Source organism: Pleurodeles waltl, chromosome 7, assembly GCF_031143425.1.
Source record: "Pleurodeles waltl isolate 20211129_DDA chromosome 7, aPleWal1.hap1.20221129, whole genome shotgun sequence".
In the NCBI taxonomy this organism is placed as follows: Eukaryota; Metazoa; Chordata; class Amphibia; order Caudata; family Salamandridae; genus Pleurodeles; species Pleurodeles waltl.
In genome coordinates, this window is record NC_090446.1 from 535,183,360 (window position 1) to 535,734,755 (window position 551,396).

Sequence of the window (551,396 nt, forward strand, 5' to 3'; positions counted from 1 at the left end):
CTAGTCAGCCCACACTGGTAGTCAGGTATGGTTTCAGGGGGCATCTCTAAAATGCCCTCTGGGGTGTATTTTACAATAAAATGTACACTGGCATCAGTGTGTATTTATTGTGCTGAGAAGTTTGATACCAAACTTCCCCGTTTTCAGTGTAGCCATTATGGTGTTGTGGAGTTCGTGCATGACAGACTCCCAGACCATATACTCGTATGGCTACCCTGCACTTACAATGTCTAAGGTTTTGCTTAGACACTGTAGGGGCATAGTGCTCATGCACCTTTGCCCTCACCTATGGTATAGTGCACCCTGCCTTAGGGCTGTAAGGCCTGCTAGAGGGGTGACTTATCTATGCCATAGGTAGTGTGAGGTTGGCATGGCACCCTGAGGGGAGTGCCATGTCGACTTAGTTGTTTTGTCCCCACCAGCACACACAAGCTGGCAAGCAGTGTGTCTGCTGAGTGAGGGGCCTCCAGGGTGGCATAAGACATGCTGCAGCCCTTAGAGACCTTCCCTGGCATCAGGGCCCTTGGTACCAGGTGTACCAGTTACAAGGGACTTACCTGGATGCCAGGGTGTGCCAATTGTGGAAACAAAGGTACAGGTTAGGGAAAGAACACTGGTTCTGGGGCCTGGTTAGCAGGCCTCAGCACACTTTCAAATCATAACTTGGCATCAGCAAAGGCAAAAAGTCAGGGGGTAACCATGCCAAGGAGGCATTTTCTTACACATTAGCTTTTTTAATTGTAGGCCTTAACTTAGCAAAGATCTTGGACCAGTTGCCAGGCCTCATGTCAAAGCTGTATTTCTTAACGTTTAATAAATGGCTGCCCTAGAGAGTTAAACTGTGATTTTCCATTTGCATTGTTTAAATGTGCTCATAGCTGAAGAGTTTTCTCATGAGAACCGACTGCTAGAGGATGCTGTTCTTGCTAATGTAACATTTTGTGTGCAATGTGTGTCAAACTGACTTTCTCAGGAGGAGAACAATGGAGACACTGACTGGAGTAGAAGCTGTAACAATATTGTTACCTGATGAGCCGCATAATTAGGACATTGCAGGACAACCAATCAACGACATGTGAACGGAGTAATAGTAGAATTCATAGATTTGGAGTTTTAGTTTTATTGGACAAAGTGTGAACATGACATTCATTGACCATTAGGATTTTGAGACATAGTTTTGCTGGTTTTGATTTAACGAGACTGCACAGAGAAGAAGCCACCATTCTGCATTTTGGCATTTACCATATCACCACTGCCCATTTTCTTGCTGGCCAAAAGGTCAATATTTTCTTGTGCGTCTTGACAAGAGACATGCTTATCTTTATTCCTTAGAGAACTTATGTTTTCTGAACTTTTATGCTGAGTCCTGATGACTTGCTGATTGACTGATGTTCTGAGGACGAAGACTGACTCTGCTTGCTGGTCCACATTGAGGTTAGGTAGTATGAATTAGAATATTGATTATCATGCATATTTGTTCTTTCTTTCTAGGTACCAATCACACTGTTTGTGTATTTCCAAATTTGTGTTACTAAATTGTTTTGCATGAAGCCCAACATGCTGACGCTAATCTGGTGTTAGTTAAGGATCCTCGCTAATGAAATTGTGCTAACAGGGAATAATGCTTGATGAATTTCTCTGTTGAATTTGAATGTATATAATCTCTTCAACCCAGTTGATTTTGTTATTAATTTGCACCATAACCTTAGAATGTGTCATAGTTCAAGCTTTGATTAGATTACGTTTCTTCCGCTGCTTTGGATAGCCAGTATTATTTCTGTATGTGTTTCATTTGATATTGAGATTAATCTACATGACCTTAGCATTGTTGATATAGGGAAATAAATATTCTAACTTTTACTAAAAGGTGTGGTTATTCATGACTGGAAGGTCATGGTGCGTGACAATTACTGAGTCTTCTGATTATGACTGTTATTGATCATTGCTGATGATTGATATTGTGTATGGGTTACTGATTATTGATTTGCATGTACTGGAGTTATGGTAAGAACATCTACATTGCGAGTCAAAAGGTTCATACACCTATTTGCATCCCCTTGTAAGTTTACTTACTAAGGTCAGATGCGCTAACTCCAGACCTTTCCTAATAGCATCAAAAAGTCATTGTTTGCTTTGTAACCTCCCCCATCAGTAATCACCCTTTTCTCTCTACACTCACATTATACAACTCTGAACACCCTGGTCCCAGCATCAAGACACCACTTTGAAGGTGTGAACTGGGCCTTACAGATGCTCAGACTACACATGCCTATTCTAGAGGCATCAATGCAAATGTCTCTCAGATTACAATAAAACTCTTGGTTTTCTTTGGGAGCCATTCTAGTCTGGCAGACTCATCTATTTAAAATGTTGCATTTTTCCTGTCATGTTTTTTCTCCTTCTTTCATTTTATTTATTGCTAAACTTAATATAGATTATTAGTCCGTTTCACAGGTTATGCAGATTTTTGTAGGTAGTACTGACACATACATAAACAATTATTACATCCTGATGCATGGAGGTTCTAGTTCATCCCATGTAAAAGAGCAAGCCATTTCATTCAAAAAGTTTATTTTTTTTCAAAAACACCATTCGTTTAGGTTGCTACCATAACTGGATGTTTTTAGCAGGTCAGGATTTCATTTAATGAGATTCCTTTTCAGTTTCCTTACCTGGACATCCTTCAATTTCTTTCTGTCTTTTTTCCTGCTAATATGTCTTACTTATTTCTCCCTCCTACATTTGTTTGCTTTCTTCCTGTATTGGAGTTGCTTTTTCAAGGAAGGCTCTTTTGGCTTAAAACCCCTTTTCCCTTAGAGCCTCACTAACCCTCTCCCAGCTTTCCCAACATAAAGGCATCATTAACTCTGAGGGTCAGGACAGAGCTACCTGATATCAATAAGTTGCATCTCTGTTGTGCCATGCAAGAGAGATGAAAATCAATACACGCAAGGCCACTTTCCATGATCTTACCTGGCTTGATAAGTCTAGAGTAATGCAACACAAGGTGCCCCTTCCTGCACAAAACAATCCTTCGTACAACGCATACATTCTTGCACCGTGATGCAAGTGTGTCTGTGATGGTGCTTGGCAGCGCAGGAATGCGCCGTACTATGTTAAGTACAGCTCATTCCTGCCCTTTCCTATCACTCAGCACAGCAAGGTGAGAAATATGCCCCAATTTGTCAGCACTCAGCGTCGTGAGGTAAAATATGTTGGGCCCATAATGTTTCATGAACCTTATAATTCTGATGCGACTGGTAACTTGTGTTACCAGCCCCGCCAGAATCACACAGCATTTGTGATCAACACTTCAGGGAAATAAGTGACTTATTTCAGTTTCTTGTTATTGATATCTGTACAGGTTGGTTTCTCCCATGAAATGTAGGGATTGAAAATTAAACTTTCACCTTGATTAAAAGGAGGGCCTTAAATTTCGATCCAATTTTCCTAGGTAATGCAAACCTGTGCTGTATCATAAATATTACCCTACTGGCGTTTTCACCTCACAGATTTTGGCAGGTCACACTTGCTGATATTCATCCAGCAAAAAGCCCTGGCAGAAAAGTCAAACCTGTGGAGTTCAGTGCTTTATGTACCGACTCCCAGGTTACGCGCATTCCGGTAGATACCTCACTCTGAGTTAAGGTATTTAGTGGGTGAGGTAAGTACCTCACCGCACGCACCCCCATTCTCCCCACTTGTAATAAAGGGTCCTCTAAGTCATTAACTGTGACTGTGGCACCATGTTAATCAGATATTACTATATTACAATTTATAAAACAGTTACCGTTTCTTGGGCAACAGAAAGAAACAAAAAGAAATGTCTGGTCTGCTGCTAAAAGATGTTCTGATTCTCGCATTCTGTTGGGGGTGAGGGCCGCCAAAATGATTTTTCAAGGTGTTAAACACAGTGCTTAATTTGTAAGTAAAAACGTGCGGGTGCCCAAAGCCCTCCTCTTAAACAGTGGCTGCTGCAATTAAAAGTGCAAACACTGAATACTGAGGCAGCGTAGTCCTGAAACCATCGCGGGCCTCATCACTCCATTTAAAGCCACTCCCAGCCCCTTCAGATCACTCTTGCAGCTTTTTGCTTTCTCCCATTGTCACGCTTTTTCATTTTTCTCTTCCTCCATCTTTCCCAGATGTGTGTTTTGCTGGCAGTAAATGCTTGAGGCAAAAAACAAGAAGCACAAATTAAGCACTGGTTCACCACAGAGTGAGTGTGAGGAGATGACGTCGAGTGGTTGAAAACCTGGATTCTAATCACAGCTTTGGTCCCAGACCCTAAATATACCATCCAGTTCTTAGAAAATCACTTTGATCTCCCTGGTTGTAAAACATTAAATAAGAGAATTGTAAATCATATCTTTAAAATCTCACGTTAGACGTGAGCCCGCGGTAGCTCCTAACTCGTGTACTTTACATTTGGCATTGATAATTCAATATGTAAATACCAATCCATACTATGTGAATTATATTTTCAAGTAAAACATCGAATTTGGAAACGAAGAAACATCCACAAATACAATGATAATATATGTGCTGAAAGTCAGAATTTGCCCCATTCTGCACTATGTGTGCTTCCTGATAAAAACGATAGGGAAGACTCTGGTAAAATTAAAGACAGAAGATCATTTTACTGACTGATGGGAGAACTACTTGCTAATAGTTGCATGAGGATAACTTACCAGATGGGCACCTTTGAACTTTTACTTATCTGCAAATAGGGAGAGGGTTAGCTTCTGACATATACTCCCTCTCGAAATACTATCTTTCCAATTGTCTCTTTGAAACATTTAAATCCACCTATGAAGGAATCAGGGGTGACGCTGTTGTTAGAGCAGCAGGAGCCTTGGCACCAGGGCCCAGGGTTGAGATAGCCTCTCTGCACCCCAATGATGGCTGCCTTTGACTGCCATCTAGCAAGGGACATGGGAGTCCCTTTTCCTTGATTACAATAGGATCCATTCCAGGGTCTATATCACTTATAGATGGGATAAAACCTGCACCGGACTGCTTGTGGTACAAAAAGAAAAAAAAAATGGGTTAGCAGTGTATTTACAACTTCTGACAGGCCAAGATAGCATCATCATTCAGATATGAGGTAACGTAGAGGTTAGCCTGGAAAGACCTCTCTGAATGTGGTATTGCTGCATTTGGTGGTGAGTTTACCGGTCCTTCTACATAGACACACATCATCATCCAAATCTGGCATTCTTTATGTGTGAAATGTTCTTAATAAAGTTATGAAATAAGGACGTTTTTGATCATTAGTTGAGCCCATTCAATTTTTTATTGCAACCTATTGGAAACCGTGATTTTTTAGATGCAGCCATCACGATTAGGGCGGTTGCCTGTGCATTGGTTAAATACACCCGTTTCTTGGAAGGAGGTCAGAGATGATCTTGGAGTGATGCAACACCTATGAAGAGAAGCAATGCACAGTGCCAAGCATTAGGGCACAATACAGTACATGGAAGAGAAGGGATGTGCGTGGGACCCAGCTGTTGCTCTCAACATTCAATGTGGTGCCAGGGGCAACAGAAGGTGTAATTGATTGAGGTACGCCACAGGTTGAGGTGTTCACTGTTGAGGCAACGAGGCCTGGGGCATTTTTGGTTATCCAGTTTATATAGACTGAGACAAGGGTGTAGACCCCAGGATATTGAGCCAGAGCACATTCTTTTCCCCAGCTCACAATTCCACTAAGAATCCAGGTATTGTTAAATTTGCACACCAAGGGTCCGCCTGAATCTCCCTGCAATAAGAAAGGAATGCAATTAGGTTTGAGTGAAATTCCCGATACACAGGCATAATTGTGCAAATTTTGCATTATGGTTGTTACGTGAAATTCCAGAAATAACACCATTAAACCAAGTGTCCGAATTACACCATATTTGCAACAAAACTTTAGTGCTAGAGCACTGGAACAATGCAAATGACCAGAATGTGGGCAGCTGGTGATTGTAGCAATTGTGTTTTTTCTCTGTTTTTTTAGGACAAAATGCATCTCTGCATCCTACGTGGACACATTTTCACTAAAATATACCTCTAAATGCTGGTTCGTGTAACTTCACATCATTTTTGCATAATTACCAAAAAGCAAATGATGCAAATTTCATAGACCCCTAATTATAATAAGATGTCGCTCACCTGCCCTGAACCCCGACCGCCTACTATACACCTTACAGCTTTCCAGAGCAATTCGTCAACCCCCTGCTCCACTGTCAACATCAGCTCGTCTCAGAAACAAGTCTTTGTGGCTCAAAGCTGTCTGAACCCCTAGCTTTTGTCATTTAAGACCCAACTCACTTGTGCATAATGTGATCTCAGGAACAAAGCTCTTGGGAGTCACTAGTTGAATGTAGTCCTCCTCCAACCTCCTGTAGCAGCTAGAGGAATGTGCTTGGCCTCAAAGTCAGGACAAGGGTAAGCATATCTTGAAGGCAATCAAGTTTCAAACACAGCAGTAGTGAACAGTGGTATCTAGGGCCGTGGCTCAACAGTGATTGTGTACAGAGGCTCCAATATAACTATTACAGCAGGAAGGAGGATGTGCATAGGTAGAGCTTGTAAGGCACTGGTATAGTGAGTATTGCGGAGGTGGTATAGCAGAGCTGTATTAGCACCCTAGCATTGTGATTCTCTAGGAGTGTGCTTTGTATGTCATGGGGCAATGCTGAGGTGAAATGATATTGGGCACTTCATTTAATCGTTTATAACAAATCGTAAGAGTCTTTTCAATCTAGGAATTCCTTGATCCCTCTCCCTGTCATTGCCAAATTGCCCTGACAACCCATGTACGTTTACCTACCCGCAATTACTCAACTGCCCTGTTTCCATCACCACTGACTAAGCTATTATTGGGTAACAACTATCTGACTGATTCATTCCCTCTTCCTGGGGCAAGTTACTTTTTATTGACAAAATGAGACTTGTTTCGCTGTTTCAGAATCCGGTGTTTCCCGACAGCATGCACTGAGTATTACCATTTTTCCCGATCCCGATCAGCTAGTGGTTGTGAACAGTTTAAGATAAACTACTGTTTTTGGTGGTTGGATAACAATCCTCATTGTTCTAAAAACTCGGAAACAACACAATATGTGGGCACAAGGTAAGGTTTCCGGCTGTTTAATCTGTCTTTAGTCCGGCAGTTTCAACTGTGCCATGCAGCTAGGCCTTGACTGCTTAGCCAAGATAGTAGATCTTGGTGAAAAAATCAAATTATGCCGGTGGTGTTGATGTACTTTTGGGTTACGTTTGTTACGCAAAATTCCCCAAATTATGGCACGTTGTGTCACTATGCCACCATTAATGGTAACATTTATTGCGGAAGCTTGGGAACAACGCTAAGAACCAGAAGATGTGAAGCTGTTGTTCGTGGAATTTGTGTTTTTTGTGCTATTTTTTTAAGTGTGAAATGTATCCTTGTGTCAAAAAATGACATCAGGACACATGCTAAAATATAGTGCTAATTATTGGATTTGTATTTCCAATAAATATGTGCAATTTTGCGCCATTTTCCTTATATTTTACGTAATTATTTGAAAGCAAATTACACAAATTGTACACACCCTTATAAGATACCCTGAAGAGTCATGGCAACATGTATGGCCATCTTTCCATATGGGCCTGGAGAAGCCAGTGGCCTAGTTTCTGATTAATCTTTGCACCCTAGAGCCTGACAGGAGTAACATTTATCGAGGCGGGAAGTCCCTTCTCTCCCTGAATGCCAAGTCCTTCATTTGTCCCGGGGCAGTTTCTTCCTCTCCTTATCTGCCCACTGCAACCATTTATTTTTGTTCAGTTGTGACCATGGGGAAATCACACACACTTTATAAAATTGACTGCTGAGAAAGAAATCATTGTTGGCAGGAGCAAAATAGACAGTGTGAGGTAGGCATGGTTTCCTTACTTGGCAAGCATCCTTTCCACCCTCTGTGTATCCAGCACATATCATGTCATTAAGTATACGAGTGTATGACGCCTTGCATGTTTCAGTGGGAACAATAGGCACTGACACCTCCTGGAGATACCAGGGATAAGGCAGAGTGTCTGTAGAGAAAATAAAAAAAATGATTGCATTCTTAGTTACCCAAGTCATTTTCCTTCAAATGTTCAACACATAGATCATATATATTTTTAAGGCAATTTCTGTTTTTTCTTTTTTTCTTCAATTAAGGCATAACATGCCACCTAACCAATACCTTTTTATAACCCATTCAGCATCACCCCCAGTCTGCTGCATTGGGAGATGTCACCTCAATAATTATTCCCACGAAGTCGATCTATTAAGTCAAATTAATTTATTATACATGTGAAAATGGCAGGATCCTCTCTTCGATATTGTGCTGTGCTAAGATTCTCTTTCCCCAATCTCATTATGCAAACAATTTTAGAGCCTTTAAGCGCAATGGTGCAAAGCACACATTTTCGAGTTTCCTGCATTAGACGATAAAAGAGTTCCATACTCTTGAAGGCATGGATTTCATGCATAGCAAGTCATGTGTGTCATTTCCATGGCTAAATTATGTGGAACTGTAGAATAATCCACGTTTTTCTAATGGAGTGTGATCAGCGTTTTTGTGGCTTATATAAAATCTATAAGCGCAGTACCCAGGTTGACAGCATATACCCTGTGTTAGAAATGGGGTCTTTGGTTGGCAGTCAGGTTGCCCCCTTTCCAAGCAAGGACCCTCACTCTAGTCAGGGTAAGTCACACACAATCCAAATTATCCTGTGCCCACTCTCTGGTAGCTTGGCACTGAGCAGTCAGGCTTAACTTAGAAGGCAATGTGTAAAGTATTTGTGCAATAAATCATACAATACCAAAATATAGCACCACAAAAATACACCACACAGTGTTTAGAAAAATATATAATATTTATCGGGATATTTGCAGGTCAAAACGATCAAAGATGCAATAAGTAAATGTAGACTATCACTGAAAAGTGATATAAAGGGGGTCATTACAACATTGGTGGTAAAAGCTGCTTACCGCCGTGCTGAAGACCGCCAACACACCGCCGCGGAATTCCACCACAGCTATTATGACCCACATCTCGAAATCCGAAAAAAATCAGATACCCACACAAGTCCGCCACACCAAAGGTCAGTGATAAACTGGCGATAACAAAACCTCCACCGTCACGCCCACACTATCACGACACACGAATCCACGCGGCGGTCTTTCAACCGCGGTATTACATTGGCGGTACACACGGCCGGGCTCAAAATACACAAACTTCTAAAGAACACCTCCACATTGGACAATTCGAAATACACACACCTGATACACATACACACACCACTCCCACACACCCAATACAATATAAAACACACACCCACATCACCCACAAACCCCTACGACCACTATTACACAAAGAAGGCCAGAGAGAGACACCACCATCCACAAACTAGCAGCCATAGGCACACAACACCATCACCCACACAACTTTCCACGCACAAAACACCACACACCACTACATATCACCACACTTATCACCACACACACCACCCCACACATCACCTACACCACCCCATGGCACGGCAAAGACTCCCCAGGTTCTCGGAGGAGGAGCTCAGGGTCATGGTGGAGGAAATCGTCCGGGTAGAGCCACAGCTATTTGGAGCACAGGTGCAGCACACCTCAATTGCAAGGAAGATGGAGCTATGGCGAAGAATAGTCGACAGGGTCAACGCAATGGGACAGCACCCAAGAAATCGGGACAACATCAGGAAGAGGTGGAACGACCTACGGGGGAAGGTGCGTTCCGTGGTCTCAAGACACCACCAGGCGGTTCAGTGGACTGGCGGCAGACCCCCACCTCCTCACCCACAACTAACAACATGGGAGGAGCAGGTCTTGGCTATACTGCATCCTGAGGGCCTCGCAGGAGTCAGTGGAGGAATGGACTCTGGTAAGTCAAAGCTTTTCTATTACATCCCCCACCCTACCTGCATGCTATCACATACCCCCACCCTCGCCCCCACCCCTATCACTCCAACTCCTCACAAATGTACCAATATCTCAAACCACCCATCCCAACACCAAGCCCTGCATGCAACAACAAAGCATGGACACCCATCACTAAAGCATGCCCACTGCACATACCCATACACCCCCCTAAACCATTATCACACAAGCCCCCACACAGGAATGCCAGCACTGGGGTACACGGTCACCCACCCATTGCACACCATGACACACACAGATGCAATAATCATGCTTTTCCACCCCTGCAGGACCACTACCCAACGTCACCAGACAGGAGGGTCCAGACATCTCCACCCCACCCACAGAAGAGGCCCACAGTGATGACAGCAGCTCTGTCCAACTGGATCTAGATGACCAGCCCGGACCATCGTGGCCTCGGGACAGTCGGTTTCCCTCACACAGGCACAGGCCACCACAGACCTTCCCCCCTCTGGAAACACCAGCACAGCACCCACCCAGCAGGCCCATACCTCCGTCCCCAGGACACGTCAATCAGCTGTGTGCCCAGGATAACCCACCACCCCAACAACAACAGGGACCTGGGGGCAGTGGTCCAGGGGACGGAGGTCCAGGAACACAGTGGAACTGGGAGGGCTGCTGTGCGACAGGGGGTGGACAGGCCAAGGGAACCCACTCTCCACGAGGCCCTCTCCTCCATCATGGGAGCATACCACCACTCCCAGGAGACGATGGCAACGGTCCTGGCCAAGTTTCAGGCGACCCAGCGCATGCAGGAGGAACAGTACTTTGGGTTCAGGGAGGAACTCAGAACTATCAGCTCCGCCCTGGGCACAATCGTAGGGGTGCTGAAGGAACTACTCAACACCAGGGGGGACACTGTGGCACTACAAGGGGCCCCTGACACTAGCATGGACGATGAACTGCCCACCACCTCCGCCGGCGGTAGTGGACAGGAGGCACTGCCACAGGACCACAACACCAGCACCCCACCCCCTGCAGACGGAGAACCACCCCGCAAACGGTCCCTGAGATCCAGGAACAAGACAGAGCACAATGCCAAGACCCCCGCCAAGAAATGAGACCACCCTGATTGTCAACCCACAGTCCCACTTTGTCACCCTGTCCATATTGAAACTGCCCAGCTCCACTTCCTATGCCCATATGGGCAATGCACCTATGTGACAAATAGACTGGACTCTGCCATGGACACTCCTCCGCCATCACCCCTCCTCCCTCCCAGTCTCGTCTACACTCACACCTGCATGCACTACCACTACAGCCACTACGTCCCGCACCAGCACACACACCACCACACCCAGCTCACATGCAGTCACCACCCCCACTACCATTCACACGTCCCCTGTGTCCACTCCCAGTGTGTCTGTGACGTCCCCTCCCAAGATACACAAACGCAGGCACACACCCACCCAACATACATCCACCTCACAACAGCCTCGAGCGCATGCACCTGCACCCAAAGCCACAAACGTTACACCTCCTACAACCACCACCTCTTCCTCCACTCCCAAACCACCTCCAGCTACCCGTCCCAGTGTCTCCAAACAACTTTTCCTGTCCACCCTTAACGTATTTCCGACCACCCCCGTCCAACTCATAGGTCCCGTACTAGCACCTAAGCCACAAAATCTCTGGGACCAGTGGGGCCTGTTGTCACAGGTATGTGGAGTGCACCGGCCACCAGGCCAGCCAGTGTATCATGGAGCCAGAGCACAGCCAGTCCCCCCCTGTGAAGCACCAGAAGTTGGCCAGTGCCCGGCGGGAGAGGGGGAAGACTCCAGCCACCCAAGCCGCTCACAGGGGTCCCGGGGGGAGTGTGGACTCAGCTGTGACTCTTTCCAAGGTGGGGAAGGGGCAGAAGAAACCCGCAAAGTCTGGGAGGAGCAGCACGGCGGAGAAGACCGCCATCATCCCCGCTGGCCAGGAGGCCACTGCCAGCTCCATCGTCGCTGCACAGGAGTGCCCCGCCAGCCCCATCGTCGCTGCCCAGGAGGGCCCCGCCAGCCCCATCGTCGCTGCCCAGGAGGGCCCCGCCAGCCACAGCCTAGCTACCCAGGAGGGCCCCGCCAGCCACAGCCCAGCTGCCCAGGAGGACCCCGCCGGCCACAGCCCAGCTACCCAGGAGGGCCCCGCCTGCCACAGCCCAGCTGCCCAGAAGGACCCCGCTAGCCACAGCCCAGTTGCCCAGGAGGGCCCAGCCAGCCACAGCCCAGCTGCCCAGGAGGGCCCTGCCAGCCACAGCCCATCTGACCCATGAAGGACCACCAGCCTCCGCCCAGCTGGGCAATGAAGGACCGCCAAGTCAAGCACCGCTGCACAGGGCAAGGACCGCCAACTCAAGCACCGCTGAACAGGGCAAGGACCGCCAAGTCAAGCACCGCTGAACAGGGCAAGCACCGCTGAACAGGGCAAGGACCGCCAAGTCAAGCACCGTTGCACAGGGCAAGGACCGCCAACTCAAGCACCGCTGAACAGGGCAAGGACCGCCAAGTCAATCACCGCTGAACAGGGCAAGGACCGCTGAACAGGGCAAGGACCGCCAAGTCAAGCACCGCTGAACAGGGCAAGGACCGCTGAACAGGGCAAGGACCGCCAAGTCAAGCACCGCTGCACAGGGCAAGGACCGCCAACTCAAGCCCCGCTAAGCAGGGCAAGGACCGCTGAACAGGGCAAGGACCGCCAAGTCAAGCACCGCTGAACAGGGCAAGGACCGCCAAGTCAAGCACCGCTGAACAGGGCAAGGACCGCCAAGTCAAGCACCGCTGAACAGGGCAAGCACTGCCAAATCAAGCACCGCTGTACAGGGCAAGCACCGCCAACTCAAGCAACGCTGAACAGGGCAAGGACCGTCAACTCAAGCACCGCTGAACAGGGCAAGCACTGCCAAATCAAGCACCCCTGAACAGGGCAAGCACCGCCAACTGAAGCACCGCTGAACAGGGCAAGGACTGCCAACTCAAGCACCGCTAGCCCATGAGCAGCAGGGGCAGTGACGCAACTGGGACCGTCACGGGGTGAGTGATGCACTCTGGGCACCAGTACCCCTCCAGAACCAGTGGAGACATGCATCCACTCCGTCTGTCCTGCACAGGATGAAGCACTCTGGGCACCAGTCCCCCTCCAGAACCAGTGGAGACATGAATCCACTCCGTCTGTCCTGCACAGGATGAAGCACTCTGGGCACCAGTCCCCCTCCAGAACCAGTGGAGACATGCATCCACTCCGTCTGTCCTGCACAAGATGAAGCACTCTGGGCACCAGTCCCCCTCCAGAACCAGTGGAGACATGCATCCACTCCATCTTTCCTGCACAGGATGAAGCACTCTGGGCACCAGTCCCCCTCCAAAACCAGTGGAGACTGTTATCCACTTGAGAGACTGTGGCTTTGCACTCCCCAGGATGGTACAGTGGGCAAACCACCCACTGGAGAGACTTGAGAGACTGTGGCTTTGCACTCCCCAGGATGGTACAGTGGGAAAACCACCCACTGTAGAGACTTGAGAGACTGTGGCTTTGCACTCCCCAGGATGGTACAGTGGGCAGACCACCCACTGGAGAGACTTGAGAGACTGTGGCTTTCCACTCCCCAGGATGGTACAGTGGGCAACCCACCCACTGTAGAGACTTGAGAGACTGTGGCTTTGCATTCCCCAGGATATATCAATGGGCATGGAGCCCCCTCGTGGATCTAGCGTCATGCACTCATCCAGCTTAGGTGCACCCACCTTCCCTTCCCTCTGAGGTTCCTGTTGTATTTCTATCTGATGCCCTAGCAGTGTTCTCTCCGTCATGTTCGGGTATCTTGTGTGGGCCTCGCCCATGCATTTGGGCCCAGTGGTCCATGGACTGTGAATGGTACAATACCTGGACTACTAATCGTGATGTATATTTTGTTAATAGTGTATATATCTATATATTTGCTAACTGAATGTTTATATATTACAATGGTTACACTCATTTCCTTTTGTCTTTGCATTCTTCCGGGGGGGGGTTGGGGGTGTTACTGTAATGTTTGGATATGCATTGGTGTGTGTGTGTTGTAGTGGGTGAGGGTGGGGGTGGGGGTTGGGGTGTTGCGTGTGTGTGTCCCTGTTTTTTCCCTCCCCCCTCCCCTATGTCGTAGGTGCAGTACTCACTGTGGTCTTCGCCGCCGGCGTTGGTGCTCCTGGTACAGGAGCAGGAAGACTAGCGCAGGAAGAATATGGAGTTCCGGCTCCATGGTGTCGTCGTTCCTCGTGGAGTGTGTAGAGGTGAGCGTTTTTCCTTTGAAATGCCTGTTTCCGCCGTGTTTTTATCCGCGTTGAATCCGCCCCGGAAAAGGTGGCGGATTGGCCTGTCATAATAGTTTGGGTGGTACATTGTCCTCCGCCTGTCTGTTGGCGGTGACCGCCGAGCTGTTTGTTTGTACCGCCATGGTGGTCTGAGTGTTAAAGTGGCTGTCTTTGTTGGCGGTTTCCGCCACGGTCGTAATTGCAAATTTTTTACCGCTGGCATGTTGGCGGTCTTACCGCCGCTTTAACACCGTCCGCCAGGGTTGTAATGACCACCAAAGTGTCTTAAGTCTTTTAAAAGCAAACAAAATCTATTTTTAGCACAAAGCACCTGGTTCGATTGAAAAATCTCTGCAAGGGGCCGCAGAGGAGGAGAAGCGTGGAAACAAAGGGGGTGTGCGGCGATTTTTTGGGCCGCACACAGTGATGAGTTGTTTAGTTTCCAAGCAGGGATGGCTGTGAGTCAATTTCCGGCATTCGGTTGTGGATCCTCTTCGGGTTACAGGGTTACAGGGTTTTCAGACGCCCTGGGGTCTGTGGGTGGAATCCTGGGCTTGTGGAGCGGAGTCACAAGTGCTGCATCGTTCCGGTGGGCGTTGCGTGGAATTTTTTTCCGCACGGCAGGCGCTGTGTCGATTTCCCCTCTGGAAGTCGGGCCGCATCGTCCCAGGTCGGCTGTGCGTCGATCCAATGGGCGTGCGTCAAAGTTCCTGGCCGCATCGCAGGTGCTGCGTCGATCTTCTTCTTGCAAAGTCGGGCTGCGTCATTCCAGTTCGGCGTGCAGTGAATTTCTCACCGCGGGGCAGGCTGTGAGCCGTTTTTAGCAAGCTGTGCGTCAAATTTTCACTGCACAAGGATTTCAGTTGCAAGAGAGAAGTATTTTTGGTCCTGAGACTTCAGGGAACAGGAGGCAAGCTCTATCCAAGCCTTTGGAGAGCACTTCTTCACCACAGCCAGGGAGCAGCAAGGCAGCAGGGCAACAGCAAGGCAGCAGTCCTTCACAGAAAGCAGTCAGGTGAGTCCTTTGGGCAGCCAGGCAGTTCTTCTTGGCAGGATGCAGGTTCTGGTTACAGGTTTCTTCTCCAGGAAGTGTCTGTGTAAATGCACAAGGAGCTGTCAACTAAACCCAGCCAGACGTGGATTGTAAGGCACAGAGAGATTTAAGTGCGGAGAAATGCTCACTTTCTAAAAGTGACATTTCTAAAATAGTAATATTATGTTCAACTTCACCAGTCAGCAGGATTTTATATCACCATTCTGGCCATACTAAATATGACCTTCCCACTCCTTTCAGTTCAGCAGCCACCACTCAAACAATATATGAGGACAGCCCCAATGTTAGCCTATGAAGGGAGCAGGCCTCACAGCAGTGTAAAAATGAATTTGGGAGTTTTACACTACCAGGACATGTAAACTACATAGGTACATGTCCTGCCTTTTGCCTACACAGCACCCTGCCCTATGAGTTCCCTAGGGCATACCTTAGGAGTGTCTTATGCGTAGAAAAAGGGGAGTTTTAGGCTTGGCAAGTACTTTGCTAAGTCGAATTGGCAGTGAAACTGCACCCACAGGCCTTGCAATGGCAAGCCTGAGACAAGGTTAAGGGGCTACTTAAGTGGGTGGCACAACCAGTGCTGCAGGCCCACTAGTAGCATTTAATCTACAGGCCCTGGGCACATATAGTGCACATTACTAGGGACTTATAAGTAAATTAAATAGTCCAATTGGGTATGATCCAATGTTACCATGTTTAAAGGGAGAGAGCATATGCACTTTAGCACTGGTTAGCAGTGGTAAAGTGCGCAGAATCTAAAAACCAGCAAAAATGAGGTCAGAAAAAGAGAAGGAGGAAGACAAAAAGTCTGGGAATAACCCTGCAGAAGGGCCATTTCCAACACCCTGCAAATGGGGGCTTCCTACCTCATGAAGTCAAATCTCAATTGCCCCTCATATGTCCCAACACCCCTTTCTAAAATGTTTGCGTGTATGCACATTCCCACTGTATATGTAGACATAAGCCCACCTCTGCTTTACATTGCCAACATCTATTGGCTGCATTAGAGATACATCCAGGGTCGGCTCTAGGGTGGTGCTACCGAGGCCACCGCACCTGGTGCTTACTTCGGGTGGGGTGCCGTGTTTGCAAGTATTTTATGCATTCCTTGCCTTCAGCAAATTTCAGGCAACAATAAAAATGTCAAGATAACTCTGGTAATTAATGTTCTGCCTGGAGAGAGATCGAAGTTTTGCGGGACACTGTTAAACGGTGGTAGTAAGGCAATCTGTGGCATAGGTAGTCATGGGGGGGAGGGCAACAAACATTGTCAAACAGGGCACCACCAGGCTAAGGCCGTCCCTGGAGACATCTGTTCATGCGTTGTGGAGACAGATACCACTGATACATGGATCTGTATACCAATATTCTGTAGAGAATGCTTTCTAATATGTGTGGCTAGTGGCCCACAGATGAGACAATCCTTGTATCCAGTGGGTTCGTTAGAATGCATACTCGTCTTTCCTGATATGACCATTGTGGTCCCAGCTGACTCTTTTGGGGGGAAATATTTATCTTAGTTATTGGCCCTGGGACGCCATCATATTTTCTGATACACGTTTGAAACTTGAATACAGGTGTAATTGCTGCTTCTTTATTAAACAAGGAGAGTCCCCAGTGGTGAAACTGTAGGTTTGTATCTTGTCCCATTCTTTCTTCCCCAAATCGGATTTGCATTCCCTGAAGGACTGAGGCCCATATTTATGAGGAATTGAAGTAGGGCAGAGCCGCAAGTCTTCTTGCTGTGCTGCCCTACACCAATGTGAAAGGGCAGGAATGCATTGAATTTATGAAATACGGTGCAATCCTGTCCTTTCCCCCTGCGCTGTTGCACAATTGGCTGCCTAGCACCAATGGAGACACTCTTGCACCATGTTGCAAGGGAGCCTTCATAGCATCCAGGATTGTTTTTGTGTAGGAAGGGACACCTTCTTGCACAAAACCAATCCAGAGAGTTGTTTTCTATGCTAATCCTGCAAAGCGCCGGACTAGCATAAAACATTCTGACACTAGTCCCCTAACTACCGCCATGGTGTGCCATATCTTAGATAGAGAGCACACATGGTGGCATAAGGGGGACACTAAGGGGCGCAAGAAAACTTTTCTTAAATATGCCCCCTAGTTTTCTAACCACCATAAACAGTTCCATCTGGAGCAATCTTTCATCTTTTTTCCTGCATGCCCTCTCCACAATTTCTTGAAGGTGAGCTGCCTGATAGCATTTAAGGATGTATAGACGGGTCAGCCTGTGGTGCTCCTTCAATGCCATCAATATCTTTTTATTGATCAGAGCCCTTCCCCCCCTCCACACAATCTTGATCATTCCACTCCTAAGTTCCAGTAGTTTAGACCGAGGGATCAGTATGGGCAATGACTGCAACAAGTAGAGCAGGCAGAGCAAGACATACATCGTCAGTACATGAATTTGACCTAATTAGGAGAGATACATTGGGTGCCATCTTCTCATTTCTTCTGACTTTTAGCTGCATAGGCAGGGCCAGGAAAATGCATATAATACCTGAAGTTTTCCAATGAGGTAATGGACAAGGCATTTCAATTATAGCAATGCCCAGGCTAGCAAGTCGTTTTTCTGAGATGGTCAATGTCATGCTGCTAGATAGAGATATTTATAACTGCCAATTGTTGCTACTTCATACAAACATCTGAGACATGTTAAAAATAATCCAGAGATTCAAATAAAGCAGGGGTGGATTCATTCCGGACTGTTAATTTATGCAGTACATCATCATCAAAAGCAATGTTTTGTTTGATTCCTAAAATCCATCTAGTTAATCTGGAGATGGGCCTTAATTTATATTGCCAACAATTAGACGACCATGGCAAAGATTAAATGAGAAAACTGACATCCCTGTCTCATACTCCCTGGTAAGGAAAAGGACCCTGAATGCGCATCACAACAGTGATTCTGGCCATTGGGCAATGTACCTTACCAACACCTAGTTTAGCATTTTAGGTCCCAGTCCCATTTCATGTACGATGGCTTCCTGGTAGGACCAGCTGATGCAGTTGAATGTCTTTTCAGAATGAAAGGATATCAACATCATCAATATGGATTACCTTGTTGCTTTTTCTACTAAGTGTCTAGTTGCTCTAATTGTATTCTTCCTCTCTTTGCACTTAATGAATCCCACAAGATCAGCTTCCGCCAAAAAGGGCATCAGGGCTCCAGTTTATTAGGAAGAATCTTCATATTTAGGAGGAAGTCTGACCTGTATGTTGCACATTCTTAGGGATCCTTTCCCCATTTTGGGAATCAAGGCAATGAACACTTCCTGCTTTGTTTGTGTTACACCCCCTTCCACAGAAAATTAATTATGGCTCTTTGTCAGTTAGTCAGTTGTGGAAAGAACAGCTTGAAGGAACCCAACGACAGCCCATTTTGGCCTGGTGCCTTGCCAAGGTTCATCATTTGAAGAGCCAAAAAAGCCTTTTGCTTAGTGATAGGTGTCTCCACAGTCTCCAGATGTTTCATAGGAAGGGAGAGAATCCCTTATGTTTCAACAAAGGCCTGTATTTCCTTTAGGTTTTCTTGACTGTTGGCCTATACTGCTTGGATGAAGGCCCTAAACAGTGTGTGTTTTTTGTGTTCTTTATTGACCAACCCCATACTGGATTCCTGTCTTTTCCATTCTTTGTATCCACATTTTTCTGGCTGGGATATTATTGCCATGTATGCTGATATCCAGTGTCAGCTGATAATGTTGGACTGAGTATAAGAAGTGTTGGTTGCTACTGCCAGCTGAGAAGAATATGATTGTGGTTCTCCAGAGATGATTGCAGCTTGAAAGGCCAACAGGTGCCTTCAATGTTCTTTTTCTTTCAGAAGGTTTAGGAATTTATGGAGATGAACAGTTGCAGGCTGTTGGGATGAGAATGTTTCCTGTTTGGTGTACAGTTGTGTTCCCCTGTCTTTAGTGCTGAACTGCAAGTATCTGGTATTCTGGCTTTCGAATTTGCCCCTTTTCTTACACTAATCTAGCGCATCTACAGAGGCCCAGGTGTGTCCCTTGACATGGGTGAGGTACTGGACATTCCCTGCGACCTGGAAGGGTGCACCAAGCGAGCACTCATTTGTACGACAGTGGGCAACTATCCCTGTAATCTGTTTAGCATGTAGAGAGGTGGTGCCAGCACACCAAGTTTGTGAATTCATAATTGTGACCAGAACTTTTCATCTGTGTCCATGGGTAGAGGTCAACTGGCCCACTTGTGTAAAAGTTCCACTCATATGTACTAACCCAGATCCTACTTGTTAGAAATTGGGTCTCTAGTTGGACGAGGTATGCACCCTGTCCAAGTATGGACCGCAATACTAGTCAAAGTAAGTCAGTTACACACCATAAATTAACCTGTGCTCACTCTCTGGCACAGAGCAGGCAGGCTTAACTTAGGAGGCAATGTATAAAGTATTTGTGCAACACTTAAAATAATAGCACAGTGAAAACACACCACAAAAAGACTCCACACCAAGTTAGAAAAATAGAATATAAGTTTATGAGTAAAACAAAACCAAAACGAAAACAATTTAATAAGTAGAAGTTGAGATATGATTTTTTAAAGAATATCTGCAAATGTAGTGATTGGAATCTTAAAGAGCCAACCAGGGCTATCTGGCAGTACTAGTCTGGGGCAAATTCAAAAGTTCAGGCCTACCGAGATGGACTGCAGGTCGGCCACAGGGACCAATCTTGTCCTGCTGAAAATGTATCTTGTTTGGAGGGTTGCGACGACGTTGAAGATCGGATGCGAGGAGCAGAGGGATGATGTGCAGGTGATGCGTCCATTCTGACTCGCTCAGTCGAGGATGCATCATTGATGATCCCTTAGCGATGAAGGTGATACTCTGTTGTTGAGCCACACAGTCGGCGATGCGTCAGGTATGAGGGTGATGCATCGAGTGTGAGCCATGCAGTCAGTGCTGTGATGTACTCATCCTTAGCAGCAGTGCCAATGTGTTGGCGTTGAGGAGAGATGCAGCGATTTTGATCAGCACAGTGATGCCGATGCATGGATATGGTAGAAAACAGCTGAATACCCCATTTCCAAGGTCCCAGGACTGGATTGATACCACTTGGTAGGGCAGGACTCACGGTTGGCAGAGTCCAGAGGCTGTGGCAGAGTTTAGTGAAGTCTTGGATGTCCCTAAGACTTCAAAACAGGAGGCAAGCCAGAAAGACATTGGAGTCACTTTGGTTCTGGGGATGTAGAGATGCAGGTCCAGTCCTTCTTACTTCCGGGCAAGAAAGGCAGCAGGGCAGGCATAGCAAAGCAGGAGTCCAGCAAAGTTCAGCAGAGTGACAGTCCTTTTAGTAGCACAGTGGTCCTTATTTCTGGCAGAATGTCCTCAGATCCAGAAGTGTACTAATTTGGTGGGGTCAGAAGTCCAGTTCTTATACCCAGTGCAGCCTTTAAAGTGGGTGAGATGTCAAAGAGAGGCCTTTGAAGTGCACAAAGTCCCTGCCCTTCCTGCTCTGGCTCCAAACACACTCCAGAGGGTTATGAAGTCCTTTGTGAGGGCTTGAGACATAGCCCATTCAGGTGTAAGCGTCAGCTCCTCCCGCCCAACCTGCACAGGATGGGCCATCAACATTCAGATGACCACTCAGTCGCACCAAAGCTCCCTTTGTGTTTTGGGCTGTCTGGGGGGAATGCACAAGAGTTCAGCTGTCACCCACTCAGAATTGTATATAGAGACAGGCAGAAGGCACAGAATGGTTAAAGTAAGAAAATTACAACTTTCTAAAAGTGGCAGTTTCAGACTTACAATTTATCATAAGCTGAGATTTTGAATTGTGAGTCCAGAGGCACAAACTCGAAATGCTTATCTTGTCCTAAATGAGAATCACATTTATAAAATCCCAATGTTAACCTTTGGGGAGATAGGCTTTGCAGTATTGAAAAACAAATTTAGGTGTTTTTCACTACCTGGATATGTAAACCTTAAAAGCACATGTCCAGCTTTAAAATACACTGCACCCTGCCCTTGGAACTGTCCAGGGCGCACCATAGTGATGACATATGTATTAAAAAGGAAGGCATGGGAGTGGCAAAAGGGTTGACTTGCAGGTTGAAGCGGAAGTTTAAAACTGCACACAGGCTTCATTCATGTTTAAAGGGATACTGATGTGGGTGGAAAAAACAGAGTTGTAGGCCCACCAGTAGCATTTAATCTACAGGCCCTGGGCTCATGTAGTGCCCTTTACTAGGGACCTATTGTAGGAAAGTACCATCTTTCTTGGCATGTTACCCCCAATTTCTACCATTTTGTCAGTATGTTTTGCCTGTCTCACTGGGATCCTGTTGGTCAGGACCCCAGTGCTCATAGTCTGTGGCCTAACGGGTGTGTTGTCAGTAGTGCTTAACTGTGTCACTGAAGTTCTGCTAACCAGAACTTCAGTGCTTATGCTCTCTCTGCTTCCAAATTAGTCACTATAGTTTAGTGACTTCATACTCCAATCCTAATTGGCACACTGGACCCCCCTTATAAGTCCCTAGTAAATGGTACCTAGGTACCCAGGGCATTGGGGTTCCAGGAGATCCTTATGGACTGCAGCATTTCTTTTGTCACCCATAGGGAGCTCAGACAAACCCTTTCACAGGACTGCCACTGCAGCCTGAGTGAAATAGTGCACACACTGTTTCACAGCCATTTTCACTGCACTTAAGTAACTTATAAGTCACCTATATGTCTAACCTTTATTTACTGAAGGCTAGGTGTAAAGTTACTAAGTGTTAGGGCACCCTTGCACTAGCAAAGATGCCCCCACACCTTCCAGGGCCAATTCCCTGAATTTGTGAGTGCGGGAATACCATTACACACATACACTACATATAGGTCAATACCTATATGTAGCTTCACATGGTAACTCTGAATATGGCTATTTAAGGTGTCTAAGATCATGGAATTGTCCCCCCATTCCAAATCTGATATTGGGGGGCTAATCCCATGCATCCTGGGGGCTCAACCATGGACCCCTAGTACTGCCAAACCAGCTCTGTGAGGCTTGCATTGCAGCTACAGCTGCTGCCACCTCACAGACAGGGTTCTGCCCTCCTGGGGTCTCTGCAGTCCCAGTCCAGGAAGGCAGAGCAAATCATTTCCTTTGAGAGGAGGGTGTTACACCCTCTCCCTTTGGAAATAGGTGTTACAGGCTTGGGAGAGATATCCTCCCAGAGCCTCTGGAAATGATTTGAAGGGCACAGATGGTGCCCTCCTTGCATAAGCCAGTCTACACCAGTTCAGGGACCTCCAAACTGGACAAAGGAAAGGGGAGTGACCACTCCCCAGTTGTGAGAAAGTAGCCTCTTTCTAGCCTTGTTACCCCCACTTTTGGCCTGTTTGTGAGTGTATGTCAGGATGTTTGTCACTGTTTTCACTGTCTCACTGGGATCCTGATGGCTAGGCCCCAGTGCTCATGGTGAAAACACTATGTTTTCAGTATGTTTGTTATGTGTCACTGGGACCTTGCTGGTCAGGACCCCAGTGCTCATAAGGTTGTGGCCTATATGTATGTGTCACTGGGACCCTGTCACACAGGGCCCCAGTGCTCATAGGTGTGCATGTATGTGTTCCCTGTGTGGTGCCTAACTGTCTCACTGAGGCTCTGCTAACCAGAACCTCAGTGGTTATGCTCTCTCATTTATTTAAAATTGTCACTAACAGGCTAGTGACCATTTTTACCAATTTACATTGGCTTACTGGAACACCCTTATAATTCCCTAGTATATGGTACTGAGGTACCCAGGGTATTGGGGTTCCAGGAGATCCCTATGGGCTGCAGCATTTCTTTTGCCACCCATAGGGAGCTCTGACAATTCTTACACAGGCCTGCCACTGCAGCCTGAGTGAAATAACGTCCACGTTATTTCACAGCCATTTTACACTGCACTTAAGTAACTTATAAGTCACCTATATGTCTAACCTTTACCTGGTAAAGGTTAGGTGCAAAGTTACTTAGTGTGTGGGCACCCTGGCACTAGCCAAGGTGCCCCCACATTGTTCAGAGCCAATTCACTGAACTTTGTGAGTGCGGGGACACCATTACACGCGTGCACTACATATAGGTCACTACCTATAGGTAGCTTCACAATGGTAACTCCGAAAATGGCCATGTAACATGTCTATGATCATGGAATTGCCCCCTCTATGCCATCCTGGCATAGTTGGCACAATCCCATGATCCCAGTGGTCTGTAGCACAGACCCTGGTACTGCCAAACTGCCCTTCCTGGGGTTTCACTGCAGCTGCTGCTGCTGCCAACCCCTCAGACAGGCATCTGCCCTCCTGGGGTCCAGCCAGGCCTGGCCCAGGATGGCAGAACAAAGAACTTCCTCTGAGAGAGGGTGTGACACCCTCTCCCTTTGGAAAATGGTGTGAAGGCAGGGGAGGAGTAGCCTCCCCCAGCCTCTGGAAATGCTTTGTTGGGCACAGAGGTGCCCAATTCTGCATAAGCCAGTCTACACCGGTTCAGGGACCCCTTAGCCCCTGCTCTGGCGCGAAACTGGACAAAGGAAAGGGGAGTGACCACTCCCCTGACCTGCACATCCCCTGGGAGGTGTCCAGAGCTCCTCCAGTGTGCTCCAGACCTCTGCCATCTTGGAAACAGAGGTGCTGCTGGCACACTGGACTGCTCTGAGTGGCCAGTGCCACCAGGTGACATCAGAGACTCCTGCTGATAGGCTCCTTCAGGTGTTAGTAGCCTATCCTCTCTCCTAGGTAGCCAAACCCTCTTTTCTGGCTATTTAGGGTCTCTGTCTCTGGGGAAACTTCAGATAATGAATGCATGAGCTCAGCCGAGTTCCTCTGCATCTCTCTCTTCACCTTCTGATAAGGAAACGACCGCTGACCGCGCTGGAAGCCTGCAAACCTGCAACATAGTAGCAAAGATGACTACTGCAACTCTGTAACGTTGATCCTGCCGCCTTCTCGACTGTTTTCCTGCTTGTGCATGCTGTGGGGGTAGCCTGCCTCCTCTCTGCACCAGAAGCTCCGAAGAAATCTCCCGTGGGTCGACGGAATCTTCCCCCTGCAACCGCAGGCACCAAAAACCTGCATTACCGGCCCCTTGGGTCTCCTCTCAGCACGACGAGCGAGGTCCCTCGAATCCAGCGACGCTGTCCAAGTGACCCCCACAGTCCAGTGACTCTTCAGCCCAAGTTTGGTGGAGGTAAGTCCTTGCCTCACCTCGCTGGGCTGCATTGCTGGGAACCGCGACTTTGCAGCTACTCCGGCCCCTGTGCACTTCCGGCGGAAATCCTTTGTGCACAGCCAAGCCTGGGTCCACGGCACTCTAACCTGCATTGCACGACTTTCTAAGTTGGTCTCCGGCGACGTGGGACTCCTTTGTGCAACTTCGGCGAGCACCATTTCACACATCCTTGTAGTGCCTGTTTCTGGCACTTCTCTGGGTGCTACCTGCTACAGTGAGGGCTCTTTGTCTTGCTCGACGTCCCCTCTCTCTTCAGGTCCAATTTGCGACCTCCTGGTCCCTCCTGGGCCCCAGCAGCGTCCAAAAACGCCAAACGCACGATTTGCGTGTAGCAAGGCTTGTTGGCGTCCTTCCGGCGGGAAAACACTTCTGCACGACTCTCCAAGGCAAGAGGGATCCGTCCACCAAAGGGGAAGTCTCTAGCCTTTTTCATTCCTGCAGAAACCTCAGCTTCTTCTGTCCAGTCAAAGCTTCTTTGCACCCGCAGCTGGCATTTCCTGGGCATCTGCCCATCTCCGACTTGCTTGTGACTTTTGGACTTGGTCCCCTTGTTCCACAGGTACCCTAGATTGGAAATCCACAGTTGTTGCATTGCTGGTTTGTGTCTTTCCTGCATTATTCCTCTAACACGACTATTTTGTCCTTAGGGGAACTTTAGTGCACTTTGCACTCACTTTTCAGGGTCTTGGGGAGGGTTATTTTTCTAACTCTCACTATTTTCTAATAGTCCCAGCGACCCTCTACAAGGTCACATAGGTTTGGGGTCCATTCGTGGTTCGCATTCCACTTCTGGAGTATATGGTTTGTGTTGCCCCTATCCCTATGTTTCCCCATTGCATCCTATTGTAACTATACATTGTTTGCACTGTTTTCTAAGACTATACTGCATATTTTTGCTATTGTGTATATATATCTTGTGTATATTTCCTATCCTCTCACTGAGGGTACACTCTAAGATACTTTGGCATATTGTCATAAAAATAAAGTACCTTTATTTTTAGTATAACTGTGTATTGTGTTTTCTTATGATATTGTGCATATGACACTAAGTAGTACTGTAGTAGCTTCACACGTCTCCTAGTTCAGCCTAAGCTGCTCTGCTAAGCTACCATTATCTATCAGCCTAAGCTGCTAGACACCCTATACACTAATAAGGGATAACTGGGCCTGGTGCAAGGTGCAAGTACCCCTTGGTACTCACTACAAGCCAGTCCAGCCTCCTACACCTGTCCATCACCACCCCAGGGGTGGTGCCCAGAGCTCCTCCTGTGTGTCCCTGGCGTTAGCCATCTTGTTTTCCAAGGTGTGGGGACACTCTGGAGATCTCTGAGTGGCCAGTGCCAGCAGGTAAAGTCAGAGACCCCTCCTGATAGGTGCATACCTGGTTAGGTAGCCAATCCCCTTCTCAGGGCTATTTAGGGTCTCTCCTGTGGGTTCCTCTTCAGATTCACCTTGCAGGTTTCCTCCAGGAATCCTCTGCATCCTCTGCTTCAGCTTCTGACCATCGGATCAACCACAGACTGCTCCAGGAACCGCTGTAACTGCAACAAAGTATCCAGAAAGGCTACTGTGACCCTGCAGCTTCAGCTCCAGCCAGCAACTGTGACAGTTTCCAAGGTGTGCACGCTCTGAGGACTCCCTGCCTTCATCCTGCACCAGAAGAACCAAAGGAATCTCCTGTGGAGTGATGGAATCACTTCCCTGCTCCTGCAGGCACCTTTCGAGACGACGGCCGGTTCTCTGGGAATCCTCTCCTGGTGACGAGCATGCTCCCTGGAACACAGGTGGTAGACCCATTTGACCCAGATTGCCCTAAGGTCCAGCCGTCCAAATTTGGCAGAGGTAAGAGCTTGCCTTCCTGGTTTGCGACAGTACCCCTATGCACCGCGTGATCTCTAGCTCCTGGGGCCTCTGTGCACTATTTGCAAGAATCCTTCATGCACAGCGTGGCCCAGGTCCCCAGCACTCTATCCTGCGACACACAACTCGCTGAGTTGTTCTCCAGCAGCGTGGGACCTTCTTTTGTAGTGCTGCAACAACCAAAATTTGCACCGTCTTTGCCCCATGTCCTGGGACTCCCATGGGTGCTGCCTGGTCATCTGTGGGTTCCCTCCAGTGTTGGGAGCCCCCTCTGCCTCCTCAGTCCGATTGAGGCCCCCAGGTCCCTTCTGGGTCCAGGCAGCGCCATTTTGACGCAAACCGCAACCTTGATTGAACCAAGGCTTGTTGAATGAATCCAGCGCTGCAACTTGCCTGCATCCAACATCTTGATGTGGGACATCTCTTGCATCATGCATGAACCCGCAGCCACCTTCTTTGGTGCTCTTCTGTTGACTTCTTCTAACCAGAGAATCCTCTTTTGCACCGTCTTCTAGGTTGGCAGGGGCTCCTGTCCTTCCTGGAATCTTCTGCGACTTCTGGACTGTCTTCAGGTCCAGAAATCCACCATTTGTTGCTTGCAGTCTTGCTTGGCTCTTGCAATAACTCTTATCACGACTTGTAGTGTGTCCTAAGGAAACTTGCAGTACTGTACTCCTACTTTCCTGGGCTCTGGTGTGAGGTATTTTACTTACCTTTGGTGTTCTCTTACACTCCCAGTGACCCTCTACACACTACACTTGCCTAGGGGGGAATTTGTGATTCGCATTCCACTTTCTTAGTATATGGTTTGTGTTGCCCCTAGGCCTATTGCATTCTATTGTATTTTCTACTTTTTGCACTATTTTATAACTATCTACTTACCTGACTTTAGTCTCTAATGTATAGATTGTGTATAATACTTACCTCCAGAAGGAGTATTGCCTGTAAGATATTTTTGGCCTTGTGTCACTAAAATAAAGTACCTTTATTTTTGGTAAAACTGAGTATTGTCTTTTATTGTGTATAAGTACTGTGTAACTATAGTGGTATTGCAGGAGCTTTGCATGTCTCCTAGTTTAGCCTTAGCTGCTCTGCTACAGCTACATCTAGACAGCCTAGGCTGCTAGAACACTGAATACATTTCACTAATAAGGGATAACTGGACCTGGTGTAAGGTGTAAGTACCTAGGTTACCCACTACAAACCAGGCCAGCCTCCTACACCTATAAGTAAATTAAATAGGCCAATTGCGGGTAAGCCAATGGTATCATGTTATAGGGAAAGAGCACGCATACTTTAGCACTGGTCAGCAGTGGTAAAGTTCCCAGAGTCCTAAAGCCAACAAAAACTGTTAATACCCAGGTGCAGAAACCTCACAACTCTTTGTGTCTCTGTTGTGGGTGTTGTGGGTACTCTAGGCTGGAAAGCACTCTATTGTGAAAGCATCATAGTACAAAGAGGCAGGTGTGTGGAGTACTACCTAGCGAGGGCAGATGCAAAGAGAACTCACCCAAACCAGTTCTGAAAGTGCAGACAGTGAATCCACATCCCATGTCTGCTGTGACCTACCTGGTTATTGTTCCAGTTTAAATAGCTTTTTTACCAATGGAGGGAGTACTCAACAGAGCATTTAAAGGACTGCAACCAGAGCTGGTGTATAACTAACAGCCAGCTTCCCAGAGGTTTGAGGAAATTACCTGGAATCTGGCCTTGCTGGAAGGAGCCAATGCTCTGCCAGGAAGTGCCTTGAAGATAAACTGCTGCTAAGAAAGGTAAACAGTATGCCAAACATGCAGAGGTGACAGATCTAAAGCACCAAAACATCTGGATCCCTGGTGGTGTGTGTCTGCCGGCTGAAGACAAAGGAAAGTGATCTGTGGTTCCAAACAAGCATGTGCCACCCTCTGTCCACATGAACAGTTCCAGACAGGAACCACATGAAGACGTTTCCCTGAGCTGGCTATGCTACTACACCAATGGAGCACACACGAGCAGACTGTGGCACTACACCAAACAAGCATGCCTGAGTCAACTGAGCTGCTAGATGAGAGTAGTGTGCCAGAGCAGACCAAGAGGACTGTGCTGATATGAAAAGAGAAGTGTGCCACAGTGGAACATGTTGCTCCATTCCAAAGGCTGTGTCAAAACTGGAGTTACAAACTTCAAGGAATGTGCACAGACTGATTATGATCTCAAACCTCCACAGCTCACTTTTAACTCACCATCGCCCAGAGGCTGACTCATCATCAGCAGGTGTCACTGGCGTCCTCAATGCCTGCTAGGACTCCAGGTGGTGACCTCCACTGTGCCTGGCACAACCCTGCTGAATGTGGGAGAAACCTCTAGGTGATGCGTCTCCTCCCAGAAGTTAGAGTGAGACTGATACATGCTGCTGGTCACAACAATGAAGCTAGAATATTGGTCTCACAAAAATATTGTGCCCTAGATATTGTTTAAAAAAATATCACCCCACTGGGGTTCATAAGAGAAAATATATACCAGGAATGTTGAGAGCTCCACTGAAGAGAATGGAGTAGCTCCAGACTTGTAATGGCTGGTATAAGCATGAAGATTCAGTATTCTAGTGTATTATTTTCAAGTTTCTTCCTTTCTAAATTAGAACATTCTACCCTTAGTGGGTGGAATGTTCTACTAGCCTTATAGCCCTTCTGCCTCGGGTTATATCGGTTGTTAAACGCTCTCTAACTCACAACTCAGGTGCGGGGCCCATGGGATGCCTTCGCAACACAGAGTGACACAAGGCCTTGTGTTAACCTGGATTTACTAAGCTACGCAGAGCCATGATAGGTCACTTTGCCATGTCTCAGTAAATCTTGCTTAAGCGAAACACAAGGACATTGCAAGGGCTTAGTAAATCTGCCCCGGATCTCTAATATCACATATTAGGTAAGGTAAGGTAAGGGTTTATTGTTTAGTTACTTAAAACCATAACAAAACGGTAAAAATATGCAAACACTTTAAAAAATATTTGTGATGTAACTGAGTCCTCATCAATGGATTACGCGCATTCTCCAATCATTTTGATATGCGCTCGTTTTTTTTAAATATAATGAGAGATTGCTGCTTAAGGCTTTGCTTGCACCAGTGTGAGTAGAGCATCGCTTGATACCATTAGAGTCCATTGTCAGGCATTGGCTATGCACTATCCTCCTGTGAAACGCAGGGTGAGTGGTGCTGTTTTTGTTAAATGCTGCTTTTGCGTCACCAGAGATAGAAACTTCACTAAAGCACAGTTCAGCTGCAGGTTTCCAGATGCAAAGTACGCCATCACCGCTTGTCTCCGTGTCCGTATGCCTTTTTTCATTAGTTTTGGTACAAGCTGGTTGCATGAGCAAAGGACATGCAGAAGATCTTCTATGTCCTCACAACACAGGCGGCAGATAGAGTTGGCTACGTTCCTCAGCCAAGGAGCAGCATTTAAAGCAAGTGGTAGGAGCCCAAGACAATACTTTAAGAATTGCTCCTTTGTTCTTCTCGCGAAGCCCTGGCCTTGATATGACTGTGGTGCCAGAGACATGTAGGTGTGCAAAGTCATCCATGCATGAGACCTCCGTGAAAAGGCTGCTAATATCACATATTGGCACAAAGATTTTCAGTAGTGGCAGCTAAGTTTTGGAATGTTTTGTACAGAAATGTACCTATGGCATTTCAGAAAATTAATAAAAGCTGATCTTTTCAATATGAAGGTGTGCCTGTGTGACTTTTATAGCCAAGAAGCTTCTGCAGTTGCTTTACTCTGCAAGGCATAACTAGCATTGGTGCAGGAGGTACCGTGGCACTGGGGCCCAGAGGCCTGGGGTACCCATTGAACCCTGATTATTGATATCCTTCACCAGGGACATCTTAAGAATTTGGGGTGCCCTGGGCCAAACATAGTTTTTGGGTCCCTGTTCAGAACAGCTTTGAACTTACGATCTAATTTCAGCTCTTTCATGCCCTTTTTGTTCATTGACCACTCCTCCAAATTCTAAGGGGCATATTTAAGAAAAGTGGCGCTGCACACAGTGCAGTGTCACTTTTCTTGTGCCCCTTAGTGCCCCCCTAATGCCACCATGTGTGAACCGTATTTAAAATACAGTGCACCAAGGTGGTAGTTAGGGGACTAGCGTCTGAATTTTTGATGCTAGTCCGGAGCTTTGCAGGATTAGTGTAAAATCTGTTGAGGCTAATTCTGCAAAGCTCATTGAGGCCCATTGTAATCAGTGATGTGCCTCCTTTTAATGCCTGCTCTGAGCAGGCGTTTAAAAGTACTGAAAAAATGACACAAAGAAATCTCTTAGATTTCTTTGCGCCATTATTTTGGCCCCCTCTAACAGGGGAACGCTTCCTATGCATACATTATGCTTGGTGAAGGCATAATGTAGCGCAAAGGGTTACAAAGTGGTGCAATAGATGCATTGCACCACTTTGTAAATATGGCGTGGGGATTTTGGCTTCACTGGGCCACATTAGCATAAAAAAAATGATGCTAATGTGATGCATGGAGGCACTAGGGGCTCTTAAATATTTCCCTAAATGTGTTTACATCCAATATTCAGGGATAGTGCTGTGTGTTTTTAACATTGTAGCACAGCAGCAGATCGCTAATATTACTGCAAATAATTTGAGTGAGACCCTCACATTTCTCACATGTAAGGTCCTGTTTTAAAATACATTTTCTTTAAGGATGTTGCATTAAATATAAACACATTTCTCTGCAAAATGTCTGTAACATCACCCACATTTAAAATAAATTTAAGGAAAGCAGTATTTAAAACAATCTATTTAGGAATTATTCAAGGTCAGCAGGGCAAGACTCTATGCAGAACCATTTGCGGCTGATGTCAGGGCAGGGTGGTGGGGCATGAGGGGGGACAGGGTGTCGGGGGACACAAAACAAAAATGAAAAGAAAAAAAAACTTACCTGCTGCATCGCCCCTCTTCAGGCTCCACTGCAGGCACAGGCTCCCAGCCTGCTCTGCGGCCAATCCTAACGCTATTCTCATGCTGCTGGCAGCATGAGACAGCATCAGGATTGACCTGAGCACCTTCAATATGCACTCCCACGAAGACTGAAAGCCTGTGCCTGCTGTCTCCAACCTGGCAACAAAGTTTGATTTGGAGACAGCTCAGTGCGCATGTCGAATTGGTCGCCCTGAGACAGCCAGCCAAACCCCCATGCGCACTGACAGCAGTGCCACCACTCCTCCTCCTTGCCTGTCATCCCCCACAGCCCGCCCCCTTTAAAAATAAAACTATAGTAAACATGTTTTTTTGTTGTTTTATTTTTCAAGTTTTGCAGCTGTGGTTGCTGCTGGCGGGCGGGTGACGCTCCTCCGCCATAGCAAAGGAGCTGCCGCTGTGCAGAACAGAGGTGGCTCTATCAGGGGGCCCACTAAAAGGCTGGAATCTTGGGCCAGAGTCCACTTTTCCCAAACCTTAAAATGTCTCTGTCCTTCACAGTTCAAACAGTGGCCATGAGACATATCCTTCCTTGCGCTAGGGCCCTTAACCAGTGGGGTAACGAAACCTGAGTGGGCCCTCATGCAAACTACCCAAAGGGGCCTCCTCTGAACTCCCTCTCAGGCCAGGGTACTGTGCTGAGGGGGCACCATGAATCTCAGCCCCGCCGCACCACAGAGGCTGCGGGGGCCTTTGATATGCTACTACCCTTGACACACTGGCTACGACACTGGCGCTCTATAAGTTCCATACCTTAGACCAAAGATCCCAAATTCTCTATATTCCAGGCCCAGCACATGGGGAAACTGATTTATTTCTATTACCTTGATTTTTGCTGATCGTTCCCCAGCCAGTTACCCAGCACATCATTCCATCTGGAATCTGTAGTGATGCTGAGGGAAGACAGACTGGAAAGATGATATCAGAGTAGGCGACAGGCGTTTTCAACTCCAGGAGGGCGATGTCACCCGTAGATCCTGGTGCGCCGCTGTAGTTACTGTTCACTATTATCTTCTTTAATGCGGAGGTCGCCTCAGACGAGGTTGTGATGGAAAGTGCATATGCTCCCATGCGCACCGTATACAATGTGATGTTAATTGGTCTGCATGACAAGAACATGAACTATTTAGAAGACAGCATAATGGCAAAAAAGACGTCATGCGAGTTTGGTAACACATATAGACAAGTGGTTGTTGACCTTTTGACTCCTGAGGACACCCACTGAATCACTACTGGAAGCAGGGACTGTTATTTAAACAATTTCTACCATTTGACCCTTAAAACAGAGCACAAAATTACGGACCAAATAAACATTAAATCCACAAATAACTAAATATGTTATTTCATGTACAAACGAAACCTAACCAAAAACTTGAATTCTAACTTTATTCGGAAGGCTGCAGAGTTTCAATGTTTGGTGTTATTTCTAAAAGGTAATGTGACGCGCTTAACTCCAGCATGTCCCTGTTTTATCCTCTTACTGCGTGTTGTCTTTTTGTCAGCAGATGCCAGTGATTCTTTGGAGGCTACTATTTGCCCATATTAGATTCTGTTTTCTGTACTTGTGTTACTTTCGTGAATCAAGCTCACAATACCAACTTAATTTTCAGCTTCTAATTTTACAGTCCTTTAGATTTAAAGGGCATTTTTACAGTTTAAATTATCAAGTTTGCTTTTTTATGTAGTTATAGTTTATTATGCTTAGGACCACAGGTTAAGAACCACTATATAGACTATAAATACCACAATTACCAACTGATACTACGAATACCAGGATACCTGAGACACCAATGGATATTGTCGATACCAGGGGATACTTGAGGTTTTCTCTTTCCTATTAAAACAGTAAACTAGGATACGTTTTGATTTAAAGGGCTACTTAGTGCAAAGAAAAAAACACTGTTCTCCTGCATCACTAACAATAAGAATTTCAAACGTTGTCTTGATTGAAGATGATTGGGTTTTGAGACTTATTGTGACAATATTCACCAGATGGCCTCTAAAACATATCATTTCAAAAGTCATCAATTATATGCAATACATCAAGATTAAAACAATGAAAGAAAAAGAGTAAAAGCAAAACATACAGCATCAAGCTGATCTTCACAATAACATTAACAATACATGCCTATTCAGTTTATGTACTGAGACCTTCATATGACATAAAGCCTCCACCACTACCATTGTCCGCAGGCGAGCAATCACGAATAAGCATTTGCAATGCAATAGGTCTTGCATTTGCTTGAGTTAGAACTATTGGCGTTGTAAATTCATAACTGGACTTTTCTTGCCACACAAATTGGTCAACTCTGCCTTATAATATTGTCTTTTCTTGCCAAATAATTCCAGTGGCCCTGCATATAACTAAAGCATTTCCATTTACCTTCTTCCTCTATCTGCAGCAAAAAATGAAAATGTTGCCATTTAGCATCCTAATTTAGACCACCAGCAAAAACAACACCTACTGGCTCTCATAACTGAATGATGTATTTAATTTGCTTTACAAACACAAAAGAAGTTTGCACAATATTAATGAACGTTTTAAGTAAGACTTTATTGTGTAAGCACTAGTGCACCTTGTTCACACACTTGGTAAACCAACCTCTCTCACCAGAATTTAAGGAGACTTAGGCCCATATTTATACTTTTTTAGTGCCGCATTTGCGCTAAAAAAGTATAAATATGGGCCTTAGATTGGTCTCTCCTTCCTTTGTTTGATGTGCTGTTGTTGTTGCTCCACCTACCAAAAACATATGAAGGAAGTGGATGTTGTTTGGTTTGAAATAGGAATGTTCTATGGTTTTAAGAATGTTGGGGTTGAATTTTCTAAAAATGTTTATGTTTTTAATGGGATGGATTGGGAGACATCCTCTGAGATGGTTTGTGTAGCAGGAGGATAGGAACGTGCAATGCCTGTGGGTTTGAGCTCCACGAATAAACTTGTACAAAGAACAGCGGTTTCAGAGTTGTCTGTGTGTTTACCCGACAGAACAGCAATCTGCTAGTTGCAATGTAAATGCATGCTCCTTACACACAAAACAGCTGAGATTCGGTGAGAGGTGATAGCTGAGAGTGCGACAAAGAGCTTAGAAATTGAATTAGTGAGGCGAAGCGCTATATAAAGCAAGATAGTCCCTTTCCCTCGGGTCTTGAAACAGAGCCCCATTGCTCCTTTTTCTGGGCTTGCTATTGATAGAGCGTTCCGTCCTAATAAATTACCTGTGTTTGGACGCTCTTGGGTCGATGAATCTTTTGACCAAGTGGGGCTCTCTTCACCCGAGATTAGTCAATTTAATCTAATCAATAATCAATAACGAACATAAGCAATGCCCTGATCAACATAACACTTCACAATTAATCCAGAAAACATTTCGGCGAACCATGACCTTTCGGCCATGAATAACCACACCAGTTCATTCAAAGTTAATGAATTTATTTCCCTATATTAACAAAGCTAGCACGATATAAATGTGTCTCAACACCAAATGATATATGTAAATGAACATTAATAGCTGTCCATAACGGCGAAAAGATGCAATCTATGCAGCATTTGAATAACAATGCATTCGATAATAGCAACGCAAACCACTAAAACTATAATCTGTAATGGGCTAATTGCATATATTAGTCAGCATAACAAGGTCTCAAATTGCATCTTGCAACAAATGAATCCTCATCTAACCTCAAATTAGCATCTGCATGTGGGACTTCATGCAAAAAAACAATTTAGCAACATTGATTTGGAAAACTCCTAACTAGGGCTCTTATCAAAAATCAGCAGTTGGTTACCTAAAAAGAAACACAATGCAATTGTACATTTTCCTTTCATATTTACCAAATTCAATCAGCATTCAAGGAAGTCTTCGTCTCACAGGTACCGGTTTCGATCAGCATGGGACGGGGGCAAAGGGGGCAGGGTGGACGGGGCAATTGCCTCACAGCGGCAAGATAAAAGGACAAAACTACTACTTTATGCAAAGGGGCAGATTAAAGTTAAAGTCTCTAGAGCGAGAATTACTTAAAGTCTCTTTCTCTCGATTAGAGAAAGCATCAAAGTCTCATTCAAAATGGCGTCGAACATCAATTGGCATCGTAGAAGATGGCAAAATGACGAGGTCGGCAAGATGGCCATAATGGCTGCAATGGGCAATAATGTCCTCAATGGGTGCAGTGGGTAATGGCCGCTTTCTTCTTGTGCACCAGGTTTAAATAATCAACAGTTCAAATCCAGTAGGGTCTTCCATTGGAGGGTTCATAGGTTGGCTTCAAATTGTCCAATCAAAAACAACAATTTACAAGCTTCTACCTAGGCCTACATTATCCTTGGAGTCGGGAACGTAAGTTGCAACATATTTTACCAATTAACTCACTTTCAGAGCTTCCATTGTCTGCACCTGCAGATTGACCTTGGCGCAAAGAAGAAGATGCCAGGCTGGCACGAAACCTTAAAGATAAGCATGTGAACCGATCTCACTGGAAAAGTACAGCTTCAAGCAAGAATACACGTTTTATTAGCACATTAGAAAAACACGAGCATCTAAACCGTGAGACAAGGCAACTAGGCCGAAGCCTCCACTAAAGTTATGCTAAGTTAAAACATTTCAAACAAGCAAATCATGGCACACGTTTACGGTTATGTCAGATTAGTACAATTCTAATACATCACGTTATATAAAGCACGCTTATAAATGTTGGCGAACTACTCTGAGGGCACATTTGTCCCCGTACAATCTTTATTAGTTCGGTTAAAGTCACACTTGATTATTGCGGTACTACGTTTATGCGCTAATAAATGTAAAACCTTCGTTTCTGCGTCATCAATCCCTCCTCTGATGACTATTTGTCATCACACAAAACTATTCCCACAAATTTTATTCCATTAAAATTCTGTCAGTTCTCTTTGCCTTTTAGTTCCCCTTGTTCTTGCCTTGTATTCTTCTGCCATTCTTTTCATCATTTTCTCTTCCTTCCTTCTCTAAATTCTTGCCATGATCATTAGTATTCCCCTCTTTATTCCCCAAATCCCAAAGATGCAAATTAGTACTATTAGTCATGATCTGTATAGAATCAGAGAGCTAGAAGCACTTATAAAGAAACGATTTAGCAATTAGTTACAAAGCTGAACGAGTGCAATGTTCACACAGTTTTCTTCAGGAGCCCAGTCACTTATCGGTTAGCAGCATTTGTCTCAATTCGGCAATAACTCAGTCTTTTATCAGTTAGCAACGTTGTCTCAAATCGGGTTTAAGAGTCAATCAGGTTATCAAAGTCTTATCAAGTTAGCAAATGTCTCATCCGGTTAAGCAATGTCTCAGCTGGTTGTATCACGTCAGATTATAGCAAGCAATGTCATTTATCACCCTTTCAATCAATAGTGTCCATAAAACTTTTCTTTTCTATTGGTATCTCTTCTTCTTCGTTCTCGAGGCTAAGAGATACAAATTCGTCGGTCCAATCGTCATTGACTACATATGCCCATTCTGGACCGGAATATCTCCTGTTTGGTATCCTTTTCCTTTTCAATTTTGCATCTCTCTTCGATTCTGCCTCACTGGTACTTTCCTCTTTGGCCAAGTCTTTTTCTTCACTTGATGTTGGTACCACGACAGACACTTCCTTTCTTTTCTCTTTCACTCTTGGCCCTTCACTGTCGTTCAACGTTTCTCTAGTTCTTAGTTTTACTGGTGATATACTTGGTCTTCTCTTTGCACTGTGTCCACTTGATGGACCTGCGATCTCTTCTGAGGAAGTTTGAACAGTTTCGTTCTGTTCTGCCTTGTCCCCTCCTTCTGGGGAGTCAATCAGGTTTTCCTTTTCTTTTTCTGTACCGTCTGCTTCTGGGAAAGCCCTCCTCTGATCAGGCTCTCCTGCTTCTTCACCTCTTTCGAGCCCTTTGTCACCGTTACTTTCTTCAGGCTCTTTGTTACCTTCAGCTGCTTCAGGCTCTTTGTTACCTTCAGCTGCTTCGTCGCTGTCTGAGGTTTCTCCTTGGTCTTTCCCAAGTGAATCGGTTGTTTCGTCCTCAGAGAATATTTCTCTCTCTTCTATTTCTGCCTGTTCGCTCCTAGTTCTGTTTTGCTCTGTCTCAGCGCTCGGCACTTTGTTATCAGGTACTGGCAGTTTCAGCGCTTCAACTTCCTCATCTGTGGGACACAACACCTTCTTTGTATGACTGGCGTGAATCCAGTTGGGAACTCCCGCACACTTCACAGCGGTAGTGGTCGTCAGGATCACTTGGAAAGGGCCTTTCCAACGGGGTTCCAGACACGACTTCCTCACGTGCTTCTTTATCACGACCCAGTCACCTGCTTTCAGTGTGTGTCCTGGACCTTGGATCGGTGACAAGGTGGTTGCTTCCACCTGGTGAGAGAAAGAGCGAACCACGTCAGCCAGACCTTTGCAGTAGTCTAACACCATATCATCTGTAATATTCAAAAGCGCGTTTGCGGGAACTGCAGGAAGTCTCATGGCCCTGCCCATGAGAATTTCGTGCGGGGACAATCCAGTCTTTCTGTCAGGGGTGTTTCTCATTGACATTAACACCAAAGGCAATGCGTCAGGCCATTTCAAATTTGTCGATGCACATATTTTCGCCATTCTTGATTTCAGTGTACCATTCATCTGTTCCACCAGTCCTGAGGCTTCAGGGCGATAGCTACAATGCAGTTTTTGCTCAATGTTCAGCGCTGCGCAAAGTAACTTTATCTCCTCGTTATTGAAGTGACTTCCTCTATCTGATTCTAAAGAGATCAGGAATCCGAAACGTGGTATCAACTCCCTCAACAATAGTTTTGCAACTGTAAGGCTGTCATTTCTACGTGTGGGGTATGCTTCAATCCAGTGACTAAAAATGCACACAATCACCAACACATACTTCAGATCTCCATGCACAGGCATCTCAATAAAGTCCATCTGCATTCTGCTGAACGGGCCACCCGCCCTGCCAATGTGGCTCACGTTCACAACCGTTCCCTTTCCTGGGTTCATCTGCTGACAAATGACACAACGATGGCAAACTGCTTCTGCAACTTGACGGAATCTGGGGTTAAACCAATCAGTTTTGAACAATCTTATCATGGCATCTCTCCCTAGGTGAGCCTGCCCATGATAGAACCGCGCTAGCTGCGATAAGAGACTATTTGGTAAAACAAATTTTCCTTCATTTGAAACCCATAACTCATCTGGTCTCCTTGTACATTGTGACTTAATCCAGGAAACTCTTTCATCCTCCCTGACGCTATTCTGTAATGCTTTTAGTTCATCCATTGTATCCACGACCTTCAAGGCAAATGCTTCAGCTGGTTCAAGTTCTGGTTCACTTATCAAATTCCATTCATCCCTGAGCAATATACAGTTCAAGGCACAAAATCTTGCGACTTGATCCGCATATGCATTTCCCAGGGAAACATAGTCCTGTCCTTTTGTATGAGCACTACACTTTACCACTGCAATTTCAGCTGGCATCTGAATGGCGTGTAACAATTCCCTTATTCTCTCCCCGTTTTTCACTGGGGACCCTGAAGAGGTCAGGAAACCTCTCTGTGACCATAGTTGCCCAAAGTCGTGCACAATTCCAAACCCGTACTGACTGTCAGTGTAAATGGTAACCTTCATCAATGTAGACAGTTGGCATGCTCTTGTAAGGGCTACAAGCTCTGCTACTTGTGCGGAATAGACTCCTTGGAGCCAGGACGCTTCCAAGACACCTGTTACAGTACATACAGCATATCCTGCTTTCAAAATTCCCAACCCATCTCTTAGACATGAACCATCAACAAAAATAATATGGTCATTTTCATCAAGCTTAGTATCCCTAATATCAGGTCGGGGTTTTGTGCAAAATTCAGTCACCTGAAGGCAGTCGTGCTCGACGTCTTCAGCGTTCTCAATTTCAGCATTTTCACCGGGAAGCAAGGTTGCTGGATTCAACGTAGTGCACCTTTTCAGCTGCACATTCGGTGAACCCAGAATTATTGTTTCATACCCTGTGAGTCTTGCTCCAGTCATGTGTTGCGTTCGGGAGCGGGTCAAAAGTATCTCAACTGAGTGAGGGACCATGACTGTTAATGGGTGACCCATTACTATTCCTTCACACTGAGTGAGGCTGATACCAACTGCTGCTACGGCGCGCAAACACCCTGGCAGTGCTGCTGCGACCGGATCCAAAGTAGCTGAAAAATATGCTACTGGTCTGTTTATGCCACCATGGGCTTGGGTCAAGACAGACAAAGAACATGCATCACGTTCATGACAAAACAATGTGAAAGGCTTTGTGTAATGAGGCATACCTAAAGCTGGAGCCCTGCACATGCATTCTTTCAATTCAATAAAAGCATCCATCTCATCTCCTTTCAGCTCAATTTCATCCAAGGCATCCTTCTGGGTCAGTTTCAGTAAAGGCTTTGCTAGAGTTGAAAAGTTGGGAATCCACTGGCGACAGTAGCTCACCATCCCCAAAAACTTCCTCACCTCCCTCCTTGTCTTTGGTGGACTCATTTGAAGTACACTTGTTATTCTTTCCTTCATTATTCTCCGTGACCCTTTCTCTATTTGATGACCCAAGTATTTTACTTTCTTCTGACAGAACTGCAACTTTGAAGGAGACACCTTGTGTCCATTCCTTCCCAAATGGTTCAGTAGACCAATGGTGTCGGCTGTGCAGCCACTTTCTGTCTTAGATGCAATCAGTAAGTCATCGATGTACTGTACTAGGGTTGACTCGAATGGCAATTCTAACGCTTCCAAGTCTTTCTTTAGAATCTGATTGAAAATTGACGGTGACTCCGAAAACCCTTGAGGAATTCGACACCAACTGTAAACTCTGTCTAAGAATTTGAAACAAAAGAGAAATTGGCTGTCCTCATGAAGAGGCACCGAAAAGAATGCTTGTGACAAGTCAATGACTGAGAACCACTCGGCCTCGCAAGGGACTTGAAACATTATCACAGCTGGATTCGGTACTACAGGGCAGCATTTAATTATGATGTCATTTATTTTCCTCAAGTCCTGCACGATTCGAACCTTTCCACTCGGCTTTATCAGTCCCATGATTGGTGAATTACATGGACTGCTTAACACTTCTTTCAGCACTCCCTGTTTTACAAACTCGTCAATGAGTTGGGCGACTTTCATGAGGGTGTCTTGTGCCATGTGGTATTGTGGGGTCTGGGGAAAGGTTACATTGGGTTTTACGGTCACTTTCACTGGTTCCACTCCTTTCACCAATCCCACCTCTTTTCCTGTCATATCCCACACTTCCTTTCCGACTGTTTCCCGTAATTCAGCTGGAATATCTTCTTCAGTTATCATCGGAAAAAGGTTAATCAGAGGATATTCTTCATCAACAGTTTCCATCTCATCCCCTTCTACACTGTCCTCTTCTTCCCCATCACTGCTCGTCTGAATTCTAATTCCATCGTTCGAACACATAATCGAACATCCCAATTTGCACAATAGGTCTCTCCCTAACAGTGCTATCGGGCTTGAGTCACATACCACAAAATTATGTGACCCTTGATAGTTACCAATTCTGACTTGTACTGGATCTGTGATTGGGTTCGTCAGGTGCCTGTTTGCTACTCCCACTACTTGAACTGTTCTCCCTGAGAGTGGCAAATTTGGTACTTCAATGCTCCTAACAGTTGAACGTGTGGCTCCTGTGTCAACCAAGAATGAAACACGATGACCCATAACTCTTCCCTCCACATATGGACCCTTTTGATCAACTTCCAAGGATGCTGCAAGCACACAATTTCCCTCCTCATCTGAACTTTCACTCTCCCATACATCGTTTATTCCATTCTCACTGTGTAATGGGAACTGTTGTACGGTGCCATTTGTATTCATCACCTGACCCGAGACCTGTGGAGGAACCATCACTTGCTGCTGACTCATTGGTGCCAAAGGTATTTGCATTTGCTGATTAGGTACCATGGGAAACTGCTGTTGCATTGGCTGCATTTGCGTCATCTGCATACGGGGCATCTGCATCTGCTGCGGCTGCATGGGCTGTAATCCCTGCAGCTGATTTATGGTCTGAAAACTTGGATTTGGACCTCTCATTTTCGGTCCCCTCATTGTCTGGAATGTATTGACATCATTGTTTTGCTGACCAACACCTGCACCTTCCTGCATCACCATCGGGCACTCGCGTTTCCAATGTCCGACGATTCCGCACACGTGACACGGCATCACCCTTTTCATTGCCTGCACACCATTCGGAATTGCAACAGTGTTCAAATCCGGACCATTACTCCCAAAGCCTCCTCTGCCTCTGCCTCTCGCCTGTGGCTGAAACACCATATTTCCCTGCGGCTGCGGTATCTGCTGTTGGAACCCTTGCAACCCTTGCAGACCTGTCTGAGCTGCTTTAAGTTGCATCACCATCACTTTCTCTTTCAACCTTTTCTGTTTCACTTCAATTTCGTCGCTACAGTATTTCGCATAATTCAACACCTCATCAATAGGTTTCGACTGCCAACAAATCAAATGCGTCTTTATCATCTGACTTATCTCTGGTCTCAGCCCTTCCACAAATCTAAACACAAAATGAAGCATGTCCTTCGCCTCTATTGTTTCCGTGCCACTGTAGTTCTTGAACGCCTTCAACAACCTCTCATAGTAACCATGAATCGACTCTTTAGCCTCTTGGGCAGTTCGATCAATCTTCTGCCAATCCACATTTTTCGCGGCAACCTTCGTCTTCAAATGCTCAATCACCTTATAGTACAAGCTCATTACCATAGGTGATGGTGCACCCGTATCCCTGTCTCTCTCTGGTTCACTTGTCGGCCAACCTACAGTCCTTTTGCAGTCTTCCCACAAATCTGCCGGAACCACAATCTCAAAGAGGGTGTTCAGGTCTTCCCAAAGACATTTTGCAAGCTTCACAAACCTATCAGTCTGTTGATACCATTCAATCGGTTTCTCTCTCAGTTTGGGAAAATCATCCGTAAAAGACTGAATGTCGCTTCTGTGCCACGGTACATGTATTAATTTTCCCCCTGCTGTCTCCCTCATTGGTAACATGGTTATTGCATCACTACTCTGTGATCTTTTCTCGTTGTGCTCTGGGACACTGTCTTTCCTCTTTTCCTTTTTCTTTGCCCATCTGCTTTCCCATTTGTCTAAGCACCTCCACACTTGTGCACTCTGCAGCAATTCTCTAAGGTGCGTTTTCATGCCTGCTGACCTCATGTGTTCAAAGTCTGTGGTCCCGAAATCCAATCTATAGCTCCTGCTCAAGTGTTTTGTCTTGTCTATCTCAACCCCGTTTTTGTCAGCTATTTCTTGCAACCTTCTATGTACCTTGTTCACTTCTCTCGTAATCCTAGGACATAGATACCTCAGCTCTTCTTCCGAGTAGGACTCTAACCTATTCAAACCCATAGTCCCTTCCACCAATTCTTCTGCTTCCATGTTCAACCTGACCTTATTCAGATAGTCTTCTCCCTTCCCACTGGCTGAGCTTTGTGTGGAATTCAGACTGTTGAACCACTGTGTCAGCTGTTGCGCATTCAACCCCATCAGTGTAGCATTCACATCGACTGCCATTGATGGTTGCGGCAACTTTTCAGTGTTCAATGATAGCGGTATCATCAGTGGGGGACTCGACCTCACCACTGTTGACTGAGCACATATGGGACTAAACTCCATCAAGGACCCAGATCCAGTTGGCAGAGCCGCTATCGGAGTTGTCTCTGGAGTGTTTTCTATGCACCTCCTTTCCGTCCCACTCTGCACCACTGATCCTTGACCGCTCATACCTGAGTTAGGCTGAATGTACAAAGGTACCGGTGGACCTACAGTAATGGGTAGGGATATCGCATCTGGGTTCTGTCCATTCCCCAGGTTCTGAGGCATGTTCATTCCCACACTATGGGTCATCATTGCCGGCATGCCCGTCTGACTCCCCGTCATCTGAGCATGTGTGGTTCCCCCCTGCATCTGCTTTTGAGGCATCAAAAACTGGGTTGATTCAGCTTGTGCCAATGTTGGGTTGCGACCATTCTGTACTCCCATTACGGTTGGATCTAGAATCATTCCCGTACTGTTGTCACTGCTGTAGTTCCTTGGGACCTGCGGCTGATAATTTTCTGCTGTTTTCAATATAGGCACATCTGGATATATTCTCATAACCTGCGGTATCTGCGGGGTGAACAGTAAACTCGGGTCCTTAGATCCCGATGGCGTTTCTGAACTCGGAGTTTCATTATTCTGTACCGGTGCCGGAGGGGCAGAACTGGTACTTGGACCTTGTTCACTCTCTGCATAAGGTGGTGGACGGTCGTTCAGCAATTGCATGATGAACTCCTCATCCTCTGACTCGTCTTCTCTCCTTAACTTTTCCTCGTCCTCTCTATCTTTGGAACACCTCCTGTTTGTCTTACAGGTAGCTTTCTTGCCTGTCGCCTCTTCTTCCTTAGCAATTGCGGGAAACAATTTTATCCCCTGCAATATATCTGACCTCCACACCTTCTGTGCATTATCCCACCTAGCGTCCGCTAGTGTCTTTTCTACCTTTCTTATCCTGGTCTCGAACTTCTTTTGCTGTTGCTGTCTAGCCATTAGTTCCCAAATCGCTAGAGCCTCAAACTGTGCTGGCCTTGGAGGTACCTTCATGTCGTACATCGCGAATCTCAAATTCTCTAGGATCCTTATATTGAATGTCCCATGGATCGGGAACGCTACGCTCCCATGTCTCTCTGTCAGCTTGTGCCATTGCTTTAGCCAAAGGCACGGAGCTACCCCCCTTTCCTCCATTACAATGTAAGCTGGTGTACCTTCGGGTGGCGTCTCCTCTCCTACGCTCGCTTTAATGTAAGACTCCCCCTTCATCGCACTCTTTAATGCTTTAAAAAATTTCATTTTCTCGTCTTTTATTTCACAAAGTTTGTAATCAATAAGTTACTTTAATTCCCGGAATACTCTTCGCTTGCCTTTCCCCTTCCAATCGAGCCCCACGGACTGCGTCCAATCCGTGCGCGGCCCTTCTTTGCAACCAACCTATCCCAGCGCGGCTCCTAGTGACGTCACACTCACACACACTGCGGCTGACAAAGCCTCGCGGCTTGTCCTCCTTCACTCCGCTCCTCTCATAACAACTTCTGGCATGTATCGCGAGCAACCAAATAATAATAAAACAGATCTGTCGGTTTACTACAGAAAGGGTAACACAATCGCTTCAGGACCTTAGGGATTTTTCACTAGCCTCAGCAGTTATTCCATCTTTCTCGGTCCACACTTTCGCAAGCAAATCCTGACCCGCAGACTCTGCTCTCAACTTGTCAATGATCTATTCTAGTGCACTTAGAATTTGTCAAAGCCCGAAGTCGAAGTTTTCTTTCACTCCCTTAACACACGTACCGACTCGTTGACCACGCCCGGTCAACCTATTAAACCGACCAGACCACAACATAAAACAAGTGTCTCATACACTTTTCAACATACTCCGGAGTCTCTTGACCTCGCAGGGCCCGTCTCAACAACAACAACCACGTGGACCGTTTTCTGCACAAAGCGCCACATGCACATGAAGTTCGATGACTTCCCTACTCTCACACTCGGAGTCGCACCTCCGCTATTCTCTAAAATCCTCGCAACCTTTTCAAACAATCTGCGGCCATAAGCTGTGCAAGCGCAAAACCCTGACTTCACTCATACCGTCACTAGTACCGCCAACGCCGATTTCACACCTCCATTCTCTCCATTCGCAAGCTCCGAGATCCCGGGAAAGTCGCGGGGGACTTAGGGCATCATCATTCTCTCAATCTGTTTTACCCAAGAAAAATCTAATTCAACACCATATACCTCTCGAGTGGGGTCTCAAAGAGCGCAACCATCCTCTGCTACCATCTACTGATAGAGCGTTCCGTCCTAATAAATTACCTGTGTTTGGACGCTCTTGGGTCGATGAATCTTTTGACCAAGTGGGGCTCTCTTCACCCGAGATTAGTCAATTTAATCTAATCAATAATCAATAACGAACATAAGCAATGCCCTGATCAACATAACACTTCACAATTAATCCAGAAAACATTTCGGCGAACCATGACCTTTCGGCCATGAATAACCACACCAGTTCATTCAAAGTTAATGAATTTATTTCCCTATATTAACAAAGCTAGCACGATATAAATGTGTCTCAACACCAAATGATATATGTAAATGAACATTAATAGCTGTCCATAACGGCGAAAAGATGCAATCTATGCAGCATTTGAATAACAATGCATTCGATAATAGCAACGCAAACCACTAAAACTATAATCTGTAATGGGCTAATTGCATATATTAGTCAGCATAACAAGGTCTCAAATTGCATCGTGCAACAAATGAATCCTCATCTAACCTCAAATTAGCATCTGCATGTGGGACTTCATGCAAAAAAACAATTTAGCAACATTGATTTGGAAAACTCCTAACTAGGGCTCTTATCAAAAATCAGCAGTTGGTTACCTAAAAAGAAACACAATGCAATTGTACATTTTCCTTTCATATTTACCAAATTCAATCAGCATTCAAGGAAGTCTTCGTCTCACAGGTACCGGTTTCGATCAGCATGGGACGGGGGCAAAGAGGGCAGGGTGGATGGGGCAATTGCCTCACAGCGGCAAGATAAAAGGACAAAACTACTACTTTATGCAAAGGGGCAGATTAAAGTTAAAGTCTCTAGAGCGAGAATTACTTAAAGTCTCTTTCTCTCGATTAGAGAAAGCATCAAAGTCTCATTCAAAATGGCGTCGAACATCAATTGGCATCGTAGAAGATGGCAAAATGACGAGGTCGGCAAGATGGCCATAATGGCTGCAATGGGCAATAATGTCCTCAATGGGTGCAGTGGGTAATGGCCGCTTTCTTCTTGTGCACCAGGTTTAAATAATCAACAGTTCAAATCCAGTAGGGTCTTCCATTGGAGGGTTCATAGGTTGGCTTCAAATTGTCCAATCAAAAACAACAATTTACAAGCTTCTACCTAGGCCTACATTATCCTTGGAGTCGGGAACGTAAGTTGCAACATATTTTACCAATTAACTCACTTTCAGAGCTTCCATTGTCTGCACCTGCAGATTGACCTTGGAGCAAAGAAGAAGATGCCAGGCTGGCACGAAACCTTAAAGATAAGTGTGTGAACCGATCTCACTGGAAAAGTACAGCTTCAAGCAAGAATACACGTTTTATTAGCACATTAGAAAAACACGAGCATCTAAACCGTGAGACAAGGCAACTAGGCCGAAGCCTCCACTAATGTTATGCTAAGTTAAAACATTTCAAACAAGCAAATCATGGCACACGTTTACGGTTATGTCAGATTAGTACAATTCTAATACATCACGTTATATAAAGCACGCTTATAAATGTTGGCGAACTACTCTGAGGGCACATTTGTCCCCGTACAATCTTTATTAGTTCGGTTAAAGTCACACTTGATTATTGCGGTACTACGTTTATGCACTAATAAATGTAAAACCTTCGTTTCTGCGTCATCACTATATTACTTTATAAAGTGCTGATGTAAACTCGTTGTCAGGAGCTAACAGGCATGTTTACATGGAAACAGAGCAGTTGTAAATGATCACGACAGTGATTCAGATCTGCCGCAGACATAATCAATGGCTTTCAAAGACAATCTGGAGATAAACATTAAGTGCAGGACCCCTTTAATTGGATTTCTGTCAAAAACTGTTTTGATTAAAGTCGTTGTACAAACTGGGGAAAAACTAACTAGAAGCACTATTTTAGTGGTATGCATGATGCTTCTAACTGCAGAGGAACCTAACTTCAGAAGCAGACGTTAGAGAAACAATCTCTAAAGCACTAGCATCTGTTCTCCTTTACAGTGCAAGCTTGATGGACAGGAGAGCCAGTGGAGGCATGCTGGGTGGGGTACAGCAGTAGGGGGAGAAGGGCAGGACAGGGAGGTAATACTTGGGGGGAGTCGGGGAGGAAGGTTTGGGTAAAACTAGAGATGGTGGGAGGGAGTCTGGAAAAGCACAGACAGCTTGGGCGGATGGATTGCAGACCCATGTACTGTTAAAGAGTGCATTAGTAAAAGTAAAAACAGGTAGAATAGAATTAGCACACCATTGAACAACATTTCATTTACCGATTCTAGATATCAGTTAAAAGAGAAACGTGTAGTAAGGCCTTTAGTTATCGTTATGCTTGACGCAGCCTTTCATTCATCCAAGGCGGAATCAGGGAGTACCTGGAACCAATCATTCTTATAATTCCTTTATGCCATTACTTAGGTGATGCTCCCTTCCAGTAAGACCTGGAAGTAAGTTTCTATATGTTGTGCTGTCTGCACAAGCTGCAAGGCCGGAGCTTGTTACTAGAGCACCCTGTGATCAAAAGTGCAATACCACAGATAGTTTGAAGTTCCTTTAGAGCCAGCGTCAACAGAGTGAGCTAGGGTGCACTACCACAGGCCGTTACTAGAGGTTCCCCGATAGGAATATACAGTGCTGGGCGAACTATGGCGCACTACCACAAGCTGTTACCAGAGGTCCCTGGAGAGCCGGACTTCAGCTCTCAGAGTCGGTGGCTGGAAAACCATAGCTTGTTACTATCAGGACACACATACAGTGACACCCATTGTTGGTGTAAAAGGTCATTTATTTAGGACAGGATTTAAACATAAACATCATAACTTCAAACTGTAATACCTCCCTTTTTAGCAAACCCTAACTTTGAAAGATTCCCTTGCCCTTCCTTCTCTCTTCCAATATCTCCCTTCAATTCTCCTCCTCTAGACACTCCCCTATTCCTCTCATGCCCTCCTTGCTTGTATCATACCCCCCCACTCGGATCCTTCACCTCCTTGTTTTTCCCCTTGGAAGGGTGGACAAGCCCGCATCTGGCTCTCCACCCTCCCCCATCTTCTGCCAACCAGCAAAACCCACTTGGCGTTTTGCTACCCCACCCCGGGAAAAACAACCTACTTCCGGTGTTGCTCCCCCCCCACTTCCTTTTTTTTATTTTTATTCCCTGATCCACAGATTCTCTCCCCATAGGTTCTCTAACATCAACCTAAACTCTTTCAAATAGTACGCATTTCCTAACTGTGACAAATGCACCCCATCCGTTCTAAACAATGTCTCATCTTGTTCTTTAATGTCCTCATGCCTCAGCACCTTGATCCCCTGGGCCCAGCAAAATACCCTCCTTGCTCGGTTCAGCTTTTTACGAGCCCGCTCAATGGCTCTGTGATTTTTTGCCCCTCTCCACACCCGTCTGGGTACAAATTCTGTCCATACCAAACATGTCCCGCATAGTTTCTGTTTCAACAGTTCCAAATCTCTCTGCATGAACTGCATTAGTGTGAGCCCTGATAGCTTCACCAAATCATTTTCTCCCAGATGAATCAGTAACAGGTCAGGACATCCCCACTGCGGCAAGTTACCTGTAATAAATGAAAGTAGGTTCCCCCACCTCATGCCGCTCTTTCCCCACCAACAAACTTTGTGGTGTCTGCTGGGCAGTCCAATTGACCTGCCGTAAATTTGTTTCTCTGCGAATTTCGCCACCCAGTGAACGAATGAATGGCCGACCAGCCATGTCACCATCTTGTCTTTCTGCGGCCCGGCCACACATCCTCTGACAGTCTCTGTAGGAAAGTACCATCTTGCCTGGCATGTTACCCCCATATTTCACTGTATATATGTTGTTTTAGTCTATGTGTCACTGGGACCCTGCCAGGCAGGGCCCAAGTGCTCATAAGTATGTGCCCTGTATGTGTTCCCTGTGTGATGCCTAACTGTCTCACTGAGGCTCTGCTAACCAGAACATCAGTGGTTATGCTCTCTCTGCTTTCCAAATTTGTCACTAACAGGCTAGTGACTAAATTTACCAATTCACATTGGCATACTTGTACACCCATATAATTCCCTGGTATATGGTACTGAGGTACCCAGGGTATTGGGGTTCCAGGAGATCCCTGTGGGCTGCAGCATTTCTTTTGCCACCCATAGGGAGCTCTGACAATTCTTACACAGGCCTGCCAGTGCAGCCTGAGTGAAATAACGTCCACGTTATTTCACAGCCATTTACCACTGCACTTAAGTAACTTATAAGTCATCTATATGTCTAACCTTCACCTGGTGAAGGTTGGGTGCAAAGTTACTTAGTGTGTGGGCACCCTGGCACTAGCCAAGGTGCCCCCACATCGTTCAAGGCAAATTCCCTGGACTTTGTGAGTGCGGGGACACCATTACACGCGTGCACTGTACATAGGTCACTACCTATGTACAGCGGCACAATAGTAACTCTGAACATGGCCATGTAACATGTCTGAGATCATGGAATTGTCACCCCAATGCCATTCTGGCATTGGGGGGACAATTCCATGATCCCCTGGGTCTCTAGCACAGAACCCGGGTACTGCCAAACTGCCTTTCCGGGGTATCCACTGCAGCTGCTGGTGCTGCCAAGCCCTCAGACAGGTTTCTGCCCTCCTGGGGTCCAGGCAGCCCTGGCCCAGGAAGGCAAAACAAAGGATTTCCTCTGAGAGAGGGTGTAACACCCTCTCCCTTTGGAAATAGGTGTGAAGGCTGGGGAGGAGTAGCCTCCCCCAGCCTCTGGAAATGTTTTGATGGGCACAGATGGTGCCCATCTCTGCATAAGCCAGTCTGCACAGGTTCAGGGATCCCCCAGCCCTGCTCTGGAGCGAAACTGGACAAAGGAAAGGGGAGTGACCACTCCCCTGACCTGCACCTCCCAGGGGAGGTGCCCAGAGCTCCTCCAGTGTGTCCCAGACCTCTGCCATCTTGGAAACAGAGGTGTCTGTGACACACTGGACTGCTCTGAGTGGCCAGTGCCAGCAGGTGACGTCAGAGGCTCCTTCTGATAGGCTCTTACCTCTCTTGGTAGCCAATCCTCCTTCCTACGTAGCCAAACCTCCTTTTCTGGCTATTTAGGGTCCCTGCTTTGGGGAACTCACCAGATAACGAATGCAAGAGCTCATCAGAATTCCTCTGCATCTCCCTCTTCACCTTCTACCAAAGTATCGACCGCTGACTGCTCAGGAAGCCTGCAAAACCGCAACAAAGTAGCAAGATGACTACTAGCAACCTTGTATCGCTTCATCCTGCCGGCTTTCTCGACTGTTTCCAGGTGGTGCATGCTCTGGGGGAAGCCTGCCTCCTCTCTTCACCAGGAGCTCTGAAGAAATCTCCTGTGGGTCGACGGAATCTTCCCCCTGCAACCGCAGGCACCAAAAGACTGCATCACCGGTCCTCTGGGTCCCCTCTCAGCACGACGAGCGTGGTCCCTGGAACTCAGCAACTCTGTCCAAGTGACTCCTACAGTCCAGTGTCTCTCCAGTCCAAGTTTGGTGGAGGTAAGTCCTTGCCTTCCCACACTAGACTGCATTGCTGGGTACCGCGTGATTTGCAGCTGCTCCAGTTCCTTTGCACTCTTCCAGGATTTCCTTCATGCACAGCCAAACCTGGGTCCCCAACACTCTAACCTGCAGTGCACAACCTTCTGAGTTGTCCTCCGGCATCGTGGGACTCCCTTTTGTGACTTTGGGTGGACTCCGGTTCACTCATCTTCCAAGTGCCTGTTCAGGTACTTCTGCGGGTGCTGCCTGCTTCTGTGAGGGCTCCCTGACTTGCTGGGTGTCCCCTCTGTCTCCTCATCGAAGTGGCGACATCCTGGTCTCCCTCCTTGGCCACAGCAGCACCCAAAAACCCTAAAGGCGCCCTTTGCAGCTAGCAAGGCTTGTTTGCGGTCTTTTTGTGTGGGAACACCTCTGCAAGCTTCATCGCGACGTGGGACATCCATCCTCCAAAGGGGAAGTTCCTAGTCCTCTTCTTTCATGCAGAACTCCAAGTTTCTTCCAACAGGTGGCAGCTTCCTTGCACCTTCAGCTGGCATTTCCTGGGCTCCTGCCCACTCTCGACACTGTCGCGACTATTGGACTTGGTCCCCTTGTCTTACAGGTACTCAGGTCTGGAAATCCACGGTTGTTGCATTGCTGGTGTTTGTTCTCCTTGCAGAATCCCCCTATCACGACTTCTGTGCTCTCTGGGGGTAGTAGGTGCACTTTACACCTACCTTTCAGGGTCTTGGGGTGGGCTATTTTTCTAACCCTCACTGTTTTCTCACAGTCCCAGCGACCCTCTACAAGCTCACATAGGTTTGGGGTCCATTCGTGGTTCGCATTCCACTTTTGGAGTATATGGTTTGTGTTGCCCCTATACCTATGTGCTCCTATTGCAACCTATTGTAACTTTACACTGCTTGCTTTACTTTTCTTGCTATTACCTGCATAATTTTGGTTTGTGTACATATATCTTGTGTGTTTATCTTATCCTCATACTGAGGGTACTCACTGAGATACTTTTGGCATCTTGTCATAAAAATAAAGTACCTTTATTTTTAGTAGTTCTGTGTATTGTGTTTTCTTATGATATTGTGCATATGACACCAGTGGTATAGTAGGAGCTTTACATGTCTCCTAGTTCAGCCTAAGCTGCTTTGCCATAGTTACCTTCTATCAGCCTAAGCTGCTAGAAACACCTCTTCTACACTAATAAGGGATAACTGGACCTGGCACAAGGTGTAAGTACCTCTGGTACCCACTACAAGCCAGGCCAGCCTCCTACAGTCTCCCCCAAATTGCGCAGTGTTCTCCTCATCGCTCTACCACGCGTCATTGTTTGCCGGACTCCTGCTGACCCTTCAGCCACCAAGGTGTCCTGTAAAACAAAAGCAGAAGAAGAGGTTGCGCCGCACTTGCGCCCTCGCCCCCCCTTCTGGACACCGCTCACCTCTTCCTCCTGTATCTCTCCATCTTCCCAATCATCCCCATCCTCATCATAGTCCAGTTCCAACTCTTCTTCGCCTACCCACTCACACTTGTTTTCAACATATCCCTGTGACTTTATTAGCATAGCCTCTGTTGCTTCTTGACCCCCATGGCGCACACCATCGTCGTGGTACCCATGCTCCCACGGAGTAGAGAAGGCCGTCGCAGACCCCTCTGGTGCTTCGGACCAACGTGTTAGGGCCGTATTGCGCCCCGTTGGCATCACCCTTTTCTTGCCAACCTCGGCTGCTGACATTGATTTACCTCTTCCCACATGGCCGTATGCGCCACTGGGGCTTCCAGCGCCGACCTGCCCTTCGGCCGCACCAGCCTCTTGACCCCTCCCTGCTTCTGTCTGTGGTACCCAAACCCAGCTCCCTACGGCTACCCCTACTGACTGAGTCCCCCTTGCGTCTGTGACTTCTCTAGCCCTTTTGATTGCCTCACTCCGTGTACCCGCTTCTTCCCTGTCCTTGCACAACTGGGCCCACCTTGCCTCGGTTTCTGCCACAGCCCTGCGCTGCTCCCCGATCCTGGCTTCTAGATCCCATGCTTCTGCCTGGTCCCAGGTTCCTTGCACGGATCAGCCCGGGGCCACCATGGCCCGATCTCCCCAGTTGCCTTGTGTTTTGCTGCTCTGGCTTGTCGCGGGGCTGCTTTGGGTCTACCTGCCCCCCCCCCCTGGGTTTACCTGCATATTTCCCTTGTTTCTTGCCTGGGGCCCCTGGGCTCCCCGGGCTGTTGGCCCCCTCTTTGGACAGGACAAGTCTAATGGGGCCGGAACGCCACTAGGCCCCGGCAAGGGCTGTTCACTCTCTTCCCCCAGAAAAACAATGTCGTCCCACTTTGATATGTCTCCTTCTGCCCTTGAGGGCCCACCTGATGCCATGCCTGCGCTGCCTTCGTCTGGGGTCCCCGGGGCCTGACTCCTGTGCGCCCTGTGTTTCCCCACTGAAAATTAAGAGGCTAAGTGTGTTGGGCGTCCCCATCCTCGCCTCTGATTCCTGTTCTTGGGCCCCAACCCCTTCCTCCTTGTCCCCCTCCGAATCCTAAGACTCGCAAGCGGCAATTGCTGCCGCAACCCGGCTTGACGCGGCCCGCGTTGGCCGTGACATACTGACCCAGGCCTGGTCTAAAACCCCAGGCCTGAGTAAATCTGCCCGGCCTGCTTCGCCCAAAATGCGAAGCGCGGGCCTGACAGCTTCAGCATTGTGGCTGGCTGCCATGGCGCTGCACAGAAGCCCAAATTGAAAGCTGCGTGGCTGTTCACACTATTACAGGGCCCGCCCTATTTATTGTTTCCGCAGGTGCCCTTGTGGTATATGACTTTTACACCCAAAGGGCGCAGGTCCCCGTGTTTCACTGTTTAAAATTCCCCCACCAGGCGTTGCCCCCCTTTTGGCCCTGTATTCACAGATGACCCCCTTTGTAGCCCTGCCAATCAAAACTGAGGCCGTCTCCCTATCTCTCTGCTGCCTCGTTTGTGTGTAATACCCGAATAGAGGGCCCCCCCCAGCTCCGCGTGCCAGCGATGACCTAAAAGGGCACGTGCTTCCGTGTGCCCCAACGGCGGCCGCACCTCCCGCAACTTTATAACTTGGAATTTCCTTTGTGCCCAGGCCCGCCAGGCCTTCCTTAATAACCGAGCCCCCCTTGTGCCCTTTGTCCCTTAAGCGCATAGGCCGCCTAGCCTCGCGCTTCTAAAATCCTCGTGTGTACAGGCGCCGGGGCCTGCGTGGCCCCTCGTGCCTGCCTGCACCCTTGGCTCAGTTAGCGATGGCGTGCTGAGACCGCCAAATCCCGCAAGCGCAGCCGCCCCGACCAGCTCACCCGCGCTGCCACCGGCCCTCTCCCTGCCTTACCCTGCTACTCTGCCGCACGCCTCAAAAATCCACCCTTCCCAAATAGGTCAGCGCGGAAAGAGAGGCAGACCCACCCTTCCACTCCCCTTATAAATTCCACCCCCACTTACCTTTGACCAATCCGGCGCCCCCGCACCACTTCCTGTCCTCTCGAACGTGCCCGCTGAGAGACTAGAACGAGTCTCTACCTCTGCGGGCCCCTCCAAAAAAGAAGTCTGTATGCAGGGATCACCGTAGCAGGTACTCAGCTTACATACGTATGTTAGCACTGCATTTTAGATTATTTTAAACAGCTAACGTATTCATTTTTGGGGGGAAAACATACAGGTTTTGCTAATGGGCACCATTGCGCCCCAATCCTATTTTTTAAGCCTTTTCCCTAAGTATTACAGTCAATTAAAGAATTGATGAATACACTAGTCGCTCCTGGGACAGGGGTTCGAGAATGTTGTCAAAAGACAGCGGCTTTGCTTTCATTTTCAACCAGTAACAGAGCGGGAGATGCTGGAAGAATGGCAGCAACAGTGTGAGAAGGAGGGTGCGGGAACGAAAGTGCAATAAAATTCAAGCAGAGACGGGCCCAAAGCTGAACATTGCTTCTAAAATAAATAAATAAATAACAAAGCTCGCCACTCCCAGCAAAACAGAATGAAAGAGTGTCTGATATGACACCTATGCCCAGCAACATTTGGAGAAAGGATGTGTCCTACAAGCTCTGAGTTTTTTCTATAGATTTTTTGTGAGTTACAGAATAATTTTTAAAAAAGCCTTATCCATGTTAATATGTTTCAGAGCCACTGTCTATTGGCTTTGCCAACGTTTGTTCTATTTTACTTTCTATTTCTGTTTCTAGTTATTTGGAAGAAACAAACCCTGCTCCTTTCCTGTCAGTATTTCAGCCTATCTCCATAGCAACCGCTCTCAGGCTACAGCCAAGCCACGGTCCGGGAGTTCCTGCAGATCTTGAAACACAGAAGCTCCAAATTGTGCCATCTGTTAGTGTAAACTTTCGTGAAATGCCAAGAGCAAGGAGATGCCTTTCTTGTTCACATAAACTTCAGCAGTACTTCTACGTGCTTGTCATATCTCATAGAACCCCTGTGAAGAGAAACCATTCTGTACAAATACAGACTAGGGGCCATATGTACGAAAGCTTTTTCCCATAGACACAGAATTGGTAAAATCCTTTTGTACATCTGGCCCTAGATTCCTTGTTTTATTGATGGTTTGACGCCAAAGTTATTTTTTGCATTTACGAATGAAAATGAAGGCAGCAGAACACTAATTCAACACTGTACAGTTCACCAAAGCCAGTGACAAAAAGTGAAGGAATAAATGCATTGTGTTGAGACGCACTAGGTCACCGGCTTCAGTAGACATTATTCTCTTGGGCAAGGAAGCAAAAGATGGTTTTGAGCATTTACGCGGCGGCTTGATAAGACAAGCATTCGGAATGCAATAGTCTTGTGTTTGCCGGAGTTAGAGCTCTTAGAGTTGTAAATTACTGACTGGACTTTTCTTGCCACACAGACTAAAAATAACAAGAGGAAGAGAGCAAGAGCAAGCTGGCCCTGGAAAAGCCCCCCCACTGCTCTTGGTTTATGTTTACAGAGGGAGCTGGTGGGGAGGAGGGGCTGATTATACTCCCACAGTGAAACACAAACAGGCCAGTAGTGAAAGAAAAAGTCCCCTTCAGAAGAGATAAAGAGGATATAGCGTAATTATACAGTAGTTTGAGATGCTCCCAAAGAGAAAATGGCAGGACAAAGAGGTAGAACTGACCACTAGCAAGCAAGGATTTTTGAATGACAGTGGAACTACCAAATGAATTCACTGGAACTCCAGTATAAGTATACTTAAAAAGTATACAACACGTCGAACGCTACGCTCAACCTAAAAATGGCAATAAAATACACCAAAATGCTAACCCAGATGCCAGCATAGGTGCAGAAAACCTAAAGAATTTTTGAGACTCCACTACAAATATATCGGGATTTTAATATGCCATATAAAGAAAAGCAACCCTATAATTTCTAATGTCTAAGAGCATAGACAGTTCTCCCTCGGCAACTGATAAAAAGACAAACAAGGACTGGCAATAACAATAGACCTGGCTTTAACTTGTTGTTGCCATCCAATGCTGTCTCATCAGTATCAGGACCAAGGGATGCAGAAGAAAGACTTTAATAGGGGCTGGAAAGCATTATGGTGTGCCATCCTAGAGGTGCAGCAGGTGAAGCTGACTACACTGGGCACCGAGTCCACGATTAAGGCCTAGCAGACTGTCCGGTGTCAAGAGGTTTGGAAAGTGAGAAGAGGCAAAATAGGTCGCAGAACCCAGTCACAGAGGGAAGGGAGGGTGTCTGGAGAACCAGGGCTATTTTGAAAAATTGAGGGCAAGTAATGCATTTTTCACCACTTTTTCACAAAGATTTTGTCTAAAAGGTATTAGTTTACAAGTCAACTCTTTAGTATACTGCCAGATATTCTGCTGCTCTTTCTGGTACCCCTTCCACCTTCCTTCTGCCCTTTTTCTTTCTCAGCTCCATCTCTCCAGCTTCCTTCCTGCCTCCTCTGTCTTCACCTTGTACCCTCACTTATTCTGCCCTTGCCTTCTTGTTTCTCCTACTTTTCTTACTCCTTCTTTTCTCTTTCCATCTACCTCCTCTTTTCCACTGTCTTCAATCTAACCCTGTATCATCTTTTCCTCTGTGACTTTTTCTCTAACTTTCCTCTGCATGAATTTCAGTACTTTCTTCCAATGTATGATGAAACAATGAATGCTGGAACCGCACATGCCTGAACAACGTGGTCGGAACAACAACCGCGCTGTTACCACAAATGCCTTTACCACGCATGCCTTTACAGCGATTGTTCGTTGTAAAAGCAAGCCTAGTAAAGGCATGTGTGGGAACGGCATATGTGGTTCTAGCATGCAACACCCCACCGGCCCTTAGGCCCAGAAGTACACCACCACTAATACTAAAACTAACCCAACCCCCCACCCTTAAACAAAACTATCACGGATACCTCCCACCCATCCTCAGCCCTAAACCCTTCCCGAACTCCCCCACCCGCCCTAAAAACAACCGACCCCCCACCCTGTTTCTGAAAACAAAACTATCCCAATCCCCCACCTCCAAAAACCAAACTACCCCGATCCCCCCACCCCTACTCCTAAAAACCAAACTACCCCTACCCCACCCCAAAAGCTAAACTACCCCAAACCCCACCCCCAAAAACCAAACTACCCTGATCCCCCACCCCCAAAAGCCAAATTACCCTGCCCCACCCCCAAAAACAAAAGTACCCTGACCCCCCAAAACAAAAGTACCCCATCCCACAACCCCCAAAAACCAAACTACCCGACCCCCCACCCCCTAAATCCAAATTACCCCACCCCCAAAAACAAAAGTACCCTGACCCCCCAACCTCCAAAACAAAACTACCTTGACCCCCCCACCGCTGCCCCTAAAAACAGAACTACCCCGATCCCCCTGGCCCTAAAAACTAGAACTACACCGATACCCCCACCCTGCCCCTAAAAAAACCAACTGCTCCTTGCCTGGACAGTGAGGATCATCCATTGCCTAAGATTTATATCTGCTGATGCTCACTTCAAAATAACACTAGTACTATAAGTGACGTGTACATTAAAGCGTGAATGCCTTTTGTGCAGAGCCACAAATCAGTTTCTATTGGTGATAACAGAGAATTATGGACTAGATGTATGAATCTGTTGCAGTTACACAGCTCGCGATTCACTCAATCACAGAATTTGCAACCGTTACATGGCTTGTACCAATGTAGTAAGCCCATTTAGTGCCTCAGGAACTTATTATGAGTGTGGCTGTCCAAGGACCGCCACACTCGTGGTAACGGTCGGACCGCCGCAACTTTGGCGGTCTGACCACCACATTACAACCCTGGCTGTGTGACTTCCAGAGGACCGCCATCCCCACTGGGAACATGGTTCCTAACGGCATGATGGTAGTCTGAGTTGGACTCAGCCAGGGAAGCGCTGAACTTAATGCTGCCTGGCTGATTACAACTTCCCTTACCACCATCCTTTCCATGGTGGTCTGGTATGGATGTACTGGGTGCCACAGGGGGGGGCCCTTCACTACCCATGCCCTGTCATGGGCAATGCAGGGCCCCCCTGCCCAGCCCCATAGGAATACGCACTGTCTGAAAAGCATGCTGTGTGCATTCCGAAGATGCTGATCGGCCCCCTCTGTGCAATGGTATAGGAAGGGAGCCGAGTCCTATATCGTAGCACTGTTCCTGCTGGACCGACTAGCGGGAACACTCTATTACAATGTTCCTACCAGTCACCCCGGCGGTAACATTGTAATAGGGTGGGGGAGATGCCACTGGTATGACGGTGGCGTCCTCCCAGAGGCATTGGCGGTTGGCTGGTCCAACCACTAATGTCATAATGGGGCCCTATTTTAATGCATTTAGTTGACATAATGTAATGTTACTATTGTTTTCATAACGGTTTTAAATTTTTTTAAATATAGCTTGTAATTTGTTGTTAGATTTGTAAGAGGATAGGGTAGGAAGTTAATTAGGTAATAATTCATTTTGAATTATTTAAGGCATTTTATTTAATTATTTGATTGATTTTTATTATTTAAATTATGTAATACTGATTTTGTTTTTCAGTGTTTTGGCAAAATAGAGTCCAAAAATATTGTGTGGACAAAAGATTGTGTTAAGAAAATCAAGGACAAGAATATCAAGAAGGTACGTTTCTAGGGGTATGGAAAGTTTTACTATACTTAACTTCACATATATGTACCTTAATGATATATGTATCTTAATAAGAACAGTAAATCCATACTAATCTATTTGCACTTACCTTCTTGATATTTTGAACCGAAATATTTTTGGCACAAATTTCTTTTCTCGCTATACATCAATGGCCTGAAGGCAGATCCTTTAGAATTTAGGGCGGATTGCCCTCGTGTTGGGCACCGTAGCATCCTAACTTTAGTTTATGCTGATGACACCCTCCTCATAGCCAGGGCTGGCATCGGGATGCAGCACTTGCTGGACTTCTTTTGTAAGTTCATGGAGGGTCTGGATCTGAAGGTGAATCAAGCCAAAACACACGTCATGATCTTTGGTGCCAGGAAAATTGATTACTTTGTCAATGGCAATTAAGGCAGCTTTGTTGCCAAGTTCTTCTATCTAGGCATTCTTTTTGATGAAGGTCTTAAATTGGGTGCCTTAAAACTTGCAGGGCAGCTGCCTTTTCCTGTGCTGTGTGGGCAGTTTTTATGTTTGCTAATTTATAAAGCCAAGTGCTGTTCGATTGCCTCGTACAGGGCTGGGGTGTGGGGTATTAGCAATCAAGCTGGACTGGAAAGAATCGAAAATGGTTTTGCCAAAAGTTTACTTGCTCTGCCTAAAAGCACTAGCTCCTTTATCTGCCACTCTTAGGTGGGGCTAAGGTACATCAATGATCTCATCAAAATGCAGGATATTCCTTGGATTAAGTACATTCACAACACTTGTCATAGGTTGGGTGTTAAAGATCTTTTCTGTTCACCCAGCAGCTTTAAGCCAAGCTTTTTAAACTCTCTGAAGAAGGAGTTCTTGGCTAGATGTCTGGATCAAAGAGTGAGGAGAGAAGAAGACAAGTCAACCGTCCAGGCTTACACAGTTATCCACACAAATTATGGTATCACACCTTATTTAGTTTTGGTGAACAGCCAGTACCATAGATTTCTGTTAACCAGATTTAGTTAAAGCACAGTGCATTTTCTGGCTGCTTTCCTCTTACAGGGTTCTTAATTTCCAACTTTACCTGTTTGCCCCTGCGATTATCTTTCTGCGAAAGCACAATGCACTTGACGTTCTTCTGCAGGTTTTATTCTGCTTTAAGGGTGTGCTACTTCTTACCCTTCTTAAAACAGGCTAATATACGGTCCTGTTGACCTGCTCTGACCTTTCTGCAAACACTGCTTTTATTCAATGCACCAATAAGCAGAGGGCCACTGTAGTTATGTAAAGTTATTTTCTTTTAATTCTTTCTTACCTGCAAGTTTTATCTTGCAAACGTTTATCGATTTTATAATGTTAGGATGATGCACTCTTACTGTTACCATGGTTTATTGAATAATTGAAATAATCATTGTGTTTTGTGCTGAATTTTATGTTCTAACTAGACCAAATAAAGGGCCTCATTATGTTTTTGGGGGTCGTTTGGCAAGTCCACTGTGGTGGCGGCTGCCAAAAGACAGCCATGTTGGAGGTAATCCAACCGTCGTATTAAGAGTCACTCAGCAAAGTCCTCCAAAATACAGCAAAAATTCTGAAACCACCAATGACATTGCAGGGCAGAAAAGAGGCGGTTTCACCACCAGTATCACCAGCACGCCAGAAATCCTCAGATCATATTATGATCCACAAATCATGAGAGCGGTTCTTCCAGAGCAGAAAACCAATGGCGGTGTGAACTGGGGAGATCGGAGGTCACACCGGTAATACACTACAGCACATTGTTTGTTGTTGTGGTGTGTGGCTTTGTGTGTTCGTGTATTGTGCATGGTTGGATAGTTACGATGTGCTGTGAGTTTGATGTGTGTGTTGATTGGTAAGTTGGATGAATGTGTTATTGTGTGTGTTTGGTCCCTGTTGGTTTCAAATTGCTTTGTATGTGTGATGTGTCCCATGGCTAGTGTCAGTTGTGAGTGCTTGCCAATGTGTTTATGATATTGTGGTTGTGGTGTTATTGTGACGTGTTGTTATGTTGTATGGTATTGTGTCATACTGGGCCTGTGCTGTGTTGCCGGCCATAAGTGTGTATTACTGACATGTGGTGTGTGTGTGGTGGTTGCAGTGTGTGTGCTGTGTATGTGTTGGTGTCTGTAGTTTTATGTGAGTGTGTGTGTGGGTGTCAGTGTACTGATACATGTGAGTGTAGCCCTCGCACCGCCTTCACTATGGTATGCTATGTAACTGTACAAAATTTAACAATATACAACAGTAACAGGTGAGTTTGTGTACTTACGGTTGTTGTCGTCACGGTTGGCGAAGATTTTGTTGTCTTTTGGCAGGCAGGAGCAGCAGGATGATGTCTAGTTGTGATTCCATGGCGGCTCCAGGCGAGTGTGGCTTCCTGAAGGTGAGTGTCTCCTTTTATACAGTTTGTTTCCGCCTTGGTTTCCGTGGTGGTCCAACCGCGGCGGAAACCTTGGTGGTGCGCAGCCTTGTAATAGGTCCGATGGAAACATGGTCTCCTCCGGCCTGCTGATGACTCAAATCGTTCGTTGGGGTCTGACCACAGTGCTTTGGCTGTATTTTAGCGGAGCAAGAGGTGCTTTGGCTGTATTCTGTTGGGATCACCACCAAAGTCATAGGTTGGCGGTCTTCTCCGCCAGCCTATTGGCGGTCTGACCACCACCGCCAACATGGCAGTTACAGGATCGACAAACTCGTAATGAAGCCCAAAGTTATTCTGACTGACACAAATTTATTTTCATTATATGTTATTTGCAAGCAGTTTGTAGAGCAATAGTGCACACAGTGAATTATTTATTAATAAACTAACAAATATTTGATGTTTGATAATTCATTATTTGATTGATTTTTAGTAATGTAAATTATGAAACACTGATTTATTTCACTTACATTTTACCTGTGGGTTGCTAGGTTTGTAGAGGTAGAGGGTGGGAAGTTGGTTAGTTAATAATCAATTAAGTATTAATTATTATTTGTAAATTCATTATTTAAGTGATTTTTTTTAAATATGTGAACTATAGAATACTTATTTTTAACTCATATTTTAGTTGTAAGCTGCTAGGTTTGTAGGGGTCTAGGAAGACAAGTTAATTAAGTAATAATTTATAATGATCAGATTATTAACTGTAAATTAATCAGTTAATTGATTTTAAATGCATAAAATATGGACTACTTATCTTTTAGTGATATTTTAGGTGCACACTTCTAGGTTTGTAGGGGTATAGGGTGGGGATTTAAATATTTAATAAATAATTGAATAACAATCTTTTATTAAGTGACAATTATTTTATTGTACAGTAATTGTGTAAATTGATGTATCGTTTTTAGTTTTTAAATGTATACTCTCTCTCTCTATATATATATCTATATATATATATTTATATATACATATTAAGGGGGTCATTCCGACCCCGGCGGTCACGGGGATGCGGGAGCACCGCCAACAGGCTGGCGGTGCCCCGCAGGGCATTCTGACCGCCGGTTTTCCGCTGCCCTGGGAATCCCCCATGGCGGCGCAGCTTGCTGCGCCGCCATGGGGGATTCCGACCCCCTCACCGCCATCCTGTTCCTGGCGGTTCCGACCGCCAGGAACAGGATGGCGGTGAGGGGTGTCGTGGGGCCCCTGCTTTGCAGACACTGGAATTCGCGACGGGTGCCACTGCACCCGTCGCACATCCTCCACTCCGCCGGCTCCATTCGGAGCCGGCTTCCTCGTGGGGAGGGGTTTCCCGCTGGGCTGGCGGGCGGCCTTCTGGCGGTCGCCCGCCAGCCCAGCGGGAAAGCCAGAATGGCCTCCGCGGTCTTTCGACCGCGGAGCGGCCATATGGCGGCTCCCTCCAGGCGGGCGGCTCCCGCCGCCCGCCGGGGTCAGAATGACCCCCTAAGTGTTTAATATATTCTTTATGTTGGACCTGGCCCTTTTACAGGGTCATTCCCCAGACTTTTTGCTTTTGCCTCCTTATTTTTCTGACCTTTGTTGGCTGACGTTTTGACTCTGAGCACTTTTTCACTGCTAACCAGTGCTAAAGTGCATGTGCTCTCTCTCTAACAAATTTGGTATGATTGGATTATACCTGATTGGCATATTTAATTTACCTATAAATCCCTTGTAAAGTGGTATCCCTATACCCAAGGCCTGTAAATTAAATGCTACTAGTGGGCCTGCAGCGCTGCTTGCGCCACCCACTGAAGTAGACTGTCAAACCAATCTGAGGCCTGCTAGCGCAGAGCCTGTGTGCGCAGTTTCCTGCCACAGGGACCTGGCATCTAAATTTACTTGCCAGGCCCAGAACTCCCCTTTTACTACATGTAAGTGACCCCTAAGGTACGCCCTAGCTAGCCCTTTGGGCAGGGTGCCATGTATGTAGAAGGCGGGACATGTGCCATGTTGCATGGCGTGTCCTGGTAGTGACAAACAGCCTAACTTGGTGTCTCACTGCTGTGAGTACTGCCCTCTCATAGGATTGCATTGGAAATGCCCTGCCTTAGGTGTAAGGGGTATTGCCTGATTTATGCGGGGTAGCGTAGGCATGTTTGGTATGGTTGTGACAGTGGTAAGAAATGCTGTTTACTGGTGTAGGTGTATTTTTTATTACTATCACAGAAATGCCACTTCTAGAAAGTGCACATTTATCTGTGCTTATGACTTTGGTGTTTTTCAGCTTGTCTCCAATCAAAGTCTGAACAGACTGACAGTTGGGGCTTTGTGCATACTTCTCAGACAGCCTGAACACAGGGAGGGTGGAGGTGACACAGAGGTGCATCTACATATTGTAAAGCCTTCCTGGGCTGAGAGAAGGGGAGGCGGGGCACACCTGCATTTCTAAAGACTGTGCCCTGGCCTCACACAATAAGGTTGTTAACCCCCCACTGATGTTTGGAGCCTGTGCTGAAAGGAGAGAGGGGGCACTCCCAGAACCAGTTGCAACTGGCTGGAACCTCCTTTCCCTACCATAGAAAAACACTGTAAGAACTGACTATAAGTACAGGGGAATTTTCCCCACAATTTGAACATTCTTGGAACCGGAAACTGGACACACAGCGCTGATGAAAGGACTCACCAGGAAACCACCTTGGACTGCTGCTGTGGTGCTGACCTGTGACCTGCTGGTCACTAGGAGGAACTGCCACTATCTGCACTCCTTCTGCTGGTCTGTAGTTGGGCCCCCCAGCCTGTGCTCCTTGGGCTCCTGATTGCTCCCAGGGGGCAGGGTACTGTGCCCCTGACCCCTGCTCTGATCTTTGCAGCGTTTCCTTAGCGCTTTGGGAAAAGCGCTTTCCTCTAGAAATTGCTGGGAACTCACACCGCCGCCACCCGGGGCTCAATTCTTCTTTCAGCGCTTAGGAAGCGCTTTTCCTGCCCTAGAAATCACCATAGCAGCCTGGGTTGAGGGGCTCGAGTCAGCGCGAGATCTGCGCTACACTCAGTGCCCCCGGGGCACGAAGAGACTTTACCCGGAGCCGGTGCGCTCCTCTCGGCGCCCCCGAGGCACCGCCCACTTCTGGGAGCGCCCCCGGGGCACCAGCCGCCTTCGGATGACAGGAAGCCTCCCGGCGGCTCGGGAAGCTTCCTTCACTCGCGCACCACCTTGGGTGTGGTTGAGTGTCTTCCCTCGGGCCCCCGGAGGGGTCCGAGCCTTCTTTCCCCATTGAAGCAGGACTCAGGGAAGGCGCGGGGAGTGCCCCCCTTCCCCGGTTGCTGCGTAAGGAGCAGGACGCTCCTGGGATTTGGCATCTCTCCAACGACCTCAAATTGGGAAGGGAGACCTTGATGGAGGTCCCTTCCCACCTTCTTACTCCAGCATTGGTTGTTGGGCCGCGCCCGGCCTCCTGCCCCATGGACAGGGTGCGAGGAGGCCGAGGCCGGCCCCCCCTCCCAGAACGGAGGCCCCCAGAGGGGCCCGTTCACGGTAGAGAGGTAGCAGACCGTCCCTCTCCCCCAAAATAACATCGTGTGGCCCCCTTTTTGCGCGCCGGAGCGCCGGGGGCCCCCTGCACTCACCTTTAGGCACTAGAAGTGCCTCTTCAGCCAGAAAATAGGTACTTTCTAAGAAACCTAGATTCTAGGAGCCTAGTACAGACTTTTGGTTGTGCAGATTTCCTACCTGCTTACTGGTGATACATATAGGTGCTAATGTTCCTTTTCTAGGCATGTGTGGCTGATATGTATTTATTTGAATTGTGGTATATTCTCTAATGTTCCTTTTATGGGTATTTAGGAATTGTTCATGACAAGTGCATATACCTTTTACTATAATTCCTGACTACTGCTTATGTTGCAGAATCCTGAGTACTTACGTGTTCTAATGTGACAACTGCATATTCTTGCAGACAATTAGTAACTTGTGTAACCCTCTGACAACTGCTAAGGTAGCATGGTATTACTTACGTGTAATGTTGGTCTAATTATGTTTTGTGCAATACAGATTATTTTTACATAGCTCAGTGTTGTGTTTACTTTGTGGTGTACATTTTGCGTCACGTGTGTTGTGTGTTGTGCAAACGCTTTACACATTGCCTCCAGGTTAAGCCTGACTGCTCGTGCCAAGCTACCAAGGGGGTGAGCAGGGGTTATCTTGGACGTGTAACTCCCAAGCCCTGACTAGAGTGGGTAGGTTCTGCCTGGCTGTGGTGCATACCCTAGCCAACCAGAAACCCCATTTCTAACACTCTAAATTCATGGCGGGTTACTCGTTTATGTTATGTGTTTGAAGTGAAGTATTTTCCCTGCTCTTATCAATGATATTGTTTACCATGACATTGTGTCAGTGATTCGTATAAACACTAGCTAGTGGCATCTGCAGTGAGGTGAAGGTAATGAGTTCAGTTCATCCAGAGCAGGCTCAACCATTTTTGAAAGGTTGATAAATGTGGGTGGAATTAAATGAGTAATACCATCAACTGTTATTGACAGCGCTAATAAACAACTACAAGATGTCTGAATCACTGCGAAAAAAAGTTCTGTAAAATGGCTGTAAAAGCACACAGTGTTTTAAGAGTGACAGTGTTATGAATTAATATAACGAGTTGATGAACAGGAGATGAGGACAGTTTATTAGCTTATACATTATTCAATGACCCAGATGCAAAGGAATATATAAATATCTTATTTCAACTACATCTTCAGAAGTGGCACAACTAATTGCCAATTATTCTTTGTATTTCGTTGTGTAAAAAAAGAGTATGTGTATGTGTTTGAACAATTCTAGACTGCAGTTCTAAGAGAGCTAAATCAAATCTGCCTTGATTAATAACGACGACGCAGTTTGGAAGGTTAACATCACAAGATGGCTCCAGGTGGTGGTTATGACATGTTTTGTGTTTTTCTGCAGGACAATTTTTTTACATTGTGAATACAGATCCACATCGTAGAAAGGCTTGACTCAGTTTGTTGGCTCGAGCCTCCCAAAACCTTCTGGCCTGTCCGCTTTGTTATCTACACCTTCATATTTTCATGTGTTGCTCTCATCATTTCTACTAATGCTTTTTACCCTCCTTAATTCCCTTTACTTCGACCTCTTCCCCCACTCACTTTCTTTCTTCTCGTCTATTTTTCTCTCTCCTATTTAATCTCCGTTTACAGTCTTTACCTCTATCTCCTCCAAATCCCCTTCTGCCCGCCCTGGCCTCCCCTGCATCCTGACGTGGAACAACCATAAAACTGCTCTAAAAAAAGATCATTAGAATCTTGCTCTAACATGGAGGAAGGAAGGATGAATGTTACATTTATTTACGAAATTAAAATACAAAAATGACTTTTTTTCATAATCTGGAACCATAGCATAATTAATCTCAAGGTTTAGTCAGAACGTGAAGGGTTCTCATCCTATGGTGGTAAGTCCTTCTGGCACGATTCAAACTGTTAGTCCAAAGTTGATCTCCTTGGGCTGTGAAAGAAGTTCAAAGAGGACCCGTACATCCAACAGCATACTCTCTCTTTGGAGTACCAGTCTCGTCATGAAAGGAATGAACAGAGTGGTGGACCAGACCCTATCCATAAACTGAAGAAGCATCAAATGAGGATCAATTACTAGGATAATGGTTCTTCCAGTCCACCAGAAACTGAAGGCATCCTCTGATGGGAACTACAAATTGTTTTGTATTTAATATTTTGGTTGTCTTTCAGCCATTAATGGAGGTGGGCATGTAGGTCCTCGATACAAAGGATTAGTGACTGCAGGTTTTAGCTATGACACACAAAAGGTTGGATGTGGTTTCTACGTTTTTGGAAGACAAAGTCGAATGGCAACAAACTGTCTAATGGTATTGAAGGAACCAAAATAACATGGTCTTAATTTTGCTAGAGCGCATTGAGTTGGAAAAAATCAGGACGATAACCAAATCATATTGCCAATGTGAAGGTTGGATTTGGCCTCTTGTGTAGGCCTGGACAAAACTTAAATTATGCCAGCATAATTTGCATAATTTCTGGAATTTCGACTCACACTTGTCACGCAAAATTCCCAAAGTTATGCCATTGCCGCATTTTGCGTAATTACGCACAATTCTTGGTAAAAACTTACCTCCATCCCCGAACTCATGGCAAACAGTTACAGCAAATGCAGGGAATAACAGAACATGAATGGTGGTTGTTTGTGGTGCTTAAATTTAAATGCGTCATCATACCAAACATTTGACACAGCTCACACTAAAATATAGTGCATAATGATGGGTTTGCATTTCACATAATTTTGCTGAAATACCAAGTATTATCCTATTAGCAAATTATGGAAATTTTGCATCCTCCTGCTCCTGCTCCTGTGTCTGAGTATTTCATTATCTATGTGGCTTGTTATAGGTTGAATCGTACTAGTTATCTCTGATGTTGAAGATTTTCTAGACAATCTGAGGCTGCTAAAGACAAAGGATCAAAGCAAGAAGTGTCAGGAAATGCATATGGATGCAATCTTGAAAACAGTAGAATGGTGAATCCATTGTTTCACACTGAGTAGAGGAGATATAAATTAACTGTGCCAGGGCTAGATATGATGACCAGTGATTTTGGGTTGCATTCTTGTAACACTGTAGCTACTTGTCAAGACTCTTGATGATAGCCCTAGAGAAATGCTATTCTTCTTCCCAGTGACTACAAAGGGTTATACAGAATCTCAGTACCTCTCTCTAAAATTATGATGTGTAGAAAATCATATGGAGAAAAATGTCCATGATTAATCAATAAACCATAATGCATGCTGAAGAAATACTCTGAAAAAGTGAAAATCGGAAATGTACCCAGTGTAACCATAATGGCACTGTTAAATGATGGTAAACCAACAATAAAATCAGTAGACATTTTATGCCATGGCTCAGGCAACAGGTAGAAGCTGCAAATAGCCACTAAACATAGCGTGAATTGATTTTGCTTAAACACAAAAAGGATAGGTCTGGGCATAACTCAAGACATCCACTTAAACAGGAAGCCACCAAAAGGAACAAAGGACCATGTCAAGAGTGGATTTAGGTCCTCTATGACAATCCAACATTGAACCATAATGCAGGTATAGAAGCTGTAATGCTATTTTAGTAATAAAGTGCGTCTTTTGTAGAAAATATACATTCCATTGTCTAGGTAAGGGAGTCTTCTTAATAGTAATTCTAGTTCACTAGGATTCTTTTCGACATTAGTATCTCTAACCCTTTAAAAAAAAAAGAATGTACAACTATAGTTACTGGGTGGAAAGAAGAGGTGATGATTCTGTGTGGTAATCTTCTTTAAGGTATCTTTTGGAAATGTGATCAACAATAATGCTTTCAACCTAGAATGTAGGTGATGTGAAAATTATATTTTACAACGAAGTAAGCAAATCTTGCATTTTGAGTGTTTCAACATTAAGTAGAGTGTTTAGATTTAAGTGGAAATTTCTTATTAGAAATGGTTTTCTAGTTGATATTGAGATGATGTCTCTCTGCACAAGCATGCTTGATTGATAACAGTTCCTTCTTCAGCACAGAATTGCTGAGTTCACAGTAAGTTGGAATGTGAAACAAATGTATAGGATGTTTCATAATTTCATATTTTTTTTGTTGGCAACATGTTTTGGCGGGTTTACTATGCCAAAATGGGTCAATGACCTTCATCATGACTATTAGATATATATGGTCATCTCACTGTCAGTAGCCTTGTGTGCTAGTATTAAAAAAATATATCATATAAAAAAATACTAATTTGCCCGTATGAAACCAGCAGAAACATGTGATTGGAGGTATAGGTGACCGAGTTACCATCTTTTTTTTTCTTTTGATCCCATTAAAGAGAACCCATAAATAACATCAAGTGGATTGGGTATCTGAAACTGAGCAATAGCACTGCTGTAGGGACAATTAAATCTGTGGAGCTCTGATTTTAATACCATCAGATTGTGAGTTTTTATCTTTTTTTCATATTGCGTTCTCCAGAAGAGATCAATAAAAAGGTAAAAGTAAAGAAAAGTCCTATGAAAAATTATTAGGCCTTGGAAAATGTTTAATTATGCCAGAGCAATCAGAGTAATGTCAGTAATTACTCATTACTTCTATGATGCAAAATTACCAAAATTAGGCCATTATGCTAGCTTGAGTAATTAAGAGAGATTTGGGGCAAAAATTCAGCAGCAGGAGCACAGAAACAATAAACTAAGGGAGGGCAAGAGGCTGCTAGCTAATGTTGTTCATGTCCTGTAACATTTAGTGCACCTTTCTTAGCTCAAATTCCTAGATTACACTTATAATTATGCATAATTATGAGTCATTTTGAGGTAATTATCAGTAATTACACTAGAAAGAATTACACCAGTCACATCCACCCTTTCAAATTATAGGCCACATGCAGTAACTGTATCACCTCTGTTTTGTAGCTATTTTAATGTAGGTTGTGCTGGAAAAAACACTATTGGCCTGATTACGACCTTTGTGGAAGGTATACTCCGTCACAAACGTGATGGAGTATCCCATTCGCCAAGGATGTAATCAGGCTCTATTTTCTCAAAACATCTTTGGTCGGAAAGGAGGCTAACGTGCTCGGTGATGATGACCAAGCTATTTAGAGCTTCACCTCAACTCTGATTTCTGACCCACAGGGAATGGCCCTGACTATAAGGAGGACCAGATTGTCAGTGGTGGGGGTTGTGTTGCATCTGGGGGAGTACATTATGTGTGCCTTAATTGTTAAGGAGTCAGCCAGACATGCATGGGTCTATATTAGTTTTGCTGGTATGATGCTCTGGGAAAACTTGGCCTACCGACACAAGGACACAGTGGAGATGACACAGAGAACTAAGGGGATACATCAGAGACCCACAGTAAATAGTCCGATCCTAGGACAGCTCAGGAGAGTCGATGTGATTTGGTAATGTGGTATGGCAGCAGAGAGGAAGCCTTGTGGAACTAAGTGGCAGGCCACCTGGAAGCAGAAGTGTTGTGTACTTGTTGCTGTTTTGAGGACCACACCATGGGCACTGGGAATGGGAGAAAGAAGGCTTGCCGTTGACAAAAAATAATTAACAATAAATAATTAATTAAACATAAAATATAAGAGAAATAGAAAATTCCACACAAAAAAGCTAAAGCTATAGGAGAACCACATTCTGCCAGATTGCAAAGAGAAAAGCGAGAAAGAAAAACTACCTTCTCAAGTAAGTAAAACCTTTGCTTTAACATAGTTGAAAGTAAAACGTTAAAGTAAAAATAACTAATCAAAATCTTTGTTTTTAATTATCTTGTATTTTTCTACCAAACTTAGGTTCTACAGAAGAAGTACAAAACCATCTAAAAAACATCTTGGATCATTTGAATAAACCCAATCGAACACCAGGAAAAAGGCACACAAACGGTGAGTAAAAACAAACAACGTGTAAATATCAGCTAAACCTTAAACGTAAAAAGTAAAATTAAGCAGCATCAACTTCTACAAGAGACCCACATATAAACTTTAAAATATACCTAATACAACTTTGCCCCAAACTGAAAATAAAGCACCTGATTAATATTAGAAGACCTTAAACTGGAAAACTGGAAAAAAGAACTACCATTTCAATCAACAACAAACATGTAAGTATAAAATGCAAACCAACTGCCACAATATTTTATATGCATTAGCAATGCATAAGTAAACTAATTGCAATTGATTTCAGTGTATTAGCAAAATATTTCCAGACTGAATGACAGAAAGTGCAAGATATATCACCTAACAGAAAGTGGAGCAATTACTCTTGCACATGGCCTACATGTATAGTGAAGAAAGCACAAGCATCAAGAATGCTACTCTAATGCATGTCATGGGAGATCCATTATAAAAAATGACGTGAGTATTAATGTAGGAAAACACAGCCATCTCCAAAATGTCACTGAAATTGAAGTAAGATGTACCTAAATATTTTTAAAAAGGCAAACATTCGCTCCTAAAAGCTCCCTTCTAAAATTCTAAAAAATATACTCCTTAAACTAACTGAACAGATCACAAGACAGCTACCAGCTGTACCCACTATAAAACGCTTATTCGAGTTTATAGAGCGGCTGTCACAACACTGCCGGTGGTATCACGACCCCGCGTACCGCCATGGATTTCGTGGGGTTCTGTACCGCCATGAAATCCATGGCGGTAGGCACTATCAGTGCCAAGGAATTCCTTCCCTGGCAATGATAGGGTTCTCCCCCACCCCCTCCCCAGCGTCCTCCCCCCACACCCCTGACCCCCCTACTACCTTCAAAGGTGTCAGGACCCCCCTCCACACCCTCCAACATCTAAACACACCCCCACCCTACACGCATACAAAACTACCATTACACATACCAGCACACATACAAACAAACATACCAACAGACACACACACAGTCATACACGTACACATACATACAGACATACAAACAGACACGCACACATTTTCAAACACACAACAACCCCGCATGCATACACGCACTCACACACCCCCTCTACACACTCACACTCACACCCCCATGCACGCACACAACACACAACACCCCCCACCCCCTCCCCTAACGGATGATCACCTTACCTGGTCCGGTGATCCTCTGGGAGGGAACAGGATCCATGGGTGCTGCTCTGCCGCCAGCACCCCGTCACCAGAACACCGCCACACCGAATCATGGGACGTGATTCGGTGGTCGGTGTTCTGGTCACGTGGCGGTGGAGCAGCCTCCATTTCCCCGCCGACCGCCAGTATGGCTTCTGACGGCTCTCCGTCCGAAAAAGGACAGAGGGCTGCCAGCAGTCATAATACGCTGTGCGAAAAACCGCCTGCACTGGCGGTCTTCAGCACAGCGGTACCTCGGCAGTCTTCCAAAAAGACCGCCGAGGTTAAAATGAGTAGTAATGTGTTTTATATATCCTGACAGTGAAATATTGCTAAATTCATTTTTCACTGTTGCAAGGCCTGTCCCTCTCATAGGTTAATGTGAAGGTTACCTTTAAATATGATTAAAGTGTGGATTCCCTTTGGGAGCGGCTAGACATTGTGTTTGGGGTCTCTGAGCTCACAATTTAAAAATACATCTTTTAGCTAAGTTGATTTTGAGATTGTGTGTTTGAAAACGCCACTTTTACAGAGTGAGCATTTTCATGCTTATAAACCATTTCTGTGACTCTGCCTGTTTGTGGATTCCCTATCTGGGTCGGTTTGACAGGTGGGCTGGTTGCACCTCCCACTTGTCAGTGACATAAAGGGAGCTGGGGTGTAGTCTGCATTTCCTGATAAGTCATCTGTGCTAGGAGAGAGGGAAGGAGTGGTCACTCACACCTGAAAGGGCTGTGTCTGTCCTCACACAATGCAGTCTCCAACCCCCTTGATACAGCAGATACTTTGTTAGGCCTAAACCAATGCCAAACTCAGATGATGGGCAGAACATTCAAAATGTGCCCAAAGCCATTCACTCAGATATACACCATACATAGTGAATGTCAAAACACCAGTATACCCGTCATATATGCCTTGCTGCCCCATAGACAAATCACCACTTGAACTACATTAAAATTCAAACAAACTACTCCCCACACAAAAAATACTCAAGTTTGAGCAAGCCATGATGCAAACAGTACTTAAACTCCACTCACACACAGCCATTCAAGAGTGTTACTACCAATTTAATCAGAGCATTTGGAGACAATACTGACAATCTGCACTAAGTATAGAATATGTAACAAACAGCCAGTTTGCCTTTACAATAAAAACAACCTAACATTAGCCTATGTCCTCGTAGCAGTTTGCTAACAATTATAACATACTTATAGACAACCTGTGTTACCAACAAAAGCAACACAAACTAAGGACATGATTATGAGTTTGGCAGTCAGACCACCAGACCACCATATTCGCGGTTCTTAAAAGATCGCCATGCCAGGAGTCCCTAGACCACCGTATTACAAGTTATAGAGGCCGCACAAGGGTCTGCCAAGCAAAACAGGCAGACTGACAGCTCATGGCTGCTTAGATTTAGCCAGTTCAACCTCCAGTGCCATCAGCGCTGTGGCCAACCACCAAGCATATTACAAACACACAGCCACCATGGTGGTTCCCTTGCGGAGGTCAGCCAATGGCAGTCGACCACCATGGTTTACATTCAGCAAAGTAACAGGCAAGTGCACATTAAATGAATTAAAAAAACAATACAGCTGACACACATTGCTCCAGAGGACACACCTGCAAATCACACTATAAAACACACTCCTTCACAGACCACAACCCTTTGTATTTCCACTGCAGCAGAGCAAGACAGACCACTCATCTTGTTGTTTATTTTTTGTCATAAGGCAGCTCTTTCCTTCCCCATCTCATTTTGCACCCTTCACACACATAGGGTCTCATCACGAATCTGGTGGTCACTTGACCGCCAGACACGCTGATGGCGGTTGGGCCACTGCCAATGCAGTGGTCCGAGTGCCATATTTTGAGCATGCCAGTCATGCCGCTGTGGGATGGCCAGCTCTGCCAGGATCAGAGATCCCAGCGGTCTGGAGGTTGTAGCGGTCCTGATCCACCATGGCAGCACTGCCCTGGGGATTACAACCTCATTCTACGCCAGCCATTTCATGGCGGTAGCACTGTCATGAAAAGGCTGGCAGAGAACGGGTGTGGGGGGACCCAGGTTGGTCCTTGCACTGCCCATGCACTTGGCATGGGCAGTGCAGGCCCCCCCCTAGCCAGCACAGTCACAATGTACACTGTCTGCTTTGCAGACAGTGAACATTGCGAGGATGCTGAAACACCCTGCATCCTATGCCACTGGCTCAGTTATGAGCGGGAGACAATGCTGTAGGATGTTTCCCACTTTGCCAGCAGGTGGAAACTCTGGTTTCTGCCCGCTGACCTAGTGGGAAACTCTTAATGGACCCTACTGGGAGGTAGCCGCTATGGCGGCAACCTCCCTGTCGGAAGTCCAGCGGACGGCCTAAACCGTCTGGCGAACACATAATAAGGCCTAAGTCTACTTTTGTACCCCATACTTACTTGTCTTGTTTAGATAGTCACTGTCATTCCCTTCAAGTACCAGGCATGTCATGGGTCAAAAACCCACGATTTTCAGAGGATGAGTTGAGAGTCATGGTGGATGAAATCATTAGAGTAGAGCCACAATTGTTAGGTGCCCTACTCCCAGCACACTCCTCTCAGCAGGAAGATGGAAATGTGGGACAGGATAGTTGTCAGAGTGAATGCTGTAGGTGCTGCTCTGCACATAAAGACGGACATTAGCAAGAGGTGGAACGAACAAAGGAGCAAGATCCATTCCCTGGCCTCCGGATAACAGATTGAGGCCAACAAGCCTGGCAGTGGCCCTCCCAGTGCCCCATTAAAAGTCTTTCCCTGGGAGCAGAAGGTCTTGGCCATTCTGTATCCTGAGAGTTTGACAGGAAAACCTAGGGGAGTGGAATCTGTTAAGTTATAACACGAAAACTGTAAAAAAAAATGTAATGTCATGCATTCTCACAGTTCAGCTTTTGCCACTGTCTTGTTCATGTACCTCACCAACATTCAATATCCAGAATATCTGAGATTTTACACTGTCAATGTGTATTATTGGATACAACATCACAGCTACCAAGGTCCATCACAGGACATATGTCCAAAGGGTGCCTGGAAATCTCATAATAACAAAACACATTCCAGGGTTCATGGTATGTCCCAAAATGTAAATGTATGCTCAAAACCTATATGCAGCCCTCATACAGATATGTAGCACCAAACATTTGCCAAGTGTTGGGGAGTAGAGAATGTGACCTGACTGCAACTCCCAGAAGACCCTGTCGCTATAACTCCAACCACCAGCCCAGTGGTCACTTGTCCAAATACATCTGTCAGTGAACACTCAATTGAAGTGTACTCACCTGGGGGATACCATTTGTATGGTTTCTTTTGTAGAGAGAGTGACCTGACTGCAACTCCCAGCAGGACCTGTTTCTGTAACACCAAACACCAGCTCAGTGTGCAGTTGTCCAAATATGTCAGTGAACTCTCGATTAGACTGTACTCACCTGAGGGAATACCGTCTGTACAGTGTGTGTTGTGGAGGGAGTGATCTGACTGCAACTCCCAGCAAGGCCTGTTTGTGTAACTTCAACCACCACCCCATGGGTCACTTGTCCAAAGACCCTTGTTTGTCAGCTCTCAATTGAAGTGTACTCACCTGGGCAGATTAATTTTATACAGTGAGTGTTGTAGAGGGAGTGACCTGTCTGCAACTCCCACCAGGTCCTGTTTCTGTAACTCCAAACACCAGCCCAGAGTGCACTTGTCCAAATACCCTTGTTTGTGAAATCTCAATTGAAGTGTACTCTTAGAAATGGGGTCTCTAGTTGGCCTAGGTGTGCACCCTTGTCCAAGTAGGGACCACAGTCCAAGTCAAGGTAAGTCACAACACAATCCAAACTATCCTGAGCAGTCAGGCTTAACTTAGAAAGCAATGTGTAAATTATTTGTGCAATAAATCATACAGTTACACAGCATACCACACAAATATACCATCAGGCTTAGCAAATAGATCATATTTATCTGAGAAAATACTGTTGAAATTATGAAAATCCAAAGTACACAAGCAAAGTTATGAATTTTTAAAGATTAAATACAACTAAAGCGCCTAGAAAACACAATAGCTTCAACTCGGGCTATCACGGCATCGTTGACGGAGTCGATCCCAACAATTCAATACCACTGGTGCTGGTCACAGAGTTTCACGGACCCCCAGCTAAACTATCTTGTGAAATTGAAGCAAACGAAGAACAAGTGTGCGCACAGAGTTGGAGAGAGGAGTCGCTAGAGTCGGTGCTGCGTCAGTCCCTTATGGCGTCCAGGGAAAGAGGCGTCAGTTCCACACTGTGGAGCGGGTGGAAGTGAAGCGTCGATCCCATCTTAATGCAGGGGGAGATGATGTGTTGTCGCCAAAGATGAGTTGATCCTTTGTGACCAGACGGGGCCGCTGATTCCGGTCCGTGAAGACATGATGTGTCGACTTTGCAGGGTTGCGATGACCCTGTGTGGTGTCAGCGGAGTCGCAGTAACATCCGGCTTGTGCTGCACGCCACGGTCATTGGGTGCAGCGAGGTCCATGGAGCGGGAACAGACTGCGGCATCACTGGCGTTGCTGAAGTCGTTCCGAAGTTGCTGAAGTTGGTATACTAGTGGAGGCCTTTGTAGTCCCTGAGACCCTAAAACATAAGGCAAGCTCACTTTTGAGGGAAGGCAGAGTCCTTCCAGGACAGTCAGAGGCCAGCAGGGCAACACCAGGGCAGCAGTCCTTTGCAGCAAAGCAGTCCAGTGAGTCCTTTGGGCCGCTAGGCAGATCTTCTGACAGAGTTCAGTTGCAGGTCCATAAAGTGTTTGAGTTGGTGGGGTCAAAGACCCAGTTTATATACCCAAAATGCCTTTGAAGTGGGGGAGACTTTAAAGAGTGGTTTTGAAGTACACAACTAACCCTTTCAGTCCAATCCTGTCTGCCCAGGTCATCGTGGGGGGTTATCAGTCCATTGTATGAGTGCAGGCCACCGGCCTTTGAAATGTAAGTGTCAGGCCCTCCACGCTTCCAGCCCAGGAAGACCCATTCAGTATGCAGATGAATGCAGATGTGACTGAGTGTCCTGTGTTTGTGGTTGTCTGGGTGATATGCACACAGGAACTGTCAACCAACAAAAAACAGACATTGATTGTAGACAGGCTGTAAGGCACAGGTGGGTTTATGTGCAGAGAAAGCTCACTTTCTAAAAAGTGATATTTCTAAAATAGTAATATTAAATCCGACCTCACCAATAAGCAGGATTTTCTATTGCCATTCTAGGCACACTAAAAAGGATTGAGTTACCCCTTTCAGATAGGAATCGACCAATCAAAAAGTATATGAAGGCAGTCCTAATGCTAGTCTATGAAAGGAGCAGGCCTCACAGTAGTTAACATTGAATTTAGGAGTTTCACTACCAGGACATATAAAGCATATTTGTACAAGTCCTTCTTTTCTCCTACATAGTACCCTGCCCTATGGGGTACCTAGGACTACCTTAGGGGTGACCTTTATGTAGTTCAAGGCTTGGCAAGTACTTTTAAATGTCAAGTCAAAGTGGCAGTGAATCTGCACACACAGCCTTGCAATGGCAGGCCTTAGACATGGTCAGGGGGCTACTCGTGTTGGTGGCACCATCAGTGCAGCATGCCCACTAGTAGCATTTAATTTACAGACCCTGGGCACATGTAGTGCTTTTACTAGTGACTTAAAGTAAATCAACTATGTCAATTAGGGGTGAACCAATGTTACCATGTTTAAGGGAGGGAGCACATGCACTTTAGCACTGGGTAGCAGTGGTAAAGTGCACAGAGTCCTAAAACCAGCAAAAAGTAGAGGGAGGCTGTCAGGTCTAACATGTGTCCCCTCAGCCGAAAGTGAGGAGAGCTACCCAACCCACTGGGAGCTCTCATCACTAAGGTGGAAGAATCTGGAGAGACCATCAGCATTGACATGGTCATCCCCTGGGCGATGCTCCATTGTGAAGTCCATTCCATGTAGGGAGATGGACCACCTCAAGAGTTTAGGATTTTTACCTCTCCTCTGCATGAGCCATTTGATGGGCTTGTGGTCTGTCTGAACCCGGAAGTGAGTCCCAAACAGGTATGGTCTTAGCTTCTTCAGTGCTTCTCTCTCAATAGCACTCCACCTCTGTTCCTGGGGTAATAGCATTCTGCTAAAAAAGGCTACTGGTTGGCCTAGGCCCTCCTCATTCCGCTGTGCTAGAACCACCCCTATGCCATGCTCTGAAGCATCTCTCTGCATAATGAACTCCTTGGGGCCCTGAGCACGGGTGCAGTGCACATGGCTCCCTTTCGGGAGTCAAAGGCTTTCTGACCAGCCTCTGTCCAAATCACCAACCTAGGTTGCTTTTTTAAGTAAGTCCTGTTAAGGGGGGCACCATTGTGCCATAACCCTTAGCAAACCTACAGTAGTACCCAGTGAGGCCTAGGAAGGCTCTCATCTCTGTTTGGGTTCTAGGTGGTTGCCAGCCCGTGATTGTCTCAATCTTGACCTGGAAGGGCTGCACCTTGCCACCACCTACTAGGTGTCCCAAGTACACCATGGTACCCTGCCCAATCTGGCACTTACTGGCCTTGATTGTAAGGCCTGCCTGCTGCAGGGCCTGGAGTACCTTTTGGAGGTGGAGCAGGTGCTCCTCCCAGCTGGAACTGTAGATGGCAATGTCATCTAGATAGGCGGCACAGAACGCATCCTTACCAGCCTGGACCCCTTTAACCAACCACTGAAAGGCAGCAGGGCCATTTTGTCAAATCAAAGGGCATCACTCTGAACTGGTAATGCCCCTCAGGTATTGTAAAAGCAAATCTCTTTTTGGCCCTCTCAGTCAAGGCAATCTGCCAGTACCCTGATATGAGATCATAAGTACTGAGGAACGTAGCAGCGCCTAGACTTTCTATGGGCTCATCAGCTTGAGGGATGGAGTGGGCGTCAGTTTTAGCGATTGAATTGAGACCCCGATAATCGGCTCAGAACCTAAGTTCTGACTTGGCACCGGGTGGGGGAGCCTTTGGTACCAGCACCATAGGGCTGGACCAGGGACTGCTGGATTTCTCAACTACACCTAGAGCCAGCATCTTGGCAACTTCATCCTTGATACTGCCTTCACCCTGTCTGACAACCTGTAAATGTTATTTTTTACAGGGGGACTTCTTCCTGTTTCAATATCATAGACACAAAAGTGTGTAAGTCCAGGGGTGAGGGAAAACAGGAAGGAGTACTGCTTCAGCAGCTGGTATCAGTCCCCTCACTGGTCCAGGGTCAGGGAGTCGGAGAGATTGACAACCTCCACTGGCCCATCACATTCGTGGGCAGAGTGGAGGTCGGAGAGAGGTTCACTCTCCTCCTCCATACCCTCATCTGTCACCAGAAGCATGTTGACTTCAGTCCTCTCAAAATGAGGTTTCAGTCTAATCACATGTAGCACCCCTTAGGGGGTCTTAGGGGACTGGAGGCCCACTAAGTAAGTGGCATCACCTTTACGCTCCTTTTTTTATCATATGGGCCAGTCCAGCAGTCCGGAAGAGCTCTAGACTCTACTGGCTCCATCACCCATACTTTGTCTCCAGGCTACAACTCCACCATGGTGGTCTTCTAGTCATACCAGCATTTCAAAACCTCTTGACTGGCCTCAAGGTTGCTCTTGGCCTTCTACCAAAAGCGGTGCATCTGGTTGCGGAGGGTCGGCATGTAGCTGACCACATCCTGAGGGGGTTCCTTGGGAGTTTTCTCCCACCCCTCTTTCACAATGCTTACGGGTCACCTGACAGGGTACCCATAGAGAAGCTCAAAAGGACTGAACCCTACCCCCTTCTGGGGTACCTCTCTATAAGCAAAGAGATGGTATGGCAAGAGGACATCCCACTTACACCTCATGGCCTCAGGGAGGCCTCTGATCATGCTCTGCAAAGTCTTGTTGAAAGACATGAAGTTTGTACCTCTGTCAGACACCATCTCCTTTGGGAATCCCACATGGGTAAAGATCCCCATCAGAGCTCTTGTCACCACCGTTGCAGTTACAATCCTTGCCTACGGATGGCGAGTGGCCTGGTCCACCAAAACCAGGATAAACCTGTTGCCTAGGGAAGTTTTGGGGTCCAATGGACCAATGATATTGATGCCAACCCTATCAAAGGAGGTGTAAATGATGGGGAGTGGGATCAGGGGGTCTTGATCCTTTCCCCTGTCTTCTCACTGGCCTGGCAGGTAGGACAGGACATACAGAATGCACCTGGGGCAGTCCGCATTCAGGGCCAATGGAAGTGGGTGACAAGCCTGGAAAAGGTCTTGTCTTGCCACACATGTCCTGCCAGTGGAATGCCGTGAGTCAGGCCCAGTAAGAAGGCCCGGTACACAGGGGAAACACCAGCACACATGCTGCCCCAGCCTCCAGTACCTTAGGCTCTCTATAAAGGAGATCATACTCCCAATTGATAAGGTGATCCCCAGAGGCTTCACCTACTGCTTGGGCTGAGGCATGTTGCCTCAAGCCCACAAGATTGGGACACTCTTTCTGCACCTTGTAGAATTCTTCCCTGGTTCACCCACCCTCAGCTTGCCAACCAGCAAGCTCAGGTAGGTCACCCAGGGCAGCAATGTCCTCTCCGGTTGGTTCAGGAGCCTCCTCCTCTGGGACCCCGCCAACCACAACGGGAACTTCTAGGACCGGTTTCCTGTGCCCCTTGCCACTCCTTGGCAGCTGTCTGGGCCATTCTTCCAGACTTCAGATGCCCTTGATTCCCTTGCCTGTCAGCCCTGGACCTTTTGGTCATGCAGACCCACTCAGGCAAAACCCAACATCTCCAAGTGAGACTTTAGCTCTACCTCGCTCCAGGTAGTGTGCTCCAGGTCATTGCCTAACAGACAATCCACAGGCATGGCAGGACTCACACCTACTTTCAGAGTACCAGAGACCCCATCCCCCCCACTCAAAGGGAACCAGAGCTACCGGTAGGTGGCTCTCACAATTATCAGTGACTATAACTTGGTGGAATGTGTTCGGTAGGTCCTTCTCTAGTGACACCAGCTGACCCTTAACACTAGTCATGCTGGCTCCTGTGTCACGCAGAGCCCCCACCGGTTCGCCAATAATGGCGACCTACTGCCCATACTTGGAAGTATTGGCAGGCACGTGGGCTTTTAGCACCATTTCTGCATCCGCAGGGGCACTAGGGTTACTTCTGTTTATTCCCCAAAACTAACTTGGAAAACCTCCTCCCCAAGAGCTACACTAGCCAACCCAGGTGTCTGCTCTCCAGTGGGGGGCTGTGCCCTCTTTGGACATCTGGAGTTGCCCTTAGAGTGACCATACCAAGAGCATTCTATGATTGGGTACAAACCTCTCTGTCTTATGGTCAAAGAATCTTTTTTTTAGAATCAGACTGGGACTGTTTACCACTATTCCCTTGAGAATTATTTTGGGAGGCTTTTGAGAACTCCTTATTTTTAAGGTTTTTTTCCCCCCTTCTTTCTTCTTTTGAGAACCCTGACCACCTTTGTGGATGCCCCCCAGATACCTTTTTGGACACTCTGGTGCTAGCTCAGAGGTCCCCCTCCTCAGCAAGCTTCCTGGTATCAGCCAGCTTACGGTCAACTAGCTGCTTACACAACTCTGTAAAACAAATGCTGAGAATATGCTCTCAGGATCAAATTGTACAAACCAATGTAGTCATTTACTTTACTGTCCTGCACCCAGACATTCAGTGCCTTACTAGAAAAATCAATAAAGTATACACAGGTTTCTTTGGGGAGCTTGTTACTGTCCCTGAGGTTTTGTTGATACTTTTCAAGGGTAAGTCCAAATTTGGCAATTAAAATAGCCTTCATTGCGGTATACTTGGTTTGGTCCCCAACCTCTAATGTAAGAAGTGTGTCTCTCCCAAGTATTGGCACATTTTTCCACAAGCCCACACCCCATTGTTCTTCAGGAACCCCATGAGCCCTTAGTGTAACTCCATATGCAGAAAATCACTTGTCAATGTTATCTCCCACCACGTATCTTGGCACTACATCCTTGGGTATACGAACCCTTTTGTCTCCAGCAGGTCCTTTATGTATGCAGCCACCGTCACTGCTGGACTCAGACACCCTAGCCTTGATCCAGCTCTTTAATACTTAGTTTATGAGCTAGTAATTGTTTCTTTTCTGCCAAGGTCCTCTCAGCCTTCCTTTCCTCTGCCTCCATTTGCAATCTGGCCAACTGTAGGCTGAATTCTTCACCTTTCTCCTTTCCTCTGCGTCCAGGCCTTGATTTGAGGCACTGCTACCTGCTTTCCAGGGGGCACAAATTCAAGGGTGTCACCCCCACTACTGTTGGCAAATCCTCTGGAGAGCCATCCACCTTCTCTCCCAACTAAACATACTATTGTGAACAGACTTCTGGCCAGGCCCTAAGCGTCGTTTGGTACTCCTCCTTCTTGGATGTTCCCCGAGTAGGTACTCCCACCCTCTTGCAGAACCCTTTCCGCTCACGGACAGTGTATGCCTCCAGCTTGGCTAGGTCAAACTCTCCCACTCCTCCTTGGGACCCACCCAGAGACATATTGTATAGGCTTGTTTTAGAAAAGTGTCCAGTAGAAAAATTGGCAGAAATGAAACAATTCAGAAATTGATCTTTGACTGTGGGTGGGTAGTGTTCACATAGCTATTAGATGGCACTGCACAAACATAAGTCCTTTTCTCTCCGCTGATCACCAATGTTGGAAATGGGGTCCCTAGTTGGCAGAGGTATGTGTAGTTGTCCAAGTAGGGACCATGATTCTAGTCAGGGTAATTCACAACACAATCCAAAGTATCCTGTGCCCACCCTCTGGACGCTTGGCACTGAACAGTCAGGCTTCACTTAGAAGGCAATGTGTAAAGTATTTGTGCAATAAATCATACAGTAACACAGTGAACACACCACAAAAATACATTACACAGGCTTAGAAAAATAGAAAATATTTATTTAAATAGAATACTGTTGACACAATGAAAATCAAATGTACACAAGCAAAGTTATGAATTTTTAAAGATTAAATCTAACTAAAGTGGCTAAAAAATACCATAGCTCCAACTGGGGCTTTCACGGCATTGTTGGTGGAGTCTTTTCCAACAATTCAACACCACTGGTGCTGGTCACGGAGTTCCACGGACACCCAGGCACAATACCTTGTGAAACTGGAGCAAACGAAGAACAAGTATGCCGCATGGAGTCAGAGAGATGCATCGCTGGAGTCAGTGCAATGTAATTTCCTTATGGCATCCGGGGAAAGAGGTGTTGGTTTTCTGGCTGCGAAGCAGGTGGAGGTGAAGCATCGATCCCATCCGGATGCAGGGGGAGATGATGCGTCATAGTCAGAAATACATTGATCCTTTGAGACCTGGCCGGTCGCTGGTTCCGGGCTATCAGGATGTGATGTGTCGTCTTCGCAGGGTCACAATGACCCTGTGTGAGATTGGCAGAGTCGCAGCAACGTCGGACTTACGTTGCACGCCGCAGTCATTGAGTGCAATCAGGTCCATGGAGCGGGAGCAGGCTGCGGCATCGCTGGCATGGTTGAAGTCGTTCCAAAGTCGCTGAAGTTGGTGTACTAGCAAAAAGCTAGCAGTGGAGGTCTCTGCAGTCGCCGAGACCTCAAAACAGAAGGCAAGCTCAATCCAAGCCTTTGGAGAGCACTTTTGGGGGAAGGTAGAGTCCTTCCAATACTGTCACAGGCCAGCAGGGCAGCAGCAGGGCAGCAGACCTTTGCAGCAAAGCAGTCCAGTGAGTCCTTTGGGCAGCCAGGCAGATCTTCTGACAGAGTTCAGGTGCAGGTCCAAAAAGTGTCTGAGTTGGTGGGGTCAGAGACCCAGTTTATATACCCAAAAATGCCTTGAAAGGGGAGGAGACTTCAAAAAGTGGTTTTGAAGTGCACAAGTTCCCCTTTCAACCCAGTCCTGTCTGCCAGGGTACCAGTGGGGGGTTATCAGTCCATTGTGTGAGGGCAGGCTACCGGCTTTTGAAATGTGTCAGGCCCTCCATCCTTCCAGCCCAGGAAGACCCATTCAGTATGCAGATGAATGAAGATGTGACTGAGTGTCCTGTGTTTGTGGTTGTTTGGGTAAAATGCACAAGGGAGCTGTCAACCAGCACAGAACAGACTTTGATTGGAGACAAGCTGTAAGGCACAGATGGTTTTAAGTGCAGAGAAATGCTCACTTTCTAAAAATGGCATTTCTAAAACATTAATATGAAATCCAACCTCACCAATAAACAGGATTTTCTTTTACCATTTTGGCTGTACTAAATATGACCTGGTTACCCCATTCAGATCAGAATCCTCCACTCAAAAAGTATGAGGGCAGCCCTAATGCTAGTCTTTGAAAGGAGCAGACCTCACAGTAGCAGTCCTAATGCTAGGCTATGAAAGGAGCAGGTCTCACAGTAGTGGAAAACAAATGTAGGAGTTTTTCACTACCAGGACATGTAAAACACCTAAGTGTTTAAGGCTTGGCAAGCACTTTTAAATGCCTAGTCGAAGAGGCAGTGAAATTGCACACACGCCTTGCAATGCCAGGCCTGAGACATGGTTAAGGGGATTCTTCTGTGGGTGGCACCATCAGTACTGCAGGCCCACTAGTAGCATTTAATTTACACGCCCTGGGCACATTTAGTACACTTTACTAGGGACTTCTAAGTAAATCAAATATGCCAATTGGGGATGAACCAATGTTACAATGTTTAAGGGAGAGAGCATATGCACTTCAGCACTGGTTAGCAGTGGTAAAGTATGCAGAGTCCTAAACCGGCAAAAACAGTGTCAGAAAAGTAAAAGGAGGCAGGCAAAAAGTTGGGGAATGACCACCCTAAGGCTGTCAGGTCTAAAATGTACTCACCTTGGAGGTTGTCATTTGTATAGTGTGTGTAGTAAAGAGGGTGATTTGACTCCAAAGCACAATAGGCCCTGTTGCAGTAACTCCAAATACCAGCCCAGTGGTTACATGTCCACATAGCCTTCTGTTTGAACTCTCAATTGAAGTGCACTGACCTGGAAGTGATCAAAATATAGATCATTCTCAAATCAGAGACACGCCCGTCTACCAAGCTCCATCTTTACCTGCCAAGCCCACATGAAACTATTAGAACACGAATGACGAGTGGAGGATGGTTCTGGTCCATTTCAGCAACCTGGTCAGACAGCTACACTGAGATTCACTGTGTCCACAACATCATCTCCCAGCCCTGTTCATTCAACATCACAGTAAACCATTTCCCCCCCCCCAACCTGTGTACCTAGCACAGTTTCCACCATCTTGTGACCACCAGTCCTGGATCCTGAGTTGCAGCGCAACACTGTAGACATTGAGGGGCCAGGAACAAGTTGGAGAGGGTACCCTGAGTCAACAACAGTGTGTGTGGGAGGGATGCTGTGGGCCAGCGGTATGAGGCCACTGGGGCTGCTCTTGGACAGGACACCATAAGCCACATCTTGGAAGTCTATCAGGAGTCCCAAAGTGGGATGGGCCAGGTAATGACTGAACTCCAGGAAATTAAGCACCTACAGAGGGGCATGCATAGGGACATACAGGAATAGATGGAGGCCCACAATTCCAACATGGCCTCCCTAACCAGGGTGTTGAGTGACATGCACACAACTCTGAGCAGGGCTTTTCAAAACGAATCTACCTCTTCCTTAGGCTTCTCAACAGTAAGCTCATCAACATTGGTGGCAGCCACAGGAAGGTAGGCCCTGCAAGATGAACAACTAGCCATAGATACCCCTGCTTCTCTTGTTGCTGATCCCCCCCGTAAGCAGGGATGTCCAGCAAAGAATCCAGGAGGTGTGGATGGCAAGACAGCCACCACTGCCTGCAATAATGTCCTCCTTTGTGTGTTACACATCCAGTTTGTGGACTGATCCTGAACCACACTCCATTTCCAATGGGAGGAGTTCTCTCGAATTTAAACTTACAATGGTGTGAGATCTAATGCAATGATTTTATTTACCATGACTGATCCCTTCACATATTTTTTTGGTTGATTCAGGTCACGTATAATGTCTATTAGTCGTAGCTTCATAATAAAATCACCCATAACTGACTCATTATCTGCTGATTTTGCTTTCATATTTAGCCATGTAGCTGTGTCAGACCATGTGAACCATACAATGATGTTCCAAGGTATTTGTTAAAGATGGGATATTTTGCATATACAGTTTCCAGCTGAGAATTATAACCATCCCACATAAACACATACATACAAGTGTCCAGTCAAATTAAAAAATGTATTACAGACTGCGACACATAGGCTGTCTGTTGTAAAATGGCCCTCACTGAAGGGTCACCCCAAACTTTTTGCCTTCCTCCTCCTCTTTTCCGGACCTCATTATTTGTTGGCTTTTAGACTCTGAGTACTTTATCACTGCTAACCGCTGCCAAGGTGCATGTGCTCTCTCCCTAAAACATGGTAACATTGGCTCATACCCAATTGTCATATCTAATTTGATTGTAAGGCCTTAGTAAAGTGCACTTCATGTGCCCAGAGCCTGTAAAATAAATGCATCTAGTGGGCGTGCAGCTCTGATTATGCCACGCACATAAATAGCCCCTTAACCATATCTCAGTTCTGCCATTGCCAAGCCTGTGTCTGCAGTTTCAGTGCCACTTTGACTTAGCATTTAAAAGTACTTGCAAAGCTCCAAATTCCCCTTTTAATACACATAAGCCACCCCTAATGTATGCCCTAGGTAGCTCATAGGGCAGGGTGCTATGTAAGTAAAAGGTAGGACCTGTACCTAAATGTTTTACATGTCCTGGTAGTGAAAAACTCACAAAGTTGTTTTCCACTTCTGTGAAGCCTGCTCCTCTCATAGCCCAGCATTAGAAATAGCCTTATATACTTTTTAGAGGTAATATCTGATCTAACATGAGTAGCCTTGTCATATTTGGTATGGTTGGAATGGTAGTGAGATATTCTACTCACTGGTAAAGTTGGATTCTACACTACTATTTTAGAAATGCCACTTTTAGAAAGTAGGCATTTCTCCGCTCTTACTGCCATCTGTGTGTTGTAGCATGTACCGAATCCACATCTGGTCTGTGCTGGTTGACAGCTCCCCTTGTGCATTCCACCCAGACAGTCATAAACACAGGACACTTGGTTGCATCTGTATTCATCTGCATACAGATGGGTTTCCCTGAAAAGAAAAGGTAGAGGGGCTCTCATACACTTCAAAGGCCAGTGGCCTGTCTTCACACAAATGACTGATAACCCCCCCCCCCCCCACATACGGTTCCTGGCAGACAGGGCTGGGTTGAAAGGGGATCTTGTGGACTTCAAAACTACTCTTTGAAGTTTCCTCCACTTCAAAGGCACTTTGGGTGTATATATACTGGGTCTGGGATCCCACCAAATCAGACACTTTGAACCTACAATTGGACTATGTCAGAGGGACTGCCTGGCTGCCCAAAGGACTCATCAAGACTGCTTTGCTGAAAGGACTTCTCTCCTGCTTGTTGCCCTGCTGCCTGCTGGCCCCTGACCCTGCTAGATTGTCTCTGCCTTCCTCCACAAGTGCTCTCCAAAGGCGTGGATTGAGTTTGCCTCCTGTTCCGAAGTCCCAGGGCCAACAAGGACGAAAGAGCAAGAGGACGAAAGAGAAGAAAATCCATCTGCACCAAAAAATTTATGCAACACCTGCAGAAATTGGAGCAGCGCCTGCCTTGCATCTGTAAAATTGCTGCATCACCTACCTGATCGACGCAGTACCTGCTCCTTCCTACCAGCGGGGTCTGGATTTTCAACACATCATCCCTAAGTGGAAAAATATTGCATCACAGGGAAGAACCAAGGCTGTGCTCCTGAAAATCGGCACATCACCTTGCAGCATGGAAAGAAACAACTCATCATCTTTGCAGCGCCGGAAAATCAGACGCATCGCCTTACTTTTCAACGCATCTCTTCCCCTGCTGCCCTTTTGCGTTGTTATTTTAGACGCAACCCAGGTACTGTGTGTCAAAAGGATACAACCAATGATTCTTAAGGATTGAGACTCATTTAAACCTTTAAAAAGTGTTATCTTGACTTGTGCATATTTGATTTTTGTGGTTTTGGTCTTATTTTATTCAGATAAATATAATCCATTTTCCTAAACACCACTTTTTGTGGTGTTGTCACTGTGTTAGTATATGAGGTATTGCACAAATACTTTATACATTGCCTTCTAAGTTAAAAGCCTGCCTGTTCTGTGCCAAGCTACCAGAGGGTGAGCACAGGATAATTTAGATTGTGCAGTGACCTACCCTGACTAGCATTGTGGTCCTTACTTGAAAAAGGGTGTATAACTCTGAAAACTAGAGACCCATTTTCTAACACTGTCAATATGGTGGAACTATTGGAAATCATAAAGATTGACTTATACTGAGTAAACAAACATATTTACAGGTATCGACCTCCAGACCCAGGAAGGAAGGGACATTGAAGTGGTTGATGTCACGAGCTTGAGCGTTATAACATGCCACACCAAAGTAATCCAACATCACATTATCCAAGAATTAGACAGATGGCAGTACAACAGTATCTGATCACAGGGCCCTTATAATCCAGTGCTCACACATCTGGTGGTATGTGAGAAACATATGTCAGTGTTTTTGCACAGGAACTGTGTCCTACAATGGTGAAACACATCTACATGTATATGCAGGTCATACAAAAGGTGTTTAGCCAATGTGACCCGACAATGACTTGGTTGTGTGCTAGGACTACATATTTTATGACCACGTGATGACAGACATGATGCATCATGCCCACCAAAGGAAACAAAAAAAAGTCCAACGAGCACTTCTGATCTTTTGTCCAAACATTGTGTAAGCTGTATTGGCATAGGTCTCCTACAGCCAAAGTATGTGTCCTACATTACCTAGAACAATTCATATCAACTTCATATGTCAGAAGAGCATCACATACTTGCCAATGTCACAACTCTGAAATGCCCACTTGACGATGTCATGGTCAAGATACCTGTACAAAGAACAAAACAAGGAGTATAGGCTTGAAACCATAAATATGACAGAAGTCACATAGGAAGCATCTGGAAAACAAAGCACATTGCAATATTTCTCATACAAACAAAGCAGCGTCCACAAGGTGGGAATGTGTCAAAAGCTTAACAATCAGTCCTTGGCTGATTTGTGCAGAGCATCAGCTCCCTAACTGTTTCAAAAACACTAAACTTCACACATTCTCACAACAACAGTTCATTCTGCAGTCACAGTCATCATATCACATGACATACTTACTCTCATGAGAAGCTGCTGTGGATGAGATCTTCTCGCAAGTCAGCTCCTTCCTCTTCACCACTGTCACTTTCATTTGGCATTTCAGGATTTTCATTTGGGAGCACTGCAGGCTCCCCCTCCTCTGGGATGTACAGGCTATTCCTTTGCAGGGTATGTTGTGGAGCATGCAGCATGCCACTGTGATCTGACACACTTTCCCAGGTGAGTAGAGGTGGGCTCCACCAGTCCTGTCTAGCCGGCAAAATCTGGCATTCAGGAGCCCAAAGCCTGATCCACTGCCCACTGTGTTCTTCCATGGGCCTCAGTGAAGCAGACTTCCGTTTGTATAGTAGAATTCCTCTGTGGAATCAATAGCCAAGGATGGTTTGTATATGCTGAGTCTCCTGTTAAGGACTGGGACATAAGTGCAACAATGAGTCACTGGCTTCATGACAGGATCACCTGAAATTGCTCACACACAATCAGTACAGACGTGACTTACCAACTATTCAGGCCCTCTCTGGTTGCAGTTGTGATATCATCTGGGCTATGGTGCTGTTCCACATCATTAAAGAATATTGGGCTGATCCAAGAAAACAGGCACACACATTTGAGATGTAAAGACCAGCCAAACAGACAACTTGCACTTTGATGGAATGGAAGTTTTTTTCTGTTGCGAGAGATTTGTTCAGTGGCCTGTGGTGGCACCAAGCCAACATGTGTGCCATCAATGGTTCCCACCACATGTGGGAAGCGGGCAAAACCACAGAAGTCAGCCTTCGCATTGGTTAATTCCTCACATTGGGGGAACCTGACAAAGCTGTCAATGTGTTTCAACATTGCTGATAGGAAATCTTGTCAACACCAGACTGAACATTAGTTGGGACGTACCACCAGATAGGGCCACTGTATGTTGGAAGGACTCTGTGCTCAGAAAGTGCAATAATGACATGACCTGTACAATGGGTGGTATGCAGTATGGATTACTGTTAGCTTGCATCAGATCTGGCTCCAACTGATGGCATAAATTCACTATTTTTTGCCTACTACTATGGTAGAGCTGGATGATGTGGTGTTCCTCCATGGTCTGAAGGTTTGGCAATGGAGGATAGACAGGAGGTTGTCACATCCTCCCTCTAACAGGGTACCTATGGGTGAAATGACATGATCTGCAACATTAGTCACTGTGTCCATGGCAACATATGTGATGCATGCCAACAATATTATGTAGCAAAACATTTCTGACTGGATATGCATGACACACAGTACACATCACAGCTGGCAACTATACAAGGGTCAAATGTGGCCCCCATGGTTGTGAACACGTGTGTCCACAACATGGATTCAGGCAACACCCAGCTATTTGATACACATTTGCCCCTCGAAATGTGACTGAATTTTCCGACTGGCAAAAATACCATCGAAGGTGGACTACACAACAAGCCAGATTGAGGATGTGTGTGATGATATTGCTTTAATAATGTTTTTGTGACACTTATAACAGGGCCACATACAGTCTTTCAAGCCTCCAAAATAGTAGATGCCTGACCTACTCCACTGGACATCAGAAACCACCCATGTCTGCCGGCAAAAGTCATCCGTGTGGTAGGCAGTTCCGGCTACGGCAGACACAATAAATCTGTGGATGTAGATCTCTGTCCGTACCCACATTCTAAAGAAACATCGACCTACCTACCTAAACCACTATGTTTAAATACAACATAAACATAACATTACAAATGTAATAAGCACAAAATATAACATTACAGTATCTAAACTAACACTACACTAATACCAAAATGTAAGTAGGCCTAACACACAATTCAACTAAACAACAGAACACAAACTACAAATAACTAACTCTCAATCCAAAAGTAACATTATAATTAAATTTAACCACCTCTAAATACATCTTTTTTACCCCCCAAAACCCTTTAAAAGAATTTTAAAAAGGTCTTACCTGATTCAGCAATCAGCAGCAGTTAACAGTGACTTTCAAACCACCAAATCCAACGGAAAATGATACAAGTAGGCTAGAAAAGTAGACTTAACTTTAAAAAATGGCAGCTAAATTAAAAATAATAAAGACTATGGGCCTGATTATGAGTTTTGAGGGCTGTGGACTGCCATGGCAGCGGTAGTGGTCTGACCACCGTCGTGTTGGTGGTACAATTGCCATATCACGAAGCATGCAGTTCTGTAGATGAAAGACCACCGGTATCCCTCCAGCACAGCCATGCAGCGCCGACACTGCGGCAACAAAGACAGGCCAATGAGACTGTCTGAGGACGAACTGCCAGTGTTTCTGCCAGGCATATTATGATGTTGCTTTTTGCCAACATGACTCTGTAGTAGTCCAAACACCACATACCATCTGTTAGAAATGAAGGCATATAATGCACGATCTCACCTATAGGCAGATTCACTCATCCTGTGCTGCTAAAAAACTGATTCCACACATCCTTCAGCTGCTGCAGATGATAGAGCCCAAATTCATTGCCACCATGGACACAACCAATAGTAAGATTAAATGCCTATCTGTGCCCTAAACTCAACAGCAAATCGACGAGCCGCCATCGACCTGGTATGGGGGCTGTCCTCCGTGGGCCAAGTATAATTTTGTGTATCCTCGGTCAGAGTTGTACAAAATGTATGACCCAATCACAGCCCCATGAAGCGTCCTGTGCACAGGTCACTGCACCACCACACTCCACAAAACCAAACACCTGCACATCCCACTTTCAGGGATAGTGGATTGTATATAACATTGTGTCACACAACAGCAATACCACGTTAATATCCCACCTACTATTTGCACTGACACCCTCACATTGCTCACATGCCATGGTGTGTCATGATATTGAAGTCACATATATATGGATGTGTCATTTAACCCAAACACCCCTTCCAGTCAACATCCTTGTAATGGACCCAAACATATCACCCACGTTGCAAGAGAATGGAAGGTAATTGGGATGAACAATATTTTAAAAATCCAAAGCTCACAATGTAAACAATACCTGCAGACTGAGGATGGTGGCATCAGTGGGACCCCAGAAAGGATGTTGCCCTGTGTTGCACCTGGCCCTTTTTGGGGGTTCATCCCCAGACATTTTGCCTCCTTCCTCTTATTTTTTTCTGACCTCTTGCTGTTGGCTCTAGGACTCTGAGCACTTTATCACTGCTGATCAGTGCTAAAGTGCAGGTGCTCTCCCATCTAAAATTGGTATGATTGGCTTACACCTAATTGACACATTTAATTTACCTGTAAGACCCTTGTACAGTGATATCTCTATACCCAGGGCTCGTAAATTAAATGCTACTAGTGGATCTGCAGTGCTGCTTGCACCACCCACTCAAGTAGCCTTTTAAACCTGTCTCAGGCCTGCTACCACACGGCCTGCACAGGCAGTTTTCTGCCTTAGGGAGCTGCCATCTAGATTTACTTGCCCATACCCAGAATCACTTTTTACTATATAAAAGTCACCCCTAAAGTAGACCCAACTAGCTAAAATGGGGACGATGCTATGTATGTAGAAGGCAAGACATGTTCCTGGCTGCGTGGCCTGTCCTGGTAGTAACTAACAGCCTATTTGGTGTCTCACTGCTGTGAGTGCTGCCTTGCTCATAGGATTGCATTGGAAATGCCCTGCCTTATGACTAGGGGGTATTGTCTGATTGATGAGGGGAAGCATAGGCATGTTTGGTATGGTTGTAATGGTTGAAAGAAATGCTGCTTTCTGGTGTAAGTGGATTTGTTATTACCATTATAGACATGACACTTCTAGAAAGTGAGCATTTCTCTGTGCTTATGGTTCTGGTGTTTTGCAGCTTGACTCCAATCCACGTCTGGGCAGAGTGACAGTAGGGCTTTGTGCATACTTTTCAGACAGCCTGAACACAGGGAGGCTGGAGGTGTCACAGAGACGCATCTACATTTTGAATGGTCTTCCTGGGCTGAGAGAGAGAAGGGGAGGCGGGGCACACTTACATTTGTAAAGGCTGTGCCCTGGCCTCACACAAATGACTTGTTTACCCCCAACTGATGTCTGGAGCCTGTGCTGGAGGAGAGAGGGGACCCTCCTGGAACCAGTTGTATCTGGTTGGAACCTCCTCTCCCCCTCTTTGTTAAGCCTTGTGAAAAACTGAGCATAAGTACAAGGGGGTTTCCTCATGAAAAAGGAGACACTGAAGAAACTTAAGTATATGGACACAGAATTTTACTGGAGGGGCTCACCAGGACCTGCCTTGAACTGCTGCTGCTGTGCTGACGTGTGATCTGATGGGTTACTAGAAGAGACTGACACTAACAGCATCTTCTTTGTGCTGGCCTGTTGCTGGGCCCTGTCACCCTGTGCTCCACTTTGTGTCCCCTGGGGCTGGGTGCTGTGGCCCCTGCCCGCTGCAACTGCTTGCTTGCAGCACATGAAAAGTGCTGTTCTTGCCTTATCCTAGCGCCATGAGAGCGTCTTGTTTGTAGTCACTAGAGCGCCAGGGAGTGCTCTGTCCTTTTGAATGTAGCGCCTTGAGGACTCTTGCAGTGATTGCCGCTTGAGGTGATTCACCACCGTGACCCGGGCATTCATTGTTACAAAGCACGTGTGAAGCGCGCTGCGCCCGTTACCCCCAGGGCAGTAAGGAGAGCAACCCAGAGGACAATCCAGCCCTAACTGTTGTCAGGCTCCATCGCTGCGGCCCGGGAGAAGCAGCATGAGGACTCACGCACCAAGTCGGGTGCGGGCAAGCCAGTGAGTTGTTTTTACAAGACGGTCAGGGTGGAGGCTTTATCAGAGGTCCCCTCACTCCAACGGGCCCCCAGTGAGTTGTATGCAGAATGGGCGGGGAGAAGGCCTCATTGGAGGCTCCCATCCCACTGGACCCCCATCTCTGTGCAGGAGTCATGGGCCGGGCATTTATTTTTCTGCTCTCCCCGGGAGGGCCGGTCGTGGCCCCAGGGACCTGCAGGGACAGTGGGCACCCTAGTCCAGGTGTGGGCCTCAGGACTGGTCCCTACATAAGAACGTAGAGGGTGCATGCCGCCCCTTCCCCCTATCACCAAGTGGCCTCCGTTTTATCGCCGAGGAGTGTTGGGTGCCCCCTTTCCTTTGTGGTACTCGAGGTGCCTCCATTATAAAGGCAGGTACATTTGGTGGCAATGTGTTCACTCTGGGCATTTAGGCTGATATGTTTTGTGCGATGACTTGCCTTGTGGTTTATGGTGCTCCTGATTGGGCAATGATGGTAATGTGGTTTTGCTGATGCACCATACACTATCTAATGTTCCTTTTATGGGCTTTCGATGCTCATATGTTTTATGACTTACCATGTGTTTCCTGATGTTCCTTGTATGGGCGTTCATGAGGATCTTGTGACATATGCATTATTGTAATAATGTTTATCCTGACTACTGTTTATGTTGCAGAATAATGAGTAGACTGTGTGTTATATGTGACTACTCCTGGTTTCTGCAGAGTATAAATACTGTGTAATGTTCTGACAACTGCTTGGGTATCAGGGTATTACTGACATGTTGTGTTTGGTTAAATGATGTTGTGCACAATACAGTTTATTTTTATGTAACTTGGTGTTGTGTTTTCTTTGTGGTGGGGATAGTGTGTCACATGTGTTGTTTGTGTTGTGCAAATGCTATACACATTGTCTCTGGGATAGGCCTGGGTGCTCGTGCCAAGCTACCAAGGGGGTGAACAGGGGTTATCTTGGGTGTGTAACTCCCTCGCCCTGACTAGGGTGGGTGGGTTCTGCCTGAGTTAGGTGCATACTCTAGCCAACCAGAAACCCCATTTGTAACACCCTGGGACACATTTCACTTTTCACATGCCCCTAAAATACTATTTGCACAGGAACTGAGCCCTTGTGTATCCTAGGGACAACAACAGTATAACCAAGTGCCATGTGTATGTGCCAAATGTGTAAGTGCAAGTCAAGAAAGCAAATAAAACGGCAACAGCGTGGGATGGGTCACAAATTTAGATGAAGTAGCTGGAAGGCATGGACATGGAAATAGACACATGGTCAGTCAAATGTATAGGAAGGTAGCATAACTGGACACACTTTGCACACATGATACAAACATCCAATCAACATCAGGGGGACAAATGTAATGCAAAAGATGTTGAAATACTTACCATATCAAACAAAACACATTGCAGTGACACCCCAACTGGATTACCACCCACAAATCCATCCATTGAATATTTCCTCTTGTCCTGGGTGACACTAGCACTGCTCCCAAAGTCAGATCTTTCCAACCACAGCAAGTGTGTCAGCAATCATGGTGAATCACACACAACTGAAGGTATACATCACAATTTAGTCAGGAACAATAAAGAAATGGAAAAGTAATGGCAGAACAAATGTGTACCCAAAAACAGCTTGGGTTTATTAAAACAACTTAAATTTGATTAGAGGCCAATACCAATAGCAGTCCACACATAATAGCCTATGCACACTGCTGTGCACCACAACGTGACTCTTTGATCACTGCCATAGGAACCTCCACAGGAAGGGGCACCAAGTGGGCCTGACAAACAAGTCAGTGATCACTCTTAGGTGGCGTGGGGTCTGTTTTAGGATGGGAAGGTTTGGTTTTGGGAGTGATTGGCTTAACTTTGGGAGGGGTAGGCTTCTTCCTGGGGTGGGATGAGGATGACTGGTTTCATGGGGAGAAGAGGCTGGTGTGACAGGAGAGGACTTGGACGTGGAAGGGATGGGTCAGGATGTGGGTGGTATCCTTTTGGTTTAGGGAAGGGAGTTTCACAGGGGGAAGGGCAAGATCAAACAGGAAACTTTCTTTGGGTCTGTAGAAGTGATTAGGGGTTGGGAGGTTGAGGAAGTGCATGTGTCAGCTGTGGGTGTTGTTGGTGCTGGTGTGTGTCTGATGTATGCTTGTGTTTTGGTGGTGGCTGTTGTATGTGTGAGTGTTTGCATCTTTTAGGGGGCTGTAATGTAGAGGTGATGGCTAAGGTGAGTGTGGTGGTTGTGTCTGTGGGTGTTGAGGTGGTGTCTGGGGTTATGGCGTGTATGGTGTCTGTGTCTATGGGTGTTGGGGTGGTTTCTGGGGGTGAGTGTTGTGGTGGTGTCTGGGATATGGAGTGTGTGGTGTGTGGTTCTGTGAGGGTGGGGTGGTGTGTGGGGTACAGTTTGTGTGGTGGCTGTGTTTATTTGTGTTGTGTGGTGTATGGGGCTTGGTGTGTGTGTTATGTAGGTCTGTGGGTGTTGGGTTAGTATCTGTTGGAATGATGTATGTTGTGGTGTGTGTGTGTGTTGAGTGCTTGCATGCCGGTGTGTCTTGTGGTGCTTGTGCCTGTGTGTGATGCTTGTATATGTTGAGGTTGGTACATGCGGATAGGTGTGTGCGTTTAGGACAGGTATAGGAAGAGGGAAATTAGATGCACAATAGATAGGTGGTAGGGGTAGGTTTGTGGGGGGTGGAAGGCTGCTGTCAGTGAGGAAGCCAGAGCATGGAAAGACCTCTGTAGGCCAGACATGACTCTATTGTCGCGTATGTTCTCATTAGGGTACTGAGTCCACTGGATTTGGGCGGGAGGATCGCCTGGGTTGTGTGTACTGAGTACAATTCCACACCAGGTGCACCTGTTGGCCTAATTCGAGGATCCCGGCTAACTAGCAGTGCCCCATCTCTGACCGAGATGAATGTGGCAACCAGGCTCATGGTAAGATAGACTCCCCAGGGAATTGTGGTACATCAGATCTCATCCCTTTCTCTCCAGTGCCAAGATCTCACTCAGGCAAAGACAACAGAGGCAGAATATATTTCAATAAGCATTTATTAAAATATCGGCATCTTAGATAAAAGCAGGTGCATAGCAATAATGAGGATAATAAAAAGCAAGTGTAAAACACAGAAACAGTCCTACTATGTTGTCTAAATAGGGGAGTGGATATATAACCCTTCACCTACGCTAAGTATGAGCACAGCATACTAAGCCTAATCTGCCCTTCGGGTTTCCCCTTGGGAGAGCATTGTCCCTCATACCTGAAGAAAAGGCCTGACGTCTCAAAAGACTCCATCCCCATCTGGATCAGAGCTCGGTCGTCTAAGCAGGTAGCTGTAGTGAAGCTTGTAGCGATCAGCATATAGTTATGGTCATCTGGCTGGAATCTCCCTTCAACGTGTCTGTGCAAAGGGGTGTTTTTATAATAAAACAGCTAACGTTCTAAGAAATGGTCCCCACGTATGAGTGTGTGTTTTTCTGTGAATGTTGGAGACACAGCATACCATGTTTGTCGGCAACCCTATCTGACTGTAGCCTTAGAGAATGCACAAAGTGAAATACATGTCCTACTAAGAATGTCATGCTTTCCTAGTCAAAAGAACAATTAGATAGAGAAAATAAAACAGCACCGCAAATATAGCTATTGCTAGAAAAATGAAGCAATGCCAAATTAAATGTAATTGGGTTAAAGTGCACAATGGCAGGCCTAGTTAGCTAAAACAACATGTTTAGAACATGGCTAAAATAGCTATACAACACTATGAATGCCTTCTAGGTACACAACCACCCGCTGAAGCTGGCTACCCTTCACGTGGATGAGATTCAGGATGGAAGTCTGACCTACAGAGTTACTCCTCAGAAAGTCAATAGACACCTCGCTCAGGGCAGCAGGGGTAACAGGCGCAGGGGGCAAGGGGCCTGGCTCTAAAGAGATGCCCACCCTCTTGGGTGAGCCGGCATGGCCAAATTGGTCAGGAGCAACAGGGAGCATGGAGATGGAACTGTGATTGTGAGACAAGAATGAAACAGTTAAAGGTTCTGATGGGTCCGCCACCATTAGGGAGTGGCCTCTGGAGGAAGAGTCCCTAAACACATACTGGGCAGAATAGAGGATATTATTAGTTTCTGCCCATTCCTCAATACAGTGTAGGATTACCTGTCCTACAATTTTAAACACAGAATTGAGCAAAGAACTTGGTCCATAACATTCTGCGTCCTGCCTATTACCTTTTTGAATACGGAAACAATCACAGCTGATTTCCATCAGCTAGGAATGTTAGTTGCAGAAGTGGCATTAAGGTCCTAATTATTACATTGGTGATACTTACTGCCTACTGCCGCAGTGACGGCCGCCAAAATACCGCCACCGCGGCTACCATCCGTCCGTCATAGTATGAGCACTGCCTGACTTCTGTCACAGTAAGGGCAGAAATCCAGCAGTGCTCATGGTGGGGCACGTGGTAAACTGGCACTGCTACTACCAGCACCACCACACCAGTAGAACACCGCCAGCCGTATTATTACCAGTAATAAGCCCTGGTGGTGTTCTACTGGCGGGGCGCTGCTGGCGGTAGCAGTGCACCTTCCAGTTTCCTGCCGAACGACCTCCACGACCAATGTAAGTCAGGCTTCTGACAGGGGGAGGGCTGGGAGGGTGGGGTATGTTTTTGTGTGTGTGTGCATGAATGTCGGAGTGTGTGTGTGAATGCGTCTGTGTGTGTTGTTTGTGTGGGTATATGGGTGTGAGTGAATGAGTGTAAGAATGGTGAAGTGAGCGCGTGTGTACGTGTCAGTGTGATTGTTTTAGAATGTGTGTGAATATGTCTGGAAGTATGTGTGAATGAATGCGTGTATGTCAGTGTGTGAATTAATGCATGTATGTCTAATTGAACGGGTGTATGCCTGGTTCATATGGGTGTGTGTGCGTATGCGGGGAGGGAGGTGTGGTGTGAGGGGCGCTGTGACTTTAGTGTGGGTGGGGAGAGGAAGGGTGATGTGTGCATGTGTGGTTCTGGGGGTGGGGTCAGTTGTGTGGTGTGTGCATGTATGGGGTGAATGAGTGGATCGAAGGGGAATGGGGAGAGAGTCTGGATGGAGTGGGGGCATCAGGTGAGTGTTGGGGGAGGTGGGGGCGCCACCCACCAGTGACAGGGAAGGAATTCCCTGTCACCAGTAGGGCCTACTGCCATGGTTTTCGTGGTGTTGCTAACGCCACAAAATCAATGTTGGTAGGCCGGCTTAAAATGCCATGGGCGGTACTATATCGGCCACCAGGCTGGAGATAGATATCTCCGGGCCAGTGGCTCATACCGCCATGGTGGTATGAGCGGAGAAGTGGCGGGTTGGCTGCAGCCAACCCGCCAATCTCATAATATGGCGGTACACTGCCGGCCTGTTGGCGATGATATCGCCACATTAACCCTGGCGGTCAAAAGATCGGCAGGCTTAAAATGAGGGCCTAAGTATATTAGTTAGAATTGGGGTCCAAAGTACAGTGTAAGCTTTATAAACATCCATAGGGACTCCGTCTGGCCCAGGTGCCTTATTTGAAGGACTTACCGCGATGGCAGGACAAATTTCCTCCAGCTCAAAAAAAATACCCGAAGAAGTCAGAGACCCCCTCAGAACCACCCTCCTCTAGGTCATATACCTTTGCAAAGTGCCCCACCACTGGGAGGGGGTAGTAGAAGAACCTATGTCATCTGGGGGCAAAGGCTAGTCTGTTTCCCATTTATGATATCCCAGAAACTCTTTGCATCCCTGGTGTTGCAAGGAATAATTAAATCCTCACACAGCTTCTCTTTCAAGGACAGTTTCCTAGCTCCAATAGCTTTCTTATATGCTGCTCTAATCAGGGTAATGGTCTGCGGATTTCTTGGAGTAGCGTTAGGTACAAACATAACTGATTGTTATCCACCCTTCAGTTCCTGTCAATCCAACATTTTTTGGTGGGTCTATGCAGCCCAGAAAGTTCACACATAATCGTTTTTATAGAAGTATTTAACAGATAGAAGACCTCTAAAATGACACCACAGGAGGTTCCTGGGACCAACAAGGACTCAGTAATCAGAGGTAAATTACCAATTAAGCGTCTTCAAGAAGGAAAGGATGGACACATGATGCCAGCTGACTTTAAGGCCCTGATCTTTAGAGACCAAGTCCATAATTCCTGGAAAGGGGTCAGAGCGGCTGCCACCTGAAATAGCCAACCTCACCTCAATAAGGTTATGGTCCCTATAAGAGGTTTCATGGACCTTACCAAGACTAACAATACAATCTAGGGACTTTAAGACAAAAACATACTCAGTTACCGAGCATCTACCCCATCCTACAAAGGATGGTCATTGTTCAGAATGAGCCCCCCCCCCCTCAAATACATTACACAGGCCAGCTAAACCAAGTACATTGAGCAATTGTCTTCCTCTGGCGGCTGATGTCCAGAAAGAGAGTGGAATGTCCCCAGCCTGGAAAGGGTTTTAGGTAATGCCATTAAAGCCCAACTTAACATTAAAGTCACCCCTCAAGAGCACATTAAACATGTTAAGTTTAAGGTAATGGTCTGCAGATTTCTTGGAGTAGCATTAAGTACAAACATAACTGATTGTTATCCACCCTTCAGTCCCAGTCAATCCAACCTTTTTTGGTGGGTCTATGCAGCCCAGAAAGCTCACACATAATCGTTTTTATAGAAGTATTTAACAGATGGAAGGCCTCTAAAATGACACCATGGGAGGTTCCTGGGACCAACAAGGACTCAGTAATCAGAGGTAATTTACCAATAAAGCGCCTTCAAGAAGGCAAGGATGGACACGTGATGCCAGCTGACTTTAAGGCCCTGATCTTTAAAGACCAAGTCCATAATTCCTGGAAAGGGGTCACAACCATATAGGATTCCCACATTCCTGCAAGTCACTCCTTGATGCATGTCAACAGTTGGGTAATGAACCTTCACCATTTAACATGTGCTAAACACTTTGCCAGATGATTCTACATCAATGGCATGGAAGTGCACATTGTGAGTAAATATTGTAGTCCTACTTGTCATGTCCTTCATTGCTTCTGCAACTGTATATGCCAAATTACATGTAGTGACAGGTAAGGGTATGTGTGAGCCACCAATTATTGGTGACACATTCCTGTCTGTGGCATCACGTAAACTGTAGCCCCATCACATATGTCCAATTTCAAACACATGTTGGCATGCACACATATATGAAGGAATCAGACATCATCCCATTAAGACATGCATGAAAAGCAGTGAAAATGATATGGCAAAGTGAAAGGTACACATGCTAACATGTAGGCAGAAGGAATGATGGTGACAATGATGTCACCAAAATCATGTCACTGAATATTCACTACTTACCGAGGGAAAATATTTCTCTGTGACTGCACCCAAAGGGCAAGGTATGCTCTGTCACATGTATGATGGTCACCTTCTCATGAAAGACAGTAGTGAGGTACCAGCACTCGTGAAACACTGAAGACAAGTGGCCTGTGCGAGACAGATGCCAATACACTCACTTGAGCAGGCACATGGCTAAGTACAGTGACCTTTTACATCATGTTGTTTCTTGTTGGGGCCGACACACTGAAGACAAGTGGATTGTTGGGTACAAATGACACCCAATACAACAAACAACATGACATGATTGATCACTGAAGTCAGCCATGTGTTGGCCCTGGGGAGTATATTGGTAGTGGACTGCCTTCTGTTGTGTCCTAGGTCACTGGGCCATTAGGCAAGACACATCAGCATGCGCCATCTTCCATACCCACACATACAATTGCTCATCTTGTGTGTCACACATGGCCCATCTCTAATCTTTAGGGGGAGATGGCAGACTCTAACACTTCAACTTGGCGATGTAACAGGAAGGAAAATGCACAGGACTCATCCCCTTGTATCTGCTGTGCTCCCCTCAAGCACCTATCAACCTCAGGGTAGGCCACTGCCAGAATTTGGGCCATCAGAGGTGGACAGCCCATGTTGGGAGGACAGTCACAGCTGGACATCTGCGATCTTCTGGGCCCAGCATCTCAGGTCCTCCCACCTCTTGTGACAGTGGGTGATCCGCTGAGTATGAAACCCCAAGGGCCGCACCTTCCGGGCAATGGCTGTCCAAATCCTTTTCTTCTGATGGTCGTTGACCTGAATGGATGCTATAGACAAATGGAAAGGTTGCAATTCCATTTCTTTATCTAACTGGTTGTGCCACACACATTTCAGAAACGCCAGGCACAACAAATTTGTAATTGTCAAAATACCACAAGTGTGAAGCACACATGCTAAGAACAGGGAGAGAAAGACATACTTTTGAAGTCATCTGCAGACTAACCCACTACCCTCTCATGACCTACACTGACTAAGCAAGGCCATTGACATCCAGTAGCCCAGGCTCAAGCAACATGTACTGTGATGTGAACCACAATGAAACACAACACAACATTGTGACATTTTGAGGGGTAAACTCCTTGGGCCTGAATTGACGGACACATTTAAATATTGACTCAGTGCATACAGTCCCTACAGGCAACTGTACAGACTACACCCGAAGGCTTATGTGACAATGAAAGGGCTGTCATGGGTGGCACAGAAAGTCTCTTCCCTGTGCATGTGTGGACATGTTGCCTTCCTAATGTAATCTCACACCACTTCAGACTGGGTTTGTGTGGTATGTACTTGTAGCACAGAACACACCATTTTAACATATGTGGCAACCCTACAGGGATGGCATCCAACATACTAAGGAATGTTTGGTCTGATTGGTTGCATGTAACCAAGATAATGAGTCACTTGTCATGCCTTCCTCTGAATCAACCAACTATCTGCACAGTAGGGTTGTCACTTGTGCAATAGACCTGTACTGTACAAATATGACTCATGTAAAGGTGACAACAGAGCATTGGGAGTAAGGGACCTGTCATAAGTCAATGACACATATTGCCAATGAGGGTCAACACAAAAATATTATAGGTCAGGGAATGTGCAAAGCCTTCAGGCCAAGTCTTGCTATTAAAGACTCACTTTGGCCACATACAAGGATCTGCAGAAATACAGGCAGTGGGCCTGGAGCCACAGTTGCATAGCCACAGTAAGTCTACCCCAGCCTGGTCTATGTCCCACACTGGAAGAAACATTTGACAGGTCCTGGTCTCTGCAGGCTGAGCATACAGAACCTACAAGACTTCCACATTTCCATCACTTTTATGCAAGACAGTACATCCTGTGCCCATCCTCTAGCTGGGTTCAGGGATATGTGGCACTCTGGAGGGCACAGTGATTTTTTCATGATTCTGATACAACAGTTTGGCAAGGCCAAATGTGTGCTGAGTGATTTGTGGGAACATACACATTGCTAACAAAATCCTCAAATGACTCAAACAATATACAAACACAGATCATACTATAATGCACATAAATGTTGTTTTATATTTACAAAGATCATATCCAAATATATGTTATTATATGGCTGTAAAGTCTTTTTGCCTAGATATATGAATACAAAAGAAGGAGGTTCTAGGTCTCATCACACATCACGCAACACAATAGAAATGTGAAATACATAGAGTACTAATCTCCACTAGCTGCGCCATGTAGGTCCCATGTATGGTACACAAAATGTGACAACAGGCACCCAAAGAGTCTCACTGGCACTCATAGACACATTGTGGCCTATGAGGAAAGAAAAGATGTTGTTGAACACAGTCAAATATTGCTATGAGGTTCATACCTGCTTCTCTGGTCAGCTGATCATACAGGGGAAGGACCTCCTCAGCCAGCTTCTCCAGTTCCTCAGGAGAGAAGGCAGGGACATGTTCACATGCTTGGCCTGGCATGAGTGCTCCCAGAGAAGGCACACAGCAGCTGAAGTGGTAGAGGTGTTGATGGCAGCAGTGTCAGGAGTCAAGGGAGCGATTTAGTAAAACGCAGCCTACATGTTTACCATGTACGCGGTCCTTGCCGCTGATGGCCAGAGCCATTGGGCCGTGACCGTCACAGTCACCATTGTTAGCCTATGACCGAGTTCACTGCATGGTCAATTATTGCCAGTTGCCGCCGGCGGTTCCTAATGTCCAGTGAACTAGATCAAGCATCTGCCCTTTTGGTGTTCTAACTACAGTATTGAGTCCTGCATACCAACATCAATAAATGTATCTGATCATCTCAAACAAAGTAAAGCAGCCTTGATGTGTAGGTTTTCCTCCACAACAACTAGTGTAGTATGTAACAGGTCACAGATTGCATATTACGGCGGTACACTGTCCACTGCCGGTGAGAGTCTCTTTGGTGGTCAGAACAGACTGTTAAGTTTTGAGGGGCACATGAGAAGCAGATAGTAGGGTAAGGCCCGAATACATTTTAAGAAACATATGTGTAGAAACCTATGGTGGGCACATTTGGCCCTTGAGTAGTAAACAGCTCCGTAATGCTTTGTCACATGATTTTGGTCCTATTCATCATGTATGTTAGTGTGGATACAGTGACTAATGATTTCATTTTCACAAATAGGTACCGTAGGAGAGGGAGGAGGCAACAAGCTCTAGTGAACCGTCCATTTCCAGACCTTCAAACTATAGAAGAATGTCACATCATTAAACAGTTCCTTCTGAATGGGAAAACTATTGTGGAGTTATGTTGTCAGTTGGAGCCAGATCTGATGCCTGAAAACACAAATCCAACATGAATACCTCCCATTGGAAGACTCATGGCATAATTACACTTCCTGGTCACATGGTCCTTCCAATATACAGTGGCCATGTCTGGTGGTAATTCCCAACCAATGGTCAGTGCTGTGTTAAGAGATGTGCTATCAGCAATGATGAAACACATTAACAACTATGTCATGTTCCCCAGATGTGAGGATGTAGCCAGTGTGCAGGCTGACATCCATGGCTTTTGGTCACCTCCCACGTTTGGTGGGAGCCATCAATGGTAAACATATTGCCTTGGTGACTCCGCAGGCTAGTGAACAAGTCTGTCTGTTTGTCTGTACATCTCAAACATATGTTCCAGTTTCCCAGGTTCAACCCTTTCATTCATTTGTAATGTGGAACAGCACCATACCGCAGCTGATGCAGCAGAGAGTGCCTGGCTGGTTGGTAAGTCACATCTGTCCTGATTTTGTGTGTGCAATTTCAGGAGCTACAGTCATGAAGTGAGTGACATTGTGGCACTTGTGTCTCATTCCAAAACAGGAGACTCAACATATCCAAATAGTCCTAGGATGTTGACACCCCAGAGAAATCAAACTACGCCTGGGGAAGTCTGCTTCAATGAGGCCCTTGGAAGAACATAGCGGACAGTGGAGTGGGCTTCTGAGCTCCTGAAGGCCATGTTTTGCTACCTGGACAGGGCTGGAGGAGCCCTCCCCTATTCACCCAGGAAGGTGCGTCAAATCACTGTGGCATGCTGCCTGCTCCATAACATCGCCCTGTGGATGAGTATCCCTTACATTCCAGAGGAGGATGAGCCTGAGGTGCCACTGGGTGAGAATCCTAAAATGCCAAATGAATATGATAGTGGTGAAGAGGAAGGAGCTGACTTGCGACAATATCTCATCCACAGCTTCTTCTAATGAGTGTCTGTCATGAGATGTCATGACTTTGACTGTACATTGAATTGTAGTTGTAATAATGTGTGGAGTATACATGGAGCTAATGCTCAGGCAAAATCTGCCAGAGGGTATTTGATGTGCTAGCTTTTGACACATTCACATTCCTTTGTTTGTGTCAGATTTTTCTAAGGGACTTTGATCTCCAGATATTTGCTATGTGCCTTGTGTCCTATCCATGGTTTCATAACTATACTCCTTTTTTTGTTCTTTGTTCAGATACCTTCACCCTGAGACCTTCATTTGGGCATTTCATAGTTGTGACGTTGGCAGGTATATTGTGATATTGGTACATACTAAGTAGATATGGATTGTCCTGAGGATGTATTTCACAGACTTTGCATGTAGAAGACCTGTGTCAAGACAGCTTGCACAATAAAAGGATGGAAGTGCAGAAGACTCTGTTGGACTTGCCATTGTGTGGTGGCCATGATGCATCATATGTGTCATCATGTGGTCAGTAAGTATGTTGGTGTAGGCCAAATTCATGTCAGTTCCCCTTCACATTGGCTAAACACTCTTTTTGTCAGAACTGTTTGTTGCTTTCAATGTGTTTCATCATTGTAGGCCAAAGTGCCTATAGCACATCACTGGCGTGTGTGTGTCACACACCAGATGCAGTAGCACTGTATTGTAATGACCCTGTGATCAGGAACTGGTGCTCTGACATCTGTCTGGGTGTTGCATTATATGAGGTGGGCTTCCTTTTTGAGAGCTAGGGGATATATCATCAGCTGATGACATCAACCATATCCATTGTTGCCTATTTAACAGGACAATGTATGACATGTCTATTCCTACAATATTCTGGGGTTCTGTACTAGTATACTTTGTGGCCCACACAGTCTGATATGGTCATGACAGAATGTCTATGTTTCTGACATCTTGACAGCCTATGTGCAACAAAATCTCTTCGGAAACAAGACACATGTATTGGTGTGTAAAGGTTGTAATCCTGAGCTGGACACTGTGTATATGCAACATATGCCTGCTTGCACAAGTAGCTTGTGTCTTCATCCTATGGTTCACATGGTCTTACATATCTACGTAGCCTGTGCTTTAAATGGGCCAGCACTGTCCAGAACTGAGCACCAGCACATTTTTATTTGGAGAGGGAGAGTACCTGCACTTCTCAAGAAACAAGCAGGTACTCTGGTACAGAGTATCTGCACTTCTATTTTTTCTGTTTCTAGCACACACTTAGCAAAATGTGAAATTTAGGACAGCAGACAATGAGTTAGTGACAGGTGAATCCATTACAATGATATTATAGAAGAAACATTTGGAACAAAAAGAAACCAAAATGTAAAATGAAGGGGGTCAGTCATGGTGAATGAAATCATTGGATTAGATGCCACACCATTGGAAGTCCAAAGGGCAGAGTACTCCTCCCATTGGAACTGGAAGGTTGTACAGGATGAGTCCACAGAGTTTATGAATGAAAAGCAAAGGGGGACATTAAGGGAGAAGTTTCTTTCTGACAATGGTGGGTGTCTTGCCATCTGCACCTCCTGGATTCTTGGTTGGATGTCCCCACTTGGGGGGGTCACCTGCTGGAAAGGCAGGGGTGTCTGAGGGTGGTTGTGCCTCTGGTAGAGCTTTCCTTCCTGTGGCTGCTGCAGATGTACCCTGCCTTGAGGTAGTTAGCCCACAGGAGGGGGTGGATGTTGGTGGAAATACCCTGTTCAGAGTTGTGTGGATGTCCCTCAGCACCCCTGTCAGGGTGCTCATGTAGAAATTGTGTACATCCATATTTTGGATCATGTCCCTGTGCAGCTGCTTCATTTCATGGAGTTCAGTAAACACATGGTCTATTACATCCTGGGACTCCTGATAGACCCCCAAAACATGGTTGATGGTATCCTGGTCAACAGCAGCCACTATGGCCTCATTCTGCTGACCCACAACATCCCTTCCACGCATCCTACCCCCACAAGCCTGTGCCTTTGGCACAGGGTGCCCTCTCCAATTAGGTCCTGTACACTCAGTCCAATAAACAAAGGGATAGGGAGGAGTTATGGTCCAGTGTATATCCTCCCGATAGATACGTCAAAAATTATGATACACTGTTCCAGCTAGAAGGAGAGAAAGGATACAAAAAAGAGGGTCCTAAAATGTAGGTTCAAAAAACCTCACACATCCAGAAGGATGTCATGCTTCATCATCGGAATTGCTCCTCGTCTGACCGGCACTGCAATGTCTGACGGGCACCACCCCAAACGGGGGGTACTTTGCCGGAGATCTTTTGAATGATGATGCCACGACCCCAAGTGTGAGTAAGAAAGGAAGGAGATAAGCGAAGGGGGTTAAAATTGGCTCTCAAAACCTGTAACGGGTAATCAATGTATTAGTCCAGATGAGGGATGGAGGCCAAGGTTAAAAAGTAGTCACAAGAGTGAAACAGATAATGATCAATCACTCTATAAAGAAAGAGAAGTAAGGGTGGGGAATTTCCAAGCCATCCCTATCAAGGGTCATGTTTCGCGTCCCTGTGGTCCATACGGATCCAATGACGCTTCTTCAGGACCTAATGACTATGTGTATCTCCTAATCGTAAAATGTGTGGATTGCTATTCACCTGAAATTCTCAGTAAAAAGTATCCAATCACTTACATTAGTCTGGGAAAGAAGTTATTCCTAACTGTCGCCCTGCAATCAAATGTACACAGGTCAATCAAGAGAAGAGAAGTCAATACGTGTTAACATTTATGACGTAACCATCAATGAAAAAAACGGTGTCAAAAAACAACAGTGCGACACAGTGAGAGTATCAATTCACGAAATAAGAGTGCATGCACATCTAAGAAATCTTGGCTTACCATCCCAATTAGGGAGCGCGCTTCATAGGACCACACAGCCCAGTGGTGAGGCGCAAAACTAATCTGAAGGAGGAGTGCAAAAAGATTTAAAAATAGTACACCAATTAGTTGCAAAAACATGTCCTAGTCAAACAACATGGAGGTACAGGTCTATAATTCCTAAATATGTATATCTTGTTACTCATATTGAAATTACTGGTATGGTGCAGGTATCTTAATAAAAATACAAAGGTTATATCATGTGAATGATCCCCACTGGTCAGTATCCAGTTATCTTGTGTGGATAAGGATTTGGATATGTAGAGAATGTCAGAGTAGCAGTGACCTTAAAACGCGGGAATGGCTCATATAATAACTAGTGTAAAAAAGTAATGAGCAAGTGAGCACAGCACAGCGCGGGTGGAATGATTTCCCCCTCCTCGAAAATTAAACTGGAGAGTAGGGACGAAATGAAAATAATACTCAAGAAGGCCCGGGTCTATAATTAGTAGACGCGAGTCTTAACGGTCGTCAGAAGAATCATGACTCACTTGTAATTGCTACCACTCGCGGCGGGTAACCTACCCGGATCCGTGTTCCCCAAATGAATAAGGGAAACTGCGGACGATCCGGTTTAATGTGCCGCGCCCCGGAAATGAAACAAAAATGTTTCTGGGACTCCCTGAGTCACGCTGCGTTCTGAGTGCCGGGACGCAGCTAGAAAAGAGTAAACAGAGACGAAGGACTCTATTTCGAGAGCCCAAGAGACAAAAATAAAGGATGGACTCGAGAAAGATGAGGAGTCCACAGGGTATACTGGAGGATTGAGCATCCAAGAGAAATGTGATAATGTAATAATGTAACTAGAGATCATACTCAGTGCTGTTGAGTACAAGTCAGTGAACAATTGGGTACCAGAGAAGAAATATATGTAAGGTACAAGGTTAATGTCAAAGAGTACATGAATGTGACACCAATCAATGGAACTAATGGGCCAGACTGGTCCAAGGGATATCATCATTCAGTCCATTAATGTGAGTGCGCAATTTAAACACCCACCGTTGTTCTAGTTCAAAAAGAGAGCTAGTGATGTTGTGTGGGCTAGTTTGTAAAACAACCCACCACGTATCATCTGGGCTGTGTTTAACCTCAAGGAAATGGATGCTCAGTTTAGTGGTGGCGCAACCACATCTAATATTACTGCGGTGTTCATTAATTCGCAGTTTCACAGCTCTTGTGGTCATCCCTACGTAGTGTAACCCACAAAGGCATGTGATCATATATACACAATTCCGAGTGTTACATTTAGTATGTTTAACCAGGTGCCATGTGCCTATTGGTTCAAGATCGAGGGATTTTAACCGTTTTGTCAGGGCACAGGCATTGCAGTTGCCACATGGGAAATGACCAACAACGGGGGGCACCCCAAAGAGATTGTTGCCTTGGTGGTAAACTAGCAGAGCGGGGTCTAGTGTGGACTAGTAAGTCCTTAATATTAGTGGTTTGTTTGAAGGCAAAAAGGGGTTTAGGGATCCGTTCTCCTCCACTGCATAAAATGGACCATCTTTTATTCAAAACCTTTTTGATGGAATTGGACAGGGGGGTGAAAGTGGACACACAAGTGAGCTTTGTATCCGCAATGCGTGGAGTGGTGGAAAGAAAAGTGTCTCTATCACAAGATTTTGCCCGTTTGTAAGCTGCATTTACCACAGGGTTTTGTATAGTGGCGACTGCCAAGTTTATTAGACAAATCTCTGCCTTGAGAGTTGAACGTATGCATACTACTGCAATTACGCCGTAATCGAAGAAACTGACCATAAGGCAGATTATCTCTCAGTGCTTTTGGGTGGTGGCTCTCATATAACAAGAGACTATTACGGTCAGTGTTTTTTTGGTAGGTATGTGTGTACAGTCTGCCACCCTCTATATTGATCACAAGATCCAGAAAAGGTATCTGTGTATTAGATACGGAGGATGTGAAATTCAAAAACGGATCCAAAGTTTTGACCCAAATGGTGAATAGGTCGACCTCAGTGAGATTGCCTTGCCACACTATCAAGATGTTGTCAATATATCTGCGCCAAAATTTGATGTTGCCGTGAAAAGGATTTGTATTTGGCAGTATGAACCGTGATTCAAAGTCAAACATATAGAGGCAGGCGAGACTAGGGGCAAAGGTACTGCCCATTGATGTCCCGCGGATCTGGTGAAAAAGAAGATTCTCGAATTGAAAGAAATTTTATTTCATAGCGAGGGCAGCACAATGCATGATAAAGTGAACCGGAGTGGTAAATGGTTGATTATCAGACAGGAGAGCAGTTTCCACTACTTGCAAAGTGGCCTCTTGAGGGATGTTAGTATACAAGGCCTCAACATCCAAGGTAATTAGAACATGGACCTGAACTGTTTAGTTAATAGTCTCTATCAAGTTGAGAACATCTTTAGTGTCTTTAAGATAAGTAGCGGATGCCTGGACAATAGGTTGTAGAAAATGGTAAGTTGTAACAACCCCATAGGTCTGCACAGGTGCCGTGGCAGCTCGACCTGTTGAGAAATAGAGTATTGGTTGAAGTGTGACATCTACCTCCAAAGGCACTGTGTAAAAGTAAGTAGAGACATTGGACATTCATAAGTGGTAGGTTAGCCTATTGTGCCATGTTACCATGGTACTGGAGTTTTCAACATGATGTGTGAAATTTGCCTAAACTATTAGACTCAAGCAGCTGATTAGATATGCTGATCAGTTGCACTTTGGATGAGTGAATGAAAGTGACATCTTACCAACAGTGAAGCCAATACAGTGGAGAGGTAACATGTGTAGTTGACCAAGTTGAGTGCGATACATGCACACACATAAACGTTGTTTTATATGTATCTGCAGTAACCTTGTGTGCAGTGCTGCGTCAATGTGTTTGCTGCCACTACCAATCTGCTGATGCAGCTTAAGGTCTTAGGAACACTTGGTATACACAGTTGGTAAGGTGTCATTCCTGTCCTCAATAGTTTAGTCTTAGGATACCAGGTCTAGTTAGAGTTAGGTAGATAGGCATGTCTCTGAGTTGCCCATGATCTGTATATTACTCACTCCCAGGTGAGTAAACTTCATTTGAGAGAAACCAAACTGGTGTATTTGGGCAAGAGAACACTGTGCTGGAGGTTGGAATGAAAGAAACAGGGACTATTGCAGTCAGGTCACTCCCTCTACTTCTTAACACTTGACAAATGGTATACTGCCAGGCGAGCATTAGAGAGATTACAAACAGGCGTATTTGGGCTAGAGAACACTGGCCTGGTGGTTGGAGTCACAGTAACAGGGCTGCTTAGTAGATGCTGTCAGGTCACTCCTTCTACTTCACACACTAGACAATTGCTATACTCCCAGATGAGCAAATTTTATTAGAGGGAAAACAAGCTGGTGTATTCAGGCAAGTGAGCATTGGGCTGGTGGTTTGAGTCACAGAAACAGGGCCCATTGGGCTTTGCAGTCACGTCACTCCCTCTACTTCCCATCACTTGAAAAATGATATACTCCCAGGTGAGTGAAGAGCATTAGTGAGATAATAAACAGGTATATCTGGGCAATTGAACACTGGCTGGTGGCTGGAGACACAGTAACAGGGCCTCCTGGGAGTTGCAGCCAGGTCACTCCCTCTACTTCACACACTAGACAAATGTTGGGTATGATATATCTGTATCCAGACTTAATTTAGATTGGAACATCCATTTACATGTTGAGGCATACCATAAGTCCTGGGGTGATTTTTAGATACTGAAAAACTTACAGACACTATTCCAACTTATGGCATGTAATGGGCCTTGGTTGCTGCAATGTTAGGTCCAACAATACATATCAATACTCTTGTATCTCAGATCCTCTGGGTATTGAATATTGGTAAAGTCAATGAACAAAACAGTGGCAAAAGCTGAGCTGAGAGTATGTAGGACATTGGAGTTTTGTGACCGTTTTTGTGTTGTAACTTACCAGGTATTCCTACCAAGCCTCAGGATGCAAGATGGCCAAGACCTTCTCCTCCCAGTGAAAGAGTTGCAATGGGGCACTGGGAGTGTCACCGCCAGTCTTGTTGGCCTCCATCTGTTTCCTGGAAGCCGGAGAATGCATCTTGTCCTTTAAGTCATTCCACCTCTTCCTGATGTCCTCCTTTGTGAGCAGGGTGGTGCATACAGCATTCATTCTGTTGATGATCCTTTGCCACACTTCTGTTTTCCTACTGAGAGGAGGGTGCTGGACTTGGGCTTCAAATAATTATGGCTTATCTCTTATGATTTCATCCACCATGACCCTTAACTCACCCACTAAAAAAACAGGGATTTTTTGAGCGGGACCGGGTGGGGAATTAAAGTGGGTGACAGGGAGTTACTTACAAAAGAAAAGTGATGTGGAGAGTATATGGAGTGAAGTGTGACTTAAAAGGGGTTTAAGGGATAGTTAAAAAAAGGTGTCTTATATGTCTCTGAACAAAATAAAATGTTGGTTGCAGTGGAAATGCAAAGGATCATGCTCTGTGAAGGGGTGTGTTTTATAGTGTGATTTTCAGGTGTTTCCACTGGGCCCATGATTGTCAGCTGTATTGTTTTTCAGTTCATCCAATGGGCCCTTCTGTTGGTTCGCAGAATCCATACCATGGTGGTCAACTACCACTGGCTAACTTCTGCAAGGAGGCCACAACGTTAGCTATGTGTTTGTAATCAGCTCGGCGGTTGGCCGCGGTGCTGACACCGTCGAAGTACGGACTGCCAAGATAGCAGACCAGCGCTCCGTCGGCTGTCAGCACTTCAGCTTCGTGGGCAGCGGTTCTGCTTGTTGACATCATAATACACAGTCTGGGGACCAGCGCCTGGGTGGTGTTTTTATGACCATCACCTTGGCAGTCTGGTGGTCTGACCCGCCAAACTCATAGTCAGGCCCTATGTCCCTATAGGAAACTGTGGGACTTTATCTAACATTTGAAAAGGAATTTGTAAAAATATGTAAAAATGTAATGAACATATTATGAAAAAATAAATGTATATGTAAGGAATAAAATAAAATGTACCATGAAAATAATAATATATGTATTACAAGTGTATATAGTTTTAATTAAAAATGCACCATATTTGAAAAAATACAGTTTGAAACAATGTAAACAAATATATAACACAATTTGAGTTTTAGGAAAATTTGAAAAATACCAATATGTAAAACAATTTTAAAGAAAAATATATCAATATAAATGCTATGTGTGTGGAAACAAATATTAAAAATATTGCTAATCAATTAATATTATTTTTATACGTCAAATATATCTGAGTATACAAATGTGATAATATGCATTAAATAAAAAACAAATGAATAATAAAATATATAAATCTAAAAAATATGTAAATCACTGCTATTAAAAATCAATACTGGTGATGTAAATGGAAAATGCAATGACTAAAGTTTAACATCTAGTATTGGCAATATAATTTACCATTTTATATTCAACATGTTATTCCCAAAAATAGTTACGTTGATTTCTCCCCCCACTAATGAAAGCATTTTAGGGGTTATATTGTATACTTAAGGATCACAATTACTATTCACACTACAATCTATCGCCTTGCAGGGAAAGTTTTGGACACTAAAGGTGTGACATTTACTATTGCCACTAAAACCTAAGCCATGCAGGGTAAGGCAATGCACACTAAAGTGGAGATGTTTACTATTCCCAGTCAAATCTACGGCATTTAGGGAGTTATTTACTGTTGCCACTCCAACTTATGCCATTTAGGGGTAGGTGTTGGACACTAAAGTTATGAAATGCACTATTCCCACTCCAATCTAAGCCATTCAGAGGAAGGAACAAGACACTAAGGTTGTGACATTTACTAATCTGACTTCAATATAAGCCATTTAGGAGAAGGAGTTGGACACTAACAGGATCACATTTACTATTCCCACCCCAATCAAAACCATTTTGGGGAAGGTCTTGGACACTAAAGTGGGCACATTTAGTATTCTCTCTCCAATCTAAACCATTTTAAGGAATTTGTTGAATAATTAATTGGTCAGATTTACTAATTCCACTCCAATCTGAGCCAATCTGGAAAGGGTGATGGACATTAAAGTAAATACATTTACTTTTCCCACTACAATTTATACCCATTTGAGGAAGATGTTGGACAATAAAGTGGGCACAGTTATTATTCTTACTGCAGTCTAACCCAATATCAGAGAAGGTGTTGGGCACTAAAGTGGTGACATTTACTATTCCCACTCCAACCTAAGCCATGTAGGGAAAAGGCTTGAACATGGACGGGTGACATTTACTATTTCTACCCCAATGTAAGCCATTTTGGTAAAGTTTTTGGGCACCCCCATTAGGGGAAAATGTTGGACACTAAATTGATTACATGACCTATTTGTACTCCAATGTAAAATACGTATTTCAAACTGTTAAACACTAAATTTAACATACTATGGGTCTCATTATGAGGCTGGTGGTCTTAAAACCACCAACCTCGCAGTGGCGGTCCAAGTGCCACATTAAGACCTTGGCGGTTTGACCAGTGATCCCGATGGATTGACAGTGGCGGAGAGCGCAATCAGCCAGGGTGGTGCTACATGCAGCAGAGTCCTCCCGATTACGACCTTCTTCTCTGCCAGTCTTTTCTTGGTGGCTGTACCACCATGAAAAGGTTGGCGGAGAGCAGGTGTAGGGGGCTACAGGGAGACCCCTGCACTGCCCATGCACTTGGCATAGGCAGTGCAGGGACCCCGCTGCCCAGCACCCTTGCAATGTTCACGGTGCTGGTGCCACTGTGGCGGCAGCACTGCTGCTGGCTCAATTTCGAGCCATAGGTAATGCTGCACCAATATTCTGCTACACTGACGGGCAGAAACCTAGGTTTCCTCCCGTCCGCATAGCGGGGAAATCATAATGGGTGTGGCAGGGAGGTTGTCAGTGTGAAGCAACCTCCCCATCGGAGGATCGGTGGATGGGAAGACCCATCTGCCAAACTCCTAATCAGGCCCTTTATCTTTAACGCTCAAAAAAATATATAATAATATTAACTAAATAATATTAAATTAAATTTTTTAAATCCCAAGTAATTTATATTAAACAAAATAAACTTAGAAATGTTTTAAAAAATTGAACACATTCATAATAATAAATGATATAATTGAAACAAATATTTAATAAATGCAATAAATATATAGGGCCTCACTACAAGTGACAGTGGGATCACTGCACTCCAGGCGGTCTGACCACCATATTACAACACTGGCGGGCAGACCCACCTAAAGACCGCTGTCCCCGCCAGGAACATGGTCCCTGATGTGGTGATGGTGGCCTGAGTTGAACTCAGCTAGGGCGGTGCTGAACTCAGTGCCGCATGGCTGATTACAACTCAGTTTTCTGCCAGCCTTCCCATGGCAGGGACCCTGGCAAAGAAAGGCTGATGGAAAAGGGGTTCCCCTGCCCAGCACTGTTGTAATGAACACTGTCTGCTTTGCAGACAGTGCGCATTCCAAGGGTGCTGGAGTGCTATGATATTGGCTTCACCAATATCGTAGCACTGTTCCCAACGGGCAGCCTGGTGGGAATGGTATACTACAATGTTCCCACCTGTCAGCCCGGGGGGGGACATTGTAATACGAGGGGGGGCATCACCACTATGGCAGTGGCTTCCTTCCTGCAAGTTTGACGGTCCCTCAATGGGGCTGCCAATCTCATAATGAGGCTCATAGTCTTTCAACATAATATATATAAAGAAATTAATACTATAAAAAAACAAATAACATACAAAATATATAGGCAAAACATAACCAACTTACAGAAAAAGCTAAGGGCCTGATTATGATGTTAGCTGCATACTGCAGTGCTGCCAGCGTGGTGGGATTGAGTACTCTGCTGAGCAAGCAGCCTCCCCGCCTAGTGCATTACAACTTTTCTGCAAGGCTGATGGTTTCACTGCAGCAGAGTAATGATGGCGGCATGTGTCGCTGCAAGCCGGAATGCAATGCTGGCCAGACTGCTGACTGCTGGACAAGCCCACAACTTGATTCCTGCCAGTCGACCAAATGTTGAGGTCTGTGAAAAGCTGTCAGAGGTGGAGCAAACCTAAACTGAAGGCATTTGAATGCTTTACATGTGTACCAGTGCCGGTACACAAAGGCAAAATCACCCTCGACACACATTCAGGGCACATATACTGCCTTTCTGCAGACTCACGCATGGTGGTAACCCCACCAGGAAAGGTCAGTGGAAAGGCAGTTCGTAAACAGGCCGGTTGTAAAAATGACAGCACCCCCTCCATGTCTGTATGTACCTCTGCCACCGCAGGGGCACGAATGTCTGCAATGGCGGCAGTCTTGGAGCGCTCTTTCTGCACGCTTCGTAATCTGGTGGTCAGACCGCCAGGAAAGCAGGCAGGAAGACCGCTGAAATGAGACGGTGGTTCTCTTACTGCTGTCACCATAATCAGGTCCTAAATTATTAAAATCTGTGAATAAAGAAAATTATATTTGCATATACTAATTAAAATAGTTACATAACTTTACACCAAAAATGAAGACTGATATTACTTTTTGTAACACACATTTAAATATGATATTACTCAAAGAAACTTCCATTTTTTTAGTCAAACATCAAAATATTATGTATGCACTTTTAAAATATTAAAAACCTATAAATTGTTGATAGTACAGTATTAACATTTATACATAATCAACAACAAACATATGATAATTTGTTTATTAATTGCCTTTTTAGATAGTATAAATTATCACAGAATATCATCAATAATATAATTTTGAAATTAAACCATAAATGTTAAGACTCTAGTATACAAATGAAAATATAATGAAACTATTATTTACTAAAGAAATGTTTTTTTAACAATTTAGGGCCTGATTACGATTTTGACACTCAGACCGCCAGACCACCAAGGCGGCAGTCTGAGAAAGCCTGCAGCCCCGGCTGTCCCACCCCAGCCATACTATGATGCTCCTGACGGGCCAGCGGGCTGTGAAGAGTACCAACAGAGTAGAGAGGCACTGTGAAAAAGAAAGCTCAGTACAACATGTACACTTCAGGAAATACATGTATATGTTGTATAAGTGTAATACAGTGTAAGTAGACGTGTAATGTATATATGTCGCTGTACGTATAAGTACACGGACTGTTTGCATGCAAAACATAGGAGAAGTGACAGTGTCTCCTCCCTTCGGTTCCATGGACAACGGCGTTGCAGATCACCAAGGACAGGTGGCAGCAACACAGGAGGGACCTGGACGCACACATGCTGCAGTGGAACCCTGAAAAAAGGTGAGGTTTCACCCCTTTTCCTACCTTTCTGCCGACCTTTACATGGCAATGCCATGTCCGGGGAATGCTCTGCTGAAAGGCAAGTTGTGATCCGGATGGCAGTGACTGCAGTGGCACAGCCTCCTGCCAAGGTGGCGATAGCAGGAGTCTTGGTGGTGGAAGCGGTCATGCGGCAGTCATGGAGCAGGCATCCGGCAACATAGTGATTTGTCGGTCAGACCCCTTCCAAAGACCCTAACTAAAATATTATACATCAAACAAATTTAAGACATACAATAAATGTATGCATTTAATATAACAACACATACGAAAATTAGTTACAGATATTTTTTAATTATTTTCTCATACACTAAAACAAATATTAAATTTTAAATTATATATTTAATTTAAAAAAATTCAATTTTTAGCTGAGATACCAAATGTTACAGAAACATTCAAACAACCATAATAAAAAAAATCTCCCCACTTTCTTGGCAATTAACTCAACATCTTTCTTCTACAAAGTTAACAAATGTGTTTAATACAAAACTCATTTGATCAATACTAAAAATTAATTATAACATTTACAAATTACAATAAATAAATTAGAAATGAACAATTAACAAAGAACAATACAAAACAAATTAAATATTACAAAAACTTAATAACATAAAATACAAATTTTAACTTACAAAACCATAATTTAAAAATTATATTCTTTTATAACAATATTAAAAACTACACTTAAAAAATATTTGTATCTTTCATATTTGTGTACCGCCAAGAGTGATATCTGTGAGCAAATGACAGCTACCCTCAACTAGAATTATGCTTTCAGTTGCTTTTCAGTTTCCTCAGATACATTGCTTTTAGTTTATCACCTAAAGGCACTATGAAATAAAAAAACATACATCTGGTATTATCGTGCTAAGGAGGACAAGAGAAATAGCATTGGGGACATGACTTGACTAATGACATGTCTCTAAACATGGGAGATTTGAGTGACAGAGAGGCCCAGTAGCAGTGTCTGGGAGCTGCTGAGACCTTGCAAACATTTTAAAAAATAGTGACACAGAAGCTCATGACTTACAGTGAAAGCAGCCAGTGGAGGTAGATATGGGCTGACTGATTGCCCCTTGCTGTATCTTAAAGTAAAATGACACTAGAAATAAATAAATAAATATATATATATATATATTTATATATATATATATAGATAGATAGATATGTGTGTATATATATATGTATATATATATATATATATATATAGAGAGAGAGAGAGAGAGAGAGAGATAGATAGATAGATAGATAGATAGATAGATAGATAGATAGATAGATAGATAGATAGATAGATAGATAGATAGATAGATAGATAGATAGATAGATAGATAGATATTTCACAAAAAAGAACCTTCCTTTCTTACTTTGGTAAAGGAAAGATGAACCACTGCACTCCAAGGTTACTCAGTTCAATCCGTAGTTTATTTCATTAGCTCATTGTGGCAGAAAACAGCTTAACGAGCATCCTGTTACAAATCTGATCATCTGCTCCTGATTAATTCTTTATTCTTTGACTTGATGTATCAATGTTGATCTTGTAGTTTCCTTCAATCTTTCGTTTGATTTCTTGATACATCTCTAAGGATATTTCCTTCTTTTAGACCTCTTTGATGTCACTTTCAAATATTGTTCAGACTCATTGGTTTCTGAACAGATTATTTTGATTCTCAAAGCTTAACTATAGGGGATACTTGGTTTTGATTATTTGATAAGTGAATGAGAGGTTTGCTGGATTCCTATTTTGTCGATCAAAATATTGTTGAAATGTAATTTCCATTCCATCTCATATAATGAAAAGATTGTCTATGAAGCAAAGCCAAATCACATTTTTTGTACAAAAACTTAATTTTGTTCTGACCAAGCCACCTGTTCAAAACATCCCATTGTGAGGTTCGCACAATTTGGCAAAAAAGAAAAACCCATGACAAATCCTTTAATCTGGAGATACAACTGCCTGTCAAAGAGAAAGAAGTTGTTAGTCAAACACATTCTAATCATCTCCAGAAACGTGCTATTAATGTTGGTACAACTGCATGTTTTGTTGATGCAAAACAAAAATTGCATGCTTGCACTCCAACTTTGTGTTCAATATTAGTGTGCAACACCACTACATCCATTGTGACCAGTTTTACATCGAGGGCCCCTTCAATAAATTTCAATAGATTTCCCTTGTCTCTCAGGTAGGAGCTAAGATTACATACTAATGGTGCTAGGAAGTAATCTACATAGTTCAACATTGGTTCTGTCAGGAGCCCATGGTTGACACGATTGGTCTTCCCTGGTGGGTTGATTGCATTCTTGTGTGTCTTTGGTAAGAAATATAAGGTGGGTGTGACAGGAAGTTCCACAGTCATATATTTGCATTAATGCAAGTCAATCAGGCCTTGTTCTTCACATTCCTTCAAACATTGTTGTATTTTCTTTTGAAGTTGGTTTGTGGGGTCTATCTTGATTCTTTTTGAGAAAGTTGTGTTTGCCAATTGAAGAGCTGCTTTTTTCACATAATTGTCTTTAGTTAGGATGAATATTTTGCCCTCTTTATCCTCCAGCTTTATTACAATTGTATCATCCATTTTCAGATTTACAAGTGCTTGCTTCTCCTCTTGTGTCAGATTATTTTTATGTTTGTTCCAATGGATTTTATATAGATTTCGAAACACCATTTCAGCATATTGATCAATCTTATTACCAGGTGGTAATACAGGATATTTCATTGATTTAGGTTTCATTTTCCACAAGCCATCTCCTGAGGGAGTTATAATCTCTGTGAGAGATAATTCAGAATCACTTCCTGATGTTGCATCCAAGTTAGCCAACATTAATAGTGCATCCTTATCACTCACTGTTAAATCATATGTAGGTTCCCAATGTTTAACTGCTTTTTTATATTATGTTTTGTCTTCCATGAATATTTTCTTCAATTTTATTTTTCATATGTATTTGTAAAAGTATATTCGGGTTTGAACAATATCAATATGTATTGTAGGGTAAAACCTGAGACCTTTTTTCAGAAGATAGATTTCTGTTGCCGTCAGGTGACGTTCAGTGAGATTAATCATATTTAATACGTGGATGTTCTTGTCTTCTGGGCTCTGGTGTTCCTTGTCCTTACCTCGTTGTCCTCTTCTTGTTCTGTAATTTTGCCACCTCACCCTCTCCCTTTCCCTCTGCCTCTCGAGGACATTACACTCCTGTCTTTGTTTTGTTGTTCCAGAGCAAGGCACATCTAATTTAAAAGGGTCAGCTTTTTAGATGACCTTCCCATGCTTCCTTCTCCATCACTGAAATCAGTATCAGTGGTGAGTGAATCTGTCTCAGAGTGCACTTTTCTTACTGTATCAATTTGCTCTTTTTGTCTGATCGTATTATATCTTTTTGTAAACGTGAAAATGTGACCCTCTTCATAATCCACCTTGCCTCTTTGAAGTTTAAATTGCTTTCTTGTCTCTACTGTCGCTTCATGTATGTCAACTTTTTCAGCAATCTCCTTTTTATGGGCGAGCGCAAAGGACTCCGGCCATTCTGTAATCTCTCTTTGGGCTTCAAACCACGCCCATGTCACGTCAGTCACTCACATTGGTTCGTGGGCTTGCCTTTTAAAATGCACTTGCTTTCATTTGTGAAAGGCATGCATACGTCATGCCTTTTCTGGTGTTTAGCCCACCTACACAGCAACAGTAAACTACTAAAAACATCCGAGGCTCGGGGTCCGGACTACTTTATCTGCTTATTTTTCACGCAGCGCGATCGTGCTGCATTTTACATAGTGCGATCGCGCTGCGTTTTTTTTAAATTTAATCATCTCGCTTATGTCAACTGTTTTACTTTTTTCAGTTTGTGTGGCAAAAAAAGTCCAGTTAGTAATTTGCAACGCAAATAGCTCTAACTCGCGCAAACGCGAGAACCATTGCATTGCAAATGCTTGTTTAATTTCTGCTCCTACTCAGAAAGAGTCAAACCCTTTAATTCAGTCTGAATTGCCCTCAATTGTGTCCGAATATTAGTAAATGCAAACATTTTGTTTGACGAGGGTGAGCACCAGTCCCATTGATGATTCTAGGAAATGTTCACCCCATTCTTGAAGTAATTCCCCACTTACATCCTGATGACTTGGCACAATAGAGATTCGTAATCCCCTTGGGACTTGTTTTGGCCCCGCGCATGGCTCTGTGCGTCATGGTTCTCTCCTCCATGTAGACATATATTAGCTGCTGTAATATTTAATTTAGCTTCACGTTCATTCATACTGCCAGAATTTGTAAATCACTTTCAAATGTAGTAATCTGTTAGTAACCAGGCCGTGTGCTCAAAGGGAAGCCACTTCTCATTGCTTTTCATTTCATTTCTCCAACTCACCGTTCGCTCGGTTACTGCCATGCTATCCCTGGGGGTCTACGGTTTCGTTGGCTCTTTTTACTCAGCTCTGCACTCGAGTTCTGCTGTGGTAGCAGCTTGTGCCTCTGATAACTAATAGAAGCGGCTGGCCCCGTCTCGGCGTCTTACACCGCCCTTCCACCTTTAATGGTGGTGCTGATTCTTCAGCCAGGCCTGCCGATAATACTTAACAAAAAATAACTTTCCTTTCTTACTTTTGTAAAGGAAAGTCGAACCGCACTCCAAGGTTACTCAATTCAAACCATAATTTGTTTCATAAACTCACTCTGGCAGGAAACAGCTTAACGAGTTTCGGTCCCCTGGACCTTGTTCACAAGCAAACTCATACAGTCTGTCACTAATGTTTATATACTATTCCTTAAACAAACAAAACTTCACATAACAAACGTGAATTATAACACCAAATTGTGCACTTAATAAAGTGAAAAAAATGGGGTTGACATGGCTCTTTCCAACATGATGTTTTAATTTTATAACTCCTCTCTCTCCCCATTTTGGCGATACTGTCAATGGTGCATTAAGGGAGCGGAGACCAATACCGTAGCCCTGTTCCCAGCTGTTTAGCCCAGAGGGAACATTGTAATACAGTGATGGCAGTGTCCTCCCAACAGCTTTGGCTGAGTAAACAAGTGCTTTCGAGGATCAAGCAGTTCAAAATACAAAGTATGTGGATGTGCAACTCCAGCAGTAGCCGCTTGCGATGAGCTGAAACAACATAACATTTTTCAGTTTGTCGTCAACAGTAAGGAATGATGTCCTTAACATATTTCTCCATATTCACTTTGACGTGTGATTATGAGCAATTTTCATTTCTTTCATGATGTTCGTAAGAGTATACTTGGTATTTTGTCACTTTTCAATATCATTCAACACAGTGTCACACTAGTTTACAAAAAGTGAAAATGGTGGTACAGTGAAGTTTTAAAGCACATTTTGAAGACAAAATTGTGCCTTATGTTCCAAAAAAGGTCACATGATCTAGTAGAAAATGTAGAAAACATGCTTTTACCTTTTTGAGGACTGACAGGGAGATGTTTAAGTTTTGTGCACACATAATGAATGCATCCACAAGAACTCTGCTTTTCAGTGAATGGTATTTGATATTTCATTGGCCTGTGTATTGCGTCTTTATAGAACTGGACATAGCACATAGTACAAGATACCAGTCCATTACGTCAGCTATGTTGGAGCCAAGTTCACAGACTCATAACAATGTGCAGCAATTTTGTGGTCAGGCACTTCGAATAACCCTACAAGAATGGTACACTGGCTGGGCATCAATTCCATTCTTTAGCAAATAATTTCCACCTCAGACCATTGTACTTCCAACTCCCTCTAATGACCTGCTACACACTAAGGCGATAGTATATATCAATCAGAATTTTCTACCACTACACTACCAACTCACAGTACCACAATATCACCATTACTACTGCACTGTCACCCCCAAGACCTTATTACCAACCTGAACAATGTTCTGCAGTGCCCAAAATGGAATGCCAGAGAGCAATAACATCCTAGAACCATAATGCCACAACTGAATACTCCACATGGACCCCAGTACTGTATCACCATATGTATACATCAAGTAACACCCACCCACCCCCTTACCACATTGCCAGGCCCCAGCATTGAACTACCACCAAAGAGGGGCAAACTACTATTCCCGGCTCTATACCACAGTTACACAACCCCACCCCCTCACTGTGATGGCATGTGGAACTGGAACTCACACATCACCACACCATAATCATTCATTGTTACACTCAGACCCTCAGTATTACAAGACCGCTCCCCAGCATTGGACTACACACCCGAAGCACCACACATTCATCCCTGCCAACATATGACCAACACACAGTTACACTGCCACCCTGCATCCCTGCATCTCTACAATACTAACCCACAGCATTACATAATCCCACCAAACACAACACAACCTTCTGTAGTACCCCTGATATTTCCCCTCTGTGCCAAAACCACACCAGAGAACATCAAATCTTCAACAAGCATTAGTACTTCCGCACTAACAACCATGACCATGCCCTGTAGGCCAATTGACTGTAGTAACTACAGCACAGAATCACAAATATCACTGAACCACTGCTCAAATAATTAATATCACTGCAATACCATATTTCGCCTGTACCAAACCGTCAATTACCACACTCATCATTTCAGAGCACCATACTAATGCTACCACACCACCATACTACCAGAGAGCTGATGGCTGTTATCCTCAAAATGTTGCAAGATTCAACTTTGCACAATCAAACCACAGCCTAGTACTGTATATTTTCCCCAAAATAACACCATACTACACTCCAATCACTGATCTAACATGTATTTGTGCATTGCCGTCCATCTCACCATTTCCACAATATGGTGGCCATTATGAACAAGGCCTAGACCGCCATATTCTGAAGACAGTAGTGAACTGGCTGCAAAGCAGACAGTTCACTACCACCCACTGCCAGGCCAGATTCGACTACCGGGCCGACTGTAGGCACATTCAGCCCGGCGGTGGAGGCCAGACAGATGATGTGGGTTTATGATCCCATTTCCACCAGGGATTCCCTGGCGAGTTACTCCACCAGGTAATCTCTGGCGGAAGGCATACGGGTGACAGGAATAATCATTCCTGTCAATGGTATGTGACATGCAAGGCCACTCCCCCCTTTCTACTACACCTACCCACTGCCCAAAACCGACCCCCCAACCGACCACCCCAAAAACGGCCCCCAACCCCCAAAACCGACCCCCCAACCCTCCACCCCCAAAACCCCATGTAGGTGCCCCCAACCCAAGCTTCCCCATCCCCCACCCCTACATACAGGTCCCCCAAATGCCAACCCCCCACATCCACATGCACCCATTCACTTACACGCACACACGCATACATGCACTCAGACACACCTTTCCCCCCACATACACTCACGCACACTCGCATGCACTCACACACACACCCTTCCCTCTCGGACTGCTCCCGGAGGGAATGGGCTCCCTGGATGCTGCTCTGCCACCATCGCTGCCTCTCCATACACCACCACGTGTATCACTGCTTCATTATAGGCGTGGCGGTGTATGGTCTGACATGGCAGTGAGGGTGGAGCAGCATCCACCCCTGCACCGACCACCAGCATGGCGCATGGCGACCCTCACCACCATCAATGGCGGTGAGGCTCCATGCGTCATTATTTGGCGGGATGCCGGCCGCCAACACTGGTGGTCTTTCATTGACTGCCAGCACGGTTGGCGGCTGGCCATCCCACCAAAAATGTAAAGACCACCTATATTTGTCACCCCAGCACCCCATTACCAAAACAAACACAAAAATACAAACAACACCACTCCCTTATCATGGTTCAGTATTCCATTCTACAATGATGCTCACTTTACCAGTTCACAACAAACTTTCATGCTGAACATTGAAACGCTTGTTACTATTAAAAGCCTCATCTCTCTTGGCTTGTCAAAGACTCTTTAACTTAATTTGCTATGAGCTTCCTACTCATGAAGCCCCTGGGTCAGAAAATCTAAACTGAGGGGGTCATTATGACTTTGGCATTCCTACCACAGGACTGCTAAAGTCAGGGGGGACTCTGCCATCATACTGACAGCGTCCCCCATCATATTACAATGTTGAAGCCGAGCTGACCAGCAGGAACATTGTATTAAGATGTTCCTGTTGAGCTGACCACCGAGAACAGTGCTACGGTATTGGCCTTGGTTCCCTTAAGGGATCCAAGGCCAATACTGTAACACACCAGCACCCTCGGAATGGGCACTGTCTGCAAAGCAGACAATGCACTTCAGAGGGTGCTTGCCAGCAGCCCCTCTGTGGCCCCCAGCACTGTCTTTTAGCCAGCCTTTCCCTGGTGGGGTCCCGCCATGGAAAGGTTGGTAGAAACAGGAGTTGTGATCAGCACAGCAGCGCTGAGTTCAGCATCGCCGTGGCTGACCACGAGTTCGACCACAGTCAGCCCATCGAGAACCTTTCCCCCGGTGGTGATGGCAGTCCCCTGGGCATTGGCAATGCAGGCCCCCCTTGTGACCCCCAAAACTGTGTTTCTGCCAGCCTTTCCATGGTGGTATCCCTGCCATGGAAAGGCTGGCAGAAGCAGACTGCATGATCAGCATGACAGCACTGAGTTCAGCACCACCGAGGTTGACCATGAGACTGACAGCCGTCAGCCCATCGGGAGCTTTGTTTCCGGCAGTGACGGTGGTCCTCTGGTGGTCCGACCGCTAGGGTTGTAATGTGGCAGTCGGACTGTATGGAGTGCAGCAGTTCGACCATGTATCTGGCAGTCCTTGGACTGCCAGATTTGTAATGAGGTCCTTTAATTGCCAAGCAGGAGGGAAAAACACACTTTGACCTAGAACAAAAGAGTGAAAGGCATAAATAGTAGAAAGAAGGAGGAAGAGAAAGATGAAAAAACAATGACATAGGGGAGAAAGCAGGGATGAAAGAGAACCTGCAAGTACGCCATAAAGAGGCGGAGAGTATATCTGGCATTGAATGAAAGAGGCATGAGTTGAAATCAGGACCAAACAGCCTTGATAATCAACACCCCGACCTTTGATAGCACTACCTGTGTGCTTCTGAGTAAAGTTTTGATCCCCAGCTTCTATTAATTTAGAAGTACTTACTTCACAAAACAGTGAGCAGCAGATAATATCCATTGGTTGCTGATCACGGAACCTCCGCAGATGTGGTACCCACTCTTCCGCACACTGACTTGCCAAGGCCACTCTCCTGCCTGCGCATTCTGCCCACCAATAATGCGATCTGAAATATCAGGATCGCCACAAACTAGTAAAGAAGAAAAATTTGAATTCATGAGCAATGGAATTCACACCAATAGTTGTGCATTGCAGTGTAAATACAACAGATGAATCATAAGCATACCAGCCACACGTATTTTATATTTTTTATATTAGAGCATATATTCACGTCACCAGGAGAACAATATCAAAGAATTCCTATAAACAGACCTGTGGAAAGGAGAGCATTAGCATTAAAATAAGTACTAGCATTTAAATAACATCAGAACAAATTTCCATTCATAAATACATTCCCTTTTTATCCTTCCTACAGTACCCAGGGTGCCCAGAGGTTCAACACTAAAAACTGGAAAATATGTGAAGAGTTATTGTTTGAAAGTGCCTGCACATACAGAAAAAGAATTAGAATGGTGAGGTTAAAATTAAAGATTTTAGATGTGTTTGTATATTTTTTGGTGATTTTATATAGCATCAGCCTGGAATGAGTGCACCTGAGCAGAAAGTGCTAATTTTCAGGGATTATGTGATTTGCCAAGAATCACAGGATGCTGAGCCAAAAGGTGGGATTAAAACATGGTTCACCAGTTCTAAAGTAGGGAGGTGCGAAAACCGTGTCATTTGTTTTTGCGGATTTGAGTGAAATTTAAAATTTAAATCCATCATATTGTGCAATATTTTACCTCCAAATGCATCCTTGAGTCATTTTTGGGCCTAAAAAAAAGTACAAAAAAACAAAAGCGCTGTAAACAAAAGCTGCTCGCATTCTGTTCCCATGCGTTTGTAGTACATTTTCAAAATGAATGATGCATTCACTGTAAATTTCTACTGTGAATAATGCATAATTACGCGAAGTGACATAATACATAATTTCAGGATTACATTTAGCAGGCCTACCACAAAAATCCTAAAATCATGCAAATTTCTCCAGGATAATTTAAATTTCGCCTAGTCTTAGTCCACAGTCAGTTGTCCTGTTTGGCCATATCTCCTTACCATTTTCTTGCCTCATTTTGACATATTGAGAACATATTTGAACATTTGAGGAACTCCTTAGCTGCTGAGGCTCTACGCCCCAAGCTCATTTTTTTATGTTTGGGGCACTTCATGCATATCTTTTTTATCAAAAAGGGAATCCAGGACAAATATGAGTCATTTTTGCCAACATGTTGCAGATTCTAAAGTACCCAGCATCTGTGGATTTCTCTGGAGGGAAAAGAGAAAATAATCAAAATACTTACAAATGTGTTTCATGTTTAAAAAAAACAAACTTTAGGGTGTTAATTTAGACCAAATGTCTAAGTTTATGACTTTGGGAATCTTTACGTCCGCACTCTGGGTGGAGATCCGCCTGAGTGAGGACGTAACGATTCTACTCATAGATACCCTTTGGTGGGTTGGGACTCTGGGGTTCAAAAGGGAGGGGGTGGGGAAAGTGGAAGGAGATTGGGACAGGTCGGGCTCCAGGGTTCAAGGAGCACAGCGCCGGGTCACCATGGAGGGTTGTAAGTGGGTTTGGATAATTGGAAAGCTGGCAGCAAACAGATGGGCAATACATATTTTGCAATGTCTTGCTATAAGTTGAGAATTGTGTCATGCAATGTGAATGGCTTTAACACCAGGTTGCAATCACAAGGTATGCTGTCATGTAGGGTCTTAAAAGCTGATATAATATTTTTATAAGAGAAACAGGTAGTCGGCCTCTCCCCTTGAATAGCCTTGGATATACAACATACTTTCTATGACTCGGCGCAGGCCGCTCACCGCGGTGTTGCAATATTAATTGTACGTACAGTGCCAGTAGAAGTTTTCAAAGTTATTATGCCCCATAGACATTGTGTCTTCCCCATTGCACAAGCTTAATTTATTATTACATTATGAGACGGGGCACAAAATAATTTGTTGGGGCTTAAATTTAATCTATGATTTGTGGCTTGATATTTCACGGGTAAACAAACTTCAGAGCAAACAGAAATCTATTAGTGCGCTGCAAGGTCTTACGTGTGATTTCACACTTATCAACCCATGGCATGAGCAAAATGGCTCACTATCCCACTATACATGTCACTCAAAACAAAATAACGCAGTTAGATTTCTTTTTAATCTCACATTCTGTTTGACAGGGGATCTTGCAATTCAGAACAATGCATTCTCAGACCACTCTTTGGTTAGCCTCATAGTACTTTTAGCAGTAGCACCCATACAAAAAGTAAGGTGCTGTTTTAGTAAAGTACTTCATTTGGAGGATAGTTGGGTCACGCAGATGAAAGGAAGTTTGAAGACGTTTCCGAGGATCACTATAGATTCAGGTTTAGATTTTTCAGTTTGGGAAGCCTTAAAAGCCTTTTTCAGAGGGCAGACAATGGGGGACATTACAAGTGCGGCGATCTGGACCGCCGTCAATGCTGCAGTCCAACTGCCATATTACAGACCGCCAGGCTACTGCCAGCTCTGCCAGGATCTTGAATCCCCGCGGTCTGAAGGTGGCGGAGGTCCTATTCTGCCATGGCAGCGCTGCAAGCAGCGCTGCCCTTGGGATTACAACCTTGTTCTCTGCCAGCGTTTTCATGGTGGTAACTCCACCATGAAAAAGCTGGCAGAGAACAGGTGCAGGAGGCCACGGGGGCCCATGCACTTGGCATGGGCAGTGCATGCCCCCCCCTGGCCAGCACTATTGCAGTTGTTCACTGTCTGCTTTGCGGCAGCCACCCTCTCATGAGGCAGATGGGGTTTTCTGTCTGCCAAACTAGTAATGACCCCCAATATCTTTTTCAGCCACTCGGAAACAGGAATATTCTAGGGAACATACTGAGCTCGTCAAAAGAAGTGGCAAAAGTGCATGCCCAGGCTCAGAATAAAGCTATGTCGGAAATCTTAGATCAGGCTAAATCTGGTTCCTGAAACATCATGCCAAAACTAACATTATCAAAAAAAATATTGATCCTCAGACAAAAGTAATTTGTACACAGGCACCGGAGATTATCCAGGTATTTCTACAACATTATGCAAGAATCAATTCTTAAACCAAGAGTCCTGGCTCGGCTATCGAGGGCTGGTTAGCAAAAATTCAGATCCCCACTCTGACTTCAGCACAAGTGGATGTTATGTCCACACTGAAAACTCAGGGTGAGGTGTAGCTGCCCATTAACCCTGTGCCTAATGCCAAAGCCTGGGGGAAGGATGGATTGCTGGCAGAATTCTACAAGGTTTTTGCACGGCAACTAGCTCCATTCCTGGCATGACTTTTTAAACGGATGCTCCAAGGTGGTTCCGTACCGGGCATGTGCACTTATTCAGTGGTAGTTAGCTTTCTTAAAAAGGACAAATCGGTGGATGACCCATAATCATATCTTCCCATTAACCTTTTAAATAGCGACTACAAGCTTTTTGCAAATATATTGGCAAACAGGATCTCCTCTGTAGCATCATCAGTCATACATGGGGATCAGAACGGGTTTATACCTGGGACGCTAATGGTGTCAAACACAAATTTTCCAGTCCAAACTTTGGACTTTTTTTCCAGTCAGAATGTGAAAGCCGCCTCTATAATGCTTGACACAGAAAAGCCTTTTGATTTAGTCGAATGAGAAGTCCTGTTTGCTCTACTATGCAAATTTGCATTTCTAGATAAGTTGGTAAGTTTGTTAAACAAACTATATTACATGTCTAGAGCTTCTATATTTATAAATAACCTTTTGGCAGGGGACAAGTAGTCAAGCACGAGACGTGGCAAGGTTGCCCAATGTCTCCAATTTTATTTGCACTATTCACAGAACCTTTAGCTTGTGCTATAGATCAGGATCAATCTATTCATCCCCATTGAACAGATGCCCCCCTAGCTTAAGCTTTATGCAGATGATATTGTGCTCTATTTGGTGGTAGATAAGGGAAATATTCAGTATGCGTTAGATAAAATCATGGAATTTACGGCTTAGAGGGTTATAAATCAATCAAGCGAAGTCCAAAGCTTTGTTGTTTACCTGTTTGGCTGAGATTCTTCCTGCAGTCATGTTTGCATCTTTTCAAGCCAAGCTTCCCATCAGGTACTTGGGGGTTAGAGTTACATTAGACTATGCGGATCTCTAAAATACTATTTATAAATTTTTAATAGATAAATTACAGATGTTGCTGCAGCAATGGGACCGTCTTCGATTAACAATCACTGGACATGTCTCTTTGATGACTCTTCTGCCACTTTTTCTATTTTCCTTTGCAAATATCATCATTAAGGTCCCAAATTCCTTTTTTGAAACTAACAAAACTGATATTGGTAAATTCATCTGACAAAAGAAGCATCAAAGAGTTAGGCTTTTGATCCTGCAGTTGAATCAGGATGAGGGCAGATTATCTTTGCCATGTTTCAAAAATTACTATGAAGCAGCTTTTCTAAGCTGGTTAACTTCCTCCTCGAGAAACATATCCGGTGACAGCAACTTCTATTTAACTTCAATGTTAAATACTGCCAGGATGGATACTGTTTCTTTTAGACGGATCCCCAGGCCTCTAAAAAGGACTCGTTATAAGTCACCTCAAAAGATACTAAAGCATTTTAACTGTATTTGGCAATGATTTAGGGTGCCATATTATCACCCGGAGGTAAAACTCTAGCATTGCCCAAGTTTTGGTTTAAACCTGAGTCACGCTCCGATCGGTAGGTAGGCAACACTTGGCTATTTACGGGTGGGGGCCTTCTGCCGTAATAATCCTATTGTCTCCTGGCAAGAGCTTATTCAAGGAAATAATGACATACCTTCTAGTCTGTATTTCAGTTTTATTCTGATACAGTACATGTGCAAAGGTCGCCCAGCGGACGTTTCAGAAGCAGCTCGAGAAATATCTTGAGCTTTCCTTATCTATCGTTTCTCAGGTATATGAAATTGGTACAGAGTCCTAGCTATAGATCTAGGAGAGAACAATGTTCTGGAACATCTGAATAAAATAACGAGTGTTACTGCCAGGGTAGTAACAAGAGCACAATAGAGTTTCTATAACAAGATCACGGGGAAAGCCATTCGCGCTGCAACCTTTAAACCAATGGCTTTTTATGGCAAATGGATGTTATATTATACACCGGAAAAAATTAGTCCCATGTTCGACGGTGCTAGCGGCAGTAGTTGTCGGTGTGGGCCTGAATCAGGTGATTGGCGCCATATGATCTTCTTATGCCCTGAACTGTACAGGTTTTGGGTCCACATCTTCAATGAGATAGGGGCCTGGTCAGGGCGGGTAATTGTCTCTGATTCATTGGGGAGGTTCTTTTTGGAATTCTATTCAGTTAAGTTCCCGACTGCACTTATTCGGCACTGCTTTATATCCACCTTGATAGCTAAGTCTTTAATTCTAGCTAATTGGAAATCAAGGGTGATACTTAATATTGCTGAATGGCATTAAAAATGGCAAGGGTTAAGGGACATGAAAATCTGTATGCAAAGATTGTAGGAGCTGGTAATCGATTTAATAAAATCTGGTCAAATTGAAAGGATGGGGAGATTTAATGTTCAAATATATTTGTCTATGCCATTCACTAGTAATTTTTAAAGACATATGCTCTTTTGATGGTCTCTTAGGTGATGGTACATGGACTGAGATTTGATTCACTTATGTGATGAACTGTGATGTAAAGATACGATAATCTGTCTGCTGCCTTATGATAAATAAAGATTTTAAAAAATACTTAGTGAAGCTATTCTGCACCAAAATAGATAAATAAGAAAATAATTCCTTCAAACATGAAGCTACCATACAATAAAAGATAATTATACAGAAAACACCACAAGAATAACTATTTCTAAGAACTTAGTTGTTCTCATTATTACCACTCATGTTGTTAGTACTCAGGAGCTTAATTATAGGGAATTGGCGTTAGGCAGAGCTGCAAGTCCTCTTGCTGCGCTGCTCTACGTCAATGTGAAAGGGGAGGAATGCACCATATTTATGCAATACAGTACATTCCGTGCCTTTCCCCTTATGCTGGTGCACAATTGACTGCCTAGCACCAATGCAGGCACGCTTGCACCATGGTGCAAAGGTGTTCGCGTTGCATGCAGGATTGTTTTTGTGCAGTACGTTGAACCTTCATGCACAAGAACAATCCCAAGAGGCGTTTTCCTCTTTCTATGTGTGCTGCAGAATGCAGCACGCATGGAAAGAAGATAAAATGAGGAGAAATAAACATGTTTCTCCTCGTTACGCCTCCCCTGGGGAGGCGTAAGGTTTTGCTGCTTCCTTGGTTTACATGACTAAGTAAATCTGGGGCACCATCAAAATCCATGGGTTTTGCCTGGAAACACCCACTGAAACACCCATTGTACACCTCCTTGGTGCACAGTAAGCCAACGCAGCAACTTGCGCTGCTTTGTCTTACTCCATATATATGAGGCCATTCCAAGTCAAGTGAAGTGGCTTTGTGTGGCCCTATAGATACGGTTGATGGAGATGTTTGTGCCACCGGAGCATCAGAAAAAGTGATGCTCCGGTGGCACAAACCTCTCAGAAATAAGCCCCTCAGTTTTTAGACTGTAGATAGATGGAATATTTAGTCAGCCCTTACTAGACTGCAGGCAGTGATTTGAAGATCTTGTGGCAGGTGCTTAAATGAGCTGGTTTGGATAACCACATTTGTTATAGCAATGTGTCAGGGAAAATGTGACACTTTTTCGGGAAGACTTTGGGCAGATTGTTCCCCAAAAAGATTTTTTGGTCTTACCCAAGTGCAACTTTAGCTGTCTGGTGACGAAGACCTATTTTCTAAAATACAGTAATTTGCATGGGCATTGTGACAGGCCTTTGCTCATGATTAGATAAAAACTCTGTATTCTGCTCTTTATTCACTTGCTTTTCTCCAAAGTCTTGAGTTTGTTCTGCTCCTGATCCATAGCTTCTCTAAATCATGTTTGACTGAGTGAATTGCATCTTTTCACTACTGACGTGAGAATATTTCTACACTTTTTCAGTACTCTATAGTAGTGCATCATGTTTTCTATCTCTTCCAATCCCCCTCCTAAGCATTGGGAAAGTCAAAAAGCTCTCAAGTGAGCCCTATTTACGTTGCTGGTGCGTTGATGTTATTTTTTAAATGAAAACACACTCCACACGTGGACCAGTTTGAGTATAATTACATATTACAATACAAAGTTGCAAACTGTACTGTTGCTAGTCAGGGACAATTTTAATTTCCAAACAGGAAGTGTTTTATATGATATTTTTAAATATTACTAATTTTATATCATATCTCTACACCAAAGAATAAATACTAATACCTCAGTTGTCTACGGTAATTGTATTATTCTGAGTGCTTCTGTACCTAGATCATTTCCATAGTGAGGAGACGTCGAGCCTCGGTAGACATACCCTAGAGAAAAGAAAAGCCGATAAAAGACCCTCTCAGCTTCCTCTTTGGTTGACTCAAACCTGCTCTTTTTTCAATGTAGCCTTCAGAGTGAGGTGAGGGGAAATAATATTCTAGCCAAAAAGCACTTGGTTGTTGGAATTACAGGTAACTGATTGAGACATTACCTGCTTGTGATTTCTTTTGCCACAATTAATAGCTTAGCGTGATGCAACAAACAATAAGTGATCAGGATAATGGAATTTCACTGCTGAACAGCATTATTTTCTTTAAACTACAGGTTGTCTTTCTACTTCACGTCCTAGATGCGAGTACCTTTGCGTCAAAATCGTTCTGAATCTCCGTGTTTTACATTGTCCTATAATGCTCGATGGAGGTTGAGGCGGTAACATAGGTTGCTGCCCCCTCTCTGCCAAGGAAGCTCTTTGAGACTTTGTCATAGGGGTTGATTTGCTTCTTGTTGACCTTCCCTCAAGCCCCGGTGGAAGAGTCACCCTGACTCCATACATGTTAGAGCTATTGTAGATTGCATTGGACTACTGAGCGTCTGAGTTCATGATTGGATCCTTTCATTACAAGACTGAACTTGACAAAGACAGCATTAGAGCTTTGGTCATGATGTCTATTATCCTTTCCAAATAAATCAAAAAGGCTTTTTCACATTAAGTAAATTGAGCTCAAGGTCATCAGAAGACTGAGGTTCTGGAAAGAAACTGGCAAAATCGTCTTTTGTTCTGTATGGAACGGGAGGTTTAGCTTGGGGAGGAAGGATCAATCCATAACATAACCCTATCTTCAAAGAAATGAAAAACATGTTTTTGAAGGATCAAGATCCCAATTCTCCCCGCTTCCTGCTGGAGGTAATAACAATAAGGAAGACAGTTGTATCACTGACCATGGCACAACCAGCACGTATGGCTGAGTCCATTGGCTCCTCATAGCAGACTACAAGCATAACAAACATAATCACATGCAGGAGCAACTGCTCAGCAGCAACCCAAACGTGTGTATTGGACGAGACACAACAAAACAGGACAGTGACAAGGTGGCAGGATTGTGTATGGGCGTATCTATTCAAGAGGCTGTGTATAACGTGTCTCAGTGCCCCCTCACTATTTAATCGTGGCAAAAGAAGGCACAACAATGTAATGGTGCACTCACAGGACCTTTTCCACCACCTCAGAGCTAGTTTCAGAATTGTGATAATGTACTCACCAAGAAAAACAGTATCAGTCAGTTTACAATAAGCAAAGATATTTACCGGGGTCTCATACTTAACATTCAACCATATTTTCTTATTGACCTCAGTTTCCTGGGGTCAGGTTTACCACTATACCTATAGAGGGACGAGATATAAATACCTCAAGGGAGGATAGAAAATCCTGCTACCTGTTGACCCAACTCGTTTCTAGATGGCTTCTGAAAAATCTTTAGGAAACTGCTACTATCCCGGCTGGAGACTTGGATGGAGAATAATCAGACAATATTGCATCTCGAGGCCGGTTTTCACAAATTATAAAGTACCATACACCAAGTGATGAGGTTAATCATGGCATGCTTGAAGTGTATGACCCTGCAAAACGTCCTCCTTTTCTTGGCCTTTATAGACCTAAATACGACATTCGACTGTGTGGACTGGACAGTACTCTGGAGTATCTTGGAGGAACAAGGCCTTCCTACGAAACTCAGGAGACTGTTGAAAGGCCTACATCATGACAATAACTCAAGAGTAAAATATGGAAACAAGGGCAAATGCACTATGAGTTCAAAATAAACCTGAGTGAGAGAGGGCTGTGTACTCACACCAGCAATATTTAAAATGTATATCAAGTGAATAGTAAAATCCCTCAATAACCTTGGCTTTGTCATTCCATAGCCAGAGGACAAGCATATTCTGATCCTGCTATTTGCAGATGATTCAGTAATGCTTGCACACACAGAACAGTCACAGGGGCGGCTGGTATGCACTTGCAAAATAGGCATAGCCCCGCCATTCATGGGAAAAGATCATGGATGGAAGAAACACATGAGCATCTCGCACTGTTGGCTGGCTGCTTGGTGATGAAGCAGGATACAGACTGTGTATTTTGGAGGGGTCAGGGGTTTCGGTAGTGCACCGGTTCACTTGCCCTTAAACAAAAAGGCCAGAAAGCCGACATTAAAAGTGGGGCGTGGCCATTCTACAGTCCAGTGGGGAATGTATGCAAGGGGTCATTTAGCCCTTTGGTCCAAGGTGGAGTCAGCAATGCAGAGCACCGTAACAGCATGGAGCAAGGAGCAGGGAGGGATAACAAAACCAAAGTAGGGATAGGGAGGTTGTGCTAAATTGCCAATGGTGGTAGGCAGTGACTAAGGTTGGTTGTTAGGAAGGGCTGTGGAGAAGTTCAACAGCAACGTTATTTCCAGACTTCCTCAGATCGGGCGGTCATGTAGAGGCAGTACTGATGGCTGCTGGACTTTCAGAGTAGGACTGATTGTATAGCCGATGAGTGTGCCCTTTGTGGTTACCAATGCCTTTCATTTTCTGTTGTTGGACCACTGTAATCCCGCTTTTTTTGCTTTGAGATTGAATTTGACATTCGGACTGAGGATGTGGAGTTAGGGACAGAGCTACTGACTTTGGAGCTGGAGAACCAGGTTTGAGTCTCTCTTCCGCTCAACATCCTTTGATACTTGGTAAATCAATTCATCTCCTTATGCCAAAAAATAAATGAATGTGTGTTTGTGTAATGTAATTGGTGCTTAGTAAAGTGCTCCAATACCTTTGGGTCGAGTTAGCGCTATAAAAAACAGTAAAAAAATACGTATCTAAAGAGAATACACCAAATTTAGATATGCTGCTAATTGACCATGGTCAGCATCAGCAACTCCTGCTGCAGTCTGGTGGTGGAGGCCTCGCCTCAGGCTCAAAGGCCCCACCCAAAAATGGAACACAGGTGGGTCAAAGCAGGACGTGATGGGGGAGAGTGCTGTGCATGGAAAGAGTGGCAACCACAGCCTCAGGTTCCCTTAACACTGCAAAGAATATGCAGAATTACAATACACAGCCCCATGATGGAGACAGAGAATTTGATGTGTCACTAGAATAGTGGAAACACTAGAGGCAAAGAGGGAGAGGAAGTGTATGAGACTCGCCCAACCTGCCTATCAGCATCTGTTTAGAGTTGTATTCACTAGGGCCATTAGCTGTACCTGGGTGACTCAGACACAGTGCTTTGAAACACTAAGGCCATGATGGGCAGCTAAGCTGCCTTACAGCACAACAAGCATAGGCCATAAGAGTGTCAGATTTTAACAAGTGACTTAAAAATGGCTACACTGCTGTGGCAATTGGTGTGCACAAACAGCAAGGCGACATTTTTTGAACCTCCAAAAATCCTTACACCTGGGGCTGCACCCGGGGAAGCAATCCTAGTGCATGATTCTATTCTGCCACCCTTTCTTGGAAAGAGACATTATTTGCAGTGCTCACAATCACAAAAAGGGGTTTACACTGATAGGTTTTTTTTTTTTTTTTAAAAGAAGAATCAAGCAGATGCCTTGGAAAACCCTGGCAACACCACAAGTAACAGAAATCATGAAATGATCCTTTGGGTGAGTTAACAAAATAGTAACATATGAAAAGGGTCATTGTCCAGTAAAGACCAGTCCGGGATCTCTAGAGGGGACTGTCCATCTGCCCTAATTCTTGCGATTTTGGGTCCATTGCATTCTTGGGTTCATTGTGCCATCCCATGCAGACAAAGAAGCAGTCTGGGTAAAGAAATACATTATTGAGCTTTCATATGAACAGTTCTAGAACCATAATACACAATCACTGTGCTAGGTATAGTATTGGTTCTTTCAAACACCACTCATAACTTGTGAGACATCCCTCCCCATTAGATACCATTGTTCTACAGGGTCAGAAGCTCCTAAAGCTGACCTATGGAGTGTGATGGAAGACAACGGCATAGTTCAGGAACGTTTCTTGCTTTCTTGGTCAATTGTCTTATGCCAAATGGCCAGGGGAGTCATACTCTGGCGGTATTTGTTAGTACGAAGCCCAAAATAAACCAGCTAGGCCCATGTTTTTCAATACTTCTTGTATGAGGGAATGCACTTCCCGTACCTCCCGTTCAGTTAAGGCCGTGCCCACATTTTCAACTCGACTTCACCTTTCCACCCCACCACTTTTAAACCCACCAGCCGCCATTGAAAAGTCAATGCACCACCTTGTAGAAGATTTTGAGTAATTCTGCAGTAAAAGGGAGTTAACTACTAAAACATTAAAAAACTAAATAAATGATAATTACACCCAAATTGAAGCTACTTTCATTTCATTTCTACAGCAAACCAATATAAAGAATACAGCCTATGATTAATTGGGCATACATATCAATTATCAGCTCAGCTGGATTAATCAATCAGTTATGTCCAAAACCATTCTGAGCCAACAGACCAGCGCAGGATCAAGATTCACAAACAAATGTGGAAATTGATTAATTTTAATTAAGCCAGCTTTAATTGCCTACAAAAACAAAAGCTCTTGCAGAAAACTCGGACGGCGTGGACATCTGGGGATAGACAAATGCGCAGTCGCTACAAAAGCTTAAAATCATTTGTATGTTGTGCCTATGGTCAGTATTTCCGACACAGCACTAAGAACGCAGCTGTGGATGGTGCCACTAGAAGATCATCTTTCTGTTTGCTCAGTGTGATACTGGGTTCGAGCCTGGACCAGCGCACCTCTTGCCGTATGTCGGAAGGCACCGTAGGATCTCAGTAAAAGCCAAAAGCATAATAGCTTACTTTGGTTCTGGGAACATAGAGCATATTCTCACGGTAATTGGCTTGACATAGCTATTGGACAATCCAGGACAGATGAGCAAGGCTCACCTACAAATGGTGAAATAAATACTCGGCGCACACGAGGAGGAATGAGGAGGCGAGGAAAAGTATTCTTCTTATGAACTATTTGAAACTAAAACCAAAGCTTCCTTGAGAGCCGTTCTTGGATCGGATATTTCCAGCAGAGAAAAGGGCTCAATATCTCAGGTTTAGGTCAGGAACTCTCTAGGTGCCGTCCTGCACCATGACATGGTCCAGTGGTAGTAGATCTGATATTTGCCACTGCTCTCTAGGAAGCATAGAAACGATTATGCACTTCAGGCTGCTGTGTAATACTCCATTGAAAATCCAAAGTTAATGCCTTCGAGGTGCAGTAACATTTTGATATAGAACAGATAGATCATAAGGAAATCAGTCAGACAGTATTACTGCCTCCTATATATGTGCAGTGTGGAAAGCTAGAAGATCTGATAAAGACAGACCAAAAGATCAGGTATAGAAGTCACACAAACACTCTGAAATGACCGTTTGTAAATTCATGCCTTTTTTGCATGAGAGCATTACTGTTACGCAGCATTGTTTTAAATTAACAGAAGAAGGTGAAATATAAAACAGAGGGGATATACAGAAATAAAATACTACTCACAACAGAATGAAAAAGAGGCAGAAATACCTTGTACTAGCTTGAACAGTAAATGTGCACGTAGAGAACGAATGGACGATAATCCTACATTCGATTTAAAGTTACTGTTTTTTTAGGCTAAAATGGCGTTAGTTACAAGTGATCCAGTATTTCTGGCTACAGATCCACAACCAAAAAGTGAATGGAAACATGCCTAGAAAACAGACCATTATTGGGAGCAAAAATGCAGAAATCACTACATTTAATTCCCGTTCCTGATGTAAAAACTTGCAAAGGTCCATTAATGATGGGGGGGGATACCCCTCAGTTTTGTGAGACTGTGTGATAATGCCATGCCTTATTACTGGGCCCTTTCTAATGGGGTGCACAGTGGGAAGTATAATAAAATCGGTGTGTAGATTGGACGCATAAGCCTCAGGAAGTGGAGGTGACCCATGGTCTGCATTCAGTGTCCAAACCGCAGTTTGTAGTGATGGAGTCTGGGCTGGAGTGCTTCATAAACTGAGTACAAAAAAACCAGAAATCTGGCACTTAGACTGGAAAATATATTAAACTCTGCAAGTGTCCAGTGCATAATCTATAAAAGAGTACGTGCTGGATCCAAAGTTACGCTCAGAAGGTCGTGGCAAGTGCTGTCAAAGGTTAAGGTGCCATACAGTAAGGCTACCTAATCTTGAATCCACCTCATGTCTCTTTTATCGAACACCAGGCGCTCCTTGCCTCTTTATTTCACGCTTGCAGGTTCTCTTTCACCCCTGCGTTGTCCTTTCGTCACTATTTTCCCTCCGCTCTCTTCTTCCTTCCCCCACCTCCCGTCTATGTTTTCTCTCTCTCGCTGGAAAAATAATTGCTGGTCCACACAGACAAGAACCTGTGGGCCCTAGTGCAGCCACTTGCTCAAAAATCTTGGTCTATTGGTAGAAAATAAGCTATCTTTCGAAGCACAGGCAAAAGTTGTGGCAAGCACATGTTTTGGTCTTTGGCGGAGTCTGAAACCTAATCTTGGTCTCATGGACCCTTGTGTTCGTCAGATCACTGCAAGGCAGCTATTCTATTGTGCTTGGATTATTGCAATATTTTATACCTAGGCGCAAGTAAAGCAGTAATTGGCAGACTCCAGCTTGCCCAATTTGCTGCAGCCATGTTGCTGTTTGCTTCAGTTCAGCCTCTGGCCTGCTTAAGAATCCACACTGGCTTCCAGTGGAGAAGCTGGGCAGTTTAAAGCACTTTGCATTGTTCACAAAATTCTATCCGCCCAGGTGGCTCCTATTTTGTTTGGCAAGTATTGTGTTCCTATATCAGCCGTATTGTCCTCCACAATCAGCTAATCTTAAACTGGCCTCTGTTTCTCGGTTTGCGAGAGTACGATCAGGTGGACACTTTTTTCGAGTTCAGGCTCCTTGTCTTTGGAATTCCCTTCCTTTTGATATTAGGAATATCTTGAACAATTTATGTTTATCTTGTCCTAGGACTAGCGCTGGAAAGCCCTTTCTCTGGGAAGCCATGCGCTTTACAAAACGTCTATCATACCAAACCTCTAACACAACATTAGGCACTGAGCAAGCCTATCATTCTGGAGCGAGAGGTTTATGCTTGACTATGAAATCGAGTTACATGTTTTCATAACTCTTTGGTTCATCTGTGCTGAATGGAACTTTCAGCTCCTGCCCAAGGTGCTAAAAGTAAATTTGAGAAAAAGTCATCAAATAAAACTGTCTGACAGGGAGGAATGCTGAACGGTGACAAGAAAGGATCTTAAGGTGAATCCTTCATTGCAGTACGAGTTAATGGTGGTCAATCTGCCGCCCCGAAGTCAAAGTTGAAGGAGTATGTGGATTAGGGTCTCGTGGGTATTGAATGATACCAAAATAAGAAGCCCAGGTCGAAATCTAATAATTGTACTTGACATCGAAGGTAGTAATGTTTTAGGGCAATGCTTATGTGACTGGGTGATGTTCCAGGCAGATACTGTCGCCATCTTGACTTATTTGTCCTACATTACTGCATGAAGGAAGAACATCTCTAAGTAAATAAAACCAGTAGTTAGGACTGAGAACAACATTTTAACAACACTGTTTTAGTTACAAAGGTATGTCTCAAATATTTTCTGAAAATTAAGTTAAAAATACTAAGCAGCAATACGAGTAATATAGCGTGACGGGATAAGGAGTTTGTCTATTCAGTGGCACTACAGCAAGAAAATGAGCTTTGTTTTTGAGAAAGATGCTTACTATAAATAGAAATGTACATTAACATATTCAAACACATTTAGATGTATCTATGTATATATATACTTTAATGCTCTTTGGCAAATCTCCGCAAAACCTTTATCCATCTTTTATATACCTCAGCTCCTCCCTGAAAATGTCTGGGTGTTCCATCAGGATGGGGCTAAGCAAAAGGGGATGATCTCAAAACATCATTTTGCCATGTTATTTCCCATTGAACATTTTGGGATTGATAAAGAAAAAAACACAACCAAACATAATTACACCAAATTTTGCAGAAAGTTAGAACTTTACTCAGAAAGTTTTCAGACTTTTTTTGTGAGATTTCTGTTTAAAGAGATGCCTGGGCTAGGCTTCAAACAGTTAAAAACAAGTACATTTGAATGATAGGCCCATAGGACTTCTGGTTAGGGTTTTGATTGGCTGAGAGGGTGTTTTCTCCAATTCACGGTTTTAGTCCCTCATGACCAAGTTATCTCATTGGCCATTGCACAAAAAGTTGCAGCTTCTGTTACAGGCCCCTGTGTCTTGAATTTGAAGAATAAATAATATAAGGTGGTGGGGTTGGGTTACCCTGACCCCCTGGTACTACTGGGGGGACCCAGAGGGAATCCCTGAGGGACCAAAAATGAAATAAATTGTATTGTGGGTGCTGCTGTACAGGCCCTAGAGCCAACCTCTCCACCATATATGGCTGAAGGCCTTGCACACTGGAGTTTGGGAATCCATTGGAGGCAGGGCGCATATGGGGCACTGGGTCCAGGGCCTACCTGTTGGCCAGGCCCTGCACCCAATCCCCTGCCATGTACAGCCGAAGGCTGTAGCCTGACCAGATATTATCCTCCGGCAAACCCACAGCTGCACAAGGACAAAAGCTGTGCTCAGGTGGAGAGTTGGGTGAATATGATAAAGAAACACAGAAATCCACTTAATACAGTGAATGAACCAAAGGTTAAACTGATGATATAGTTAGGAATGGTAATAAGATTTTACTTGACATTAAAAATTCTCAAAGCAATGAAAAAAACAAACGGTATGAGGTATAAAGATTTTAGCATACATTTACAAAAAACTAGAAATTCAGAGAGGAAACAACACTTGAGGTGATAGTATATTTATATGTTGAAAGGAAACCAAAAATAAAGTTAAAAAAAAATGAATTTCCCCTGTTATACTTTCCTGTGCAAGCTCTACCATTTACTATATTTTAGCTAGTTTCTTGGTTGCAACTAGGGAATCCATAAAACCTGGGTACACTTAGAAAGCCCAATATTTGGGCAAAAGTAGCCAAAACTGGTCTAGATGCCTTTCGGAGAAAAACATTTATGAAGGCTGTAAGAAATTTGGTCATGGATTGAGGGGGTGAAACCCTTCTCAAGCAGGAGCAAAATCCTTGCCAGGGGGAAGGCACAGACAAACCCCAAATTAACCTGTGCTCAACCCTCTGATAGCTTAGCAAAGTGCAGTCATTCTTAACTTAGAGGCAATGTGCAAAGTATTATGCAGCACTTCAAACAGTAATAAAATGAAAACAAAACACAACAAAAACCCGACACCAATTTAGCAAAATAGAATACAGTTTAATGAATTAAACAAGACCAAAACAACAAAAATCCATTCAATGGAACTGGAGATATGCAATTTTAAATATATTTAAGGGAAAATAGCATCAAAAAGGCCAAAGCGGAAGCTGTGTATATCTGGTTATGGTAGACAGGAAAAAATTCCCAAGTTCAAGCCAACTGTGATGGAGCTCGGGCCGGCTACAGGGACCCAGTTAGGCTGGTGAACAAAAGTAGCTTATCCCCTTTGCTGCCAGGCCTTTTCCCCCTCCTGTGCGGAGCCTTTTTTTGGCTATTTGGAGCAATTCGCGCTTAGGCCCTCATAACTTTTTGTTCACATAAGCTACCCACGCCAAATTTGCGTCCTTTTTTTCCAACATCCTAGGGATTCTAGAGGTACCCAGACTTTGTGGGTTCCCCAGAAGGAGGCCAAGAAATTAGCCAAAAAACAGTGAAAATTTTGTTTTTTTCAAAAAAATTGGAAAAATGGGCTGCAGAAGAAGGCTTGTGGTTTTTCCCCTGAAAAGGGCATCAACAAAGGGTTTGCTGTGCTAAAATCACCCGCTTCCCAGCTTTCAGGAACAGGCAGACTTGAATCAGAAAACCCAATTTTTCAACACAATTTTGGCATTTTACTGGGACATACCCCATTTTTACGATTTTTTGTGCTTTCAGCTTCCTTCCAGTCAGTGACAGAAATGGGCATGAAACCAATGCTGGATCCCAGAAACCGCAACATTTCTGAAAAGTAGACAAAATTCTGAATTCAGCAAGGGGTAATTTGTGTAGATCCTACAAGGGTTTCCTACAGAAAATAACAACTGAAAAAGAAAAATATTGAAATTGAGGTGAAAAAAACATCACTTTTTCTCTGCGTTTTACTCTGTAACTTTTACCTGCAATGTCAGATTTTCAAAAGCAATATACCGTTACGTCTGCTGGACTCTTCTGGTTGCGGGGATATATGGGGCTTGTAGGTTCATCAAGAACTCTAGGTACCCAGAGCCAATAAATGACCTGCACCCTGCAGTGGGTTTTCATTCTATGCCGGGTATACAGCAATTCATTTGCTGAAATATAAAGAGTAAAAAATAGCTATCAAGAAAACCTTTGTATTTCCAAAATGGGCACAAGATAAGGTGTTGAGAAGCAGTGGTTATTTGCACATCTCTGAATTCCGGGGTGCCCATACTAGCATGTGAATTACAGGGCATTTCTCAAATAGACGTCTTTTTTACACACTGTCTTACATTTGGAAGGGAAAAATGTAGAGAAAAACAAGGGGCAATAACACTTGTTTTGCTATTCTATGTTCCCCCAAGTCTCCCAATAAAAATGATACCTCACTTGTGTGGGTAGGCCTAGCACCCGCAACAGGATATGCCCCAAAACACAACGTGGACACATCACAGAAAACAGAGCTGTTTTTAGCAAAGTGCCTACCTGTAGATTTTGGCCTCTAGCTCAGCCGCCACCTAGGGAAACCTACCAAACCTGTGCATTTCTGAAAACTAGAGACCCAGGGGAATCCAAGATGGGGTGACGTGTGTGGCTCGGACCAGGTTCTGTTACCCAGAATCCTTTGCAAACCTCAAAATTTGGCTAAAAAACTCATGTTCCTCACATTTCTGTGGCATAAAGTTCTGGATTCTGAGAGGAGCCACAAATTTCCTTCCACCCAGCGTTCCCCCACGTCTCCCGATAAAAATGATACCTCACTTGTGTGGGTAGGCCTAGCGCCCGCGACAGGTAACGACCCAAAGCGCAACGTGGACACATCCAAATTTGTGAAGGAAAACAGAGGTGGTTTTTGCAAAGTGCCTACCTGTAGATTTTGGCCTGTAGCTCAGCCGCCACCTAGGGAAACTTACCAAACCTGTGCATTTCTGAAAACTAGAGACCTAGGGGAATCCAAGATGGGGTGACTTGTGTGGCTCGGACCAGGTTCTTTTACCCAGAATCCTTTGCAAACCTCAAAATTTGGCTAAAAAAACACATGTTCCTCACATTTCTGTGGCAGAAGGTTCTGGAATCTGCGAGGAGCCACAAATTTCCTTGCACCCAGCGTTCCCCCACGTCTCCCGATAAAAATGATACCTCACTTGTGTGGGTAGGCCTAGCGCCCACGACAGGAAACGCCCCAAAGCGCAATGTGGACACATCCACATTTTTGAAGGAAAACAGAGGTGTTTTTTGCAAAGTGCCTACCTGTAGATTTTGGCCTGTAGCTCAGCCGCCACCTAAGGAAACCTACCAAACCTGTGCATTTCTGAAAACTAGAGACGTAGGGGAATCCAAGATGGGGTGACTTGTGTGGCTTGGACCAGGTTCTGTTACCCAGAATCCTTTGCAAACCTCAAAATTTGGCTAAAAAAACACATGTTCCTCACATTTCTGTGGCAGAAAGTTGTGGAATCTGAGAGGAGCCACAAATTTCCTTCCCCCCAGCGTTCCCCCACGTCTCCCGATAAAAATGATACCTCACTTGTGTGGGTAGGCCTAGCGCCCGCGACAGGAAACGCCCCAAAGCGCAACGTGGACACATCCAAATTTTTGAAGGAAAACACAGGTGTTTTTTGCAAAGTGCCTACCTGTAGATTTTGGCCTGTAGCTCAGCCGCCACCTATGGAAACCTACCAAACCTGTGCATTTCTAAAAACTAGAGACCTAGGGGAATCCAAGATGGGGTGACTTGTGTGGCTCGGACAAGGTTCTGTTACCTAGAATCCTTTGCAAACCTCAACATTTGGCTAAAAAAACACATGTTCCTCACATTTCTGTGGCAGAAAGTTCTGGAATCTGAGAGGAGCCACAAATTTCCTTCCACCTAGCGTTCCCCCACGTCTCCCGATAAAAATGATACCTCACTTGTGTGGGTAGGCCTAGCGCCCGCGACAGGAAACGCCCCAAAGCGCAATGTGGACACATCCAAATTTTTGAAGGAAAACAGAGGTGTTTTTTGCAAAGTGCCTACCTGTAGATTTTGGCCTGTAGCTCAGCCGCCACCTAAGGAAACCTACCAAACCTGTGCATTTCTGAAAACTAGAGACCTAGGGGAATCCAAGATGGGGTGACTTGTGTGGCTCGGACCAGGTTCTGTTACCCAGAATCCTTTGCAAACCTCAAAATTTGGATAAAAAAACACATGTTCCTCACATTTCAGTGGCAGAAAGTTCTGGAATCTGAGAGGAGCCACAAATTTCCTTCCACCCAGCGTTCCCCCACGTCTCCCGATAAAAATTATACCTCACTTGTGTGGGTAGGCCTAGCGCCCGTGACAGGAAACGCCCCAAAGCGCAACGTGGACACAGCCAAATTTTTGAAGGAAAACAGAGGTGTTTTTTGCAAAGTGCCTACCTGTAGATTTTGGCCTGTAGCTCAGCCGCCACCTAGGGAAACCTACCAAACCTGTGCATTTCTGAAAACTAGAGACCTAGGGGAATCCAAGAAGGGGTGACTTGTGTGGCTCGGACCAGGTTCTGTTACCCAGAATCCTTTGCAAACCTCAAAATTTGGCTAAAAAAACACATGTTCCTCACATTTCAGTGGCAGAAAGTTCTGGAATCTGAGAGGAGCCACAAATTTCCTTCCACCCAGCGTTCCCCCACGTCTCCCGATAGAAATGATACCTCACTTGTGTGGGTAGGCCTAGCGCCCGCGACAGGAAACGCCCCAAAGCGCAACGTGGACACAGCCAAATTTTTGAAGGAAAACAGAGGTGTTTTTTGCAAAGTGCCTACCTGTAGATTTTGGCCTGTAGCTCAGCCGCCACCTAGGGAAACCTACCAAACCTGTACATTTCTGAAAACTAGAGACCTAGGGAAATCCAAGATAGGGTGACTAGAGTGGCTCGGACCACGTTCTGTTACCCAGAATCCTTTGCAAACCTCATAATTTGGCTAAAAAAACACATGTTCCTCACATTTCTGTGGCAGAAAGTTCTGAAATCTGAGAGGAGCCACAAATTTCCTTCCACCCAGCGTTCCCCCACGTCTCCCGATAAAAATGATACCTCACTTGTGTGGGTAGGCCTAGCGCCCGCGACAGGAAACGCCCCAAGCGCAATGTGGACACATCCACATTTTTGAAGGAAAACAGAGGTGTTTTTTGCAAAGTGCCTACCTGTAGATTTTGGCCTGTAGCTCAGCCGCCACCTAGGGAAACCTACCAAACCTGTGCATTTCTGAAAACTAGAGACCTAGGGGAATCCAAGATGGGGTGACTTGTGTGGCTCGGACTAGGTTCTGTTACCCAGAATCCTTCGCAAACCTCAAAATTTGGCTAAAAAAACACATGTTCCTCATATTTCTGTGGCAGAAAGTTCTGGAATCTGAGAGGAGCCACAAATTTCCTTCCACCCAGCGTTCCCCCACGTCTCCCGATAAAAATGATACCTCACTTGTGTGGGTAGGCCTAGCGCCTGCGACAGGAAACGCCCCAAAGCGCAACATGGACACATCCAAATTTTTGAAGGAAAACAGAGGTGTTATTTGCAAAGTGCCTACCTGTAGATTTTGGCCTGTAGCTCAGCCTCCACCTAGGGAAACCTACCAAAACCTGTGCATTTCTGAAAACTAGAGACCTAGGGGAATCCAAGATGGGGTGACTTGTGTGGCTCGGACCAGGTTCTGTTACCCAGAATCCTTTGCAAACCTCAAAATTTGGCTAAAAAAACACATGTTCCTCACATTTCAGTGGCAGAAAGTTCTGGAATCTGAGAGGAGCCACAAATGTTCTTCCACCCAGCGTTCCCCCACGTCTCCTGATAAAAATTATACCTCACTTGTGTGGGTAGGCCTAGCGCTCGCGACAGGAAATGGCCCAAAACACAACGTGGACACATCACATTTTTTCATAGAAAACAGTGCCTACGTGTGGATCTTGGCCTCTAGCTCAGCCGGCACCTTGGGAAACCTAGCAAACCAGCGCATTTTTGAAAACTAGAGACCTAGGGGAATCCAAGATGGGGTGATTTGCGGGGCTCTGACCAGGTTCTGTTACCCAGAATCCTTTGCAAACATCAAAATCTGGCCAAAAAACACTTTTTCCTCTCATTTCGGTGACAGAAAGTTCTGGAATCTGAGAGGAGCCACAAATTTCCTTCCACCCAGCGTTCCCCTAAGTCTCTCCATAAAAATGTTACCTCACTTGTGTGGGTAGGCCTAGCGCCCACGAAAGGAAATGGCCCAAAACACAACGTGGACACAACATATTTTTTCACAGAAAACAGGGGGGGCAGAAATGGCCTAAAATAAATTTGCATCCCCAACCCCCACCCCACCACCAAGAGCGACCCTTGCCTACGGGGTCGCTCCCCCTGCGTCACATTGGCGCCAAAAAACAAATCCCCGGTGCCTAGTGGTTTCTGCCTGTTTCAGGTCGTGAGCTCGCCCCCCACGACCGCAGCACCAACCTGCTGCCCTCTGCCTCTGTCTCACGAGCACGCTGCCGTTTGCGTGTTCGAGGCCCTCCTCCACCCGCAGGCATCCTCCTGCGCCTCATCTCTGGTGGCTAGTGGGCTCACTTGACCCGTGTGCCGCTTCCGCCGTCCTGTAAGTTGTTTTTTGGCTTTTTCGCTTTTTCAGCGCCTCGCCGCTGGCGCTTCTGCCCCCTTTGTGCCCCCCTGAATTGCTGTCTCCCCGATCGTGTATTGTGCCATTATTGTATTTCTGATTGTGTGCTTTTCTTATTGTAACTGCTTGTATTTTGCTCGTTTTCAGTGTTTTTGCCCCATGGGCCCTCCCGGTTCCCTGCCGCTGCCTCCCTGCAGCCCCGCCCCCCTCGCGCCCCCATTTGCCGCTCCCTCCCACCTCCCGCCTCCCAGCTGCTCCTCCCTCCCCCCTCCCTTCTTAATGGCTGGCGCTGCGCGTCGCGAGTGAGCGAACTCTGACCTGTTTCAGGTCCTGAGCTGGCCCCCCACGACCGCAGCACCAACCTGCTGCCCTCTGCCTCTGTCTCACGAGCACGCTGCCGTTTGCGTGTTCGAGGCCCTCCTCCACCCGCAGGCATCCTCCTGCGCCTCATCCCTGGTGGCTAGTGGGCTCACTTGACCCGTGTGCCGCTTCCGCCGTCCTGTAAGTTGTTTTTTGGCTTTTTCGCTTTTTCAGCGCCTCGCCGCCGGCGCTTCTGCCCCCTTTGTGCCCCCCTGAATTGCTGTCTCCCCGATCGTGTATTGTGCCATTATTGTATTTCTGATTGTGTGCTTTTCTTATTGTAACTGCTTGTATTTTGCTCGTTTTCAGTGTTTTTGCCCCTTGTGCGCTCCCCGTTCCCTGCCGCTGCCTCCCTGCGGCCCCGCCCCCCTCGCGCCCCCATTTGCCGCTCCCTCCCGCCTCCCGCCTCCCAGCTGCTCCTCCCTCCCCCCTCCCTTCTTAATGGCTGGCGCTGCGCGTCGCGAGTGAGCGAACTCTGACCTGTTTCAGGTCCTGAGCTCGCCCCCCACGACCGCAGCACCAACCTGCTGCCCTCTGCCTCTGTCTCACGAGCACGCTGCCGTTTGCGTGTTCGAGGCCCTCCTCCACCCGCAGGCATCCTCCTGCGCCTCATCCCTGGTGGCTAGTGGGCTCACTTGACCCGTGTGCCGCTTCCGCCGTCCTGTAAGTTGTTTTTTGGCTTTTTCGCTTTTTCAGCGCCTCGCCGCCGGCGCTTCTGCCCCCTTTGTGCCCCCCTGAATTGCTGTCTCCCCGATCGTGTATTGTGCCATTATTGTATTTCTGATTGTGTGCTTTTCTTATTGTAACTGCTTGTATTTTGCTCGTTTTCAGTGTTTTTGCCCCTTGTGCGCTCCCCGTTCCCTGCCGCTGCCTCCCTGCGTCCCCGCCCCCCTCGCGCCCCCATTTGCCGCTCCCTCCCGCCTCCCACCTCCCAGCTGCTCCTCCCTCCCCCCTCCCTTCTTAATGGCTGGCGCTGCGCGTCCGCGTGTAGCGGGCGCGCCGCTGGCGCGCCAGAGGCAAGCCCGTCTGCGCCCGTCCGCGCCTGGACCGTGCCCAGCGCCACCCCCTCTGGCCCCCGCGCCCCCCACATCCGCTACTCATCCAACGAACTCCGCGCTCTCAACCCCGGCCCCTCCACTGAATGCTTCCGGGCGTCCCCGAAGCACACTAAAGGACCTTTTTCCTGCCGCACCTGCAACTTCTCCTGCATCAGAACGACTAATCCAACTACTAAAATATTCAACCCCAACCACCTGAACTGCATCCTCATCAACACCCGCTCCGCACGAAAACACGCCATCGAGCTCTGGGATTTGCTCGACACCACAGCACCTGACGTGGCTTTCCTGACCGAAACCTGGTGGAACGACTCCTCGGCTCCGGACATCGCCATCGCCATACCGGACGGCTACAAAATCATCAGAAGAGATCGAACCAACGGAATCAGAGGCGGAATAGCCATCGCTCACAAAGCTACCCTCAAAATCCACACCCACTCGGACGACACCCTCAAGACAGCCGAACACCTCCACTTCCAGATCCACACGGACCCCAACACGACCCTCAGAGGAACCCTCATATACCGCCCTCCAGGACAAAGAGCCCCCTTCAGCGACACCATCGCCGACCTCGCAAGCACCCACGCCCTCGCCTCCACAGATTACATCCTCCTGGGAGATCTAAACTACCATCTGGAAAACGCCAACGACGCCAACACCGCATCACTGACCTCCAACCTCCTCAACCTCGGACTCCACCAGCTAGTCAACACTCCCACCCACATCGCCGGACACACCCTTGACCCCCTCTTCACCTCAAGCAACCACATCTCTTTCAGCCACACCTCCGAACTCCACTGGACCGACCATCACTGCGTCCATTTCACCTATAAGAAAATCACAGAGCAACACTGCATCCAGCTACCTCCTCACCGCCGCTGGGGCAAAGTCACCCAAGACCAACTGACCAGCACCCTCATCAACAACCCTCCACCCGACGCAACCGACCCAAGCACAGCCGCCATCAATCTCCATCAATGGATCCTCGACTGCGCCAACACCCTTGCCCCACTCAAGAAACCCACTGCAATCCAAGGAAAGAAAAAACCAGCATGGTTCACAGACGATCTAACCACCTCCAAAAGCATCTGCCAGAAGCTCAAAAAGAAATGGATCCAAGAACGCACACCCGACAACCTCGCCACCCTCAAAAACGCCAACCGTGAACACCACCAACGGATCCGCCTCGCCAAGCGCGCCCACTTCACCGAACGCATCAACAACAACGCCCACGACTGCAAAGAACTCTTCGGCATCGTGAAGGAACTCTCCAACCCAAAAGCCAACTCCAACGACGTCCCGCCCTCCCAGAAACTCTGCGACGACCTCTCCACCTTCTTCCACCAGAAAATCGCCACCATCCACGACAGCTTCAACACCGGTCCACCGCCAGACCCCACCCCCGACGTCTCCTCCCACGACTGCCGCCTCACCGCCTGGACCCACGTGGACGATGCAGAAACCATAACAACCATGAACACCATCCACTCAGGCTCCCCTACGGACCCTTGCCCTCATCACATATTCAACTCAGCCAACGCCACCATCGCCCCCGAACTCCGCAAGATCATCAACCTCTCCTTCACCTCCGCCACTTTCCCGGACAGCTGGAAACACGCAGAAATCCAACCCCTCCTCAAGAAACCCAAAGCCGACCCCAACGATCTCAAAAACTTCCGTCCGATCTCTCTCCTCCCTTTTCCAGCTAAAGTCATCGAGAAGATCGGCAACACTCAACTCACCCACTTCCTCGAAGACAACTCCATCCTGGACCCCTCACAATCCGGATTCAGACGAAACCACAGCACTGAGACTGCTCTCCTCGCCGCCACAGATGACATCAGACATCAAATGGACAACGGCGAAACCTCAGCCCTCATCCTCCTCGACCTATCAGCCGCCTTTGACATAGTCTGCCACCGCACCCTTCTGACCCGCCTCCAGGAAGCCGGCATCCAAGATAAAGCCCTCCACTGGATCTCATCCTTCCTCTCCGACAGAACTCAGAGAGTCCGTCTCTCCCCTTTCCGCTCCAAAGCGACCAACCTCATCTGCGGCGTCCCCCAAGGATCCTCCCTCAGCCCTACGTTGTTCAACGTCTACATGGCCCCCCTCGCTAAACTGGCCCGCCAACATCATCTCAGCATCATCTCCTACGCCGACGACACCCAGCTCGTCCTCTCCCTGACCAAAGACCCGCTCACCGCCAAAACAAACCTCCACGAGGGACTAAAAGCCATCGCCGATTGGATGAACAACAGTCGCCTGAAACTCAACTCCGACAAGACGGAAGTCCTCATCCTCGGGCGCACTCCCTCGGCCTGGAACGACTCATGGTGGCCCTCCGACCTCGGACCCCCGCCCACCCCTGCCAACCACGCAAGAAACCTCTGCTTCATCCTGGACTCCGCCCTCACCATGTCCAAACAGGTCAGCGCCGTCTCCTCCTCCTGTTTCAACATCCTTCGAATGCTCCGCAGAATCTTCAAGTGGATTCCAACAGAAACCAGAAAGACGGTGACCCAGGCCCTCGTCAGCAGCAGACTTGACTACGGCAACGCACTCTACACTGGCATCCCAACCAAAGACATCAAACGACTCCAACGTATCCAAAATGCCTCCGCCCGACTGATTCTCGACATACCCCGCCGATGTCACATCTCCCCTCACCTGAAGGAACTCCACTGGCTCCCGGTAGACAAGAGGATCACCTTCAAACTCCTCACCCACGCTCACAAGGCGCTTCACAACACCGGACCCTCCTACCTCAACACCAGACTTAACTTCTACACTCCAACTCGTCAACTCCGATCCGCCAACCTCGCCCTCGCCATCGTACCCCGAATCCAGCGCAAGACCTCCGGCGGCAGATCCTTCTCCTTCCTCGCCGCCAAGACCTGGCACTCTCTCCCCACACCTCTACGCCAGACCCAGGACCTCCTCGCATTCAGAAGGCTCCTCAAGACCTGGCTCTTCGACCGCTAAACAGCAGCGCTCCACGCCCCCCCCCCCCCCAGCGCCTCGAAACCCTGACGGGTACATAGCGCGCTTTATAAATATTGTGATTGATTGATTGATTGATTGATTGCCCCCTTGGTGGCAGAAATGGCCTAAAATAAATTTGCCCCCCCATCCCCCCCCCCCCCCTTGGAGCGACCCTTGCCTACTGGGTCGCTCTCCCTGCGTGACATTGGCGCCAAAAAACGAATCCCCGGTGCCTAGTGGTTGCAGATTGACCTAAAATCAACCAATCTGCCCCCAAGGGGGGCAGAAATGGTCTAAACACAGTTTGCCCCCCAGGGGAGCGACCCTTGTCTGATGGGTCGCTCCCCATCTCTAAAAAAAAAAAACAAACCAAAAAAAAACACACACACAAAAAAAATTTGCCCTGGCGCCTACAGGTTTCTGACCCCCCTGGGGGCAGATCGGCCTAATAATAGGCCCTAATAATACGCCGATCTGCCCCCAAAGGGGGCAGAAATGGCCTAAAATAAATTTTCCCCCCCGAACCCCCCCCCCACGGGAGCGACCCTTGTCTACGGGGTCTCTCCCCCTGCGTGACATTGGCGCCAAAAAACAAATCCCCGGGGCCTAGTGGTTTCTGCCCCCTTGGGGCAGATTAACCTAAAATCGACCAATCTGCCCCCAAGGGGGGCAGAAATGGTCTAAATACAATTTGCCCCCCAGGGAAGCGACCCTTGCCTGATGGGTCGCTCCCCATCTCTAAAAAAAAACAAACAAACAAAAAAAAAAAAACACACCAAAAAAATTTGCCCTGGCAACAAGAGGTTTCTGCCCCCCCTGGTGGCAGATCGGCCTAATAATAGGCCGATCTGCCCCCAGGGGGGGCAGAAATGGCCTAAAATAAATTTGCCCCCTGAACCCCCATCCCTCCCCCCCGGGAGCGACCCTTGCCTACGGGGTCGCTCCCCCTGCGTGACATTGGCGCCAAAAAACAAATCCCCAAGGGGGGCAGAAATGGTCTAAACGCAGTTTGCCTCCCAGGGGAGCGACCCTTGTCTGATGGGTCGCTCCCCATCTCTAAAAAAAAAAAAAAAAAAAAAAAACACAAAAAAAAAATTTGCCCTGGCGCCTAGAGGTTTCTGCCCCCCCTGGGGGTAGATCGGCCTAATACCAATAGGCCGATCTGCCCCCGGTGGGGCAGAGATGGCCTAAAATAATTATGCCCCCCTAACCCCCCCCCCCCGGGGAGCGACCCTTGACTACAAGGTCGCTCCCCTTGCGTGACGGCGCAAAAAAAAGATCCCTGGTGCCTAGTGGTTTCTGCCCCCCTTGGGGGCAGATTGATCTAAAATCGGCCGATCTGCCCCCAAAGCGGGCAGAAATGGCCTAAATACATTTTGCCCCTCCAGGGGAGCGACCCTTGTCCAAGGGGGTCGCTCCCCATCTGTAAAACAGAAAAACAAAAAAATCCCTGGTGCCTAGTGGTTTCTGCCCCCCTTGGGGGCAGATCAGCCAAATCAAAATAGGCTGATCTACCCCCCAGGGGGGCAGAAATGGCCTAAAATAATCCCCCCCTCCAGGGAGCGACCGTTGCCTAAGGGGTCGCTCCCGTTGCGTGAAATTTGCGCGCAAAAAAAAACTTCCTGGTGTCTAATGGTTTCTGCCCCCCTTGGGGGCAGATTGGCCTCATCAAAATAGGCCAATCTGCCCCCAAGGGGGGCAGAAATGGCCTAAATATATATTGCCCGTAGGGGAGCGACCCTTGCCTAAGGGATCGCTCCCCACCTAAAAAAAAAGAAAACATCACAAAAACAAAAAAAAGGTCCCTGGTGCCTAGAGGTTTCTGCCCCCCCTGGGGGCAGATCGGCCTAATAATAGGCCAATCTGCCCCCAGGGGGGGCAGAAAAGGCCTTCCTAAAAAAATGCCCCCCCTGGGAGCGACCCTTGCCCAAGGGGTCGCTCCCTTTTGCCAATTTCATTGAAAAAAAAAAAAATCCCTGGTGTCTAGTGGGGTTTCAAAAGCCGGATTGCAAGCAATCCAGCTTTTGAAACCTGTGAGGGACTTCAAAGGGAAGGAAATACATTTCCTTCCCTTTGAAGCCTCTCCGGGCCTCCCCCATGGGATTGAAAGAGAAATGCAAAAGCATTTCTCTTTCAATCGCGCTGGAAGCGTGCTCGCGCGCTGACGTCACAGGGGGGGTTGTGGGGGTCGGGGGTGGGAGGGGAAGGGCTTCCCCTTCCATCCCTGACTTGGGGGGGTGGGGGGGAACCCCACAGAGGGAGCGCTAGAGCTCCCTCTGGGCTCTGTGCACAGGACGTAATGGTTACGTCCTGGGCACAGCAGCACTGTGCCTCAGGACGTAACCATTACGTCCTGGGCACAGAAGGGGTTTAATCCTTGTGCAAAGGGTTGTGGAGTCCCATGTCGAGGATGTGTTACGCTATGTCGGATCCTAAGAGTTGCATGACTGCGATGCGAGGTCCTGCGTCATTGTTGAGGTGACCATCGACAAGGGACTTGCAATGTAAAGTTCTCTGTGAAGAGTGCATTGTACACCATCTGGTTCTGAAGTAGCCGTGGAACTAGTGATGGGGAGTTCTGCATTATCATCGAAGCTGTCACCAACAAGAAGCTTGTGATGCTAGGTCCAGCATCAAGATGCATCAGGGATGCGTTGCGCACCCATGGTTCAGATGGGGTTGTGGGCTGAAATGCGAAGTCCTTGTGCCAGGAACGTCCACGCAGGAGAGGCGATGCATCGGTTCTGCTTGGGGGTGCGCTGTGCCGCAAAGGAGATGTGTTGGTTCTGCTGGTCCCACAGAGGGGATGGTAGAGCACATTCAGGCCACTTCTAAATTCCATGACTGCAATAACACCACTTGGCATACCTTCAAGCCACCAGAGGGCACAGTTCAGGTGCTGGATTGAAGGTTATTGAAGCCTTCTGTCCCTGAGGCTCTAGTCAGAAGGCCAGCTATCTAGTCCTTGGAGTCACTCGGGGATCCTGGTTTCAACAGATGCAGGTCTATTCCTTCTCATCCTGGCAAGAGGGCAGTGGGCAGCAGGTCAACACAGCATAGCAGCAGCCCTTCAAAGCCGCAGTTTTGGGTCTGAGGTCCAACATATAAACCTGGTGCCCATATTGAAGTGGCTGAAGCTTCTAGAGGTTGCCACCCACTGAGGTGTCATGCATCCTCTTCCTGCCTGTTCTGGCCCTGTTGTGTCTGGGGTCACAACAGACTGGTGACAAACCCTTTGTGAGAGTGCTCAGGCACAGTCTTTGTGACTGCAAGTGTAGTGTGTGACAGCTTCTCAACCTTGTTAACTCAGAGTTGCTCACCCTACCAACATCTACTGTCCCTTTCTTTCACTGTCTGGAGGCAATACACAAAAAACAACTTCCAACTACATCTAGTCATGTGACCAAGGATCAGGCTGCAGGCACTATATGGTTAGGACAAGAAAATGCCAATTTCTAAAAGTGGTATTTTCAGCATTGTGATTAAAAACCCAACTTTAACATTAAAAAGGGCTTTTAATTCCAATTCTTTAGACACCAAATGTGTTTTTATCTCCCTGCTCCTAATCTAAGGTTACATCTTATTAAACACAATAAGGTAATTCGGATGTAATACTATGGAAGAAGTAAAATCGCAAAGGATTAAAGGATCTGTAGGCCAATGGAAAAAACAAATGCACCCACTGATAGTAAAAGGCTTTGGTTGTGTTATCCTATGATAATTATATACTAGTTGTCATTAAAAAAACATAAAAAATCACCATCTGGTGGGAAGGCTGTGTTTTGTGTCTGTAGACCTGAAATGGTCCATAGGAACAAAAAGCTCCTTCACAAAGTGGGAGGCCTTTTTTTAAGATGCCTATTACCACAGAACAATTCTGCAATCCAATGTGGACTAAAAGGGCTAAGATATACAAAAGTGATAACTGTTTAAAACCCACCCAGCAACTTGCTTAAATGTTATCTTTTTCCGCAAACCTCTAAATGAATTTACACCATACTAAAGGCACTTTCTGAATAAACTTCTCCTTTCATGCAAACTATGGTGTAGTTCAGTGGTCTGGAATGAAAATTTCCTATGGGAGCTAAAATACACCTATCTCTCCTACTCTTGCATCTTTTTCCCCTGGAGAAATATTCATGAACTTTGGCATGATGAACCTTAGATGACTTTGCTAACCAAGTTCCACATTTTGTGTAGATCCCTCTTCAGCAACCAAACTTATAACAAAACAAAAAGTGCCTTTTCAATGGAAAGTGAGGTTGAAAGACTGTAATATGTATAAGATTCATTGATTGATTAATTTACTGCTAAAATAGTGAGGACTGAGCTAATGACAGTAGGGGGAGAAGGGAGGCTCGTAAAGCTTTTCAAAACGTTTTCCATTGGTAACTTTTCGTACATGAACAAAGGGTCATACATGAAAGGGCAGAAGATGGAAAATGATCTTTCAATAGTTTTCTCAAAGAGGCAATGGCATGGTATTTCACTTAATACCAATGCAATGCAAATCACGTCTCAAGGAAGTGTGTTAGTGGTGTGAGGATGACTAAGTGAAGCCACAGGATTTCCAGCTTTCAGAAGTGTAATTTTAGGGGCACATATATCTCCACAAAGCAATGCCAATTACTTCCTTGATCTAATTTTGAGAAAAGTAGCACAATTTTTGAAAGAGTGACAGGGGTGGGGTGGACTTCAGCCATTCCTTCAACCACTCGAAAGATTTTCATTTTGTGAACAAATAGCAATGCAATCATGACTGTGATCATTTTTTAGGATATTGAAAGAGATGACAGCAGAATTTTGTGAGAAAGTAGGTAGGTGAGGTTGCACCACCAAGAGGAGCACAACAATTACAGTGCACACTGCATACTGGAAGTATTGTAGGCAGATTCCAAATACTGGGAGGAGTTTTAGAAGGAGTAATTTCTGATTTAAGTGTGGACTTAATGAGTCATAATAGAGAAGCCAATTTAACCTTTTCAGTTTCAGAAGGGACATCATGATTTGGAGGGTACTGGAAATGACAGTAACATGGAATGTATTTTTTTCTGATGGTGTTGGAAGTGTCCCTTTAGAACCCATTGCTTGCAAACTGCAAGCTCCATTTAATCACAACAATGATGTGTTAGTGCTATGTGACTATAGACTAAAGCGGTAGCCAGAACTGTCTAAGTGCTAAGGTATTCTTGTTATAAGGTAATGTTCATTTTTACATAACATACATTAAAGTAGTCCCTCTTTTGGGGCTGCCCGAACTACTATGTAAAATGGTGTTGAAATATGGTATTTGGCCCTCACCTATTCAGAACTGCGGCAGCCATCTAGGAAGCTATACTGATGATGACTGGGAAGAGATGTAAGAATTGAGCAGGTGAAAATTGTCAACTACAAACAATATACCTGCCTCTAAGAAAGGAGTAGCTAATGTGTTGCTTGTTTCCTTTTCTTCCTTTTGCAGACAATACAAGCAGCAATGTGAAAAAAAAAACCAGTGAAAATGGATATGTAGCCAATCCTGCCATCAAATAGGCCAGAAATAGACAGGAACGAGTGAAGAGACTGCTCCAGACAATTCTACGTTGCCAGACTTCCAACTCCCTTAAATATTGGGTGCAGCGGCATGGGCCTGTTTTTAGTGTATGCAGACCCATGCCCATTAAAAACCACTAAAGGTTTCTGAGCTGGCAGTCAGTAGAGGCATAGACCAGTCCACACCTCACTACCACTCTAAGCAAAGTGAGAAGCTTGAAATGCTCCATTGAAAAGCTCAGAGTTCTCCACATGCTATTCCACCATCCAATCTCACAGTATATCCATTTACCACCTGCTCAGAACAGATAGTAAAAGGACGTGTTAAAGTTCATGGAATTGGGCAAAACCTGTACAAAATGAACCAATAATTACAGGTCTGCAGGTTATCCCCCATTCCCGGGTTTTTCACTCATTATGGCCATTAATCTAAGGGAAAGAACCAGTCGAAGTTGATAACACTGGCCCATATAACTCACCACATAGTTAATGGGGAACTCTTAATGTGGCCCTCAATTTGTTATACATAGGGACAAATGATGTTCCATTTTGTGTACAGTGAAATAGATAAATGGACTGTAAATTTGTTTAGGAAGCAATGGTCAGGAGAAAAGTAGCATATGCATCGAGGTGTGGATCAAATAAAGAGAGTGGCTAATTTCAAGTCAAGCAAGCAAGAACATTATTTAGTTATTTTTTTAAATAAAAGAGTGGTGCTGTGCCTGATACAATAAGATCACAACCAGTCTTTGGGATGTTTAGACAGGATGGGGACTCTTGTCCTTCACTGAATAACACATTTAACTATTATGTTCTTAGGGGCATGGCCAAGATGGTGACCTTACAAGTCACATAGCGAGGAGTTCTGTGGCCCCAAGCCCACAAATAAGTATCCTGCCCCCACACTGAAGCCTCAGCAGATGCACACATCGATGCACGAAGGCCTGCGACTACCGTAAGTGGGGCGTGGGACTTCTGGGAGCATCAGAGCAACCGCAGCCAAGTGGCGCCACCTGAGGCAGCTGACAAGTGGGAGCAAACAGGGGGTGCGGAGTACTGGCCAGCCACATCAGTACTCTCTCAGCGGGGGCAACTGAGTGACAGCAGCAGCAGGGGAGATGACACAGTGAGTTCTGTTGCAGCCCTCCAGAGGCCGCAGGAAGAGGTAGATGGAACCGACAGGTGCCGCCTTCGCTGCCATATCTTGGGGTAAGCAGAGTAAATAAAAATCCACAGACTGTGCTTTTTGGCCCTCCCCTTCCTTCCCGGACAAGCAGTTGTATACTAACAAGTACTGTACCAGTGACTGCTTAACTCCTGCACCCTTCCCAATGTGCCACTTGACGAAAGGCCTCCTGGACTGAGGAGCTGCTGGGAAATAATCATTGGCTCCCAAGCATAACACAGCAGGGGAGTCGCCCCGCCAGATTGTTCTTCTGGGACAACAAATGCGTTATATGGCAGCGAACCAGAGGGGGGGCATACTTGCTTATGACACCTGGGCTGCCACTATCGGATGTTGTTTTTTCCTCTTGTGCTTCTACAATAGCTTTGCTGAAATCACAATGGTCTGAAGTGGAAGGCATGTCCGTCATGCACCACCTAGTGAGAGTTGAACATCAAGATGCTTCCTTTCTCCCCTCCAGTGCCAGGGTTAACTAACTATTGTGTGCCACGGTGACAGGTAGGCAAAGACTATCACAGACATCCTGTAACTTTACTTATTGATGCAAAACCTAGTCATAATGGGTCGCACACAACAAGATAGATCAATGGTGGGGGCGAATGGGGCACGGGGAGGTGGTGCAGAGGGAGAGCAGCCATGCACCCAAGAGGAGTTCTTGAGGAGCACCTGGCAGCACACTCACCCAGGTTTGATGAGATCCTAACAGCTGTATTAGATATCAGAGCCACTTTGGAAGCCAAGATTGATGCACTCCGAGTTGATTTGGGCCTAATGAGGGAAGACCATAAGAAATTGAAGGACCTAGTTGAATCCACAGAATCTAATCTAGCTTCCCTCAGACTGCCGGTTTCAGACGTCATTGCACACATTAAGGCCCTGCAGGAAGAGGTGGTGTAGCTTGGACAGTGTGCAGATGATCAGGAGTACAGATTCTGCCACAACAACGTGCGCATCGTGTGCCTTCCGAGTGCGTAGAGGGCCCCAGCATGGAGATGTATCTTGAGGAATGATTTTCAATGACAATCCTCCAGGGCAAACACTCAACCTTTTTCTCTGTGGAATGTGCACACAGGGAGCCGGGCAGACCACCCCCACCGGGGTCTGTTCCTCACTACGTGGTTGCCCACCTTTTTTATAGAGACAGGGATCACATTCTGCAAGTCACCCATGCAAAAGGCCCTTGAAGAACGGAGGAATCCCAAGTTAATATGTACCCAGACTACACTCTGGAGGTACAGCATAAAAGGTACTCCTTTCCGACAGTGAAAAACAGCCTCAGGGACCACAACATCAAATATGCATTGCAGTTCCTTGCAACACTCCAAATCATGCACAGCGACAGTGCCACCTTTTGCACCACTCCAGAGGAGTTGTGGGATTGGGTGGAGTACATGGGCATAACCGCTGCATCCACCGTGCCCAAAAACGCCCTGCAGAGTCGAGGTAGCAGAGACGTTGCAGGCCTCACTGCGAACGCCCACAGGTTGGTCCCAAAAAGGAACAAACAGCAAAAATAAGGGTTCTGGTGGTTGCAGAGGTAGAGCAGCATGTGGCCACACCATCCCTAGCCAACTCAGATAAAGGACAACTTGAGGATGACTTGTCGGACACTGCCCTGGCTCTGGTGGGCACTGCTGAAGAAATCATATAGATGCCGGCACATTTTGGGGTTGCACAGAGCTGTGTAATGTTCTGTGACACATTATGGAATCTTGTGGAGGTGGACGTTCTAACATTGTACAAGTAATTGGGCGCTTTCACTGCTCTATTGCCATTTCCCCCCAACCATGGACTATGAATCTGAAGTTGACCAGTTTGTAACGTTGTTAATTATTTGCATCGCAGTTTCATTGGCCGGACGCTCATTGATGCACCAGGCTGGGAGAGGGTGTTTGATGTTGTCCCCACAGTTTTATAGGGGGGTTGTTTATATGTCAAGAAACATTTTATTGTGTGTACTTGCATAGGTATGTGGTTGATGGGGTAGCAGGAAGGGGATGATCGGGGCTGGGGGCACCCAGAGGATTTTGGCGCAGTAGGGACGTGACCCAGTTGCTGTCACTTGTCAAATGGCCCTACAAGCAAACAGACATGTTGCACAATACTTGACCCTGTCCTGGGATATCAGGGGACTTTCAGGGTATGTCAAATAGTATCAGTTGTATCAATTCTTGTGCAAGCACAAAATACAGGTAGCACTCCTCCAGGAAATCCACATCACTTCCCCAGAACTTGGAAATATGCGTAAGTGCTGGCGAGGCACACTGGTAGGCACCACTTACTCTTGATACGCTAGAAGGATTTTTATATGGGTGTCACCAAGAGTGCCACTAGAAGTGCTACACTCCAAGATCAACCCAGAAGGGAGATATGCAGTGCTGGAGGGGAACCTAGATGGTTTTCCGATATCAATTGTCTCTGTATATGCTCCCAACTCCAATCTGGTAATATTTTTGCAGTCACTTACCTCGATACTGATGCATAATATACTGACACCATGTTATTTGTGGTGGAGATTTTAATTGTGTTCTGGACTCACACCCCGCAATACCAGGTGCCCAATCCACAACCCTTGCGCATCACCTCAGGCAATGGACGTCACACAGACAGGTCTCAGATGCTTGGAGCAGTCTACATATCACTTCTGGAGAATACTCCTTTTATTCTGGATTACATGACCTTCCTCCCATAAGTGACCTTTTTTATTGCAGCATGAGGCTCTCTCAAAGTTTGGTAGTGCTGAATACCTCATGTACACCTTATCTGCCCACTGCACTTTACAACTTCAGCTAATATGGGGCCATGGGTGCGCTAGTATACCCACATGGAGACTCTCCGTGACAGCCCTGCAGGACATGGCATTTCGTGACAACATACGAGCCCACATCACTACATATTTTGGGGTCAACGAGGGCACAGCCTCTAACATTGATATAGAACGGGACGCTTGCAAAACAAGACAATATACGGTTCTTAGCTGGCTTTGCGCCGGGAACTACTGACTTTAGAGACTGATATACGGAGACACGAGCAGATGCTACAGGAAGATCGGGCAACGGGGTGATGTGGCAAGCAAAATAACGATAGATTAAACCCAGATCTGTGACTGGGGATGGGTGTTTGAAAAGTTTCCACACTCCGTCCACTATTTTATTTTGTGATATTGCCTTGTGCGCCCTAAGTGGCTAGGGTATGCCCAGATGTGGGTCCCTTGCTTGCTGTGCCACAGGATTGAAGCTATCCTGGCCAATGAAGGGTGATACCTTGAAGCTGGTCCTAGAATGCTTGAATCCTGTCCAGGGAGGACCTGGCTTGGCAGTTCGGGCTGAACTGCCCCAATAGAGAGCAGGGTCAAAACTTATTTGCATGTGGCTGGGTTTGTACTGGGGTGACGTGCAAGCAAAATAATGATGGATTGAACCCAGATCTGTGACTAGGGATGAGTGTTTGAAAAGTTTCAACACTCCGTCCACCATTTTATTTTGTGATATTGCCTTGTGCACCCTAAGTGGCTAGGGTATGCCCAGATTTGGGTCCCTTGCTTGCTGCGCCATTTGATTCAAGCTAGCTTGGCTGATGAAGGGTGATACCCTGAAACCGGTCGTAGAATGCTTGAATCCTGTCTAGGGAGGACCTGACTTGGCAGTTCGGGCTGGACTGCTCCCATAAAGAGCAGGGTCAAGACTGATTTGCATCTGGCTGGGTATGAACTGGGGTGACGTGACAAGCAAAATAACGATGGATTAAACCTCGATCTGTGACTGGGGGTGAGTGTTTGAAAAGTTTCAACACTCTGTCCATAATTTGTTTTTTGTGATATAACCGTAACTGTTTGTGCTGTGTACCTTATATGTCTGAACTTGTAAAAGTATGCATGTGTATATAACTCATGCTCGCGCACTTAATATGTAACTTGTACTTGCATAACCACCCCTTCATAAACCAATAAAGACCTATTTTTTTAAAAAAACTATTATGTTCTCAGTGGGGGAAATGCAGAATGAAGTGTAAAGTAAAATAGATGGCAATAACTCTATGTAGGGAGGGGTTTTCTAAGTTATTCAATATTAGTGGAGAAATGGACATGAGGGAGGAAGTGCTACCTTTACTTCGGGATGCACAGAAAGACTATTCTTCTAGTAGTCACTGTGAGGTGAACATGATGCATGTAACTTTGCTAGATTTCACATGCCTTTCTCACAGTTCAAACTACTCCTTAACTAAACTGTCATAGGTTGTGCCGGATTTTCCTAGATGTCTTAAAAAAGGAAAAAACTTTAACTGTAAAAGCATTTCGATGTGAAGGATACAAGAAAATATATACTAGTGAAAGTAGGAATTACTCAAATGTTTTATAGTAATACAGCACTTCTCCCAATAATGTTTCTTGCAACTAAAGGCTGCCAGAGTAAGAATCCTGACACGAACAGTAGATACAATGAGACTGCTAACTTTCTTCTCAAATTAACCAGCTTGTTCGAGATGCCACTGTCATGGCTGCCAATAATGATATTATGACTAAAAACAAAATCAAGCCGTCAATTGAACTCTTTTAATTGACATTAGAATGACAGAGTGAACTCCACTTGGACTCGAATCACTGACGTAGTGCCAGATTCAAAAAGAAAATTTATGTCTGAATCCCAGAAGTCAACTGGAGGTTCATACTGCAATTCAAGGGTAAGTCAGGAGTACTACATGAGTAAATGACAGCTACTTGAAGAAACCTATTTCTGAATGAGGCACTTACAGTTTATGTGCAGATATTAGCAGCAACCAGAGCTATTCTGCCACTGTTATGTTGATTGTTTTTAAGATGTTCATTAAATCTTTTTAATGCAACTTTACTGCCTTTCCAAATAATAGAAATATCATCTATATACTGGCTCCAGCAGACCAAGGTCTATAATAATAAGACAGGCGAATAAAGGCCGCAATGTAGTAGCCTTGAATCACAGAGGTTACAACAATAAAGCTCTATGACAACAGTTGAAACACCATTGTAATTATCAGAAGGTTGGCATGTCTCAACTTGAGGAATCTAAATTGTTGATTGAAATGAAAATGAGGTACTATGTTGACAAACAGGTATTTTATGTGGAGGAATTTAATTATGTGTGGGTTGAGAATGCAAACCCCCCAAAAATGTATTTTCTACCTAAAATCCACAAAGGGGGTAGAGTTCCTCCATGACGACCAATAATGTCAGGGAATGGGGGACATACAGAGCATGTGTCTGAGTATGTATATATCTACCCCATTTGTTAAATCCTTACCATCCTATATCAGAAACACAAAGGATATCCTTAGACAAATTAATGACATAACATGGGATGAGGAATATTGATTGGTTACTATGGATGTGAATAGTTTGTATACTAGTATAGAACATATGAAACACTCGAAATCTATTAAATATGTTCTAATACCGAATCGGCCAGTTCTCGTCAACATTCCTATATGATCTTGGACATAGTGGAAACAGTACTAACTAATAATTATTTTATATGTATATATACATATATATACGAAATAATGACCCAAAGTGCAAAACCTTTGTAGGCGAATCCAAAGTAAAATTGTCAGATTTGCTGTGAATAACCCAACCTGATTGTCCAGAGATGATTTTATAACTTAAGGCCTGGAATAATGAAACTGCTTAAAGAATTCAGTGTGAGTTCCTGGCTTTGCTTTTTCTTCCCGTTTATATAACCTGTTGGGAGTGCGCTTTCACATGAGGACAACTTCGTTTTTGATAATTAACTGGCCTGTCCAGCCGGGAAGGCAGCACCACTGCACATCGAAGCAGGTCTGTGTGACTAAAAATGGATTGTCACATAAGAGCAATCAGGTTGGGTTATTCACAGCAAATCTGACAATTTTACTTTGGATTCGCCTACAAAGGTTTTGCACTTTGGTTCATTATTTCGTTTGGCTCCAGCAACCCACTTGGGGCAAAATGAAAAAATTGCAGGACCACCACAACCAGCATGCACTGCTCACTTGAGAGGCCCACTAGGGCGGACTAGTGTTTAAAGAGACTAATCAGGTGCCTGTAATTAGACAAGATGAAGCCATGCCGGTCTTTTCAGTAAGAAAGTAATGCCTGGAACACCTCCAGCACTGGCTGCACCTACGAGGGTGAAACACTTTTATATTTTTCTCTGCTGAAGAAGGGATTGACCTTGAAAGACGTGTCCAGAGATGATTTTATAACTTAAGGCCTGGAATAATGAAACTGCTTAAAGAATTCACTGTGAGTTGCTGGCTTTGCTTTTTCTTCCCGTTTATATAACCTGTTGGTAGTGCGCTTTCACATGAGGACAACTTCGTTTTTGATAATTAACCGGCCTGTCCAGCCGGGAAGGCAGCACCACTGCACATCGAAGCAGGTCTGTGTGACTAAAAATGGATTGTCACATAAGGGCAATCAGGTTGGGTTATTCACAGCAAATCTGACAATTTTACTTTGGATTCGCCTACAAAGGTTTTGCACTTTGGTTCATTATTTCGTTTGGCTCCAGCAACCCACTTGGGGCAAAATGAAAAAAACGCAGGACCACCACAACCAGCATGCACTGCTCACTTGAGAGGCCCACTGGGGCGGACTAGTATTTAAAGAGACTAATCAGGTGCCTGTAATTAGACAAGCTGAAGCCATGCCGGTCTTTTCAGTAAGAAAGTAATGCCTGGAACACCTCCAGCACTGGCTGCACCTATGAGGGTGAAACACTTTTATATTTTTCTCTGCTGAAGAAAGGATTGACCTTGAACATGTGTCCAGAGATGATTTTATAACTTAAGGCCTGGAATAATGAAACTGCTGAAAGAATTCACTGTGAGTTGCTGGCTTTGCTTTTTCTTCCCGTTTATATAACCTGTTGGGAGTGCGCTTTCACATGAGGACAACTTCGTTTTTGATATATATATAAATATATATATATATATATATATATATATATATATATATATATATTCATACACACATAAACATTTTAAAATACATTTATGGGGTCATTACGAGTCTGGCGGTCCAAGGACCACCAAACCTGGGGTGACAGTTGGACCGCCGCAACTGTGGCAGTCCAACTTCCACAGCACTATCTTGGCGGGCGGCCCCACTAGGGGACCACCGTCCCCGCCGGCAATATGGTTCCCGACTTAGTGACGGCAGACGGAGTTGTACCCAGCCATGGTTATCAACCTTAAAAACATGTAACAATAAATTAACAAAAAAAAAAAAAAAAAAATGACATAAATAAACAATTAAAATATACATAATTAAGAATTAATTAGGATTAGCAGGCAATTAAAAAAAGAATACTTCCAGTAACTTCCCATCCTATTTCCAAGGAAACCCTAGAATCTGCTACTAATACATAAATTACTAAAAAAAAAAAAAAATAATGAAAATATAGATTATAATTTACACATTCAACGTGATAAATACAACAAAATAGACACTATACAAAAATCAATAAGTATTAAATATTTTATTACCATAAAAACTTAACATATAATTAAATTAGTTCTAATTTAATTAACTTCTCAGCCTATCCCCCTACAATCCCAACAACCCGCTACTGCAATATGCATTTCTAACATAACTTTAAAAATTTAAATATTATTTCAAATTCCAGAATTGAAATTAAACAAATAAAATAACAAATAAGCAATTAAACAATCTACAAAATTAAAAAGTAATTAAATATATAGTTAAAAATAAAAAAAATACTTACCATTACAGTTATATTTTAATTAATTTCCCAATCTATTCCTTTTTAACCCTACAATGGACTACTACATTATAAATTAATTATGATAATCAAACAAATAAATCACACATCTAAAAATTAAAAACTATATTTTAAAAATTAAGATCAATTGTGCTAACAATATTAGCAGTTGAAATTAATGTACTAACTAATAAATATTTAAATAAATTATTTTATGCATTACAATTATATTTAAGTGAACAATATAAAATACAATGATGTTCATAAAAACTATATGATATAGCAAAAATGATATTCTTATTTCAGATGTTCTGTTCTATGATATGTTGGTAGTCACGATTTTCTTGACACAATATTCACGTTGCACAATATTTTTTAGCCAACCTTTTTCTTATACATCTTTTTGCCTAACGTCACCTGGAGACATTTTTTTGGACATGTTTTTGTGTATAACAATATATTCACAATTTGGTCACTAAATAATTATTTTTCAAAAAGTAATAGTTTTCTCCCACAAAAATACTTTTGCCAGTATGTAAACCAATTATTATTTAAATAATCTAAAGTTCACAAACTTTGGCGTTTTTTTAAATAAAAACTGCAGACAGTTTAAGTTGGTGAAATTCTTCAATACAGCCACCCCTTGAGTTTGGTTGTGTATGTCTCTTAAGGTGCTGCATGCCACTCAGAAGCAACATATATACCGCTTTTTGGATATCATTTCAGTGCAAATTCAATGGTTTTGCAAAAATCACATTTCAGAGAGGAGGAGTGCAGCAGGGCTAATAAGTACCCATTTACTATGGGCATATGATCGTTTTTTGAGAAGTTTCATGTTCTATGTAATGTTGAAAGGGACTGTCACCTTGATTAAGGTACTGCATGCTGATATCCTGTGTTGCATTTGCTTTATTAGAACCCATAAGAAAAAATAAATACAAAATTAGAAAGTTTGTGGGTTCAGGGTAAAAGCTGGACAATGGGTGCGCCTCAGAAGTACTTGTCAGCCTTTTGGTCACCCAAGAGCAGTGCTTAATTTGTAGAAAAAAAAGAGTGCATAACCTAATGTTTTTCTTAGCAGCCCACCTCTGGCACTGCTGAATGCAGGAGTTACTGACCACCAAGGCTGCAAAATCTTCTCCCCTCCTCACATCTCCTTCTTCCCCACCCTTCCTTTCCTGTGCCTTTGTCTCATTTGTTTTCAGCCCTGTTTTCTCCCTTTGTAACTGTTTTCCTTTTGTCTGTTCCTCCTCCATTCAACCTTTTCTGCTTCTCACTCTCTCTTTTTCTGGGTCAAAGTGATATAAATAATGAAAAATGAGTCCCAGTCCCAAAAAGTTAGCGTTGGTGCTCACCATCTACAACCACTGGGAACATTAAGCCTGACCGTGAGTGACTCTGCAATGTGTCAGTACCAGTGATTAATTTAAGCTGGTGCATGCCAAAAGGACTCACCAGCACTCCTTTTTGGGGACCAACACTTATTTTTACCTCCGCAGGCATTTCCTAGGGATGAGTGAGCAAAAGACACAGAAATGGGAAAGAAGGAGAAAGAGAAAGACTGAAACACGTTACTAATGGAGAAAGCAAGAACCAGCATGAGTGAGATAAGGGGGCAGGACATTTTTGGTAGTGGACTAAAGAGGCATGAGGTGGATTCAATACTACACAATCTTGGTATTTGGTGCGCGGACATGTAATAATAGACCCTCTAAACAATAGTCCACACACTCAGACATTGTTCACATTCATAACAGATAGGATCACCTCATGTGGGTATTAAGTGCTGTGGTTTACTTTATTCAAGCAGTCAATAGAGTTGAGAAATATCAGATGAATTCAATTGTCAACCTGAACGTGAGCACAAAACTCCCTGGGGCATAATTATTTTACATTTGATACATAAATACATACAATGGATATAATGCAAAAGATAACACCATGCACCGTTTGACATATCATCTCACACTTCATCTCACAATGTCAGATATCAACATGTGCTTGAACAGCTTTAATTCAGCATGACAACTTAGGTGCATATAATATGATAGAACAGTCAAATGACAGACTTCTTTGACTGGAAGCAAAATGATAATATCTGGTACAAATAACCAGACAGAGCCCTCCACAATGAAACTCGATCAATGATCATAACACACCCTGTAAATAAAGACACCAAAATGTCAGCAACTCCAGGTTAGAATTATACAATAAAGGCCTCCTTCAAGCCACCCCACCTCCAGGCACCCCACACCCACATCCGAGTCAACTTAAAGAAGTTTCAAATGTACTACAGGTACCCAAAGCTTGTCAATAATGAATGTTTGTTTTACTGTAATTCCAGCTTAATCTATTAAAGCAACTGATGTTCCAGGCAACTTGCAGGGAGCAGGTTTCATTTGGTGAAGGATACATAACATTTCAGATTTAGTGGCTGCCTCCTAAATGCACAAAGATCTTGAGTAGAGCGACACCCTGAGGAATACTTCCTACTCCACCAGGGGGTTCAAGCACCTACATTATACCCTTTTAAGTAATAGATTACTTCAGACAAGGTTAATGGTGTATGGATCCTCACTACAATTATGGCAATGAGTGGCCCTGACAAAAAATCCACACAGCAGCTACAAAGCAGACAACACATTGACTCACAGATCAATCTGGATATTGTGGATTCTTCTGCACACATTACCACTGTGAATGTACATGTTTTGAACAACATCAAAGCTCCCAGCTCATTGTGAGTCTGACATACAAAGGATAATCCTTTTCCTATTTTTATAATGGACAATATTTGAGACAGCCACATTCTTTAAATTTCACAGACAGTTCTATACGGTGCATCTCCTGCACCAGTGTCATCTCTCCCTTGAGCGTGTTCTTCCCTATGGTCATTGACATTGACACACACCGCTGTGCTCAACACAAGGTCATGCCAGCAAGGTCATGCTTAAATGCAGCATGATTACAGACATCTTTATCATAATATTCTGCTCCGCGCTGTTTGGTATTCAGCGGCATGTTAAAAGATTCAGTATTTCACTATAATACAGTGTAGCTTCCCTGGTGTACATTTTTGTTTTCATGCTGTGTTGACATTAACTATGTAGTCACATATATGCTCTTCAATGGCTTCTGGTAATGCATTAAACCGGACGCCTTCTCAACCCTTCATACCACCTTCAGAGGAAAAAATTCTAAAATATCAGCAAGGCACAAGTATTTTCTAAAATATATTTCACTATTGATGAAGATGAGGACTTCACTCCAGAAAACAAGAAAAAATACTTCAACATTGCTGAGGCCATCTAGGCTTAAAGTATTTAACTTGCATAGAGAAAAAACTTTGACAACCAGGTCAAGGCAATGTATTTACCAACGCACTAGAAGATCTTGATATGCATTATGCACCTACAGTGTGTGTAGGTATTGACAGATAAAAATCTTACCCCAGAAACAATCTGAAGAGGAATCTGTTGAAGATTATGTATCTGCCTTAACAAATCTAGCTTTAACATGCCATTTTGGTGTACTACATGATGAATTACTCATAGGCCAAATTGTTATGCATGGGACCAATCCTTTCATACAGGACAATCTATGGGCCATTGGTGAAGCTCCACTGCAAGAAGCAATTGAGATAGTGAAATGCACAGAACCTATGGGCAGATGCATAAAAGCAGTCTTAGTCAAGAATAAGAGAGACTTTACAATAGACAATGGACAAGAACAGAGGGATGTAGTTAATAAGCTTAAACCTAGTAAAACATATCTAACTACTTCTGAGATATCCAAGAAGCCTAGTTATTTTCAGAAATCCAAATTCAAGAAAAAAACAGGACGACTATGATACTATCATGAAATTTTACAGATGTGGTTTTACTGGGCATTTAGCTAATGATAGGAAATGTCTTGCCAGAAATCAAAAATGTTTAAGCTGTGGTATTGTTGGACATTCTTACAAGGTTTGCAGAAGAATAATAGATAAAAATAGTGCAATAAAAGTTTTTAGGTGATGACTCGTAGCTAGAGGCACAAGATACATACAATGAAGATGCTAGCATGTGTGTTTTGAGTATAGAGACCTCTCAGGAAGTGATATACTTAGCAATAGGAAAAAACTAAGGGGGTGTTTCTAAGCCAAGCGGGAACCGCCAGAAGACCGTACCGCGGTCAAAAGACCGCGGCGGTCATTCTGGGTTTCCCACTGGGCTGGCGGGCGACCGCCGAAAGTCCGCCCGCCAGCCCAGCGGGAAACACCCTTCCCACGAGGACGCCGGCTCAGAATGGAGGCGGCGGAGTGGGAAGGTGCGACGGGTGCAGTTGCACCCGTCGCGAATTTCAGTGTCTGCAAAGCAGACACTGAAATTCTTTGTGGGGCCCTCTTATGGGGGCCCCTGCAGTGCCCATGCCATTGGCATGGGCACTGCAGGGGCCCCCAGGGGCCCCACAGCACCCCATAACGCCATCCTGTTCCTGGCGGGCGAACCGCCAGGAATAGGATGGCGGTATGCAGTGTCAGAATCCCCATGGCGGCGCAGCAAGCTGCGCCGCCATGGCGGATTCCCATGGGCAGCGTAAAGTCGGCGGTACACCGCCGGCTTTCCGCTTCAGGCCGCGGCTGTACCGCCGCGGTCAGAATGCCCGGCGGTGCACCGCCAGCCTGTTGGCGGTGCTACCGCCAACCTCCGCCCTGGCAGTATTTACCGCCAGGGTCAGAATGACCCCCTAAGTACCTCAGTATGACTTTGGCGGTCTTTTCCTAAGACCGCCCAAGACACGAGTACTGAAGGATTTCTGCCACAATTTGGGTGGAAACCCTTCAGTGGTCGTGCTGGCGGTCGGAGGCGCTGAGGCGATTCCACTGCCAGCCCGGCCCGCCCCACCAAAAGGACTCTGCTAGCTGTATTGAAACCTGTAATATGGCCTGTGTCCTGATGATGAGGTACTGCCGGTGGTGAGAACGCCGGCTCCCATCCCCTCAGGAAGGAGCCCCTCGTTGGACGAGGTACATGACCTCCGCAAGGGGAGGGGGCTGGTGTGTGTGAATGCATGTAGTTGAGTGTATGTATGCGTGTCATGAATGGGGGGAGGGGGAGTGTTTGTGCGTGTGTGCATGTGTGTCTTTGTGTAAATATGCTGATGGCAATGCATGTCTGGGTGAATGTGAATGCTGGGTCGGGTGTGTGTGTGCATGCTTGGAGACAGGGGTGGTGTTGTGTGTGTATGTATGTTGACGAAAGGAGGGAGTAGGGGGATGGAGTGCATATGCGTGTCAATGGGGTTGAATGTAGTGAGTGTGTTTGTGAGTGGGGGTGTTGTGCGTGTGTGCATATATGTGTATATGGATTTGGGAGTTTGTGTGTGTGTGTGTGCACGTGAGGGTAAAGGTGTTGTGAGTGAGTGTCAAGGTATGCATATCTGTGTGTGTGAGTGCATGTGGGTGTGTGCGTGTATGCTGGGGGTAAGTACGGGGATCAGGGGGTGGGGAGTAATTACGTGTATGCAGGGCTGAGAGGTCACTAATGTGACCATGGGGCTACTGGGGGGTTTGGGTAAGTGGGGGGTGGAAATGTTCTAAGGAAAGGGGGGTGGGGGCTCTTGGGTAGATGGGGGGTGGGAGAGTCGTCTACCGGCGACAGCAATGCAAATTCCTGTCGCCGGTAGCCTTTCCGCCAGGGATTTACCACCACGAAATCCCTGGTTGAAAGAGGACTCGTGATACCACCGGCAGTATTGGGTGGACTGCTGGGTCAAAGATACTTATCTTTGGCCCGCCGGTCCGACTGTCCTGGTGGTAAGCACGGGAAAGTGGTGGTTTGGCACAGGTAAATCGCCACAATCGTAATTTGGCGGTCCACACTGCCGGCCCGTCGGTGGTGGGACCGCCACCGTAAGTCTGGCAGTCTGAAAACTGCCAGACCCATAACGAGGGCCTAAATGTGTGTTAAAAATTGGGGGTGTACATGTAACTATTACTGAAGTTGCTGGATCATACTATAATATTGCGAGTGAAGAGGTGTTGATAAAGAAATTTATACCAGAACTGGCTGAAAATCTAGAACCTCCTGATATTTCATCTAAACATTCAACTGGGGGACATATTTATTTATTGGGTTTCAGGAAATTACTTTTTGTTTTCAAGAAAAGAGAAGTAGAATGTAAACTATATGTTTCAAAATCTGGTCCATCTGCATTGGGATGGTGAGATCAAGGTGCTCTAGGTATAGTTTTCGACCGTAATAGTCCATAGCCAGTGTTATTCTTCTAGGATAAGTGTATAGCAGAAGGACACATTTTAAGGTTGTATCCATAAGTATTTTCTTGTAAAATTGATGAAGTAAAAGAGTTTCAGCATAGAACCATCTTAAGAGACAATGCACCACCATGAATACATAAGGCTAGGAATATAGCAATTGAGAAGAGGTATCCAAAGAACTGGAAAAACTACAAAGGGCTGAAATCATAGAGCGTAATGAATCTTCAGAATGGGTGGGACTGTTAGTGATAGCACGACGAGCAAATGGAAAACTCAGTTTTGTTGACCTGAGAGACCTGAGTGAAAATATCTTAGTAGATCAATTTCCACTCCCAAGGATAAATGAGATGTTGCCCTTAATAAAGGGTGTAGCGTGGTTCACCACCATAAACCTAACCTCAACGTAACATTAGGTGTCTCCACATCCTGAGAGTCACCGACTTACTGCCATTATCACTCCGTTGGGGTGTTTTCCAATTGTAAGCTGAGCATCAACGGCTGCCATGTATCAAAGACTAATGTTTACGTTATTTAAGAGTATCAAAAATTTTATTTTTTTTCAAGATTACATTCTTGGTATGGGGAAAACAAAAGCAGAACCTGATTCCAAAAGTGCTAGAGAATTTGAAGGAAAAAGAATGAACCACGGAATACAGTTGTTGCAAAATTGCAAAAATAGTGTTACAGACCTGGGGCATGAGATAAGTGGAAAAGGGATTGATCCCAGGGCAGCCTTAGTGGAAGCGAAGAAGATTGCACTAGTTCCTTACAACAAAGATGATGTGAAGGCATTTGTGGGTTTGCCAGAATTGCATTTAAGTATTTAAACAGTTTTTCCAGCCAAACATTCCCTATTAGATGACTTTTGAAATCCAAATTTGAATTTTTGTGGTATGAGGAGTGTCATGAAGAGTTTCAACTAATAAATCCAACATATGTCGCACTCTTACATTGCCGGGATATGATTCCAGGTTAAAACGTGTAGTAACCACAGATGTAATTTGTTGGGGGTAGGTGCAGTTTTGACACAAATCGATTTGCATGACAATAAGTGTTTAGTTGCGTTTGCTTCTTGTTTGTTAACCCCCACAAAGTATTCCATAATTGAAAGGGAAGCTATTGCTTGTGTGTGGGGTTAGAGCATTTTTCAGCATACAATTAGGGATCTCCTATAATATGCTGCAGTTATTGTAAACCCTTAGTTAAGGTGTGGATTACAAAAGGGTTGTTAAACACTTCTCCATGTCTGGCTTGTATGTTGATCAAATATTGGGCAATAATTATGATGCACACTATGTACCAGGTGTTAAAAACAGAACTTCAGATTTTTTAAACCGTATGCTACTTCTTATAAATTGCACACCTGTTGATGAATATGAAAGGTAGGTGTTGTGTGGCAGAAATTGCTGAATTCATGGTACTCAGTATGATGAATAGAAGGTATTGTTGGAAGCAGATGATGTATTGTAAAAGGTACTGAAGAAGTTGCATGAAGGGTGGCCTAGTCAAGGAGAACTTAAAGGAAGTTTACATATTTATTGGGAGTTGAAACATGAGCTAGCTGCTGAGAATGTTGTGGTGTTGCAGAATGGTAGAGTGATTCCTTCTGTTATGCTAAGAGACAAATTACTAGACATATGTCATGAGGGACATTTAGGTATAACCAAAACAAAGAATCGAGTCAAAAATCTATTTTGATGGTGTGAAATGGAACTTGCTGTTAATAGGAAGGTAAAGGGAATGTGCATTATGTCACAATTCAGAAAAAATTCTGGTGACTTTTGTTAGAGAGCAAACATTAATAATAATGAATCACTAAAAATAATGTGAAAAACGTGTTTAAAGGCCTAACTGAAAACATGTGTTACAAAAATAAACGTGCAGCTTTAAAAAGTGACTGAAATGGTGTCCAACACAATGGGGGTCTTTACAACCCTGGCGGTCAAAACCCGCCAGGGCTATTGTGGCGATTGCACCGCCAACAGGCTGGCGGTGCAATCCAGGGAACTATGACCGCGTGTCGCACCGCCGGGGCCAGTGGTCTCCCGCCACATTTGCCCCGGCAGTGATAATCCGCCTGGGCAGCGCTGCTTGCAGTGCTGCCCAGGGGATTACGAATCCCTGACCGCCAGCGGTACGCGGAGTCGCGGGATCCCTGGGGGCCACTGGCATGGGCAGTGCAGGGGCCCCATGACAGGGCCTCGTGCAGCTTTTTACTGTCTGCATAGCAGACAGTGAAAAGCGCGTCAGGTGCAACTGCACCCGTCGCACTGCCACAACACCGCCGTCTCCATTTGGAGCCGGCTCCTGTGTTTTTCCGCCCGCCGGCCCAGCGGGGATCTCATAATGACCGCCGTGGGAGTGCGCCCGCATTGGCGGCGGCCCGGCAGTCAGATCTTGGCGGGCGGCAAATGAGGGCAAATGTGTTTTATGTGAAAGTAATGTCTAATGAAAATATATTTTGTTTAATCATAATTAAATGTACTGGAAAAAGATGATTATTAATATGTACTACAAAACTAATAGTTTGAAATTACTAGAAATGTGTTATTCTTTGTGTTTAGCATTAATTAAAAGGGTCACGTTTAAGCATTTTCTAAAAGCACAATGTTTAAATGTTGCTGATTTCACTGAAATGTTTTGCAAGCAGTTTATGAAACATCCTGTGTGACTTGCAGAGTGGAAAAATTATGTTCTGTTCCTGCTACACTCATCCTATTCACTTGAGATAAAAAAATTGTATGTTTTAACAATGGACTTCAGTGCCAAATTTCATGATCCATGTTGCATTTTAAAATAGTATTGAATTGCACGAAAGCTGCTGACCAGAGAGGAGCATAAGAAGAACAAAAAGAGAAGTATCTGAAGCACAGATGAAAGTTTATTGGCTGCATACTAACCCACCTCATTGTCTTGTCGAATAGAGGTTTAGCTAACAACTATTTGAGACTTTAAGTTAGCAAGCTTTAGGTGATGAGATGCAGATACATTTTAGTTCTATTCAGAGTTAGCTGGTGCTCCAGTTACTGTGCTGAGCTTGTTATGAGTTAGATGCGTTTCTGTCTTTGCCTATGAGACTAACAGTTCAGATAAAATAGTCCCCATTATTACTGAACTGTTGCCCCATTCCTGTTTCTGTTGCCTGATGCTACTTTCTGAAGAGCTGCAGTTCCTGCGCTCTGCTGAAGAATAATCTGTAAGTTGCTGTCTCATTTAGGAGAGCTATAACCAATGTGCATTTTCCCTTTAGAAATCCAACTGCATGATTTTAGTTAGCACCATAGTTAGATGTTTTCCTAATTAATTTTTGTCTTGTTCTTATTTTTGCATGAAGCCCACACATGCTTTTCAAATTAGAGTAATAGCTAGAAATTACTGACCTAATATTTGATTTGAATGTTTATTAACTGAGTGTGATTAATTCAACCGCACAAACTTAATGTATGTTTTTCTATTTTTCACATAATTCTGCTGTTATTCTGTATTGTTCATTTTGAGTGTTTACTGCTAAATGCTTTGGCAAGATTGAGATTCTTTAGATGTTTTGGACAGCCTGTATTGTTTATGTACTTCTATCATTTGGTTTTGCGCATCATTTACGTGACCTTAGCATTATTAATTTGAGGGCAATAAATGTTTAAACTTCACTAAACTTGTGTGGTGATTCATGGCCACATAGGTCATGGTGTGTTTAAATTACAGACTCATTATTACATATTTTGTTATTGTTTGGTGGCTATTGGTTCTCATTGTTTGAGTGGATTTCTTACTCCTGTCTGAGTCCAAAGATCTACGTCAACCTCTGAGGCTGGTAGATGTCGCTGCCCTTCTACGTGTCACCTCATCAGAATAATAAGAAAATACTATAAAGTCACACGCCCAGAGAATGGTTTTGTTACAAAATGAGGGAAACATCCTAATTTTGATGGTTTGATCTCAATATGATAGAAACATCCTAAATTTGAGAGATTTGGTTTTGCCAACGCTTGGTGAAAAAACGTTTTGGGAGAATTGTGGTTTTGCCAATGCTTGTTTGGGTGAAATATGGTATGTTCCCAGTGTTCCTAGTGTTGTTTCAGTTCTGAATAGGGTTTGCGCTTGCAATGCTTTGGCAAATCAAAGTTGAATTGTGATGAATGTGAGAAATACAGAGTTTGCGTTGTACTCCAAAGGGTGAGTGTATGGAAGTGGCATACTTCAAGTGTGGTGCTTTGTGATAAAAATTCCCCACGTTGTTGTTCGTATACGGACCCTGCATTGGTCTAAGACTCTGGAGTGATGTACAAGTGTAGGAGACACTTGGTTGTTTTTATAACTTGTTTGCTGTGTTTGGTCAATCGGGCGTAGTTGACAAATAGTATTCCTAGAGTGTGTGTTCAGGGAGTGGTATCTTGACAGATAATTAGTCATTCCTGAGAGCTCAAGGAGGATCTGATATTAGTCATGGGTGAAATTTGCAGGTTGAATTTTATTTCCAAATGAGAGAAAGCTAAAGCCAGATGAATAGCTGTCAGAGCTAAAAGCCGCAGCTGAAATATATGTAAAGCTTCTGAAGTGATTGTGTCCCACCTGTAGTAAGCAGACAATTCGTTTTTTTTATTTTTCTTTGGTGCTTGTAATCTTTTGCATTTCATTTTTTGTGTGAATTGGGTTTGAAGGATGAGTCCGCAAGGCTTTGTCAGCCATTGTGTGACTGAGTGTGACATCACTAGGTCCGCGCTTAGATAGGTCAATTGGTGAAAACGAGCCGTGAATGGATTAGTGTACAACTGTGAACAGCTATTGGTTGAGAATAGTAAGCGAAAAAGATTTTGGGGTTGAATTAATTCCTGTTTTGAAATTAATTTGTAGTTTTAAGTCCAATTAAAAGTAAAAATGAAAATTTTCAAAGCATTAAAGAGTGCGATAAGAGGAGATGTTTTTATTTCAGTCAGAATAGGAAAAATTTCCAATCCAGAAGTTACACCTGCATACATAGTAATTGAAGAGAAAGGTCCCTCACCATGTAATTGGTTAAAACAGTGGTGCAAAGTAATGGAGAAGGAAGGGAGTTTAGCCTTTCCTGCTCATGAGAGTTTTAATTTATTATGAGAATTTTAGAAAACTTGAGAAGAATACTTTACAAATTAAAACCCTCTCCGAGACCAGCACACTTTGAAGCTTTAACTATTTGGGAGTTCGGAGCCAGACAATAAAATAAATTAAAATTGGAGAGGAATGAGAAAAGCTGCGAAACCTTTGCTAGAAGCAAAATTGGATAATGATCAGACATTTTGAAGAACAGAAACCTTACAGGGTATTGTAATGTATCCTGCAATTACATAAGAGAAAGAGGACAGTGTAAGACCAAAGACAAGGAAAAATAATAAGGATCCTGAAGAAACCGAGTTGAAATCAGATGAAGTTAGGAAATCATTGATTTATGATAGTGTCTCAGATGATGATAAATTTATAAAACAATTATTGACAAATCATCCTTCTCCATATGTAGCACAAGAGACAAGTCCAAGTACTAGTACTAGTCCAAGTGCACCACCTCCAGTCGTGGTAACACAAGGCCAAGTACAAGTTGCAACTAAAGTTCCTGCTATTACAGTTACTCAGACTCCTGTGATTCAAACTGTAGCTCAGCCTGTAGTTTATTCTACAATTCCTGTTGAAAGTTCCGTACCTAGTATTACAGTACCGGTGGCACCACAGATTGTTCAAAATTCAGTGATAGCTCAGGTGGAGGCTACACCTAATTTAGTGGCTCCAGTGCAAGCCCAGACAATGCCAACGTATACTCCAGTAACAGTAACTCAATCAGGTTCCTCAGTACTTACTCGTCAGAGTTCTGGAGTCATTTACTTGAGAAATCAGATAGCTCCATCAAGTCCAAATATTCTGTATTTATTGAAATGCCTTGTTGTCGATGCTTAATGATGCTATGGACTGGGAACTTACAGAATGTCCTGTCTCACATGTTTTGCACCTGCACCTTTAAGATAATAAAAATGTGTTTATCAAACAGTTCCTGTCACTATTGGTCCAGTTATTCCATTGTATGCCCATGGAAATAATGAGACCAATGTACAGAATCTTTTTACCACAAATGAAAAAATGAAAAAACTCAATGCAACTTCAATAGCTATGTCTTCAGTAGTTATGTCTTCAATTAATAAAAGTTTTGATAAAACAAGCCTGCTTATAGACTTAACTTATTCCAGGCCTTCACAAAATTTGGAGAAGTCAAATTCAAATTCCAATTCAGTTCTGAGGACACCTGACAGAGTAATGGATCCACCATGTAATACTCCATAATGTGAGCCCAATGTGAATAATAATATTTCCTAACAAGGCTTAACTGCTCAACAGTTAACAGACTGGTTAGAGAAAACGAGTGGAGTGAAAACAGTTGCTGAAGCAGGAAGAACACTGAATTTGGCAAGATAAAAATTGGAATGAATTGAAATGATTGAAAGAACACTTGAATTAACTAGAATTGATTCATATAATGAAGATAAGTTATACTGCATGTGTAAATATGTCACAAACAGAGAAGGTTTGCTATATCAGAAATTATCAGGACTTGCAGAAAAATATGAAGTGGATATTGAGAAATCTAAACAATAAAAAAAGAATTATAGATTAGAATTTGATTCACAAGACATTGCAAAAATGAGATCACCTGGAATGAAAATGTGTATTAGAGAATGAATCCAAAGTATTCAAACATGGGAAGCATTATGTAAATGAGAAGGCAGATGGGTAAAGAAAAGGGATCAGAAGAAAAGAGAGTCTGCAAATTCGAACTCTACTGACTCAAAAGCAGACTGATAGTCCAGTAAAGATATCAACAATGAGAGAAACTCCTGGAGGGAATTATGTTCATGTTCCTTGGAGCAGGAGTGATATTTTGTCATTCACAAATCATTACCAGAGATTGAGTGAAAACCAGAGGCATTGTATCAGCAGATGGATAGGTTTGTGAAACTCCCAAAATGCCTGTGGCAGGATTTAAATACCTTGTTAGAAATAGTGGTTCCAGCTGCTTTATGAGTCAAATGCAAAAGGAGCGTTGACTGTCTAACAAGAGAACCGCCACGAGATCCAGTTACAGGTGCACCATCTCCTGATGTAATAAAAAGCTATTATAAAGTGATTGAATTTTTGAAAACAAGAATTTCCCCTGAAATCATTGATTGGCAGAGAATAGATAGGACAGCACAGGAAGCAAAAGAGTCAATACATGCATACTATGAAAGGTTGTTGCAGGCTGTAGGACTCTGGCCTGGTTTGTGGTAGGTACCTAGGGTACTTACACCTTATACCAGGTCCAGGTATCCCCTCTTGGTGAAATATAGGCAGTGTCTAGAAGCCAGGCTCTCTAGAGGTATCTGTGGATGAGTAGCCAAGGCTTATCTAGGAGACACGCAAAGCTCATGTAAAACCACTGTAGTCACACAACACTTATACACATGAAAGAAAACACTCAGTTGTACCAAAATAAAGGTGCTTTAATTTTTGGAACACAATACCACAAAGTACTAGAAGGGCAACCCACCAATTGGCGGGAAGTAATACACTAATTATATAGACTAGTAGACAATAATAGGAATAGAAAAGGTTATAAAACAGTGCAAATAGCAATAACCTATAGTGACCCTTGGGGAAGCCTAAACCATATAGTAAAAAAATAGAATGCAGGACCCCCACCTAGGTAAGTGCAATGTGTGGAGGGGAGCTGGAAGTGCCAGAAAACCACAGAGGTAAGTAATGCAGCACCCCCCCCAGTGACAAGAAAAGCAGGAGTAAATCACTGGAATTTCCCCAAACCACCCAAAAGAAAGGAAAAGAAGAAAAGAAAACACCTAGGCAAGACTGCAAGAAACCAGTGGTGGATTCCTGGAGAAGAAGACCTGTGGAGAGAGGGGACCAAGTCCTAAAGTGTCAGGAGAGTCCAGGAGGAGTAGGAGCTACTACCCACCAAGCTGTACTTGCAGGAGTTGGTCGATGGTGAGGAAGAACAAGTCAGCACTGCAGCCCGGGAGTTGGAGAAGAGTTCCTGATGGGTGCAGAAGATATCCCACGCTGCAGTGAAGATTGCAGATGGGTGTTGGTGCTGAAATTCCACCAGCAAGCCTTGACAAAGACAAATTTTCAGTTAGTGGAAAAGTGGTGCTGCCGGGGACCAGCAAGGCCAGGAGGACTCACAGACGTGGAATCACAGGGGACCCACAGAAGCAGAGGCAGCACCCACAGGAGTCCCACAGGACGGAGACACAGAAGTTGCAGAAGGAGCCCATGTAGCACTACAGAAAGGGATCCCATGCCGCAGGAGAACCACACAGAGGGCTGTGAGTCGCAGGAAGGAGTGCTGGGGACGGGAGTTACACGTCGCCTGAAGATCCCTTGGAGGAGATGCAAACAAGCCTTGGCAGCTGCAAGAGAAGCAGTGGATAGGGGTACTGTTCTGCGTGGGAAGGAAAGGGCTTGCCTCCATCCAAGTTGGACAGCTGGCAGAGAGGACAAAGAAGACTACTACAGACCACCACCTGTGATGCAGGATCCACACTGGTCAAGGTGAGGGGAGATCCACGCAGCTGGCCATCGTTGCAGCAGGTGCCTGCGGATGCAGGGGGGTGATTCCTTCACTCCAAGGGAGATTCCTTCTTTCTTCTAGTGCAGACTGAAGACACGCCACCCTCAGTGGATGCACAGCCAGTGGAAATGTTGCAATTGCAGGCAGGAGCCTTGAAAACAATGTTGCAGAAGAGTTCTTCTTGGAAGCAGAGTGTGGATTCTGGAGGGTCCAGTCGCAGTTCCGGAGGCCAGAAGTTGAAGTGAAGGTTGCAGAGGAATCCTGCTGGATTCTTGCAAGCCTAATCTGAGGACCCACTCAAGGAAGATACCCTAAATAGCCCTGAAAGGAGGATTGGTCACCTAGCCCGGTAAGCACCTATCAGAAGGTGGCTTTGATGTCACCTGCCTGGCCTGGCCCGGCCTGGCCACTCAGATGCTCCCAGAGTTCTCTGCCTATCTTGGAAATAAGATGGCAGAACCCAGAGACCCTCTGGAGGAGTTCTGAGCACGAACCCTGCGGTGGTGATGGACAGGGGAGTGGTCACTCCTCTTTCCATTGTCCAATTTCATGCCAGAGCAGGCATTGGGGGACCCTGAACTGGTGTGGACTGGTTTATGCATGGAGGGCACCAAATTTGCCCTTCAAAGCATACCAGTGGCTTGGGGAGGCTACCACTCCCAAGCCAGCCTCATACCTATTTCTAAAGGGAGAGGTTCTTACCTCCCTCTCCCAAAGGAAATCCTTTTGTTCTGCTTTCCTGAGCTGATCAGATCAAGAAGGAAAATCCTGTAAGACTGGTGGTAGCAATTCTGGGGGACCTCTAAGGAGCCCATGGAGTGCATGGAATCATACTTTTAATACTTGCAACAGTATTGGGGTATGATTCCGACATGTTTGATACCAAACATGCCTAGGTTCGAAGTTACCATTATGTAGCTGGACATTGGTAGTGACCTATGATACCTGCTCCCTGCCATCTGGGATGAGAGGGCCTACCATAGGGATGACTTATAGTGACCTGATGCAGTGACCTGTACTGAAAACTGGTGCATGCACCCATTTCACACAGATTTCAATGACAGGCCTACAGAACCCTTTGCATGAGCTCCCTATGGGCGGCAGAATTTCTGCTGCAGCCCATAGGGATCCACTGGTATGCCAATGCCCTGGTTAACTGGGTACGATATACCAGGGGCTTGCATGGGGGACCAATATGCCAATTGTGGAAGAAAAAGGTAGAGTTACCAACATTTAGAGGTGGGGGAATAACCACTAGGGTCCTGGTTAGCAAGCTCCCAATGGACACAGTCAAACACACTAACAACAGGCAGAAAATGGGGGGGTAACTCTGCCAAAAAGAGGGCACTTTCCTACACAACACCCCACCACCCCCAAATGAAGGACAAGAAGGCTAACCTTGCCCAGATGAGTCTTAATTGTCTAAGTGGGATTATCTGGAGAGTCCATCTGCATTGGAGTGGTTACTCCCAGGGATATGTTCCACTGTATAGTCTACTCCCTGTAGGGATATGGACCACCTCAACAATTTGGGCTTTGCTTGTTTCATCTGTTTGAGCCATAGAAGGGGCTTGTGGTCTGTTTGAACAATGAAGTGAGTGCCAAACAGGTATGGCCTCAGCTTCATCAAGGCCAAGACCACAGCAAATGCCTTCCTTTCTACTGCTTACCAACACCTCTCCCTGGGGGTCAACCTTCTGCTTATGAAAGCAACTGGTTAGTCCTGGCCCACAGTGTGAAGTTGTAAAAGAACTGCCCCAAGCCCTAACTCTGAAGCATCAGTCTGAACTATGAACTTCTTAGAGTAGTCAAGGCTTTTTAACACAGGTGTGAGCACATGGCCTGTTTGAGGTCCTCAAAAGCTTTTTGACAGCTAGCTTTCCGTAAAACTGTTTTAGGCATTCCTTTAGAGATGAGGTCATTAAGAGGGTTTACAATGGAGCCATAGTTCTTAATGAACCACCTGTAGTATGCAGTAAGGCCTAAGAAGGCTCTCACCTGGGTTTCTGTAGTAGGGGAGTCCAATCTAAAATAGTTTGGATCTTCCCTTGCAGTGGTTGAATCTGGCCTCCACCTACCAGGTGGCCCAAATACACCACCTTCCCCTGCCCTATCTGGCACTCAGAGGTCTTGATAGCGAGGCCTGCTTTTGCAGGGCCTCCAAAACATTCCTGAAGTGGACTAGGTGGTCATCCCAGATGGAGCTAAAGATAGCTATATCATTTAGATAAGCTGCACTATAGGCTTCCAAACCTTGGAGGACTGTATTCACTAGCCTCTGAAAAGTGAAGGTGCATTTTTCAAACAAAAGGGCATCGCTGTGAAGTGATAATGCCCTCCAATGGTTGAAAATGCAGTTTTTGCTTTAGCATCATCCGATAACTTGATCTGCCAATAGACTGCAGTCATATCAAATGTGTTAAGATACTTGGCAGATGCCAGTGTATCTATGAGCTCATCTGCCCTATGGATAGGATGAGCATTATTTTTTGTGACAGTGATGAGCCCTTTGTAATCAACACAGAACCTCCTCCCTCTTTTCCCATTTTGAGAGTGAGGTTTTGGAACCAGCACCATTGGGCTAGCCCAGGGGCTGTCAGAGTGCTCAATGACTCCTAGGTCTAGCATCTTTTGCACCTCTGCTTTGATGCAGTCTCTAACATGGGCAGGTTGCCTGTAAATTTGACTTTTAATCAGCAAACTGTCCCCTGTATCAATGGTGTGTTCACACCATATTGTCTGACCAGGTGTCAGAGAAAATAGTTTTGAGAACTGCTCTAGGAGGGTCCTGCAGTCTTCTTTCTGAGATTCAGAAAGACAATGTGCTAGGACAACTCCATCTACTGCGCCATCAGCTGCAGTGTTGTAGAAGAGGTCAGGGAAAGGGTCACTCTCTTCTTCCTGTCCCTCATCAATGGCCATGAGCAGGGTCATATCAGCCCTGCCATAGTAGGGCTTAAGGGGGTTCACATGAAGCACCCTGAGGGGGCTTCTGGGAGTACCTAGGTGAACCAAATAAGTGATCTCACCCTTTTACTCTACTATAGTGTGGGGTCCTCACCACTTGTCTTGGAGTACCCTGGGAGCCACAGGCTTCAGGACCCACACTTTCTGCCCTGGCTGGTACACAGTTAGGACAGCCTTCTGTCCCAGCCACTGCTTCTGCAGTTCCTGGCTAGCCTGAAGGTCTTTAGGGCCTTTTTCATGTACTCAGCCATTCTGAATGTGAGTCCAAGTACATAATCCACAATGTCTCATTTAGGGGGTATGAGAGGTTGCTCCCAGCACTCCCTTACAAGAGCAAGTGGACCCCTAACAGGGTGTCCAAACATAAGTTCAAAGGGGCTGTAGCCCCACCCCTTCTGAGGAACCTCCCTGTAGACAAAAAAGAGGCATGGCAGTAGGACATCCCATCTCCTTCTGAGTTTTTACAGAGAGTCCCATGATCATGCCCTTGAGAGTGTTATTAAACCTCTCAACCAAACCATTGGTTTAGGGGTGGTAAGGGGTGGTGAACTTATAACTTTTACCACATTCCTTACACATGGCCTTAAGGTATACAGACATTGTGTTTGTACCTCTGTCTGATACCACCTCTTTTAGGAAGCCCACTCTGGAGAAGATTCCCAGGAGGGTTTTTGCCACTGCAGGAGTGGAATGGTCCTTAAAGGTATTCCCTCTGGATACCTGGTGGCATGGTTCACCACCACCAGTATAACTCTGTTTCCAGAGGCAGTGGGTGGATCTAGGGGGCCAACAATATCCACCCCAACCCTCTCAGGGAGAATCCCAACCACTGGTAGTGGTATTAGGGGGGCCTTTGGGGTGCCACCTGGCTTGCCAGGTGACAAAGGAGCGACAAAACTACTTTGTATCTTCAGACATATGGGGCTAGTGAAAGTGTGCGACAAGCCTGTCCCAGGTCTTGCTTTGTCCCAGGTGACCTGCCAGGGGTAAGTCATGGGCAAGGATCAACAAACATTCTCTATACTGCAGAGGTACTACCACCCTCCTGGTGGCACCAGCTTTGGGTTTCCTTTGACTCTGAGTATAAGAGGTTGTCTTCCCAATACACCTTGTGGGTCCCACTGACATCCCCTGCTTCCTGAAGGACAGCTTGCTGTCTTAACCCTTCCAGTGTGGGACAGGTTTTCTGAGCCATACTGAATTCCTCTCTGGCAAGCCCCCCTGCACCTCAGAGTTCAGCTGTGTCAGCTTTTTACTCTTCAGGTGTAGGTTTTGCCAGGGGAGTGGATTCCTCCTCCTCAAAGGGGGAATCCTCACTGGAGGGTGTAGGGGGCACTTTTTTGTGCTTTCTACCCTTGGCTTTAGGAGCCTCTTGGGCCATTATTTCAGGCTCCAAGTTTCCTTTTTTTTTGGCTTTTTGTCCTGTACCCTAGTTAAAGCATAAATATGCCCAGGAATGCCCAGCATGGCTGCATGGGCCTCCAACTCCGCTTCAGCCCAAGCTGAAGTCTCCAAGTCGTTCCCTAGTAGACACTTAACAGGTAGGTCTGTGGACACTACAACTTTCGTTGGACCAGCTGAAATCAACAGCTGCCATGAGGTGGTACACAGTATTGTTGTGGGTGTCAATCACTTGGTACTAATGACTAAGAAGGTGTTGCTCAGGGGATACCAGTTTTTCAGTCACCACAGTGACACAGGCACCTGTGTCCCAGTAGACCTCTGCCTGAACAGCATTTTTGAAGGGCAGCTGCTTATACTTATCCATGTTAAGGGGACAGGCAGCAAGGGCGGCAAGGTCAATTCTTCCATCGGAGACTACAACAGCCTTGGTATGTCTCCCTAACTAAGTCAGCCTCCACCATATTTCCTAAAGTGATCCCAGCTACCCCCTTGGATTGGCTATCGTTACCTGATCCACCACTACTGCTGTTACTAGGGGCACTAGAGGTAGATGTGTGGGTTGTAGTGGTGGGTGGCTTGGTGCTTTTCTTAGGGCAGGAGCTGTCTCCTGGCCTTTGTTTTTGCAAACATAGCACCAAGGCTTTTTGTTGTGAGAAGAAGAGGAAGAGGTACTGGATCCACCCCCAGAGGAATTTTGTGGGCCTGGTGACGGCTCTTTAGAATTGTTTTTGTCCCCACCCTTGTCTTGAGACTTACCTCCTTCCTTTTTCTTGTCTCCCCCCGGGTGAGCTTTTCAGCTCTCCCTTGTTCTGACCCATTTGTCTGCTTTCTTTCCCAATTATTGGGAAGAGGTCAGATCTGAGTCTACTAAGTACTGGCACAACAAATCAAATGTTAAGTGTAGGAGGCTGGCCTGACTTATAGTGGGTACCTGATGGTACTTATACCTTGTGCCAGGTCCAGTTATCCCTTATTAGTAGATTAGTAGTGTTCTAGCAGCTTAGGCTGATAGAGGTAGCTAAAGCAGAGCAGCTTAGGCTGAACTAGGAGACATGCAAAGTTCCTACTATACCACTTATATCATATAACACTATATCATAAGAATCCCAGTACTCAGAATTACTCAAAATAAAGGTACTTTATTTTAGTGACAGTGTGCCAAAAATATCTCAGAAGATATACTCCCTTAGGAGGTAAGTAAAATACACAAAATATACACACCACCCAAAATCAGGTAAGTAAACAGTTAGAAAAGTAGTACAAACACTGTAGAATACAATAGGGTGCAATAGGCCTAGGGGCAACACAAACCATATACTGAGAAAGTGGAATGCGAACCACTTAGGGAACCCTGGCCTAGTGTAGTGTGTAGAGGGTCACTGTGAGTGTAAGAAAACAGTAAGGGTGTCCAGGATACCCAACCCCAAGACCCTGAAAAGTAGGAGTACAGTGATATAACTTCCCCAGAAACACACTAAAGTCGTGATAGGAGATTCTGCAAAGACCACAACAGACTGCAAAGCACTGAAGATGGATTCCTGGACCTGAGGACCTGTAAAGGAAGGGGACCAAGTCAAAGAGTCAGGAAAGTGTTCGGGGGTGGGGGGCAGGAGCCCACTAAACCTCGGATGAAGGTGCAAAATGGCTGCCTCTGGATGGAAGAAGCTGAAGATTCTGCAACAATGAAAGGTGCCAGGAACTTCTCCTTTGTGCAAAAGATGTCCCACAGAGTGCTAGAGGATGCAGCATTGTTTCTTTGAAGAAAGAATACAAACAAGCCTTGCTAGCTGCAAAGGTCACGGTTAAAGATAAAGGGTGCTGCCGGGCCCAGGAAGGACCAGGAGGTCGCCACTTGGGAGAGGAGACAGAAGGGGCCCTCAGCAACACAGCGAGCCCATGCACAAGAAGGCAGCACCTGCAGAAGAACTTGAACACAGGTTCAAGAAAACTGAGCACGGCAGTCGTCTCAACACTACAAAAGAGGGTCCCACGAAGCCAGTGGTCAACTCAGCGAGTTGAGCAATGCAGGACAGAGTGCTGGGGACCTGGGCTAGGCTCTGCACAAAGGATTCCTTGCAAAAGTCCACAGAAGCTCCAACAGCTGCAGTTCACAGGATTACTGTCTGAAGAGGGGAGGCAAAAACTTACCTCCTCCAAATTTGGACAGTTGGACCACTGGACAGTCAGGGTCACTTGGGTCCACCACCTGTGTTCCAGGGGCCATGCTCGTCAGGATGAGAGGGGTCCCAGAGTACCAGTGACGCTGAAGTTTGGTGCCTGCTGGAGCAGGGGGAAGATTCTGTAGACCCACAGGAGATTTCTTCTTGGCTTCCAGTGCAGGGTGAAGGCAGACAGCCCCCAGAGCATGCACCATGAGGAAACAGTCGAGAAAGCCAGCAGGATTAAGCGCTACAATGTCGCTGGTAGTCTTCTTGCTACCTTGTTGCAGTTTTGCAGGCATCCTGGAGCAGTCAGCGGTCGATCCTTGGCAGAAGTAGAAAAGGGAGATGCAGAGGAACTCTATTGAATTCTTGCACATCGTTATCTGAGGAAAAGCCCACAGGAGAGACCCTAAATAGCCCTCAGAGGAGGATTGGCTACCTAACCAGGTAAGAGTCAATCAGGAGGGGTCTCTGACATCACCTACTGGCACTGGCCACTCAGAGGTCTCCATTGGAGGAGCTCTGGGCACCACCCCTGTGGTGGTGATGGACAGGGGAGTGGTCACTCCCCTTTCCTTTGTCCAGTTTCGCGCCAGAGCAGGGACTGGGGGATCCTTGAACCGGTGTAGACTGGTTTATGCAAGGAGGACACCATCTGTGCCCTTCAAAGCATTTCCAGAGGCTGGGGAGGGTACTCCTCCCCATCCCTTAAGACCTATTTCCAAAGGGAGAGGGTGTAACACCCTCCCTCAGAGGAAATTCTTTGTTCTGCCTTCCTGGGACTGGGCTGCCCAGACCCCAGGAGGGCAGAACCCTGTCTGTGGGTTGGCAGCAGCGGTAGCTGCAGAGAAAACCCCAGAGAGCTGGTTTGGCAGTACCCGGGGTCCTTAGTGGAGCCTCGGAGATGCATGGGATTGGCACCCCAATACCAGTTACATGGCCATATTTGGAGTTACCATTGTGAAGCTACATATAGGTATTGACCTATAGGTAGTGCACACGTATAATGATGTCCCCGCACTCACAAAGTCCGGGGAAATTGCCCTGAACTATGTCGGGGCATCTTAGCTAGTGCCAGGGTGCCCTTACACTTAGTAACTTTGCACCTAACCTTCACTAAGTGAAGGTTAGACATATAGGTGACTTATAAGTTACTTAAGTTCAGTGTAAAATGGCTGTGAAATAACGTGGACGTTATTTCACTCAGGCTGCAGTGGCAGGCCTGTGTAAGATTTGTCCGAGCTCCCTGTGGGTGGCAAAAGAAATGCTGCAGCCCATAGGGATCTCCTGGAACCCCAATACCCTGGGTACCTGGGTACCATATACTAGGGAATTATAAGGGTGTTCCAGTGTGCCAATTAGAATTGGTGAAAATGGTCACTAGCCTATAGTGACACTTTTAAAGGCAGAGATAGCATAAGCAGTGAGGTTCTGATTAGCAGAACCTCAGTGACACAGTTAGTCACTACACAGGTACACACATTCAGGTCACAAACTATGAGCACTGGGGTCCTGGCTAACAGGATCCCAGTGAGACAGACAAAAACGAACTTACATATATGTGAAAAATGGGGGTAACATGCCAGGCAAGATGGTACTTTCCTACATTAAGTATATGCTCTCTCAGAATAAGATTGTATAAGCTGTCATAATCACTGGCTTTGCTACCATGTAACCAGCCTTCCAAAGCCTTCACAGAGCAATCCACAAAATCAACCCAATCCTGGGAGGACTCTTTCCTGGTCTCCACAAACTTTATCCTGTATTGTTCAGTGGTAAGAGCAAACCCATCCAAAAGAGCATAATTCAACACAGTGTAATTATCAGCATCTTCCTCTCTGAAAGTAAGGAGTCTATCCCTTCCCTTGTTAGAGAAGAAGAGCCAAAGGATAGCAGCCCACTGTCTTTGGGGAACAATCTGTACATTACAGGCCCCCTCCAGAGCAGAGAAACACTTGTGAATGTCATCCTCCACCTTGTAGGGGCAAACAACTTTACTCAGTTATCTGGAATTAAAAGAGTCCTCCTTGACCCTAGGTTCCCTGAAACCAAAGTTGCTGCTGCCACCTTGGGGTGCTAACCCCAAACCCTGTCTCTCTCTTTCCACTGCCAAGGCCTCCCTGTCTAGGGCTAACTGTTGCTGCTGCAGCCTCAGATTGGCCTCCTCCAGTTTCAGCTTCCTGAGTTCCCTATCTAGAGAATCTTTCCCTGAAGTTGTGCAGTGTGTCACCTCGGATGATGAGGTGACATGAGAGGTGGCAGAGGAGGATCTGTCCCTATTCTTAGTAACCCTTTCCACTAACCTTCTGGGCACAAAAGGGACCCTTCTATTATGGACCCACTTCCTGAGGCACTCCCAGCTAGGCTAGAGGGTTTACTAGAGACTTTGTGATCCTCAGAGGGACCCTGATGACCCTTCTCAGTGTCTAGATCCAGTCTTTCCAACACTGGGGGGTGGGGGGGTAGAGTCTGCATCCTCCTCCTCCTGGCTACCAGCATGGTCCTGGCCATCCTGGAGGAGCAGACCCAGGAGCAGACTCCTATTAGGGTTCCTCCCTGGCTAAAGGTTCCTTTCTGAGCACATCTCCCTCACCTCTTGGAAGATGAGTCCCACATAAGGTGAGGCCATAGCCTGAGATGTGCCCTGTTCTGAAGACATATCAGTTAGTTTTTTAGAGTGGTGTAGGATCCTAACTACTCTAACTAAGTCCCTAAAAGAAGTTTGGAGTAAGGGCTATGCCTAGACACGTCTCTTACCCAAACCCAAGAGACTGTTTCCTGAAACTAGGTATAAGTGTAGATCCCTAGCTAGTAAGCAGCCTTTTCCTGTGGAAAGTACCAAGTGAAAGAGTGCTAAGGCAATTGCAAGTGCTTATCCCACCGCTGCACCAAAAAATTTAGGAAGCTGGCCGGGTGTGTGGTGGGACCCTAGGGTACTTACACCTTATACCGGGTCCAGGTATCCCCTCTTAGTGAAGTGTAGGCAGTGTCTAGAAGCCAGGATCTCTAGAGGTAGCTGTGGTTGAGCAGCCAAGGCTTATCTAGGAGACATGCAAAGCTCATGCAAGACCACTGTAGTCAGACAGCACTTATACACATGAAAGAAAACACGCAGTTGTACCAAAATAAAGGTGCTTTATTTTGGGAACACTATACCACAAAATACTGGAAGGGCAACCCTCCAATAGGGGGAAATAATACACTAATTATATACACTAGTAAACAGTAATAGGCATAGAAAAGGTTAGGAAACAGTGCAAATAGCAATGACCAATAGTGACCCTAGGGGAAGCCCAAACCATATACAAACAAAACTGAAATGCGATCACAGGACCCCCACCTAGGTAAGTGGAGTGTATAGAGGGGAATTGGGAGTACCAGAAAATCACAGAGGTAACGCAGTACCCCCCTGCGACCAGGAAAGCAGGAGTAAATCACTGGAATTTCCCCAAACCAACCAAAAAGAAGGAAAAGAAGAAAAGAAGACACCCAGACAAGACTTCAAGAAACCAGCGGTGGATTCCTGGAGAAGAAGACCTGTGGAGGGAGAGGGGATCATGTCCAAAAGTGTCAGTGGAGTCCAGGAGGAGTAGGAGCTACTACCCACCCAGATGTACTTACAGGAGTTGGTCAATGGTGAGGAAGAACAGGTCAGCACTGCAGCACTGCAGCCCTGGAGCCGGAGAAGAGTTACTGAAGGATGCAGAAGATGTCCCACGCTGGAATAATGATTGCAGATGGGTGTCAGAATTCCACTAACAGGCCTTGGCAAAGACAAATTCACGGTTAGTGGAAAAATGTGTCCTGCCGGGGACCAGCAAGGCCCAAGAGGACTCAAGCCAGGAGGGGGAGTCACAGTGGACTGCTCCGGACCACCACCCGTGATGCAGAATCCATACAGCTCAAGATGAGGGGAGATTCACACTGCTCGTTGTCATTGCAGCAGGTGCCTGCGGATGCAGGGAAGTGACTCCTTCACTCCAAGGAAGATTCCTTCTTTCTTCTAGTGCAGACTGAAGACACACCACCCTCAGTGGATTCACAGACAGTGGAAATGTTGCAGTTGCTGGCAGGAGCCCTGGAAACAATATTGCAGAAAACTTCTTCGTCTTGGAAGCAGAGTGTGGGTCCTGGAGGGTCCAGTCGCAGTTCCAGAGGCCAGAAGTCTAACTAAAGGCTGCAGAGGAATCCTACTGCAGTCTTGCAAGCCAAATCTGAGGACCCACCGAAGAGAGACACTCTAAATATCCCTGAAAGGGGGATTGGTCACCTACCATGTAAGCATCCATCAGAAGGGGGCTCTGGTGTCACCTGCCTGGGCTGGCCACTCAGATGCTCCCAGAGTTCCCTGCCAACCTTGGAAACAAGATGGTAGAATCTGGGGACCCTCTGGAGGAGCTCTGAGCACCACCGCTGGGGTGGTGATGTACAGAGGAGTGGCCACTCCCCTTTCCATTGTCCAGTTTCGTGCCAGAGCAGGCACTGAGAATCCTTGAACCGGTGTGGACTGGTTTATGCACAGAGGGCACCAAATGTGCCCTTCAAAGTATACCAGTGGCTTGGGGAGGCTACCTCTCCCAAGCCAGTAACCCCTATTTCCAAAGGGAGAGGATGTTACCTCTCTCCCCCAAAGGAAATCCTTTTGTTCTGTCTTCCTGAGCTTGATCAGATCAAGCAGCTGGAGGGCATAAACCCTTCTGAGTAGTGGCAGTAGCTTGGGCTGCCCGAAAAGCCCTGTAAGTCTGGTGGCAGTAATGTTGGTAGTCCTCTAAGGAGCCCCCCTAGTGCATGGAATCATAGTTCCAATACTTGCAACAGTATTGGGGTATGATTCTGACATGTTTGATACCAAATGTGCCTAGGTTCGGAGTTCCCATTATGTAGCTGGACATAGGTAGTGACCTATGTTCAGTACACGCATAAAATGGCATCCCCGCACTCACGAAGTCCAGGAAAATGGAACTGGAGTTTGTGTAGGCACCTCTGCTAGTGTAAGGGTGCCCTCACACACAGGTACCTGCACTCTGCCCTCTGGACTGAAAGGGTTAACATAGGGGTGACTTATAGTGACCTGGTGCAGTGACCTGTAGTGAAACCGGGTGCAAGCACCCATTTCACGAGACTGCAATGGCAGGCATGCAGAACCCTTTGCATGGGCTCCCTGTGGGTGGCAGAATAACTGATGCATCCCATAGAGATCCCATGGTACCCCAATGCCCTGGGTACCTGGGTACCATATGCTAGGGACTGACATGGGGGACCAGGAAGCCAAGTGTGGGAAGAAAAAGGTACAGTTACCAAAATTTACAGGAGAGAGCATAACCACTGGGGTCCTGGTTAGCAGGATCCCAGTGGACACAGTCAAACACACTGACTACAGGCAGAAAATGGGGGTAACCATGCCAAGAAAGAGGGTACGTTCCTAAACAGTACAGTGGTACAAAGACAATTGAACCTAAAGATTTATTTTGTGTTCAGGTTTGTTGAAGGGTTGAGACCTGTAGTTGGAAACATGCTTAAGAGTCATATGATTTGCTGGCAAGTAAAACCTGTTGAAGAAGTATTGTAGTTTGCTAAATACTGTAGTAAGTAGATCAAAATGAAACAGAAGAGACTGAAGGAAAAGGCACTTTCTATGCAAATTAAAGCAGCACAATCAGGGATGCAGGAATTTTTTTTGAGGCAACAGGGAAACATGCAAGTGATTCAGAATCAGAAACAGGCGAGAGGTTGAGGAAGTGGTGGTGGTGGAATTGGAAATTGTGTCAGCATTGATTTGAATACTAATGTTAATTCAGATGATATTCAGACAATGAGAAAGATGCTACCTTGTCACACTTGCAGGGGTTTTGGACATTGGAAACTGCAGGGTCCAATGATGGTGCAGGAAGGTTTTGTGTAGATGAATGAAAACAATCTTTTTCCAAATGTAAGAGGACTGAGAATTCGGAATCCTAATTTTAATGTCCAGAATGTGAATAATCGGGGGCGTGTCCAACAAGATGGCCGATCGGACGCACTGAGTTTGAACTCCCGGCCCAACTTCTACATCCTGCGTGATCCTGCCACCCTGGCAATCCCCGAGGTATGTGGCCCCCATTGATTGGGACATAGAAACACAAGTTACGGCCCCTAAATAATTATCCTGGACCCTTTGGCACCCTGGGCAGGGATCGCTCTCCTGGACCATGAAACAAAATGGCCAAAGCTGCGACAGGGGAAGCAGCCTGTCCTGGTGCCTGAGGGGGCAGACTGTTCCCCGGTGCTGCGGGGGAGCCAGGCAGGAGGGCTCTATGGTGTGGTGCTGTTCTTGGCCCCTGACGGCTGATTTCGACATGCTCGGTCCATTGAGGCATGTCAGGGAAAACCGGAGGAAGGAGCCCAGTCTGCTGCCGTGCCTGCAGGGAAGAGGTGGGTGCCGCCCTGAGCCAGGACGCCCTTCACCGCCCCCTGTTGCATTCCTGGGAGTCCTGTGAGAGAGGGGGCCAGATTGCTGCCTTTGTTGTTGGGGGGAGTGGTTTGGACCCCTCCTAGCTGAGGACTCTGAAGCTTGGTGATCTGCTGACGTGCATGGCCGTTCCACTTCTGACGTGCGGCTGCAGGTGTGCCCGGCTCCCGGTCTCTACGGGGACACTGAGAGTTGGCCTTGTGTTGGGAGGAGAGCCCGGGGAACCAGGGGAGGGTGCTGGCGAGAGGCCCCTTCCTGTTGGTGGAGCCTTGGTAGCTGGGAGCGGCAGGGGGCCCAAGGAGATCATCAGAGGAGGGGGCCCCTATAAGCTGGATCACCAGCTGCATGCCCATTAAGGAGGAACAACATCTGGGCTGTACTCTGTTATAAAGACTTACCTTGAACTCACGGCTTGGGCAGGAGGGAATCTAAATAGCTAAATAGTTCACCAGACTGCATGGGAGAAGGTGAGGCAAGCAAAACAGAGAATACCATTTGCCTGGGAACAGACCTCAAGTATTAAACGTGGCCCGCAGCAGATCCACATGTCAGTATAGTCAGCAACTGTAGCTACCCACTGTTCTTTCTGAATAAAGAGCCCCTCAGAGAGATTTTATCTTCTCACCCCTGGTATCACAGCCCCCTTAAAGGGTGACATGAATCCTCATTTAACATGGGTAAAGATAGACAGACTAAAAGTATGCAGCAGACCAAGATGGACCAATTCACGGTGCAGGGGTCTCAGTGGGAACCAAGTGAAAAGGCACAAGACAAACACGAGCAACCAAATGCCCAGATCATAGTGGCCATCGAGGCTTCCAGCCTAGCAGTGCAGACCAAAATAGAAGCTATAGCCCTAGATGTGAATCTGCTGAGGGTAGACCTACGTGCAGTCACAAGGAGGTCAATCAAAATGGAACATCATGTGTCCTCAATGCGAAGTGAACTGGACACTTTGAAAGCTACAGTGGCTCCTCTCGAGGTGAAACACATAGGCTAGAGATGAGGTCAGAGGATGCAGAAAGAAGATCCGTCAGATGTAACCTACGCTTTGTGGGATTCCCAGAAGGGGTGGAGGGATCCACCGCACAACTGTTCTTGGAAACCTGGCTTAAGCGGGTATGCCCTTCTGCGCCGTTGTCGCCAGTGTTTGTGTGGGAGTAAGCACATAGGGCATTGACACCGCTGCCGCCACCGGCAGACCCTTCGCAGACAATCATCGCCAAAATCCTCAGCTACAGAAATTGGGATGCCATATTGAGAGAGCTGCGTAAGCAAGGTGACCTGTACTGTGAGAATCACACCATAAGAATTTTCCGAGACTACACCAGAGTTGTTCAAATTCAGAGTTAAGCAGAAAATGAGGGCACTAGGGCTCACATAGATGCTGTTATATCCCACTAAATTAAAAGTCTTACATGCCTCATTTTTGAAATGTTGGAGAGCACATGGGACTGGCTGAAACTACGCGGAACAGAGAAGGTCCTGGCAACACTGAAAAGGACGATCAGTGAGAAGCCCCTGAGAATTTCAGGACAATCACCTCGAGGAGACACGGTGGGAAGCCCCGGCGATCCAGCTCCACGGAAGGGGTGGTAGTACGACTGGATGGTACTCTGAGTCTAGAGCAACAACGTCTGGAGAAAGGGGAAGTCAGGGTACTGGTCGAGATGGTAGCATCTGGGAATTCATTCTAAACTTGCTAGGTCTTGGGAGACAAATCGCAGAATTGAGAGATGGTCAAAATAATAACATGAACCATATCAAGAGGGGTCAAGTAATGATTATGAGCAGTCCAAAAAGACCCCTGCAAAGGATCGAAGACCAAGTGTAAACTGGGGGAGGGTGGGCATGTGTACCCCAGCCCCACTGTCACTTATGTGGAGGGCGCATGGGAGCAATAGATTATCCTTTAAGCATTGGGGACTGCTCGCTGCTTTTTCCCCCTCCTTCAGAGGGATGTGGGAAAATAGGGCTGCACAATCGACAGGGCCCTAGGCTCGCATCTCCGCCAACCGCCCTCCTTGTTCTATTTTCTGGATTTATTACTTTTCTCCACCGTTTCCTTGATACCACATTTGCTTTACCCCTGTTTTTATTTGATTTATCCTTTTCTATTTTACTTAACTGTCTCAGAGGATTGAGTGGACAATAAATAACCTGCACTGTTTGGCGCTGAGAGAGAAGTGGAGAGGTATTAGGTGGAGAACAGGGAGAGCGCCCACTTAGGGACTGAACACTCTAAAGTTTTAGTTGGGGTGTTGAGACAGGAGGGCTACACATCTCATCAACTGACCTTGTCATGTAGTTCCCTTATGAGAAAGGCTGGGGAGGCGTGTGAGGGGCACGAAGAGGTTGGGAGAGTGGGAGGGAAAATTGTGTTTCTAGTGTATTTAACTGTTTTTCTTTTTGACTCCAATGATTTCATGACACGAGTATTGAATCTGGTTTTGTTGGCACACCCAGTCAGATTTCCACTTAGGTGGAGTACGCGATTATTCCTGAGCGGATGGTGGGAGGAGATGAAATAGCACAAGAAGGGACCAATGTCCTGTCCTGGAATGTAAATGGTCTGGGCAATAAAATGAAGATAGGGTTGGTTCTCAACTATATCAAAAGAATGAAGCCTGATGTAGTGTTACTACAAGAGACGCACCTGCTGGACTCCCATGGTAGACTGCTCAATAGAGGGGCCTACACCACCTTGGTGCAAGCCAATTTCTCTTCTGGTTCCTGAGGGGTAGCGATTTTAATAAGGAAGAACTCCCCTTTCTGAGTACGAAGCAATGGATAGACCCAGATGGGAAATATGTGACTGTGCTGGGAATGTGGGGAAGGAGCGATGTAACGTTTATTAGTGTGTATGCCTCTCCACTCCTGCAGAAGGCCACCCTAGAAAAAGTAACTGGAATCCTGCCGACCACTGACTCTGCCTTACTCACAGTAGGGGAAGATTTCAATGATATTATATGTACCACTCTGGATAGGTCGGGACCGGCCCTGCACGACATGTGAGAAACACACTTAGCAAGATTCATGGAAATAATGGGGCTAAGAGACCTCTGGTGCAGACACAATCCTGAGTGTCAAGGGTATTCCTACCACTCCAGTACTCATAGAGTGTTCTCCTGATTGGGTTATATCTTCACCCCGGCTGGAGAGATATCGGTGATAGACTCAGCCACCTACATGGCGAGAGGGATATTGGACCATTCACCTCCCCTGTGGGGCTTCGAGTTCGGGGGTCAATGGCGAGATGTAGGCGCAATGCATGTGAACTGAGAGACTCACAAATTAGACAGGAATTGAGGACTGACACTAAATTGTACTTTAAAGAAAATACAACTTCCGTTGACTCAGCCATAGTCCTATGGGAAACGTACAAAACTGTAATTAGGGACAGTACGCAGAATTTAATTGCACATAAACTTAAAAAGGAAAAACAAGAAATGGAAAGTATAGAGAAGAGACTGATGTGCTTAAAAAGGCCCAGGATCCTATAGCGGATCCACAGACGCTGCGCAGTATAACATTACTTCGAGAAGAATACAATGCTCTGGCTAATAAGGAAGTGTGAGCCCAAATTCTTGCTACTCAGCACAGATAATGCAATGCAGGAGACAAGGCGGGCAAGATACTAGCCTGGCTGGTGTAGGAAAGTACCATCTTGCCTGGCATGTTACCCCCATTTTTCACTGTATATATGTTGTTTTAGTTGTATGTGTCACTCGGACCCTGTTCACCAGGGCCCCAGTGCTCATAAGTGTGCCTGAATGTGTTACCTGTGTAGTGACTAACTGTCTCACTGAGGCTCTGCTAATCAGAACCTCAGTGGTTATGCTCTCTCATTTCTTTCAAATTGTCACTAACAGGCTAGTGACCAATTTTACCAATTTATATTGGCTTACTGGAACACCCTTATAATTCCCTAGTATATGGTACTGAGGTACCCAGGGTATTGGGGTTCCAGGAGATCCCTATGGGCTGCAGCATTTCTTTTGCCACCCATAGGGAGCTCTGACAATTCTTACACAGGCCTGCCACTGCAGATTGAGTGAAATAACGTCCACGTTATTTCACAGCCATTTTACACTGCACTTAAGTAACTTATAAGTCACCTATATGTCTAACCTTTACCTGGTAAAGGTTAGGTGCAAAGTTACTTAGTGTGAGGGCACCCTGGCACTAGCCAAGGTGCCCCCACATTGTTCAGGGCCAATTCCCTGAACTTTGTGAGTGCGGGGACACCATTACACGTGTGCACTACATATAGGTCAATACCTATACTGTATGTAGCTTCACAATGGTAACTCCGAATATGGCCATGTAAAATGTCTAAGATCATGGAATTGCCCCCTCTATGCCATCCTGGCATTGTTGGCACAATTCCATGATCCCAGTGGTCTGTAGCACAGACCCTGGTACTGCCAAACTGCCTTTCCTGGGGTTTCACTGCAGCTGCTGCTGCTGCCAACCCCTCAGACAGGTTTCTGCCCCCCTGGGGTCAAGCCAGGCTTGTCCCAGGATGGCAGAACAAAGGACCTCCTCTGAGAGAGGGTGTTACACCCTCTCCCTTTGGAAAATGGTGTGAAGGCAGGGGAGGAGTAGCCTCCCCCAGCCTCTGGAAATGCTTTCTTGGGCACAGATGTGCCCAATTCTGCATAAGCCAGTCTACACCGGTTCAGGGACCCCTTAGCCCTGCTCTGGCGCGAAACTGGACAAAGGAAAGGGGAGTGACCACTCCCCTGACCTGCACATCCCCTGGGAGGTGTCCAGAGCTCCTCCAGTGTGCTCCAGACCTCTGCCATCTTGGAAACAGAGGTGCTGCTGGCACACTGGACTGCTCTGAGTGGCCAGTGCCACCAGGTGACGTCAGAGACTCCTTCTGATAGGCTCCTTCAGGTGTTGCTAGCCTATCCTCTCTCCTAAGTAGCCAAACCCTCTTTTCTGGCTATTTAGGGTCTCTGTCTCTGGGGAAACTTTAGATAACGAATGAAAGAGCTCATCAGAGTTCCTCTGCATCTCTCTATTCACCTTCTGCCAAGGAATCGACTGCTGACCGCGCTGGAAGCATGCAACGCTGCAACAAAGTAGCAAAGACGACTACTGCAACTCTGTAACGCTGATCCTGCCGCCTTCTCGACTGTTTTCCTGGTGGTGCATGCTGTGGGGGTAGTCTGCCTCCTCTTTGCACAAGAAGCTCCAAAGAAATCTCCCGTGGGTCGACGGAATCTTCCCCCTGCAACCGCAGGCACCAAAAAGCTGCATTACCGGTCCCTTGGGTCTCCTCTCAGCATGACGAGCGAGGTCCCTCGAATCCAGCAACTCTGTCCAAGTGACTCCCACAGTCCAGTGACTCTTCAGTCCAAGTTTGGTGGAGGTAAGTCCTTGCCTCACCTCGCTAGACTGCATTGCTGGGAACCGCGACTTTTGCAGCTACTCCGGCCCCTGTGCACTTCCGGCAGAAATCCTTTGTGCACAGCCAAGCCTGGGTCCACGGCACTCTAACCTGCATTGCACGACTTTCTAAGTTGGTCTCCGGCGACGTGGGACTCCTTTGTGTAACTTCGGGTGAGCACCATTTCACGCATCCTTGTAGTGCCTATTTCTGGCACTTCTCTGGGTGCTACCTGCTGCTGAGAGGGCTCCTTGTCTTGCTCAACGTCCCTTCTACCTCCTGGTCCAATTTATAACCTCCTGATCCCTCCTGGGCCACAGCAGCGTCCAAAAACGCTAACCGTACAATTTGCAGCTAGCAAGGCTTGTTGGCGTTCTTTCGGTGGGAAAACACTTTTGCACGACTCTCCACGGCGAGAAGAATCCGTCCACCAAAGGGGAAGTCTCTAGCCCTTTTCGTTCCTGCAGAAACCTCAGCTTCTTCTGTCCAGTAGAAGCTTCTTTGCATCCACAGCTGGCATTTCCTGGGCATATGCCCACCTCCGACTTGCTTGTGACTTTTGGACTTGGTCCCCTTGTTCCACAGGTACCCTAGATTGGAAATCCATCATTGTTGCATTGTTGGTTTGTGTCTTTCCTGCATTATTCCTCTATCACGACTTCTTTGTCTTTTGGGGAACTTCAGTGCACTTTGCACTCACTTTTCAGGGTCTTGGGGAGGGTTATTGTTCTAACTCTCACTATTTTCTAATAGTCCCAGCGACCCTCTACAAGGTCACATAGGTTTGGGGTCCATTCGTGGTTCGCATTCCACTTTTGGAGTATATGGTTTGTGTTGCCCCTATCCCTATGTGTCCCCATTGCAACCTATTGTAACTATACATTGTTTGCACTGTTTTCTAAGACTATACTGCATATTTTTGGTATTGTGTACATATATCTTGTGTATATTTCCTATCCTCTCACTGAGGGTACACTCTGAGATACTTTGGCATATTGTCATAAAAATAAAGTACCTTTATTTTTAGTATAACAGTGTATTGTGTTTTCTTATGATATTGTGCAAGTGACACTTGTGGTATTGTAGTAGCTTCACACGTCTCCTAGTTCAGCCTAAGCTGCTCTGCTAAGCTACCATTAGAGGCAGCCTAAGCTGCTAGACACCCTATACACTAATAAGGGATAACTGGGCCTGGTGCAAGGTGCAAGTACCCCTTGGTACTCACTACAAGCCAGTCCAGCCTCCTACATTGGTTGTGCAGTGGTGGGATAAGTGCTTTGAGACTACTTACCACTCTTGTCATTGTACTTTTCATAAGAGAAAAATATACAAAACAAGTTCAGTGTGTGTACCCATAGCTAAAAAGTTTTGCATTTCCTCTTTTCACTCTTTTCTAAGTGCTGAAAAGTACTTCTAAACTTTCTAAAAAGTTCTAAAAAGTTTTAAACGTTTTTTTTTCTGTCTTTCTAAAAGTTCTGAAAACTTTTTTCTCTTATTCTATCACTTTAACTCTCTCTAGAAAATGTCTGGCACAGGCCAAAATGTTGACCTGTCTAAGATTGCATATGATCACCTTAGCTGGAAAGGAGCAAGGAGTCTCTGCATAGAGAGAGGTTTGAGTGTAGGGAAGAATCCTTCCTTGGAATTGTTGCTTAATATGCTTAGCGACCAAGATAAGGCCAAAGGGGCCACATCTGTTGAAAAAGTAGCAAATGGTTCCCAATCTGATCCAGGGACTCCCCCAGGAAAAGGTTCAGGAAAGAAACTTCTTAGCCTGCCCATTAATAGACAGACTAGCATAGTTGGTACTGAGGTGGAGTCACATCATCCAGATGATGTGCTCTCACATTACACTGTCAGCCAATCTGTTAGGGTGGCCTCTGTAAGGGACAGGTCTCCTTCTGTTCATTCCCATCACACCTCTGTATCTAGGAATGTCCCTCCCACCAACCCTGATGACAGATTGTTAGAAAGGGAACTCAATAAGTTGAGGGTGGAACAAACCAGACTGAAGCTTAAAAAGCAACAGCTGGATTTGGATAGACAGTCTTTAGAAATAGAGAAGGAAAGACAGAAGTTGGGTTTAGAAACCCATGGTGGCAGCAGCCGTATTCCCCATAGTCATCCTGTAAAAGAGCACGATTCCAGGAATCTGCATAAGATAGTTCCCCCTTATAAGGAGGGGGATGACATTAACAAGTGGTTTGCTGCACTTGAGAGGGCCTGTGTTGTACAGGATGTCCCTCAAAGGCAGTGGGCTGCTATCCTATGGCTATCATTTAGTGGAAAAGGTAGGGATAGGCTCCTTACTGTGAAAGAAAGTGATGCCAATAATTTTACAGTTCTTAAGAATGCACTCCTGGATGGTTATGGCTTAACCACTGAACAATACAGGATAAAGTTCAGAGAAACAAAAAAGGAGTCTTCACAAGACTGGGTTGATTTCATTGACCATTCAGTGAAGGCCTTGGAGGGGTGGTTAAATGGCAGTAAGGTTACTGACTTTGAAAGCCTGTATAACTTGATCCTAAGAGAGCATATTCTTAATAATTGTGTGTCTGATTTGTTGCACAAGTACTTGGTGGACTCTGATCTGACCTCTCCCCAAGAATTGGGAAAGAAGGCAGACAAATGGGTCAGAACAAGGGTGAACAGAAAAGTTCATACAGGGGGTGACAAAGATGGCAACAAAAAGAAGGATGGTAACTCTTCTGACAAGGGTGGGGACAAATCTAAAAATGAGTCTTCATCAGGCCCACAAAAACACTCTGGTGGGGGTGGTGGGTCCAAATCCTCCTTTAATCAAAACAAAGAAAAGAAACCATGGTGCTATTTATGTAAAGTAAAAGGCCATTGGACAACAGATCTCAGTTGTCCAAAGAAAAGCACCAAGCCTCCTACCACTACAACCCCTACTGCTACACCTAGTGTCCCTACTAATAGCAGTGGTGGTGGGAGCAAACCTACTAATAGCCAATCCAAGGGAGTAGCTGGGCTCACTATTGGTAACTTAGTTGGCGTTGGCCTTGTTAGGGAGGCCACAGAGGCTGTGTTAGTCTCTGAGGGGGCTATTGATTTAGCCACCTTAGTTGCTTGTCCCCTTAATATGGATAAGTACAAGCAGCTACCCCTAATAAATGGTGTTGAGGTTCAGGCCTACAGGGACACTGGTGCCAGTGTGACTATGGTCATAGAGAAACTGGTCCACCCTCAACAACACCTACTTGGTCACCAGTACCAAGTAACCGATGCTCACAACAACACACTTAGCCACCCCATGGCTGTTATAAATCTCAACTGGGGGGGGGGGGTTACTGGTCCAAAGAAAGTTGTGGTAGCCACAGATTTACCTGTAGACTGTCTACTAGGAAATGATTTGGAGACATCAGCTTGGTCAGATGTGGAGTTGGAGGCCCATGCAGCAATGCTGGGCATCCCAGGGCATATTTTTGCTTTAACCAGGGCTCAGGCCAAAAAGCAAAAAGGACAGGGAAGCTTGGATCCTGGAACAATGGACCAAGTGCTCCCTAAAGCTAGGGCTAGTAGAAGCAAACCACTTCCTACTATCCCTCCCTCTACAGTGGATTCAACTTCTGAGGAAGAAGAATTCCCTCCCTGTGCAGAACCTACACCAGAGGAGCTTGAAGCAGACACTGCTGAGCTTTTGGGTGAAGGGGGGCGTGCCAGGGAGGAGCTGAGTGTGGCACAGCAAACCTGTCCCACATTAGAGGGTCTAAGACAGCAAGCTGTCAAACAGGCTAATGGGGATGTCAGTGACTCTCACAGAGTTTACTGGGAGGACAACCTCTTGTACACTGAGCATAGGGATCCTAAACCTGGAGCTGCCAGGAGATTAGTGATTCCTCAGGAGTACAGAAAGTTCCTCCTAACTCTTGCCCACGACATTCCCCTAGCTGGGCATCTGGGACAAATGAAAACTTGGGACAGGCTTGTTCCCTTGTTTCATTGGCCTAGGATGTCTGAGGACACAAAAGATTTTTGTAAGTCCTGTGAAACCTGTCAAGCCAGTGGCAAGACAGGTGGCACTCCAAAGGCACCCCTTATTCCACTGCCTGTGGTTGGGGTTCCCTTTGAAAGGGTAGGGGTTGACATAGTTGGCCCCCTTGACCCTCCTACTGCTTCAGGCAATAGGTTTATCTTGGTGGTAGTGGACCATGCCACAAGATATCCTGAAGCTATTCCTTTAAGGACCACTACAGCTCCTGCAGTGGCAAAGGCCTTCCTGGGAATATTTTCCAGGGTGGGCTTCCCAAAGGAAGTAGTATCAGACAGTGGAAGCAATTTCATGTCTGCATACTTAAAGGCCATGTGGAAGGAGTGTGGTGTAACTTATAAATTCACTACACCCTATCATCCACAAACTAATGGACTGGTGGAGAGATTTAACAAAACTCTCAAAGGCATGATTATGGGTCTCCCTGAAAAACTCAGCAGGAGATGGGATATCCTGTTACCATGCCTCCTTTTTGCCTACAGGGACGTACCCCAGAAAGGAGTGGGCTTCAGCCCCTTTGAACTTCTTTTTGGACACCCTGTTAGGGGTCCACTCAAACTTGTCAAGGAGGGTTGGGAACAACCTTTAAAAGCTCCAAAACAAGATATTGTGGATGATGTACTTGGCCTCAGATCAAGGATGGCTGAGAACATGAAAAAGGCCAGTAAAAACCTTCAGGCCAGCCAAGAGCTCCAGAAGCAATGGCATGATCAGAAGGCTGTTTTGGTTCAGTACCAACCAGGGCAGAAAGTGTGGGTCTTGGAGCCTGTGGCCCCAAGAGCACTCCAAGATAAATGGAGTGGTCCCCACACAATTGTTGAGAAAAAGGGTGAAGTCACCTATTTAGTTGACTTAGGCACTGCAAGGAGTGCCCTTAGGGTACTCCATGTAAACCGCCTGAAACCCTACTATGACAGGGCTGATCTCACCCTGCTCATGGCAACTGATGAGGGACAGGAAGAAGACAGTGATCCTCTACCTGATCTCTTCTCTTCCACAGAACAAGATGCTCTTGTGGAAGGTGTAGTTTTGGCTGATTGTCTTACTGCTGAGCAGAAAGACCATTGCATAAATCTCCTAGATCAATTCTCTGAACTCTTTTCTACTGTGCCAGGTACCACTTCTTGGTGTGAGCACACTATAGATACTGGAGACAGCTTGCCTGTCAAAAGTAAGATCTATAGGCAGCCTGACCATGTCAGGGACTGCATAAAGCAAGAGGTACAGAAAATGTTAGAACTAGGAGTGGTTGAGCACTCTGAAAGTCCATGGGCTTCTCCTGTGGTACTTGTACCAAAACCCCATTCCAAAGATGGAAAGAAGGAAATGCGGTTTTGTGTAGACTATAGAGGTCTCAACTTGGTAACCAAAACTGATGCTCACCCTATACCCAGGGCAGATGAGCTCATAGATACACTGGCATCTGCCAAGTATCTAAGCACTTTTGATTTGACTGCAGGGTATTGGCAGATCAAATTGTCAGAAGATGCTAAACCTAAAACAGCATTTTCAACCATTGGAGGCCATTACCAGTTTACTGTAATGCCTTTTGGTTTGAAAAATGCACCTGCCACTTTTCAGAGGTTGGTGAATACAGTCCTGCAAGGGCTGGAAGCTTTCAGTGCAGCATATTTGGACGATATAGCTGTCTTTAGCTCCAGCTGGGATGATCACCTGATCCACCTATGGAAAGTTTTGGAGGCTCTGCAAAAGGCAGGCCTCACTATCAAGGCTTCAAAGTGCCAGATAGGGCAGGGTAAGGTGGTTTATCTGGGACACCTTGTTGGTGGGGAACAGATTGCACCACTTCAGGGGAAAATGCAAACAATTATTGATTGGGTTCCCCCTACTACTCAAACTCAGGTGAGAGCCTTCCTAGGCCTCACTGGGTATTACAGGAGGTTCATTAAGAACTATTGCTCCATTGTAGCCCCTCTTAATGACCTCACATCCAAGAAAATGCCTAAAAAGGTATTATGGACAGCAAACTGTCAGAAAGCTTTTGAGGAGCTGAAGCAGGCCATGTGCTCTGCACCTGTCCTGAAAAGCCCTTGTTACTCTACACAAATTCTATGTCCAAACTGATGCATCTGAATTAGGAGTAGGGGCAGTCCTATCACAACTTAATTCTGAGGGCCAGGATCAACCTGTTGCTTTTATTAGTAGGAGGTTGACCCCTAGAGAAAAGCGTTGGTCTGCCATTGAGAGGGAGGCCTTTGCTGTGGTCTGGGCACTGAAGAAGTTGAGGCCATACCTGTTTGGCACTCACTTCATTGTTCAGACAGACCACAAACTTCTACTTTGGCTAAAACAAATGAAAGGTGAAAATCCTAAATTGTTGAGGTGGTCCATATCCCTACAGGGAATGGACTATACAGTGGACCATAGACCTGGGAGTAGCCACTCCAATGCAGATGGACTCTCCAGATATTTCCACTTAGACAATGAAGACTCATCAGGGCATGGCTAGTCTTATTGTTCTTCGTTTGGGGGGGGGGGGTTGTGTAGGAAAGTACCATCTTGCCTGGCATGTTACCCCCATTTTTCACTGTATATATGTTGTTTTAGTTGTATGTGTCACTGGGACCCTGTTCACCAGGGCCCCAGTGCTCATAAGTGTGCCTGAATGTGTTACCTGTGTAGTGACTAACTGTCTCACTGAGGCTCTGCTAATCGGAACCTCAGTGGTTATGCTCTCTCATTTCTTTCAAATTGTCACTAACAGGCTAGTGACCAATTTTACCAATTTACATTGGCTTACTGGAACACCCTTATAATTCCCTAGTATATGGTACTGAGGTACCCAGGGTATTGGGGTTCCAGGAGATCCCTATGGGCTGCAGCATTTCTTTTGCCACCCATAGGGAGCTCTGACAATTCTTACACAGGCCTGCCACTGCAGCCTGAGTGAAATAACGTCCACGTTATTTCACAGCCATTTTACACTGCACTTAAGTAACTTATAAGTCACCTATATGTCTAACCTTTACCTGGTAAAGGTTAGGTGCAAAGTTACTTAGTGTGAGGGCACCCTGGCACTAGCCAAGGTGCCCCCACACTGTTCAGGGCCAATTCCCTGAACTTTGTGAGTGCGGGGACACCATTACATGCGTGCACTACATATAGGTCAATACCTATATGTAGCTTCACAATGGTAACTCCGAATATGGCCATGTAACATGTCTAAGATCATGGAATTGCCCCCTCTATGCCATCCTGGCATTGTTGGCACACTTCCATGATCCCAGTGGTCTGTAGCACAGACCCTGGTACTGCCAAACTGCCTTTCCTGGGGTTTCACTGCAGGTGCTGCTGCTGCCAACTCTTCAGACAGGTTTCTGCCCCCCTGGGGTCAAGCCAGGCTTGTCCCAGGATGGCAGAACAAAGGACTTCCTCTGAGAGAGGGTGTTACACCCTCTCCCTTTGGAAAATGGTGTGAAGGCAGGGGAGGAGTAGCCTCCCCCAGCCTCTGGAAATGCTTTCTTGGGCACAGATGTGCCCAATTCTGCATAAGCCAGTCTACACCGGTTCAGGGACCCCTTAGCCCTGCTCTGGCGTGAAACTGGACAAAGGAAAGGGGAGTGACCACTCCCCTGACCTGCACCTCCCCTGTGAGGTGTCCAGAGCTCCTCCAGTGTGCTCCAGACCTCTGCCATCTTAGTAACAGAGGTGCTGCTGGCACACTGGACTGCTCTGAGTGGCCAGTGCCACCAGGTGACGTCAGAGACTCCTTCTGATAGGCTCCTTCAGGTGTTGCTAGCCTATCCTCTCTCCTAAGTAGCCAAACCCTCTTTTCTGGCTATTTAGGGTCTCTGTCTCTGGGGAAACTTTAGATAACGAATACAAGAGCTCATCAGAGTTCCTCTGCATCTCTCTCTTCACCTTCTGCCAAGGAATCGACTGCTGACCGCGCTGGAAGCCTGCAACACTGCAACAAAGTAGCAAAGACGACTACTGCAACTCTGTAACGCTGATCCTGCCGCCTTCTCGACTGTTTTCCTGGTGGTGCATGCTGTGGGGGTAGTCTGCCTCCTCTCTGCACTAGAAGCTCCGAAGAAATCTCCCGTGGGTCGACGGAATCTTCCTCCTGCAACCGCAGGCACCAAAAAGCTGCATTACTGGTCCCTTGGGTCTCCTCTCAGCACGACGAGCGAGGTCCCTCGAATCCAGCAACTCTGTCCAAGTGACTCCCACAGTCCAGTGACTCTTCAGTCCAAGTTTGGTGGAGGTAAGTCCTTGCCTCACCTCGCTAGACTGCATTGCTGGGAACCGCAACTTTTGCAGCTACTCCGGCCCCTGTGCACTTCCGGCGGAAATCCTTTGTGCACAGCCAAGCCTGGGTCCACGGCACTCTAACCTGCATTGCACGACTTTCTAAGTTGGTCTCCGGCGACGTGGGACTCCTTTGTGTAACTTCGGGTGAGCACCGTTTCACGCATCCTCGTAGTGCCTGTTTCTGGCACTTTTCCAGGTGCTACCTGCTGCTGAGATGGCTCCTTGTCTTGCTCGATATCCCCTCTACCTCCTGGTCCACTTTGCGACCTTCTGGTCCCTCCTGGGCCACAGCAGCGTCCAAAAACTCTAACCACACGATTTGCAGCTAGCAAGGCTTGTTGGCATTCTTTCGGCGTGAAAACACTTCTGCACGACTCTCCACGGCGAGCGAGATCCGTCCACCAAAGGGGAAGTCTCTAGCCCTTTTCGTTCCTGCAGAAACCTCAGCTTCTTCTGTCCAGTAGAAGCTTCTTTGCATCCACAGCTGGCATTTCCTGGGCATATGCCCATCTCCGACTTGCTTGTGACTTTTGGACTTGGTCCCCTTGTTCCACAGGTACCCTAGATTGGAAATCCATCGTTGTTGCATTGTTGGTTTGTGTCTTTCCTGCATTATTCCTCTATCACGACTTCTTTGTCTTTTGGGGAACTTCAGTGCACTTTGCACTCACTTTTCAGGGTCTTGGGGAGGGTTATTGTTCTAACTCTCACTATTTTCTAATAGTCCCATCGACCCTCTACAAGGTCACATAGGTTTGGGGTCCATTCGTGGTTCGCATTCCACTTTTGGAGTATATGGTTTGTGTTGCCCCTATCCCTATGTGTCCCCATTGCATCCTATTGTAACTATACATTGTTTGCACTGTTTTCTAAGACTATACTGCATATTTTTGGTATTGTGTACATATATCTTGTGTATATTTCCTATCCTCTCACTGAGGGTACACTCTGAGATACTTTGGCATATTGTCATAAAAATAACGTACCTTTATTTTTAGTATAACAGTGTATTGTGTTTTCTTATGATATTGTGCAAGTGACACTTGTGGTATTGTAGTAGCTTCACACCTCTCCTAGTTCAGCCTAAGCTGCTCTGCTAAGCTACCATTATCTATCAGCCTAAGCTGCTAGACACCCTATACACTAATAAGGGATAACTGGGCCTGGTGCAAGGTGCAAGTACCCCTTGGTACTCACTACAAGCCAGTCCAGCCTCCTACAGCTGGGAAGAAGAGAGGTGGAGACCCAGTGTGTCCACACTATTGTGGACGTGAAGGGTACAACCCATACCATGGATACAGCAATAGTTCAGGAATTCACTAGCTATTACAAGACCAATCAATCAGTTTTTGTAAAGCGCGGCTACTCACCCATGAGGGTCTCAAGGCGCTGGGGGGGGGGGAGGCCTCATCCAAAGAGCCACGTCTTGAGGTTCTTCCTGAAGATGGTGAGTGACGGGCTTTGACTGAGGTGCAGGGGGAGGTTGTTCCAGCTCTTTGCTGCAATGGAGGTGAAGGATCGTCCTCCGACGGTGGTTTTGCGGATGCGAGGGATGGTGACCAGGGCCATCTGGGCAGAGCAGAGGGATCTGGTGGGGGTGTGGAAGGAGACACTGTGGTTCAGGTAGGCTGGTCCTACATTGCGTATGACCTTGTACGTGTGGGTGAGTAGCCTGAGGGTGATTCGTTTCTCGACCGGGAGCCAGTGGAGGGTCCTCAGGTGTTGGGAGATGTGTTCTTGGTATGGGAGGTCCAGGATGAGTCTGGCGGCGGGGTTCTAGATGAGTTGTAGTTTTTTGCTGTTTCTAGTCGAGGTGCAGGCGTAAAGGATGTTGCCTCAGTCGAGTTTGCTTGTGACTATGGCATGGGTGACTGTCCTGCGACAGTCTGCTGGAATCCATCTGAAGATCTTCCAAAGTTTGCGGAGTGTGTGCCAGCAGAAGGAGGCAAATGAGATTACCTGGTGGGTCATGGATAGGGAGGAGTCAAGGATGATGCCTAGGTTGAGGGCATGCTCAGTCAGTACAGGCGGTGGGGGGCGCTGAGGGATGTGAGCCACCAGGAGTCATCCCAAGCTGAGGTGGCATTTCCAAAGATGATGAAATAAGTCTTGTCAAAGTTGAACTTAAGGCAGCTTTCTCTCATCCAGGTGGCAACGGCTTCCATTCCAGAGTGGAAGTTCCTTTTGGCAGCGTCTGGGTCTTTGATGAGGGAAATGATGAGTTGTGTGTGTCATCGGCATATGACATGATGTTCATACCATTGGCTTCTGACGATGGCTCTGAGAGGGGCCATGTATACGTTGAACAGTGTGGGACTCAGTGAGGATCCTTGGGGACTCTGCAGTTGACTCCTGTGGGTCTGGATGTGTAGGGTGGGAGTCTGACCCTCTGCGTCCTCTGGGAGAGGAAGGAATGAATCCATTCCAGGGCTCTTCCGCAGATTCCTATGTTGTGGAGTCTAGTGCGTAGAGTACTGTGGGAGACCATGTCAAAGGCTGCTGAGTGGTCAAGGAGTATGAGCGCTGCAGTGTGCCCGCGGTCTAAGAGCAATTGGATGTCATTCGTGTCTGCCAGGAGGGCTGTCTCCATGCTGTGGTTCCTGCGGAAGCCAGACTGGGAGCTGTCCAGGGAGATGTTAGACTCGAAGAAGTTCCGTAGTTGTGCATTGATTGCTTTCACCAGTACTTTGGCAGGGTAAGGTAGTAGCAAGATGGGCCAGAATTTCTTTATTTCTGATGGGTCAGCCAAAGGTTTCTTCAGGAGATGGCGTATTTTGGCGTGTTTCCAGTCCTCGGGGAAGGTGCCAGTGTTGATGGAGCAGTTGATTGAGTTCCGGAGCTCGGGGGCAATGGATGCAGTGGCTCTGATGTAAATGTGGTGTGGGCAGGCTGAAAAAGCATTTGACGCAGTCTACTGGCCTTCTCTGGAGCAGGTATAGAAGAAATGTGGTTTTGGCCCTCAAATGCAGGATTAAATTAGACTCCTTTATAGTGGGCCGTCAGCTGCGGTCAGGGTGAATGGTGTTTAGTCGGCCAATTTCCCAATTAGACGGGGTATCAGTAAAGGTTGTCCCCTCTTCCCTTACTTGTTCATCATGACTCTGGAACCACTGGCCTGCCTGATTCGGAACATCAGGTGATTAGAGTCTTCAGCATGGGAGACACCCCGAGAGAGAATGAGAGGATCTCTCTACGCAGATGATGTACTTCTCTATGTCATTCGCTCAGAAGACACTATTCCGACACTATTACTGGTGTTTGACGAGAACAGGGCCCACTCGGGATACAATATAAATTAGGATAAGTCAAATCTATACCCGATTGGATGGGAGAGGGCGCTCATTGATTTGCTTCGTCACATGGGTATACCATGGGAAGGGTTCAGCTATTTGGGTAAGTATGTCACTTTACATAGAGAAAGAGATCTGGACCAAAATCTCTATCATGTGCTAGCAGATTTTACAGAAAGATGTACAAACTTACCCCTGACTATAATGGGCCACGTGGCAGTGTTTAAAATGATATTGTTACCTAATTTTTTTACATTCTGCAAAATAGTTATTATCCCATTTCCGAAGGTTATTTTACGAAGATTAATGGAGAAATACGCAGATTAATATGAGGGGAGGACATCCTAGGATAGCACTGCAGACCCTGTAGATAAACCAATACAATGGAGGCCTGGCACTTTCAGACATTAGGGCATATTACTAGGCAACTGGACAGCTCACTTGATTGTCATTAATGAGTGCATCACCCCACCTATCAAGTAGAATGCCTCCAATTTCAGGCACACCCAGACCTCCACTACTTACATGGCGGCAGAGGATGGAACAAGTTGCTACCAGCAACACAAGTGGTAATTGAGGCCTGCCTCAAAGCCAGTAAATGTCTGGGATGGATGGGAAAGATTACGCAGGAGACCCTAAGTGGCTCGGTCAGAAGTTTAGAGAAATTGGAAAACTAAGAGGGTTTCGGTCATGGGACATCATAGCAATAGCTAAGCTGGGAAACCTTCTGGACAACGGGGCTTTGATTATCCCATTTGCCTCTCCTCAATGAGATTATCGCTTATCTTCCATGTAACAGTATAAATCTTTGCAACTGAGACGTGCCTTGTGAGCAGAGGGAATTGAAGCAGTGGGCATTCCAGAGTATTCCCGTCTGTAGGACAGGTTGCTTCAAGAAGAAATACTCGAAAAAGTGAAATCACACACATATAAAACTATAAACAATAAATTCCCGGACACTCACCAGAAACTAAGAGAAACATGGGTAAGGAACTGGGAGAAATAGATGACACTAAATGGGAGGCAACCCTTATGCACCCTAGAGAAGTCGCCACAAAAACAAGACTGTGGCTTATTCAATACAAAATACTGCACAAAACATATTATGATTGAGTCAGGCTCCATTAATTTGGGGAGCTGCATCACCAGAATGTCTCAGATGTAAAACACAGCCAGGAACATTCCTACATACACTAGGGGATTGCCCAATTGTCCATCAGTACTGGGAGAAAATATTAAACGAATTGGGTCGCATCCTCACCATATCCCTACCAGCAGATCCCTAATATGTACTACTGGGCATCTCCATGTATATTGATATCCCAAGAACACAACTACTCTTTTGTAACCTGGGTTTGATGGTGGCCAAGAAGGATGTTGCTTGCAAGTGGGGGGCTACTGAGTCGCCAACGATAGAGGATTGGCAGAGGTGTATAGATCTTTATATGACAGACAAAAAGGTCAAGTATAGGGTCCGAGGTTGCCCGATGAAATTTAGTAAGATCTGGGGTTCCTGGTGTGAGTACCATGGCCTGAAAGAACCAAGGACCTATGAACTGTTTGCACCGGAATGATTGTGGTATCCCTCCGACACAGCTAAATATAGGGGAAATCATGTCTAATAATGTAATGTTGATCTTCTGATCACTGGGTTTTGCTATGTAACCATATCTCATGCAAGTGTTACTAACTCGATGTCACTGCTTCGTATTTAAAATATAGAATATGAATATTCAAATGCAGATTCTGCAGCAAATGCAAATTCCCTAACAGCAGGTGCCACATTTTCAGGTAACACAACATCAGCAAATTAAATCGCAGATGCAAATTTCACAACAGCAACAAATGCAAATACCTCAAGCTCCAATGGCACAGAAGCAGGTAGTGGTTCCTCAGCAGAACACTGGTCACAGATTAAATCAAAACAATCAGTTAATACAGCAATTCCCACAACGCAGTAAGGATGAATTGAGTGATGAAATTGTGAGTGAGAGTTTGGATGAACAAGAATGTGTGCTAGCAGCTTCATTAAAGGTGGATCAAATATGTCCTTATGTAAATGGGACAGTAATGAGTCATCAAGTCCCATTTTTGGTTGACACAGGAACTACATGATCTATTGTCAGAACTGCAGACATTCCTAATGTGCCACTTTGTGGAAAAACAGTACAGGTTATAAGAGTAGCAAATCAACTCCTGATAAATCTGATTACTTAACCAATTCCTGTTAAAATTGGTACTTTTGAATGCATGCATAGATTTGTAGCTTGTGGCTTAAGTCCATTATGCCTTCTGAGAAGAGATTTGTTGTGCAAAACAAAATGTTCGATTACTTGTACAAATGATGGAATTGCCATTCAGATAAATAGTGATGATGATGATGAATCATCCATACCAATTGGCTGTAATCCTGTTAATGAAGAATTCCCAGTGGTTGCTTTTTTATCCTGCATTTACAATACAGGTTCTGCCAACTGATGCACAGGGTACAGTTACTTTGAAAGTTTGGGATCTTTCTGGGAAAGACATTAGTCTAATTAAATGAGTTGAACAAGTCAAAGTTACAGTGAAACCTAATGTGTTTTTTTTCGAAAACTCCTCAGTATCATATGGCACCACATGTAATTGAAGGCGTTTCTCCTGTAATTGCAGTTTTTGTCAAGCATGGAGTTTTGAAAGAAGTGCTGAGCAGCCCATGTAATTCATCTATTATGGGTTTGCGAAAACCAAGTGGGAAATTCCGCACTGTTCAGGATTTAGGAAACATTAATGAGATTGTGGTCAAATGTTGTCCAGCGGTACCCAATTTAGCAGTGAGTTTATTCCAAAATCCATGTGACACAGAATGGTTCACAGTAGTGGACTTGTCACAAGCATTTTTCTCTACATGAGGATAGTCAGTTTCTTTTCTGTTTCAAATTCTGCAATCATGTGTATTTTTGGTGTAGGATCTCACAAGGTTTTTCAGAATCCCTGTCAATATTTAATCAGGTGTTGAAAATGTTTTGGGAATCATTGGAAATGCCTTTCCAATCAACATTGGTTCAGTACATTGATGATGTATTAGTTGCTTCAAAGCCACAGGAAACATGCATGCAATACACTATTGCCTTGTTGAATCATTTGGGTTAAAATGGACATAAAGTGTCCCCAGCAAAATTCCAGTACTATCAAAAAGGAGTCAAATATATGGACATCAGACAGAAAAAAGTGCAAGGAAGGTGTTCAGAGAAAGGATTACAGCCATTTTACAAATGAATCCTCCTGTTACTCAAAGAGATGTCAGGATGTTTTTGGGAATGGTCAGTTATTGTCACCAATGGATTCCCAATTTTTCTGTTATTTCAAAGTCACTGCAGAGATTGACTCACAAAGGTATTACTGACCCAGATGAATCTTGTATGAAAGCTTTTATTGAGCTGAGAGAGAATCTGTGCAGAGCACCAGCTCTGGCAGTGCCTGATTACACAAAATTGTTTTGTTTTGCCATGAACATGATTGCTGTGCACTTTATGCCCTAACAAAGGTATATGGTGGCATAAATCACCATGTAGCATATTTTTCTGCTACTTTGGATACAGTTGCTGCATCTTTGCCCAACTGTTTAAAAAATGTGGCTATGGCTGGTGTTAGTCTCGTTAGAAGCAAGAACATTGCAATGGGACATCCTTTAACTGTACTGGTCCCTCGTTCAGTTGAGATCTTGCTTACCAGGACCAAGACTCAGTATTTGACAAATACCAGGTTGGCAAAGTATGAATTGTTGATTTTAGGATCCCCAAATGTGACCCTCAAGTGATGCACTGTACTTAATCCTGCAACCTTGATACCAATAGACAATGTTGAAAATGATCAAATAATTTTTGTTGATGGTTCCTGTTTGAGAGATAATGCGGGAACATTGAAATCTGGAAATGCTATGTGCTGAGTACTAGTTCACTCGATGCTTCATGGCTTCAAGGAGTATTTATTTTCTCCACAAGTGGCTGAATTGGTGGCTCTTAATAGAGCAATCTGTATTTCTGCACAGTTTAAAATCATGATTGTTACAGACAGCCAATATGGATTTGGTGTTGTGCACGACTTTTGGCAGTTGAGGTCACAGTGAGGTTTTATGGCCTCTTCTGGCTCGCCAATCACAAATGGTGATAGAATTCAAGATTTGTTACAAGCCCTATCACTGCCTGAAAGAATTGCTGTGGTTAAGTGCAGTGCTCACCAGCAGTCAAACAATTTAATTTCCATGGGAAATTTCTATGAGGATCAAGTTGCTCGGTTCTGTGCTTTAAACTGTGCCACTTGTGATGAAGAATGGAAAAATTTTGGTGTGATGAACACTGACGAGACAAGTCAAAGTTATCTAATGACAGTAATTGATACTTGCGAGGAGATAAAGAGACTCCAAGATGAGGTTCCAGAAGATGAAAAGAAAAGCTAGGTAAAATTGTGTTGCATTCAAAGAGAAATTGATGAAATTTGACTTTCAAATGAAGGACAGGTGGATTTGCCAAACTGTCTACGCAAATGGCTAGATGCTATCATGGTTAAACACACATTGGCAGAGATGCAATGATTTGAACGTTTAAGTAACCCTGGTTCAATCCAAAGTTTAGATAGATTGCGGAAGCAATTTGTCACAGATTTATTACATATCAACAAACGAACATGGGAAAAAGAACTGTTGTTAATTTGAGTCAGATTGGAAGAGCAGGAGTAACTGGATTGAAGCCTACCCTAATGATAGTCTCATAGTAGTAAAGCTTTTACTTAGGGAGTTGATACCTAGTTTGGGTTTCCAGTCTCTTTAGAATCAGACAGGGAAAGTCACTTCAATAACGAGGTGATTAAATTACTATATTCAACCTTAAACATTGAGCAGAAGCTGTACCGTAGCTATAACCCTGAAGTTTCTGGTTTAGTAGAGCAAATGAAAGGCACTCTGAAGGCTCCACTAGCAAAAATGTGTGCATCTATAAATCTGAAATGGCATGATGCTTTAATTTTAATCTTGATGAGCATGTAGAGTACACCTGACAGAAAGACTGGACTCTCTCCCCATTAAATCCTAATGGGCAGAGCAATGAGACTGCCAGCTGTTCCTGCACAGATGACTTGGTGCTGAATTACTGCAAAGGTCTAGCCTATGTGATTCGGTCTTTGTCTCATCAGGTGGAAGTTACAGCTGTGCCACCATCCCAAGATCAGTGTCATAGTCTCCGAGATGCAGATTGGGTGGTGATCAAGTAGCACATGCGGATGACTTTCTTGGAGCCTAAATGGAAAGGCCCGTACCAGATTATTCTGGTGGAGACGACTGCTGTGAAGTGTGCTGGAGTCCCGAACTGGTTCCATGTGAGCCACACTTGTAAATGCCATATCCTTTGAATGATGAAAATCCAGTGTTGCTGAGAGCACCAGCAGAAGTTGTACAGTCTCAAGAAGAGCAAATGACAAAGACAGAGCAAGAGACTGCAAAAGTAGACACTGCAAACTGGTAAAGATCCAGCAGCACCACCTTACCGCCGTCCGCCGCCATGACCATAGCCTGAATTCCGTTCAGCCTACTGGTGGAATTCCAGCTACGATCATGATTCCATGGACGGTCTGTAGCCACAGCGACGGTATGTTGGCGACCGTCACCGTGCAGCGGTAGGCGGCATTTGCTGCCAATATCATAATGAGGGCCCAAGTTTTGAATTGTCTCGTTAGTATTAATACAAGTATTAAGGTATATATCTTTTGTGATGGAACATATAGCCGTCAGAGGAGGGATTGTTAGAGAGCAACCATCATTAATAAAATAAAAATGAATCACTAAAAATAATGTGAAATAACGTGTGTTTAAAGGCCTAACTGAAAATGTGTGAAAGAAAAATTAACGTGCAGCTTTAAAAAGTGTCTGACATTTTGTCCACCACAATGTGATTTATGTGAAAATAATAATGTCTATTGAAAATTTATTTTGTTTAATCATAATTAAATGTACTGGCAAAAGATGATTATTAATATGTACTATAAAACTAATAGTTTGAAATTACGAGAAATGTTTTATTCTTCGTGTTTAGCATTAGTTGACCCCTTCGCTGCCAGGCCTTTTCCTCCGCAGGTGCCAGGCCTTTTTTTGGCTATTTGGGGCAGTTTGCACTTACGCCCTCATAACTTTTTGTCCACATAAGCTACCCATGCCAAATTTGCATCCTTTTTTTCCAATATCCTAGGGATTCTAGAGGTACCCAGAGTTTGTGGGTTCCCCTGAAGGAGACCAAACAATTAGCCAAAATACAGCGAAAATGTTGTTTTTAAAAAAAGAAATGGGAAAAAAAGGCTGCAGAAGAAGCCTTTTTTTCTGAACATGGCATCAACAAAGGCTTTGCAGTGCTAAAATCACCAGCTTCCAAGCTTTCAGGAACAGGTAGACTTTAATCAGAAAACCACATTTTTCAACACAATTTTCGCATTATACTGGGACATACCCCATTTTTTCTATTTTTTATGCTTTTAGCCACCTTCCAGTTAGTGACAGAAATGGATGTGAAACCAATGCTGGGTCTGGGAAAGCTAAATATTTCTAAAGAATAGACAAAATTCTGAATTCAGCAAGGGGTCATTTGTGTAGATTCTACAAGGTTTTCCTCCAGAAAATAACAGCTGAAATAGAAGAATATTGAAATTGAGGTGAAAAAAACAACCATTTTTCTTCACGTTTTACTCTGTAACTTTTTACTGCGATGTCAGATTTTTTAAAGCAATATATCGTACGTCTGCTGGACTCTTCTGGTTGTGGGGATATATAGGGCTTGTAGGTTCATCAGGAACCCTAGGTACCTAGAGTAAATAAATGAGCTGCACCTTGCAATGTGTTTTCATTGTATACCGGGTATACAGCAATTCATTTGGTGAAATATAAAGAGTGAAAAATAGGTATCAGAAAACCTTTGTATTTCCAAAATGGGCACAAGATAAGGTGTTGAGAAACAGTGGCTATTTACACATCTCTGAATTCTGGGGTCCCCTTACTAGCATGTGAATTACAGGGCATTTCTCAAATAGACATCTTTTTTACACACTGTCTTACATTTGGATGGAAAAAATTTAGAGAAATACAAGGGGCAATAACACTTCATCTGCTATTCTGTGTTCCCCCAATTCTCCCTATAAAATTGGTACCTCACTTGCGTGGGTAGGCCTAACGCCCGCAAAAGGAAACATGGACACATCGCATTTTCCCAAAGAAAACAGACTTATTTTTTTTTAAGTGCCTACCTGTGGATTTTGGCCTCTTGCTCAGCTGGCACCTAGGGAAACCTACCAAACCTGCACATTTTTTAAAACTAGACACCTAGGGGAATATAAGATGGGGTGACTTGTGGGGCTCTCACCAGGTTCTGTTATCCAGAATCCTTTGCAAACCTCAAAATTTGGCCCAAAAAAACCTTTTTCCTTATATGTCAGTGACAGAAAGTTCTGGAATCTGAGAGGAGCCACAAAGGAAAAGCCCCAAAACACTATGTAGACACATCAAAATGATTAAATACTAAACTATCTGTTTTTGCTGGGGGGGCGGGGTGGGAACCTGCATTTTTAGTCCTGGGCTCAGCAGCCATATAGGGAAACCTACCAAACCCAAACATTTCTGAAAAACAGACACCTAAGGGAATCCAGGGAGGTGTAAATTTAGCAAAAAACAAAATAAATTTTTTACCACATTTCTGTGTGGGATCACCACACCGGGGACCACCCACCGTTCCTGTCAGTCTCCCGGTAAAAATTATACCTCACTTGGTTAGGTGGGCCAATTGGCTGTGACAGGGAAGAGCCAAAAACATGTTAAAATTTAGGGTAAACCAGAGCGGGTCCAAAAAGGCAGTTTGAAAAAAAACTTTTTTAGGCTGACAAGTGGGGCAGAATTTTTATCAATATAGATGAGACAATGCTGGCTGATAGGAATTTTGTGGATTCCTGCAGATTCCGGAAGGCTCCATCACAAAATTGTGGGAAAAATGTGTGATTCCCAGCAAAGTTAGAGGTTTGTTGGTAAGAAAATGGTGCGGGGTGCATGTGAAGCACACCACCCTGGAATCATTCAGATGTTTAGTTTTCAGACGATTTTGAGAGTTAGCCACGCTTTCATGGCCCAAATGTAAAACCAAAACCCCAAATAATCAAATGTCCTTTTGCTTGCCATGGGATAAGATGTTTTAGTGTGCGGGGGAGAGCTGAAAGACTGTTACTCCCCTTCAGTTGGGGTCGGGGCATACCCAGGCCCATAGTGGTTGGTAGCCACCACCCCATTATTTTTCTTTTATTCTCTGACATCTAGTAGACTTTCTGCCCCCCAGGGTGTGGATCGGGGGTAATTGCCCCATCTGCCCACCGGTGGGCAGAACAACTTTGGTCACATTTACTTGGGGGGGTATAGCCATACCCCAACCCTCTTATTTTGAAAAAGAAAATCTTCCCTGGTCTCTGGTGGGCTCTCTGCCCCCCTTGGGGGCAGATGGGCCTTCCAAAAATAGGCTGATCTGCCCCCAAAGGGGGCAGATATGGCCACCGTAATGTACCCCCATGGGGAGCAACCCTTGCCCAAGGGGCTGCGCCCCCAAACAAAACATACACACACACACACACCAATCCCTGGTGTCTAAGTGGTTTCTGCCCCCCAGGGGACAGTTTGGCCTAATAGAAATAGGCCGATCTGCCCCAAAGGGGAGCTGAAATGGCCTAAAATAAATTCCCCCCTACAGGCCAATGACCCTTGCCTAAGGGGTTGCTCACTTTGCGTGAAATTGGTAAAAAAAAAAGAACCTGGGCCTAGTGGCCGATCTGCCCCCAAGGGGGGGCGGAAATGACCTAAAAGAAATGTTCCCCCCAGTGGAACCACCCTTGCCTAAGGAGTCGCTCTCCTTGAGTGAAATTGATGCAAAAAAAATGAAAATCCCTGGTGTCTAGTGGTTTCACAATAGGCCGCTCTGCCTCTAAGGGGGGCAGAAATGGCCTATAACAAATTTGCCCCCCTAGGGGAGCAACCCTTGCCTAAGGGGTCTCTCCCCTCATGTGAAACTGAGAAAAAAAAATCCCAGGTGTCTAGTGGGGGCAGAGTGGCCTAGAAAAAATAGGCTGATCTGCTGCTAAGAGGGCAGAAATGGCCTAAATACAAGTTGCCACCTAGGGGAGCGACCCTTACCTAAAGGGTTGCTCCCCATATATAAAAAAATAAAAATAAACACAAAAATATATATCCCTGGTGAGTAGGGGTTTCTGCCCCCCTGGAGGCAGATCGGCCTAATTATAATAGGCCGATCTGCCTCCGGGAGGTGGAAAAGGCCTGAAATTATTTTTCCCCCCTGGGGAGTGGCCCTTGGCCAAGGGGCCGCTCCCCTTATGTATAAATATAAATAAATAAAAAATTCTCTGGTGTCTAGTGGTTTCTGCCCACCCTGGGGGCAGATCGGCCTGATTATAATAGGCTGATCTGCACCAGGGGGGCAGAAATGGCTGTAAAATAATTTGGCCCCCTGGGGAGTGACCCTTGCCAAGGGGTTGCTACCTTCATGACAATAACAACAACAAAAACCTCCCTAGTGTCTAGTGGGCATTTCTGCTGCCCGATCTCGTTGCGGTCAGGCAGCAGAAATGAAAAGAGAGACATCAAAGGAAAGGAAAGTCCTTTCCTTTCCTTTGATGCCTCTCTCAGCCCCTCCACGTGATTGGAGGAGAAATGTTTTGCATTTTTCCTCCGATCCGTGCTGGAAGCTGAGCTCTCAGTGCGGAGGGGTAGGCCTCTGCTGAGGTCAGCATGCGATTGTGTGCTGATGTCATCAGATGCCACGATGGAGTCAGGGGTGGAAGAGAAGCGATTTCCCATCCATCCCTGCCCAGGGGAGGGGGGTGCGAGGCCCCTAAGGGGAGCACTAGCGCTTCCCCCTAGGGCCCCTATTTGGACATAACTGTTATGTCCTGGGCAGCCAAGCAGTGCTGCTCAGGACGTAACCGTTATGTCCAGGGCGCCCGAGGAGTTAAAAGGCACACGTTTAGGCATTTTCTAGAAGTACAATGTTTAAATGTTGCTGATTTCACTGAAATGTTTTGCAAGCAGTTTATTAAACATCCTCTGTGACTTGCACAGTGAATAAAGTATGTTATGCTCACTTGTCGTATTTCCTCATGATAGAAATTGTAAGTTTTAACAATGGGCTTCAGTGCTCAATGTGATGTTCCATGTTGCATTTAAAATTGTATTGAATCACAGGGAAGCTGTTGACCAGAGACAAGCATAAGAAGAATGAAAAGAGAAACATCTGAAGCACGGATAAAAGTTTATTCGCTGCGCATTAACCCACTCTCATAGTCCTGTCCAATAGAGGCTTAGCTATTAACTATTTGGGACTTTAATTTAGCAAACTTTAGGTGATGAGATGCAGATTCATTTTAGTTCTATTTAAAGTTAGTTCATGCTCCAGTTACTGTGCTGAGCTTGTTATTAGTTAGATGTGTTTCTGTCTTTGCCTATGATTCTAACAGTTCAGATACATTAGACCCCGTTATTACTGAACTGTTGCCCCATTCATGTTCTTGTTGCCTGATGCTGCTCTCTGAAGTACTGCAGTTCCTGCGCTCTGCTAAAGAATAATCTGCAAGTTGCTGCTTTAGGAGTGGTATAACCAATGTGGATTCATTTTTCCTTTGCAGGTTTTCCCTCTAGAAATCCTTCCTCATGTTTTTGGTTAGTGCCATAGGTAGATGATTTCAAATGAATTTGTGTCTTGTTTTTATTTTTGCATGAAGCCCACACATGCTTTTCAAATTAGAGTAATAGCTAGGGATTCCTTACCTAATATTTGGATTTAGATGTTTGTTGATTGATTGTGATTAATTCAACTGCACAGACTAAATGTATGCTGTTTCTATTTTTCATATAATTCTGCTGCTATTCTTCATTGGCGTATTTCATGTTTAAATGCTTTGGGAAAATTGAGATTCTTTAAACGCTTTGGACAGCATGTGTTGTTTATATACTTCTATCATTTGGTTTTGTGCTTCATTTACGTGACCTTAGCATTGTTAGTTTAAGGTCAATAAATGTTTAAACCTTACAAAACTGGTGTGGTGAGTCTTTGCCACATAGCTCATGGTGTGTTTAAACTACTGACTCATTATTGCATTTTTGTAATTGGTTGATGGTTATTGGTTCTCATTGTTCGATTGGATGATTTCTTACTCCTGTCTGAGTCAAAAGATTCAAGTTGACCTCTGGGGGTTGTAACTGTCACTGCCCTTTTACGTGTCACCTTATCATAATAATACAAAACAATATAAGGTCACATGCCCACACTTCCAAGCCTCCTGTCTCCTATTAAGAGTCCAGCAATGCCCTGGAAAAGGATTGGTCTAGACATTATGGGTCTCATTTACAATAATTATGAGGTCAAGTACGTTATAGTACTGTTCGACTATTTTGCAAAATGACCAGATATTGACATTGTACCCAAAGCTGATTCTCAAGCTGTGGTGTGTTTTTTTAATAAAGTTTTTTAAGAGAGGGGTTACCTAAATGGATTTGACAGACAATGGTTCCCAGTTCACTTTAGAAATGTTTAAGATTTACTTAAAGAGGAATGGTGTAGTCACAAAACTACGTCTGTATTTCACGCTGCTAGAGCCGGTGATAAGAATGCTATCTAACTTCATCTGTTAATGGGTTACCTTCACAGGTAAATGAAAGAAATTGTGATATAAAATGTAGAAGATTTGGCATGAAAATCATTAAACCAATAAAGTTCAAGGATTGTGTTTGTAATGATTAAGACCTATACTATATTTTTCAATTTTTTAATAATTTTTAATTTGTTTTACTTTTGTCCTCCTTCTTTACCTTTCTTTAATTATTATGTAAGGGGAAAATGTGTAGTGATGTGTATATAGCACTGTTTATAATGTAGTAAAGGTACGTAGTGTCTCATACATATATAACATTGCATTGTTGCTAAGATATGCATAAGCATTGTCTTTAATGTTATCCCATAGCTTTCTAGAAATATTATGATGTAAGATGGAATGTGAGGTGTGGGGTGCTTGAAGACAGGTGGAGAAACATCTTTGTTATGTAGCGTCTGTTGTGGAGTCAGGGCCAATTCTATGGAAATAAATTACTTTTGAAAAGGTTAATGGTGTAAGGATCTTCATTAAATTAGGGGAGCTTCTCTCTGTTATGTCTTCCAATGCAGTTGAAATAGCTATTCTTCTTCCATGGCCTTTTATAGCTAGAGGCAAGAAAGAACATGTACTCCCAGAATAACGGTTCACTTTTAACACATCCAATAATTATGTCACCTTAATAAGGTGGCTGACAGGCACTCTGTTAATGTCAGTTTTCAAACAACTGTGACCTGTAAGCTCTTATCTAACAGTAATGCTGTCAGAAATGTCACATGGCCAGACCACTGGCGTAACATTAGCCCTTGCAGCCCCCGCAATGAGTGGCGGCCCCAAAGCTCCAGGGTCCCCCTCAGCACAGTACACTGACTGGGTTCCTGACTGGGTTTGAGTGGATAGGGTGTTCTACTCTGCTCTGCCTGTAATGCATTCTGTGCACACCTCAATTGGTTTCTGCTCTGCTTAGCCAGTGTGTGATGTCATGGAATGTTTATGAGGGACTGGAGGAGTGTGACAGTCAGAGAGAGTGAGCTGAGCAGAAAGGGTGCTTCTCCTGGTGGGGTTTCATTATTGAGTAACTTGTAACTTATCCTGTAATCTTTTAAATACATCTACAACCTCTAAGATACATGATCTAGCTACCTGACTCCTGCTTACCAAGAGGGAATCCTTTAAATACAATACTGGTGACAACCTGGCAATTAACTTACACATAGGGAAATACATGAAAGAAATAATCATTGAAGATGCAGAAGAAGTAAAGAGATGCATGAAGAAGAAATATAGACCCCCCTGAACCCCACCAGTGTCCTTTCCATCAGAGAGCCTGCAGGCTGTGAGGGTGGTCTACTTAACTGTACACAGATGAATAAAGACACTGTCAAGCAGTCACTGTTTTTGAGCCAGGCCTGCTGTAACTGGTGTTAACTGTGTCAGGTGCAGATTTAGTTGGTTTGATATTAAACCGACTATTAATGTCGAAGGAGTGGCCTGCTGAACTTCACATTCACAAAATTGGACAGAATACAGAGTTGATCTAATCTGTGGAGTGGAGTGGTTTGCAGTCAGCATTTCTGGTGATGAGTGAATTGGAAGCAATTATAACAGTGTAATAGAGGAGGGCAGCGCATGTCATCTAATTTGGGAGGCTGACTTGTGCAGCGTGTTGTTGTTAGCGCAAAGATTGAGGGCCTGATTATGAGTATGGCGGTAATTAGACCGCCAGACTCGTGGTGGTGGTTGAACCGCTGCACTCCTGGTGGTGGGACCACCAAATTACGACCCTGGCGGTCGGACCGCCAGGGGACCACCACCAGGAACAATGTCATGGGCAGTGCAGGGGCTCTCCTGCCTAGCACCCTTGGAATGCACACTGTCCGTTATGGCAGACAGTGTGTATTCTGAGGGTGCTGGAAGCACCCTACTTGCGACAACATTGGCCTCTGCTCCATGAGGAGCAGAGGCCAATGCTGCTGCACTGTTTCCACTGGTCTGACCAGTGCAAACCCTAGATTACTGGGGTTTTCATCAGTGGAAAACCTGTAATAGAGCCAGAGGGTATATTGCAGCGGTCTCTTCTCCATTGGGCTGGCAGGCCGGCGGTCAGCCCTCCAAACTCTTAATGAGGCCCTGAGTCTTTACATTTGATTTGCTGTGAGTCTGGCATGCGAGTGACTTGATGTGCCATTATTTGGAAGTGAAGACCATTGCCTTTATCATTAAATGCTTTGCCATGGGAAGGTGGTTACACACACATGCACGAAGAGAAAGCGATCAGCAAATGTCATCTGTTGTAGGCAGTGTTTGCCATAAACGGCACATGCTGAACCAGTAAGTGAGATTAACCTCATTCTGTCATAGTGGAGGCGCAAGCATTCGCATATTAACATAAATCCTTCTGTCATATAGGGGATTCCAAGCGCAAGCTACTAAGGCGAGGGTACAGAATCCAAAGCGTGTCCACATTGAGATCATTGTTGCATAAGGACACATCAGAGCGAATTGTGACATCACAACTAAAGACTAGAGCACATTTCAACCTTGAGTCAATGTGATGAGGGAATTACTGGTGCCAGCATCATAGTCTTTGAAAACATGTCAAAGCGGCATACAGCATCATTATTTGAAGTCAACCTTCGCTGCAGGATTAATATAAGAGACATGCAGTTTTGCTGATCCTCACTTATTTCACAAGGATCGTTGATGTATACCTTTGTGACATTCAATTGAGCTCCTTGGGAACTGTAATGTGTCTTTTAGTAGGGGATCTATACCCAGGGTATTGTGTGTTGTCGGGGTGCGATGTTGCTAACCGGAGTGGAAAACTGTGTGTTACTTGACATGGTTATTTTTTAATGTCATGCTGATTTTGCTCCCACATATACTGTCATGGAATCTCTGTAGCATACTTGGGTGAGATATCACTCACACTAGTGAAGCACTAGTTGCAGATTTTTCTGCCACCATGTATGTTTTCTTTTGCTCCAGTTTAAGTGAAGTTGTCAGTAGAATGTTTTAAATAGGGATTGCATACAATGTAATGCTGAATGGCTACAAATGATATATAGTTGTAATGTGATAATTTTGTGCAGTGCTATCCTGAAGTTGTACTGATAATCTCAATTGCCAAAAGTATTTTGTAATTTTGAGTTTGTGCTCCTGTAAGAGTGTGCAGGTGTTTTGGTGAGTGGAAGTGGAAGTGGCTAGGGTTGAGTCTTTGTTTTGTGTCACTGGTTCTGTGGATGGTCATGCAGTGTTGTGTGAACTTGTAGTGCTATCCCTGTTGCTAAATTGTTCAGGGATAAGTGAGGGTTGAACGAGACCCGTTGCTAAATTCACCTGATGCCCTGTTTTTTTAGATGAGTGTGGGTTGAAAGAGAGCCGTTGATAACTTCACAAGATGCCCTTTTGTTTGGGATGTGTGGGCTGAAAGAAATCTGTTGATAAATTCACAAGATGCCCAATTTTTTGGGATGGTTGTGGTTTAAAAGAGACCTCTTGTTACATTCACAAGATGCCCTATTGTTTGGGATGAGTGTGGGTTGAAAGAAACCTGTTGATAAATTCATGAGATGCCCTGTTGTTTGGGATGAGTGTGGGTTGAAAGGGACCCACTGTTAATTAATGAGGTTCTCAGTTGCTAAAGAATACCCATTGCGAATGTCTAGAATAAAAGTTGAAAAACACATTTGCCTATTGCTATTGTGAAGGATGAAAAACACTCATTGTGTTAAGCACCAGATACCCACTGATCCTAGTTGAGTGAGCGTTTAAGGACACCCTTATGTAGTTTTGTGGTTCTTACTGCCTGGTTGAGTAATGGGTGGTGTGTTAAGGGTTCAGTGGGACTTGTATATGGGTGTGCTTTTGGTTTTGTATGGATGGGGTCAGATGTGACCACTGTGTGAATAATTTATAGGTTCTGAAAAATTAATAGGACTTGTTAAGGCTATAGACTCTAAAATTTTCTGTTTGTATTTTATTAATTTCTATCTTATGTTTCCAGTTTGCATTTTATTATTTTCTAAAGGAAGGAGATGTGTTACAATCTGCTATGCTTGTAATGCATTCTGTGCCCACCTCCATTGTTCTCTGCTCTGCTCAGCCAGTGTGTGACATAATGGAAAGTTGGTGAGGGACTGGAGGAGTGTGACAGAGAGAGTAGGATGGGCAGAGAGGATACTGTTCCTGGTGGGGTTTCCTTATTAAGTAACTAGTAAATTATCCTGTAATCTTTTACATAAATCTACAACCTCTACCCTACATAAAATGGTCCCTGACTCCTGCTTACCAAGAGAGAGTCTGTTAAATACAACATAGAGCCCCTCAATGTACTTTGCGGGGGGCTCAAGTTTCATCATGTCACTGGGACAAATTGTCCTTTTATTCGACCACCTATTTCCCCATGAAAGTGCAAGGCCACTCCTGCTGCCTCTGTCACTGTCCCCTGGTCCCTAAGGTTAATTGCAGCAGACAACAAGGAGCGGCAGAAAGAGATGGAGGGGAGTATAGAGAGAAAGAATAAGAGACAGAGATGAGAGAGAGGACAGAAAGAGAGAGGGTGACTGGATGGAAAGAGATAAAGAGCGAGGAGACAAAGCGAGCGGGCTGGTTTGAGGGTTTTTGCCTGGGCTGCTTTGGGACCCCAGTCCCACTCGGTTATGTTTTTGTATTTTTTTCACAAGTTACACTATTGTTATCAATGACAGGTTTCTACAAATTAAGAGCTTCAAAATCAGTGTTAGAGTGGAGAATGATAGAAAATTCAACAGCATTTACAAATACATAATGGGTAACATTTTATGGTTAATTGTTGCAAGGTACAACCTGGAGAAGCTTTGATGTAACAAAAGGGAATTTAATGTCACATATTCAACAGCACACGGCCACTCCTAATGTCCGACCTACTCTCACAGAGGCATCGCCCAAGCCAACTGTCGATTCCCAGAGTGCCCTAGTCATGTTCCAAAGGTAAGATGACATAACACATGTTCCAAAGTAGAACCTGATCACATAACACCATCTTCCCCCTTGAAAACAAAGCAAATAACGGAATAAGAAAGAGCAATACAATTTTGGATTGACAGAGCAAGAAAAGACAAAACATACACAAATCAAAGATTAAAATCAATGAACTTCACTCACTACATGAGTACTAACGGAAATGATTGAGGAACAGACAATGAAAAAATCAAAACTGAACATAACTATAAGGGAGACAATCCACCTACCTATATATGTATCACCATAAAATGTGATCTTTTAATGAAAATTACTATAATAGTGATATGGAGAAACCTGTAAACACATCACTCTAAAATGTAATCTTTCAAATATCTGGGCCTATAAATGTTCCTTCTGATTTCTCTACTGGTACGAACAGACAAATCTATAGACCCAGATGCTGTGCCTTAGTGGACTTTGGAAGATTCTCTTGATGGTCCTGTAAAAACCAAAGGATCCAATACTTCACATTCTATGGCATTACAGTCTCCACTACTTCTGATTTCTAAATTAGAATTGGGTCCCTGCATCTAAGTCAGTTCATTTCCACCACACTCACCAACAATCCACCACTCGCAACACTCAGTAAAGGTCATCTCACACACTTTAACACATTCATCTGCTAACGCTTCCCTTCTCTCACCCAGGGCAGCATTCCTTTTGCTCCACCATTTCCCACCTTCTATCATAATAACATGATTGGAAATTTTAACTATGCATGTGAAGGGGAAAAATTGTGAACCATTATTTTTCTGCCCATGAGGTCTCTTTATCTTCACAACATCTCCCACCTGAAACCCTATGTCCTTGACTTTGTTTAGCACATCATGTCTCATCTTACTCCTCTCCAGACCGTCTTTTACTCGATGACATACTACTTCTATATTCGGAATTCTTTCGCAAACCTTGGTCTTGTTGAGGACCCAAGAAGGAGATACAGCACATGAAGAATGCCTATATCTCAACAAAGCAAAAGAGGAAAGGCCAGTAGTAGACTGAGGTATATTACAGTAGTTCCATATTCTCTCTTGAACTGAGCCAGAAACATTTTCTCTAGCTGCCAAAGTTACTTGCATGGATTCTTTCAACTTTTCTATTGACTCTTTCTACCATTCCATTCCATTGAGGGCTGTAAAGAGCAAAAGAAAGATGTTTAATCAAAAGATCTCATGGTCTCAGACTTGAATTGTTTCCCATTGTCAGTGACCAACATTTGGAGAAAACCTTCTTTTCTCAATAGAATGGACAGGAATTTAATAAGTGTCACTGTATTTGGATCCCTCAGAAACCTGCAGTCTACCCACTTAGAAAAATAATCTATGACTACTATTGTGTACCTCAAATTGATAGGCAGATCATACATTGGTCCTACTGAGTTGATGCCCATCTTCTCCCAAGGGCATCCGGGGAACTGAACCAGAAATAATGGAGTTTTGTACACCAGTAAGGATTTGTCAGTCTGACTACAACCACTACACTTTCCGACTATCATTTTTTCTAGTCATCCATACTAGGCCACCAATAAAAACTCTGCATTCTTTTTTAGTGCCTGTCATTCCTACGTGGCCCTGATGTGCCAATTTTACCAATCTTGCTCTAAGAGTACTAGTTCACCCTCTATGGACAGTTCCTCCCTGGCCTTGGAATAAGGCATCAATATGTCACTCACATGCCTCTCTTGAGGCCAACCATTAACAATGATTTTCCTCAGCATGATTTGACAGTTGTCACGTTTGCTGCATTCATCCCATTCCTGAAATGACACTATCCCACCAGTAGCTATGATCCCATCCCAACATTCTAGCAAGCAGTCATACCAATCTGGGACTGGCTTTGTTTATTTGTTTTTGTCAAATGATATACTAGGGTTTGTGATCAGTGATGAGAGTTTGTTTTCCCCCATAAATGTGTTCCAAAATGCCTGGTTCCCCACACACATGCCATTGCCTCTCTTTCTATGGTACTGTAATTATGTTTCACTGGGGATAAGCTCCTAGAAGTAAAAGCCACTGTACACTCTTTTCCTTCTACCATTTGGAAAAGCACAGCACCTAATCCTACCCCACTGGGATCTAGTGTTAGATTGGACATAACATCATTCCTGAACGGACTGAGTGTGGGAGCCTTCATAATGAGTTTCTTCAGTCCTTCACATGATTCACGTTCAACTGTTCCCCACTCAAACTTTTCTCCTTTCTGTAACAGTTTCTTAAATGGTTCAGTTTGGAACACAAAATTTTCTATGAATCTGGAAGAGTACTCGTAAAAGCCCAAAAATTACCTTAACTGCTCTTTCTAAACCAGTTCAGGACTGCATTTGATTGCATCAACCAAAATAGCTTTTGGTTTGATGCCTTCCACTGATGGAACATGTCCTAAGTTTGCCACCTTGTTTGTCACGAAAAAGTACTTGTCCTCTTTGACTGTGAAACCCATGTACTATTAAAGTGCCCAATACTTCATCCAGAGCCCTTAAATGTTAATCTTCTTCTTTGGTAAAGGCCAGGATGTTGTCTTGAAATGCTAACACTTGTTTAAGCTCTCCAATAATCTGAAACATGTGTTTCTGAAAAACACAAGTGTCAGAGGTCAAATCAAATGGCAACTGTAAGAATCTATATGCCCCAAAAAGTGTATTAAAGGCAGCCAACGATTTTGAACCATCACTCAATTCTATTTGGTGGTAAGCTGCCCTCAAATCTATAATGGAGAAAAGCTTGGTGTTCCCCAGTTATGCTAGCATCTCAGGTATTTTGGGTAATGGAAAACAATCCACTAAGATATTTTTATTAAGTGATCCCAAATCTACACAAAGCCTTATATCCCCATTCATTGTTTTGGCTATGACAATGAAGGATATCCATTGGGACAAATCCACAGGTTCTATAACTTTTCTGCACAAATGTTGGGCAGGTGAGCATTTAGCTGGCTCCTAACACCTAGGGGAGCATTCCTAACCTTATGTATGACTTGAACAACATTTTCTTTCAGCAAGATTTCATGTTTGAAACCTTCAACTGAGCCATCAGTCATCAAATAGAGATTTATGCTTGTTTAACAACTCATTGATAGGGGACTGTGTTGTGACCGGTGTGATAGTTTCAACCAATGAGATAGAACATTCAGTACCTGGCTGAAGAACTATACCAAATGCATCCTGGTCTCTCCGACCCAATATGTTGTACCCTTTCATAGCAACATATATGTTAGTAGACATTACTTTATTTTGAAAAGTAATAGAGGCCATAAAATAGCCCAGCAGATCAATACTATGCCCATCAAATGCTACAGTACATATATAAGGAAGAAGTAAAGGAACTGAACTCCATTCTGATAGATATAATTTGTCCATGATGATGATGGTTGGCGTTGGACTTTTTTGCTTATGCAGGGTCATCCCCAATCTTTTTGCCTCCTGCCTCCTATTTTTTCTGACCTGTTGCTGTTGGCTTTTGAACTCTGAGCACTTTACCACTGCCAACCAGTGCTAAAGTGCATATGATCTCTGTGGAAATTGTATGTAATTGGTTTATCCATGATTGGCATATTTGATTTACTAGTAAGTCCCTAGTAAAGTGCACTAGAGGTGCCGGGCCTGTAAATCAAATGCTACTAGTGGGCCTGCAGCACTGGTTGTGCCACCCACATAAGTAGCTCTGTAATCATGTCTCCGACCTGCCATTGCAGTGTCTGTGTGTGCAGTTTTAACTGTAAATTCGACTTGGCAGGTGTACCCACTTGCCAGGCCTAAACCTTCCCTTTTCTTACATGTAAGGCGACCCTAAGGTTGGCCCTAGGTAGCCCCAGGGGCAGGGTGCAGTGTATGGTTAAGGTAGGACATATAGTAATGTGTTTTATATGTCCTGACAGTGAAATATTGCTAAATTCATTTTTTCTCTGTTGCAAGGCCTGTCCCTCTCATAGGTTAACATGGGGGCTACCTTTAAATTTGATTAAAGTGTAGATTCCCTTTGGGAGCGGATGAACATGTGGAGTTTGGGGTCTCTGAGCTCACAATTTAAAAGTACATCTTTTAGTAAAGTTGATTTGTGCATTTGAAAATGCCATTTTTAGAAATTGAGCATTTTCTTGCTTATACCATTTCTGTGACTCTGCCTGTTTGTGGATTCCCTGTCTGGGTCAGTTTGACAGTTGGGCTGGTTCCACCTCACACTAGACAGTGACACAAAAGGAGCTGGGGTGTAGTCTGCATTTCCTGATGAGCCATCTGTGGTAGGAGGGAGGGGAGGAGTGGTCACTTACACCTGAAAGGGCTGTGCCTGTCCTCACACAATGCCGTCTCCGACCCCCTGGTGAGTGTCTGGGGCCTGGCCTGGGAAGGGCAGGATTTCACATTCAAAAGAGACTTTACTTTGAAGTAGGCCTACTTCAAAGGAGAAATTGGGTATAAGAAGGGCACCCAAAACCACAGACTTTATAACACTTCTGGAAACAAGAGGAACCTCTGCCTGGAGAAGAGCTGAAGAGCTGAGGAGAAGTGCTACCCTGCCTGTGACTGTGCTTTGTGGAGCTATCCTGCAGTTGCTGCTTCTGCCAGAGTAAGAGGGCAAAGACTGGACTTTGTGTGCCTCCCATCTTGTGAAGAAATCTCCAAGGGCTTGATTTAGAGCTTGCCTCCTGTTGTTTGAAGTCTCAGGGACAGCAAAGACTTCTCTCTGCCAGCACCTGGAGTCTCTGGAGAGACTCCTGCTTTGGCAAGTGGTGCCCTATCCAGTCCCTGGGCACTTGAAAGGAAAGCTGGTGGAAATCTAAGGAAATCGACTTCAGACGACTTCGGACCGACGCTGCTGCTGAATCCGGTGACGCCGCATGCACCTGACTCCGTGACCTTCGCTGGAACCCGACGATCTTCGCAGGCCCGACGCCGCTGCAGCCCCGCTGAAGTCAAAGACTCCTTGGAAGTTGCCACACCACGTCGTGACAGACGCCGCTCGAAGTGCGTGGATTCAACGTTTCACACAAACAACGCGATCCCCGACTTCGCGCATCGACTTGTTTTCACTCTTCACCAAAGGTACTGTACTTGGGGGTCTACGCGACTCCGTGTCCGGCGCCGCTTGTCAGATTTTTGTCGTTTTGGTCTTGTTTTGTTTAGGTAAATATTTCCTATTTTTCTAAACTGGTGTTGTGTCATTTTGTAGTGTTTTCATTCAGTTACTGTGTGTGTTGGTAAAAAAACTTTACACCTAGCCCTCTGAAGTTAAACCTACTGCTCTGCCAAGCTACCAAGAGGGTAAGCAGGGGTTAGTTGAGGGTGATTCTCTTTTACCCTGACTAGAGTGAGGGTCCTTGCTTGAACAGGGGTTAACCTGACTGTCAACCAAAGACCCCATTTCTAACATTGGTGATCAGCGGTTGGGATTTGGACTTATATTTGTACTTGACATACAGTGATTAAGTGAACACTACTGTTTTGATCTCAGACCACTACGTGACCACATACTACTTGTTTGGTGATATTTCATTTTTCTCTTAAAGACTCCTTTTTGTTCTACTTCCATGATTTTGCTGATCCTTTGACTGATTCTTCTCACTTCATTGGGAACTTGTTTTCTGCCGTTGGAACTTTGCACTTGTTGCCATTATGTCTCAATCTGGAGATGCAACAGCTGGAGCTGTGTTTGAATTAGGGAAACTGAAGAGGTACTCAGTTGCTCAATTGAAACAGTTCTGTGAAGATCCTGCCTGTCCTGTTAAGAGCTCCGCCAGGAAGGGGGAGCTGCAAGAGGCACTGAGGGCCTGGGTGTCAGTCAAGGAAGCTGCGGGCACACAGAAGATATGGATGGGGAAGTGCAGAGTCTACACAGTGGTGTAGTAGAGGTACCTGTTAAACCTGGGGGGAGGGTCTCCAGGAGTGGTAGCAGTAGGTCCTCTAAGGGTCTGACTCCTAAAGATGTGCAGGACAAACAGGCAGAAAGGGCTCGCCGGTTGGAGGCAGAGAAATTGAGGATGCAAAGGGAGTTCGACGAGTGGAAAAGAGACTTAGAGATAAAAAGGATGATTTTGGCTTATGAGCTAAAACTGGAAGAGCTGGCAGTCAGGAGGGCTGAGTCCAGCTGGAATGGTGGCAGCAACAATTTCATATCCAGTGCTGCTGAAGAAGTGCACATGCCCAGAGATGTGGTGCCCTACTTGAAGAGGGAGTTAACACACGCCAAAATCAGGAGGTTCAGGGGTATGAGGTAGCTCCAGTGATGCACAGGGTCCCTAAGGTGGATTGGGGAACTGGCATGGAGAGTCATATTCCTACTGGCGTGAGGGACACTCTACTGACTCTAAGGGAGAGTGGCAGAGAGAGGGGTTCCCCCCAGGTTGAATTCCTGGTTATGGAGTGTGAAGACATCCCAGAAGAGTGTGGGTTGAGTGTCAGGGACAGTCAGGTACTGTCTCACCAGTCTCCGGAGGGTGAATTGGGGTGCCTTTTCAAAGCAGAGTCACTGGATGGTTGGGCGAAGGGTACTTTGGTTAATTCATGCGAGGGGCTGAGTGATGTAATTGCTGGAGAGCATATGTCTAGTCCTTATTTTCCAGAGCTACGCCAACACCAGGTGGAGTGTGAGTTCTGTGACCCCAGGGAGCTTACAATGGAGGCAGACTTCTGGGTGAGTACCAGAGAGTCTAAAGAGGCATTTGGGGGTGATCCTGAGAGGAGTGGTCTAGGTATTTCCCAGCCAGGTGAGGTAGGGAAGGATTGTAGTGTCCCAGGTAGGTCCCAGTGTAGTGGGATGGGTGAGGGACCCCATTTCCAGTCTCAGAGGAGAGGGAATGGGGATGGGTTGAGGCCCAAGGTGCCTGGGATCTGGTCCCAGGTCCTGGAGGGTTCCCTGAGGGAACTCCAGGAGGGAAGCCTAGCCTGTACCGTAGGGCCATCTGTTGAGGGAGACCACACAGTGTCAGGAGAACTGGGGGGGGGGGTGGCTGTAGCCAGCGTCCCACCAGTTCTGGTGTCTGGCAGTACCACTCCTAGTGAGGGGGTGCAGAAGTCCAGACAGAGGGTTGTGAGGGGGTTGTGGACCCCAGTGGAGAACCTGAAGGGTCAGGGGTTAGCTCTGAGAGCAGAGCCCCCCAGGAATGACCATTTCTGGGTTGGGGGGAATCCAGACTCTGTCAGATGGGCAGAGGTCAGGAGACCTGTGCCAGCCAGACTCTTGTGTGGCCCTTGGGGACGGTGTGTCCCTTAAAGGGGGTAAGTGTGCCCCCCTAGAAGTCCTTGTGTGCCAGGCAATGGTTCAACCGCAGGGTGGTGACTCTGGGTTGGATGACCAGGTTGAGAGGGTAAACTCTGACCTGGTGGGGGGTTGGTATGCCCCCAGAAAGTCCTGGGTTGCCAGGCGGTGGTCCAGTCTGTGGGTACAGAACCTGGACTGGAGGATCAGGTCCAGGGTGTCCCCCCCCCTGACCTGGAGGAAGGGGCTACTGCTAATAGTGCCCCTACCATGTTGTCTTCTGGGGAGGCCGCTACTTGTTTGGGGTGCAGGACCCCAGAAGGGAGGGCAGGGGGAGGGAAGCCTCACCCCTGGCCCTGGTCCAACCTGAAGGTACAGACCCCAGGTTGGAGGACCAGTTGCAGGTTTACATCCCTGTACTGGTGGAAGAATTGTGCAGGACTGCTTCTACAAGCACCCTGACAATTTAGGACTCTGGGGGTGCCGCTCCTGCAGGGAGGGTACAGAGCCCCGGAGGGGAGGACCAGGGTCATGTTGTCATCCCTGACCTGGTGGAAGAGAAAGTGGTCAAAGGGTGCCAGGCACCTGGGTCTACCGCCCCCACTCTCTGCAGTCACACTGGTTGGAGAGGCCTGAGGTCGGGCTCTCATCCCTGACAGTTGTCCGGGGCCACTATGGCATGCTGTCCTGGTGGACACAGTTGCCCCTGGGGTGGACGAGAGTCACACCCCGGGGGTGGAGTGGGTAACACCACTGTGTTGGCCCTGGTGGTGCTATCTACCCATTGGGATACATCTGTGAGCAAAGTAAAGTTAGGTGCTGCACAGATGGTATCTGCAGATGTGGAGAAGGGTTCCCCGTGGGTTAGCTTAGTGGGCCCTGAGAGTATGGACAGAGGGATCCGACTGGAGTCAGGAAGGCATAAAACTGGAACATGCCCCAGCTGTTGTGGGCCTGACCATTAACTTTATCCTTCCAATGTCTACATCACAAACAGGATCACCTCCTTCAGACGAACTTTGACTCGTCTCAACCATTTTGATGGAGAGTACAACTCTACTATCCAATTCTTTGCCCCTCTAAATTTTCCCCATCCTTAACCAGTGCTATTTTCTGTGCACTTCTACACACCCTCGCAAAATGCCTCAATTTCCCACATTTTAAACAGGTCTTGTTTATCGTGGGGCAGCTTTTGGAATTTGCAAAACGCATGCTCGAACTACATTTGAAACATGTATTGGTGTTGGTTCATGTCTTTTCTTGATATCATTTGAGGTGCTGTGAGTAGGTTTAAACTTTGATAACACAGCATTAACTTTCTCTGTAGCAACCTGTTCTTTTCCCTTGTTTAGTTTCTTGGATCCGTGGATAGGTCTTTCAATGCCCCTAGCTATTGCTAAGGTCTTGTTCAAGCTGGGATTACGACAACACAATAGTTTTTCTTGAATGCTCATGCCGTGGCAATTAACTCCAATTTGATCACTGAAATAGTTGCCTAAACCCATATCAAACTCACAAGAAGAGGCCAGAGCTCTAAATTCTGCAAGAAAAACATCAATGTACTCAAATTGAGATTGTTTTATAGTAAATAACTTGTGCTGTTCTACTGTGATTCTGGTATCATCTTTGAAGTGACGCTCAAGCCTTTTGACAGCTTCAGCATAGACATCCCATTCCATCTCAAGAAGTGGTACAGCTGTATTTATATGATCAAATATGAGTTACCCTTCCGTACCCAGACAGTTGTATATTAAAGCGAATTTCCTTCTTGCATTAAACTCGTCACCGTCATTAGCTATTAAATAACTTTCTAAATTCTTGTACCAATCTTTCCATTTAGATTTTTTGACTCCTGATTCAGCCATAAAGGTTGGGCTTATGTTAGCATTTTGCATTCTGTGTTACTCGAAATAAGCTTGACTCGAACACCACTAACAGGTGCAATGGCACAGTACAGCTAAGCACACGGTTACTGGCACGGACTTATTGGATGTGCTGGTGCTGAAATATAGCGTGCCTGTTGGTGAGATATAAAGGCAGGCTGTACATTGTCAGCAAGCGTGAAACTTTGAAAGTGTGCCTGTCGCTGAGACACACTGAAGCATAGCTGTAAGAATGTTTGTCTCTGAACTTTATTATAACAGCTGGGAAAGGCACCTGGAATTCATGCCAGTCGCTAAAGGGTCCAGCAGTTAAAAAGCAAAGGTGTGTCAATCGCCAAAATTAATGTATTCCCCAGGGAAGTATCCCCAAAATATGGCTGCTGCACACCCTTGATGTAGATTCTGCAGGACATTGCTCTTGTTGTGAAGTGCATTGGCACAGTCAGTCAGCATGAGCTGCACAAAGGAGATGCAAGGACAAGCTCCTCAATGGAAATGTGGTGAGAATGTTCACATGGAGGCTTAGAAGATGCAGTTGAGCAGTTAAATTAGAGAGTAATCTTCATTAAATAGCAACCAAATGGCAACCAAAATACACTGCAAATACAGTCATATAGCGATTGTAATCCAACATACGCTGCACAATCAAGAAGTATAACGCTGGGCTGAACATGAAAAGTGCGACGTGTTTCTCACCTGAAAACAAATAGCGTCAGTCTGGCCTTGGTGAGAAATAAATGGTTATACAGGTGCTGTCAAAAAGATGGGTTTGCCCTTCGTCACCAAAATATGTTGCAAGGTGCTAACCCTGATGTTTTAATGATATTACTAATGAATATTCATGTGGTTTGATTGTTGGATTTGCATAGAAAATGTAATAACCTAGAGGAAAATAATGCATGCATTTGAGAATGTGACCACGTGAGTGGCCACCATTGTTCATAAAGTGTACTTATTAATGGCTTATTAATGTGAAATGATGAGTTTATGTTTGATTAATTTAGTAATATATCATATTAAGGGTTGTGTATTAGGTATTAGCTTTATTAATTGTAAGCCTTAACTCAGCTGAGGTCTTGGCCTAGCTGCAAGCCCTCATGTCAAGCTGTATTTCTTAGGCGTTTAATAAAATGTCTGCTTAGAGAATGAAATTGTGATTTTCCACTGTGCTGTCTTAATGTGCTCATAGCTGAAAGTCTTTCTCTTGAGGACTGCTTGCTAGAAGATGCTGTTCTTGCTAAATGTAATATTGTAAATGTAATGTGTGTAAGACTGACTTTCCCAGGAGATTACAATGAAGGCACTGACTGGAGTATAAGCTGCAACAATATTGTTACCTGACAAGTCGGATGATGAGAACAGTACGGAAGGAGCCAATCATCAACATGTAAACCGTGTACTAGTAGAAATGTAGATTTGAAGTTTTAGTGTTGTTGGACAAAGTGTGAACATGCGATCCCTTGACCAATAGGTACTTGGGAAGTAGATTTAGGAAATTTAACTTAGCCAGACAGCACAGAGAGAAGACAGTCCATTTGCCCATTTTCTTTCTTGCCGAAAGGCCATTACTTTATTGGGTGTCTTGAGACATGCTTAACTTTTAATGCTTAAAAGACTTTGCCTTTTCTGAACCTTGACGTGGAATCCTGATGCCTTGCTAACCAGACTGATGTCCTGACAACAAAGACTCTGACAGATTGCTGATCTAAACTGAGGATAGTTATATTGACTATGATATTGTCTGCTTTGTCTATTTGATTTTCTTTCACGGTACAAACCGCGCTATTTTGATAGAGCCATAGTTAGATGTTTTACAAATTTGTGTTGACTAAATTGTTTTGCATGAAGCCCTGGTGTTAGTTAGGATCCTCACTAATGAAAGCTAATATATGTAGTAACATTTGATGTACTTTTATTTGCTGAATCTAAATGTATGTAATATCGTTTGCGCAGTTGTTCTTGTTATTACTTTGCACTGTGACTTTAGAATGTGTAGTAGCTCAAGCTTCGATTAGATTGTGATTCTTTCATCCATTCAGTCAGCCAGTGTTGTTTCTGTATGTGTATCATTTGATTTTGAGATTTTTTCACGTCACATTAGCATTGTTAATATAGGGAAATAAATATTCTAACTTTTACATAATGGTGTGTGACAATTACTGACTCCTATTGATTATTAATGTTATTGATTGTTATTGACTATTGATTTGCACATGCTGGATATATGGTGCGAACATCTTAAGTGCAGTCAAAAGGTTCATCAGCCTATTGGCGTCCCCTTGTAAGTTTACTTATTTTGGTTAGAAGCGCCAACAGAGGTACAACGCGAAGAAGCTTTGATTGAACGAAAGGGAATTTAATCTCACGTACACAACAGCACATGGCCACGCCTAACATCCGAACTGCTCTCACAGTGGTATCGACAGAGCCAACGGTCGAGCCCCAGGGTGAACTAGTCTGGTTCGAAAGGTAAGATGACATTTATTTTTGCTCAAATTTACATACAAATACAGGGAGGAGGCAAATCATTTTCCTGCCTTCATTCATGTATAAAAAAAGAAAAAATGGAAATGATTCTTTTGAGATGATATCCATGCTCTTGTTAAGCCTGAAAGGACTATGGTTTGTAGTGTTGGACTAGCCTTTCGGGCAGCCTGGCACTGCTAAGTGTGCCAGCTTCAAATGATCAGTGCGTGGGCGTCAGTGCCTACAGAACCAAAACAACTGCCCATACACTGGCCCTTTCAAGTTGGCCCGTCTGGCATTACCAGAGTGACTGAAAGGCCAGTCAAGTACTGATGGTTTGTAGAAAGGCAGGACGCAAAGTTTATTCATCCATTTGTTTTCCCAGTTTTTCATTTATTTTCCTTCTGCTTCTGTCACGGACCATTGTAGCATCAATTATGTGCCGGAATAACGTTTCACCCTCAAAAACAGGCTCTGCATATTGCCGGAAAATTTGCTGGAAATGTCAGCTATCTTGCACTGCTGTTTAGAGCTCAAGTTCTCTGATCTTGTAATATGTCACTGTTCACATAAGCATGAATCGTTCGCAGTGCTTGGTTATCTTTCTATTTAAACTTATTACATTTTAATTAATTGGAAATAATTGTTTAGCAAATAAAAACGTGTTAATTGTTATAGTTTAGAATGAAAGATACTCAATGTAGTGCAAAAAAATAAAAATAATTCACAATGGCACATTTCTTGAAACAATAAATAGATGTGGTTAAATGAAAAAAAAAATAACATATGATAACAGGCTAAAAAAATAAATAAGTACAGAAGTATAAAAAACATAAAGCCCATGACACTGGGATCATGTATTGCTCTGATGCAACAATCCGTAGTGAAATTCAATAGAGGTGATTAACTATCCGTTTTTCTCCTATGATTAGTTCCTGCCCCTAATTTTGTTTTTCATATTTTAAAAGCCCAATGGCCTACGAGAAGCTAATCTCTCCATGTGGACCATCTCAAAGGACACATGGAAATACAGAGCAAAAAGTGGTGTGGAACGACCTACACTTGAGCTCCTATAAGGTGACACTGAGAATGTGGAAATATTCAAGCATTTTGAGCTATATTTAGGATTATGGGTTCTATCTACAGTCTATTATACTGTAGAACAATATTTGAGCAGGGTTCTGCTTGCGCCTAAACCTGGGCAAATAATGAGCCAAATGTGAGTTTTTATACCTACCCATAAGTAGTTTTGTGTGCCTATGGAGCAATATACAAGGATAATCATCCATACAACAACGAATAGGACTGTCCTTCACAATCTAGGCTATGATTGTATAACTCTGGCAATATGTGTGTGTGAGGAGCTATGCCAGAGGGTTGTACATGATTTTACAGAAAAACAATTGTATGAAAACTATTACTGAAAAACCATATCACCTACACTATTTTGATGGAAATTTGCAGAAAGAGTATCGTTTATCATTTCATATAAACCGATTCATATAATTTATCTTTCGAGAATAGCATGGGTATTATTAAGGCCTAAATGCAAATGACTGCAGGTCTTACTTTTAGAAACAGTTTTGTCAGAAGCATTTATTTCAGTGCTCTACTTCAGGGGCGTTATTTCAGTTTTGTGTCAGTTACATTGTCATATGCTTTTAATTTGGTGGACTCTCACCACCACTAAATAAAATCCATCCCTGTCTCCTAAAACCTTCACCACACCTAAACTCATTCCTGACCCCTAAACTACACCTGCCAATAGACTCTAAAAAGCCCTTCCTACACCTAAACTCCACACCCTCCCTGACCCTAACATTTCCTCACTACACCTAAATTACAACCATTCATGCCCTCTTAATTCCACCAACCCCTGAACCCTAAAATCTCTTTTATCCTAAACTGTACCATTCTTTGAACCCAAAAAACAGCCCCTCACCACCCCTAAACTTCACCTATTTCTGAGCTGTCAAAACCCATTTCTATGCTTAAACCCTACCCATCCCTGAACCCCTAAAATCTCTCACCAACCATAACTTCACTCACCTCTGAATTCTAAAAAAACCTTCACCAACTCTAACCACACTTACCTGTTCTCAACTACCCCTCACTGCCCCTAAACGCCACTCAAGTTTAATGTAATTGTGGATATTTCCTTAAAATGAACTTTCCTTTAAAATATTTTCTACAATTTTTATTTATTTTTATTTTTTAACTGCTTTTCTTTAAATATGGTTTTTCATGAGTTTGTTTTCCTCCAATCTGGCTTCTCAGTTTTCACTTTTCCATTCATTCACATATACCAATACCAGAGTATGTGGGATTTTACTTGCACATGTGTGCTATACTCAGTAATTGAGATGGCCCTATGAGTGGGGTCCCTGTGGCCTTTAAAACCTACTTTCAAAGTTGATTTTGGCACTGGGAAATAGGGACCCTGGGGCCTACAAAGAATCGGGGTGGATGGATGTGCAGCCCCCTCCCTTATTTTACGTCAATCAGCACCAGGGGATGGGCTGCCCAGGGCCCCATCTGCTTGAGTGGTAGGTCGCACTGCATCCTCGTTATTTTAAGACTTGGCCCCAGGGAAAGGGGTCCCCAGGGCCCAAATCTGCCCAGGAACCCCCCCCCCCTACTCATGCCCTCTCCATAAAATATTATTCATGCAGGGAAAAGTGCATCAGCTACTCAAAGAGAGGTTCCCAGTGCCAGTAATACTGTACACTAACTCGGACCACAGGGTGTATTCCTCAAAAAGCCAGGTCGAAAAGCCAGATCTTCACTCCTTTTCTAAAAAGGTTTTCAGATATAATCCCACACAAATGCATGGGGAGGTGGTTCCAAGCATTAGATACAAGATAACTTATTGATGGTCCACCCACTTCCGTGGCTAATCTTTAGAAACCTGCCTCAGATGAGTGCAACAGTTTATTTGGTAAGTAATATTGGAATATCGCAGAGAGATAGTGAAGGTCGGAGTCATAGTAGGCTCCATGAGCCATGATCAGAGCCTTAAATTGAATTCTATTTTTAAAAGGCAGTAAGTGGAGTATCTTCAGATGAGAAGATATAGGCCCTCTTTACGACATCGGCGGTCTTTCAAAAAGACCGCCGAAGCCGCAGGAGCCAACATACCGTCAGTGCTGGTGGGATGGCTGGCCCCCTATTATGATTTTTCTGCTGGGTCAGTGGAGGGAAACAGTGTTTCTGTCCTCTGGCCCAGCAGAAAAGTCACATCAACATTGAAGCAGGCTCATAATAGAGCCGGCAGCAATGTTGAGGTGCAGCGGGTGCAGCAGCACCTGTCGCACATTTCACTGCTTGGAATTCGGGCAGTGAAATGCGCGATGGGGCTGTGCCTGGGGGGCCCTGCACTGCCCATGCCAAGTGCATGGGCAGTGCAGGGGCCCCCAGGAGCACCCCGAGTCCCCCTTAACACCAGCCTTTCCATGGTGGTGTTTACCGCCATGGACATGCTGGCGGTTGGGGATTATGACTGCCTGGCGGTATAGTGGAGGAGCCAGCGGTACGGCCATGTCTAATGTGCCACGGTCATAATACACTGGTGGAACACTGCCAGCCTGTTGGCGGCATTACCACCAGTGTTCTGCCGGCCGCCTGGGTCGTAATGAGGCCCATAGACTCCTATTGAGGTAGATTTTGGAGAAGTTGCTGATGCATTTTGCACAAGTTGCAGTCACTGAAGCAGGTAGTCTGGAAGATCTAGATGCAGAATACTCGCATAATCAATGTGCAATGTGAATCACCACTTTTTGAGCCTGGGTAGGGAGCAGTAGCAGTAGACCAAAGCATGAGCTGACAGCTTCTGAGATTTTAGCATGCATAGATAGATTTGAGGTAATCCTGTCCCCCAAATTAAGGACTAAGGTAATCAGGAGGGTGTTAGCACACTCTGGCCGGCAACCCGAGCCCCAGTTCCAAGGAGGGGACCCGAATAGCAGGACCTCTGTTTTTCCTGTGTTGCATTGGAGACTGCTGCCCCAAATCCATTTAAAAACAGCTGCCAAGCAATCCTTAAATGCTACTTGGGCATTTGGGGAATCTTCTCCGTGGAAAGAAAGGGTTCAGTCTCATCAGCATATGATACAATCCTAACTTCAAAAGATTTGACTAAGAGGGCTAGGAGAGCCATGTACACTTTGAAGAGTGTGGGGCTCAAAGCTCAGGCTTGGCGCATACCAAATTTGAATGTTTTTAAATTTGACAAATGGAGTGCCATCTAAACTACTTGACTGCGATTCTTCAATAAAGGTGTGAGGCACCATGCCAAAGGTCACCAACAAGTCCAACAGGACTAAGATGGCCTTTTTACCCAGCATCTAGTGCCAGTTTGAGTCCACTACTTCCCCCAGTACTGTCTCTATGCTATGGTAAGGTTTAAAACTGGATTGTGCCACATGCAATACAGAGTGCTGGCCAAGGGAGCTAGAAAGCTGAGAGTTGATTCGTTTTTAAGCACCTTGCTGTAATGGGAAGCAGAGAGGTAGGCACAAAATTGGCCAGCTGTGTTCGATCTGCAGATTTTTTCACCAGAGGAATCAGCCTAATCTCCTTCCAACACTGCAGAAACGTGGCAGATTGTGTCGATAGTTTGAGCAAGTCCTTAAAAGTGGGTTTGGTTGACTTGATAAGAGCCACAAAGATCTACTGGGGGACAGAAATCGTCTGGTGAGTCTGGTTTACAAGTCAGAATAGCTTGTTTGGATTCTGCCATAGAGATCTGTATAAATTCCCTGAGATTATCCTTAGCTATTCTCCTAATACCCTTTGTTGTAATCTCTTTGTTTCTAGGAGGATTTTGACACAATTCTAATAATCTTGTCCTTGAAACATTCCATAGATCTTGGCATAGTGCAGCTAATGCAGTAATAGATTGAGCAAAAAATAGTGGTTGGAGAAAGTGCCCGGCCGCAGTAAAGTTTTCACGAGAATTCTTTCCAGCTGAGAAAATGCTTTCTGAAAAACAGGAGGCCAAAGCCTTATTAATCTGTGGTATTGCATCAATTTCTGCCTATAATTCTCCTTATCCTCCAAAGGGTATCTACGCTTCCAGCACCTTTTTTGGTTTTTACAGTGTTTACTGATAAATGCCACTTCAGGGGTGAACCACAGGACAGACAGAGAACATCTCAAATGGTCACAGACCTTTTTTGGGGGCACTTTTTTTGCCATATCTATAAAACACCAGTTGTTGGCTAGAGTGTTTATCTCAATATCCCTAATCAGTGTCGGCAAAGTAATCACCAAGAGAGATTCCACTGCAGGGCTTTAGCCTTTGCCCAGCCCCAGTAATAACTGGGAAGGAACAAGCTGGAGTCTGAGTGCCAGTTTCAAAATGGCTGTGCACTTGTTTCATGTCATGTCATTTCGAACTATACTTTTAACTCAATGTGCATCTTTCCATTGTTTTTTTGCGTGAGATGACTTTTTTCCCGAATTCAGCATACTTACGCTATTTCACATATTCTAAGCAACAACCTCCCTAGCAATCTCTGGCTTCCTCTATTTGTTTCCAGGGGATATATTTAATACCTGCTAGGTAGTGTTGTGTCGCACTGCCATTTAGGGTACCAACCATAGAGATGAAGGCACTCATCCTTGTAAGTAAATATAATTTGAGCTAGCACAGCACACATATCATTAATGCATTTAAGGCTTTTTGTTCAACACATGACCAACATGTAGGCTTTGAAAGAGTACCGAAAATAGTGAAAATCAGTTTGTTGAGTAATACACCGTTGCAGAAGAGCTATCCGTATCGGAGCATAACTTGGTACAAACTGCTTTTGACTATTTTGCTATAGGAAGCAGATACATTTTCTTCTTTTGTCAAATGTGAAATACTGGCCTCTGTTTGACACAAAATTGTTTGTTTGGGACATAATTTCATAAGTAGCAAAATGTTGCAAAAAACTGTTTTCTATTATAAGGGTTTTAATTCATTTGAATTCTTCCAGTCACCCAGGAGGTTCAGTTCAGTTCATAAATCTTTATTCGGTTCAAATCTGACCATAAAAGTACACAGAATAAAAACACCCTTTCAATAAAATATATTAAGAAAACCAAAATAAAAATATATCGCAACAATATTTACATAGATTAAGAGTTTACAATACAAATTACAAAATCGACCCCCAAGCCAGTACAGGCTAAAATACATCAAACAGCACATGAGAATAAATCATGATAAAACAACCGTGAAGAGCCAATTAGACAGCATAAAATGTCTGTAGTTTTACAGCAGCTATAATGAAATTTATAGCAGCGAAGCAAATCTCCCAGGAAGCTGCAGATTGCAGATACCTAAATCCCTTTATATGTGACCCAAAGTGACTGTGCTTGAAAATTGTACAAAATAGACTGAGCCCTGAAGGAAGAACACAGGGTACAGAACAAGATAAAATGAACGCTAGATTGTAACAAGATATTGTCGCATGGGCAACAGGTAAAAAACGTTACTGTTGAGCCGGCAGCGGAAAATGCAACAAGGTGATGCACTGTATTAAACCTTAAACATGTCAAATAAAAACTGTGTTGAGTATTAGTTAGCCAAGATAAATACAAATTCAAACCACACACATTAAAAATCTGCATATAATTCGAAAAGAATCCATATTAAGGAATCTTATAAATCGCTCTTCCTCTTTATGGGACGAAAAGCACCTTTTAACTCTGTCTTTTGTATTGGAACATATTTCATCTGCAGAGTTATAAAGAGTATTCAGACCAAAACTATAAAGATTAGACTTCACAAACCCCAGCCAGGTAATGGCATGGGCATTGTCTAGTCTTAAACAGTCTGCTATTGCATCCTGAGAGAAAACAGCCCTTGGAGTACTCCACAATCTAATCGATAGTAACAAAGAAACCATACTTCGATATCCTCCAAAAACCCCATTCCCAATTCAAGATGGGTAACAAAACTTGCAGTGCATTGTGGCAATGATAGGAGGCGACATAAAAACTTATTCTCAACAACCTGCAGTCTCCTTGACAAGGCACAGCCCCAAACACATACTCCATACACACCCATCAAACGACATTTGCTACTATATAGCTGTAACATCTCCCTAATTGGCTTAGAACCTAGCCAATTGGCAAATATAAATATTGAATCACTGGCTCCCCCCATTTTAACTGTTCTTTGAGCAACCATCTCTCATGAGCCATTCGCCTCAAACAGGATGCCCAGATAGCTGAAAAAGGGTACACTCTTAATTGGAATCCCTCAGATATTAAAACTTTTATTTTCGGTGCTTTTAGGCCCACTAACTAGTACAAATGATTTCTAATGATTAACTTTAAGCTTTAGCGTTATCATAAAGTCATTAAACACATTTAATAGTTTTTGCAAGCTGTTAGCCATTAATACCAATAAAACTGCGTTGTCCGCATATAAAGGAACCAGAACAGCCTGCACACCAGCACAGGGCACATCATAGGTGTACTGACTCCAAAAAGGTGTCTAAAGAGTTGTTGTACAGCAGAAACAAAAAGGGAGCTAGAATACAGTCCTGTCTCACACCTCTAGACACCACAATCGGCCTTGGACAGTGCCCAGCAAGTGTATAACGGACCTTTGTAGATGTATTCGCAAGAAGATGTTTGACTATATCCAGTGATGGTTGATAAACCCTTGCCTGGACCATTCATTCCCAAAGAACCTCCCAATCCACTGGATAGAAAGCACAGGGAAGGTCCATAAAAGCCATGTAAAGGGAACCTCTACTGTCCCCAAACAGGGTCTAAAATCATACTGTAAAGGGAAAAAAAGAAGATGATTCAGCCCATGCCTCTAATTTATCTAAAATTAGCCTCCGTAAGATCTTAGCTGTGGAATCTAGAAATGAAATTGGCCAGCAACAAGAGGGCGAATTATGGTCGCCCCTCTTAAAAATTGGGACTGTAACAGACACCCGCCTTGAATCCATGAGTTTTACCCTGACTATCGCCCTCAAAACAATAGTGACCAGTTGTACCACAAAGTCTATATTATCTTTATAAAGTTCTATTGAGAACCATCCGGATCTGGGGCCTTACTTATGGCTGTGCACTGTGTTGCTTTCGCAACTGGCGCATAGTCAACTAAGTCGGCCAATCATCTGTTACCGCAGCAAGCTGTATCCCAATATCTCTCCCTTGATCCAGGAGAACTGCCTCAGGATTAAAAATAACAGTAAAATGGTCCATCCGTTCTGGATCACTAATATGGCACTCAATATTGTCCCATGGGAAATCTGTAAAAAAGGGCTGATTAACAATGTCCCAGAAAAGGTTATGATCTTTTAGGTTTGCTGCTCTTTCAAGGTCTTTCCAGGTCGTTTGCTCTTTAGTAGGGCTTGCTCGTAAGCCCATGTGGTTCTTCGTATATCCTCCTGATTACAAGGCTTTTGAGTTGTAGCTTTTTTAGGGCTTTGAGCGCAACCGTGCACTCATGGCTAAAACAGGATTTCCCTTGGTGCTCTTTAAGGGGTATATCTGCAACTAAACTGTATGCAACAGTGGTACTCATTTTTTTTAAAGCTCGCCATAAGTTCTTCCGGGGGGCTCTCTGGTGACAAGCAGCAAAAACTATAATTAGCCCTGTCCTTAACTAATCTATTTAAAAGCTCTTTCGGATTAATTTTGTTCCACTTCAAGCAAGCCCCTCTATTTGGGGTATAACTAATGATCAGCCTAGCTTCCTCTTCTGTGCTATGACTTGCATGAAAAATCAGCCATAAATAGATTGGATTATGATCACTATAGGTTAAGGGGAGTACTTCAAAATGTCCCAACTGCGGACTAGATGAGGTGATAAAAGTATAAAATCAATTACACTACCATTACCTCTACCTGTAAAGGTAGGAAGATTCTGGCCTTTTCTATACGATGCTTCTATTAGATTGTAGGACAGGATCAGTTTATTTGTAACTTACCCATGAACAGAATGTGTGACCTGTGACATCAGTGAAGTCTCAAACATGTGCCCCAAAAAAATGTATTTTATAATATTACAATCCCCTGCCCACATAATAGAAATGGGAACTTTCTCTGCTCTGGTAGAACGAAAAAGCCGAAAGGCTCTTTTCTAATTCTTCGACTGCATCTCCAGATTGAGAAGAAAAGTGGTTATAATAAAAATGAATTCGAATCATGTTTAACACAGTGGCCATTTGCAGGTGTAGTATTTGAAAATACGGGGACATTGTTACTACCTTAGTCTTCAGATTACCTTTCACACATAATATAAAAATAACCAGATCACCCTTCCATTTCACAGCCGGTGATGGTTTTGTGGGTGAACAATAAGGTGTATAACCATTTAATGCAACAGAATAAGTAGCCCAGGTCTTCTGGTAACATATTATGCCAAATTTGTAAATATAGTTAACCCAGTCAACATTCACAAGTTTATCCCAGACCCCTGCAATTTTCCATGATAAAAACTGAAGGCCATAATCATTGACCAAAGCCCTCGCACCATTAGTAAAATCTCGATTAGCATTTCAAGTTGTGGAGATGAAAACAGGACAGTTAGAGAAGGTCTCCTTGATATCAGATGAGCACTCCGATTTTAGGATCCACGGCTGCACTGGGTATCAGTCATTATCTGACAGACCTGATAGGGCATCATTGAGGTTGGGATGTACAGACGATGCTGGCCAGACTGACATAAAAGAGGGCCTAGGGAGTTTATGAGGCCCATAAGGCCTGTGCCGACATATTAGAAAATAAGCCTTGTGGTGGGGGATAGAAAAAGCCCATTGATCGTGCCTTTATTTTCCTATTGCGTAAATACACAAAAGTCAAGTTTAATAGTAGAACATGAACACTCTCAGGGACTTTAAAATTTACAACAACACAGTCCCCTTAAATGGATTTTGGCATAGGGCCAACCCAGCTGACTCTACGGGCCATGATATGATCATTGGTTACTCCTGAGTTACGGTTAGCATTCCTGGCACACCAAAACATGGCTTTATTCATCAAACTTTGACAATCCTCATGCCTGCCTGTTTCCATTTACGGACCACCAACAAGAACCAATATATATGAGGTGCTCTCTGCAGGAGATATAAAGAGTCATAAGCCACCTTAGGTTTAGTCGGGGAATTACATTTGGATGAACCATCGAGTTTCCTGACTTGCTTATAGAATCACGTTGCACCCTCGGCAGCGGACCCCCAGAAGAATAACAGACTCATCATTATTAGAAATACTAGTAGGAATAAATTGAGTGGAAGGCACGTATAGCGTGTGCATTTGTCAGGTGAACCACACCATCCCTGGCTTCTAGTGCATCGTCCTTATGAACATGCCCAGGAAGCGAGTTCAAACAGTTTTCCTCAGTTGAATTCTGCAGTTGGGTCTTATCAGTGTTATTTGTTAGCCGGCTAAGCTGGTCCTCAATCTTCCCCAAACAGGTCATAATTTGCTTCAAAGGATCGTTAAACAAACTTCCAATATTGGAACAGAACTCCACCTGTGAGAATACTACTCTCCCCCATCCAGCTGATAATCTCGAACCATCCACTTCCGAACAGGGCTCCTTTCATTATTATGGGTGGCAAGCTTTTGTTTTTTAGATATCGTGACAATCTCGGCTCTTTTCTTTATCCCGTCATTGGCTTTCGGGGTTAATAAGTCACCCTTAGAGTCAGAGATTGGGAGCAATTTGGAGACTCATTGTGAGAGGCTTCACTGACAACCAAAGGGATAAGCAGTACTGTAAGTGGTACTGTTAGTTGGGCTACCCACAATTCTGACAACCCATCTGGTGCACAGCCCCACAGCTCCTGAGTCACATCCTCATTTATGTTTTCATCAGGGACCCAGGGTGGAGACAGAGAAGACAGGGAGAGCCTTATCTCTGCCAACTGGATCTCTTTAGAGATTACTCCTACTGCTCTTTGGCTGAAGCCCTCCAATGTGGTGTTAGAAGTAGATGCCATCTGTGTATTTTTTAGCTTTCCCATACTTCCCTCCCCACAGGAGTACACCGAACACAGAATTGAGGACTTCAAGAGCGATGGCAACCATCCCGTATAAACAGTCAAGGCTAATCAAAAAAGACTCATACTTAAGTTGGCTCCCTGATGACATACTATCCACAGGATCACACGGCTTCCAGAACCTCAAATCCTGCCTATAGTATATATTACAGGACAGGTGCAGAACAAAAAGCGAAGAGGGGTATCCCAGCCTGGCCTCACCCGGCTGCGCACGGATGCAGATGGGCCAGCTCTTGACCCGGACACTTGCCCTGGCGCATCACAAAATAAAATGATGAACAGAGTGTTTAAACTTTTCAAACACTCACAACCAGTCACAGATCTGGGTTTGATCCATCTTTATTTTGCTTCCCACCCCACCCCAGTTCGGATCCAGCTATATGCAAATCAGTCTTGACCCTGCTCCCAGGGGGGACAGTCCAGACCGAACTACCAAGCCAGGTCCTTCCTGGACAGGATTCAAGCATCCTGTGACCAGTTTCAGGGTATCACCCTTCATCAGCCAGGCTAGCTTGAATCCAGTGACTGGGGGTGAGTATTTGAAAAGTTTCAACACTCCGTTCTTCATTTTGTGATATTGACTTTCCCAGGCGCATCCTGCGCATGTCCCACAGCATGGGGCTAGACTGTCCTTTTTAATTCACGTCCCAGTGCATAGCTGCTGCGATGCGGCCTCTGCCACTGTGTGTGGTGCTTGGGGTTGGAGTTCCTCTCCCCCCTACTGGTGGCAGTGACTCCCATGCCGTGGGGCAAGAATGTCCTTTTTAGTGTGCCTCCATGCGCATAGCTGCTGTTATGCGGCCTCAGCCGCCACGTGTGGTGCTGGGGATTGGAGTTTCTCCCCCCTACTGGTGGTAATGACTCCCATGCTGTGGGACAAGAATGTCCTTTTTAGTGCGCCTCCAGGCGTGCAGCTGTTGTCATGCAGCCTCTGCATGTGGTGCTGGGGGTTGGTGTTCCTCTCCTCCCTACTGCTGGCAATGACTCCTGCGCTGCGGGGCAAGAATGTCATTTTTAGTACACCTCCAGGATCGCAGCTGAGGTCATGCCGGGTCCACTGCCACGTGTGGTGCTGGGGATTGGAGTTCCTCTCTCCCTGCTACTGGCAGTGTACTCCAAAAAGATCGTGCGAGACTGGATGAGGTAGACATGAGGAGGAGAGTTGAGGGAGGGTACAGTTAACACTGGCCTGTCTAACGATGTTCCAGGAGCGCAGAGTGACAGGTGACGTGTTGCTCGTCCTACTTAGGATTGCCAGGCTTGACCTTGCCTACCTCAGCTCCTCACTCTCACTGTGTGATTTCAGACAAGTGACTGTATTGTTCTGTGCTACAGCAACCGTCTCTCCTTCTGGCACCAAGTACCTACATAAACACCCCTCTGCCCCTTCACCCAGGAGGTATTATTCCAACTCACTGAATTTCTATTTTTTCGACCACAGAAGAGTTTAAAGGTGAGGCGATCTGCTAGGATTCAAACCTTCGACTTGAAAATTGTACAAGGGCGCGGAAGTAGGTATTTAAACCACTGCATTAGAATGCCAACGCTTGACAAGTTACAAGCTGCTAACCTTAATTCATGTGTACCAAATAGATGACATATTCATCGGCATTACTCTTTTTTTCTGGAATGTAAACTGCTCCCACTTCAGCAATCATTTTTTATCAGAAGTATTTAATAAAATATGGCACTTCTCTAGTAACAAAAAACAATGGATGGAGCCCACTGCTTGGCTTACCAACACACAAATCACCCAGATGTATTGTGGGAAATGAAGTGCATGAAAATACTCACTTTAGTTGAAAGTATTTGCAATATTCGCCGTTGTTGGTGGAGCCTGTTCTGTGTATCTTTTCACACATATTTCAGTACTTGTCCTTTTCAAATAGAAGAGGGGTAGATATTGCCTAACAGCTAGAGCTATTGACTTTGGAAGTGGGGAGCCAGGATTGAGTGCCAGGGTCAACTCAACATTCTGTGGTTCTGGGTAAATCACTTAACCTCACCATGCTTTAAAAAAAACACAAAAATATATTTCGCCATGTGTAATGTAAAATTGTGCCCGTGTAAAGTGCTCCTACGCAGGGTGCTATATAAAACTAAGTAAGTAGAGGTTAACATTTAAATACCATGTGCTGGAAATGCTGCTCACAGTCTTCTCAGGTTCTCAGATTTCTGTACCACTACATGAGCGCAAGTGCATCCTGAAGAGCCCATCAACCCAATAACTCAACAATGAGCCAAACAAAAATCAGAGGGAGCACACTGTCTGGGGTAGCAGTAGAGAAGTTACCCAGATGCACTGTGGTAAATGCAGTGCACGATAACAATCACCTTATTTGAAAGTCTTTGCAATATTCACCATAGTAGGTGCCGCCACGCCTAACCAACTCTAGACGCTTTTTCTGGATATTGACCTTCTTTAGTAGAGAGTAACATATACATTTATTATCATGCACTACATTTATTATAATGCCAGGGCTGCTAAATAACCAGACTGCTTCCTCGTACGCCTCTTTTTTTCCACAATCTACCCTTCCTGTTTCCTTATCCCACCCACTCTTGCAGGCTTTTTTCATCTCTGCTGTCTCCCTTTGGTATTGTTTTACTATTGCTTTCTTCCTCTGCCTCCCTTTTTTGCCTTTCTTTCCTTTCGCTCTGGGTCAAAGTCTAATGATGAAAATAAGTCCAGATGCTCTATTAGGCACTGCCCCCATCCCACGGCAGACTGAGCTCGGGGTCAGCCACTGCGGTGTGGGTGTTGGCCTAACCGAGTGCTCTCCCTCCTGTTCTCATTTCAAGCACTAGCCGCGGCAGTTGTCTCAGTCATTCTGACGAACACTGAGCGCCACACAGGCTTGCGACCAACCATTTCAAGAACTCACCCAGCCTGAGGAAGACCAGCAGCACCCCAAAGTGGCACAGAAGGGACTGGGACATAATCTGGGTTCCCGCCGACGGCCTCCGTCCCCCCTCTCTCTGCCTCTTGGGTGTGTGACAGCTTCCACAACCGAGCTAAAATAGTTGCAAACTTCTTTCCTACGGCTACGGGCATCTCTGTCACAACGGGTAGGTGCTTTAATAAGGTTGGCCAGAATGCTGCTGGACAAGTTTCACTAGGCAGTGCCGAGACCTTGACTCCGCCACTTGCTAAGAGCCCTCCCCCTCTCCTGTAATCCTTCTACGGCATTTGAACCTTGGTGCTTTGCAGTCACTGACAACATGCCATACAAAACACTGTTTATCCAAATATTAGCATAATTTAGGAATCCGAATGAGTGATCAAGCAATCTTTTGTAGAACGATAAGTAACCTTACCTCCATGGCGTAATTCTTTGAATGCATCGAATATCTAAATAAAAATCAGAAGGCATTTTTCACAGGACGTCCTTGTGCCCTGTGTGCGCGCACAGCTGTGTGTGTGTGTATGTGCATGAGTGTGAATGTGTTTGTTTGTGTTGCACATACTTGAGCTGTCTGTCTGTACTTGTATTTGTCCACCTTTATTTATTTACTTGGCCTTTTTCCTAAACACTGATAATCAGAGAGGCAGCAAAGACACATGGGGTCCTAATGCTTCTGATTTTCCATTCATAAAAATAAAGAAAACGGAGATAACAACCCTACAATCACACACCCTACACATTGTAACGTTCTACCCATGTGGACAAGCGCTTCAGTACACCACATAGGAGTATGAAGAGCTTTATAAATAATGTAATACGGTAACAAAAATGTGATACTCGAGAACTAGCAAAAATAACTTCCCAAATTTACACAAAACTTGTAAGTAAGGAAGATCTTTCTCCGCCTTGAACTGTGTTTAGTTTGGTGTTTGATGTAATTGTTTACAACAGTTTTTCGGATATAACCATTTGAATATGGCAGAATCTGATACATTTTACTGCCTGTCTAATGATTTTAGCTCCAGCAGCCATAGCACATTCCAGTGATCCAGCGCTGGGCACTATTTCTGAATCAAATACATTTTTATTCTCTGTTCTGAAGGGTGAGGAGACAATGCATCTAATTATTCAAATTCATTACAGTGTAACTCGATGGTCACAAATTGAACTCCAGACACCAACTATAATTCAAAGGGCTTTATTACTGACTCAAAGTCAAACTTACATGTATGAGTCTCAAACTCATAGTATAAATGTATAGAATAACCAAAGGAGAATCAAAAGTTGCACAACATGAAATTTAACTAACCACAAATTCAAGAAGGATAATGCAAAGAATCAGGAAAAAATTGATGCACTGAGTTTGAATCCAACTTTTCCTGCCTAACCATTTGATCTAAAGTTCTACCTATGCTAATAGTCTATGGGTTCAGGAAAGCAGTCAGCACAACAGTACTTCTGTAGAATTTTCCATCAAGAGAGCTTTTGCGGCATGAAGCTGCATATAAATTAAAGTTCTAGAGATGTATCTCATTGAGGTTCGCTCTCAGCTAAAGATAGATGGAATCTGAATTTTACTGCTAACTAAATCAGACTTAAATCTTAATTCTTCCAAGGGTGATCTCAAAGGCATTGACCTTGGTACAACCTTGCGCTTTGGAATTTCACAAGCATTACAGCTACTCAGGATACTCCTCGTATCCCGATAAGCGTTCAGATCCTGACATCTGCAGCTTTAGAAAAACATTAAAAAAGCAAGCTTCACATCGAAGGTTAGAACATAGGAAAAAAGATATATGCCTTCTATCTGGCCAAACGTATTAAGCAGGAATACACTTTCAGGTTAAATAAGTTCTATACTTTTCTCCTGTCAAATATATAATGATTAGTAATAATAACATTTCTAAAATACTGTAAAATAAACATTCTTTCAAAACAATGATAAAATATGGCATACATGGAATTCATCCTCATATGTCTCACAGTGCACCACGTTCAAATAAAAACATTTCTTACCTTAAACAGAAATCAACCACCCTTTCATTTCATGTTTAAGAGACATAATGGAACAGCCAAGTTACGCTCTTTTACTAGCAACCAGATTTGTTGCTCATTCAGGAGAGCTAAACAAAACCCAAAGCATAGGGAATTTGCCCTAACCCTTCTGTGCATCTGCAGTGCTCATTCTCATTTTCCATTTACAAAGGTTGCTGGCAAGTTTTTAATAAATACAACAGTAACATTTCTGAAAAGTGTTTTCCTTATTCTCCTTTAACATTTGTTTGTTCTTACAGTGTGTTATGTTATGCAGATTTGTAGAGCGTGTTACCACCCAGGTGGGTATCTTGGTTCTGAACAGGTGTGAGTCTAGCCAAACCTATGACCTAATGTGACTACTTGAAAAGCCAGACCTTCAACTTGTTGCAGAATTCAAGAAGTGAGGAAGAGGCTCTTTTGCGTATCAGGAGATAATTCCATGCTTTAGGAGTAATGTAGGAGAATGCTCACCCCCAGATATAACTTTCTGTGTCATTGGATCAATGCCAGTAAGAGTCTGGATGAGTGGAGGTCTCTGGAAGGGTTGTAAAAGCAGGTGTGATTTTTGAGGTATTGTGGGGTAGGGTTATTCAGTGCCTTGAAAGTGTGGATCAGGAGTTTGAATTGAGCTCATTTATCCATGGGGAGTGTTGGAAATGGCCCTTTTTGCATGGTTATCCCCAAACTTTTTGCCTTCTTTCTCCTATTTTTTTAGGTCTGTTTTTGCTGGTTTATTGTCTCTGCGCACTTTACCACTGCTAATCAGTGCTAAAGTGCAAGTGCTCCCTATAGAAATTGTACTGTTGATTGATTTATCCATGATTGGCATATTTGATTTACTGGTAAAGTGCACTAGGGGTGCCCAGGGCCTGTAAATCAAATGCTACTAGTGGGCCTGCAGCGCTGGCTGTGCCACCCACATTAGTAGCCCTGTAAACATGACTCAGATCTGCCATTGCAGTGTCTGTGTGTGCAGTTTTAAACTGTCAATTCGACTTGGCAAGTGTACCCACTTGCCGGGCCTCAACCTACCCTTTTACTACATGTAAGGCACCCCTAAGTTAGGCCCTAGGTAGCCCCATGGGCAGGGTGCAGTGTATGTTTAAGGTAGGACATATACTAGTGTGTTTTCTATGTCCTATCAGTGAAATGCTGCCAAATTCGGTTTTCACTGTGCAAGGCCTATCTCTCTCATAGGTTAACATGGGAGCTGCCTTTAAATATCCTTAAAGTGCAGATTCTCTTTGAGAGCAGATAAAAATGTGGAGTTTGGGGTCTCTGAGCTCACAATTTAAAAATACATATTTTAGTGAAGTTGGTTTTTAGATTGTTAGTTTGAAAATGCCACTTATAGAAAGAAGGCATTTTCTTGCTTGATCCATTCTGTGACTCTGCCTGTTTGTGGATTCCCCGTCTGGGTCAGTTTGACAGTTGGGCTGTTCACACCTCTCCTCTAAATAGTGACACAAAGGGGGCTGGGGTGTAGCCTGCATATTTTGATTAGCCATCTGTGCTGGAGGGGAGGAGTGGTCACTCACACCTGAAAGGACTGTGACTGCCCTCAAACAATGCTATCTCCGACCCCCAGGTGAGTGTCTGGGGCCTGGCCTGGACAAGGAAGGATCTTGCAAACATGTGAGACTTTGCTTTGAAGTTTGCCAACTTCAAAGGCAGAACTGGGTATAAGAAGAAGACCCAAAACCCCAGACTTAGAATCTTTCTGGAATCAAGAGGAACCTATGCTCAGGAAAAGAGCTGAGAGCTGAAGGAGGAGTACTGCCCCTTTGCTGTGTTGCTTTGCTGGACTGACCTGCAGTTGCTGCTTCTGCCTGAAAAGAGTGCAAAGGGTGAACTTTGCTGTGTGTCCCGCTTGAGAAAATTCTCCAAGGGCTTGAAGTAGAGCTTGCCTCCTGTTGGAAGTCTCAGGGACACCAAAAACTTCAGTTTCCTCGACCTGCAGCACTGGGAACTGTGTGTTTTTGTGCTGTTCAAGAGGAGAAACCACTGCGATGCCGCCAACGAAGCCGCTGGCCTGCACGTGACCTGCCGACGCCACACGGAGTCGCATTGCCTCGCTTCGCACGTGACCCTGGTTTCCCCAACGCTGTCATCGGACGACTTCACCGAGCCGCTGCTCGCACTGCGACCTGTGGGCCCCACACTCCGGCATCGCCTGCTCACACCTCAGACTGGGCATCCCCGCCGCCGCCGCTCCTGCTGACACCAGCGCCGCTGCCTGCACCGTGGCCTGTGGACACTGCTCATGAGGTACACGAAGCACCGTCCTATCCCGCACCGCAGCCCCGGTCCACCGACGCCAGCACCATCGACTCGCTGGCTTGGGCCTACCGACGACAGCGCTTCAGCAACGACGACAACGTTGCCTGCCGCGTGACCTGTGGACACCGCACGTCTCACCGCCCCGCTTCATACCGCTGCACGGTCTCACCGACGCCACTGGATGCCGTCACCAAGCCGCTGCCTGAACCGTGACCTGTGGACACCGCACGTTGCATCATCCCGCTTCGCACCGCAGCCCCAACGCCATCCACGCTGGCGCACCTGACTTCATCAGCCTGGAGTTTGATCTGCAACGCGTGTGACCTCAAGGGCCCGACAACTCCCGCGAGGATCACGGCGCACTGCAAATCCAAGGTACTGTTTGTGGGTCTTCCCGACACCGTAGTTGGCCCCCAACGCCGCGGCCGGCCTGAACTGTTGGTTTTGTTGATCACGACACCATCATAGCCCCAGGTGGAGCTATCGATTTTAAGGAACTGTAGTTTTGAGTTAATCTTGCAGAGTTCATATTTTTCTTACTGTATGTTGGATTTTTATCGTAATTGGTCTTGTTTTATATAGATAAATATTGGCTATTTTTCTAAAACTGGTGTGTTGTCCTTTTGTAGTGTTTTCACTTATTACTGTGTGTTATGTGCAAATGCTTTACACATTGCTTCTGAGATAAGCCTGACTGCTCGTGCCAAGCTACCAAGGGGTTGAGCAGGGGTTATCTGAGTGGGTATTTCGCTTATCCTGATTAGAGTGAGGGTCCCTACTTGGAAAGGGTGCAAACAGACTGCCAACGAGAGACCTCATTTCTAACAGGGAGCCAGTGGTGCTTCTTTGGGTGTGGTGTGATGTGAGTGTGATGTGAGAGGTTGAGAGTGATTCTGGCTGCAGAGTTCTGAATGGTCTGCATTCTATGTCTATGTGTGATGCATATGTGCCTCATGTGTCACCTTTTGAATGGTAATTTATGAGATGCAGATATATGGAACATTTTCAAGATTCTCAGCCATGATTCTGTGTTCCAGCAATCAACATTGTATCCAGTACTTTAATAAGTACTGAGAATGGGTTTTGGGTCTGCCACTTAATTATGACTGGTTGATACTCTTGTCAATTTCAGCTTTCTGCTTTGGGAAGTTTCCTTCCTATTCGTTTGCATGTCCTTCCCAGTAGAACATTTTGAGTTCATCATATTTTAATTGTATGATGTATCCATGCACTGCTGCACTAATTTTCCTTTTGTATGTTTCATTAATATTTGACTTTATGCAACCAATCAATCAATCAATCAATCATAGCATTTGTAAAGTGCACTGCTCAACCATGAGGGTCTCAAGGTGCTGGGGGGGGGATGCTGCTACTGCTGGAATAGCCAGGTCTTGAGGTGTTTCTAGAAGTTTAGCAGGTCCTGTGTCTGTTGCAGGTGGATAGGAAGAGTGTTCCACATCTTGGAGGCAAGGTGGGAGAACAATCTGCCACCGGCGGTCGTTCTGTTGATGTGTGGAACGGTGGCAATGGTAGCATATGGCTTTCTTGGCTCCGTCCCTTTCTGTACCTGCTAGCTCTGTTCATCCTGATCCTCTCTCTCCATGTCTTTACCCTTTCCCCTTGACTCCATGCTCACAATAAGTACCTTGTTGTAGCTTTCTTTCTTCCCTGCTTGCACTTCGTTTTATTCCTCCCCCATGGTTGGCTTCCATTCCCCCAGTCCAGTACCCCTGCTCAGTGGATCCTTTCTTTCCACAGATTACTTCCTTCTTTCCCACTTTATATTGTTTCCTACCTTCGTGCCCTGCCTGGTCATCATTTGCTGTCTTGCCTCTCCAGCAGCCCTGCTACACAGACTTCATTATGTCTCAGTGCTTAGCCAGCAGGCTCCAGACCCTGATGCCAGCATTGATCTAATAGCATATGTATGCATGACGCACACAGCTGGGGCTCCCCAGCCTCACATTCCTGGACTGTCCAGGGGTAGTATCTGGCTTCAACAGCTCCTGCTGAGGTAGGAAGGAAACTATGAACTTCCCAGCCTACCATTGACACAGTGTGCCTGCTGTTACCCTGCAACCTACTCACCAGTTAAGTGCTAGGTAACATGCTAAAACTCCCATCTGACCTTACAAAAAGTATGACATACGAAAGGCCTGTCAGTACAGTCCCCTAAAACCATTTGTTGACGTGCATTAATGAAATATGGGAACTGTGATGCTGTACATAATGGGGGCGGGTGAGTGGTTGTGGGGCTGTGGTCAAAGTAGTGTCTAAAAAACAAAACAATCTGTAACCTTTTTTGTCTTACACCTTCAAGCAACTACATTTAAAATAAAGCACAGTGTATATAAACATTAAATGCAAGTCATGTTAATCAGTGGGAAATCCACTATTGTCTATTATGAAATGGCTGTTAGTAATTTCACTGCGCCACAGAGTCACAGAATTGAATCCTGGTTGGGGCGGTGGATGAATGGTGACTTGTGTATATTTAGTGCTACGAGCTCCCAGTCTGTGACAGAAAGCACTGAACTTGCAAGTCATTATTTAAAACTTGCATTACTCACAGCATAAGATTGGCTGCTACAGAATGTGCAAACGGGTTAAAGATAAAAAGTGCTTCCAAAATAAAGATTATACTAATACCCAGATTGTACATAGTGCAAATTATTTTTATTACTGTCTTTTGAAAGCACAGACTTCACAGCTTAGCTGATAGCTCCCTTACAATACTTTTCAAAACCAATAAATGTGTGTCATCAGGAAGCAACTTTTGTGTAACTTTATTTGAAAAGCACACACTTCACAGCTTAGCTGGTACCTCTCATCCAATACAAACAAAACGAATGTGTGTGTCATGAGGAAGCTTCCATCATTTAAAGCCAATAACAGCTTCAAAGCACACCTTACACTTCCAGATTAACCAGTTGCGCACGTTTACATTTCTTTCAGGCAAGCAGGCACTGTGGCAGGAAGGCTTGTTTAGCTTGTGTGTGTATGTGCATACATGGGTGCACGTGTGTGAATGTGTTTGTTTGTGTTGCACATACTTGAGCTGTTTGTCTGTACTTTGGCAAAAAACGTGTTGTCCACCTTTATTTATTTATTTGAGTTTTTTCCTTAACACTGATAAACAGAGAGAAGGCAAAGACACATGGGGTCCCAATGCTTGTGACTTCCCATTCATAAAAAAAAAGAAAACGGAGGTAACCATCTTTCAATTACACACCCTGCAGGGCGTAACTTGCTGCCCAGGTGGACAAGCGCTTCAGAACCCCACATTGGAGAATTAATAGCTTTATTGATAATGGAATACACCTCGGTTTCACAGCTCAGGAGACTTCCCTGCCTTACAATTCAGCTTCTGCAAGCAGGTAGCTCCCCGCTCCTCCACCCAGCACCCCCTCCTCACTGTCTGTTTGCAGTTTCCCTTAAGAATCCCCCTGCCGCTGCGTCCCCTGCGGCCCCTCCCACCTCCCCCCTCCTCCTCACCGTCCGTTTGCAGTTTCCCTTAAGGATTCCCCTGCCGCTGCGTCCCTTGCGGCCCCTCCTGCCTCTCCCCTCCTCCTCACCATCCGTTTGCAGTTTCCCTTAAGGATTCCCCTGCCGCTGCGTCCCCTGCGGCCCCGCCCGCCTCCCCCCTCCTCCTCACCGTCCGTTTGCAGTTTCCCTTAAGGACTCCCTGCCGCTGCGTCCCCTGGGGCTCCTCCCGCCTCCCCCCTCCTCCTCACCGTCCATTTGCAGTTTCCCTTAAGGATTCCCATGCCGTTGCATCCCCTGCGGCCCCTCCCGCCTCCCCCCTCCTCACCGTCCATTTGCAGTTTCCCTTAAGGATTCCCCTGCCGCTGCGTCTCTTGAGGCCCCAGCCTTCCCATTCGTCCAGCCCTCCCTCCTCCCAGCTGCCACTCCCTCCCGCCCCCCCATTTATGGCAGCCGCGGCACGGACGCGCTGAAGGTGCGCCAAAGGCAAGCCCGTCTGCGCCCATCCGCGCCAAGACCGCGCCCAGCGCCAGTCCCCCTGCCCCCTAAGACAAATCTACTCCCCCCTCATCCCCCACTCACTCGACCCAGGCCCTCACCCCACCTGCACCCTTTCCAGCCCCACACACATTCATGGCCCCTTCAGCTGCCTCACCTGTCATTTCTCCTGCTCCTCACCCCACACACCAACCATAACGACCCACCCGACAACAAACACAACACCCCCAACACAATACACACCTACTCTGCCCCCACCCCCACCAACCAGCCCCGCCACACACCACCCCACAACCAGAACACATCCCGCAACAACACCCTCATGCATCACACCAACACCACCCACCTCAACTGCCTGCTCCTCACCACCCGCTCCCTTCACAAACATGCCATAGAACTCTGAGACCTCATCGCATCACACTCACCTGACATCGCCTTCCTCACGGAAACCTGGAACAACCCCTCCTCGGAACCAGACATAGCCATCGCCACCCCCAAGGGATACAAACTCCAACGCAAAGTCCGCCTCAACAGGCCAGGGGGTGGCATCGCCATCCTACACAGGGACACCATCAAAGTCACCACCAGCTCCCAAGACACTATTGACAGAACACATGCACTTCCTAATCCACATTAACAACAACTCCACCTCCAGAGGTACACTAATCTACAGACCACCAGGACCACGCCCCGCCTTCTGCGACACCATCGCCGACACCATCAGCTTGCACGCCCTCACCTCCACAGACTACATCCTCCTCGGTGATTTCAACTTTCACTTGGAGAACCTACAAAACCACAACTCTACCTCCCTCATAGAGAACCACACCAACCTCGGACTCAAACAACTGGTCACCGCACCCACCCACTCAGCAGGACACACGCTTGACGCAATTTTCACCTCAAGCCAACACATAGCCTACACCCACACCACCGAACTCCTCTGGACTGACCACCACTGCGTCCACTTCTCCTTCGCCAAACCCCCCACACACCACCATCAACACACCACACCCTACTGCATGTGGGACAAGATCCTCACAGAACGCCTGAACTCCCAACTGGCTCACAACCCCCCCACACACCAACGACCCCAACACAGGAGCACACAACCTCTCGAAATGGATCACTACCTGCGCAGACACACTAGCCCCCCTCAGAAAACACATCGCCACCTGCAACATCAAGAACGCCCCATGGTTCACCCCCGAACTCCAAAGCGCAAATGCTGCCAAGCGGAGAAAATATGGCGACAAGAACCCTCCACAACCAACTTCTCCACCCTCAAAGCCACCATTCGCACCCATCACCAACTCATACGCACCGCCAAAAGAGACCACTATAAGACACGCCTTGACAACAAATCTCAAAACAGCAAAGAACTCTTCACCATCATTAAGGAACTAGCCAAAGCCAGCAACATAGACCCTTCACACACACAGCCCCTATGTGACGCCCTCTCCAACCACTTCCACCACAAAATCCTGGACATCCACAACAGCTTCATACCACACACACCCACCACACCACCCCTCACTCACCCAACTCTATCCCCACTCATGATCCCCCCACCACACTCAACACCTGGGCCCCCACCACACACGAAGAAACCGAAAAAAACATGAACTCCATCCACTCCTGATCCCCCTCTGACCCCTGTCCACATCGCATCTACAACAAAGCCAGCCCAACCATCGCCCCCATACTCCACAACATAATCAACTCCTCCTTCGACTCCGCCACCTACCCAGACCCCTGGAAGCACGCAGATATCACTGCTCTCCTAAAAAAAAACAAAGCCGACCCAGAGATCCTCTCCAACTATCACCCCATCTCCCTCCTTCCTTTCCCCGCCAAGGTCGCCGAGAAACTAGTCAACACCTGCCTATCCCACTACCTCAAAGAAAACAACACTCTTGACCCCTCACAATCTGGGTTCCACAAGAACCACAGCATGGAAACCGCCCTCATCGCATGCACTGACGACATTAGGACCAAAGTCGACAAAGGCGAGACCGTCGCACTCATCCTCCTAGACCTCTCTGCAGCCTTTGACACTGTCTTCCAGCACACACTCCGCACACGCCTCCACAACATAGGAATTCGCCACAAAGCCTTAGACTGGCTCACCTCCTTCCTCACTGACCGGACCCAGAGAGTCCGCCTCCCACCTTTCCACTCCACCACCACCAAGATCATCTGCGAGTCCCCCAAGGGTCCTCTCTCATCCCCAAACTCTTCAACATTTACATGATCCCCCTAGCCAACATCCTCCGATCACACGGAATCACTATCATCTCCTACGCAGATGACACCCAACTCATCCTCTCCCTCACCCACAATCCCACCACCGCCAAAACCAACCTACACACAGCTCTCCTCGACACCGCTAACTGGATGACAACTAACCACCTCAAGCTTAACTCCAACAAAACCGAGATCATCATCTTTGGCCCCAAAAAAAACGTATGGGACGACTCCTGGTGGCCCACTGCCCTAGGACCCGCACCCACCCCGCAAACCACGCACGCAACCTCAGCATCATCCTGGACCCCTCCCTCTCCATGACACAGCAAATCAATGCTCTAACCTCCTCCAGCTTCCACACACTGCGCACTCTAAAAAAATCCTTCAAATGGATTCCCCCAGAGACCAGGAAGACAGTCACCCATGCACTCATCAGCAGCAGACTAGACTACGGTAAAGCCCTCTACGCCGGCACCATACTCAAACTCACACGCAAACTCCAGATAATCCAGAATACAGCCGCACGCCTCGTCCTTGGCCTCCCCAGACACAAACGAATCTCACCACACCTCAAAACCCTTCACTGGCTCCCCATAAACAAGAGAATCACATTCAAGATCCTCATCCACGCACACAAATCCCTCCACAACACCGGCCCGACATACCTCAACGAAAGAGTGAACTTCCACACTCCCACCCGCAACCTCCGATCAGCCAACCTCGCCCTAGCCACAGTCCCCCGCATCCAACGCACCACCACAGGAGGCAGGTCCTTCTCCTACCTCGCCCCCAAAACCAGGAACTCCCTTCCCACCAACCTCCGCAAAACCAAAGACCTCCTGCTCTTCAGAAAGAACCTCAAAACCTGGTTGTTCAAACAGTGACCCTCCTGCCCCCCCCCCCCCAAGCGCCTTGAGACCCTCACGGGTGAGTAGCGCGCTTTATAATTTTTTTTGATTGATTGATTGATTGATTCAGCTGACGCATTTCAACTGTCTGAATTAACCGTCCGGGGACGGTCCTCTTTTCACAAAAAGGGGAAAAGTTTCTCTAAAATTAAAAAAGTATGGGCACGCCGCGCCCCTCAAAGCTCCCTCCCCACCACACTTCAACCACTCCCTAAAATGCCTTAGTATTAGATATTCATATCTCCCTTTTGGAAAAAAATAGAGGAATAATTTTATTGAAATTGCAATGTAGATTGGAGATGTGAATACGAGGAATACAAACGCTTCAATGTGAATATTTGTTTAATGAGATTGCAACATTCCTATACATTCTGTCGCTAAACAATCCAGCATATGAAACAGGCAATGGCAGGGCATTGCATCTCTCATTTTGACAGAAAAAGTATCATTCATGTATCAACAAGAACACTCGCGACCATTCAGCCACCTACCTACTGGTCTGGTTATTTAAGGTTTTCTTATTTTCCCTAACTGGGAAACCTTTTTAAAAGGCTACTTTATCAGTAAGGAAAAGCATGTGCTTATCTTGTGAGCACTGCTTTTCATGATGAAAGTCTGTAAGTGACCAGAGGAAGTAGTGATGTGAAAATCACTGACGTGAGGCTGAAAGTGCATTCATTCAAAGGTTAGTATTTGACAGGAACGGAGTGCGTGCAGGGAATGTTGCGAACCTTTACTACCGCAATTTACTTTATAGTAGCATTGTGTAGGTTTGCAGCTATTCCCATTTTCCCATGGGACTGAGGAACAGGCAGAAATGATTAATTCAAGGCCATGCAAAGAGAGGAAAAGTGGGGAAGTCAGGGCGTGGTGATGAAAGATCCACAGTATGGCACCTTACTGAGGCATTTCTTTTCTCTTTGAAAGGTAGCTGGTGCATTCTATGATATTTCTGTGGCACAACAGATCTACTTAAATATAGAGGTGCTTGTTACTTCAGATAGACATTGTTAGGTCGTTTGCAATTGAATCTGGCAAGTTACAAGCAAACACAAAATCATACGCTGGGACAGGAATGTTCCCCCCCCAAATCATATTTGGGCATGTCTTAGCCCTCTAGTCGCAATAATCTGGTACGTGCACCGAGGCCCAGGGCTGTCCTTGATAATGCAAGGTCCAGCACCAGTACTATGACCTAAAGGGGCAAGAGAGGACTACCGTCCCTATCCAGGTTGTCCCACATAAAGCAGTGATGCCATCATATCATGTGTCAAAATTAAGAAAGTAACCAGAGTAGAGAGCGTGTGTATGTGCGTGTGTGTATATGTGTGTGTGTGTGTGTACCGTGCATGAAACAGTTGTGCAATATTGGGACTACGTGTGTATGAGCCTGAGTACTGAAACCGGTGAGATCCATTTTGGATCTGTTGTGAGCACTCCAGTGTAGGAATTCATTTTGTGTTATTATTTTTATTTCACAATGGAGCCCTTCATTGTAGGCTGATATTGTTCTTGCTTCAGCACATGACTACGCAACTCCCATCACGGCAGCACCACATGGATGTTGAAGGCCAACATGGTGCTATCCTATGATGTAAATATATGGAGTTAATCTTAAGACCTTTTAAATTGCAATAGTCCAGACTAAAGAGCTAACAATGTATCAAACCCTGATTTGTCTTGAAAATATTTGTGACCAAAAATCATATGAAACCCTGGTTTGTTGTCCATTGGTTTAGAGAGGTCTTCATCCGAGAGAGTATCGCCAGTGGTCATGCTGTTTTGCCGATTCCCGACTCAGACATCTCTCTCAATCAGAATGATACATCGAGAGAGCTAGCTGCAGAAGCCAGAAGAAACCATGTTGGGACTCCTGACCTTCTATCAAACAATCTATCAATCAATCAATCAATCAAATATTTATAGAGTGCAGCAAATCATCCATGAGGGTCTTGAGGTGCTGGAACTGTAGGCTGCTGCATGGAGGAATGATCATTCGAACATTTAGGGCCTCCTCTGAATCGCTGGAGTGACAGTGCAGTCATGAGGTACAGGGGGAGGTTGTTCCAAACCTTGGATGACAGGTGCAAGAAGGAGCGTCCTCCGCTGTTAGTTTGATGGATCCATGGGGTGCCTGTGAAGGAGAAGGAAGCTGTTCTGAGGTGTCTGGTAGGTTAGTGGAAGGTCAGGCATTTGATGATGTATGCTGGTGCTTCATTGTGCAGGGCCTTATTGGTGTGGGTCAGCATCTTGAACTGGCATCTCTTCTAAGTCGTGAGCTAGAGTGTTTTTTTGAGATGGGGTGTGACGTGGGTCCTTCTGCGGAGATGGAGTATGAGTCTTGCCACTGAGTTCTGTATTGTCTGGAGTCTCTTCAGGAGGCATGCTGTGATTCCTACGTCAGGCCTGCATGATGATCCTTCTGGTGTTTGCACGGAGCCACCTGAGGATCTTGTGGAGCATGCGAAAGGTGCGAAAGGTGTGGAAGCAGGCAGATGAGACTGCATTTACTTGTTTCTTTATGGATAGCTTGCTATCCAGGATGATGCTGAAGTTGCGGGCGTGGTCTGTTGGGGCCAGGGGTGTGCTGAGCTCTGTGGGCCACCATGTGTCAGTCCGTGGTGAGGTGCTGCTCCCAAAGATGAGGACTTCTGTTTTTTTGGTGTTGAGTTTGAGACAGTTGTACTTCATCCAATCAGCTACGTTCATCATGCATCTGTGGAAGCTAGCTTTTGTGGTGGAGTGATTTTCGGACAGTGAGACGATGAGCTGTGTCATTGGTGTAGAAGATGATGTTGAGTCCATGTGATCTGACGGTGACTGCCAGGGGGTCATGTAAATGTTGAAGAGGGTCGGACTAAGGGACCTACTTTGAGGGAACTCCACAGATGATCTTTTTTGGCTCTGAGGTGAACGATGGGAGACTGATCCCATGATTCTTGGGTTCTGACGGTGAGGTATTAGGTGATCCATTTGAGGGGTTTTCCTTGAATCCCGATGTGCTGAAGTCTGTTGATCCGGATGTGGAGGAAGACAGTGGTAAATGTGGCAGACAGGTCCAGGAGGATGAGGGCTACTGTTTCCCCACTGTCCAGGAAGGCTCTGATGTCATCTGTGGCTGCAATCAGGGCTGTCACTGTGCTGTGTTTAGCTAGAAATCCAAATTTACGAGGGGTCCAGGAGATTGTGGTCTTCTAGGTGTTGGGTGAGTTGCTGGTTGATCGCTTTCTCGAAGACTTTTGCTGGTGGGGGCAAGGGTCCATGGGTGCTCTTGAGTGTATGGAGTTAATGATGGAGATAGTGTCTTGCATAGTGAGGCATTTCCAGTGGGTGAGAAGGTGTTGAGGGTTCGTGTTTGTGCATATGAGCTGGTTGATGCTGTCTGCAGCGGAGGGTCAGCGTCAGAAGTTTTCGTAGATAGCCGAGATCTTGTCGTGGAAAAAGTCCATGAGGTTGTCGCACAGTTCCTGGGAGGGAGTGATGTCGATCTTGGTGGCTGCAGGATCGGTGAACTTCACAATGGGACGGTCTGCAGTTGCATTAGGAGGAGTGCAGTTCCTCAGTGAACCAGCTTGCTCTTTTGCTTTGTTCTTTGACCTTGGATGTCTAGGCGGGGTCAATAGTTTTGGCTCATTCTTTCATCCACTGGGAGAAGCTCTTTGCTGTTTGTTCAGTGTCATGTGTAGGGTCTGGGAGGTGGAAGCATTCAGTGTCATTTCACTGGTCTTCTGATACTTTATTCCAGTTTCTTTGTGTGCATCTGGAGGACACGATGCCTGGGTATGTGGGTCCAGAGATGGTGAAGTGTACGGTTTGGTGCTCAGACCAGGTGAGTGGTGTGAATGTACTTGACTCTGTCGCTGGAGGTAACAATTGGGTCGAGCATGTGCCCTGCGATGTGGGTAGGTTCAGTGATGAGCTGTTGGAGACAGATGTTGCTCAAGCTTTCTAGGAGTTTGGTGAAGTTGGCATCACTGGGGTCGTTGAGGTGGAAGTTGAGGTCCCATAGGAATATGTAGTGCTTGCAGTCGATTGCTTGTGGGCTATGAGTTCTGGGATGGCGTTGCAGAAGCTGGTGTGTTGTACTGGGGTCTGTAGGCAAGGGTACCCCGAAGGTGCTTTTTGCATCTGTGTGGAGTTGGATGGTGTCCCTCTATGTGATGGTAATTCCGCCTCTGTGCGTGTTGGTTTGGCCCAGTGTGTCAGCAGGAGAATGGTCCTCTGGTGATATGTTAGGATGAGCAGCAGCAGTGGCTGTTGGTGCGTCCAGAGTCCAGGGATCAGAGGTCAGTAGAGGTGTATCTTTGTGGGGTGGAAGAGCCATGGGGCCTGGTGCACTCCAGCCCTGGAGGGGCACAGATGAACTTGCCTTTGGCATGCCTTCAGCGCACAAGCAGAGCAACCACGCTGCAGCCTCCATTAAGTAGGTTCTAGGAGGAGGGAGGGGCCCAGGGAGGTGGTGGGGGGCTGGACGGGAGGCAGTCAAACGAGTGGCAGGCGAGAGCGTGAATGGGGAAAACAGAAATTAACAGAGAAAGGAGGCAGAAAGCAGGAGAAAGCACTCAGAAAAACGACGGAAAGGAGGGAGAAAGTAGTGAAAATTAGGCCGAAAGAAGGAGAAAGCACTCCGAAAAACAGAGGTAAAGGAGGGACAAAGCAGTGAAAATGAGGCAGAACGCGGGAGAAAGCCCTCAGAAGAACAGGGGGAGAGAAAGAGATGGTAGTGAGAATGAGACAGCAAGCTGTAGAAAGCAATGCAGCAGCAGGGGAGAGCTGCCTGGGGCTTGCTTATAACGAATAGTTACCATTTGACAAGCAAATATGTTGGAAAGTTTATATTGTTCTCATTAATAAAACAATTTTAACAAAAATGTTGTTGTCATTCTGTGTCATTACCATAACTTTATTTGCACAATATTAAAACCTAAAAAATAAACTTTCACGACGACAAGTCCTGAATTTTTGGTGAAACGTTTGACTGTGTTGTCTGCAAAATGAACAAATTATTTGATTACCACTGTGTCACGGAACTAGCTTAAAAAACTGCTGATAAGTAATCTGAAAGCATTGCTTATGCAAACAGTTGCCATCTGGTTTTGTGTTGGCTGCAGTCCTCTGAGCATCTCCAACTCATCCTGTGCACTGAACTGAGGCCCTCATTCTGACCTTGGCGGGCGGCGGAGGCCGCCCGCCAAAGTCCCGCCGTCAGATTACCGTTCCGCGGTCGAAAGACCGCAGCAGTAATTCTGACTTTCCCGCTGGGCTGGCGGGCGGTCGCCTTCAGACCGCCCGCCAGCCCAGCGGGAAAGAGGCTTCCACGATGAAGCCGGCTCGGAATCGAGCCGGCGGAGTGGAAGCTGTGCGACGGGTGCAGTTGCACCCGTCGCGTATTTCACTGTCTGCGCAGCAGACAGTGAAATACATTTAGGGGCCCTCTTACGGGGGCCCCTGCAATGCCCATGCCAGTGGCATGGGCACTGCAGGGGCCCCCAGGGGCCCCGCAACCCCCCCTACCGCCATCCGGATCCCAGCGGTCGGACCGCCGGGATCTGGATGGCGGTAGGGGGGGTTGGAATCCCCGCGGCGGTGCAGCAAGCTGCGCCGCCGTGGAGGATTCAATGGGGCGGCGGTACACTGGCGGGAGCCCGCCAGTGGTGCCGGTCCGACCGCGGCTTTACCGCCGCGGTCGGAATCCCCATTGGAGCACCGCCGGCCTGTCGGCGGTGCTCCCGCGGTCCTCCGCCCTGGCGGTCAAAGACCACCAGGGTCAGAATGAGGGCCTGAGTCTTTACACAGTGGGTCTGAGACTCCACCCGTGGAATTCTAGAGGAAAACTCAAATATTTATATCACATCCTTGGGTTTAGCATTGCACAAGATGGAAGATGTAGACAGCGTCTTTTGTAAGTGAAAGTGTTGGGCTGCAACTGCCTTAGTACGTACATTGACCTTGTCAGTGTTGCAAATATCTTGGTGATTACATCGGCCTTGTCAGGGCTGCACCTCCCTGAGTGTTTGAGTGTTTACATAAGCCAAATTGAGGCCTACATCTGCTTTCACCTACGCTATAGAACCACAACTGCAGAACCCACCCTTAAACAGTAATGTGAGGGCAGTTAATAATGACCCCACCAATCCAGAAAGCCACGTATGGAAAGATGCAGGCCATAGCCCATCTCCCTGGCAGTCTTGGAGTGACTGCATTTGATTTTCGTATACATCCACCTGCAGTGCAATCAAGCCACTCAGGCCCATATTTATACTTTTTTAGCACTGCATTTGCGTCATTTTCTGATGGAAAAACAGTGCAAACTTACAAAATACACTTGTATTTTGTATGTTTGCGCCGCTTTAGCGTCAGAAAGTGGAGCAAATGTATTGGGCTAAAAAAGTATAAATCTGGCCCTTAGTTCTTCCAAGTCGCGCATGAAGGACTAAGGCCCATATTTATACTTTTTGACGCAAAACTGCGCTGATGCAGTTTTGCATCAAAACTTTTAACACCAGCTAACGCCATTTCATTTTGCCACCCCGGCGTCAAATTTATACTTTGACGCACAGTGGTGCAAACCACTGGTGAGAGTCATTTTTTTTTACTCAAACCAATGTGCCACGTCATAAAGAAAAACGACGTTAACGCAGCGCAAAGGACTTTTATCCGATTCACGATGTCCCAAACAGGATATGCGCCATTTTTTGATGCATGCCAAGGATGTTGGAAAAGCAAAGCCAATACGGAGGGTATTGTACAACGTAAAACTGACATGCTGTCACACAACAGCTGGTATTGTCGCTAACAGTCTCAGGCCATATCCGCAAGTGGAATTTAACAGTTGCCACTACCACCTCTGCTGTGTGTGTAGGTCAAGTAGCTAATGGCAGTTACGTGCTCATGGATCAAACACACCCAAATTAGAGGGTTCAGGATGACAACATTATCGATCCCCTGTAATCAATAAAAATGTGCTTATCCTGTCAAATGTTAATGTCCATAGTCGCTACAAACATCAGGCATTGTCATAAACATTATGAGGCATACAGCAGTAATGTCATACCCATGCTACATATGTCAGGGTGTACCCTGTGACTAGGTCACAATAGCTGCAATGCCACCATGCAACATCTCAAGTGTCATAGTGCTAAGACAACAGCATTGAGGGGGAGTGTAGGAGGCTGGCCTGGCTTATATTGGGCACCTAGTGGTACTTACACCTTCTGCCAGGTCCAGTTATTCCTTATTAGTAGATTAGTAGTGTTCTAGCAGCTTAGGCTGATAGAGGTAGCTATAGCAGAGCAGTTTAGGCTGAACTGGAGACATGCAAAGCTCCTACTATACCACTTATATCATATAGCACTATATCATAAGAAAACACAATACTCAGAGTTACTAAAAATAAAGGTACTTCATTTTAGTGACAATATGCCAAAAGTATCTCAGAGGATATACTCCCTTAGAAGGTAAGTAATATACACAAAATATACACACAAACCAAAATCAGGTAAGTAAACAGAAAAGTAGTGCAAACACTGTAGAACACAATAGAATGAAATAGGGGAAAATAGGCTAGGGGCAACACAAACCATATACTCCAAAAGTGGAATGCGAACCACAAATGGACCCCAGGCCTAGTGTAGTGTGTAGAGGGTCGCTGGGAGTGTAAGAAAACACTAAGGGTGTCCAAGATACCCCACCCCAAGACCCTGAAAAGTAGGAGTAAAGTTACCCTACTACCCCAGAAAGACAGTAAAGTCGAGATAGGGGATTCTGCAAAGACAACAACTGACTGCAAAGCACTGAAGACGGATTCCTGGACCTGAGGACCTGCAAAGGAAGGCGACCAAGTCCATGTGTCACGCAAGTGTCCAGGGGGGGCAGGAGCCCACTAAACCACAGATGAAGGAGCAAAAGGGCTGCCTCCAGGTGGAAGAAGCCAAAGATTCTGCAACAACGGAAGATGCCAGGAACTTCTCCTTTGGTCAGAAGATGTTCCACGGCATGCTAGAGGATGTAGAGTTGTTTCCACGCAGAAAGACTTGCTAGCTGCAAGAGTCATGATTGAAGATTTTGGATGCTGCCAGGGCCCAGGACGGACCAGGAAGTCGCCCCTTGGAGGAGGCGATAGAGTGGGCACTCAGCAAGAGAGAAAGCCCATGCAGAAGCAGGCAGCACCCGCAGAAGCACCTGAACAGGCATTCCGAAAATCTGAGCACAGCAGTTGTCTCAGCACAACAAAAGAGGGTCCCACGAAGTCAGAGTCCAACTCAGCGAGTTGGGCAATTCAGGACGGAGTGCTGGGGCCTGGGCTGTGCTGTGCATGAAGGAAGTCTTGCAAAAGTGCACAGAAGCCCTAGCAGCTGCAGATCATGCAGTACACAGGATTACTGTCTGGCGTGGGGAGGCAATGACTTACCTTCACTAAATTTGGACAGAAGGACCACTGGACTGTCGGGGTCACTTGGATCTAGCTCCTGTGTTTCAGGGACCACGCTCATCAAGATGAGAGGGCACCCAGAGGACCAGTGATGCAAAATTTGGGGCCTGCTTTGGCAGGGGAAAGATTCCGTCGACCCATAGGAGATTTCTTCTTGGCTTCCAGTGCAGGTTGAAGGCAGACAGCCTGCAGAGCATGCACCACCAGGAAACAGTCGAGAAAGCCGACAGGATGAGGTGCTACAATGTTACTGGTAGTCTTCTTGCTACTTTGTTGCAGTTTGCAGGCGTCCTGGAGCAGTCAGCGGTCGATCCTTGGCAGAAGTCGAAGAGAGAAGTGCAGAGGAACTCTGGTGAGCTCTTGCATTCTTTATCTGAAGAGAATCCCACAGGAGAGACCCTAAATAGCCCTCAGAGGAGGATTGGCTACCTAACCAGGTAAGAGTCAATCAGGAGGGGTCTCTGACATCACCTACTGGCACTGGCCACTCAGAGGTCTCCATTGGAGGAGCTCTGGGCAACACCCCTGTGGTGGTGATGGACAGGGGAGTGGTCACTCTCCTTTCCTTTGTCCAGTTTTGTACCAGAGCAGGGGCTGGGGGATCCCTGAACCAGTGTAGACTGGTTTATGCAAGGAGGGCACCATCTGTGCCCTTCGAAGCAGTTCCAGAGGCCAGGAGAGGCTACTCCTCTCAGGCCCTTAACACCTGTTTTCAAATGGAGAGGGTGTAACACCCTCTCTCAAAGGAAATCCTTTGTTCTGCCTTCCTGGGGCTGGGCTGCCCAGGCCTCAGGGGGGGGCAGAACCCTGTCCGAGAGTTGGCAGCAGCGGTAGCTGCAGAGAAAACCCCAGAGAGCTAGTTTGGTAGTACCAGGGGTCCATGCTGGAGCCCCGGGGATGCAAGGGATTGTCCCCCCAATACCAGAATGGTATTGGGGGGGACAATTCTATGATCTTAGACATGTTACATGGCCATGTTGGGAGTTACCATTGTGAAGCTACACATAGGTATTGACCTATATGTAGTTCACGCGTGTAGTGGTGTCCCCGCACTCACAAAGTCTGGGGAAATTACCCTGAACAATGTGGGGGCACCTTGGCTAGTGCCAGGGTGCCCTCGCACTTAGTAACTTTGCACCTAACCTTCACTAAGTGAGGGTTAGACATATAGGTGACTTATAAGTTAGTTCAGTGCAGTGTAAAATGGCTGTGAAATAACGTGGACATTATTTCACTCAGGCTGCAGTGGCAGTCCTGTGCAAGAATTGTCTGAGCTCCCTATGGGTGGCATAAGAAATTCTGCAGCCCATAGGGATCTCCTGGAACCCCAAAACCCTGGGTACCTAGGTCCCACATCCTAGGGAAGTATAAGGGTGTTCCAGTGTTACAATCAAGATTGGTAAAATTATTCACTAGCCTGCAGTGACAATTTTAAAAGCAGAGAGAGCATATACAGTGAGGTTCTGGTGACCAGAGCCTCAGTAATACAGTTAGGCACCACACAGGGAACACATACAGGGCACACTTTATGAGCACTGGGGTCCTGGCTAGCAGGATCCCAGTGACACAGGCAAAAACAAACATACTTACAAGTAAGAAATAGGGGTAACATGCCAGGCAAGATGGTACTTTCCTACTGGGAGGACATAAGTTTCCGGCTAGTGAAACACACCGCACAGTCAGAAGAGGAAATGAAACAAAGCTAAGACCATCAGTGAAATCCAATGTAGCACACATTCCCCAACATCAACATTACACACTACCAATGCAGACACCTGTATTGGGCCATGCCCATGCTATACATAGTATATGCTAGGTCTCAGCAACATATAGCTGGATGTGAAATATCTGAGACTGGGTCAGTTCCAGATTGTTAAGTGTGGTGCAAGTGCCATCAGAACACCCACAGCCATTGCAAGGCCACACCATGATAATGGAAGTAGATGGAGGGTTGGATAGGACAAGAAGGTGGCAACATACAATTTGGGCCGAACCTACACCTAGAGGATGTGATGCAGACATTTCCCCAATCTGCCCACACTACCTGTGATATGCAGGTGGGGCATAGGCCTAGGAGAATGCTAATATTGATGGCAGTAACAATGAACAGGAACCAAGATCACAATGTGCACCTAATAGGAAGTCAGGAAACTCACATTACAAATGCCACAACACAGACACACTAATCGTACAATAGCTCATTGTAGAGGACGAAGGCTCTCCTGGGGATATGCCTGTCCTGGGCTTCCCTGATGACATGGATAATGAGCTGAAAAACATCAGCCAGCAGACTCTCCAAGATGTCCTTGAAACCGTCCAGACCCCACCTTCAGTCGCAAGGAGGAGCATAGAAGTAGCAGCCATCACAGAGGACACACCCTCCACCCTAATAGTTCAACTTGCCAGCTTCAACCCAGCTGAGGACTCTGACGACACTGGCACCAGCTTTGAGAGGACTCTAATAGGAGTACAGCGGGAGCTGGCCAAGGAGGTGCGGGTGGGGATGCAAAATATGGCTGCCAGCCTAGAAGGGGTGCATTCATGCATGATGTCATCTGCAGAACAGGCAGCAGCCATGCAAGGGCAAACATCTATCTTGCAAGAACTTCCACAAAGTGTGAAGGAAATCAGCACAGCAGTAAGGGAGTTGCCACAACACCTTGCACACCAAACCTTCCACTGCATGCACAAATGCAATATTGACCCCCTCAGGGCTGACCTGGCTGCCTACCACAGTGATGTAGCTGCTATACTTAAGAACCAGCAGCTCCTCCTTGCTGCAGTACTGCCCTTAATAACCCCACAGGTGGCAGCTACCGGGATTTCTGACTCCATGTCTTCAAACACTGAAGTGTGTGTTGCCCCTTCAAACCCACCACCACCATGGGCAGGGGAGACGACACAAACATCAGAAGATAAAGATGTGGAACAGATCACCTTCACCCTTAAGAGTACCCAGTAGCACAAGTCCATGCCAAATGGGCGCTTATATCCAAGGTCCTGTGCTTCGTAACATGCCAGTCTTGCAACAGCTGCTCACATGCACTGTTCTCCAGCCCACTGTTTACCTTATCACTATGCTCTGTTATTGTCTCTCACTGCCTCATTGGCAATTCATGTTCCTCTGCACTGTATGACACTTCACCCCAGCATGTCCAATAACATGTCCTTTTGCGCTTGTGTAGTATCAAAATAGAAGGCGTCACACTAATGGGCTCACAATCCTGGACTATATAAATATAGCACTACAGCACTTTAAAATAAATGGCACTTACACAACCACTTCGTCTCTGTGTAATGTGACACATCAACCATGTAGGAGATTAGTGATGTTTGCCTCATGTCAATGGCCAGAGAATGTCAATACAACTGCCTTGAAAGATTGTAGGCTGATAACTATGCACTGGGGTCTGGATTGTACCATCATCTGCCCTTCCTGAGGGTTATTTCTGAAGGAAAAAGAAAAATTACAGTATAATGCTGTGTTGGAAAGAATACGCCTGCTTCAAGGGATGTCTAAGCAGAAAATCAATGTCTTAAATTTTTTCTTCTAGACAATCTTTAGGTATGTGACATCTGACTCTAAAATTTCATAACACACACCATACAGCAGGAATAGATGTGTACAAGTGTACAGACAAATATGTAACCTGGAAGTACAATGTAAGAAATGATACGTGTGAGTTATGTATACTATACTACATAAGATTATACTATCTCTCACCTTATCAAGGTTCACATGAACATCAGGCTGCAGGCAGACATACCACAGTGCCCAAGATTCAAAATCTGGTCTCAAAGTATGACAGATTGAAAACATACATCCAAACTTAACAACACATTGGGAACCATAGTAACTTTGAGTGGTGGGTGCAATGGATGCCAGATGCATAGAGAAGTAGCTTTGAGGTAGCTGCCAATGTGAGAGCTCAGTTGGTATTTGGATACAGGATGGAACACAAATACAAATATTAAATTGACACTGTTCACCCATGCCAAGGCCCTGATCCCCAAGCATATGACACATACTGTAAAGGAGTACCTAAATATTTATTTAACTGTAAAAAAGGATAATAAAACTAGGGGAAACACCTTAACTAACCTAACCTATCCTAACTACACATTACCCACAACTGACCCTAACTACCCTAAGCTAAACTTACTTATCACATTTAACTAAACAATCTAAACATCAACCCCCCACCCCCCTTATATGACGGGACACATGGAGGACAAATATACTACCCTAAACACATAGGTGGTCATTACAACCCTGGCGGACGGTGTTAAAGCTGCGGTAATACCGCAAACAGGCCGGTGGAGAAAAAAAGGGAATTACGACCCTGGCGGAAAGCGCCAACTAAGACAGCCACTTTAACACACCGCCCGCCACGGCGGTACAGACAAACAGCGTGCCGGTCACCGCCAACAGACAGGCGGAAGACAATGTACCGCCCACACTATCACAACACACCAATCCGCCACCTTTTCCGGGGCGGATTCACCATGGATAAAAACACGGCGGAAACAGCTTTTGCTATGGGAAAACGCTCAACTCAACACATCCCACGAGGAACGAGGACAACATGGAGCCGGATCTACAAATCTTACCTGCCCTTGCTTTCCTGCTCATCTATGACCAACAGCAACGTAGGCGCAGAACATACCGGTGAGTACTGCACCTACGACACGGGGAGGCAAAAGTTACTGGGACACCCACCAAACACCCCCACCCTCGCATATTACAACATACACACCAATGCATTCACAAAAATCACATGAACAACCCACAATCCCCCCGGAAGAATGCAAAGACAAAGCGAATAGCGGTCAAACTTTGTATTGTGCCAATATACTACTCATTAAAAAATATACGGATATATATCACAAAATCTGTCAAAAATAAGTGCACAATACAAGAAGTAGTGCAGATATGTACACAACAATGTCCGTGCACCAACAGTCCAAAAATGCATGGGCGACGCCCACAATAGATACCTGACCAAAATCCGAGAGAACACTGCCGGGGCATCAGATAGAAACAATACAGGCACCTCAGGGGGAAGGGAAGGGGGGGCACCTCAACCAGATGAATGCAAATCCAGATCCACGACGGAGCTCCATGCCCATTGATGTATCCTGGGGAGTGCAAAGCCACAGTCTCTCAAGTCACTTCAGTGGGTGGGTTGCCCACTGTGCCATCCTGGGGAGTGCAAAGCCACAGTCTCTCAAGTCTCTACAGTGGGTGGGTTGCCCGCTGTGCCATCCTGGGGAGTGCAAAGCCACAGTCTCTCAAGTCTCTACAGTGGGTGGCTTGCCCACTGTATCATCCTGGGGAGTGCAAAGCCACAGTCTCTCAAGTCACTTCAGTGGGTGGGTTGCCCACTGTGCCATCCTGGGGAGTGCAAAGCCACAGTCTCTCAACTCTCTACAGTGGGTGGGTTGCCCACTGTGCCATCCTGGGGAGTGCAAAGACACATCTTCGCAAGTAGATGCAGTTCTCTACTGGTACTGGGTGGGACTGGTGCCCAGACTGGATGAGTCTCCCTGTGAAAGTACATGTCCTGTCACAGTCCCAGCTGCACATGGGAGAACGATGCCTGATGTGCCGGACTATTCATACCCACACGGTCTTTGCCCTGTTCAGCGGTCTTCACCATGGCAGTCTTGGCCTTATTCAGCGGTCTTCGCCATGGCGCTCTTTGCCCTGTTCAGCGGTCTTCACCATGCCGGTCTTGGCCTTGTTCAGCGGTCTTCACCATGGCAGTCTTTGCCCTGTTCAGCGGTCTTCACCATGGCGGTCTTGGCCTTGTTCAGCGGTGCTTTGCCATGGCAGTCTTTGGCCTGTTCAGCGGTGCTTTGCCATGGCGGTCTTTGCCCTGTTCAGCGGTCTTCACCATGGCAGTCTTTGGCCTGTTCAGCAGTGCTTTGCCATGGCGGTCTTTGCCCTGTTCAGCGGTCTTCACCATGGCGGTCTTGGCCTTGTTCAGCGGTGCTTTGCCATGGCAGTCTTTGGCCTGTTCAGCGGTGCTTTGCCATAGCGGTCTTTGCCCTGTTCAGTGGTCTTCACCATGGCGGTCTTGGCCTTGTTCAGCGGTGCTTTGCCATGGCGGTTCTGGTACGGATATTGGTGTGTAGCATGACGATCTCCACACTGGACATTGGTGTGTGGCATGACGATCTCCACACTGGACATTGGTGTGTGACATGACAATCTCCACAATGGACATTGGTGTGTGGCATGACGATCTCCACAATGAACATTGGTGTGTGGCATGATGATCTCCACAATGGACATTGGTGTGCGGCATGACGAACTCCACACTGGACGTTGGTATGTGGCATGACGAACTCCACACTGGACGTTGGTGTGTGGCATGACGAACTCCACACTGGACGTTGGTGTGTGGCTTGACGTTCCATCATTGCCCAGCGGGGCTGTGGGATTCTGGACCCTCCTGGGCTGTGACTCCGGCGGTGGCGGTGGTCTCCTGACCAGTAACGATACTAGAGCCCTCCTGGGCTGTGACTCCAGCGGTGGCGGTGGTCTCCTGACCAGTAACGATACTTGAGCGCTCCTGGGCTATGACTCTGGCGGTGGTCTCTGGACCAGTGACGATACTTGGGCCCTCCTGGGCTATGACTCTGGTGGTGGTCTCTGGACCAGTGACGATACTTGGGCCCTCCTGGGCTGTGACTCTGGCGGTGGTCTCTGGACCAGTGACGATACTTGGGCCCTCCTGGGCTGTGACTCTGGCGGTGGTCTCCTGACCAGTAACGACGGTGCTGGCGGTTGTGTCTGGACCGCCGGAAATGATGGCGCACTTCTCCGCCCTGAAACTCACAACAGGTTAGGGAGACTTCCTCGGGACCTTCCCCACCTTCTTTTGAGATACAGATGACTCACCAATCGCCTTGGATCCCATTTCACTGTTTGTCCCACCAGGAGTCTTGACACGGTCCCGTTGTCCACTCTCCAATTTCGGAGCCTTTACAGGGGGTGGGCTGACAGTGCCTTGGCTCCGGGTCCTACTGCCTGCCCTGATGGATGGGGCACTCCAAAAACCTGGTACACGCACCACTGGTACTGGAGGCTTTTTGGCTGAGGCGCTACGACGGGACTGATGAATTGGAGGGGTGGTGGGGGCAAAAAGATCAATTTGACATAGGGACAGTTTCTGACGTACACTGGGATGGGTAGCTGGAGGGACTCTGGGAGTGGAGGAAAAGGAGGTGGTTGTAGGAGGTATCACTGTAGCTGTTTTGGGTGCAGGTGCTTGTACTGGAGGCTGTCATGAGGTGGATGGATGTTGGGTGAGTGATTGCCGGCGTTTGTGTACTTTGGGAGGGGGCGTCACAGACACACTGGGAGAGGACACAGGGGACGTGTATATGGCAGTGGAGGTGGTGAGTACAGGTGAGCAGCTTGTGGTGCTGGGTGTCCTGGTGCGAGTCCTAGTGCCTGTAGATGTGGTGCATGCAGGTGTGTGTGTAGACAAGACTGGGAGGGAGGAGGGAGAAGAGGAGGAGGGGGACACGGTGGAGACAGTGGATGTTGCTGTGTCTGTATGGGTCTGATGCTTGTGTGAGTGCCTGTGGTGTGTGTGGTGCCTATGTTTGCTTGAGCTACTTGTGTGTGTTGACTTGTGTGCATGCTGGTCTGTAGGTGTGCTTGGGATGGGCTGGGGTACAGGGGATTGGGTCTGGGTGGAGGAAGTTGGAGGGGGGAGGCTGGACACAGGGACAATTGCTGCCATCAGTGCTGAGGCCAGAGATTGCAGGGTTCGCTGAAGGACAGCCTGACCAGAATGAATGCCTTCCAGGAAAGCATTACTGTGTTTCAACTCTCGTTCTACACCCTGGATGGCATTCACAATGGTAGACTACCCAACAGTGAGTGACCTGAGGAGGTCAATGGCCTCCTCACTGAGGGCAGTAGGGGTGACTGGGGCAGGGCCTGAGGTGCCTGGGGCAAAGGTGATGCCCACCCTCCTGGGTGAGCTGGCACGGGGCGAACGCTGAGGGGCTGCTGGGAGGGCGGTGCTGGTAGGGGAGGTGGTGGCTGTACCTGTAGAAGTGGGGAGCACAGATGGTGCCACTACCACAGGGGAGCTCCCATCGGCGGACGAGTCCGTGTCGCTGTTTGGTGATCCTGTGGCCAACGTGAAGCTCCCCTCGCCCTCCGTCCCACTGGTGAATATAGAGTCTGTGGTGTGGCACTCCATGGCCATGTGGGATGCAGCTCCCTCGTGCTCCGGTGCCACTGTACCTCCGCCTGTTGATGCTGATGTACAGAAGGACAGGGAGAGCAGAAAAAGGGTGGAGACAGAAGTAAGAGAGTTTTAGTGCATGGCATACCGCTACCGTTGGCGGACAAGACAAACGCAGCAGCCCCCTGCATTACGCCGTGCTACTGCCCTCTGCACATGCAATTTCTGGGATATGGCCTAAATGGCAATGGTAGAAATCTGCCCACATGGATGGCAAAGGGGCAACTATACATCAATTTGCCTTTTTTTGAGCTGGGGTAGAGTGCCACATGGCCTACATAATGGAGGGGCCTTGCCTACCTAACTCGCCCTGGCCTAGGGACACCCACAGCCCACCACCCCCTCCCAGACAGCTCCACAGCACGCAAAGTCCACAGGATGAGGTTGTACTTACCCCCTTGTGTCTGCTGTGATGTCCTTAAGCGCCCATCCAACTCCGGGTAGGCCACCGCCAGGATCAGGAATATCAGGGGGGTCATGGTGCGACGGGTACCCCTCCCACATTGGGAGGCCATCCCCAGCTGAGCCTCCACCGTCTTCTTGCTGCAGCGGCGTCTGTCCTCCCATCTCTTCTGGCAGTGGGTGCCCTGTCTATGGTGGGCCCCCAGGGTCCGGACTTCCTTGGCGATGGCACGCCAAATGTCCGTCTTCTGGTGGGCGCTGACCTACATGACATGCACAAGGAAAGAGGAACAGTCATTACCTACTGCACCGTCGTTGTAATTGGCCCCCTCCCAACTCTATCCCTGTGGCCCATTCATCCCCATGCATGACTGTTCTATGTACTCTGCCCCCTTCCCTCATCCACCCAGCCCTCTCCACCCAGACCTAGCCCATACAACGTGCTCCCTGTGTACTAACCTGTTGGTCTGGAGGACCGTAGAGTAGCGTATACTGGGGGAGGACCCCATCCACAAGTTTCTCCAACTCCTGTGCAGTGAAGGCAGGGGCCCTTTCCCCAGAAGCAGCAGCCATCGTCGCTTCCAGACCGAGGTCACAGCAGCACTAGCAGTGTAGGTCCTCTCCTGTCGAAGGTCAGGTATCTAGTGATTGAAGAGATAGAAAATGGTGGTGACGTCCGCGGCGGTGACGTCCGCGGCGGTGCGCATCATCACCGCCAGCGCACCTGTTCATTGGCTCCTGGGACCCATAGGGTCCAATGTTAACCAATGCAGCATTGCGCCGCGCTCTACGACCGCCTACCGCAACGGTGTCCAACGCCAGCGCAGTTACCCCACAATTCCATTGTCCCAGTTTAGAGGTCAGGCAGCTGCCATTTCAGGGGCCCACATGGCTTCAATTACTACTGCGTCACACATACCGAGGCCTACACTCAAAACCTTTCCCGGATGGGTTAATTGTCTGTTGTAGTCTTGTGTGTGACTGTGGGTACATACCTGGAGGAATGCTGACAGTTTTTTCGCTGTTGTCCTTCTTAGGCACCGTCAGTTGGGACATATTGGAAGATGGCGGAATCCGCCTGTGTACCGACCGCTGGTGGACCTGTTGACAATGGAAGAGCGACATGTCATTGTGACCTACCGGTTTGACCGTGCCACAATCCGGGAACTATGTACCCAGTTGGAGCCAGACCTGATGTCACCAATCCGCCATCCGACTGGAATACCCCCTGACGTGCAGGTGCTGTCAGTGCTCCATTTCTTTGCAAGTGGGTCTTTTCAGACAACAGTGGCCATGGCATCAGGGATGTCCCAGCCTATGTTTTCCAACGTGTTGTCCAGAGTGTTGTCTGCCCTGCTGAAACACGTAAGGAGATACATCATTTTCCCTGATGTGGCGGATTTGCCTACAGTGAAAGGTGACTTCTATGCCCTTGGACATATCCCCAATGTCATAGGTGCCATTGATGGGACCCATGTAGCTCTGGTCCCCCCCGCAGGAATGAACAGGTGTACAGGAACAGGAAGAGTTATCATTCCATGAATGTCCAGATGGTCTGTTTGGCAGACCAGTACATCTCGCAGGTAAATGCAATGTTCCCTGACTCAGTGCATGATGCCTACATCCTGCAGAATAGCAGCATCCCTGATATGATGGGTGAACTCCAGAGGCACCGTGTATGGCTATTGGGGGACTCTGGTTACCCCAAACTGTCCTGCTACTGGCCCCAGTTAGGAATCCCAGGTCCAGGGCAGAGGAACGCTACAATGAGGCCCATAGGCGGACTAGGAGGGTGATCGAGTGGACCTTTCGGCCTCCTGAAGGCCAGGTTCAGGTGCCTCCATATGACAGGTGGGTCGCTATTCTACTCACCGAAGAAGGTGTGCAACATCATCATCGCCTGCTCCATAACTTGGCATTGCGACGCCAGGTGCCTTTTCTGCAGGAGGATGATCCAGATGACGGTGTTGTTGCAGCGGGTGAGCCTGTGGAGCCTGTGGACAGTGATGAGGAGGAAGCTGAGGAAGATGAATCGACAACAGGGAGTCAGTCATACAGCAATATTTTCAATGAGACACAGGTGAGTACAATTTCATGTTTCACATTATATTACATTTCACACGTCTACCTCTATCCTGTACCTACATTTCACTCCCTATTTGGTAACTGAGTTGTCCCCTTCCATTTCAGTTTCACTAATGTGGTAACCTACGTGTCAACAGCTTGCACCCTTGAAAGGCTTGTGATATGTGACATTGGTTGACCTTCCAATGGGTAACCTTTTTTAACACTGTAATTGACAATACAAAGTTCACAATCATTGACTGACTCCAATATTATTAAAGTTTCAAGTGTGTTTATTGAAGTGCATAAAAATGTAGGGGGGTTGTGAAATGGGGAGAGGTCATGGTGGAAGAATGTCCATGGCAGAGTCCAGTCTATTAGTCTCACAGGTACATTGCACATCTGGCCATTTGAAGTGGAGCTGGGGCAGTTCCAATCTGGACAGGGTAACAAAGTGGGACAGTGGGGGGACAATCAGGGTAGTCTTATTTCCTGGCGGGGGTCTTGCCATCTTGCTCTGTCCTGTTCCTGGATCTCAGGGCCCGCTTTCGTGGTGGTTGTTCGTCTGCAGGGGGTGGGGTGCTGGTGTGGTGGTCCTGTGGTGGGGCGTCCTGTCCACTAGCGCCGGCGGAGGTGGTGGGCATTTCATCGTCCATGCTAGTGTCAGGGGCCCCTTGGAGTGCCACTGTGTCCCTCAAGGTCTTTTGAATGTCCGTCAGCACCCCTAAGATGGTGCCCAGGGCGGAGGAGATGGTCCTGAGCTCCTCCCTGAACCCCAAATACTGCTCCTCCTGCAGACGCAGGGTCTCCTGCAACTTGTCCAGGACCGTTGCCATCGTCTCCTGGGAGTGGTGGTATGCTCCCATGATGGAGGATAAGGCCTCATGGAGAGTTGGTTCCCTTGGCCTGTCCTCCCTCTGTCGCACAGCAGCCCTCCCAGTTCCCCTGTGTTCCTGTGCCTCCGTCCCCTGGACCGTGTGCCCACTACCACTGCCCCCAGGTCCCTGTTGTTGTTGGGGTGGTGGGTTAGCCTGGGTGCCCTGTAGTGGTGGACACACCGCTGATTGACCTGTCCTGGGTAGGGAGGTATGGGCCCGCTGAGTGGGTACTGTGCTGGTGTTACCAGAGGGTGTAAGTTCGGTGTTGGGCTGTGGCTGGGCAAGGGGAACCGACTGTCCTGAGGCCCACGATGGTCCGGGCTGGTCATCTGGATCCAGTAGGGCAGAGCTGCTGTCGGCACTGTGGGCCTCTTCTGGGGGTGGAGTGGTGTTGTCTGGACCCTCTGGTGTGGTGACGTTCCTTCGGGTTCCTGCGGGGGTATAAGTACATGATTATTGCATGTGTGTGTTTCATGGTGTGCAATGGTTGGGTGTGCGTGAACCCCAGTGCAGGCATTCCTGTGTGGGGGCTTGTGTGGTGATGGTTGGGGGTGTTGTGGGTCTGTGCAGTGGGCATGCTTTAGTGATGGGTGTCCATGCTTAGCTGTGTCATGCAAGTCTTGGGGTTGGGATGGGTGGTTGGTGTTATGGGTAGATTAGTTAGGAGTTAGGGTGATAGGGGAGGGTGTGAGGGTGGGGGTGTGTGATAGCATGCAGGTAGGGTGGGGGATATGATAGTGAAGATTAGACTTACCAGTGTCCGTTCCTCCAACGACTACTCCGAGGCCCTCAGGATGCAAGATGGACAAGACTTGCTCCTCCCATGTTGTCAGTTGTGGGGGAGGAGGTGGGGGTCCGCCGCCAGTCCGCTGTACTGCGATGTGGTGCCTGGAGACCGTGGAACGCACCTTCCTCCGTAGGTCGTTCCACCTCTTCCTGATGTCCTCCCTATTTCTTGGGTGCTGTCCCACAGCGTTGACCCTGTGGACTATTCTTTACCATAGCTCCATCTTCCTGGCTATGAATGTGTACTGTACCTGTGAGCCAAATAGCTGTGGCTCTACCCTGATGATTTCCTCCACCATGACCCTGAGCTCCTCCTCGGAGAAGCGGGGGTGTCTTTGGCGTGACATGGGGTGGTGTCTGTGATGTGTGGGGTGGTGTATGTGTTGACGAGTGTGGTGAGTGTAGTGGTATGTGGTGTTTTGTGCGTGGATGTTGTGTGGGTGATGGTGTAGTGTGCCTCTGTGTGATGGTGTTATCTATTCTGTGCTGTCTCTCTCTGGCCTTCGTCTCTAATTTGTGGTCGTAGGGGTTTGTGGGTGATATGGGTGTGTGTTTTATATTGTGTTGGGTGTGTGGGAGTGGTGTGTGTATGTGTATCAGGTGTGTGTATTTGTAATTGTCCAATATGGCGGTGTTTTAGAGCTGTGTGTGTATTTTGAGCGCGGCGGTGTGTACCGCCAATGGAATACCACAGTTGAAAGACCGCCGCGTGGATTCGTGGGTCGTAATAGCATGGGTGTGTTTCTGTTGGCGTGGAGGTGGAGGTGGAGGATTTGTTTCCGCATATTTATCGCTGACCTTTGGTGTGGCGGACTTGTGTGGGTGTTTGAATTTCGGCGGATTCTGTGATGTGTGTCATAATAACTGTGGCGGTCTCCCGCGGCGGCGGCGGTGTATTGGCAGTCTTCTGCACGGCGGTAAGCGGCTTTTACCGCCAATGTTGTAATGACCCCATACTATCTTATCCTAAACAATTATATATATATATATATATATATATATATATATATATATATATATATATATATATATATATATATTTTGTTTTTTAATACACAAAAACCCCAACATCATCCCCCACCCACAAAAAAAACACATGTAGAAATATCAAACCCTCCACCCTCAACCCACTTATACTAACTAAACTAACAGCCTATTCTAACCTAACACTAAGCCCCCTAAACCCACTAAATATAAGAATCAGGAAAGAGGAGGGAGGGGAGGGATTCATGACTGAGGGTCCAACAGTTATCAGTTTGCCCTCCGCAGGATCTTTTTTATCCCACGCACTCTCTTGTTAATCTGGGACACCTCCTGCTGCAGCCTGTCCATTCTGCGCAACATCCGTTGCATGTCACATTGCATGTTCCTAAATTCAACATTCTTGACTGCAGCAGGGGTGGTCTGTGTGCCAGTTGTGGAGGGTTGTGCTGTTGCCAGTGCCATGCTTGGAGGCGGAGATGCAGGGGCTGCTGTCAGTGGTCCAGGGGCAGATGATGTTGTGGGACCTGCAGTGGTGGCTGTCATCCTTGGTGCCACTTGGGTCGGAGTAGTGGTGCCTGTGGACAGGGATGAGCCCCTTGGGCAAATGCCCTCCAGACCCCTGTGGCTCTCTCATGGCGATAACGCCATGCCATGTGGCTGAACCCAGACTCAACATACAGAATGTGGTGGTAACACATCACCCTCCTCTGGTATTCGCGGATCTGATTGGTATCCATATTGGCTGTTGTTAAAAAAGATGAAGCCAAACATTAGTTACATCATTGTGTGATACAGCTACTGATGATATTCAAAACATTCATCAAAATTAGCTTAAACAGGCCAAATCACAGTACAGATCACAGACTGTCCCTGAGAAAGTACATTCCAACGCAGCCTGCACATGTCTTATCTAACAGCACAGCAATGCTCTAAAAGATGTGTACCTACTTTAAATGATCTAAGCATCATTGTTCTGCCATTAGTCACATAACAAATGCTGCAACTCCTCTACATGTGAAAGGCCAACTAATGACTATCTTCTGGATGACAATCAAGGGCCACAATTTCTGTGATTTGTAAATGGAATTGCCAGGATGATATGCAGTTGCTAATCATAAGTGGGTATCCTAGGTTGGAACACATTAATTTCTGAATTACATGTCTGTGTACTACACTTGGATCCTCACACCTAGGTACACATTTTTCATAACCCTAAGCCTGTGCCTCGGGGGGGGATAGACATGCAACACATACTTTCAAACATCAAGGACTGCCAGGAAGCTTTGGACAGCTGTCCATGGGTTTAGTTAGTCCACCACAGATAAGGAGGGTGTCCAACTAGGATAGGCACAAACATTGTACAATCACATCCACATTTATGTTCCTAATTGCAGACAATTGTCAACATCATTTGATATCACCAATACCTGTCCTACAACAAGCTCAAAGATGTAAGCACCCATCTGTGCTTGAGCTGAATGCACACCTATGACATTGTACTCAAGTGCCACATAAACGTAGCTAGATGCTGCTAGTATTTAAAGCATACAGTCCTACATGTTCATTAGTTAACAGGGAGGCTCAAGTCTGTGAGTAATACTTCGGCATCCCTGCTCTGTGTGATTCAGGGTATGACTTGCTGACAAAATCATGAAAATGGCTACCTCCAAATTTTTCATTACAAGAAATGTAACAACAAATGTCACCCTATTCACATGGCCATGCCTACAGCACTGCACTACAATCCCAAATGATGACTCTATGCCACTGATTGTCCAACTCAAATATGGAAAAAAAAGTCAAACTCCAGTCAAGTCACATATCAGATCATGTGCCAGCACACCTTGCTATGTGTCCAACACACAGGAGTCAATCACACAACAGCTGCAAACACAACACAGAACTGAAATATCAACACTTACTGGATATGTCTAGGTCCGCAAATCGAGCCACTTCTCCAATTGTGTAGGGGGCAGGTCCACCTGTAAAGCATGGAAGGGTGAAATGTGCTCAATGTCTGTGCACTGTACAACACTTTGAAGAAAAAATAACTGTGTGTGATATTATATCTGATAGTCCGGCCCCTCAGGCATGATGACACTCCAACATACAAACCACTGCAAACATGTATTGACCCTGTCACTCCAGTGAGTGATACACAGACATATGCACACATGCAGTGGCCCTAACAATCATGTGGTGACAAACAATATTCCTCAATTGGTTGCAGATTCATTTATAGAGTGTACTCCATTTATTCCTTTATTGTTATGAGAGACATGCAAAGCCACGCTCCTGGTGCACTGCAATACCAGTCACTCAGGTATTGTGGCTTGTGCATCAAGGGACAATCAGTTACTGTGTGATGCTCATGTGGGTTGAGTTTAGCTCATGAATTATTATGCTTTCTATGGTCCATTACATGTGGGCCTGTGTTGTCTGTAGGTTACATATGCTACATTGACAGTGTACCCAGAGCCAGATATGCCCCCTATGACACCATAATGGCAGGAATCCTGTGTGTTACTTGTTGACAATCTGACGCTAAACATGGATTGGCCATTTATCTAAATTAAGATAACAAAGAAATATATGCTGACAGAGTCTATTTTGGTAATCCGTGTCAGAATGCATGGGCACAGGTGTAGTCATTGCACCTGAAATGTGTAACTCATTGTCCTGTGTACCCATATAGGGTATTGGAATTCACAGTTAGCCACATTTATCATCTTACATTAGCCAAGTTGGGTGAACTGCGGGTATACAACAAACTGACACTGTCCCATTATTGAAACATGGTTTAGCAAATGTCCTACTGTGGCAATCTTGATGAAGTAGGTTTCAATTTGTATGCACCTTGGGAATGGCAGCAGTCACCGGAATGCTGGTCTTCTGATCTTAGCATACACCCATGTCTACGATAGCCTTCATACTGGGAAGTTAGCTATTGTACATAGGCTGCACTAGATCAGCAGGGGTGTACCAAACGTAAAGCAGCAAAGTATTTGGGCACTTTATATGTATGATGTAATCAGTCAGGGGTCCCTTGCACAACTTCATGCAAGGAATACATTGTGAGCATGCAATCACCAACTTCAGGTATCCCATGATGACCCAATAACTTATGAGAATTGCATGGCTATAAAGTGACACAGATTGCAAATGCATCAGCTCTGTTCCAGCTATTGTGCCCAAGGCATATTAAAACACACAGGAACAATGAATAGAGGCCAGATATATTTTTTATTCCTCAATTTGAAGCATTTGGTTCATGCTTTATGCTACAGCTATGGAAAGTAGCACCAAACATTTAGATATGAACCTGTGTGCATTACTTCGGCATCTATTTCTAATTTAAATGCTGTACAAACCAAGTCAAAGTATCAGCCTAAGATATTACCTGAGGTTAGGAAGAACTTTGTACGTATGGCCAGGAATACAGTTCAGACATGTATTCCAAATAATTGGGGACCACATTAATTCCTTGCTTTAGCTTGTGAAATACATCTCTCTTCTGGTACACTCACAGACCATGAATGAAACATATGTTTGAGCCGCATTATCATCATCTATTGACGTCAAAGCAGCACTAATTTACAATATCAAGTTGTGTTTTGTAAGTTTGTGCATCTGTTGCGTCAACAAAGGATGGTAATGTGTAGCAAATATTGTATAAATCAGGGCCACTGTATAATTAACTTGCATTCCATATGTGCAAAAACATTGCATGCAGCATATCAACAAATCTCCTAGTGTCACTACAGAGCATTTAAATGTGTACATTACTCTGAATTGTACTCACCACCAGGGCCACTAATGACTACACCCAGGTGGTCCAGCAGGTCTTGCTCTCAGACAACAAGGTCAGCCCAGCGATGCTTGAGTTGGTGTTCGTTGCCAGTGCGTTGAAAATTCTCCTCAGATGGTACAGCACCTTGGACCACCTGAGCCTCCTCGCCTCCGTGTGATACCCCTGTATCATCCTGCCACCAGCCTCAATCATCAGGGGGAGGAAGTGGCATACCAGCCAAATGAATGCCCCCAGCTCCTCCTCACCCATTCTCCCCAGACGTGGCCTACCCAACATGACCGAAATAATAGTTATAGGAAAGGGTACAGAGGAAAATACAGGGAAAGGAGGGAGGAAAATGTAAGATAAGAAACCCACAAACAGTCCAACAATCCCCAAACTAACAATACCCACTACACACTCCCAATAGTACAAAGACAAAATTAGACAACAAATATAACAAAAACACACTTACACAGAACAACTGAGACAATTACTAAAACAACAGATGACAAATAGGATGGAACACATGAGGCAAAAGCACAATTTGGACAGGCAAAACTCTCAGCACAGCCACACAGTCTAGAAAGATCACAGACTGCAAAGTGAAAGTGAAAGTAAACCCACTGTACCATTTCTGTAAACAGGATATCCTATTACATCACTTCCTGTCTCAAATGTGATGCGTTTTTATTATGATGCGTAAAAAGTTTACGACGCTTACGGGCTTTGCGTCAAATATTTTTGCCGCAAATGCTTAAAACTTCCCCCGCATTCATAGTTTATATTTTTCATTGGTAATTAATTTCATGGGGTACAGTGTAGGAATTACCGCTCAGGCCTAATGGATGTATAATGGCTGTGAGGGTCATTTTTCAACACATATGTGGTGAATTTTGACACATATGGGTCTTTTTTGACGCGTTTGCGTCAAAATATCTGTCTTTAACTGTGTTTGTGTCATTACTCTCATTTTTAACATACATGAAAGCTGTAACTGTACAGATATAGGCTGTCTGTACCTGCATTGTGTGTTCCAGTGTTTGGGCACATGTGGCAAACCACACTACTGAGGACCATAATACTCATGTTGTTGTACAGGATGAGCACTCTTAACTGACGCAACAGCTACTCAAACATTTTGAATAAAAATTGGTATTACCTAGTTTGAGCAGGTGTTGCATCAATAGAGGTTAGCAAAGCTACGCAACTTAATACATTCACTCATGGCCTGTGTTTTTATGTCGGTGAATTGGCTATTTCAATTGTTGTTGGGCCTCTGTGTGAACATCACAAGACGTGCTTTTATCAATGTGCTTTTATGCATGTGCTGTAAATGTGGATAACCATCAGATGCTATTCAGTGTGGACATTAGTCAGGATATGTGTTTGTCATACATGTAGCATCTAATGCTGTGAGAATTTCCCTGACTTTTGGGACAAAACATCTCCTATGACAACCTGCAAAGGATAGATAGAGGACGGTTGATAATGGCAATGTTACAAGAGTAAGCCATCACATGTACTGGAATGTTGGATACCACTTCCTGGTCACTTGTTTGTATACAACCCATGAGTCAGCCATTTGAAAATTAATGCTATGTAGGTACAGTGTTTGTGACACAGAGTCCCAAAAAGAATCCAAAAATGTAATGTCACTCCACAGTTTGAGTCATATAAATGACCTATGTTTCTTTTGTGGCAGTGGACGACCAGCAGACCAAGCTCCATGTGTTTACATATTTCCAGTGGTTAATTGCAAAAGGTGTCCAGTTCAAGTGTGTGGCCATGTGTACCCTGTGTCATTATTGGCCTCCATGTTGTCACAGTTACGTGCAGGTCTAGTCATGATTCTGTGGAGCCATTCCCTGCATTAACAGAGTATCCTTCAAAGCAGAATTGACCGAAAGCCAAAGAGGAATTGACAACACACATTGGGAGAGTCCAGCTATGGCACTGCAGAAGTTTTATGAGGCTGACAACAGGGCAGCCTTGGTGTGCTCACAAACTTAATGGATCAGTGAATGGAAACCTGCAGGTTTCATCACAACATTTGTACACAGGATGGCCTCTAAAATTCTCATTGCAACAGGGAACATCAGTGCCTCTGTGCTGATTAATCTCACAGCTAGGCACCGCACAAGCACCATCACTAGGTTGCAGCCAATGTGAATCTGTGTGTGGACCATTAGGGCACAAACACGTTTTCTCCTTTCATGCACATTAGCAAATGTTGTTTGTTGTGCTGGAGGCACCATATCCAATCCATGCATACAGCCATAGTACACTGTCGCAGTTTGTCAATCATGCGAACATGAAACCCAGACAAGGGATTGGGCCAGGATTAGGCTATTTGAATACATGTCCCAGACCATGATACGATAAGTAAACTGATTACGCTATACAATCTATTTGAGGATTCATCATAGACCCCCAAGAGAAGGGTGGGGAGAAAATGAAAACATGCCTGTGGCAGGACTTATAACCTGGAATAGCATGCACAGGGCATGTCTTGTGAGCAATGCTTGTCATACCTGGGGCCCTCGTGCTATCCATTTGCAGTTTACATGGACTTCTTGTCACACATGCTCCTTGCAGTTTTTTAACTTATGATTGATGGTGTCTTAGATGTGTGCCATATGCTGCAATAAACCATGTTGCCAACATGGATGTATGCCATAGCTGTGCTACTCTGATATTGCCCTTCAAATGTGAAATGGACAGGATATATGTCATTCACACTGTGTGTGAAGTTGAGTGTACATTCATACCCATCAAATGTGATGTGGCTTTTTCAGTATCCTAATCTGTATATCTGCAATGATCCATGAGGCTAAACTCTGATAATGATTCCTAGGGATCATGTGGTGCATAAATAATTACCCAGACCATGATTTAGTGATGAATTGAGGTGTTTAATGACATATTGTAAGACAGTGGTGACGGTGACTATAGTTAAAAGACGTTTTGTACAACGTGTTGTCTCCGACGCAATCCTGCTGCAGTGTTTGGATGATGTTGATGGACAGCATCCTCCTCTTCCTCCTCTTCGAGCAATTGTGGGGCTGGTTCATAGAGGGGAATGTTCCTCCTTACACAAATGTTGTGCATCATGGCACAGGTCAAAATGATCTTGCAGACCATTTCAGGTGAATATAAGAGTCTGCCTCCGGTGATGCCGAGGCACCTCAATCGTGAATTCAGGATGCCAAAAGTCCTCTCTACTATGGTGCGTGTCCTCTGATGTGCCTCATTATAGGCACGCTATGATGCTGTGCTTGGGTTGGCAAATGGGGTCATGATCCATGGCTGGATCCCATACCCCTGATCAGCTGAAAGAGAAAATTAGTGAAAATATTTTGATGTAGCTTGCACCATGATTATCACTTTTCATGGCAGTTGTTATCTTGTGTTGTCTGTGACTCATCTGTGTTTGTGTTATTGTGTGGAATCCTAGGCATCTGGAATGTACCATCAGCATTGGGTTGTTTAATTATCTAAACTGGTATTTGGCTGATGGACCGGATATCAGCGGTATTTTTGTACACTTGCAGTACATTGTGTACGCCATGCATTATGTCATATGAAAGAAGTGTCCATGTGTCTTCACTGGGGGTGACATGATACTTCCACACAAAGAATCAATTCCACAGTGGTGGTAACACGGTTGCACTATGTGGCCTGAAGATCCCATCCAATTCAACATATGTAATAGCATGTGAAAAACAACAGTGAGGACCTTTGACTTGGCTAGATGACAATGTACAACACATCTCCATAAGTTGGCAGCACTGAAGTGTTGACAATGCAAAAATAACCCATGTGTGATAAGTTCTATGCAAACCTATTTTTGTGCCCTCATGTGCAAACGTCTACCTACACTACTGAACCTGCTCCAGGTAAGCTGACTTACCTGTTTGTGGGGGTGAAGGTTTAATTGTCAGAAGGTTCATATGCCTCTACATCTGTTGTGTATATGTGTAATTGTCTCAATTCTTATGTGTAACAATGTGCACTTTGCAATAATGTCACATCAATATGTGTTCTTAGCACAGTCTACTTGCTTATTGGTAGCGGGCAATGTCACCACAGGAGTGATGTGAGACGTTGGTAGTGCCTCAATGATTCCATGTCACCTCCATTAGAGTCATCATCATCATCATGCTATGTGTCTCATGGTGTTTGACCTGCAGTGAAACACATTACACACCCCTTACACAGTACGTATTGCTGGGAAGGGTGTGTGATTGAGTGTTATTGATGTGATATTGAAAGATTCATCTTCCAAATTGTACTGCCAGTTAAGGCCATGTCATTGTCACTGTGTGGTTTTAAATGGCTCCCTTGTGGCTCTGGAGTGGCATCTATTGTTATTTGCATCCGTCATTTGTTCATAGGTGTGTATCCCTTTGGGTCAGGATATCAAACATGACTAGCAGTGTCACAACCTCACTGTCTTCCTGGCCACGTGTCAATGCAGTGATGTATGTGTTGTGTGTCCTACAGGGTTGCTGTGCAGTGTGTATATAACTGGGCTTCTGTACTTACCAACAAGTAAGCCATTTCCATATCGTCCATCCTGGAAGTGTTGATTGATGGTGCAGTGGCGGAAGATGATTGAATCATGTACACTCCCAGGATACTTTGCTATGATGTTGGAGATCAATCCCCGATCATCCACAATTGCCTGCACATTGATGGAGTGTGTGTGCTTCCTGTTGCGGTATAGATGCTCGGTTGGAGCAGGTGGCACAATCTGTACATGTGTGCAGTCAATCGCACCAAGCACGTGTGGGAAGCCGTTGATTAGGTAGAAGCCCTGTTTGGTCTCCTGCTGCTTCAGCTGTGTGTTGGGGAAGCTGATGTGGCGGGTTGTGAGGTAGATGTTGGCATCCAGTACCTTGGGTAGGAAGGCAGAAAATGAGGACTGTGAGATCCTGCAACCAGGCCACCAGTTGTTTTAAAAGAGCCACTTGCCAACATGTGGAGGACAGCTAGCAGCTTGGTCTCTGGTGGAATGGTGTGGGGTGTCTGCAAGCTGGGTACCAACTGTGGCTCAATGTTGCGCAGCAGCTGCTGTATGGTTTGCCAGTTTAGTCTGTACCTCTGGATGATGTCCTGTTGCCTGAGGCCCAGAAGAGTTGTCCTGGTCCTGAATATCCTCTCCTGCCTTCTGCCTGGCCCTTGGGGTCCCTGCTGGTGTGGTGGAAGCTGCTGCTGTTGGTTCTGTGCTCTACGTATTTGTGCATGCTGGATGAATAGCACCTCCATGTCTTCCTTTTTGAGCTCTGATGTTGCTTCTGTGTGTTTTCCTTAAATACTGGTGTGTTTGCCCCATTTTAACGCCTGCCCTGACCCAGGTGTTAGTTTTTGACGCATATCGGGATGTGCTCCATTTTCTGACTTCGCCTCCTAGCCGTTTGGGATTTTTGGGCAGTTGGATAAGTATGGCACATGGGTGTTTAAGTCATTTTTTGGACAGGAATACCTACCTTGTACGTCATTAATGCAAGGCGGTTTCACACATCCAGAAAATTATGCACACGGTTGAATTTTTGACATTCACAGGGTCGGTGTCAAAGTATAAATATGGTGTTAGGTTTGCGCCAAATTTGTGTAAAAAAAATGAAGCAAATCAGGCGCAAGCAGAGTATAAATATGCCCCTAAGAGACTACACCATGGAGGTAAAAACGTGAGCAAAACAGTGAACTGACTTATGGGGCACCAGAATTTGCACCAGGGCCTGATTGATACTTCTACCATTATTACTGGTGGGGCAACTCATCTAGGGGTCACCTGGGAGGGAGATAGTACATTGGTAGATCAGAGGTGTAGCGCTTCAAGGCAGTTGAGACCAGGATCACCACCTTGTAAATTGTAAAGAGAATTACATTGTGTAGTAATGAATTGATTGTGACATTAAAAAGTACTTCCCTTTAAATAAATATCAAGCACTGAGATGAATATTGAATTACTTTGTCTATTGCTGAATCGTTATGTTCTGAGCTTGTGTCCCCCACACAACCTCACTGAGAAGCCTGTGACTGTTCAACCTTGCTACACTGAGAAACAAGTATGGAAAAGGTTGTACTTTGCCCAGTTTGCAGCATCACAGTGAGACAGACCCAAGGACACCACTTGCAAATGACCCAGCTACCTTGGTTGTGGCCAGTAGTGTCTGTCTGCCTGTGATTCCGCCTCCTGAACTGTCTGCGATGTTGCAAATACCTGAAATAGAATTTGAAATGTTTAGGGATTGCACCAATGTTGTCAAAGTGCATTAATAGAACATAGACTATAGATGACAGTAGCATATTTCAATTTAATGATTCACTTTGTGGGGTGGTTTGAAGCATAACCATATGTGGATCCTTTTGGGAAAAAGACACAATAAAGTGCCAGAAAGTGACCAAAATATGCAATTCTAAGCCTTCAAATTTATTTTTTGTTGTAGCAAAAATTGCTATTCCATGTCACATTAATCAAGAAGTTTGCTGGCAGCTCCTTGATGCCAGTTCAAATCTCACTGAACCATTTTACAAGGATTAAAACTTGAGCCCTGAAAGTAACCAAGGCTATCTGAAGCAAAGCAGAAACCCACTAAGGTGTCTGCAGGAGGCTGTCCTGGTTTGTAGTGGGTACCTTGGGTACTTACACATTATACCAGGTCCAGTTATCTCTTATTCGTGAAGTAGTAGTGTTCTAGGAGCTTAGGCTAATAGAGATAGCTATAGAAGAGCAGCTTAGGCTGAACTAGGAGACATGCACAGCTCATGCAATACCACTTACAGTTACACAGTACTGATACACAAGTAAAGACAATACTCAGTGTTACCAAAAATAAAGGTCGTTTGTTTTGGTGACACAGTACCAAAAATATCTTAGAGGCAATACACCTTCTGGAGGTAAGTATTATACACAATATATACACTAGACACCAAAATAAGGTAAGTAATTAGACATAGGATAGTGCAAACAATAGGAAATGCTATAGAATGCAATGGGAGAAAATAGGTCTAGGGGCAACACAAACCATACACTAAGAAAGTGGAATGCGAATCACACACTAGACAAGTGTAGTGTGTGCAGAATCGCTGGAAGAGTAAAAATGCAGTAAAGGTAAGTAAATAACCCCACCCCAGAGCCCAGAAAAGCACGAGTAAAGTACTGCAAGTTTCCTTAGAACACACTAAGGGGGTGATTCTAACCCTGGCGGTCGGTGATAAAGCGGCGGCCAACCCGCCAACAGGCTGGCGGTCCAAAAAATGGTATTCTGACCCTGGCGGGAACCGCCAACAGAGACCGCCACATTAACACTCCGACCGCAACGGCGGGACAGACAAACAGCGCGGCGGTCACCGCCAACAGACCGGCGGCAGACAATGTACCGCCCACACTATCATAACTCACCAATCCGCCACCTTTTCCGGGGCGGGAGCACCGCCGATAAAAACACGGCGGAAACAGACTACGAACGGGAAAACGCTCACCTATACACACTCCACGAGGATGGAGGACAGCATGGAACCCGAATTGAACATCCTACCTGCTCTCGTCTACCTGCTCATCTACCACGAGTACGAACTCCGGCGCAGACAACGGTAAGTACTGCACCTACGACACAGGGGAGGGGGGAGGAAGAAAGGGTTACGGGCACACACATATGCAACCCCCCCCCCCAATATGTACACACCAATGCAGAGGAACAAGTCACAGTGACACCACCCAAACCCCCCTGAAAAACGCAATGACATAAATAAATTGTGAAGAAAAATTTATGTACAAAAAAGCCACTGATAAGTATTGGGCAACTAGCAAAAATATAAAAATATATCATATAAAAAGTCTATATACACAGCAGTGGATAACCGAGGCAATTAGTCCTGCACATCGTACGAAATGCGAAGTGTCCGTGGGCCAAAGTCTAGCAACACAAGGGCAAAGCCCACACAGGAGACCTGAGTCCTTTGGAGAGAACACTGCAGGGGCATCTGCTGACAAAACTACAGGCACCTCAGGGGGAAGGGAGGGGGGGGGCACCACAGCCACATGAGTCCACGACGCCAGATCCACGAAGGGGCCACCATGCCCACTGTGCCATCCTGGGGAGTGCAAAGCCACAGTCTCTCAAGTCTCTACAGTGGGTGGTTTGCCCACTGTGCCATCCTGGGGAGTGCAAAGCCACAGTCTCTCAAGTCTCTACAGTGGGTGGTTTGCCCACTGTGCCATCCTGGGGAGTGCAAAGCCACAGTCTCTCAAGTCTCTACAGTGGGTGGGTTGCCCACTGCTTTATCCTGGGGAGTGCAAAGACACAGTCCATCAGGTGGATTACATTCTCCACTGGTCAAGGAGGATGCATGGTGGGCACAATGAACCGTGAACAGTGCTTGCAGGAAGGGCCCAGCGGAGCGGTGCTTGACAGGAAGGGCCCAGCGGAGCGGTGCTTGACAGGAAGGGCCCAGCGTAGCGGTGCTTGAGACGGCGGTGCCCAGCGGAGCGGTGCTTGACAGGAAGGGCCCAGCGGAGCGGTGCTTGACAGGAAGGGCCCAGCGGAGCGGTGCTTGACAGGAAAGGCCCAGCGGAGTGGTGCTTGAGACGGCGGTGCCCAGCGGAGCGGTGCTTGACAGGAAGGGCCCAGCGGAGCGGTGCTTGAGACGGCGGTGCCCAGCGGAGCGGTGCTTAAGATGAAGGGCCCAGCGGAGCGGTGCTTGAGATGAAGGGCCCAGCGGAGCGGTGCTTGACAGGAAGGGCCCAGCGGAGCAGTGCTTGAGACAGCGGGGCCCTGTTCAGCGGTACCTGTCTTCACGGCGGGGCCCTGTTCAGCGGTGCTCTTCTGCATGGCGGGGCCCTATTCAGCGGTACCTGTCTTCACGGCGGGGCCCTGTTCAGCGGTACCTGTCTTCACGGCGGGGCCCTGTTCAGCGGTACCTGTCTTCACGGCGGGGCCCTGTTCAGCGGTACCTGTCTTCACGGCGGGGCCCTGTTCAGCGGTGCTCTTCTGCACAGCGGGGCCCTGTTCAGCGGTACCTGTCTTCACGGCGGGGCCCTGTTCAGCGGTACCTGTCTTCACGGCGGGGCCCTGTTCAGCGGTACCTGTCTTCACGGCGGGGCCCTGTTCAGCGGTGCTCTTGTGCACGGCGGGGCCCTGTTCAGCGGTGCTCGTCCAGTAAGTCAAGGGAGCCAGACCTGGCATGGACTCCCTGCTCACTCGCCCTCCGACCGTGCTGTTGCTGGACCCTTCGGTGACGGAGTCCTGGGCCCTTTGGTGTCCTCCCTTACAGCTGGGATGGGGCTTGTGGGGCCCTCCTGCTCCGCACTCCTGCTGGCTGACTTCTCCGCCCTGCTGCCCTTTCGCTCCTTAGATGGCGCTCTCGGGCCCTTGCCTCCCCTGGATGTTGTGGCAGGTGAAGTGGCCGTACTTTGCTCCTTGGGGGCAGCCGTGTCAGTCCTCTCACGGCGGCCCTTTAGTTTCCGGGTCCTCTTGCCTGGGGGGGGCTGGCTGTCCCCTTGCTGCTGAGTGAAGTGTCACTGCCGCCAAAGGGTGGACTCCAGTACCCATGCACCACAGTGACACTCGAGGCTGGGCTGGTGGTGGCTGAGGTGCTCTTGGGACTCTTAGCAGATGGAGGGGGTGGGTCAGGGGAGGGAAAGAGGTTAAGAGTAGAGAGGTAAACCTTTTTAGGACCAAGGTAAAGGGTAGGAGTAGTGGTGATGGGAGTGGAGGAAGAGGAGGTGGTTGTAGGAGAGTCAGGTGTGCTGTCTTTGGGTGCAGGTGATTGTGACGTAGGCTGTCGTGAGGTGGTTGGCTGTTGGGTGGGTGGCTGCCTGCGTTTATGTGTCTTGGAAGAGGGGGTGACAGACACAGTGGGAGAGGACACAGGGGACGTGTAGATGGCAGTGGGGGTGGTGACTGCACGTGTGCGGACTGTAGTGGAGGGTGTGCTGGGGATGGAAGCACTGGCTGATGGTGGTGTGCATGCAGGTGTGAGTGTAGACGTCACAGGGAGGGAGGAGGGAGATGAGGAGGATGGGGACACAGAGGTGGTAGTGACTGTTGGAATGTCTGCATCTGGGTGTTGCTTGGGTGAGTGTTTGTGGGATCTGTTGTGCTTGTGTCTGGATGAGCTGCTCTTGGGTGTTGAGGTGTGTGCAGGCTGGTCTGATGGTGTGGATGGGATAGGCTGAGGAACAGGAGACAGAGACAGGGTGGAGGCAGTTAGAAGAGGGAGGCTGGAAACAGGGATAATGGCTGCCGTCGGTGCTGAGGCCAGAGAATTGAACGATCGTTGATGGGCAGCCTGACCCGAATGAATGCCCCCCAGGTATGCATTGCTCCGATGCACCTCCCTTTCCACCCCCTGGATGGCATTCAAAAGGGTAGTCTGCCCAACAATGATGGTCTGAAGGAGGTCAATGACCTCCTCACTGAGGGCAGCAGGGGTAACAGGGGCAGGGGCTGAGGTGCCTGGGGCGAAGGAGACGCCCGCCTTCTTGGGCGAGCGGGCATGGAGCGAAGGCTGAGGGGCTGCTGGGAGGGCGGTGCTGGTGCGCTGGGTGGCGGCTGTACCTGTAGAGGCGGGGGGCCCAGATGTTGGCGCCACCGCTAGGGAGCTCCCAACCGAGGACGTGTCCGTGTCGCTGCTGTCACCAACGGTCCCCGTTGTGGTGCTCCCCTCGCCCTCCGGATCACTGTTGTCCTCGGTGTCTGTTCCAGGGCCCACCGGGGCCTTGTGACTTGCAGCTCCCTCGTGCTCCGATGCCAAATCTCCTTCGCCTGATGATGCTAATGCACACATGTACAAGAAGTAGAAGAAAAAGGGTGGGGGGAGAAATAAAAAGAGGTTGAGTGCATGCATTGTCAACACCGTTGGCGGAGAGGACAGACACAGGAGCCTCATGCACTAAGCTGCGCTTTCGGGGTACACTACTCAGTACTTCTGACTAGGCCAACAGGTCTAGGGACAACAAACGCGCACATGGGTGATGCAGGAACATGGATAGCTGTGCTTGTCACCCTACAGAGGTGGGGGGTGGGGGAACAGGGCCATGCCTAAGGGAGGGGACCACACTACAGAAAGCGCCCTGGCCTAATGTCACCCACAGCCCTCCTCCCCCACCCAGACGCCTCCACTGCGCGTAAAGATAGCTGAATGTGCAGATACTCACCCCCTTGTGTCTGCTGTGATGTCCTCAAGCGCCCATCCAAATCAGGGTAGGCCACCGCCAGGATCCGGGACATCAGGGGGGTCAGGGTACGACTGGCACCCCTCCTAGGTCGGGAGGCCATCCCCAGCAGTGACTCGGCGGTCTTCCTGGTTCCGCGGCGGATGTCCTCCCACCTCTTGCGGCAGTGGGTGCCCCGTCTGTTGTAGACCCCCAGGGTCCGGACTTCCTTGGCGATGGCACGCCAAATATCGACTTTCTGATGGGCGCTGACCTATATGACATGTACAGGATGGGAAATGAAGAATCGTCATTTTTCCGGAATGTTAGATGTGAATGCCCCCCCTCCCCAACCTTGCCATGTGGCACATTCTCTCATCTGTCGTGCGTTGCACTCCTTATTCGCCCCCCACCCCACCAACTTACATCCACCCCACTCCACACAGGCATAGCCCATTCAATGTGCACCCAGTGTACTTACCTGTTGGTCTGGAGGACCGTAGAGTAGCGCATACTGGGGAAGGACCCCATCAACAAGTTTCTCCAACTCTTCAGACGTGAAGGCAGGGGCCCTTTGCCCAGTCGCAGCAGTCATTGTCTCTTCCAGACCGAGGTCACAGCAGCACTTGCAGTATAGGTCCTCTCCTGTGGATGATCAGGTCTCGAGTGATTAATCATGTAGAAAATGGCGGTCACGCCCGCGGCGGTGCGTACCGCGGCGGTGCGTACCGCGACCGCCGGCGCACCTCGTCATTGGCTCCTGAAACCCATAGGCTTCAATGTTAACCAATGCGCCTGATGAAACACATGCGGAGCTACATTGTTTTCCCTGAGGAGGGTGATTTGCCCACTGTGAAGGGTGATTTCTATGCCCTTGGACATATCCCCAACATCATTGGTGCCATTGATGGGACCCATGTGGCTTTGGTACCCCCAAAAGACGATGAGCAGGTGTACAGAAACAGGAAAAATTACCATTCTATGAATGTGCAGGTGGTCTGTTTGGCTGACCAGTACATCTCCCATGTAAATGCCAAGTTCCCTGGGTCAGTGCATGACGCGTATGTCATGCGTAATAGCAGCATCCCCTATGTGATGGAACAGCTACAGAGACAACGTGTGTGGCTATTAGGTGACTCTGGTTACCCCAACCTGCCTTGGCTATTGACCCCAGTGAGGAATCCCCGGACCAGGGCTGAGGTACGGTACAATGAGGCCCATGGGCGAACTAGGAGGGTCATAGAAAGAACCTTTGGGCTCCTGAAGGCCAGGTTTAGGTGCCTGCATATGACAGGTGGATCCCTGATGTACTCACCAAAGAAGGTGTGCCAGATCATCGTGGCCTGCTGTATGCTTCACAATCTTGCATTGCGACGCCAGGTGCCTTTCCTGCAGGAGGATGCTCCAGATGGTGGTGTTGTAGCAGCTGTGGAGCCTGTGGAGAGTGAAGAGGAGGAAGACGACGGGGACGACACAGACAACAGGGACACCGTCATCCAACAGTATTTTCAGTAGCACATAGGTAAGAATCACCCACGCCATTTAACATTTACTTAAAGGCTACTGCATCTCTACTTTGTGTATTTCCCCCCAGTTCTTCTTTATTGATTTTAGCTTTTCCCTTCCCTTTTCAGGGCTGTATGACCCACTGCGTGACTTCTGCTTGGTTAGCCCATGGACTAATGGTTATTGACATCGGTATGTTGTCTTCATAAATTGACTGACCATTATTGAACATTAATGTGTAATACATTAGTAAATAATTAAGTCTGACTCCTGAATTATTTCAGTGCAATGAGTGATTTATTTTTAGTGCTAGTTATTGGTACATGATATTAAAAAGGTGATGGGAGAGGGTGGAGTAATGTCCAAGGCAGAGTCCAGTTCTCAGTTTCACAGGTGCATTGTCCATATGCCTGTGGAAGGATGGTGCAGGGCCAGTTCAAGGTTGGACAGGGTGACAATGTGGGACAGTGGGATGACATCAGGGGGTATGTTGTGGTGGCGGGGGTCTTGGCATCCTACTCTGTCTTACTGTGAGATCTCAGGTTCCGCTTGCGGGTGGTTGTTCTTCAGCAGGAGGCGGGGTTCTGGTGGCCTGTCGTTGTGTGGGGGCCTCCTGTCCACTAGCGCTGGCGTAGGTGGTAGGCTGTTCCTGGTCCTGGCTAGTGACAGGGGCCCTTTGTGGTGCCACAGTGTCCCGCAATGTGTTTTCTATCCGGTCGAGGGCCTGGACTATGGTCCCCATGGCGGTCGCGATGTTCCTGAGTTCATTGCTGAACCCCATGTACCGTTCCTCCTGCTGTGCCTGGATCTCGGTGAACCTGGCCAGTACCGTCGCCATCGTCTCTTGGGAGTGGTGGTATGCTCCCATGATGGTGGTGAGGGCCTCTTGGAGAGTGGGTTCCCTGGGCCTGTCCTCCCCCCCCTGTCGCACAGCAGCCCTCCCAGTTGCCCTGTTTCCCCAGGCCTCTGTCCCCTGGACGGTGTGCCCACTACCACTGCCCCCAGGTCCCTGTTGTTGTTGGTGTGTTGGGTCAGCCTGGGTGCCCTGTAGTGGCGGACACACCGCTGATTGACGCGTCCTGGTGACAGAGGCATGGGCCCGCTGGGTGGGAGCTGTGCTGGTGTTCCCAGAGGGGGTTGGGTCTGGTGTGGCCTGTGTCTGTGTGTGGGGAACCGACTGTCCAGAGGTCCCCGATGGTCCGGGCTGGTCATCAGGTTCTAGGTCGACAGAGCTGCTGTCCTCACTGGGGGGCTGTTCTGGGGGTGGGATGGACACATCTGGACCCTCCGTGGCGGTGTGTTGGCGTTCGGGCCCTGCAGGGGTAAAATGTTTTGTTATTTTTCTTGTGTCTGCCATGGCGTGCATATTGTCAGTGCCCTTGTCCCCCAGTGCTGACATTCCCTTGTGGGAGGTGTTGTGAGGGTGGTTGGGGGGGGTGGATGGGTCTGTGCAGTGGTCATGCATTGGTGAAGGGTGTCTATGGTTTGTGTTGGCATTCAGGGGTTGGTGTTGTTTAGGGTGGGTTGTGCTGTGCTGGTGGGACACTGGCAGGGAGGATGTGTGCTGGGGGGTTTGGGATTGGGGGTGAGGGTGAGGGTGGGGTTGTGGGTTGGCATGCTGGTGATTGGGGGGGGGGTGAAGTAATTGAGATTCGACTTACCAGAGTCCATTCCTCCGTGTACTCCAGCGAGGCCGTCAGGATGCAGGATGTTTACTACCTCTTGCTCCCATTCTGTAAATTGGGGTGGAATGGGTGGGGGGTCCGCCGCCAGTCTTCTGCACAGCGGTGTTGTGTCGCAACACCATCGAGCGCACCTTCCCCCGTAGGTTGTTCCATCGCTTTTGGATGTCGTCCCGATTTCTGGGATGCTGTACCACAGCGTTGACCCTGTCCACTATCCTTTGCCATGGCTCAGCCTTCCTTGCTATGGTGGTGTGCTGCACCTGTGTGCCGAAGAGCTGGGGCTCTACCCTTATTATTTCCTCCACCATGACCCTGAGTTCTTGGTGTGGATGAGGTGTGGGGTGGTGTTTGTGTTGAAGTGCGTGGTGATGTGTGTTGATGTGTGCGTAGATGTGGTGTGGGTGATGATGTTGTGTTCCTGTGTGTGTTGTGCTTTGCGTTCCCTGTGCTCTCTCAGTGTATTGCGCCTTCTCTCAGATATTTTTGGTTGTAGGGGTTTGTGGGTGTGTTTTTTATAGTTAATTGGGTGTGTGGGAGTGGTGTGTGTATGTGTATCAGGTGTGTGTATTTCAAATTGTCCAATGTGGCTGTGTTTTGTATATGTGTGTGTATTTTGACCGCGGCGGTGTGTACCGCCAATGGAATACCGCGGTTGTAAGACCGCCGCGTGGATTCGTGGGTCAGAATGGCATGGGCGTGTTTGTGTTGGCGTGGCGGTGGAGGTTTGGTTATCTCCAATTTATCGCTGCCCGCTGATGTGGCGGTCTTCCGTGGATGTCGGGTTTTTGGCGGTTTGCCAGTTGGTGGTCAGAATGACCGTGGCGGTTTACCGCGGTCGCGGCGGTAGAATGGCGGTCTTCTGACCGGCGGTAAGGGCCTTTTACCGCCGAGGTCAGAATGACCCCCTAAACATCGTGATTGGGATTTTGCAGTAACCAACCAAGTCTGCAAACAACAACTGCTGGATTCCTGGACCTGAAGACCTGCAAAAGAAGGAGACCAAGTCCAGAAGTCGAAAGAAGTTCCAGGATAGACAGGAGCACCTACCAACCCAGAAGAGGGTGCAAAAGAAGAGTCAGCGGTTTGACAAAGACTGCAGGAATGCACCGTAGGTAGATGTCAGCGGGTTCCTGCATGATCCCATGACGTGCAGATGGATGCAGATGTGATTTCGTGTTGGAAGTCGCCAACAAGCCTTGGTTAAGACAAATGTGTGTTTTGTGTCAAAATGGCGCTGGCTGGACCCAGGAGGAACCTGGGGGCCTCAACTCTATGTGAGGAGGAAGAGGGGGCTTTCAGCACTGTAGAGAGTCCTCTGGATGCCAGGCAGCACCCACGGGAGTCCCAGGACACCGGGACAAAGGTGGTGCAAAATGCGGTTGAAAGTTCCCACTCTGCCGGAGAACAACTCGCCGAGATGACAGTCACAGGATTGAGTGCTGGGGACCTGGGCCAAGCTGTGCATGAAGGAATTTTGCAAATAGTGCACAGCGGCCTCAGGAACTGTAGAAGGTGCAGTACACAGGGATACTGTAGCTCTCGGGGAAGGCCTTACCTCCTCCAAATTGCGTCAGCAGGACCTCAGGACAGTCGATGTTGATGGGGTCCACCCTCTGTGTCCTTAGGAGCATGCTCTTTGCTGTGAGAGGAGTCCAAGGGTACCGGTTGAGGAAAAGTATCTCTTGTTGATACTTTGTTGCTGCTACAGCAGTTCCTGGAGCAGGCGGCGGTTGATCAGAGGTCAGAGGATGAAGTAGTAGTTGCAGAGGATTCCTGAAGGAAACTTGCAAGCAGAATCTGAAGAGAACCCACAGGAGGGACCCTAAATAGCCCTGAGAGGGGGATTGGCTACCTTATCAGGTATGGACCTATCAGGAGGGGTCTCTGACGTCACCTGCTGGCACTGGCTACTCAGAGCCCTCCAGAGTGCCCCCTGGCTTGTAGTGGGTACCAAGGGGTACTTACACTGTACCAGGTCCAGTTATCCCTTATTAGTGTAAAAGAGGTGTTTCTAGCAGCTTAGGCTGATAGAAGGTAGCTATAGCAGAGCAGCTTAGGCTGAACTAGGAGACATGAAAAGCTCCTACTATACCACTGGTGTCATATGCACAATATCATAAGAAAAAACAATACACAGATATACTAAAAATAAAGGTACTTTATTTTTATGACAATATGCCAAAAGTATCTCAGTGAGTACCCTCAGTATGAGGATGCCAAATATACACAAGATATATGTACACAATACCAAAAATATGCAATAATAGCAAAAGGAAGTAATGCAAACAATGTAAAGTTACCGTAGATTGCAATAGGAGCACATAGGTATAGTGGCAACACAAACCATATACTCCAAAAGTGGAATGAGAACCATGAATGGACCCCAAACCTATGTGATCTTGTAGAGGGTCGCTGGGGCTGTAAGAAACCAGTGAGGGTTAGAAAAATAGCCCACCCCAAGACCCTGTAAGATAGGTGTAAAGTGCACCTACAACCCCCAGAGAGCACAGAAGTCGTGATAGGGAGTTTCTGCAAGGAAGACCAACACCAGCAAAGCAACAACAGTGGATTTCCGGACCTGAGTACCTGTGAAACAAGGCGACCAAGTCCAAGAGTCACGACAATGTCGAGAGTGGGCAGATGCCCAGGAAATGCCAGCTGAGGTTGCAAAGAAGCTGCCACCGAATGGAAGAAGCTTTGTGTTCTGCAAGAACGAAGAGGACTAGGAACTTCCCCTTTGGAGGATGGATGTCCCACGTCGTGAAAAAGCTGGCAGAGGTGTTCCCACGCAGAAAGACCACAAACAAGCCTTGCTAGCTGCAAGGGTCGCTGTTAGGGTTTTTGGATGCTGCTGTGGCCCAGGAGGGACCAGGATGTCGCCACTTGGATGAGAAGACAGAGGGGGCGCCCAGCAAGTCAGGGAGCCCTCATAGAAGCAGGCAGCACCTGCAGAAGTACCGGATCAGGCACTTAGAAGAGGAGTGAACCCGAGTCCACCCAAAGTCAGAAAAAAGGAGTCCCACGAAGCCGGAGGACAACCCAGAAGGTTGTGCACTGCAGGTTAGAGTGTCAGGGACCCAGGCTTGGCTGTGCATGAAGGAAATCCTGGAAGAGTGCACAGGAGCCAGAGCAGCTGCAAATCACGTGGTACCCAGCAATGCAGTCTAGCGTAGGGAGGCAAGGACTTACCTCCACCAAACTTGGACTGAAGAGTCACTGGACTGTGGGAGTCACTTGGACAGAGTTGCTGAGTTCCAGGGACCACGCTCGTCGTGCTGAGAGGGGACCCTGAGGACCGGTGATGCAGTCTTTTGTTGCCTGCGGTTGCAGGGGGAAGATTCCGTCGACCCACAGGAGATTTCTTCAGAGCTCCTGGTGCAAGAAGGAGGCAGGCTACCCCCAGAGCATGCACCACCAGGAAACAGGCGAGAAAGCCAGCAGGATGAAGCGATACAAGGTTGCAGTAGTCATCTTTGCTACTTTGTTGTGGTTTTGCAGGCGTCCTGAGCAGTCAGCGGTCGATCCTTTGGCAGAAGGTGAAGAGGGAGATGCAGAGGAACTCTGATGAGCTCTTGCGTTCGGTATCTGAAGAATTCCCCAAAGTAGAGACCCTAAATAGCCAGAAAAGGAGGTTTGGCTACCTAGGAAGGAGGATAAGTTAGTAACACAGGTAAGAGCCTATCAGAAGGAGTCTCTGACGTCACCTGCTGGCCCTGGCTACTTAGAGCAGTCCAGTGTGCCAGCACACCTCTGAATCCAAGATGGCAGAGGTCTGGGGCATGCTGGAGGAGCTCTGGGCACCTCCCCTGGGAGGTGCAGGTCAGGGGAGTGGTCACTCCCCTTTCCTTTGTCCAGTTTCGCGCCAGAGCAGGGCTGGGGGATCCCTGAACCGGTGTAGACTGGCTTATGCAGTGATGGGCACCATCTGTGCCCATCAAAGAATTCCCATAGGCTGGGGGAGGCTACTCCTCCCCAGCCCTGACACCTTTTTCTAAAGGGAGAGGGTGTAACACCCTCTCTCTGAGGAAGTCCTTTGTTCTGCCTTCCTGGGCCAAGCCTGGCTGGACCCCAGGAGGGCAGAAACCTGTCTGAGGGGTTGGCAGCAGCAGCAGCTGCAGTGAAACCCCCGGAAAGGTAGTTTGGCAGTACCCGGGTCTGTGCCAGAATGGCACTGAGGTGACAATTCCATGATCTTAGACTTGTTACATGGCCATGTTTGGAGTTACCATTGTGACGCTATACATAGGTAGAGACCTATGTATAGTGCACGCGTGAAATGGTGTCCCCGCACTCACAAAGTCTGGGGAATTTGCCCTGAACGATTTGGGGGCACCTTGGCTAGTGCCAGGATGCCCACACACTATGTAACTTTGCACCCAAACTTCACCAGGTGAAGGTTAGACATATAGGTGACTTATAAGTTACTTATGTGCACTGTAAAATGGCTGTGAAATAATGTGGGCATTATTTCACTCAGGCTGCAGTGGCAGGCATGTGCAAGAATTGTCAGAGCTCCCTATGGGTTGTAAAAGAAATGCTGCAGCCCATAGGGATCTCCTGGAACCCCAATACCCTGGGTACCTCAGTACCATATACTAGAGAATTATAAGGGTGTTCCAGTATACCAATGTGAATTGGTAAAATTGGTCACTAGCCTGTTAGCGACAATTTTTAAAGCAGAGAGAGCATAACCACTGAGGATCTGGTTAGCATAGCCTCAGTGAGACAGTTAGGCATCACACAGGGAACACATACATATAGGCCACAAACGTATGAGCACTGGGGTCCTGGCTAGCAGGGTCCCAGTGACACATAACAAACATACTGACAACATAGGGTTTTCACTATGAGCACTGGGCCCTGGCTAGCAGGATCCCAGTGAGACAGCGAAAACACCCTGACATATACTCACAAACAGGCCAAAAGTGGGGGTAACAAGGCTAGAAAGAGGCTACTTTCTCACACAACCCCCCCCCCAAACGAAGGACAATAAGGCTAACCCTGGCCAGTTGAGACTTTATTGTGGTGATAAGTGGAGAGTAGCTCTGCAATAGACTGGTTACTCCCTTTATCATCCACTATATGGTTACTTCCCTGTGGGGATGTAGACCACCCTGTTTGAAGTTTTTTAGCTAACCAACAATGTGAAGATATATTTTCAGAGTTTCTTTCAGTAAGTTTTAGTTTAGAACAGTGGGAATTGTCCACTGGACCTATTTCTAGTGATGAGAATGCCAGACAGGGATGCTGTCTCAGTAAAGCCATAGCTGGGCAAAAACTTTGTCCATATGGCTGTAAGAGAGAACAGGGATGCTGTTTCTCTTGAGTTGGAGCAGGGCAGGGATGCTGTCCTATGAGCTCCACACTATGGCAGGGTTGCTGTCCTAAGTGTTGTGAAGCAGTACAGGGTTTCTACACTAAAGTTTCTCTGGGAGGGTTGGAGGGATGCTCCATGTTAACTAAAATGGTGCTCTTATTCTCACCAATATTAGTTATCCCACAGAGAGGTACTTCTACCTCAGGGAGTACAGCTATGCCAACTGATGATTCCCTTGGTACAGGTGCCACCCAGGAGAGGTTTCTCCCACCACAGGAATGGTATCCTGAATGGCAGGGTGGTTAGGGGATACTGTGATACCCTTTTTACCTGTTGTTGGAGAGGGATCCTGAGTTTTCAGGCCTTTTTCTCTCCTTTGCTTTTTCATTTCAGTAGAAATGAGAGGGAACAATTCCTCAGGGATACCCAGCATGGCTGCATGGGTATAAAACTCTACCTCAGTGCAACCTGAGGTCTCCAGGTCATTACCTAAGAGACAGTCTACAGGTAAGCTAGGTGACACTACCACCTGCTTAGGGCTAGTAACTCCACCCCAACTAAGCTGAACTATAGCTAAGGGAAGAAACTTAGTGGAGTTATGGACATCAATAATCTTGTACTGTTGTCCAATGATGTGTTTTTCAGGAGGCACTAGGTTTTCAGTCACCAAAGTGATACTGGCACCTGTGTCCCTGTAGGCCTGGGCCTCAACACCATTTATTGAAACTGTCTGCCTGTACTTATCCATTGTAAGGGGACAAGCAGCCAGTGTGGCAAGGCCAATGCCACCAGGTGTGACAGAAACTGTCTTGGGACTGACTACCCCAGTTTCTATGATGGACCCATAAGTGAACCCAACTACACCCTTAGTTTGACTGTTGCCAGCAGTCCCACCACTATTACCACTACTGCTAGGGGCACTAGAGTTTGATGTATTAGTGGTGGTAGGCTCAGGGGTTTTACCTGGACAGGACTTATCCCCTGACCTATGGCCTTTATTTTTACATACAAAGCACCAAGGCTTTTTAATGTGTGTATGTGGTGAAGAAGAGGAATAATTTGATTTATCCCCACCCCTCATTCATTAAATGAAGGTTAGACATATAGTTGACTTAGAAGTTACTTAAGTGCAGTGAAAATGGCGGTGAAATAGTGTGTGCACTATTTCACGCAGGCTGCAATGGCAGTCCTGTGTAAGAGTTTGTCTGAGCTCCCTATGGGTGGCAAAAGAAATGGTACAACCTATATGGATCTCCTGGAACCCCAATGCCCTAGGTACCTAGATACCATATACTATGGGCTATCAGGGGGGTCCAATATGCCATTTTAAATTGGTAAATGAAGTCACTGGCCTACGGTAACAAACTGAAAAGCAGAGAGAGCATAAGCACTGAGGTTCTGGTTAGCGGAGCCTCAGTGACACAGTTAGGCACTACACAGGCATACCCATTAGGCCAAAAACTATGAGCACTGGGGTCCTGGCTAGCAGGATCTCATTGACACAGTAAAAACACACTGACACACACTCACAAACAGGCCAAAAGTGGTGGTAACCATGCTAGATATAGTCTACTTTACTACATTTAGGACATATAAGTAATAGCAGGCATGTTCCATTTGGGTCTATCATGATGGTGTGCACTCCAAAGTTGAGTTTACAAGTTATCAACAAAGGGGACGACTCTCTTAAAAATAAAGTGATCCATTTGATCCAACATGTCAGGGGCTTCAACTCGGTAATTCCCAATGACATCATAAGCGCCAAAAGACTAGGAGGCCATAATCCCGGGTATGGCAAGATACAAATGACTCTCAGAGATGGTGCATAACCTGATAGGACTTGATGCTAGGACTTGCCTTCTGCACCATTTTTGCTTCCATTTCAAATACATCAGGGTTAGTCATTCTCCTGATGCTCTTCACCACTAAGCAGTTGACACTAGAATGCCATCATTTAGTGAAATTGACTGACTGTTAAAATCATCTAATATAAGTCAGTACTGGCCCAGTACTAGCTCCCAGTCATAACCCTGCTACTTTATTTACCTCTCTCCCTAAGAATGTTTTTCCACCAAACAGGAACCTCTGCGGGAACTTTATTGCATCCATTCCTAACACCTTAGCTCTTTCAGTTCCCGCATCCATTCTTGGCCGTCCTCAATTACCAACAAAAAGGAGTGAGTTTCTTGGAACCTCTATCGAGACATATCCAAATCCACACACTGGCAAGCTACAGCTCATTTCATGGAACCTGGCGAGCCTTAGGTGCAAATTAGATCTGCCCAACTGGACCTCTTTTGTGAAAGAGTATGACATACGTCTCTTCCAGGAAACCTGGGCTGTTGATCTGATTCATCGACTTGGCTATTTGAACTTTTACATCCCAGCCATCCCGAGTCGTAGAGCTAGGTCTTCTGGGGGCTTAATTACATGGGTTAGAGAGTCCTTAAATTGTCAAGTGACCCAACTATCCATTTCCTCGCCAGACATTCTGGCCATTGAAATGATCAGCAAATCTAGCCTAAGGGTATTCTTCTATAATGTATACATGAGGGGAACAAGGGAGGGGTGACTTCAAGTACCCTGAAAATCTTGAAAAACCATCTTGATCAGCATTCCACCACTCATCGTTTAATAGTTATGCTCTGGTCACCTTTTATTGCAGTTGTTTGTGGTCACTAAGGACAGTGGTGTTCCTTCAACCATTACTCGGAGCTTAGCTGGGTAGAGCATGCGGTATTCCATGTGAAGATCCCGTCGTTGGCGCTTGAGTGATAGAAGCAATCTCCTTGCTTTTTTAACATGTTGGGTAAAGTCAGGATATAAGGAGATATCTGAGCCCTTGTGTCTTAGGCCATCATCTTGACGTTGGCGGTAAATCCCCTTACTGCCATAGTGACAGCCGCCAACATACCGCCGCGGTGGCAAATACCCATTCTCCATATTATGACACACATACACCAATCCAACAGAATACAGAACACCCATACATCCCTCATGCACCCCACTACACACAGCCAACAACAGTACCCTATACCCACACACTTACACAAACCACACAATACCCATGTCCCCACTAAGGCACCCGCGTTTCACAGATGAGGAGTTGCGGGTCATGGTGGAGGAAATAGTCAGGGTAGAGCCACAGCTGTTTGGTGCACAGGTCCAGCAAATCTTCATTGCGGGAAGATGGAGCTATGGTGGAGAATCATGGACAGGATGAACACCGTGGGACAGCATCCAAGAACAAGGGACGACCTCAGGAAGAGGTGGAAAGACCTACGAGTGAAGGTACGTTTGGTGGCAGAAAGGCCCCAGCTCGTCATCCAGAGGACTGGCGGTAGACCTCACTCCTCCCCACAGCTCACAGCATGGGAGGAGCAAGTCTCACCAATACTGTATCCTGAGGGACTCACTGGAGTTGCCGTATGACTGGACACTGGTGAGTCAACATTTACTACTTATCACCCCCCATACCTGCATGCCATCTCACCCCCTTACTCCCATCACTCCACTCCATCCCACACACTGCACCTACGTATCTGACTAACCCCAATGCCAAGCCCTGCATGCTATACCAATGCATGGACAGCCCTCCCAGCCCTGCATGTACACCCATTACAAAAGCATGCACAGCATGGAGAACTAACAATTCCACAATATATCACTATACACAAACAAAGGTGGCAGGGCAACAGCAAAGATAGAAAGGAAGCTAGGGATGTACAGTATGTCACAGACATAAAGCATAATACATCACTTACATCCCCACAGGTGCCCCAGCCAGTCTCAGCGGAGAGTAGGTGCCACGACTAATCAGTCTCTCAACAGAAGATGCCCCCAGTGATGACAGTAACTCTGGACTTCTGGATCTGGATGAACTTTCTGGCCCATCAGGGACCACTGTTCAGTCGGTCACTACAGCACACTCCCAGTTAACCATAGAGCCTCCTCCATCAGTACCCAACACCACAGCACCCACCCAGCATCCCCACACCTCTGTCCCCAGGAGACGTCAATCAGCAGTGTGCCCACCTGTTCAGGGACCCCAGTCCACACCTCACAACCAAGACAATCAGGGACCTGGGGTCAGTGGCAGTGGGCACACCGTTCACGGGACAGAGGCACAGGGAAACAGGGACACTTGGAGGACCGCTGTGCACCAGGGGCAGGACAGACCCAGGGAACCAATTCTCCAGGAGGCACTCACCAATTTATTGGGGGCCTACCAACAGTCCCAGGACATGATGGGCCATATCCTTAACAACATGCAGGGGAACAATCAGCTGCAGGAGGAACATCATCAGGAGATCAGGGAGGACTTTAAGGCTCTCATCACCACCATGATCTCCATAGCAGGGGTGCTGGCAGACATGGCCAACATCATGAGGGAATTGACACCACACCAGCGGGCCCCTACCACTAGCCAGTCTATTGACCAGCCCTCCACTTCCACTGCAGCTAGTGAGCAGGAGGCCCCACCACAGGACCCACAGGGCACCAGCACCCCTCCCCCTGCAGAAGTTGAACCACCCTGCAAACGTTCCCTGTGACCCAGACAGAAGCCAGAGACACTTGCCAGACCAAGACCACCGCCAGCAAATGAGATTCTCCCAATTGTCCACCTTGTGTCCCACCCTGTCACCTAGTCCATTTTGAACTGCCTTTGCTCCCTTTCCTATAGCCCCTTGAACACTGAACCTGTGGTACAAACAGACTGGAACAATACCCTGGACTTTCCTCTACCATCACCCAATTCCATTGCACTTTTCAGTCAATTATTTGCGCTACAATAAACACCTTTGAACAGAATTTGAGTGACACTGTTTTATGTGTTGAAAATGTGCATTTATAGGAACAGTCACATCTAGTCCAAATGATCTGAACACTGTGAAAGCGTACAAATAATGACCTGTAGCTGTCTGCAGTAAACACATCAGGACACTGTTGTCATATCACCAACATCTGTAAAAGGACAAGCCATAGGTGACAGTAAGTTGAGATGCAAAGGAAGTGAATGCCTTCATGTTACAGCCACACAGAAAACATCAATAGTCAGAGTAATGGTCTTACCTGTGTGGCATTGGAAGTATTGACGTATAACTGATGTTCTGTTTTCCTTATCCTCATCCTCTGCCTCATCATCCTCACTATCCTCATTGTCCACTGCTGCCACAGGGTAATCTCCAGTCCCCTCCTCCTGCAGAAAAGGCACATGTCATATGAGAGCCAGGTTGTGCAACATGCAGCATGCCACTACTATCTGGCAGACCTTCTCTGATGAGTAGCACTGGGATCCACCTGTAAGATGGAGGCATCTGAACCTGGCCTTCAGGAGGCCGAAGGTCCTCCCGATTATTCTCCTGGTTCGCCCTTGTGCATCATTATAACAGTTCTCAGCCCCTGTCCTGGCATTCCTCACAGGGGTCAGGAGTCATGATAGGTTTAGTTAGCCAGAGTCACCTGCAAATATTGAGAGACAAAAGTTAGCCATACACAATGCTATGGGGATAACACTTGAAGACATACACTGACATAAGTGGGTGGGGACTCTGGCTCACCAATTAGCCACAGTCTGTGCCTCTGTAGTTGGGCCATTACCTTTGGGATGCTGCTATTCCTCAGAACGAAGGCATCATGCACTGACCCAGGATACTTGGCAGTGATGTGGGAGATGTTCTGGTCCGCCAGGCACACCATTTGCACATTCAGTGAGTGGAAACTCTTCGATTCCTGAACACCTGTTCATTCTGGGGGAGGGGGACAAATGGAATATGTGTACCGTCAATGGCCCCAATAATATTGAGTATATGTCCCATTGCATAGACTCTGGCCTTCACAGTGGTCAAATCTTCCACCTGGGGGAAAGAAATGTAGCTGCACATGTGTTTCACCAAGGCAGACAATACTCTTGCCAGCACGATTGAGAACATAGGCTGTGACATTCCTGCTGCAAAGCCCACTGTCACTTGGAAAGAACCAGTTGCCAGTAAATGGAGTACTGATAGAACCAGCACATGATGGGGGATCCCAGTGGGATGACAGGTAGCTTATATCAGATCAGGCCCCAACTGGGCACACAGTGATTGTGGCCCTGTCCAGTCTATAGGTGAGTATAATGTGCCTGTACTCCAGTGTAGCCAAGTCCACCAGGGGTCTGTACACAGGGGTTTGTCTCCTCCTCCTATTCATCCTCAGTGGTAGGTATCTATGGGACACAAGAGTGAGTACACTGTCACAATTTGAACAATGGAACCACCACCTCAGTGTGCATAAAGCATTAATGTGATGTGACAGTGGGAATGGCAATGTATGTGCAATTTTCGGCAATGACGTAGTTATGGAAGATCTGTATGTAGTCCACCACCATGCAATGGCGGCAGCCTGTCCTGTATCTAGGGACAGGTGGAAGTGAGGCCAATGTTGAGCATCATGGCGGAAGGCAGTCTTGCACCGCCGTGCAATTCCTCATTGGCTAATATGGGGCTTTATGGAGTACAGTGGGCACTAGGGATCAGCGGCGGCGGTGACGATGTACACTGCCGTGGATGTGACTGCCATTTTCAGTCTATAACCTCACTTGATTCCTGACTTTCCACAGGAGAACACCTACAATGCGTGTGCTGCTGTGACCTGTGTCTGGAACCTACCATGGCCCGTGTGACCGGGGAAAGTGCCCCTGCCTTCACTTCGATGGAGTTGAAGCGCTTGGTGGGTGGGGTCCTGCCCCTGTATGGACAGCTGCATGGGCCTCCAGGCCAGTAGGTGAGTACACCTTGGGCACGATGCATGTGGGAGGGTTGCATGGAGATGTGTGTACAGGCAATGTGTCATATGTGGGGTGGTATGTCTGGTGGTATTGTACATGGTGTGCGCCGGGCGATGTGTGTGCCAATGGAGTTGGAAACAGGATTTATGGGCCATATGTGTGACAGGCTGAATTGTATGTGTAATGCTGTCCTCCTGTCTGTATTACCTCTGCAGGTCAGTGCCCATCAAAAGCAGGGATTGTGGTTGCCATTGCCAAGGACGTGCGTACCCTGGGTGTCTACAGTAGACGGAGCACCTACTGCAGGAAACGGTGGGAGGACCTGAGACGCTGGGCATGGAAGCCCACGGAGGCCCAGCTGATAGATGGCCTCCCAACGAGGAAGGGTTGCCTGTCGGAACGTGACCCCCTGATGGCCTGCATACTGGCAGTGGTCTACTCAGACCTAGATGGGCACTTGAGGGCATCATAGCAGCCGCAAGGGGGTGAGTACAGTGGGCATTACTACAATAATTGGTATGTGGCATGGGATCTGGGTGGTGGGTGTGAGTTAGTGGGTGTCCCTTAATCCCAGGACAGACATTGCAACGTGATCCAGCTCAAGGGTAATGGATGTATGGCAAATGCAGGTAACCTAGCTAGGTTGCATTCCATGTCAGACAGGGCTTAGCGGGTCCCAGGTGGTGTTCAGTTGGCGGTGTTTGGCCCTCATCTTGCTGTGGCATCTAGACAATTGAATGCCAGTGCAAGGCCTAGTGCTCAATCCTGATTCCTATATGTGATGGTAATGTGTATGCCACCTGTGGTGTTGGGGCTGTAATTGACCCAGTGCTCCCTTTCTCTTCCTTTCCCCCTTTCTCCTTCTGTCATCCTGTTCATGTGTGCATTAGCATCATCTGGCAGAGGAGCAGGGGCACCGGCAGCAGAGGGAGCTGCATCCCACAGGATCCAGGAGGCATAGTCCACCGACACAGAGGGAACCAGTGGAACAGAGGGCGAGGGGAGCACCACAGCAGACACAGGAGGTGACAACACAGACTCTGATTCCTCCTCCGATGGAAGCTCCTGGTGGAGGCAGACACCTCTGTGACCACCCCAGCTGCAGATACAGCTGCCACCCTTGTACCAGTACTGCCCTCCCAGTAGCCCCTCAGGGAGTTGCCTGTGCCCGCTCACCCAGGAGGGTGGGCATCTCCTTCACCCCAGGCACCTCAGGCCCTGCCCCAGTGAGCCCTGCTGCCCTGAGTGAGGAGGCTATTGACCTCCTGAGATCCATCTCTGTACTGCAGTCAACCATTGTGAATGGCATCCAGAGGCTGGCATCCTAGATGCAGCAATACAATGCATTCCTAGAGGGCATACACTGTGGATTGGTGGCCCAACAGAGATTAATTCAGGCTCTGCCTCCTCTCTGATGGCAGCCATTGTCCCTGTTCTGAACATCCCCCCTCCAACTACCACTTCCCAGTCCCAGTCTCCTCAACCCCAACCCATCCCATGCACACATACAGACGAGCATGCACACAAGACATCAATCAAGAGTGGCACAGTCAAACACAGGCACCACACTTCAGTCCTCAAGCACTCACCCAAGCAACAGACAGCTGCACACACATCGCCATCTACTACCTCCACTGTGTCCCCCTCCTCCTCCTCCTCCACCTCCCGCACAGTCACGTCCACACTCACACCTGCATGCACTGCTTCATCTGCCACCACCAGCATCACCACACCAAGCAGCACACATACCTCACTTGCAGACACCTCCACAACATCCATCCATGCGTCCCCTGTATCCTCTATCACCCTGTCTGTCCCCCATTCCTAAAGGACACAAACGCAGGCACTCAGACACCCAACAGCCATCCACATCAGCACACTGGCCATTCACCTGCACCCAAGTCGAGCTGAAGTACTCCTTCGACAACCACTCCCTCAACCTCCACTCCCATCCCTTCTCCCTCATCCTGGCCCACATCCCTAAGAAGCTTTTCCTTGCCCAACTTGACCTCTTCCCAAACCCCCCATCCTGCCCGTAAGAGCAGGATCCCACCGACCCAGGCCAGCACCTCAGTCAATCAGTCCATGGGGACAGTGGAGGCACCTCCTAGTCGTGGAGGCTAGACAGTGAAGGATCCAACTCTACTCCAAACTAGCAAGGATGTGATTCACCATCCTTTGGAAAGTGGGAGGGGCATTCTTTAAGCCAAAGGGTATAACTGTAAATTGATAATATCTATCAGGTGTAGAGAATGCTGTCTTTTCCTTTGCTCCAGGCACCATTCTGAGTTGCCAGTACCCCGCAGTTAAGTCAAAGGTACTGAGGAATTATACTGTTCTTGGTATAGGATGTTCATCTGGTTTGGTGACAGAGTTCAGACCTCTGTAGTCCACACAAAACCTCATCTCTCTCCTCCCATCCTTGGAAGGAGGTTTGGGGACCAAGACCACTTGGCTAGCCCAGGGACTGTCAGAGGTTCAGTAACCCCTAAATCCAGCATCTTATGGACTTCCACTTTGCTGCTCTCTTTGACTTGGTCAGACTGTCTATAGATCTTGGTTTTGATGAGTAGACTGTCTCAGGTGTGCACATCATGAGTACACAGGTGGGTCTGTCCAGGGGTCAAAGAGAAGAGCACAGAAAACTGTTGCAGAACTTGCCTGCAGTCAGCTTGCACTGGGGAACTGAGGGTATCTGAATAGACAACTCCATCAACTGACCCATCTTTAGGGTCATGTGAGAGAAGATCAGGGAGAGGTTCACTCTCTGCTTCCTGCTCCTCATTAGTAACCATCAGCATGGTTACGTCTGCCCTGTCACAGTAATTTTAGGCGGTTAACATGGATCACCCTCTTGGGTGTCCTGCTGGTGCCCAGGTCTACCAAGTAGTTGACCTCACTCTTCTTTTCTAGAATAGGGTAAGGACCACGCCATCTGTACTGATGTGCTTTGGGAGCCACAGTCTCCAGAACCCATACTTTCTGCCCTGGTTTAAATTCTACCTGTGAAGCTTTTTGATCATACCACAACTACTGGAGCTGTTGGCTGGCCTCAAGGTTTTTGGATGTCTTTTCCATGTACTCAGCCATCCTTGAGCGGAGGTCAAGCACATAGTCCACCACATCTTGCTTAGGATCATGGAGAGGTCTCTCCCAGCCTTTTTTTAGAAGTGCAAGAGGTCCCCTAACAGGGTGGCCAGACATAAGTTCAAAGGGGGAAAACCTTTACTCCCTTCTGATGCACCTCTCTGTAGGCAAAAACCAAGCATGACAGGAGGACATCCCATCCCATCACCTTTGAGTTTTTCAGGGACCCCACGATCATGCCCATCAATGTCTTTTTGAATCTCTCAACAAGACCATTGGTTTGTGGAAGGTATGGTGTGGTGAGCTTATAAGTCACCCCACACCCATTCCACCTGTGTTTTAGGTAAGCTGACATGAAGTTTGTACCTATGTCAGAAACTACCTCCTTAGAAAACCCAACCTTCATAAAATACCAGTCAGGGCCCTGGCTACTGCACAAGTAGACCTAAGGGGAATTGCTTCAGGATATCTGGTAGCATGATCCACTGCTACCAGGATGTACTGATTTCCCAAAGCTGTGGGTGATTCAAGTGGACCTACAATGTCCACACCAACCCTTTCAAAGGGGAATCCCACCACAGGAAGTGGAATTAGTGGGGCCTTTGGGTGGCCACCTGCCTTACCACTGGCTTGGCAGGTGATACAGGAGTTACAAAACACATTCACCTTTTGAGACATATTGAGCTAGCAGAAATAGCTGACAAGCCTATTCCAAGTTTTTGTCTGTCCCAGATGCCCAGCTAGGGGGATGTCAAGGGCCAAACTGAGGATAAACTCCTACTGCCAAGGAACTACGACTCTCCTGGTTGCACCAGGTTTGGGGTCGCTGGCACCAGTGTATAGGAGCCATCGTCCCAATAGACCCTGTGGGAGCCACTGACATCTACTTTTCCTGTGTAGTTGCTTGCTGCCTCAGGCCTTCAAGAGTGGGGCAGGTCTTCTGTCCCTGGCACAGCTGTTCCCTTGAGGATCCACCTGGGCCCAAGAGCTCTACCTGGTAAGGATCGAGCTCCATGGACACAGTTCCCTCAGAGGATAAGACTTCTTCCTGAGAAGAGGAGTTGTGTTTCTTTTGCAGCTCAGAAGTTGATCCTCCAGTCTTCTTGCCCTTTCTCTTGGAAGTTTGGGCCATTATTCCAACCTCCAGCAGTTCTTTTTCACCCTGTGCTCAACTTTGTGTTCTAGTTTTCACGCACACCAGTTCAGGGATTCCCACTATGGCTGCATTGGTCTTGAGCTCATTCCCTAGCAAGCATTCTACTGGGATTGCAGGAGGGACCACTATGGCGGTCATTACAACATTGGCGTTAAAAGCCGCTCACAGCCGTGCAGAAGACCGCCAACACGCCGCCGCGGAAATCCGCCACAGCTATTATGACCCACAAAATTCAGACACCCACACAAGTCTGCCACACCAAAGGTCAGTGATAAACTGGCGAAAACAAAACCTCCACCGTCACACCAACAGAAATACGTCCACACTATCACGACCCACGAATCCACGCAGCGGTCTTTCAACCGCGGTATTCCATTGGCGGTACACAATGCTGCGCTCAAAATAAACACACATTTACAAAACACAGCCACATTGGACAATTCGAAATACACACACCTGATACACATACACACACCACTCCCACACACCAAATACAATATAAAACACACACCCACATCACCCACAAACCCTTACGACAACAAATCACGAACGAAGGCCAGAGAGAGACACCACCATCAACAACACTAACATCCACAGGCACACAACACCATCACCCACATAACTTCCACGCACCTCACACTACACACCACTACATATCAGCACACTTATCACCCCACACACCACCCCACACATCACTTACACCACCCCATGGCACGGCAAAGACACCCCAGGTTCTCGGAGGGGGAGCTCAGGGTCATGGTGGAGGAAATCGTCCGGGTAGAGCCACAGCTATTCGGAGCAGAGGTGCAGCACACCTCAATTGCAAGGAAGATGGAGCTATGGCGAAGAATAGTGGACAGGGTCAACGCAGTGGGACAGCACCCAAGAAATCGGGGTGACATCAGGAAGAGGTGGAACGACCTACGGGAGAAGGTGCATTCCGTGGTCTCAAGACACCACCTGGCGGTTCAGCGTACTGGCGGCGAACCCCCACCTCCTCCCCCACAACTAACAACATGGGAGGAGCAGGTCTTGGCGATTCTGCATCCTTAGGGCCTCACAGGAGTAGGTGGAGGAATGGACTCTGGTAAGTCAAATCTTAACTATTACATCCCCCACCCTACCTGCATGCCAGCACATACCCCCACCCTCACCCTCACCCCATCACTCTAACTCCTCACAAATGTCCCAACATCACAAACCACACATCCGAACCCCAAGCCCTGCATGCAACAACAAAGCATGGACACCCATCACCAAAGCATGCCCACTGCACATACCCATACACCCCCCTAAACCATAATCACACGAGGTCCCACATAGGAATGCAAGCACTGGGGTATACGGTCACCCACCCATTGCACACCATGACACACAAAGATGTAATAACCATCCTTTTATACCCCTGCAGGACCCCTAACCAACGTCACCGGACAGGAGGGTCCACACATGTCCACACCACCAACAGAAGAGGCCCACAGTGATGACAGCACCTCTGTCCAACTTGATCTAGATGACCAGCCCGGCCCATCGGGGACCTCGGGACAGTCGGTTCCCCACACCCAGTCACAGGCCACCACAGAGCTTCCCCCCTCTGGAAACACCAGCACAGCACCCACCCAGCGGGCCCATACCTCCGTCCCCAGGACACGTCAATCAGCTGTGTGTCCACCACTACAGGGAACCCAGGCTAACCCACCACCCCAACAACAACAGGGACCTGGGGCAGTGGTAGTGGGCACACGGTCCAGGGGACGGAGGCCCAGGAACACAGGGGAAATGGGAGGGCTGCTGTGTGACAGGGGGCGGACAGGCCAAGGGAACCCACTCTCCACGAGGCCCTCTCCTCCGTCATGGGAGCCTACCACCACTCCCAGGAGACGATGGCAACAGTACTCGAGGAACAGTATATGGGCTTCAGGGAGGAACTCAGAACCATCAATTCCACCCTTGGCACCATCGTAGGGGTGCTGAAGGAAGTACTCAACACCAGGAGGGACACTGTGGCACTACAAAGGGCCCCTGACACTAGCCTGGACAATGAACTGCCCACCACCTCCGCCGGCGCTAGTGGACAGGAGGCACCACCACAGGACCACCACACCAGCACCCCACCCCCTGCAGAGGGAGAACCACCTCGCAAACGGTCCCTGAGATCAAGGAACAAGACAGAGAACAATGCCAAGACCCCCGCCAAGAAATGAGACCACCCTGATTGTCATCCTACTGTCCCACTTTGTCACCCTGTCCATCCTTAAACTGCCCCAGCTCCACTTACTATGCCCATATGGGCAATGCACCTGTGAGAGTAATAGACTGGACTCTGCCATGGACATTCCTCCGTCATCACCCCTCACCATTTTACAACCCCCTCCAATATTGAGCACTTAAATAAACACCCTTAAAGCACAAAACAATCTGGAGTCTGTCTGTGATTTCGGAATACTGTATTAGCAATAACTGTGGCAAAAAGCTTTTCATTGGTAATGTCAACATACCTATGTCACACAGCTCTAGTCCATGAGGAATCAAAGCAGATGTCACACAGTGGGACCCACATCTGTGAAATCGTAAGGGAAAGTGACAACTCAGTGACCATACACTGGGTGAAAACGACAGACAGTTGAGAGGCAGTAGTGTTTAAGTACATGTAGTAGGCAGGTCTGTATTCTTACCTGTGTGTCACTGGAAATATTTCTGGATCACTGAGTCCCTGTTGTCCATGTCTTCTTCCTCTGCTTCCTCGTCTTCACTGTCCACAGGCTCCACAGCTGCCACAACACCGCCATCTGGACCATCCTCCTGCAGAAAAGGCACCTGTCGTCGCAAAGCCAGATTGTGAAGCATACAGCAGGCCACGATGATCTGGCACACCTTCTTTGGTGAGTAGAATAGGGATCCACCTGTCATATGGAGGCACCTGAACCTCGCCTTCAGGAGGCCGAAGGTCCGCTCGATCACCCTCCTAGTTCGCCCTTGGGCCTCATTGTAGCGTTCCTCTGCCCTTGTCCTGGGGTTCCTCACTGGGGTCAGTAGCCATGACAGGTTGGGGTAACCAGAGTCACCGGCAAATGGAGAGGGACAACTGTTAGACACACACTAACCTGGAGGGATATCCCCAGACCCACACAACCATTCCCACTGACTAGCTTCCAGGTGCTCACCTAATAGCCACACACGGTGCCTCTGGAGTTGACCCATCACATAAGGGATGCTGCTATTCCGCAGGATGTAGGTGTCATGCACTGAGCCAGGGAACATGGCATTCACATGGGAGATGTACTGGTCTGCCAAACATACCATCTGTACATTCATCGAATGATAACTCTTCTGGTTTCTGTACACATGTTCACTCCTGTGGGGGGGTACCAAAGCCACATGTGTCCCATCAATGGCACATATGATGTTGGGGATATGTCCCAGGGCATAGAAATCACCTTTCACTGTAGGCAAATCCTCAACCTGAGGGAAAACGATGTAGCTCTGCATGTGTTTCAGCAGGGCAGACAACACTCTGGACAACACATTGGAAAACATAGGCTGGGACATCACTGATGCTATGGCCACTTTTGTTTGAAATGACCCACTTGCAAGGAAATGGAGCACTGACAGCACCTGCACTTGAGGGGGGATTCCTGTGGGATGGCGGATAGCTGACATCAGGTCTGGCTCCAACCGGGTACTCAGTTCCTGGATTGTGGCACGGTCAAGCCTGTATGTGATTATCCCATGTCTTTCCTCCATTGTCGATAGGTCCACCAACTGTTGGTACACCGGAGGATGCCGCCATCTCCTCACATATCCCAGCGGACGGTGCCTATGAAGGACAACAGCGAGCACAGAGTCAAACAACTCAGAGGTACGTACCCACAGCTTACACAGGACACCATTCATAATCTAAAAAGTGGCCTGTATGTGTGTTGAATCTAGGCCTAGGTATGTGTGACGCAGTTGAAATTGTAGGCATGTGGGCCACTGAAAAGGCGGCTGCCTGACCTGTAAAGTGGGACAATGGGATGTGAGGTAACTGCGCTGGCATTGTACACCGTCGCAGTAGGCGGGCGAAGACCACGGCGCAATGCTTCATTGGTTAACATTGGACCCTATGGGTCCCAGGAGCCAATGACGATGTACGCCAGTGGTGACGGTACACACCGGTGCGGACGTGACCGCCATTTTCTATCTGTTCAATCACTCGATACCTGATCTTCATCAGGAGAGGACCTACACTGCAAGTGCTGCTGTGACCTCAGTCTGGAAGTGACAATGGCTCGAGTGTCTGGGGAAAGGGCCCCTGCCTTCACATCGGAGGAGTTGGAGGAACTCATGGCAGACAAACAGGTAAGTACACTGGGAGCATGCTGTATGGGCTATGCCTGTGTGGAGAGGGGTGGATGTGAGAAGTAAGGGGGGAGAGTGCGGCGTGCATGAATCAACGGTGAGTGCATGTGCCACATGGCAAGGGAAGGGATGGGGGCCAATCACTTTGACGGTGCAGTTGGTAATAACTTGCTCTTCCCCCTGTACAAATCATGTAGGTCAGCGCCCACCAGAAAAAACATATTTGGCGTGCCATCGCCAAGGACGTCCGGACCCTGGGGGTCTACCACAGAAAGCCCTCAATCAGGGTAGCCTTCATGTGGTCATAGGATTCAGCATCTGCACCAGTGAAAGTGAAGAGTCTGTCCCTACACATAACAATAAACAGTTTCCAAAGGAGAGCTCCCTGATGAGATTTGTTTAGTTTTCTACTTCCACAAGCCCTCTCAAAAGCTATGAACCACTTGGTGATGTCATCACCTTCTTCATATTTAGAGACAAACCCTTTGGGGATTTTTAGGACACCAGAATGCTCTCTGACCCTATTTAAATTGCTGCCACCATTAATGGGTGCTAAGCCCATTTCTGCTCTCTCCCTTTCCATAGCTAAGAACTGTTTCTTCAAAACGAATCCCCAATGTCCCATGCTTTGGGTACAGGTGTACCCATTTGCTAGGGACTTACAGTGATATTTAAGAGTGTATCAAATTGTGCCAAGCATCACATCAGATTTAGGGAAAGAGCTCTGGCCCAGTGAACCTGGTTAGCAGGGGCCCTGGGCACTACAACGTCTAAGACACATCAACATCAGGCAAAAAGTGGGGTGCTAACCATGCAAAAAGAGGACTTCTCTCACATTGACCATCCTTGCTAAAAGGAGGTCCACTTCATTGAGGCTGCCCTCAATGTTCCCAGAGGAACTGAACTCCCCTCTGGAAGATCCAAGTCCTGTTAGCACAATCCTTGGAGAGAGGGGCCTTGTGGCCTTGTTCTCCCTACTCAAGTGAGGAGGGGGGAGTTCATCCTCCTCATCTCTAATATTTTCCCTATCTGAGGGAAGGTCTTCCTCCTCAGCAGTGAGTTCCCTTGTATACTTTGCCAAGAGCTCCTGGAGCTTGACCTTGGTAGGGTTGAATTTTGTTTTAATGTTTTTCAGTCTGCAGAGGGACCCTAACTCTCCGAACCATAGGTGGAGGTAAGGGGTGAGGTTTAGCTTCACAACCATTTCCTCTGAGCTGCTCATTATGGGGGTCATTATGACCCCGGCGGTCGGTGGAAATGCGGCAGTAGTACCGCCAATAGGCTGGCGGTACATACTACCACATTATGACATTGGCGGGTTGGTTGAAGCCAACCCGCCAATGTACCACACCGACCGCCATGGCGGTAGTAGCTGCTGGGCTGGAGATAACAATCCTCAACCTGGCGGTCGATACTGTCCCGCCGGCGGCATTATGACCCTGCCTACCGGCACGGTTTCCATGGCATTCATAACACCATGAAAACCATGGCAGTAGGCTTGTTAGGGTTTGTACACAGCAAAGAGCATGTCCCCTCTCACTGCACTAGTGGGTTCTGTAATAGCTCCCTTTTAAACTTACTATTGAAAGCCTTTCTTGTTATCTCACCTTCCCCCCCCCTAGGCTTCTGTGTATGTTGTTTAATGTGCTGTTTTGTTTACACATTGGGCCTTGCTTTTACCAAGGCTTCTTTAAAACACTCCTCCATAGGCCATGTGTTAATCCAACTCATTTGCATAATAACTGAAACTCTGCACACCTTTCAAGAACATGTGCAGCATGTGAGGACCACACCCAGCTCTTCAAACCACACCCAGCTCTGCACACCTTCCAAGAACATGTGCAGCATGTGAGGACCACACCTAGCCCTGTCTATAAAAGGCATCCCCCGAGCCTCACCCAGTGCTTGTGCTCGTCTACCTCCCGCTTACCTGAGAACAGATCCCTCGGCGCTGGCACTCCTGCTCTTTACAGACTTTCATTGACTTCAATGGGCGCAGCTTCTGGCTCTTCCTTCTTACGGTTTCCGGTTCCTCCTTGCTTCAGCCTCTCTCCTATGAGTAACCTGCAAAAGAGAAAGAAGACAAGGTTAGACTGATCAGTATCTCTTGCCAGCAACAAGTAAGTGCAAAACCTTTTATTACCTGAAAGAACTTTGACAACAATTTCTGGATTCTGTATAGACAATTTGAAACGAAATACCTTCCACGAACATTGTGATTCAAACTCTTTGTTGCAAGAATATTTTGCAGAACTTTGTGAAGCAAACATTGTTTTTTCTCATGGAACTTTTAAGAAACGAACAGTGGAAACCATTAACAGCAAGGCAAACAGTAAATCAAGGAAGTACAGTATTTGTTTTATAAAAGATTCTGGAAATATGGGAAAAGTGAGTCTGCTATTGGGAATTTAGGCTTTAGTTATATTATGATGAATGTTTGATATTGGTAATTCTGATAACGGTATTTGTTTAATGTTTTAGAAGCTTTACAGTAATAGAAAACACATCCCAGAGCAGTAACACATTCCAAACCTGGAAACTAGAGACCAGGATCCAAGAGGTACTTTTAGAAGAGAATTTCTAATAAATAAAGGAATAGTCAGGAACCCATTTAGGAATAGGTTGCACTTATCTGTTCTTTGTTTATGTTTCATTAGGCACCAGTTTCTACAGAAGTCAGAAAGGGTTGCAGATTTGTGCAGCACTTCAACAGTGGAAACGCAAGAACGGTGTTGTCTCTTTTTTTTATTTTATCCACTTCCCCCCTTCCCTTGAGCTTCTGTTCTTAGTGCACTGTTTTAAAAACTAGTGTGCTGGAACAAGCAGTTTCAGGGTGGGGTCGGATTGTCTTCAACCTCCATCAGAACTGAACAAGAACTCAGGTGAGCTGGGCTTTGACAAGGCTCTACCAGTGACACGGAATTCCTTCCCTGTCACTGGTAGGAGCCCACCCTCCAACACTCCCCATACTACTCCCACCTCCTCCCCATCCACTCTTCCCCCTTCCAAACCTCCCCCCATACACGCACACTCACAGGCACACACCACGCATTCACACACTCACTCACACATTCATGCACACCCCCCACACACACATACAACACCTCCCACCCCCCTCCCCTGCCAGAAACCCGACTTACCTGAATCTAGAGGGTCTTCCGGCAGGGAACGAGGCATAGATGCGTTCATACACGCATGCATGCATTCATTCACGCATGCATCTGTACACACATCCAAACCTACACGCCGACACACATTCACATTTCCATTCATTCACACATTCTCACACATGCACACACACACATATAAGCAACACTACACAATCATTCGCATTTATGCACACACTCACACATTCATGCACACACACCCCCACACATACACAACACCTTCCATCCACCTCCCCTGTCAGAAACCCAACTTACCTGAATCCAGGGGGTCTTCCGGTAAGGGACGGGCGCTGCTTCTGCCAGCAGCGCCCGCCAGCAGAACACCGCCAGGCCATATTCTTTTTCATAAGACGGCTGGAGGCGGTCTACTGTTGTGGCGCTGCTGGTGGTAGCAGCGCCACTTTAACACCATCCGCCAGCATGGCCACAGCCGGATGTCCGCCACAAGGCTGTGGTCATATTGCAGACTGAATTTAGCCGCGGGGACGGTCTTTTAGCGTCCGTCGCAGCAGCAGTAGGTGGCGTTTACCGCCAAATTTAAAATGTGGGCCTCTGTTACTAAAGTTGGGGATTACTTTTAGGAACTAAACCTACTTCTAATGTCTTACCCCTAACTAGAATAACTTTTAAATCTGAAAAAGAAATGTTAAAGTAACTTAAACAAGGCCCTAGCAAGACTTTTAAAAATTTAGAAAAACTGCCAAATTCAAAAAATCAGTTACCAAAGGAAATTTTGGAATTTATCTGTGTGATCAGCTACTTGCTGAGCAGTCCAGCAAATGCAAAGTTGTAGATCCCACAGCTGCCACCAATGCAGAAAGCAGACTCTGTATATTCTATAACAAAATGAGATTTTGGCCCTCATTATGACATTGGTGATGACTGTTAAAGTGCCAGTAATACTGCCAACAGGCTTGCGGTAATTACTGCCAAATTATGACCATGGCGGTGAGAACTCCCATAGACAGCTAATGTACCACACCAACTGCCAGGGCATTAACAGCACCTACCACAGTGATAGCTAGCAGCAGCCAGGCAGAAGGCAAGGTACTGCCCACCATATCATGACACAACAAACTGCCAGAATTTCTGGGGTGGTACCAATGCCATCAAAAGCCTGTCAGAAACAGTACAGAGAGGTTCAAAGACTCATCTTCACGGACACAGAGAATAGCTAAGAAGACGTTGAGTACAGCCGCCTAGCACTCGAGGGAGGGAGGAAAAGGACAGTGACACACACACACGAACAACACACACCATTCACACACACACCATGTGCACAACCAGCTGCAGATGATAAACAATGGCACACGACAAACATCAGAATAATACAAGGACCAGAGAACTGAAGCACTGAAAATGTATTAGCATAGCAAAACCCACCACATGAACCAAACATGTATAAATGTACACAAAGGGCCAATGCCCAGTCCAAAGTACTAAGGGCTCACATGGCCACAGGGCACAGTCCAAGGCCCAACTCGTTTCCAGACCACAGCATCACAGAACTGTGCAGGGGCATCATCAATGAAGTGGGCAAGGGGAACGCATGTGGGGGGCACGTCAGCTGAATTCTGGAACATGCCCACTGGTTCTGGAGGGGGCTCCATGCCCATGTCCCAATCCTGGGGAGTGCAAGGTCACAGTCTCTGGGGAGGGGAACATGCCCACTGGTCCTGGAGGGGGGGTCCATGCCCATTCCCCAGTGCTGGGGAGTGCAAGGTCACAGTCTCTGCGGTGGGGAACATGCCCACTGGTTCTGGAGGGGGCCCCTTGTACAGCAGTCCCTAGAGGGTGGCCTACGTGTCCTCCGCTGGTGGTGAGGGCTGCACTGTCTCATCTGGAGGTGAGGGCTGCACTGTCACAGCAGGTGAAGGTGCAGCCTCTCCAGGAGGAGCGGGCTTCACTGCCTCAGCTTGAGGTGAGGGTTGCACTGTGTCAGCAGGTGAAGGTGCCTCCTGGGCTGCCTCTGCTGGTGGTGAGGGCTACACTGCCTCAGCTAGAGGTATGGGCTCCGTGACCACTGGTGGTGGTGGTGGTAGTAGTGGTGGTGTCAACCTGCCAGCCTCTGCTGGAGTTGAGGGCTGCACTGCCTCTGCTGGAGGGGAGGGCTGCACTGGGACAGCAGGTGAAGGTGCCTCCTGGGCTGCCTCTGCTGTCGGTGAGGGCTGCACAGATTCAGCTGGAGGTGAGGGCTCCGTGACCACTGGTGGTGGCAGTGGTGGTGGTGGTGTCTCCCTGCCAGCCTCTGCTGGAGTTGAGGGCTTCTTCCCCTTCATGGCAGGAGGTGCGTGCTCATTCCCCTTCCTGGCTGTTTTTGTGGGCTCCTTCCCCTTCCTGGCTGTTGTTGTTGTGGGCTCCTTCCTGACTGTTGTTGGAGGAATATCCTTCCCCTACCTGGTTGTTGCTGTGGGTTCCTTCCCATTTCTGGCTGTTGTTGGAGTGGGCCCCTTCCCCTTCCTGGCTTTTGTTGGAGTGGGATCCTTCCCCTTTCTGGCTATTGGAGTGGGATCCCTCACTGTTTTGCCTCCACGACTAGGAGGTGCCTCCACTGTCCCCGAGGACTGCTTGTCTGAGATGCTGGGCTGTGCCGTTGGGTCCCTGCGTCTATGGGCAGGATGGGGGGGAGGGAAGAGGTCAAGTTGGGCAAAAGCTTTTTAGGGATGGTGGGGCGGGATGAGGAAGGAGGGATGGGAGTGGAGGTTGAAGGAGTGGTTTTTGGATGTGTATGTCTGCTGGACTTAGGTGCAGGTGCATGGGCAGTGTGCATGTGTGAGGTGGATGGCTGTTTAGTGACTGAGTGCTTGTTTTTTTTTTCCTTTAGGAGGGGGGCAGATAGGGTGGGAGAGGACACAGGGGACAAGTGGATGTACGTTTTGGAGGTGTCTGCCATTGACGTGTGTGTGCTGCTTGGTGTGGTGATGCTGGTGGTGAATGTTGATGCAGTGCATGCAGGTGACTATGATGGAGGTGGAGGAGGAGGAGGAGGGGAGACAGTGGAGGCAGTGGATGTGGATGTGGGTGCAACTGTATGGTGTTTGCGGGAGTGCTTCTGGGATGAGGTGTGGTGCCTGTGTCTGACTGTGCCACTCATGTGTGTTGTTTTGTGTGCATGTTCATCTTTATGTGTGCAAGGGATAGGTTGGGGTTGAGGAGACTGGGATTGGGAAGTGGTAGTTGGAGGGGGGAACGGTAGGAACAGGGAAAATTGCTGCCATCAGATAGGAGGCCAGAGCCTGAATCGATCCCTGTTGGGCTACCAATCCACTGTGGATGCCCTCCAGGTATGCATTGCTTTGCTGCATCTGGGATGCCAGCCCCTGGATGGCGTTCACAATGGTTGACTGCCCTACAAAGATGAATCTCAGGAGGTCAATAACCTCCTCACTCAGGGCAGCAGTGCTCACTTGGGCAGGGCCTGAGGTGCGTGGGACGAAGGAGATGCCCACCCTCCTGGGTGAGTGGGCACGGGCAACACACTGAGAGGTTACTGGGAGGGCAGAGCGGGTACGGGGTTGGCGGCTTTACCTGCAGCAGGGATGGTCACAGAGGTGTCCGCCACCACCAGGGAGCTTCCATCAGAGGAGGTATCTGAGTCTGTGTTGTTACCTCCTGTCTCTGCTGTGGTGCTCCCCTCCACGTCAGTGGACTCTGCCTCCTGGGTCTTGTGGGATGCAGCTCCCTCTGTCGCCGGTGCCCCTGCTCCTCCGCCAGATGATGCTAATACACACATGGAGAGGATGACAGGAGAAAAAAGGGGAGAGAGAAAAGAAACACTGGGTCAACTACTACACCAATACCACAGTTGGCGTACACAGCACCATCACACACAGGGATCAGGATTGAGCACTATGCATTGCAATGTCATTGATTTGGCTAGATGCCACGGCAAGATGAAGGCCAAACACCGCCAACTGCACACCTCCGTGGACCCACAAACCCTGTCTGACATGGAATGAGAACAAGCTAGGTTACCTGCATTTGCCATAAACCCATTACCCTTGAGCTGGATCACTCTGCAATGTCTGACCTGCATTAGGGGCAACCAATAACTCACATCCACCACCCGGATCCCATGACACCTACCAATTATTTTTGTAACGGCCACTGAACTCACCCCTTGTGGCTGCTGTGATGCCCTCAAGCGCCCATCCAGCTCTGGGTAGGCCATTTCCAGTATGCAGGCCATCGGGGGGGTCAGGTTCCGGCAGGCACCCTTCCTCGTTGGGAGGCCATCACCAGCTGGGCCTCCGCGGTCTTCTGTACCCAGCGTCTCAAGTACTCCCACCATTTCCTACAGTGGGTGCTCTGCCTGCCATAGACCCCCAGGGTCTGCACGTCCTTGGTGATGGCACGCCACAATCCCTTCTTTTGATGGGTGCTTACCTGCAGAGGAAATACAGACAGGAGGACACCATTACACATACAATCCAGCATGTCACACATATGGCCCACCAATCCTGTTTCCATCACCATTGACACACACATCGCCCGGAGCCCACCATCTACACTGCCACCAGACATTCCCCCTGATGACACGATGCTTGCACATACATCCCCATGTATCCTTCACACATGTATCGTGCACAAGGTGTACTCACCTGTTGGTCTGGAGGCCCGTACAGCAGTCTATACTAGGGTAGGACCCCATCCACCAGTCTCTCCAACTCCTCCGCAGTGAAGGCAGGGGCCCTTTTCCCCAGTCACACGGGCCTTGGTAGGTGCGAGGCACTGGTCACTGCAGCACACGCAGTGTAGGTGTTTTCCTATTGAAGGTCAGTAAACAAGTGATGTTATAGATAGAAAATGAGTGTCACATCTGCAGAGGTGTACACCGTCACCACCGGCGCTGATCCTCATTGGCCACTGTACTCCATAGAGCCCCATATTATCCAATGAGGAGTTGCACGGCGGTGCAAGACCGCCTTCCGCCACGACACCCACTGTTGGCAGAGTTACCTCACTTCTACCTGTCCCTAGATACAGGACAGGCGTCGCCATTTCATGGTAGTGGACTACATACAGATCTTCCATAACTACGTCATTACCGAAAATTGCACATACATTGCCATTCCCACTGTCCCATCACATTGATGCTGTATGTTGACTGAGGTGGTGGTCCCATTGTTCTAATTGTGACAGTCTACTCATTCTTGTGTCCCTTAGATATATACCGCTGCAGTTGATTAGGAGGAAGAGACAACCCCCATGTACAGACCCCTTGTAGACTCGGCTACACTGGAAGACAGGCACATTATTCTCACCTTTAGACTGGATAGGGCCACAATAACAGAGCTGTGTGCCCAATTGGAGCCTGACCTGATATCAGCTCTCCGTCATCCCACTGGGATACCCTCTCTTGTGCAAGTGCTATCAGTGCTCCATTTCCTGGCACTGGTTCTTTCCAAGTGACAGTGGGCTTGGCAGCAGGAATGTGTAGGAGGCTGGACTGGCTTGTAGTGAGTACCAATGGGTACTTGCACCTTGCACCAGGCCCAGTTATCCCTTATTAGTGTACAGGGTGTCTAGCAGCTTAGGCTGATAGATAATGGTAGCTTAGCAGAGCAGCTTAGGCTGAACTAGGAGACGTGTGAAGCTACTACAGTACCACAAGTGTCACTTGCATAATATCATAAGAAAACACAATACACAGTTATACTAAAAATAAAGGTACTTTATTTTTATGACAATATGCCAAAGTATCTTAAAGTGTACCCTCAGTGAGAGGATAGGAAATATACACAAGATATATGTACACAATACCAAAAATATGCAGTATAGTCTTAGAAAACAGTGCAAACAATGTATAGTTACAATAGGATGCAATGGGGACACATAGGGATAGGGGCAACACAAACCATATACTCCAAAAGTGGAATGCGAACCACGAATGGACCCCAAACCTATGTGACCTTGTAGAGGGTCGCTGGGACTATTAGAAAATAGTGAGAGTTAGAAAATTAGCCCTCCCCAAGACCCTGAAAAGTGAGTGCAAAGTGCACTAAAGTTCCCCCAAAGACAAAGAAGTCGTGATAGAGGAATAATGCAGGAAAGACACAAACCAACAATGCAACAACTGTGGATTTCCAATCTAGGGTACCTGTGGAACAAGGGGACCAAGTCCAAAAGTCACAAGCAAGTCGGAGATGGACATATGCCCAGGAAATGCCAGCTGTGGGTGCAAAGAAGCTTCGACTGGACAGAAGAAGCTGAGGTTTCTGCAAGAACAAAAAGGGCTAGAGACTTCCCCTTCGGTGGACAGATTCCTCCCGCCGTGGAGAGTCGTGCAGAAGTGTTTTCCCGCTGAAAGAACGCCAACAAGCCTTGCTAGCTGCAAATCGTGCAGTTAGCGTTTTTGGACGCTGCTGTGGTCCAGGAGGGACCAGGAGGTCGCAAATTGGACCAGAAGAGAGAAGGGACATCGAGCAAGACAAGGAGCCCTCACAGCAGCAGGTAGCACCCAGAGAAGTGCCAGAAACAGGCACTACGAGGATGCGTGAAACGGTGCTCACCCAAAGTTACACAAAGGAGTCCCACGTCGCCGGAGACCAACTTAGAAAGTCGTGCAATGCAGGTTAGAGTGCCGTGGACCCAGGCTTGGCTGTGCACAAAGGATTTCCGCCGGAAGTGCACAGGGGCCGGAGTAGCTGCAAAAGTCGCGATTCCCAGCAATGCAGCCCAGCGAGGTGAGGCAAGGACTTACCTCCACCAAACTTGGACTGAAGAGTCACTGGACTGTGGGAGTCACTTGGATAGAGTTGCTGGATTCGAGGGACCTCGCTCGTCGTGCTGAGAGGAGACCCAAGGGACCGGTAATGCAGCTTTTTGGTGCCTGCGTTTGCAGGGGGAAGATTCCGTCGACCCACGGGAAATTTCTTCGGAGCTTCTAGTGCAGAGAGGAGGCAGACTACCCCCACAGCATGCACCACCAGGAAAACAGTCGAGAAGGCGGCAGGATCAGCGTTACAGAGTTGCAGTAGTCGTCTTTGCTACTTTGTTGCAGTGTTGCAGGCTTCCAGCGCGGTCAGCAGTCGATTCCTTGGCAGAAGGTGAAGAGAGAGATGCAGAGGAACTCTGATGAGCTCTTGCATTCGTTATCTAAAGTTTCCCCAGAGACAGAGACCCTAAATAGCCAGAAAAGAGGGTTTGGCTACTTAGGAGAGAGGATAGGCTACTAACACCTGAAGGAGCCTATCAGAAGGAGTCTCTGACGTCACCTGGTGGCACAGGCCACTCAGTGCAGTCCAGTGTGCCAGCAGCACCTCTGTTTCCAAGATGGCAGAGGTCTGGAGCACACTGGAGGAGCTCTGGACACCTCCCAGGGGAGGTGCAGGTCAGGGGAGTGGTCACTCCCCTTTCCTTTGTGCAGTTTCGCGCCAGAGCAGGGGCTAAGGGGTCCCTGAACCGGTGTAGACTGGCTTATGCAGAATTGGGCACATCTGTGCCCAAGAAAGCATTTCCAGAGGCTGGGGGAAGCTACTCCTCCCCTGCCTTCACACCATTTTCCAAAGGGAGAGGGTGTAACATCCTCTCTCAGAGGAAGTCCTTTGTTCTGCCATCCTGGGACAAGCCTGGCTTGACCCCAGGGGGGCAGAAACCTGTCTGAGGGGTTGGCAGCAGCAGCAGCTGCAGTGAAACCCCAGAAAAGGCAGTTTGGCAGTACCAGGGTCTGTGCTACAGACCACTGGGATCATCGAATTGTGCCAACAATGCCAGGATGGCATAGAGGGGGCAATTCCATGATCTTAGACATGTTACATGGCCATATTCGGAGTTACCATTGTGAAGCAACATGCAGGTATTGACATATATGTAGTGCACGCGTGTAATGGTGTCCCCGCACTCACAAAGTTCAGGGAATTGGCTCTGAACAATGTGGGGCACCTTGGCTAGTGCCAGGGTGCCCTCACACTAAGTAACTTTGCACCTAACCTTTACCAGGTAAAGGTTAGACATATAGGTGACTTATAAGTTACTTAAGTGCAGTGTAAAATGGCTGTGAAATAACGTGGACGTTATTTCACTCAGGCTGCAGTGGCAGGCCTGTGTAAGAATTGTCAGAGCTCCCTATGGGTGGCAAAAGAAATGCTGCAGCCCATAGGGATCTCCTGGAACCCCAATACCCTGGGTACCTCAGTACCATATACTAGGGAATTATAAGGGTGTTCCAGTAAGCCAATGTAAATTGGTAAAATTGGTCACTAGCCTGTTAGTGACAATTTAGAAAGAAATGAGAGAGCATAACCACTGAGGTTCTGATTAGCAGAGCCTCAGTGAGACAGTTAGTCACTACACAGGTAACACATTCAGGCACACTTATGAGCACTGGGGCCCTGGTGAACAGGGTCCCAGTGACACATACAACTAAAACAACATATATACAGTGAAAAATGGGGGTAACATGCCAGGCAAGATGGTACTTTCCTACAGAATGTCACAGCCAATGTTTTCAATTGTGCTGGAAAGGGTATTATGTGCCCTGGTTAACCACATGTGAAGCTACATCGCTTTCCCCGAGGTGGAAGATTTGGCCACTGTGAAGGCTGGATTCTATGCAATGAGCCAGATCCCCAATATTATTGGGGCGATTAATGGTACACATATTGCATTTGTCCCCCCCTACCACCCGCCTGCCAGAATGAACAGGTGTTCAGGAATAGGAAGAGTTTCCACTCAATACATGTGCAAATGGTGTGCCTGGCTGACCAGTATATCTCCCACATCACTGCTAAGTATCCTGGGTCGGTGCATGACACATTTGTCCTGAGGAATAGCAGCATCCCAAATGTGATGGCCTAACTACATAGGCACAGGGTGTGGCTAAAATGTGAGCCAGGTCCCCCCCAACTGGATGTCAGTGTATGCCTTCAGGTGTTATCCCCATAGCATTGTGTACGGCTAAATGTTGTCCGTAAATACTTGCAGGTGACTCTGGCTACCCAAACCTATCATGGCTCCTGACCCCTGTGAGGAATGCCAGGACAGGGGCTGAGAGTCGTTACAATGAGGCACATGGGTGAACCAGAAGAATAATCTAACATACCTTCGGCCTTCTGAAGGCTAGGTTCAGGTGCCTCCATCTGACAGGTGGTCCCTGTGCTTCTCACCCGGAAAGGTCTGCCAGATAGTAGTGGCATGCTGCATGTTGCACAACCTGGCCCTCAGACTACATGTTCCTTTTCTGGAGGAGGAGGAGACTGGAGATACCCCTGTGGCAGCAGTGGACTCGGAGGAAATTGAGGATGAGGAGGCAGAGGATAAGGATGAGGACAACAGAACATCAGTAATTTATCAATACTTCCAATGACACACAGATGAGACAGTGGAAATGATCATTAATCTGAATATTGTTGTTATCTGTGTGACTGTAGCATGATGGCATTCACTTCCTTTGCATCTCAACTTACTGTCACCTGTGGCATGTCATTTTACAGATGTTGGTGATATGACAACAGTGTTCTGTTGTGATTACTACAGCCAGCTACAGGTCATTATTTGTTTCCATAAATGCACATTTCCAAAACATTAAAAACTAGTAGTCAAGTTGTGTTCAAGGGTGTTTATTGAAGTGCTATGAAACAGGGGTAAAAGTGCAATGGAATGGGGTGATGGTAGAGGAAAGTCCAGGGTATTGTTCCAGTCTGTTTGTAGCACAGGACCAGTGTCCAAGGGGCCATCAGAAGGGGAGCAAAGGCAGTTCAAAGTGGACAAGGTGACAGGGTTGGGACACAAGGGGGACAATCAGGAGAGTCTCAGTTCTTAGCGGTAGTCTTGGCAAGTGTCTCTTGCTTCTGTCTGGGTCGCAGGGAACGTTTGCGGGGTGGTTCACCTTCTGCAGGGGGAGGGGTGCTGGTGGTCAGATGGCCCTGTGGCGGAGCCTCCTGCCCACTAGCTTCAGCGGAAGTGGAGGGCTGGTCAATGGAATTGCTAGTAGTAGGGGCCCGCTGCTGTGCTGTTGCTCCCCTCATGATGATGACCATGTCTGCCAGCACTCCTGCTATGGAGATCAGGGTGGTGTTGGTGACCTGCAAGTCCTCCCTGATCCCCTGATACTGTTCCTCCTGCAGCCGCCTGTTCTCCTGCATAATGTCTAGGATCTGGCCCACTGTGTCCTGGGAACGTTGATAGTCTCCCAGGATCTCAGTGAGTGCCTCATAGAGAGGCGGTTCCCTGGACCTGTCCTCCCACTGGCACACAGCGGTCCTCCCAGTGTCCCTGTTGCCCTGTGGCTCTGTTCCCTGGATGGTGTGCCCACTGCCACTGACCCCAGGTACCTGATTGTCTTGGGGGCGAGGTGTGGACTGGGGCCCTGTGCAGGTTGGCACACTGCTGATTGACGTGTCCTGGGGACAGAGGTGTGGGGACACTGGGTGGGTGCTGTGGTGTTGGTAAGTGATGGGGGAGGATCTGTGGTGACTGTGAGTGGGCTGGGGTGACTGACTGTCCAGTTGTCCTTGATGGACCAGGTTGTTGAATCAGATCTAGAAGTCCACAGTTACTGGCAACAATGGGGACATTTTCTGTTGGGGGACTGCATAGTCTTGTCACCTCCTCTCTGCTGACATTGGTTGGGGTTCCTGTGGGGATGTAAGTGATGTATTATGCTTAATGTCTGTGCCGTATTGTATATCCTCAGCTTCCCATCTATCGTTGCAGTTGCCCTGCCACCTTTGTTTGTGTATGGTATTGTGGGATTGTTAGTTCCCCTATGCTGTGCATGCTTTTGTGATGGGTGTCCATGCAGGGCTGGGAGGGCTGTCCATGCATTGGTATAGCATGCAGGGCTTGGCATTAGGGTTAGTCAGCTGTGTAGGTGCAGTGTGTGGGATGGAGTGGGGTGATGGAAGTGAGGGTGAGGGGGTAAGATGGCATGCAGGTATAGGGGGTGATAAGTAGTAAATGTTGACTCACTAGTGTCCAGTCCTCCGGCTCGTCCTGTGAGTCCCTCAGGATGCATGATTGCCAGTACTTGCTCCTCCCATGCTGTGAGCTGTGGGATAGGAGGTGGGGGGTCCACCGCCTGTCCTCTGTATGGCGAGCTGGTGTCTTGCTGACACTGAACACACCTTCCCCCGTAGGTCGTTCCACCTCTCCCTGTTGTCATCCCTTGTTCTTGGGTGCTGTCCCACAGCGTTCACCCTGTTCATGATTCTCCGCCATAGCTCCATCTTCCTGGCAATGGAGATTTGCTGGATCTGTGGTCCAAACAGCTGTGGCTCTACCCTGACAATTTCCTCCACCAAGACTCTTAACTCCTCTTCTGTGAAACGGGGGTGCCTTAATGGGGACAGGGGTGTTGTGTGTCAGGGAGAGGGTGTTGTGTAATGTGGTGGGGTGTGTGAAGTGGGGTGCGTGAGGGATGTTTGGGAGTATGTGGTGTGTATGTCTAGTTGTCTCTGTGCTCTTCGTGTCAATCTCCTGGCAGTAATTGTTGTTGGTAAAGGGTTGTGGGTAATGTGGGTGTGTGTTTTATAATGCTGTGTGTGGGTGGGTGTGGTAGATGTATTAGTGTCAGGTGTGTGTTTTTTGTGTTGGCCAATGTTGTGTGAATTTGTATTTGGGTGTCCATTCTGAGCGCGGCGGTATGTACCGCCAATGGTTTAGCGCCATTGAATGTCCTCTGTGGTGATTCATGGGTCATGATGTGGTGGGCGTTGTATTATTGGCGTAACGGTATGGGTGTTGGTACCGACACTTTAACACTTACCTTTGGTCTGACGGATTTGTGTATGTGGCAGTATTCTGTTGGATTGGTATGTGTGTCTCATAATATGAGGAACGGATATCTGCCACTGTGGCGTTATGTTGGCGGCCGTCATTGTGGCGGTAAGCGGGATTTACCGCCATTGTAAAAATGAGGGCCATAGTGTGCACAGAGTCTAGGGTTTCCCCAGAAGCTTAACAGAGGCTAAAGTAGATAATACTAATGCTTTCTTTAGTGGTAGTGTGGTCGAGCAGTTAGGCTTATCAGAGGGTAGTGCAAAGCATCTGTTGTACACACACAGACAATAAATGAAGCAAACAGTCAATGAGTATCTCCAGGCCAATTGTTTTTATAGAGCAAAAATATATTTTGTTACTTTATTTCTAGAACCATAAGATTCAGTTTTCAGGTAAGTACATTTGCAAGTAAGTAACAGGCATATGTATCAACACCACTTTGTTTCAAGCTGTCAGGTTTAACGGTTTTCAAGAAAAGAGCAATAATCTGTTTTAAAAGTTCACACTGCAATTTTCATGGGCAGTTCTAGGGGGGAAGAAAAGTTAGCCCAGTTTTGAGGTAAGTACAATACTTACAGTTGCAGTCTCCGGCGGTTAGGATGTCCACAGCTTGGGGTTTCAGTTAACCACAAAGTCCCACTACCAGCACCACACTCGGATTTAGACCTGCCTGCAGGTAAGTACCCACATCTTCGGAGGGCATACTGGGGGGGTTAGGTGAGCATCGAGGGGCACATGTTGGCACCAAGCACACACCCTCAGTGGCACAGGGGCATCCGGGCGCAGGTGCAAACTCCACGTCGGGCTCCCATATGCTTTTGAATTGGGGGACCATGGGGGTCACAAATAGGCTGCAGTCAGGGTCCAGGGAGTTAGTTCAGGGAAACCACAGGAAACGAGGAGGGCCACCTGCTGCATGTTCCTGCACCGGAGGAGGTCTGGTTCCTCACGGCAAGGGGCTGCGGTTGTAGGGTACCTATTGCATCTGGAATCTTTGTCCTGATCCTTCACAGGCAGGGTGGTCCTCAGGATTTGGTCTGCAGGCATTGTTGTGTTGGTCAGGCGGGGTCAACCCAGGGTGAACACTAGGTCAGAATCGCCTGGGGACCTGCTCTGGACCGTTGGGCCACCTGGACACGGGCCCTGGGTTTCAGGTGCAGAGTGGGCAGGACTTGCTGATCCGGGGCGGTTCTGGAGGCCATTCCTGGAGTTTCTTTGTGGAAAGGGCCTCTGTCCTCAAAAGATCTTGGTCCTCTGGTCGGCAGGCAGTCCTCTTGGGGCTTTTAAGAGGTCACTGGCCCTGCAGGATGCATCGCCTTTTTGTAGCCAGGGCTTCAGACGCTAGAGACAGGCTGGTAGGGCTGGAGCCAAATCAGTTGGTGTATTCAGTCTTCTCTGCTGGTGGTCAGCTTAGCAGTCCTCCTTCTTTCTTCTTGCTGTCTTCTTGAGGTTGCCAGGAATCTGGTGACCTGGGTTCAGGGAGGCACTTAAATCCTGGATTTAGGGGCTTTACAGGGGTCAGTAACCAATGGGTACTGTCCCTGATTGTAAAAACACCCTTCTAGTGTCCACTCCTTTTGGGGAGGGGGCCACAGGCCTAACCCTCTTGGTTCCTGTCCTCCAAACCAAGATGGAGGATTCTGCAGGGAGGGGGCCACTTCAGCTCTGGACACATTAGGGGTGGTCCTAGCTGAGGTGGTCACTTCTCCTTGTTTTTCCTAATTTTCCTGCTGGAATTGGTGTCAAAAGTGGGGCTTTTTTCGGTGGGCATGCATCTCCTCTAGCTGGAGTGCCCTGGGGCACTGTAACAGGAGGCCTAAGCCTTTGAGGCTCACCACCAGGTGTTACAGTTCCTGCAGGGGGGAGGTATGAAGCACCTCCACCCAGTGGAAGCTTTGTTTCTTGCCTCAGATAGCACAGAGGTTCTCACCCCATGACTTCAGAAACCCATCTTTTGGTGGCAGCCTGGCACAGACTGGCCAGCCTTACACTAAAGGGTTGGTTAAAATACAGGGATCATCACTAAGATGTTCTCTGTGTGCATTCTTTCAATAAACCCAACACTGGCATCAGTGTGAGTTTATTGCACTGAGAAGTTTGCCACCAAACTTCCCAGACTTCAGTGAGCCATCATGGAACTGTGGAGTTCGTAATGACAAACTCCTAGCCCATGTACTCAATATGGCCACTCTGCACATAGAGGGGCATATTTATGAGCCCCTAGCACCACTTTGCGCCACATTTGTTGCATTTATTTTGATGCAAATGTGGTGTTAAGGTGACATTTCCCACGCACCATATTTACAATGTGACGCAATGCGTGCATTGCTCCACTTTGTAAACTCCTGCTCCACATTATGTCTGCGTCAGTCATAAAGTATGCAAAGGGGGCGTTCCCCGTTAGGGGAGCTGAATAAATGGTGCAAGGACATTTATGAGATTTCTTTGCACCATTTTTTTCAGCACTTTTAACGCCTGCTCAGAGCAGGCTTTAAAAGGGGGCTTCCATTATTGAGAATGGGCCCCTATGTACTCTGCAGGAGTAGCGCCAACTTTTAGGCACTACTCCTGCAGAATACATCAATAGCGTAACACAGAATGATGCTATTGCCCCCTACACTGCTCCATGGTGCGCTATATTTTGAATACAGCGCACACATGGTGGCGGTAGGGGGCGCTAAGGGGCGCAGGGAAAGTGGTACTGCACTCGGTGCAGTGCACTTTCCATAAATCTTCCCCACAATGTCTAAGAATGGACTTAGGCACTGTAGGGGCATACTGCTCACGCAGCTATGCCCTTACCTGTGTATAGTGCACCTTTCCTTAGGACTGCAAGGCCTGCTAGAGAGGTGACTTACCTATGCCACAGGCAGTGGTTTGTGGGCATGGCACCCTTAGAGTGGTGCCATGTCAACTTTGTCTTTTTTCTCCCCACCAACACACCCAAGCTACAATGGCAGTGTGTATGTGCTTGGTGAGGGGGTCCCCCAGAGTGGCATAGTACATGCTGCAGCCATTGGAGATGTTCCCTGGCCACAGGGCCCCTGGTACCTTGGGTACCTTTTACAAGAGATTTAGTTGTGTGCCAGAGGTGTGCCAATTGGGGTAACAATAGTACAGTTTTGTGAAAGAACACTGGTGCACGGGCCTGGTTAGCTGGATCAAGCACACTCTTAGTCAAGCCATCATCAATATCAGGCAAAAACTGGGGGGGAACCATGCCGAAAGGTGCATTTCCCTACACCATGTAATTCCTTGAAAAATATTTCGGGGAGGTAAAGGAGAGCAGTGAAAAAATAAAAAAGACCAGGCAATATCAGCATCTCTGTTATCGCCACCTGCCCTGATTGGCGCAGCGGTAGTACGGTCCAAAAGGAGAGGGACCTACAAATCCCAGTCAGTGCTTCAGTGATGTTTCTGTCTCTTAAGTCACTGAGGTAATGATAAATCTGCATACCCAAATATTTAAACGTGGTGTAAAACCATGTAATCAGCAATCCAAATTGAACTGATGACATGAGTCCACTATGTTTTGCCTTTTCAGATGGTAAAGGAGGATAATGTGGTGCTCTTCCATGGTCTGAAGGCCTGGCATTGGACGGGAGACAGGAGGTTGATGTATCCTCTCTCTCCCTGGATACCTAAGTATCACAAGACATAGGCCCTCATCATGACATTGGCTGTAAATCCAGTTTAACGCCATGGTGACGGCCGCCAACATACCGCAGCGGTAGCGAATATCCCCTCCTCATATTGACACACACACACATCAATCCGACAATACTGCACAGAGACAAATCCACCAGCCCAAAGGTCAGTGTTAAACTATCAGTACCAACACCCATACTGTTATGCCAACAAAACAACGCCCACCACATCATGACCCACGAATCACCACGGCCGACATTCAATGGCACGAAACCATTGGCAGTACATGCCGCTGTGCTCAGAATGGACACCCAAATACTAAACCACACAGCATTGGCCAATACCAAAACACACACCTGACACTCATACACCCACCACACCCACCCACCCACAACACTATAAAACACCCCCCACATTACCCTCAACCCTTTACCAACAAGAATTACTGCCAGGAGATTAATACGAAGAGCACAGAGTCAAATTTACACACAGTCCACATACACCCATACATCCCTCACGCACCCCACATCAAACACCCCACCACATTACACACTCTCACCAACACCCACCACTCAAAACCCATGTCCCCACTAAGGCATCCCCATCTAACTAATGAGGAGTTAAGCGTCATGGTGGAGGAAATAGTCGGGGTAGAGCCACAGCTGATTGGAACACAGATCCAGCAAATCTCCATTGCCAGGAAGATGGAGCTATGGCAGAGAATCGTGGACAGGGTAAGCGCCGTGGGACAGCACCCAAGAACAAGGGACGACAACAGGAAGAGGTGGAACGACCTACGGGGGAAGGTGCGTTCTGTGGCAGCAAGGCACCAGCTCACCAAACAGAGGACTGGCAGTGGACCCCCCACCTCCTATCCCACAGCTCACAGCATGGGAGGAGCAAGTCTTGGCAATCCTGCTTCCTGAGGGACTCACTGGAGTTGCCAGAGGAATGGACACTAGTGAGTCAAATTTTAATACTTATCACCCCCATACCTGCATGCCATCTCATCCCCACAGCCTTACTCTCATCACTCCACTCCACTCCATCCCACACACTACACCTACACATCTGAGCCCAGCCCTGCATGTACACCCATCACTAAAGCATGAACAGCATAGGCAAACTAACAATCCCACAATACATCACCATACACAAACAAAGGTGGCAGGGCAACAGCAATGATAGAGGGGAAGCTTGGGATGTACAATATGTCACAGACATGAAGCATAATACATCACTTACATCCCCCCAGGTACCCCAGCCAGCGGAGAGGAGGTGCCACGAATATCCAGTCACCCAACAGAAGATACCACCAGTGATGACAGTAACTCTGGACTTCTGGATCTGGCTCAACAACCTGGCCCATCAGGGACCACTGGACAGTCGGTCACCCCAGCCCACTCTCAGTCAACCCCAGAGCCTCCCCCATCAGTATCCAACACCACAGCACCCACCCAGCATCCCCACACCCCTGTCCCCAGGACATGCCATTCAGTAGTGTGCCCACATGTACAGGGACCCCAGTCCACACCTCGCCCCCAAGACAATCAGGGACCTGGGTCAGTGGCAGTGGGCACATAGTTTAGGGGACACAGGCACAGGGCAACAGGGACACTGGGAGGACTGCTGTGTGCCAGGGGGAGGACTGTCCCAGGGAACTGACTCTCCAGGAGGCACTCACCGAGATCCTGGGAGGCTACCAACATTCGCAGGACATGATGGGCCAGATCCTTGACAACGTGCAGGAGAACAGGCAGCTGCAGGAGGAACAGTATCAGGAGATCAGGAAGGAATTTCAGACTATCAACACCACCTTGATCTCCATAGCAGGGGTGCTGGCAGACATGGCCATCATCATGAGGGAAGCAACAGCACAGCAGCGGGCCCCTACCACTAGCCAGTCCATTATTCAGCCCTCCACTTCCGCTGAAGCTAGTGGGCAGGAGGCCCCAACAAAGGACCCATCGGCCACCAGCACCCTTCCCCCTGCAGAAGGTGAACCACCTACCAAACATTCCGTGCGACACAGACAGAAGCCATAGACGCTTGCCAAGACCACCGCCAAGAAATGAGACTCTCCTGATTTCCCCCCTTGTGTCCCACCCTGTCACCTTTACCACTTTAAACTGCATTTGCTCCCCTTCCTATGGCCCCTTGGACACTGGAACTGTGCTACAAACAGACTGTAACAATGCCCTGGACTTTCCTCTACCATCACCCCATTCCATTACATGTTTCCCTCAATTTTATAGCACTACAATAAACACCCTTGAACACAACTTGACTACTAGTATTTAATGTGTTGAAAATGTGCATTCATGGAAACAGTCACATCTAGTGTGATGATCTGAACACTGTGAGAGCATACAAATAATGACCTGTAGCTGTCTGTAGCAATCACAACAGGACACTGTAGCCAAATCAGCAACATCTGAAAAATGACAAGCCATAGGTGACAGTAAGTCAAAATGCAAAGGAAGTTAATGCCTTCATGCTACAGCCACACAGAAAATATCAATAGTCAGAGGAATGGTCAGTTGCACTGTGTCACCTGTGTGTCATTGGAAGTATTGATGTATAGCTGATATTCTTTTGTCCTCATCCTCATCCTGTGCCTCCTCATCCTCACTGTCCTCAGGGTCCACTGGTGCCACAGGGGCATCACCAGTCTCCTCCTCCTGCATGAAAAGGCACATGTAGTCTGAGGGCCAGGTTGTGCAACATGCAGCATGCAGCATGCCACTACTATCTGGCAGTCCTTCCCGGGTGAGTAGCACAGGGATCCACCTGTCAGATGGAGGTACCTGAACCTGGCCTTCAGGAGCCCGAAGGTCCTCTAGCTAATTCTTCTGGTTGGCCCATGTGCCTCATTGTAACGATTCTCAGCCCCTGTCCTGGCATTCCTCACAGGGGTCAGGATCCATGATAGGTTTGGGTAGCCAGCATCACCTGAAAGTATTGAGGGACAACATTTAGCCTTACACAATGCTATGGGGATGACACATGAAGTCATACACTGACATAAGTGGGTGGGGACCCTGGCTCACCTATTAGCCACACCCTGTGCCTCTGTAGTTGGGCCATCACATTTGGGATGCTGCTATTCCTCTGGACAAAGGCGTCATGCACAGACCCAGGATACTTGGCAGTGATGTGAGAGATGTACTGGTCCTCCGGCACATCATTTGCACATTCATTGAGTGGAAAGTCTTACGATTCCTGAACACCTGTTCATTCTGGCGGGGGGACAAACACTATATGTGTCCCATCAATTGCCTCAATAATATTGGGGATATGTCCCATTGCATAGAATCCGGCCTTCACAGTGGCCAAATCTTCCACCTGGGGGAAAGCTATGTAGCTACACATGTGTTTTATCAGGGCAGACAAGACTCTTGTTAGAACAATGGCTGTGACATTCCTCCTGCTAAGCCCACTGTCACTTGGAAAGAACCAGTTGCTAGGAAATAGAGCACTGATAGCACTTGCACAAAAAGGGGGATCCCAGTCGGATGACGGATAGATGAGATCAGGTCTGGCTCTAATTGGGCACACAGCTCTTTGATTGTGGCCCTGTCCAGTCTATAGGTAAGGATAATGTGCCTGCCCTCCAGGGTAGCTAAGTCCACAAGGGGTCTGTACACAGGGGTGTGTCTCCACCTCCTTTTCATCCACAACGGTAGGTATCTAAGGGACACAAGAGTGAGTAGGCTGTCACAATTTGAACAATCAGACCACAACTTCAGTATACTTGGTGCACTTATGTAATGGGACAGTGTTAATGGCGAGGTATGTGCCAATCTAATCTGTTACGCAGTTAACGTTGATATGGCCGTGGTCCCCCCCTGAAATGGTGACCACCTTTCCTGTATGTAGGGACAGGTGGAAGTGAGGTAACTCCGCCAATGTTGGGTGTTATGGCGGAAGGTGGTCTTGCACCATCGTGCAATTCCTCATGGGATAATATGGGGCTCTATGGAGTACAGTGGCCAATGGGGATCTGCTCCGGCAGTGACGGTGTACACCGCAGCGGACGTGACCGCCATTTCCCATCAGACTCCTCGCTTGTTTCCTGACCGTCAACAGGAGAACACCTACACTGAGTGTGCTGCTTTGACCTGTGTCTGGAACCTACAATGGCTTGTGTGACCAGGGAAAGGGCCCCTGACTTCACTGCAGAGGAGTTGGAGCTATTGGCAGATGGGCTCTACCCTAGTACGGACTGCTGTATGGGCTTCCAGACCAACAGGTGGGTAATCCTTGGGCACGATGCATTTGTGAAGGATACATGGAGATGTATGTGCAAGGGTCGTGTCATCAGGGGGAAATGTATGGTGGTAGTGTACATGGTGTGCGCCGGGCGATGTGTGTGCCAATGATGATGAAAACGGGATTGGCGGGCCGTATGTGTGACAGGCTGGATTGTATGTGTAATGGTGTCCTCCTGTCTGTATTACCTCTGCAGGTCAGCACCCATCAAAAGAAGGGCTTATGGTGTGCCATCACCAAGGACATGCGGACCCTGGGGATCTATGGCAGGTGGAGCACCCACTGTCGGAAATGGTGGGAGGACCTGAGACGCTGGACACGGAAGACAACGGAGGACCAGCTGGCAGATGGCCTCCCAACAAGGAAGGGGTGTCTGTCGGAACCAGACCCCCCTGATGGCCCGTATACTGCCCTACCCAAAGCTGGATGGATGGGCGCTTGAGGGCATCACAGCAGCCACAAGAGGGTGAGTACAGTGGTGTTACAACAATAATTCATAGGTGGCATGGGATCTGGGTGGTGGGTGTGAATTAGTGGGTGCCCGTTAATGCCAGGTCAGACATTGCAGCGTGATCCAGCTCAATGGTAATGGGTGTATGGCAAATGCAGGTAACCTAGCTGATTAGCATTCCATGTCAGTCATGGCTTTGTGGGTCCCAGGAGGTGTGCAGTTGGTGGTGTTTGGCCCTCATCTTGCCGAGGCATCTAGTCAAATCAATGACAGTGCAATGCATGGTGCTAAATCGTGATCCCTGTGTGTGACGGTGCAGTGTATGCCAACTGTGGTGTTGGTGCAGTAATTGACCCAGTGTTTCCTTTTTCTTCTGTCATCCTGTCCATGTGTGCATTAGCATCATCTGGCGGAGGAGCAGGGGCACCCGCGACAGAGGGAGCTGCATCCCACAGGACGAAGGAGGCAGAGCCCACCTAAGCTGAGGGAACGAGTGGGAGGGAGGGCAAGGGGAGCATCACGGAGGAAACAGGAGGGGAGTCAACCATTGTGAATGCCACCCAGCGACTGGCATCCCAGATGCAGGAATGCAATGCATCCACAGTGGATTGGCGGCCCAACGGAGATCGATTCAGGCTCTGGCCTCCTCTCTGATGGCAGCCATTGTCCCTGTTCCTACCGTCCCCCCTCAAACTACCCAGTCCCAGTAACCTCAACCCGATCCCATCCCATGCACACATACAGATGAGCATGCACAAAAGACAACACATATGAGTGGCACAGTCAAACACAGGCACCACACTTCATCCCACAAGCACTCATGCAAACAACAGACAGTTGCAGACACAAGCACATCCACTTCCTCCACTGTCTCCACCTCCTCCTCCTCTTCCACCTCCCTCTCAGTCACGTCCACACTCACAAAACAACAAGTGATGGACGGAATGCTGAACATTGTCAGACACTCACCCCCAGTCACAGATCTGGGTTTAATCCATCGTTTTTTTGCTCACCATGCCACCCCAGTTTGGACCCAGCCATATGCAAATCAGTCTTGACCCTGTTCCTCATGGGAACAGTCCAGCCCGAACTGCCAAGCCAGGTCCTCACTGGACCGGAAACAAGCATCCTGGGACCGGTTTCGGGGTTTCACCCCTCATCAGCCAGGCTAGCTTGAATCCAGTGGAATGGGAAGCACGGGACCCACGTCTGGGTATACCCTTCCCACTTAGGGCAACAAAGCAAAAACAACAAGTGATGGACGGAATGCTGAACATTGTCAGACACTCACCCCCAGTCACAGATCTGGGTTTAATCCATCGTTTTTTTGCTCACCATGCCACCCCAGTTTGGACCCAGCCATATGCAAATCAGTCTTGACCCTGTTCCTCATGGGAACAGTCCAGCCCGAACTGCCAAGCCAGGTCCTCACTTGACCGGAAACAAGCATCCTGGGACCGGTTTCGGGGTTTCACCCCTCATCAGCCAGGCTAGCTTGAATCCAGTGGCATGGGAAGCACGGGACCCACGTCTGGGTATACCCTTCCCACTTAGGGCGACAAAGCAAAAACAACAAGTGATGGACGGAATGCTGAACATTGTCAGACACTCACCCCCAGTCACAGATCTGGGTTTAATCCATCGTTTTTTTGCTCACCATGCCACCCCAGTTTGGACCCAGCCATATGCAAATCAGTCTTGACCCTGTTCCTCATGGGAACAGTCCAGCCCAAACTGCCAAGCCAGGTCCTCACTGGACCGGAAACAAGCATCCTGGGACCGGTTTCGGGGTTTCACCCCTCATCAGCCAGGCTAGCTTGAATCCAGTGGCATGGGAAGCACGGGACCCACGTCTGGGTATACCCTTCCCACTTAGGGCGACAAAGCAAAAACAACAAGTGATGGACGGAATGCTGAACATTATCAGACACTCACCCCCAGTCACAGATCTGGGTTTAATCCATCGTTTTTTTGCTCACCATGCCACCCCAGTTTGGACCCAGCCATATGCAAATCAGTCTTGACCCTGTTCCTCATGGGAACAGTCCAGCCCGAACTGCCAAGCCAGGTCCTCACTGGACCGGAAACAAGCATCCTGGGACCGGTTTCGGGGTTTCACCCCTCATCAGCCAGGCTAGCTTGAATCCAGTGGCATGGGAAGTACGGGACCCACGTCTGGGTATACCCTTCCCACTTAGGGCGACAAAGCAAAAACAACAAGTGATGGACGGAATGCTGAACATTGTCAGACACTCACCCCCAGTCACAGATCTGGGTTTAATCCATCGTTTTTTTGCTCACCATGCCACCCCAGTTTGCACTGCATCAACATCCACCACCAGCGTCACCACACCAAGCAGCACACACACCTCACTAGCAGACACCTCCACAACAACTATCCACGCTTCCCCTGTGTCCTCTCCCACCTTATCTGTTCCCCCAAAGGACACCAACGCAAGCACTCAGACATCCAACAGCCATCCACCTCACACACACACAGTGCCAGTGCACCTGCACCCAGGTCCAGCAAACATACACCTCCAACAACCACTCCCTCAACCTTTACTCCCATCCCTCCTCTCTCTTTCCGCCCCACTGTCCCTAAGAAGCTTTTCCTTGCCCAACATGACATCTTCCATGCCCGCACCCCCGTCCTGCCAGTAAGAGCAGGGTCCCAACAACCCAGCCCAGCACCTCAGTCAAACAGTCCATGAGGACAGTGGAGGCACCTCCTAGTGGTGGAGGCAAGACAGTGAAGGATACCACTCCACCAGCCAGGAAGGATCCTACACCTCCTGCCATGAAGGTGAAGACGCCCTCAACTCATGCCATGAAGGGCAAGGAGCCTCCACCTCTTGAATGAAGGGGAAGAAGCCCTCATGCACCTCCTGCCATGAAGGGGAAGAAGCCCTCAACTCCAGCCATGAAGGGGAAGGAGCCCGCACCTCCTGTTATGAAGGGGAAAAAGTCCTCAACTCCTGCCAGGAAGGGTAAGGATCCCACACCTCCTGCCATGAAGGGGAAGAAGCCCTCAACTCCTGCCATGAAGGGGAAGGAGCCCTCGACTCCAGTGGAGGGTGGCAGTGTGACACCACCACCACCAGTGGTCATAGAGCCCTCATCTCCAGCTGAGGTAGTGCAGCCGACTCCTCCTGAAAAGGCTGCCAAGCAGGCACCTTCACCTGCTGAGACAGTGCAGCCCTCACCTCCAGCAGAGGCTGCCCAGGAGGCACCTTCACCTGCTGACACAGTGCAGACCTCACCTCCAGATGAGACAGTGCAGCCCTCACCTCCAGCAGAGGCTGGCAGGCTGACACCACCATCACCACCACCAGTGGTCATGGAGCCCTCACCTCCAGCTGATGCAGTGTAGCCCTCACCTCCAGCAGAGGCTGCCCAGGAGGTACCTTCACCTGCTGACACAGAGGAGGCCTCAAATTCAGATGAGACAGAACCAGTGGGCAAGTCACCCACCTGAGAGACTGTGACCTTCCATTCCCGAGCAGGGAGAAATGGGCATGGAGCCCCCTCCAGAACCAGTGGGCAAGTCACCCACCTGAGAGACTGTGACTTTGCACTCCCCAGCAGGGCGAAATGGACATGGAACCCCCTGCCTAACCAGTGGGCAAATCACCCACCTGAGAGATTGTGACCTTGCACTCCCCAGCAGAGAGAAATGGGCATGGAGCCCCCTCCAGAACCAGTGGGCAAGTCACCCACCTGAGAGACTGTGACCTTGCACTCCCCAGCAGGGAGAAATGAGCATGGAGCCCCCTCAAGAACCAGTGGGCAAGTCCCTGTATTCAGCTGAGGTGCCCCCCTGAGGTGCCTGCCCACTTGCAAACTGATGCCCCTGCAGAGTTCTATCCAGATGATGTTAGGAAAGAAGTTGGGCATTGGACTGTGCCCTGTGGCCATGTGAGCCCTTAGTACTTTGGACTGGGCATTAGCCCTTTGTGAACAATTGCACATACCAGTTTCATGTGGTGGCTTTTGCCATGCTAATACATTTTCAGTACTTCAGAACTCTAGTCATTGTGTTATTATGCTGTGTGTCTTGTGCCATTGGTTTACGTCTGCAGCTGATTGTGTGTACGGTGTGAGTGTGTATGGTGTGTGTTGTGCATGTGTTTGTCACTGTCCTTTTCTTCCTTCCCTCCCTTGTGAGCTAGGTGGCTGTACTCACTGTTGTCGTCTTCGTCGGCGTTGGTGTTCCAGGTGGAACGTGGCATAGAAGAGCATGGGGAAGACTTGTAGTTCCTGTTCCATGGTGGCTTTGTCCTTCTCTGTGCCTCCGACGGTGAGTCTTTCGTCTTCAGTGCAGTGTATCCACCAGGCTTTTGATGGCGTTGGCACCGCCCCGGAAATCATAGCAGTTTCCTGTGTCATGATATGGTGGGCGGTACTTTGTCTTCCGCCTGGCTGTTGATGGCTACCGCCATGATGAGTATTGTTAACCCCCTGGCGGATGGTGTGGTACATTAACTGTCTATGGGAGTTATCACCGCCATGGTCATAATTTGGTGGTAATTACCATCAGCATGTTGGCGGTATTACTGGCACTTTAACAGTCACCACCAATACCATAATGAGGGCCATAATTTCTAACTTTAGTCAGTGGCCCTCATTACAACATTGGCGGTAAATGCCGCCTACTGCCGTGCTCACAGCCACCAACATACCGTGACCGAGATATACTGCTACGGGTATTATGACCCACACATAGAAATCCGCCACTCTACAGACACCAACACATGTCCGCCAGACCAAAGGTCAGTGATAAACTGGCAGTACCAAACCCACACGGTTACGCCAACAGGAATATGCCCACAGTATCAGGACCCACAAATCACTGCAGCAGTTTTTCAACCGCGGTAAACTATTGGCGGTACACATGCTCATAATACACACACACTTACAAAACTACACCAAATTGGACAATTCAAACTACACACACCTGACACACATACACACACCACACCCACACACCCACACCACTATAAAACACCCACCCACATTACCCACAACCCTTTCAATGGAAAAAAAGATAGTTAACAGACAGAGAGACAAGCCAGGAGCACCCACTCAATCTGAGCCACAGAGCACCATCACCCACACACCATCCACGCACCTCACAGCACACACCACAACACATCACCCCACACATCCTTACACATACCACTCACACCACATCCATGGCACACCCAAAGACACCCCAGGTTTTTAGAGGAGGAGGTAAGGGTCATGGTGGAGGAAATCATCTGGGCAGAGCCACAATTATTCGGTTCATAGGTGCAGCAGACGTCCATTGCAAGGAAGATCCCCACCTTCTCCCCCACAACTAACAAAATGGGAGAAGCAAGTTTTTGCAACAATGCATACTGGGGGCCTTGTAGGAGTAGCAGGAGGACTGGACTCTGGTAAGTCAAATCTTTACTACAATATCCCCCACCTGACCTGCATGCCATCACAAACTCCTACCCCTACCCTCACCCCCATCACTCCACCACCTCACATACAGTATACCTTGCTATCACAATCCACTCATCCCAATACCAAGCCCTGCAAGCAACACCTATGCATGGACACCCATCACAGACCTGCATGGACACCCATCACTAAAGCATGCCCATTAGAGAGAATCACCTAGCCCCTAAAATCACCACGCACACAAGGCAAAGCTGACAAGGCAATCACAACCATACAGGGAAACACACCCATGCACAAGATGGCACGGGCAGACACAATAACACTGCATTCACATTCCCACAGGAACCCCACTCAACATCACTGGAGAGGAGGTGCCACCAACATCCAGTCCCCCCACAGAAGAGGCCCACAGTGATGACAGCAGCTCTCCACACCTGGATCACAATGACCAGGATGGCCCATCAGGGACCTCTGGACAGTCGGGTACCCTGCCACAGTCCCATACCACCACAGACCCTCCCCCCTCAGGAAACAGCAGCACAGCACCCACCCAGCGGGTCCATACCACTGTCCCCAGGACACATCAATCAGCAGTGTGTCCACCACTACAGGGTCCCCAGGCAACCCCATAAATCCAAGACAATTAGGGACCTGGGGTCGGTGGAAGTGGGCACACGGTTCAGGGGACAGAGGCACAGGACAACAGAGAAGCTGGGAGGACTGCTGTGCAACAGGAGGAGAACAGGCCCAGGGAACCCACGAGGCACTTAAATGGATCCTGGGAGCATACCAACATTCAAAGGAGACCTTGGGCCAGATACTGCCCAAGTTGCAGGAGATCTAGCGGCTGCAGGAGGGATAGTACCTGGGGATCAGGGAGGACCTCAAACACATTCACACCATCCTGGGCACCATTGCAGGGGTGCTGGCTGACATGGCCAACACCGTGAAGGAAGCAGTGGCACACCAATGGGCCCCTGACAATAGCCACACCAAAGAACAGCCCTCCACTTTCGCCGGCGCTAGTGGACAGGAGGGCCAGCCACTGGAACAACAGACCACCAGCACCCCACCCCATGCAGAAGGAGAACCACCCCACAAACGGTCCCTGCGATCCAGACAGAAGCCAGAGAACATTGCCAAGACCCCTGCCAGGAAATGAGACCCACCTGATTGTCACCCTAGTGTCCCACTCTGTTACCCTGTCCACCTTGAACTGCCTTTGCTCCCCTTTCTATGCCCCACTGGACAATGCACATGTGATACAAAGAGACTGGACTCTAACTGGACATTCCTCCATCATCACCCCAGCCCATTGAACATCCCCCTTAACCTCTTAGCACTAATATAAACACCCTTGGAACAAATACAAGTCTGGAGTCTGTCAATTGATTGAAATATGTATTAGTTCAAGAATTTGTAAACATTACAATTCATATGTACAGTTGTATATCCATTGATATGACCTGTAGTGGGCAGCAGTAAACACACCAGGAGCCATAGTGGGGCACAAATATCTGAAAATAGAAATGCCAAAGGGTACAGTAAGTGGCCATAGACATAGGGAAATCATGCTGCCATGTCCAATGTCCAACACAAAACTGCAATGTAAAGTGAAGTTACAGTGTCTTCCCTGTGTGTCACTGTAAGTACTGCTGTATGAGAGAACTTCTGTTGTCCAGATCTTCATCCTCTGCCTCCTCTTCCTCACTTTCCACAGGCTCCACCGCTGCCACAAGACCATCCCCAGGCTCAGCCTCCTGCAGAAAAGGCACCTGGCGTCTCAAGCCCAGGTTGTGCAACATGCAACATGCAACGATGATCTGACACACCTTCTTGGGTGAGTAGTACAGGGATCCACAAGTCAGATGGAGGCACCTGAACCTGGCCTTCAGGAGGCCGAAGGTTTTGTCAATTATCCTCCTTGTTTGCCCATGTGCCTCATTGTAACGTTCATCTGCCTTTGCGCTGGCATTCCTCACTGGGGCCAGTAACCATGACAGGTTGGGGTAACCAGAGTCACCTGCAAATATCAAGGGACAACTGTTAGCCACACACTCACCCTTAGGGACAACCCCATACCCATCATACACCAACATATACTTGGTGGGGACCTTGGGCTCACCTATTAGCCACACCCGGTGCCTCTGGAGTTGAGCCATCACATATGGGATGCTGCTATTCCTCAAGATAAAGGCATCATGCACAGAGCCAGGATACTTGACATTCACATGGGAGATGTACTGGTCTGCCAAACACACCATCTGCACATTCAGAGAGTGATAGCTTTTTCTATTCCTGAACACTTGTTCATTTCCCTGGGGGGGTGACAAAATGCTACATGGGTACCATCAGTGGCACCAATGATGTTGGGGATATGTCCCAGGGTATAAAACTCAGCCTTCACTGTGGCCAAATCCTCCACCTAGGGGAATATGATGTCGCTGCGCATGTGTTTCCGCAGGGCAGACAACACTCTGGTCAACACGTTGGAGAACATTGGCTGAGACATCCCTGATGCCATGGCCACTGTTGTTTGGAAGGAACCACTTGCCAGGAAATGGAGCACTGACAGGACCCGCACTAGAGGGGCGATACCTGTGGGCTGGCGGATAGCTGAAATCAGGTCTGGCTCCAATTGGGCACACAGTTCTTGGATTGTGGCCCTATCAAGTCTGTAGGTTAGGATAATGTGTCTGTCCTCCATTGTCACCAGGTCCAACAGGGGTCTGTAAACTGGAGGATGTCTCCATCTCATATTCATCCTCCGCAGTTAAAGTCTAGGGAGGAAAACGGTGAACAGAGGGTCATAATCACACATCTTTTGAAATAATGATGCGTCTCTTTTTTTTACAGAACCAGTATGGAATCCGAGAGTCAGTTGATGTGCCAATGTCTGTTGTGATGCAGTTATGTGCTATGCCCTGTGTCCCTCTGAAATGGCGGCTGCCTGACCTGTGTGGAGGGACAAATGGAAATGAGGTAATTCCGCTGGCATTGTGCACCATTGCGGTCATCCATCGATGACCGCCGCACAACTTTGCATTGGTTGACATTAGGCCCTGTGGGTTCCAGGAGCCACCTTCGCCATTTTCTATCTATTCACTCACTTGCTACCTGACTTTCAACAGGAGAGGACCTACACTGCAAGTGCTGTAGTGACATGTGTCTGGAAGCGACAATGGCTCATGTGTCTGGGGGAAGGGCCACTGCCTTCACTTCAGAGGAGTTGGAGAGACTGGTGGATGGGGTCCTACCCCAGTACCCTTTACTCTATGGTCCTCCAGACAAACTGGTGAGTACACTGTGAGCATGTTGAGTGGGCCATGAATGTATGGAGTGCTGTGTGTGTAAGCCACATGTATGGGGGGGCTGAGGTGTCCTGGGCAGAGTGCTGCACGTATGGTGGTCAATGTATATGCGTAAGGGTATGGGAGGGATATGGTGGACCATGAGTATGACAGTCCGGATGGTATGACTAATCCCTTTTCTGCTGTATTTTTCCTGCAGGTCAGCACCCATCAGAAAAAGGGTATTTGGCATGCGATCGCTAAGGAGGTGCGGACCCTGGGGGTCTTTGACAAGCGGAGCACCCACTCTCGCAAACAGTGGGAGGACCTGCGTTGCTGGGCAAGGAAGACTGTGGAGGCCCAGCTGGGGCTGGCCTCCCAACGAGAAAGGGGTACCCGTCGTACCCTGACCCCACTGATGTTCCGCATCCTGGCAGTGGCCTATCCGGAGATGGATGGGCGCTTGAGGGCACAAAAGCAGCCACAAGGGGATGAGTAGAAATTCAGAATCATGACCTTGCGCGTGTTAAGATTTTACGTGGATGGGGATGTGGACTGTTAGTGCCACTAGGCCAGGGCAAACATGGCAGGGTAGGTCCCTTTTTGGGCAGAATCTGAAGCACCCCAACCCCAATGGTGTTAGTGGGCATCTCCTACTGGTCAGGGCCCTCTTTGTTTCAGGTGTGCAGCTGATGTCATTTTGCTATGTACCCCATGGGCTGGTGACTCTCTTTGTAACTGGTAGTGCATGGCCTAGTGCATAGGGCTGCATCCTGTGTTTTGTGTACGCCAACATTAGTGTTGTTGCTGGCATTGACCAAGTGTATCCTCTGTCTCTTCCCCCCCTTTTTGTTTTGTCACCCTGTCCTTGTGTACATTAGCATAATCTAGCAGAGGAGCAGAGGCACCGGCGACGGAGGGAGCTGCATCCCATATGGGCTTGGAGGCCGAATCTACGGACGGTGAGGGCACCAGTTGGGCGGAGGGTGAGGGGAGCATCTAGTGGGAGACAGGAGGGGACACTACATACAGAGACTTCTCCTCCGATGGAAGCTCCCTGGCGGTGGCGGACACCTCTGTGCCCACCCCAACAACAGGTACAGCCATCACCCCCCCACCAGCATCGCCCTCCCAGCAGCCCCTCAGCATGTTTCCGGTGTCCGCTCACCCAGGAGGGTGGGCATCTCCTTTGCCCCAGGCACCTCAGGCTCTGCCCCAGTCAGCCCTGCTGCCCTCAGTGAGGAGGCTATTGACCTCCTGAGATCCATCACTGTTGGGCAGTCAACCATTCTGAATGCCATCCAGGGTGTCGAGAGGCATTTGCAACAAACAAATGCATACCTTGGGGGCATTCACTCTGGTGTGGCGGCCCAACAGAGAGCATTTCAGGCTCTGGCCTCCGCACTGATGGCAGCCATTGTCCCTGTATCTAGCCTCCCCATTCCAACTTCCTCTACCCAGTCCCAATCCCCTAACCCCAGCCTATCCCAAGCACACCTTCAGACCAGCATTCACCCAAATCAACACACAGAAGTGGCTCAGGCAAACACAAGCACCACACTTGATCTCACAGGCACTCACACAAGCACCATCCCCATGCAGACACACCAACATCCACTGCCTCCACTGTGTCCCCCTCCTCCTCGTCGTCCACCTCCCTCCCAGTTGTGTCTCCACTCACACCTGCATGCACTACATCCTCATCCACTACCTCCATCACCAGCACGCCCATCACTACACACCCCTCACTGGCAGTCACCACCCCCACATCCATGCACACAGCCCCTGTGTCTTTTCCCACTGAGTCTGTGGCCCCTCCTCCCAAAGTACACAAATGCAGGCACACACCCACCCAACAGCCATCCACCTCACAACAGCATCCAGCTCATGCACCTACACCCAAACACAGCAGACTGACACCTCCTATAAGCACTCCCTCTTCCTCCACTCCCAAATCTTCACCCTCTTCCTGCCCCAATGTCCCTAAGAAGCTTTTCCTAGCAAACATAGACCTCTTCTCTACCCCTCCCCCTGTCCTTCACCTCAGGCCAGGGTGGCCAACACCCAACACCAGACCTCAGCACCAAGTCCTCGTCTGCTGTGGTTTCTGCAGCTGTCAGAGGCTCAAAGGGGGCACCCGTCAGCCCAGCCAGTGTGCCACCAACCCCTGCCAAGGCCAAGAACATTCCGCCACCTGGCAAGGTGAAGAAGGGGACAGCATCAAGCAAGGGGAAGGAGCCACAGCCACCCAGCAAGGCCAACTCAAGGACTCCAGCTGCCAGACCCAAGGTGACACCACCATCTGACAAGGGCAGGAAGGGGCACAAAACACCAGCCAAGGCACTTCAGCCATCCAAGCCTGCAGGTCAAGGCCTGATGGCTATCAGCACAACTACCAACACCGCCACCTGCAGCGTGGCCAGCACCGCCACCTGCACTGCCACAAGCACTGCCGCCTGCACCGCCACCTGCACTGCCACAAGCACCACTACTGTCAGAAGCAGCAGCCCCAGTGGGCAGCTGTCTGAGGCTACAGAAGGGCTGGAGCCTCCCCCTACCACTGGCAGCACTGGCACCTGCACCGCGGCCAGCACCGCCACCTGCACCACCGCAAGAACAGCCAACTGCACCTCTGGCAGTAGTACCACTGCCAGCAGCAGCAGCCACAGTGGGCAGCAGTTCGAGGCAGCAGGAGAAGGGCTGGAGCCTCCCCCCACCACTGGCAGCACTGGCAGCTGCACCGCAGCCAGCACCGCCACAAGCACCGCCACCAGGTCTGCTGCAAGCACCGCCACATGCACCGCCACAAGCACCACTCCTGTCAGCAGCAGCAGCCCCAGTAGGCAGCCATGCGAGGCTGCATGAGAAGGGCTGGAGCCTCCCCCCACCACTGGCAGCACCAGCACCTCCACCGTGCCCAGCACCGCCACCTGCACCGCCGCAAGCACTGACACCAGCACCGCTGACAGTAGCACCACTGCCAGCAGCAGCCGCCCCAGTAGGCAGTCATCCGAGGCTGCAGGAGAAGGGCTGGAGCCTCCCCCCACCACTGGCAGCAACCCCACCAGTATCGGCACTACCACCACTGTGCAGCCGTAGCCACTGGCAGATGGACTGTAGCCCTCCCTCCATGGACTATCATGCATCCTGGTCACTTGAAATCTCGTGGCTCTGAAACCCAGGTGAGGGACTGTGACCTGGTACCCCCCATGTGCTGCATCACTGGGCACAAGGTCCCCTCCAGAACCAGTGGAAGAAGGCATCCACTCACCCTATCCTTGGCAGGTTGAAGCACACTGGGCACCAAGCCCCCTCCAGAACCAGTGGGGAAAGGCATCCACTCACCCTATCCTTGGCAGGATGAAACACACTGGGCACAAAGCCCCCTCTAGAACCAGTGGAACATGTCACCCACTTGAGAGACTGTGGCTTTGCACTCCCTAGGACCAAGCATTGGGCAAAGCACCCACTTGAGAGACTGTGGCTTTGCACTCCCCAGGAGCAAGCAGTGGGCAAACCACTCACTTGAGAGACTGTGGCTTTGCACTCCCCAGGACCAGGCAGTGGGCATGGAGCCCCCTCCAGGAGCAGTGGCGTAGTACCATATTCCGGCTGAGGGGCCCCCTTCTCCTTCCCCCTGAGGTGCCTGTGTGTTTTCGACCTGATGTCCCTGCAGTGTTCTCTCCGTTTTGAGGCAGGAGTCAAGTGTGGGCTTGGCCTATGTGTTATAGCCCAGTGGGCCACAGACTATTTTTGTGTGGACATTGTCCCTCATTTTGTATATAGTGTATATATTGTACATACTGTTTATTTATTTATTAATGTATTTCTCTAAATTTCTAATATAACACTCATTTGACTCCATTCCTTTTGTCCTTGCGTTATTCCAGAGGGTTACGGGGTGTCTATGTAATGTTGTTGCATGTGTTTGTGTGTATGGTGTTGGGGGTGAGGGTGGGGATGGGGTTGTTGCGTGTGTGTGTCACTTACTTTTTCCTCCCACCCTCCCCTGTCTACTAGGTGCAGTACTCACTGTGGTCGTCTTCGTCAGCGTTGGTACTCCTGGTATATGAGAAGATACACCAGCATGGGTAACACCTGTAGTTCGGGCTCCATGGCATCCTGGTTCTTCCTTGAGTGTCGAGAGGTGAGTGGTTTCCCTTCAAAGTACTGTTTCCGCCGTGCTTTTGATGGCGTTGGTACTGCCCTGGAAAAGTTGGCGGATGGGCGGGTTGTAATGGGGTGGGCGGTACATTGTCTTCCGCCTGGCTGTTGGCGGTTACCGCCGCGGTGTTTGTTGCTATCGCTGTGGCGGTCGGAGTGTTAAAGTGGCTGTCTGTGTTGGCGGTTTCCGCCATGGTCATGATTCCATGTTTGTTACCGCCGGTCTGCTGGCGGTATTACCGTCGCTTTAACACCGACCGCCAGGGTTTTAATGAGGGCCAGTGTGTCCTCAGCAACATACATTATGCATGTCAATCACATCATGTAGCAAGGCATTTAAGAATGGATAGACATAGCAACTAGTACACATCACAGCTACAAATAACACAAGAGTCACATGTGACCCCCATGTTTTTCCACACATGTGTCCACAACATGTATATGGACCAAACTCGAAGATGTGCAATATAATTGCCTTTCGAAATGTGACTCAATATCCTGCCGCCAAAATGACCGTCGGTGGTGAACTGTGCCCCACTGTTAAATGCCATCTGTGCCATGCAACATACTACAATAGCTTTGAGTAGTAGCACCTACATGGAAAGACAGGATTAGCACAACCCTGTGGTCAAAAATATATTTTGGGATGTGTGACAAAGTTTTTTAAGCTCAATACAGCATTTCAGGCTGCCAAAATGGCAGCTGCCTGACTTACTCCACTGGACGTTATGACCTGCCCTCGACAGCCAGCCTAAGTTGCCATGGCAGTTGCAACCGCGGCGGACCCAACCATAGGCTAATGTTGTTGCCAGTGACGGTCCCAGGCCAATGGCTGTGTCCTCCAGCAGTGACGACCACATTCGTGAAAGAGGAGACTGCCATGTTCTGCAGATTCATTCACTTGACTCCTGCCACTGCTGTCAGCAAGACCTTCACAACCTGAGCTGCTGTGTACTACCTCTGGGAGCTATCATGTTATACCCAGCAGGTGAAAGGGCCCCCACTTTCTCTCTAGAGGAACTGGAGAGGCTAGTGAGTGAAGTCCGTATCCTTGTATGGACAGCTCTATGGTTCACTAGAGGAGCAGGTAAGTACCTCATGTGCACACTTTTCTCTGTACTTAACCATGCTTTCCATCCTCACAAGCTAGAATGTGGCCATGTGTGCCAGTTTGACTACTCGTGTGTCTGTTGTTGCTGTCTGTGTGGCTTTAATGGGAGGGACAACGTGCAGGTATTGGAGGCCAGTGCCATATGTTAAGTTTAGTTTCATTGTGTTGTGTGAAGTTTTTGGGCTCCTAGATCCTCCTTGTGCTGGATGCTCATAACTAGCTGAGGAGACATTGCTGCCATCCACTAACAGCTCTTTCCTCATGATTTTTGTAAATGTGAGACAACATGTATGTGCATGACAGCATGAGCTGAGTATACATGTTGTAGACGTCAGTTGAGAATAATGTGAGCAATGTCTGTGGTGCCCATTAGGAGCCGGCTCCTATGTTGCGGCCTCATCCCCGCTGGGCCGGCAGGCCCAAACTAGGTTTGCTCCCACCGACCCAGCGGGGATGTCGTAATGGTGTCCGCGGCGGTAGCCGCCCGCCAAGCTCGTAATGACCCCCATTGTGTTGATTCCTGGGAGGCCATGATATGTGACTCAGTAGCTTGGTCACATCGAAGAAACTGTACAATGCATGCCTTTGTTGGATGCCGTCTCTGTAGGATGGACACATATGTCCAAAAGAGTGTCCTGTGGTACAGATACATGGCACAGAACCTCACCCCCTGAAGTGGCATGAGTCTGCATTTGTTATTGCTCATGTCCACACATGGACATGGAAGACACTTTTTGTACCCACCATGCCTGTCCCTTCATTGTTACTTATGTGTAATGTTTGAAATTGTACTCTGGCAGTTGTCTGTAGGGACTGCATGCAGTGAGTTATTCTCAAAGAGTATGAATGTGTTGGCCCATTCATGGCTAAGGCGTTTACCCTTTGTGTCACACTTGGGGAGTACTGACAAATAGGAAAGTCCTAGCTTGATGTTACTGACATGTATGTGACTCAACCATTTGTGATACACTTTGTGATCATGATGTCTTGATTTGTCTTTTGCAACCATGCAGGTCAATGCCCATCAAAAGAAGGGATTAGTGAGAACCTTTGCATGGAAGTTGCGGACCCTGGGTGTTCACAGTCGGCTGAGCACCCACTGCAGGAAAAGGTGGGAGGAACTGAGACGCTGGACCAGGAAGATCACTGAGATCCAGCTGGGGATGTCTTCCCAACGTGGGCAGGGTACCCATTGGACCACGACCCCCCTACTTGCATACATTCTGGCAGTGGTCAATCCGGAGCTTGATGGGCATTTGAGGGCAGTACAGCAGCCACAAGGGGGTGAGTACAGGGAATATTCCTGCCAGTCACATTGCCAAGTGAATGAGTTAGGTTCTGACAGCTCCGCCTGACAATTAGAGATGAGCTATGTGTCACACAGCAGATGAGTGTTTGTGTAGACATGCCATGTGGTGCATACTGATGTGCCTTGCCTGTTGGCCAAGAGACCAAGGACACAAACCACTTGCTCTCCAGGGACAACATGCGGCTGGGTGCATTGATTAAACAACTACTGTAGTTGTAGTGTGTGTAATTTCTATGCAAGTGATCACTACTCCTCAGTGTTACAGGCCAAAGGTAAGTAAGTGATTGATCACTGTTCTCAGCCATGTGTCTGGGTAAATGAGTAAATAGGCATCTGCCATCCAGAGGCCACTTGTCTTCAGCATATGATGGGTGCTGGTGTCTCACTGCAGTCTGTAATGTGAAGATGGCCAAAAACATGTGACAGGGCTTACATGATTCTTCTGTCCCAAACTAAAGGGGCATCCACTCACCTCCCAGCCCTTCCCCCTTCAAGGCCTCCCCAGCCCCCCGCAAACACCCATACCACTCCCCTCAAGAAGACCACCCTTCCCAAAAAGCAGACCACCCCTCCCAAACACAAGACCAACCGAAGACCAACCCCAATCCTCCCAAATCCTCCCCCACTCCCCCAAGTATGATCCCTGAGGTGCCTGCCTGCCCACTTGATTTCCTTTCCTGTGGAGGTTCCCTGGCAGTTAGGAGTGAAGTGTGGAAACAATGATGTAACTTCTGTTGTCAACTACAGTTGTTTGTGTTTCAGACTCCTCGCTGATCCATTTGCTGTTGTTTGTAGTATCTGACTTTGTGGGTAGTGCTGGTGCCCCCCAAGACAAGGGTATATCCTGAGTGTGTGGATATATGGGTGTAAATGCATTGGTTGTGTCATGGCATTGTGTACTGTTTGTTACATTATGAATTTCATTTTGTGAAGTCCAGTGTGACCATATATGGATTACGTTTTCATCTGATCTGTGTCAGCTTGAGTTTGGTTGTGCAAACATGAAGTGTGTTCAGTTGTGCTTCCTTTGTTTGCATTTGCCTGTGCATGTGTCCTATTAGCTGTGTGTACCTTGCAGCTAGTTCATGTAGAGGTATGTCCCATGCAGTTGGAGATGTATGTGCTTTGTTGACTTGCACTTCCACATTGTGCAGATAGGCATGCCATTTGGGTCTAGTGCTTTTTGTCCCAGAGATAACTGAAGGGCCAGTTCCTGTGCAAATGTTGTTTTATGGGCAGTTGCAAGGTGATATGTGTCCCAATTAGGCCTCCTTCCTTGGGTATTCCTGCTGGCTCCATTCCTATTGTGCAGGTATTGTTGACATAGTGAGGTTTGTATATTTGTCTCTCTGACTATTGTGCATCCCATTGTTCTTCCATTGTGCTGCAATGTGTGTGATGTGTGCCCATAGCAGGGCTGTTTACTGGGAGTGGTGTTTGTGTTACATGCCACATCCACACATATGTGTGTTGAATGTGACGAGAGTCCATGGCATGTGAGGAATGAGAGTGTGTGAGTTGTATTTGTAGATGTGATGGTGGTGTGTTGTTGGTGTTGTGTGAGACAATGCTATGCACACTTCACTGTTCCTGTGCATGAGGTGAGCAGATGTGTGTTTTTGTGTTCAGTTACGGTGCAATGTGAGTGACCTACCCAGAAGGGCCATATTGTGACTGTGCATGTGTCCTTTTTGTGTAAAATTCCGACCCGAGACACAATGAGACATGTACTTGGTTCCCGTAGCGTGACACCCATCTCATGTGTACGACGGCACAATGATCTGTTGGTGCAGTTAATAGCACAGGTAGTTGTGGGTACTTACGATTGGTTGCACCCAAGATGGTGTTGATTTTGTGTACCTTTGATGATCAGCAGCAGCAGCAGGACGAGTGTGCACAGCCCTTTCGTGCATTCCACATGCGCGACGAGTGCTACATTGGCGGCTCCATTGTTAGGCCACTGTTTACCACAGGGCCGGCGGTCCGCCTGTGGCCCTGCAGTGAACTCTTAATTGGGCCGGCAGTGTTCAGGCTGCACAATCGGCCTGATCCCCCCAAACCTGTAATGAGGCCCTAAATGTAATGCAAATGTACTTTTGGGAATGTAATGAATTTGTGGGTGGAATTCCTGTTTTACTTTGTAGGTTTTTGTCTATAAAGTGTCCTATGGCATTGGCATTTTTCTGTTTTTTTTAAAGGAAATCTCTTTTGGTTTATTTTAAACCAATATTTTTAAATTTAATTTCTTTCTTTTCATGTTTCAAAGAACATTTGTTTCTTTAAACACTTTTGCAGGTTTTGTATGGTTCCCAGATATGTTGGATTGCTTTGTGGGATTTCTGTTGGGTTGGCTTTATTTTTGCATTTTTTGGGGTATTTTTAGATTGCAATTTTCCTGTTCTTGGCTAAATATGATTTTTGACTATGTGGATTGATAGGATGATCTGTAGCTACACAACAGTAAGTCATATTTATTTTATTTCGTTAGGGTAGGAAATGATATAATTTATTGGTTGTGTAATTACTACGTGATTGCTCTTTGGAAGTGTGTACTATATGTGTTGTAATTATTTAACTTGATAGATTGAGTTGGTTCTTTAAGCTTTTTAGTTGGTGAGATTTAGGGCCATATGTACGAGCACATTTTCCCATAGACATAGAATGGGTAAAACCCTTTGCTACATCTGGCCCTTAGTGTAGGAGGCTAGCCTGGTTTGTAGAGGGTACCTTGGATACTTACACCTTACACCAGGTACAGTTATACTTGTTAGTGAATGTAGTAGTGTTCTAGCAGCTTAGGCTGATAAGAGGTAGCTATAGCAGAGCAGCTTAGGCTGAACCAGGAGACTTGTAAGCTCATGCAATACCACTTATAGTTACACACTACTTATACACAAGTAAAGACAATACTCAGTGTTACCAAAAATAAATGTAGTTTATTTGGGTGACACAGTACCAAAAATATCTTAGAGATATTGGGGGTCATTACAACCCTGGCGGACGGTGTTAAAGCGGCGGTAAGACCGCCAACAGGCTGGCGGTCTTTTTTTTAGTATTATGACCATGGCGGTTACCGCCATGGTCATCTGCCGCTTCCCCGTTCCGCCCGCCAGGGCGGAGACGACTGCAGGGCTGGAGACCTGGGTCTCCAGCCCGGTGGCCGTGACATTACCGCCGCTGGTATTGAGACCCAGCTTACCGCCGTGGATTTCCAGCGGTAGGAACCGCCATGAAATCCATGGCGGTAAGCACTATCAGTGCCAGGGAATTCCTTCCCTAGCACTGATAGGGGTCTCCCCCACCCCCCATCCCCACTCCGACTCCCTCCCCTACACCCCCCACCACCCCTGCCACCCCCCAAAGGTGGCAGGGCCCCCCTCCCCACCCCGACCCCCGACATTACCTTACACATACACACCCGACACGCACGCAGGCAACACCAACACACATACACGCACACACACCAACATATATGCCAACATCCACACACACAGTCAGACACCCACATTCACGCACACATTTCCGAAACACGCAACACCCCCGCAAGCATACACGCACTCACACACCCCCCTACATACACAGACGCACACCCCCATGCACCCACACAACACACAACACCCCACCACCCACCTCCCCTAACGGATGATCGACTTACCTGTTCCGTCGATCTTCCGGGAGGGGACGGGAGCCTTGGGGGCAGCTCCGCCATCACCACACCGCCAACAGAACACCGCCGCGCAGAATCACAGGACATGTTTAGCTCGGCGGTGTTCTGTTGGCGTGGCGGTGGAGGTGGAGCAACCTCCACTTCCCCGCCACCCGCAAGTATGGCTGTTGGCGGCTCTCTGTCGGAAAAACGACGGAGAGCAGCCAACGGTCATAATACGGCGAGCGGCAAACCGCCACTACTGGCGGTCTTTCGCACGGCGGTCCCTCGGCGGTCTTCTTAAAAGACCGCCGAGGTTGTAATTACCACCAATATTCCTTCTGGAGGTAAGTATTATACACAATATATACACTAGACCCCAAAATTAGACAAGCAAATAATCATTGAACAATGCAAACAATAGGAAATCCAATGGAATGCAATGGGAGAAAATAGGTCTAGGGGCAACACAAACCATATACTAAAAAAGTGGAATGTGAATAACGAATTCCCCCCTAGACAAGTATAGTGTGTGCGGAATCACTGGGAGAGTAAGAATACAGTAAAGGTATTTTGACGTGCCCTTTTCGGTGGAGGAGGTAAAGGCTGCGATTCGATCCCTGCCTGGGGACAAGTCCCCCGGCCTGGATGGTCTGACTCCTGCTTTTTATAAGGAGTACTCCGATATACTTGCACCTCAACTACTGGAGGTCTATGCCGAGGCAATGGAGTCTGGCGTTCTCCCTGCTTCCCTTCGGGAGGCGTTGATTGTTACAATCCTTAAGCCTGGTCAGGATCTGTACAGTTGTGATTCATATTGCCCGCTTTCTATGATCAACATAGACAACAAGATCTTGGCTAAAATGATCGCGGCACGGTTGCAGCCGTTGATGACAAAGTTGGTGTTGTCGGGATTCGTGCCGGGGCGGTCCACGGCACATAACTTGCGGACGTTTTTTGCGGTCGTCAGTTCGATTACCGCAGAAGAGGATGCAGCAGTGGTGTTTCTGGATGCAACAAAGGCCTTCGACTCGTTGGCGTGGAAATATCTCTTTGCGCTTCTTGGCAGAGTGGGTATAAGTGAGCGTTTTGTTAATTTGATACGGCTGCTGTATGCGGAGCCTGTCGCTCGCTTGCAGTTAAATGGTATTGTATTGGCTCCCTTACGGGTGGCTCAGGGAACACGGCAGGGATGCCCTTTATCCCATTATTATTTGCAGTGGCAATGGACCTCCTGGCAGCCTATCTGCGGCAACATCATCATTCCAAGGGGTTGCCGTTCCGGCAGCGGCCTATCTTGATTTCTATGTATGCTGAATGGCCCTGAATAATGTGGGGGCACCTTTGCTAGTGCAAGGGTGCCCTCACACTTAGTAACTTTGCACCTAAGCTCAGCAAGTGAAGGTTAGACATCTAGGTTACTTATAAGTTACTTATGTGCAGTGAAAATGGCTGTTAAATACTGTGTGCACTATTTCACGCAGGCTGCAATGGCAGTCCTGTGTAAGGGTTTATCTGAGCTCCCTGTGGATGGAAAAAGAAATGCTGCAGCCCAAATGGATCTCCTGGAACCCCAATTCCCTGGGTACTTAGGTACCATTTACTAGGGACTTATAAGGGGGGGGGTCATGTGTGCCAATTGAAATTGGTAAATGAAGTCACTGGCCTACTGTGACAAATTTAAAAGCAGGGAGAGCATAAGCACGGAGGTTCTGATTATCAGATCCTCAGTGACACAGTTAGGTACTACACAGGCATACATATTAGGCCACAAACTATGAGCACTGGGGTCCTGGCTAGTAGGATCCCAGTAAGACATGCAAAACACACTGACATATAGTTTTTATCTATGAGCACTGGGGTCCTGGCTAGTAGGATCCCAGTAACACAGTAAAAACACACTGACACACACTTACAAACAGGCCAAAAGTGGGGGTAACCATGCTGGAAAGAGGCTACTTTCCTACACCTGCCTTTCCTTTTCCACAGCCAGGGATTCCCTGTCTAAGGCTAACTGTTGATGCTGTAGCCTCAGTCTAGCCTCCTCTAACCTCAGCTTTCTGGGTTCCCTATCTAGGGGCTGGTCCTCAGGGTTAGAATTGTGGGATACTTCTGAGACAGAAGTAACATGGGAATGTGCAGAGACAGATAGATCAATGGAAGGACCCTCCCCAGGATTATCAGTGTGCTCCTCTGAGCCTGCCTGGTTGGAATCTTCCTCTACTCCCCTGAGTCCCTGTCCATCTTGCAGGAGAAGATTTAAGAGGGACTCCTTATTGGGGCTCTATCCAACCCCTAAACTTCTTTAAATACAGAGACCCCTCAAATTTTCAAAGATTATATTCTCATAGGTAGTTTTTACAACTCTAGGGGTAGCTTCTACAGAAGACATATTGAAAGAGAAAAAGTTTAGGAAAGTGAGTATAACGTTAGTAAATTAACAGAGCTAACATTTTAGAGAAAAGAAGAAACTTCTCAAAACTTTGTAAACTTTTGCAAAGCTAAACAAACTTTTTAGAAAGTTAGAAATTACTTCTATGCATATATTATGTATAGCTCTAAGTATGGGAGCATGCTTTTCTTGCGAAAAGCACTAGTAACAAAGTGGTAAAGCAATTGCAAGTACTTATCCCACTGCTGCACCACCAATGTAGGAGGCTGACCTGGTTTGTAGTGGGTACCTTGGGTACTTACACCTTACATCAGGACCAGTTATCCCTTATTAGTGAAATGTAGTAGTGTTCTAGCAGCTTAGGCTGATCTAGGAGACGTGCAAAGCTCCTGCAATACCACCTATAGTTACACAGTACTTATACACAAGTAAAGACAATACTCAGTGTTACCAAAAATAAAGATAGTTTATTTGGGTGACACAATGCCAAATAATATCTAAGAGGCAATACTCCTTCTGGAGGTAAGCATTGTACACAATATATACACTATACACAAAAAATAAAGTAAGTAATTAGACATAGGATAGTGCAAACAATAGGAAATGCTATAGGGGCAACACAAACCATATCCTAAGAAAGTGGAATGCGAATCACGAATTCCCCCTAGACAAGTGTAGTGTGTAGAGAATCGCTGGGAGAGTAAGAATAAAGCAAATGTAAGTAAAATACCCCACCCCAGAACCTAGAAAAGCAGGAGTAAAGTACTGCAAGTTTCCTTAGGACACACTACCAGTTGTGATTAGAGTAACTGCAAGAACCAAGCAAGACTGCAAACAAAAAATGTTGGATTCCTGGACCTGAAGACGTGCAAAGGAAGGAGGCTAAGTCCAGAAGTCAAAAGAAGTTCCAGGAAGGATAGGAGCCCCTGCAAACCCAGAAGAGGGTGCAAAAGAAGAGTCCCCTGTTGGACGAAGACTGCAGAAATGCACCCAAGGAAGATGTCAGCTGGTTCCTGTGTGATGTACTGGATGTCCCACGAAGAGAAGTTGGATGCAGGTGAGTTTTGTTGCTGGATTCCTCCAACAAGCCTTGGTTCCAGCAAAGTCGCGTTTTGTATCAAGTTGGCACTGTCTGGACCCAGGAGGGACCTGGGGGCCTCAACTCTGTGTGAGAAGGAAGAGGGGGCTCTCAGCACTGTAGGGAGCCCTCAGAACACCAGATAGCATCCACGGGAGTCCCAGGACATGGGGACAAAGGGGGTGCAAAATGCGGTTCATGCAGCACTACAAAGGAAAGTCTCACGCCACCGGAGAACAACTCAGCAAGTTGAGCATCGCAGGATAAAGTGCACAGGGGTACTGTCGTTCTTGGGGAAGGCAAGGTCTTACCTCCTCCAAATTGGGACAGCAGGACCTCATTACAGTCTGTGTTGATGGAGTCCACTCTCTGTGTTCCAAGGAGCACACTCGTCACCAGGAGAGGAGAACAAGAGAACCAGTCGTCGACTTAGAAGGTGCCTGCTTGAGCAGGGAAGTGACTCCATCACTACACGGGAGATTTCTTCGGTCCATCTGGTTCAGGGTGAAGACAGGGAGTCCCCAGAACGAGCACACCATGGAAACTAATGCAGTTGCTGGCTGGAGCTGAAGTTGCAGAGGAAAAGTAGCCCTTCTGGATACTTTGTTGCTGTTATAGAGGTTCCTGGAGCAGTCTGCGGTTGATCCGAGGGCAGAGGATGAAGTAGTAGTTGCAGAGGCTTCCTGCTGGAAACTTGCAAGTAGAATCTGAAGAGAATCCACAGGAGAGACCCTAAATAGCCCTGAGAGGGGGATTGGCTACATTATCAGGTATGGACATAGGCTAGCGCTAAAATTTTTTTAATTTCAAAGAACGATGTTTGTAGCACATTTGACACTTAGGGCCTGATTCCAAGTTTGGTGGTCAGAAAACCCGACCACCAGACCCGTGGTGGGGAGACCGCTTTCAAGGTTTTCGCATTTTTTTGTGGCTTTTCTGTTGAAGGTGTTGTAAAAAGTGTCAGTTCGTTTTTAAGTGTTTATTTGTTGTTAGTTTGTAGAGGTGCAATCTTTAGGTATTTAATCACTTTTGTGGTGTGTCTGTTTTAGAATGATTTATATATAATGACTTCGTTATATCTTTTTGCTGGTTTGTTATTGGTGTGGTTTTTCGGCAGGTTGGCACTATTCAAACTTTTAGTGATTTCTTTTAGGAAACATATGTAAAGAGATAGAAGTTGGAGAGTGTTATTTGCTATGTTACATAAATAATTTTAATTGTAAGTAAGTTTTAGTTTAAATCCAAGTTTTACTTACTTTGTGAGTTAGTTGTCAAGATGTATATATGTCTTTTTTAAGGGTCTAGTCAGAGAATAAAGTAGAGTTTCCTCGTCTTCCAGCGTTTGTCATTATTGAAGTATATAGCTGATTAAATATATGTGCTTTTATATTGTTGATTTAATTGTTCGTATGATTTTATTGGTTTAGTATGTTCAGGGTTTATTTTATTTGTGAGTTTTAGTTTGAATGCTTCTTATCAGTTAAGTCCTTCCAAACGCTAATTTAGGGTTTCTTTATAATGTTTTATATGTACTTCAATAATTTTGAGTAATATATATATATATTGTTCACCAAATGGTCCCCTCTAGGCGCTCAAACGCCGGTGCCAGCGTCAGGGAAGGAACAAATTCCCTGTATTAATTCTCCAACAATATGACTCAAGGTCATACGTGGCACTCACAGGATACTTGGAAATTCTTTTTAAATTGTTTAGTGAATAAAATACATCCCACACCAACACGTTTCTACCCACAAGGTCTTGAGCACGGTAGATGAGTGGTCCATTCCTTTCAATTTAAACTTCTCCCACCATATGCCCTTATGTGGCATTCTGGGATATGTAGTACCACATTTTGTATCAAACAAATAATAAACCTCCAAAATAGTTAATAAAATGCATACTGTCATGCAAAACATAATATAACATGAATAAAACAACTTCATATACCTATTTTGGCAATTTAGCCAACCAATTACTCTATATTTTTTTAAATAGAAAGCCATTTTTATCTTTATTTCAGGACTGCTCCTTTCAAATATTTCCCCTTAATTATTCTTATAAGGCAAAACCTCCAATAAGGGTCTAGTAACCGTATGTATTGAGCAATACAGGCATATCTCAAGATGGTTCCTAATATCAAGCCCTGCCATCAGATTGTCACCAAGGATATTTTCTTTCTATGTATTTTGCTATCCATATCCTATATCCTTTTCTACAAATGACAATACAGCTCCTCATCGCCATTAATCCCATATGGGGTCTTCGTTTTTAATCTAATGACATAGCTTGATTCCAAACATCTCAGTTGTTGAACTCTATCTCCCCCTCTCTCACGTTTTTTTTGATTGTTGCAACCCCAAAACATCTCATTTGCAACCAATTAGCCCCATTATGGTTCTTCAAATGTTTGATCATGGCATAGTTCGTATCATCATTCTGTATTGCCCTAATATGTTCAAGTATTTGTTTTTTTAAAGGACAGCTGGTGGTCCCCACATATTTTAACCCACAGAGGCACTCAATTACATACACTTCAAATGTAGTCTTCCATGTTATTCTGTCCACAGTGGGAATTACTCTCCCCCGAAAGTCTGTGATCTTATTTTTGTTGCAAGCAATCTTACATGCTCTGCATTTGTTGCAACAAATAAAACCTTTGTTAGAGTTTGTTAGCCAATTCGATGTTATCGGTGATTCAAAATTACTTTTCACCAAGAAATCCTTTAAAGATGGGACTTTCCTATAAATTACATTCGGTCGGATCCCAACACGTGGTCATATGTCTTGATGTCTTTTCATCAAATACCAATGTTTATTTAGGATATAAAGTATTTGTCTATTTTCTTTGCTGCAAGCCAAACTCAGTCTCATCAAATCTTTTCCATCTCCTTGCTTCTGTTCAGACTTGTTCACAAGAGTCTGTGCTCGTGTTATTGATCTTGCTTTCATTTCACCTTGCTTAACATCTCGAGCCCTGTAACCTAATTTAAAAAAACTCTATTCTGTCTCTCTAAATTTATTGTCCATATCCTCAGTTTCTCTTAACTCTGATGAACTCACCATAGGGAATACTTTTTATAAGGCATTTTGGGTGAAAATTTGACACATGTAGAACACTGTTAGTTGCCATTGCTTTTCGGTGCAATGTAGTTTGTAATGTATCATTCTCTATATAGACCATCACATCTAAAAACTCGATGGAAAATTGTACTAATTTTATATGTAAATTGAAGTTCTATGTTGTGAGACTTTCTCATACTATTGGAAGATGTGGCATGGCAGACAGACTATTGATCACTATTGATGTGGGTTAGAAATGGGGTCTTTGATTGGCAGTCAGGTTAACCCCTGTCCAAGCAAGGACCCTCACTCTAGTCAGGGTAAGTCACACACACTCCAAATTAACCTGTGCCCACCCTCTGGTAGATTAGCACTGAGCAGTCAGGCTTAACTTAGAAAGCAATGTGTAAAGTATTTGTGCAATAAATCATACAATAACACAATATGGCACCACAAAAATACACCACACAGTGTTTAGAAAAATATATAATATGTATCTAGATATTTGCAGGTCAAAACAATCAAAGATGCAATAAGTAAATGTTGAGATATCACTGAAAAGTGATATAAAGTGTCTTACGTCTTTTAAGCACAAAGTATCTGGTTCGCTTGAAAAATCTCCGCAAAGGGCCACAGAGGAGGAGAAGCGTGGAAACAAAAGGATGTGCGTTGATTTCTCGGGCCGCACACTACGATGTGTCGTTTAGTTTCCTTGCAGGGACTGCTGTGCATTGATTTCCGGCGCTCGGTCGTGGATTCTCTTTGGGTTGCGGGGTTTTCAGATGCCCCGGGGTCTGTGCGTGGAATCCTTTGATTGCGGAGCGAAGTCACAAGCGCTGTGTCATTCCGGTGGGCTTTGCGTGGAATTTTCTTCCGCACAACAGGTGCTGCGTCGATTTCCCCTCTGGAAGTCGGGCTTCGTCGTCCCAGGTCGGCTGTGCGTCGATCTGGTGGGCCGTGCGTCGAAGTTCTGGCCGCATCGCAGGCGCCGCGTCGATCTTCTCCTTACGAAGTCGCGCTGCGTCATTCCGGTTCGGTGTGCAGTGAATTTCTCACTGCGGGGCAGGCTGTGCGTCGGTTTTAGCAAGCTGTGTGTCAAATTATATGCCGCACACAGAGTCTAGTTGAAAGAGAGAAGTCTTTTTGGTGCTGAGACTTCAGGGAACAGAAGGCAAGCTCTATCCAAGCCCTTGGAGAGAACTTCTTTACCATAGCCAGAGAGCAACAAGGCAGCAGGGCAACAGCAAGGCAACAGTCCTTCTCAAAAAGCAGTCAGGTGAGTATTTTGGGCAGCCAGGCAGTTCTTCTTGGCAGGATGCAGGTTCTAGTTCCAGTTATCTTCTCCAGGAAGTGTCTGAGTTGAAAGGGGCAGAGGCCCTGTTTATATACCCAAATGTGCCTTTGAATTGGGGGAGACTTCAAAGAGTGGCTTAGAAGTGGATCAGGTCCCCTTTCAGTTCAATCCTGCCTGCCAGGGTCCCAGTAGGCGGTGTGGCAGTCCTTTGTGTGAGAGCAGGCCCTCCAACCTCCCAGCCCAAGAAGACCCATTCAAAATGAGGCTGAGTATCCTGTGTTTGGGGTGTGTCTGAGTGAATGCACAGGGAGCTGTCAACTAAACCCAGCCAGATGTGGATTGAAAGGCACAGAAAGATTAAGTGCAGAGAAATGCCCACTTTCTAAAAGTGGCATTTCTAAAATAGTAATATTAAATCCAACTTCACCAGACAGCAGGATTTTATATCACCATTCTGGTCATACTAAATATGACCTTCCTACTCCTTTCAGATCAGCAGCTACCACTCAAACATTGTATGAGGGCAGCCCCAATGTTAGCCTATGAAAGGAACAGGCCTCACAGCAGTGTAAAAACAAATTGGGGATTTTAACACTACCAGGACATGTAAACTACATAGGTACATGTCCTGGCTTTTGCCTACACAGTACCCTGCCCTATGGGTTACCTAGCGCATACCTTAGGAGTGTCTTATATGTAGAAAAAGGGGAGTTTTAGGCTTGGCAAGTACTTTTAAATGGCAAGTCGAATTGGCAGTGAAACTGCACACACAGACCTTGCAATGGCAAGCCTGAGACAAGGTTAAGGGGCTACTTAAGTGGGTGGAACAATCAGTGGTGCAGGCCCACTAGTAACATTTAATCTACCAGCCCTGGACACATATAGTGCACATTACTACGGATGTATAAGTAAATTAAATAGTCCAATTGGGTATGATCCAATGTTACCATATTTAAAGGGAGAGAGCATATGCACTTTAGCACTCGTTAGCAGTGGTAAAGTGCGCAGAGTCTAAAAACCAGCAGAAACAGTGTCCAAAAAGTGGAGGGAGTCAGGGAAAAAGTTAGGGGTGACCTCGATAAGGCTGTCAGGTCTAACATGTGTCCCCCCCAGCTGAAAGTGGGGAAAGCTACCCAACCTCCTGGGAGATCTCATCGCTAAGGCGGAAGTATCTGGCGAGACCATCAGCGTTGGCATGGTCAATCCCCGGGCGATGCTCCACCATAAAGTCCATTCCCTGTAGGGAAATGGACCGTCTGAAGAGTTTTGGATTCACACCCCTCATCAACATGAGCCATCTGAGGGGCCTGTGGTCTATCTGAACCTGGAAATGAGTCCCAAACAGGTAGGGTCTTAACTTCTTCAGTGCCCAGACTACAGCAAATGCTTTTTTCTCAATAGCACTCCAGCTCTGTTCCTGTGGTAATAGCCTCTTGCTAAAAAAGGCTACTGGTCGGTCTGAGCCCTCCTCATTTAGAACTGTGCTAGAACAGCCCCTATGCCATGCTCTGAAGCATCTGTCTGCGCAATAAATTCCTGGGAGTAGTCAGGGGCCTTGAGCACGGGGGCCGTGCACATGGCTTCCTTCAGAGAATCAAAGGCTTTCTGACAAGTCTCTGTCCAATTCACCAACCTAGGCTGTTTCTTGGAAGTGAGTTCTGTCAAGGGTGGCACAATGGTACCATTGCCCTTGATGAATCTGCAGTAGTATCCAGTGAGGCCTAAAAAGACTCTCACTTCAGTCTGTATTCTAGGTGTTTGCCAAGCCTTGATAGTTTCAATCTTGGCCTGGAGTGGCTGCACCTTGCCACCACCTATGAGGTGTCCCAAGTACACCACAGAACCCTGCCCAGTCTGGCACTTACTAGCCTTGATGGTCAGGCCTGAAGTACCTACTTGAGGTGGAGCAGTTGTTCCTCCCAGCGGGAACTGTAGACAGCTATGTCATCCAGGTAGGATGCACAGCAGGCATCCTTGCCAGCTAGGACCCCATCAACCAACCGTTGGAAGTAGCGGGGGCATTTTTCAACCCAAAGGGCATCACCCGGAACTGGTAATGGCATTCAGGTGTGGAAAATGCTGATCTCTTTTTGGCCCCCTCAGTTGGGGTGATCTGCCAGTACCCTGATGTAAGATCAAACGTACTCAGGAACTTGGCAGCGCCTGGTCTTTCAATGAGCTCATTAGCTCCGGGAATGGGGTGAGCATCTGTCCGTGTGACTCAGTTGAGACCCCGGTAGTTCACGTAGAACCTGAGTTCTGGCTTCGCACCAGGGGCAGCAGCCTTAGGAACCAGCACCACAGGGCTGGCCCAGGGACTACTGGATTTCTCAATAACCCCTAAAGTCAACATCTTGGAGACCTCCTCCTTGATGCTGGCCTTCCCCTTATCTGATAACCTGTAAAGTTTGTTCTTCACAGGGGGACTGTCACCTGTGTCAATGTCATGAACACATAGGTGGGTCACTCCAGGAGTAAGGGACAACAGGGAAGAGAACGGCTCTAACAGCTCATAGCAGTCTCCTCCCTGATTCAGAGTCAGGGAGTCAGAGAGAATGACACCCTCCACTGACCCATTACCTTCTTTGACAGAGAGGAGGTTGGGAAGAGGTTCACTCCCCTCTTCCACGCCCTCATCTGTGACCTGGAGCATACTGATCTCAGACCTCTCAAAGTGAGGTTTGAGCCTGTTGTGATGGAGGACCCTTAGGGGGTGCCTAGGGGTCTTGAGGTCCACTAGGTAAGTGGCCTCCCTTTTACACTCCTTGATCTCAAATGGGCCAGTCCAGCAGTCCTGGAGAGCCCTGGGCTCTACTGGCTCCTTCACCCAAACCTTGTCTCCAGGTGAGAACTCAACCAGACTGGTCTTCCAGTCATACCACTCCTTCATCACCTCTTGAATGGCCTTGAGGTTACTCTTGGCCTGCTTCCACAAGCTTTGGGTTTAGTTGCGGAGGGCCAGCATGTAGCTGACCACGTTCTGGGGAGGTGTCTTAGGAGCTTTCTCCCAGCCCTCTTTGACAATGCTTAAAGGTCCCCTGACAGGGTGACCATACAGAAGTTCAAAGGGGCTGAACCCCACCCCTTTCTGGGGCACCTCTCTGTAAGCAAACAACAGGCATGGCAAGAGGACATCCCACTTATGCCTTGTGGCTTCAGTCATGCCATTAATCATGCCCTTCAGGGTCCTGTTGAATCTCTCAACAAGCCCACTGGATTGAGGATGATAAGGGGTGGTAAACCGGTAGGTCACCCCACACTCATCCCACATGGACTTCATGTACGCAGACATGAAGTTTGTGCCCCTGTCAGACACAACTTCCTTAGGGAATCCCACATGGGTAAATATTCCCAACAGGGCTCTGGTCACCATCGGTGCAGTCACCGTCCTCAGAGGGATTGCCTCTGGATAGTGGGTGGCACGGTCCACCAAAACCAAGATAAACCTGTTGCCCAAGGCAGTTTTGGGGTCCAAGGGACCAACAATGTTGATGCCCACCCTTTCAAAGGGGGTGCCAACGACGGGGAGTGGGAGCAGGGAAGCTTTAAGCTTTTGCTCTGTCTTCTTACTAGCCTGGCAGGTAGGGCAAGCTCTGTAGAAATTATCTGAGGGTAACCTCATTTGGGCCACTGGAAGTGGGTGACAAGCCTGTTAAAGGTCTTGTCTTGGCCCAGATGTCCTGCCAGGGGAATGTCGTGAGCCAGACCCAGTAGGAAAGCCTGGTAACACTGGGGGACCAACAGCACACGTGCTGCCCCAGGACCTGGAACCTTAGGCTCACTGTGAAGGAGATCATTCTCCCAGTAAATATGGTGATTGCCAGAGGTGTCACCTGCTGCTTGGGCTGTGGCCTTTCACTTCAGACCCTTAAGGGTGGGGCATTCCTTCTGCACCTTGCAGAATTCTGCCCTGGTTGGCCTGCCCTCTACTTGCCAGCCAGCAAGTTCAGGTAGGTTACCCAGGTCAGCTATGTCCTCCCCAGTTGGCTCAGGGGCCCCGTCCACCACCGTGGGAACATTTGAGGCGGGTTTCCTGCTCCTCTTGCCATTCCTCTTTGCAGCTGTCTGGGCCATTGTTCCAGGCTCCAGGCACCCTTGACTCCCTTCCCGGGCAGCCATGGACCGTGTGGTCATGCAGACCCACTCAGGCAAACCCAACATCTCCAGGTGAGATCTGAGCTCTACCTCTTTCCAGGCAGAATGCTCAAGATCATTGCCTAACAGACAACCTACAGGCATGGCAGGACTCACATCTACTTTCAGAGTACCAGAGACCCCCCCACTCAAAGGGAACCAGAGCCACCGGTAGGTGACTCTTGCGATTGTCAGCAACTATGACCTGGTGGAATGTAATTGGGACTATCTGCTCTGATGACACCAGCTGACTCTTGGCAGTAGTCATACTGGCTCCTGTGTCACGCAGAGCTTCCACCTTTTGCCCATCATTGGTGACCCACTGCCTATGCTGGAAGTATTTTCTGGTATGTAGGCTTTAGGCATCATCTCTCTTTCTCCCAGGGACACTGGGGAAACCTCTGCCTGCTCCCCAAAGCTAACTGGGACTGTCTCTCCCCCGAGCATTACGCTAGCCCACCCAGATGTCTGTCCAGTGGTGGACTGTGCCCTCTTGCGGCACTGGAACTCGCCCTTAGAGTGTCTATGCTGGTAGCATTCTAAGCATTTGGGGATGAATTTCCCTAATGTTTCAACAAAATACCCTAGCTTCTTCACAAATCTAGAAGAGGAATGGTATCCCCCAAACTCCTGGGAATTGCTTTGGGGGCCTTTTGAGAACTCCTTATCTTTAAGTTGTTCTTCCCCCTCTTTCTTCTGTTGGGAACCCTGACCACCTTTGAGGAAGTCCCCCCAGATGCCTTCTTGGTGCTAACCCAGACGTCCGCCTCCTGAGGTTAGTCAGCTTACTATCTATCAAGTGCTGGTGCAACTCTATAAAAGAAATACTGAGCATTTGCTCTCTCAGAATCAAGTCATATAACCCTTTGTAATCATCTACTTTGTTGCCCCCCACCCATCCATCCAGTGCATTGTTGAAGAAATCATAATAATCCACCCAAGTTTGTGTTGAAAGTTTGGTGCTGTCCCTGAACCTCTGACTATATCTCTCAGGGGTCAGCCTAAACTTGGCCAGTAAAGCGGCTTTCATGTGTGAGCAGTCATTTCTATTCTGTGGAGCAAGTGTGCCTCTCCCTATGGATGGTACATTTAACCACATGGCCGCCCCCCAGTGCTCCTCAAGGTGTCCCCTTGGCCCTTAGGGCAACTTCATAGGCAGTCAGCCACTTATCAATGTCATCTCCCACCACAAAACTTGGCAGCACATTCTTGGGTATACAAACCTGTTTGTCCCCAACCGGTCCTGCACGTATGCTGCCACTATCACTGCTGGACTCAGAAAGTCTAGCCATGATCTCCAGCTCCTTGAGGCTCAGTTCATGAGCCAACAACAGTTTTTTCTCAGCCAAGGCTCTCTCAGCTGCAGCTTCAGCTCTTTCAGCTTCAATCTGTTTGGCTGCTCTTCCAGCTTCAGCTTGCTTGGCTTCTCTCTCTGCTCTCCTTTCCTCCTGTTGAGCACCAATTTTTAACTTTGCCATCTGCAACTGAAACTCTCTCTCCTCTCTCCTTTCCTTTGCGGTCATGCATTATCAGAGACACTGCTCCATGGTTTTGCAAGGGGCACAATTGCAGCACTAATTTCATCTAATGAGGGCAAAAAATCCTTTGAGGAGCCGTCTTCTGGACCCTCCTCCTCATCATCCTCTTCAGCAGGGGCTTCTGCCCAGGCCTTCAGAGCCCTTTGGAATTCCTCCTTACTGGAGGCTTTCTGGGTAGGTACACCCATATCCCTGCAGAATGCCCTCAGCTGTTTAACAGTGTAGGTCTCCAGCATAGCCATATCAAAATCTTCATCTCCTGCTTGAGACCCAGCTAGAGACATGTTAATTTGAGGATTGTAGTTAAAAATTGACAGGAAAAACGAATTTGCAGAAAAGAGATAAAAAATCAATTTGACCTTCAACTGTGGGTAGGTAGTGAAATACTTGGCTACTGTATGTCACTGCACAAATACAAGTCCTATCCTCACCGCTGATCACCAATGTTAGAAATGGGGTCTTTGGTTGGCAGTCAGGTTACCCCAGTCCAAGCAAGGACCCTCACTCTAGTTGTGGTAAGTTACACACAATCCAAATTATCCTGTGCCCACTCTCTGGTAGCTTGGCACTGAGCAGTCAGGCTTAACTTAGAAGGCAATGTGTAAAGTATTTGTGCAATAAATCATACAATAATACAATATAGCCCACAAAAATACACCACACATTGTTTAGAAAAATATATAATATTTATCTGGATATTTGCAGGTCAAAACGATCAAAGATGCAATAAGTAAATGTCGAGATATCACTGAAAAGTGATATACAGTGTCTTAAGTCTTTTAAAAGCAAACAAAGGCCCTCATTACAACCCTGGCGGTCGGTGTTAAAGTGGCTGTAATGCCGCCAACAGGCCGGTGGAAAAAAAAATAGGATTACGATCGTGGTGGAAACCGCCAACATAGACAACCACTTTAACACTCCGACCGCCACGGCGGTACAAACAAACAGCACGGGGGTAACCAAGACAGGCGGAACACAATGTACCGCCCACCCTATTACAAGATGCCAATCTGCCATTTTTTCCGGGGCGGAACCAACGCAATCAAAAACAGAGTGGAAACAGTACACAGAAGGAGAAATCACTTACCTCTCCACACCCCACGAGGAACCAGGATGCCATGGAGCCAGAACTTCACATCCTGCCGGCGATGGTCTTCTTGCTCCTCTATCAAGAGCTCCAGAGACGGCGGCGACAACCACGGTGAGTACTACACCTACAACACAGGGGGGGAGGGAAAGAGAGTGACACACACACGCAACACGCAACACCCCCACCCTCACCCACAACACCATACACACAAATACATGCTGCAACATTACATATACACCCCACCACCCCCCTTCAATAACGCAAGGACAAAAGGAATTGACTTGAACAATTGTAATCAATAAAATCCAGTACTCAAAACTATAAATACAGTATATACAATTATGTACACCAACTACACAAGTCCGGATAGTGCACCAATCACTGTCTGTGGACCACTAGGCCAAAAATGCATGGGCGAGGCCCACACTCGATACCTGACTCCAAACAGAGAGAACACTGGAGGGGCATCAAATGGAAAATAAACAGACACCTCATGGGGAGGGGGAGGGTGGGCACCTCATCCTGATGAACGCACAACGCCACTGCTCCACGAGGGGGCTCCATGCCCACTGCTGTATCCTGGGAGTGCAAAGTCACAGTCTCTCAAGTCTTTCCAGTGGGTGGTTTGCCCACTGCTTTATACTGGGGAGTGCACAGCCACAGTCTCTCAAGTCTTTCCAGTGGGTGGTTTGCCCACTGCTGTATCCTGGGGAGTGCAAAGCCACAGTCTCTCAAGTCTTTCCAGTGGGTGGTTTGCCCACTGCTTTATCCTGGGGAGTGCAAAGCCACAGTCTTTCAAGTGGATAACAGTCTCCACTGGTTCTGGAGGGGGGTTTGTGCCCAGAGTGCTTCATCCTGCCAAGGACAGAGGTAGTGGATGTCTTCCTCCACTGGTTCTGGATGGGGCATGGTGCCCAGAGTGCTTCATCCTGCCAAGGACAGAGGTAGTGGATGTCTTTCTCCACTGGTTTTGGAGGGGGAATGGTGCCCAGAGTACTTCATCCAGCCAAGGACAGAGGTAGTGGCTGTATCTCTCCACTGCAAGTGATGCATCATTGAAGCTGCCAGGCTCCTGGAATTCACCACCAGCCTAGGACGACTGACCACTGGGGATGGTAGCCATGTCAGCGGTGGTGCCACTGGCTCAAGATGTCACAAGCCCGCTGGTGGTGCTTGCGGTGGTGTCAGTTGCGGCAGTGCTTGCGGCGGGCTCTGTGGCAGCGGTGCTTGCGGCGGGCTCTGTGGCAGCGGTGCTTGCGGCGGGCTCAGTGGCAGCGGTGCTTGCGGCGGGCTCTGTGGCAGCGGTGCTTTCCGGCAGGCTCTGTGGCAGCGGTGCTTGCGGCGGGCTCAGTGGCAGCGGTGCTTGCGGCGGGCTCTGTGGCTGCGGTGCTTGCTGGGGGCTCTGTGGCAGCTGTGCTTGCGCCAGGCTCTGTTGCGGCGGTGCTGGTGGCGGGCTCTGTTGCGGCGGTGCTGGTGGCGGGCTCAGTGGCAGCGGTGCTGGCGGCGGGCTCAGTGACAGCGCTGCTGGTGGCGGGCTCAGTGACAGCAGTGCTGATGGTGGGCTGTGTGGCGGTGCAGATGGCGGTGCAGATGGCGGTGCAGGTGGTGGTCTTCTCCACCGTTCAGGTTGGCATCGACGTGGACAGAAGGTGTGACACTGGTCCTCAGTTGGTGCCACCATGCCCTCTCCTGACCTGCCCTTCACTTTCTGGCCCTTCCTCATCTTGGATGGTGGCGCTGCTGTCTTGCCACTATCCACTTTCGTTTTCCCTAAGCCATTGGGGGCAGGTGTTTTTGGCTTCTCCCTCTGGGATGTGGAAACTTTTTAAGTTTTGCAGGTGGCGGAATGTCCTTGCCCTCTCTCCAAGGCACACTGGCAGCCCTGGTGGTTGGCGCACTCTAATAGCCTCAGTTGCTGGCACCACTGTGCCTGGAGATGTGGTGGGTGAGGTGCTGGGTTGGGACCTGGAAAGCCTGGCCCTAGGGGACGGGCGGGAGGAGTTGTAGGGAAGAGGTCAATATTAGCCAGGAAAAGTTTTTTAGACACACTGGGACGGGTAGATGGAGGGGGTTTGGGAGTGGATGAAGAGGTAGTGGTTGTAGGAGGTGTACGTCTGCTGAATTTGGGTGAAGGCGCATGGGCTGGAGGCTTTTGTGAGGTGGATGGCTGTTGGGTGGGTGTGTGCCTGCGTTTGTGTACTTTGGGAGGAGGGCTCACAGACACACTGGGAGAGGACACAGGGGATGTGTAAATGGTAGTGGGGGTGGTGAGTGCACGTAAGCGGTGTGTGGTCATGGGCATGCTGGTGATGGAGGTAGTGGCTGAAGATGTAGTGCATGCAAGTGTGAGTGAAGATGAGACTGAGAGAGAGGAGGGAGACGTGAAGGAGGGGGACACAGTGGAGGCAGTGGATGTTGCTGTGTCTGCATGGGTATGATGCTTGTGTGAGTGCCTGTGGGATGTGTGGGGCTTATGTTTGCCTGAGCCACTTTTGTGTGTTGAGGTGTGTGCATGCTGGTCTGATGGTGGCTTGGGATAGGCTGAGATACAGGGGATTGGGTCTGGGTGGAGGAGGTTGCAGGGGGAGGCTGGACACAGGGACAATGGCTGCCATCAGTGCTGAGGCAAGAGCCTGAAATGCTCTCTGTTGGGCTGCCTGGCCAGAATGAATGCCCTCCAGGTATGCAGTTGTTTGTTGCAAATGCCTCTTAACACCCCGGATGGCATTCAGACTGGTAGACTGCCCAACAGTGAGTGATCTCAGGAGGTCAATAGCCTCCTCATTGAGGGCAGCAGGGCTGACTGGGGCAGGGCCTGAGGTGCCTAGGGCGAAGGAGATGCCCACCCTCCTGGGTGAGCAGGCATGGGACACACGCTGAAGGGCTGCTGGGAGGGCGGTGCTGGTAGGGGGGGTGACAGCTGTACCTGTGGATGCGGGGGGCACATAGAGGCCCACCACCACAAGGGAGCTCCCATCAGAGGAGGAGTCACAGTCGCTGCTGTCACCTCCTGTCCCCGCCGTGGAGCTCCCCTCGCCCTCCGTCCCACTGGTGGCTTCAGACTCCGTTGTCCCGCCCTCCAGGGCGAAGTGGGATGCAGCTCGCTCCTGCTCCGGTGCCACTGCTCCTCCGCCAGATAATGCTGTTGCACACAAGAACAGGGAGACCACAAAAAGGGGGAGGGGGAGACAGAAGAAAGACATGTTCAGTGCATGCAATACCACTACCGTTGGCAGACACTACAGACACTGCAGACCTCAGCACTACGCCATGCACTAACAGTTCCTAGATTATTCACAAGGCCATGGAGTACAAGGCCTATGCCCGATTGCTGCACACATGGAAGTCACAGGAGCCTGACTAGGTGTAGATGGCTCTTACCACTGGTGGGGTTGGGGTGCCACATAGCCTGCCTCACAAGGGAACTTCGCCCTGGCTTAGGGCAACCCACTGCCCACCTCCCCCACCCAGAAACCTCGGAATGCGCACAGGATCAGATGAATGTGACTGTACTCACCCTCTTGTGGCTGCTGGACTCCAACTCCTGGCTCCAACTCAGGATACACCACCGCCAGGATCCGGAACAGCAGGGGGGTCATGGTGCGAAGGGCACCCCTCCCACGTTGGGAGGCCATCCCCAGCTGGGCCTCTGCCGTCTTCTTGCTCCAGTGGCGAATGTCCTACCATCTTTTCCGGCAGTGGGTGCTCCGTCTGTGGTGGACCCCCAGGGTCCGGATTTCGTTGGCGATAGCACGCTAAATATCCTTCTTCTGGTGGGCGCTAACTTAGAGGAATAGTACAGGGGAAAAGGTAAATCTTTCACTGTCCAGACCGTCATAGTCATTGGCCCACGTTCCCACCCTTGCCCTGACTCACATACACTCACCATCCGCACATGCAGGCCTCAGTCCCACATGTATCTTCCATTCACACCACTCCAAACAGCCATTGCCCATGCAGCATGCTCACAGTGTACTCACCTGTTTGTCTGGAGGACCGTAGAGTAGCGTGTACTGGGGGAGGACCCCATCCACTAACTTCTCCAACTCCTCCGAAGTGAAGGCAGGGGCCCTTTCCCCAGACACATGAGCCATTGTCGCTTCCAGACTGAGGTCACAGCAGCACTTGCAGAGTAGGTCCTCTCCTGTTGAACGTCAGGTATCAAGTGAGTGAACAGAGAGAAAATGGCGGTCACGTCCGTGGCAGTGCGTACCGTCACCGCCGGCGTACATCGTCATTGGCTACTTGGACCCATAGGGTCCAATGTTAACCAATGCAGGATTGTGCCGTGGTCTTCGACCGCCTACTGCGACGGTGTAGAACGCGAGGGCAGTTACCTCCTATCCCCTTGTCCCACCTAACAGGTCAGGCAGCCACCATTTCAGGGGGCCACATGGCAAGAATAATAACTGTGTCACACCTATGTAGGCCTTGCATACACACAGTAACAGGCACATTTCAGATTAATAAATGTGTGCTAATGGCAAATTTGTGATACCTCAGTGTTAGCTGACTCTCTGCTCGCTGTTCTCGTCCATAGGGCACGTGCGCTGGGGCAGGTGATGAGATGACGGCATCCTCCGGTGTACAGACCGCTGGTGGACCTGTCGACAATGGAAGAGAGACACGTAATAGTCACCTACAGACTTGATCGTGCAACAATCCATGAACTGTGTGCCCAGTTGGAGCCAGACCTGATGTCAGTTATCCGCCATCCCAACAGGATCCCCCCTCTAGTGCAGGTCCTGTCAGTACTCCATTTCCTGGCAAGTGGGTCTTTTCAAACAACAGTGGCCATTGCATCAGGGATGTCCCAGCCATTGTTCTCAAACGTGTTGTCCAGAGTGTTATCTGCCCTGCTGAAACACATGCACAGCTACATCGTGTTCTCTCAGGTGGAGGATTTGCCTACAGTGAAAGGTGACTTCTATGCCCCGGGACATATCCCCTACATCATAGGTGCCACTGATGGGACACGTGTGGCCTTGGTACCCCCCCGCAGGAGTGAAAAGGTGTACAGAAACAGGAAGAGCTACCATTCAATGAATGTGCAGATGGTGTGTTTGGCCGACCAGTACATCTCCCATGTGAATGCCAAGTTTCCTGGCTCAGTGCATGACGCTTACATTCTGAGGAAAAGCAGCATCCCTTATGTGATGGGGCAACTCCAGAGGCATCGTGTGTGGCTAATAGGTGAGGACAAGGAGCCTATACCCTGTGAATAGTTGTCTGTGTCTGGGGTTGTCTCTACGGGTTAGTGTGTGTCTAACAGTTGTCCCTTGACATTTGCAGGTGACTCTGGGTACCCCAACTTGTCATGGCTACTGACCCCAGTGAGAAATCCCAGGACAAGGACAGATGAACGGTACAATGAGGCACATGGGTGAACTAGGAGGGTTATAGAAAGACCCTTCGGCCTTCTGAAGGCCAGTTTCCGGTGCCTCCATATGACAGGTGGTTCTCTTTACTACTCACCAAAGAAGGTGTGCCAGATCATTGTGGCCTGCTGTATGCTGCATAACCTGGCTTTGCGACGGCAGGTGCCTTTTCTGCAAGAGGATGATCCAGCTGGAGGTCTTGTAGCAGCTGTGGAGCGTGTGGACAGTGAAGAAGAGGAGGCAGAAGAAGAGGATATCGACAACAGAAACAACGTTATCCAGCAGTACTTCCAGTGAGACACAGGTAAGATGATATCACTGCCTCACACATCTCATACTATTGTTTGAACTATCATAAGTCTGTCACTTTCACCCAGTGTATGGACCCTGACTTGTCACTTTGGCTTTCCATTTCACAGATGTGGGTCCCACTGTGTGACCTCTGCTATATTTCCTCATGGACTAGAGCTGTGTTACATCGGTATGTTGAAAATAAAATTGACATTGCTATATTCCATAGTTATTGTAAATACACATTTGTGAAAGCACAGACTGACTCCAGATTGTTTTGTGATTGATTTGTGTTTATTTTTGTGCAAATAAGTGGAGGGGGTTGTAAAATGGTCAGGGGTGATGGTGGAGGAATGTCCATGGCAGAGTCCATTCTATTTGTTTCACAGGTGCATTGTCCAACGGGGCATAGGAAGTGGAGCTAGGGCAGTTTAAGGATGGACAGGGTGACAAAGTGGGACAGAAGGATGACATTCATGGGGGTCTCATTTCCAAGCGGGGATCTTGGCAATGTTCTCTGTCTTGGTCCTGGATCTCAGGGACCGTTTGTGGGGTGGATCTCCATCTACAGGGGGTGGAGTGCGGGTGTCGTGGTCCTGTGGCGGTGCCTCCTGCCCACTAGCACTGGCAGAGGTGGAGGGCTGTTCATCGTCCAGGCTAGTGTCAGGGGCCCCTTGTTGTGCCACAGTGTCCTTCCTGGTGTTGACAAGGTCCTGCAGCACCCCTGCAATGGTGACCAGGGTGGTGTTGATGGACTTGAGTTCCTCCCTGATCCCCAGATAGTGTTCCTCCTGCAGCCTCTGGGTCTCCTGAAAATTGGCCAGTACCGCTGCCATCGTCTCCTGGGAATGATGGTACGCTCCCATGATGTTGGAGAGGGCCTCGTGGAGAGTGGGTTCCCTGGGCCTGTCCTCCCCCTGTTGCACAGCAGTCCTCCCAGTTCCCCTGTTTTCCTGTTCCTCTGTCCCCTGAACCGTGTGCCCACTGCCACTGCATCCAGGTCCCTGATTTTCTTGGGGTGGTGGGTTTGCCTGGGTTCCCGGTAGTGGTGGATACACTGCTGCTTGACATGTCCTGGGGACAGAGGGATGTGCCCGCTGGGTGGGTGCTGTTCTGGTGTTTCCTGAGGGGGGAGGCTCTGTGGTGGCTTGTGACAGTGTGTGGGGAACCGACTGTCCCGAGGTCCCTAATGGGCTGCGCTGGTCATCTTGATCCAGTTGTGCAGAGCTGTTGTTATCACTGTGGGTCTCTTCTGTGGGGGGACTGGATATGTCTGGCACCTCCTGTCTGGTGATGTTGGGTAGGGGTCCTGTCGGGGTGTAAAGGCATGATTTTTGCATCTGTGTGTTCCATCGTATGCAATGGGTGAGTGACCCTGTACTCCAGTGCTTGCATTCTTGGCTTGGTCCTTGTGTGATAGTTGGTTTGGGGTCTGTGTGGGTATCTGTAGTGGACATGCTTTGGTGATGGGTGTCCATGCATTGGTGTTACATGCAGGGCTTGTTTTTGGGATGTGTAGGTTGTGTTGGTGGGGTATCTGAGGGTTGTTGGGGTGATTGGTGTGAGGGTAAGTGTGGGGTATGTGATGGTATGCAGGTGGGGTGGGGGGGATAAAGTAGTAAAGATTTGCCTTACTAGAGTCCAGGTCTCCTGCTACTCCTGCAAGGCCCTTAGGATGCAGTATTGCCAAGACTTGCTCCTCCCATGTTGTTAGTTGTCGGGGGGATGTGGGGGTCCACAGCCAGTCCTCTGTACAGCAATCTGGTGTCTGGAGACCATGGAACGCACCTTCCCACATAGTTTGTTCCATCTCTTCCTGATGTCATCCCGTGTTCTTGGATGCTGTCACACTACGTTGACCCTGTCGACAATTCTGCACCATAGCTCCATCTTTCTTGCAATGGATGTCTGCTGCACCTGTGATCCGAATAGCTGTGGCTCTACCCGGACGATTTCCTCCACCATGATCCTGAGCTCCTCCTCAGAGAACCTGGGGTGTCGTTGAGGTGCCATGATGTGGTGTGGGTGATATGTGAGATGGTGTGTGTTGTGATGTGTGAGGGGATGTGTTGTTGTGTGTTGTTTGAGGTGCGTGGATGTTGTGTAAGTGATGGTGTTGTGTGTCTGTGGATGCTGGTGTTGTTTTAGGTAGTGTCTCTCTCTGGCCTGCTTTCAAATTTCTGGTAGTAAGGGTTTGTGGGTGTGTGCTTTATATTGGATTGAGTGTGTGGGTTTGGTGTGTGTATGTGTATCAGGTGTGTGTATTTTGATTTGTCCAATGTGGTTATGTTTTGTATATGTGTGTGTATTTTGAGCGCGGCGGTGTGTACCGCCAATGGATTACTGCGGTTGAAAGACCACTGCGTTGATTCATGGGTCGTGATAGTGTGGGCGTATTCTTGTTGGCGTGACGGTGTGGGTTTTGTTATCGCCAGTTTATTACTGACCTTTGGTGTGGCGGACTTGTGTGGGTTTCTGTATTGTGGCGGATTCCGAGCAGTGGGTCAAAATACCTGTAGCGGAATTCGGCAGCCGCAGCGGTATGTTGGCGGTCTTCTGCACGGCGGTAAGCGGGATTTACCACCAGGGTTGTATTGAGGGCCATAGTCTGGGGGGAACAAAATGAAAGATAGATGGAAAATGTAGTGGTATGGTTGCGCTACATAGACAATTTATTTTTAACTTGGAATGGTACAGAGGCATAATTTAAGGAGTTCTTCATAAAATTGAATATAAATGACATAGGACTTCAATTTACATATAAAATAAGTAAAATTCCATTGAGGTTTTAGATGTGATGGTTTATATAGAGAATGATACATTACAAACTACATTGCATTGAAAAGCGAAGGCAACTAACAGTGTTCTAAATGGGTCAAGTTTTCACCCAAAATCACTATAAAAAGTATTCCCTATGGTGAGTTCATCAGAGTTAAGAGAAACTGTTCGAATAAGGAGGATATGGACAATTAATTTAGAGAGACAGAACAAAGATTTTTAACACAAGGTTACAGGGCTCGAGATGTTCAGCAAGGTGAAATAAAAGCAAGATCAATAACACGAGCACAGACTCTTGTGAACAAGTCTGAGCAGAAGCAAGGAGATGGAGAAGATTTGATAAGACTGATTTTGACTTACAGCAACGAAAATAGACAAATACTTAATATCCTAAATAAACATTGGTATTTGATGAAAAGAGATCAAGGCATAGGACCACGTGTTGGGATCTGACCGAGTGTAACTTATAGGAAAGTACCTTCTTTAAAGGATATCTTGGTGAAAAGCCATTTTGATTCACCGATAACATCGAATTGGCTAACAAACTCTAACAAAGGTTTTATTTGTTGCAACAAATGCAAGACATGTGAGATTGATTGCAACAAAAATAAGATCACAGACTTTCAGGGGAGAGAAATTCCCATTGTGGACAGAAAAACATGCAAGCCTATATTTGTAGTATATGTAATTGAGTGCCTCTGTGGGTTACAATATGTGAGGAGCACCATCTGTCCTTTAAAAAATGAATACTTGAACATATTAGGGCAGTACAGAATGATGATATGAACTATGCCATGACCAAACATTTGAAGAACCATAATGGGGCTAATTGGTTGCATATGAGATGTTTTGGGGTTGCAACAATTAAAAAACATGAGAGAGGGGGCGATAGAGTTCAACAACTGAGACATTTGGAATCAAGATATATCATTAAATAAAAAAACAAAGACCCCCATATGGAATTAATGGCGATGAGAAGCTGTATTGTCGTTTATAGAAAAGGATATGGATGGCAAAATACATAGAAAGAAGATATCCTTGGTGACAATCTGATGGCGGGGCTAAATATTAAGAACCATCTTGAAATATGCCTGGATTGCTCAATACATGTGGGTACTAGACCCTTATTGGAAGTTTTGCCTTAGAAGAATAATTAAGGGAAATTATTTGAAAGGAGCAGTTCTGAAATAAAGATAAAAATGTTTGTCTATTTAAAAAGGATATAGAATAACTGGTCGACTAAATTGACAAAATAGGTATGTGAAGTTGTTTTATTCATGTTATATTATGTTTTGTATGATAGTATGCATTTTATTGACGTGCTTCATTTCATACAGAATTCTTCAATTTGTTTGTAAATTAATTCTTTTTGTTGTTACGATGTGCACACCAGCTACTTTTTCCCTTTTGGAGAAGCTGAATTTCTTCCTTCTCCCTACAACTGGCTATTGGATTTCTGAGGAGAATTACTTTTGGCTCATCAGAACTTCAAGCAACTGCAGTATGGAATCCTCTTGTAAGATTTCCAGACTTGCCACATATCTATATGTACATATATATTCAAAAACTCTTTGCCTTGCAGACTAGTCATTCTCAGAGACAACCCTCAGTGCTCAGACTAATTCCTAGACACTGTAATTGAGAAAACTGAACCTTGAGAAGGAGTTTTCGTTTCCTGTCAAAGACATTAGTAGATTGCATATTTGTGAACTTTTGAACTGTTCTCCAGAGAACCTTGGATAGATACCTCTGACTCCAGGAGAAAAGAAGAAATTAAGTTAACATAGATCTCTTAGAGAGAGGCTAGTCTTTCAAAAGATCCAAGTTAGGAGAACAATAGAATTGGGTAAATGTGAATGGCTGAACAGTTGAATGCACAGTAGGAACCTACTTATCTGTGCTCTTATCACCGGACTGCAGGTCCTCCCCTCAAATAAATCCCAATAAGAAAAAAGGTGCAGGTTACAGAAGCACACACTGAATATCCTATCTTCAAGTGGGAAGCACAGGTTGGAATTGGATCTTGAGGCAGTCTCTCTTTTTCTATTCCCATTCTCCTTTCCCCCTAGCAGATGCAGGGTTCAGATAATCAGTTAAAGTCTGAGCACACATCTATTGGAGGAAGTTGGGTAAATGCATCTGCTCCTGAGGAAGTTTAATTTAATGGGTAATGTCCTCACAGATTGAAGTACATAAAGAATACTTATTTCCACCGAGCAGAAAGGCTGAAGGTTTAGATTTTAGTGCCTTGGCAGCACTTATGGACGAAATGCAAAAAAGGTTAACCCTTACCCCAGATGAAAACAAAAACTTGAGAGAGGAAATAAAAAGATCCCATGTTGAGACCCAACAGCCCATATACAAATTAAATACCTTCACTTCTGGGAATACCGCTGGGACTAGTGGGGTTTCAGGTAAAACCTTCCCTACCTCTACCTCAGAAATATCCACACAAGTCATTCATTCCATCCCCCCACCAACATTCCCCTGGCCCCACCTGAACGTTTTAGTGGAGATCCTTACAAGACACAGATATTTTTAACCCAGTGGTCCTTACACTTCCTTTGTCGACCCGTTATTTTTACAGAGGATCAGTCAAAAACAGCGTTCATTTTGTCTTTTTGTCATTTTGTCTTATTTGAGTGGAGATGCTTCATGGTCCATGCCTTTGGTGTCACTAAATGGCCCTATATTGTATCATTTTGAAGTTTTTAAAACCGAATTCCTTCCCATTTTTGACTGCAGAACAATTTCCCAAGACACAGATAATGAATTACTTGACTTAAAACATGGTAATAGCATTGGATCTCTTATCTGGCCCAATTCAACAAATTAATTGTGGAGACTGGTTGGCCAGAGAGGGAAAGGACTGCATTTTTTTACTGAGGTTAACGAGAAGAACTAAAAGATGCACTAGCCCAAATTCCAGATTGACCTACTGTTGTGTCAAAATGTATTGACCTAGTTTTACAGATTGATCAGCATCTGTTTGAAAGAAAACCTGAACGCAAGAGAGAATTTTGTCTTCTCCCACCACACTTCAACAGGAGTAAAATGGAAAGTATCTAGACCTTCAAGACACACTCTTTGGAAGAGCCAATGCAAATTGGCAGTGATAGGTGTCCCATGTCTAAAGAGGAAAAAGACAAGCGGATAGAACAAACCTGTCTTCAGGCCCTGTCACAGATGAAACTGAACCTATAGTTCTGAAAGATCATCTAGGACACCTAGAAAATATATCTTTCAATCTCATAGATGCTCCTCAATTTTAGATGATCTTGGGCTTATCGTGGCTTATGGAACACAACCCTGAAATTAATTGGGAAAAGAGGACTGTCCAATTAAATTCAAGCTACTGTCGGACGCATTGTTATTGTCCTCAAGAGATAAGTAGTACACCATCTTTCGCTCAAGTTTCAGCTACTAAACCTAATGTTGTTTGTGCTTTGGAAAAGGTTGTAATTCCCCCAGAATATAAAGAATTATCTGCTGTGTTTGACCAAGCAGAGGCAGAGAAGATACCTCCCCACAGGTCTTATGATTGCAGGATCGAACTTGAGCCAGGTGCGAATCTACCTTGCAGTAGAATCTATGCCCTTACTGAAAAGGAGAACAAGTTCCTAAAAGAATATTTGGAAAAATACTTGGCAAACGGTTTAATTCGTCCCTCTCAATCCCCAGTCTCTTACCCCCTTTTTTTCATCCCAAAGAAGATGGATGAAGAGTTAACAACTTATGTCAATTAAAGAGCATTAAATCAAGTTATGGTGAAGAATCGATATCCCCTTCCCTTGATTTAAGTACTGTTAGATCAGGTAAAAGTCGCAAAAATCTACACCAAACTAGATCTGTGCAGAGTGCACCATCTAATTCGAGGTGGTAAGGGAGATGAATGTAAAACGGCCTTCCGCACCCAGTTTGGTAAATACGAGTACCAAGTGTTGCCTTATGGGTTTTGTAAGCACCAGCCACTTTCCAGCACTTTGTGAACGATGTTCTGAGAGAGTTTTTAGATCAATTTGTAGTAGTCTACATTGATGTTATATTAATATTCTCCCAGAGTTTGCGAGACCATGTAGATCATGTGAGAGCAGGTTCTAAAGAAATTGTAGGAAAATAACCTATATGTGTAGTTGGAAAAGTGTGCCTTTCATGCGAAGGAAGTATAATTCTTGGGATTCGTCTTAGTGGAAAATGGATTTTCAATAGATCTTGCTAAAATTCAAACAAACCTGGATTGGCCTTCTCCTAAAATGGTGAAGGAGGTGCAAAGTTTTATTGGCTTTGCCAAATTCTACAGCTGATTTATAAAAGAGTTTTCTTAAAAGGCGGTCCTCATTTCAAAACTTTTGCGAAAAGGAGTACCCTTCCATTGGTCAACTGATGCTGAAGAATCTTTGGAGTTCCTCAAAAGAGCCTTTACGACAGCACCGATCCTTCTCCATCCTAACCCTGAGGACCCATTTTTTGTGAAAGCTGATGCCTCCAACCAAGCGATTGGTGAAATATTATCTCAGAGGCACAAGGAAATTGGTCTACTTCACCAAGTGGCATTTCGATCCAGAATATTAATTCCTCCTGAAATAAATTATCCAATTGCTGACAAAGAACTAGTGACAGTGAAGGATGTCTTTCAGGAAGGGTGGCATTATCTATTAGGGGCTCGTCATGTAGTCACTGTGTTCACCAATCATAAAAATCTTCAGTTTTTATAGACTGCTAAGACGCCAAATCCAAGGCAATTGAGATGGTCCTTGTACTTTGCAGATTTTAATTTCACCATTACATATCAAACTGGTTCTGACAATGGTAAGGCAGATGTGTTATCAAGAATGAATAACATACCTGGAGCAGGAGAAGCTGAAAAGATTCCAATTATTCCAACAGACAAGTTTGTTTGTACCTTGCAATTTTCTGAAATAAAAAGTAAGGTTCGAGAATCCATGTCTGACCAAGAAATTTCAAATTGGGCCAACAAAAAAGAAGGAAGAAAGGTTCTAGAAAATCTCCCTTTTGTTGAAAATGCTTTATATTTGCCAACTTGTGAGTTGCAAGAGCTAGAGCTACAAGCGTGTCATGATGATCATTTCGCTGGCCATAAAGGAATTTTGAAGACTACCAAATTAATTAAGAGGTATTTCTGCTGGCCTGCCAAGATCCTTCAAATAAGACAATACGTTCAAACCTGTGATAAATGCAGTCGAGGAAAAACAACACGACTAGCTTCTGAAGGTGAGCCTCAGCCTCTTCCCATTGCACCATATCCCTGGCACACCATTTCTATAGATTTGATTGTAGATTTACCTTCAAGTCAAGGTTTTGACAGAATCTTAGTTTTTGTGGACACCTTTTCTAAAATGAGTCATTTCTTCCCTCTGAAGAAAGTTCCTAGAGCCTCTCAGTTAGTACCGTTATTTTCACAGCACATACTCAGAGCTCATGGCATTCCGATGGTTGTAATCTCAGCTAGAGGTCCCCAATTTGTTTCCCAATTCTAGAGGGCTTTTATGAAACAACTTGGAATAGACTCACGTTATTCTACTGGTTATCATCCGGAAACAGATAGACAGACAGGAAGAGTTAACCAGGAGATAGAGCAGTACCTACACTTATATCTTCTGGACCAAGATAATTATTGGCCAGATTTAATTTGGACAGCAGAATTTGCATACAACAATGCTATTCATGCCTCCACTGGTTATTTTCCTTTCTATTTGAACTCTGGAATGCACCCAAACATCATCTTGGGAAGGTCGGGAGGCTCTGTCCCAGCTGCGAATGAGCTCAGTAAGAAAATTCAGAAGACCTACAAATCCGCTAGAGAACACTTGACCAAGGCGAAGGTCTCTTACAAGAAGCATGCTGACAAAAAGAGGAGAGGCAATCCTGGCTATTGCGAGGGTGAGAAGATCTGGCTATCCACTCAACATTTGCATTTAAGAGGGAACAAAACATTCCAGCCAAGATATGTAGGACTCTATAAAATAAAGAATATTGTAAATCCAGTAACAGTCAAACTTGCCTTGCCCCGTCAGATTAAGGTTCATCCAGTATTTCATGTCTCGCTAAAAGATACTTTCCACTTTACTCCTGTCGATGCATGGTGGGATAGGATGAAATTCTCTCTTGCGTTCAGCTTTTCTTTCAAACAGACGCTGATCAATCTGTAAAACTAGATCAATTAATTTTGACACATCAGTAGGTCGATCTGGAATTTGGGTTAGTGCATCCTTTAGTTCATCTCATAAACCTCAGTAAAAAAACGCAGCCCTTTTGCTCTCGGGCCAACCACTCGCCACAATTAATTTGTTGAATTAGGCCAGATAAGAGACCAAATCCCTATATCCTTGTTTTAAGTCTAGTAATTCATTATCTGTGGCTTGAGAAATTGTTCTAATCGAAAGAATTTGTTTTTAAAAAGTTCAAAATCATATTATATAGGGTTATTTTGTTACACAAAAGGCATGGACCATGAAGCTGCATCTCCACTCAAATAAGATAAAATGAACACTGTTTTTGGCTGATTCTCTGTAAAAATACCAGGTCGACAAAGGAAGTATAAGGGTTAAAAATACCTGCGCCTTGTAAGGATCTCCACAAAAATGTTCAGGTGGGGCCAGGGGAATGATAGGGGAGATGGAATGAATGGAATGTTGATATTTCTGAGGTAGAGGTAGGGAATGTTTTATCTGAAACCCCACTAATCCCAGCGGTATTCCCAGAAGTGAAGTTATTTAATTTGTCCATGAGCTGTTGGATCTCAACATAGGATCTTTTTTTTTCCTCTCTCAAGTTTCTGTTTTCATCTAGGGTAAGAGTTACCTTCTTTTGCATTTCGTCCATAAGTGCCGCCAAGGCATTGAAATCTAAACCTTCAGACTTTCTGCTCGGGTGGAAATATGTATTTTTGAGGAACTTCAATCTGTCAGGAGATCACCCATTAAATCAAACTTCCACAGGAGCAGATGCCTTTAACCCAACTCCCTCCAACAGATGCGTGCTCACACTTTAACTGTTTATCTGAACCCTTCTTCCAATAGGGGGAAGTGGAATAGGAATAGAAAAAGAGAGACTGCCTCCAGATTCGGTTCCAACCTGTGTTTCCCACTTGAAGATTTGATATTCAGTGTCTGTCGCACAGCCCCCCACATGGAGCCATATATGGCCCTGGGGACTGCTACCCCCCAGGGCTAGCTCCTGCTACCTCCCGAGGTGTCCACCCTCTGAAGGTAGCTGTTTGCTTTTGCTTTCCGCAAAAGCAAACATAATTCTGCTTTCAACAAGTGGTAGCTTTATCATTGCTCCCATATTCTGAAAGCAGAGTTTTCATACCTTTCCCAGCTTGATAACTTGTAAGCAGGAAAAGAGATTAAAACATTGCTCCTGAATGCCGGGAGATGTTATTTAAAGCAGCTCCTGCATGCAGGAGCAATGCTGGCTCCTACATGAGGTGAGAGCCTGTGGGATCGTGAGGCTCCCCCCATGAACCCCATAACTCTTAACTGGGTGCCCTACGATGGCACCCATAAATATGTGGCTGGGCCCCAAGGACTGGGGTTCCCAGGGCAGAAATCAGCCTACGGAGGTGGGCCACATGGCTCACCTCCTTCGCTGGAGTATTTATTTGGTGGTCCCCAGGGCCCTCGGTGGACCCAACATTGTTAGCAGTTGTAGGGGCCTAGCCTGCAGCCAACAGCAGTGGCTGGTTAACATATAGTAATTAAAAAAACTATAGTTAGATTCTGAATTTACTCGCACAAAACCATAGAAATTCAGCAGTTATAGTGATGGTTCACTCAAGGAACTACAACTTGTTTCCTAAGGTAGCTATAATGCACGCCCTCTCCACGCACTGCTAATTACCCCAAATACGACATCACTCATAACATCTTTGAGAACATCATTCATAATATCACTGTAACATTTGTAGTTAAATTATTGATGAAGTAACTGTGCATAGTGGGTACATGAGTTATGGTTACCTTAGGGCACAAGTTATAGGGCCGCATTGTTGTGGGTACACTAGCACATCCAGGAGCTCGAATTTAGTAAGATGTTGTTGCTTGCAACATTCAGACTTTGGGGCTCATTTTGAACCTGGCGGTCCAGACCGCCATGCCGGAGGTGGTGGAAATCACTGCCACCAGCATGGCGGTCTGGACCGCCATATTATAAACAAAGGAAGACCGCCACAGGCGGCCCTCCCCACCGCCAGGCTACTGCCAACAGGCAGTCTGATGATGGCGGAACCCTTGTTCCTCCAGCCTTTCCCTGGCAGTTTCCCCTGCCAGGGAAAATCTGGCAGAAGGGGTGCTCTGGGACCTCCTGGGGGCACCTGCACTGCCCATGCACTTTGCAGAGGCCCCCATGCACAGACTCGTAGCGCAGATCACTCCCTGATTTACGGGCAGTGATATGCGTGACAGGTGCTTCTGCACCCACAGCACTGCTCTATATGGAGCAGTCGGCAATGTCCTGGCCCAGCATTCCGCTGGGCCGGCTGGCAGAAACACTGTTTCCGCCCGCTGGCCCAGTGGAATGTTTATTATAGGGCCGGTGGGGTCTTCTATGGGCTGGCAGGCTGTGTTTAGACCACCAGCATGAACTCGGCTGGGAACCCTGCCGTGTTCATAATGACCCCTTTATTTTGGTATATTAATCCCTTGAATATCAAGTTTGCAATAAACAATGCTTGTTCAATGTCTCATTTATTGTAAGCAATGCCTGTTGATTGTGCACATTGTATTTCACCTGCTGCAACTGTAACTACTTAAACATCTGCTCTTCACAATGTGATCTGTATTTAACATGTGCCACAATCAGGAGGATACTTGCTCATCAAGCAATCAACTGCCAAAAGGCACATGTGCACATTTTATTATTTAAGGATGATTGTGAGTCTGAGGCCTTGCTTGGCTTCATACCTTTTGCTCTGTTCACCTGTTTCTAATCAGGTTCCTTGTTCTCCACCCTGCCTCCAGTCGAGTTCCAGTGTTCCTCTTTCTCCAACCAGCTTCCAGTTGAGTTCTAGCATTTCTTGTCCACCGGACAGCCTCCAGTCGAGTTCGGGCGATCCTCACCCTCCGGTTGGCTTCCTGCAGAGTCTGGTTTTCCTCTTCCATCTTCTGCTGACAACCCCATATTTCTGGTAAAAGGGAGAAAATAGGAAAGGTGAAAAAACCCAGTTTTCCTAGATTTTCAAGCAAGCAACTTCATTTCAAGGTAAACAAAGAATATTTGCTTAAATGAAACAAAACAGAGCTCTGTCTCTTAAATAATTTATGACAATAAGAACCACTGTGATTTATCATTTGAGTGGGAATCCAAGATACTGCTACTAGACATTAAGGAAAGACGTATTTCCTGTAACAAGCACTCCCCTGAGAAAACACTATTACTGGCAAGAGATTACACAAAGAAGCCCTTTAGTCAAGTTGATTGTTTCTGAGTTTAGACATTGCTTCATAGACTCTGATAGTATTGTAAAAAGAGGAAGAGACTTGTTCAGTGTTGGAAAATGGGTTATTGGTAAGGGCAGGTAGGTACCTACACTTAGCAACAGGCCACTAACCTCCACTAAGGTCCAGTTAGGTCTCAGTAAATTAACCCCAGCTCAACCCTGGGTAGCTTGGCAACGAGCGTCAAGGATTAACTTAGGAGACAGAGTGTAAAGCATTCAAATATCACAAAACAGTATTTAAATAAAACACAGGAAACAGTTTAAAAATCCCAAACCAATTTATAAAAATAGATTATATTTTTATCTTTAAAATGACACCAAAACGAATAAAATCGGATAAGGGGAACCGGAAATATGAATTTTTTAAGAATTTTTTTTTTTTTTGCGCCTAGAAACAAAAAGCGCCAATCGGGTCATCTGGTTGCACCTCGACCGGGGCAAAGTCAAAGTTTAAGGCCGACCACAATGGAGCCCTGCTCGGCTACAGACCGCGGGAGTCCTCGGTTAAAAGTTTACCTTCACACTTAGGCCCTGATTCTGACCCCGGCGGTTCCTTACCGCCGGGGCCAGGGTCGGCGGGAGCACCGCCGACAGGCCGGCAGTGCCCCGCAGGGCATTCTGACCGCGGCGGTTCGGCCGCAGTCAGATGCGGAAAACCGGCGGTCTCCCGCCGGTTTTCCGCTGCCCTTGAAAATCCTCCATGGCGGGATTCTGACACCCCCTACCGCCATCCTGTTCCTGGCGGGTCTCCCGCCAGGAACAGGATGGCGGTAGGGGGTGCCGCGGGGCCCCTGGGGGCCCCTGCAGTGCCAATGGCATGGGCACTGCAGGGGCCCCCGTAAGAGGGCCCCACTTTGTATTTCAGTGTCTGCTTTGCAGACACTGAAATACGCGACGGGTGCCACTGCACCCGTCGCACCTTCCCACTCCGCGTGGGAAGGTTGATTTGCCCTGGGCTGGCGGGCGGCCTTTTGGCGGTCGCCCGCCAGCCCAGGGCAAATCCCAAAATACCCTCAGCGGTCTTTCGACCGCGGAGCGGTATTTTGGTGGGGGAAGTCTGGCGGGCGGCCTCCGCCGCCCGCCAGACTTAGAATGACCCCCTTAGTCTTTTTTTCGAAGATTTTCTTCAGCGGGACGAACCTGCCAGTCCAATCTGACCTCATGGAGCCCTTCTCCAGATACGCGATGCTGGAATCCTCAGTGGAGATTTTTACCTTCGGACTTAGTCGTTTTTTCGAGGTGAAAATCCTTCAACCGGGGTAAACCTGGATCTTGATCCGACGTCCATGGAGCCCTCCTCGGATACGCTGGCTGGGAGGTCCCGGTCAACTTTTTACCTTTGGACTTAGTCTCTTTTTCTGAGATTTTCTTTACCGGGACGAACCAGCAAATCAGGCCGGGTAGCGGTTCAGGCAAGCCGGCTAGAGTTGCCGCGGCGGGTCGGTCCCTCTATGGAGCTTTTTTACAAACGTTGTCCAAACTTCTCCAAACTTCTGGGGCTTCTCCCAGATGTCCTTTTAAGGTTCTTTTGGGGTCCACAAGTTCTTAGATGGGCCTTGGGGGGTGCGGACTACAACTCCCAGAATGCACCTGGTGCAAACTCCTTTTTGGCCACTGGACAGTGGTCAGCTGGTCACTTTCTTCAGGAGTTGGTGCAGGGGACTCTGGATAGCAATTTTTCACCTGTAGCAATCAGGGAGTCCCTCCTTGAACCAGTTGAAGCAAGGCAAAGTCCTTCTTGTGGTGAAGCCCAAGTGTGCAGCTGGTGCAGTCCTTCTGAGTGCAGGTTCCAGGTACAGGCCAGGGGTCCAGCAGGGCAGTCCTTCTTCTCCTTTGGTTCTTCCTTGTTGGAATCTGATGGGGATCTGAGGTGTGGGTGCAGGTCTGTCAGTTTTATCCTTGCTCCTGGGTGAAAAGCAGGGGGGTCCTGGTTCTCCAATCAGGTGCAGGGTCCTTCCCCCTGTGATGACCACTTCCTGGGAAGTGTGGCAAAAATCAATCCCAGGAGGCAACATTCTCTAAAAATCCATCATGGCTGAATCTGATTTTCGGAGGTTACATCTGGCTGAGCCCACCCACTGGTGTGGCTAAAAATCATAAACACACCCCTCTCCTGCCCTCTCCTAATCTAATCAAGGGGGCACCTAGTTGTCTGGGGTTGCAGGATGTGGGGGTGTTGCTGGTTGCTCCAAATGTCCTTCTCTGCCTTTGAAGACCAGTTTGGCAGCACTCCTCCTTCCTGCCTCACCATCTGCTGAGGGGAAATTCCCTCCTACAGACACATTCCTTTGTGTGAAGCCAGGCCACTTCACACCTCATCAAGGCAGCTTGGCAAAGCTACTAGAGGCTGGCCAATCAGAGCACAGCAGCAAAAACAATGCAGGGCTGAAATGGGCAACTTTTCAGGTAAAGTTTAAAATTCTTTACCAAAACAAGTTATATTAAATCCCACAACTGGAAGTTGTGGGATTTATTACAACAATTAATTTGATACCAAATTCCTGGTATGCATAATTTAAGGAGACTTTAAAAATTAAAATAAAGTCTCCCCATTCTAGCCTATGAAGGCCATTTACTACAATGAGGGAAAAACGAATTTGGCTGCTTTTACCTCACCAGGGCTTATAAAACTATTTTTATAAACTCCCTGCTTATAGTTACATGGCACCCAGCCCTAGAGGCACATAGGGCACATCTTAGGGGTGACATATGTAAAAATAAGGTAGTTTGAGACTTTAGAACTACTTTTAATTCCAAAGTCGAATTTGCATATAACTTTAATTTAAAAGCAGCCAGCAAGGCAGGCCTGCCTTTAAAATGACACTGGGCACCTCAGAGGTGCACCTATGGGTGCACTACCTATGCTTTGGTCCCTAAACCTACATGCCCTACCATATACTAGGGACTTATAGGTAGGTTAACTTAGCCAATTATAATTAGCCTAATTTGCATATCCATTTTACACAGAGCACTGCCCCTGGGACTGGTAAGCAGTACCCAGGGCACAGCCAAGAGTCAGTAACCACCAGTACCTGTCCAAAAAGTGTGGGGGTGACCAGGGCAAAATGGAGGACTTTCCTATATTCAGGCTTACAGAAACGTATGCACAATGTGTCAACAATAACTGACATTATGCAATGTACAATAGTTTATGCAAGTTCAATGTATGTATGAAGTTATTCTTTTGCAGTCCAGAATCCTACAAACCAAGAACCCAGTATTTTGAGAAATCAAAAGTCCAGATGCCCAACACAACTCACAGTCGAGAATCCAGCAGTCCGATTCTGCATTCCATGAAGCAGAAGCTGGTATTTTCTCTTTTTTTCTTCCCAAAACCCACTTTCCTTTGAGAACTTGCAAGAGTGCAATGTAGTCTTCATTCCTGTCACATTAGTCCTCACCGGGATTGGGGAATTGCCATCAGAACGCCATGAATTCAGGTGAGTGGCTCGAACAGAACACTCATTACGAAGTTGGCATGCGGACCGTCAGCCCACCAGCTCTGTGGAGAGGAAATCACTGCAGAGCTGGCTGTCTCCTCACTGAGCTGATTACAAGGTTTCTACCGGGCTGGCCATCGGAAACCTCTGAAATTGGATGTTTTTGGCCATCAGCCTGCCAATGCCATCGCACAGAGGGAGCTCCCAGAACGCTTGGAGCACACACTGTTGACTGTACTGTGCAGGCAGTGTGTATTCCCAGAGTGCTGGGCAAGGGGACCACTAGCAATGGTTTTCTGACCGCCTTTTTTAATGACAGGTTTCCTGCCATGAAAAGGCTGGTGGAAAGTGGACTCATAATCAGCACCGCGGTGTTGAACTCAGCACTGCTTTGGCTGACCACAACTCCAACTGCTGCCACCCATCAGGAACCATGTTCCTGGCAGTCACGGCGGTCCGACCACCGAGGTCGTAATTTGGTGGTCGAACCTCCAGTAGTGTGGTGTTCTGGCCGCCACCAAGACCACCAGAGTTGTAATCAGTCACATAGTTGCTTGATCTAACCATAACTGCGTATGTGTTTAATCAGGGCAGACAATACTCTGGTCAGCACTATTGAGAACATTGGCTGACACATTCCTACTGCCAAGCCCACTGTCACTTGGAAGGAGCCATTTGCCAGGAAATAGAGCACAGATAGGACTTGCACAAGAGGGGGATCCCGGTGGGCTGACGGATAGCATATATCAGGTCAGGCTCCAATTGGGCACACAGCTCTGTGATTGTGGCCCTGTCCAACCTATAGGTGAGGATCATGTGCCTCTCCTCCATTGTTGCCAAGTCCACCAGGGGCCTGTACAAGGGGGATTTCTCCATCTCCTATTCATTTACAGCAGTTGCAATCTAGGCGGCAAATGGTGAGTAGCTGGTCAGTATTCCATATTTCCAAACACTACACTGCATTGCACGTTGTGACTGTAACACAATATTGTTGTATACGCCCAAATGGTGCCTATGTGTGCTGTACCGCAGTTAGGTGCCATGGCCTCCCCCCCATGAAATGGCATCCGCCTGTCCTGTATGGAGGGACATGTGGAAATGAGGTAATTCCACTGACGTTGTGAGCCGTTGCGGGAGGCAGTCGAAAACCGACGTGCAACTCCTTATTGGATCCCATTGGGACCTATGGGTTACAGTGGCCAATGGTGATGTGCGCCGGTGGTGACGGTACGCACCACCATGGACTTGACTGCCATTTTCTATCTGTTCACCCACTTTCTACCTGACCTTCAACAGGAGAGGACCTACACTGCAAGTGCTGCTGTGACCTGTGTCTGGAACCGACCATGGCTCGTGTCACTGGGGAAAGGGCCTTTGCCTTCACCACTGCGGAGTTGGAGAGACTGGTGGATGGGGTCCTACCCCAGTACTGAATGCTGTATGGGCCTCCTGACCAACAGGTTAGTACACTGTGAGCACCATGCATGGGGCATGAATGCATGGAGTGCTGTGTGTGAGGTCCTTGTGTGGGGGGGTTGGTGGAAGGGCCCTGGGCTGCGTGCTGCGTGTATGGTGCGCAATGTCTGTGCGTAATGGAATGGGAGGGCTATGGTGGGACATGAGTGTAACAGGCCAGACGGTCTGACTGATACCTTTTGCTATGTGTATATTTCTGCAGGTGAGCGCCCATCAGAAAAAGGGTATTTGGTGTGCCATCACCAAGGACGTGTGGACCCTGGGGGTCTATCGCAGCCGGAGCACCCACTGTCGCAAACGGTGGGAGGACCTGAGATGCTGGGCAAGGAAGACGGCAGAGGCCCAGCTGGGGATGGCCTCCCAACGAGGAAGGGGTGCCCGACAAACCCTGACCCCACTGATGGCCCGCATACTGGCGGTGGCCTATCCGGTGGTGGATGGGTGCTTGAGTGCATCAAAGCAGCCACAAGGGACTGAGTACAGTTTCCCAATATACTACTTGTGCGTGGTGGGATGGTCTCCGGGTGGGGGATGTGGGCCTGTGGGTGCCCCTAGAAATCAGACATTGCATTGTAGGTCCCATGTTGGGCAGGGTATGATGTGAACCGCCTCCAACCAAGCTAGTAGGCATCCACTGCTGGGCAGGAGTCTGTGGGTCTCAGGTATGCTGTTATTGGCGTTAGGTATTACTGTCCATGGCTGCTGACTAGCATTGTGACTGGCAGTGCATTGCCTAATGAGTAGGGATGTTCCCTGTGTGTGTCATGTACACCAACGGTGGTGTTGGAGCAGCCATTGACCAAGTGTATCCTTTGTCTCTTCCCCCCTTTTTGTTTTGTCACCCTGTCCTTCTGTGCATTAGCATCATCTGGCGGAGGAGTTGAGACACCGGCGTCAGAGGGAGCTGTATCCCACACGATCCAGGAGGCCGAATCCACTGACAGTGAGGGCACCAGTGGAACGGAGGGCGAGGGGAGCACCACGGCGGAGACAGGAGGGGACAGTTCTGAAAGTGATACCTCCTCTGATGGAAGCTCCCTGGTGGTGGCGGACACCTCTGTACCCACCAGGTACAGCCCCCACCACTGTACCAACACCGCCCTCGTACCAGCCCCTCAGCGTGTTTCCCGTGCCCCCTCACCCAGGAGGGTGGGCATCTCCTTCGCCCCAGGCACCTCAGGCTCTGCCCCAGTTAGCCCTGCTGCCCTGAGTGAGGAGGCTATTGACCTCCTGCGATCCATCTCTGTTGGGCAGTCAACCATTGTGAAGGCCAACCAGGGGCTGGCAGCCCATTTGCAACAAACAAATGCATTCCTGGAGGGCATTCACTCTGGCATGGCGACCTAACAGAAATCAATCCAGGCTTTGGCCTCTTCTGCGATGGCAGCCATTGTCCCTGTTTCTAGCCTTCCCTATCCAACTTCCTCAACCCAATCCAATTCCTCTCAACCCCAAACTATCCCAAGCACACAGGCAGACCAGCATGCACACAGGACTACACACAGGAGTGGTTCAGGCAAACACAAGCACCACACATCATCCCACAGACACTCACACAAAAACCATCCAGATGCAGACATGCCGACATCTACTGCCTCCACTGTGTCCCCCTCCTCCTCCTCCTCCTCCACCTCCCTCACAGTAGCATCTACACTCACACCTGCATGCACTACATCCTCATCCACTACCTCCATCACCAGCACGCCTATCACAACACACCCCTCAGTGGCAGTCACCACCCCCACATCCATGCACACATCCCCTGTGTCCTCTCCCACTGCGTCAGTGCCCCCTCCTCCCAAAGTACACAAACGCAAGCACTCAGAGACCGAACAGCCATCTACCTCACAACAGCATCCAGACCGTGCACCTGCACCCAAACACAGCAGACAGACACCTCCTACAACCACTTCCTCTTCCTCCACTCCCAAATCTTCACCCTCTTCCCGCCCCAATGTCCCTAAGAAGCTTTTCCTCTCCACCGTTGACCCCTTCCCTACCCCTCCCCCCGTCCTTCACATCCGTCAGAGTGGTCATAATCCAGGCGAGCTCCTCAGCCACCCAGTCCACGGCCACAGTGGTGTTGACAGCTACTGCAGGTGGAAGAGGATCCTCGGAACCAGCCAGCAGCACTGAAAGTGTGCCTGCACCAGGTGTATCAAGGAAGGGCAAGGAGGCGCCACCAGCTGCGAAAGGGAAGGACAAGGAGGAACCACCAGCTGCGAAAGGGAAGGGCAAGGAGACACCACCAGCTGCAAAAGGGAAGGGCAAGGAGGCATCACCAGCTGTGAAAGGGAAGGGCAAGGAGACACCACTAGCTGCGAAAGGGAAGGGCAAGGAGGAACCACCAGCTGCAAAAGGGAAAGGCAAGGGGCCTGCAGGCAGGAAGGACAGGAAGCCTGGTGCTGGGACTCATTCGGAGCCCCCACCACCAACCATGACGGTTCAGCCGTCCGAGGCTGCAAGGGAAGGGCTGGAGCCTTGCCCCATCACTGCCAGCACCGCCACCAGCACCACTGCCAGCAGCAGCAGCCCCAGTGGGCAACCGTCTGAGGTTGCAGGGGAAGGGCTGGAGCCTACCCCCACCACTGCCAGCATCGCCACCAGCACCACTGCTAGCAGCAGCAGTCACAGTGGGCAGCCATCTGAGGCTGCACGGGAAGGGCTGGTGCCTTCCCCCACCATTGCCAGCATTGACACCAGCCCCGCCACTGCCACCACTGAGCAGCCGTCTCTGCTGGCGGGCAGTGTGTAGTCCTGCCTCCAGGGGCTGTAGTGCGCCCTGGACCCTGTAAATCCTGTAGGTGTGACACCCACTTGAGAGACTGTGGCCTTGAACTCCCCAGGACCAAGCAGTGGGCAAAGCACCCACTTGAGAGACAGGGCCTTGCACTCCCCAGGACCAAGCAGTGGGCAAAGCACCCACTTGAGAGACTGTGGCCTTGCACTCCCCAGGACATTGCACATGGCATGCAGCCCACTCCAGGACCAGTGGCGTTGTACCATCTTCCGGCTGAGGTGCCCCCCATTCCCCGTCCCCCTGAGGTGCCTGTGTATTTTCGACCTGATGCCCCTGCAGTGTTCTCTCCGTGTTGTTGCAGGAGTGAGATGGGGCCTTGCCCTATGTGATGTGGCCCTGTGGCCCATTGACATTGAGGACTGGGCAGTGTCCCTCCATTTGTATATATGTTTATACGTTTGTATTTTGATGCCCTTATTCATGTAATGTTATCGTATTACACTCACTTTCTTCCAATCTTTTTGTCCTTGCGTTATTCCTGAGGGGTATGGGATGTATATGTAATGTTACTGCATCTGTTTGTGTGTATGGTGTTGGGGGTGGGGGTGTTGTGTGTTGCGTGTGTGTGTCACTCTCTTTTTCCTCTCCCCTCCCTTGTGTGCTAGCTGGCAGTACTCACCGTGGTTGTCTCCGCCGGTGTTGATGTTCATAATGCAGGAAAAGGTAGACGAGCATCGGAAAAATGTGCAACTCGGCCTCCATGGCGTCGTGGTTGTTCCCTGAGTCTTCAGAGGTGAATCCTTTGACTTCTGTGTTCTGTTTCTGCCGTGCGTTTGATGTTGTTGGTACCGCACTGGAAAAGGTGGCAGATAGGCCTGTCTTAATGCAGTGGGAGGTACATTGTCTTGTGCCTGGCTGTTAGCGGTTACCACCGTGGTGCTTGTTGATATCACCTTGGCGATCGGTGTGTTAAAGTGTCTGTCTGTCTGAGCGGTATCCGCCGTGGTCATAATTCCTTTTTTTTACTGCCGGCCTGTCGGCGGTATTACCTCCGCTTTATCACCGACCGCCAGGTTTGTAATGAGGGCCCCAGTATGTACACTAGAACGCAGAAATAGCTGTAAAACAGTGCAAATACTGAAAATCACAATAGTTACAAATGGGCCTAGGGGGGACACAAAGCATTCACTAAAATAGTGGAATGCCAAAGTCGGTTTCCCACCTAGGCAAGTGTAGTATGTAGAGGGGCACTGGGAGTGTTAGAAAACACCAAAGGTAAGTAATAGAACACACCCCAGAGCCAAGCAAAGCAGGAGTAAATCACAGTAACTTTCCTAGAACACACAAGAGCACGTGATAGATTTTGTAAGAACAAGAAGAGACTGCAAGACACCAACAATGGATTTCTGGACCTGAAGACCTGTGGAAGAAGGGGACCAAGTCCAAGAAGCACTGAAGAATCCAGCGAGAACAGGAGCCCCTGCTAACCCAGATGAAGGTGCAAAAGAAGAACGACCGGTAAAGAAGAACAGTCAGTACTGCACCCAAAAAGATGGATGCAGGTTCCTGGTTGGTGCAGATGATATCCCACGCCGGATGGATGATTGCAGTCTGATTTGCATTGCTGGATTCCACCCACAAGCCTTGGCACATGCAAAGCTTGCAGTTAGCAGAAAATGGTGCTGCCCAGACCAGGAGGGACCTGCTGATGCAGATATGTTAATTAGAAATATGAAAATGTGCCCATGGAGAGTGGTCAGCAGACTTCACGAATTATGCTAAAAATGACTAATATTATGTGAAAGGTTGAAAATGTGGAATAACAATGTAGTAATATGTCATTTTGAGATGTATAACGAATGTTTTACATTATATTGTAGAGTTAGCTTAGCCAAAGTTGTGGCCTAGTTTTGCCAGGCCTCATGCAGCAGCAGAATAATCATGCAATGTAGAGAAGCCAATGTGCCGAACTGACCCTGAACTACTCGGTGTTAATAAAGTCTGCTTAGCTAGAATTTTCTGCAATAAACCGACGAACAGGAGATGAGGGAATCAAATTTGCAACATAGACTGTGTAGAGCAGACGAGATGTACTTTCCCAGGACTCAAACAATAGATATCCTAACTGGAGAAGAAGATGCAACATTTTCGATACCTGATGAGCCGGATGATGAGGACATTGTACCATGAACCAACCCACAACCTCAGAGCGGCGTAATATTAGAATTCATAGATTTGTAGAATAAAGGTTATTGGGTAGAGTCATAACGGATGACTAATTGACCAATTGGGAGTTAGGGGATGGACTGGGTAACTTTGATATAATATCGTGACAAAGGGGGAAATCTTCAGAATTTGGGGAGACGTTAGAGGCAGATGATCGGAGAGAGACCTTTGCTGAAATTGAATGTGAGATTCTGTCATTGGGCTCATGCTCTTGAGAGCCTGATGCGTTGCTGATCGATTGATGACCTGAAGGCCAAGACTGACTTTGTTGCTGATCCATTCCGTGGATAGGTAGCTATGACAATGTGACTGATTAACTTTTGTGCCTTTTCTTTCTAGGTACCAACTGTGCTGTCTAAATTGTTTTCTCTTAGCTAGATGCTTTTCCAAATTTATGTTCTAAATCGTTTTTCCATGAAGTCCCACATGCTAATGCTAATCTGGGTTAGGTAAGGTCATTATGGGTGATGCTGACAGTGACAAATGATTGACAAACTGGTTGCTGAACTCTGCTATTAATGTTGATATATTCATCTTTGTTGGCTTATGCTGAAGCATTAGAACATATGTTTTCTCAAGTTCTGATTAGATTATGTTATTGGTTGTCACTAATGAATCAATCTCGAGTTGATTGAATAAAGTTTGAATTAATCTTATGGACTAGTATTGTAAATAATAGGGAAATTAAAAATTTTAAAACGTATATTGAGTTGTAGTCATTCATAAAATGTTCACAGATTTACTAATGATTAATGTTTTCCTTAGTGGTTATTGATTTGTATATTGACTATTGATGAACATTGGTTACTACATAGCTAGGATACTCCATGCAAATTAAAAGGTTCATCGGCCTATACGTGTCCCCTTGTAAGTTTACTTACTAAGGACCAGGTGTGCTAGCAGTTTTTTGGTAGCAGCTTGATGGTTAGTTTCCTTGGAGAACTAGTTACGTGGTGACTGATTGTTATGGTGGTAGTTTGAGTTAGGGTTAGTTGTTCATTATTATTGTGATTTGGATTTTATTTTTTCGTAATGGCAATTGTAGCAAGCATGATGTCCCCTTAAGCCCAGAAATTACATTCCCAGATCCTGGATCCCGCTAGTAAACGTGGGTATGTTCTCGGTGTTCTAGTGATAGTGTGAAAGTGGTAGGTTGTGCCTCCAAAGGCTTATTCAGATTGCAGGTGAATTGGGATGTATGTGAGGTAAAGTAGGGAGTCTGCGTACTCCAGTGACGTTTAGTAGGAGTGTGCGTGCTCCACAGTATAAGAGTAGGGAACTTCATATTTTTGTGACGCTTTATGCTCAAAAATCGTCCACGTGGTTGTTGGTGATGGACCCTGTGTGGTCTAAGACTCCGGAGTATATTGACAAGTGTAGGAGACATTTGGTTATATGTTGTGATCTATCTGGTTAAGTAGGTTGATCGGGCGTGGTTGGTGTGTAAGTTAAGTGAGTAAGATACATTTTCGACTGAGATGTGGCGAGTCCTATGTGCACCAGGACAGACCCATTGATCAGTTGAGAGTGAAATTTGCAGGACGAATTTTGCTTGCGAATGTGGGAGTCTGAGAAAGAGGAATAGCTCCATGAGCGAAAGGGCCATCAGTGAAAATCTGTAAGGTATCTGAAGCGATTGTGTACCTTCCTGTAGTAAACCAGCAGATTTTTTTTTTGGGGGGTAATTGGTATTTGGTTTGTGCTCGCAATAATTTGCATTAGTTTTGTGTGAGTTGAAGATTAGGAGGGGAAACTGCAAGACTTTGTCAGCCGCAGTGTGTGAGTGTGATGTTAGAGTGAGCCTCAATGGAATAGGTTGGTTAGTAAGAAGAATTGCGAGCAGATTGGCAGCCGTCCCCATGAGGCAATTGGTTGAGAAAGCGGTTGAAAGGAATCTTGGGAGTAAAAGTCATTTCCTTATTGAATTGAATACACAAAAGTTAGAAAAGATGAAGTTTTTCAAAGCGGTTAGGAGTGCCATGGAGTGCGATACATACATTAAGGCAACAGTGGGGGATCCCGCCCCACCGGAAAATGTTCCGGCATTTATTGTAATGGAGGAGAGAGATGTCGCGCCATGTCTCTCGTTAAAGCAATGGTGCAAATTGACAGAGAAACAGGGAGCTTTAGCGTTTCCAGAACATGGAACGTTTAATTTGTGAATTTTGGTTCAGTTGTGAATGACACCGTATGAGACAAAGCCACTTCTGAGACCAGCACAGTTTGAGGAATTAGCAGTTTGGGAGCTCATAGCAAGACAGCAGCAAGAAATGAAATTCCAGAGGCAAATAAAGAAGGTAGAGAAGTCCTTAGCAGAGGCGAGATGGGATTGGGAACAGAAGATGTGGAGAATGGCGACATTGCAGGGTGTTAAGTTGTTACCTGCTATCACAGAGGAAGATGAGTCAGAAGAGAAAGAGGATACTAGTAAGAGTGATAAGAGTTCATCTGGGGGTAAGAAGAAGAAAAAGACTTATGTGGAAGAAGAAGATTCAGACATTGAGGATCTTATTACTCAGGTGTTAAGGAACTGACCTCCACCATATGCGGTGCATGAAGGGGGTCCAAGTACTAGTTCTGCTCCAACTGCCCAAGCTCAAGTGTTGGGGACAGTGGGACCAGTGCAAACAGAAAATGGACAGGTACAAGGGGTAGTGCAGAGTACTCCTAATGCAGTGACTACTTCAGTGGTCCATGCGCAGATGCACCCACCACCGATACAGAGAATTTATCCAGAAGTGCCAATTCTTGACACAACTTCGAACTTAGTGGTTCCTATGGAGCAAGAGGTTCCGTGGCCGATGCTAGTTCAGACTGAGCCGACTCCAATGTTGTTGCCTCAGGCACAGCCACAGGGTTTGCCAAAGTTCACACCAATGACAGGGACACAGTCAGATATGACACCAATGATGAATCAGAGTATGGGAGTAGCCCTTCCACAAAATGCGGGTATCAGAGCGGCACCAGATGCAATATCGTTGCCAATTACTGTTGGTCCAGCGGTACCATTGTTTGCGCAGAAAAAGCCAATTACAAGAGAACAGGGTGAAATGATACAGAGCCTTTTGGGGAGGGGGATGAGAGATCATGTGCAGGTACTATCATCTATGAGGCAGACCTTTGATGGATTTAGGCCATTAATGTACCTTAGTCCACTTGTTGCTCTTCCAGATGACGTAAATGGCCCGAGTGTAAGTCAGAACTTGAAGCTTTTGACACCTCAAACTCCAGGTGCAGTGGTACAACAGGTGCCATTGTCGAATACAAGTAACATTTCATTGCAGGGATTGACAGCACAGTAGTTAAATGAGATGTCAGACAGTCTGAGTACCCCTCGAAATACATCCAAGGGTGAAGAGCAGATTGATCGTGTAAGACTGGCTACAGAAATAACTGAACTAGTCGATGGATCAATGGGAGTGAATAGGTTGGAATCCTATACAGAAGAAGAGCTGAGATATTTGTGTCCGAGAATTACGAGAGAAGTGGGGAAGATACATCAGAAATTGGCAGATCTGGCAGATAAACATGACATAGAGATTGAGAAAACAAAGCACTTGAAAAGGAGTTATAGACTTTGAGGCGAAAGATTTTGAACACATGAGATCAGCAGGAATGAAAGCGCATCTCAAGGAGTTATTGCAGAGTGCTCAGATTTGGGGAGCCTTAGAAAAGTGGGAAGGCAGATGGGCAAAGAAGAAGGACAAACAGAAACGAGATTCACAAGAAGGGTCTGAAAGTGTTCAGAAAGAAAAAGATCCAGTAAACATTTTACCAATGAGGGAGATTCCAGGAGGGCAGTTTGTTCATGTTCCTTGGCACAGGAGTGATATTTTGCAATTCACAAATGATTATCCAAAACTGAGAGAGAAACCGGTTGAGTGGCACCAGCAGACAGATAGATTTGTAAAACTTTCTAAATGTCTGAGAGAAGACTGGAATAATCTGTGGAGATAGTAGTTCCAGCTGATTTGTGGGTTGAGTGCAAGAGAGCAGAGGATTGGCCAATGGGTGAACCAGAAAGGGATAGAGTTACAGGTGCACCATCACCTGAAGTGATGAAGCATTATTATAAGGTGATTGAGTTACTGAAAATGAGAATTTCACCCACAAATATTGATTGGCAGAGAATTGACAGGACAGTGCAGGAAGTAAAGGAAGCTATACATATCTACTATGAGAGATTGTTGAAGGTGTTCAAGGAGTACAGTGGTAAGCAAGCGATTGAGCCGAAAGACATGTTGCACTTTGTGTTCAGGTTTGTGGAAGGATTGAGACCTGGAGTAGGTCAGATGATTAAGAGTAATTTGATTTGTTGGCAAGCGAAACCGATTGATGAGATGTTGCAGTATGCAAAATACTGTAGTGATGAGATTGAGTTGAAGCAGAAGAAGTTGAAAGAGATGGCGATGGTGATGCAAATTAAGGCAGCTCAAACAGGAGTGCAGGGAGCTTTAGTGCAACAGATACCGCAGCAGCAGGGAACTGTTATGTTCCAACCTCAGATGAGAGGTATGGGTCATGGGGTCAATATGAATCGCGGTCCGGATTTGGGTACTGTCATGGTTTAGAATGATGTGCAAGGGATGTAAAAGATGTTGCTGGGTCATCTTTGTGGAAGCGTGGGACACTGGAAGTGGGAGTGTCCGTTGATGGTGCAGGATGGTGTTGTTCAGCAAAGTGGTGATGTCAATGCATTTCAAACTGTGAAAGTCCCTAGAATGAGAGGACTTAATCCGAATTTTCAGAATACCACAAATCAAGTGCAGAATTTTCATCCTATGCAGCAGGTGCAAATGCCTCGTGCACAAATGACACAGTTGCAACCAATGCAGCAGCAGGTTACTGTGGTGCCTAGACAGCAAATGCAGATACCTCAAGCCCCGATGGAACAGCAACAGATGATGCTTTCTCAGTAGGTCATGGGTCAGAGACAAGACTGAAGTAGTGACACAGTGCACCAATTCCCATTACACAGTGAGAATAAAATAAACAATGAATGGACGAGTAATATTTCGGCTGAGGAGCCATGTATACTTGGAGCCTCATTAGAAGTAGATCAGCGAGGACCCTTTGTGAAAGGAAAGGTGATGGGTCAGAGGGTTTCATTCCTAGCGGACACAGGAGCTACACACTACACAGTGAGAAGTGCAGAAGTGCGGAACTTACCTTTCTCAGACAGAACAGTTCAGGTTGTAGGGGTAGTGAATAGACAGTTGATAAATTGGATCACAGATCTAGTGCAGGTAGAGATTGGCAACTCCCAGGGACTGCATAAGTTTGTATTCTGTGACTCGAGTCCAGTATCCCTATTGGAAAGGGTCTTATTGTGCAGGACCAGATGTTCGATTAATTGTTCAACTGCTGGAATAGCCGTTCAGACAATTAGTGATTATGAGGAAGAAAAAACTCCTGAGACTGAGGCTGAAACCATTAATGAAGAGTTTTTCCCGAAGTTCACTGGAAAGAATTGTATGCAGACGTGCATGGAAAGGTACAGGAGAATGTGTGAGACCTGACAGGTAAGGAAGTGGGTCTGATCATAGGAGTGGAACCGATTAAAGTCACTTTGAAGCCGAATGTAGTGTTCCCACAGCTTCCACAGTATAACATGGCACAAGATGTTCTGATGAAAGTGGCGCAGATAATTGGAGATTTTCTGAAACAAGGGGTTTTGGAAGAACTGTTGAGCAGTCCATGTAATTCACCGATAATGGGCTTAAAGAAGCCTTGTGGGGAAGTGCGCATTGTGCAAGACTTGCGAAAAGTGAATGACATGGTGATCAAGTGTTGTCCTGTAGTGCCGAACCCAGCAGTAATATTGTTTCAGATTCCATGTGATGCAGAGTAGATCACAGTGGCTGATTTGTCACAAGCTTTCTTTGCCTCTTCATGAGGATAGTCAGTTTATTATTTAGTTTCAAATTTCTAGACAGGGTCTACAGCTGGTGCAGGCTTCCTCAAGGGTACAGGGAATCACCGTCTCTGCTCTATCAGATCTTGAAAAAGAATCTGGAGTAGTTAGAGTTACCGTACCAATCGACTCTAGTGCAGTACATTGACGAGTTACTTATTGCATCCAAAACAGGGGACGAGTGTAAGTATGACTCAATTGCCCCGTTGAATCATTTGGGAAAATTTGGACATAAAGGCCCATATTTATACTTTATAACCCAAATCAGTGCTAGGCCAGATTTGTGTCAAAATGTGTACCGCCTGCTAAAGCCATTACAACGTGCTAGCCGGGTGCCTTCTTTATAGAATGACGTTAGCCGGCGCTGTGGCCTGGTTAGCGTCAAACATAAATGAAGGTCACCGGGCAGTGAAGGCGAAGGGAAGATTGGGGGTTGTGCACCAAAGAATGGAGCAAGTCAGGTTAGAGTCAAAAATATTGGCTCTAACCTGACTAGCGCCATTTTTTGACGCACAACCACCATGGAAATGACTCCTGTCTTAGCAAAGACAGGAGTCATGCCCCCCTGTCGAATGGCCATGCCTAGGCGACTTCGGTCCTCTGGGCATGGCCATTGGGCACAGTGGCATGTAAGGGGGCCCAAGTTAGGTCCCCCCATGCCACTTAAAAGAAAATATATATACATACTTACCTGCACTCACCATGGGTGTCCTCCAGGGGTGGGAGGGTGGCAGGGGGTATCCCTGGGTGCAGGGAAGGGCACCTGTGGACTATCTATTTCCATGGTCTCCCACCATGGAGATGAGCCCACAGATCCCTTAACGCCTGCCCTGACCCAGGCGTTAAAAAACTGTGCAAATCCGGCGGGGCGCCATATTTTTAGGCCATTTTGTCATTTTGACGCCAGAGGATAAATAAGGCGCCCATGCTTTAGAGTGATCTTTGCACGGGAATGCCTACCTTGCATGTCATAAGCGCAAGGTAGGTTTTCACGTACAAAAAATGACTCAAACTCCATAACTTTGGTGCTAGACCGGTCTCCGCCCGCCGGCCCAGCGGGGATGTCCAAATGCGGCCAGTGGGTTTCCGGCCGCATGGGTGCCGCCTGGCGGTACAACCTTGGCCGACCACAAAGATTGTAATGAGGGCATTAGACACTAGCCTAACTAAGTCAAATAAGGACTTAAAAGAATTGAAGGAACCAGGTGTTTGGGAAAAAGTTGGAAAGGGATTTGCTTCAGTGGGAAATTGGCTTAGTAACATTTGGAATGAGTTTTATTAAAAATCATACAGGGAATATTAATTGTGATTGCTTGCATATTAGGATTATGGGGTTCATGTAAATTATGTAAAAAGATAGAAATTGAGAAAGTCTAAAAATAATCAGAGGAGGGAAGAACGAAACAGGGAAAGGATCTATAGAGAAAATTTGAGAAGGAGACAAAATACTGAAGAGATAGAATTATGAAAACGATGATGGTAAAGGTAGTGTGATTACATATTTAGTCATCAGAGGAGGAATTGCAGACACAGATATGTTAATTAGAAATATTAATGAGTGTTATGCATTTTGATTAACAAGAAAATGATAGAAATAATTAACCATAAAAAAATAATGTGCACGTTTGAAAATGTGCCCACGGAGAGTGGTCACCAGAATTCACAAATTATGCTAAAAATGACTACAATTATGTGAAAGGTTGAAAATGTGTAATAACAATGTAGTAATATGTCATATTGAGATGTATAACATATGTTTACATTATATTGTATCAGCAACTCAGAGAGCCCTCAGCAGACCAGGTACCGTGCACAGGAGTCCCACAGCACAGGGGCAAAAAAGGTGCAAAAGGAGGCCCACACAGCACTACACAGAGGGATCCCACACTGCCGGAGAACCACGCAGGAGGCTGTGCATCGCAGGAAGCAGTGCTTGGGGGCTGGAGCTGCATGGTGCATGAAGAGCTTCATTGAAGGATGCCAACAAGCCTTGACAACTGTAAAACACTTGATGAACAGGGGTACTGTCTTGCGTGGGGAGGCAAGCTCTTACCTCCACCAACGCTGGACAGTTGGACGTCTGGGCCATCAGGGCTACTTCAGTCCACCACCTGTTTTGCTGGATCCACGCACTTCTGAGCGAGAGGGAACCCAAGCCACTGGTCATCGCTGCAGAGGTTTGCCTGCTGAAACAGGGAAGTGACTCCTTCACTTCAAGGGAGATTCCTTCATTCTTCTGGTGCAGGCTGAAGACAGGCAGTCCTCGGAGGATGCATGACCTGGAAACAGTTGCAGTTGCTGGCATGAGCTGAAGATACAATGTTGCAGAAGTCATCTTTGCTTCTTTGTTGCAGTTTATAGAGTTCCTGGAGGGTCCAAATGCAGTTCCGTCAGTAAGAAGGTGAAGTAAAGGATGCAGAGGATTCCTGCTGGAGTAGTGCAATCTGAATCTGAGGAAAAACCCAGAGAAGAGACCCTAAATAGCCCTGAAAGGGGTATTGGTCAGCTAAACAGGTAAGCACCTATCAGGGGAGGGCTCTGATGCCACCTGCTGGCACTGCCCACTAAGATGCTCCCAGAGTGCCCTGCCAACTTGGAATCCAAGATGGTAAAACCCAGGGACACTCTGGAGGTGCTCTGAGCATCACCCCTGGGTGGTGATAGACAGGGGAGTAGTCACTCCCCTTCCCTTTGTCCAGTTCCGTGCCAGAACAGGGACTGGGTGTCCCTGAACTGGTGTAGACTGGATTATGCAAGGAGGGCACCATCTATGCCCTTTAAAGCATTTCCAGAGGCTCTGGGAGGTTACCCTGCCATGCCAGTAACACCTATTTCCAAGAGGAAAGGGTGTAACATCCCTCTCCCAAAGGAAATCCTTTGTTCTGCCTTCCTTGGCTTGAGTTGCTCAAGCGATAGGAGGACAGAAACCTATCTGTGAGGTGGCAGCAGCTGGGGCTGCATGGAAAACCTCAGAAGTCTGTAATGGCAGTACTGGGGGTACTCTAAGGAGCCCCCAGAGTGCATGGAATCATACAACCAATACTTGCAAAAGCCTTTATGATTCCAACATGTTTGATAACCAACATGGTCATATTCGGAGTTACCATTACGAAGCTGTACATAGGTACTCACACAGGCTGCAATGGCAGTCCTGTAGAAGCCTTTGCATGGGCTCCCTATGGGTGGCAAAAGAAAAGCTGCAGCCCACAGGGATTCCTTGGAACCCCAAGCCCATAAGGATCCCCTGGAACTTAGGTACCATATACTAGGGACTTATAAGGGGGCACCAGTATGCCAATTGTGGGATGAATACTGGATTACCTGTAGCCTATGACCATAATTTAAGGGAGAGAGCATAACTACTGGGGTCCTGGTTAGCAGGATCCCAGTAGGCACAGTCAAACACACTGACAAAAATGGGGGGAAGCATGCTAGAAAGAGGCTACGTTCTCACACTTCACATGTCTTCTTCAACCCTTTCAGTTACAATTACTTCAAGTCCTCACTTATAGTCATTCTGAAGTTCTTTAGCAGCTTCTTTTTTTGAGTCAAATCAAAACCAGATTTGTCAACCAACCTTTCTTTGGATGCACCACATGACCCACTTCCACATCTTCCTTGCTCAAATAGGTCAATTTGTGCTTGCTATAATGACCCAAAAAGTCTTTGCCTATATTTCTCTTCACAATCTTTTCCATCTTGGTCTTTAATTGTTCAATGTTTATCAGCTATGAGGGGCCTGTGTTTCACTGTGATGCTGCTCTCGGGGCTTCAGATTGGGCAGTCCCTCCAGCAGTAGGGATGTCAGTGTGGTCCCCTTTCCTGACTTCTAGGGGTCACAATGCTTAGCGAGTCTGTAGACATATGGGGACTACTTAAAGTATATTGAATCCAGAGCATACTCGTAACTATGGAGCAAGAGGGAAGACTTATGCCAGTCAGGGTCTGAGATGTGGTCAGGATATTCTGAGCTGTTGTGGTCTGTGATATTCCAGTCTTGGTATAACTGGGGACTCCCTTGCCTCAGCAGAGGTTAATACTGTTATTTTATTCTCGTGGGAGCTTTGAGGTGTTGTTCTTGTCCCCGAAGTTAAATTATATGTTGGTGGTCTTGTCCTCGAGAGTTCTTCTAGAACGTGATCCTCCTCATCACTCACTAGGCTTAAAGTTTCACTGTCTATTGTGGGGTATGCGTCTACCTGCTCAATCACCTCCTCTCTCTATATTTTCTGTCTCTCATCATCTTGTACATGTAACCATGAATAAACCTTATTGCTAGTCATAGCTGCAAATCGTTTTATATTCTTTTTGGTAGCTTCCTGTTCCCAAAGGTTTAAAGCCTCAAATTGGGTGGGTCTAGGTTGGGATTTTAAGTCATACATTTTCCTCCTTAACTCAAGTCTTGATATGTGGAAGTTTCTGCACAATGGGAATCACAATTTACCATCCTTCTTGGTAGACTGATGGCACTGTTTGAACTACATACACGTGTCTAACCCCCTTGGTGCCGCTATCTCCCCAGCAAGTGTTCCTTCAGTTAGGATATTCTCCTCTTGACTTGAAGGCTTCTTCAAGGAGATATTCCCCATTTCTCATCGGAAATGTCAACAATCGTCCCACTTCTCGTGCCACACCCAAGCTTTTCCCACTCATGGAGCTCACAATTCATCTGCAGATGCTGGCACAACAAAGTCAAAGGTCAGCCAGTCTTCTGGCTAATGACATGTCTAACACAGCTTACAGTTGATTTTCTTGTAAGCCTCAAACAAAAAACTCTCTAAAGTACCATTGTCTGCTTTTTCAAATGGAAAATAATTTCTACATTAGTTTTTTGACACAGAAATCTCTCTCACAAGGATCAGCTTAATACAGCAGCAGACTCTCAACCAGCTGGAGTTGCCTTGATAAATGCATCCATCCTTCTGCACAGAAGAATGAACAGTCAACAACCTTAATTAGTGCATTCACTCATATGATATTATGACCCTACTCTGGTGGTATTGATAGTGCTTCACAGTACATATCATCCAAGCAGACAACCGTATAAACTTTTCATCAGCTTCCTTGCCTTTCCCCAGTCATTACAGATTAGAATCAGGATGTGAATTGGGTCAATTTGAATCTCGGGGCATGACTGCCTGTACCATGAAGGCCCAGTTCTCGATCTCTAATGAATATTTACCTCTGCAGGTCCAATTAGTAATTGGTGGATCCAATCAAAACTATCAGCTGTGCTACTTGATCTGCCAGCGCCCTACCCACACTTCAGTTTGTTTATCCTTGTGTGCGACGACTTCTCAGACCAGAAGCAGTGTAGTCCTGATACGGACTTTGATGCTCCCCGATGGACTTGTCTCTCTACACTGATCAAAATTCACAGTTCCTTGCCATTTACTCAATTGAAGTCTTGAGGAAGACAGACACAAAAATCTCAAGTTTAAGGTTTACTTTAAATATTCAAAGTACAAAGACACAATTTGCAGTTAGCCAAATAGAAATTCAGTTAAGTTACTGCACCTAAAATCATAAACTCAGGAGAGTGCAGAAACAAAATCAGTAGATTTGCCTTCTAAAAATGGGGAAAGGATTCCCCCTTACATCGCAACGTCACACTCTTTCATAGGATTTTAGACAAACAGTTCATGCGTTCATGTGGCATATTTCCCGTGTTCATAACCAATAGAAATCAATGAAAGAGAAAAATTTGCAACAGAATACATTTGAACATGTTCTCACTGTCACACTGCATGGGTTTCTGTTTTTACATTGTCAACTACATGACGACACAATGGTTACATAGTATGTTATTCAGTATAGGATTGTTGAACTCAGCCTTGAGAAAACTACTTTTCATTCAGATCATTCAGCAAAGTAATCTACTTGCTCTGTGGAGCCTACTATTGTTTTTAGTCTAGCAAAGAAAGAAACAACAAGGTTAATCATGAACAATGTAACATTAAAGATGGGCGACAAAAACTAAGTTAGCCTGGTTCACTTAAAGCAAAATGTATGCAGTTATAGACAATTAAACTTCTTAAAATGTAGTGTCTTCTCCACCACTTCTGTCAAAGCTGGTACCTGCTACGATGACAGAGAGAGAACGGGCAAAGGAGGATGCCCATAGGGTACTACACTCAGGTAAACAAAGTGCATACATTAGCACATGTAGCAGCACTGGGAGTCCCTGTGTCCAGGGAAAAGCCCTGTCAGCAATTACTGCATACTGTGGTGTCAGTCTATGCTTCTATGGTCTTGCTAATGCTGCCAGGCCACATCTGGCATGAAAGACTGTTGCTGTTCTTCCAAGGGGAAAAGGGTAAGGTGCATTGAGGTACAGGAGCAATGGCGGCAGGCCACTTATCTGTCTAAGTGGGAATTAACTATACTAGCACCTAAGATGCTTAGGACAATATGCTTAGGTGAATATGTGAAATTTAAAAATATGACCAATGAATAATGCCAGAGACTACCATTACCTATTATTATGTGACTTTGAACTGCTGCTTATGCTAGGTTTAGTATAATTTGCTCATATACACATTTACCTTGCCAGAAAGAGAGACACATGTAGCTAGGTACATTTACCATATGCCGTTGTAAGCCCATGAGATATCAGATACTATGATTATATGTATAGGTAGGCCCTTCAAAAGCATTGGTACTACATGAAAAATGGGTACTGAAATCAAACACCCTTTTACTGTCATGATATGTCCAAGTACTACAATCAAGTGCATAGCATCAAATACCATAGTAAAGACCAAGAATTTCAGCTACAACATGATTTGCTGTAGTGAAATATGTGTTTTGACAACTGACTTTGTGTTGCACCACTTTGCACCTGGATCAGCTGTCTAGTGTTCACGAATTGCAGACTAAATTTTGTATTCAGTTTAGCTGCCTATCGACTTTATCTTAGCATTAGACACTGCCATGTTAAAGCTGTCCATGATTTTCCACATTGTAAACTGTGCATGTTTTCGTGCTTTTTCTCACCAAGGACTCTGGTTGATAAGGATGTACTCAGACGGCAGGGAACGGCCTTGTTTTAATTTGACACCTTGGGATTGTGGCCAAACCCCAACTTGTTATTTTCAAAGCAGACCTAAACTAGACAACATGTTTGAATTGCTAAATGAGGGTTTGTTTCCAGAAAGCTCCTTCTGTTTTTTTAAGATGTAAAAAGACCCGGTGCAACAGCAAGAATGAGAGTGGCCTCAATCAGGATTCTTGACGTCGGATGCCTGATATCTGTCCCGTGAAGGTGGTAATTTCTTTATCGCAGTCGAACGGGGTATTTTTACTTCATTTGCTTTGCATAATATAATATAAAATAAATACATATATTTGCTGTGTACATTGTAATGGAGAATAATTTTGGTATATTTTCCTTTCACTGTTGTGACTATTTTTAAATATATGCTTTCAACCTGCTAATCTCCTTTTAGGAATCTCATGGAGAAATAATAATAAATGTCTCCTTTGAACCGAAAAATGCATTCCAGAGACTTTTGTCAGCTCCGTCATTAGTGGAAAGCAAAACATTTTGGCGTAAATCGGATAGTCTAAAAAAGAGAGGTTGGAGGTTGAGTGTGCACGATTTAAAGGTGTAAATATGTTTTCATTTAGAGAGTTAAAGGAAGCACCCCAAACCATGTTTGAAAATGCATGTGAAATTAAAATACCTTATGATGTCTTGGAAAATGTGTTTTCTTGTTTATAAGGACTTTCTAAGTTTTGGGATGGATGCTTGGATAAAACAAAAGTATTGTATGTCTTTTCATGTTTAGAAAAGGTGCTTTTTGAACGGAATGATATCCCTTCTGTTCTTGACAGGAGGGTTTGGATGCTCTGTCTGCTTACGGAAAAATGCATGAGAGATGTAAACAGTTAGAATATGAAAAGAAGGATCTGAGACAGCAGCTTGACCCAAATAAATTATTACAAGAAAAAGCTGAAATCTACCAAGCTGTCACAGGAGAATCTGACTTTTCACATTCCAGTAATGAGGAGGTTAAAAAAGGTAGGGGCCAGTGTGAGCTGCCTAAGCAGAACGTAGTTTGTGCGCAGAGTAGCACAAAGTTTTTGGCAGGAGTAGAAATGCATTCTTTAAAAGATTACACCAAGCAAGAAGTTGATGATGTTACCGGTATATTCAGACAACTTTTGCAGAGTATGATGTGTACAATTAATTCAGACAAGACACAGGTACTGTTGCAAAATGTGCAGTTTCTAGGAATTCAGTGGAATCCAGAACATAGAGAGATGTTGTTACATGTAATAAAAAAATAGATTTTGGAGTTTGCATCTCCTGGCAATAAGCAGAAGACACAGAATTTCATGAGATTGTTTGATTTTTTTTAAGCAGTATGAGCCTCATCTGAGTAAAATCTTAACCCTTTGGTACACAGTAACCAGGAAAAAACATGAGTTTGAATGGAGTGAAGAGCAGCAGTGTGCCTTTGATTTGGCAAATGAAATAATTCAACATACTTTAGACTTGTGGCCAGTGGAAAAGGGAGACATTGAGTCACATGTAACTGTTCAGGGACAATATGCAAATTGGAGTATGTGGCAGAAACAGGGGAGGACGAGGGTGCCCCTGGGATTTTGGACTACAAAACTATCTGACTTTGGGGAGCGCTATACTCCTTTTGAAAAATAGCTTTTAGCCAGTTATTGGGCTCTAGTGGATACTGAGAAAATAACACTAGGTCAAAATGTAATTCTGAGACCTGAAATACCAATCTTGCAGTGGGTGATGAGTTCACCTAAATATCACTGTATAGGACATGCACAAGAGGCTAGTATCATACACTGGATCTGGTACATACAAGACAGGCCTCGAGTAGGACCTGTAGCCAATACAGCCCTACATGAACAGGTGTCACAAGCCCCTGTACAGGATGAGGAGAGGGTGCAGGAGGTACCACAGGTAAAAGAGTCAACAGGGAAACGGAGTGTGCCATTTGAATTCTTGTCCCCTGAGGACAGGAAGCATGTTTGGTTCACTAATGGTTCATTCAAATACGTGGGTACTAAAAGACATTGGAAAGCAGTGTCATACAATCCAGTTACTGAAACGTTGTTGACCACCACAGGAGAAGAGAAAAGTAGCCAATATGCAGAGTTGTGCACTGTGTGTCAGGCTCTAAAGCAAGATCTGCCTGGGAATTGTCATTTGTATACTGATTCTTGGTCCACTGCCAATGGATTAGCTGTTTGGCTTCCCACATGGCATCCACATTACTGGTTCATTCACTCAAAGGAGGGGTGGAGCAAAGAGTTGTGGCAGGAATTTTGGGAAATGTTCTAACAGAGTAAAGTCATAGATGCTCATTGTCCCAGTGACTCACTAGAACGCTGGTTCAATTCCCTTGAAGACGACAAAGACAAAACTTCAGAGGCAGAAGTGTCAACTCAGAATTCTAACTTGGTGGGGATGGCTAAGTGGGCGAACCAGAAATGTGGACACCTGGGAGAAAAAGCCGCTTATAGATGGGCAGAGATTAGAGGGATGCACATTCCCCTAGATTTGATAAAAACTGTGATTTTGCAATGCCCTGTTTGTCAGTACACACAACAGAGATCTGTCCCACAAACAGTCAAAGATCAATTGGGGAGAGGAAAGTTACTAAGACAGATAGAAATCAAAGCTATTCTGTTAAATAGTGGAGAAGATGATTTATTCATACAGATTAGATACAAAATTGTCCAACTTGTCAAGTTCAGTCTATGGAGGATTAGTGCCCCATCCCTTTGACAGTGCAAGGAAAGGGAAGTTCAGCAGATAAAAACCTCAGTGCTAAGGTGTGGGTTGAACCCCTGAATGGCCCTCCAGAATCTGCAGAAATCATAGCAAAGGGCCCCAATAAAGTCCTACTGATTATAAAACAAGGAAAGGAAAAAGGGGAGCACATTGCAGATGACAAATGTTATTTGCAAGAAAAATCATACTTGTTTCTTTTACAGATCTTACTACGGCTTGTCACTGACCATGAGTGTGCTGTGTGGTCTCCCTTAGGGCATTTGTGTGTGGGGTCAGGGGAGGCACTGCACCCCCAACTTAAACCTGATTTGTCACCATTGTGCAACACAATGCTGCTTTTAAAGTACAAAACCTATGGATCCATTTAACGCTAATTGTGCTTCACAGATGAAAGTTCTGCATGGAAACAATGCAGAGTACCATGGATGTTCTGTCAACCTGTTTGAATTTTTTTTTCCTCAAACTAACCCATGGCTTGTTATCATCTGATGACTGCTGCCAGTCTCATTAAGCATGTTTTAAATTGCCAGTTGGCTGACTATTCTCGTATGGGAACACTTATATTCCAACAAATCTTACAGGTGGACCGTGTACCTTTACATGATTAGAACTTATGATGTTTCCATCTAATTCTATACCAACTTGCTATCCTAGAGACACTGTTCAATCAGTTATTATCCCAATCAGAAAATATAGCTTCAGTCTTTTCATTATAGGTGTGTCTGGTTTAACTATTTATAAGATCAATACGTTGATCCACTTCCATTGCTTTATAGTGATTGCGTTTATCATTTCATTATGTTGCTGTGTACAATGGCTTGTAATGTTTTTTTTTAAGAGAAAGAAAATAAGAGAGAAGTACACAAAGTCATTGATTAAAGGGCAGAATGTAGTGAAATATGTGTTTTGACCACTGACTTTGTGTTGCACCACTTTGCACCTGGATTAGCTGTTTAGTGTTCACCAATTGCAGACTAAATTTTGTATTCAGTTTAGCTGCCTATTGACTTTATCTTATCGTTAGACACTGCCATGTTAAAGCTGTCCGTGATTTTCCACATTGTAAACTGTGCATGTTTTTGTGCTTTTTCTCACCAAGGGCTTTGGTTGATAAGGATGTGCTCAGACGACAGGGAACAGCCTTGTTTTGATTTGATTTGACTCCTTGGGATTGTGGCCAAACCCCAACTTGTCAGTCAGCAAGGCAAACATTTTTATTCAGCATATAACCATAAAAGCACAGATTCATTATACATAAAATTAATAATTTTAAAATCACAATACATAAAATGTTAAGCAATATTAGCAAAGCGTGTCTCGCATATCTGAAATACAAACTAGCTTCAGATTAGTAAATCAGAGTTCTCATAAAATAGCTAAAAGCAATAACAATGTCTTAATCAAGTTAAAATCTTATACAATTCCACCCTAGATTAATATACGCCTGCTTCCACCAATTCGTATCATTTGCTGATAGCAATAGCTAGTCTTAAAAAATTTAAAATGGCATTACAAATTTGAAGTGATGGCAATTGTTGTCTATACATCAGTGCATCCTTATAAGATGTAGTTCATGATTTCCGTAAAAATGGCAATACACATGTAAGTCTTGGAGCAGAATAGAGTGAGCAAAATAGAAGAAAGTGACACATGCTTTGTTTAGAGAAGGTATCACAAGGACAATTCGGGAGCACTTTTTGCCATGTACTTTGCTTTGGAAAGGCCACTCCAAAATGTATCAAATTTAATCTGAATAAAGGAAGAAGGGAGTATTCAGAGGAGTTCGGAAACCAGGTTCGATAAGGTTCCATCAGAATCATGGACATAGGGATCAAATGTTTTCAATTTCAGGGCCCCGTTACCTCTCATTCAAAGTATACTCAGTGTATTGTATTTTAACCAGATCCTTTGCATTTAAAGGCAACAACTCTGGGTGAATAAATATATTCTCCAGAACTAAGTTCTGGAAAGAGGTTTGCAGGTATGAGAACCACAGAGTCCTGTTAAAATTTGCCAGTTGGATACAGTCAGTCAAACAATCTTGTACCAGGCTAGCGCAGGATTGAACCAGGATTTCAACCACAGTAAAAGTGGGGCAACACCAATCAAGTCCTCAATATGCCTTAATCCCAGTTCTTCATGACAGATAAAGTTTGCTATATTCTTAGGTACCATCAATAGTCTATGCGCATATTTATTCTCAACACGTTGGAGAGAGTCACCTTTGTTCTGACCCCACAAACTCACCCCATAAATAGCTGCTGATACACATTTTGATTTATAAAGCCTAACGATCTGGTGAACTGGTCTATGACCTAATTTATGAGCAAAACGAAAAATTGCTTTCAAATTTCTCACCATTTGTTGAGTCTTGATGGTAAGATGGGAATTCCATAACAAAGAGGAGTATACATGCAGGCCCAGATAACAGAAATCTTCAACTTTGTTTATAGTGTTTTCTCTCATAGTAAATCATTTAGATCTTGTATTTCGAGTGCCACAAGTCATAGCATAAGTCTTCGTGAAATTTACTTTCAGTTCTAAGTCTTGCATGAAAATTAGGAAAAGATCCAACAGGCTTTGAAGACCGTTTGCTGTGCGGGCAATTAAAACCGCGTCATCAGCAAACAAGAGAACAGAGAGCTGTCTCACTCCCATTCTGGGAAAGTCCTTACCTTATTTTACTAAGGAACCATAAAGGCCATTAATATATAACAAAAATAAAAATGGTGTTAAAATACAACCCTGTCTAACTCCTCTCAGGGAGGGAAAAGGGAAAGACCTCTCACCATGCAAGCCACACTGCACTGAAACCGTCAAATCAGTGTATAAATGTTTGATTAGCTCTAAGAGGTTACAATCAACCTCCATGGAGTCCATAATTTGCCAGAGCTTCGCTCTGTTCACCAGATCGAAAGACCTTGATAAATCTATAAAAGCCAGGTGAATAGATTCTTTCCTAGCGGTCACATATTTGCTGAGGATGAGATGCAAGTTTAGCGATTGTTCAACTGTATCCAGACTTGGTCTAAAACCATATTAGATTGGGGAGAGGATCTTTGCCTCCTCTGCCCAATCCTCCAGCTGGGTCAGGATCACACTCCCCAATATTTGGCAGTAGAATCTATGAGAGAGTTTGGCCTATAGCAAGTTGGATCTTGCCTACTACCCTTTTTGAAAATAGGGATGATGATGGCCAATTCCCATGAGGGGGAAATGTTACTCATTACAACGCTTCTTAGTACATTTGTAACTAGAGGGCCCCAAAGATCCGGCATAGACTTAAAAAGGTCAACAGGGACACCGTCCGACCCGGGAGCTTTCCCTGATCTCGAGCGATTGATTGCTTTGATAACCTCATGTAACTCAAAGGACAAATCAATAGTAGTCGGGTTAGATTCCACAGAACTCTGGGTATTACTTTTGTCCCCTTCAGGTAAATTGTTACTATCTGGCTGAAAAACCCTTGTAAAGTGATTTACCCAAACCATTCCTGGTATCAAACAATCCTCCTCCTTATTATTCTGGTCCATAAAGTAAGGGTGATTAACCACCCTCCAGAATTGTGTAGTGTCCTTCATTTCGGTGGCTGCCATAAGCTCGTCCCATGCTCTAGTTCTAATTTTGTTTTTCCTCTCTGCCAAAACTGCCTTATATAGACCCCTGGCCATACAAACTAAATCACGGGAAAAGGGAGTAGATCTAAGGGCCCTTTTTAGATCTTTGTGGGACTTTGTACAGGCAGAGTTGAACCATCGACATACCACTGGGCCCCGATGGGGCCTGGCGCTCGCCAGAGCCTCAGAGATAGCATAGATTAATTGCACATATTTTGATACTAAACAATCGTGGGTAGTTTGTTGCGACAGGCATAAATTAATGGAGTCCAATTTTTGTTAAATAATTTTCTGGTTAAATATCTTGGGATCTACCCTTTCCCATTTCGTATGTGAACCAAAATTTGTATTGAAAACAGGATTCCTACTCAATTCTCTGTTAATTAAAGCTGGTTTGCTATTACAAACAAGATTGATGCATAATTGATTGTGATCACTGGCACAGTGTGGTATTATCTTAAAATCAATAATTAAATAAGAGTCTGGGGAGCTAATAAGGATAAAATCAATAATGCTCTCTTTAAAATTCCCCGTAAAAGTTGGTATTTTTTTAATATGTGCAGCAGCCTTCTCTCTTGTGTAAACAAGATCAAGTTTGTAAATAAAAGAATTAAAAATTTCACCTTGATTTGTGTGAATAAAGTGAGTTGACGTCTCTCTATCCTCAATGGGAGTGCAACACACATGTGAAGCTTCCGAATTGCATAGTGGCATATTAAAATCCTCAGTCCATATAATAATAAACTAGTTATCCTGGAGCTTGTCAGAAGAGTCCAGGAAGTCTGTTACCTCCTCAAAGCTTCCCTTCAAAAGGTCATGTGGGATATTGTTATAAAAGTTTATTATCAAAAGACTCTTACTCCCCTTAATCAACAGTAAAACAACCGTGAACTATGGTGAAAACCAGATTAAAGATGCCTCCATTTTAGGGAGTTGTAATGAGAAAAGAACCACAAGTCCCCCACTTGCCCTTCCTGCTAGGGAGGGGGTTGCTGGTTGGGATACAGAATAGTAACCGTCCAGAAGAAAGGGGTCCATTGACCAGGTCTCCTGCAGGCAAATTACATCATAAGAGGATATAAATCCTAGCCACTCTGAGTTTTTTGCCTCTGACCGGAGCCCTGCAATATTCCAACAGAGTAGCGTTAATGAGTTAATCCCTAACCCTGCCACACTTTTTTCACCAATAGCAGCATCTGACAACACACAGGGAGGGATATCTATCTCATCAAGCCAATCCTGTAATGAAGACATATCAGTCCCAGTATCTTTTACCGATCCCTCCAAAACACCTCCCAAGGTCCTTTCCTTTGTTACATGTTAATCATTCTCATCAAGAGGGGTAAAGACCTGTAGAGGGCCAAAAAGAGAATTATTTGGCCGTGCTTGTGTTATAGACAACCATGGGCTATGATCACGTTGTGCTACTTTCGGAGAAACATGTACGGGGGATCATAGAAATGGCTGAGTGGGTAGATTAGAATTCCCTCTTCCTTTCCAGCACGGTAAAACAAATCAGCCAGCAAACATTTCCTAAGCAAGGATTATCGAAATTTATCACAGCACAGTCACCCTCATGTACTTTTTTTGATGGACCAACCCAGTTCACTCTGCGTGCCATCAGAATCTTATCGTTCAGGTCTCCCTTATATCTAGATTTAGATTTTAACCATTGAGCACATTTCCTCATTCATGCCTGGGTGTCTTCATTATGACAAGGGTCTAAAGACGGTACGTTTGCTAGAACCAAAACATACGGCATGCAGGCCAGAGGGAGTTGCAATGTCTGTTCTCTGGTGGAAATAGAATTGTTAAGAAGAGTGGCTGGGCAGCTTAAGTGGGTTCCATTTCTAGCCTCCACACAAGGGTTAAGCTCCGTAGGTGAGGGTCCATGTCCGTCAATTGGCTGTGTCAAAGTTAAAGCTTGAATGTTTGAAGGAAAAATGTGCTGTACTTCTCCTTTTTCCGACACGGCCTCCTCCATGTAGAGATCACCAAAGTTAGTAGGTCCTGGTGCTGACTGGGGGATAGTCATAGCCAAATTAGTATAAACTTGGCCCAATTTTTTGTCTATCAGACTAACTAGTTTCTCCTCCAAGGCTACACAGAATGATTTCAATATAGAATCAATTATATATGTGAAATTGTCCAGCAAAACTCCCTTCTCTCTGTTATCACATATAGAGTTATCCATAGGCATATCAGGAACTAACAAGTGGCGAACAGAATCTTCCAAATGTGAAGAAGATTTCCTCTTAGCCCCTAAGTCACGTTTAGTGATTTTAGAGCGGCCTCCCGATTTTCTCTTTTTCGGTGGTGGGGAAACCGCAGGGGAACAATCAGTGTTAGGCTCTTTAGGATTGCTTGGGGCTTGCATGTGAAGAACTTCTGTACCAGACTGGGATGTATTAATGGAAGGGACCGTCAGAGGGGCCTGTACCCCATGTGTAGACTTGACTAAAACAATGGGCTCTAGGGGTAGATTCTGTGTGGATTTTTTGATGGCCCCAGTTTTTTCTTCAACCTGCACTAGTTCAGTTTCTATAACCCCAATGAAAGATGACAGGTAAATAGAAATTGATGATTGTGTCAGAGGGCCCTGGGCCCCCCCCACCTTTAGCATACCTATTTTCCTCTTGCCCATTGCAATCGGTAATTTGCACGCCTTAGGAATCCGATATAAACTGTGCAGTTTCTCCTATCACTAGGATAAAGGCGGGTATGGTGCAAAAGAGAGTCACCCAAGGCCTGAGCAAACAGAAAAAAGTTGTAGCACTGCCTTAATACTACATGTTTTTACCTTAGATGTTGAGGGCTTACCTCGGTTGGGTAACTTGTCACTCTCCTCCTCAATTGACAATTTTCAAGGGGGGAGGCCCAGCCCGGCCTCACCTGGGTGCATCCCGTGGCACGGTGTGGCTGCAGCGCTATGAGCGCGCGATGATTCAGGCCTCGCGCCCTGGGCTTCACACAGAGTTCTGGGGCTCGGAGTCCCCTCCTAGGCAGATTTGCGTTCCGCAGCACGTGGTGGCCGGCAGCGCTATGAATCTTCAGAGACAGGAAAATACAAAAAAGGTTAGTGGGAGGACTGTCCAGAGACAGACGGAATGGTTAGGGTGTGTTCTAGGCATCCAGATGTCATTGTCAGAGTGGTGAAGTTATTAGAGCCTTTTGAACATCAGAGGATGCTGTATGAGAAAGAGGTAGAAAAGAAGAGGTAGCACAGAAGAGAGTTCCAGTGGATGGTGGATGGACAATACAATAGTGATACAAATTCTGGTGCCTTTTTGGCTTGAATACACAGGCAACTGAACTGTTGCAACATAGGACATTCAGAGATCTAGGCGGTCATTATGAACACGGCAGAAAACACCGCCGACCGCCGTGGCGGCAGTGAACGGAATGCCGCCGTTGGCGGTGAATGGCAACCCGCCATATAACCGGCAAAAATCACCAGATCTCCACTCCCTGCCATGACCCTGTCGGCGGGAATCCCGGACCGCCCCACCCTGCCACCGCCAAGCACACCCACATCCCGCCCTCCAAATAGTGATGCACAAATCACCTTGGTGGACAGTGGAGGCCGAACGACCATTGGCTGCTCCGACCGCCACAGGCGGCAAGTGGACTTAACAACAAGAAGTGCACAAATTGGATAAGCGTGTAACCCACACACCTGACACACATCCATAACCCCCAGACATACCCCACAATCCTTTGCAACAAAACTAGGCCAAGAAGACGGAGAGCACCAGAGGCAGACATGGAACGTCAGCATACAGGAGATGCACATTGACCCACAGAAGAGCACCCTCACCACGTTCCCAGCCCCGACACCATTCACCACACTCACCATGTCATCCCCCAAACATCCACGCTTCCCCCGAAAGGGAGTTAAGGACCATGGTGGACGAGATCCTGAAGGTGGAGCCACAAATATTCCGGCCGAGGTGCAGCACACACCCATCGCAAGGAAGATGGAGCTATGGCAGACCATTGTGAACAGGGTCAATGCAGTGGCACACCATCCACACACCAGGCATCAAGGCACCACATCGCAGTGCAGAAGACTGGGAGAGGACCGCCACCAACACCACCAGAATACACAGACTGGGAGGAAAAGGTACTGGCCGTCCTGCACCCTGAGGGACTCACTGGAGGAATGGACTTGGGTAAGTCATCAACATATACCCCATATACACCATACCTGTAATGCATGCACCACCCCACTCCACCCACACCCACAAGGACCAACACCCCACCCAGGCATCAGCCACTAAATCCAACCCCCATGCATTACCAAAAACCAACTAACAGGCCCACATCCCTCCCCCTGTCCACAGTCACCTACCCCTGCAAGTACCCACAATGGAACGACATCCCCCACTACAATGCAACCCCACCATCAATACTAAATGCAGTGTCAACCACACAATGGCACCATGTAAGGCCACAGAAAGTAACCCCAGCACAAAATAGCCCAGTCCTGTTCACCCCAAACTTTAATGCAGCTGTAACAGACATGTCTATGTCCCCAACAGGCACCACCACCCATGCAACCCTAACAGAGGGGACAAGGAGTGCCACAGCCCCCCAGGGAGACAGAGACACCTCACAGGACACTGGTGAAGGATCCCTGGACACTGATGAGCAGGCAGGCCCCTCACACAGTCCTGGACTCTCACCATGCAGCAGCCCCACGCAGGAAACCACTATCACCCCTACCACCCAGTCAAGACCAGCGGCCCAGGGCAAGCGGCCCCACGCCAGTGTATCCAGGCCACCGACTGGTGGAACACAGGTACAGAGGCCACAGTCTCCCACTCCCAACATGCAGGAAGGGGCGGGCCCCAGTACAAATTGTACTGCCAGACCTGTGCAGGCGACACAGGCACAGGGATTAGGGCAAGTGCAAGGGTGGCAGTGGGCCGGGGGGGCCACAGGATGGATGCAGCAGCCCAGGACGTGATATCAGAGGTATTGGGGGCGTACCAGCATACCCATGACAGGTTGGCACAGATTGTGTTCACCCTTGAGCACAGTCAGAGGATGCAGCAGGAACACCACCAACAGGCCATGGAGCAGTGAAAAGAGCAAAACGCCACAATGGCCACCATAGCAGGAGCACTGCTGCAGCTGGTCCAAAAACAGTCTGACACCCACACAGGACAAGAGGCCCCCACAACAGCCCTTGACACCTACCATGAGATCACACCATCAGCAGAAACATTCCAGGAACTACCTTCACAGGAAACCCAAGGGCCTACCATGTCATCCCTTGAAGATCAATAGCAGGTGCCCAAACGGACCCTCAGGCCAAGCTATGGCACTGGAACCCCAGCAAAGAACAAGGCCCCCTTCAAGAAGTAACTCAGCAACAATCTGCACAGCAACCATCCCACTCAATCACCCACCACACATTGCAAAGAGGCAATATGAACTAATGTAAGAAAAGATGGACCCATCATTAGTACCAACAAGGCTGCCACCATGTTGGTCTTGAGGACACCCACCCCTTATGACTTGCATCACTGTCAATAGCACTATTCACTCACTTCAACCAATAAAACACATATCTCACCTGTAACACTGTCCCCTGTGTTAAATTGTGAACAAAGTGAAGCATGGATGCAACTGGCTGATAACTACTTTATTGTCAAATCTGTGCATGAAGGGAGTCCTGTGTGCCTAAATGTTGGCAATACGTCAATGCAGAAAATTTCAATCTGTACCATGCAGAAGTAGAACATGTTTCAGCTATTATTACCAACCCCCCTATATGACTGAGCACACTTACAGTATGTGTCACAAACCCCAATGTCAGGCCCAAGTCCCACAGTTATTGGAAGTAGAGTTGTATCAGTTGGGTCCTGGAATTGACACATTCCTCTTCCTCATCATCACCTTCACTCTCCTTACCTCTATGAGGTAGCTGGTCAGGACAAACAGCACCCTCCACCTCCAAGAGGGGGGTAGAATGTCTCACTGCCACGTTGTTCAGCATGCAGCATGCCACCACTATTCTACACACCTTTTCAGGCCCATAGGCCAGGGAACCCCCAGAGATCTGTAGGCAACGAAATCTAGCCTCCAGGAGACCTATAGTTCACTCTATCACCCTCCTAGTACATCCATGGGCCTCATTGTAATTCCTCTCTGCATCCGTCCTGGGATTCCTCACTCGTGTCAGGAGTCAGTTTGGATGGCCAGAACCACCTAGAAAAAGGTGCAATACAGAGTCGTCATTGTTATGCCCCTCAGTCAGACAGCCTGGCTGTCTGCTATGTGTCAGTTAGTGACAGGCACAGTTACCTATGATCCACCCTCTGTCCTTTTGGAGTTGATCCATCCTGTGTGGCACACTACTGTTCCTCAACACAAAGGAATCATGGACTGAACCTGGGAACATGGCATTCACATGTGAGATGTGCTGGTCTGCAGTACATACCAACATACCAATTGGATGTTCATGGAGTGAAAGTTATTTCTGTTTCTGACCACCTGTTCACTCACTCTTGGGGGGATGATCGGTATGTGGGTGCCATCAATGGTATGTTGGCAAAGGCATAGAATTCAGACTTGATGGCAGGGAGGTCAGTACTTTGGGGAAACCTCACATAGTACTGCAGGTATCATACAAATGCATACAGAAATCTTGTCAGTACCATGCTGACCATTGGCTGTGTAAATCCAGCACCCGTGCCCACTGTCACTTGAAATGAGCCTGTGGCCAGGAAATGGAGTGTGGAGAGCACCTGCACTTCAGTAGGGATGGCATGCTGATTCCGATTTCCCAGAGTTAGTGCAGGATCCAGCAAAGCACAAATTTCCTGAATTGTTGCACATGTGAGTCGGTAATTGATTATGATCTGATGTTCCACCATGGTCCTCATATCCACAAGTGGTCTGTACACCGATGGTGCCCTTCCTCGTCACAAGGGTCGGTACCTATGAGGGTTTTCAAAAAGGAGTGATGAAGACACATACATAGGCACACATTTCATCATTTGTGCACTACATAGTTCAATATAGAGACTCTACATTAACTGCTTCCTGACAGATCTACATCTACATCATGTGTGGAATATTACGGAATGGACACATGCTTAGGTGATTCTTGTGGCTAATAGGGCCTGCATTGTACAAAGTTTTATTTATTGATGCGTAGTTACTGCCAAAATGTCTGCCCACTGTAATCCAGGCCTTTCGTTGTGGAAATGACCTCATACCACTAGCGGTTGACGTCACTGAATAAGGCGGTGTTTACCGCAGTTCGCACCGTCATTGGTTAACATGGATGCCAATGGGGAATCCTGGCGTATCATGATCGCCGCAAGTAGTGACGGTGCAAGTTCGTCATCGATTATTTACTTGATTCCCTGATCTCCTGCAGACAGGTACTCCACTGTATGTACTGCTGTGGCCTGCCTCTGGCAATGGATGTGGCTTGTGTTGCAAGGGAAAGGGCCCCGGCCTTCACCCAGGAGGAACTGAAGAGGCTAGTGGACAGGATCCTTCCCTGGTACGCAAAACTGTAAGGAAGGCCAGAGGTACAGGTGAGTCTGGGTTTGGGGGTCACTGTTTGGGTGTAATGGATGGTATTGAATGGACATATGTGTGCACCTCTGAGTCTGCATGGGCCATGGTGCATGGCATGCGGAGTGCGTATGGCCTGTAAGTCTGAGAGTACTGTCCGTCCCATAGTGGACAATTAGCCAGCTGTACCTATCTTGCAAGTGCCTGACCTCTGTATTCCATATCTGTGTCCCTGGTGGTGGCGGACCCTAGTGGCCACACCACTACAATGCCATCTTCCGCCACCCCCTATTCCATCACTGCCCTCCCTTCTGCTCCCCACCGAGTTGCCCGTGCCCGCTCACCCTTAAAGGTGGGCGTCTCCTTCGCCCCAGGCACCTCCTCCCCTGCCCCAGTCAGCCCTGCTGCCCTCACAGAGGAGGCTATTGACCTCCTGAGAAACATCTCTGAAGGGCAGACAACCATTGTCAATGCCATCCAGGGGCTAGCATCAGAGGTGCAGCAGACAAATGCCTATACGGATGGCATTCACAGTGCTGTGTCTGCCCTACAGAGATTTTTTCAGGCTCCGGCCTCCTCTTGGATGACAGCCAGTTTCCCTGGCCATTCTGTCCCCCCACCTCCGCTACCCCTTTCAGCACCCCACTCCCTTCACCCGTCCAAGGCACACATTCAGACACACAGTCAAGCACATCAACACACAAGAAGCACACTTCTAAACACAAGCACCACACCTCCCACCACAAGCATTCACACAGCCAACAGACACATGCACACACAACATCCACTTCCCCCAGTGTGCCCACCTCTTCCGCCTCCCTGTCTGTCCCATCCACACCCTCATGCACCTCACCTTCAGCCATTGTTGCTGCTCCTCTTACTGCACTCATCACAATAGCAGACATTCATACATGCACCCCATGCACCACACCTGCACTCACCACAACTACTGTAGTTCACACCTGCAGCACACTCACCAGACTTGCAGACATCCACACTAGCTGCCTGTCTTCTCCCTCTGTGTCCACCTCCCTCCAAAAACACACAAATGCACCAAGACACCCACCCATCACACATCCACCACACCACAGCATACTGTCCAGTCACCTGCACCCACTACATGCACCCCTACACCACATACATCCACTGCCTCTGCCTCCACTCCCACGCCCTCATCCACGACCACCCCAATTGCTCCGAAGAAATGTTTCCTCTCCCGTGCTGACCTCTTCCAACCCACTGGCCCACCGCGTCTTGTTCCCAAACGTGCTCACCTCCTTGCCCTTTCCACTCCTTCCACTTCACAGCCTAAGTCTGTCCACCCTTCACATTCCTGTGCCCCTTCCCCAGAGAAAAAAAGGCCCGGGCTGAGCTGAGTTCATCTGGCTCCACCCGCTCTAAGCACCCCATTCAAAGGAGAAGCCCACCCACCTCCACCTTCCAAACGAAAGTCCAAGGCCCACCCGTCGCAAATCCCCACCAACCCCTGCCCCCGTTCCGTGAGGTGCCTAGATGCCCCTTTGTTGCCCCATTAGGCGGAGTACCATGCACTTGTGGAAGTCAGGTTGGGTCTGTTGTGGCCCATGGCAATTGTAGCCATACGGACTGGCCATTGGCCATGTTTGGACTATTTGGCTCTGTGAGCTTTCATTAAAGATTTCTATGTGGCCTGTGTTTTGGCAGCACACTATTGAACACAGGTCTTTCATTTCATTGTTTATGGGTGTAGGGTGTTTGTATGTACTATGGTCAGGTTGGATTAGCCTTGTGTCGGGTAAGTACCTCTTGCTATGGGGTGTATGACTTGTGCTGCTGTGAAGGGTTGGGGGGGTGTTGCATTTGAGTATGTGACTGTGCCCTTGCCTCCCTTGTTTCGTAGATTGTGGTACTTACCGCCGTCGTCTTCGTCGGCACTCTCGGTCGTGGAGGTATGTGGCAAGGAGCAGGGCTGCCATGATCTGCAGCTCTCTATCCTTGTCTGCTTCGGCGCGTTGTGTGGCCCTCCGGTGAGTGTTTCCTTATAATTGGTTCATTTCTGCCTGGCTTTGCGTGGTGGTGGTTCCCGCCCCGGAACTGGCGGCAGACTGGTGGTTCATTATTTGATGGGCGGGTTGGGCCTTTCCGTCTGCCTGTGGGCGGACTCCGTGGTTTTCTGAATGCCTGTCTTTTGTTTGGTTCATTATTTGGCGGTCCGGCCTGCTCCTCTGTTGGCGTTTTTTACAGCGGGCGGCGCGGAATGGACTGCCGTGTTCATAATGAGGGCCTTGATTTTTAGGCAATGCATCATGAACTCAGTGCTTTCATCTATTATCAGACAATTAAACAACTTCATTGGAGGGTGGTGCAGTTTGAGGGTTGAGATAGTTTTATTTAAATGCACAGTACTGTTTAATATGAAATGATTTACATGTAGATGAAACCATTACTTCATTTAGAGGAACTGAGCTTATTTTAACATTGTTAAATGCAGCCCTCAATTTCAAAATGGTTCGTGCTAATTGCAGCCATCGTTTCAGCATCTAATTCCCTTTCTGTGATTGTCTCAGCCTGCACACAGACAGTTGATGCACATATACATTTGCAAACAACATTTGAGATGTAATCTCACTTCCCAATGTACAAAATAATGTGTATTTCCTTTGAGGTCTGAAGCACAATGTTCCACTAAGAGTGAATTGTTTCACGGCCTCACAAATTGGGACGAGGGTGTGATTCTCATGAAAACATGTCATTGTATGTTAGGTGCAGCATTTCTATTAGATATTCGAAGGGGACCAGGGATGGGAATTGCATAATATGAAGCTGTTGGATAACGATTGTGAACTCAGAAACTATATTGGGATTGATGCAAACTGTGTGACTCTTGCACAATTGCTATGATTGTGTTACTTTCATTGTAAAACGCATTATAAAAAGAAGCCCCTTTTTGAGGGTGATGGCCTCAGTCTCCCTTGACTTTTAGGAATCAGCACCATGTCGGTCTGACCTACACCTCCAACAGCACATTTTCTGTCCTTGAACATTTCACCAGTGGCGTCCCAGTCTCACCATAATGTTCCAGGTTACCTTTGGTGTTGCCTTCTGTGAAGTTGTTTACTCCTCCAATCAATCCACAAATCCAGGAAATGAAAAGATCAATATTTATTGGAAAGCCGTCTCAACCACAGATAATCCAACAGCTTCTGATTCAAACAAACACAGGCTTACCCTAAAATAAATAATTAATATTGTAATTAAATACTGTGGTTCTCCAATTGTCTGTTCAGTACTATGTTGCCTGTTTATGCACTTTAAAATTCTCACCAAATTCTATACATGCCCACCATGGATCTTCACTACATTCCTGAACAACTTAGCAACTTACATAGGTTTAGTGAATTTTGACCAACAACACTTTCCCCTTGGTACTTTACTTTTCATGTAGTCTCCCACAGTAGCACTAACAAACTCACTGTTATTTATTTGTAATCTTCCTTTCATTTGAGTTGTAAGTTCAATTCCTTGTCTTGCAACGCTTACTCTCACCCTTCCTTATTGCCATTTCATCTAACCAGGACTTAATTCCAAAATGAAGTTTCCTGCCTTTGAACAATTCAAACAGGCATTCATTAGTAACTTTGTTAGTGATCCGTCCATAAACTACAATCCTTTTAGTAACTTAATCCTTTCACAGCAAGCAATTACTCCTAGCCAGTTGAATGCCTACCTTAGGGTCTTCTTATATCTTTCTACAACATCATTCATTTTTATATAATATAAAGCACGCCAGGGATGCCCAATTCCTTTCAGTTTAATGAAGTTTCGCATCTCATTTCAGCAGAAATGAACTCCATTATCAGTTAAAATCGAGGTGGGTAAAGGTTCCATGTCAAACACCTCTCCAAAAAAAGTTATGACACTCTTAGTAATATTATCACTAGCTGACTTCACTTTGAGCCATCCTGAAAATAAGTAAATTAACCCAATAATGTAGGTAGTACTTCTTTAACTTGTAATTGGCCCCAAAATGTCACCTCTTCCCATGGTCCTGCCAACAATCTATGGGAATGCATGGGCGGCTTCTCAGCACGAAAAACTTTGCCACTATTGCTAAAGTCTAGACACTCTCTAACTAACTTTTCCACTTACATGTTCATGCAAGACCACCAAACCATTTGCCTTAATGTCTCTTTCATTTTATATATGCCAAAATGGCCTTTTTTGGGCTTTATTTATTAACTATTCATGCAAACAGGTTAGTAAAATTAATCTGGTCCGGTCCTACAAAACAGCAAGTCATCCCTGTAGACCAATTCCTTCCCTACTATCCAATAAGGCCTCAACTACTCACACTGATCTTCTTTCTGCTTCTATCCACTTGTCAACATATCATTCACATTCATATGAATTTGATCACATCTAATCACTAGTTTCCATTAAGCTTCTGATACCACCCCATCTGTCATTACACACTCATTCTGTAGAGCCCAATCTTCTTAACAATGGATGTCATATTCTGCCTCCTCGTTATCTTCAGATATTTCATCCACTAACCTAGACAATCAGCTGCCCTAGTGTTAATTCCAAGTGTGCAGAAGACTTAAAACTGCACTCTTGCAAATAAATTACCCATCTATGCTTTCTGCTGGAAACAGCTTTGATAGTGATACCTATTTTGTCCTTAAGAAGTTTTTGATCTATATGAACACAAAATTAAACTTAGTCACCACCATATGACCAGCTCACCATCTTTTCTATTCCTGAGTAGTTCAGCTCTTATAGTGTTCTTCTTTAAACTAAGAGGAAACAATGCCAAGGAATCCAGCATTCTTAGTCTGAGTAATGAATTTATTAAGGCAGTTCCCAGATATAAAAAAGCACATGAATATATATATATTAAAAAACATTAAACTCAAATGCAGTGAAACAAGTGCAAATGCCAAAATACTCAAAAGTTAAACAATGACAAGCAAAACATGTGCAATACATCAACAGTGAAAAGATATATATATATATATATATATATATATATATATATATATATATATATATAAGCTAAATAGTTAAGAACTAAAATGCATTACCATAGGGGTTAAATGCATCATTCTTGCCAGCATCAAGCTGGGAAACCGTGAAACAACTGGAGACCCTTCCCCAAATGGGATTTTCCTGAGCAGTGCATCCAGTGCTACTAACTCAGTGCCACGTTTCCTCACCTTTTATACCTAAAACTACCTCAAGAGGAAGATTCTTGTAACCCCATCCATTCGGTTATGAAATTCAAACAATGGCTGTCCTCGGCCCTGCTCCAATGTGCATTCCAGAGACAGAGCTGTACTTTTCCCTGATGAAAACATTCCCAGCCTGGTATACTTTATTGCATCTGCATCCCCCATAATATGTTCTTCCACGGTATGACCCTGATCTTGTGAGAAGAGAAAACACATGTTCAGTGTTGAAAACAAGATGTGTGGAAGAAAACAAGTTCTATTTGGAAAAAAACCTGCATCGCTGCTGTGACTACACCTGAAGCTAACCACAAAATGGAGTCAATAGTCAAGATGGAGTCGGTGGTCAAATTCACATAGCATTACAGCTCTAGACCACATAAAGGCTTTGAGACAAAGGCAATAGTCTCATGCTAATCTTTACCTGACTTAAAGCCCAATTTATTTGTTGGCCGTCATGCTCTTCACCACCAGGGCAACAGAATATGTAACTAAGTCACCCTGGCAGAGGTCCACCTGTCAAATTTATAAATGTCAATTTTGCCGGCAGACTTTTAATGCATTGACAGAAACCACCATCAATGTCAAAGGGTATTCATTTACATTTAAATGCACCAATAAGCATTATGAAAGGGGTCAGCTCTTGTGAATCAGGGTGTTACTTGTGTAGTGGTAAGCAGATGCTAAGTCTAATGTTGAAAATACATTTGCATCTCATACAGCAGTCAACATTTCCATAACATTGGGAAGGGGAAATATGTCAACTACTACAGTCATATTTAGGGATCTAAGATCGACACACAAACGTATCTTCCCATTGGTCGTGTGAGCTACAACTATGGGAGCTAGCCAGTCTGCGGCCTCAACATGTCATAACACTGCTAACGTACACAATGTTTCCTATGCTTGACATGCAGCCTCTGTTTTAAGCTTTATCTTGTGTATATATTTACTTACACATCCTACCACATCTTTGAAGAGTTCTGGAAATTCTCTTTTGAATTCAGACTTTTCTTCAATTGCTTGTTTTTGAACCTTCTTTCAATGTTTGGTTCTCAGTTTATCCCCAGATCGTTTTGCACAAGCCAACTTAAAATGTTACCTTCTCTTTGTGGACAAAGAAACTCTGCACTCAGCATACCTCCCTTTACATTATACCTCACCAAGAAAATACCCGTTCATTTTAAGTAGCTGATCTCCATATCCTCCATGGCGTATTTCCATTTTATACAGGTGAATGAACTGATAAATTCTGATTTTATTGTCAGTTTAAAGGTGATGTGACATAGGTGTTTTATGGTACAATTTGTTACACAATTACACAAGATGTTTACTTTGTAATCAACTAATAGATCCTGATTTTGTTGTTAATTCCTATGTGATGTGCTGATGATGTTTTATTACTTTTATGTGTTGGAGGATGTTTAATCCCATTGAACAAATAAATAAACCCTCAAGAAAATCCGTTCACCACAAAGTTTTTTGAAAGTTACTTTTGCAATAATCCTCAAGTGTGAATAATAATCAAACATTAGCTCAACTTTATATTAATTAATTATTCTTTATCAAGTCCTTCAGGTAACTTGAGTCTTTGCCATCCACTTGCAAGTCAATTTCCTCACACTTGTCTTCCACCACTATGTCATTTTTTGACAAATTTGCTTTTCATGCAGTATATCATGAAGTGATCTTTCTTTCCATATTTGCTGCATCTGACTTAAACTGCTGTATACATTTACGAAAATGGCATGTGCCCCATTTGTCCACAACAAGATCATTGTCCTTTGACTCCACCCCCTTATTCCTCCCACTTCTTGTCTTGAGTAGAAATTACCTGCTCTTTGTTCCCAGAATCCTTTTTTATCTTCTTCACATAAAACATCTTCTGTTCTTTTTGCTTGGCTACAGCCAAGACTTTACTAAACGGAGCTTCATCCTTCAGTCAAATCTCTTCTCAAATGTTTTCCATATTTCAATTTAACTAAATCGGATCTCTGATTTTCTCATCCCACAGCTCCCTAAATATACATCTAGCAGGGGAAAGTCTGATTTAACAGAACTAGAAGTCTACACAGACCATGATCCCTTACTCCAGAAGGGGAGCTGTTTCTTTAGTGATACAAAGGTGAAAGCAGGACTCCGCAGCATGGGACACTCTGATGCAGTTGTATTCAGACAAAATATTATGTTCAAAATATCAGGAGGCAGAAATGTCATTAAAAAAATCTTTTGCATTAAAAATATTGTTTTTTGGGGTAAGTAATTTCACTTTTAGGAATATTGTTGTTTCTAATATAATTTTGAGTAATACAGTTGTAGAAAATATTGTTTTTTATTTATTTTTACTGTGTTTTAGTTAATATATTCATTTTAAGTGTTACTATTGTTTAAACAATTGTAATTCATTTTTTGGAATATAGTTTGTAATTTCAAGCCATTTAGAATTATTTTGTGGATTTCTAAGAGGACAGCGTGGGAATTTAATTAAGTATTAAATAAATAACAATTCATTATTAAATGTGCAACAATCAATTATTAATTGTTTATAAATTATGTAATGGACTATTAAATTTGTAAATTGTATAATACTTATTTTTTTTTAGTTATATTTTAGATGCCGCTGCTGGTTTGTATGGATATAGTGTGGGAAGGTAATTATGTAATAATTATTTATCAATTAATTATCAATTATTAAGTAAGGATCTAATTGTTTATAAATAAGTAAATTGTTTAATACCAATTAAATTTAGTTACATTTTAGGTGCTGGCTGCTGGGTTTGTAGGGATATAGAGTGGGGAGTTAATTAAGTAAGAATACTGCGGGAAGGTAATTATGTAATAATTAATTAACAAGTAATTATTAATTAGTTAATAATGATTTAATTGTTTATCAATAAAGTGAATTGTTTGTTACTGATTTAGCTTAGTTATGTTTTAGGTGCCAGTTGCTGTATTTGCATGGGTGTATGGTGGGAGGTTACATAAAATTAAATGAAATGTACTTTATTTACTTACCTTATTTGCTTTTTGATAACTAAGGGCCTCATTATGAGGTTGGCGGCTTTGAGACCGCCAGTCTTTGCGGTGGCAGTTGGACCGTAGCTCTCCAGGTGGTCCGACTGCCACATTAAATCATGGTTCCCGGTGGACTGATGTCGGTCGGACTCGTGGACAGCCACTCCATCGCTGAGTTCAGCACTGTTGTGCTGATCACGAGTCTCCTTTCCACCAACCTTTTCATGGCGGTTTCACTGCCATGAAAAGGCTGGCAGAAAGGAAATGCTGGGGTCACAGTGGGGCCTCTGATCTGCCCACAACCAGGGTTCCCCCTGTCCATCACCCTCAGAATGGACACTGTCTGCTTTGCAGACAGTGCACATTCCGAGAGTGCTGTTGTGCTATGGTTGAGACCAATGCTGTAGCACTGTTTCCATCATTCTCGCTGTTCAGCCCAGTGGGAACATCGTAATTCGACTGAGAGTGAGGCCGCCAGGTTGACGGTGGTCTCATCCCCCAGAGGTTGACGGTCTGCTCGTCCAACCGCTAAACTCTTAATGAGGGCCTAACTGTAAAATAATATTTTTTATAATAATTGTGTAATTGTTTCACTGTTAAATGTATTTTTCTATGGATTTTAGCATTATGTGTGTATTACACATGTATTGTTTAAAGTTGTGTTTTTAACCTCTTTTGGGTGAGCGCACTGGAAAGAAAATAAATACAAAATTATAATTTAAAAATAATTTATATTTATACGCAATGTATAAATTGACAATGAATTATGTGTATTTTTTAACAATTTATATTTTTGTACTACTTTTAATTTAATTTATGGTAAGTGTTTGCAGGGGTTTGTGCTACAATATTTGTCATTTGACTTGTTTTATGTATTAATTGAAATTAAATGTATTTGTAATGATTTTATCTTTATTTTGGTAGTCAGGTAATTTGAATTTATTATATGTAATTTGATGTTTTCATTTCTTTCTACTACTAATGGTGTCATCTTCTTCTTGGTAGTTAGGGAAATTGTATTGATTTTATGTAATTAGATTTTTTGTTTTCTTTCTTTTTACTTTATACATTTAATTGTTTTTATTTTTTAGATACATATATATATATATATATATATATATATATATACATAATATTTATTAATAATGTTAATACTAACAGTTTATTTATTTTTCTAAATTTAGATTTATTCATACATGAGAATGTGTTTGAAGTGGTTTCCCTACAGTTGCGTAGACTGCAGTAGGAATAATAAATCTAACAAATTTGAGGTTCAGTACTTTCCCTACTGCTGTGCTGTTTGGAGTGGGAGTAGTATATTTAACCTCTCCGAAGTTCAACCCTTTCCCTATGGTTGTTTAGACTGGATTAGGAATAATAAATCTAACCCCTCCAAATCTAATGCTTTCCCTACTGTTTTGTTGACTGGTGAAGGAATAGAAAATGTAACACCTCTGAAATCTAACACTTTGCCTACTTTTGCGGTTGTTGGAGAGGGATAGTAAATCTATACACTCCAAGTCCAACATGTTTCCTACTGTTGTGCTGTTTGGAGTGGAAATAGTAAATGTAACCCCTCTAAACCTCAACACTTTCATTGCTGTTGACCTGACTTGAGTAGCATTAGTAAATCCAAACCGTACAAAGTTTAATTCTTTCCCTACTGTTGCTTAGACTGCATTGGGAATAGTAAGTTTCACCCTTATGAAGTCCAACCTTTTCGTTACTCTTTCACAGACTGAAGTAGAAATAATAAATGAAACCCTTCAAAGTCCAACACTTTCCATACTATTGCATAAACTGGAGTGGTAATAATATATCTATAGAATTTCTAATAGTTCTAGACTCCAATACTTTTAGTAATATTGGTTAAATATATTGTATAGTATTATTTGTTTTTTTTAAATATTATTTGTTTTTAATTTAGATTTTTTTAAAATCTTTTAGTATTTTTAGTAAATGTGCTTTTTGGGATTTTAAATGTTATATACGTTTTAATTGCCTAAATGAACTCATATATTTTGTAATATAATTGTTTATATATATTTTTTTTAATTTGAGTATCTATTTTGTGTGTGTATACATATATATCAATAGATGTGATTTTTGTAGTGGCACATTTAGAATATTAAAAAATAATAATATGATGTGCCAGCTCCCTTCATCAGGCGGCAGATCAGCTGCTGTGGGGGAGGGTGCGTCATTGCGTTTGCAGGTGTACTGTGGTTTAGAGCACCTAGCAGCAGTTGTGCACTGCTGGGTCACCATCCTCAACCAGGAGCAGGACCTGGTCATCCTGCTGGACATCGAGGTTGCATGCTGCACACACTAGAGCCTTTTTTCTATATTACTTTTTCCTCCAGTCTGTATTATTCAACAGCTTAACCATTCTTCTGCTTGGATTGAAAGCTTTCCCTCTCCCCTAACTTAGATACCTTGCGGACTGGTACTGTAAGACTAAGTCAATAGATTAGGTAGTCTACTGTGAAAATTGCAGAGTTTGCAGACCCAAGCTAGCTAGTCTATGATTGTTTGTTGAGCAGGCTTTCTATATCTTGCTTATGCTCAAATGAAGTCAGAGTGGCCATGGTTATGGTGAATCCCCCAATGTGTTGTGTTGTATTGTATGTATTATTCAGTGTCCCAACAGTTTTGATGACAGTGCAGCATGGCAGGAAAATAGTATGAGGACGGTCCCATTGCCAACCAAAACCATATATCCTTCATTGACCAATTTATTCTACACCTTCATTGCGCTTCAAATGACTCAGTCATTATCATATCTCTGCCCCTCCATTACATTTGGCTTGACTTTTGGCTTTTCTAACATTGTCAGGCAACAAAATGCCCAAAGTGATATTTTAGATGGAGGAAAAGATACTGCAAACTGAATTGTAGTCATGTATTGGGGTTGTATTTTGTTGCAAAAAGTAAAAAAGGAGGTGTATCTGCCATCTAAAATGTGTAATGTTTTTTCTAGCTGCACAGACTACCAGTGCTGAGGCCAGCACCATCGCACCAGATGACACAACAGCAGCTGAAGGCGGAGTCTCTGCGCGGCAGGGACAGGAGGTGGTAAGTCATATTGCTTGGCTATTGACAACTACTAGTATACCCACTGTATTTGTTAAGTGAGGCAGATTCCACCCATCATCATCCATGACCTCCTGGCCCATGGCAATTCTCTACCCATGGTCAATGACCCCACCTAACAGCAGCATGGCTCAATTTGGCACTGCAGTGTTAACTGTGCAATGTTCATCTGCTCCTGTTAATGCAGCATTTACCAAGCTTTCAATGACCTGAAAACTGAAATGAAAACAAGGTGTCTCTCCTTTTCCTCCCAGTGTCCACTCAGTCACTTCATAATACTGCACTACTTTATCCACTCCTAATTTCTGGCTCAGCCTACCAAAACACATTGAAAAAACATTTTTGACATGTGCTACATGTTACAGGACAAGTGGCTCATAGGGCTTGCATAATGGATTTACATCTGTTCAAATGTTTTCCTTTTGACATTTAGCAGCTTCCAGTCTCAAATACAGTGACTGACTAAGCCTAATCTTAGCCACATCATCAGTGTCCCCACTATTCCATAGCAAAAACTCTACCGTACCTACCAGGCATTTTCCCTGTACCTGTCCTGCTGCAGTAGACTAAGGTCCTAAGTACGAGTCTGGCAGTCAACAGACCGCCACACTTGCGGTGGCGGTCATGTCCACTGCTGGTTTGGCGGTCCGAGCGCCAAACGACCACTGTCTCCACTGGAAAATTTTTGCCCGACGGGCTGACGGTGGTGCAGGTTGTAATCAGCCACGGCGGCACTGAACTCAGCACCCCCCGCTGATAACGACCTGGTTCTCTGCCAGCCTTTTTTCATGGTGGTTTCACCTCCATGAAAAGGCTGGCAGAGAACAGGTGCAGGGGGCCACAGGGGCAGTGCAGGGGTCCCCCTGCCAGGCAGACAGTGCGCATTACAATGGTGCTGGTGCCCCATGCGGGCACAAGCATTGCAGCCGACTCAATTACGAGTTGGCGACAATGCTGCTGCCACTTTCCTGCTGGGCTGACAGGTGGGGACCTTGATTTTCGCCTGTCAGCCCAGTGGAAAAGTCATAATAGGGCTGGCAGGGAGGTCGCCAGTAAGGCAGCAACCTCCCCATTGGAAGTTTGGCGGATGAGTCTTCCCATCTGCCGAACTCGTAATGAGGCCCTAAGGGCCTGATTATGAGTTTAGCAGTTGGACCGCCATCCCGCAGTGGTCCCAAAGACTCTGCGGAGTCGGTGGTCTTTCGCCCTCTGTATTTAGATGTCACCTCTGGCCCAGCAGCGTTGTGTTTGATACCGGTGGACCAGCCGCCGTCATATTTCTTAAATTGCTGACCAGAGCAGGACGTGATCAGCAGTTTAAGAAATATTTTTCCATATGTGTTGATGCAAGTGTGTACATTTTGACGTAATGTGTAAAATGCACACATTTGCATTAAACATTTGGAAAGTACCTTGTACAAGTACTTTTCCATTGCTGGAGTCCAAACAATATGTGCCAAGTCCATATATGGGAGAAAAGCTTGACACTTACTACCTGGATTTCTGCCCCCATGGTGTCATTTTCTTTGGGTTCAAGTTGCTGTTGTGGATGGGCTCCTGGATGAAGGTGTCCACGTCAGAGACTGAAGGGAAGAGCTTGCAACCCATTTCCTGGAATTCTGCCTTCTCGAAACAGCCAGTCTCCCTGCCACAGCCAGCTCAACGGAAAGGCACTTCGTAATCTGGACGGTGGGAACCTTGACTTTAACACCCTCTGACAGCTGCTGCTCCCCATGCCGCCATCAAGGCGGTTGGGCAATCGTTGGCGAAGGTGGCAGTCTGTCAGTAAACAACCCACCAACATCGTAATTTGGCTGGCAGACCACCAACTAGGCAGCCGGGGAATCCAATGCCGTTTCAACGGCAGTACCATTTCCAAAGTTGTAATCAGGCCCAAACTCAGGTTTCCTCCCCTTATTGCCCAGAGAATGTATTTGATTTAAATAATTTGCAAAGCAAGGCAGTAAAGTGGGATTAAGTGTCTGTGATTCCATATTTTGCGGATGGGATACTATGTGCTGAACATGTCCAATAAAATCTACATATCCTGTACTGCAGTGCATCGTTTTTCTCAACGTTTACTTACAGCAGATAGGATATCTATCATTCACATGTTATACATGGCGTGTGTGACATATTAATCATCTGTCTCTTTGATGTCAGGGTAGAATTGAAAGGCATTTGGAGAAGATCAAGGCCATTGGAATCAAAGCTATGTTTTGTCCATTACAGCTGCCGCAGCTGTAGATTGCAGTGAGTAGCAAATCTGTAGTCAGTGAGGTAGGTAGCACACTTCCAGTCATTTAGCACAACAAGAATAAAATACTTGTACTCCATAGTGGATGATGCCTCACTCATTAATCAGAGTTATTTTTCTTTTTTAAACACAAAGGGCCTCATTACGGTTTGGCGGTCGACCATGTTGGTGGTCATACAGTCTGCAGTATTACGAGTTGTACAGACAGGACCACCAAAAGTCAGCCAAAAACGCAAGGCTGCCAGTCCTATGGAGAGAGGGAGATAGGCGGTCCAACCACCAGCACCGACAATCCATCCACCAACCACTGACCGTATTACAATCCAAATGTCACAGCCATGGCAGTCTTCCAATTGCAGTCTAAACCACAGTCTTTCATGGTCACAACAGTAATACAGAACACCACATTGGATGGATTTGAAAACAAAACAGCTGACACACATTGACACACTCAACACACCTGCAAAGCACACTATAAAACACAGTGTAGCCAGAGTGCATAATAAAAAAAATATATAATTAGAATAGGCACCCCTGCAATTTTTCTCACATCACAAACTACACCCTTCACTCTTTTTTTCCAGTCACATACATTTGCACTTCTCAACTTCACAAACTCGCCGCCACCTCTCTATTTCAATCCTTTCCCTTAGCACCACCATGTCACCCTAGAAAAATCCCTGATTCAATGACGATGAGTTAGGAGTCATGGTGGATGAAATCATGAGAATAGAGCCACAATTATTTGAAGCACAAGTTGATCACACTATTATCGCCAGGAAAATGGAAATGTGGCAAAGATAGTTGACAGACTGAATTCTGTAGACACCACCCCACGCACAAGGAACAACATCAGGAAGAGGTGGAATGACCTCATGGGAAAGGCCCGTTCCATGGCATCTAGGCACCAGTTGCAGGTCCAGAAGACTGGTGGTGGTTCACCACTTCCTCCCTTACAACTCGCATCCTGGGAGGAGACGGTCTTGGCCATCCTGCATCCTGAGGGCTTGACAGGAATACCTAGGGGAATGGAGTCTGGTAAGTCACAACACTAAAATATCACACCAAAATGTATTGTCATGTATGCTTACTGCTCACCTTTGGCCATATTCACTGTCACCCCACTCATCAGCACAGTGTCGACCTGTCCATAAACCACTGTCTGGCATCTCACCTGTGAACTAGACTCACCAGGGGGAACAAAAGCTGTGTGCATTGTGTAATACAGGGATTGACATCACTACAATTCCCAACAGGCACTGTTCTACTATTCCAAAAGCCAGAACAGTGTATCATATTAAAAATTACCTTGTTTGGCAAATCCCTAGTGAAGTGTACCCACTGAGAGGATGACATTGTTATAGTGTGTGGGTAGTACAGGCACTGACAGGACTGCCAAGGCCAAGAGGACAACAGTATTTCAAAGCTCATATATTGTGTATTCACTGGGTAATTGGCAAATGTCAGGTATTGTGAAGCAGTGAGGATGTCAGGACTGCAACTCACAGCAGGTGCTGCTCCTCCAAATCAGGACTCCAAAACTGTATCCTCACCCAAAATACCCCTGTGTACCAAATCATCACTGAAGTGTGCTCACCTGGGAGGAAATCATCAGTATAGTGTGTGTAATACAGGGAGTGTCATGGCTGCAACTCACAGTCCCTTACTGTCACTCCAAACACCAGTCCAGTGTACACTTACAAAAATACCCTCCTTTGGGAATCCACACATGAGGTGCACCGATCTGGGTGGGGGTGGGGGGGGTTGACGTATAACAACGGTATGAAGTACAGGGAGTGACATGACTGCTAAGGCCAGGAGGCACTGTCTCACAAAATCCAAACACAAGCCTAGTGTGCATCTGTACCAAATACTTGTTTGTGAACTTGCAATGGTAGTATACTCACCTAGGAGGTTAACTTATGTATACTGTGTAGTGCTTGGAATAACATGACTGTAAATTCCAGGAGGGCCAGTCCGTGTAACTCCAATCACTGGGACACTGTACATATGTCACAATGCATCTGTCTGTGAACTCACAAACGAACTTTGCTCACCTGGCAGGGATGAAGAGACAAATCATGGTGCACTCTGTGATGTGGCTAAACACCTAGATCCATGTTGAACAATATGCCAAGATGAAATTATTGAGGACGGGAAGGACAGCTCAACCTGTGAGCACCAAAAAACAAGAACCAAAGGCCTCAAGATGCATCACCTGAAGGGTATTGGCAGCAGACACATTCACAATGCTCTGATCACATGATACCTACAATCACATATACAACAATGTCAAGGGCCTGCCTGCATACAATCAACTAGGACTTAATAAGTTCAAAGCCACATCCTGTCAAGCCACTGTTTTGCCTGAACTGCTGTCAAGATGTAAGTCTATGCCAATCCTCCCAAGTGTTAGTGAACTCATACATTCTGCAGCTGGTAGACTAAAATGGAATTGGTATATCTCAGAAATGTCAGGTCTATACAATTGATTGCATGTGTACTAGTCACATAAGGAAAACCTGTCAATTCAATTTGTACACTGCCTTGGCTAAATGTCACTGTAAACTATTGGAGTCAGATGTCACAATACAACCTGCAACTCACATCAACGGGTTGAGCTGCCACTGGGAACCCCGAGACCACTGACGAGATTGCCACTATACCCATGGATGAAGCACTCAGTGACGACAACACTCCTGGATGTCTGGACGTTGAGGACGGGTTCAGGGCAACCTGAGCAGACAACACCATTGAGCCTCTCTCTGACAACATCGACTCCTCCCAGCCAGGTTGCACCTTTATCTCAGGCAGCCATTCACCCCCAAATCTGTGTCCTGAGGACAGTGACTACCATCTGGTCCCCTTAAGTCCAGGATTCTGAGTCACAGCACCACACCTCCGATACTGATGGTCTTGGAATCGGTGGTGGAGGGCAAGCTGTGCTAAGAGCGGGCATGTGGGGGTAGGTTATGTGGTAGGGATGCTGTGGGCCAGTGGCAAGACACTAACCACTGCCAGCAAGTGACTTCTTCCTGATTTCAATCTTTGTATGCCAATTAATCACTCTGTTGACTGTTCTCCAACCACGTTCCATCTTCCATGTTAGTAAGAAACTGGACTTTGGACTCCAAATGTTGTGCATATATTAATATGATTTCATTCAATATGACTGATCCCTTCACTTTCATTTTCTGTAGCATCATTTTTTTATCTCCTGCATCTATGTAAGTAAACTCACCAATCAGAAATACATTGCCTGCTTGCTTCTGTTCCACATGTTGAAATGTTGAGATGTAAGCCATTGTGATGCACATGGGAAAACACAAGATGGTAATGGAAGGAGGGATATGTCACAGGTAGTGTCATGCTGAGGATTAATAGCAAGACACTCATACGAATGTATGGTCACAGCAAACATTTTATTGCACTGTACAGCCCGTAGGCTGTCAAAATGTCTGGGCTGTCATAGTCTAGAGTGTCTGAACCATACTGAATCAGGCTAGATATACCAAGGTACTGTCCCCCAGACCACAGAAGAAAGGGCTTTGCAGACCTTGTCCCGTAGAATAGGCTAGCAGATTATTGGATGTTGTCACCAGCTTAAGCCTTATCACATGCCAAAACATGGTCTGCCAACATAACATAAGCCATGGCAAAGACAGAGGGCAGTACGACAGTCCTTTATAAGGGATCCATCCCATTACAATGACAAAGCATCTGCTGGTATGATACAACCTATGTCAGTGTTGTGGCACAGGCACTGTGGCCTGCAATGAGGAAACACATCTACTGCTACAAACAGGTCATACAGGATCATTGTCAACGCAATGTGAAGGAAGAATGCATGGATTTCCCTTGATTAGAACATATCTCAAGGCTTTATGATCACACACACATGATAACTGGACCAACCCACCACATCAAACCAGTGTATCCTGCATTTTAGATTTCCATCCACACACTGTCCAACCTTCCAATGTCAGAATAGCATCAGATATCAGCCAATGTCACGACTCTGAACTGCCCACATTAGGATAAAAAACAATACAAGGAGTTTAGGTTGGGAAGGTTTACCTATGACCATAAGCTCATACCAAACATCAGTGGACACACTTACATTGCAATGAGACTGACACAAACCCTGCAGATACATAACTTAGTGAAATGTTCACGTCTGACTTAGCAAGCAAACCTTGGATGTATACTGCAAATCATAACATCCACAATCTGTAGGAAAACACCCTACTTTACACATCCTGACAATTACAGTTCCTCATACAGTCACAGTAATAACAAAAAACTACTTACTTATACTTGGGTAAAGTAGTGATTGATGAGATCTGCCTGCAACTCTTCACCTTCCTCCTCATCACTGTCATCCTCACTTTGCATTTCAGGATTCTCACGCGGTGGCACTGCTAGCTCCTCCTAATCTGGGATGTATGGGATATTCCTTCTCAGGACAATGTTGTGGAACATGCTGCAGGCCACATTGATCCTACACACTTTTTCTGGTGAGTAGACAAGGGCTCCACCTGTCTTTTCCAGACACCTAAATCTGGCCTTCAGGAATCCAAAAGCCCGCTCCACGACACATCATGTTCTTCCATGGGCATCATTGAAGTGGACTTCCACTGGCGTAGCTCGGTTCCTCCACCGGCATCAACAACCTTGGATGTTTTTTGTTTGCAGAGTACCCTGTTATGGAATAGAACATATGTGCAACTATGAGGGCCTCTCATTGGATTTGTTCCAGCAGAGTTTGTACACACACAAACAGGACAGATTCGACTTATCAACAAGCCAGGCCCTATCTGGGTACAGTTGTGACATCGGTTGGGGGATTGCGCTGTTCTGAATAATGAAGGCATCCTGGACTGAACCCGGATAATGGGCACAGATTGTTTGCAGCTGTAGCAAACTACATTCCCTTGGTAAGTGGGGAATATCTATTGACATGAATGATGTGTCATCACTGTTGCCAACATTTCTTGTGCCTACATGTCAGCATGTGTCCCTTTCACTTTAGGAAACATTTATATGCTGCAGTTCCATGCATGTTCTACCTATGTTGATGGGATGATGTCTATATTCCCTCACATATATGTGCATGGGAAACTGTTAGTGGAATAGTAAATCTACAATGGTTGTCCGTTTCATATGGTGCCACAGACAGGAGTGTGTCACCATTGTTCATTGTTTTACATATACCTTCTTGTGTCATACTATGGTGATCATTTTGAACTTGGTGGTAATCACTGCTGACCATCGTGTTGACAGTGAACAAAAGACCGCCAGTGGCGGTGGACTGCACACTGCTGAATAAAGATGGCAAAAACACATACTGCCAAAAAATTGACAACCTCCACTAACCATCAGGGCCAACGACGGCGGAAAGGCAAGACACAGCACCCCATCACCACCATTCCTACAACCCCGCCCACCAAATAATGATGTACAAATCAGCTCGGCGGTGTGGACGACAGCAGAATGACGTCGGTGGTGTGGTATTGTCCATACACAACATGGGACCACAGCAGCCATCATTGCGGACCCCGAAGAATGTAAGGCAAGCAGGGTCCATGGGTGAGTGTGGGTGTCCCTATGTGGTTCTGGGGTGTCTGGGTGATCAAATGGGGAGTCTGGGTGGGAATTATGGAACAGTGTCAGGAAAAATTAAATATGTATAATTTACTGTGTACATTTGTGGGGGCATGCTGTTAGTGGCCGGGGACGATGTTTGAGTCATGGGTGTGATGAATGTGGGAATGGGAGGTAAGTATGGTGTTGCCAACCAATCCCCTCTATACTTACAATGGGGACCGGCATGTATTACCTGGCGGTGATGACCGCTGAGGTAGACATGGCGGTCCATGCATCTTTATACCAGCAGCTGTACAGGGCTGGAAATGGCCCTGAAATGGCCTACCGCCGTCGGTGGCTGCCCTCTCAAACTGGCGGTTAGTGGCTGCCCCTCTGGCTGTTTCTACTGTTTGTCATTATGTGGCTGTCTGGACCGCCGGTCTGTTGGGGGTAGGTACCACCACTGCCGGCTGAGTGGTGTTTACCCCCATGTTCAAAATGACCGCCTGTGTTATTTGGCATATGGAACTGCAGTAGCTATGATAGAGATGACAGGTAGGCCAAGTGTATGGAACCACTTTGTGTTTATCTATGCCCTTGATGTGGAATCATGTGGAAAAGTGCACTGCACATGTGTAATGGTTCGGGATTGTGCCCTGACTGTTGGCATGCATCATAGAGTGAGTTGCAGTGATGTTGACATCACATGTGCTTGGGTACAGGCATTCATCCACAGACAGACACCAGGATCGGCATGTCCAAGATGAAGTTAGTGAAGTTGGTGCTCATTGGGCAACAGGTTGAGGGCTTTCCATTATTCTTTTAAACTTCTGTGTCTCTTCAGCATGCAAATGTCAGATGTCTACTACAGAAACACTCAGAGGATGTCATTGTAATGGGTGTCAAACATTAGTGGTGACTATCCTGGGTTTTGCTAATTCATTGTTTTATTTTTTCTGGGGACATCTCTCCCATACATATTGAGACTGACGTCAACAGTGTTCCTTTCAATGCCACATGTGAGGCCTATCTGAGTTACATTGATACTACCTCCTTGGATTTATTGTGACAGATGTCACTTTGTGAAGTGTACATTCTTCACGTTTCCTGCATGGCATAGTTATTTTCAAGTCATCTACTCCAGGAAATTGAACTTTTGTGATCCACATAGCAGGATTTCAGGGCATCATTTCTAATTGTTGGTTCATTATGTATGCGCCAAATAGATGTGTGCATGACGTTGTGTGGGATTTGTGGGAATGGAATTTGCAATGGGATACTCTTGTTTATCATTAGTGAACTCAGAACTGCTGCATATGGGACAGCTTTGACGATGAAGAGGACTTCTAGTTGTTGTACGGTTATTGTGGTTCCAAGACTTCACTCATGCAATTAGAGTTGTCTGAGGTCCTGGTTTTACTTTGGGCCACAGTGGTAAATCCAGATGGCATGCATGCATATGTCATAGCACTTGTATGCACCACTTAAAAGAGTAGTTTTGCTGGGGCCTACTTGACATAAGGGTATTGTTAGTCTGTCTGATTTGTGGTTCAGGTGTTATTATGGACATGTGATAAACATATTCCTCTTTGATCTTGCAGCATCAGTACAGGCAAGTGGAGGAGATGGGGGAGAGCCAAGTGGGGATGCATCTGGCCACAGGACCTCGGGTCAAGAGACAACTGACGTGGAGGGAACCAGTGGCCCGAAGGCTGAGAGGAGTGCCACGGGGAGACCGGATCTGTATCATCATCATCCTTGGATTCCTCCTTCAGTAGTCACTCCCTAGTGGTGGTGGACCCATCGGGGCATCCCCCAGCACCATCCTTGTCCACCACCCCTGTTCTATCACCGCTCTCCCTGTTTCTCCCCATCCAGCTGGCCGTGCCCGCTCACCCAAAAAGTGTGGGCACCTCCTTTGTCACAGGCACCTCTGCCCCAACCCCTTGTTACCCCTGCTGCCCTCAGTGAGGAGGCTATTGACCCCCTGAGAACGATCTCTATGGATCTGTCAACCATTGTGAATGCCATCCAAGGACTGGTGACCCAAAAAGCAAACGCATTCCTGGGAGGAATTCATGGTGCAATAGCTGTCCTACAGAGATCCGTTCAGGCTCTGGCCTCCAAACTGACGGCAGCGAGTCGCCCCTCCGTCCGTCCCCCTTCCACCTCCCTCTTCCCAGTCCAAATCCCCCATCCCCTACCTGCCAAAGCACACAAACATCCACAGACATCCATCTCATCAGACAAATGGAGCGCACACAAACACAAGCACCACAAGTCACACTGGCACGCATACAAACAACATCCCCCTACAGACACAACCACAGTCACAACTTCCCATGACACCCCCACCACCCCCAGCATCACACACATGGCGTCAAGCATACCTATAAACACCACCACAACAGTCACTGACACAGCCACCACACCCATCCTATCCATAGACACCACCCCAGCAGACCCACAGACATCCACCACAAGTGCCACACCTGCAGCCACCACAACTACAAACACATATACATCCACCACATCCAACCAAGCTACAGTCACCACATCAACAGATACACACCCACGCATCATTGCATCCCACCTCACTTCCACCTCCCGTCCTCCTGTGACACTCAGACACCCACACTCACCCACCCAACAGACACCTCCACACACAAGCATACCTTGCATAAGCACACACCCTCAACATCCACACCTACACTGCCTACAAACAACTCCCTCAACCTCCAAATCTTGACCCCCCTTCTGATAACCATCCCTGTGTCCAAAAAAACTGTTCCTATGTGACCTTGACATTACCCCTGTTCTCGCCCCCAGACCACACACAAATGGATGCCACCCACCTCCAAGGCTGTCCCTTCCACCTCCAAGGCCTCCCCTGCCCCACAGCAAGTACCAATACCCCTCTCCCCCCAAGAAGAAGCCCACCCCTCTCAAGAAGAAGCCCACCCTTCCAAGCCTAAACCCCCTCCCAAATCTGATTTCTCAACCAGCGGATAATACCTGAGGTGCCTGCAATCCTCCTTGATGCCCCTTCCTGTTTCATGGCAGTTGGGAGTCAGGTTTAGGCACAGCACTGTGCTTTTTAGGCTATTATGGACTGGCCAGTAGCCTTTGGACTTTAAAAACTTTCAAAGGTAATAAACGCAAACATTAGTTTTTTTTGGGTACACCTTTGTCCTGCAATTTCTTTAACACCATTATTTTGTTCCTGATTAATTTGTGTTGTGTGCCTGCACTTGTGTGTGTTTGAACCTGCTTGTTGCTCCATGTGCTATTGTTTCCAGTATGTGAGGTTGTGGGCAGTGCTGGAATCTCCTAAGTGAGGGGTATATGTTGTGTGCATTGGTATGTGTGTGTGAATGCAATGTTGGTGTCATGGTATTGTGTAGTATTTGGTATGGTAAGTATTTCTTTTTGTGTTGTGCAATGGGGGCATGTATGGTGTTTGACATGCCCTGATAAAGGTTAAGTATGTATCTGATGTGTCATCTTGAGTTTTGTTTGAGCAAACATGGAGTGTGTTCAGTTGTGCTTTGTTGTGTTTGAATGCCTGTGCATATGTCAATTTAGGTGTGTGTCACATGCAGCTAGTTCTTTTAGGGGTATGTCCCATGCAGAAGGAGTTGAATGTGCTTTTATGACTTGCCTTTCCCCATTGTGCAGATGTGCATGACATTTGGGTTTAGTATTGTTTGTCCCTGGGATCCAGGTAGGCCCATTTCCTGGGCACATGTTATTTGAGGGTCCTGTTTAAGGTGATGTATGTCCTAGTGCAGCCCCCTTCCCTGAGTGTCCCAGATGCCCCCCATTTGTGCAGGTATAGTTGTCATGTTGTTCTTTGTCTATTTTTATCTCTCTGTTTTGTGCCTGTTTTTTGCTGTGATGTGTGTATCCATTGCAGGGTTGTTTCATGGTGGTGCTATTTGTGTTCCATGCCACTTTGATACATATGTGTGTTGTATGTGTGGACAGACCCTGGCCAGTGGTATGACAATGTTGTGTAGCCTTGACTGTCCCTGTTCCTGAGCTATTGGCTGTGTGCATTTGTATAGTATTGAGGTGCAGTGTGAGTCTCCTGCCCAAAGGAGACGTATAGTGACTATGTGCGAGTCCATGTTTATGTATGTTTACGGGATTGTGTGGGTTGGGTTGGGTTGGGTTGTGTACCTGCTGCTCGTGATGTGCCCCCCTATTATGTGTAAGCAGGCACAACACACTGTTTTTAAGGTTGATGGTACAGGTAGGTGTGTGTACTTATGGTTGTTGGCATCCACAGCGTTGTGGATTTCATTGTCTTTCGATGAGCAGGAGCAGTTGCTTCACATTCTAAAGGGCTCCATGACAGCACCAGACGTGTAAGTCTGCCTGCAGGTGAGTGTCTCCCTTTATACTGTTCATTTCCACCTTCTGATGCGTGGTGGTTGGATCGCCATGGTCACATTGGCGGTGTGCAACCTCGTAATGAGTCTGGCGGCAACACAGGCTCCACCAGCCAGTTTGTGCTTCCTTCTGACCGTGGCAATCTGTGCTACCTGGCAGTTCAAGTGGACTGCTGGCAGTCTTTTGTTAGTATGACAGCCTTACTCATGATACGGTGGTCTGACTACCAGATCGACAGCGGTCGGCCACCGCCATGGCCGTTCGCGGACCGCCAAACTCGTAATGAGACCAAAGTGTCTGTGTGGTTTATTTTTTTTAGGAAAGCCTTGACATGAAAAATAAATCCCTCTTTCTAATCTTATGCCACCTCTTTTCAGCAAGTCATTGTTTTTATGTGAGACATGTGTAGGTAAATCATGTCCCTGTGACTTTCCTAATCACATCAAAAATTCCGATTTGGCCCAAGAGGACAAGCAATGTACTCATATTCTGCCATTATGTAATTACAAAAAAACAAGTGTTTTCACAGGGCATTCTTTACAATTTGTATTTTTTTTTCTTTCTTGATATAGCTACTCCGGCAAATCTACCATCACCACTGACCCAGCAGGAGATAGCATCCTGGCTTTGGTGGCAGAGGCTGGAGAATACCAGGGCCCAGTGCCAGCAGATGCTGTCCGAGGAGGGTGAGGCACATGCCCCTGTTTGGGTCCAGTTCTCTCAGCCAACCTCCTGCTGGCACTACCGGCCCATCCCTGTACCACCATTGCCGCCCCTCTTTCACACTAGTTACACCATCACCGAGTACTACGCGAGCTGGCGCACTTGGGTCATAGGATGGCATGCCTCAAGGCCCAGATCCAATACCTGTGGACCCTCATCGAGAATGGTGTCTTCGATCACTTTTTTAATTTTTGTGTTTTGGTGGGAGGGTGTTTTGCTGTGGGTGGAGAAGGTGGGAATTTAGGCACTGCATTTTTTAGTTTCGGACCTTTATATTTATTTTGGATATTGGTTGGGGAAGGGGAGAGATGTGGGAGAGAGGTGGGCCTGTTGTGGGTGGAGAGGGTGGGTTTAGTCTTATATGTTAGCAAAGGGAAAATCTTTCTAATCTATTTTATGTCTGAATATTTTGTGTGTGTTTTACTTCAACTTTGCACTGATGCCTTTTCACAAAGCCGGTCTTTTTAATCTACTTCTCAAAGTGTATGACAGTTAGGAGGGTATGCTGTTGTTCCCAATATTGCCTACGAAACCTAGATAAACAATTACTTATCTTACCTGCATTAGAGGCTAGTTACATACTAACTAGAGTAGTTCATTTAACCCCATAGTTCTCTTACCTGAATATATGAAGCGATGGCTGGTGGCTGCTCCCTCTGGCAATCTTGCAGTACCTTACTGGAGGGTTTCCCACAGTGCCTTCTTTATGGTAGTGGTAGTGGGCTAATAGGGAAGGCATCACCACAAACGAGGTACTACTCCCACCTAGGAGATCTCCAACTATCGGATTAATCAAAAGGATTATCCATCACAATCAACTAAATTAAAAGAAAAACAGAGTTAGTAGGCTATACATATACATTTATATTATAGGTGAAGAAAGACTGAGGACAGACTACTACCACCATAACACATTTAAGAATACCACATATTATAACAAAAACTAGAAATAGTAAGTTATTCTGAGCAATGGTGAGCATGGAATTTAATGAAAACCAAAGTTATGAATCCTCAAGGCAGTAAAGTGTACTCAAAGTCTGTACTCTGTAGTTGACAAAGTTAAGCATTTATTTATTCATAACTAAGGCCTGAATGATGATGTTGATGTTGAAGAATGACATTCTCACTTATGCGTGGTTGAGTAAGTGGGGCTGGTGTAGGCTATTGCTCAAGTAATAGAAGATCACACAGTGAGCTGGTGTTGCATTTAACCACATCCCCCAAGCGAGTGTGTGATCTATTTGGAGGAAATTAAGACTCACCTAAAAAAAATCACACGTCCAGGGGAAGAGTGTTAGAGGTTTGATTAATGGATGGGAAAGGGGATTTGGGGGAAGGTGTGACAAAGACAAACACAACACAAGACCAATATTCATCAGGGTGAGGAACAGTACATCATCATCAATCTGTTGTGGAAGGAAACAAAGAAATGAGTTTGACACAATTCAGTTAAATGCATTGCAAACAGTCCTCTAGCCCCAGAGACCAAAGTTATTACATATCTAAATGTTCTGTCATCTAGTTTGAAAAATCTAATTATGGAGGATTGAATTGAACCCACCAAGTTCTAAAAACTATGATTGTTAAAAGAAAAATGATACTGTGTTGCCAAATTGGACGGTGCATCTTCATTCTCCTCGGGAATGCCTGTCACTCTTGGGTGTCTACCTGAGCCGGTCCATGGCTAAGAAGGAGTGTTGAGCTTTCACCTTTCATTAATGCAGGAGAGTAGATGGCCTGCAGATTGTAAGACAAAAACTGTATTGTAGAGTCAAGAAGAAGAATAGAAGGAAGGCAAGCTTCATTTGGAGTGTGCCAAGAAGCCTCAGAGGCAGAGCAAAAACAAGAGGAGTTTCATGTTTGCCACCAGTGCAACACATACACTTAGCAGCAGTGTGCAGTTAGGGATGTGCATGCCTAAATGGAATAATCCTTAAAAAAATGAATAATCTAATTATGGAGGATTGAATTGAACCCACCGAGTTCTAAAAACTATGATTGTTAAAAGAAAAATGATACTGTGTTGCCAAATTGGGCGGTGCATCTTCATTCTCCTCGGGAATGCCTGTCACTCTTGGGTGTCTACCTGAGCCGGTCCATGGCTAAGAAGGAGTGTTGAGTGTTGAGCTTTCACCTTTCATTAATGCAGGAGAGGAGATGGCCTGCAGATTGTAAGACAAAAACTGTATTGTAGAGTCAAGGAGAAGAATAGAAGGAAGGCAAGCTTCATTTGGAGTGTGCCAAGAAGCCTCAGAGGCAGAGCAAAAACAAGAGGAGTTTCATGTTTGCCACCAGTGCAACACATACACTTAGCAGCAGTGTGCAGTTAGGGATGTGCATGCCTAAATGGAATAATCCTTAAAAAAATGAATAATGCTGCTGTGCCCGCAGTGCAGCTACTCTCTGGTAGGCAGGGTGTCTAAGAAGAAATGGAATTATACCTAAAAAGTGAATGCTGTTGTGTGGCTGTGTGCCTATGATGGATACATGGATCAAAGCAAAGCGCAAAAAAAATCAAAAGAGATCAAAATAAAATAAAGCTAAAATAAATAAATTAAATTAAAAACAAAATAAAAATCTAAAAAAAATAAATTAAAAAAACAATTAATTGCTGGTGTTTGTATGAGGGTATTGAGAAACCTATTGTGAGGCGCAAATGAAAAATGTGAGAAAATGCATGTACCATACAGCACTTTTTATTATAATCATATTCATAATACACATATACTATAATGATCTTCAAGCATATTATTAAACTGATATCTCATCCATGCAAGTCTATGGCAAATGCACACTAGCTGGATGCACAAAATGGCTACCAGCAACATGGTAAAACAACAACGACAAGCAAGGAGGCATGGGGAACAAAGAACACATGCAAGCCAATGATGAAAGCACACTGACTTGATGCATAAAATGGACCAGCCGCATGGTCAAACATAAAGTAGCAAGCAGGGAGGCATGAAAACAAAGGACACAGCCAATGGCAAAAAGCACAGTGGCTGGCTGCAAAAAAATGCCTCCAGTTACATGGTCAAACAAAAACGAGCAAGGAGGCATGGAGAACAAAGAACACATTCAGGCCTATGGACACAGACTACACAAAATGGCCCTGGCCAAGTTGCATGGAGAACAAAGACAAATGGTGACCGATGACAAACACGCTCAGACACGCACTGGCTAGAAAAAGGAAGCATTGTAACACTGAAGAAAACACTACCATTAATTCAGCAATGCCAAACAGGAAAATTAACTGAGCTATAAAAATGTTTACAACAACACGCATTCTCAGGTGGCATCAAATGTTACCCCACATGTACACTTTTTGCAAAAAAAGCATGAAATACAAACAATAACCAACAATTTTAATTTAATCCAATGCCATCCCTGCCCTAAATGAGATTTTTTTAAATGTATACCACAGAAAAATGTATTTCAAGCACTGATGACTATTACTAGGTCTACTGGTGGATGGTACATTGGAAGACTAGGCTACATAAAAAAATAAATGAAAATTGCAAGTGTAACAAACATGGAGAAAAGGTACTTAACTATGCAACATTTTCCATTTACAAAAGATGAAAAATGAGATGCAAAACAGTAACTATCATCCTACTTAAACTCCAGGCTATCAACTACAATGAAATTTAAAAATAAAATAAAATTACAAATAAACAACACCCTTATACAATAGTTTTTTAACTGACTTGTGTGATATCACAAAAACAAAGTCCTTAAATCAAAGGTATATATCCAGCAGACAAAAAGAGTGACCCTTCCACCTTGAAACCAAGTGAATGGTTACCAGGAGATGGACAAAGCACTAGGAGGAACCTACAGGAACAGGAAGTTGTAGTCTCTTGGGCACTCGCTTCCTGTTGGAAAAAAGAGTTTAAAAAAAAGGCTTCTCACACTAAAAAAACAATGTAAATGGACTGTTGGAGAAGAAAATCCACTTGAAAAAGTATTTTCCAGTAGATTTTGCTGCTTGTTGAGTAGAGAATCTACTCAAGGTGCGCTCACGAGCCACGCTAGTGTCACAAAATCTCATACTTGCGTGCTAGTGGCCCAAGAATAACACACTACTCAGGAGGGGACGCCAAAAACAGATCTTGCACGTGCGAACATAAACAAAAACTCTGCTTCGTGCCGGATGGTAGAATCTGGAACTCTGTGCTACTCTAAGTGGCCAACCCCCCACGCCGTTTGGCTGTGCATGGGGTGGGGTTGTCTGCATGTGGGCACTTGACCACAGGGTTTGAATTATCTAAAGTAACCATAACTTGCGTCCCCAACATGCACTGCTAAGTACCCCAGATATTACATCACTCAAAACATCTTCTAGGACATCATTGATAATATCACCGCAACATTTGCTGTGAAATTATTGATGAGAAAACTTTGCATGGCAGGGGCGTAAGTTATATTTACGTTAGGGCGTGAGTTATAGTTTCTGGAGATAACTGTAACTGCTGAATGTCTATGGTTTTGGATGGGTCAAATCTGAGCCTAACGGTAACGTCCTTGTAACCTTTGGTTTGTTCAGTGAATTTCAAAGTTTTTAAAAAAATTCTGTTTCCTAACTATAACATCTTTTTAACCTTTTTCTGTGTGAATTTCTATGATTTTTTTAATGCTAATTCCTAACTACAACGTCCCTATAACCTATGTTTTTTTAGTGAAAAAACAGGATTTGAACACACACACACACACACACATAAATATTTAATGTGTATATATATATATTCAAAAGCAATGTTTTTGGATAATAGTGTGAATGTATTTTTTCAGATTATTTTGTACATGCCATTATAAGCAAAGGAACACAACATTATGGTACACAGTATTTTTGACACAATATTTTTGTCAACAATATTTTTTTACCACATTATTGTGTCTGGGCTGATTCAGGAGGACCTTGGGACTACACGGTCCACAAACCCATGCTCCATGATAAGTGGTGGACTGGTTCTCTTGCACTAGAAATGTGCTAATGGACCCTGAAGCACTCCATGAGCATTGTCACTGCCCTGACAAAGACCAGACAAACAGCAAGCCTGTCTGCACTTGCCAGAGCCCGGAGTGCCTGGACCAGGCCATCCTTCTTGGCCCTTCCACTTATTATTTCCTGTTACAGATCCTTCATTCATCATGGGCAAGAGGAAAGCAGCAAATAATCTTCCCAAGGACAATAGTAGTAAACTAGCATTTCCAATGTAGTGGGTCTCACATTTGCTTGAGTTAGAGCTATTAGATTAGTAAATTCCTAACTGGACCTTTTCTTGCCACATTAATTGAAAATGAAAATAAAACAGTTGACATAAGCGAGACGATTCAAAGCGCAATGGCTGCCATGAGCATGAGCGCAAAGGACAGACACATAAGAAAAAAGAAGTTTGCTCACAGTCAAACATATCGGCAATTGTACAATTATTCATGTAACAGGAGCAGTCTGAAAGGCGGTAACAAAACTGCCCCAAGGAGGGGCAAAAGTAAAGCATTTACCAATGATAACAAATGATTTTTAAAAGCAAGCCCACGAACGAGTGAAAGTGATGGGTGTGCGGTGAGTGTGGTTAAAAGTCCACAATACTTAGAACAGGTCAAAGCGCTTGTGTTTGACCTAAAAGCATGCTTCGCTAAACCCTATTGACAATTCTCTAAACTCTGCTGACAATTATCTTGTTTGAGCAGGTGGAGCACTTGAGGCTCGAATTGCAGAGACTGTAGCAGCAAAAATGACTACTCTGAGAGTGCACAACAGAATATAGATGGACCACCTGCTGGCAGCCATAGGAAAACACCTGAGATAACCTGAATGGCCAACATTAGGAATGTAATGGCTGGTAAGCCCTGTGTTTTGAATGATGAACTTACAATTGACTCTTCTAACAAAGGCATGCCACATAGGGGCCGTTTGACAAGTGAGGCTTCAACAAAGCTCATTAATGTACACAATTTGGATTTCAATACATCTAGGAGCTTCGCTCACTGTCCACCCTCCAATGAGGGGATAATCAACCTCTTAATACCTAATATTACTGCAGATTTTGAACCCATGATTGTTCGGATATGTCAATGCCTAGATTCCATTGAAGCCAAAATTGATGTTCTGAAAGGACCCTGTAATGTACAGTTCTTTAAAGTGTGGGCTGCGCCTCCCATTGGGGTCATGGCATCATCTCAGGTGGTGGGGGGCACACACCCAACCTCATCATTTCAGCTTTCATTGTTACTTCCAACATCCAAATAGCGTTTCCTTCAATGTTTGGAGTAATCAAGCAGAGAATCCAATCAGCATGTGGCACCATCAGCACTGACATCAGCACTGATGTTTCACCAGTCAAAGGGATAGCAGCACAGATGCAGGAATGCCACAAATTGTGGTGCATGAAGCTTGTGCATTCTGTTACATCAGCTGGTGGAACAGCGCTTCTTCACTGCTGCCATTCCCTTCGCCATTGCAGCCCTTTACCTCCTGGTTGCTGCATTTCGCTTCCTGGTTGCTGCCTTCACCCTCGAGGTTACCCTGGATTGTGATTTAATGTCACCCCTTCTGTTTTTCACTTACTTGCTGCAAAGGAGTTTCCATCGGATGCAGCCTGCCACTGGCTTTCCCCCTTCTGCATCTTTAGAGGACTGAAGATTCTAAACACTGGCAGTTAAGTTTTAAGATTTTTTGATGTTTGGAAGAGAAGAGGATGTTGAGGTATGGTCCAGAGCTGATGACGTGGTTATTGTGTCGCAGCTCTTGTTGGCTTTCCATAGATTGTGGTGTAGAGCCAAGGCTTGCACGTTCTGTTATCTAAATTGAAAGTGTTAGCAGGACTTAAATGATCTCATTGACTTATGCTGGCCACATGTGTGCCAGTAATGTCCTGCAAATGTGAGGATCCTGGACCTTGATTTATGCTTGTCTGTGTGTAAGAGCAATATCTTGTGTGTACTGCTGTGTGTCTGTAACCTGCAAGCAGCAAATATTTGAGGACTGTGAATTAACAGCATGGTGGTTCCATAATGTGAAGTAACATGAGTACATATAGCCTAACGTCCAATGCTGCCAACTGTGGGGCTGGGGAACTGGGTTTGAGTTCCAGTTGTGCCAAACATCCTGTGAACATGGCCACAATCACTCAATTTACCCAGTCTTCAAATAAATTATTTGATCTTGTGTAATATTGCTGGTGTTCATTTAAAGTGCTCCAATGCTATATAAAACTATATAAAAATATTCCCCAGTGTTTATTAGCTCTCATTTTTATTGTTATAGCGAGATGGTGTCTTAATCAGATGGTAAATTACATGGGAAATATTTATATTTTTAACACAACACAATACATGGTAAAGGAACAGCCATGTATATATTTCAAAGGAGAAAATGTATCTTATTGTAAAAGATAGATTTAATCCTAGAAAAGAGGTGCACCAAGAACAAGTTGAATATAAAGCATGCACTCTTTAGTAGCCCTTCCATTGAGGGTGTATGCACTTTGGTATATTGGAAGCAGTTCTGCTCACCTTTACCATGAATGTAGTGCAAATGACATACAAGGGGTGAGCTGGCCCGGTTTTAGGATTCTTGATCTGGGAGGGCCATGAAGGGGCATGGATAGGCTTTGAAGAAGCATGGGGAGCGGGCAAAATATAAACTCTTATTTCCCCTTCCACTGGTCGGGTAGTCACTTCCCAGGGCAGTGCAGAATCTTCCCCTTTTCTGTGCTTGCCCTTTTTGGTGTATGTTTGTGTTCTCCTCATGTTACTCCATGGCCCTCAACATGTCGACTCAGCAGTGAATTTTTAGTCATGACTACTTGCCACAGTCTGTTCAGAAAACTATCTGATGTGAAATTAAATTGGTAAGGTATTGAATGAATTAGGTAGGTGAGGAGTACACCGCGTGAATGTTGTCTCAAAAGTGATTTCTTGCTATATCTCATTTTTTGCCGTTAGATCTTACAATTTATTTTTATGAAATGCCCATTCAATGTCAATTCTTTTCACTTTTTTCTGCTGGTCGGTAAAATCCTTTTTTTCCTGAGCCGTGCAGAACTTTCCCATTCTCACCCACCCACCTTCCAAGATGCTTCACTCACATACCAAGTTTTTCCAAGGACCAGAAAACTGAATGGTGATATAGTTCACCTTATCTGTAGTGGCAATTAACTACTCATTCTGTTTCTCCCTATGACATTCTTTCGGACTCTGTCCCTCTGTACTGAGACTACGTACAACAATGCACCTCTGTACCAAATCTCATCCTTCTTACCTCTTCTTCCATGTACAATCTGAAGATTATGCTAGGTAAAGTGGGATCAGCCATGAAACACTGTCTTCAGATTTTTTATCTAAGTGAATCTCATAATATTGACCTGTTACCTAACTGAGTCTTGGTTACAGAAAAATTCAAATCACACACTGCATGAACTATAACCAGATATCAGTTAGATCATTAAATGTGGAGTTCCTCATGGTTCTGTACTCTTTCCATTACTTTTAGATATTAGATGTTACCTTTATCCTTCTTGTTGTATGCTAAAGGAGTGCAGTTTTACCTCTACAATGAAGATGCCCACTTGTTGTTTATTCTACCAACTCCCTAGGCAGGGTCTCTTTTCACTTCCAGTCCCATGCATGTTGGATTAACTGATATCAAAATCAGCGTACACTGCTGGATGGTCTCTAGTTTTCCTAAATGGAGGACATTAGAAAAGGAATTTCTGATCACAAAAATTGACAAATGGAATGTGACTTACTGGTCTGCAGGGATGGGGTGTCCCCTACTCTGTTAAAGCTGTACGGGATTGGTTCACTTGGATGCAGATAGCCAAGGCAGCCAATTCCTGCACAAATATCTCATCTATATTGCATCAGAACACCACACCCCTGTAGTTGCAGCTTTAGTGCAGCCACAGACTATGGAAATGCCAAGTGTTTTTTGGCACCTGGCCTTTCTTCAGTAATATGATACAGGCCCACAAGCAAATCCCAAGTTCCCATGCAAATTATGTAGAACTCGAATCCATCAGAGATGAGTCCATGCTTACACAATCCAAAAATCATCAAGGCAGCTGCGTTCTGGCTGGGTTCTGGATACATTGAAATTTAGTAAGAAGTTTGGTGGCAGGACCCATAAAGATGGCAGTAGTGAGTGTGGAAATGGACAAACACATTGAATACTGAGCTCTCATGCTGCATTGTTGCAAAAGGGGACACGATGATCAATGCAAAAATGTTAAAAGCCGTTATTTGTCCCCTCTGACACATGGACGTCTAGGAAGACTGAGCACCAACTAAACCTCCTACCCATCTCACCACTAACAGATGATTGGGTTTACAGGATGTTGTGTTTTTATAACTTTTTTTATCAGCTAATTACTCATATGCAGTGCACATTGTGGATGAGTCACTTCCAGGTGTCTGTGTGAGTTGAGGTAGTGGGTAGTTGTCTATAGTGGACTGCGACTGAGACCTCTGGAGCTAAGGCTAAAATGTATTGAAAGTTTCTCACAGTGCCTGTCAGTGGGTCATAAAGTTGTTCCAAATACATGCTTATACATGTGTTGGCCTATCTGTAGAGCTCACATTACAGTAGTCACATATTCCCGTTGTAATTGTGATTCTGTGCAAAAGTGTGTGAAGGAAATACACTGCTGTTGAAATATTGACAAAGTAAAAGTAAAGTAAAGTAAATTCTCTGCTTACAGGAGTGTGTGTGGGAAAGCTGCTAGGAAGTATATGCCGGATCAATATATCAAACTTGAAAGAATGGAAGGCTATTCTGGCCTTGCCAGAATTTAAAGTCTTCACTTACAGTTTGTGACATATGTTATCGGCACTCAGGACTTCAAATTCATGCCTTACGGATCACAGCATATTTTATTGGCCCTTGGAAGCAGGTAGCAGCTTATTTGTAGCCATGTCATTCACTCCCTTACCCTTCACTATCATTGTGATCTCATGGGGGACCATTCAAACGAGAACATGCAAGGAACTTTTCTTAAACCTTTTCTCTTCATTGCAAGGGAAGAAGCCATTTGATCACTAGACACGATTATGAATGTTATTTGAATGGTAGGATCATCAAGAGTGAAATCCGATTTGTCTAAAGCATTGTAAAAAGAAGGTATGTGTTTGTTTATGAGCAATGGGAGAAAGGGCAGTGCTGAAGTCTTTCCTCACTAAACTTTGAAAAAAATTGAAACTTTGAAAAAGTAACTTTCAGAGCCTCATCGGTGATATGTGCATATACATAATGCAGTAATTGTTTTGGAGCACACACCAAAAGCCTGGATCAGCTGGAATTACTGTGTATGCATGACCATGTAACTATTCTTTTATCCATATTATATTTCATACATAAGAAGCTACTTTAGTGAAAGCTTTTAAAAAAATGCAGTTTAAAACCAACTCTACCTCATGCATCTGTAAAAGTGCAGCCATGTCCTATTCATTAAAGTGCAGATTTAGCATTTTGTATCTTAGGTAAAGCACACATCTGATATGGATCATTTCCTGCTGCCAAAAGACGGTAAGATACTCAAGCTAAAGGCTGAAAAAGAAACAGATGGAAATATAAAAGCTGTGAAAATAAGTAATTATGATGCCTCTTATTTGGACTGGTTTCACCTGAATCGTTGTTAGTGGAGACATTAGACCGCAGTGTGTGGTTTGAGGTGTGACCTTACCTAACAAAAGTTTGAAACCGAGAAATCTAGGGTGTCACTTGGAAACAAAGCATGGGTCTATAACAGCAAAGAGAAGAACGTTTTTTGCCAATAAGTTGCAAAAGATGACTCAACAGAAGGAAAGAGTGAAAATGTGACATCTACAACAGCAAAGGCATTGAAAGCATCATACCGAGTGGCACACCGTATTGCCAAAAAACAAAAAGCTAGTTACAGATGGAAAAAAAGTGATTCTCCTAGCAATTCTTGATGTGGATACGACAGTGCTTGGTGAGAAAGCAGAAAGAATTTCAAAACAATCACACTTCAGACACAGCTGTTTGCCGCTCCATCTCTGACATGTCAGAAGATATCTATGGGCAGTTCATAGCCAGGTTGAAATCGAGTTGGTTTGCTTTGCAGTTGGAGGAATCAACTGACTTTTCAAAGGAAGCACATTTAATTGCTTATGTTCGATACTGTTATTGGACAGCAATATTGAAAGATTTTTCATTCTGCAAACCAACCAATGGGCGAGCAACAGCATCCAACTTGTTTGACCTTATCAATGACTTCTTGGATCTTCATGGTTTAAAACAGGAACATTGCTTCAGAACTTGCACAGATGGTGCCTCTTCCATGTGTGGTGCTAGGACTGGCGCAAAAGTTAAAGTGTTGACAGTGACTCCACATATTCTCTGGATCCACAGTATGATAAGCCTGGAAGACCTTGCTGTCCGAAACATGGGTGATGAACTAAATTTTGATGTAAAAAAGTTTATTTCATAAAGACCAACTCAACAAGAGCTCGCCTATTTGCAATTGCATGTGCAGAAATGGAAGCTGGAAATGATGGCTTGCTGCTTCACATAGAAGTCTGATCGCTATCTGGGGGGTAAGTGCTGTATCAGATTTTTTAATTAAGGAATGAAGTATGGCAATTTGTTCTGGATTTGGACCCATGCAAAGCAGAACAACTACATAATCCCTGCAGGCTTGTCTTTTTATCCTACCTTGCTGACATCTCTGAGAAATTAATATTCCCTAAATCTGTTCTTGCTAGGAGCTGAAATCAATTTTTTTACCATGTATGAAAAAATATCTGCTTTCAAGAAGAAGATGGAGTTATGGAGAAAAATATTTGAAGGTGGCCTGTTTGAGCCATTCCCATGTTTAGCAGGTGCTCATGAGGAAACAGAATACAAACTTCAAAATGTTGCTGAGTTAAAAAAAATCACCTGATATTTATCAGGGACAGCTTTCTCAAGTATTTCCCTGAGGAAAACAATCATATTAATGACTGGGGGGGTTATTCTAACTTTGGAGGAGTGTTAATCCGTCCCAAAAGTGACGGTAAAGTGACGGATATACCACCAGCCGTATTACGAGTTCCATAGGATATAATGGACTCGTAATACGGCTGGTGGTAAATCCGTCACTTTTCTGTCACTTTTGGGACGGATTAACACCTCCTCCAAAGTTAGAATAACCCCCTGGGTCTTTTAACCATTCCTGGCAGATGCGGTATTCATCTCCCAATTTGTATGCAGGGAGAACTAATCGATTTCCAGAGTGATTGCACACAGCAGATGCAATTTAGCAAGCTCTTATTGGGGGAGCTTTGGCTGAAAATGTCTGCAGAACATTCAGCTTTAAGGGCAATTACTGTCAAAACTCTCTTTCCTTTCAGCACTTTAGATTTATGTGAGATTGGGTTCTCAGCACTTGTGGTTTTGAAGACTAAGGGCCTGATTACAAGTTTGGACAAGCCAACCGCCAAACTCGCGAAAAGGAGACCACCATCAACCTGGTGGCCTCACCCCCAGTCGTATTACAAGGATCCCACCAGGCTGACAGGAGGGAAAATCGTATTATGACATTCCAGCTGGTCAGCCCGGTAGGAACATTCCTCTGGTATTGGTCTCAATACAGCAGCTGGGTGGTGGGGGGCCCTGCACTGCCCCCGACATTGTCATGGGCAGTAGGAGCCTCACTGTAGCCCCCAGCAGTTCCTTTCCTCTTTTCATGGTGATCAAACCTCCATGAAAAGACTGGAGGAAAAGGGACTCGTGATAAGCATGGCGGCTGACCATGAGTCTGATGACTGTGGGCAGCCCGTCGGGAATCATGTTCCTGGCAGGGACGGCGGTCCCCTGGTGGTCGAACCACCAGGGTCGTACTGTGGGAGTCACACCGCCTGGAGTGCGGTGGTCTGACAGTCACCACGAGGCTGGCAGTCTCAAGACCACCAGACTCGTAATGAGGCCCTAAGTTCTTCTCAAGACTGGAAGTTGAGCACAACCTCAGGATGGCAGTAGAAAAAATCCAACCACAAGTTGACAGTGTCTGTGGTAAAAAAAAGGCACACCCGTCACATTCCTTTTTAAAGTATTTTTAACAATCTATGTGAAATTACATGTTTTTCATGAAAAATAAAGCACAATGGTAAATTGCTTTGTTCAACATGTTTCTTAGAGACGTATCACCTGAATTGTGAAAAAAGCATCTGTTATCTAACCACAGGCATTCCCAAACCTTCAGTCTACTAAACACTCTTAATTTATATAATATTACTTGTCCTATATGATCTGGACTCTGCGGGTGGAGATGGCTGTCGATGAGTACAATCGTCCAGAAATGTTTGTCAGGTGGTGAGGGGCTCAATGCCTAAAAAAAGTGTAGAGGGGGTGCTCAGCCCAAAAAGTTTGAAGACCTCTGCTGTAAGTTATAAAGATCTAATACGGGGTTTCTATTCAGGTGGATACACTTGAACCTCTCTAAGGGCCTCCTGAATTACATATGTCTATAAGACAATCTAAAGACCACAACAGTAAATCTAAAGTGTATTACGTAGCCGAAAATTATAACAGTCGCCCACAATCAGTATACGCCCACATGATCCAGCAACATTTAGCAGAGTTCGACCCTTATGTGGGCAGGGAGTTAAATTATCACTGATTACCATGGATCTCCCCCAGAAACAACCCCCTTTGTTATGCTCCTAATCTAATTTAGTTGTTAACATAAGCAAATCGCATGATTAGTTTAGATATAAGCAATCCATTGGCTTCAGTGGAAAGTGGAGTACAATACGATGTAGCAAATACAAATTACGTTTATAAGAAGAGTTGGCTGGATGGCCGATTCCCTAAAACCAGTCTGGGGGATTTTGTGATAATTAACTTTTATTCTCCTTCTTTGGTGCATGGGCTATTTAGAATATTGGAGTATGCTGATTACACTGGAAACACTATTAGAACTGTACCACTGGGTTCAACCTTCCCTTTTTAGTAGGTGTAATTTCACAAATGAAATTGTCCTCAGAAATACACAGATATTAGTCCCAACCTTCAACTGCTTTTCTCCTTTGGAAAGTATTGAAAGATTAGATTGACTTGTTAGAGATTAATTTACCAATTCTGTTCATGCTGTGGCCCCCATGTGCACAAACAAAGTATATAATTCACAGGAATCATCACTGTTAACGGAGATGGATCATCAAGTGACTTAAGACCTCTTGAGAATTCTAGGATTCATAGCAAAATCTGTGACAGGAACTGTTCGATTCTACATGTTGAGGCCTTTCAACTATCTTCTTCTCCACTTCATGGGAATCCTAATATCCCTTAATAGAACATCACTGTGTATTCAACAAAACTATCTAAACCTGACTATGTGGATTTTATAAAGAAATTTAACATTCTCTTATTTCTGGAAATGTAGTCTATTTTTCATTCTTCATTTAGATGGTTGTACGTCACACTTTACCCTTGCTGTGCCCACAAGGTCGGGAAGGGCAAAGAGCGGCCTGAATACCTGGGTGAATACAAAACTCAATTGCGAGGTCAGATCTCTTGTTTTCAACTCCTCTGCAAGGTACAAATCTAACTAAAGATAGTAGTCTCCATGCTTTCACCTTCAAATTTATAATGACATCTTTGACATAAACAACATTAAGAACCCATCTGCCCTGTTTACACAGGTAGACAATTATATCACTGTGGCTCTTAACTGTTGTGTGCCAGTAATCAGGGAATTATTGCACGTGTATTCAATGTTAAAATGGACACTGTGAAGTCTGTAGCAGGAAGCAATCCTGATACAAACTTCCAGAGGGGCTTGTCATTATCTGTGGTTATTTTGATAAGCTGGAGGATTGTCTCTTTAACTATTTTACCAAGAGAAATCTTGTGAGTGCTCATAGGACCATAGCTAGTATTTCCACAGTTCCAATTCCAGTCATTTGGCAAGCCTACTCATCTGTGTTGGATTATATTTTATACCACCATTACAAAATAAAATGATGGACGGAGTGTTGGAACTCACCCCCAGTCACAGATCTGGAATTAATCCACTGGATTCAAGCTAGCCTGGCTGATGAGGGGTGATACCCCGAAACCGGTCCCAGGATGTTTGTTTCCAGGCCATGGAAGACCTGGCCTGGCAGTTTGGGCTTGACTGTTCCCATGGGGAACAGGGTCAAGACTGATTTGCATATGGCTGGGTCCAAACTGGAGCCGCATGGTGAACAAAAGAACAATGGATTACATCCATCTCTCTGACTAGGGGTGAGTGTTGAAAAGTTTCAGCACTCCATCCATCATCCTTTTGTGTGATTATTTTTTATGTCAAGTAATGTTTTAGGAAAATATGTAAGCTCTTGTGTGAAGTCCATATCTATTGATGACTATATTCCACTTTTGTTGTTGTAATTACCTGTTTGATCTGATCAGGTATTAGACCTGTTAGCCCTGGAAGTGAATACTCAGGTTGGTGGTAGTAGACTAAAGTGGGATAAGATCAATCCTAATAAAAAACTAAAAAGTGTAATTGTGTCTCATAAACATGATTTTTTGATTGGATTTTAATGAATTGTCAGATGACCTCGGTATACATGTAGGAAGAATTTTGAAGGTAGCAAATGGCCCGATTCTCAGAAACAGGTAGTTTGCAACTGCAGAAATGCTTTTTGGGATGTACAAAGCCCAAGTTGCAATTCAGTTACTTGTAAATGAATCACAATTTGGGTTTTTGCAATTTGGTATTAGGAAGGGGCATGTTTAGGGCATCCCTTTCTAATATCAAATTGGAATGGTATGTAATGTTTTTCAACCAAAATGCAGTCACGAAACATTCACACTTTACCACCAACCCAAAGCTGGAGGTAACCCATTTGCAAATGAGAAGAGGTTCCACAAGGTACCCCTTCCCCTTTGAGAATGGTTGAAATAAAAAAAAAGAGCAGGAAGTGGTCCCTTTGACCACTGTCTGCCCTTAAAAATGAAACTTGAATGTTTACTTTTTGTCTTCTTAAATGCAATCCACTTTCCTTTAAGGAAAATGGGTTGTGTTTAAAAAAAGTTAGCTTTATTTAAAAGCAATTACAGACATTGTGGGCTGCTGACTCCAGCAGGCCACTATCCCGGTGATCGCAGTCAATCATAGTAGGTCACAAATTGCAACCTACATCATGACTAGTCATTAGGCAAGTATATTTTGTACCCAATACGTATCTCTATTTAAGGAATAGGGGCTAGGTTACCCCTTTGTACATTATCAATAGCAATTACCGCAAAGCGGTTTGCAAAAAAACACTGTTAGGTGATTGTTATTACTATTGTTTGTACATCTGGCCCTCTGTGCTTGACTCTCCGAATGGGATCAGTAGTATAATAGATTTCATATTATCCAGAAATCATGGGACAACTGCTGAACTAAAACACAATAGACGGTTTGATGGAGCATGATCAAAGACAAATAGAAACAGTAAGGAAGCCCTCATTAAGGTACCAAGAGACAGAGTGGAGGTGGCTGCCTGTGGAAAGTTATATAAATAAGTAATTCAGGTCAGGAAAATGAATTTAAGAAAAAATGCGAGGAGGTTATTTAAGCTAGTGGCACATAACACATAAGCATCTTTTAGAAACGTATTAATTCATCATTTTCTAATCCAAATAAGTGTGAGGAATAAGATCTGACATGCATGCCAGAGGACTGGTTAAAGCACTTCTCAAAGGTACATGAGGAGGGGGATTCAGTATCACTGGAAAGTTCACAAATGCAGTGCTTTTCTCAATCAAGTACTGTAATAAAATTTTGCCATTTGAAGTTAGAGATGCAATTAATATTAGCACTTCCATGAAGGCAAGCAGACCAGAAGGTGTCCCTATGGACCTATATAAATATAACGTTGAGATCTGGGTGCCAATTGTAACTCTGGTGCACAATGGAGCCTGTACCTCAGGGATTCCGAATTCCTTGACATAAGCAATCATTGTTTTATTAATTAAAAAGGGCAGCAGGGGGGATTCACATTGTTATCGTCTAATTTCATTGATCGACTCTGCTGCAAAAATGGCAGATAGAGTCCTAATGGAACAGATCGCTAGCTCGGCAGAGGAGAAGGGAGTTATTTCTGAAACTCTATGGCCCGTATTTATACTTTTTGACGCTAAACTGCGCTAACGCAGTTTAGCGTCAAAAAGTTTAGCGCCGGATAACGCCATTCTGAAGCGCCATGCGGGCGCCGTATTTATTGAATGGCGTTAGCCGGCGCTAGCAGACCGGCGCTGCCTGGTGTGCGTGGAAAAAAAACACGTACACCAGGCAGCGCCGGCGTAGGGAAAAATGGCGTTAGGGCGTCTTAAAATGGTGCAAGTCAGGTTGACGCAAAAAAATCGCCTCCACCCGATTTGCGCCATTTTTAACGATGCCCAGACGCTATTTACATGACTCCTGTCTTAGTAAAGACAGGAGTCATGCCCCCTTGCCCAATGGCCATGCCCAGGGGACTTATGTCCCCTGGGCATGGTCATTGGGCATTGTGGCATGTAGGGGGGCACAAATCAGGCCCCCCTATGCCAAAAAAATATATAAAAAATATAAAAAATTATACTTACCTGAACTTACCTGAATGTCCCTAGGATGGGTCCCTCCATCCTTGGGTGTCCTCCTGGGGTGGGCAAGGGTGGCAGGGGGGGTCCCTGGGGGCATGGGAGGGCAGCTGTGGGCTCATTTTGAGCCCACAGGTCCCTTAACGCCTGCCCTGACCCAGGCATTAAAAAGAGGCGCAAATGCGGGTTTTTTTGCCCCGCCCACTCCCGGGCGTGATTTTTGCCCGGGAGTATAAATACGATGCATTTGCGTCGCAGTCATTTTTTTAGACGGGAACGCCTACCTTGCATCTCATTAACGCAAGGAAGGCGTTCACGCAAAAAAATTACGCTCTTTCCTCCTACTTTGGCGCTAGACGCGTCTAACGCCAAAGTATAAATATGGCGTTAGTTTTGCGCCGAATTTGCGTTGAAAAAAACGACGCAAATTTGGCGCAAACGGAGTATAAATATGCCCCTATATGTTTTAGATCTGGTTTGAATAGCACTGAACAGTACGCAACCTCCTCCTTTTACTTGGAAAGTATGCAATGGTTTGTAAACTTCTTTACATCTGGCATTTATAGTCCTCAATTTGGCCTTTGATTGTGTCCATGGGCTGAAGCTGTGGTCCATACTTGCCAACATGGGGGCTGATTTGGGCATAAAATCCTTCTCACAACATCTACATTGCAACTTGGAGGCAAATGATACACGCAACACTAAAAAAGTGTATTAATTCATTTAAATTAGCCAGGGGTGTCAGAAAAAGCGTGTTTTAGCAAAATTGTATTTATTTTAATACATAAGCAGTTTAGAATGTCGTTTAGTATCTGTACAAAAATATGTCCCCCAAATCAGTGGTCATCTCTTGCCAAAAATATTTTATGCAGATGACGCTGCTCCATTACGAAGGCCAGCTAATGCTTTTAGTGATCTTCTTGATGGTTTTGTTGTTTACATGGATAAAAGGGATCGTGGCACAAACCTTAGTTTGATATTTATAATTGGGTGTGGAAGTAAAGCAGTAAGGTCAAGCGATTTTTTGATGAAGGGTCATCGTTTGGAGAAGCTTACAGCCTTTTTCTATTTAGTCCTGGCCATCAATAGCCACACATCATGGAAATATCTGTGAAGAATGAAAAAGGGATCATTTGCCCAATCCTCCTCATTTGTCCTTATTTTTGCTACAAAAATGGGAAAGAAACATATTCCTTTTACGCTTATCCTATATCAGTTGGAATCTGTTTCCGTTGCTTGTTATGGAGGTGGGTTCTGGGATTATGTTCACTCTGATCTCCTCCAAATAGAGGAGAATGAGTTCTGTAGGTGTCTTTTGTCTGTCCCTCAGTCTTGTACACATAATTTGTCCCACGAAGAGCTAGGTATGTCCTGTCTGATAGATAGAATCCAACATGAACCTCTTTTATTTTGGATCTCTAATTCGTGTAATTCTAGTGCTTCCCTAAACAGATTGATTGTTAAAGATCTCCTAACTATGGAGAACGAAAGTCAAGAAGGTTTACATATATCAAATCTTTAAGTGTCTGCTTAGGTAGATCCAACCTGTCTAATTAACCACAGTTACTAACCAACAAGGATAAACTCTGGGCAAATAAAAATGTTATCAATTAAGAAGACAGGACAAATAAAAACACGAGCTGACCAAACCTACAGTTAAATCACACTGAATGGTAAACATGACTTTCTTTTCAGATCCGTATCTGTGAAATATGTATGATAATTGAGATCAACATTTGCTCTCGTGGTTCAGGTTTGGCCTGGAACAGTACTATCTGTCCTTTCTTTTGGGCGGATGTTCCAAGTATATTCTCTGTCCCTGTGACAATGTATTATCATCACTATGCACTTTATGTTTTTTGGGAAATGTTATTTAATACCACAAAGAAGGTACCTCACTTCTATTTTAAAAAGAGCTATTTTCACATTGTAGACCAGCATTGATGTACTAAAAGATGCTTGACCCTTTGGTTTGTTTTTTGGTAAGCCGGTGTGAGAAAATAGCCTCTTTCTAGCCTTGTTACCCCCACTTTTGGCCTGTTTGTGAGTGTATGTCAGGGTGTTTTCACTGTCTCACTGGTATCCTGCTAGCCAGGGCCCAGTGCTCATAGTGAAAACCCTATGTCTTCAGGATGTTTGTTATGTGTCACTGGGACCCTGCTAGTCAGGACCCCAGTGCTCATAAGTTTGTGGCCTATATGTATGTGTTCCCTGTGTGGTGCCTAACTGTCTCACTGAGGCTCTGCTAACCAGAACCTCAGTGGTTATGCTCTCTCATTTCTTTCAAATTGTCACTAACAGGCTAGTGACCAATTTTACCAATTTACATTGGCTTACTGGAACACCCTTATAATTCCCTAGTATATGGTACTAAGGTACCCAGGGTATTGGGGTTCCACGAGATCCCTATGGGCTGCAGCATTTCTTTTGCCACCCATAGGGAGCTCTGACAATTCTTACACAGGCCTGCCACTGCAGCCTGAGTGAAATAACGTCCACGTTATTTCACAGCCATTTTACACTGCACCTAATTAACTTATAAGTCACCTATATGTCTAACCTTTACCTGGTAAAGGTTGGGTGCAAAGATACTTAGTGTGTGGGCACCCTGGCACTAGCCAAGGTGCCCCCACATTGTTCAGGGCCAATTCCCCGAACTTTGTGAGTGCGGGGACACCATTACACGCGTGCACTACATATAGGTCACTACCTATATGTAGCTTCACAATGGTAACTCCGAATATGGCCATGTAACATGTCTATGATCATGGAATTGCCCCCTCTATACCATCCTGGCATAGTTGGCACAATCCCATGATCCCACAGGTCTGTAGCTCAGACCTGGGTACTGCCAAACTGCCTTTCCCGGGGTTTCACTGCAACTGCTGCTGCTGCCAACCCCTCAGACAGGTTTCTGCCCTCCTGGGGTCCACCCAGGCTTGGCCCAGGATGGCAGAACAAAGGACTTCCTCTGAGAGAGGGTGTTACATCCTCTCCCTTTGGAAAATGGTGAGAAGGCAGGGGAGGAGTAGCCTCCCCCAGCCTCTGGAAATGCTTTCATGGGCACAGATGGGGCCCATTTCTGCATAAGCCAGTCTACACCGGTTCAGGGACCCCTCAGCCCTGCTCTGGCGCGAAACTGGACAAAGGAAAGGGGAGTGACCACTCCCCTGAACTGCACCTCCCCTGGGAGGTGCCCAGAGCTCCTCCAGTGTGCTCCAGACCTCTTCCATCTTGGAAACAGAGGTGCTGCTGGCACACTGGACTGCTCTGAGTGGCCAGTGCCAGCAGGTGACGTCAGAGACTCCTTCTGATAGGCTCCTTCAGGTGTTGCTAGCCTATCCTCTCTCCTAAGTAGCCAAACCCTCTTTTCTGGCTATTTAGGGTCTCTGTCTTTGGGGATTCCTTAGATAACGAATGCAAGAGCTCATCCGAGTTCCTCTGCATCTCTCTCTTCACCTTCTGCCAAGGAATCGACTGCTGACCGTGCTGGAAGCCTGCAAAACTGCAACAAAGTAGCAAAGACGACTACTGCAACTCTGTAACGCTGATCCTGCCGCCTTCTCGACTGTTTTCCTGGTGGTGCATGCTGTGGGGGTAGTCTGCCTCCTCTCTGCACTAGAAGCTCTGAAGAAATCTCCCGTGGGCCGACGGAATCGTCCCCCTGCAACCGCAGGCACCAAAGAACTGCATCACTGGTAGCGTGGGTCTCCTCTCAGCACGACGAGCGAGGTCCCTTGAATCCAGCAACTCTGTCCAAGTGACTCCCACAGTCCAGTGACTCTTCAGTCCAAGTTTGGTGGAGGTAAGTCCTTGCCTCCCCACGCCAGACTGCATTGCTGGGAACCGCGACTTTTGCAGCTACTCTGGCCTCCGTGCACTTCCGGCGGAAATCCTCTGTGCACAGTCCAGCCTGGGTCCACTGCACTCTAACCTGCATTGCACGACCTCCTAAGTTGTCCTCCGGCGACGTGGGACCCTTTTGTGCGACTTCGGGTGAGCAGTGTTTCACACATCCTCGTAGTGCCTGTTTCTGGCACTTCTGTGGGTGCTGCCTGCTGCTGAGAGGGCTCCTTGTCTTGCATCACACCCCCTCGTCCCCAGACGCAATTGGCGACATCCTGGTCCCTCCTGGGCCACAGCAGCACCCAAAAACCCTAACCGCACGATTTGCAGCTAGCAAGGCTTGTTGGCGGTCTTTCTTCAGGAAAACACTTCTGAACGACTCTCCACGGCGTGGAGGATCCATCCTCCAAAGGGGAAGTCTCTAGCCCTTGTCGTTCCTGCAGAACCTTCAGCTTCTACTGTCCAGTAGCAGCTTCTTTGCATCCACAGCTGGCATTTCCTGGGCATCTGCCCATCTCCGACTTGCTTGTGACTTTTGGACTTGGTCCCCTTGTTCCACAGGTACCCTCGACTGGAAATCCATTGTTGTTGCATTGCTGGTTTGTGTCTTTCCTGCAGAATTCCCCTATCACGACTTCTTTGTCCTTTGGGGAACTTTAGTGCACTTTGCACTCACTTTTCAGGGTCTTGGGGTGGGCTATTTTTCTAACCCTTACTATTTTCTAATAGTCCCAGCGACCCTCTACAAGGTCACATAGGTTTGGGGTCCATTCGTGGTTCGCATTCCACTTTTGTATATGTATATATAGGAGTATATGGTTTGCGTTGCCCCTATCCCTATGTGTCCCCATTGCATCCTATTGTAACTATACATTGTTTGCACTGTTTTCTAATACTATTACTGCATATTTTGGTATTGTGTACATATATCTTGTGTATATTTGCTATCCTCATACTGAGGGTACTCACTGAGATACTTTTGGCATATTGTCATAAAAATAAAGTACCTTTATTTTTAGTATATCTGTGTATTGTGTTTTCTTATGATATTGTGCATATGACACTAGTGGTACTGTAGGAGCTTCACTCGTCTCCTAGTTCAGCCTAAGCTGCTCTGCTAAGCTACCATTATCTATCAGCCAGAGCTGCTAGACACCCTATACACTAATAAGGGATAACTGGGCCTGGTGCAAGGTGCAAGTCCCCCTAGGTACTCACTACAAGCCAGTCCAGGCTCCTACAGCCGGTTTTTATCTTTTACTAGTGGTACTTGGAAAAAAATGCTCTTTTCTTGAGTAATACCCTTTGATGTGCTCGTATTGTTGTAATATTAATATTTTTAATGTAAGTCCTTGCATAGTTGTTGTGCAGATTCATGATCAAAGAACCTCATATTGATAGTAATGTTTTTATTATATTTTACATACTTATTTAATCTTAAATGCGAGCTGTGGAATTACATAACGGCAGTCTGTAGCTGTTTGATGCTCTTCTTTTTGCTATGTTATGTGTCTGCTTTTGTGGTTTTATAACCAAATATAGATGAATTGAATTGAACTAGCAGCTAGCTTTCCCAAAGCTGATATATACTGTATTCCTCCACCATCTCGCCCTCTCTGTGTCTTTTTACCAAAATTATGATGCTCTAGTATAGTGCTGACTCTTTGTAAAAAGGTGAGAGCCTCATTAACGAAGCCCATGGTGCAGGGCGACGCACCAAAGCACTTGCTGCGCTGCCCCAGCTACCAGGAAAGGGAAGAAATGCGCTGTATCTACAAGATACAGTTCATTTCTGTCCTCTCCCCCTGCGCTGACACACAAATTGCTGCCTATCACCAATGCAGGAGCCCTTGCACCATGGTTCAAGAATGCTTGCTTTGCGAGGATGATTGTTTTTGTGCAGGAACGGACTCCTTCCTGCACAAAATCAATCACAAGAGATGTTTTCCTCTTTCTATGTGTGCTGCATTCTGCAGCACACATAGAGGAAAAACGGGGAGAAATAAAGATATTTCTCCCTGTTGCGTCACTCTTACACCACCCCTGAGATGGCAAAGGAATCTGACGCATTTCCAGACTTGTAAATCTGGTAATGTGTCAGATTCCTCGTGACTCCATAGTTGTTGCTTGGGAACACCCCAAGCAACACTCATGGAACGCCCCTTTCACACAGGGTTATGCTTGAAATGGTGCAATGCCACGTAAGATGTCCTTGTAAATATTGGCTGGCACACTGTGCCACCGGAGCATTAAAAAAAAGACTCTCTGGTGGAGCAGTGTGCCGCTAGGGCCTTATAAATGAGGCCCTCAATGTCTAATTTACTTATATATAAATATGTCTTGCCTCTTTTTAGTCTAAATCCGGTAGATGTTCTTATATTTCCTGCTCTTCACTTCTGAAGACTATAAAAGTAATGTTACCTTCTTCTCAATTCCAATGTTAGGCCACCATACAGCAGCATAATTTTTGAACACTTTTTTTCATTTTTCCAAAAGTAGAGATGGTTCACCCAGCTGAGTCATGAAACAATAGGGTTGTGTGACACTTTGCATGCTGGCGGACCGATAATACCTAACTTAAGCATAATGGCCAAACGCACAAAACGTATGGTATGCAAAAGCAGCACAAAAGTGGCTAGTAATTCCAGACTAGACAACTTCCAAACTGCAAGGTTTGCCATCTAGGCACTGTTGAAGTAATCATCTGCAAAAACAAATTAAATTTTGTGTTTAGCAATGTAATAAAACAGATTTTGGGCCTGATTTAGAGTTTAGCAGATGGGGTTACTCTGTCACAAATGTGATGGATATCCCGTCCACCATATTACGATCTCATTATATCCTATGGGAATTGTAAAATGGCGGGCTGGATATCTGTTACATTTGTGATGGAGTATTCCCCTCCGCCAAGATCTAAATCAGGCCCGTTGTCTCTAAACCTTGTCAGTGTTTCAAAATTGAATATTTTCTCATTATATGTTTCCTGCTCTTTTTCCCCTATTGAACATACAGCTCCTTCTGTTATAGCTTTTTGATCGCCTGAAAACATTGTATCCTTCTCAAGGTCTTTGCAAAAACAAAACATAGGTCAGATTAGCATCATCTGAGGTATCTATAAAAATCTAAAGTTTGAAGGTCATTCATCAACCTTTGAAAACTCTCTGTGACCTTCCATGTCAGCTTCCCGTAACGCTCATCGTCTGAGCACATCAGTCTCTTTCTTCCATGGAGCGACAGCGATGCACATCTCATCCCACTTGGTTCTTGTCGCCGAACATGCATACTTCCTTTCTGTTGGGCAGACAAGGAGAGATACAGAGTAGTCCACGGAGCACCAGTGAGCCTTTACTATTTCTTTCCTTAGCGTGATAAGTAGTGTCACACTTGCACAGCCTGTTGGATACTCTATTGAGTCTTTGAGCCATTCACTTGATTCTCCGTTCACGAGCTTGCCCTACGGACTGGTTGAGATTGCACTCAGCAAAATTGATGATTAAAGTGCCAGGTGCTGACTGCTTTAGCAAGTTGCTGGAGTGTGCATGGTTTGCACACTCGTGACAAAAAATGGCTTGTGGACTTGAAATGCTTCGCTCGGAATTCACTGTTAAGATCAACCTCCACAAACTGAACACTTTCCAGAAATTACAATCCAAGCAAACTCTAAATGTTCTCTTTCATTGTGTTAAAACATGCATTTACTTATGGATACACCGTATTGGGGTGCCACCTTACAATCCTCTATTTAGTGTACTACACCTGGCATTATATCCCCCTGAAACCACCCCAATGACATGAATTGCCCTGTGTAAACATTGGTCCCCGCCCACTGTGTTGGGCCTTGGAGGCCAGTTTGCCAATTGATTTCTTTATTAAAACCTCTAAAAAGAGAACAGGGTTTTCTTTCACATCAGTGAATGGAGTTTATTCATCAAAACAACATACATGAACAAATAATATAAATTATGAAGCAAGTTAGGAAACAATATAGGTCTCAAATTCTCCAAAAAGAAATTAAAACTGAAAGCATTGTATAGTAGTAGAAGCTATTGCAGAGAAGAACTGTGTAGCGAAATGGAAAATGCCTATTTTTCCAACTGTCAGCCAAGTAGTACATAATATCTGTTATTTATCGAGGAGCCAGCCTAATAATATCTAGGGCCTGATTTAGATTTTGGCAGACAGGTTACTCGTCACAATGGTGACGGATCTCCTGTCTGCCGAAATATAAATCCAAATATTTCCTAAGTCATTTATATTACGGCAGATGGGGTAATCGTCATCATTGTGACAGAGTAACCAATCTGTCGAAATTTAAATCAGGCCCTTAATTTTTTCAATTTAACTAGCAGCCGGCTAAATATCTGAAACTTCACTATTTATCTGGGCACAGCTAAGTAGCAGAGCTCATGTAATATTTCACTGGCTGATAGATAAACAGTGTGAAAAGACTCTTTATTTAGCTGAACATGAAGGACAAAAGGGGCTCCAGGCAATGACAGGGTGGTGCCCATCTTGCAGTTGGGGTCCAAAAAAGCATGTGAAGCATTTGAAAGTAAATGCATGCAACAATTGTACAAAAGTATGTATATAGTTAAATGCTTGATTTACACTAAGGCCCTCATTACAACATTGGCAGTAAAAGCTGCTTACTGCCGTGCAGAAGACCGGCAACACACGGCAGCGGTATTCCGCCAGGGTCATTATGACCCACAGCTCGGAATCCGCGAAAATTTAGACACCCACACAAGTCCGCCACACCAAAGGTCAGTGATAAACTGGCGAAAACAAAACCTCCATCGTCACGCCAACAGGAATGCGCCCACGCTATCATGACTCACAAATCCATGTGGCGGTCTTTCAACCGCAGTATTCCATTGGCAGTACACACCGCCGCGCTCAAAATACACACACATCTCCAAAACACTACCACATTGGACAATTCGAAATACACACACCTGATACACATACACACACCACTCCCACACACCCAATACAATATAAAACACACACCCACATCACCCACAAACCCTTATGACCACAATTGCGACTGAAGGCCACAGAGAGACACTACAATCTACAACCAAGCATCCACAGGCACACAATACCATCACCCACATAACATCCATGCACCTCACACAACACACCACTAAATATCACCCCACATATCACAACACACACCAACCCACACATCACCCACACCACCCCATGGCACGGCAAAGACACCCTAGGTTCTCTGAGGAGGAGCTCAGGGTCATGGTGGAGGAAATCATCCAGGTAGAGCCACAGCTATTCGGAACACAGGTGCAGCACACCTCCATAGCTAGGAAGATGGAGCTATGGAAGAATAGTGGACAGGGTCAATGCAGTGGGACAGCACCCAAGAAATAGGGATGACATCAGGAAGAGGTGGAATGACCTACGGGGGAAGGTGCGTTCCGTGGTCTCCAGAGCCACCTTGCGGTACATAGGACTGGCGGCGGACCCCCACCTCATCCCCCACAACTAACAACATGGAAGGATCAAGTCTTGGTTATTCTGCATCCTGAGGACCTCGAAGGAGCAGCTGAAGGAATGGACTCTGGTAAGTCAAACCTTAACTACCTTATCCCCCACCCTACCTGCATGCCCTCACATACCCCCACCCTTGCCCTCACCCCCATCACTCCTACTCCTCACAAATGTCCCAATATCACAAACCATGCATCCCAACACCAAGCCCTGCATGCAACAACAAAGCATGGACACCCATCACCAATGCATGGCATACATCCCCCTAAACCATCATCACACAAGGTCCCACACAAGAATGCAAGCACTGGGGTACACGGTCACCCACCCATTGCACATTATGGTACACACAGATGCAATAATCATGCTTTTACACCCCTGCAGGACCCCTACCCAACATCACCGCACAGGAGGGTCCACACATGTCCACACCACCAACAGAAGAGGCTCACAGTGATGACAGCAGCTCTGTCCAACTGGATCTAGACGACCAGCCCGGCCCATCTGGGACCTCGGGACAGTCGGTTCCCCTCACACTGGCACAGGCCACTACAGAGCTTGCCCCTTCTGGAAACACCAGCACAGCACCCACCCAGCGGGCCCATACCTCTGTCCCCAGGACACGCCAATCAGCAGTGTGTCCACCACTACAGGGAACCCAGGCTAACCCACCACCCCAACAACAACAGAGACCTGGGGGCAGTGGCGGTGGACACACCGTTCAGGAGACAGAGGCCCAGGGAAACAGGGGAACTGGGAGGGCTGCTGTGCGACAGGGGGAGGACAGGCCCAGGGAACCCACTCTCCACTAGGCCCTCTCCAACATCATGGGAGCCTACCATCATTTCCAGGACACGATGGCAACGATACTGGCCAAGTTTCTGGAGACCCAGCGGCTGCAGGAGGAACAGTATTTGGGCTTCAGGGAGGAACTCAGATCCATCAATTCCACCCTGGGCACCATCATAGGGGTGCTGAAGGAAGTCCACACTAGCCTGGATGATGAACTGCCCACCACCTCTGCTGGCGCTAGTCGACAGGAGGCACAGCCACAGGACAACCACACCAGCACCCCACCCCCTGCAGATGGAGAACCACCCCACAAATAGTCCCTGAGATCCAGAACAAAGACAGAACGATGCCAAGACCCCGCCAAGAAATGAGACCGCTGTGAATGTCATCCTTTTGTCCCACCTTGTCACCCTGTCCATCCTCAAACTGCCCAAGCTCCACTTCCTTTGTCCCTTTGGACAATGCACCTGTGAGACTAATAGACTGGACTCTGCCATAGACATTCCTCCACCATCACCCCTCACCATTTTACAACCCACTCCAATGTGGAGCACTTAAATAAACACACTTAAAGCACAAAACAATCTGGAGTCAGTCTGTGATTTCGAAATAGTGTATTAGCAATTACAGTGACAAAATGCTCTTTCAATTGTAATGTCAACATACCTATGTCACACAGCTCTAGTTCATGAGGAAACAAAGCAGATGTTACACAGTGGGACCCACATCTGTGAAATCATAAGGGACAGTGACAACTCAGAGACCATACACTGGGTGAAAAGGACAGACAGTAGAGAGGTAGTAGTGTTGAAGTACATTTAGGAGGCAGGTTTGTCGTCTTACCTGTGTCTCACTGGAAGTATTACAGGATCACAGAGTTCCTGTTGTCGATGTCCTCTTCTTTTGCTTCCTCGTCTTCGCTGTCCACAGAATCCACAGCTGCCACAACACCTCCATCTGGACCATCCTCCTGCAGAAAAGGCACCTGTCGTTGCAAAGCTAAGTTGTGAAGCATACAGCAGGCCACGATGATCTGCCACACCGTCTTTGGTGAGTAGAATAGGGAACCACCTGTCATACGGAGGCACCGGAACCTGGCATTCAGGAGGCCAAAGGTCCGCTCTATAATCCTCCTACTTCGCCCATGGGCCTCATTGTAGCATTCCTCTGCCCTTGTGCTGGGATTCCTCACTGGGGTCAGTAGCCATGACAGGTTGGGATAACCAGAGTCCCCTGAAAAAGGCTGTTAGACACACACTAACCTGTAGGGATATCCCCAGACCCGGACAATTATTCCCACTGATTTGGTTCCAGGTGCTCACCTAATAGCCACACCTGGTGCCTCTGGAGTTGCCCCATCACATAGGGGATGCTGCTATTCCGCAGGATGTAAGCGTCATGCACTGAGCCAGGGAATTTGGCATTAACATGGGAGATATACTGGTCTGCCAAACACACCACCTGCACATTCATCGAATGGTAACTCTTCCTGTTTCTGTACACCTGTTCACTCCTGCGGGGGGGACCAAGGCCACATGTGGCACCTATGAAGTTGGGGATATGTCCCAGGGCATAGAAGTCACCTTTCACTATAGGCAAAGCCTCCACCTGAGGGAAAACGATGTAGCTCCGCATGTGTTTCAACAGGGCTATCAACACTCTGGACAACATGTTGGAAAACATAGGCTGGGACATCCATGATGCTATGGCCAGTGTTGTTTGAAAAGACACACTTGCTAGGAAATGGAGTACTGACAGCACCTGCACTTGAGGGGGGATTCCTGTGGGATGGCGGATAGCTGACATCAGGTCTGGCTCCAACTGGGCACACAGTTCCTGGATTGTTGAACAATCAAGCCTGTATGTGATGATTTCATGTCTTTCCTTCATTGTCGACAGGTCCACCAGCAGTCTGTGCACCGGAGGATGCTGCCATCTCCTCACATGCCCCAGCGGACGGTGCCTATGGAAGAGTACAGTGAGCAAAGAGTCATCCAACTCAGAGGTACGTAAACACAGCTTACTCTGAAAACCATTCATAACCCCAATTTTGCCTGTATGAGTGTTGAGGCAAGGCCTAGGTATGTGTGACACAGTTAAAAATAAAGCCATGTGGGCCCTTGAAATGGCGGCTGCCTGACCTGTAAAGTGGGACAATGGGATTTGAGGTAACTGCGCTGGCGTTGTACAGCGTTGCGGTAGGTGGTCAGAGACCACGGCGCAATGCTGCATTGGTTAACATTGGACCCTATGGGTCCAAGGAGCCAATGACGATGTACGCCGGCGGTGACGGTATGCACCGCCATGGACGTGACCGCCATTTTCTATCAGTTAAATCACTCGATACCTGATCTTCGAAAGGAGAGGACCTACACTGCAATTGCTGCTGTGACCTCAGTCTGGAAGAGACAATGGCTTGTGCGTCTGGGGAAAGGGCCCCTGCCTTCAGCACGGAGGAGTTGGAGAAACTCGTGGATGGGGTCATCCCCCAGTACACGCTACTCTACGGTCCTCCAGACAAACAGGTATGTACACTGGGAGCATGCTGTATGGGCAATGCCTGTGTGGAGTGGTGTGGATGAAAGTTGGGGGGGGAGAATGAGGCGTGCATGAAACGACGGTGAGTGCATGTGCCACATGGCAAGGAGAGGGATGCAGGCCAATGACTGTGATGGTGCAGTTGGTAATAACTTCTCTTTTTCCCCTGTACAATTCATGTAGGTCAGCGCCCACCAGAAGAAGGATATTTGTCGTGCCATCGCCAAGGACTTCCGGACCCTGGGGGTCTATCACAGAGGGAGCACCCACTGCCGGAAGAGATGGGAGGACATTCGCCTCTGGAGCAAGAAGACGGCAGAGGCCCAGCTGGGGATGGCCTCCCAACGTGGGACGGGTGCCCGTCGCAGCTTGACCCCTCGGATGTTCAGGATCCTGGCTGTGGCGTACCCGGAGTTGGATGGGCGCTTGAAGACATCACAGCAGCAACAAGAGGGTGAGTACACACTCATTCTGCTGATTCAGCGTGCAGTGGAGGTGTCTGGGTGGGGGAGGTGGCCCGTGCTTTTCCCTAGGCCAGGGCAAGCGTGCTACTTCAGTCCCCTTTTTCAGGCAGACCCTGGGGCACCCCACCCCACCTGGGTACAGTGCCAACTACACCTAGTAAGGCTTCTGTGACATCCATGTGTGCATATATTGGCCATAGCCTTGTAGGCCATGTCCCAGGGATTGAACAGTGGACCCCAAGTGCGCGGCGTAGTGCAGGGGGCTTCTGTGTCTGTCGTGTCCGCCAACTGTAGTAGTAATGTATGCAATGAACATGTCTTTCTTCTGTCTCCCCCCCCTTTTTGTGGTCTCCGTGTACATTTGTGCTTTAGCATCATCAGGCGGAGGAGCAGTGGCACCAGTGCAGGAGGGATCTGCATCCCTCATGACCCTGGAGGGCGACACTACGGAGTCTGATTTCACCAGTGGGATGGAGGGCGAAGGGAGCTCCGTAGCGGGGACAGGAGCTGACACCAGTGATACGGACTCGTCCTCTGATGGGAGCTCCCTTGTGGTGCGGTCCCATCTGTGCCCCCCGAATCTACAGTTACAGCCGCCACCCCCCTCCAGCACCGTCCTCCCTGCAGCCACTCAGCCTTTGCCCCGTGCCCGCTCACCCAGGAGGGTGGACATCTTCTTCGCCCCAGGCACCTCCAGCCCTGCCCCAGTCACCCCTGCTGCCCTCAGTGAGGAGGCCATTGACCTCCTCAGGTCCCTCACTGTTGGGCAGTCTACCGTTTTGAATGCCATTAAAGGGTGTAGAGAGGCAGTTGCAACAAACCAATGCATTCCTGGAGGGCATTCATTCTGGTCAGGCAGCTCTTCAGCGAGCTTTTCAGACTCTGGCCTCAGCACTGATGGCAGCCATTGTCCCTGTCTCTAGCCTCCCCCCTCCAACTTCCTCTACCCAGAACCAATCCCCTGTACCTTAGCCTACACCAAGCACACGATCAGACCAGCATGCACACACCTCAACACACAAAGGAAGCTCAGGCAAACATAAGCTCCACACCTCCCTCAGGCACTCACGCAAGCATCACACACATGCAGACATAGCAACATCCACTGTCTCCACTGTGTCCCCCTCGTCCTCGTCTCCCTCCTCCCTCCCAGTCTCGTCTCCACTCACACCTGCATGCACTACATCTACAGCCACTACTTCCAACACCAGCACACCCACCACCACACCCCGCTCACGTGCAGTCACCACCCCCACTACCATTCACACATCCCCTGTGTCCTCTCCCAGTGTGTCTGTGACGCCACCTCCCAAGGTACACAAACGCAGGCACACACCCACCCAACAGCCATCCACCTCACGACAGCCTCCAGCGCATGCACCTTCACCCTAAACTCACCAAATGTACACCTCCTACAACCATAACCTCTTCCTCCACTCCCAAACCCCCTCCAGCTACCCATCCCAGTGTTCCTAAGAAACTTTTTCTGTCCACCCTTGACCTCTTTCCCTCACCTCCCTCACCCCCTCAGTCTCCTAGGGCCCGGCTCTCCAGGTCCCAACCTAGCACCTCAGCCACAACATCGGCGGGACCAGTGGTGCCAGTAGTCACCGGATTCTGGAGTGCACCAGGCAGCAGGGCACCCAGTGTGGCAAGGAGCCACAGCACGGACAGTCCCCCACCTGTCAAGCATCAAAAGTTGGCCAGTGCACGGCAGGAGAGGGGGAAGACAACAGCCAGCAAAGCCGCTCCCAGGGGTACAGGTGGGAGTGTGGAGTCAGCAGCGACACCTTCCAAGGTGGGGAAGGGGCACAAGAAACCTGGAAAATCTGGGAAGATCAGCACGGCGGAGAAGACCACCATCAGCCCCGCTGCCCAGGAGGCGACCGCCAGCATCAGCCCCACTGGACCAGACAGGACCACCAGCATCAGCCCCTCTGCCCAGGAGCCGAGCGCCAGCAACCCCTGCTGTCCCAGACAGGACCGCCAGCATCAGCCCTGCTGCCCAGGAGGCGACCGCCAGCAGCCCCGCTGGCCCAGACAGGACCGTCAGCAGCAGCACCGCTGCCCAGGAGGCGACCACCAGCAGCCCCGCTGCCAAAGACAGCACCGCCAGCAGCGGCCCCGCTGCCAAAGACAGGACCGCCAGCAGCTGAAGCGCTGCCCAAGACAGGACCACCACAAGCACTGCAGCCAAAAACAGGACTGCCACAAGCACCACTGGCAATGACTGGACCGCCACAAGCACCGCTGCCAAAGACTGGACCGCCAGCAGCTGAAGCGCTGCCCATGACAGGACCACCACAAGCACCGCTGCCAAAGACAGGACTGCCAAAAGCACTGACACTACTGAGGCCGCCACGAGCAGGATGAAGCACTCTGGGCACAAGGTCCCCTCCAGAACCAGTGGAGATTTACATCCACTACCTCTGTCCTTGGCAGGATGAAGCACTCTGGGCACAAGGCCCCCTCCAGAACCAGTGGAGATTTACATCCACTACCTCTGTCTTTGGCAGGATGAAGCACTCTGTGCACCAAGCCCTCTCCAGAACCAGTGGAGTAAGGCATCCACTACCTCTGTCCTTGGCAGGATGAAGCACTCTGGGCACCAAGCTCCCTCCAGAACCAGTGGAGTACGGCATCCACTACCTCTGTCCTTAGCAGGATGAAGCACTCTGGGCACCAAGCCCCCTTTAGAACCAGTGGAGACTGTTATCCACTTGAGAGACTGTGGCTTTGCACTCCCCAGGATTGAACAGTGAGCAAACCACCCACTGTAGAGACTTGTGAGACTGTGGCTTTGCAGTCCCCAGGATTGAACAGTGGGCAACCCAACCACTGTAGAGACTTGAAAGACTGTGGCTTTGCACTCCCCAGGATTGAACAGTGGGCAAACCACCCACTGTAGAGACTTGAGAGACTGTGGCTTTGCACTCCCCAGGATTGAACAGTGGGCAATCCACCCACTGTAAAGACTTGTGAGACTGTGGCTTTTCACTCCCTAGGATTGAACAGTGGGCATGGGGCCCCCTCGTGGATTTGTCTTCGTGCACTCAACCGGCTGAGGTGACCCCCATTTCCTTTCCCCCTGAGGTGCCTTATTTCTATCTGATGTCCCTGCAGTGTTCTCTCCGTCATGTTCGGGTATCTTGTGTGGGCCTCGTCCATACAGTGTGGGCCCAGTGGTCCACGGACTTTAAGGGTGGAATACCCTGGACTAATATTCTTGGTGTATATATTTGTAAATATTGTGTGTATATTATTTGACTACTGAATTTTAATATATTACAATCGTTCACCTCATTTCCTTTTGTCTTTGCATTCTTCCGGAGGGGATGGGTGGTGTAACTGTAATATATCATGCTGTATTTGTGTGTGTGTTGTATTGGGTGAGAGTGGCGGTGGGGGTGTTGCGTGTTGCATGTGTGTGTCACTGTTTTTTCCCTCCCCCCTCCCCTATGTCGTAGGTGCAGTACTCACTGTGGTCTTCGCACCCGGCGTTCGGACTCCTGGTAGAGGAGCAAGAAGATAATGGCTAGCAAAATGTGGAGCTCTGGTTCCATGGCGTCCTGGTTCCTCGTGGGTCGTGCAGAGGTGAGCGTTTTCCCTTCTAAGTCCTGTTTCCGCCATGTTTTTGTTCACGGTGAATCCGCCTTGGAAAAGGTGGCAGGTGGTAGGTTGTGATACTGTGGGCGGTACATTGTCTCCCGCCTGTCTGTTGGCGGTGACCGCCGCACTGTTTGTTTGTACCGCCGTGGCGGTCGGAGTGATAGAGTGGCTGTCTTTGTTGGCGGTTTCCACCACGGTCGTAATTCCATGTTTATTTCCGCCAGCCTGTTGGCGGTCTTACCGCCGCTTTAACACCGACCGCCAGGGTTGTAATGACCACCTAAGTTGTTTACATATGGAATAAAAATCTAGATCAATTTTAAATAAAACATTTATAATATAATCTGTAAAAAGAATGATAGGGGTCAAATTTCTCTTTCTGGACCTTCATGATAAGTCACAAAGATAGCTTGTGAGTATTTAGTTGCCCACAAAGGATAATGATTATCGTTGTCTATTTGCACATTACATAAAGGTTCTCTTCACTATGGGAATACTTTTTTTTTTTTTTAATTTTCAATGTCCTCCTTTTCATTATTTGTGGAGGTCGGTTAATTTTGGCCTTTGTTTATAATTCCTGGAGCTAGTTTTGAGCTTGTTTTTAAGGAGGAGTTAAGCTTGCTTAATATTTCAGACCTGGCAGCTCAGCGGAATCCAGCAAACATGGAGTAGACAGAAAGAGGGCTACTTGCATAAAGGGAACATAGCTTTGGAGGTAAATTGGGTGAGACACAACAATCAGGCTTCTGTGAAACAGTGGAAGTGAAATCACATGACAGGTAAGCAAAGCATTTAGGTGATTCACACGGCAAATTTCCATTCTCTCAGCTGCCAGCTGAAAAGACGCAGACAATAAACCTAACAGAGTGTGTTTCAGGCTGAGATGCATATTGATTCCATATCAGCTTCTCCTTTCATAGATGCCTGGAGCATAGTAAAACAACAGAAACCCAAAGGGGTCAGCAACCCACAAATAGCACCATATGGAGGCCACTAGATGTCACCATGGACCAAGTCATACCAGGTCGACCAGGAACGTTTGAGTAACTACTCCAGGCCATTAAGGATGTAAACCATCATTACAGCCTAAAATAGATGCCCTGGCAGTTGCAATAGGAGTTCTGAGGATAGACTAGGCAAAACTAAAGGATGAAGTTGAATCTTTGGAGTCAATGTTTTGCACAGTGAGCCCCAAGCTGACTTCAATCTAGGTGCACCATCACGCCCAATAGGAGGAGGTATTCCTGTCATAATTGCAAGCGTAGAACACGGAGGGCCTCTCGCGCCGCATCATGTACATTGAGAGTCTCCCACAGGGAGCAGTGGGGCCTAGCATGGAACTTTTTCTCAAGGACTAGCTGTTGAACTCAATACTGGAAGGTAGGCCTTCAACTTTTATTTGCTGTGGAGTGAGCCCACAGTGTTCTGAACAGGCCTCTCCTCTAGCGGCCCCACCTTGGCCAGTAGTGTCACAACTTCTTAATTATTGGAGCAGAGATCATGGTCACAGCTTGCCAGGAGCAGAGTATCATTGTGAATAGAAAATGGAGCAGTAAACATATTCCTTGACCACATGACAGAGGAACTCATGTGCCAAGGTCCATTCATGGCAATGAAAAGGAAGCTTTGCCAAATGGGGCTTATGTACCTACTTACGTATCTGGCCAAACTACTTATACTAGACTTTTTTTCACAACACCAGCAGAGATGTGAGGCTGGAACAAGACCAAAGGGGGGCCTCACTCGGCAACTGATCCCCCACTGGACACTGAATGGCAGATGCAAAGAGCCCAGCGACAGCAGTGAAGAGGGGCCAGAGGGAAACGCTCTGAGAATACATCATGGTGGTGGCAGAATTGGAGATTTGTGGCAGGCCAGGAACAAGATCACCCAGATTCACAATGGACTCACCGCTCTGGAGGACATTGAGCAGGAGTTGAGTTCTGGGTCACACCTTACCCAAATGACATCTGAACATGTTATATGAAAGGCAAATAACATATCCTTTTCTAGATCATGCTGATACTGGTTGCTTGGACTCTGCGATTTCAGTGGAGCCTACATACCGTGTGTTTAAGTTGGGCCCACTAGTGGGGTGTTCTGGGTGAGCCTCTGCCAACACTGGATCACTAACTGCTGCTGTATGGTGGCACCCCCTGGTTCTAGGACGGAACAAGTTCAATAAGACCAGTATGGGCACTCAGACGTGAACTGATTTCCTCCTTTGCAATTTGGCAATGGCTCCCTACATTGTGACCACTGAGTACTGAGGCTCCACTCTGTCTGACTAAAGCCCACTCAAGATGGTTATCCTGTGGGGCAGATGGTGCACTCAGATTCTCTCATGGATATTGCATGCCCAGGTGCTACTAGATGGGGACACAGTAGGAGCACACTGAGCTGGGAGCAGGTGAAACAGTGCAGGTCTGGTGCCTCCCCCACCTACCGCGATCTTCAGTAGAAGAGGAACTCATCTTCATTTAACACATACACCAAGCAGCTGGCCATACCCTCAGTCCCACATAAGACACACTTACCACGCTGAACGAGAAGGACTATGAAAATTATGGAACTGCCCGATTAGTCAGTCAGGAACGTGCTGGACCAATGTCTGTTTAATCTCCATGAAGTTTATTTATATGATGTATGACTGATGTAGCTCTGTTAAAGTTAACCTCCACAGGTGGTGTTTTTATGTTTAACATGTGTCAAAATGAATGCTGGTCAAGCTGTCTAGCACCACTCACGATAGACAATGAGAGGGGAAGATGGAAACGTCTGCACATGCATGATATTACAAGATGAGATTGTGCCATGTGCGTAAACTGTAAGTAAAGTGCTCATTTTCCCTGTTGCCAATACAATGTAAAACCAATAAAGACTAATTTGGAAAATAATTGGTCCTATATCATAAATAGTCCATTAAGCCACTCTGAAATTTTATCTTAATTTTTAATTGGGTTAAAAATTAATTTTAACCCAATGTATCTTGGGAATGGTACTTTAGTTTTTAGTATGCTTGGCCGTGTTTTAAGTGGGCTAGGTCCCGCCTCTACGTGGCCCTCATTTCACTCTTTGACAGTGTTGTCTCAGCAAAAGGAATAGGAAAGCCAAAAAAAGGCTGCATGATAGGGTTGGAGGTTGGACCCAGCTAAAGTCATTATGAAGGGGAAGTGAAACAAGTGGACACAGAGCATTGTGAGAAGAATGAAGAGGACCCAGAAGATGTAAAACATGGGGATCAGGACTCATTGGACAATGCCCTAAGAAACTGAAGGGCTGGTAAAAGGAGGAACAGAAAGCCCTGGCAAGTAAGACAAGGTGGTCTAGGATGATCTTAGAGCAATGACCAGTACTAGAGGAACACAAAGGACCAGGGCTTGGAACAGCAGAAACAGGTGAACAGATCCAAGAAGATGAGTTCTAGGAGAACAGCGGCAAGAAGAACCAAGTAAGGAAGATGGGAACCGCAGAGATCAAAAAGGGCTAGACGCAGAAGAACAAAGATCCAGAAGAAAACAACTACAAAGGTCTAGGGCTAGCAGCACTAGGAATTGCTGGACCACTAGGCCAGAAGGAATAGAAAGGGGCAGGGATTTCAGGCCCAGTGGGACCAGTATCAGAAGGTCTATGACGGTCAGACTCAGTGAACCCTGAACCAAGTTGATAAGGAGTACATGGACCAGGGAGATCCACAACACAGGAACTAGGAGAACCAGTGCCAGGGGGTAAAGGAAGATCAGACATAGGAGAAACAATATTAGGAGGACCAGGAAAGGGACAAGGGTCAGATGGACAAGAACAAGGTAGAACAGGTAAACCATGAAACCAAGAGGACTAGTGGGACCAGGATTGGGAAGGAGGACTGGTGGATAAGGTGGTCTAGGGAAACAAAGGTGAAGGGGACCAGCTCTAGAGGACCAGATAAAGAAGTAGCAGAACTAAAGGCAGGATCACATGACTGGGGGGCCAGGAGCAGATGAATAAGGGACCACTTTTAGGTTAAGGAGAATAAAATGGGCCCGTTCATGTGAAACAGGAAAACAATGATCCAGATGACAAGGGGCCGGGGTACTGATGATCAGGATAGGCTTATCTTTTTATGTGTATAGTACTCTGTCCCGACTGTGGAGTATCCCCTGTTGTAAAGTTAGTATTAAAGCGGAATCTGTGAATACAGAAAAAGAGTAAACTGACAAGTTTCCACTCACTTGAAGTCCAGGGATCAGCAGGAGTTAAGATATTCTACTCAAACTCCAAAAGATCAATCCTCAACACACTGTAAAAGCACACGTGTTGGCGACTAACCATTATATGAGATGAGACTGGGGTGGCACATAAGGTAAGGGAGAAGACACACTCTTTTCTTGCTTCTTAGCATCTTTAAGTAATCTGTTCATATGATTGGTCAAAGAATGGATCCATGCACTGGTGTTTCAACCTGCTCAGTCAGAGTGTTTTTGTATCTGGAAAGATAGAATTATACACTGGTTAATAGGGACCACACTGCGTTAACCTCGATGGGATAAACAGACATCTAGTAATTCACTTCTTAACAGTAAAGACTCACACTTACACACCTTGGTAAACTCTATTCAGGCATTTAGAATATTCTGAGGCTCTTCTGTTACTACACAAGTCAGTAGTTACCACTGTGGGGATGAAGTATCCTTAAAAGAAACAAACTGTGCCCATCATGCAGCCGCAGCGGAGGGCGCTTGTTGGATCTGACTGCCTTAGGGTGGTCACCCCTAACTTTTTGCCTGCCTCCCTCCACTTTTTTGGACACTGTTTTTGCTGGTTTTAGGACTCTGCACACTTTACCACTGCTAAACCAGTGCTAAAGTGCATATGGTCTCTCCCTTAAAGCATGGTGACATTGGTTAATACCCAATTGGCTTATTTAATCTCCTTTTCAGTCCCCAGTAAAGTGCACTACTTGTGCCCATGGCCTGTAGATTAAATGCTACTACTGGGCCTACAGCACCGACTGTGCCACCCACTTAAGTAGCCCCTTAACCATGCCTCAGGTCTGCCTTTTGCAAGGCCTGTATGTGCAGTTTCACTGCCTCTTCGAATTGGCATTTAAAAGTACTTGCCAAGACTTAAACTCCCCTTTTTCTACATATAAGTCACCCCTAAGTTAGGCCCTTTGTAACCCAAAGGGCAGGGCGCTATGTAGATAAAAGGCAGGACTTATACCTGTGTAGGTTATATGTCATGGTAGTGTAAAAGTCCTAAATTCATTTTACACTGCTGTGAGGCCTGCTCCTTTCATAGGCTAACATTGGGGCTACCCTCATATACTGTTTGATTGGTAGGTTCTGATCTGAAAGGAGTAACAAGGTCATATTTAATATGGCCATAATAGTAATACAAAATCCTGCTCACTGGTAAAGTAGGTTTTAATATTACTGTTTAAGAAATGCCACTTTTAGAAAGTGACCATTTGTCTACACTTAAATCCTTCTGTGCCTTACAATCCATGTCTGGGTGGGTTACTTGACATCTCCCTTGTGCATTTCAGTCAGACAACCCCAAACACAGGATGCGCAGTCACACCTGCACACATGTGCATAATGAATGGGTCTTCCTGGGTCGGGAGGACGGAAGGCCTGACACTTACATGTCAAAGGACAGTGGCCTGCCGTCACACAATGGGCTGCCAAAACCCCTACTGGGACCCTGGCAGACAGGATGGAACTGAAAGAGGACCTTGTGCACTTCAAGCCACTCTGTGAAGTCTCCCCCACTTGAAAGGCACATTTGGGTATTTAAACAGGGCCTCTGACCCTACCAACTCAGACACTTCTGGTCAAGATACCACTGGTGAAGAAACTCTGAACCAGACCCTGCAACCTGCAAAGAGCGATTGCCTGGATGCCCAAAGGACTCACCTGACTGCTTTTCTGCAAAGGAATGCTGCCTTGTTGTTGCCCTGCTGTCTGGCTGCCCTCTGGCTCTGCTGAGAAGTGCTCTCCAATGGCTTGGATAGAGCTTGCCTCTTGTTCCTTGAAGTCTCAGGACCAAAAAGACTTCCTCCTGCAAAGAACTCCTTGTGCTGTGAAAATTTGACGCACAGACTGCCAGAAACCACGCACAGCCTGCATCACGGTGATAAAATCACCGCAAGCCGAACCAGAACGACGCATCCCGGCTCCCCGAGAGGAGATCAATGCAGCATTGTCATCGGAACTTTGATACCAGGCCCACTGGATCGATGCATAGCCGAGCTGGAATGACGCAGCCCAACTTGCTGCAAGAAGAATCGATGCAGTACCTGCCGTGTGACAGAAATTTCCCTGCATCGCCCACCGGATCAATGCAGCTCCTGTGACTTCGTCCTGCACGGCCAGGATTTCTCAGCATCGTCCCGGGGGCGTCCAAAAACCCTGCAACCCGAAGAGGATCCAAGTCGGCATGCCAGAAATTGACGCAAAGCCTTCCCTGCATGTAAAGTTATCAAAACATTGTCTGTGTGCACCCAGAGAAACCGTTGCACACCTCCCCGTTTTCCATGCATCTCCTCCTCTGCTGTCCCTTGGGGAGAATTTGAACACAAACCAGGTACTTTGTGCTTGCAAGAGACATGTTTTGCTTTTAAAGAACTAAAAGACTCTTTTTATAATTTCCTAAGTGATATTTCAACAAGTACTTATTGAATCTTGATTGTTTTGACCTGCTTTTATCCAGATAAATATTCTATATTTTTCTAAACACTGTGTGGTGTAGTTTTGTGGTGCTATACTGTGTTATTTCATGATTTATTGCACAAATACTTTACACATTGCCTTCTAAGACAAGCCTGACTGCTCAGTGCCACGCAACCAGAGGGTGGGCACAGGATAATTTGGATTGTGTGGGACTTACCTTGCTACAGTGAGGGACCTTGCTTGGACAGGGGCTAACCTGACAGCCAACCAAGGACATCATTTCTAACAGCGCTCATTCTCCTACCTCGCTGCCAATATCTGCAGTGACCCCCCCACCTATGCACCAGTCACACACTCCTAGACTTCAGGCTGTTTGAGGAGTAGCTACTGATTCGCAGCGACAGCCCACAGCTCCTGGATACAACCCTGTGTGATAAGCCGTGCTTTGCAAATCTAATGATTGATCAATTGGTCAAGACTTTTGTGGGACCATTCATCTTACTTTTGAGTAAATGACCGGTTGCTAGTTTGAGAAGAAAGTATCCAGATAAAATAAAAACATTTGAATTGCTACAGTAAGTGCTTATACAATAAGAGATATTATGGATGTGGACCTTCTGCTCACTTTGGGGGATATGGATCTCAACAACTTTGACAGACTAAATTTATTGGATGATTTAAAAATTGTTCAAGATCTAAATTGGATAGTGGCCTTAAACCTAAGTCCGTCTTCATTCCTAAATTACCCAGTAACAATGCCATAGAGGGTTTTGGGAGATTGGTCAAAGAAGATCTTAAAAAATTACAGAAACAGTTAAAATTAGGTCATTTTCAAAAATCACATAATGTTTCCAATTAACAGAGATTGGCCCTAAAGGAACTTGGCGACAATCACAACATAGTGATCAAGGAAGCGGACAAAGGGGGAAACATTGTAATTTTGGATAGAGCTGATTACATTAAAGAAATTGATAGACAACTAGCTGATAGTGGTGCATATTTTAGATTACAATGTAATCCTATCAAAGAGATTGTGGACAAGTTAGAGAAATTGTTATCATGGTGTAATAAGGGCCTAATTTCAGATCTAGAGTTCAAGTATATATTTAACCCCTATCCTACATCACCATGTATATATACTTTACCCAAATTACATAAAAGTACAACCTCACCACCAGGTAGACCCATAATATCGGGAATAGGAGCACCCACTGAAAGGCTCCCTGAATGTATTGACAGCTATTTGCAGCCCGTTGTGAAGAATATCCCCTCATACTTACAAGACACAAAGGATGTTCTCTTAAAGTTAGAGGATGTGATATGGACATCAGATATGACCTTGGTCACATTGGATGTATCCTCTTGATATACATGTATCCCTAGAGATAAGGGTTTACAAGCAGTGCAACACTATTTTTCTGGTAGATTGGCATCCCATTTGGAACATAATGAGATGCTTCTATGTATGATTAAATTCATATTGGAGAATAATGTCTTCATACATGAAGCACAATGGTTTAAACAGGCACAAGGAGTAGCCATGGGCTCACGGTTTTCCCCATCCTATGCAAATTTGTGTATGTTTTTTTTGGAGGTGATACATGTTTGGAAAGAGGGCCCCCCTGCCCTGACTGAAAATATATTTTTTGGGGGGAAGATACATTGATGATGTACTAATGATTTGGACCGGATCAGAACAACTATTGGTGGAATGATTATATTAACATCAACATTTTCAATATACAAATGACCTATGAATATAGTAAAAACAATGTTTGTTTTCTTGATTTGGATATATTTATCGAAGATAATAAGATTCATACGAAAATTCATCATAAACCAACAGCCTGTAATTCAATATCACATGCTGAAAATGCTCATCCCAAAAGTCAGATTTCAGCCATCCCTTTTGGGGGAGATGACTAGGTTAAAAAGAAATGGTGTGATTCAAATGTATGCAATATTGAATTGAACAACTTGAGAGAGAGGTTCATACAAAGAGGTTACTCTAAACGCACCATAGGGGTAGCAAGGAAAAAGATTGATCAAGTAAGTAGAACCACCCTATTGGGTCAACATGCTGAAACTCCAGATGGTTCATCATATAGAACAGCTAATTTCTGCACAGCCTATAGTCAGAACAGTCAAAGTATATATTGCGTTTTATGTAAACATTGGAATGTATTATAGACTGACAACACACTTGCTGGTTTACTTCCAGAGAGGTCGAGAATGATCCATAAAAGAGGCAAAACCATTAGGAATGAGGTGTGTAAACGTTTTTTACCTCCTGTAATGGAGCGCAAATTGACATGGCTCTCTGACAAAATTACTGGCTTCTACAGATGTGGCAATTGCAACATATGCAATCAGGCACTGCACAAAACTTCTTAATTTAGTTACAATGGCAGTGATAAATTCAAAATCTCCACTTTCATCAATTGTAATACTAAATTTGTGGTGTATATATTGGAATGTGCATGTGGGCAAATATATGTAGTCAGTACCATCAGGCCCTTAAAAGAACGAATTCAGGAGCATATCAGAGCTTTGAGAAATTATGATACAGCTTCACCAGTAGTACGACATATTAATGAAAAACATCCAAGCACAGAAGTCCCTTTAGTTAAATACATGGGCATAAATCATATTCCAATGAACCCTAGGGGTGGTAACAGGACACTTGACTTAAGAAAAAATGAAGCGAAATGGATTATTAAGTTAAGAACCATTGAAATGGGAATGAATCTGGATGATGAATTGTATCATTTTCTCTAATGTATGACCATTGTTCTCATCTGATAAATAAACACCAGATGTTATTCACTTCTGTGTAAACTTCGACATCAACAGGTTTGCACCTTTTGACTTATACACAGTATTGTCACCTAATGTCCTTCTTAGAGACACTTCTACTCTCTCTTTGTATGGGCACTTTCAACACATTTCGGCATGTAATTTGACACTGTCTTGTTCTATCCTAAAGTATATATATAAAGCTATACTAATATTTGCAGAAAGATTCTTTTTATGTAAAATTTTGGCTCTACATTTGGATATTTGAAAATAGCTGGAGTACCATTGGTATGTGGTAATGGTGTCTAGATTGGTATCCTCTCCTAAAACGACTCGATATATAATACAAAATTATTAGTTTTTTCATCAGTTGGTACACAAAGATGTCCGCCATGTGCTTGAGGCCGCCTTAGTCCCTTTTTTGTTTCTCTTAACATCGAGCAAGTACTGCTTTTAGATTTAGTAGTCTAACATATGTTTAGGACTTAAAGATGGCCGCCAGGTTTTTGCAAAACGGATAAGTCCTTTTTCTCTGTTCATAACATACTTTGCCACCTGAGAGTCCGATAATTGTATGACTCGCATTACGACTGGTTGCACGGCAACGCCGGGTTTCATTATTTAAGTCACTGGTTCTAACGCTCGGGCGAGACGCTCGTTTGCACTTTTTGGCGGCAGTACGGAGGGAAGAGAAAAAAACTGACTATGGATGCTGGCTACTGCTATAGGTAATATAATATTGGCGGTATGGGACAGTATGATGATATGATATATACTTATTATGTTAGAAAGTAAGTCGAGGTATAGGTGTGTTGGCATAGTTGTCTGTATTGGAATGCATTGTCTTTACTGATTAGACTTTGTCCGTTCTTTTGCTGTTTTAAGGGGGCATTATGGTTCAAGCCTAGAATATTACTGTGCTGGGAGCTTTTTCAACTATGAGGGTAATTATGGATCTGATGTTGGGATCCATGTATTAAGTTGTTATTGTTTTTGATTGGAATTGGTTTGTGTCTGACTTTAGGGGCTTAATTGTTTTGATTGCAGGTTATAAGGGACATTCAGATTACGCTGTCTCCTAGTTCAGACCAGGAGGATGGAAGGAAGTTGTTAAAAATATGATGTGGGTCACAATTTGAAGACATTAAAAAAAACGAGTTATTTTGTTAAACCCAGGTCAGTATGGGTAATGTAACAGTTGACATCAACACATTTAGTCTTTGAAAGTAAAGGAGAGTAATGGAGCTTTTCTTTCCTTAATGGGTAGTCCCCACGGGGTGATATGAGGTCGAGTGCCATTTGAATGATCAAGGTATTTATTCAAAATAGATAGTACCTACACTCAGGTGTGTCATGGGGTTGAGCCGGACCCAATGAGTCTAGTTTTTTTGGGATTTTCAATTTACAGGTGCTACATGTTATACAAAACAATCTTCCCTTGATTTTTTTATCTCAATACTGGACTGGACTCAGGGTGTCTTATGTAAGTCTCACTCTCTAACAATACTTAATATTCTGTGGTAATGGATACATGGTGTTGGTCTTCTTTTGTCTTGATATTTATAGTTGTCACACTATAATTATGGTGATGGGTGGTGATTCTACTAATTTCTTTTTTTTTTTTAAATGAAGACTATATATTTTTACAAATGATGTATGTATGTGTTACAACGGAATGTTGTTTATCAGGATTTTCTCAGCCTTGAAGAAGTCCGGTTTGGACGAAACGCGTGTCGGCTGATGGCTTTTGTATTTTGTATTTTTTGTATTGCGTCTGTATATTTATGATATTTTTATGTGTTATATATAAAAAATTCTCTTATTTTCGTCGTCATTGTTTTTCATAAATATATTTTGTATGTATGTATACTTATTTTTTGTTTGTTATAGTATGATATTAGTACCAACACCATTATAAGAAATACTTCTGATGGTTTAATTTATGGTTTATTTCCAATTTGGCTTATAAGACAACACTTGTCTTTAAACTTTTGATACATTGAATTTCTTTAGTGTGTTCCACTAATGTTGTTTTTGTGTAGGATGGGGATTGTTCAGGTGCCACACAATTAAATTACTGAACCAGATGAGGGGCATCAGTTCTACAGACGGGTTCCCAGGACCTACCCTCGGGAAAGAACCTTACCCAGCTCACAAGGTAAAAGAGTTTACCCTGGTGTCTCTCAGAGTCCAAGATCTGACAGAACTAAAATTCTATATGCTCTCCTTCCACAAAGGGGGGAGGAGAAGGATCTGGGCAGAAGGAGAGGTTGTAGGGTTACAATAGAGAAGTATGAAACACAGGATGGATATGACAATCCTTAGGAAGTTCCAGTGGTAAGGTTGATTATCTTGGAACCTCTGTATGGACCCACATACAGTAGTTGTAAATTACAATTTCTTTCTAGGTGTAGGTTTTTTGTGTAGCTAAACAGAACTGATCTGGTACTATGTAAGATGCTGTTCCAGTCCTGTGATCATCAGATTACTCTGGCATTGCTAGTTTAGTCTGGTGCAGTTAAGGCTTGGCAGCAATCCAAGTCTTCTGGGGACATTCTTGATGGGTCTGTACTGCAGGGATTTTTATAATGCCCCTTGGCAAATCAAGTGGAAACACTTTAGGACAATAGCCAAAGAAACAATACACAGGGGATACCCCGGTGGCTGAGTGGGTGTTGTAAACAAGCTCAGCTAGTGGCAAAGCCTGAAACTAGTTACTTGTACAAGTAGTCAATAAGCATTACAAATATTGTTCAATAGACTCATTCTTACTTTCTGCCTGTCTGAGAGTGATAAGCTGAAGACAGTCAGTGATAGTTCTGCAGGGAAATGCAGACTCTTTGCCAGAATTGGGGGCCCTGATCAGAGATTATCACATAAGTCAATCCATGTACCAGACCTGCCAACTCACACGGTGACACCCTGTAACTGCTGATGTCCATTAGTCCATTAATGGGTGTAAAAACAAACCATGACATCGGCAGCAGCCTTGGCAAGCTTTTTTTTTTTTTTTTTTTTTTTTTTAGAGGAAGGGGTTTGGGGCCAGGGTGGGTGCTATAAGTGCCTCTTAAATACTTCCTCGGCATGAGGCCAAGCCTCCTCCAAGGCCTCACCCCCTCCACACATTATGAGGTTTTTGGTGAAGTTGACAGGTCTGATGTAGTGGTATTACCTGTTGAATGACTATGTCAACCAGATTCTTAGAGGTAGGAGTTCTTTAATGGGAAGAAGTGGGCCATTTTTGTAAGGGGTTCCAGGACTACTAAGATAGTGGAGTACCGAGAGATTGGTAGTAAGTCAGTAACAGAATCCATACTGATTGTGTGCTGTGGGTCTGGTTGGATGAGAAGCGGTATTATTAAGGCAGATGGCAATGTATTTGTTGATTTTTTTATGGGAACGGGTAGAACAAATCTACACAAAGTCTGCATGTCTCTAGATCAGCCCCCTACCAAAACCATCTTTTGCAATTTTGCTTTGTCTTAAAAAAAAAATCCCTGGGTGACCAGCTAGAGGGGAGGCTTGACACCAATGCACAACCTTGGTTATTAAATCAAGGGTGGAATGTACATTTGCTTCTCATTATAGAAGTAATCATTCTAAATAGAATGTGTACGAACTTGAAAGAATGTTTGGGGGTTTCCGTGAGTTAAATCTTCTCTAAGGTCTTTGAGGAAGTTTTCTAATTCATAACTACCAATAATCCTATTTTGTGGAAGAATAGTGTGATCATCCCCTGTGGTTACGTATTCTTCTGAGTCATTACCAATCAAGATAGGTCATCTGCCTTGCCTTGTTCAGTTCCTGGGCAACAAGTGATAATAAAATAAAATTCCTGAAACCAATGGACCAATCGCATATAACAGGGTGTGCAAGCTTTGGAAGATTTAAAGAATTGGAGATTTTGATGGTCTGAGTATATTGTAATTGTGTGACACACCCCAAGCAAGTATAGCCTCCATACTTGAAAGGCCAATTGTATTTCCAATGGTTTTTGCTCGGTGATTGTATAATTTTGTTTAGCTGGTAATTCATTTTTTTGGAAGAAGGCAATTAAATGCATGTGCCCTGTTTTTCGTTTCACTGGGAGAGGACACCACCCACTGCAACTTAGGAGGCATCATCCTCAACAAAATATGGTTGGATAGGATCTGCATGTTGTAGAATTGGTTCAGTGGGGAAACCTCTGATTCAGGAGTCCAAATAAAGGGGATTCCTTTCCTAAGTAGTTTTGTAATCAAATTGACTATCTTGGAAAAGTGTAAGATAAACCGTCAATAGAAATTTGCAGGAATTATTGGATTTCCTTAATAGTAGTGGGAAATGGACAATTAAGGGGGGCGATTATAAACACAAAAAAATCAACTTGGGAGGCATGAAAAATGCACTTGTCTAATTTGGTGAATCACTGGCAGTGGCGTAGCGTGGGGGGTGCAGGGGGGGCCGGCCGCACCGGGCGCAACATCTTGGAAGAGACTAAATCCACGGGTTAGGGGGCGCAAATTACTTGCCTTGCCCCGGGTTAGGGGGCGCAAATTACTTGCCTTGCCCCGGGTGCTGACAATCCACGCTACGCCACTGATCACTGGTGATCACGTAACTTTAGGATTAGGATATTATCTATATCTACCACAACAACACATCTTAAAAGTGGCAGGAAAGTTAGATAAGCCTGAAGATATCAAACATTATTTGTACAAGCCAAATTTAATCTGAAACACTGTCTTCCATTCATCCTCTTCTAAGACACGGATCAATGCGACAAAACTTCGAAGTGGCTGTAAAGTAGCGGCCTTTGTTTTATAGAAAACATCCTTAAATTTAAAATACTTTTTGGGCAAGTTATTGGCCTGTGAACCAGAGGCACAAAATTAAGGGGGACCCCAATTGGAAGTTTCTTGATAACAATGCTGCAGACAATTGTTCTTTCAACAAGAGTGGAATTCCCAAGGTTTTTGCCAGATTGAAATAAAAATAAAAATACATCTGGCAAATGAGTCCGATAGAATAAGGGGTCTTTTCCATACTTTAAATCACTAGGAATATTGAGATAGTGAAATGCTAAGGGAGGCGTTTAATAGTATTGGCCTAATATTTTGAGATCTGATGGATAGCTACAGTCCACTTCAACACTCTGTGAGGTTCCTAGTTTTCCAACAGAGAGTCTGGAACAACAGTGATAACTACTGTCATTGAGGGAGCTTAGTGAAGTGACCTCCCTTGCCACAGTTAAGACATAAATTAAGTTTATGCTATTTTTCTTTCTCCTCATTGGAGAGAGGACTTCAAACTCTTATTATTTGCATGGGGTCAGCTCCTTCAACAGGTTTTTTTTTCAATTAGTTCCTTTTTGTCTCCTTAAAAGAAAATGACTAAAGCTGCATCACCTTTTGCTTTTTTCACGTTTTCTTCCACCTAAGCAGTAATCAAGTTTCACCACCAGATCTATGAAGTCCGAATATTCCTCACAAGTATCAACAATTTGAAAGAGGATGTCTTTAACTGAGACCTCAATAAAGCAAGGATGTCAAGATGATTCAAATTCTGTTCTATACGTAAGTCCTTACTACCCTGTTGTAAACTAAGCATTACCATCAAGGTTAGAGATTACAAAAGCCATCATCTGGGAATGCATCCATCTACTCATGAACTAGAGCTAACCTTAGTTCATGAAGACACTGAACTTTGCAATATCCCAGTTTAAGCTTTCTGGAACTGAAAAGGGCCCAGGACATGAAGTTAGTAAGGTAAGTTTTACAGGTTGTTTATTGGTAGATTTGACTGTATCACCTTCACTAATATGACGGGATAACAGTGTTTGGTGTAATAGGAGAGTTTGCCTTATCTGGACTTTACCAAGAGCAAAATCCCAAAGGCCACTTCTTGGCTTGTATTTAATTAGGTTTGCTTACAATCTCTGATTTTCAAGTTTCATGGCCTGCTGTTTTGAATGCACAGTTGCCATTGCATTAGCTAACATTTCCAGAGAAGGGGCGGGGGATGAGTCGGCACTGCATAGATCAAATCTTGCTGGTTGAAATTGGCTCTCTGCTCCATCTTCCCTCGGGCAGAGTATCATTTCATGGGCTGGCTTTCTAACAAGTTTTTACACACCTGAAGTCCAGGAATCTGCAGGAGGAAAGACAGTTCCCCCAAACTCTAAAAGATCAATTCTGAACACACAGTAATAACATGAGTGTTGGTGACTAACCCTTAGGGGAGAAGGGGTTTGGGTAGTAGACAAGGTAAGGGAGAACACTGTAGGAAAGTACTTTCTTTTTATCATGGTTACCCCCACGTTTTGCCTACTTTCAGGATGCTTTGGCTGTTTTCACTGGGATCCTGCTAAGCAGGACACCAATGATTGTGCTTTCTCCACACCCCACAATTGGCATACTGGTGCCCCTTATAAGTCCCTAGTATATGGAACTTAGGTACCCAGGGCAATGGGGTACCAGGGGATCCCCATGGGCTGCAACATTTATTGTGCCATCCATGGGAGCCCATGCAAGATATGTTTGCAGGCCTGCCCTTGCAGCCTGCATGAAAAGGTGCATGCACCCTTTCACTACAAGTCACTGCACCAGGTCACTGTAAGTCACCCCTATGGTAGTCCTTCCTAGCCCAGAGGGCGGGGTGTAGGTACCTGTGTGTGAGGGTACCCCTGCATGAGCAGAGGTGCCTCTTCAAACTCCCGTTCCATTTCACTAGACTTCATAAATGTGCGGAAGCCATTTTACCAAGGTAGTGGACACTGTGTCCAGCTACATAATGGTAACTCTGAACCTGGTCATGTTTGGTATCAAACATGTCAGACTCATACTCCAATTCCATTGCCAGTATTGGTTGCATGATTCCATGCACTCTAGGGGTGCTCCTTAGAGGACCCCCAGCATTGCTTCTACCAGTTTTCTGGGGTTTCCAGGCAGCCCACGCTGCTGCCACCTCTCAGACAGGGTTCTCTCCTCCTGTTTGACTAGCTCAGGTCGAGGAAGACAGAACAAAGGATTTCCTGTGGGAGAGGGAAGTAACATCTTCTCCCTTGGAAATAGGTGTTACAAGGCATGGGAGGGATAGCCTCCCCAAGCCACTGGTTTGCTTTGAAGGGCACATTTGGTGCCCTCCTTGCATAAACCAGTTCGCACCAGCCCAGGGATCCCCTGTGCCTGATCTGGCATGAAATTGGACAGAGGAAAGGGGAGTGACCACTCCACTGTCTATCACCACCCCAGGGGTGGTCCTCAGAGCTCTTCCAGGTGGCTGCTGGATTGTGCCCTCTTGAAACCAAGATGTGCAGAGGCCCCTAGGAGCATCTGAGTGGCCAGGTCAGGAAGGTGACATCACAGCCCTCTCCTGATAGGTGGTCACCCTGCTAGGTGACCAAACCCCCTTCCTGGGCTATTTAGGGTCTCCATCTTGGGTGGGTCCTCAGATATGATGTGCAAGATTCCACTGGCACTGCTCTGCATTGTTTACCTCATTTTCTGGCCACTGGAACCACAACTGGACTCTTCAGGATCCAACAATCTGCAACTTCAGTGATGACTCCATTGTGCAGCATTGTTTCTCTGGCTCCTTCCTGCAACTGAAACATTTCCCAGGCTGTGAGGTCATGCACAATCCTATTCCTAATTATACAGTGGCTATCAGGGACCACACTGAGTTAACCTTGATGGGATAAACAAAGATCAAGTACATTCACCTCTTGACAGTAAAGACTCACAATTGCACACCTTAGTAAACTCTATTCAGGCATAGAGACTATTCTGAGGCTCTTCTGTTACTACACAAGTCAGTAGTTACCATTGTGGGGATGAGAGATCCTTAACAATAAAAAACTGTGCCCATCAATAATTTTGTGGAGCAATTCGAGTTACCCTTGAGTGAATCATAAATCTCTAGTTTGAGAAGTATCCAATTAAAATAAAAACCTCAGAGGCTTTTAGTTGCAACAATTGGTACAGCACACTGACTTTTGGGTTGTACGGAAAGTTTGTTTTTGCAGTTTTCTTGATTAATCATGCTTTCTTTTTTTTCTTTCTTTGCAGGTTTCAACATTGTGGAGGAGTAGAGGTAAGGGCGTTGACACCGGCATCGGGGATCCAGAAGCAGATACATGGGGCAAAAGAGGACAAGACCTTCCTGGAAGGGAACACAAAGCCAAGCAAGGTTGAAAGGAATTGATGTGGTATTTATAGTACCGCACCCAAGATTTGCCAGCAAATCTCACAAGAGTTTTAATATCTCACAGGACTAGACCTTTAGTGCATGGGAAGGAGGGTTGGTCCAGGGGTTCTGAAGCTGCTACACTGAAGGCACCATTGACCAGAGAGAGGAAGTCCAGGGGATCAGAAACTGTGGCATGAAAAGCACCAATAAGCATGGAGGGGGAGGCCAATGGATCAAGAGCAGTGGCATTGGTAAAAGGAAGAAAAGGAGTTTCCTCAAAGGGCCAGTGTCCTGCAATCCACATGCTGTAAAGTGCACCACAAGATCACAAAAGAGAGTAAGGCACCACATAAACTGACATAAAAGTGTACGTTTACCTTTGTGAATCAGGCCCAAAGTTTATGATTACCAGTATGAGAAGGAGGACAAAACCAAAATGTCTAAAGAGACTAGGACTTGCATGGCTAGGTGGACCAGGTCTAGGAGAACTAGGTTCATGAGGACTCAAACTATTTGGATCGGGACCAAGATGATCAGGCCCAGTGGGCAAAAAAGAGTGACATGAACAAGGACTTTGAAAATCAAGAATAAGAGGGACGGGGTGAGACCAGGGACCTTAACACCCATGCTCTAAGACAACCAGAAACAGAGGACCAAGGGGAACACAACCATGGGAATGAGGAAGATTACAGCAAAGAGAGCCAGGACAGGTGGACAAGGACAAGGAAAACTTTGGCGAGGAAGAAAAAGGGGATCAGGACAAGGGAGTTGAGGACCAGGCTGAGCACGGATAGGAGAATTAGGTCAGGATTGAGAGGAGGTTAAGGAACAGGATGACAAGGTTCAAGAGGCCCAGAACTATGAGAACCATGCCCAAGTGTAGATTCACAAGGGCAGGGGGCAGAGGAGCCAGGGGTGGAAGGATCAAGAACTTATCTGAATGGTCTAGGAAGGCCAAGAACACGAGAACCATTGCCAGTAGGAATTGGGGTTAGTATATCTAAATAAGATGACGGTGGCAGTAACAAGGATGCTTGAAGTACCAGGACTAGAGCAAAAAGTACTAGAAGGATCAGGACCAAGAGGACTGGCAACAGTCCTAGATGTGCAAGGAGGACCAGGATTTCCATGTCAGGGCCCAGAGCACCAAGTGGAGTAGAAAGATCAGGTTTTGGGGTACCAGGACTTGTGTAAAGAGGCTCATGGGAACCAAGATAGCTACAGCCAAGAAGACCAAGAGGGCTGGACCTGGATGGACAGGATGGTATGGACCTAAATTACCAGGCTCAGAAAGGTCTAAACGAAGAGAACCAGCATTAAGAGAACCTGATCCAATGAGTGCAGTGCCAGAAGGACTATGAGGACAAGGGCCAGGAGAGCGAGGATGAGCCAAATCAGGAGGATAGGGACTAAGAGGGCCAGTCCTAAGAGAACCAGTACACAAGAATGAAGGACACCACCAGTGTCTGGTGCACCAGGAATCAAATGGGTCAGTGTGATTAAAAGGACCTAGTCAAGTGGATAAGGGTCAAGCAGGTCAGAAGAGAAAAAGGAAAGCTAGTAGAAATGGGTCTGGAAGGACCAGGATGGTCAGAAGGACTAGGACCAAGAGGACTAGTAATACAAAAATCCAAACAAGGAAGATTAGCAGCAAGAGGGTCAAGTCCACTGGGCACAAAATCAAAAAGAGAGTAAGGACTGTAAGGGCCAGGAATAGGAAGGCTAGTGCTAGGCGGACCAGCCACAGGGTGTTGGAAAATGGCCTCTTTGAAGGGTCATCTCAAACATTTTTCCTTCCTCCTCTTCTTTTTCTGACCTCATGTTTGCTAACTTTAGGACTCTGGACACTTTACCACTACTAACCAGTGCTAAAGTGCATATGCTTTCTCTCTAAAAAACATGGTAACATTGGCTCATACCCAATTGGCATATTTAATGTACTTGTAAGTCCCTAGTAAAGTGCACTACATGTGCCCAGGGCCTGTAAATTAAATACTACTGGTGGGCTTGCAGCACTGATTGTGCCATCCACATTAGTAGCCCCTTAACCGTGTCTCAGGCCTGCCATTGCATGGCCTGTGTCTGCAGTTTCACTGCCACTTCGACTTGCCATTTAAAACTACTTGCCAAGCCATAAAGCCCCCCTTTTCTTCATATAAATCACCCCTAAGTTAGGAACTAGGTAACCAATAGGGCAGGGTGCGATGTAGGTAAGAGGCAGGACATGTATCTATGGTCCAGATGTAGCAAAATCCAATTTTGCGACTTGCAAATTGCGAGTCTGAGCGACTCGCAATTTGCAAGTCGCAAAATCGGATGCAGAATGGTGTCTCAGACACCTTCTGCGACTCGCTATGGGGTCGCAAAGACCCACCTCATCAATATTCATGAGGTGGGTCGCATTTTGCAACCCCATAGCGAGTCCTTGCACTCACAGGGATGGTGGCCTGCTGTAGTCCTTAAAGGAAAACGAGTTGCAAAATGAAAAGAATACCGAAACCATTTGGTTTTGTTTTTTCAGAGTAGGCAGTGGTCCATAGGACCCCTTCCCTTTGTGAATGAGTTACCACCAGTGTGACACTGGTGGTAACTGCGAGTTGGTTTGCAACCGCATTCGCGGTCACAAAGCTACTCTGAATTGCGATGCGAGTCGCAAATAGGAAGGGAACACCCCTTCCTATTTGCGAGTCGCATTCCCAAATTGCGAGTCGGTACTGACTCGCAATTTGGGAATGAGCATCGCGGGAGGCCTTTTGCATGGCGCAAACTGCATTTTTCGCAGTTTGCGTCATGCAAACGGCTTGCTACATCTGGCCATATGTGTTTTACATGTCCTAGTAGTGAAAACCCCGAAATCTGTTTTCCACTACTGTGATGCCTGCTCCTGTCATAGACTAGTATTAGAACTGCCCTCATATACTCTTAATTCATAGATTCTGATCTGGAAGGAGTAGCCATGTCTTGTTTGGTATTGCCAGACTGGTAATAGAAAATCCTGCTTACTGGTGAAGTTGGATTGAATATTGCTATTTTAGAAATGCCACTTTTAGACACTGGGCATTTCTCTATACGTACTGCCATCTGTGCCTTACAGCCTGTCTCCAATCCATGTCTGGTCTGTGCTGGTTGACAGCTCTCCTTGTGCATTCCACCCAGACAACCACAAACACTGGACCCTCAATCACATCTACATTCATCTGCATACTGAATGGGTCTTCCTGGGCTGGAAGGGTGGAGGGACTGACACATTTCAAAGGCCAGTGGCCTCCCCTCACATAAAGGACTGATAACCCCCCCAGAGGGACCCTGGCAGACAGGACTGGGCTGAAAGGGGATCTTGTGCACTTCAAACCCACTCTTTGAAGTCTCCCCCTTCAAAGACATTTTTGGGTATATAAACTGCGTCTCTGACCACTCCAACTCACACCCTTCTGGACCTACACCTGAACCCTGTCAGAGGAGCTGCCTGGCTGCCCAAAGGACTCATATGGACTACTTTGCTGAGAAGAACTGCTGCCCTGCTGTTGCCCTGCTGGCCTCTGACTTTGCTGGAAGGACTCTGCCTTCCTCAAAAGTGCTCTCCAAGGGCTTGGATTGAACTTGCCTCCTGTTTCTGAAGTCTCAGGACCAACAAAGACGTCACCTCTTCAAGAAACTCCTTGTGCATCAAACATTGATGCAACGCCTGCAGAAATCGACATAAAGCATGCATCGCGATTGAGAAATCACTGCACAGCTGACCGGAATGACACAGCAACCGACTTTCTGACTGGAAATTCGATGCAGTGCCTGCCTTGCAACAGAAATGTCAACGCATCACCTACCGGATGGACGCAGCCCCTGCTTCTTCTTCTGGCACATCATGGATTTTCTATGCATTATCCCTGGACATCAAAATATCCCCCCATCGCAGTGAGGAACCAAGACTGCGTGCCAAGAAACAATGCAAAACCTTGCAGCTTGGAAAGAAACTGCGCATTGTCTGAGCCGCGGCAGAAAATCAGACACAAATGCTTATTTTTCCACTCATCTCTTCCTCTGTGGTCTCCATGCAGCGTTATTTTTTACGCATCTCAGGTACTGTGTGTAACAAAGAAACAACTGTTTATTTCTAAGGATTGAGGCTCTTCTAAACCTTTTAAAAGTGATATTTCAACTTGTGCTTATTGGATCCTTGTCATTTTTACCCTATTGTATTCAGATAAATATTATCTATTTTTCTAAACTTGTGTGTTGTTCACTGTGTTACTGTATGATTTATTGCACAAATACTTTACACATTACCTTCTAAGTTAAGCCTGACTGCTCAGAGCCAAGCTACCAGAGGGTTGGTACAGTATAATTTGGATTGTTTTGTGACTTACCCTGACTAGCATTGTGGTCCCTACTTGGACAGAGGTGTACCCCTGCCAACTAGCGACCCCATTTCTAACACAGGACATGAAAGACTGGATGAACTGGATGTGGAGGATGAGGAACAGATGGAAATGCAATCACAGTCAGAAGTACAACCATGAAGAGGATTAGGAAAAGGAGGTCCAGTGGGATCAAGGAAGATCAGGGCACACAGGACCAGGAGGATCAAGGTCTGGCATGCCAAGACAAGGATGACCAGGGTGAGGATGGAAAGGAGGACCTGAATAAGCGGGCAGGATAACAGGAGCCAGGATGTTGAAGCTGAAAGAGTAGGAACAAGATGAATAAAACAAGGCGGATAAAGACTAAGATGATGAGTTAGTGCAGACTCAGAGTGACAAGGAACTCATGTATTAAGATATCCCTTTTTGTAAATGGGTCTTATTCATGTGTCTTATGTTGTTAATGAAGAAACTCAAACTTTTTACAGACCACTTAAGGAACTTATGGTCAATTTCTGCTGAAAAATCAACTCATTAAAAGTGAATAAAAATCCAGGACTTTTACCTTCGGAGCTCTGATTGATAGCAGATGATGTATGGCTCTGAAACTAGGTGAATTAGAGAACACAGGTACTGAAACTTGGAAGAAAGGTCTAAAGATTGTCGGGTGAAAAGGATTGTGTTGAATGGGTGAAAAGGATTGTGATCTGTAAAACATGGCATAAAGGGTTTGAGATTCTCAGAGTTAACATGATCAATGCCTAGCAAAGTAGGTCAAAGGGCTATGGCAATCAGCAAAGGGGAGCCGGGGCTAATAAGAATGCTCTGACAAGCATAAGGAAGATCAGGCTGGCTGCAGAAAGATCAGTTGACCCACAGAGGGACTCTGAATAGCAAAGTACTCTGATTTCCAGTTGGGAGAGCACATACAAGCAACGCCAGAAATGGTAGCTTCTGCACCAGCTGGATGGTCACATTAAAGGCTGGTGGAGGTATGCATGTGTCAGAACTGTTTGGAAGACCAGTAAAGAGGCTTTGAGTGTCAAACCAGGTAGAGTAGTCTATGTGATTCCTAGACTTTAGGGCTGACATTCCAAGTGCATATCAGATGCCTGTTTGTGCAGTGCATGTGTATCAAGACTTTGTATGTGGTGAAAGTCTGAGAGCTGGGGCCAATGGAATACATTTTGGAGGTCCAGAGTGGGATAGTATAGACTGCATCCCTGTGGTTGGATGGTGGAGATCCAGATACCAAAGTGAGTGTAAAGAGAGGAAGGGATAGCCACAGAAATGTGTTAGGTCCTTGTTAGAAATGGGGTCTATGTATGGCAGTCAGGTTAACCCCTGTCCAAGCAAGGACCCTCACTATAGTCATAGTAAGTCACACACAATCCAAATTATCCTGTGTATCCTGTGCCCACCCGCTGGTAGCTTGGCACTGAGCAGTCAGGCTTAACTTAGGAGGCAATGTGGAAAGTATTTGTGCACTAAATCATACAAGAACACCATATAGCACCACAAGAATGCACCACACAGTCTTTAGAAAAACATATAATATTTATCTGGATAATTGCAGGACAAAACGATTAAAGATGCAATAAGTAAATGTAGTGTCTTGCAAGCACAAAGTACCTGGTGTGCGTGCAAAATCTCTGCAAGGGACTGCAGAGGAGGCGATGCGTGGAAAACGGGGAGGTGTGGGTTGGTTTTGTCCGTTCGCACACCGATTACGACGTTATTTTCCACACAGGGGAAGGCTTTGCATCGATTTTTGATGCGAGGTCTTGGTTCCGCTGTGGGATGTGGGAGCTTCTGGCGCCCTGGGGTCTGTGCGTGGAATCCTGGGCTTGCGGAGCGAAGTCACAAGTGCTGTGTCGAACCAGTGGGCGTTGCGTGGAAATTTCTCCCGCATGGCAGGGGCTGCGTCGATTCATTTCTGGAAGTCGGGCTGTGTCGTCCTCGGTCGGCTGTGCATCGATCCAGTGGCCTGTGTGTCAAAGTTCCGGTTGCAACGCAGGCTCCGCGTCGATCTTCTCCTTGCGAAGTCGTGCTCCGTCGTTCCGGTTCGGCGTGCAGTGAATTTCTCACCTCAGGGCAGACTGTGCATCGTTTTTAGCAGACTGTGCGTCGAATTTTCAAGGCAGAAAGAGTCCAGTTGCAGGAGTGAAGTCTTTTTGGTCCTGAGACTTCAGGTAACAGGAGGCAAGCTCTATCCAAGCCCTTGGAGAGCACTTCTCAGCGAAGTCATGGAGCAGCAAGGCAGCAGGGCAACAGCAAGGCAGCAGTCCTTGTCAGAAAAGCAGTCCCAGTGAGTCCTTTGAGCAGCCAGGCAGTTCCTCTTGGCAGGTCTAGTTCAGGGATTCTTCCGCAGCAGGTTTCTTGTCCAGAAGTGTTTGTAAGGTAGAGTGTCTACCCCCAAGAAGTGGCTAAAGACTGTGTTTTTTTGGTCCTCTTCTTATACCCATTTTGGCCTTTGAAGTAGGCTTACTTCAAAGGAAAAGTCTCACTTGTTTGTGAAATCCTGCCTTGGCCAGGCAAGGCCTCAGACACACACCAGGGGGTTGGAGTCTGCATTGTGTGAGGGCAGGCACAGCCCTTTCAGGTGCGAGTGACCAATCCTCCCCACCCTCCTAGCACAGATTGCTCATCAGAATATGGAGGCTACACCCCAGCCTCCTTTTGTGTCACTGTCTGGAGAGAGGTGCAAACAGCCCAACTGTCAAACTAACCCAGACCGGGAATCCACAAACAGGCAGATTCACAGAAATGGTTTAAGCAAGAAAATGCCCACTTTCTAAAAGTGGCATTTTCAAACCCACGATCTCAAAACCAACTTTACTAAAAGATGTATTTTTAAATTGTGAGTTCAGAGGTGCCAAACTCCACATGTCTATCTGCTCCCAAAGGGAATCTACGCTTTAATCATGTTTAAAGGCAACCCCCATGTTAACGTATGAGAGGGATAGGCCTTGCAACAGTGAACACCGAGGACATATAAAACACATTACTATATGTCCTACCTTAACCATACACTGCACCCTGCCCATGGGGCTACCTAGGGCCTACCTTCGGGGTGTTTTACATGTAAGAAAAGGGAAGGTTTAGGCCTGGCAAATGGGTACACTTGCCATGTCGAATTTACAGTTTAAAACTGCACACACAGACACTGCAGTGGCAGGTCTGAGACATGATTACATGGCTACTTATGTGGGTGGCACAACCAGTGCTGCAGGCCCACTAGTAGCATTTGATTTACAGTCCTTAGTGCACTTTACTAGGGACTTACCAGTAAATCAAATATGCCAATCATGGATAAACCAATTAACAGTACAATTTACACAGAGAACATATGCACTTTAGCACTGGTTAGCAGTGGTAAAGTGCTCAGAGTTCAAAAGCCAACAAAACAGGTCAGGGAAAAAGGAGGACGGAGGCAAAACGTTTGGGGATGACCCAGCAAAAAAGGGCCAGGTCCAACAGTCCTGATAAGTCTGATTAGGTTTGATTAGCTATTCCTGAAAAATTGTATTTGGCAGGTAGAAGGAGTGAAGTGTATGTCACCAGTATCTTGTGTTCAAGGTGAGGAAGTTCCTAAGCAGAGACTGTTCTTTTGTCTGTTGCTCATGACTGATTCAGGAAGGCTGATGACTGGTGCAGAAATATCACACTTCACTGTGCCCTTGTTTCGGAGCGAGCACTTTGTACAAAGGCTATGTCTGAGCAATAGCCCAAAAAAGACATTTGAAAGAGAATTATCCCAAACCTGCTCTGAAACCTTAAATTCGGAATCCACGTCCATTGCGTAAAAATTAGTATAAAGCATGACTGGCGGATGATTGACTGAAAACTCAAGAATAGAGGTAACTAAATTATTCAGTTTATTCACAGGCTCTAATTTCCAATACTATTTGTAATCAAAACCATAAATGCAATTTCTCTTTCTGTTTCTTTTATTCTGTGTTGTTGATGCCTAAAAGTCTTTCTCTGCCTCACTGGAAATATTCCAATAACATTCACTTTAATTAGTTATAGGCCCATTCCTTGCTAGCAAAGAAGACATTATCCTTTAGTTGCTATATGATGAGGATTAGCTGACACCTCCACATACTTCCCTCCTTAATCTTCATCAAGAAAGTGTACTTGCTCCAAAAGATGATGCAATGGTCATCTCTGGTGTGTAGAGACCTTCGTTACAAATAACCTCCTTTTATTCCCTTGTTGAGTCCTGCGTAAGAGAAAGAATAGGCTGTGATGTTTTCTGGTGTGTGTAGCATGGTCTCCAATTTGATATTGCTTTCCGTTTGCTTTATATAGGGTGGAGTTAAAAGAGGATCCGGGAGGGTCTAAAGCTGCAGATTCCTGACTGGTGGAGTTCCAGGTAGAGTGAATGACACTAAGATTTCTAAGATTCTGATTTAACAAAGAGCCTTAAGAGCTGCCCCTACACCCACCACATTCAAAAACTGGGACTTCTCCCCTTTGCAGTCTCACTGTCCCTGGCGAAGGGCCCCAGGAAAGGCAGTCTACATGAGGAGTGCCACAGTCCACTGTATCATCCCTTGAGGTGCCTAGATTGGAATCAGTGTTGGCCTCTCCAATCTTCAGACACTGCCATCATGTCCATGGGTGTTGACCATAACAATCCAATTCTGGTTTGTTTCACCAAAGCAATCAGTGGCATCTGCACTCTGGTTCTATTTTAGGCTTTCTGTTTGCCTCCTATACTTTCCACCAGTTTCCCTTTCCCAGGTAACACTCTCATCAGTCAGAACCTGCTTTGACACTTGTAAGTGGGACTCAAACCACCCAACTTTACTCAAGTATTTCATGACTAATTACGTGTGTGCTCTACAGAGTACTCAAAAAGTTTCTCTGTTACTAAGAGCTGTGTCTTCGTGACAGCCTGTGTCCCAGAAGTGAGGAGGAATTACTTAAAGTCTGCATTTCTCGTTGGAGGAACTGATTAGTACCTAGAAGTTTGTCTCCTGTCCAGTCTGGAAAGCACCCTCCATGCAGGCCAAGCTAATCCCCAATAGTTGTTACCAGCAGTCCTTGTGATGATTGAAACTGCCTTCATTTTTTTTTTAAACCAGACTTTATTGGTATTATATCATTATCGACGCTTCAAGTACATTTGTTTCCTTATGATACAGAGCTTGTGATACAATGACTTGGCATCCGGAGCACGTAATCTGGTTAGTTGCATTGAAATATTAAGCAATTTTGGTTATAATGAAAACAGTATATAACTCCCCCTCCTGAGCCCTCCTTAACCCTTTCAACCAAGAACCATGTTTTAACATTGAAAACATTCCTGTAGGGAATCCAGCAATGTTTGAGTAGTGTTTTAGACGTGTTTAGTTAGAGAAAAGAACGCTAATTGTTTCTGATTAGTTATGAGTGTGTACTTTGGGCCCTGAATAAAAGCCGTGGGCAATTCCTGCCATTGTCGTTTGCTGTTCAGTTCATACTGTTATTCACTGAGTGGATTCTAGAGTGTTGTTTCTGATCTGAGTTTGCCCATTATTGTTTCCCAGTCATCTGACAGTTCCGAGGGCCTGATCCCTCTCTTAGTCTCCCGTTGGAGAAGCATTCCCTCCGCATTTGCCCACTTAAGTAATTCGTTCTTCTATGTTAATGCTCTAGGGCTTTTGGGGTTTTTCCAGTTGAATGCTATCTCTCTCTTAGCTAGTGTTAATGCTAGGTCTTGGAATCTGTCTGAGGCTTTGTGTTTAGCCGAATGAGTGAAGGCATGTAAGAGACAAATATCCATGGAGCAGGTCGTGGTCTTGTTTAGTAGTTGTGTCAGTTTTTGGAAAATCTCCGTCCAATAGGGGGTCAGTATGGGACAATCCCAAAACATGTGGCTGAACTCAGCATCTATCAACCCGCATCTCGGGCAAACCTTTGTAGTTTTATTGAAATATTTGTTTATGCGGGCTGGGGTCAAATAGGCTTGGTGTAGGACGTAAAAATGTATAAGTTTAAATCTAGCGTTTCGGGATGCTTTGGGGAGGTTTCTCAAGATGTGCCCCCACTCTACTTCTGGGATATCATGATTGAAAACTTTTTCCCACTGTTGTTTAAGATAGGCTAAGGGTTCTGTATTATCTACTCCCATCAGCTCGTAGAGCGATGAGATTACCTTAGTTTTGTTGTTTGGGGATGATAGGTATGTACAGATTGCTTGTGCGGGGGGTTCAGTTTTCTTCATTCGCCAATGTTTCTATATGCTGGCTTTTATAGCCCCATATGTTAGGAAGTGTCTCGCCAGAATGTCGTATTCTGCCCTAAGGCCTTCAAATGTCATCAATTTGTTGTCTTTGAAAAGCATGCCGACAGTATCAATCCCGGCTTCCAACCAGTCCCCCAATTTGAGATGAGTTTTTCCCTGCGTTATTGCTTGCATGGAGTTAAGTGGAAGTTCTGTAGAGTAGGGAGACTCTATTTTGATCTTGCGTAGAAAGGCCTTCCAGCACCTGGTCAGGATTTTTTGTTCTGGGGAGTCTTGCTTCCCATCACCAGAGGAACCCAGGAGTATCTCAAACAGTCTAGTCTCTTGTGGGGTGGATATTTTCGCATTCGTTGTTGCGCGTAGTCTGTCAGAAAACCAGTGAGCCAACCATTGTAATTGTGCTGCCAGATAATAAGTTTCAAAATCAGGTGCTGCCAGTCCCCCATCTGTTTATTGTGTTTGGAGTTTTGGCAGAGCCAATCTCCTCCTGCCTTTACCCCATATAAATGAGGTTACTATGGTGTTTAGCTCTCTAAAAAAGGTTTAAGGAATCCAGATCGGGAGAACTGAGAAATGGTATAACAATCTTGGTAGGACGATCATTTTAAGAATCGCAATTCGCCCAGTCACTGACAATGGCAGTATTTGCCAGAATGTCATGCATGTTTTTATAGAACGGATTGTGCCACCCAGATTACCATCTAGCATATCCCGGGAGTCGTGATAAACATTCACTCCTAGGTAGGGTAGCCTGTCTGGTATTCATCTAACCGATCCCAGGTTCAGGGGTGGTGATGGGTGCTCTTTAAGTGGAAACAAGCCTGTTTTGTCCTAGTTCACCTTTAAGGCTGAATGACTTTCAAAGTTAGAGAGCATTAGCTGTACTAATGGTAGGTCCCTTTGGATATCCGCCATAAATATTAGGAGGTCATCCGTGTAAAGGGCTATGTGGTGTCTCTCGTTCCGTGCCCGGATACCTGGTCCTCCTTCTCCCGCCCTAGTGGTTCCATTGCCAGGTCAAATAGCAGGGGGGGCGAGGGGGCAGCCCTGTCTCGTTCCGCGTTCAACTCTGCATCTATTAGATATTATGTGTCCTGTGCGGACTCTGGCGGAGGGGTCAGTGTATAGTAATTTTACCCAAGAGATATATTCGGGTCTGATTCCAAGCTTGGACATGACTATATAGAGGAACTCCCAATCTAGACTATCAAAGGCTTTTTTAATATCTACTGCTAGGATACCCGAGGTCCTGATATTGGGAGGCAGGTCCCTCATGATGGCAATTAGCCTGCGGATATTCCTAGCTGTATTGCGACCCGGTATGAAACCTGCCTGATCTGGGTGTATCAGGGATGGCATCAGTGTGAGAAGTCTGGATGCTAGGACCTTGCTGAGAATTTTATAGTCAAGGTTCAACTTGGAGAAGGGTCTATAAGCTCCTACACTTGTTGGGTCTTTGCCAGGTTTAAGGAGGGGGACTATGACTGCTTCTCGGGAGGATTCTGGCAGGAGGCCCCGGTCTCTGGCACATTTAAATATCTTTTCTAGCCTCAGCGAAGGCTATGTAAAACTCAACAGGAAGGCCGTCTGTGCCCGGTGATTTACCTCTAGCCATTCCTTTCATGGCTTCATTAATCTCGGTTAGCGTGACATTCCCTTCCAGTGATTCTGTGAGTTCAGGCTCCAGGGGTTTTAGATTTAATTCAGATAGGTAAAGTTCAGTTTGCTCCCTATTAAGGTTGAGTCTTTTTTTATACAGTCTCTCATAGAATGACATAAACTGGGTGTTAATCCGCTCTGGTTCGAAAACTTGGGTCCCTGTCTCTGAGTTCAGGCTCATAATGGGGGGAGATCTATCAGCCTGCAATATCACCCACGCTAGGAGTTTGCCCGCCTTATCTCTCTCTCCGTGCGCCCTGATGAGGTAGTTTTTGTAATCAAAGCATCTAAGGTGTTCAATGCAGTGTGATACTTCGGTTCTGAGTTCTTGCATTAGAATTTGCAGGTGGGGGTTCCCAGGTCTATCTTTCTCAACTTCTCTTAGTTTAGTTTCAGCTCGCTCTGTATCATTTAGTAAGGTTTTACGTATTCCCACTGTCTCAGCTATGCATTTCCCCCGCATTACTACCTTAAAGGCATCCCATTCTATCAGGGGGTTAGAAGTTGTGTCCTCATTGTCCTCGAAATATTGCAACGCACATTGACGGAGTTCAGCCCAGAAGGGGGCATCCTCTAATAGCTCTGGTTTGAGTATCCACATGGGGATAAGGGGAATAATGGAGCCCCTGTTCAGAGACAATAAGAGAGGGTTGTGGTCCGAGATTAAGCGGGACAGATATTCCACGCCTATTATTTGTAAGTGTATATCGGGTGAGCAGAGGAAAGCGTCTAAGCGTACGTGCAGTTTGTGAAGGCTAGAGAAAAAGGAGTAGTCCCTTATAGTGGGGTGTAGTGTGCGCCAGATATCAATTTGGCCCCAGTTTGTTTGCCAAGTGGTGAACTGTCGGGCCGTTCTCACCAGCGGGGAGTTGGGCAGGGGAGGATGCGATCTGTCTATATTGGGGTCACGTACACAATTAAAATCTCCCCCCACTATCACTGGGGATTGTAAGTATGATGCTAGTAAGCTAGATAGTCGTATGAAGAATTCTCCTTGATCTGTATTGGGAGCGTAGACCTTAAACAAGGTTAGTTCTCTTCCCTCCAGTCTGTCCCTGACCGCTACAAATCTCCCCTCAGGGTCTATAAGGTTGTCTATCATTTGAAAGGGGACTCCCGCCTGGTTTTAGATCAGAGTGGCTCTCGTAAATGCTGAGTAGGAGGTATAATATGCCTGTCCCCTCCATCTTTTCTGCAAGGCTTTACCCTCTGCCATTGTTAAGTGGGTCTCTTGGAGCATAGCTATTTGGATTCCCCTCCTTTGAAGATATGATAAGACCTTGTATCTCTTAACCATTGAGTGCATACCTCTAATGTTCCATGTAAGGAATTTATATGATTTTGGCGTTGTCATATCGCTAGTTTTTTTTTTTCCCTGAACAGGTTATGAATCAGGGGCCAAAGTTTTGCTGGGCTCTCACTCGTGCTATTGAACTCCCTGAATAGTCCTGTAATTCTCATAAGGGTTCTCGGAAGATTAATTAGCCCCAAATAAATACCCACAACTGTAGATACCCAACTCCTCATCCCCAGGACAAAAGTCAAAACCTCTCTCGCCCAAACTAGTATAAAAACTTAAACTTGTTTATCAATGTGGGGGGTGCTCCGGGATGGAATCCGAAGCATAGCGAAGCATCCACTCCCCAACCCCTGGGGGGTAAGCATATGGGGATTTCATACCACCAAGTCTGTGTTCAGGACTGATATTTGTTGGTTGGTGGGTCACTCTGCAGGGCGGGCAAAAGCCGCCACTCTGATTGTAGTTGCCACATATTGTTCCTCCCTCAGGGATCTGTGAATTTGTAGTTATAGTTTTTACTTATTCATCAAATTATATTGCCTGATGTTCCCGGAGTCCCGTCAGGGCCCCTCCTGTTGCATGCGAGTGAGAGTTCTGATTCCTGCTCCGATTCAGATTGTTCTATGTCTTCTTGGGATTGTTTAGGAGAGCCATGTTCCGAGCAGCTGAGGGGGGCTGCAGCCTCCATAGCTTTTTGGCGTTCGTTTAAGATTTCTAGAGGGGATGGGCTGTTTCGTCTGCTGGAGTTGCTATGGTCATGTTTCCTTTGCGGGTTGTGTGTCGCTGTTCAGGGCTGTGACTTTTCTCTCTGGGCGGTTGTTCCTCAATCCAGTTCCAAGTCTCTTCTGCTGTGTTGAAGAACTGTGCGCATGTTGTGGTTACTATCCTTAACCTGGCTGGAAACAACATCCCATAGTGGACCCCCATTTTACTAAGTTTTTGTTTGGCTTCTCTGAAGGATGCTCCCTGTCTCTGCACTTCTCGGGAGAAATTGGGGAAGATTCGGATCACATGGTTGTCGATCGTGCAATCTCCTTTCCTCCTGCTCTGGCCTAATAGGTAATCCCTATCTCTGTAGTGGAGCAATCTGGCTATTACAGGTCTAGCAGGAGCGCCCAGTGGGGGTGAGCGTGCAGGGACCCTGTGGGCTCTTTCTATCGCAAAGAACTGGGAGAGGCCTTTGTCTGCCACTGTCTCCCTCAGCCATTTTTCAAGGAAGTCTACCAGGCTTGGACCCTCAGAGCGTTCAGGTAGCCCTATGCTTCTGATGTTATTCCACCACGATCTGTTCTCGGCATCTTCGGCCCTTAGTTCTAGTTCTCTGATCTGTTCCTCCATCTGGCTTGTTGCTTTGTAATTATCCTTTATTTCAGGCCGCAGTTCTTCTAGTTGTTTGTCTGTGGTGTTCACCTTCTCTGCCAGATGGCGATGGTCATCTCTGAGCACTGTAAGGTCAGAGGCTAGTGAGTCTATTTTCCCTTCAAGGGCCACCCTGGCGGAAGTAATAGCTTGCATTACATCTTGGAGGGTAGGTTCGTCTGATTCTTTTCCTTCTCCTGAAGGAGGTTTCCTCGAGTTCTCCCGTTCAGATGGTGTCTTGGTAGGGAGGTCAATAGCGCTGTCTGTGTCTCGGCGTCTACCCGTTTTGCCCATTGTATAGATCTGTAGGTGTGCTCGGTGAGCGCAGTTCTCAGTTAGGGGGATGTTGGCTGACCCGAAGAGGAGGTGCAGACTACCACCAACGTTATTTAGGGGTTCGCCTTCGAAGTTTTTATTGGCCAGAGCAGGTAGTATTTAGTTCATGTAGGGGCCCATGTTTTACTCCTGTGCTGGTGTGGGAGTTATTTATCTTGGGAGTCAAAATCCAGCCCCTGTGTGGAGGTCTTCATCGACTCAGGTCTCCCTCCGATGTCGCACGTTATGCCCTCGGATCAGTTGTCAGCCATCGCCTTGGGCCGGGAGCACCAGCGTCCCCAAGGCCAGAGCCGGCAGCAAGGAGTCAGGCACTATGGAGATTGGGGCCCCTTGATAAGAGGCTCCTCCCCCAAGCGCCTCTCGAAGAAGAACAGCCAGGACTGTATATTTAACCAAGAGTAGCCCCCACTGGGACATGAGACAGGGGCCTCAGACGACACGTCCGCGGACCCTCAGGCAATGCTGGGGCCCCGATCCCCCAATCGCAGCGGCGGGCCGCGGGTCAACACTGCTCACCTTTTCGTGGCTGGGGCCACCGTGCACTGTCCGTTCACCGTTCTCCGACACCGCCGTAAAACCCGCAGCCAGCTGCCGCCAGCCCAGGATCTCAGAAGAGGGCCAGGCGATCAGCGGCGTGGGCAGCAGAGGTCCTTTCTGCTTGTTCTAGTTTCGCAGCAGAGCTGCGGAGCACACGGCGGCTGCCATCCTTTTTTCTCTGCACCGCGCCAGCTCCCGGAGTCTTCTCGTCTGCGTCGGGACACAGAGCGGCGGCCTCTGGACCCTGATTTCCATTCGATGCAGCTGGGGGGTGGGGGGGTCATCTCACCTTCTGCCACATTTTGGAGTGAGTTTGGGGCAATTTGGGTTGTTGTAAACCCGAGGGTGGGAAGATAGGAGCGGGAGCCTCACGGAGAGGCTGCAACCGCCATAGCGTCAAGCCACATCCCCCCCCCTCTGATCCCGACTGAAACTGCCTTCATGATCCTATGTTATAAACATTAGAAAAACTCCTAGCATTTCACTGAAATTCATAAACAACCCAGTACTGCAATACAGCTCAGTAACTCCATTACTGTTTGGAAGGTGTGGTATTTAATTTTGCTGTGAGATTAAAGATCCTTTTTTCATTACTAGGATAAGCATGGGCTACACAATACGTTATTGTGTCTGGTAGTCGACTGTTGAGTTCTGAGCTCTTGTGCTCTATCGGCCGAATTTTAAAAAAAGTGGCGCTACATCCAATGCAGCGCCACTTTTCTTGCTCCCACCTGCATTCCCCTAACGCCACCATGTGTGCGCCATATTTAAGATACGGCACAACATGGCAGTAGTTAGAACAATTACATCAAAAATGTTGACGCTATTGTGGCGCTTTGCTATATTAGCATCAAAAATGTTGACAGTAGTGTAGCAAAGTCAAGGAAGCCCAATGATTTAAATAGATGTATCATTTTAACGCCTGCTCTGAGCAGGCATTAAAAATTACAGAAAAATGGTGCAGTGAAATCTCTTAAATTTCACTGTGCCATTTTTTCAGGCCTCCTAACGGGGGATCGCCCCCCTTTCATACATTATGCCTGGCGCAGGTATAATGTGGCACAAGGGGTTACAAAGTCTTAGCGACCACAGATTACGCTACGGCAGCACTAAAGTAGTGCAAGGGGCTCTTATGGGTTTTATCTCAGACATACAACTAAAGTATAATCTCTATCAATTTTAAATAAGGACTTGCATTTACATATAAATGTGTTTCGTTTTTAATCCTATAGGCTCTTCATCTCTAATGTATATTTAAAACTATACTATTAATCACAATAAAAGCTAAATATTTTAAAAAGTATTTGGAGAAAAGTAGCCTATTTCTAGCATGGTTACCCCCACTTTTGGCCTGTTTGTGAGTGTGTGTTAGTGTGTTGTTACTGTGTCACTGGGATCCTGCTAGCCAGGACCCCAGTGCTCATAGTTTCTGGCCTAATGTGTATGCCTGTGTAGTGCCTAACTGTGTCACTGAGGCTCTGCTAATCAGAACCTCAGTGCTTATGTTCTCTCTGCTTTTAAATTTGTCACTATAGGCCAGTGACTTCATTTACCAATTTCAATTGGCACACTGGACCCCCCTTATAAGTCCCTAGTATATGGTACCATATGGGCTGCAGCATTTCTTTTGCCACCCATAGAGAGGTCAGACAAACCCTTACACAGGACTGGATTGCAGCCTGCGTGAAATAACGCACGTTATTTCACAGCCATTTTCAATGCACTTAAGTAACTTATAAGTCACCTATATGTCTAACCTTCACTTGCTGAAATTTAGGTGCAAAGTTACTAAGTGTACGGGCACCCTTGCACAAGCAAAAGTGTCCCCACATAGTGCAGAGCCATTTCCCCGGACTTTGTGAGTGCGGGGACACCATTACACATGTGCACTACATATAGGTCAATACCTATATGTAGCTTCACAGTGGTAACTCCGAATATGGCCATGGAACATGTCTAAGATCATGGAATTGTCCCGCCATTCCAATTCCATTCATCCTGGGGGCTCCACTAAGGACCGCCAGTACTGCCAGACCAGCTCTCTGAGGCTCGCACTGCAGCTACAGCTGCTGCCACCCCACAGACAGGGTTCTGCCCTCCTGGGGTCTGGGCAGCCCAGTCCCAGGAAGGCAGAACAAAGCATTTCCTCTGAGAGCAGGGTGTTACACCCTCTCCCTTTGGAAATAGGTATTACAGGCAGGGGAGGTGTAGCCTCCCCAGCCTCTGGAAATGCTTTGAAGGGCACAGATGGTGCCCTCCTTGCATGAACCAGTCTACACCGGTTCAGGGACCCCTTCTCCCCTACTCTGGCGGGACACTGGAAAAACCACTCCCCTGTCCATCACCACCCCATGGGTGGTGCCCAGAGCACCTCCAGTGTGTCCCAGACTTCAGCCATCTTGCTTTGCAAGGTGTGGGGGCACTCTGGATGCCTCTGAGTAGCCAGTGCCAGCAGGTGATGTCAGAGACCCTTAGTGATAGGCCCATACCTGATAAGGTAGCCAATCCCCCTTCCAGGGCTATTTAGGGTCTCTGTGGGTTCTCTTCAGATTCTGCTGGCAAGTTTCCTTCAGGAATCCTCTGCAACAACTTCAGACTCTTCTGACCTCGGATCAACCACAGCCTGCTCCAAGAAACACTGTAACTGCAACAAAGTGTCTTCAAGAGAGACTTTTCTTCAGCAACCTCAGCTCCAAGTCAGCAACTGCAACATGGTGTGCACGCTCTTTGGACTCCCTGTCTTCATCCTGCACCAGAAGAACCGAAGAAATCTCCTGTGGAGTTACGGAGTAACTCCCCGGGTCCAGCAGGCATCTTCCAAGATGATGATCAGTAACCTGGGACTCCTCTCACAATGACAAGCATGCTCCTAAGGACACAGAGGGTGGACATCATCGACAAAGACTGTCCTGAGGTCCTGCTGATGCAATTTGGAGGACGTAAGACCTTGCCTTCCCCGAGAACAACGGTACCCCTGTGTACTGTGTCTTCTTCACCTCCTGAGGCCTCTGTGCTAAATTCCTTCATGCACAGCCTGGCCCAGGTCCCCAGCACACCACCCTGTGAGGCTCAACTCGCTGAGTTGTTCTCTGGCGGCATGGGACCTTCTTTTGTTGTGCTGCATCAACTGCTTTTTGCACCTCCTTTGAACCCAGATCCTGCGGCTTCTGAGGGTGCTGGCTGGCATCCTGAGGGCTCTCTGAAGTGCTGAGAGCCCCCTCTTCCTCCTAACACAGAGCTGAGGCCCCCAGGTCCCTCCTGGGTCCACACAGCACCATTTTGACAAAAAATGCACTGTTGTCGTAGCCAAGGCTTGTTGGCGACTTGCGACACAAAATCTCATCTACAATGATCTTCTCGCCATGGGACATCTTTTTCATCATGCAGGAACCTGCTGGCATCTTCCTATGGTGCATTCCTGCAGTCTTTGACTAACCAGGGACTATTCTTTTGCACCCTCTTCTGGGTTGGCAGGGGCTCCTGTCCTTCCTGGAACTTCTTTCAACTTATGGACTTGGTCCTCTTCCTTTGCAGGTCTTCAGGTCCAATAATCCAGCAGTTGTTCTTTGCAGACTTGGTTGGCTGCTGCAAAATCCTCAAAACGAGGTGTAGTGTGTCCTAAGGAAACTTGCAGTACTTTACTCCTGCTTTTCTGGGCTCTGGTGTGGGGTAATTTACTAACTTTACTGTATTCTTACTCTCCTAGTGATTCTGCACATACTACACTTGTCTACGGGGGAATTTGTGATTCACATTTCACTTTTTTAGTATATGGTTTGTGTTGCCCCTAGACCTATTTCTCCCATTGCATTCTATAGGATTTCCTACTGTTTGCATTCTTCTATGACTATTTACTTGTCTAATTTTGGTGTCTAGTGTATATATTGTGTATAATGCTTACCTACAGAAGACGTATTGCCTCTAAGATATTTTTGTTACTGTGTCACCTAAATAAATACCTTTATTTTTGGTAACACTGAGTATTGTCTTCACTTGTGTATAAGTACTGTGTACCTATAAGTGGTATTGCATGAGCTTTGCATGTATCCTAGTTCAGTCTAAGCTGCTCTGCTATAGCTACCTCTATCAGCCTAAGCTGCTAGAACACTACTACATTCACTAATAAGGGATAACTGGACCTGTTGCACGGTAAAAGGTTACATCGCTAACAATGTAAATGTAGCAGGCAGAAAAAAAAAAACACTGCTTTCATCCATTCACTGGAACATTGCAGCCAAGCACTACCCATTAGGCCATGACGCAGAGCCAATTCCCTCACTTTGTGTCAGACCAGGGAGGGGGGAGACCTTTCTTTCGGATTTGCCGCGCTGACAGTACGAGTAAATCGCACCCTACAAGCCTGCATGTTTTTAGATCGAGCATGCCTTTCTGACGTGTTGTAATCTGTATGTGGGCTTCAACCATGTAGTGTCCTGCTGGACACATTCTAGTATTTCTGCCAGCCACTCGGCTGAAGGCTGGTCTTACATGCACACCCCACACCCACTCAACACAGGCGTCACGAGTCAGGTGACCCTGCCAATAAAAGGGGCCGGGCGCACATGCCTGTGGCCAGTTCCAACAACCATGCTACTGAGTCTGTGTCTATTATTTTAGTAGCATGAGGGCGTATGGCCCCCAACACTACATTGGCGACGAGTGGGATCTGCAACCCCACGTGGCTGCAGAAACGAACTTTGACGGTGCGCATGGGGGGAAGAATGCCTCTGCATAAGGCACCCCCATGTCTCGTGCTGGCACCACTGGCCCAGGAAGAGCAGTCAGTGGGAGAAGAGGGCCGTTGCAGCCCCAGCCCCGCCGGTGCATAAGAAGGGGTAAGTGCTAGCGACAAGAGTTCCCGCAGCATTTCCAAAACGGCTGAGGTCACCAAAACTAAAGAAAGCGCTATGAGGCGCGCAGTGCTGCTTTTCCCCCACCCTCCCAGTGGAAGAAATGCCCAGAGCCGCCTTCCCTCCCCACCCCGTGTTAGCCGAAACGGCCTGCAGAATTAGCAAAGGCTGCTGCATCGAGGGAGTTGTAACAGTGCTTTCATGCACAAGGAAAACAAGAGAAAACGCCCGGCAGCGTTAAGAAAAGCTGCTGCGACGCGAGTGATGTGATGGTGCTGTCGTGCACCGTGCACTATGAGAAAGTAAAGTGCACCAAACAAGGGCCGGGGCCGGCCGCCCACGCCCCAAGAAGCGCACAGCCGACAGCCTGCACGGAAAAAGCTGTGGCTGCGCATGAGGAGAAAATAGTGCTGCCACACACCACAAAGTCAAGAAAAAAAATGCCTGCAGCGTCATGGAAGGCTACCGCGGCCAAAAGAAAGCAAGAAGGTACATTGGTACAGACATGCACCAAAACAAGTGAAATACGAGGTGCAGACACGCACCAAAGTAAAGTATAATGCCCAGGGCCATCCCCTCCACCCTCACAAGTACATTGAGGACAGGCCCACAGTGTGACAAAAGGCTACTGGGCCACATGGATACTTCGGTGACGGTGCTGCCATGTACCAGCAAAAGGAAAAAAAAAAAAATATTGAAGTGCCCAGAGCTCTCCCGACCGGCAGTATGCCTCTTCACACAAGGCTGTTTTTTTTTCTCTAAAGAAAACAAAAAAAGAAGAAGAAAAGAGTGAAAGGTGTTAAAGAACGAAAAGAGCACTTACCTGAAGCTCCTGCAGCCCCCTCCAGAGCCCCTTTCAGCCTGGCGAACACCTCCCTGTAGTATGGTTGCTTTCCGGTGTCTGCCTTAAACTAAGGAGGCAGAGATGAAGAAAAACTGTCTTTCCAGCTGGAAAGAGGTGCACTAGTGGGATCTAGTGGCCGAAGTAGGTACTGCACCCTTATTTCTGTATTTAACAGGGAAACAAGCTGTGTTAAAGAAAAGTCTACAGCAACACCCCAGAGAGTGACTGTACCGGGGCAACAGCGAACCCATGGACGGAAGCGCCGCAGAAGATGGAAACGGCGCAGAAGATGGAAGCAACGCGTACAACGCTACACAGGGAAGGAGAAGACTGCAGCTGTCCCAGCCAAGCTGCAACGATGAGGAATGGACTTAAGTGCCACGTGAGGCACGAGGAGAGCGCGCATGGCCTGCGCAGCCCCTGGTGGCCATCCGCCGCCACTGCCGAAAGAACGGCACATGCCCAGCAGTGATGGACATCACAGCAGGACAAGAAAGGGACATGCCAGGCATTAACAAAGGACGCCCAGAAGTGAAAAAAAAAGAGACTATGTCATGTGCGCAGAGAGCTGCGCCAGAGAACGTGACGACACGGGCAGAAGCCCGCGAAGATGGAGAGAGCACCCGAGAGCGTGACATAACACACGAGACAAGAGGCCGTGTCAGCCGGCCACACAAGGACAGAAGATGGCCACTGTTGGCCCATCAGAAAGCAGGTCATCAGAACTGACCGAGCCTGCCAAAGCAGATGGAGGCAGGAGTGAGCGCCGCAACAGTGCAACCTCGAGGCGCAAGAGTGGCACCCTTGAGTGAAGAGATGAAGGAAGCGAACAGTGACTCTCCTGCCAAGGAGCGGTCCACCTAGAGGATCTGGGAACAGACCAGACCGGGAGAGGTCTGCCAGAAGAGCAGATCAAGTCCTACCCGCAGAACTCAGCCTGCGAGGGGCTGCGACCGAGCAAGATGCACCAGCGGAGGTGCAGTGATAGGTCCATGTGACGCAGCATGTGACCTATGGCACAACACCACATTGAAGACGAAGAGCAAGATGCACCAGCAGAGGTGCAGCACAAGGTCCATGTGACGCAACATGCGACCTGTGGCACAACGCCACACCGAGGAGGAAAAGGAGAAGAGAGCATGGCACGATGCCACAACAAGAAATGAAGAGAAGAAGAGAAGAGTGTGACAGACCGGTCACACCACAGATCGACTCTATCACAGGTGTGCAAGTGGAAGGAAGTAGAGCGACACAACTGAGGACTCGTGCGAGCAGATGAGAAAGTATCCATCAGCACAATACAGTCACCGGGGTGAGCTTCTCAGTGCGACCGTCCTGTCACTTGTCACCGGCTGCTTGGCTGCAATGGCATCCCTGTCACCAACTGCACAGGCCACACAAGACCTGCCAGTGGCCCCAAAGTCCATCAAGTGATCCTTCTGCTGACGAAGACGCCGCCACCTGTCTGATCTGCAGAAGGATGAAAAAACAGATCATCACCATGATGAGGTGCATCGCCCAAACACCGAAGTAGCACAGCACCACCCAACTGGAGTCAGAGTCAGTAACAAGAACCAATGCTGGCAAGGCATGTCTGGTAAAGTAGAAACTTACCATCTGAACACCTGCCATGAGCTCCGTGAACTAGACACCTGCCGGTGAGTGCAGACCAGATCATTTGGACCATCCACCCTCGGGATTGCACAAGACTTGGACGTGGCCCTGTTGGGAGTTCAGAGAGACTCCAGGGGCAAGGGCCTCCAACAAATTCCTGTGACAGAGGAATCCTGCTGTGAGAGAATGCATCTGAGACAGCTCCATGTCAGGCATCAGGAAGCATGGACGTCTTATATTGAGAGACTGGTCACCCAAAGACTTTGCACTATGGCCAGAGCACCTGAATGCTGATGGCTTGAGCAAGCTGACCCTGCATCAACCACCCTTGTGGCTCCATGCGAGACTTGGATGTGGTCCTGTAGGCTGTTCCTCCGCAAAGTCTTTGCTAGGCCTGCGATAGGCCGGCACAGTCCACACAGTCCCGTGGCAGCCTGCCAAAGGGCCTCGAGGAGACTCCTGTTTGATTGAGGTCTGGCATGAGAGGGTAGACTGCCGCTGCTCTGCCGCTGGACTCCCAGGTGCACCAGGCCATCACATCATCTGCAGTCTTAGGAGGTAGACAATCTCCACAGCCAGAATGCCGCCCCGAACTGTGTACAGTGGACTCCCCACTGCTCCAGATGCACCCAACACAGAAACTGTAAATAGACTTTGACAACGTGAGCCCAGGCGGGACTGGACCAACAATATTCAGCGAACTGTGAGGTTGTGGACAAGCGACTGAAGTATCTGGATGTCATCTGCACTGCTGTTCGTGTGCAGCGCAGTCTGATTGAACAACGGAGGCGTGCTGTGCTGCCGAGTGCCCAGCTGCACCTAGTCCATGCCACAGCTCAGGTGGACTGTCTGAAGAGACTCTGTGTATATATTTTGTGTATTTGTTTCTCTCCCACGGGTTGGACTTTGTTGCTTCGTTCGTCAATAAAGTTTGGGAGGGATGTGGTGTCCTGCTGGACACGTTCTAGTGTTTCTGCCAGCCACTCGGCTGAGGGCTGGTATTACATGCACACCCCAAACCCACCCAACACAGGCGTCACCAGTGAGGTGACCCTGCCAATAAAAGGGGCCGGGCCCAACCACCATGGTACCGAGTCTGTGTCCATTATTTTAGTAGCATGAGGGCCTAGGGCCCCCAACACTACAAACCACACCCATCTCACGCCTATCACTTGAATTCGTTCCTTGGCCTGCCTTTCAAAATGCACACTCTTTAATTGATAAATGCTTCATGTTTTTCACGTCCTCAGGCTGCTCTGTTACCGCCCTGAAGACTGACCCTGTCACATCGATGATTGTACGATCGGCCATTTAGCTTCATTTGGCCCACTATTCTTTTTTTTCTTTTAAATGGCTGCTTCGTGCTGCGTGGCCGTATCTTGTTTCTTCGCTGTTCGGAGCATGTCTATCGCGCAGTTCGTACTTTGTGGCCGTTAGTTGCTTCTTCATTGTTGGGGGCATGCTGCTATCCTGCCGGTTCGCATTGGTGGCCATACGGTGTTTCTTCCTTGTTTGTTGCTGTAATTCTTTACAAGCTGGGGGAGCCTCTGTTTGGAGATATGCCCTCAGTTTGATTTTGCCTGCAAAGATGTTTGGTTATTATGCTTTAATTTGTCTTCAGTGGCATGCTTTAATAGAACATTAGTGAATGAGTCATGAATTTGCCTGCTTTTTTCTGGCGGGCCATTGATGCTTGTTGGCAGCCTGAATGAACGGCATATATTTGATCAGGATGACTGCACGAATAATGAACCCCTCGTCTTTGTGCTCAGAGCAGGCCCTTGGCTTGAATTCCTTCTGTGCCCCCAATGATGTCGTGCAGGGCCTGGCCCTGCTAACCATTTACACATGCCCCAGTAAATGAATGGAGAGCTTCCGATGTCTGCCTCTGAACTTTCTTTTTCTCTTTGCAAGTGTAGGCAAAAGAAAGTACGAAAAATACAAAAATGTCCAAATTCTTTTATAGATTTTGTTTTGCTTAGACCCCTTTCTGAGGAAAGTATTATCTCTTGAGGCCTTCAATTTATTTGTGAAGACGAGTGATGCACTTGTGTTGGGGTGAGACAAGACATACCATCTTCCAGCATTCCTTAGCTATAGCTTTCCACTCGACTGTGTTCTCACTTGGCTGTAGAAGAGACAGTGTTTTTTTAGTAAACAAAACATCCCGCCCGCCCTCGAGAGTTGTACATATATGTAAATTGTTACAATGAACTCGCGAAAGACGAGGTGCACCTAATTAAAACACTCTGATTTTTAGATCGAGCACAGCAGCGCCCAAGTGCTGCTTTCCGATGTGTTGTAATCTGTATGTCTCCCCTCCCTCATAACCGATTTTCCATTTTCTGGTTCTCTAGCGCTGCAAGGTCATAGGAATGGCAATAGCGCTATGCAAATTTCAAAAAATAAAAACAATGCCATTTTCAATGCCAATACCGCTACCTTTCACAAATGCGAGACCTAATGCATTGTAAATGCTTGTTACTTTTTAATAGCACAGTGGCATGTGGGGATCTGCTGTTTCTGCTTCTACAGCATGCCCACAGTGCCGCTCCATGGAATTCCGTGGAATGAAAGTCTGCCAAAGCCGCCCTGGCCTAGTTTATACTTTTAAACATTATCTATTTCAGAACTAGTGATGGTTTAACTGGATATAAGCAAGCCCATCAACTACTTTGATATTTCCAAAGATCCCCCCCACGATTCCAAGTCTAAGGGGAAATGGCAGAGCACCAAGGAGTGTGGCTTAATCGGACTAGAGCTCCTGGGATGTGAGCAGCCAAGGCACCACAAGTACAAATCATGGCAGTGAACCTGCACTAATATCCCTAGTGCTAGGTAACAAGACGAAACAGAAAAAAAGTGCGGTGCATTGGTGCTTTTGATTGACTTCTCTACAGCAGATGAGAGGCGATCCTGGTGAGGCAATAGGGAACGAGCCGGAAGCCTTCCCATGTTCAGATGTCCACCTGGGGGCCAAAGACTAGAAAACTCAAGTTGTACTTGAATTGAGATCATTAGCCCTCATTGCACAATTAGTCCCACTGGGATCCTGCCATTGCGAGGGGTGAAAAGCATCAGCTCCAGGAGAAATCTGAATACGTCAGGAGTGAGGAAGGGAAACAACAGTGCACCTACCTGTGGGCCCCAGAGGGAAACTGTCAGCGTACCCTGGAACAAGGAGACCGGTTGGGATGAGAAGACCCCAATTACTGATGTTGGCTTCATCATGGCTATGGAGAGAGGACTGCAGAGGATTTCATAGATGGAGGCCATAATGAAATTAACACATACAACTAGAGTTTTCAAGGTGACAAAAACAATCAGGAGTGATTTGACCACAATGGTTGCAAAAATGAAATTTATTCGGCATACAGACTGGGGTAACTGCCTTAAACGAAGCAAACCAAATGCACTCTGCTGCAAGTTTGTTTTTCTCTCCCCATGACAAAACCTCTAAATCTGCCTGTAAAGTCTCGAAATGGGTATCACAAAGTATAAATATCATCAACAATAATAAATGAAAGAACTACAGAATAGAGACGGGGATTTTGAGGACAGGATCTAGTGACTGATGTGTTGGGCAATATTGATCAGTCGCCTATTTCCAGGGAGGTCTGAGGGCTATCTGACGTGCAGAGGGATTCCCATGTCTCACATGCCGAAATCTAAGCACTTTATTATTTATGGAAGCAGTGGAAGGGAAAGAAAAGGCACAATCTCAGAACAACAAAATGGTTGATGCAACTGTCAGAATGTGCCCAGAATATACTGTTTAAAGAACTGGCGGACATCAAAGTATCTATAAGTGCAGTCAACGCTATAGCAGCCAAACCTAACAACATGCAAATCCTATGTGTAAAAAAATCACTCATTCCAGTCCAAACTAATAACAATGGAACAGAGGGTGACAGATGCGGAAACCAGGAGGGACCATTAACAAGAGGGGGGCTCAGACATTTGGGCACTGCACTGCATAGCAAATAACCTGGAGAATGGAAGCTGAAGAGATATAATATGCATACCAAGAATACCTGAGAAAACGAAACAAATTGCTATGTTGAATGTCTTGGCACCTTGATCCCAACTCTTATGGCTACTAATTTTAACCAACCTTTGGGGTTCCAAAGAGTGCATTGGGTCAGGTCATGACAGAAACCAAATTATAATTAGCCGTCACAAATCCTTGCCTGCTGTTTGACACACAAACAAGCCTGCCAAATCATTCCCACTGTGAGAAAACATGGGCCTTAGACATATGAACGCAGCCAAGGGCTTCTCCTGCAGGACATTGCATTTGAAACTACTGAAACAAGCATTTTCAATGCCACTGGTCACGCATTTGCTCAAGTTAGAGCTATTAGCTTTGTAAACTCCTAACCGGACTTTTCTTGCCACACAAATAAAAACAAAAACGCAGTGCGATCACGCTTTGTAAAACCCCAGCGCAATCGCACTGCGTTTTGTTTTCTTTTCATTTGTGTGGCACGAACAGTCCAGTTAGGAGTTTACAACACTAATAGCTCTAACTCGAGCAAATACGAGACTCGTTGCTATTAGCTTTGTAAACTCCTAACCAGACTTTTCTTGCCACAAAATGAAAAAAGAAAGCAGCGCAATCGTCTTTTTATTTGTGTGGCAAGAAAAGTCCAGTTAGGAGTTTACAACGCTAATAGCTTTAACTCGAGCAAATGCGAGACCCGTTGCTATGAGCTCTGGAAACTCCTAACTGGACTTTTCTTGCCACACAAATGAAAAAAAACGCAGGGCGATCGTCTTTTCATTTGTGTGGCAAGAAAAGTCCAGTTAGGGGTTTACAACGCTAATAGCTCTAACTCGAGCAAATGCGAGACCTGTTGCTATTAGCTTTGGAAACTCCTAACCAGACTTTTCTTGCCACCCAAATGAAGAAAAAAAACGCAGCGCAATTGCGCTATGTAAACCCCAGCACGATTGCGCTGCGTTTTTTTTTCTTTTCATTTGTCTGGCAAGAAAAGTCCAGTTAGGAGTTTACAACGCTAATAGCTCTAACTCGAGCAAATGCGAGACCCGTTGCGCCGATCAGCGCACACAGGGATGAAAACAATAAGCTGTAGATCTCAACTCGCAAAAACACATGGGTCGTGTTTTGTGACCTTTTAAAAATAAGCCTGAGAAATAGAATCATGTTTACACAACATAAAAAAACAGTGAGGGGAGTGCAAGCTGGTCCTGGAAAAGCCCTCCTCTGTTTTATTATTTTTGCAAAGGGAGCTTGTGGGGAGGAGGGACTGAACAAGCACCCACAGTGTTGAAGTGAAACAGGCAAATGCTAAAAAAAAGTCCCTTACAGAAGAGATAAACAGAACATAGCGTAATTACACAGTACTTTGTGCTGCTCCCAAAGTGAAAAAAGGCAAGACAAAGAGGCAGAATAGACCACTAGCAAGCAAGCATTTTTGAAGGACACTGCAACTAACAAATTAAAACGCTGGAACTCACTCTATAGTATGCTTAAAAGTATACAGCAGACCGAACGCTAACGCCCGACCTAAAAAGGAAACGCTTCCTGACACTCATGCCCCAATTAAAGAAATGAGACATAAACTATGCTTCACTAGACCTTGCAACCATGCTCATTACACTGGATAGTCACATAATCAGATTCAAGGTGCTGAAGAATCATGAAAAATTCTTGGCAGAGAGGGGTGTCATGTCTGTGAAGACTTCAACCACAGAGGCGTCACAGGACCAACACAGAGATAGGGGAAGAAACAAGGATGAAGGGATTCGTAGAAGCACTGATTCAGAGTTTGTGATGCAGAAATAGATGCTCAAGACTAGGGTTTTTACAGTCTGGGGTCTGGCTTGGCTCGTGATGTATCCTCAAATGCTGCTATCGTAGAATAGGTGATACTGTGTATGTGGCAAATGTAATTGTGCCTTCTGTCCCACACTCAGTGAAATGCTATCAGCGTCAATGATGTAAGGTAGAAACAACGCCCTAAAGAAGTATTTCTGGTGGATGGTGTCTCTATTCCTGGAATCACTATGTCAACCTTGCATGAATGGTTTATGATTTGTGACGTGGTATTAACAGTTTAGGGTTCATGTTAGACCTGACAGCATTGGGGGGGATCTTACCCCAAACTTTTTGCCGGTTTGCCTGACATTTTTGCTGATTTCTTTTTGTTGGCCTCAGGACTCTGAGGACTTTACCACTGCTTACCAGTGCTCTCGCTCCTAAACATGGTTTAATTGGTACATCCACAATAGGCATATTTAATTTACTTATAAGCAGGGGCAGCTTCTCTGTTAGGGTGGAAGAGCATCGCCCCCTCCCTGCCAGCAGCGGCAGCTGCAAAACCTTTACCAGAAAACAATAATAAACTGAGTTTATTATCATTTTCTGGTAAAGGATCAGGGCCACAGGGGTGACGAGCAGTGAGGGGGAGTGTACAGCACTTCCCCTCACTGCCATGTATGTTTGGCCGTCCATCTCATGCTGGCCAAACACGCATGTGCTGTAGGCTCTCTCCAGCCCAGCAACACAGGTGCTGGGCTGGACAGAGCCTGCACAGACTCCCAGTCTGCCTGGGAGAACCCTGGCTGGGCACTCCCAGCCAATACTGATGCTGCTCTGAGCAGCGTCAGGTTTGGCTGCAGGGCAAGCAGGGAGCCTGTGCCTGCAGCCTGTGACAGAGGAAAGGAGTGGCGTGGCGGTGAGTAAAGGTAAGTGTTGTGTTTTTTTAATTAAAACAGTTTATTCCCCCCACCCTGCGTGCTGCCCCACCCCTGTGAGCTGCCACTACTTATAACTCCCTAGTAAAGTGCACTACATGTCCCCAGGGCCTTCAAATCAAATGCTACTAGTGGGTCTAAAGCACTGCTTGTGCCACCCATTCAAGTAACCCTTAAAATGTCTCAGGCCTACCATGACCTAGAAGAGAAGGAACGTTTCCCATTAGATGATGAAAAGCCATTTGACAGGGTCGAAAGGGGATATCTTGTCTGTACCATGGCTCGGATAGATTTGCCCAAAAATGTTTAACATGGGTTAGAGACATGTATCAGCATTTGTTGGTTGTGGAGGTTTTGTCTCACCTTACTTCCTTATATAACAAGAGTCCCAGCAGGGCTGTCCCTTAGGAACCTTTGCTGCTCCTCCTATCGCTTGAACCATTAGCCACGGACATGAGATGGGAATACCAGATTATGGGAGTGAATACAGTGGTGGGGGGAACAAAAGGCATTTCTTTGCACTTTCCAATCCTAGGAGATTTGCAGGAAGTCTAGTGGCTCTGATTGAGCATTTTGTAATCTTCTCAGGTTACAGAAATAATTGGTCTGAATGTGAATCTCTACCAATGACAGGAACAATGATCTAGGCTTCTTTTAGCAACTTACAGTTTAAATGGAAATAACATTGCTGGAAGTACCCAGGTATTTACATTAACGGGAGGTTGCAAATATGGTGCAGGACAGTATCTCTCCAGTAATAGAAACGACAAACGTAGACTTTAAAAGGTAGCAGCATCTCAGTCTATCACCATGGGGGCAATACAAGTAGTGAAAATTAATGTGGTACTCAGATTTAACTATGTACCCAGAATGCCACTCCTGCTGATCCCCATGACTCCTTTGAGAGAAATAGATAAACGTATCTAGGTGTTTATTTGGGGTGGGGATGAATGTAGATTGAAAAGGCCCAAGTTACATGTGGCTCCTACACTGGGAGGTCTGTGACTACCACACACGGAATACTGCTGGGCGGCACACCAATTAGCCCATCCAGTATACATTCAAAACGTTTATAGAAACACCAATATGAGTATTATTGGAATGCCATGATCTGCAGTCAGGGGAGGATTTAGCAATCAATTATAGTAGGCCAATAGAGCCAAATCCAGCTTTACAATCATCCCAGGAAGCCTGGAATAGGGTTCATAAAGTTTTGGGAAAGTCTGCAAACTTTCATTTACATGCCCTTCACTGGCCTAATATATCGATGAGAATAGGCGGAGAAGAAATCAGCTGGAAGAGTTGTAAGATAAACTTCACAGCATATTTTATTAAAGAAGGGTCACTTAAGACGTTTTTAGACCTCTGCTTTGAATATAACTTTCCACACCCTCGAATATGGAAACATATTCACCTGGTGCAAGCCCTACAGCATGAAATGGGAAAATCGCCACGCAGTGGTTTCATCCTCAAATCTATACCTGGAAAGAGTTTGAAGGCACTGTATTGGGACAATGGGCCCAATGTACAACACATTTTTGTGGTCACAAATGGCGAAATGCGACCGCATTTCGACTCGCAATTAGGAAGGGGCGTCCTGTGGACGCCCCTTCCTAACTGCGATTTACAGTAATAGGTATGATTGATTGTTTTTTGACCGTGAATGCATCAATCGCAGTTACCACCAATTTCAAATTGGTGTTAACCAATTCGCAAACGGGAAGGGGTCCCGCTTTGTGAATGGTAACAAAAATATTTTTTCAGAGCAGGCAGTGGCACTATGGACCAGTGCCTACTCTAAAAAAATTTAAAGAAAACTTTTTCTTTTTCTTGTTGAAATGCATCCCATCTTCCTTTAGGGAAAGCGGACTGCATTTTTTTAAAAAACTGCTTTATTGAAAAGCAGTCACAGACATAGTGGTCTCCTGTCTCCAGCAGGCCACCATTTCTGTGCGTGCTGGCTATTCCCAATGGGGTCGCAACTTGCAACCTACCTCATGAATATTGATGAGGTAGGTCATTTGCGACCCCATTGGGAATCGCAAACACTGTGCTTAACACTGTTGAACATTTTGGGCCAGATGTATCAAAGTCCCGGTTTGCATTTCTTAAATAGCGAATTTTAAGAAATCGCTATTTGAGAAATGCAAAATGGGATGTAAGAAAATAGTGAATCCCTAATAGCGATTTCTTAAAATTCGCAATCGCATTAGGGATTCACTATTAGGCAATGGGACTCCTTTCCTCCCTATGGGCCTGAGTGCCTATAGGTGCGAATGATTTTGCATTTCCCAATTTGTGAATTCCTGTTAGGAATTCGCAATTTAGGTAATGCAAATCCATGGGGGCTGGAGGACTAAGGCCCCCTTTGATGCACCCCCCCAAAAAAACTGTGCACATGTGAAGCGCACATATGACCTAGGGGCATGTGTGCACTACATGACACTTTCAAAAATGCATTTTAAATGCAGTTTTAAAATTGCACATGGTTATCACCAAGTTGGATCTGGTGGTAATTGCATTTCCTAAATGCCCAGTTCGCATTTAGGAAATGCATGATACATGTGCTTTGGAAATCACAAATAGAAATTCCCTATTTGTGATTTCCCATTTAGGGAACTGCAATTTGCGATTACCTATTCACAGTCGCAAATTTTAGGGAATCGCTAAAAATTACAATTCCCTAAAATTGCACTACACTGCCTTTCATACATCCTGAAATGCGAGTTTGCATTTCCGAACGGTGGAATTTACCGATTCGCACCGTTTACGAATGCAAAATCCTTTGATACATCTGGCCCTTTGTTTTGTAAATCCCAATTTGTGATTCCCGAACAGATCGTGAATTGCAAGTCGTAAGACAAAAGGTCCTACACATAGCCCTATATTTCTTTGTCATTGACCATGCCTTCATTCCAGATACTTCCAGAGTAATGAGTTCATAGTGGAAACCACATTTAAAAACAAAGTTCGAAGATGTTGAATGGGCGGTGTTATTAGAAGACCAAGATAGAGGACTGAGGGAAGTAAAACTAAAGTATAGCTATTTTACTACCCTGCACTGATAACACTGATCCCTGACGAGTCTTTATGTGGCAAAAATATGCCCATACTCCAGATACTGGCAATGTGAGAAGGATGATGGTGATATAGTACATTTAGCAAGGGAATGGGGGAATGTGACAGGGTACCAGAAAAAGATTTGGACATTCTTCATGGGGAGTTAGAAGAAACATGGGAATTTACTACTAGAATAGCAATCTTACGTGATACATCTGTTCATGTAGATTACCTAAAATGAAAGGAGATTGTTATTAACAGTTCTGGCTATAGGAAAAGTGGGAATCCTGATATTATTGAAAAATACCAATGCACCAACATATAGACAATGGATCGTGAACATCCATCAAATAGCAAGACTTGAAAAAATGATCTACAAAGTCAACAACAGAACACACATTTGCAATGCAATGGGTCTCACATTTGCTCAAGTTAGAGCTATTGGCTTTGTAAATTCCTCACTGGACTTTTCTTGCCACATAAATTGAAAATGAAGTGTAAGATACTTGACATAAGGGAGCCAATTCAAAGCACTACGTCCGCCAGAAGCATGAGAGCGAAGGAGAGGCACAAAAGGAAAAAGAAGTTTGCTCGCAGTCAAACATATCAGCAAATGTGCAGTTATCCATGTAGCAGGGTTGATGGCCAAGGCGGAACAAAACTGCCCCAAGGAGGGGCAAACGTAATGCATTTACCAATGATAACAAAGGATTTTTGAAAGCCAAGTCAGTGAACAAGTGATAGTGATGGGCATGCGGTGGGCATGAATAAAAGCCCACATATAGATTACAACAGGCCAGAGAGCTTGCGCGTTCAACTTAATGATACTGTTTGCAAATATGTGGGGACGATTCTTGAAAGCTTATAAACGTGGGTGGAAGGCCTGAACTTATCTGTATTTTCCTTTCCAATGTTATCAAATTAAAATCATCCTTTCTTCTCTATAGTATAGATTCCTTCATTTGGTAATGATTCCCCAACTCTAGTGCTGTTGTAGAGAAGTGTCATGTCTATATATTTGGAAAATATCCGATGTTTTTCAAGCCTCGGGGAGGATACAATGCTACTTAACGTATGTGCCAGCATGTGAGCTGAAATGTGAATGAGATGTGTTTTTTCTATAAATGCTCCTTAATAAAGTTGTATTATATATACCTGTTTCTTGCAATCTATATGTTAATAAAGACATTATATTAGAAGAAAACGAATTCAAGTCCAATATGCTATTCAAATAGACTAATACTTGGAGAGTAGTCATTATAGTATCAACCTTTTTTTAGAAAGCAGCTTCAGTTTCTTATTATTTAATATTGACTACCATAATATGGTATGATGACTGGAAACTAGGGGAGCAGCTGAGGCAGTCACTGTGAAATATGCAAATAATGGAATTGGTTTAGAACCAGGATCCTTTGCCCCCAAAGCATTCGTTGCATGTCAATACAGTACCCTGGTCATGAGAAAGGTTGCATGGGAAGGGTTGTTGTTGTGTTGTTCTTGGTCAGATAGTATAATTTTTTGCCAATAAAAGCTCGAACAGAAGTTTTTGTGATGACTAAAAATGCCTTTAGGGTCCAACATCATAAACACTAGGTGGGTTCCTAGAGCTAGGAGAAGGCACCACAGGAGTGAAGAGCTTTACTGAGATTTGCAAATGAATGTACAACTCAGTAACCATGTTGCTGATTGAATTGTGTAGCTCTTAATTTTTCTGTCATATCAAAGGGCTTTCATTTTCATTACGATAAGAATGTGCTAGGCAACACCATATTGTGTCTGTTTGCTGACTGTTGAGTTCTGAGCTATTTTGCTCTATGAATTTTCTCTCAGAAATACAACTGATGTATAATGTATAATATCTATCAAAATAAATAAGGGCTTGAAGTTAAACATACATTTGTTTTCTTTATAATCCTATAATGGTTTAGGATCCAGATGAATCTTGTGTACGTCTATATTCTGCCCAAGTCGTGGGGAGGGTTGTATTGGGAGGGTTGGTGTTGTACATTTGGTCAGATAGTATCATTTTATGCTCTTGAACTCTCTCTAATTTATGTCTATAGTAAAGAATTCTGGACCATTGCATGGGCAGGTCCAGTTTTTATTGGAGGGAATACCCTTGCTGTTCCCACACAGATGATCATGCACATGTTTGACGCCATGTATCATACACTTTTCTGTCAACTCCATGCATAAGTGCACCTTTGAGATTGTTGTCAAGCAAATTAACATTCTTTTTAACCTTCCATTTGATACCTAGTACTTTACAGTACGTAATCTCTGTTCCTAATGACGTTTCCTTGCTATTTTCACCTTGCCTGGCCAAACAGTGCAAAATATCAGCTATTTAGGCACAGCCCAGTACATTTTCTCTGCTATTACAATGTCCCGGTTAAAAATCTCTACTATTTAGCCAGGGAACAGGTAAAGAGCAGATACAATTCAGGGGTATATTTATCAAAGGTTTTGTGTCACCCTTGGGCAATGAAAGGGGACACTGGGCAAAACAAAACCTAGAATGATATTTACTAAGCCACACAAGGTCACCCTGCACGGCCCTAGCTGGCTTGGTAAATCTGGAGTGACACAAGGCAGTGAAAGTTGCTGCCTTGTGTTACTCTACCGCAGGGAGGCATTCCATGGGTGGAGTGTGGTTGGTCCCACACATCCACCCATGGATTTTGATATTCCTAGATTTACCATCGGACCTGGGAATGCATCAAAATGCTAAGCCTTCCCAGGGGAGGCATAACAAGGAGAAATACCTGAATTTGTCCTAATTCTTCCACTGTCTACGTGGGCTGGATTATGCATCACACATAGGAAGAGGAAAAAGTTTCAAATGAAGGTTTTTGTGCATGTAGCTGTTCCATCCTGCACAATAACAATTCTTCCTGCAAAACAGGGAGCCTTGCACCATGATGCAAGCGTGCCTGGGTTTGTGGTAGGCAGCACATAGTGCCCCAGCCCATGGAGAGGACAAGATTGCTCTATATAATTTTAAACACGGACAATTCCTGCCCTCTCCTTTTTATGCAGCGCAGCAATGTGTCTTGCTGCATTGCATGGCATTGTGATCAAATTTGGGCTTAACTATTTACCTGGTGCCCTGCTAAATAGACGCTTATTCTTTCAATAAAATAATGCTGGAAATGGTAGAATTCAGGAAGACAATCTCAGGTCCCTTATACAGGGAGTGCAGAATTATTAGGCAAATGAGTATTTTGACCACATCATCCTCTTTATGCATGTTGTCTTACTCCAAGCTGTATAGGCTCGAAAGCCTACTACCAATTAAGCATATTAGGTGATGTGCATCTCTGTAATGAGAAGGGGTGTGGTCTAATGACATCAACACCCTATATCAGGTGTGCATAATTATTAGGCAACTTCCTTTCCTTTGGAAAAATGGGTCAAAAGAAGGACTTGACAGGCTCAGAAAAGTAAAAAATAGTGAGATATCTTACAGAGGGATGCAGCACTCTTAAAATTGCAAAGCTTCTGAAGCGTGATCATCGAACAATCAAGCGTTTCATTCAAAATAGTCAACAGGGTCGCAAGAAGCGTGTGGAAAAACCAAGGCCAAAATAACTGCCCATGAACTGAGAAAAGTCAAGCGTGCAGCTGCCACGATGCCACTTGCCACCAGTTTGGCCATATTTCAGAGCTGCAACATCACTGGAGTGCCCAAAAGCACAAGGTGTGCAATACTCAGAGACATGGCCAAGGTAAGAAAGGCTGAAAGACGACCACCACTGAACAAGACACACAAGCTGAAACGTCAAGACTGGGCCAAGAAATATCTCAAGACTGATTTTTCTAAGGTTTTATGGACTGATGAAATGAGAGTGAGTCTTGATGGGCCAGATGGATGGGCCCGTGGCTGGATTGGTAAAGGGCAGAGAGCTCCAGTCCGACTCAGACGCCAGCAAGGTGGAGGTGGAGTACTGGTTTGGGCTGGTATCATCAAAGATGAGCTTGTGGGGCCTTTTCGGGTTGAGGATGGAGTCAAGCTCAACTCCCAGTCCTACTGCCAGTTCCTGGAAGACACCTTCTTCAAACAGTGGTACAGGAAGAAGTCTGCATCCTTCAAGAAAAACATGATTTTCATGCAGGACAATGCTCCATCACACGCATCCAA

At 46.2% G+C, this 551,396-nt stretch overlaps 1 protein-coding gene and 1 long non-coding RNA gene across 3 annotated transcripts; one reads left to right on the forward strand and one right to left on the reverse strand.

The window, feature by feature from the left end:
* Positions 1 to 5,277: 5,277 nt before the first annotated feature.
* On the reverse strand, positions 5,278 to 254,844 carry LOC138304304 (serine protease 27-like). Of its 2 annotated transcripts, XM_069244255.1 has the most exons (5): positions 254,652 to 254,842; positions 126,582 to 126,744; positions 32,181 to 32,458; positions 7,919 to 8,058; positions 5,278 to 5,761 (listed from the first exon to the last, which is right to left on the reverse strand). In XM_069244255.1, exons 1-5 carry the CDS (start codon positions 254,704 to 254,706, stop codon positions 5,426 to 5,428), a joined length of 972 nt encoding a protein of 323 aa, XP_069100356.1. In that variant the 5' UTR covers positions 254,707 to 254,842; the 3' UTR covers positions 5,278 to 5,425. The 2 variants fall into 2 exon arrangements, with proteins under 2 accessions (XP_069100356.1, XP_069100357.1); XM_069244256.1 differs by lacking the exon at positions 7,919 to 8,058 and having other exon boundaries at positions 5,592 to 5,761; positions 254,652 to 254,844.
* A 251,999-nt stretch (positions 254,845 to 506,843) lies between these two features.
* Positions 506,844 to 515,806, forward strand: LOC138247275 (uncharacterized). Its single transcript, XR_011194400.1, has 3 exons — positions 506,844 to 506,942; positions 508,257 to 508,372; positions 514,263 to 515,806. It is a non-coding gene; the product is annotated as an uncharacterized lncRNA (long non-coding RNA).
* The last annotated feature ends 35,590 nt before the right edge of the window (positions 515,807 to 551,396 follow it).

Coding starts and splice junctions, on each gene's coding strand:
- LOC138304304 (XM_069244255.1), bottom strand. CDS start 254,706: ATGTCCCAGTCCCTTCTGTGCCACTTTGGGGTGCTGCTGGTCTTCCTC. Junction 126,745..254,651: donor GCTGGTCTTCCTCAGGCTGG/GTGAGTTCTTGA, acceptor CTTCTTTACTAG/TTTGTGGCGATCCTGATATT. Junction 32,459..126,581: donor GCTGCTCACTGTTTTGTGAA/GTAAGTACTTCT, acceptor CTTGTCATGCAG/ACCAATTAACATCACATTGT.